Consider the following 521,987-nt stretch of genomic DNA (forward strand, 5'->3'; position numbering starts at 1 on the left):
ACGTGCTCTGGTATGTGGCAACCAAGATGTTAGCAACAGATCCTCAGCCACAGCCATCAGGGAATATCATTTCAATGTAAGCATGTACCAGGTCTGCAACAATGCTTAGGAAGGTGGTACAAAGTAACATTCACATGGATGGCAGGACCCACAGTTTCAAAGCAGAAAATTGCCCAAAGCATCACACTGCCACCACCGACTTCCCCAGGTAAGGGATTCATATGCACCCAACCATTCACACGATGTAAGCATGTGGTGCTTGGTCAGCATGCACACCCTGACTGGTCTGCAAAGCTACATTAGCTCATCTGTCAGACCAGACCACACAACTTTTCCTCACCACATGCATCACTGAGTCTTAGCCATTGACGTTTTGGAGAGTCTCTGACCCAGTCATCTAGCCATCAGAACTGGGACTTTATCGGACTTCCTCAAATCATCACCCTTCCCCAGTTCCTGCTCCCAACATAAACTTTGAAGATAAAATGTTCACTTGCTCCCTAATATATCCCACCCACAGGTGCAATGATGAAGAGATAATGAGTGCTATTCACTTCACCCCTCAGTGGTCATAATGTTATGCCTGATTAGTGCATACCTCAAAGGTATGTTTTATAAGTTCTTCCTTTTAAAGAACAGGGTAGTGTTGAATATGCTGATAACAACTGAATTACAATTAAAAGCCGGACGTATGTCACAAGTTCTGAATTCCTGACAAAGAAGACTGTTAGGTTCTTGCAACCTATGATTAAGTAGCTTGTAGAACCACCTTTAGCAGCAAGTAATCCTTTTTTAGTGACTTTATCAGTCTCTGAGTGGGAATTTTGGCCCATTTTCTTATTTACAGCGTTGCTTCAGTTCATTAAGAGGCAGGCATTAATTTTTGCACAGCTCTCTTAAGGTTCTGCCACAGCATTTTAATCTGGTTGACGTCTGGATTTTGACTGGACTGCTGCAGCACAATGATTCTTTTCATTTTCAGTCATTCTGTTGTAGATTTGCTGCTGTGCTTGGGTTCACTTTCTAATTGCATAACACAATTTCAGTCAAACCTTAGCTGTCAGACAGATGTTCTCACATTTGCCTCAACCCAAATCATCAGCTCTCCACCTCAGTGCTAACAATTGGTACGAGGAGTTTGTATGCTGTGTTTGTTTTTTGTCAAGCATGGCGGAGTAAATTGTAGCCAAACATCTCCACTTTAATCTTGTGTGTCCAAAGAACTGAAGTCCACAAGTCGTGTGGTTTGCACAAATTAAACCTTGCAAAGCTAAAATGTGCTGCCAGATTGTTTTTAGAGGTGCCCAAACAAGCCATACTTGTTTAGTCTTTTTAAACAGGTACTGTCATGAACATGCTACTTGAAGCCTGCAGAGATTAATGTGTAACTCTAGGTCCCAAAAGGTTAATTCTGTTCACCTGGATGTAGCGTTTTCAGTGGGAGAAACATTTAATCACTCATCCAAGTGACTTCTTCAGTCTCAGCTGACTACAGGTTTCCCCAACATTATAAACAGTACATTTGCACAATTACTGAAACTAGCCCACTGAATGAACAATGAGCTGTGAGGTCAGTTACTGACCTTGATTATTGAGCATGCATCAAGACATGTAACTCTAGGGTTTCTTGTTTCATCTTTTCTGAGCACAGTCTGACTTTGCGGTGAGTTTGCTGGTACAACCACTCCTGGGAAGACTGGCATTAAGCAAGACTTCATATTTACCATCAGCAGTGAGATTTCTAGCATTTCAATAATCATGCCTTCTACACTTCTCTATCTACTGATGTCTCGTCTCACTACTGTGGGGTTTTTCCTTAGTAACTTCAGGTTGTTAGTTGCTTAGAAAATCAATCCTCATGAGACAAAATGAAATATTCTCTTGAAAGTTGAAAGTTCAGCCCAGCGTATGCCTCAGAGTTGCCCTGCTGTCATTAAACTGCAGATGCTCCAGAACAGCTTCCAAACAGACCTCGAGTTCAGATTGTTTTGCCTGCTGCTGTTTCTGAGGTCAGGAGTAAACTTTTGTTCACGTTACTCAATAACACTATCTGTAGGGATGTTCTGTTTTGTTAAGAGTCTGGCTGTTCAGGCTTAGTTCAAACTCTCCTAAAAATATAATGTTTGATGTATGAATAAAATATAAGAAAAAAAAGAAATCTTATTCAGTCTAAGTGGCTGACAGTTCACCATAGAAGAAGATGAAGTCATTAAGAAATCATGAAGGCTGGTGTTGATGCCTGATTAGAACTTCAGGTTGCAGCAAAAAACAAAAAAAGATAAAGTGGAAAATAATTAAGATGAGAATGAGGTCATGATTTTCTCTCTTGATATTTTGCAAGTCAGTCTCACAGCAAATGTATATCAGCTACAGCGGAAACAGCTCTAAAATTATGAGATGCTTTCACCTATTCCTGTTTCTTTCTACTGACCTGCATACAAGTCATGTGAATGTCATATTGTTTTATTTTTTTCACTCCAGGTGGTGCATGACCCAAACACTCGACTTTACCCTAGAGCCTGGGGTTTATATTCTGTGTAGGTTAGTTTTTAATATTTACTTTAATTTGTATTTTTTTAAATATAATTTTTGCTGTTTAGGCGTGTTATCTTTAGAGTTTGACCCAGGAGATTTGGAGTTTCTGTCCTATGTGGTATCATTAGTTTTTCTGTATTATTTTTTATATTGTTTTTAGTTGTTCTTCTGACAGTGTTTAGTTTTGTTTGGTTTTTGGGCGCAATTATTTTTTCATACTATTTTTAGACATTGTCTTTAGAGCCATCATAGCTGTTACACCTTTTGCTTTGAAACTGTGCACTTTTTAATCATCTATACATCCACACATTTTCTTAACTGCTTTTCCATTTCGGGGTGATGAGAGAGCTGGAGCCTATCCCACGCTCGTGTTCGTACCGATTTAGAATTGCCAGTTAACTTTAGTGTAGGAGGAAGGTAGAGTGCCCAGACAGAACACCCACACAAGCACCAGGAGAGCACACAAACTCCACACAGAAAGGCTCCAGCCAGCCAGCAGATTTGAACCAAGAACCCTCTTGATGTGAGGCAACAGAGCTGACCACTGCGCTGCTTTGGTACCCCATGAGGAACTTAATTCGTGAATAAAAACTGGACTTGTCTAAAGAGCAATCCTGACCGCCTACCACCCTCCATAAAGCTGAGTATTAGACTTCTTGTTTTCACCAGGAGTTATGGGCCAGTTTTTCTTGGCTGAGCACAGAGACTTCTTGATCCGTGTCTTCACTGGATGCCTCAAAATTCACATTGTGAGCAAAAACTTTGTTGAATTTGGTGTTTGTTAGCATTGGACCTTTTCCTGCTAAATTATCCATCTCATGGTTTATCATAGAAACATGACAGCGGTTTAAATCTTCTTATCCAACTCTCTGCAAGAAAGTGAATAAGTAATCCAGGAAAAAGTCAGTTATGCTTGTGAGTTATTTTGTCTTCTTTAGACAGAAGCTTCAAGCAAAATCAGCAAACCTCAGAGATTTTTGAGGTAGTTTTGTTTTTCTTCACCTGCAGACTGAAAATAAGCTCACTGCATAGAGCTGCCTGAGAGATTTTAGACACCTGATATCCTTTCACTTCAGCCAAAGCGCTGAAAAATCTATATTTTTGAATGACAACACGGTGAAGCTTTAAGCAAAGCCACAATACCAGCTGCAGCTGCTCTGCCAGTTGATGGGTAACAAACTCACCAGCAACATGAGGTAAATTATAAATTTGGTGGAAACAAACAAGACTGTCCAATTCATGCCAAAGCTGCAAAACCGACCTCTCACAGAGCTGCTGGGAGGCAATAACAGAAGCAGAATAAAACCAAACTGGGTGAAAAGTTAAAAACAAAACTACCCCCGACCCCTGCTCCAAACTCATGAGTAATCTCTACACACATAATATTGCTGTGGCTTAATTAAACATTTATTAAGTGATTGTCTGCTGTGCCTGTGGTTTAGCAGCGTTTGGCTGCAGCTGCCTGTCCTGGACTAATCCTCTGTATTTTGTGCTGAGAGATAACGAGAGGGTGACAGGACTGAGAAGAGGAGAGGGAGGAAAAATGGGTTGCGGCTTTCCTTGCAAACAAATACGACAGAGAGGTGAAAGCTGTGATCCATCCATCTGTCTCTCTGCTCCTTTTCTCTCTTTGGTTTCTTCACTCTTTGCCTCTGTCTCTCATTCACACTTTTTTTCTTTTTTTTGCTTCTCTCCCACCTTCTGTCTTCCCTTTTCATCTGTCTCTTTCTCACTAATGAGAGCCAGTGGGGTTTCTCAGCAGCCTAACAACCAGCATGTTTGTCTCTGCCCAGACACCAGGGGCCCACAGATTACTGCTCCCCCACGGACTAAATGAATACACAAATAAATACAAGGCTCCCAGTATATTTTCTGCAGGACCACATTGCACTAAGAATATAACACGATGAAAAATGCATGCGGCAGGAATGGTGGCAGAGGTGAAGGCAAGGCCAGGGGCACCTTGGGTCTGATTGGCCCCTGCATACCTCACACCAGAGTCAGAGAAGGATGGCTTGTTAGTATTATGGATGGAATATTGAACAGGTCAGCTGAAGATGTGGGGGACCTCATGATTTCAGGTTTTATTAAACAAGGTGGCACAAGGGCAACCAAGGAAACTGCTGGGAGGCCAGGGGCAAAACCATAAAAAAAATTTTAAGATATCTTCTACAAAAAAGACACAAAACAAACTGATTCAAAATGACCACAGGTATACCCAAGAAGGCCCAAAACACACTCAACCCCAAAACAGGCTCAAAAGTTCATAAAAAGATTGAAAAGCATTACAAATAGACCCAATAAGACCACAAGCAGATTCACAAGGACCACTGCCAACAGCCAAAACCAGTGAAAAAAGTGTCCCTCTGGACTCACAGAGCTTAAAAATGACCATGCAATCATGTTAAATATCTTAACATCTTCACAATGTTCTAATGGCTCTTCTCAACAGGAATCAGCAGCTCTATGAAATAAGGGTTAGACACAGACACAAAATGACCACTGAAAGACACAAAGCAACAACAGATAAGAACAAAACTAAATATAAATGTAAAATGACTACAAACAGCTGTAAAACAACCATGTCATTAACAAGAATCAAAACTTTAAACGCATCTTATCTAAAGTTACTTCCCAGAGTGATGAAGTGCATCAGAATATTAATGTAAAATGTGTTTCACCATCTTCACGATCCTGATGCTCTAATTACTGCCGGGAGATAATAACATTCTTCATAGTTACTGCAATCATTTTATCATTAGACTGACATTTTATTAAAGGCTTTGTTAGAAAATTGTTCCAGGTAAAGTGTCATTTTCTTATCTCGGTTACATTGCAGGGGGAAATCTTATCTTCATTACATGCAGGAAAACAGGTAGGAGAGAATTACAGAGACGGACTGCATCCATCTTTTTACCCCGCTCCATTACAGCAGTCTGCCACCGCTGTGAAACACAATCTCTCACACAGCATCGGCAGAGTCTGTGGGCTGCCAGCTTCATTACTGCAGCATCAATCTTAATGCTGGAAGTAAAAGAGTTTTATCCTAATCAATGCAATCCATGAAAGTCTTTAACTACAAGCTGTTTAAATGCTTAACATTAGATATTAAAGCTAAAATATCTCATGACAGACTGTGGATTTAGTTCATGGATTGCAAAAGGAAAGAATAAAACTCCAGTAGGACACCTTCTATAAAAAACATGTAACTTTCAATCACATAACAAAAAACTAAATGTAGAGTATACTGCATGTTATGGCTTGTGGGTACTGAACTGCATTAATTTAATGCCTAATACAATTTCCATCCAGTCTGTTGGTTTTATATAATTATGACGGACAGTAGTGTGAGAGACTTAAAGCAGCATTTAGAGAGAAAACAAAGGTAAGGCTGCCATCTAGTGGCAAAGCTAATTTAGTTCTGCAGAACGAGCTCATACATATGAAAATGATGTCTATAGAATATTTAAGATTCTGGTGAGTACAAACATGTTAAAAAAATATTTTTCAAATAGTGACTATTTATGCAGGTAAGAGGAGTTATGACAGGGAATCAACAGACTCTTTATGAATGCTTTCCAGATCAGTTATAATCCATAAATAAGGAAAACCTCTGGGCTCCCAGACTCTCTAATCAGAGAGTGGTGAAGATGACCTGCTGAAGTTCAAACTGACCATCAAAGTGTAAACGAAAGGTGATTTGAGTGATTTCGAATGTGTCACAGTTGTTGCCAAACAGGGAGGTCTGAGTGTTTCAGAAACCGTTGATCTATTCTGATTTTCCCACACAATCACATCACATTCTATCACATGTCAGCGGTCACACTGCTTTGACCGATAGGAAAGCAACAGTAACTCAAATAACCACTCGTTACAACCACGGTATGTAGAAGGGAATCTCTGAATACACAGCACTGTGAACCTTGAAGCAGCTGAGCAACGGCAGCAGAAGAGTTTTGAAAGGTTTTCCTTTGGTCACTTTTTGTGAATAAATAAGTGAAATAACTACAAAAATGATTCACACAGCTTAAGTTACTGTCCTCACAAGATGAAATGTTTTCATATCACACATGCAAAGATGCTAAACTAACAGCAGACACAGGTTACAGCTTCAAAAGCAAACCGGCACCAAAAAAAACAATATTTAAAACTAAAATATTAATTGTTGTTTAATTGTCTTTCATTTAAAAATGTCACACATTTCAGTGTTCCAGCTCACCCAGTGTGAAAAATGAATGTTCTTCTTTTCATTATTTAAATAGTTTTCCATTTTTAAGTAACATCACAGTGTGGGGGGCTTACTTGGGGTTATGGGTAAACATTAAACCAAAAACTTTAATCAAGAAATCAGCACATTATTCCACAATGAAAAATAATCATCACTCAGTATCACCATAATTAGCCCCATGTGAGCCAAATGAAACAGCCTGTTCATTAGTGATAATCTAGCTTTAATATAGGAGAAAAACAAAGGAGGTATTTTCTCTGCATTATGTTGCCTCTTTTGATTTTTCTTATATTATATTCATATTTTTACAGCAGTAGGTCTGAATCCTCCTCACCGCTGATCATTACACCTTTTCTTCCACCATGGAGTAATCAGCTTCCTCTAAAAACCTGTTAGTGTTTTATTGGTAGTCGATTCATGTTTACCTGAGCATGAGAGGCAGCAGATGGCCTTCCTCTTTTGTTGGCTGAATAAGTTAAATAAACCAAACTGTTACGCTGGTCTGGAATATGGATTTGTTTACTCTGTGGCTGTTCAAGTTCTGTGTAACTTTTATGTAGTTTGAAGTAAATTGCCACCATGGCACCTTTCCCACTTTGTCTTCTACAGCAGGGTAACAACAGATTCTTCTAAATTGAAGCACAAAAAAGTAAATAGACTTGTATGTGCATGTTAGAGATGAATTGCTATGGGGTTTGAAAATTCAAAGCCCAAGTTTAGTTTAAGTCCTTGTGGGGCATTATTCAAATTTATTCACCACAAAACTATAGAGACTCTAAACTTGTATCACTTACAATTAATGTAAAAGTAGACTTTAACTTATACTTTTACTATTCTGATTTGGGGAAAAGCCTCGATATAGTTGCCTTCTTTTCATTTTCATTAGAGTCAAGTTTCAACTTGTATTTTAAATAAGCTCCAGCTGCTCACTTAATCACACAGGGTCACAACAGCGACAGAGGCGGCGCCGCCTGTTTGATTTGGCTGATTTTTACATCAGAAGCTCTTCAAATCAAGGGATTTGTGTCTCCTCCTGGGATCAAATTCATAATAATGGCACGAAACGTATATTTTAAACAACCAAACAGAAAGAAATCAAATCAACAACATCATCATCATATGGTCCTTTTGATGCTTGATCCGAAGATGCTTTAATGCGTTTGAGTGGCCTTTTCATCCCGCCAATAAATGTTTGGACATCATCTTTGTCTGTTGCAAGTTTTAATCGTATCTGGAATGTACAATTACGGGAAGATAAAACTCTGATGACTGGCATTATCTATCTGTATTATCTTTGTTGCTGATGAAGTCAATTTGCTTTTTATATTAATATATTTTAGTGAGCAATGACATTTACTAAGTATTAAAAGCCCTTAAAAGGGGAAAACTAATAAGAATGAATGCTTTACCAACTCACTGATAATGTCTCTCTTTATTGACACTTAACAGTTAACAAAGAACAGAGAAAAATGTTCATTCTGTAAGACGAGAAGAGTGCACAAAGTGAACGTGAAGCTGTCTGAAAAGCCATTTCATTGGTTCAGAACCATCTGACGGTAAGACTGGAAATATTTCATGTTGCACACACTGTGGAGGCAAATCTAACACAGCTGCACTGAGCAACATTCATTTAAATAAATAGTGTAACTAGGATCCTGGATAAGACATTAAACATACCAATGATAGTGTTTAAGCTCTGGGTGGTTCCAGTCACAAAGAGAACATTTTCTCTTTCCATAAAGCCCGCCAAAATAAGAGTCTGTGTAGGGTTTATTTTAACGCACTGAAAAAGCTGTCCTATGACGCATCTCCACTTCTGAAGCCTACTAACAAGTGTTGCTCTTCACATGCTCTTATCAAATACATAATAAGCTAAAGACAGGAAATTGAAAAAGCTCTAGCTTTATGTGTAACAACATACTAAAACAGCAAATCTAACTTTTACCTTTTCTCCCTCAGCCAAATTCATCTGACTCATCGCTTCCATTCTTCACTCTCAAGGTCAAAGCTGATAAGCTATGAATATTCCCAGTCATTCCAGTAACAAACATGATAATAAAGCACGATAGGACAGAATAGAAGGAACTTCTGGCCAAAGAAACTCATAACACTAATAGCTTCTTGGCTAGAGGACAAGGTGGAAGGTGATAACATCAGGAAGATGAAACATTTTAACTGTGAGCAAACTTTCACATTTTCCCCCTCAAACTGACATAGTGAGTAAGTTGAGAAGTTGTTGTTGCATGTTGTTGAATGTTTTTGCATGATTTCCAGCCTTCTGCAAAGATGATGACACTTCAAAGCATCTTTTTAAGCCCCCTCCTTTCGTTGCAGTGACACGAGAACACCGACTCGATGAGTAGCAGGAGATTAAAACAGAGAGGTTCAGAGGAAGTCATGTCCAAACTGTGAGACTCTGTGCACCTGAAATCCAGCCGTGCCATGAGCCTCTGTTTGTGCGGGTGGAAAAAGTGTCTGTGTGATGCATCAGAGGGTTAGCTGAGGAGGTCAGGCTGCAGGCCAATACGCTGAAGGACGTCCTCGGGCATGCACAGCACTGGATTCACCGGTTTGATCTGTTCGTCTCCAAGCAGGGAGAGACCTGCAACCCCGAACAGGGTGTGGAAAGGATCCACCTGCAAAGGAGGATTAACAAGAATCAATAAGACTGATTATAAAGAAAATACTACAAAAGTGGGCCACAGAAGTGGACCAAAACGCTTCGCACTCAGTGTCTTTGAAACTGCCTGCTTTACCTCACATGCAAAGACTTTTTTTTTCAGTCCAAAACATAAATATTCAAATTTAGATTCTTAAAATTCTTCTCACCATATCTCCTGGTCTATCAGCAAAACCTCCCGTCTCCTCGTCTTGACAGGCCAAAATAAACTTTCGCAGCTTGTCTTTGTCAATCCAGCGGATCCTGCCGATGATTTTCAGCGAGGCCAAAACCCACCACGAGTAGCACACATCTGGAAGCTGAATGATACCGAAAGTAAACCACAGCTGTTGCTCATATTTTCTGCCATATCCCATTTCAGAATATGGAGGCAGCAGTCTTAGCAGAGACACTGAGACTTCCCTCTCCCCACTCCACCTCCTTTAGTTCCACTTTTCTTAGTAAGATATGTCTGAAACACCTCACCTAGGAGGCGTCCAGTCAGTCAGCCCAGTCAGTCTTAGTCAGATACTAGTTGAGGTCTGACAACCTCAACTGCCTCCTTTCGATGTGGAGGAGGAGTGGCTCTACTTTGAGGCCCAAAGAAGAGGAAGAACCCAGCCACCCTTTGGTGGAAGCTGATCTCCTCCTTTCAGACTCAATAATATTTTATTTAAGCTTAAAAACTGTATTTATTACCAGGTAATCCAATCCAATAAATCATCAGCTTGTTCCATCTACATTATTGCTTCTACAGCTCAAACTCTTCAACTGCAAAAGAGTCTGAATTTCAAACCATAAAACCCAGATACTTTCATTAAATAACTCAATACTTCACAGTGTTTGGCACAAACCTTCTCAGGTCGACCATTCAGGCCTCCAGACGGCAGCTGTCTCTCACACAGCCACCACCCCAGCAGGTCAGCGTTCAACTGGTGTAACTGGCCAGTGAGCGACAGGAAGCCAGTGCAGCAGTAAATCTGACAGACAGGAAGGAAAACGCCGGAAATTGATTTTAATACCAACTGATCCTAAAGTGCCAAATTTGCCATATCCAGGTTGAAAACGTCATCCATCCACTGCAGTTGTCTTGGCCTCTTCTACAAGTCAGCTTCATTCAACAAGACTGGTGTGCAGGATCAAATCAGGCAGGAAGTGTCAACTTAACATATCATTCCTTTATTTTATTTTAGGTTGAAACTGAAAAGAGTTTTCCTGCTTTTGTTCAAAAAGATTGATTTACTAACTGTCTGACAACAATTCATTAAAAAAATGAAATTGTTATGATTATTGAATCTATTAACAAATAATTGCAATTTGGCTCAATTCTATTTTCTATCAAATAGAAACAAAACACTTCCGAGAGTCTCCAAACTTTTCTGTGGGAGTAAATATCAGTATATCGGTGAACTCACCTGACCAGCATGAGACTCAGAACCAGGTCTGCATCCAAAGCCTCCATCAAAGTTCATACATGACAAAACAAACTCTACGGCTTTGTCAACATTGATCGTATCCATCTTGCCCTGGGAAACAAAAACCATCATCTTAAAATGAATTATAATGAGCTGAAAGTAACACAGTTTATTAAAACATGCTTGTTAAGACTTAAGAATGAAAGAGCTGAGCTGTTGAGTCAACTGATGAACTTTGTGATATTGTGTAACTTTATTATTTATTTAGCCTCATTTTATCGACACAAATGAAGTCTGATGCTCCCACATAACACGGCCGAGTAATGGACTTTCTAAAACAGGTTCAACTAAAAAAAGTTTTAAGTTAAATAATAAATCATGTTAATAATAATATACATGGAAAGACTAACATACGTACCAGTAATGCGAGTGTAGCAACTGCACAGAAGGAAAACCGCGTGTCTATTTCTCCTGCAAAGACAAAAAGATACACAAGTTACACTATTTTAACATGAAAACGGTACTTTATTGCATTTTTGCTGCAAGCCTTAAGTGAAAGTTGCATGCAAAGATTTTATAAAGATTTTATAATTCAGTAATACAATTTATAATTTTTTTTTTTTAACCGATCTATCATGACAGATTTAAATCTGTTTGTCAAGACTGTAGCAGTCAAGATCACGTGAATAGCTTCAAACTAGCTGTAACTAGTTTCATATTTGAAAGATAAAAGACATGAAAAGTGTGGGCTGATTATGTCAATTGTGGGATGTGAGAGTAAAACTCACTCACCCCACTTGTCCCCCGCAAAAGAGCCATCTTCCTGCTGCAGCCCTTTGACATATTCCACAACTTTGTCCACATCAATCGCATCTATGCTGTCATACAAGCACAAGATCTGAGGAAGAGAGTTCACAAAATACTAATAAACAAGAGAACATAAAATACACCATGTGCAGACCATTCAAGGTCATTCAAAAACCAGACACTATGGCACACAATTTGAGATGATTATTTGAGCTAAATATAAGCAGCACTATGCAGAAAAATAAATAAACATCTAGAGGACACTAGAACTGCTATAAAATTTTGCTAAAGAGGGGCCAATTCAGAAATATTAAAGCACATATAAATATTTAAAAGTTCAGTGTATCATCTAGAATTAAAGCCATAAAGCTGTAGAGAATAAGAGCGTAATCTGCTACCTGGACGGCACTGAGAGTGTAGAGCAGGTGGGGGTCATGTCCAATGCTGGCGCTGATGCCTCCACACTCGTGCTGACAGGCTTTGATGAAGTCTATGATCTCCTGCTGGTTCATTCTGGGTAGCTGGCCCATCAGGTCCATCACAGTCAGCCCCCAATAGATGCCGCTCATCCTCAAGTACTCAGACAGCGTGTACTCCTGACAGACCACCAAAGGTCGGCAGCGTTAGTTCAAAAACGTTGGCTGCTTTTTAGTGATTGCCCCTCTAAACTCCAAAGCCTACCACAGAAGCTCAACTGGATTGTTATCTGGAGGGTTTTGAAGACCACCCATTCAGCGACCCCTTAGAATTTGAGTCCCACACTTTCTCATCCCATTCACCTCATTCCCTTTGGGTAGGATCACTGTCATCACTGGAGTGGCGGGATGACAACGATCACCCTTTTCTTGCAAGTGGCCAAGCCCAGAGTAGAAACACAGATATCAAGGCTCTGAGGAGGCATGTACTCACATAGTCGTCCTTTTTGGAGCCGTATGCAGCGATGTAGTCTGCGTGTTTCTCCAGCAGCAGCGTGCTGGGAGCGTCGGGCTTTATGATCACATCTTTCACCTGGGTCCCCTGAAATTCAACACACACCAACAACACGTCAGACAGCCCTAAAACTCAATAACCTGAAAAAATCTAACTTGACTTCTTCCTCTTCATAATCTAGCGCTGAGTTAACCCCTGTTTAGCAGATAAATGGCTGACTGTTAACATGATTCACGGCTTGTTGACAGGCTGCTACATGCTAACATCTTAGCCACTCTGCTAGCTGCTTTCACTGATTAGCTCGATTGTGTGAGACTAAGTTTGGATAGACTAGAGGAAAGAGCACATTTAAATAATCTTTTATTGTAATGTTATCCTAAACTACACTCCTTATCACACTAGAAACAGGTCGCTGGTTACCATTCTGACATGATCCGGCGTTTTCCTTCTTCCTCTTCAACAACAATTCGGGCTGTTGGTTTGGAGCGCGTTATTGCCACCTATTGGTTTGGAGGGAGAACCGCAGCCTAAATTCTCATATTTGAAGTGATATTTGTTACTCAAATATATTTAAGCACAAATGTTCAGGTATCTTACTCAAGTCATTTATTTTTCAGTGTTGGGGGAAAATTTCCCACTGCAATTATTTTTCTATAACCATCATGTGCAACTTCAAGCAAGGCACCACTGAAAACACTGTGACCACCTACATCACTGTGTGGTTTAGAAACTCCACCACCTGAATCACATAGTAAATGCAGCAGAAAAGACCACTGGTTGCTTCATTGCCCTCCCTCCTGGACAACTGTAACACCTGCCTAGCAGTCAGCATTGTGGTGACTTCCCCTATCAGACTGAGACACAGCTTCATCCACCAGGCTGTCAAAATATTGAACTCCTTCCTTCCTCTACTCACTTCCCACTCTGCCCCCCCAGAAGACTGGATTCTAACCAACCCACACACATATACATGAGCAATGTGTCTTACACCTAGCCTTAACATAAAGGACATTAGTGCTGCTGTTGTCTTGAAGACTATATTGCTGTTATCTACACATATTACTTCAATTACAGAACTGAAAATGAAGCAGACTTTGACTTTTTAACGTTAAAGAAGTTGTTTTAAAAGTCCTTAAGTATAATGAATATTTGACAGATTCCTAACAAGTGAAGCTTGCAATAAAAAGAAAATTAAAAAAGACATGCTTGTGAATGCTCTGTCATTAGGTAATGAGCTTCATCTCAGCATGTGGAGAACTCAGGAGAAATGAAATTTAGAAAAGACTCAAACTGCTTGTTGATTTAGCAAATGGGAGAAAGGAGAAGAAGAAAAAAAAGATGTTTAGACTGAATGAAATAATTTATTCAGTGACAATTTATGGACACAATTCTCCATGATGTGACAATGGTCTATCTTCATCTCATCCACATGTGCCTTGTCTGCACAGGTAAGACGTAAAGCTGACGCTTTAAACATTGGATATTCATTTTAAATGTAGAAGAGACAGCAGCTAAATGTAAAATCAAACTGTTTTCAGACAGCATGCAAATTTACAAACATCAGTATGTTTACACATTCTGGTAAGAAATTCATTTCTACATTTAAAACCTTTTGTTTTAAAAAAACAAAAACAAAAGCAAAACACAAACAAACAAAGATCAGTATGAGAGCCAGAACTGAGAGAAAAGGCTTGGAGTAAGGCATGAAGAAATTAATGACCATTTATCAAACTTTTGATGCAAAGAAGAGTGAATGTGATCAAACACCAATCACACTGTTAAAGTACTGCAGCAACAGTGTAAGGCTGAATGTTAGTCCAATCCTAGTCCCTTTTTTCTAACTTTAGTCCCAACAGTTCAGGTTCATCAGCAGAAGCTTCACAGCATAACAGGCAATTGGCAGATCACACCGTATTAATGCTACACAGTATGCCCCAGCCCCCATCATTAACAGAAACTGTTCTGTGAACAGGAGATAGCGGTGTCATATTCTGTGACTTGATGGATTGGTGTAACTTGTGGCATCGTGAATTCTGAGGCCAAAGGAGGCTGATGGGTCTTGTTGATCTGGATCAGTCTTGAAAACCGCAGTAGGATGAAGTGACATTAAGGCAAAATTTTGATCGTTATCCTGAGTTCAAGTGACCAAAAGGAACAGAAACAAGTACATTATGTATGCCAAACATGAAAAGTAAGTTTAAATGAGGATGAGCAGACTTCATTTCTTGGCTCTTCCCAGGTGTTCTCGGGCAATAATGAGCCTTTGGATCTGAGCTGTGCCCTCGTAGATCTACAAAAAAAAAAAAAATCAGATTAATTAAAGAAGATGAAGCAGAGATGGTGCAGGCAGTGCATAGTTGCACATTATTGTCACCCACCTGGTAGATCTTTGCATCCCTCATGAGCTTCTCTACAGGGTACTCGCTATTGAAGCCGTTGCCTCCAAATACCTGAACAGCATCAGAGGCCACCTGATTGGCGATGTCCCCTGCAAAGGCCTTGGCGATGGAAGCGTAGTAGGTGTTTCTGCGGCCTTGGTCCACCTCCCAGGCAGCACGCTGGTACGCCATCCTGGCCAGCTCTACTTTCATCACCATCTCAGCCAGCAGGAAGGACACAGCTTGGTGCTGCGAAACAGGAAACAGAAGCACGTTGATCTTTTCTTCATCTGAGTTTAAAACAAAAGCAGTCCAACTAAGGATACCCAGATTTAAAGGACAAACAAAATGCTTGAACACACCTCAGCAATAACTTTGCCAAAGGTCTTCCTCTCCAGAGCGTAACTGGTGGCTTCGTCGAGTGCCCTCTGTGCCAGGCCGGTAGCTCCTGCTGCCACCTGCATTGCAGCAAAAACATAAACAACCACGCTCAGACAAATCTTCAGCTACAAGTTTAAACTTTTGTCCTTAAATCTGGTAATGTTTGATCCACTGTAGTTCTTGTTTAGTTTCCTGGTGCTGTTTCACTACATTTCAAAGTTCCTGTTGTGACAGAAGCAGCTCATAAACTGTTTGTGAAACAAAGCCAGGGTTTTTTTGGCTTTTGCCTATATAGGATAGAGACAGTGGACTGACAGGAAAGCAGGGAGAGAGGGGAAAACAGGCCGCAAAGGGCAGGAGGTCAGACTTCAATTCAATTCAATTCAATTTTATTTATATAGTGCCAAATCACAACAGAAGTCGCCTCAAGGCCCGGACCACTGCTCTTCTGGCCATGCGGCATGCAGTCACATGGTCAACCACTGAGCCAAACTGGCACCCAATCATCTCCATTTCAATCATGGTTCATATTTTTTAAGCACACCTTTGAATTAGTCTCGTGTGACGAGCCTTTAGCATGCGAGTGAGTGGAAAAAAAAAAATTTAAGAGCCCACACTAGTGCATCTTTGTACTGCTGAGTCACACTCAAACTACCAGCTCAGAGACAACTTTGATCAATATTAGTGAAAATAATAAATAAGATATTCTCCTTAACTGTAAGTGTTAATTCTCCAGTAGCACAAATATATATCCCTTAAACTCTAGCAAGTTAAATTGGGAGATTCAAATGAGAGGAAAAAAAAAAAAAATCCACTGCTTAACACCTTTAAAGACCAATAACTTCAGTTTTTTGCCCTGCAATTTCTAATCCTTTTATTTGCAGATATAATTTGATGCCAAAAGATGAATCACGTCTTTACTTCTGTACACAACACCATCTTTGGATTGCAAATCTACTTGTAAAGATGAAGCTATGCACAGTCGTTACAGATGTTAGGTTTTGTCACAGCTGGAAAACTTACTGGTGGCCTGGTGTTGTCAAAGGCACCCATGGCAATTTTGAATCCAGATCCCTCTCCGATCAGGACATTCTCCTTCGGTATTCTCACATCCTCAAAGGTAATGCCCCTCGTGTCAGAACACCTCTGGCCCATGTTCATTTCCTACAGGCACAAAAACAAAATAAAATTTTTAAATGGGATGCATTTACAAACTGAACATTTTTCCTCCTTTTATTACATATAATTTTTAACAAACAATGCTATCATTTGCACTACTCAGTAAAGTAATTATCTGACATTATGTGTCTAATGTTTATAGAACAGAGCATCAAACTTCTGCAACATTTAAAATATGATTTGCTCACTGAAGAATGTGATTAATGTTTTGAAAGACTCTTTTTCAGCTTACCTTCCTTCCTATTTGAACTCCTGGAGTGTCTGCATCCACAATGAAGCCAGTAAAAGCCTTGCTGGCTGGACATTTGGGATCTGAGTTAGTGCGAGCAAGCAGGAAGTACCTAAAAGTATTAGAGACTAAATTACCAGACAGAAGTTGCTGTAGTAATCAGAGAGAAAAGAGAGAAGAGCAGCACAAATTTCAGCATTCAGAGTGGCCTTGAGGATGAATGCCCTTTAAAACTGATCACTACAACTTTAACGAATGCAATACATCAGCAGCGACTGTGAGCACACACCAGTTAGCTTTCCCTCCGTTGGTGATCCACATCTTCTGCCCATTAACAACATACTCGTCGCCCATTTTCACAGCTCGTGTTTTGATGCCGGCCACATCAGATCCTGCCCCGGGCTCAGTGACACAGTACGCCTGCAGAAAACCACACAGGAGTTAAACTGAAAACAGCAGCACCGTCTTTCATTGCATGTTTGCTGCTTTCAGCACACAGTAGTAAAACACAGAGTTTATGGTCTTTGTTACAAAATAAATAAAGCATGACGGTATAACAAGAAGCACTCTGAACTGCCTTGTTATTCAAAGTCTCCTACACAAACAAACTTTCCTTCATTTGTTACCATTTATTCTATAAAGGGTATTAAAAAACAAACAAACTTGAAAGTTAAATCCTCAGTCATTGTGCTTGTCGTTGTTGATAGGTTGATTATTGATGTCACCTGCGCCCACCATATGTTGAGGTGGTGCTTTAAAAAGAGTCACAGCCAAAGGTCGTAGAAACTGAAGCCGCAGGCTTAAATGTGTTCGTTTCTGCTACCATATATTAAAGAGATTTGTGATGTGACTGTCTGTCAGTGTCCTTCAAAGTGTTAGGTGGGTCATAGCAACTTAAAGATTACAACAGTTCCTATAAAGAAGAACTTTCTGTGATAAAGCTCAAGAAGCGTCTACAGGAGATTCTGGATTATACGCATGGAACATCAAACTGGCGATCCCAGTGGATGGAAAGGATGCACAGAGAGCACGAAAAGGTTGGCAACCAGTCATCAGACGGGCTCTCCACTGAAGTAGTGATCCACTTTTTAGCATCACCGAGCAGCTGAACTGTTTGCACCAAAAAAAGTCATCTACAAAAAAGGTCCACAACAGAGCAGCAGGAGCTACAGATGGGCACGGAAAGAGGACTTGAGGACATCCAGCATAAATCAACTCATCCAAACAGACAGTTAAGTAATCAGGAATTGTCTTTTTTCCCTTCTTTTTAAACCATCTTGAAAAAACATAAAATATAAAAAAATAAAATAAATGTGTAAATGTAAAGACTCTGGACACCACTCCCTCTGTACAAACCATTTACCAAAGTGAGGAACAAACAATTAGTGGATTACAATTAAGAAATTCAAATCTAGGAAATTCTTTATTTGCACCAGGATCTAATGACTCTGTACCAACTTTGTTGTTTAGTTGAAGAAGTTAGGTCCTTTTTGTTTTTCCCCAGAGCAACAAAATATTCTTTCTGAACTTCTTGCTGCATGAAAGGCTCTAAAAGATCTATCAATGATGATTTGTCATTTGCTAATGTTGATAAAGGTGCTCCAGTAGTACTGTTAGATGAGGTCATGAGTCCACTGAATATTACAGATTTCCACTGTAATCTACGGAATTCCATCCACAGAATTCCTCATTAAATTAGCAGAAACAGTTTAGTAAGAACTCTCCCTTACAGAAACAGGAAGTCTCACTGGGTAGCCCTTTCAGTCCCAATTATGGAAATTCATTCATGGAGAAGTTTGAGCCTGATCATCTGCTGCTTATCCAGGGCCAGGTCTCAGAGGCAGCAGCCCAAGCAGAAGAGCCCAGACCTCCCTCTCCCCAGCCACCTCATCCAGCTTATTACACGCCGAGGAGGTGTGCCCAGGCCAGCCAAGAGACATAATCTCTGCCTCCTCCTGTTAGGACATGCCCAGAACGCCTTACCGAGGAGGCACCAAGAAGGAATCTTAATCAGATGCTCAAACCACATCAGCTTGCTCCTTATGCCATATAGCAACAGCATCTCTGCTCTGACTCCCTCCCAGTTGACTGAACTTCTCACCCCATCACCAAAGGAAAGTTCAGCCAGTTTTCAGAGAAAACCACCACTTGCATCGATGATCTCATTCTTTTGGTCACTACCCAGAGCTCACAGCCATAAGTGAGGTTAGGGATTTAGAGGGATAAATCAACAGCCTCCAGCTGACACTGCAGAGGCTCGCACCCAAGCGTGAAACAGCAAGAATGAGAATTAGCATTCGTCATCGTTTTCCACGGAAAACGTGTGAACTGAATGTTTACAAATATTTTAATTCTAGATGACAGTTTGGCAGACTGACACTTAACTAAAATCGAGAGTAGTAACCATGGCAGTTAAAGCGTTCATTTGAAGATCTAATATTTCCCTATCAAATATTACAGAGGACAGAAATATGCTTTAAAATATTTGAGGTTACTCTTATCTGTATGCATGTTCTGCAGTAGATGATGCAACTACTGCAGAACATGCAATATCACTAGATGTTGCATTCTTCCAAATATCAAATCATGTCATTGATTCCAATTAAATACTTACACACATAAGAGGCTCCTCTGTCAGCCGTCCGAGGTATTTCTTCTTCTGTGCATCACTGCCAGCAATAATGACAGGCATTTGCTGTGTGGGGAAAACAGATACAAGTTAATTTTAACTGAGCTACTTTCCTCCTCTGTGCTCAATATGCATGAAATAACTTTGGGAGCATTTCATTAGCCTTATCTATATTTCTTAACATGAAATACTTTTGTACGTGTGAATCTAAACAGCCGACTGATGAAGAGTCAACAGCCGGCTCCAGAGAGCCCGTGATGGCCGATTACATAAACCCCACGTTTTCCCCCCTGGGTTCAAAATAACCTTTTAATCATCCCTGATATGAGTTCTGTTCTACTGCCAAACTCATGTTGTTTACTGGCTTTTGTTTTAGAAATTGTCTTCTTGCTCCTATTCCTGTCCATATGTACTGAAAAATTATGCCTCTTTGGCTACAGTTTTCCCTCACTTTAGGAGACATTTCCTCCGCCATACGCGGAGAGTCAGACAGATTCTGATAATATATGGCCCCTTGAAGCAAATTTGTATTTGTAATAATCTGCTAAATAAACAATATGCCTGACAGCAGCCCATTTTTGGTGGATCAACTGCAACAACAGGTTCTAAAACATATTTAAACAAGTTACAAAGCCAATTTAAACCTCTAAATCTCTAGTTCTGGGTATGTGTCTTGATAGGCCTGAAAAAATAAAATAAAATAAAATAAAATAAAATAATAATAAAAAAGAGGCCGTGAATAACTTACTCCGAGAGAGTTTGCCTCCATGGCAGTTTGCATCCCTGTGCATCCATAAGCCAGCTCCTCTGTGATGAGGCAGCTGTCAAAGATCGACAAACCCATTCCACCTGAAAACAAAGAGGAACAAATAAGTTTTCCAATGCAGTGTTCAGTCTGTCGAGTTCCCAGAAATTAACACATGTTCACTGCCATTTTTCCCCCAGGACCAGCAAACATGGTCACAGTAGGCAACAACATTACAGCTATCTGTAATATCTCTTTATGTAAAGGCAACATGTATGGTATGATTGGGACTGCACTAATATTTTACCTGTGAATGAATCTCATCCATGCAAAGCATACGTACAGTTTAGAATGAGCAACTAAAATTTCAAATAAGAAGGCAACATACCATATTCCTGTGGAATGTGACCGTTAAACAGACCAAGCTCCCACGCTTTCTTGATGATGGGGAAAGGATACTGTAAAGGAAGACAACATGTCAGCATTACTAAGCCAGACAGTTTCAAAACCTGGGGCGATTGCCACCATCACGCGATCAGCAAACCTATTTATACATTTTTATCTCTCTGTTCAACACCACTGCACTATAGACCTAAGTCATAACCATAATTGAAAATCTCTAGAGACATCAACAGTACAAGCAAATCTGCATATTTAAACAAAAAAAAAAAAAAAAAAAATTTACACCATCGCTACAGCAGCCCAATCCTCGCTTTACTCACTTCACCACTCTTGTCATAAGCAGGAGCAACGGGAATGATCTCTTCTTGTGCAAACCTCCTCGCCAACTGCTGGAACTCCTTCTGCTGATCGGTCAACTCTGTGGGCCAAAGAAGCAACAAAGCATTTTAGCTTTATTTTAATAGATCCCTATAAACTACAGTACTGGAGCATTTATTTGATAAACATTTATTTGTTAAATGAGACCCCACTTTAAAAACAAAATGATTACATTTTACTTTAGGAGATTCCAAAAGCTTCTTGGTCTGCACCAAATAGGCTCCGTTTTAGAAAAAACAAAACAAAACGAAAAAAAACCTTTCACTATATATTATAATACCGAGGTCTGCAGCCTACTTACCAAATGAGAAGCCAAGGGATGGAGCAGGGCTGCTGGAAGATGCTGTCGCACTGGCTGTAGCTGTAGAAGAGCTCTGCAGACGGATCCCACACCACACACCAGCTCTGAGGACCTGTGTGTGAAAAATATAGGTATGCATCAGACAGTTTGTGACACCTCACAACTGTTAAATTAAAAACTTAAGACTCACTAATCACCACCCATGTAAATAACACAAAAAGCCTAGTGTAAGTGCACTTTCTTAGCACTGTGGGTTTCCTGTTCATGAATTCTTTACTCAATTTCACAACCATTTCCCATCAAGGTAAAGAAAAACTGGTTAGCAAAATACAGGAGGCGTGGTAATGTTTGGCTGCAACCCAGGAATAGGAGCATTGATGGTAGTTATTTGTCTTTTACTGCCGTGTTTTGACATCTGGGTCTTCCTATTTCTGCTCACTTTTGTAACAGTGGTTTTTGATCGCTTGTTTGTTTGCTGAGATGTAACATTGAGATGTATAAGGGGGTAGAGTCTGTCCCTTGAAAACTCCAATGTTGCTCAGTCCAATTTAAAAAGGCGAACCTTTTGGTGCAACTCATACATTCATGATTAACCCTTTTTTCTCCTTATTTTGACAAAATAAACTTAAGTGTACATTTAAGAGAAACCTTTTTACATGTAGACTAAACGAACATTCCTCTGATAACGTCCCCTAACGCTATAACCGCTTAAGTACCGAACTAGCTAACGCTAGCGTGTGACGTATTCGCTAAACGTGCAGAAAATCGGACGAAAAACGATAAACTGTCAATCGGGAGGTGCTCAGAGAAATTTTTTAAGGAGTTAACCCATAACAGAAAGAGGTAGATGACTATTAAAATAGAGAAATTTACCTTGTTGAGCAACATTGTCATTTCACCAGAGGACTCTGCACTAGCCGTGTACTACCTTTGCCCTACTTCTACATAAGCGTCCTCTCGCCCAATCAAAGCAGTGAGATTAGTCACGTGTCATTTGTTGGCATCCGTGACTATGACTTTTACCCCAGTTAGTTACCTAATTTATTTAGCCAAATAAAACGAAAGCTAAACTTATATGTTTTGTTTTTTTCTCAAATAAAATAATCATTAACTAAAATCAAAAACACGACCACGATGAGGCTTTAGTGCAGACTGAGTGAGACTCAATTTTCAGAGGTGGAAAGTAACGAAATACAAATCCTTAGTTACTTTACTTAAGTAGAATTTTCAGGCATCTGTACCTAACTTGAGTAGTTTTGTTTTCTGACAACTTTTTACTTTTACTCCCTACATTTTTAAGCAAATATCTGTACTTTCTACTCCTTACATTTTCTAAACAGACTCTTTACTTTTGGCTTAACACATTTGAGGGAACTTATTATGATTATTTCAAACACCAAACTGATTTGACCCTGTTCTCGGTGGTATTTAATAAATTGAAAATTTAAAGCTCACTTGTAAGTCATCATGTTTTTTAATCAGATGTTAGGTCTGTACATGTGGAATTATGTTTTTTCATATTGCACTGTAAAATCTAATTAGTTCCCAGAACTCAAAAAAACTGAGTAAAGCTTAGCTAAAAATGACTAAATTAGGACAACTTATTTATTTTGAGTACTCTGTACAAGCTCATTTGTTCCCAGAACTCAAAAAATTGGATCAAGTTTACCTAAGATGACCAAGTTAGGGCAACTTACTCATTTTGAGTACACTGTACAGCCGTGTTAGTTCCCAGAACTCAAAAAAATATGTAAACTCGTTGCCTCAAAAAAACTAAGTAAAGCTTACTTAAGATGACTGTTAGGACAACTTATACATTGCAAGTCTGCAGTATTAAGAATAACTTGATATTTCTGACTGTACAATACTAATTGTTTACCTACTGACAAACATTTCAAGTTCAACTAAATGAAAAAACAATTTGTGGTAACCTGAATATGATTAAAAATAATTAACAACACTTTTTGTAATGATGTTAAAATCAGCCCAACTTTTATTTTCAAACACAACAAAGTATAACAGCCAACATACTGGACACTGTTCTGCTGAACAACAAACAATTATATTGCCATCACTGTTATAATCTTACAATGAAACAAAGTCTCAGATTTAATTATTCTGAAAATAAGTTTAGGCCTACCACAAGTTTGTTTTGTACTTACATTACTTATATAATCAAAATAAAATATTTATTGTTCTGTCACAAGTGCAGTCTCTGATTTAAACAACACAGGAGCTGGAATGTTGTAATATTTTAAGGATGCTTGTTTCCAGTCCAGGCATTACTGCCTGAATGACTGTCATGGATCAAGGTGATCCAAATGTAAGTGCAGAAGAAAGTCTTTAACTTCCCTTAAGTACAGTGGCAGTGGATGTGGGTTGGAGACGCAATGAGCTTGAACTTGCAGGCGACCATCTTCACTGACCACACCATCTGTGATGGAGGACTCATCTCTCCTGTTGTCCTGCAAGCAAACAATCATATTTTTTGGAACACGAACTTAATTGCTTTCTTAAAACATTTTTTTTCTGCATTTGGTATAGAACAGACTCCAATTTAGACAATCTCAGGCTCCCTCCCCACCGGAGAGGTGACATTCAATGTCCCAATTGTCAGTCTGCATAGCCCTGACCACCACCCAACACACAATAATGTCATGAAAGCATCATTTTAAAAAGGGCTATGCAAACATGGCCAATAACTTTCATTCTAATGATGTGCAAAATGATTTGGGCACAAAACAAATTTTGCTGTTAGAAAACTTGCAAACTTCACTATATACAGTGTAGACCCTCTAAACTAAGTTTGGGGGATGTGATCTTTCAAGAAATGCAGACCAAACTGTTGTTGTTTGTTTACTTACACAGCATGTCTTGTAGAATTAACTGTGGTCACCAGCAACAGCATAGTGCAGTCATATCTCAAGTCTAATAACAGAAGACAGGAAAAGATCAGTAAAGAAACAACTTCCCCAAACCAAAGCACAAATAAAACAATAAGTAAAACAGGCGGATCTAAAGTATGATTAAAGTTCAGCCTGATTAATATAAATGTCACTGACAGTTGCTAATATATTGGAAAACCAAAATACTTACTGATGTCTTTCTGTCCAACAGCAGGAGTGCTGGTCCCGAGCCTCAAAGACAGTAAGAAGCAAGCAGAGGGAGAAAAAACAGAACATTTTTCAGAAACTGATTTGATCCTTAATGGCTGTGCAATCATTGTAACATAGAGTTTGCTTATGTTGTTAAATAAAGGCTAGATTTGACATTAATAGATGCAACAGATGTTCAAAAGCTGCTACAAAGCATGAAAAAAAATAGACGTCTCCGAAAACGTCGGAGCATTTTTGCAAATATGTGATGTCTTGATAAATCGAGCAGATATTTGAACTTTACACAGCTACATTCTCGCCTGAAAATATCTTAAAAGGTTATTTTGTGACCCAGAAAGGGTAGTCTGGGGAAAAGATAACATTATAATGATTTAAAAGACTAAAACTAGTTCTAAAAAACAATGAAGTCTAAACTAAAATTAAATGTGTTTGTAAAGACGAAAGAGGAAAGAGCAAATCCACCCAGGAAACCAACTGGAATTACATAGAACTGAAAAATAAAACTGCAAAACATAAATAAAACCTAGCTAGAAAATACAACATCACAAACAGCTATAACTGTTACAACATCAGGCAGTGATGAAGGACATAATCTATGTATTATTATTATTGAGACAACGCAATTAAAGGATTTCAATATTTTGAAATTATTTAATAATAGAGGTGCACTTATTGATCCCAATATCGATAGTATCAGTACCAACACTGCTATTGGTACTGGATCAATACTAGCACAGTAGTATCAGTACTTGGTACTCATTAAAAAAGTGTTCAAAATTTGCAAACTGATGATGACTCATGTAATGAATCATGACACACTGCTCTCACCTACATAAGCTGCCTTTATAGATTAAAAGTATGGGTGTCGAAATTGGCAATACTGGCCCTGTATTTACTTGGTATCAGATCAATACCATAATTTACAGTATCGCACACCACTGCTTAACAAATGTAATGATAGGACCTAATAATTACATATTATTAAAATTAGATAAGATAAGACAGGTGAGAGTCAACCCAACAGAGCATGCTTTTCAGGCCTTGGCAGAGCAGGACAGGACAGGTGATGTCCATGAGTTTTTCAGCTATTGACTACAAAAGGTGTCTATGATACAGTTACTAAAATGATTTTGAAGTACTGCATCTGTTTTCTGGACAGGAAACACTCAAACACTTTATTAAAAGTTGAGTAGTTTTGAATATTTGTAAAACATATTTTAGACTATCAAACACATTTTAATATTAGACAAGAATAACACAAGTAAATAAAAAAAATGCAGATTTTAAATGATGATTTCATAACCATGTCTTTTTGGAAAGCTGAGTTAAACGAGCTACTGGCAGACTCAATAAATCATTTAAATAGAACCTGTCTGACAAAGTGACAAAGACTAAAACAAACACATTGTGTGTCCCATGATCTAAAGAAACAGGTGAGAAACAAAGTCATTGACATCTATCCGCCTGGAAAGAGTTACAAAGCAATTTCTCAGGCTTTGGGACTCCAGTGATCCATTGTGAGAGTCATTATCTGCAAATAGAGAAATCCTGGAACAGCAGTGAATCTTCTCACGAGTCAACGCTTTGACAACTCGCCCAAGAGGTCACAAGAGAACCCAGAAAACCATCTAAAGAACTCAGTGTCTCAGTAAAGGTCACAGTTCAGCAATAAGAAAGAGACTGGGCAAAAATGGCATCCATGGAAGAATTCCAAAGGCTCATCTCACATTTTCTAAAAAACTATCTAATGATCCCCGGGACAGAAAATGTTCTGTGGACTGAGAAATTCAATTCTCTGGAAGGTCTGATTCCTATAACCTCTGGCATAAAACTAACACACCATGGAGGGTTACGTAGCCATTTCAAAATCCTGACTGAAGCCTGCTTGAGATATTGAAAACCGTCTGCGCTTGCATTAGCACAATTTTGCAAAGAAAAGTGGAAAAAAAAGCTCCTCCACAGTGATATGAAAGACTGTCAGTTACTACCAGAGATGGGCAGTAATGTGTTACTGTAATCCAATTACTTTTTTCAGGTAACAAGTAATGTAAGGGATTACTATTGCAAAAAAGTAATTAGATTACTGATTAGATTATTAGCTCAACAATGGATAATATGGAGTGCAGAAGAGAGTACGACCATGCAGCGTTTAAAGCACTGACATACTGACATTGCTTTGAGTTTTATTCCATAAAAAGTGACAAAAACATTAGTGTACACTCTGCGTGGGAAGAAAACTTCTTTCTACAGCGAAAAATTAAAGATTAAACTTCAAATCTGAGCAAGTACCTGGCAAGCTGCCACTTAAATGTGAAATTCACAGAGAAATCCCTGGATCCCCCACTGACATAACCACTGTGGCACCGGGCAAACCTCCACCCGCCCCACTCCTGCTAAACATTTGACAATAGATTTAAGAGCGACAGGACTTACTGCTGCTGAATCTTTGATTTTAATTATTTTTTAGTGTGTTTTACTTGCATCTATTTGAAAGAGTGAGTGTAAACACAAAACATTATTTTATATGCTGGAATATGCAAAAAACAGTTTTTTTTATTCTAATTTAATTTTTAATTTAATTTTTATTGACATTTAGAAATCACTGTACCATATTTTGATACATATATCCATCTACATGTCTTTTTCTTTTTAACAACAAAAACATCCATACAAAAAAGAAAAAAGAAGAAAAAAGAAGAAGAAAAAAACCAAACAAAAAAACCTAAACACTTAGGGAGTGAGATTTAATTACCAGTAATATAAATAATACATTATCTAAGGTTAACAAAGTCAAAATCTGGCCTGCGTGTTATTATATAGTCCGTCCATTTCTTCCAACATGACACCCACAGGTTTCTCTTGTAGTTCACAGCTGTCATTTTCTCCATCCTGTAAATGTCCATTGCGACGTCCACCCACATGTTCATAGTTGGGCTCTCACATGAAAGCCATTTTTGTGAGGGCTTTTTTGCCTGCCACTAATAAAATATTAAACAAATATTTATCGTTCTTTGTCCATCCTTCTGGCATGAGTCAGAAAAATACAGTTTTACTTTCTAGAGCCAAATAAAATCCAAATATCTCTTGTATTGCTACATGTATTCCCTTCCAATAAGTTTTAATAACATGACAGTCCCAGTAATTATATGATAATGATTTGCATTTGTGTTTCCACAATTCTTCCAGCAAATGGGAGGGTTACTTTGATTTTTGGTGAGGTGTAATAAAATATCTTATCAGGCTTTTCCAACTAAATTCCCTCCAGCTCTGTGAGCTGCTACATTTCCATTGGTATGTCCACTCTTCCTTCATAATATCGATTCCTCCCTCCATTTCCCATTATGTTTTAATATGTAGGGTCAAGTGTGATTTCATGTTTATTAACCCTTTATACAAGGCAGAGATAAAGCCTCTATCTTTATTTGAGCTGTATGGCCTTTTAAATAAGTCTAACAGCTGTTTGCTTAATTCAGCCTTAGATTTTGTGTTTTTGCCTCATCTGTAGGTATCTATAAAAATCCTGTGTTTCTAACGAATATTTTTCTTTAATCCTTTCAAAACTAATTCTACCTGTCTCCATTACCATACATAAAGCTGTTAATCCTTTATTTGTCCAATCTTTGAATCTAGTATCCAATTTATTTGGAACAAAATCTGTATCGTATGCACACCACTTAAGAATTGCTACATCTTCTTCTAGTTTATTCTTCTTCTAGCTTCTTCTGGTCAGAGGGCCCGGTGGCGCCAGTGTCCGGCAGCCTCGCCTCTGTCAGTGCGCCCCAGGGTGGCTGTGGCTACAACGTAGCTTGCCATCACCAGTGTGTGAATGTGTGCGTGAATGGGTGGATGACTGAACGTGTAAAGCGCTTTGGGGTCCTTAGGAACTATTAAAGCGCTATATAAATACAGGCCATTTACCATTTTATACTATTTTATTACTATTTCCCAAATTTTAAAAGTCAGCTTGATCCATGGATTTTCAATAGTTTTTATTAAATCTTGCAGGCTACTATCTGCTATAATAGCTTATATCGGAATGGCAGTCAGACTCTCCTCAATGCCTTTCCACTGAGCATCATAGGAAGGATTACACCAACATATCATAGACCTTAACTGTGGAGCCCAATAGTAATCCTCGAGAGAAGGAAGGCCCCACCCACCTTTTCCTTTATCCAATTGCATGTTTTTAAACCTAATTTGGGGCCTTTTACCTTGCCATATGTATCTTGACAACATTTTGTCCCATTCATTAAATTGTTTCTGGCTTATTTCTATTGGCAATGTTTGAAATAAATATAATAATTTGGGTAGTATATTCATTTTAATCGAATCTATTCTCAAATATAAACTTAGATATGGGATTAAATTCCATCTCACTATATCTTTCTTCATTTTCTTTTGTATTGGAAAGTAATTTCATTCGAATAGTTCTGCGAGATCCTTAGGTATCATAACTCCCAAATATTTAAAATACTCTGTTGGCCATGCTAAATAATATTTATTTTTAATTTCTTCCGATGAATTATAATCGTATTTAAGCAATTGTGTTTTACTCACATTAACTTTGTACCCGATAACTGACCAACAGAAAATAGGTTTAAATGTTAAACAAGTCTCTTCAAGTCAAAGACAGTTGCATATAATTAAATTTTTTGCTTAATGCAATGTGCATAAAATTAAAAGATTAAAACTAATAAAACAACTTTTAGAAAGAGGCTTTCCATTTGATTCAATTTTATATGATGGATTATGGAGAAAAACTGAATTGGGCTGAAAGTTCTATTGGTTTATTACATATTGAGGTTGTGCATTGCGTCTTTGAAAAGTAACTAATTACTCTTGAAAATAAGTAATCAGTAAAGTAATGGGATTACTTTTTGGAGAGATAATCAGTAATTAGTAACTAATTACTTTTTTCAAGTAACTTGAACAACGCTGGTTACTACAAATGCTTGATCAGTTTTTGCTGTGAGGGTTTCGTGACTCATTAGGTTTAAGGCAGGGGTCTGCAACCTTTTACACCCAAAGAGCCACTTGGACCCGGTTTCCACACAAAAGAAAACACTGGGAGCCGCAAATACTTTTTGACATCTAAAATGAAGATAACACTGTATATATTGTTTTTTTCCTTTGTGTGAACAAGGTAAGGTGAGGTGAGGTAAAGTGTGCTGCTTATGAAATCCGCGAAGTGCTACAGAGAAAATTACATTTTATTTATGTAATCAACACATTTTGAACTCTTAAAGAAATATAACAAAAGCAAAGACACCCAGCTGAACTAAAATGATCCATGTAGCAAACAAAAACTGTTGTGAGCCGCCTCCCTTATATCTCCTTTGGGCTGTTGGAGCCTTGACCTGACTTTTAAAAAATAATTGGTAAAAAAGCTCTATGCTGCTGAAAAATTAAAAATAGATATTTGCAAAATTCTGCCTAAATATGTATTTTACCTGGTTAATGCGTGCGGCGGGGGCGTGGTCTGCAGCGCCGCTGCAGGGGAGGCGGACGCACCTGAGCGGCACCCGCAATCACGTTTACACAGGACTGTAAGCTGTCATCTGTCGTCTGTGAGGCGTGAGCAGTGTTTGTCTTTAACATAGTTCACGGTGGAGCTGCTGACATAATGTGGATCCGAAGATCCATAATTGGCCTACCTGGGGTTGAAAGTCTCGATAAATGCACGGTGTTTCGGCGGGAATACCGGCTTCCGCGAGTGTGACGCTTATATTGAGTGAGGAAAAAATAATAGAATATAATTTTATATTTATATTTCAATATCACAATAATCTTCCAATTTAGAACTACAAATTTAAAAGAACTAACATAAATAAAATACACTAAAGCGAAATACTTCTAATTTATTTTCCCAAACCACGCGGAGCCGCACTATAAGGACTAAAGAGCCGCATGCGGCTCCGGAGCCGCGGGTTGCCGACCCCTGGTTTAAGGGGAATTGTTTTTCCACACAGGTCCAGATAGACGTTAGGATTGTTTGTTTTTACCCTTAATGAATGGAATATTAAAACTGGGTGTTGAATTTTCTCAGGTTATCTTTTGCTAATACTGTTTGACCTAGAACATGTGACAAATACCTTTTCATGACACTAGTTCAAAGACTTAACGATTTACCATGTGAGTTTCAATTAACGCAATCCTGATGTTCTTATAAGCCACTTATTTCCTCGTTTTCTATACACACTCATAACATTTTACCTCTCAAATGTTATGGGATTCCAATATTTGTGAGCCACATTGGCAGAAATAAAACACCCTCAAGATTTTTTCTGGTTCTTATTTGCATCAAATCCACTGCTAAGTGTTAAAACTCATACCTCGACTCCAACACTAGCAGATTTTTTTTTTTTTAATGTAATGAACAAGTATTTGCTTTATATTTACACCAACACCTAAGCAGCAGAGGCCTTTCCTCATTAACATAGGTGTGGAAATGTCATTCTAAATAGTTGCTTTTACTCAGATCTGAATACTCCAACTCAGCAATTCATCTAATGCACTCTTTAACGCATGCAGACCTGAAGGCAGTCAGAAATCTACATTTTTATATTTGTCACCAATTATTAGGTGTGATCTTTTTACCCCCAGTTAGCCTTCGAAAAAAAAAAATCCAGTTCTAATTAAATGCACAAATGACAGTCACATCCAGTGAAAGAGCAGACACAGTGGACAGTTGTGGGACGTTTGGATTTTATTGACGTATCAAACAGCTGTACATCTATTTGCCTTTCTTGGCCTTGATCTTCCTCAGGTAGAACTCGAGCTCCTTGCCCTCCAGGATGTAGCCGTCTGCTCTGCCGCACTGGCCGGGTCTGGAGGCGATGCAAGCTGCATGAAGGAAGATGGAAGCAGAGTCAGTCATGTTATCAAGGTCAGTACATCAAGTTTCAGATGTGTGGGTCTGATGTAGGGCTGCCACGATTAGTCGACTAGTCACGATTACGTCGACTATTAAAATCGTCGACGACTAATTTAATAGTCGACGCGTCGTTTGAAGCTTTGTAAGATCCCAAAAGACGCAGGAATAAGTAGTAGTATTTAAGAGTGTAATAACGGACTGAAACAGAAGATGGCAGCACTGCATGTACAAGGATGCCAGCTGCCGTTAAACCCCGAAGAAGAAGAAACTGTGTTCCAGAATTCATAGCGTGGCCCAGCGCAGTTGTCAACAATGGCGGCAGCTAGTTAGTTTTAATATTACAATTATTATTCTTTCTGGGTCACAAAATAAACGTTTAACATATTTTCAGGTGTACATTTTACGTCCAATGGATGCATGATCTGATTAGTCGACTAATCGCAAAAATAATCGGTGACTAGTCGACTATCAAAATAATCGTTTGTGGCAGCCCTAGTCTGATGTTGCAGAAATATATTTAAGGCAATGAGATCATGTTAACTTCAGTCTTTGCATTTCTCCTGTCATTTGACCTTTCAATAAAAATACAAATATTTTATTCCCAGCAAATTTTTAAACAGTCACTCAAAATTACTTATAATTCTTGTGAAAAGTGAAAACCTTTTTGTTAAATACACCAAAAACACTACCCTAGTATTTGTGTTTAACACATATGCACAAGAAACTGCCACACATGATTACACTTTCATACTCTAATGATGAAAACTTTCAAACGGCACTCACCACTTATCCAAATAAAAATAATTCTGCCACAAATGTTGAACTTACCGAGCAGTTTTCCCTGCTGGAACTGCTCTTCCAGGAGTGAGCTGATCTTGGCGTTCTTCTTGCGCTCATCGTACTTCTTCTGGGTCTTCTTTGACCTCTTCCTGTTCAGGATCTCTTCCTCCTCAGGGCTCTGCATTAGGATGGGAAAGAAAGGCTCTTTAGATGGTTGCAAAAAAAAAAAAAATCACTGCACAAAAACCATATGCTTTGGATGTTCTTTTAATGAGCAACTTCAGTTGACAGGTCTTTCTCAGAGTCTTTATTGTCACCACTTCCATTCAGTAGCAGAACTGGACAAGTTATCGTCATGGAAAGACACATCGAATCTGTTATCTTTGTTAATGAAGATAAAAGGCTTTAACTAAATAAAGACGTCTTCCACTGAAGGGAGACGAAAGATGTTTAAAACAAACTTAAGAGTCTGTGGTATGACAAAGCTGCTGCACATGAAAGCGATGTGCCTCCATTAGCATTTAAAAAGCGTTCACAGTAACACAAGAGAATGCAAAACCTAGTTATAACGTGCTTTAACTACAAGGATCAACTGAGCTTATGACATACCAGCTTGGCGCCCTTCTTGCGTCCCAGTGGAGTGGCGTAGTGAGCCTCATACCACTGCCTGAAGGGAAGACTGTCAACAAGGACGATGCAGTTCTTCACCAGGGTCTTGGTTCTGACCAGCTCGTTGTTGGAGGCATTGTAGACCACATCAATGATCCTGGTCTTCCGTGTGCAGCCTGAATACACAAAACCCAGGCATGATCATCAAACTTCCCATTCAATCTGACTACATAGTTTCATAAATCTGTTAACTATGAATAGACAGAAGGGGTCTTTCTCAGGAGTCTTTGCTGTCACCACTTGCATTCAGTAGCAGAACTGGACAAAGTTATCATCATGGAAAGGTGTGTGGAATATCAAAAGGTACTCCAGGAGAAACTTACACTCAGAGCCCCATGAGAAGTTTCCATTGTCCAACCTCAGAGCTCGGTACTTCTTGTTCCCACCACGGACCCTCACCGTGTGGATGCGGCGAGATCCAATCTTTAAAAAAGCAAAAAACAACAAGAACACATTGTATTATAGTTTATAAGAGGATCTGTATGAGACCTCCTTTCCTAAGCAGCAGCATGCATATGCTTTGAAGCGTGTCAGTGTAACTATGACAAGTCCTAACATTGGTAAGCCCAAAGCTTTGAACCAAAACGGCTCAAAATAAAGACCCACCTAAGGTCAAGTTTTCATCACCCACGCTACCAAATTATTCAGTCTAATCAGGTAAGAGGCGCCCCCCCCAAAAAAGTCACCTTTGTGTTTGCAGCAGGTCGCCCGAGCTCATACTTCCTCTTCTTGTGGTAGGGCTTGCGTTTACCGCCGGTCTTGCGGCGTTTATGCCAGTTGTCCCTTGAGATACCTGCAAAAGTAAAATACGGAAAACTAAGAGTCAGTTTATTGGGCCACCAACAAGATGCTAGCAAGAAGATTATTTTTTGTGCTTGAGCAATCAGTTCTCCAAGGTAAGGGTTGTCCGCAATTTGATTTGGATTCCGCATAAAAGAGTTTCATCATGTCGCTCAAGCAATCAAATTGTACTTTTAAATGGCTAGATGTAGTTGCTTTTACAAAAAGTTAAAAATTCACAAAGCCAACTCATGTTGCATATTAACCCAGATTTAAACTATTTTAACAGTAAACAAAAAACTGAGATGAGCCAACTTCCAGACTCAAAACAATGCAGCAATATTTCAGGACTTGCCAATCATAACACAGCTAACAGCATCTTGACAAAGTGACCAACACCAGTTTGGTTACACGCAATACTCAGATACATGCATACACATATTCAGAAGCTCTTACAGACCCACTACATCACATTGGCCTTAAAATTTCAGTGTTCTAGGCTACAAATACACCCTAGACTGTGCTATCATAGTATTCCTAAAGTCAGGACAGAAACATATTTCCACAACCATTATATATATTCGTTTGGGTTTTCAGTAGTAATCCAGGGGTTCTAAATCACCAACATGGACCTAAAGCCACCAAAACATGTGGCTACTGACATCTCCTGTGTTCCACACCTGCAGGCCTGCTAACTGTCCCACTCAATGAGCATTAGTCCTTATTCTCAAAGCGGCTGGTGCTCCACTACTCCAGGTTATGGTTTGAATGTGGCCCAGATAATTCACAGTCCATCTTCCAAAGCACAACAAGGAACATTTAGAGGTGAAGCCCAAGGTGTCCCACTGGAGGACATGAATGCATCATAGAGCATGCAGGAAGGGAGACACGAGACAGGCCGGGTCTACCTGCGACATAGCTTTCAAAATAAGATGCCTCTAAATAGGACAAAATAAAGCTGAATTAAGCTCGACAACAATAACCAGACAAAACACTTTTCTAAAAAGAAAAAGCATAAGCATTTACATTATTACGTTAAGCGTCTCAGCCAAGCAGCGTGACAAGATCACGATCGGCATGCTAACTAAGCTAACTTCGATCAGCCTAAACAGTTGAATATGCGAGCACAAGATCTCCAACACTTCTCGTATACAGCCAAGTTAACGAGAAAACACAGCTGCTTCATAATAAAACGTCCTAAACCAGCCACAAGAGAAGTCTTTAGGCACACTTCAGCCTCAGCAGCTAACTACATAGCCATTGAGAGCAGCCATCTTGGATACGCGCTTCAGAGAGCCACTAGAAAAAAATTCTTTAAAACAAATTCAACATACTACAGACAACAAAGAGTCAGCCATTTCTATTTAGATTGCAACATTTATCACTATAGCAAACCATTACTGGAATATTCCTTCGTTAAAACATCAGATGGGTAAGGATTCGGTCTCCGACGCGAGCATGAAAACACGTACCCATTCTCAGGCGCCGGCTAGAAAGAGGAACCGCAAGGGCTCATGGGGAGGTTTGAACACCCTCGGTCTCGCGAGAACTAACTCTACGGCGAACGAGATTTCCTTTATCGTCTCAGAAAAGTTTCGAGATACCCATACCAGAGACAGAACAACATTACAGAAAGTACAACATTGCTTTCATATTCTCTAAGGTCTTCAGTTTCTTCTTCTTCATCAGGCTGTTTCCTTTATGGGTGGCCACAGCAGATCATCTGCCTCCATCTCACTCCATCCCTTGCATCCTCTTCAGTCACACCAGCTTTCTGCATGCTCTTCTTCTCCTCTGAGGTCTTCCTCAGTATATCCAATTCCCTCCTCTGCAGGTGTCTAAACCATGGCGCCTTAAAACTCTAACTTTGCCTCCAAATCGCTCAGCCTGACCTGTCCCTCTGATGTACTCATTTATAATCTTGCCTATTCTGGTCACTCTCAATTAAGGTCTGAGCATCTTCAGTTCTTCAACCTCCAGCTTTCCCTCCTGTCTTCCTCCAGTGCCACCATCTTCAAACCATACACCATAGAAGGCCCCACTATCATCTTGTAAACCTCCCCTTTCACTCTTGCTGTTATCGTTTTTCCAGATATCACTCAAAGTATCACATACAGGTGCATCTCAAAAATCTTAAATATTCTGGAAAAGTTTATTTTTTCATAATTTTATTCAAAAATGTAAACTTTTTATATCCCATGATCACATATCTCAAGCCTTTTTTGTTTTATTTTAGATGACTGTGGCTTATAAATCATGAAAATCAGAAATCCATTATCTAAAATGATTAGAACATATAGTTTATCTCTTGGTCATAGACTTGGTCTGTAGCATAGACTAAGAAATTGATAAGCTGCAAGTTATCATTAATGCTAGTTAAGTCATATTTTTTTCCAGTTGTGGTCAGAAGTTTACACACTCGTCATGGGTATGAATGTAATGGTAATTCTGGGATTTTCACGATTTATTTGCTTATGCAACATACATCTTTCATAACTTAAAAAAACAAGAACCAAGATACCAAACAAGATACCAGATACTTGTGGTTCTGCCTTAATTCTGGCTGGATATTCGGCCACTCTTCTTGGTAGAATTGGTAGAATTCCTTTACACTGATTTCCCTGTCATGGACCCAGCTTTTAAGCACAATCCACACATTTTTAATAAGGTTAAGGCTTCGGAAGTGCCAGTCCGCATGCATTATGTTAGCCTGCTTCATCCATTCCAAAACCAGTTCTGAAAGGGTTTTTGGGCTTTTGGGCTTTTGGGCTTGAAGGTGTCAACTTTGAAGCAAGGCCGTCTTTCTTGGTCAGCAACCTCTCCGTCCATGGTGATATAAAACTCCCTTCACTGTTCCTGCAGTCTCCAGCTCATGTTAGGCTTAAGTTTTTCGCTGTTCCTGAACATCCTAACTAATCTGATCTCATCTGAGAGTGACGGTTGAGTTTTTTAACAGACCTTGCCAAAGGGATGGCAGATCCAAACAAAGTGTTATTTTTATTTACTTGTCCTTTTATAAATTCCATCTGTGCCTTGTAGCAACTGTCAGACAAATATAAGCACAATAATAGAGCTGTTACCATTGCAGACATTAAAGACACTAACAACAAGAAAGTGGTGTAGGAACACAACCACACATCAGATATAAGTAAGGCACATCTATATCAGACCACATCATATAATCACCTGTATTTGTTGAACAGAGAAAGGTTGAAAAGACCTCTGGGCACAAGATCTTTTATAGACTGGGCCATTACTGCCATATGAAGTGGCTGGTGAGTGGATAATGACATGTATTTAATTACTGCTGTGACAAAAGGACCTGATGACTGCAGGGAATGGTGCAAATGTTCTCTTTATTTATTTGCATGCACGCGCCTTTCAGCGTGTGCCTTTGTCTGCTTCTCACTGTGTATCACCATGTTGTTGCTTTTGCCTTTGTACTCCAACTCTCCTCCCTGAGTCCCGTCACGCTGCTTAAATAGTGGAGCCACGATTAAACGATGGCTACCTGCTGTTGACCATCCTTCCCTGGCACTGCCCCCTCCCTCCTCTGTAGCTGAGCCACAAACCACACCCCGCAACGACTTCTACTTTGTTTTACAATTTTTAGAGTTAGTAGTGAAAACAGATGTCATTTCAAAATGTATAATAAAAGAATAGACATAATAAAGAACATGTAACACAGGTACTTTAAATAGGTTGTTTTCAGACATAAATATAATAAAATGAAGATGAAGAATGAGTAAATACATATAATGCTTAAATCTGATGTAAAATTTTATTAACAATAAACAGTAATTAATTGGACCGTGTGTTATACAGATGACTTCATCTGTTTGATCATTTGTAACAATTTGGGCTTAGAAACACTATGTTTACTCATTTTTATTACCAGCAACTTTTAAATATGTTGTCATAAATTCTTCCTGTTTTCTCTGGGTTAAATGATTCTTGAAGAAAATTTGATCTTTTACTAGGTTGAACACATAAAGTTAATAAAAACCATACTGAGTCACGTCCATGTTTCCATATAGTTATTTATTATATACAGCTATTGGTTATTTGGCAGTTGTGAGGGTATTGTGAAAAGTTGGCAAGAAATCTTGATTCGACTGTGAGTTGTGGCGTGTGCAGCGGTCAGTGAAACAGTAGGGAGGTCACTCTTCCCAGGGACTCATGTCGGTATCAATGGCCACACAGTTGTACGCAGCATAGCGCAGCTTCTCCTCACAAACTTTTGCACTGCAGGACAAAACAAGGAATAGAGGAAAGGATACAAGACAACAATGTAACAGTGCTGTCAACTTTAACAACTGCTTAATAATGTTTAAGACATTTAACTTCTGTTAAATCATCAATGCATCATTAATAACAGTGCACATAAAGCACAGGGGTTGTTATACCTTGGATAGTTGGGTAGATAAAGGGTGCTAGAACATGTGGAGGACTGTGGAAGTGCATCAGTCGTTTCAGAGCTGAATAAAAAAAAACAACAAAAAACAAATTACAATCAAATCTAAATCTAATTGTAGTCAAATAATAATAACTACGTACACTTGAACTCACCCTTGTTTGTCAGGAAAGACGTAGATAGGTGCAGGAAGACGACTTCGACCAGTTACAAACCTCAGAAACCTGCTGCGATCCTCTGAAGACAGAAATCAAGAATGTCAGTCGGTGGGTCAAAATCTGCACTTGAATAATGCAGATACAAATACAATATGGTATCTTTATATAAACCTAGAATGTATATGAAAGATGGACATAGTCACCGTGACACCAGCCACTAGTGTTACACTGGTGTTTTGAATTCGAAGTAATGAGATAACAATTTGTCAGTCACACTCTCAAACACACTCTGCTTTATCCTTCTGTCTGAATGGAAAGGGGACCATAATTCACAAAATGAACACAATGTTTTATTCAGTAATATTGGAATATGGAGACTGAGACCATAAATTCACCATGAAAGAGTGAACCAAGCTCATGGACGAAGCACAATAAGGTTCATTTTTCGATCTTATACAACCCGTCTTCTTCTTAACACCAGAGGTTCTGCCCCCTGCTGGTCATTACAAAAAATAGCAATTTAAGGGATTTCTCCATTGGCTTCATTTTTCGGACCCAAAAGCTTTAACTGTCTTTTATATGCGGCCATTGGTGCAGAGTTTATGTTGTGAGAGCCATTTACTACTTTGTAAAATGGGGCAAAATAAACAGTGAACTCACCGTTGGTGAAGTTTGTCAGTGCCTCCCATAAGTACTGCACTCTAACATCACTTTGTTCCAGGTCCTCATAACGTGCTGGTGGGGAGAACAGAAGATTACAACGGTTTTGGTTACTTGCAGCATTTTTTGACTTAATGCAACTTGCATCTTATTACTTCACCTTAACTTGTACCTTAACAGAAACAACAGAAACAACATCTCAGACCTCATCTGTGGTCGAGGATTTGAAAGGAACATGGATAAAACGAAGATGGGAAAAATCCCACAAGAGGTCCACCTCTTTTGTGTTTTTAAAGCTACGCCAAGTCCACGTGTGAAAAAAGGCACCACATGCATACGCGGGTGTACTGAAAATGACATACAATTCATTTGAAAACATAACAGATACCACTGCTAAAATTAGACTGTTTAAACTAAGCTAGAATTTTATTTTAATTTATCCACTTCCAGTTGTGTCTTGGATAAATTACTTGCAAATGGTCCCATTTCACTTCCTTAATTACGAGAGAAAAATGTCTGCTTATTGTCAAAGTCAGTTCAAATCCAGGCCGGACACTCACTGAGTCGCTTCAGAGCTTCCACAGTGATCTCTGGGTCTCCACATATTTTCTTTTCCACTTCCTGCCAGGTGAGCAGGTCCAGCACTGCCTGAGGAACCACCTTCAGCAGTCCCGTCTGTATGGCAGCAATCTGTAACACACGTTTACAAACCACTAAAAAATCATTGGAGTATTTTACAAAGAGTAGACTTAAAGAGTAAAAGAAATACGTGTAATTCCAATATATGTGAAGCCCACCTGCTGTTTACTCTCCTCCATCCGAGCTTTCTGCACCAGGCGGATAAACTCACTGCGGTCCTCATAATGAACTGACACATTACTGCCACCGGGGATCAGTTCCACCATTGAGCCATCCGTCAGCAGAGTGGTGTAGACCAGCTCCTCCCCAAATCGGAACTCAAATGTCTCCTGGTCCATGTTCTCCATGGCCTCCAGAAGGTTTACCTGAACACATGTTCACAGTGAGGCAATAACCAGGAAAACAACCCACCCAATCTGTTAATTCCTTCTAGATTTTAATTTTAATGCAGAAATAGAAAAAAAACAAACAAAACAAAACACTACATGTAACAAATGTAATCGATCAACAAACTGTAAGAGCAAATTAATATTTAATTATAAAGTAGTGACAATGAATTCTTGTACTTTTATGAAACACAGTCTGCAGAGACTTCTCTTCTTTCAAAGTTTTGACATTTAAATGACACCACCATGTAAATGTAATGATTTGAATATCCTCACCAGTACAGAGTCTACTGCAGCAAAGTCTTTACTCCAGCTGACAGATTCCCCAATCAGCTGCTTCCACACAAGCCCCGGAAGAGCCAAAACCTGCAGGAGACACACAGCAAGTCTGAAAAGTCAAATATATACAACTAATAAATATTTACAATGGTAATTATCTATGTTATTCTTACACTATTTATAAAATTGCAAACAACCTACAAAAGACTCACCAAGAAATCTTTCCCTCTGAGAGCAGCACCCATCAGCTGACCGATCCACTCGTATTTGTGGAACTCTTTACAGGAAGGGGTGGGAACGTAATAATCTCTAGCCTCAAAGTCGCCCTGACAGACAAGCAAAAGGCACTTTTAGAACAGCAGTGATATCCATTCTGATGATAGGCGGCGATGGGATAGTGACTACCTGGTTGGATGTCCGGCTGAAGAACGGGAGAGGCATGGGACACTCGGACGAGCTGGGGCAAAGCTCCTCCGACATGTCTGCGAGGCTGTCTCGAAATCCACCTCCTTGGTCGATAATTCCCTCTGCAATGAACTTGCATTCCCACCACTGGTCATAACGAGCGGGCCACCTGAAGGATCAAAAAGGCACACTGGAGATTCAGATTTTAATCCTCGAGTTATAAAAGTCATAAATATTGGACTCAAGAGGCTGATAAAATGCACACCTGTAATCTAAAGTTTTCTCAAACTTGTCTGACGGCTTGAGACCCTCATACACCTGCAAGAGGAAAAATAAAGCATCTGAATTATCGCACATCTTCTCTACACATTGAATTTTAGGCTTCCTTCTGGTCCCTACCTGGTTAAAGACGGCGTTCTTGCAGGTTGGGTCCAGAGATGGGTTGTCCCTGTGCTCCATGGCCAGACGTCGGTTAATGTAGAGTCGAGGCATGAAGTTTGGCTTACTGGTCTCCGAGTCTTTCAGGCACTGAGTGATGAGGGCTGAGCGGCGCTTGGACAGCAGCAAGAACTGCTTTATGCTCTAAAGGGCACCAAAAGACACATGTTATAAAGAAACACACAAAAAACAAACAAAAAACAAACCTACAAGGTGACGCTTAATCATGAAAGCTTGTATTAACCTCTTTAATATATTAGTGGTTGCTCATAAAAAATAAATAGGGTATTTGGGAATGTATCATGAACTTGTTTTTATGAACACTGGAATCCAAAATCAAAAAAGGCATCGTAGTCAAGCACAAGCATAAGCCCTAGTTAATGCTTGCTGTTGTGCACAGATCATAAATTAGATGTTAAAAGCTTTAGGACGACTCACTTTGATCTGGTTGAAGGTACCCAGGCTGTAATCCCAGGCTGGCACTAGGTGCGGGAGCGCGCTGTCCAAAAGATTGATAAACCTGCAGACAGAAAGAGATACAAACTGGAAACACCTTCTGTTTACAGATAACATGGACAATCAGAACACTTTGTCTTGAGGGTAAAGACCTGAGAAGTTGAAGAAGGATATTTTTTCCAAGCCCAAAGACAAATATTTAGTTCTGTAAAAAGTAAATGCACAGTGTTCGCTGACCTACCTCTGGATCACTAACGCTCTGCGGTACAGGATGTCTGGTGGGGTGCCCTGCAGACGTGGGTAGCGGACGAGGTTAGAGGACTGGAAAACATCAGCGTTCAGACCCAGATCCCTCTCACAGGACGACTTAATCTTCAAGCCTCGGATCCGCACATCTATTCCATCCTCTGTAAAAGCCAAAATGAGGAAAAAAAGTGTTGCTTTATGTTCAGTGCAAACACTCCTGCAGAAGCATTCAAACAGAAATCAGCTAGTTTGACACAAAAACATATAAAAATTCTGACCTCTACATTCCTCGATCCGAATTTCGATAACTGGTAAATGGGAAGTCATATCCTCAAGCACACACACTTCTCCAATCAGATTGCTAGAAACATAAAAGTAAAAGTACATAAATGTACAGTATAAACTGTAATCTGTATGCATTCATTTTTGAACTTTTTTTTTTTAAATTGCAAACTGTAGTAATAATCTCATTTGACAAAACTTACTCATCTATGGTGACGTCACTTAGCTTCTTTAGGTTGTCTCCTTCTCCTCCAAACACTGTGACTCTTTTGGGCATGTAGTTATCATCCGTTGAGTCCACAGTCAGTATCAGCTTACTAGTGCAAAAAACAGGGCATTAAATAAAATATTGAGACTTCAGCAGCTTATCAGTGAAACAAAAAGAGACATAAAGTGCTTCACATTTTTAAATGTCTAATATAGCAACTTTACATGATGATTATACCATCATAGCAATAGTGCAAAATTCGGGTATAATTCCCAGATGAGTTGTTATCAAACTTCTTACTTTAGAACCCAAAAACATTATATTCATACCATTATATATACTAATATTAATATATACATTACAGTTCATCTTAATGATCTTTTTGTCATAGTCACTAAAAGCCATGTGATTAACTGCCTAGCCCTAACTATGCACCGTCCAAGCCTTTGACTTTATTCTTCTTCAGCTTTGCTAAATTGAAGTTCAAACACTTAGTTTATAAGCTGCTATTCATTTCTTCTTATTATTTTTTGTGTTTTCTTACTTGACCACAGTGCCTTTCTTCATGTGCAAGCGGATCCAGTGTTGGCCCTGCATGCCGTCGCTCTCCCAGTAAGTTTCAACGTCGCCATCTGTCAGACAGCTCGCCCCCCCGCTGGGATCTTCCTGTAAGCAAATATCAAGGTTTGATGAGTGGAATGAATTCATAAACAAACCCATTTTAAATTCATAAATACACACATATTTGTCATACCCACAAATAATTACATGCATGTTATACCAGACTGTCTGTCATGATGGTCACTGGGTCAAATTAAAGTCATAAAAAAACTAAAAACTACACCAAGAACGCCAATCCATGTTTTGCCATGTTTAAAAAGAAAAGAAAACAATCCCACAAACATAAATAAGACCCACCTCCCCCAAACAAACAAACCAAAAAAAATTGCAATGACACTGTGCAGTTATTACTTGATTGTAACACAATGCTTCATCAGTGTCCCACAGTTAAAACTAGATGTTCAGGTGTCAACACAAAGCCGCAGTCTTCCCAGGAGTGGACCCAGTTTCTCATTTAGCCCCTTGGGAATATTAATTGCTCATTAATTGCTGTATACAGTGGCGCATATCAATTTGTCAAGATGCAGACTAATGAAATGTCAATAAATTGTTTAATTTAGCTAAACAAAGGCTGATATCATACAGTAGAAACCTAGTATGACAGACATAAACCATTTAATTCAGTTGGCTAACAAACGTAACTAGCATTTCTGTCACATCCTTGCAGACTGGTTACTAGTATTCTATTTACCTTAACATGACGTCACACATTAAAATCCTCATTTTCATTTTTTATACTTAGAAAGATTTAGACTGTTTGACATGAGATTTAAAGTCAGTCGATGCGAGTTTCATTTGTGACGAGGGCTTAATTTTGCTCACCGAGCATGAAGACACATCGATGCTGGTCACACACTGCTTCACACTCCCCAAGTTCTCGTCCTCTTTTCCTATGTGATCGTAGAAGTAATGCACGAGGTCCTCATCACATTCATACGTCCAAGTAGGAGGAACATACCTGAAAGAGTTCACCTGAGCATTAATTGCATTCATTTTAAAATCTGCTGCACCAGAAAACTCAACTTTCCATTTTAACTTTGCACAGACAGACTCACCTCAGCTTCTGGACGGCAGCCTCATCACACTCTGCGATTTTGAGTTTCTCGCCAATGTAAAGTGCATTCTCCACATCCACCACTTGTTCCCACCTGTTGCAGGGGTTGTGGTCGTAGCCAAAGAGTTGCTGTTGCCTACTGACAGTCTCTGGTGACTCCACGGGTACCAGCCTGTCGCCTCCCTCGGTGTGTTTACACACGAGGATCCAGCCTTCTTCCAATTCTTGGCCCAGACGGTGCTCCTCCAGCTGCTCCTGGGGACAAATTTGCAATAATTGAGAACAAACAATTGAACCTATAATACCTTTTTCGAGTTCCATATTTTACATTTTGTGTCACAGCTCATAAAAATTCTTATTTATCTAGTACACAACGTTCATCAATTTTCTGAAACATGCCTATTTCACTCTACCCTTGTTACATTTAAGCCAACTGTTTTCCTGAATGGCTTGCCCTTTTGCAACCAGAGGGTTTAAACAGCAGATATGAGGAGCTGCTGAGATGACATTAGGGATATCAGCTCTCTATGACCTCATACAGAGCCAAGAGCTGAAAAACTGTCTAAAATAGTTTTATTTGATGCCAAACACAGGAATATAATTCCTGTATTTAGCTTATATTAATTATTTGTATGTAACAAAATCCATTATTTCGACTTTATGACATATATATGACACTAAATTAAGATTTTTTTGTACACTGTGTTCAGTCTCTGAGTTTACAAAACAGGAATAAACACAACTAATCAAGTAACAGACCTACAAGTATAATTGATAATGGTACTGGTATCAATAAAATGTAAGAATTATCTAAACCCCTCTATATGCTGACCATATGTTGACATGTTTTCACACTGGTTCTTATAATTTCTTTTTATCTGTTGTGCATATTTTACTTGATAGCTGTGCAGTTCAGCTTTTAATTGTAACATTTCTTTTTAAAGTCATTCTGTATTTAATGTAGAGTTGAACAATTCTGTCATAGATTTAAATTTTCGTGACGGTCAAGTTACATATGAGTGACCTACGATGAATGCAACACATGAAAGAAACGCAAATGAAGATCAGAACTGTGTATTTGGAGGGGGATTTATATTAAAGTTTGAATTTCATTAATTTATAATAAATTTAAAAAAACATTTAGATGTTAATAATCGCTGCATGTCTGACAATGTTTGTGTAAGGTTTAATTCAGATTGACCTGTCTGTTAAGAAGGAGTTAGGGTACATGGTATATAGTTATACACTGCAATGATTAAGATAAGATAAGATAACCTTTATTAGTCCCACACGTGGGAAATTTGTTTTGTCACAGCAGGAAGTGGACAGTGCAAAAGTTATGAAGCAAAAATTAGAATACAATAAGAATAAATACAGTACACAACTGTACAGAATAGAATAAAATACTATATACAGTAGAATAAAATATACAATAAGATAAAAATAGAATACAAATGCTATATACAACTTATAATAAAGATTAATCTATTTTTGCTGTAGTAGAATGTGTCAAAAATATATAAACCTCTCTCTCTCTAACTCAGTTGCTCAAGTTATATTCATGATTCTTCATTTTACTGAGCTCTTATTGATAGTGACAAGATAACCTGTTTTTATGGAATTACCAGTTAAACCTAATGAATATCTTTGGATGAAAATCACTGCAGACATGAGAAGATCCTAATATGATATCACAAACTAAAATCTTCAGTCTCACTTTTCATTCAGAAAAAACATTTGATATAAGAACTGGAATCAGTTAATGTGAGTTTCATTTGTAAAGAGGGTCAAATTTCGCTACTGTGTACCTAATACGTCACTTTGCAGCTCCATACTTTTATTCTTTGACCCTTTTAGAGCTGTGAGTTCAAAATAATTTTTATTTTATACTGAGACTTAGCAAAGCCACTCAGTTCATCCGCTGTCTGAAACTGTCTGGCTCACTGGATTCATCGACCTCATTATCTGAAACTTATTTAATGTGAGCGTCCACCACTGTAACAGTATGTAAAGTGTATGTAAACAAAGGATTATTGTTGTTTCAAGCAGCACAAAGGCTTTTGCTGATGTCACTGCATCCAAGGGGAAGTAACAGCGTCTTACCTTATTAATTTTGACCCAAAGGCCCTGGCTATTACAGTACTCCTCCCCTGTTGTCCGGATGCATGTCCCTTTCTTTGGTTCAATGTTGTACTTGCATGCTTTCTTACTGTGGGCAGTCTGATGGGGGCTTTCGAAGACAGAGACTATGGTTTTTCCCACGGTGGAGCCTCCCACAGAGGCACCGGAGGAGGAAGCGGAGGAGCTGGAAGATGAATCCTTGCAGATTTTGTAGCACACTTCTTTGGGGACATAACACAGACACTCGGGCACCGGTTCGCTCCTCCTGAAAGTTTCGATGCACCTGTTCAGGAAGCGGATCCTCCCGAGCAGCAGGTGAGGGTTGTCGCCCATCGTGAAGGTGGCAGTCAGTAGCTCAGCAGTAGCAGGAGCTCATCAGCTGACATTACACCGCGTTTGTTTTCCTGCGTTACTGCGCAGGGATGCTCCTGCCAAACCAAACAAAACCCAACTTTCTTTAAAAACTTAGGCTTCGTTGAAAATATCGATTAATTAAACTGGCCCCTAGCTCTCATACTAAAATCTGTACACTGTTTGAAGTTCTAGGAATTCGCTAATCAGCAGGCAAAGTTCCCTGACACAAATATCACCTCCTCCCATTAGGTAAAAGTGAGAGCGCTAACATTAGCATGCTACCAGGGTGTTCAGTAAACGAGTCCATCCCTCACCGCAGCTGTCATCAACAACCCTGGCGGCCAGCTAGGCTCATATTTAACAAACCTTGACGGGACATGACCATTTCACGGAGTAAAAAGTGTGGTCATTTCTTAAAAACAGTAGATACCAACGTACCTGCTGACTAGTGTCCCGCACCCTGTTACAGATTCTATGGTTTTCTGACAACACGGAAGAGCAGAGACTCTTCTGATCCTTCCGGCCTTCCGTCGCCGTTTCCTTTACAAAAATAAAAGCTCATCATTCGAGCATTTTATTTTCCTAACTTTTGAAGGCTAAACTCCGAAAATAATTGCCAGAAAATTCCAGTTTTTCGAATCTTGACTGTTTATCAAACCTTCCAACACAACCTTTTTTAAAAAAGAAATTAAATATAAATCTGCATGAATGAGTTTTAATTGGTATTACATTTGCTACAGCCGGGATTTTTGCGAAATTCATTGCTTTAAATATGTTTTTAGGGGGGAAAGTCACAATGATGATGTAGAGGTCTCAAAAACTCATAAAAACTCGTGTCAGATACGATTAAAAACATTAGTGTGATCTAAGTGTAAAGAATAAACTGCAACTTTTATATTATTATTGTTAGTGCTGTTGTTGTTAAGGGAAACCAGGTGGATTTAAGTTATATAGCAAGGTAGGATTACTCACTGAACAAATGCTTCAGACCTCCAAGGCTTCCACAATGACAGGTTTACTATGGATTGAGTTAAATACACCATTTTAATAGCATTAACCACATATTACAGAGCCTGTGTAGAAGACAAACTTCTTTCAGTATATTGAACAATCATAAACATTCATAATCCTCATTATACCGATAAAGTTCTCATTTATGAAAGACTTACAGTCATGAGGGTTTTACAGTGTTTTCAGTCACAGTGTTTTCTGCTTAGAAACACTTTAGCTCCCTCCAAAGAGTTTTTAGCCACTTAAAGTAAATTGCACTATAATGATAATAATAACATATTTTTCAACTGGAATTTTATTTACTCAAGAATATCAGACATTTTCTTTCTCATAATACATAGATTTCTGACAGATAGGATAATATGGGTCTCTGACACAGTACTAAGCAAACAGGAAATCTAATAGATAATAATTAATTTTGTGCTTAATTTCCAAAAGTGTCAACAAATAAAACCTGAAAAGGATGAAATCTTATTGTAGTTGACAGTTTAACACAAGCGAAGCCTTTCAATGTCACATTTCCACCTCCCCAAAAAATGTTTTCAAACATTTTTTTTGTTATGTTTACAATAAAAGTTTTCAAAAACATGACAGCAAGTATCAATTAGTTGTGTTCAATTACAACTTTAATTAGTGCCTTTTCTTGTTCTTTGTGAGTGATCACATCTATTTCCCTTTCATCATCCCCGTCTGCCTCGTTTGGGTTTGACGAGACTTCCTTCAGAGAAGAGAGGCTCCCACCGCGCAGGATGCCTTTACCCCACTGCAGAAGGCTGTTGAGCCCGTCACTCACAGAGCCCTGAAGGTGCAAATGCTGTTTGTTCATAGGAGTGCCTCCAGGCTGGTGAATCTCTAGATCTTCAGCACTCATCCTGAAAACATGGAAGATATTTTAAACCCAAACATGGCAGTGGTTGTGATTTATTTAGGAATGTAGAATCACGCTATTACAACAAACTGTCCAGGATGGAAGTGTTAATTAAACTTTAAGTATAAAAATATACTTATAATTTCATAATTGTAACTGAAAATTATGAGATATTTCCATTATCATTATATAATATTATCATTATCATTATATTATATTGTCATTATCATATAGATTACAATTTTTTATAAGAAAATGAAAAAGATTTTTGACAAGCTATAAAAAAAAGGACAAATCAAGATAATCATAGAAGGACTGATATATAATTCCAGTTCTACTTTTAAATAGAGTTCACAAATCTTTACATTTTTAAATAAGATATACACACACACATATATATAACATAACAAGATGAAAGAGGTGGCTGGGGTGAGGGAAGTCTGAGCTTCCCTGCTCAGCCCGCTGCCCCCACTACCTGAACCCCATAAGGTGCGGGTAGGGTGGATGGATGGATATACTCCCTTATCTTAAATTCCCTCCCTCTCACTTTACCTCATATCATAAGTGGAGCCTTTGAATGCTGGTCTGAGGCTCTCCGCTGCTGTCGATAGAGTGTAAGGGATGGAGAAGTGTCTCTGCATCCAGTGTTTGTCCTTCACCATTGGAGCCAGATTCTGGTACATGTCGTCCACAGCCAGCATTGACACCTGTGGGCGAAAGGAAGAGAATTAACATCTCATTCTAGGTTTCTAGTAGTCATAATTAGGGGGAATGTCTGAAGGGGAAAACCTGAAAGTTTCTGTCAATCAACTGGTTTGTTTCAAAGTCATCATCATCTTCGCCAAATGGATTGATGATCAGCTCTCCCACCTACAAAACAGAGACAGAAACTGGACAGACAAGCAGTAGAGAAAAGCAGCTTGCATCAATGCTTCAGCATGCTTTTATTCATGCAGCTGTGATATTCAGTAAACATCTCAGTCTACTGTTCCCAACTGATCGGTCAGGGGCCTCCAATGGGTCACCACATGGTTTATGAGTTGAACAAAGAAAGTTCTCATACATAAGCTTGGCTTAATTTTATTAGTTACTCCTTTCAATTATTAAAGTAAAACCAAAAGAGAATTTTGATGGGAAATCACTTTATAGAACAGCAGCAACAAAGACCTCAGCATCACATCGGTTTTATTTTGAACTTTTCAACTGTTGTGAACAACCAGTTTATGGTCATAAACTGTATTTTATGAGCTTAATGGCTGTCTTAAAAAAAAAAAAGAAAAGAAAAAGTGAATGTGCTGTGTTACCTTGAGCCAGCCACTGTAAAAGAAGAACTGCAGCAGGGTAAAAACAGGGACGTACAAGTCCAGTCTGTGGTCCTTGTAACCTTTCTCGGGATTCAGGAATTGTCGGCCAATCACACAGAAGCCAAAAAATGAGTAAACTGCAATTGTTACTACCTACGCAGAAAAAAAGCAATGAGATAGTGAATAAAAATTAGGGGTTGCCAAGTACAGCTGTGTCTCAGGAGAATCATGTGCTAATTTATATGAAATTGATGAAATCTGACAAGAACATATATTGTTGAAAAGAAAAGGCAGAAAGGCTTGGTCTTGTAAGAAAATGCATTTTATGTAATGATCTAGACAAAAACTGAACTGGTCATGAATTAAAGAAACATATCCATGTGCACCACTAATATGACTCAGGACAACAACAACATTACATACTTTAATCTATAAAAAAAAATCTATAAAAAATCTAAAAAGAATCCCAGTTTTTTTTGATAAGTCCTTAATATGTTCTAGATATTAAAATCCTTCTAGTGATGTACAGCACTTAAATGAATGGATCATATTTCATCGGCTGATCGTACCTGAGTGTAGACCAGAGGGATGCTTATCCAGTCGTAGTGGAACAGCAGGCTGCACTTTGCTCTGTAGTTATTGAGTTCCTGCAGACATAGTACAACAATGACTAGTGGGGTTTATGCACACTTTAGAGCCTTACATTATTTGTAAGTCATAGAAAATGTGTAGGTCTGCACTTGTTGCAGTCTTTAGCAAACTCCTCACATCCATCAGCAGCCTCAGAGCTATGTCGTCCCTCACTCGGCCCTCCTCTCTCGCTCTCGACGCCAGATTTGAAAACCACGTCAGAGGCATCCAGTACTTGTTGAAATCAGAGTGCAGTGACTCAAACTTTTTCAGCTCCTCCAAGGTCATAAATCCTGCCCACGTATTAGACACACTGAGTTCACATGATATATGAAACCATTAAATCACTTACAGCAATTAAAGTGACTGCAATAAACTGAACTGCATAACAGTGAAATGTTAGTATTAGGATTTTATTCCCTTTAAAATACAATGAAGTAAATATGTTTGAGTTTTGGTCTGTTAGTTAAACTAAACAAGACTGAGAATCATGATGGCTCTTCTTTTTTTCCACTTTTCCCTGCTGTTTTAGACAAATAACCAAATAGTTAACCGACAAAATACTTGTAACTCAAAAGTCCCACTGCCTAACTCAATCTTAATCACACATTTTTACTCCTTATGCCTGTGAGCTGTACAGTGCTTTATTATGACCTATAAAAAGATTTTTTAGCTGAATTTTTCCCTGTTTCAGTGCTAAAAATATATAGTTTTGTGTGCTTATAAGTTTTGACGTGTAGAAATAATACTTTCACTGAAGCTGAATCTGAATCATGATCTCAGCATTTGACTTTAAAAGCAGACAGATTATTTCAGCATTATTTTGTAACTTGTAACTAAGATACGGTGAAGTAAAAAGATGCCTGTGAGAAGTACTGAGTACAAAAGGAAAAAGTCTTGAGTAATGAGCCCTTTATTTTTTCCTCAGTATTGTCTATATTGGAAGCACTCTGTCTTGCTTGCTGGTGCATTCAGCAATTATTATATGTCTGAATATGGTGCAAAAGGTACATTTGAGATTTTTAAAATTAACTCGACTTTTGATTAAGAACTGTTGCTCTCACCAGCCTCCACAATGTGGTCCAAAGTTGGGAACCGCTTGTGAACTCTTGTGCTAATGGAGCGGAGAATAAGGACTGAAGATAAGTTGGCATATCTCATGAGGGTTCGTCTCAGCAGACGGCCCTTCTCATCAGTCCCGTGGACGTTCCCAGACACCACCATCATCAGGTTGTCAGGCAGTGGGAAGCTGGTGTACTGACCCCACCACCTATTAAAGGCCAAGGTCACATAGAAACCTAGAATAAAACAAAAAATTAAAGTTCATGCATATGCTTTTTTTTTTTAGTTCTGTAACCACTGTATGATTCATTCTTACCGAGCACAAACAAAACAGGGATGTAGTTGGTGTTGGTGAACTGATCACAATAAAGGGCGATACGCTCAAACAGATCCTGCTGCCTCCGTGTGAGGAGAAACCTGTGGAGCAAATGAAAATTGTCACTGCGAGGCAGACAAGCAAAGCTAGTTAAGAGTAAGAGCGGTATGAAAATGTGAATTTACCTGTAAAACAAACTGAAAAACAAATAAACACTGCAAAACACCAGGAACTCCTTGTAGAGCAGCCTGTAGATGCTTCCCTTCCACCTGAACAGGAGCCTGGAAAAGCCAGCAAACCTGGCATTGGCCACCTCAAGACTGTAGGAAACTGTCATGTTTAAGCACAAAATCCCTGAAAAACATTAAAAGGCATTTAAATGTATATTTAAGAATTATATATACATAAAAGACTTTTCAAGACCTGTCCTACCTCCACCTGTGCTGAATCCTGTTGGCCTGAGAAGAAGGTTTCTTCCTCTGGACCTGAATTTAAACCTCTCTGTGGTGCTGTCATAAATTAACACCTTAGTTTTATTACTTGGGAACCTGCAGCCTGAGCGAAACACACCTACATGAAAACATCTCTTTTTAAGCTCACATAACAGGCTTGAGTGATCAGCTATTAAGTTATTATTCATTAAAACTTTCCAGTTAAAGTTATAATCTGTAAGGTTCTCAGCCAAAACAAAAGTGTTAATAAGTATTGATCACTTTTTGTGTTAATTCCTCCTGTTAGAGCTGAGCTGACTTTAGATGTTTTAAAAAAGTTAAATTATTCTTACAGCTGTCATTTATTCTAAAAAAAAAAGTTAATGATACACAAAAGCAAAAAAATAAAACAAAAGACAAAAAAAATCTAGTGTTGTGTCACATTAAGCAAACAGAAACACCAAATTATTACATGTCAGAAGCAGTTTGGCTTAAAAATAATACTTTTTTAAATATACAAATTATACAAATATAGGGCAGCAAGGTGTCATGGTGGTTAGCACTGTTAGCTCACAATAAGAAAGTCTGAATCCAGCATCTGCCCGGGGCTTTTCTATGTGGAGTTTGCAAGTCCGAAAACGTGGAGTTAGTGGGGTTAGGTGGCCCATAGGTGTGAATTTGAGTGTGAATGGTTGTCTGTCTCCCTGCATTAGCCCTGCGACAGACTAACGGCCTGTCCAGGGTGTACCCCGCCTCTCACCCGATGCCAGCTCCAGTCCCCCCATGACCCTGAAGTGGAGAAGCGAAAGAAGATTTTACTGAAACTTATACGCAAACAATTGGACTGCAGCTTCTTTTAAACTATGTATGATTTATCACACTCAGGAATGCATTTTTTATAAGAGCAGACTTTATGATAATGGTGTATAATGTTACATAATGAAGTAATTACAGCTCATATTGGATCGTAATCTCTGCAGGGGAATAGGTCTTTATATTACTTCTAAATATTTAGAATTGAGGATTTATTTTATGATCCAGACTGTCATCTGTTTTATAAATGTATCCATTTTATGTGCTTATTTGAGAGGACTCTATCAGCTGTGTCAGTTTTACTGTTTGATGATGTATTTATTACAGTTATTGACTTGCTTTGTCTAGTTAACCGTAAGGCTGAATTATGCTTTAAAAAATTTGCATGTTAAATTTTAACATGCAAAATTTACTGTTTTAAAAACCCCATATCCACAGAATAATAAACAGTCAAGTATGACATACACAGGGAAGTGTTAGCGGGCCAGGCAGCATTTCATCCCTCGGTCTTACCACTTCCGTTGTTGCACAATTGCACAAATCTGCTGTTGTTTTTTAATCATTTGTTCTTATTTCCACCTATGTTTCCCATATGGCTACCTTCATACTCTATAATTACATATGCACATATAAAGAAACCTTTAAAATATAGGCCGACCATGTAAATACATACACACTTAAAAACTACAATCATATTAGTCAGTGTTCTTGTCTAGTTTTTGCTTTATTCTGTACCTTCTGGGGTTTTTGGGCTTTGTCACTTATGACTTTCTTTACATTTTATGGGGAGACACATACACATAATAAAAATGTGGCTTTTTAAGCTATATGTAATACTATTCTGACTGCTGTATGTGCTATTTCTGTTCAAATAAAGTGGAAAGCAATATTTAAGTGAAAATGCACCACACACTTTTTCTGTCGACATGCCTTTTACTGATGTAACACAAATAAGTACTTTGGACCTGCTATCTCAGCATCCTGCCACAGAAAATCAAACAGAGCGCATGCAGATTGATTGCTCAGCAGAGGCCGCTAGGTGCGTAGACTGTGTTATTTACTGGTGACTGTGATAGCAGCAGTCTAAACATCAGAGCTGTCAGAGGTGTCCATCCCTCCAGTCTCCGTCCTTTGTAACTGGTTGCTGTGCTTAGCTCACTTGTTTGTTTTTCACATAGTTACAGCACCTCGCTGTAAATCAGACTCTTCTTTTCCAGCCCTGCTTTGGACACTGGCTCTGTTTGCTCGCCTCTGACTGGACATTTATGAGGCCATGTATCCTCCACTGGAGCCTGGATCAGCAATCACTGTGGACTTCCCTATTCCCAGCCTGAATCCGAGTCTCACAGTGTTTACATTTTTACTTGCACTGATTTTTGTTTTACTAGGAGATTTTTTTTAAACATACCCACGATAAAAATGATGAACTAATCTCAATTCCTGACACTAGGTGGCATTATTGTAATGCGCAGCATGGCTCTCAGCCTCAGCCCTGAGGCCTGTATTTACTTCATAAACAGAGACACCCAGAGGCTCCTTTATTGACAGAAAACAATCAAAGGAACATCTGAGATATTTAACACTTTGTTTGGATTTTATTTCAAAATTCTCTCTTTATTACTGGTTCCAGAAAAGTTAAAAGTCTTGCTTTTTACTTTGCTTCCCTCCCGAGTATCATACTGACACACAATGGTTCGTCTGTGATCTTGATCTATAGATGAAACACACGCCCAGATTAGCATCCATGGATACTCAGGCAACTGTTCCAGCCTAGTCATTTCCTGCCTTTGGCTACTGATTGTGGCTAAGACCTCTGAGAATGGCACTTCCATGCTGATCGTTTTGGTAACCCAATGCTGTAATTACAACTTCCCACGGTGAGTGAAATTAGAGCTCAAAAGAGGGATTTCAGGTAGCTGCGGTCAGCCTGGGTCATTGTCAGGGCAGAAAGGGGAACATAGAAAAAGATTAGGAGTCTGTTTTCAGAGATACTGAACACAAATACTTAAAGACAAGCTTTTATTTCTCTGTCAACAATATTAAAGTGTATACACAATCAACATAGTGCATCTTCCTGTATAAACGTGGTTAAAAAAAATCAGTGCTTTTATTACATACAGTATTGCCATTTTACATCTGAATGATTACTAATGATTCAGTGATACTGAAGACGTTACAGGGTGTCAAATATGTAGCCAATGGCACAAAATCTGTCTGCAGCATTTGCAAAGTGTTAACATTACAGAGAATCAGGACACGATTTTGTCTGAGGCAGATATCTGACTCATTGTCAATTTTACAGCATTTTTACTGAAAAAAACAACCACATTACACTTACTACTAAAACAAGCCAACGTAGTTTGTTTTTCTTTCCTTTACAACAGTAGCCTTTCTTAATGACAGTAGACTAAGTATAAAAAAACAAACAAACAACAAAAAATCCCAAGCCTTGACTTATATTTGACATCACACATTTAAGACATCTCAGGCTGTTTATCAACTGTTTTATGAATTGATAGTTAATTAGTTTTTTTTCTTTTTTTAAATCTTTGTTCAAAGATAATAAAACATACACAATGATTTTGCTGGTCCGGACTTAAGATTAAACTAGCCTACATAGCCTATTAACTAAGATGCCTAACAGGCCTTTTATAGGCTAACAAACAGTTTGTCAAACAAAGCTCACTTACGTTAAAATGAAGGAGGGTTATAAAGTTTGATTACTTTTTTAAATATTTGGATTTCATGTATCCCATTATTTAATTTTGGCAAGGTTAATTTCCCAGCAGGACTAAATTTAATCAAATTCAAATATATTTAGTCTAGAAAAAAAGTGTGTTTATTGAAATGTATTTGACACTTAGCAATAGCACAACACAAATGTCCAGTAATTTAGAACCATTACCATCCACCAGACATGTAAACCTTTGGACTTGTAGGTATTTATACAGGCAAAAGTATAGTTAGTGTAGTGAAGTTTGAAAGTTGGCACCTTTTTATGCCTCTCCTAAAATTTCAAAAGTTAGCATGTTTGCTAACTAGCAAGCAAATTAACCAAATATATGATTAATTTACAACTTTAGAATGTGGGTTTACAGGTTAAAATTTAAAAAAAGGTTAATAGTACATTCACTGTAGCATTCTACTGTTTTTTAAATGCTAATCCCAAATGTTATCAGTGTTGTTTAGCAAAAGTTATCTTACATATATCAAGCTTTAGCTAAACTTTAAACAAAACAAAACTGGGGAGGCCACATCATAAGAGACTACTTGATTCATTCTAAATTAAAAACACACTGTTTCAAATATGAGGTAACATAAGGTAAGGTTTACTTATTGCTAACTTTACATGTAGCCTTAGCCTCACTCTTTTTATGCATTTTTGTATACACCATATACATTTTTTTTACATAAGTCATTTCAAATAATATTGAGAAACCATAGACAATATTTTATTTTTACCAGTTCATGAAGTTTATTATTACCTAAAAGTCATTTGAATCTCAATGTAGCTTCAATGTAATTTGTGAAATAGTCAAAACAAATGTGCCTTTTATGTACAAGGACACACATAAAAAAGACAGTAAGTTAAAAAAAAAAAACTAAAAAAAAATGTTTATTAACTGAATCTAAATTATAGAATTTGATTTAAACTTTTAAAATGTAGTGAAATTCAGCAAAGGTCTCTGTCACACGGGCTTAGGTGACCTAGGAACTGTACCAACTGTACTGTGATTGCTTTGGCTGCTAGCAGTTTGCATTGAAGATAGACTTCACTGCAAACCCTTGCTATCCAACTACCAGTTGGTAGTGAATGAAGAAGCGTAACGTAAAATAGGAACTGGAGAATGTTCATCTTCACGGAAAAAGTGTGTCATTCGACTGAAACTAACAGGCTTGAAGACACACAACTTCACTTTGAAAGCAAAATGTCTCAGTTCCCAGTTTGCGTTGCACTCTTCACACTTCTACAACCACTTAGTGAGTAGTTGGCAAGTGTTTGCAGACAAGTTAGAATGTTCCATGCAAACTACAGGCAATCACAGCAATCTGTTAGCAACCAAAGTAATCACAAAAAGGTATTTGGTGCAGCACTATATACCTCTGTCTAATTCATTTTATCCAACAACGCCCAGGAAGCACTTGCCAACTATTCAGGAAGAAAATTTTTTCCCCTAGCAACCTCTTGCTAGGTCACCAAACAGTCTCCAGGGATGTGTGACTAGAGCTTAGACTCCAGGAAATGTCTTGTCTTTAGTGGTGGGCATAAAGACAAGACATTCATGCAACAGAGTACAACCCGACTCTAACAATATGCTAACTTGTGTATCATTTTTGCATGTTTGGCCAGATGAAGGTACCGAAACTACTTGGTTAGTTTTAGGAAAAGACTGTGGATTGGGTTAAAATACTACATTTACGACTATCACAGGATAAATGAGGCAAATTCTGTCCATATTTACAAACAAGCAGATCACATTTCATGGCTATTTCACAAATTGTAAAATTAAATTTTGTCAGCAGGTTATTCAGTCAGAAATAAAGTCCAGTACATAACTGCTGCCATTGTAAACCTGTGACAAAAATATAAAGCTTGACAGGCACTGAAATAATAACCATAGAATAACATCTAAAATGCACAGAACTGCACATCAGTGGCATGTAGCTGTATGTCCCTTTTACATTAACATAACAAGTTGTTTTGTGCATCAACTGGATGCATTTGTCTTTTGACTGAAGAGCATTTGGAAACCTTACAATGTTGATATATAAAGCTTAAACGGAAAATATGTGAAAACTCATCTGGAAAATACAGATCAGCTTTTTTCAATTGCAGGAAGATCCACACCCTTTGCTGCACCCTCAGTATTTCACTGAACAAAAAAACCAATTAGTCTGCGAAACCAGCAAGTGTGAGAGCGAGACATCCGTCTGTTTTCCACATCTTTGATAACAATCGAGTGTCCTACACTGTCACAATAACCCTGCTGTGCACTGTTTTCTTTCGTGCAGGTCTCAGCTCCACTTTACCGAACAAGCACTGCTTAGATTTTTATCTTAAACCAGCATTTAGGCCCAACCGCCATGGCCTTTTTCAAACTCTCTGCACATTTCAGTGTGTGACGCAAAGCAAGCGTCGTCATCTCGTCTGTCCTTTTATCCTCCCTTAACAATGAAAGACACATAAAATTAGATTTGTCATCTTAGCTTTACATTCTACATTTAGCTCTAAATTAACGACGAACATAGCGGTGGGATTAGTCATTGTTCAGCACCTATATTTCTGCTTGTGCAGCTTAATCAGGAATCCTCTTGCGTTCGGTACAACAAGTCGAACAGGAATGGCTGGAACAACGACAGTTGTGTGAGGTAAAGAAAAAGTAGACACAAAAGGCTGCTGTACTTAGCAGTTAAAAATATATCCTCGTTCCTTGCCTTTAAAATGACATTAAATGCAGACTGCACTGGACTCAGTACTAAACAGAATAAATCTCTTTCAGCATTTTTCCATAAGCGAAAAAAAAAAGAAAAATCAGGCCTCCCTTTTAAGCCGTCACTGCGTTCCTCGGGTCCCACAGGAAAAGCTCCAGATTAAATCACTTCCTCACACATTGTGATACTGTGGAGGCTGGACCACACTGTCCCTGTAACTAGTTAATGCATTGTTTTGATTTGGCTGTTGTTTTTTTACACACTAATTTGAAATTTGGGGAAATACATTTATTTTTCTACACAGTTATAGACTGATAAAGCTCCCTGATCTGTGTGTTAAGTATAGAGACAGAGGTAAAGGAGCATAGTTCTTCCTAGGACTGAGAGCTTCTGGACTCAAATGTAGTATATCCACCTGATTATCACTAGATACAATTTAACTTAATGTTATTTTTAATGCTAGAATATAACAAGTTTTACAAAAGAGCAAAAAAGTTATTTACTTGCATTCCTGACCAGAAAATTTAGTTTGGGTGTTTGAATGTTATGTTTGATTCATTTCTGGCCTCTCACTGAAGTCCAGTATACTGTCTCAAATTCAAGTATGAAAAATTTAGTTCAGTGAATTCAGTTATTTTAAGTTGTAAAAGTTTTTGAAAGATATGTGTTTTCTTATTTTTTTGACAGGTGATCCAAGAAATTTGTAAGGCACTCTATGTTGGATGCTTGTAGTAAAGGCCAAAGGTCTGAATTGTGTGTATAATCCCTGCGAGCCAAAAACCCAGGCTTCATTCTGCTTTTAGCATTTGTTTTTCTTTTGTTTCTACTCTGGGTGCTGTATGATGTGGGTGCTGTCTAAGCACACAGCTCTCGCTGTGAGCACAAAAGCCTCACTCACCTGCTGTTCAAATCTGCTCCTTCTACAGGGCAGCCAATCAGAAGAAACTTGGCTTAAAGGGAGCCAAAAAGAGCTGACCAACATAACAGGTCTTCTTTCGAAGAAGGGCAAACAGCTATCTGGCTTTGCCCAGGTTAGACATCAGCATTACCTTAAAAAGGCCCAGTCAAACCAGAATACTGAAAACAATAAATTTGTATACATTTAATTACCCAAATTTATGCCTCAAAGCAAGCCAACACAACAGCGCTGGTTTTGACAGAAACCAAATTAGTGTAAAGTAGATGTTTTTCCGTGGGTTAAGAACAGGCGCATCAGTGTCGGCTGCATTTGACTTACAGGAAGTCTTTCGCTGCTAATTTAAACTGCGCTGTTCTCAATGCCACCTGTGCTTTTCCACCTATGACAAGTCAACATGTCCACTGTAAAAAACATCTATTGCTGCCTGTGATCACTGACACTAATACATGTATGAATTCATGTCTGAATAAGTTTTGGACTAGCATTAGCATCTTCTTGCCAGATGTAAACTGTTACCAAACCTCCAAAACTAATTACAGAAATCTTGGTATTTCCAGGCTTTAAAACTTTAAAACTTAACTTAAAAAATGTAATCCAGACACAGAAGCAGAAATAAAAAGCTTTCAGAATACCATGGTGTGAGCATGCATTGAAGCCATGACAGATTTGTCATTCATTGAGCTACAGTGCTGTTTCTGCCTAGCTTTACTTTCTGCCTTTATCAGATAGGGCAGTACAGAGAGAGTAGGCCCTGCTGTATCTTTGCACTATGGGAGGCTAACTTCTGGAAACTTTCTGTGTTATGACACGAGTACATGACTATTTCTTTAAGGAAAACTTTTCTCTTTTGAGAGATTTGAGAGATTCAAGTAGATCAGTTGCCAAACCAACTGAGACTACGCGCTTCTGGTCTGACGAAATAAAAAAGAAGACAGACAAAAACACAAAGAAGACAGACAAAAACCTGTAGTAACTTTGGCAGGAATATCTTAAGACCTCATCATGCAGGAAGTTGGTTTGAAGGCACCATGTGAATGCCACAGATAAGCATTTCCTGCAATGCTGATCTATTCTTTGGTGGAAGATGATGTCGCGACATTCTCGTACTCGCCATGGTCTGAGTCCTCCAGTTCGATACCTGGCACCAGGTTGTAGTACTCAGTGGACTGAGTCATGTAAGCTTTCTCCCTGTCAGCTGAGTCTTTCATCACTTCTGTGACACTCACCGTGTCCAGCTCTGTATTATTCGCCCCATCAGGCTCCTGGGAGCCTTGCCTCTCCTCTCTGGAGCTGGAGCGGCATGAGGTGACTCGGGGAAGAGACTCTACTGAGCCCAGCTTGATCTCCACTTCTTCATAGATGTCCCTGGTGCTGCCCAGGAGGGCGGATGCTGGGCGAAGCAGCAGCTGGTTCTTCAGGATCCCCTCTCCAGCTTTACCCTGCTCAGCCGCTGAAGGCTGCTGTTTGCTGCGATGCTTCTGGCCGTTGGAGCTGGAACTGTGAGGCCTCTTTTTTGAGCTGCTGAAAGTAGGCACTTCTTTTTTCTTCCTCGTCCTCCCACAGCACCAGCAGAGCAGCAAGGTGGACAGGACAAGGAGGGGAAGGACAATGAAGAGCGCTGTGAGGCCGGCTGGCCGACACGCATCGGTAACCTTCACCGACAACACAGTCCTGCCGGCCAGGTGCCAGGGAGAGAAGCAGGTCATGTTCCAAAGCAGATCCTGCAGTTTGATGGTGCGATTAGCCTCCCTTCTTGCCTCCAGGCCTTCCAGTAACAAGCAAGAGCAGTCCCAGCGGTTCCCGTCTAGCTCCAACTTTTGAAGCCTCGGATTCTGCAATATAGAGCTAGGAAGGAACTTTAGCTGGTTTTCTTGTAGAAACAACTTCTGGAGGTTGTTAGAGTCCTTTAGAAAGTCCCCAGGAAGCTCCTGAAGTAAGTTCCCAGCCAGATCCAGCTCCTTCATACTGGGCTGCCTCGCCAGAAACCCACTTGGTAACATCTTTAGTCTATTATGACTCAAATAGACCTTCTGCAATGCAGAGGCCCCAGAAGCCTCTTCGCCACTGATATCGAGAGAGCTGATATTACAGTTGGAGAGATCCAGTGTCACTATGTTTGTTTCATTGGTAAACACAGACCAGTCCACACGGGTGAAAGCAGATCCAGAGTAGTTCAGGCAGCACACATCAGCAGGAACCTTGGAGGGAAACTGGGACAAAATGGTGGCTGCTGGACAAACACATCCCACAGCAAGTCCTGTCTTCACTAGCAATATGAAAATCAGCCGGAGACTCCACTGGAAAACCATCTCTGAAACAGAAAAGACTGTTAAACCCAGCTCAGAAAACATGACTTCATCACTACATACTGGTGCTCTGTCTCTTACTCCACCCTACCTGCTTCCTTGTCTCTAGGAAGGGATCCACTTTATGTTGGCTAACAGAGCTGGAATTATAGTTGTAAACCTAGCAGCTCCTCTGTGGACTCCAGGTTGCTGTGAGGATCGTAGGAGTTGGCATGGTGACGCGAATCACTGGGGATCAGTTGCTAGCTGTGAGAGAGGAAACAGATGCTACTATGACTCTCACATGAAAGTAATCTATTAACTGGCAGATGGGAGTTACACATGCATGAGTGGAGTGAAAAACCGGACTCTAATCTGAGAAGAAGGTTATCTACACAGACTTAGACCCCCTCAAATCTGGACCTATGTCTCACTTTGATGCCAATATATCAATAAACTTGCTCTTTGAAACAACATCCAGCATTCTGGGGTTTATGGTTGAAGTTGATTAAACTGTGTGTTTGTGTAAACCTGCTTGTAATAATTTACTTTGTAAGGTAAATACAGTACTTAATAGTTGAGTTTAAGCCTGAATTTTTGTTTAAATGATTATAACAAATTATAATGCCACTCAGAAACTCCCAAGCTTATTAGCATGCTGTTTAAAGAGTGATATACAACTAAAGTATAAAACTGTAGTTAGAAAATTGCTTGAAAGAAAGTCTTAAAGACTTCACATATGATGCAAGCTACCAATTGCACAGTGTACAGGATGTACATGCTTTGTACATGGAGATAAAAATGATGCTGAGGTTCATTATGGTCACAAACATGCAGCAGTGTTTCCCACAGATTCTGAGTCTATTTGTGGAAGTTGGGGGCGAGCGTGTGTGTGTGTGTACGCTCGACGGAGGCACACTTCTTAAGTAAATAAACTGAAAAGACTACTTTGTGACAAATAAATAACAGATTAATAAAAGCAGCTGTGTGTGTGAGCATGAACTCTGTGGACATGAGCTGCACTTGCTCAAGGCAGCTTTGATTCACAGTAACTGTACCTGTAACTTGTACCATACAGAGTTTATATAAACCATGCAGATAAATATAAATAGCATCCATAGCAGATTTTAGCTATTCCCAGTTTGTGTTCTTTCCGTTAAATTTGGGGCTTGAAAAGTCCACGTATTGTTTCTTTGATGGGTTTTCCAGAATCCTCACTGACTCTTTGGACCATCGGGATAAAAATATGCCCTCCAATGAAGATAAATGAGATTTAGAACGTGTTTACAACACTTCTTGGAGTTAAAAATCTTTTTGTGCAATCAGCGAGCTGAATATTTTTACTTCCAGATGTAGAAGAGTCTGTGGGGATTCTTCAGAACAACAGTAAGTGCTTTTAAATGACCTTCTGGTGCATTTAAACTTTGCTGGTTAATTTAGTTTTGGAAAAACAAATGGTTAGCTCACTGAATATATGCTCTTAATGTCTGTGTAGGGCACAAACTGGACTTAAAAATAACTTCAACAGCAAAATACAAATGTGCTATTTTTATCCATAAATATAAACTTTGTTTTGTAGCGTCTGGACAGGTTCATTTTGAAAATGTACGGGAATAAACAATTTCACAGCACGTGTAGTAAAAAACAAAGATGACTCAGAGGATGGTACCCAAAATGTCTTATTTCACTGTAATTTCACTCCATCGTAATTACTTTAAACTCAGGTTTCATCCCTGCCGTGTGTCTGGCTGGGAGAACGTGACACGACAATATTATGGAAAACCTGCTCTTGGAGACACAAATAAACTAATTGCTGGTCACTTCCTAAAACTCACATGTGTACTGTGACGCCGCCTGAACATAAAAGCGCATGTGGTCGACATAAACAAGGCCTTTCTTTTCCAAATGACTTACATGTTTAGCGGGCAGGATGACACAAGCCGGGCCGGAGACTGTGTTTGTTTCGCCCGCCAAAAAAAGGAACGTGATAAATCATCAAACAAAAAAGCAAGACAACCACGGTCTGCCTGTAGACCTCATGTAACCATGGCAACCAACATTTGAAACCAACTTAAGGTAGGGACGGACTTATCCCAAATCACCTTCACACAACTAAAACTCACATGGTAACAACTGGCAGCTAGTTACTAGTGTTTCTTCCTGGGCTCAAACCTGAGCAGGGACCTTCTGGGTGGAGTGTGCATGTTCTCCCCGTGACTTTTATCTCAACTTATTGTTGCTCTTTGCTCACAAGCTCAAAATCTATTAGTTGTTCCTCGTACAACACCAGGGGCTTAGGGCCTCGCAGTCTGTGGATCCAAGGCTCTGGAACAGATTACGACTCCAGCTCTGTTTAGCTGACTGAAACTTTTCTGTTTAATCAGGCTTTTTAATTTATTCTGCTTTCATTTAACATGGTTCTCGTATTATATTAATTGTGTTTTAATTCTTGTACAGTCCTTTGTGACTTTTATGCCTGTGGAATGTGCTACAGAAATAAACATTACTTACTTTGGATCCCTGGTTTCTCCTACCCCGCCTATCTCGAATCAGGACACTCTCACAAAAGAGATTCCTAATCTCAGCCAAACTCCAGATGCCAGAATTAAACAAGTGATAGAGAATTTATCTGAAACCTTCTAAAATAAGAACATTTGCTTTTCTTCTAAGCTGTTCTCTGGATTTTGGACCTTTGTTTGGGGAAAACAAGACACAAATCCTCAAGTCTCAGAAAGCTCAATGTATTTTCACTATTTTGATGTCATATCAAAAAGGGTTATATATTGAACCCACTCTCTATAGCGACAGCACTCTCTGATAGCAGTGAAATGCAAATCATTAAAACTGCTCATGAACAGGTTGCTGTGTTTGCCCGTTTGTTCCTCTTTTTATTTTCTCTTTGCAAATGTGGATAGCCGTGTTCTGACTGTGAATATTCAGTGTGAATGTGTTCTAAATAATTTTGATTGTTTTGTTTACTGGTTCCATTTATCATACTTGTTCTAAATGATTAAATACATTCTTGAAGAAATAAAAAGCGGGGCTAAGGCCTTGAACGGGCCTTTGATGTGTCAGTGGGATGTGTCCCGGCCAAAGAGGCTTGCCTTGAATCGTGCAGTCTCAGAGGCTCTACTGCCAAGTTGGACAACACAATTCCCAGACCAGAACCAACCAGACATGTCTATAATTCCTGGTTTACTCAAGTGTAGCGTTTTTAATAATTTTCTCAGACTCTTCCAGATTGTGAGTGTGTTCCTCTGTAAAACCAAATGTTCTCCTGGACATAAAAGAGGCACAAATGGCTTTTTTTCAACCTTGACTTAAAATATCAGCACAGCAGCAAGGCTCCTGAACAAATGCAGGAAGTGAGCGTCAGTGGAGAGAAATAATCTGCCTTCAGCTGATATCTGCCGCTTGTAGAGATGATCTAACATTTCCAGTATGAGTATGAGGGAGGATGAGATATGGTCGGTATGAAGGAGGCTGTATATGTTAAAGGGGAAAGTCTGTATTAAATGGGATCTTATTGCACTTCTGACAGTGAAAACAGCTTCATAGAGAGTATAACAGCTTTAATTGTGTATTTTAATAGTCACTTTAGACTAAAACTAAATTCTTTAATAATAGCATGAAGTGACTTTGAGTAAGACACATCCTTTACAGGGAATAGCTGTTTTTTCCCAGCAAAGCCAAGCTGTTAATGTGAACTAGAAGCTTAGAAACGATACAACACTGCAGGATCTTTTAATGATATCTGCTACATTTAAAAAAACGTTTGACCAAGTTCCAGACCGAATGACGCATTTTACAGTTGAAAAACCGTAAATTAACCTTGTTAATGTTCTCTGTAACAGTAAAGTACTATCCCTTAATAAACCTGATCCAGTGTGGCTGCACTGGTATATCTTTTAAATAATTTTCCAACACTCGGCTACTGATTTACTGGTCTAGCTTTAGCTGTCATATTGGACGTAATGGCTGGTATGGCAACAGAGCAACAGTCACTGGAGACGAGTTTCTGGACACCTGATAAATGTAAAGTCAATATCATTCTTCTTTTGGTTTGGTTTGCGCAAACTCCTGAGACAAATATCTGTCCTCTTTAGCAGCTATGTGCTCCAGTGTGTTCACCAGCTGGTTTCTAACTTTGTGTCTGCAGTTTGGTGCGAAGCCAGCAGTCCACAGACAGTTTACATAGCTTTTTAATAGACACTCAGGAGAGCAGTGAGAGTGAACCAACGCTGGTCAGAAAACAAAAGATGAGCTGAAAGACACTAAAAGTGAGGGGTGAAAACAGTTGTATCAGCCATTTGCTCCTTCTGCCCTGAGCATTCCTGGGATGACATACAGGCATGTTTCCACTTCAGAGGAATAAAATCTGAATAAAATATGATCACTTCCATCTCCATATTTTTATTTTCTCATATTTATTCAGGACGAATCTGGGAACTTGGAGGTCTCTCTGCTGGAAACTAAACATCTAAATCTGTTGCAGAGTACTGAATATGTGACATTCACTTGTCCTGGGATGCTGATTAGTTGATATATGGAGTAAAACCTCATTAAAGGGGGCGTATTATTCTCTATAATTCTTTCTTTTTTTACTATACCGAGGCTTGATGCAGCTCTTTGGTTCTGAAACAAGTCATTCCCTTTCTGATTGGCTGCTCTTCACAAACAGAAGGTTTCACAGCAGGCAGTTGGTGCTTCTGACCTCACAGCCAGATCATTGTTTGGGTGGATGACTATATTATTATTATACAGAGCCAAGAGCAGGACAAGCTGTCTTTAAAAACACTGAGCTTTTTGGCTCACAGGCATAATACTTACACTTACTCTGACATCAGTTTTTAACACTCCGCTCATGTTTAATATTGAAATCCAGTCTTCTAATTGTATATGTATGACAGAAACTAAGGAAAAGCATGTTAGGTCCAGATTAAAAAGCAGACATTTATTGACAAATCCGCAAAAAATAAGGAAACAAAACAGCAATCACCAATTTAAGATGTACCAGTGGATGTTCATATGTCATCGTTTGAACAGAGCCTGTATAGTGCTCTGTTTATTTATAACATGCACCATTTCATTTGCATGTTGCACAGCCCTGTGAGAAATCTTTGTTCTAACTGATGGCTATCAAGACCCAGGAACATCCCTCTGAACACGGAAAAGGAAAATGCGTGAAGGAAATAATTTGCCTGGAGTTGGACACTTTGGTTCAAATGTTCACACCCGAGTAGGAGCCAAGTCTGGACAGCTCTTGTATATGTGCAACTAAGTTCATGCAGTCGCTCGTTAAGATAACTGCATGTCTGAAATGTCAAACTCCCATCTTGCCCTGATAACAGGGGCAGTGAAAAGGTTTTAGGGCCCCTGCTGAGCAGCATCTGACTGACCTGCCTTGTTTGAGGTGTCAATCAGTTTATGTCCAGTATTCAGTGCAAACATTGGCTGATGAGCTGATCTTTGGATTCTGACACTACACACAAACATAAGTCACTTACTGACCTTTGCAGATCTTCTGAGTTACGCCTTAAGAGGATTTAAATCTGGAGAACAAGGATGATCTCACTGACCAGCAATGTGAGTTGCTACATCCTCTCTGGGAGCAGAGCTTCCTCTGAAATAACGGTCTCCATTCTCCTTTCATTTGAGCAGAAAATATCTGAGCTAAATTAGAGCTGCAGCTGACCACACACTGGGCAGCTCCGCGCTAGACACTTTTCAGGGGGGGGGGGATTTGGGGCTTATTGTGTAAAATTTTAATTTTACAAACTCAATACTGTTAAATATACAAATGTAATTCAATAATTAGCAAAATCAAACTAATTAAACATTCTAAACACTTTGGTGCATGGTCGACTTTCTGAAGGTGGTTAGATAGCACTGGGTCACATAAGTCCGTGACCACCTGCAGTGCTTAAATCTGGCCACTGTTCACCATAAAAACACATTCAAATAGTATTAATCTACGACTCGGACCAAAACAAAGTGGCTATAATTGAAAAAAAAATACGGGAACACTTCCTAAAAATTAAGTGAAGGTGCGTTTTGACGCACAAACACGCAGTTCATATTTAAAAACATCACCTTACCTGCGATGTCAGCTACAGGCGTGTTGCTCTGTAACCCTGATGGAGGACTCGAACATCACGCACAGCCACGGCAGCAGCTCCTGTCTCCTCTCTGCATCCCATCAAGTGGTCCGTCTGAAGGGCTTCCCCTCTTCCAGCGAATCCGGGGGCGCGTCTTCCTCCGAGAGGAGTGTGGAAACACAGCCTCCTGCTTGTGTGAGGGAGTGTATCTTTGTGTGGGTGTTAATAAAGTTAATCCTTACACAATGTGACCCTTTATTTGGTTGAAGACGACAGATTGAACCCTCGCTGAGCACCGGGCAAAGTTTAACTGAAGCCACTGAAAGGTGTGTGATGTGGCAGAGCGCCACCTCTTGGTTGAAGTCGTTTTCAACATTTCACCTACTCAGGATCGCATGAATCCATTGTTAGCGTATTTTAAATAGTAAAAAAAATCCTACAGCAGGTAAATATAAACTTGAATTGTAGCAAAATTTAGTAAAAATTGAGTGCATATGTTGTATTGGTTATTTAATGCACTGAAAACGGCTGAATGTGGCCGAGAAAAATCTCTGACTCATATAATCCACAACCCACAGGATGGTGCTGTTCCAACAGTAAATAATCAGAATCAGAACACTTTATTACTCCCAGAGGGAATTATGTAAAGAACTATTAATATCAAAAAATAATCAGTGGTACAAGTAAACACACTTGTCACTTTAGCAGAAGTACAGATACTTTGGCAAGAGTTGAATCAACGATTCAACTTTATTACTCAAGTAAAAGTGAAGGAGTATAGCCTCTGAAATATAGGCATTTATTAAAGTCAGACTTATACATTGGAAAATTCAAAAATTCATCTTAGAAACTTTCGACTGTTCTGAGTCCCAGTAATTGTAGCAGTTTGAAAAAGATTTAATAAAGGTTATAAAATAACAGTAAAATTGCAGATGAGAGAAGAAGAAAAACAAACTACAGTGAAGTGGCTTACTGCAGAGTGCAATGACAGCACTTGTGCTCATTATGGACCAATTTCTGACAGAAATGTTACACACTGCAAATTCATCCCCTTACTCACTTAAAAATAAATAAATAAAATACTGATTTTAATTAGGGAGAGAGAGAGAGAGAGAGAGAGAGAGAGAGAGAGAGAGAGAGAGAGAGAGAGATTAGATGAAACTTTATTAATCCCTCAGGCGGGTTCCTCGAGGAAATTCGGTTTCCAGTAGCACAGCACCGACAGAAGTTACAGAATGTGAGCAGAAATATACCATATATAAATAAAGAGTATACAAAAGGGATAAATAGAATAAATAGGAATAAGAATACAAGGGAATTGCACATTTCAAGTATTGTGAGTCTATTGCACCGTTGGATATTAACAAAAAGTATTGCACAGTGAAAAGGCACTGCAGCTTAGTTGTTCCCCCCTCCTTTGTCCTCCTGTTTCCCCTCCCTCTCCCCTCCAGAGAGGAGTTAAACAGTTTGATGGCGTGTGGGACAAAGGAGTTTTTAAGTCTGTTGGTTCTTGAATTTGGGAGAAGCAACCTGTCACTGAACAGACTCCTCTGGTTGTTTATGGCCGTGTGCAGTGGATGCCCAGCATTGTCCATAATGTCCAGCAGTTTCTTTAGTGTCCTTTTCTCTGCCACTTGATGCCCCTTGTATTGTGGCTCTCCTGCTCTGAAAGGGAAACTGCAAATACATGATTGCAACTACAAAGATACGCACAGGCCAGCGTCACTGATGCTCTGTACCACAGAGTTAAAATGCTGCTGTTAGGATTTAATGCGCGTCGCTTTTAGGACTTCTGCCTCGGCCTAAACCAACACACTCTCAAAATTTGACCACCTGTTCCTGAGACATAAGGCTGAAAATTTTCCAGAATGTTTTTTTTTTCTATTCTGAATATTGACAAATTGACAAATTAAGCGAAATTTTATAAGACTTGGTAGATCAATATTTCAGGTATTGTCAAAATTTTGTGATCTTTGACCACCAAAAAATTCACTTGAACACTCAGTTTCCGGCAGTCTTCTATACTTTTGGATCTGTATGATGCCAGTGAGAGTGGATATCCAAATATGATCATCTCAGCCACAAAGAAGCTCCATCCAGCTGCTGTTCAAACCTTATGCTTGTGATAGGCAACCAATCAGAAGAGGTTAAATGGAGGCAGAGGAGACCTAAAATGATGTGGAACTGTGAACCAAACAAAGCTCCTTTAATAAAGTGCAAAAAATATGTTGAATTCCCTCTGAACAAGAAATTATAATATAAAGACCAAAATATAATCAATTCAGTGTGGAATACACATGTGTCAGCAAATTTTCTACTGTGTTTTTCTCCACATACTGTCAATGATCCACTGTACAGCCCCCACTGTTGTTTGAGGCAGCTCAGTCCTCCAAGTCACACATGAATGCCTTTTGGGAAGTCAAAGAGGCCATAAGCTTTACTAACACTTTTGCTTTTACTATGACATGCAACTATAATGTCTGGTTGGTTTCCATTTTTTCTTTGTATGTGCACCAATAAGTTTTTTTTGTAGAGAACGACGGCGCAGTGAGGGCACTTAACTGACTTTAAATACATCACACGTGAAGAGAGCAGCTATGCGGCTTCAGACAGACAGACAGACAGGCGGCTGGAGGGGGAGCTGAGTTTGGCTGACAGGTTTGCGGAGTGTCAACAGGTGACACAAGTGTGTAACAATGGTCTGACATTACAGTGTCCTCTCCAGCTGATGGGGGAAAGGGACACTCCAAAGGAGGCTGTGCTGACCTCTGCTGGGGAGCACGGGGAGTGAAAAAGGATGATGACGATGATGCAGGTGCCCCGATTTCTGCCGAAGGTGGCACTGTATCACATGTGTTTCGACATCCAGTTACGTGTAATGTCATATCCTCTTTGCGCATGATTGTTTTCTCACAGTGTGGACAGTGGTAATGACCTGTGTCTCGGCAAGGCAGGTTGCATCTGCAAATGTTTGTATCTGCAAGGGACAGCCATACATCACAGTTAGGAATTTAGCTGTCCAGCTGTGATTTTACTCAGTGAGGCGATGCCATAAATATTTAAAAATCATGTTCCTTTCAAAGTAACTCTAGCTTTCTTCTAAAGCTGATCTACTGACTCCAAATCAGAGTTAGTAAGAGTAAGTAAAACTGTTGACCTTTAAATGTACGGTAAATGCAACGCTGTTAATCAAAAGAAGCCCACATTTATTTCCTCTTGTCATCAGCTTACCTTGGAAATATGCTGCATTTTTGATGTGGGACTCCAGATGTCTGCACATGGTCTTTGCACGTGTGGTGGTGAATTTGGGACACAGAGGGCAGCCCAGCTGTAAACCGTTCCCAGTTGTACTCTTTAACTGGCATCCAGTCTATGGCTGCATCTGGAAAACAGTTTTTTATTACCATTATTACTTGTTCTACGTGGTTATTTTATAAATTACGAAACAATAAAATACACAGCCCACATTAGGAGCCGGTTTCCAGGACAGTGACTAGGTTAAATGCCAACCGTCTCCTTACACGTTGTTAGGCTTGTCAACTGCGAGGGTCACTGTAAGCTCCAAGAGTCACAGTCTTTTAAATGAGCTATATGTAAGAATTTATTTTAAAGCTGATTCAAAAAGAAACAATTTCGCTACCAAATAAGGTTTATTATCCAAAATATATGTTTTCTGCCTCTCTGACAAATAAAAATCATCATCAACCACACAACTGTTATTCTATTACCAGACTGAACAATAACACACACACACACACACACACACACACACACACACACAAAAAACCAGACTGAACCTTCAAATTCACACTAATATAACAAAACCCCATCAAACCAGTAAACATTTAAATTTTCTATCAATTCAGATAAAGTATTGAAGAACCTGTTTCTGCACCAATCAGCTGTGACCAATAAAGGAAGTTCTGGTCTGCGCATGCGTGATTATCTCAAGCGCTGACAGCTAAAAACAAACACTCGCTTTGACAGGTTTAACACTTTAAGACTGTGCAGACTGACACACACTGGATTCTTCGGTATATTCAAGTTTAATGTAACTTTAGAAAATATTCTTACCGCTGTGAGAAACAAAAGCAGATGCAGACGCAATGGCGGACCTCCGCGACAGTTACCTCCACAGGTTGCAGGAAATTACGTGACTGCTCATGGGCAACTTTACTTCCTCGTCTTTACGTTTACTGTGGTTAGACTAAAGGTGCAAGTCGCCCCCTACTGTAGTAGACTGTAACATCGTCATTACAGTATATTTTGAATATTAGACCTGGTTTCTATATATTTAATTGAAGCCTTTTGAGCTATCAGCTTCTCTTCCTGCCTCACTCTGTTTTCCTGCATTTTTCTTTTTAATTTGAACTTCCTGACTCTCTGTTATAAGGTTAAATACAACAATGCCCTTTGGACTCATCTGACTTATTAACTAGTGCCCGTCATTATGGCTACAATACTTGACCTCTATGTAACATCGTCTTAACTCTAATGAAGAGCAGCTGAATGGATTACATGGCTAGTGCCGCTAAATCCTGCAGGAAGTGTATTAACAGAGGACTAAAAAGAGAGAAGTGCTGAGTAACCTGGCCCTATCACACCTTAAAGGCCTCATAATATCATTTTAGCCAACCTGAGCCCTTTGCTCTCAGACTGCAGGCTTGCTGTTGGTTCCTAGAGTTTCTAAAAGTACAATGTTAGAGAGAGGATTCAGGTTTTAGGCCTCTGTCCTATGCATGAAATGTAACTAATAACCTTTCAAGTCTTACAATTTAGAGTGGGAATGAACTTGATCCAGCTGATCCAGTAGATGGCAGCATTACCCAACCAAGATTATCAACTTCTAAACATGGAATCACAAAACCCAAAATAACAAAATTAAGAACTATAATCATTGTTTGTCATATTTCACACTAAAATGCAGAACATGCACTGATTCAGTACTTAAAAACAAAACAAAAACAAGCAAATACAAACCGATTCTTTTTATTTTGGTATAAAAGACAGATCCATTTGTATACAGTTCAATAAGAAAACTTTGAATTACTACAAAATCAGTGTAAACATTTTCTGGTTGGCCATTTTCTCAAAGTCTCTAAGCTGAGACAGAAAAGAGTGCAGAGACGATACTGTAAACAACGGATGCCTCCTCCCACTGAAAATAACACTGATCGAAACTGTACAATAAACACATAAAAGGCAGCGCGCTGAAGAAACGAGTCACACTGTTGCAAAAACGATTATACTGCTGTCCTGTGTTTGAGAATAACTTTATTTTAGTGCAGTTTATTGCATAGTTTTGTTTGTTTCATCCACACCAACTCCCCTTTGTGACATTTCTGGAACATTTCTATACAGCAGCCCTGTTTTGGGTATCTGCTGCAGTTTCCCCTCTAGTCACAAGCAGAGTGAGTTTGCTCATTGACACTGCAGATACAAGATAATCTGGTTACTCACAAACACACACTATGACCTTAAAGGAGTAAATTGTTATCTTCAGATGAGGTCTTTCTTGTTGCGAGTTACATATGATGACTGTTTAGTGTAAGGCTGCAGCTGGGTTAGGTTAGCTTCACACGAGGACTGGAAATAGCTTCGTACAGCTTTAAAATGTTTTCCAAGCTTCCTCCTTGAGACAGTATAATGTTGTGCACACCATAAAGCGTGCTTTTTAAAATTCATCCTTTTGACTTCACACACATATGAATGGGATAAAATGAAACAACTTCCACCGCTCTATTAAAAAGCTACTTTCAGCTGCTCTTTTATTCATAAGGAGTCACCACAGCAGGTAGTTTGATTGGCTGAGACATTTTTAAACACTTGATGCCCTTCCTGTTGTGCTTCCCAGTCTTAAACTGGGAGGAGACACTTTCTTTACTTATTAGGAAAATGTGTAAACCACTACACTCCTAGAGGATCTAATTATTGTCAGACCAAATTAACCCTCAGTCATTACCAAGATACAGAAAAGAATTTACAGTTTTACTGCTGCTCTTTTCCAGTCATTGTGTTTCTGAAAGAAAAAACAAGCCTTTTCACATGATGAATACAGATGTTGTAGTAAAGCAGTTTGGACATTTTGGAAACAGATGTTACGTATTGTGACACCCCCTTATGGACGTCTGCAGAAAAAGCATTTCTGTTGCACAGTGGCAGTAATGTGCACACTTTAAACACCATCATCAAAAGGTCTGGATCAAATACATCCATAAAGTGGTTTAAAGCTGATTTGAGTCGTTTTATGTATGACCACTGATCATTAAAAAGACCCTTTTAATGTCCACAGCCTAGAGAAAAGAAAATCTAAAGGTTTACAAATACCTTGATGCCTACATTTTTTTTAATGTCCAGGATACTTAATACCAACATTTGTTGATAGGCCTCTGTGTAACTGACTGAGGTGCTACCTGTAGCTACAGGCAAGGACATCATAAACTGCAGCTGTACAGGATGTGGGCTATGTTTATAAAACTAGAAATGTCAGAGGTTCCATACATGAATTTGCTTTGAATAAGTGAAAACACATTATAGCAACAGTGATATTGTGTAGTGCAAAGGCTTTCCTACATTTGTATTAATTTGTGATGATTCAAGCACACTGACATTATAGATACATTTTGTCTGAGCAGTTTGGTTTGTTTACATGCTTCCTGTTAACGTGATCAATAAGGGAGTGGCTGAAAGTAGCATTTTGTGTGTTAAAGATTTCATATAAAAAAAAAACCTGGAAAATTGAAAGATTTCATTCTGTCCACGTGATGGCATGCAACCATAAACCTCTGTGTTTCCCTTCACAGCACATCTAAATGTTAAGACTCCCAGTTTATAGATTTCTATTCAGACATTCAACTGAGCTTTTTTGTGGTCAACACATTTGTTTTACATACATACAAAAAAAAAAAAAAAAAATCAAAATTTGAGACTGGGAGGAGACACAAAGCCAGCCTCAAGTGACTCAAGTCAGTGTACTCCCTCAGTGCCAGTACCAAGCCTGGATGAATGGGGGAGGGACACTGCATCAGCGAAGCTGAGTGTATATCCTCCTGAGAACTACAGGAAAAAAGTATCTTTCAGTTTAACTTTATTGTGATTTACTGTCTCTTTGGATCAGAGGACACACAAACACATGAGATATCATTGGAAACATAAACGAATAGACTGATTATCTGATTATGATAACTGATTATGGTTGGAACCATTTGCTATGCCTCCCCTTGGAAAGAAGGGAGCAGCTGAAAGCATCTTCTGTAGATGTTTTTTAGGTCCATTTTATTGCTTTTGTTAGACCCATGCTAGCTGTTTCCAGTCTTTTCCCGCACTCAGCTAACCAGCTGGTAGCTGGAGCTTCATAGTTAATACAACAACAAGAAAGAGATATCAGTCTTCTTATGTAACTCAGATAAACACACAGCAAGAATCTCTCCCAAACGCTGGACTAAGCTTTGAAATGTTTAAACTGCTGAATGTGTTGAATTAAAAAACTGAATCTGAGCGTTTTATTTACAACTTTATGTCTGAGTTATTCTCGAACCTCCACTGTTTTATCTAAATCACTGTGAGGACTGCAAAAATAAAAAATAAAAATATTTACACACAAACAACAAGAAAATATGAAATTAGAATATTTTGTGAATGTGGATATTTCGTTTTACTGATGTCTTTATAATCATCTTCTACATTCCGCTTCGTGTACCCACACGAGGTTGGGAAGCATTGCATTATGGATTACTTCTTTGATTATCTCCTACAAACCAAGCCGCTGCGGAGGCAGAAGTGTCCTCACTAGCTAAGATCAACATTGGAGACGAAGACAAAGAAAATAAAGCATGCAGCTCCTTCTATCCAGAAAACACAAATGTTGTGGTCATTTCTGAGTTTAGAAAAAAAAAGTCATTGCTACTTTGCCACTGAGAATACTGTGCAGAAATCTTGACCAACTCCTAATTTCATTATACTTTACTTCCAAGGAGCCAGACCTTCTTGTAATCTTTAGAGTGCTCTTGAGCAATAGCCCTCCAGGCTTTCTGAAAGTCTTTGAACATTTTTCTTTGGACACTGGTTAGAGCCTGTACCTGGGCATTTTCACAGGAATGTTTTTGTTTATTAAGCCACTTAACACTGACCTCTGAGCAGCATCTTTAAAGAATTTTAGGGAACTGAACAAGCAAGGGACAAATGAAGAAGTGGCAGGCTTATAACGCTATTCTAGTAATAGTATTATCATCTGACAGACATGCCCTTGGGGATCCTGTCACAACTGATACTGTCAGATTTCGGTCCACTATTCAATACCATCTGAAAATCATCTTAGTGGCAAAGCTCCCAAACACACTGTAGATGCAGTAAAAGCATACCTGAATAGAAAAACACACTGGGCTCCCCAGAGGCCGGACCTCAACATTACTGAAACAGTGTGGGATCATGTTGACGGAGCACAAGCTCAATGCAACAAACATCCAAAGAAAAGCTTTAAATGTTCTTCAAGAAGTCTGGAGGACGTTTCCTAAAGACTACTTAAAGAAATTAAATGAAAGCGTCATACCAGATATTGACTTTCAAGCTTTTTAGAAATCTGCAAACACTGTTTCTGCCTTATATCTTTGAACATTTCAACAAATGGCATCGCCTATTTCCCATTTTGCTAGCGAAATATAAAGAAATGTTGGGTGGGTCAAGACTCTTGCACAGTACTGTGTCTCTGCGATTTTCCCTTTTGGCCATTTGTTTGTTTGTCCACAGATCCACAGCTTAACGAGAATTTTTCAGCCTCTAGTTATTTTTGTATCATTTAAACTCCCACTGGCTTTTTTCTCTTGCCAAAAAAGGAACAATGCTGATAAAACGATCCTTAGATATATACATAAGTGAGTGATTGTCAGCTGTCTCATTCATGCTGCATAGCGTCTTTCTGGGTGGCCATCACGAGTCCAGATAGACGGAGTAAATCTGACTGAGGCAGCGGTCGACGCCACCTGCCTGGAAGAGGAAGCTGTCGTCTGGGCAGGGAGGCAAGGAGTAACCGCCCCCCGCCTGACCCTGCAGGTCCTGCAGCAAGTCAAACCCTGACAGAAGGAAAACAAACAAGCAAACAATAAGAACAACAACAACAATAACAATAATAATGTTCAACAGCAAATGAGTTATTTAAATGGGAAAGGTTTTATTATTACATATGGGAAAGAGTTTAGTTGGAAGTTTTAAAAAAATGCAAATGGATAGTTGCCATAATTGCTTGAGCAACTATAATCAATGTTTTATAATAAATTGCATCAACAACAGCATGGAAACCATGAGGCAATATTAAAACCTACTACAGCTCACTGTTTATCTGTCTGCTCAGTACATTTGTAGTCTCAGTTTGCTCCCACTGTTCTTACAGTGTCACTTTCAGTAGCTGCTTTTAGTAAAAAGGCTCTAAAAACCTTCAGTTGACCAAATGGACAACAAGCGGATAAAAAGCTATTAGCTTATTTAGTCAGATAATTATCAGCTTTATAGTTCTTTTTAAAATCACATTAGAAAGCTTGTTTCAGCTCTAAAAGAATACTACAGGTTAGCACAGATATGGTTAGCAACAAGCTACATTTGTGTAGTTGACGTCTGACCTGTAGAGTGGGAGGTGGGCTGGTTGGTGAAGTAACTTGCAGGCTCAAAACCTCCATCGCTGGGTGCTTGAGCCATCTTTCCCTCTCCATACAGGCAGCCTAGGAGAACCACAGAGGAGACGAAGATGAAGCATGGCATTGAACACACGCCTCGCTTACACTACTTGACTTGATGTTGTCGGTACCTTGTTGCTGCGAGAACACTTGCTGTTGGTGGTTGTAGGTTTTCTGGAAGCCCTGCAGCCGGACGTCCACTCTGTCTGAGCAGGGACTTGCTGGGATCACGTCAGCAGACACAAACAAGGATGCTGGTCTGTTCCTAGAAACACACAACATAAACATGTATATAGCATCAAATCACAAAAACAGTTGCCTCAAAGTGCTTTATATTGTAAGGTAAAGAGTCTACAGTAATGTGGAGAAAACCCCAACAACCAGACAACCAACCACCAGGCCATTTTTGGATCAAGACCTGCTGCCACAGATGACCACCTTTTCTCCTTGCTTACCTTCCTTATAAATGGTTTCTTCACAGACATCCAACCAGTGAAATCATTCCTGATTATTCTTAAGTAGACAGATAACAGTAGATGGATCAACTGATGGGCCAGATGCTTTTCTCAGGTCCTGCGTCAGGTCTTTGGTAGATTTTTAAAATATTTCTTAAGGACATGACTTTCAGAAACTGCTCAACCGCTGTAGATCATTTTTAGGCCCATCACCTTTTCTTTTGTTTTTAGGCAAAACCGGACCAGTTTGCTCGAATGTCTTAAAGGACAGACTCCACACTACACTGAGATATGACAAGTTTTAGTTAAATAGTAAATAATTAGTGAAAAAGCAGCCCAGGTCCAAAGAAAAACTTTTAAAGACCTCCAGAAAGTCTGCCGAACTGTTGCTCAAGAGCACTTTAAAAAAAAACTACAAGAATGTCCAGCTCCTTGGAAGTAAAGTATAAAGAAATAACAGATGACTTAAGATTTCTAAAGTTAGTAACATCAAACTATTCTCCACAAACACGGTTAACTTTAAACTACAGTACTGATTACTGCGTGTGTTTCAGTGTTAAAATGAATAAACACTGACCACATTCATCATAGTGATGGAGTGCTACGTGTCAACAGGTCCTACTGAAGCCATTTAAAGACCAAATCTAAGTACAAGTTGAAAGTGACAGGTTTGATGGTTTAACTCAAAAATTATTATTATTTTTTTTTAAAGCGGAAATTAAGTTTCCAGAGAATTGATCCTGTATGTGACTGACTCAGCCCAGCCTGTTTCTACACTAATGCTGTTTTTGGCCTGACCTTCACTTCTGCTGAACTGCTGAAAGTTTCTGTCACACTGAGATGTATATCAGAGTTTCTTAAGCACCATAAAATTCAACACAAGTTTTCCAAGCCAATAAATATTATGGTAAAACGATAATGATGTTGTAACTCTCTGATTGATGGAACTTCAATCTCAGTTGTATTAAACTAAATTGTGACAATTATTTCATAGGGAAGGTTTCAATCAATGTAATCAGCAGCACTGACTCTGATACAATGAACCCAGGGCACGGGGTTTTCAGGTAATGAAATCAGATAAACATCAGCTGACCGCTGTATACGTCAGAAACATGTAAACACTTCTCTTCTGCAAACAGCGCAGTTTGTATAAGAAAGCGTTTCCACCTCAGGAGGGTAATGTGCTGCAGAGAGCTGTATCCATCTCTTTGCTGCAAGAATGTGCTGACTGTGCACAAACACTCTGACTCAACATGGAAACGAATGAGTCAGTGGAGCCAAGTCGACGAGAAGAAAGAAAAGCAGCTGAATTTCTCTCTAAGGAGATACGCAGCTGAAAAAAACCCCCGTACGGTATTCAAGTGCCCCCCTTCCACCTTCAAAGAGCCCACTCTCAGCATTTCATGTGGCCTGAAGGCTTTCCTGGATGATGTACTGCAGCATATTGGTCCCCAGAGAGCCAAACAGCCCTGGTTTCTGCTGGAAGACTTTTAGTGGGCTTCATAAACAAGCCAGGCCTTGTCAGAGATACCGATGGCTGCTGGCCTGAACATCGTATAGTTTCGCATCTGATCAGCTATAAAAAGAGGAAATGTTTGGAGATTTCTTTACATATCTATCATTTATCATCCCCAAGTCTCTTTATTACCCATTTCCCATGTCAGATGCTATTACATTTAAGTTAACAGTCTCTGCTTTCATTGGAGAAATACAATAAAAGCCAAAATTAATCAGAAGGACTTTTTGAAACCTAAACTGATATAACTTACAGATGGCTGTGGCTTCCCGAGGTAATAAAATCCAGGCTTTGTATAGTATTATGTAAACAACGTGGCCTTTGATATAGCGTGGCTGTTGAAATGAATGTGCTGCAATGACTGCAAGGCAAAAGAATTCAACACATCTTTGAATTTCCCCTCACTGGCCCCTGAACCATCAGCGCTGACCTTAACTATAAACAACGCCGTCTGCGCCACGGCTTACATTCTTGTAATGTTGCAACAACATAGCTGAGATGTCTGAGCTGTGCTGGGTCGATCTGTCACTTTGTGGCCGGTGTGCCCAACTGCTCACATGCACGAGCTTACCGAGGGCCCAGGGCTGAGGGCGCGGCTGTCAGTACGACCTCAGGAAACTTCTTGTCTGATCATATTTTACCAACTGACCCTCTGCAGCACTCGCTCTTTTCTTCCTAACTACAGCCAGCTGCCATCCTTACTGCTTATGCAGAATGAAAGGAATCCAGCTTGCAGAATTTAAGATCTTCTGCACATTGTGCTGCATATAACTGGTGCCAGCTTATGATCACAAACCTGATGTTTCGAATTTGAATTTTGAAAGTATTTCGGTGATATGGATTTAATGGATCGCAGGGGATTACGTTAAATCTGTGCAATACAAATGGAGATTTAATGGGATCTAAGTGCTACCACTAAGTGCTTAGGGAAACTACAGTACAATCATTTCATTTTAGAGCTACAGCAAGTAAAAAAAATGCAAAAAAAAGTCAAGCATTTCACTTAAAGCGGCTATTTAGGTCCAATGTCACTTGGAGTTTCTGCAAAATAAACTTCATTACATCGCCTTCCTTCAAACTGTATAATAGTGTTTCTGTGTGAGTGCTATCCTGGTGAGTGTGCCTGTATCTGATGGACACGCTGCTGCAAAAAAATGCAAATCCAGCACCACGCTACCTCTCTCCTCCCACCTTCCAACCGCACAATATATACAAACACTGTGCATCACAAATACTAAACTGATGGACAAGCCTCACTGCGGGCCTCTGTAAAGTATTAAAAGACGTCAAAATGGCTCATTACAGCCAGAGTAAACATTGGCCTCCCTATGAGGTCAGAGCATGATGCTGCCTGCACTGTGAAGAAAAGACAATTTACTTTCACGTGTTTAACGTCTCTCGTCTAAGTCATTTTGTGGAAAAACAAGTGCTTGTCTGGTATTAGCTTTGGCAGGTCGTCATATACTGTGGGCACCAGTGGGATTCAATGACATCCTCCGCTGCTATAAAGAGACGTCAATGGACGGATTGTGCATAGCTTCATGGAAGCTCTACTGTAGCTGCACACTTTAGGAAGGCAGAGAGATTCTGAGAGAGGTGAGCAAAGTTCCTAAAAATGCACAAAAGCATCCAGATGTTTGATTTATTAAAATCTGTATTTATTTTGTAAACTTCAAACTGGTTTTAGAAGTGAAATATGTGATGAAATCCAGATCAAATATACTTACAAATTCTGTGTTTTCTTGCATATATATTTTTATGGTTGACCGACACAATACAATCTCCTCAACCCAAGGCCTGTGGCTGGCACACGTATATTTATGATGTAGTTTTATTACTACCAACACAATAACTTCTTGAGGAGTAGTTTTCAAAGAGGAACAACTAATCGTAACTTGTACGAATATCTGACAAACAGAAGTGGACTTTTTTCATTTGCATTCATAAGAAAAAAAATGAAGATCTTACAATTAAAAAAAAAAGCTGTGTTGAGACAAATTTCCATTGATACATATTTCTTAAATTTTAAAAATCACTAAGCATTTCCAAAAACAATCTCAGATCTGTGTCTAATCAATACAATGCACTTTGCTTTAGCAATGTGCTGCAGTCAGGGTCAAATCTGAATCCTATCAATAAAGATGACATTGACCAAAAAAAAAAAAAAAAAAGTTCTTCAGCTTCAATTCTAATCAGTGGATCACGTCCTTCCTCGCCATTACTTAAACATGCAGACTACATTTGCAGAGTTTGCACAATATCACTAAGGGATAGAAGTGAGGTTGGCTAAAAGGTGAGTATGTGTCCCATAAACCAGGGGTGGAGAGCTCCAGGCCTCAAGGGCCGGTGTCCTGCAGGTTTTAGATCTCACCCTGGGTCAACACACCTGAATCAAATGATTAGTTCATTACCAGGCCTCTGGAAAACTTCAAGACACATTAAGGAGGTAATTTAGCCATTTAAATCAGCTGTATTGGATCAAGTACACATCTAAAACCTGCAAGACACCGGCCCTTTAGGCCTGGAGTTCCCCCGCCCCTGCCTTAAATTGTCACTGTTGTGGTCACTTGCTGCATGCTTTTCATTTTCTAGATAATTGATTAAAAGAGCTCAAGTTGGCAATTATATGCAATCTGTTTGTGAAGTATGGCATTATGGTAAATTCACATTAGGTATTTACATGTAGGTCAAATTCTTACATGTAGGATATCTGAACTCTTTGTGAGAGTATAAGTGAAACATGTTCTCAATTCATGTTTTGAGGTCAGCGTTTGCAGATCTAGTCTAGATCTAGTCTAGATCTTTGCAGGTCTAGTCAGAACCTCACAGGTTTGAAACAGAAATTCAGAAATATCTCCACACTTGTTATAATTTAACTCCAAAATGACATACAGTAGATATTGGGCAACCTTGCTCTTTTACAGGAATACAACCAATTGACAACCAGTTGATTCAAGTCCCCTGTTACAAAAAGACAGACAGATTGATTCTAATGCATCTACATATTAAAGAGCATTTATTTGAAAAGTCTCTCTAAGAGTGTTAGCAGTCAGTTTGGACTACGATTGCAGGGAGACAATCTGGCTCCCACCAGGTCACCTGTGCAACATCCAACTACTCGTAATTGTTTTCCAGATGCATAAAAATTATGCAACTGAATTGCAACCACTATTTTTTTCTAGCTGCAAGGATGTTGTTGTCCTATTTTTACTCTGGTATGACTGAACCATAAAATAATGGCTAGCAGCCTAGCTAGCAAGCAACATCTCAACTACTTATTATCCACAGATTGGTTGTCCTCCTCAGTCCAAGTGATCGGTTTAAGATGTGCTGTGAGCATAATCTTAAAAAACAACATCAATCTCTATGCAGAATAAATATGTTTACCTTCCATGCTTCAAACTAAATTTGCTAATAATACAAAAAGCATGATGTTACCACTGGTCACGCTCAGGTATTATCAGTGTAGAAGTTCTAATCGATTGCACTTCTTCAGTATAACGGTCTAAGTAAAGTAAGATACACGAGGCTGTCGGCATAAATAAAAGAATAAAAGACAAGTGGCACAAAATCATGGAAGGATGTTTTCATCTAGTCCATTTTATCTTGCTGATGAATTGGGCGTCATCTCCTCTGCCTACCTTTCTGGAAAAGTCACAACTATACATAGTAGACCTTTTGCTACTTTCATTTCAACCCTAAGGTTCAATAATGAAACCTAAAGCTTAAACCTGTTGAAATCAGTGCTCAGAGAAAACATGCAATCTTAGCATTTAAGCCAAACACCGAAAGGCCACTTGAAAACAACCCTTGGAAATATTGGGAGAATTTCATATGAAACAATGTGCATTATATTGTAATATTTTATATCATTTATTAAGCCACAAAAATGTTATTCTGGCCTTTATTGATGCTATTTTATTAGACAGACTGTTTTTGTTTTTACTATAGTGCCAATAAAAGTTACTTTATGGGCAAACCTTCAATGACCAATAATTTTAGGCCCTATTGTCCAGAAACTGCAGCCCTGGAGGCTTTCAGCTGTATCTTTTTAGTCTCACTTCTACTTTTATACTTGCCTAGAGAAAATTTGTCTCAGCTTACAGTGCACATAAGTTCTGTGGTCTCCAACTACCCAATCAGTGCGACCACAAAGCCATAACTCCATCTCTGGTGATAATGTCTCTGGTTTATTCAAGAATGCACACGCTCGGATCTCTCTGGCTTTTTCTAGAAATCAGAGATGAGGGAAAGCAAAACAAAATGACTGTGAAATCTTTAGTGTCACTTTGAAGCTTCAGTGTTTGATATGGAACAGAGCCGGACTGCTCAGAAGTGTTAAGCAGCTTAGAAACACTTTAATACATGCCAGATATGTTTAAACAATACGTTTAGGACATATACAAGCAGAGGTTTTTGGGGCGAATCCTTGAAAAGGATACGGAGAGGAGCATAAAATTGAGGTCTGTTAGTTTTCACTATTTTTATCTATAGTAGAAAATAACTCTGAATAAAAACTGCCACATGAAATCTTATTCAGCTCCACTGTAGTGAGTTGGCAGCAGAAATCCCAGCAGCAGATAACTGAAAACCTTGCCAGACACCACTAGGGGTAAGTAGGAAAATATGTCTTTTCTTTATTTTTGTGATTTGGATGAACTGACCGTTTTAAGTTTGCCTCTCGTTTTATTGTTAAATGTCAGTAAAGTAATCTCCTTCCCAAGAAATAAAAGCAGCCCAATGTTGAAATACATGACAGTGTAGAAATTAAAAATGATAGATGTTTCTTTGCTTTTTATTATATGAAAGAAAATATTCACAATGGTGCAACAAGGTGCAACCTTGGGGAAGATAAACTTCCATCAGGTTTAACTACTGCCACTGCTGCCCATAAGCAAGTCACTAAACATCTATTACTCTGCTATAAAAACTAAGCGGACTGCTTCCAGTCCAGTTTCGTTGTATGAATACATAAATAAATAAATGCTCAGGGGATTCACCGCATTTAACTTGAACTTGCTCTGATCTTACACTCACCCCTCTCTCATGCTCCCCGGGCTTGTTAATGAAGATATTGGGCTATTAGCATCAAAGTTTCCCTCCAGGCCTGGATACCTCGAGTCTGCTGATGGGGGCAGAAACTCTGAATTCCCCCGACTGTGGGCGGTGCTGCTGCTGTTTGAGTACACACCTGAAAGAGAGCCACAGATAACCTCAGTAAATCTGCTCCACCAAACATTTTGAGCATTCACTTCCACATCTAGTCTGAGGTCTCTGCAGCAAAGGTTGGATGATGTATATAACATTTACAATAGTTAGGAGTTAACATTAGAATCATTAGAAACTTCTACTGCAACATATTTCACTTCTACGCCAAATTACACGTAGCCAAGGTTTCCAAACACCAAAAGTTTAGGAAGTGTTGCAATGCTTTTACCTTCATTCTCACATGCTGTCCAAATAAATCTCACACCAAAGAGACAAAAGACAAAAACTCAAAGCTAGTGTTTTATATTAAAAACAGGAGTTAATGGCTCAGTCGCATTAGAATAAATATCCCTATTTTTATTGTCTCCTTGCAAAAAAAAGCTGAACTTTTTTGTTGTCAGAGATCGACTGCAAGTAGTTGTGGCAACTAACTGGTTGCCCGGAGGCAGAGTGTGCAATCTCCTCATACACTGGGTAAATACTTTGAGTGCACAGGTTTCCTCCTTGTGCAATTGCTGTCTCCAAACAATCACAGTCAGACAGAACGACTTTAATTAGTTTAAGACAGACTGTTGAATGTTTTAAGATAATTTTTAAGAAATGCAGAAAGATTACCAGCACATTGTAATCAATCTGAGTCAGCCTGCAACATCTTTCCTGTCAGTCGAGGATTAACTCAACTAGTTGCTAACTGGTTGTACTCTGGTTATTTCATATATTTTCATACTCTTGACAGGCACTCGTAAACGTGACCATATTTCCCCAGTCTTGGCTCGTTTACATTGGCTCCCAGTACGTTGTAGAATTGATTTTAAGATTTTATTGCTTGTTTTTAAATCTCTAAATGGATTAGCTCCGTCATACCTCTCTGATCTGTTAACTAAAAATACTCCAAATAGAACTCAGAGGTCAGCTGAGAAGCAGGCTAAAAAACTGAGGAGACCGCGCCTTTGCGATAGCTGCACCCAAACTTTGGAACAGTCTGCCTCTTGAAATTAGGATCTCTCCAACACATGACATTTTTAAAACCCATCTGAAAACACATTTTTACTCTCTAGCTTTTGTGACTGAGTTTTTTACTTTGTTCTTTGTGTGTGGTTGTTCTACTTTTTCTTTTTTACTATGTACAGCACTTTGGTCAACCTGTGTTGTTTTTAAATGTACTTATAAATAAATGGATTGATTGATTGATTGATATATAAAAGTTGCTGAGCATCTGTGCAGTTAAATCTTCCTACTACATCACTATCTGAGGATGAATTCATATGTAAGTGTGCTAGAGCTACCTGTAATGATTATTTTCACTGGGTTCAAGCTGTATTGAATTATAATATAACATTGTTAGAATTGTACAAACACTAATAAAATATAAAGAAATGAAGGGCTGATTCTACTCAGTGTTGTACTTTATTTTTCAGCACAGCCTGAATCCTCTCACGCTTTCTTGCAATTTCTTTAAGTAGTCTTCAGAAATAGCTCTCCAGGCTTCTGGAAGGACATTCAAAGATTTTTGGATGTTGGCTGCCTTTTGTTCCTTTCTCTGTCAACATAATGCCACACTGCTTCAACAATGCTGAGGTTCGGGCTCTGAGGAAGTCAGTCCATGACTGATAGTGCTCCACTGTTGGCTCTTCTATCCAGGTATGCTTTTACTGTCCGCAATAATTTTCATGGTGAAAAATTGAACTAATATCAGTCAGATGCTTTGCAGATGGTATTGCATGGTGGATTAAAATCTGACTGTACTCTTCTGCAATCATTCAATTTTGACAAGAGCCCCAACACCGCTGGCTGAGAAGCAGCCCCGGACCATGACAGAGCTTCCTCCATGTTTTACAGATGGCTGTAGGGACGTTTGTACCGCTCTACTGACCTCCTCCATAAATACTGAAATGCCAATAAAACTCTAATTTGTATTCATTTCCCAATAACAGCTGCTGCCAGTGATCTTCGGTCCAGTTACTGAGTAATTTGGCATACCTCACATTTCTGATGAGGCTTCAGTGAACAGTAGATGGATCACCTGAGGGGTTAGATTTTCCTCTCAAGGCCTGTGTTAGGTATTTCCTAACATTTGGTGGGCGTGTTTGTTAAGTTTGGGAAGAAATTATGTTTTTGCAACAGGTTGTTGGTACCAAGGTGCCTGCAGATACAATTTAAAATTGGTTCTTTGCAAAGTTGTCTGTGTAGACACAACACTGATTCATCCCTTGAATTAGGTCCCTTTTACAAGGATTTGACTAAAAATGAGCAAAAAAAAGCAGCCAATGTCCAAAGAAAAGCTTTGAAAGACCTCCAGAAAGCCTAGAAAATTATTGCTCAAGACCACTTTAAAAATGATAAGAAGGTCTGGCTCCTTGTAGGCAAACAAAACTACTTGAGCAACTGTCGAAAATATTAAAATACTCAATTTATAGTTAAATGAAACGCATCAAAGCGCTCTTCCAAATTATCATGCAGTAGTGACATTTTTTTCCCCACTGATGAACAAGTCACTGTGCTATAGAGAAACAATTTCTGGTGTAAATACAAGTATATTAGACACAGTGTGCACATATGGACAGATGGGGATTAGACTATGTTGCAAGCAGACTTTGAGGAGTTTCCATGGTCAGCGTAATCCATTTTTCTGTAAACCTTTCAGAGCCACATTTCAAGCCTACAGGGGCTGAATGCTCAATACCAAAAATATAGTTTCATGCTGTTCATTTAAATCTGTAACTTGTACCTGCATGCAATCAGTAAGCTTTCAGCACTAGGTTTTAAGCCAAGCTGACAATGATAGTGTGTGTCACCATAAATCCACCAAGTATACCACAACAGAAAGCAGTTTTCAGGCTATAACATTTGGCCATTTGAGATAAGAAAAAGTCCTCCTGGGATTTTTTCAAAATTAAACACTGACATGCTTGTTTCACCCTGACTAAACATAGCTCATAGCGTGCCGCTTGAGGCTTTTCCCTCAAAGTCTTCTGAGTAAAACGGCGAGTAGTCTGAAGTAATAGACATGGACAGCTTTCCTGGACGCTCTCCACTGTCTTTGGCCAACTGAGCCTCAGTGTACCTGACAGCTTCTTGATTCTGGTTCAGCCATTGAAATGGAAAGAAAAAGAGCTTGGCTGGAAAACCCGTTTGGAGAAGCTGAAGGACAAGTGGGGTGAAGGCCAACTTGCCCACAGTCATGGTGCCCAGTAATTGGACAAGGTAAACACTGGCATGATGAGCTATCATCGAAGGAATGAGAGAGGAGGGAAAGGAAAAGGAGCAAATGAGGCCATGGGAGAAAATGAAAGAGACAGCTTAACAGCCCAGGTGTTTTGGGCAATTACTCTTTTCTTTTGGGTTTTGCTCATTTCCAGAGAGGCACTGGAGGCTAAACACAGACTTCTGCTACCGTTTCATCTGCACATACCTGTGAAGTCATCTAAAGCCGGTAAAGGTGAGCTGTTTTCTTGGTGGGACGAGGCAGAGCTGTGGAGATGCTGGCGTGCCAGGCAGTCACTTAGGATGTCAGATTCCAGCATCGTGTGCACCTGAACCTGACAACAAGACTAAACGCATTACAGCCATATAGATACATTTCATTTAACAGCACTGTGTTATCATGTTGGTGACCAAGTGTGGATGTTTGCCAGCATGCAGGGATGAGAATAATTACGCTAAAGCTGCAGCTTAGTTGTCTTCCAACTATATGCTGTTGGGCAACATAGCTCCCATGCAAGTTTAAACTAAATGACTTCTCTTTTGATTTCATTCAGTAAAGCAACTGAAAACACAGTGAGCGAGCTGCAGGAGGTTTTCTACTGTTCATTTATCAAAGAAATGAGTTTTCACCAGATGCCTGGTTCTTGTTTCATCTTGCGATCCAGCTTCTCGAGGTACAAAATCCAGAAATCTTATTAGGCAATCGTATTCCAAAAACGTTCTAACAAAGTTAAGGCTAAACAATTGGCTTTATTATCCAGCGCTAAACAGAACATCCCCCCGGAACTTTCCAAAACAATTTATTGACAGCTTCAGGATTCAGAAGAAGCTCGGGGCAGACACCCAGGAACCACAAAAGCGGCATGAATAATCAGCAAGAAATGCTCACCCAAAGTAGCGTTCACGAAGCCACAAACTTCAATCGCTGTGACACATCAGCTCGAATAAATGTATGCCCGTGAGGAGCTTAAGAAGCTCATGTTTAATATTTCAAAGTTCCAATTAGCCCCACAGGGTTTACTGCAGCTCAGGGCGTGTCGACTGTGTCACAACTTACAAACACACGTGGTTCTGTTTAAACCAAACAAGGCATGGTAATACACACACAAAGCCCCAGTGTCACTCACAGGCCATAGAAAACAAACAAGGCCCAGATAAAGCAGAACAATAGGCTCCCTATTCGGACATCCAGGGAGTGTGTGTAATACTTTGTTTTGTTGTATTTCATCCTACTGAATCATAAACATACCCACTCTCCTGCTGCTGCTGCTGCTGTAATTCTCCAGAAATAAGACCTGCAACCCCCGAGAAGCCCCCTTTCTCTTTGAAAGTTATATAAAGAAGCAGTTCTCTACTATATATATTTTTAAAAAAATCTGGAAGAACAATATTGTTTTGAACCTTAAGGTTAAAAGGGAACAAACATGCATCTCATTTGCTTTTAAACATGAGGTAACAATCAGGAAATAAAATCAAGATGTAGCACCAGAAAAAAACCCTGTTTTACTTTCTTTTCCTGAGCTTGTTCATTTTTAACTACAGATTTTCTATTTAGGGTCTCATGAATGACTGTGTGTGTCTTTAAGGAATTTAAAACATAAAAATTGCTCCCCAAAAAAGGTTATGTTTTAATAATTATTGATATAAGCTGTCTATTTTTAACTGAAATGCCAGATTTGGGGAATGGCACACTCACTGACATTTTTAGGAAAGCAAAGCTTTTATTTGTGTGTCACTTTTACAGAAAAAGAAATTGCATGCTTTTACGGTCACTCATTTCTGCCAAATTGGATCAATTTTAAATGAATTCAAGGTCATTTAAATGATTTGGCACCTGCAGGCAGGACATCTGCCTCCAGATGTTAGGCTTGACCATAAATGCTTCAGTTTGGCTTTTGATTAATATGTTTTTCATTCTTTATTTTATGTAAATGTGTATGCTTATAATGGTGAGTATTGTTCCGTAACCACTGCTGATTAAGCAGCTGTCTATGCTGGCCAGGACTCTGTTGCGAAAGACATTTTAAACCTCAAGGGTCTTGTCACCAGGTTAAAACGAGGTTAAATACAAACATGCAGTCATGTGAATAATAAGGTTTTCAAAATCTAAGTTCACCCTATGATCTAGCAGCATACGATTTAGCAGCAATAACCTGAAGTAATTGTTTTCTGTATGACTTTATTAGTATGTGGAGGAATTTTGGCCCACTCGTCTTTTCAACGTTGCTTCAATTCATTGAGGTTTGCATGAATTTGTTTATGCACAGCTCTCTTAAGGTCCCACCACAACATTTCAATCAGCCTGAGGTCCATTGCAATACCTTTTTAACCATTCTGTTGTAGAGTTTCTGCTGTTTTTGGGATCATTGTCCTGTTGCATGACCCAAATTAAGCAAGATATAAATGCAGGACAGATGGCCTTATATTGAATCTAAATATTCGTATACAGAGGAGTTCATGTCTGAGTCAGTGGCTGCAAGGTGCCCGGGTCCTGTGGCTGCAAAAGAAACCCAAATGATCACCCCTTCATCAATGTGGCTGATAGCGGGTATGATGTGTTTGTGCTGATATGCTTGTTTTTTTACCAAATGTGGGACAGTCACCATAATTTTATTTTAGTTTGTAGAGTCTCTTCGTCATTTGTCGTAATAACCTTCAGGTTTTGTGCTGAAATAAAATCAAAAACAACATGCATGGCTGCTCCTAATAACTTCATCAAATAATGAGTGGAGCCTTCATAGCAGTTTGTATTGTTTTCATTATTATGAGAAGAAACACAACTTAACATGTATTCCAAACAAGAGAAGACAAATATCCATCACAAATACAAACTCCAGATGTGCTGTGTATAATTGCAGACAGGCAAGTATAATAAATTAGGAAGGAAAAAAAAATCTATCAAGTAATATAACTTAAAACATGTCATGTTTTATATTGTTAAGCTGTTGAGAAATAATCAGTTGATTCCAGTAAATTTCAGCTCTGTGAAGGTGGCTCAGGAATACAAGGCACTGACGTGACCCTGGTTTAAATTATGTACTTTTGATCCCATCCAATAAAAGCTTAAATATGACCCCACTATTTGACAACCTGATAGGTGAGTGGTTAAGGTGCACACTACATGTTTTACTCCTGGCTAGACGGACCTTTATTGAATGTCTTTCCCACTATCCACCCAAACCTTCCATTAAGGGCAAAAATGCAGCACAAATGTAAAAAAATGTCCCCAGGTTGCTTTTAAAAATGCTTTGGCCATAATTTTTTATTTCCAACCATGCTTTCTGAATCCTCTCCTTCTACCCTTTGCTTCTGAACAACACACAGTCAAGTTTTAGAAACATAGAAAGGTTTTAATGCTCATTACCTTCACCTCCTTTTCCTGAAGGCCTTTGGCTGAATGAGCTTTGACGTGCTTTCGTAATGAGCTGGGGTCAGTGTAGCGCTTGGTGCATCCTGGTATCTGACAGGCGTATGGTTTCTGTGAATGGACCACAAGATGGAGAGGTGAGAGAAGTTTGACTGAACATTTAGAAGCACCTTGGTTTGAGTTTCTGTTATAAAAAGAAAACAGGTGTGCTGCTATTAAAAAGAACACAAATTATTTTTTGGTGTTTTGGGGAACACTTTCTCCTGCAACTCTTCTTCTAGCGGATTCCAAAAATTTAGCAATGTTGATTTCAGTACTGAGCTAAGGAGAACAAACCTTTTTTTTGTACAGAAAACACAACAAAAATAGCCCAACACACCAAATTAAACCCAGAGCTTGAGAGTTATTATTAGATTTACTGTAAGGTACAGACTACACCATCTCTTGTATATCCTACATTATGTGTTGGGTGGGTTACGAGTTTTCTAAACCAGAACTGAAAAATATTCACAACATGACAATTTTACAGTCTCGACGTCAAACATAAAATGTGTGTACAAATAATGGCACAAGTTTAGATGACTCACATCCACACTGAAGACGTAAACATTTAGGATAAAGATCGTAAATGTGGCTACTTCTTGTGACAACTGGACTAACAGAGGAAGAAAGAACATGTAGTTCTGTCAACATTTTACATAAAGTGCTCCTCAGCTGAGAAGGGAGGATATTTACCTTTCATCTGCAGGCTTAAAAGAGGGGAAGAGAGAAGAGAGTTTAGCCATAAATCATTTCATTCATAAAGTAAACTGTATGAGCTACCTGCAGTCTGTGTATACATATAAAAGTATTTATTTCTGCACATTATTTCCTGAAGGAATAAACATTTCATAGCAGGCTAAAGCAGCTGGGAGACAAAGTATTTTCTGGTATAATGACATAAAATACTACAGTTAACTGAGTCCTTCTGAAATAAGTAACACGAGTAACATCATGGAATATGTGTTGAAATGCTTTTTACTGTACAAACAGCTCATTTCTTATATGCAGATGGGTTTTCATCATTTTACTTCGAAGTAGAAAGTTGAGTAAGATGACTGTATTTCACAATTTGGTGAATAAATGAGCTCATTTCCATGAATCTCAGATCTCTTTTTTGTTCGCCCTCTTTCATTGCTAAGTATTTAACAGGTGGAGTCAATTACACATTCATGAAAACACATGTACAGTGTTTATTTGAGCCTTTTGGGTCTATGTGCTGGGATGTGAGCACTACAAGTCAAAAAAATAATGAGCATCAGGTTTGATGATCGTATTTTTCAGGACATTTTAGCAGAAAATGTGACGAGAGCTGTGATGTCCTTAACACTGTCCAGTTACTCATCTTTGTACGCGGGATTACAGCTCACAGCTGTGCGCTAGATGAAAGAGACTATGACCAAGAGTGATTTGTTTAATGAAATCAGATAAACCGGCTGCTGTTACATTAGCAGCGAAATCTGACTAAAACTGATCATTTTGTGTTGTATTATACACCAGGAGGCGTTGTACAAGTCAGAGCTAGAAGTTAAACACATTGGTGATGTTGTAAATAAATAGTTAACTTCACCAGGGCAAGGGTTTTGGAGACGCATGAAGCTGAACACGGTGACATAGGCTACCACACAGGTCAGCCTGGACTACAAAAGGGTTTAGGACCTGCTGCACATCCATGATGAGAATCTGGCATTCAAAAACATCCAAGAAGTTCTCAGTTGGGGGCATTTGAATACAGTGAATCTGTAAAAAGGCAACAGAAGATTGTCTATCCCTTTAATACCACAGTGTACCATAGTAAGCAACAATACTCGGGCAGTGTAGTGTAGTGTTTAAACAAGGCTCTACTGATACCACCATGTTTAAATTCTGATCTTACCATCTGAATGTCACAGAACCAGACAAGGCAATATCGTTTCTCCAATTTCCTCTGGTCCTGGAGGAAATGCGGAATAAAGCTGAGCTTAGTGAGGTAGGAAAAACAAATCAACATGGGCAACAGTGAGGTGTTTTGGGCATGACTTTTTATCAGCTTCTTAGCGTGGAGCATCCCAGACAACATTTGAAAACCCCTGCTTTTCAAAATGACTTCTTTCTCTGTAATTAGTCATTTGCCTGAAGATCTAATATGGAAATACTGCAAAGAAATATCATTTCTTTTTTCTTTCTAATATTGCAGTTTTCAGCATATTTGTCATACTTAAATTTTAATATTTTACAAATTAATAATTAATAATTTCATTTATTAAGGGAGAGAGCTATCCAAACCTAACTTGCCCTGTGTGAAAAAGTAATTTCCCCCCTTAAATTGATGAAAAAAAATAGGACCCATCTAATAAAGGGAAGTAGGCTAAAAGATCTCAATAACAACAAATAATGCTACAATCTAAAGAAACTGAAGAAAAGATGAGAAACTCATCTGTCATTGACATCTGTCTGTCTGGAAAGGGTTATGAAGTCGTTTCTAAGGCTTTGGGACTCAAGCGAACCGCAATGAGAGTCATTATATACAAATGGAGAAAACTCGGAACAGTGGTGATCATTCCCAGTAATGACTGGCCCACCAAAATTACTGCAAGAGCAAATTGACGACTCATCCAGGAGGTCACAGAAGAACCCAGAACATTCTAAAGAACTCACTTGCCCCAGTTAAGGTCAGTTTTTGTGATTCAACAATAAAAAAAAGAGACAAACTAAGAAACATCTTGACAATCCTCAAGACTTTTGTGTCTTGAGACTGTTGGACTAATGAGTGAAAAGTAGATTTTTTTAGGAGGTCTGACTCCTGTTACATCTCATGTTAAACTAACACTTTTGGTGGTGGTAGTGTGATGGTCTGGGGCTGCTTTGCTGCTTCAGGATCCAGACAACTTGCCATAGTTGAGGAAACCATGAATTTTGCTCTTTACCAGAAAGTCCTGAAGCTGAATGTTTAGCTATCAATTCATGCCCTGAAGCTCAGGCTCAGTTTGGTTATGCAGCAGGACAGTGATCCAAAAAACATCAGCAAGTCCACTTCTGAATGGCTGAAATGCAAAAAAAAAAAAAAAATGTGGATTTAAATGAAATTGAGTTGCTTTGGCATGACCATAAACGGTCTGTTCATGCTTGAAAACCCTCCAATGTGGCTGAATTAAAACAATTCTGCAAAGAAGAGTCAGCCAAAATTCCTCCACAGTGATGTGAAAGACTCATTGCCAGTTATCACAAAAACTTGAAAATTTGATTGCTGTTTGTGTTGCCAAGGCTGGCACAATTAGTTATTAGGTTTAAGAGTCAGCTGCTTTTTCACATAGGGTCAGGTAGGATTGGATAACCTTTTTTTCCTTTATCATATAAAAAAAACAGCATTTTTGCATTTTACCTGTATTATCTTTGGCTAATGTTAAAAAATGTTTGATGATCTTGGGTTTGACAATAATGCAAAAAACTACTTTTTCATGCCACTGTACCTAACGAAGTCACTTCACAAAAACAATGAATGAAGCAAATGAGTAAAAATGTTGCTGTAAAAAGAATTTTTAGTACAACTGTATCAGGACAGGCATGACTATAATAATGATTGTGTCAGTGGGATTGTTATTTTTCCTAATGTCTGCTCGATTTTTCTTCTCCAGTATTCCCAATTTTTGTGTAATTCTTAAACAAATACATTTCAAATTACAGACATGCAATACCAACGTAGATCTGGCATTAGAGTAAGTGCTGCTCTACAGTGTAAAAAAAAGAAAGAAAAAAAAAGGGCAATTTCAAAACTATTTCAGGAAAAATATTCCCTGTGAGACCAGCTCAGTTCTCTTTTAGTCTAAACAGATCAGCACCAAATGAAGTGCTGTCTTTCTAATCTTAGCATAAATTCAGGGTAATGACATGCAAAGTGGTTATGGCAAATGACAGCTCTGAGACAGACTGTAAATTCATAAACTGCATATCAGTTTCCAATTATGTGTGCCAAAATAATTTAGAAAACTTTTTTCCCTGTTGTTAGGGCTCAACCCAAAAACCCCCAAAACAAAACACTGGCATTATTCAGCAACACATTTCATATCGGATTTGTCACAGTCCATCACCTTTTTGCACTTCACTGCTATCGTAAAATGAAAGCTCTTAATGCTCTTAATACATTTCCAAATTCTCAAAACAAACCACATTTTTATGTTATGTGAGCGTTAACTTTAAGCTTTCATTTAGAAAGGTAATTCCTGCTTGAGCCTGCACTTACTTTAGGACAAAATTCCCCAAAGTGTCATATTAGTAACACAATACAAGCTGTTTAATCAAACTTGAAAAACATTTCTTGGCTTGCCGTTGCACTACTCAGCAGTTATTTACATTCAGACAGGCTTCCACTGGGCCTCCAGGATGGCGCCAGATGTGTCTGATTGTTAATTTGTGACGCAACTTCGAAGCCCCCATTAGCCAGTGTGAAACCACTAAAGGGAGAAAATAACTTGCTGTAATAACAGTGGAGCGAATCGTGAAGCTCCATCTCATCCGTGTAATAAGAGATCTGATTCGCGGGATTACAGCTAAATTCTCATCACTTGTCAGCAGGAGTAAAAATAACTGTGGTCTGTAGGGTAAATCCACAGCAGGTATGCAGTTTCACAATCCCAAAGAATTCAGACTGTAAAGCAGAGAGCTACAGCAGCACCTCATACCTTATATTACTGAGCAAATATTATCTATCTTAATATTCAGAGCAATTATGTGTAGTCTTATGTTTTTAAAAGCGTATGTTCTCATGCACTGCAGCAATTTTTAAACATAATTTATTGTGTATTTTGTATAAACGTCTCAAATAAATTCACCCAGACAGACATGAGCAGTGATACTATAGATTTACTCGCCACTTTTTTAGATACACCTGTTTATTTGCTCATTAATGCATTAATCTAATCAGACAATCACATGGCAGCAACTAGGTTTACTGAGGCATGTAGACATGGCCAAGACAACCTGCTGAAGCTCAAACTGAGCATCAAAATGAAAGAGAAAGGTAATTTAAGTATCTTTGAACATGGCATCATTTTGTTTCCAGACAGACTAGTCTGAGTTTTCTGGAAACTGCTGATCTACTGGGAATTTTTCCACACAGTCATCTGTAGGGTTTACAGAGAGACAAAATTAAAAATACCTGCTTGATGTCAAAGGTCAGAGGAGAATAGCTGGATTCTTTAACCTGACAACAACTCAAATAACCTGAATGAACAGCATGTTGAACCTTGAATCAGATGGGATACAGCAGCAGAAGACCACACTGAATGCCACTCCTGTCAGTAAAGGACAGGAAACTGAGACGCAGAGTTTACGTCGGCTGATCAGAATTAAACAATAGAAGACTGGATTTCTGCTCTAACATTCGGATGGTAGGGTCAGTATTTGGTATCAACATGTGGTGTAGGGGATATTTTCCCGTAGTACCAGCTGAACATCATTTAAACATCACAAAGTACCTGAGCATTGCTGTTGACCATGTTCACCCCTTTATGACATCAGTGTACCCATCTTCTGATGGCTGCTTCCAACTGATTTCTCGAACATAAAAAGGAGTTTACTATGCTCAAATGACATCCACAGTCATCAGTTTTCACTCCCATAGAGCACATTTCGGATGTGGTGGAATGGCAGTTTGGCATCATGGATGTGCAGCCAACAAATCTGCAGCAACTGTGCAGCATATTGTTGAATCTATGCAATGAAGAGATAAGTCAGTTCTGAAAACAAAAGTGGATTTAACCCCATACTACGAAAGTGTATCTAACCCAGAGGCTCATAAGTGAAAGTCAATTTCACTCAGTTATTTTTAGATAAATACCATCTGCCAAGAAGGTTATGTAACTGACTGGTTTGTTTTGTTTTGTTATTTGTTACCAGGTTTGCTCAAAAAAGTTATGCCGCGCATCAAAGGCTTGGAGGTGAACAGAGATTTCCAAATATTAAATTCTCTTGAATAACCTTTGACACTAAAATGTTGCTTAAACATAAAAGTTATGATAGGTTCATCAACAAGATTCATCCAAAATGTACCAAAGCACTCATACTTTATATTTAAAGTTATTATAAAAATGTTAAAATTTTTAAAATTCAGTACTTTTTTCTACAATATTTTAAATTAGATACTTTCAAATAAAAAATAAAGCAATTATGAAAAGACCTCATCATATTATTAAATCCTATTTATTTAAAAACAGTACTACAACAATCTAATAATACAAGTAAATGTCCTCCAATAAAATTTTACCCAAGGGACGGAAGTTTTATCAGAAATATCTCGTGAAGTCTTGATCCAGCTGATTTTTACGTCATTATTATAATAACACTTCATAACATTTTCCACGTTTTGCCAAAAAACACTTTAGTCTAAAAAATGTAACTAATCATTTCAGCCGATAAAAATAAGTGTAATGGTTTAATAACTAATGTTTTTTTCTCTAAAATATAGTCAAGCAAAGTTATTACGTAATATAAAATTTAAAAAATATTAAAGTAGATAAATATCATACTAATGCAGCATTTAAATACATCCCCTGGGCATGAGAACACCTTCATGGAAAGAGTGACAATGCTGGCACGACACTTGATACCTGGTACACAAGAGTGGATTACGAGAAAAGGCCTGTTTTCTGTTCTTTCTCAGGCTCCATCAGCTGTGGATTTCATAACTTATTTTGCAGTTGTAACCTTAATTTATGATCATCAGGAGCACAGGGGACACTCACTCCCACTAGTTTGAGTCCTCTGATGAATTTAACGTCGTTACTGTAGATGGTGTGTATGAAAATTCCTGGAAATTCACGCTGTCTTCACGGTTGAATGGGTTCTATTTTTTCCCTGTTTTGTATAAACTGATCTGACACAAGCAGACTCTGCACAGCAAGTTAAAATTGGCTCACACGCACTAGCAGTTTATCTTCCCCAGTCATTCCCAGAAGGTCCCATAGAAAGCTGAGGGAGAGGCAGTCTGCTGCACTTTAACCCTCTGAGGTCTCAGCCACTGTTTTCAGCTGTCTGCTGCCTCTGTTAACATAGCACTACATCTACAACAAAGCACATATAAAATACAGAATAAATGCAGCATTGTAAAATAATTAGCAAGTTTTAAGCACATCTGTGCTGGTATGAAAGTTTAAAAAGTCAATTTAATGTTTATTAATTTTTGGACACATTTTTTTTGGTCTAAAGTCCTCGTGTGGCAAACAGAATTATAATATTGTGGTCGGCGATTAGGTGGAACTTTTTTCTCCTTAACCCTAACCTGTACACCTTTGTATTTAAAGCAACTGCTGAAGTTTGTGTTTTTGTGATGACAGTACCCCCACCGGTCTGTTTTTCAGGATTACTTTGAAACAAATGTACCTCTAAAGAAAGTTTATGTCCGCATCACTTATGTTGTCCAGACAAATCAGGTACATGTCGCCGTGGCAACCCAAGTAACAGAGCTTTAACATAAGTGGCAACATTGTAACCCAAACCATGATTTTTTTTAATAAACATATCCCAGAGGTTTTAAATATCTAAACCCAATCAGGTAATTTATTTTTAACTAACAACATAGTTAAAAATACTAAAAAAGGAAGCATGTATGACTCAAACTTGCATCTCTGGCTGTAATGACTACCACTACGACCCATTACAAAATAAAAATCATGTCCAGAAACACGGTGCAGTAGATTAGAGCTGAATTCAATTTCCTACGCCACATTAGCAAGAAGCTTGTTTACCCAAATTTCCCCAATGAGGGACAATAAAGGATATTTGTATTGTACTTCTAGAGACTGTGACCATTTCCCAAGCTGTGTTAAACTTATTAAACTGCATTAGATTAGAAATACTGTGTTGACAAAAAACAAAATATGTAGAAATCTACAGTTTTGCTGTGTGTGCTCTCATTAAAGAGTAATAAAGTTGTTGCTGTGGTATTGGGATCCTACATTGTTTGAATTATCAACCTTAGTGCATTTACACAATATGCAATTAGGGCGGATGCCAAGATACAGCAACAGAATTGGCATTAATGCCAGTGAGTGTCTTTAATTATAAGAGTAAATATAGTACACAAATGATGTCAAGAAGAGCTCGTTTTTTTGTCTCCATTTTAAAAATGGTGCTATTTCCAACATACAGTAGTTCAACCAGGCTGAAAGAGGTTACATGCATGTATGATGAGTTCACTTTCTCTGACCCAAGCCAGAATAATTCTTCTTCATGTTATCTTCAGATTCTTTTTGTACTTGTATATAGAGTGTTTACATGACCTTGACTTCTTTGTGACTACAGTTATGGTGACGTTTGCTTAGAGAAGCAAAAGTTAACCAGCTATCGAGTCCACTGTAATACTACAAAGTGACAGAAAGCTCAAATTAGGATAATGTGCACTACAATAGAGCACATCCTAAATGGAAGGAGCCCATCAGGTAGCTGTTCACTGACCGTGTCCAGATGTGTGCGCTGGTGTTTAGCACGATCGCTGGAGTTGCTGAAAGCCTTGAGGCAGCCGGGATGCTGGCAAATGTAAGGTTTCTCCCCTGTGTGGCTCCTCAGGTGGATCTTCAGGTTCTCCAGACGAGAGAACGCCTTGGAGCAGCCCTCAAACTAACAAATAGAAAAGCAGAAGATTTTATATACAAAAATTATTTAAGAAAATGTGCTTAGATTATCTTTAAAAATGAGTAAAAGTGGCACTTTGCCCATCAGCGTACATTCAATAATGACAAAGTGAAACCATGTGTTTAGACATTTTTGCAAATGTATTGCATTTAATACCATCAGTTAGTGGAGAACCATATACGGTGAATATGTGCCAGCCTATTTTTTCCAAATATTAAAAAGAATGTTCGTAACAGGACGATGCATTAACCCATTCCTCTCCTGAGGCTCCTGTATTAGAAGGAGACCGTGTGTTATTTAAACAGAACCTGCTGCTTTTTATGAAGACTACTAAGCAAGTCCACATTCACTCAACAAGTTGCTTTGTGAAACCATGACTAAGAAGATCGAGCAGGTAACAGGTACTGGAGTAAAAATATTTAAAATTGGTTCAGCAGTATCAGTGTTTACTAATATATTGTCATTAGTGTGATTCTTTCATAATTAAAGATTAAAGAGGAGTTAAAGGATGATTTTTTTCCATTTGTATATTTTAACTGTACTCAGATGCACTACGAAAGCAGTAGATGAAAGAACTTGATAGTGTTGCGCACACTGCTGATATTAGTTGTGTAACAACCTAAAAAGAGGGCTCGAGATTCAAATCCTAGATACTGTCACCTTAAAGAGTTGAATGTCATATCGCCTAAAAGCTACCGCCACCGCTTTAATCCAGTGACAAGCAGTCCCGACTCACTCCGCTGACCCGATACTCGTTTCTCCTGTTCATACTGGCCATGAACACAGGTATAATGTGCTTCATATAAAGGTAATGGGTTTCAAAAGCCCCGGTGTGACACACTTTTTTGTGAAAGTGCACTCAGTGAGCCAAAATAAAGCTTCAGCAATTTGAGAACGTAAGTGTTTATTTAAAAAGTTTGGGAAAAAGAATGTTCGCAACAGGACGATTTCTGTCACTTTATTTAAAAAGTTTGGGGGCTTTTAAGTGCAGTTTGCCATCAGTTCATTGCATTTATGTAAGAAATCAGTGTCTAGTTCTTGAAAGATTTTAAGACTGATTCAAATCTGTGACGGTAGACTAACAACTACATGAGAATTAAAAAGAAAAAAAATCATTCTGACATCTCTTTGGGGACTCAAAACAAAATAACAAAACTAAACCATAAACTAATAAATCATTAAATCCCCTCATGTTCCTTTAAAATGCTTAAGTTGTAACTATGTTAATAAAATTATATTTGTAAATAGAACTTAATGTCCTTACAGAAAAAACTAAAACAGAGGCAATGTACCGGAATTTATATCATAAGCTTCAGGTAATGGCTGTTCTCCACTCAGAGAAAAAACGTAGCCAAAACCACACAAACACACACATGCAGGCACGCACCCACCGACTGCGGTAGGTACTGTTTCACTGGACTCAGACAAAAAACAAATATGAGCCTCAGCATATATACTGCCAGACATACCGCCTATGGTTTATATCTTTACAGAAATTCCAATTTCTACTGATCAGGGTTTCATATTGGATCTTTATGCCAGAACGCCAAATATATGGAAATATTTAAAAAAGAAGTAAGAGACAGTGTGGTCGGTGTGCTGCAGGTTTTAGATATCACCCTGGATCAACACACCTGAATCAAATGGTTAGTTCGTTACCAGGCCTCTGGAGAACTTCAAGACATGTTGAGGAGCTAATTTAGCCATTTAAATCAGCTGTGTTGGATCAAGGACACATCTAAAACCTGCAGGACACCGGCCCTCGAGGTCTGGAGTTAGACACCGCTGGCATAGACACACGCAGAAGATTTACATTTAGACCATTTTCATTTGTCAGTATTTTTTATATTGAGAAAAAGGTTTTGAATTTAAATACATTTTTATTCCCATAACACAATTTACTCTATAGATTTAACAGTTTTCTCTTCAAAATGACAGACAAAGAAAAAAATGAAGACTGATCATCATGTGCGTGACACTTAAATTTGCATTCAAAAGAAAATAATCCCCTTATAATCTATAGATATCGTATAGATTCTATACAAATATTATATTTATTTCTTAAAACTGATAAAATCTTCAGAAAATTGGTCTCTAGACTCCGTTCTAGTTTAGCACTGAAGGCTTGAATAAAGTAATTCTTTTACATTTTTTTTTTTTAATATCCAGAATTTATTCCACACATTTATTAGCCATCACTAATGAGTCTATAAATGTCACTCACCTCATTAGGTTTAATAAGCCTGTACATAAAAAAACACTACATCATCTTGATTAATTAATCCAAGCTTTGAAAACACCTCCCCACAAAAATACAGACGGGCAATTGAAGCATTCAAACACTGAGTCACACAAGAACACAGACGAAGCTCTGAGAAAGTGAAGCTGTAACATTTCAACAATGTGCAGCTGTGAAGTCAAACCTCACAACATTAGTCTGAGTTATCTGAGAAAGAAAAAAAAAAAAGCTTTCTTGTAGTTTAATTCATTGTCACAGGACGATATTTAAGATCTATATTTTTGTTCTGATATTTAATGCAAATGTAATTTGCATTTTACATTTTTCTACATTTTTCAAGACTTAATCTTTGCCATTATTAATTTTTATTTTATTTTAAATTAGATTTTTCAAAACAATTTTTCTTCTTATTTTACTAATACACACAACCCTGCCAATGTTCGCACATACAGACACACACACTTATAATTTAAAACTATGTTATCAGGAATGAAAAGACGATCACTGCACACTATATTAGGTACACCTTGCCAGTACTGGGTTGGACCATCTTTTGCCTTCAGAGGCATCTTACTGTAATTCTTGGTGGTGCAGATTAAACTAGGTGGTGTTGGGATGGACGCTTTCATGTTGTTTACACCAAATCCTAACCTACCACCCAAATTTTACATCAGAAATCAATACTCGTCAGACCAGGTGATGTTTTCTCCGATATTCTATGGTCCAATTTTGCTGAGGCCATGCAACATGTATCTTCAGTTTCCTGTGCTATGTGCAGAGGTGTTTTTTTTCTGTTCTCAACCTGATCTCCCTATTGGAGCTCAGTCTGGGGGGAGTTATTTTTTTCTCCTTATCTTTCCTTATGTTGTGCTTTTTCCATGTTATACCCCCCATGTGATGTTTGTGTAATGCATGTATGGTCGGAAGGGTAAGACGGCGCTGGCATGACTGGCAGCCTTAACCCAATTTCCCTCGGGATGAATAAAGTATGATCGATCAATCAATCAACCAATGTATCTTCAGTTTCCTGTTATTAGGTGACAGGAGTGTCAGATGATGTTCTTAGGCTTCGCTGATTGTAAAGAGTTGTTAGAGTTGTTGCTATTAGATCAACAAGGCATTTACGCCCAGAGAACTCCTACTGGTGGGATTATTTCATTTATAAACCATTCTCTGTAAACCTTACAGGTGGTTGTGCAGGAAAATCAGCATAAATTAGAAGTTTCTGAAATACTCAGAGCCGACCATCTGGTACTAACAATCATGCCACCGTTTGATGCCCAGTTTAAACTTCAGCAGGTTGTCTCGAGAATGTCTTCATCCTTGCCTTGGGTTGCCATGATTGGCTAATAGATATCTAATACCTAAAAAAACAGTTTCATAAAAGAAAAAAAAGACGAGCCCTGCAGTTTATGCTACAGATGTAAAAGAACCATTGACTAATACTTATTATTTATAACTACATATTTGGTACTCTCTTGAGTATTAATATTCCTGATAAAAATATTTTGATGGGAAGACATTTTATTCTGTTTTTACAGCTGATAATATTAATTTTTCAGGCAATGCTCGTCATTCGAGGGTCACTGGTTTTGGTCTTTTCATGGTTATATGACAGACATATCATAAATGTACATACATGTGTATTTTATTGAAGCATCATAAATTACACATGACGACTCTCACACAGTGGATTTAGAAGTGCTTTGAGAACTCGTGTTTACAGCCTGAGTAACACCTGTCCAATCTGGGGCTTGACATTACGAGCTGGTAAATAAAGCTGAATTCATTAACAAACACTGACTGCATTCATGTCAGATATATTCATTTTCCACTGCAGCACCGGGAATGACTTAATTCACATCTTCTGGCATAAGAACTTTATGAAAATGAAATGACGTTATTCACGTAGTTCAAGTGTGACTAATGACTAATTTTTTGTGTTTATGTTGATTTAATATTTATTAGTTGGCAGCAGGCTGGATCACTATAATGAACTAATTCACTTATGAAGGAAGCGTATCCCAGAGTGAGAACTTCTGAATGAATTACTAATCCTTAGGCTGATGACAGCAGGGAATAACGGAGAGAGCTGCTCAGGGATGGGGACTTGGCACCAAACAGCAGGTCATAATGGGGCAGATGTATGCAGGTCATGAATTATTGAGCTTCATGAAGTGACTCATGACAGAAGTGATGGAGGATGACGCATCGCTGGGGCTCAAAGGCAACTGTTGTGATGGTAAATGTAGAAAACACCCTGTTTTCACACCAGGGTGGTTGTAGATCTGTCTTTATCTTAGTGGGCTGGGTTAAATTTATGGCTCAAATATATGAGCCTCTTTTTTTTAATTATTTATTGCCATTTAAAGTTTTATCTGCTGAAACAAGTGAGCTATAGAAGCAACCCCGGTGGGTGGTTTGTGTTTGTGTAATGAACAAAACAAAGGAAAGATTCTACATCCATCCACTTCCTGCTGCTTATCTGGGTCTGGGCTGTGGGGGCAGCAGTGAAGGCAGGGCCCCCCCAGAGCCTCCCCGTCTCATAACCCCCACAGAGGGACACCGAGTCACTTTCCACTGTGAAATAATCAGGTAATCAACCTTTTAATTCTACAAATGAAAAAAGGAAAATCAGATTAAGTTACACATAATGTGATAGGAAAATACATATATATATATATATATAAAACAATAGATGCATACACATTTAACTGTGGTTTTCTTCTACTCTTGTGCTGCATTTCTGAAACTGCATAAGTAATAATCCTGGGGACTTGTAATATTCAAAAACTGCACACAATGGCCACAAATATGGAAAACCATCTTTTTTTCTTTAGGAACATACTTTCCATAAGAGACAATGATTTAGCTGCTGATCTAAGCACAATGCATAATGTCTATGCTGGGTAATAAATTAAATGCATCTGTCAGAAAAGGCTCAGGGTGATCAGCGCTTTTCGTATGCTTAGACACATCCTCCATTCATACATTCATTCATTCCTCCTCTGGCATTCATGAGTCAGGGAAACCTGTTGTGACGAGAGGAAAAGGTTTAAATCATTTCACTGTCTAACAGACTGTTCATCAGTCTGGCAGAAATCAGTAGAAGACTGTGAGCTCATTAATGCCTTTCAAACCCAGTTAAAGCTCCAAGTGGCCCATGCGATGCTGGAAAGGATGAGATACTGTATGTTTTGACTGTCTGTTCTAAGATCTGGCATGTGTTGGATAAATCTCTCCAAGTGAAGGGAATAAACAAACAAACAAAAAACGTTCCTTCTGACAAAAAGCACATACACTGTAGCAGCCAGCTTAACTAGACATTAACCAACAGGGATGCATCTGCTGACTGGATCGGACACAAAACAGCCTTTAACCTCTCAGTTTTCTAGTACTGTATTTTTCGGACCATAAGGCACACCAGATTATAAGGCGCAATGTCAATGAACGGGTCTGTTTTCATACATACGGCGCACGGGATTATAAGGCGCATTAAGCAAACAAAACAGTCAGATAAGTCAAACTTTACTGAACTCGTTCTTCTTGCTTCCTCCACTTCCGTACCATTGATTCATTAATGTTGAATTCTCTCGCAGCTGCTCTATTCCCATGTTGTTGCAGTATATTAATGACTAACCTCATATTGTGGATGGATTATCTCAGTTGTTCTCCTGACTGATGTTTGGTCTGTTTACAGCATCCTCCCACGCGATTGCATTTGTTCCTAACCATCAGGAACCCTCACGTTAACTTTTATTGAGTGGGAAAAAGTTAGCGTTCATCCTCCAGCTTCACTGTTTATGTTATGCTAACATAGCTGTGTCGTTAGCTATCACGTAGCACATCATTATATACCAGTTAGTCCAACTACAGTAACCCTACAAACGTCACTGCTGTTTAGTTTTCTGTCTTCATTTATGTTGGAAGTGATAGCAGAGCTGTACGTTTTAATTTTTTCAGAAATCCCATACAGAGCATGGTATATCATGTTTAGGTAGAAACTAGCAAGCTAACTTCCTGCTAACTTCTAACTCCATTAAATTTCATAAATTCTGTTTTCATGGATGCCTGGATGATAAACTTAATTGTTACACCTGGTAAAGCAGCAACGCTGATCATTTTATTAAAGATAAAAGAATCAAGACCGTTTTTAACTCTCAGTGATGCCGCAGTGTTCATTTGACTCTAGGACCTGAAGCGGAGTTTGGACTCGGATTACTCCGGAAGGCTCCTGACTACGGTAGCCGTAATGCTCCGACAATCCATCAAACGGTGCGGCTTCGCAGCTTACCAAAGTCGTATTAAAACATTTTTTATCAGATTTTTGAGCGATGTGTACCACATAAAACCGGTTTGCGGTCAGTAAGCACAAACAGAATTCATACATAAGGCGCATAAGGCTCACTGTCGATTTCTGAGAAAATTAAAGGATTTTAAGTGCGCCTTATAGCCCGAAAAATACGGTGCCTATACGTCGATTAGTGCTGAATTGAGAATAAAGCAGCTATCATTTGAGTTTGTTCACAGTTATCAAGTGATCCTCTTGTGTCCTGCATCATGTTCCCTTCCTTGATCAACAGGTTATCCATTTATTCTGTCATTTTAACTGTCGACTAAAGCAAACTCACCATGCACTTGTTGGGTTTTTCTCCAGAATGGACCCTCATGTGGATAAGCAGCTTGTAGCGAGCATTGAACGGTTTGTGGCGTCGCACACAGCCAGTCCAGAAACATGCAAACTCCTCCCCTTTTCTCTGGTCGATGTGCACTTTCTCGATGTGCCTCACTAGCTCCTCCTGGGTGCTATAAGTGGCACTGCAGTCGATCCAATGACACGGCTGCTCCTGCTGGTCAAGCGTGGGGTCCTGTCCCACAGGTACGTTAATCATGGGGGACTGAAGAGAGGACTGTGTGCTGTCCTGATTGCTGTATCCTTGAAAAGCCTGATTTAAATGGTACAGCTCCCCCTGCTGGTTGCTAATTTGAAACTGTTCCCTCTTACATGGCAAGAAATCATCTGCAGGTTCTTGTTTTACGGAGCAATATTCCTCCTGTGGCTTTTGTTGTTGTTGAGACAATTTATTGTTGGCATCAGAAAGAGGCAAGCAAGATGCAAAAAGTAGAGATGAGGAGGCAGAAGACAGTGATGAAGGTGGCGAGGCGAAAGATGAAGATGTGGCACAGCTGGTGAGCATGTAGGAAATTGGGAAGGAAGGCTGAGGGTAGCAGCTGAACCTCTGAGTGCTGTTTTGGGTGTCTGTGTGAGCTGTGGTTGCAAAGTCCTCCACAGTCTTTTCTATGTGGGATCCGGCTGTCTTACAGTTGAGCAGGGAGGTGAGGTCACGCCCAAGCGAGGAGAGCGACAGTGAGGTCCTGGGAAGACAGCACAGGCCTCCCGAGTGGATCGACGGCTGGCAGAAGCCACCAGAAGACAGCGGCGCCTGAAGATCCTCAGCATCCTCAAACACACTCCCAAATCCAGGAAGAGTCACATCTGGAGGCCCGAGATCAGGGGGCCACATGCCAGCCCCCACTCACAGACTCCCACCAAGAGATCCTGTCAGTAAAATCGTTGAAGTCGATTATCTTGGAGCAATTTTAAGACCCCATTGTAGATAAAACCCTCTGCAGCATCTTTTCGCATTCAAAGGTAATCAAATTAGATTCATGTGCAACTGCTGGCATCTTCTGAATGTGTAGACTTCAGTCATTTGTTCCAAAGTGTTGCGTGGTCAGTCATCACTCCAGCACTGTGGGAGACAGAAACCAAACCCAAATGAGTCATCATGAAAAATAAATAAATTAAAAAAAAAAAAAAATACAAATCGCAAATACAAAACGCTTTTTGAAACAATTCTCAGACTTATGAAAGTACTCAGATCTTTTATGACTGTAAAAACAGTGTAAAACCTGAAGAATTGCATTCAAGTAGATGTACCCTGGTTTTTTTGCCCAACTACGACACAAGTCTTAAAAATAAACAAGGTCAGTTCAGCTGCAAAAGCTACTGCTGAAGTTAAAGCTGGCCTACAGTATGATGCTCTTTGCAGCTCCATAATTTTAATATTGGAATCTAGCACAACAGCTTTGCATAAGTCACATTTCAGTAATAATCCTTCTTTATCTTATCCTGGGCCTTGGTGCAGCCCCTTTGTTCATCTAGTGTCTGAAACAAGTAATTCTAGCCTATGTGCCCTTAACTTATCTGTCTTCTGACTGGCTGTCTTTTGCAGACAGAGCACAAAAACAACAGGTGGGTGGGGATTTACTGCTCAAAGGCAGCGCTAACATCAAAAAAGGCCTACTATAGAGAAATCTATAGTCAAAAGGTGAACCAGACAGATAAATGCTGTAGAGCAAAAAATAAAATATAATAGCCTGAAATTTAAAAAGATTAAAGTACGATGCAGCATGAAATGGAAAAGCTGCAAAAAGTCACTGCTCTGAAACGAAACACGTGTGATGATCTGTGCATTTGAGAAGAGATATTCCATCTCCTACACTCAAGCCTCACCACATCTACCATGGCATTCACCCATCAACCACTGGTTCATCGCTCGGCCATTGCCTCAGCAGAGTTTCCTTCACAAACAAATTTCCAAAAGATGCTTCTCTCATGAGAAGCATTACTCTAAACTTAAGGACTCAAAACTAAGAAAATCTTGATCAAACTGGGGATTATTTTCACCAAAACTGTCTGTAACACTCTGGAGGTCCCTGGATTTTATGGTGTTTAGTGTCCTGGCTGTTGGGTTTAATGATTTGTTTTTTTACTGTCATTTTAAAAGAAAAACCTGTGTCATTTCTAACCACTACACACCATGCAGAAGACTGTTTAAAAAAAATATACAGAACTGGAACGCTCATATTGTCTAATGAATGTTTCTACAATACTTGTATCACCTTGAACTGACAATTCATTAAACATTCATGTGTTGTGTTGATAAAGGCTGATGTACCACTCAAGCTGCTAAAGAGGACTTGTGAGCTTGTTTCAGTCTGAAACACTAATCAAAAGAGGTTTTTATTTATAGTAATTTATATTGAGCAGCACGGCTCTAGCCTAGGACCTCTCATCCTTCATGCAAACATGGGTGGAAAGGAAAAGGTGGTGAGAGCAGTGGCAAGACCCAACAGGCATCAATAAGAGCAGATTTACTTTGATCAAGTCAGATACACCATGAAAAGGAGGAACTGGGGTGGAGGTTGTCTGAAAAGAGGCATGCAGATCTGCACCTAGTATGGGGCAGACTAAAGCACAATAAACAGTGTGCCCTTGAAAAGATTTACCAGTTGGTTATGTAGAAGGGTATCAGCTGAGCCATCAGCTAATGTGGGCTGGTAATGAGATGAGCTGCTGTGCCCGGAGTGCAGCCGAGCTCGACTTTGAGACCTGTGCTGTTTGGAGATCAAACAGATGTTGACTCAAGTAGATTTACCCGAACTCCCTCAAAACGCTTTAAACAAAATCTATAAATAGATTTTGATGTGTAAAAATGACGGACTTGCCCTTTTAAAGACAGCACTTAGCACATTTCACCACGTCGGCTGAATTGAGTCAGGATTGATTGTGACTCAGCTGGTGTGACAACTTGCCACGCTGTTCAACAGTATGAAGCATGAAACCCAGAATGTCTCATTCTCTCAATGTTATTCCCTCATTTCCATTTTGTGTCCAATCATTAACAACAAATAGACCACGGTGACCAGCAGGGAAGGTTTTGGATGGAGTAAAAACCAAAACAAACACAGTCCAGCGCTCCTTGTCAGCAGACTTCAGTCAAATATCTTAGAGTGTAATTCTGCAACGAGTGTGTGTTTGCTGCTGCGACACTCAGAGCTGATTCATTACTCCAGGCATTTAGGCCACCCTTGCAGCAAACAGCCAGTTGCTGTGTGGCAGCCGATTGCCTGGAACCTGGTCCAGATGCTTGTTAACAGAGGAAATGTAATGGACCGCATCTCACCGCTTGCTACTGATGCAATACAGGGAGGCTGGAAAATGGTGGGCCAAACACAAGCACCCCCACCCCTGTCACATATACAGTAGCTCTACTGTGCAGAAGTCCTTGACTGTTTATTGGACTTGACTTGATTTCCACAGTTCTCTACCATCTGCCAGATATCGATGATCTAATTTTCAGTAGGATCGCTGCCACGTGTAATTAGTCATTGGAAAGATTCAAAAGGATTTTATGCTGATGGTTATTTTACGAGCCACAGGCCAACACAGCTAAGAGGATGAGTAAGTTCAGTTCTGTAGTTATATTAGCTGACGAAGGAGTCGCTAAGTGTAGGTTAATGCCCATAGTTTCCTGTTATAGTCTGGTTTGCAGTTTTACGATTCTTCCTGTAAATCGCTGGAGTTCCCCCCACCATAGTCATGTCATGGGAACTGTGGTTGACTTTTAATTAGAGAGGCTGCGATGTGTCTGTGTGTCGATGAGCTGCACGGGATTAACGATAGCAGATGTGGTTTGGCATGTTTGAAATGGGATAATTCCAAACTAGATCCTTTTAGCTGTAAGAGCTTATGAATATGAAGATTCACATTCGTAATCTAACTGCTCCTTTTTAGCGTTGAACCGGGACTTGTGTAAACATCCTCTGTGCCATAAATACAGCTGTAAATATAGCACACAGAGGACGTATTTAGCATTGTCTGTTCGCAAACCACTTTGGTCTTGATCCAGAAAGAAGAGTTAGACGGCAATACTAAGAAAAGTGTCCCACAAAGCCTCAACTGAACCAGCAAACTCTATGAAATAGCAGCCTCATCTCATGTGGCGTCTTTTAAGGACTCACTCGCTGTGGTTAGCTAAACACAGCTGTGGCATTTCAGGACAAGCAAATGTGTACTTGTCTCAACAATAAGCACTTTGGGTCTTGAATTACAAACTTTTTCAGTGCCTCTTGGTTCAACTCAAACGTGGGAAAGCTATCCTTATTAAACTGAGAAATGCGAACACATACAACAGAATTAGGTTACCCAAATCTTCATAAATAATCCAGAGTGGTGGCAATTAGAGTTCACTGACTTGTGCTATGACTGAGCACACATTACTAAGTAAATGGTATTTATTTCTTGCTATTCTACTCTTATCGGCATCTTGCCCAAGGACACTTCGACATGCAGACTGGAGGAGCCAGGAAATCGAGCATCTGTCCCTCCAATTAGCAGACGACCAACTACCTAAAAACAAAAAAACAAAACAAAAAAAGAAACGTGTGCAGATTAAAGATATCACACCACACCAAAAGATGATATTTCCCAGTAAAAACCACATCTATAAACAACAAAAACCTGACTGGTGGGTCTTAAACCCACAAACTTTGAATCACATCTCAAGTGTTTGACTAGAAATCTAACGTGCTATCGTTTGCACCACAAAGCCTGTTACAGATCAACTTTATTTACACATAAGAGTCTAAAGTTTAGTACACACAAATACGCAGGATCTCATTGTTTTGTACTGTGAAAACATGCTGTCAAAACAGCACACAGTTTGAGTTATCACTTCATCAGGTGCATGTGAACTCAGCATGTCAGATTCTTATGAGTAAGACTAAATGTCTGTCTCTGAGAGCTTTTGACAGAGGAAAAAGGTTCTCTAAGCACAGAACGGTCAGACTACCCTATCCCACCCAGCACTTAAAGCTGAAGTAATCAATATGTCTTATGCAAGCGTTTAAGAACAAAGACGAGCGTGTCAAAGTGTTTCGGTTTCTTTCAGCTCATTGTTTTGGATGAATGTAAACTTGATGCTCTCATCAATCATGTTTCCAGACACAGCAGGAAGCCGTTTTAGTCAAAGAGCTCTGATAAAACCTCTGTGCGCAACTTACTAAGCACCAGACCGCAGACAGACGGCATTAGTGACCAGCTGTCGAACATGGCAGAGGAATTAGTCAGTCCCTATGGAATTTCTTTTGTGATTACTGTGGCTAAAAAAATGCTTCGCAGCAACTTTTCTCAAAAATTTCAGATTCATGTGCCAAAGATTTATGTCCTTTTATTGCATTGAAATTGTAATTATTGCAAACTGTAGTTATAAACACATTGCAATTATAGCAACATTACAAGCATAATGTTCATAAGTGTAACTTTTTCTTAGAAATTCTGCATCAACTTGTCTGTTTTTACAGTACACACATGCCATGTTAACAACACTTTGTTTGCAACATTTTCCCAACCTCTTTAACGGCAATTATTTTCTGCATGCCTTAACTATGCACAAAAGGTATGAAATTACAGGAAAAATCATGGCCCAAACGTTGTTGTTTTAAAAGCTTTGTGGGTGACTTCACTAATACAAATGTAAAAAAAAATAAATAAATTCAAAGTTCTTGGAAATATCAAGTAATTTTGGTTAATCTCAGAAATAACATAAATTCCAAGAGGGACTAAATGGCAAATAAAGAATGGCCTATTTGGTGTCGGTGGAGACCAAAATCAGTGATTAAATGAGGCAACAAGGAAGTTTTTTCCTAACACAACATGTTAGTGATATATTTAAAACATGCTTTGGTGCCTTCAGGCTAAAACAACAGCAGCAATCAGGAGGATTAGCTAAGACAAGCTTTTGATATGTTTTAGTGGAGCAGTCCCCAACAGGTACTGGTCCGTGAGCCGTTTGGTACTGGGCCGCAAGAGTTGAGGCTCGGGTTATGGTTTTCAGGGTTTTTATCATTAACTCTGTTTCCCTGGGTCTTTTCCCGTGTTGTATTTGTGTGTCTTATTTTGAAATAAATATTTATGTGTTACCATAACAACCAGAGAGCATTAAGAGGTGGATTTTACTCTCAATGTTGTTGGCGCATTTCAGGAGACTGCTGCTAATAAAGTTACACAATTACACAGTGAATTTGCATTTATTGTTGCGTTTACACAACAATGTAGTTTTTGTCTTGGTCGTATCATTTTATTTTATTGTATTTATCTGCGACACCGTAAAGGCCGGTCTGTGAAAATATTGTCTGACATTAAACCGCTCCATGGTGCAAAAAAGGTTGGGGACCGCTGTTTTGTGAATAAAGTACAAAGACGTCAAGAACACAAACCACTTTGTGTTTGTGTCCTTTTTAAATAACCAAATAGTAAAAACAAGAATTTAAAAGATAAATATTCATTATCTACTATCCTGAATAATACACGCTGTATGTGCAGTATTTACAATGTTTTTTGTGTACATGTATTCATTAGTGATGATTTTGATATTGGCTTACAGAGTAGCATTTCTGAGCCATATCTGCATCATTCATTTCAATTCAATTCAATTCAATTCAATTCAATTTTATTTATATAGCGCCAAATCACAACAAAAGTCGCCTCAAGGCACTTTATATTGTACAGTAGATCGCACAATAATAAATACAGAGAAAACCCCAACAATCATATGACCCCCTATGAGCAAGCACTTTGGCGAAAGTGGGAAGGAAAAACTCCCTTTTAACAGGAAGAAACCTCCGGCAGAACCAGGCTCAGGGAGGGGCGGCCATCTGCTGCAACCGGTTGGGGTGAAAGAAGGAAAACAGGATAAAGACATGCTGTGGAAGAGAGACAGAGATTAATAACAGATATGATTCGATGCAGAGAGGTCTATTAGCACATAGTGAGTGAGAAAGGTGACTGGAAAGGAAAAACTCAATGCATCATGGGAATCCCCGGCAGCCTACGTCTATTGCAGCATAACTAAGGGAGGATTCAGGGTCACCTGGTCCAGCCCTAACTATATGCTTTAGCAAAAAGGAAAGTTTTAAGCCTAATCTTGAAAGTAGAGATAGTGTCTGTCTCCCGAATGCAAACTGGAAGCTGGTTCCACAGAAGAGGGGCCTGAAAACTGAAGGCTCTGCCTCCCATTCTACTTTTAAATACTCTAGGAACAACAAGTAGACCTGCAGAGCGAGAGCGAAGTGCTCTAATAGGGTGATATGGTACTACAAGGTCATTAAGATAAGATGGGGCCTGATTATTTAAGACCTTGTATGTGAGGAGCAGGATTTTGAATTCAATTCTGGATTTAACAGGAAGCCAATGAAGGGAAGCCGAATTTCAAAGTACATCTAAGTTCTGATTTGTAACTCTCCCATTGAGTTACATTAGACTTCTCACATAAATCATGCAAGACCAAAACAAGTGTAAATCTTAGTTCCTGAATTAGAAAGAAAATACATGTAGAAATCCCCAGAGCAGCAGTATATTTCAGGTTAGGACAATTTGTTTGCAGGAGAATAAAATCTCATAATTGTGGCTGGCTCTGCATTAAAGAAAGCATTTGAATTACGTAACTAGTTTCACAACTGTCACTTGTGTTTTTATAATGAACATGAGAGACCAGTATCCCAGTAACCAAGAAAGTTGGCCGCAGCCTGAGAGTTTACACTTCCCTAAATAATTTCCTCCAATTTCAAAACACCTTAATCCTGTGAAAACAATTTTGTGGGATTGTGGTATGCTAATAAATTCTAATTTACTGCATTTTCAGGTCATTAGCCTATATTTGTCCACAGGAAACTGGAAAGGCAAACTTTTTTCCCCAACAGCTTCCTGCTTTATATTCAGTACACATTCACACCTTACTATATTCATACAAATGACTGCACTAAAGATTCAAATAAGCTTCCCTACTTTCCTCTTATGTTTTTATAACTACTACTTGCTCGTGCTACAGTTGGTCAGTAATTTTAGTTCGATGTTAGGTGGTTGCTCAGAAACACGATGACATCACTATATATCATGCATAATGAAAGCTTTGTGGATATAAATTAGATGTTACTGTTATGAAACTGAAATTAAATCCTTAGTGGTTTTATAAGGTGTTAAAAGTGAATAAATGCTACAAATGGTCAGTGATTTTAGCCTGTTTGTAGGTGCTTGCTAGGCAACATGATTGTATTAATCATAACATCCAATATAGATAAAAAAAAAAATCTTCAGGGCCAGTGTTGGATGTTCAACTCCTGATGGGGTAAGAGGAATTCGCAAGCAAACAAACACACAGAGATCTCATGTGTTAAAGTCAGATTTTCCAGAAACACAAACCAGTAACCTTGTAAATATTCCCCCATTTTTTCCCCTATAGATCTTGCTATATATTGAGGCATCTGTTTCTTTCTACTACTGTTCAAAATCTATGAAAACCCCCCCAAAACTCTGTTTTTTTTGCCGGTCAACTCATGGCCAATCGCAGACAAAATCTAGACATAAATTTTTATTCCAGGTTTATTCTTGACTGACCTTTTGAATTCTGTATAACAAAGCATATTTAATATAATGTTATTAAAAATGTATTGCTACTTTACAATATTACCACTTTAAATAGCAAATTACAACAGAAGGAAATTACTGCTGCTCTAACATAATTCAGTCTCGGTTCTCCTATTAAGCACAGAGTTAGTGCAGCCAGTTCAGTTGACCTTTTATGCATCCAGTTTCCTAGCTCCTATACGGTTCACTGATTAAGCTGCATAGACAGTCTTGCAAGCCACTTTGCAACCCACCTCTATCTTTCGTGCTCTCACTTCATTGCTAGTTTTGTTGTCAGTGATCTCTGTTCTGTTCCATGTTGGGTCATGGGTAACAGAGCCAAGCTGCTAAATATACATTAGTGCACATTAGTAGAATTTCTTGAGTCCTCAAATAAGCACATTTACAGATACCTCCAAAAATGTTTATGGTAAACAGTAGCAGAGAAATTGTGACACTGCTTTTTTGATGCTCAAACCCATGAATCCAGGTCCAACAGCAAACACAAACTTCAATTTACTACTTTAAGCTCATGATTTCACAAACATGAAATGTACTTACTTTGAAATCTGCCAAATAGATGCAAATCAAATATCCACAGGAGCTGCCAAACATCTTTTCAAAAGCTACACACACACACACACACACACACGCACACACCATTACTGACACAGAAAGTGTGAAGCCAGACAAACTTTTAGAAGTTCTGCAGCTCCCCCAAACCTCAGTGTTTATTTGCCGATTTACCCCAGAAGACAGAAAAGAAAACTACTTTAATAGCTGTGCTGATATATCTACCACAAAGAGAGCAACTGGCACCTTTTGCATATATATTAACAGTGACAACTCTTCCTCAGCAAGACTCCCATCAGAAGACCCATAGAAGGCAGTAATAAATTCCTATAAATGTGCTTTGGATCACAGTCCTGCATGCTGCAGGACAGAGTTTTTGGGGGGGTTTTTAATCAGTAAAAGTGAATAAAAATATGAGCACAATCTTCTGCTTCTGTTCTGCACTAAACTCTAAAAATGTCCCATCTGTACAAGCTGTCAAACTGATTCAGCTTCAGGAGAAAGATTTATTTTTACTAAGGGAAGACGCCCGAGCTGAAGCTGCTGACCTGACACTGTAGGGCTGAATACAGAGACACGTTGTTGTGATTAGAAGTGTATGATACCCTTTTCCAAAACCAAGAACTAAGTACCCAATGCTGAGAAAAGTCTCAAGAACTTTTAAACACAATTTGCTGTTGGCCATCACGAGCTATGAACTTAAACACTGACGTAACTAAAAATGTTCAAATGTGAGTTTGGGAAAAATTGTTTGGACTGTCAAACTAAACGTTCACAGGAATATTTGTGTCCTACATTAAAATCCCACTAAACTCTGGTGGGATTTTAGTCAGAAGTAACTAAATATCAGCACAGGAAATAGGACAAAAAAGCAAGATGCCAAAAAGTCTAAAACTTTATCAGTGTTACACAAACAACTCTAGGACAAGACAGGCAAAAGCAGATTTTTTAAAGAATCGGAGTGTACACGTGAAGATGGGAGTTTGTAAAGAGGGGAAAAAAAGAAAAATCAAAAAAAGAGAAACGTTTTAAGAGCAAAGCACTCTTAGTGCTAAGAGTGCCACGATAATCCAGCGACAACTAACTGATCATCGAGTGTGAACACCTGTTTAAAACAGCTTGGCAGTTTGATGATCTGGAGCATTCAGGTGTGTTACTCCCACAAATTGATGTCCCAGCAAATTGACCCCAAAGTCAGACCGCTCAGTTAAACTGCACAGTGCACAGTGGTGGAGGGGCAATAATTTGGGTTTGTTTTATAGCGACACGGGGATGTTACAGTCATTGAGTCGATCATGAACTCTTCTGTATACCAAATTATTCTGGAGTCAAATGTGAAGCCATAAACAAATGCCAGCAAACTTCAATAAACTGAAGCAACGTCGTTACAAAGAATAGGCAAAAACTGCTCCACAACGACGTGGCGCAATTAAAGTCACACAGAAAAACATTCACGGGGCATTTGATCATAATTATGTAAGTGACTTGACTGAGATGTGGCAAACACTTTTCAGGTGTGACTGGTGGGGAGCACAGCTACTGCAAGAAAAATGTGCAATACAAAAAAAACAACAAAAAAAATTAGGAAATTACAGAAACAATAAACACAAAATCGTGTGACAGTGTATCCACATGTACAAAAATACGAACAAAACTCTGGTTGTCATTATTTTTAGTGGTTCCACTGCGCTTTATGTTTTTATTGATGACAGACTGGATGCTGGTCATGAACCAATTATAGCTCCATCTTTCAAGACCTGCAGTGTTCATTCTTCAGCCTGTTTTTCATTTTGCAATGTTGTGTGAGTAAGAGTGCTTTAAGCTTCAGTTGGTCAAACTGACAGACGTGCTGTGGGAAGTTTCAATACAATTGGAGAACAGAAAAGAACCAGGTTGCACAAATGATTACTGAAATAAAAACTAGTGTCTTTATCGTGACATTACAAGACACCCGAGATACAGCATCAGTTCTTGTAAGTCCATGCGTTCCTGGTAAGTTTATTTTCATGCCAATACTCTGTAGTCAGAACCCTGCATTATGGAAATTTTATGTATTAAGCCCTGGGATATTCAATTTTGCCCCACAGCATTGCATCAGTTGCTGACTGAATTTGCCAGTGTTTTTTCAGGTGGAAATATAAAAAAAGGAAAATAGCCCAGAGCTTGAGAGGTTAACCACAACCACAATTGTTCCCAAACCTAACCAAACCTTAGCCACTGTGTTGTCACACATGAAAACATGTTACAAGAACTGTGTTTTGGAGGTTTGGGAAAGCACAGACAGCTGAGGTTTTCTGCCAAATACGGGCATCATGTCAAGAAAATATCCTTCCGAAGGCCTACGCTGTACTTGGATTTTAGCATGAAGACCGAATGACACGTGAACACTTCACAAAAAATTCTACTGGGAATTAGAGAGCTTTATGTTGACCAAGAGCTCAAATGGAAAGTCAGACATAACTAGAAGATGAAGCAGGTGCAAAACACCTGTGGATGGTATGGCCATGCCAAAGTTCCAGTCTGGGGACATCAATGCCACTGATGAGGACCACATGGCTGAGAGTTGGCACCTCGTTTCTGAACCTGTCCGCTCTGTGTGCCAGTCAGCTTCTCGCAGCCAGTTCTGTGTGAAAAAGGTGCTGAATACATTTATTCCACGCAAGTATAAATCCCTACGGCATCCGTGTCAACTCAATAAAAGAGGGCAATGTGAAGCCGCAACACTGCCATGACAAAATTCAGTGCTGACGCCAGTTAAGACACTCAGTCATGTCTATATTTGCAGGCATTGCTGAAAGCAAGGCTAGTTCTGGTAACAAAAAACACCAATGCCTGCAGCACAGCTTGAAACTGAAGGAAAGAATGCAAAGCTGCAATACAAGACCCCAACAGAGCACCCGATTAGTCTTCCATCCCCACAAATATAGAATCTGCAGCTGGAAGGAAAAACAGAGGCCATCCATCAAAAAATAAAGATCCAGGTAAGTGTTATTTAAAACAGATATACTCTGAAGGCTGGGACTGGTTACAGTGGCCCTGAAAGCTCAACAGCTTAGAACAGACATGCAAAAAGACAAAACAAGTGATGTTTAACATCTTCACCACTGACGCAGCATTTAGAAAACAACAATGTAAACAACAAAATACAGAAATGAGCTGCAAATAACAGACTGAACAATGACAGACGGCATGTGAAATGGATAAGCGCTCTGGTTGTTGACCAGGTGACTCGTCAAAGAAGCCTGTGCGCTGTGGTAGAAAATGAACTTTATGTGCATTTATTTTAATTTTCTTATTACATAATACATCTAAAAGATTATGCTTCTAAAAATTAAAAATCATAGTTCACTTATATTTGGTTGCTTTTTCATTCAAGGTTGAGCAATACAGTTTACAATACAGTGCACATTTTACCATCAAACTTAGAGGAGATGCAGAAACCACCATCTGTTTTACAGTTGGTGAGCCCAAAGGCAGTGAAGACAGCATTTTAGGTCAGGAACGCAAGCACGATCACAGTCATTGATTTTTTTATAATCATCCTCATCTTGTTTTTTTATTGGTTTTCTTGTTTTTTCACACTTGCAGTATCACGCTCTGTTAATTTGTGTCGGAGGTTCGTTTCTGTAACATCCTCAAGCAAAACTTTCTCATTACCCACCTTGTCAACACATTTGTCTCCGTCGCCTTTATCTTAACCAAAAATGAATTTTCAAATTGAAGCCTTGCCATATTGACACTCTGACACTGTGGATGATGCACATTTGGACTTCACTAAACACTGGAAGTGGTCTACTTTTTCACAAGAAGAAGGCCTTGAAGTGGATTCAAGTCTAATTCAAATCAGACATGCTTATTTTCTCTTTATAGGAGCAGCAGCAACAGTTTTTGATCACACCTTGCATGACTATAGACATGTAGTATGAAATCATTTGGAATAGTTATAGGCCTGCAATTCAAATAAATGTTCCAAATAGAAAATTCATATAACTAATCATAAAACTGGCTTTGTTTAGCCCCAGGCACACAGGGCTGGACACTAATCGCCGACATGCATGCGCGAACTTCTTACTGAAATGTAGTGAAACTGTTAAAAGTGGGACACAAACCAAAAACAGAGACTGATTGCTGTCAAAATAAATGTTCCACCTTCTGAAATGTGTTAAATACAACTGTAAGGCACAATTTTTACTTTGAAAGCGAATAATCTCCATATCTGGTTTAAGTTGCACTTTTTCAAGTCATTACCACTCAACTAGTAGTTGTCAACTGTTTGCAGACAAGCTGGCAACTTCCAGTGTTTTTATAAATGTAGGACCTTTAGTGTTTGTTTTTTTTAAGAGAAAAATATATAGAGCCTAAAAACTGATCTTATCTGTATGCCTAAAAGCAATCACAAACCTCACTGGGTCACCAGTATAGCTTCAACATAAACTGAGTTTTTATGACGTGAGGGACAGAATATCAACATTTGTTTTTCACTTATTTTAATGCAGCGTTTCTGCTCTAATAATTCTGTTTTTGTTGAACTGCAAACCATGTTTAAAGTGATTCTTGCTGGTTGTAGACTTCGCAGTGGTGCTCTTGTTGAACATCACATAAAAGCTAAGTAACTAATATCCATCATCTGTGCTGGTAACTCAAACTTAACTATATAATCACCTGCAGCTGGTCTGAAGTTGAGATGCTTTAACGAAGTCGTGGCTTGTTTCCTGCGAGTGTTTCAGCTCAGTGTGCTGTGACCCCGTTTGCCTCGAGTCTCTGACGTGATGACTGTGGCTGGTGAAAATCTGACTCACTGGTAAAATCCCCTCCCTTATTTTGATATATTCAGTCACTTTTATCATTAGTATTTAACACTCCCAATTCCCTAACACCCCAGTCCAGTTAAGTTGTTTAAGTGAAGCCAAAAAAATTTTTGATTTCGAGAGGCAGTTTGGGTCAAACTAAGCTCACTGGGAGCAGGTGAATGATTCACTCTGGTATTGCAGAACATGAGGATTTGCTCTTGGGTCACAATTCATGCATGCCATCTTAATAAAAAGGTTTAAATTACTGTTGACTTTATTCACAGTAATCCTTCCTCTGCACTGAGACATTTAATAGCCCAGATAGGGCTTTTGGAAATGTGCAATTTACTGAAACTCCAAACTAAAGTCTATTTTACTGGATGAGCAGGAGGGATTTTGTTCTTTTGTTTCATTTTGAATTACATATCTGCGCATAGAAATGACCCATTTCAGTTTTCTATGAGCTAGTAATGAGTGGTTAACGTCACTGTTCAAGTGTGGAAAATGTGCGCGCACACAGACATTTGCACAGAAACTATGGTTGTAATAAAAATCGCTCTCCAGTTCAACAAAAAAGTTGCTTCACTATGTGTTTTTATAATAACGTAGCAGTGAGTGGCATTAGAAAAGCTAAAACATGAAGAGAATTGCACGTTGAGGCGCAAAGACGTGAGATCAGCACACTTTCCAGTGTTTCCTCGACTGTACAGAAGTAGGGGATGCACCAGCAAAGGGGAAAACCAAAGGAGGAGAAAAAAAAAAAAAACAAGAAATGATTTTATTTACTTTGTTTATCTAATTTATTTGTAGTTGTTTGTTCTTTCATTGCAGAGCTGCTTTCTGTCATGCGCTGTCACTGTAGTTTTACTCTTCTGTTCTGATTTTGTTTTAAGTAGTAAAACCTTTCAAATAAACACTATTTACACATTAAAAAGATTGAGAATTTGTCTTTTGGTGTGTTTTCAAGAACAACAAGAGGGTACATTTTGGTGTTGTAAATGACTCCCGAGTGGCCCGTTACTGGTGGAGACAAGCTTTTCCATGATCTCATTGCATTATACAATTTACTGTAATATCTGTTGCAGATTTAGAAAACACCATGTAGCACTGTTGACTTTGTATGAAAGATGGAAAAAGCTCTAAATCTGCATTCCCACTAATGACCAGCAGTGTGAGAATGGCCTTGTTCACTATTTTCAAGTCTTAAAATACAACAAGAGGTTCAATTTGTACATTATAGTCCTCGACAGACTACAGGAGGAGATGCTGTCCATCCGTCATCTAGTGTCAAACAACCAAGATGATGATGGCCAAATAGATGATGGAATTGGCAACAGATGATGCTTCATTGACTAAATCCATCTTTTATACAGAGTGTTTGCTTAACACTTGTAATTATCAGTACGTTCATTTGGTTGTAATTTCACAGATTAACAAAAGCAGATATTACGTTTTGTAATGAGGTGAAGCTGAGTGTAACCAAAGGAACAAAAAAGAATTTGTATCATACTTTTGACTTAGTAGCTCACAATTGTAAGAAACTTGCTCATATGTGAGAAATGACCACAATGATATAGGCTTTAGAGTCATGCTATTACCTGGTAATGTAAACTTTAAGTCCAAAAGTACCAAAGTCAAGAGTCCGTATAAAAATATGGAATGAGCTGAGCCAGGTTAGGTTTTGAAAACCAGATACCATGAGCATAGGATGGGTTTGACTGTGAAACTGAGGTAAACTACACACTCCTAAGGCAACAACTTATCAAACACAAAGTAGGCCGAACCCAGCGTCCTTCTTTTGCATCCTTCTGGAGATTACAGACCATTACACACCAAACATGTTGAAAAAGCAAAACTGACATGAAATTCAGAATGTTTTCAATGCAAACTTGCAACTTGTAATTAGTGTAATTAGTTTATAAACACAGAAAACATTATATTCAGAAAAAAAATATGAAAAAAAAAAATCATTCATCATCAAACATGAGCTTTATAAATAGGAACAATAAAAAGGAAGAAACAAGGATTCTGTGTTCAATTCAATTAAATGCTTAATTGTCCAACAAGGGGAAATTAGTTTAGCAGCAAGAGCAACAATAAGAATAAACAAAACAATAATAAAAAGTTCTTGTTCTTCAGAGTCGTGTTACCAAACCAAGCAGTGACACAGAAAGAAACACAGATTCAATAAAACATCTGTAAAACAAAGACAACATTTCAGATGAGACATTAAAAGATCTCATTTTCCTGAAAAAGAACATTCTTAGGTTCATCCAGTTATCACGACAACAGAAGCAGGATTTCATGGTTTGAACCAGGAGAGGAAGTTGTATCACGACTGCTGCATGTCAGTGGGGCAGTCCGAGCGCTTGTTGGCAGATTTGGGAACGCATTTGAGGAAGCAGTTAAAAAACTTCAGAGAGTCTAGCAGCGTCAAGCTGCGTGTCTCAGGTAGAATAGCATTGCTTTACTATTTGATCTGAATGGTCAGATCTGTTAGTTCACATTTAAAAATAAAACATAATCCAGGAAAAATATGTGGTTGGTTTGAACAGCTGTGAATGATGAGTGATATTTTTAATGCATGAAACATTTGCACAAAGCTTTGCGCTTGTGTGTAAAGGCCTAAACGGGGTCCATAACTTACTAAATGAACTTCACAGTGTATTCAATAAGACTTGAAACAGCAACTGAAACCATAAACTCAATAGGAAAGTGTTTACTTAGGTGATCAAAGCAGAGAGACAAGGGTCATTTTCCCATAGACTTTTATACAAACATTTTGCTGCTAGAGGAGTCACCCGCTGCTTCCCATCAAAAATATTTTAAGTTATAAGCACTTTCATAATGACTTCTATCTTTTATGTACAGGGTATGGTTTTTGGTTTTGAAAGGACTATAGCAATGCTTCTTGCGGCAAAATCCATTTTCCCCACTTGTGAATTGCATTCGTGTCAACAAGCAAGACGTAATTAAGTGATTTTCCTTAAAGCTGCGATATATCCGACTTGGCGCACAACATATGGAAGTATCGGCAGAAGTAAGCAAACACTAATACTTTATACTTGCAACTCTGCAATAAAACAACCTCAAAGTTATTATACTGGGTTCAAATTACACTCACACACAGTAGCTATTAATAGCAATTTTATTATGGGTCTCCTCTGTGACCAAAACAAATCCAAGTGCAACGCGAGAATGTGGAAAGACAGCAGAAATCTGCAGTGATGAGTGAGAATCAGCAGCACAAGTGGACTGGCAGCCAAAATCCCGAGTTTCCTAATGACATGAACACAGCATTATATTATCATGCAATTCCTGTTTGACGTAAGACCTTAAGCAATCTGTAAATTTTTTCTTAGGCAAGTGTTGAGATATGCCATTTCAGCTCTCAGCATCTGCGACACCAATTCACATTTCATTTTTCTTCCTTCGCTTTTAAACTCAAACCATAAAAAATATGTGGGTCTCTGCCTTTCCCTCCATCACCGCTCACCTATGCCGCTCCGGCCTCCCCTCTTGGCAAACCTAAACCTTTACAAGCAGGTGTGGATCTGTGAGAAACTTTGTTTTAGTGCAGATGGCAGGAAATTCCAGTGAAATGACAGCGGCTCAGTCTAAACCACAAGTTGTTGTGAGTAGCGCTCATGGACCAGATAGAGCAGGGCCAGCAGCAGCAGCGCCTATGGACCAAACTTGGACTCCTGGCCTGCCAGCGCCTTGAAATATGAGCAGCTTCACGAGGCGTCTGTTAAAACTCTTCTGCAATGGACTTATTCTGGTATGGTGGGTACTGACTGACTCCAGTGTGTCTTTCCAAACAAATTTTGGGTGGTATTTGGTCTGAGCAACCCTGTGAAAACAGATTATGTTTTACATCTAGTGGTTTATTGTAGCCGATGTTTGGTGAACCATCAGTATTTCAGCCAGTAGATCAGTCAGGGCAGCATCAAGCAACACTTTCCAGCCCTTCATGCAGGGCTCCTCCACATGATGTCATGGGAGAATTAGCGAGTGAAGAAGCCGCACATCCAACACTACAAAGCCGGGAATTTAAAGTTTGTTTTTATATAAATCTGGTTACATTGACTATATTGTTAATAATGTAATCTATTACAGTTAGCTGAATAAACAGTTTGACAAAGTTATGCGGTCGTGTTTAGGATAGCCTCAGTTTCACTGGCATCTTCTTGTCCTTGACCAATTTACCACTTTAGTTTCCCATTCAGTGGCTTTAATGTTGGTAAAATCAGCCAGTTCACCAGTGACTGACGGTGTCAGCCTGTTCCAGCTGTTCAATGCACTGATATGATAATTACACAGAGGTTTTTTGGAGTGCCACATTTGCCTCATATGATTTATATTTTTGCATGAGCTATCCCATTTAATCCACACCTAATTTTCTGTGTTTTTTGGGGGATTTTTTGTTTTTTAAATAATCCTGTCATCAAGTGGAAATATTCGACATGTTTTTCACAAAGTTTTAGCCTGACAAATTTTGTATCTTTGGAAATGTTGGGATGTGAAGAACAATTTAAAATGTTTTAAAAAGTTTCACCACAAGCTTGTTATACTGTTAACTCAAAGCAATCAGTCATTCAGCATCTCATGTATCAACTGAAGGTGTTCCTGAGATTTATTTTTCTTTACTATTAGAGGAATCTGACCAACTTTCCATTAACATGTAAAACTTTCCTTGTGCTGCCATGTAGTTGATATTTTTTTTAAAGCAGCAAAGAACATGAACATTGAAAGGGGACTTATTATTCTCATTTCCAACTTCACAGTTCAAAATAATCCTTGATTTTTTATTTTATTGGATGTTGGCACAGCCCCTCAGTTCATCCATTCTCTGAAATAAGTTGTTGTACTGATCAGAAGGTTGGTGGTTCGATCCCCCGCCACTCTCCAATGCACCCATTGGACTATAAATGTGTGTGAATGTTAGATAGAAAGCACTTAAGCATTAAAAAAAAAAAGTGCTTGTGTGTATGAGGTGCTTAGAGTGCTCTGGGAGAGTAGAATAGCAGTATATAAGATCGAGTCCATTTACCATTTAATCTGATATCAATGACATCTTGCAGCCAACAGCATTTGTGCTGTTGGCTGCAAGATGTAACCCTTGATAGAAAGTTGGATTTTTTTCTTATATCATCATAAATATAATTATAATATTGTGATATAATTTTGAAGCTGTATCACCCACGTCTATACTGAATTATAGTTCAAGTTACGTTTCACTGTATTTCTGCATGCTTTGTAGCTGTGCACGGCTATTTTATCTAAAGTGTGCTATCAAAATTATATTTTAAATATACTGTGACACCAGATGCTTTTGCCCAGTACGTGTGTGTGTGTGTGTGTGTGTGTGTGTGTGTGTGTGTGTGTGTGTGTGTTGTCAAAAACAAAGAAAGTGAATACAGAAGTTGTAGGAGTAATGAGCAATAAATCGTAGTGTGAGCTAGGAAAACATACACAATCAATAAAAGGCAGGAAGTCAGAAGTGTTTACAGCTGTTTAAAATGGCAACACTAAGACAGAACGAAAAGCCAGCAATCATAAAATGAAGAAAGCCACAATGGAGACATCCAGAGATAATGGTGAATTTTCTGGAAGAGAATCATAGTGTTGCGCTTGATTGTTCACATTGAAAATGACAGAAATAATTGCGTAACATCTGAAAGAGAGCTGAGAGAGAAGCCTGGTTTATTTCGTAGCTCCGCGCAGCTTGCTAATCACAGCGTGATTATCAGCTTCAGAAAGTTACAGAAATGGCTGGAAACGAGCAACTTTGATTAGATGTCGGGAAGGTCCATGTGTGCGAAACCATTTGAAACTATACACAGCCTCACTGTGGAGGTTAGGGTTTAATGACCTTCTACCTTCATCAGACCTAACATAGAGGTGATGGTCTTAAGCCTTAGAGTGGAAGCTTCACACAGTAATTACAATATGTCGAGAAAAGACAACTTTCTCAGTTGCATCAAAGAAAGAAAGAAATGCATGTGTCTACTTCCACATATGGAAATGAACTGATTACTGAGTACACTGTTAGAACAATAACAACAGCTTTCCCCAAAGGACTGAAAGTTTGAGTCATATCTCTCTACCTTATTCACTCACTTGCACTTGGATGCTGAGGAATGAATATGGCACAGTCACGCAAGAAAGGGGGGAGAAAAAAAAAAAAAGCACATCAAAATACTCATTAAAGTAATGCTTTTAACAAGTTCCAGGACACAATCTTAACTTTACTCCGAGTATTCATTTCAAAACAACTCTTACCAACCCTCTTCTTTGTAAGCATCAGTGAGAACTCATGTTTTACTTCAACATTTCTCCCTGCAGTTCCAGCAGACCCTACGCCACCTTTGAAACACTCCTTTTTTCGTTCTTTGAAAAAATAAAAATAAAAAATAAACACAGAAATGTAAATTGATTTTCTTCTGGGAGTAGATGAAAGCTGTATATGTCGCTCTGCAGATTCTTCAAGCCATCATTAATTTTGACAGATCTCTTTAATTTAACTGCTATATTTGTTATGCTTGTATGTTAGTCTTAGGAGGTTCCCAGTAATAATATTTGAACTTTATTGCAACAACTCCCTCTGCATTGAGTCTGTTACTCTCTTTAGTGCACACGTCCCAACACAAACTAATGCAAAAAACAGCACATCATGTTGCTACTGGCAGTGGCTACATGCTCTGTAAGAAGTATACTTTTAATTTAACATAATAATTTTGTCATTTTTCTAGGACAGTTCCTCTTTGTTGCCGAGTTATTTACCAATCTGTTTGCTTGGACATTGTTTATTGCTGCTGCATTGATTTAATCACTTTCTGCTCTGCTCTCTTGCTGCTTCTGCTCCAACCTCCTGCTGAAGACCCCATGGGAAATAAATCAATTAGCTTTATTCTATTATCCTTTATGAAAATGTGTTCATCTTCAAAACTGTACTGTATCAAAAGAAAACAGAGCTTTAAAATATGGGACATGTTTTACAGCTCATGTCGACTCTTAATATATCCTAAACTGCACTTGCTTATATTTTTTTCATATGTAAAAGTGGAAGAGGTCTCCCACAGAGGATTACTGCCAGCTCTGCCTTTACCCAACAGCTTTAATCTGTTAGATCAATCATTGTTTTGGTTTTACGGCCTACGGATGTATTATTTTGGTTTACTTTGACCACCACGCATGGCTTTCTATTCAGCATGAAGCCCTAAAAATACCCTAAACACCACCTGCTAAGGACCAAAAGAGAGGCAGACATAGATTAGATTTGAACACAGTGGACCATTAAGCAGACCAAAGGCCAGACATTTTCCTCAAAGTTGGTGAAGACCAAACACAGAGCTAGAAGGAGCTAAAAGGAACTCACCAGTCACTGTGGAAGGTATGCCAATTTAATTCCTCATTAATTCTATTGTATTCTATGCATTTAGGCATGACCACATGCTCAAGACAACCTCCTGAAGGTCAAACCGAGCATCAAACCCAGGAAGAAAGGTGATTTCAGTGAGTTTGAACGTGACAGGATTGTTGGTGGCAGACAGGCTGGTCTGAGCGTTTCAGAAACTGCTGGTCTTCAGGGATTTTCCCACATAGTCAGCTCTAGGGTTTACAAAGAAGGGTCCAAAAAAGAAAAAAATATCCAGTGAGCAGCAGTTCTGAGTGAGAATGCTTTGTTGATGTCAGAGGAGAATAGGCACACTCTTTCAGGTTGTTAGAAACGCAATAGTAACTCAAATAAACTCTTTACAACCAAGGTATGCAAAAGATCACCTCTGAATGCACAACATGTCAAACCTTGATGCAAATAAGCTGCAGCAGCAGAAGACCACACCAGAGCAAAATTGGACAACAAAAGACTAAAAAAAAAAACATTCCCTCATCTGATAAGTCTCGATTTCTGAGATAAAATTCAGATGGTAGTGTCAGAATTAGGTCTGATTATTGCTGCTGACCACGTCCAATCCTTTTAATGAACCCATCTTCTGATGACTGTTTACATCAGGATAATGCATGGCGTCACAAAGCCCAAATCATGTCACAGAGATCACTGTACTAAAATGGCCTCCACAATCCAATAGAGCACCTTAACTACGTCTGCTCTCAGATTGGGACATGCTAGCTTTTCCTGGCAGGACTTTTTGATGACGTTTCTCCTCTTCACAAAGTAACATGTAATCTCACCACACCAAAAACTTTTTACTGGTTCGATGCCTATGGAAGCTTATTTCCACCACTGAGAAGAGAGAGAAAAAAAATGGAGCTGACTAGCAAAGCCACTTTGAAATTTTGAATTATCTCAAAATTTCAACATAATACTTAGAAATTTTAATTTTCTTAGAAGTCCCCTATGACTGAGACCCCTAAGCAGGGTCGATCTATGTCCTTATCCTCACCTATGGTCACAAGCTTTGGGTAGTGACTGAAATCATGAGATTGCATATACAACTGGTAGAAATGAAAGAGTGGCTGGCCTTTCCCTTAGAGACAGGTTTAGGAGTTCTACCACCCGAGAGGGGCTCAGCCAGCTGAAGTGGTTCAGGCATCTTGCAAGGATGCCTCGTGGGTGAGGGCATGTCCCACCAGAATAAGGAGGCCCCAGAGCAGACCCAGCCAACGCTGGGGTGTTCCACCAAAGCCGGAGGAGGTAGCTGAGAAGCAGGAAGTCTGGGCGTCCTTGCTTTGGTTGCTGCCCCCATGATAATGGATTTTCTCAGACGTTTGACTTTGCAAGACAAACTTTTCAGATAATTAACTGAAATTTTTACTTCTGGATGGCAAAAAGAAAAACATTTAAGCTTCCATGGAAATATAGTCAGTAATAATTTCTTACTCTACTTGTGTTTTTAAATGGTAGCTTAAAAAACTGCGGGGTGCATTATTGCCACCTTTTAACTTTAGTGATATGTGAAGCCTAGATTATAATCTGTTGTGGACATGGATAGCTGGAGACTCGATGGCCCATCAGTCTTTGAAGTCCACTGGAAGTTTGCTGCCTGGGTGGGTCCATGGTTGGTACACTGTAATGTAAATTCTGCGTGGGCATCCCCACCGACTCCAACTGTCTCCAAACTCCAAAATTTACATGACTGGGACCCCAGCGGACTATATAGACCCCAGCGGACTCATAGATATGGAAAGCATAAACCCTGCTTTACAGCTTACCAACTGCTGAGGGGGAGAGGGTTGTACCTGTATAAGTATCTCTTGTACTCCACTACATTTACACTATTTGCTTTATAATAAACCATTTAAATTCTGGGAACCAATTGAATTTTTTAAAAAAAGCTTTAATCCACAATCCAGTATGGTGTTGAAAGTGATTGAAGGCATCTTTGAGATTATTCACTGTTTATCTCTTGTTCAAACATTGACTTCTAATGCATTTAAATATTTAAGGTATCTGAGTTTCAATCAAGTCCAACACAAAATCAACAAAGCCCAAGGAGGAGCCTTTCCCTGCAACACAATCTGGATTCATTTCTAAACCAGAGAGACTATAGATACATTCATACACTCCCGCACACATTTCTTTAATAAATCTGTTTTCATGTGCTGTGAAAATAACCTCGAGCATGAATCTGGGGTTTATAATTGTCATTTAGAGATAAAGTACCCTCCTTGTATTAACTGGAACTCCTATAATCCCACTAATTCACTGGACTGCGCAAAGAAAAAAAGTTCTGGGAGTTGAAATAATTTCCCAAGTAAACATGATTTAAAAAGACATTAGCCCGCAGTTAATAAACACCAGAAACAATGTTGAAACAGTTACCTCTGATACTTGAAGCGAGTTGTATTACCCAGCTGTGTCACCCTTGGGTGTTGCAAAAGAGAACGCACCTCTGGCCAGGAATAATATTTCTGAACGAAACCAAAATGACTCTGTGCTTTTAGGGCAATCACTGTTAATGTCCATGAAAGGTATGCAGGGGTTGGGCAGCTGAGAAAAACAAGTGACGACCCATTTCATCAACATGCTCTGTCATAAAACAACAGCTCGAACTAGCATGAGATCGGATGTGACAAATTCAGACTCCAGGCTGTTTTTTCAAAGACGTGGAAACAAATATTTATATATGAAAAAGCAAATTAAATTCTTGCCTAACACTAATTCATCCCATATGACCCAGGGTTCGCTGCAGCTTTGAACTCTTAATTAAATACATTAGGTCATCCTTCCCTACGTAATGTAAACACAAGTATTAAGAGGGCTTTCGAAACAAAGCGTATGACTTTGAAAGACCTCTAATGGCCACCAGAGGGAATCGCATTAGTCATTTTTTTTCCCCCAGTAAAAATCTGATCAGATTATAGACAAATTTGAATTAGCAGGTTTTTCCCATCAGCTGGTTTTACGCAAATTTAGAGAAGTGGGTGGAACAAGATTAGATGATCAAAAGAGGAGCAGTAACTGACTGCATTACAACAAACTTATTTCAAGAATTTTTTTGTGTTTACAGTTTTGGGAAAATGCCGCATTAAAAGCCGCCGCTAAAGGCAGCTTTGCACAATTTTGGCAACACTGTCCTAGATTGGTTTTCAATTATCTATGTTGTTTTAGCTATTGTAATTTTTCCAGTTGCTGCTTTTAGTTGTTGTGTTTATGTTCAATGTTCTGTTTGTATTAAAATGTTGTATCTTAAAAAGATAAAGAAGGACACATTTTGAATATAAGCTATACATCTCCTGACTTGGCTCAGAAATCAACAGAAGCACATCAGATAAACAAAACGTCAGATAAACAAGTAAACAAACATGCATGAATGCAACTTTTTCCAGTTCCGATACGATACTGACACCTTGACTAAGGGTACAGTAAGACACACTATGTTACCATAAATGCAATAAAAGCTTCTCTAAAGCATCAAACCGAACATAGCAATAGTGAAAGCTAGCAGGAGAGCGAAACTATCAAGGAAAGATTTGTCAGTGGAACTTTTCAGTTGTGTCAATTCACTTGACCTTACTTAGCTGACTTAACAGCTTGTGGTTAAATCCCAAAGTGCTGCAAACATGCAAATAAAAGCTGTTGCTGTAACAAGTGTGAAATAGCTCCAAACTAGCTGCTAGTTTCTACCATGTTGTAGCAGTGGTGTGGGAAGAGCGAAGGAGTAAAACACAGGACGTAATTAAACAGGTCCTGTTTTAAGGCAAGGGATCCGCTAAATCTATTCTAGTGTTGTAGAACAGATTGTCACTAACACAGGACAGTGTTTTGAGTTAAGATGGGACTAATGTGAGCTCACCTGGAAATCCACACTCTACACCTTTATATAAATAAAGGCTAAAGAACAAGAGTAGATCAACATCGGATCTTAACCCAAAGGCTAGATCTGTGCATCCCTTGTTGGAAAATCTGTAGGTGATGAACTTTCGAAACTGGCTGAGAACAATAAGGATGTGAAAGGAACAATCTAAAGTCTTTAATGCATTTTTGCTTTGGGGGATTTTTTTCTTGCCTTTAACATTTTTCTTTTATATAAAAAGGTCAGAAAATAGTAAAGATTGCATCAATATTTCCAGAATCCAAGAGCATCATTTCATTCTAAATCTGAGGGCAAAAAAAGAAAAGAAAATACAAAACTGATGGTGACAGCATTAATGACATGACATGACATGAAGAATTGCCCAAGACTTCTGAAAATAATGACGTGTTGTGATTAAAAAGTTGTTTTTCCAGTGCATTAATCTCTGCTTTAGGCCTAACATTTAAAACAGCAGCATGAAGTCAGATATTATCACTAAAAAAAGACAGCGAGCAAAGAAAAGAACTCAAGTAATGTATTTGAGAGGGAACTGTATTCTTTTTAAAAAACAAACCTTGCTGCATTATTAAACATCAATTCTTAAAGAGAGTAGCATCAAATTACACCAGGCTACAGCTCAAGAAGCTCTCCAATATGAAATGCATGAATGGAGTCCTTGAATCAGAAGGATATCGGGACCCACATTTCCTTTTCTCATCTTTATTAATCTGTATTAATAACACTTGATGTTTGCAAAGATATTATATGAAATTCCCACTGCCTTTAACCTCACAATGTTAAATAATTATATTTTTTAAAAAGTCTGTGTATCCCGAACTGGATTCACTAAAAAAGAAAAAAAAAAACCTGCAAATAAGTAATCTTCCTAACAAACAGGAACCAATACCATAACCCATTCAGCAGAGGTAATTAATGAGATCGCCAACAATTCATTAACCAACATATTATTCCAACTACAAAGCTCGTTGGTCTCTCAGTTCCTAAGGGAAATGATGACATTTCAATATATACTGGGGATCAGAGGGGGCTTCTCAGGAATTGGGTTACAGCCATGTTGTAACCCAATGACACATTTTGAATCTGCCGTTTACATTTTGAAACCGGCAATAGGAAAACAATCCACTAAAACTGAAATGTTATTGTTATTTTCTCTCCCCGGTGAGAAACTGAGGCGAACATACAGCACAACTGTCAGGCCAAGCAAATACTTTAGGTAGAAACAAACCTTGGCTTGCTGCTGATTTCCCGCTCGTAGCACCATGGTCCATGTGAGAACTTGAACAAACAATCTGAGCATCTGGTGAAATAATCGGTGAGTCATCGGTGTTGACCAACAACCTGATCAACCTCCCAAAAGCATATTAAAGTAACTTAGTGCTTTCTGAAAAAGCCAAAATCTTGTTTATTGCTCCTTTAAGAGTCACATATATATAACATTAAATTAAGTTAATAAATTATCAGTGATTCCCCATCTCAATGTACATCTCAAAACCATGAATTCCCAGCACAAGCTGGATGTCAGTGACACCATAAGACTAATGATTAAAACAAGCCTCCTCATCTGTTTGCCTCTCAGTAAGCCAGATTTCCACCCCCCGCGCAGCACTTTTCATTCCAGCTACATTACATAAATCAGCAGACTGCAGAGGAGTGGAAAGGAAGAGTCCCATAAGTAACAGGAGGGAAACTATCACAGGGAACCATTTGGGCATGAGCTCACTATAGTGTATAGCTCTTAATTGCCTTCCTCAAATGCTTGTTGCACAATCAGAATAAGTTCTTGTGTAATCCAAGATACGGAGGTAAGATTAGACCTGATAATAACATTTCTTGAGGACAGCGTGGAACTATTTTCTTCCACCCAGCGATGGGTTTCCTCAATTATCATAAAACTCCTGACAGGTCACTGTACATTTGCATCCATCATACATCAGCTGGAGTCCATTTACAGAAACTCTTAGTTGGTGGGGGTTTCGTTAGGAGAAAACACATCATATTGTTTCAAACTTTTACATTCAACACACAACATAAACCACGTGCTAACGCGTTAAACTCCATGACAGAGAAAAAAGTCGTGAAAAAAACTTCATAAAAGTGCAGTAAAGTCACATCAGGCCAGCTGTTCTTACCGTGTGGTGTCCACTCATCAGCTTGTTGTCAGTAGGTCTTTGCCTTGCGCTGACTGCACGCGGATTGTACTTCCCACTGTCACTGCAGAGCTCTCGGCTCACGAGCTGCAGCTGCTTAGCTGCCCGCGCGCGCACTCACGAACTCTCTCCCCTTGACGTGAGCTAATATACGTCTGTAAGCATCTGTTACTGCTTTTAAAACTCTTTCATAATGCTGCGTATGAAGCGCTCATTGAGTCTGTACTGTTTTAACAGTGAGCAACGAAGTAAAGGAACGAAGTAAAAAGAGTAAAAAAAAAAAAAGGTTTATAAAAACGACTTTGATCAGGGGCGTGTCCAGAGGGGGGATATGTGGTGACTCTAAATATGATTGGCCCCCAATCTGAGTTAGAGGGAAAATATTAATAAAACAGAGAAATGTTGAAGTGCTTTCATTTTATGTTATCCATGCAGCCAGTATGTATGGAAGCTTGTTTCCACCTATGAATTAAAAAAAAAAAAAAGCCCTCTGTAAGTCAGAATTTCAGGTTCGGTCTCTCAAAATGTACCTTTACTAATCCAAACTCCTAAGAAAAGAACTTGGATTTTTGTGTTGTTGAGTTGAAACTTTGAGATAATCACTCAAAAATGTCAACATAGTCTAACAATCAAGAATTTATTTTTCAGCAGAAGAAACAAGAAAGTTGTTTTTATTTAGAATATTTTTTTCTATTGTTGTTGGTTTAGAAACTCAAGTTAAAAAAAATAGAGATAAATCTTGAAGTACTATTCTGGGATAGTATTTTTGAAAGAAAAGTTGAAATAATATTTCAAGTTTAATCTTGAACAAGGGTGACAATTATTTTAACTTTTTTCTTGAAATGGCACTTTGAGACTTATCTAAAAAAAATGATTTTAATCTCAAAAAGAATAATATCAACAAAATTGATATTGTGTGTGGGACAAATTTGGGCTACATCATTGTACCATACTGACCTACTTTATCTGCTCCTGTTTTTGGGTATATGAGATAAGAAACTTTACACTGATTGGTAAAATCGGTTTGGGAGTTTGTTGGTGTGGTAAGGATGGAGTTCTTGTAAATAAATTGTCCCCTTTGGCTGATCAAGAACAAAAGGAACACAGTTTTATACTACACTCTCAGACTGCTGTAGCCTGTTTACGTTCGCTTCAGGTAAATTCACCCATATTTGCTCCTGGACGGTGGCTTTTCATTTTAAAAGGAAAGTACGAGAGCATTTCTTTTTCCTTAGGATCAAAAACCGCCCAGGTGTGAGCTGTCTTGATGGAAGCTTGCACCTTCTACATGTAATATGTTGTATGTGTAAAGTATTGAGTTTTTAGTCATAATTTGGGCATGTATATCACTATAGTCTAGCTATAATAGACATAGATTTAAGGCATTTTTTTTAATACAGTCATCATTTAAATAGAAAGTTTTAACTTTAGTAAACCACACATGTGCCGAAAAACTTCTGACCCAAATTGTTCCCGCTTCAGTTAGTGAAAAACGTGCTCCACAACAGTAGGCTCATTTCATATCATTCTAAGTATTATTACACTGAATCAATATATATCTGCAAAGCTTAAAAATGGCTGTATAATGCTTCTTTTCTCTTTTTCCAGTGATGTGAGGAAAGTGAAATGGACTAGTTTCATGTCTGTAGATTTCATGGTTAAGAAGCTTTAAGTATAATTCATAGTAAACCTACTTCAATCAAATTGGAACATTTGGTAGTTTTAACCAACCTCACAGGGCAAAATCTCTAAACTGTTAATGAGTACTAGGAAAAATGTTTTCCATACATACAAGCTGTTTTTATCACTGTATGATTCTGATAGAAGTCCACTTTCTTATTGAAGAATGGCTATTTGATATGTTATCCTGGCGCTAAAGTCAATAGAAAGCATGTTGACTGTAAATCAGTTTATTGATTATTAGCACCTGCAGCACTCGGGTCAGAGCAGAACGTTAAATCTAAAGCAGCTCCAGACGTGCTCTAAATAGTATAAGCCTCTTAAGACAAATGCATCTGTAAAACTATAAGTATGCATAACAGAAAGTTTTATTACGGTTTTTCCTCGTATGGTTTACCACTTTTCCTATAACTGAAAGAGACTTAATATTAAGTTCACATGGCTTCTCTTCACTTTATGATATTTGTATTTCCAGTGGTTTCCCTATAATTTGTGCTGAGTATGTTTGAGGTGCTTGGTGTTGACCTTACTTTCACCATATTCTGGTTTCCGCTCTGCACAGTTTCCTATGGTGTCTCTGTCACTGTCAGCTCTGCATGATTTATACCAGGGTGAAAATTGATGGCACACATTACCATCCCATCACTGCCAGCACTGACATGTAAACTCCCTGCTACTCCAACATTTGTACCAATCACGCCAATACTTGGACACACTGCATAACAGCGTGTCAAACATCTGTCTCGTCCTCACGCTCTTAAGACTTTCATAAATACACAAAAGAGGCAAACAAGCAGAAACCTTTCATCTGTGTACATGATCACACAGTGAAACTGCAAGTCAGAGTATGAGTTCTGATTTCTGAGAAGATGCACAGAGCTGTAAACAAGTCCTCTGGGATGGAGCTGCAAACAAAACCAGATGGGCAAAAACAATTCACAAAAGAACATATTCTCCATGAAAATTTGGGACACAGGGGCTTCGCTGCTAACTAGATGCAGAAAACAGCTGGTGTTAATCTCTCTTTTTGCCATCCCTTCTCTTTAAAGTCATTCAGAAATCTTTTGAAAATGAGAATTAAAGCATTTATTCAGGGTAAAACACAAGTGTTTTTTCTGCAGCTCATTTTCATCTCTGAGCAAACAACAAATCACTGGAGATGATGGACTGATGTTCCAACTTGGAGAATAAAGTAGGTTCTCAAATTCACAGGTGCTTACAAGGCTTTTTCATTGTAAGATATTTGGTATTTTGCGATGAATATAAAAAGATATGCAGGCATTTTGACACTCTGCAACCAACAATGACTTGAAAAAATCAAATTAATGTAATAAGAGCTCATCATTTAACTCAAATTGGTAAGTGTCTGTCCCATAAATTAAATAATCCCAGCATTTCTGGTATTTCAGATATTTGGTTCACTTTTACTATAAAAATATCCTGGTATGTTATCACCTCTCAAGCCCTCTGGAGACACATAATGCATAGGTTTTATAGAGCCTGTACACTAGATGTCCTCAGTGATTTTCTTTCCTCCCTGTATCACTTGACTTTCTTTGTGTTGAGGACCTGTTTCTTTTACATCAGTGTTTTATGTTAAGTATAGAAGTTACATTTATATATATATGAAATATATATGAAACACTTACTGTTTGCAAGGTATAGCAAGAGGTCTTACTTCCTTTTCAAGACTTACAAGCCAAAAAGGTCCAGAAAAATCATCATACAAGCTAAAAGATTTGGTTAATACACCTCCTCGGTTTGCCTTTACTTTTTTTCTTTGCTTAAGACGTTGAAAAAATTTGTTGCACAGCACCTGTACACTAGGTGTCCTCAGTGAGCTTTCTGTGTCTGTGTATAACAGCGGTGGACAACTCCAGGCCTCGAAAGCTGGTGTCCTGCAGGATTTAGATGTGTCCTCGAACCAACACAGCTGATTTAAACTGCTAAATGGCCCCGTCAACATGTCCTGACGTCCTCCAGAGGCCTGGTAATGAACTGCTCATGTGATTCAGGTGTCTTGGCCCAGGGTGATATCTAAAACCTGCGGGACACCGGCACTCGGGGCCTGGAGTTGCCCACCCCTGGTGTATAACCTGACTTTCTTTGTTTCAGGCCTCATATCTACACAGCTGTCGCTTTTCTCCACTCACTCTTCTATATGTAAATAAGAAGAGTAGTTATATTGACCTGACCAATCTTCCACATTTCCATTCGGGTATGTTTTCTTTTAATTTAAAAAAAAAAAAAAAGTCCCTATTAGTCATAGGTACAACTCAGTTCAAAAGAGCCTTTTCACTAATCTTCTAAACCTTTTCTTTTCAACTAAAATCACTTTATTTGTTGTGTACCTTCTATTAAGCTCTGTTAATTAGCACATTTTGTTTTTAATGTCTACACTTTAATGTGCTGGGTTGAAAGGAGTAAAAAGAACATAGGAGCAGATGTACAACACTTTATAACTAAAGAGTTGCAACCTGCTTGTCCGGTTCTGGAAACATCTCAATGATTATAATCAGTTGTGGTGTTTTTCTAAGCTTATCTTCTTTGTGGTACATTCTTTCTTCTTGGTAGCAGAGCCTTCATCTGATTAAAAAAATGTTCACCCTCTAAACAGCTAAAACTCTTAATCTGTGCCAAATACTTTTTAAACTCACATTCATCTTTTTATAAATAGCAACACTGTCATCTCCTGGCCGGCTGTGGTAATAAACCACAGGCCTATTGCTATAGATAAATGTAAGTAAACGGCCCGTTAGACAAATGCAAGAGGCTGTTGAATTAGAAAAGAGCTTAACAGAGTTAATCACAGTTACAAAGATGATTCATACTGGTCTAATTGTCAGCCAATGTTTAAAAATAAAGCTCAGCACTGAATGTGTTTTCACAGCAAGATAAGCAAAAGTTACTAAACACTGTTCTAACATAAATATCTTGTTAAATATATATTTAATTGTTTAATGTTGTTATCAAATATATATTTAATTTATCACAATCTTTAAAAAGGTGAAAAGAGAAATTAACATAATAAAAATAAACGTTTTAAATAATTCATTTTTCAACAAGAGGAAAAAAAACTAGAAAATTTCTTTATTTTGATTTTATAAAATTTACTCTTGTGGGTCAAAAAGGGTTTTGTTTGTTTTGTTAAAGGAAGAACTAAAGAAAGATAAACGTATATAAAGAGTCCTAGCTTTTGGAGATTTTATTCTGAAAAGAGTGCGTAGTGATTTCTCCAAGAAAGAGGGTGACTATGTTTTATATATTTCGTTGGAGTGACAGTGGCGGGGTGCTTCAAATGATGTACCAGTTACCGATTCCGGCCTCCTCGAACTGCACCGTAACACAAAACAAGCGTCTCCGTCAGTGACCGCGCCACCGACTCTATGCGTTAGCTCGGTGGCTAGAAGAAAGCTAGCTAAGGGGGGTGAACCGGGTCTGCTCCAAAAGGACAACCTAAGTAACAAATTGACAGGTTTTACCGAAAGCAAGACATTTTGTTCGTAAAGGTCGTGGTGAGTATTTTGTTCCCAGACATTTTTCATTTTTCCTTCCTTTTTCTTTTCTTTTTGGATTTTTTTCTACGATGCTTTTTGGACAGGACGTAATGTGCTGGCTAGCGAGGTAGCTGGCTTAGCGGCCTCGGAGATGCTCATCCCCTCCAAAAAAAAGCACAAACGCTGGTTGTGGTTTTTAGAAAACACGACGCTTTGGATGCCTCTTAGCAACAGTCTCGTCCACTTTTTTGCAAGTTTGTGTAGCTGTATTTTTTGTAGTGTTTATTGTGAAGACTTTTCTTTTACGGGACTTGCTGGTTTTTGGCACGCTTTTCAGCCAGCCGGCCAGCCAACATTAGCATGTTAATAACCGCGGCAGCAGCAGCATCCTGATGATTGATTACACGTTATCGACTTCAGATTGGTCAGAATTTTGCAGGTTTTGGTTTTTGCAAGACAAAGAGGAACTGGTCTGATGGCTGTATACTTTTTTTCATGCTTTTTAATTGTTGGTTGGCTAACGTTAGCCATGCTAGCCGGCTTTGATCCCGGAGGCCAGTCAGGGCCTGTGTTTCACTCTGAGGCCTGCTGAAGGCGCTGTCGGGGTCCAAGCGGGTGTGTTGTGGATGGTTTAGGTAATTTTTGATTATCCCTAGACTTTGCTTTTTTTGCTTCGGGTTTGGGTTTTTTTTCTGCCCCCTATGGAGTAGTTTTTTTTTTTTTTTTTTTTTTTTCGTCGTGATTTTTTTTTTTCCCCCTCCCCCTCCCATGATGAAGAGTGATTTTTATTTTTCTTCTTGAGTTTGAACGGTTTGGAGTGCCATTGGCTTAAGTTTTCACATAACGTTACTAATACACATTTGATTAATTAAACATTTCATCTGAACCAGTATTATGGTTGTGTATATGTGTATCAAAAGCAATCCACGCCCTCACATTCACTCCATTTACCCTTTTTATGAGAAAACACAAAGCTTATGGAAAATAAATTTAAACACATCACTATTATACAATACTGCGCACAAGTCTCAAACCGCCACTCATTTCTTTATTTCGTGCCAATAATTTATTGAAATCTGTAAATATAAATTAAAATATGGTGTGTGTGTATAAGTAAAAAAAAAACAAAAACAAATACAAAAACGTTTTGTAGATTTCAGTAGTTTGGTATGACCGCCCTTATTCTTTTAACATGACCTGAGTTCGCTCATGGAAGTTTTCTTGGAATTTCTTTTAAGTAGCTTTCAGGAATAGTTCTCCAGGCTTCTTTAAGACATTCCCAGAGCCTCTGCAGTGTTTTTATAAATAGCTGTATGCATGCATTGTGGTACCGCCTTTGTGGTTAGGTTTAAACCAAAAATTTGAGATTTTGATTAATTACTTAACAAGACCTGTTGCCCCTGGTTTTCAGTCCAGATTTTGTGTAATTTGGCAAACCTCAGACATTTCCCATCCTTAGACATAGCTTCTCTCTTCTTACACAGACCATTTTTGATAATGTTTCAGTGAGCAGTACATGGATAACCTGAAGGGCCAGTTCCTCTCTGAGATCCAGTTTCAAGTTTTTGCTGGATTCTTTTTATATATATATATCTAATTTAAGGATATGGTTTTCAGATACTGTTCATTTGCTGTAGATTGTAGTTTTTGTAGGCCAGCCACTACTATTTTTGCCCTCATGTCTAGTTTAATGATGTACTACACACCATGCGGCGATAGGTCAGGTTCTCACTTAATAGTTCTTTGGGAATCACCTGTTTGGTGCAAAAGAAACTACATTATCCTTTACATTTTCCATAGATTTGCTAAGTTTTCTGTTACTTGAGTTAGGTTCCTTTCCTATACTTTTGATTTATAAGCCTGGGTTAAGTGGTTTCATAAAGACACAAACAAACATGCAAAAAAATCCCCTGAAAATGAGTGTAAAAGCTGCCAGTGTCCAGAGAACAACTTTGAAAGACCTTCAGAGATCCTGGGGAACTATTGGTCAAGACTTATTGGAGGCAAAATATAAAGACATCAGGGGTGGCTCGAGACTTTTCCACAGTACTGTTTGTTATGGTAAAAGCACATTTACACTCTTGATTTCATGATCTCCGAATCTGGTGATTATTAGTAATAATAGTGAAATCTCTGGTTACCCTTAAAGCTTCTCTAAATATAATTTTCCCTTTAATTTCCCCGTGCTGCTGATATAATTCCCAATTCCAGAGTTTTTATTATAACACTGCTTGTGTTTAACAGATTATATACTGTATATTTTTGGCTGACCTTTGTAATGTGTCCCTTCACATACGCTCCCCCGTGAGTACTAATAAATGGATCTGCCCATATTTGGACTAATAACCTTAGCTTGGATAAATTCCAAGTTTTAATATTTCAGTGATATGTAATAATCCGGCTCTCGTAGTTTTTACAAGCAGTTCTAAGTCATTGATAACTTTATGTGTCAGTAATCAGCATTAATTTGTGGTTTGTGTAGGAAATGAAAATAAAAGCAAACGTAGCACAGTGCTTTGCTAGACTTTTTGGCATCTCGGCTGCATCTAGAAATGCAAACAAATGTCTGAGCTGCTACACCCACATTTCTTCACACACTAGCAAAGCATATGTGGGCTAAGCCAGTGCACTTTCTGTCGATTGATTGCAGTCCCAGGTTTCAATTTGTGTCTGGTTCTGTTCTGTATTCTCACACTTCACCCAGCCTTAGACATTGCAGTAGGTATGCATGCATTAGGCTCTACTTGTAGTCTCATACTGGCTAGCTGTGTAACTGTATTTGCCTCATCACTGACTCTTGCACACACTCCAAACAGGTAAGGCTTCGTACAAGATAACCCTGCTCAGCTTGACCGAGGTGTGTTTTCTGTCACCTCAGTATAAGTCGCCAGGGGCGAAGGTGAAGGTCGAGACACCAGCCCAAACTGAACCCAGCCCACAGTCTCAAACATCAGGCAGACGGCAGCCCTGCACACAGACGCAATGGAGTGAGTGATGATGAATGAAAACCCCCTCTTCTGTCAGCCTGGGGGTTAATGTTAATGCCACGTAACTGTTTTTATGTTTACTTCCCCTCTCCAGACTTTACACACTCTGGGCTATGGGCTTCACACACTTGCTTATATAGTTTACTTACAATGTTGATTACATATATTCAGTGAGGATTGGGCAGCATTACAGTGCTACAAGAAGCTGTATTTGTATCTACAGCTCTACACCTGAACTGCAGGTTATTAGTTCAATGAAATGAGTCTGGCATAGTTGGGGCTCCATTAACATAAATTATTATATTAATGGCGAGTGATAGTTTTTTTTTATTCAAAATTGTGCATTTTAGTTAAATATTTGTTTTACTTTTCTGAAGAAACGCACACCCCTTATTTATTATATTATGAAAGCACCGACAGGCATACCATAAAATTTAGAAGGAAGAAGGAACAGTGTTGTCATTTTGTTGTCGTCTTTGTGATTATTATGTTTTATTACTCAACCCAGAGCCCCAAGCACTTCAGGCATTAGAATTAGAAATGTCTGGTATGAAACATCATAAATGTTGCTACTTCCCACGGGTCTGGCTTTCTGTCATGGGTGTGTGGTTGGAGGTGTTGACTGTCAGCTTTGTGAAGCGGAAGTTTAGTTGTTATTCTGAAAATCTTTTGCATTAAACCATACAAGAGAAACGATAAGCAAAGTCCTTTTAAATTTGATTATGCAGATTTGCGGTTTTTTGTTGTCAGACGTTTGTTTGCATGTTTTACAATTTTCTTTTAAACTTGTTTTTTTCTTTTCTTTGTGACATGAAAATTATACCACAGAACTACGTAAAAGTATCTCATTGGAACGACTAAAACAAATGCTCCTTTGAAAATTATTTAAATGGCTGCTACAGTTAGATTTAGTCCATTGTGAACTTTATATTTTATAATTTATTTTAGGTGATAAATAACAGGCTTCTCGGTTAGAATGAGCCTTTAGTGGGCGCCTAAGCAGGAGGCAAACTGCTTACTTTAAAGGCAAAGAGTGGATTTCGGCTTACTTGACAGAAAACAGGGTTTCCTAGCCATTAGATAACAATGAGAAATTTGTTAATAAATTAAACCCAGATAGTTTGATCAGGATTTTTCTTTGGCTATGCCTAAAAGCCCTTAAGAGGACAATTTGTTTTATATCCAGGAAACCACAGTTGAAGAATCACGTGGTTCGTGGTCTTAGTGCTTGACTTTGTTTCCATCAGTTTGGATTTCTTTTAGATGAAGAGGAAACAATGCAGCTTTTAAATATTAAGTAAATGGAAGCTGGTCGGAATCTAATCATTTTAAATTTGTAGAATAAGAAAAATTTTGTAGAAAAATGCAGGTAACCAAACTTGATTTCTCAGGAAATCTTGATGAGTCCTTGACACTTTGCTGTCTGACTCAGCAAAAGCAGGATCCATTCAAAGGGTCAAATATTTCTCATCCTGCTACTAAATCGGCTGCATATGTGTCTGTGTGTCTTCCTGACAGTCGTTCGCCCACCTCCTCCAGCCTGATGAGCGCCAGCAACGTCACCAACAAGACCGACCCACGCTCCCTCAATTCTCGGGTCTTTATTGGCAACCTCAACACGCTGCTGGTCACCAAGGCAGATGTCGAGGCCATCTTCTCTAAATACGGCAAGATCGTAGGCTGCTCTGTCCACAAGGGCTATGCCTTTGTGCAGTATGCCAATGAGAGGAACGCCCGAGCTGCTGTCGCCGGGGAGGATGGGAGAATGATTGTTGGACAAGTGCTTGGTGAGGGCTCAGTCTCTGAATTTTCATTTAAAAGGATTTTGCTCTTATTATAGTCTTATTTAACTAAAATAAACTGAACTTCTGAGCTCATTGTTTGAACCTTCTTAGTTTGTTACCACTTTAAACAGTCACTGTTAGTTTGCTGGGGCTAATAAGTGATAAGTTTTTCCCCCACCCTTCTTGACGCAACCTCAAAGACATTTGTGTCTCCTTCTGAGCTTCTGAGCTCAAAGCTGGGATCTTTTGTTTGTTAGGCTTCCTGGTTAGAACCTGGGAGGTGCTAAGATTAGTATTATATGTAGTCTCATTTGTTTTTTCTCAGAAAACTTAGCTGAGGTTTGTTAGACAGGAATCTTAATATGTCCATCATCTTCCATAAAATATACACACATTTCCCAGTTTAAAAGTTTAACTGCTGGGTGTAAGAGGTTTCTCACTGAGAAGTGAAAAAGTCTACATGCAGTGCAGACTTTGGTGCGTGAGAGCTTGATCACAATTTGCTTTCAGACTAGTCGTCTGTATGCATCCAAATGACTGAGTTCTGCTGCCCCACAACACTGCGTAATCCATTTGTTGTTTCGTATGAACAAGTGTGAATGTTTAGGTATAATTTGCTTTTGTGCTTAAATATGCATATAAATTCATTTTCTCACTACCTGAGAAAATGAGCTGAAATACAGGTTAATGAGGGTCTCTTGGCTGTGAGAATGAAACTGAGAGATGACTTGTAACACTCACTTAGTGACAGTAACAATGAAGTCTGATAGTGATAGATTACAATACTAAAGGGATGGAGGAGTGTAACTGCTTTACACATTGTCTCACTGCTCTGAAAAGAAATGAAGGAACTTAACTAGACAAGTAAAGTACTTTGATGTTTCTAATTGTATTTATTCATTTAATCTCCTTTTAAAATGTTTCCAGTGGTAACAGCCGTAGGCACGAGCAAGCCTGAGGTACATTTGAGGAAAAATGTAACATAAAATCCATTTTGTGTTAATTTTGACACATTTTGACTTGTCAAAAGAAACACCAAACTTCTCACTCACAACTGTGTGCCATTATTATTTGTAAAAGAGAAAGCAGGGAAGTATGTAGTGTCAGCAGCACTATTGTGGACTACAGTACAAAAATATTTATAAATATATTTAATCTTTATTTAATATTTAATAAAAGTGTATTCACAGCAAACCTCTAGTAAAAAAATTAAACCTTCATCAAACCTGCTATTTTCTGAAGAGAGACTCGTGGTATTGTTAAAAACTTCTAAAGCATTGGTTTCAAGTTCTGTGTCCTCTCATAGGGTTTGTGCATTAATGTATAATGTAACTGTCTGGCAGACATCAACCTGGCTGGAGAACCCAAACCGCACAGATCAAAAAGCACCAAACGCTCCGCTGGAGACATGTACAGGTAAGTATCGGCTGCAAACCTGAACAGAAAGCCAGAAATGCCCCCATCACTGTTCTGAATGAGGGCATAAGCAACTTTTGATTTGGCACTAAATGGAAAAACTTCATGTAGTTAGAGAAAACAAAGAAAGAATGCAGTGATACCAGCAAGTCTTCATATTTTTCAACACAAGCTTTCTGTTCTTTTGTTCTTCCACAGCAGCAGCAGCAGCTCCTTTGACCTCGATTATGATTTTCAGAGAGATTATTATGACAGGTGAGTAGATTAGATGGATGAGTGCTTTACTCTCAAGCACAGTGCCAATCTTTGTTGTTTGTTACTGAACAGTTCATGCTTGAAGATGTCACTCAAACATGGGTGTGAATGTTATTTGATTAGTAAAAGCAGTAATCCTTCACTTCTACCACTGCTCTGTTCTCATAGTCAGCACAGAGTATGTTTATTAATTTATTTTTTAAAAATTTAAAACCTCTTGTTTGATAACAGAATGTACTCGTACCCGTCCCGTGTCCCTGCTCCTCCTCCCCCATTGTCACGGGCTGTGATCCCGTCGAAACGCCCGCGGGTCAGCCTTAGTGGCGGAAGCAGCCGGCGGACCAAAAGCAGCTTTTCCTCTTCATCCAAGAGCAGTCAAAGGACTTCCTCATCCAGAACAAGTGAGTCAACAAGTGTTAACTGTTCCATGCAGCTGTCTGGAACTTCAGCACAACAGTATATTATCCTAAATTCGATTAGTTTCACAGAATACTGTTGGCGCTGTTATCATCATCAACATCCTGCATAAATCTGCATTTGTAAAGATTTACAGAGGGTTATTCAGTCAGGCCTACAGACTGGGCAGGGACTGTATGGCCACACAATAATTAACACATGATGCACCAGCACAACCATAAGGCAGCAATATTGGTCACTTACAAAGGTTTAATGGCGTAGAAGTCTAAATCAATTTAATAAACATCTGGCTTATTAGACTTATTGCTGGCAATACAAACCAAACCCACTGTGTTGTACATTAACCCAGTTACTTTAAACATTGGGCCAAATAATAATCTTTTCTTTCAGTAACCTTATACATGTCCTTTGATACGGGGGGAGTTATGTTTGTGTTTACCATTGTAGGATTGGGCAACTGTCAAAATGTACCCTCGTTGTAGAATTAGGCTTTCTAACCCCCCACCCCCATTCCGCAGTGAAAGTGGACGAGCTACAGACCATCAAGAGAGAGTTGACGCAGATCAAAAGCAAAGTGGATGACCTCCTGGAGAGCCTGGAGCGTATGGAGAGGGACCATAGCAAGAAGTCAGGTAGGAGGGACACGGCATGTTTTAATGAGGAGTGCTGAGTGAGGTAAAACTCAGCAATAAATGCCTCAGTGTTCAACCAGATGGCCTGTAAATGAAAACCTACAGTACAAAATGATCTCACACATTGTTTTCTCACAGCTGTAATACAGCCTTAATGGCCTGCTTTTGTTGAAAATTAACTATAACAGCCTCCAAAGATTTCCAGTTTTTATTATATTTCTTCCCAGAGTAGCACTTAAGTTCATTTAATAGAACAGATAGCGGGTTATGAATGTACCTTTGTGTTTGGCAGAAGGTAAGAGTATGAAACCAGAGCCAGGAGAGGTGACTTCACCTCCACACCCAAGCAACAAGAAGGATGACAGCTTGAAGAGGGAGAGGGACAACCAGGACATAAATGACTCTGATGAAGAAGAGGAGGACGAGGAAGAGGAGGGAGACCTGCTGGAGGAAGAGGAGGTGAGGTTTGAAAATGTTATTCAGAGGGAACGTTTTAAATGAATATGGGTTTTTTGGGGGACTTTTTATTCAAATTCAAATTTCAAATCCAGCACTAAACAGACCTGCCATCTGCATTGTGTGGTATCAAGCATCAGACATGTTTGGGATGGGTGAGGGTGGGTGAGTGCGTGTCTGTGTCAGTGTACATGCGTGCGGGTGTGTGTGTATCCGGTGTCCTTTCAACCAGTTAAGCGAAAGTCAGCAGTCTGCAGCCTACGCAGGTGGCCTTGGAAGGATATGTGCGCAGAGACCCACAACAGTCTGATTATCAGGGAGAAGATTTTGTTGTTTTCAGCCAGCCGGCCTGATGGGCCTTCTAGAGACGTGGGAAGCCAGATGAGAGAAATGATGTTTGGGTTTAGTGCGAACGAGCTGTCTCCAATTTTACAGCCGGTCTAAATGTCTGTCACTGGTCACCAGGTCTGTCAATTTCCCGTTAGGCTTCTCCAAGATCTTATCCATGTTGTGTTCAATAAGAACAGTCTGAGTACTCGCAGCCCGTCCCATCGCTTCGATCATAGCGGCTAGCCTTGTGGGGTTTTGAACAGCTCTAACCGCTTTCTTCAGTCTTCGATAAGCCAGGGCCAAGCCAGCTCCGATCAGCAAGAACCCTGTTATTATGGTTCCGAATAGGTAGAAATCTTCTACGTCCTCAATCGACAGTCCCGGGAATCCCAGGCACACGACGCGCCACTTCTGCCACCCATCCATCGTGTATCCAGCAGGTCCCTCCAACACATTCGGGCTCTCCTTAACCCAGGCTTCTCGTTGAGAAAAGGGTGTCAATTGCGTTCAGGGGCCAGTTGATCAAATCCATATTCTTTAGGTTTTAGAGAACAAGACTGAGAGACTCTCTGGGATAAAGTTAGACAAGACTACACAAGGATATGAGAAGCCAAGCAGGAAAGATAAGGTGAGGGAGAGAGATGCGTCTGCCTCCGTCAGAGCTGACAGCAAATTTTATTTGTAAGAAGAAAGAATTTTCAGTTTCATGTCTCAAACTGCCTCCTGCTGACATGTGAAGTCGTTTTCTGAGAAATGTTATGGCATCGGGTTTCATTCGTTCATTCCTCATTACCTTAAAGCTGGAATTCATGTGATGTATATCTGCTAAGCTACAGTGAGTGCTCACTTGATCCAACTCGAGTCTGTCCCCTTCGCCCTCCGAGTTAACGGTTCCAGGTGCCATCATGCCTAAGTATCTCTCAAATGGAAGCTTAGAAAAACCAAGTACCAAGTTTTAAATCTCTCTCAATATTCTAAGGAGCTTGGAAAGAAAAGTGACTGGACTTCTTTAAGTTGCTTGAAGACATTTCACCTCTCATCCAAGAAGCGTTCTTCAGTTCTAGGGTCAAATAGTGGAGAGTCCCAGATCCACCATTCAATCCTAGAACTGAAGAAGCTTTTTGGATAAGAGGTGAAATGTCTTCAAGCAACTTAAAGAAGTCCAGTCACTTTTCTTTCCAAGCTCCTTAGACTATGATGACCTGGATGACTGAGAACCTTCAGACTCTCTCAATATTCTCCACCAGAAACGGCAGCAGTTAGCGACTGCTACGATATATACTGCTCTTAAAAACAAATATTAAGAAAATGTCGATCATTTATTGTATTGTGCCTACTGTTTCCATTTCAGCCAGAAGTTTTCAACATTTCTAAAATGATCCCGATCAATAAGATTTTTCTTCTAGTTCTCATTACGAGTTATAACAAAAATGGTAATTTATGAAGCAACTGTCACCTAGTGCCACATACAAAAGTTGTGTAAATGTGTGTGTGGATGTTTTTGTTCCATATCTTATGCAAAAGTGCCCTTTACTGTTTACTATAAGCTTACCTCCGACTTTTATTGCTGTCCTTGTTAAAACCCTTTAAGTCCTTGAGACAATCTGGATCTGGTGTCTAGACTGAACAGAAAAGCGATGAGTTTTCATCAGGTGCATCTTTGTAGCATTGATGCCACCTGGCATTGTGCTAATTTTAGTATAGTTTCCATGTTTTTTCCAAGGATAGCTGCGTAGTCCACCCTAACTTGTGAGGCACACCCAGTCATTTTCCATTATAGGTCTGAAATGAGATAGAAACCAGTCTGTTCAGAAGTGCATCGAGGGTTACTCCTAGTAGGTTTTCAGCGGGTTAAATACGGTTGCACAGTTATTCGATTTGAAATTTTAAATGTGAAGCTATGTAACTGGCAGTTCATAAAAAGCTGCAGTTAGTCTACACTGTGCACAAAACTTCTCAGGTTTGAGACATTGATTTTCTAAATCTTTGCCTGCTTTCTTGTGCTTTTCATCAATTAGAAGCGACCCAAGACAGCTACACACACACCCAGTAACTACACACACACTTAGATTACTGTTTGATTAATTACAGTTACAGTTAGTTTCTATGTCCATGCCTTCATGTCATGTGGCAGTGCAGTGATATAAATTATTATACTCCCGAGTTCACTAAAAGCCATCAAATTGGAATTTCTGTCAGAAAAATCAGTGGCACCCCTTAACAAAACAGTTGTTTTAAATGGGGGAACTATTCAGACACCCAAACTAGTTTTTGTACTGTGCTGTACTTGTAGAAGGCCACTTTCATGTGACTTTCAGAGGAACCGTTTAGAGGAACCACTTGTGCATTTGCTTCCTTCTCAGTCCCAGATGTTGCTGATTGATGCTTGTGTGTTAATTTCTGCTTACGGTGTTTATGCTTTCTTCTTTATGCTAATTTCAACCTCACCTGCTGCTTGAATTACTACCCCTTTAGATCAACGAAACAATGCGGTAGATACACTGGATGATGTTTTTTTTCAGATTTATTTAAATTAGTTTTTTAAAATATCTGAATATGATTTATTTTTTTATTGTTATTTTTTTCATTACTTATTAAATTGTCTGCAGGTGAAAAGTCAAGAGAGGGAGGAGGAGGAAGAGGAAGAGGAGGAAGGCGAGCACGTGGAAGCAGATGATGATGGTGACAGCGTGAATGGAGACGAAGACTCGTAGGCACAGATGACAGCCCCGCGTGCGGTGTAGTCGCAGCTTCCAGAAGGACATCGGACTCCTATTTTAACTCTAATATTGTAGATATAGGGAAAAAAACAACACACACGCACATAAACACACACATAAGCATGGTGCACACACTCTGTCATAATGTCCCTAAAGGAGATTTTTGTTTGCGTATCTTGCCCGTCATCCGGTACCCCCTATTTACAGGAACTAGTTGTAGGTTTGGGTTTGTTTTTTACAGCGTCGTTAGTTGTTTTCAAGAGAAGGCACAAGTGTGGACTGGTGATGTTCTCAGAGACGACAGCTCGACGGACATGTCTTAATGTGAGGGCGAAAATTTCTGTTTAAAAAAAACGTTTTTAGCTTCAGTGTGTTTGTTTTTCTCATCAGTGAATTAGTTTGGCCTTGTCTGTCTGTATGTTACTGTCAGTTTTTATACTATTCAGTTAAACTGTAAAGGAATAAATTGCAATAAAATATTGAATTTGCTTTTGTGTTTTGTTTGGCTCGACATGGATCTTTTGTATTGACACTACAGAGACGTTCCATAGACTATCCTTATCTGGCTTCACTTAATTCAGACGTCAGGAATCCCATTTACATGGTTATCACTTCAATAAGTCAACCCAGGGTTTCCTGGTGTAGTCAGAAGCATTGTCAGCTTATTTTCAAAGGGAAGAGGAACTTATAGTAGAAAAACATGAAGTTGAAAACCACAGTTAAAGCATCAGTGTGAGTGTGGGGGATTGGAAAAAGGCTATACAGTTTTTTAGCTCTCTGAACGCACAATAAGTTGAAGCAGGCATGCTGCAGAAGAACAGATCAGGTGCAACTCCTGGAAACTGAGGCTATGATTAAAAACTGATTCAAGAAAACTGCACAACAGGAGATGTGGGTGGGGGGACATTGCCAGTTTTGGTTTGGGCTGCTACATTCAGACTATAGGGTCAGAATGTGATTATTCCGGCAGGATAATATGTGTAACAAAGCTCAAACCAGATGAGCTCAAGTGCTCAAGTTCACAGTATTCAAATGTTTCCAGTATGATGCTCAATTTGTGCCACAAAGACTTGGAGCAAGCCCTCAAGCAAAAGTAGTTCCAATGAAATACAACACAAGGTGTGCCTATTAGATTGTGCAGTGAGTACTGTTACTGCGACACGTAGCACAACCGCTGCTTTGTTCTAGCCGACTAAGGTATTTTATGGTTTCTGTCAGATGACCATAAGTGCTCAAGTGTGCAAATCAAATGAAATTGCCATGATGTCATAAGCAGTGCGCCACTCTTGTCATGGATCGTGGTTACCGAAGTGACTTCAGCAAAGGATGCAATGGCAAACCTGGTGTCTCAAGATGCATTTTAGGGAATTTGGACATCCTTCACAACACTTAGAGTGCATTTGTATTTGATTGTTTGTTTATATCTTATAGCTTATTTAATTTAAGGCACTGCAGATATAAATTAGCTAGCAGCTACAGGTTGCACAAATCATCTTTTCTCTTATGAGATCAGTGTGTTATGCAGCTATATCATCATGCTGTATATCATGAATGCACTGAGATTCCCACCAACAATCATAAACAGTTGTTGGTCATTTTGTGCAGAATGTTACTTGTATGCACTGAACATACAAGTAACAAAATGGGGATGTACCCGATGTTTCTCACAGCCAAAACAGTGCGGTGAGAGGGAAACGAGATGACATTGCAGTGATCAGTTTTGAGAGATTCAGTACCGTGTGTCTCTCGAATTAACCAGATGAGGTTCATTTAGACAGTCACACCCTCATCACCACCAGGAAAGATTGTCACACTGTATCTTAGGGGATAGGATTTGTTGATTTCACTGTACTGTGTCCACAGATGCAGCTCATGAGGTAAGACCATAGTTTAACTTTATTATAATTAGCTTCAGTTTCAGTAAGTTTATCTTTTAAGAGATCATTTACAATCAGTACATATATCTGTTAAACAAAACCATCTTGCCATTTGTCTAAGTATGCTTACTTGTAGGTGTGTGTATGTAAGGCACATGCATGAATATAAAATATATATATATATATGTATTTGGTGTCTAAATCCACACAATTACTTTGAAACTGAACAACATAACATCTTCAAATTCAATAGATACAAAAAGTGCAAAGGGAACATAAAACATTTCACTATTAGTTCAGTAAACACATCATAAATAGCTTGACACTCAGATTTTCTGGCTTTGCAAACCAGTCATCTTCACCGGGTCACAGGTTCTTCCTCTCTGCACTCTTTCAGGCTGTCTTCAGGACGAACAGCGTGAGGACAGTTAGCAGGACTGTCAAAGCTGGCAGGGAGAAAAGACAATAAAGCAATTATTCAGAAAGAATCCGTCAGGGTTTCTGCTGGTTAAAGTTTTGATATCTTTAATACCACATGGTGCAAAGTGTAATTATGCATCATAGTCATTGCTAAAGAAAAATTCAGCCAGGACAATAGGGGCTAAAATGACATATTATCTCTGCTCTTTCTGTTGTATAGCAAATTTATTGTCATGCATTTGCTCCATTAAAAGGGCCAGGAGACCAATAATGGCTCCAGCTGTTTCTAAATGTAGCTGGAATTGGGATCAACTCTCTGATTTATACATAGTTTTCATTGTCCCCTTAATCTATGGTAAATTATACATCACTTACTTGGAAAACTAATTTTTTTTTCTTCACCACTATCTTTTACTTATAACTCTAAAATGTTTCATAATAGAATTAACTAATTTATTAAACAATATACAGTAACTAAAGCTTCAGAACTGGGTATTGTGAACTGTGAATCTTCGTCACAGCCCTAAATCTACAGTCTGAGAATAAATGTCAGTGTGGTGTTTACCATGACTGTGAAGAGCGCCACTGGCCGAATTTTTTGTAGTAGAAGGTGATGCGGTGGTGGTTGTGGTGGCGTTTGCAACATTGGCGCTTGGGTTGGCGAGGTTCAGAGGATCGGTGGTTTTGCTAATTGTAAAGGTCCCAAAATCGTCTGAAGAATAAAACATTGAAAATAGTGATGAGGATTCAATTTAACCTTCATTTACAGCTTCACAAATAATGTAGCATCTAACGTGTGCATTTATGTTGATAAGAGTAGACAACAAGTTATAGTTGAAGGCTGCTTTCACTGGACTTACTTCCATTCAATGGTCCAGACCCAAGGATGACAACATAAGTGGTAGAATCAGTGCTCCTGGTGTTGGTGGCATTCAAATTGGGGACACTGAACTCACACTGGATCGTTCCATTGACTACCTGGCCTCGTATCTTTGTCACAGTCTGGTAAAAACAGTTTGACTTGAAGTTAAAATACAGCAAAGCACCATCAGGTAAAGTATTTCATTTTAAACACCCCAGTTTTTGTTGTGTTTTTTTAGGGCTTTGATGACTGAATTACAGAGTATGCATTACATAATTTCTAGGTTAGCAGCTTTTAGGAATGTGTTCTGATCATCTGTCAGCCGTTCAACTGTTTCAGCTTGTTTGGTAATGTTTATCTGCATACGTTTTAAAAGTAGTTACAGCCTCACCGCATTAAATGTAGAGAGTGTGTTGTTGGTGTTGTTTCTCTGCCGAGCCGCGAAGACGAATGATGCATTGTTAGAGCTGTTCCGAGCACAGATGTAAAGCGCAGTGGTACCCTGAAAAAGAGCAAGCAGTTTAAGGGTTATATACTTCCTTAACCCACTGGTCTCACTTTTAACTCATTACTTTGGCCTGGACCAATAAAGACATAAGCAGGTCTATGTGAGCTTATAGAAACACAGATGTAATTGATTAACCTTGGTACAGTATTTCCCAGGTGCCTTATCCTTAACTTGGCCTTATCACTTGTACCTTAACAACAGTATTTACATTTAGTTTGATGTGAAAGTTTCACATCCTGGTGTGACTATTTGACTAAGTGGTAGCTTTCATTAAATAAACCTCTCTCGGTTGTCTCTGAGATGACCGAACGTTTGTTGGATTATTAAATCTATATTTAGAACATGATATATTTTAAAGATATTTACTAATGGAAACCAATGCTCATTTCCAAACACAACCCTATTATTTAAGTTTTTTTTTCATTATGTACCAACGTCAAATATTTCATTAACCCTCTGACAGTGAGTAAACATTTCCTGCCAGAGGATTAATGGCTAGGTAATGGAAAAGTAATTGAATGAAATTAATTAAAAAAAGAAATTGATAACATAGGAAATCAGTTATGATTACTGAAAAGTTAAGGTGTAAATAAGTATAACTCTTCAGTAAATAATTGTTTTGGGTTAACATTTTTATGAGGACACTGTGGTCTAAGTTAAACTTTACATAATCACCGCTCTGGTTTTGTGTGCTGTGGTACCTGGGTTGCATTGGCGGTGAGCCCCAGTGCGATGTACCCAGTGGAGCTCCCACTGAGCTGGAACATCAGCTCGGTGCCGTTAGGAGCTGTAGTGGTGCCTGCAGCCACTGATGCAAAGAAACAGCTGCTGTTCCCAGCAGGGTCACAGTTGTCTGGGGTCTGTATGCACAGCTTAGTCTTCCCACAACCTGTATTTGTAATGTTTACCTAGTAGAGAGACACATGAGCATAATCCAAGTCACATGACAGCTTAGCAGCTTCAACTTCTGTGTCAACACTTTGGTGACGAAACTGCTTCTGTTTATTGTGTTCTGTAGTGAGATGGCATTTAAACAAGTCAATACTTCTTACTGATTCTTTATTTCTATATTTGTTTCAACACGTGAGAATGCAGAGCTACAGTGCGATGAATTAAAAAGGTTTGCCACTGATTTCACACAACTTATGGTGGTCAAAAATGCACATTCTGCATCAGTTATTTGTAAAATGAAACCATCAGTGTCGATATAGAATCGCTCATGTGAATTAGAAAAATTATTTTTGTATTGACAGTAATCTTGTTAAAAACTAAACATACTGAAATAGGAAGAACAGCATCCCAGCTCATGAACTGGGAACACCTGCTATTAGTTAAAATTAGGTTACTAAAGGCTTTATGGGAAGTGAAACTCTACCTTAAAAAATCACATACACGTACAAATCACACAAATTCCATTAATTATACAATTTATGAACGCCACTGTTTAGCCATATGTGACTGTTAGACTGTATGTAAAAGATGGCAGTAGCCACCACACCCATCTCGATTCTTGTCTCCCATCTTGAAGCCTCATTCTGAACATTTTTGCAACCGCCATTTCACAATCCATAACCCGCCCTTTTACTCTAAAGAAGATCTGACCTCATTATGTATTAAATTAGTCATAACTTAGCATCTGAGATCGTGAACTCAAAAGGAACGCACTTACTGAGTTCATCGATGGGGAGACATTTTTTCATAGATTTCTATATAATTAGACTTCATTCTTCACTTCTCCTCCTGCTGGCTACTTTTTAGACCCACTAGCATTTTTCTTCTTCTCCCATGATAATAATAATTCTCAGAATGTATAAATATAAATAAAAGTAACGTTTAACCAAGCTAACCATGCGCTGTTCTGCTCCACGCTGTAGATGCTTAACTTAAAAAGACAAAATTAGCAGTAAATTCTGACACTATTTCGTACAGTAAAACTCATTTCAGCTCCTAAATAGAGTGCATTTGTATGCTTAACAAATGCACTCCATCTGTGTAAATCACCATGGTCACAGTGGTATTGTGCTGGCAAAGTTAAATATAAACCAACCGTTGCATTAGTGAAGGAGAAATCGTCTGCTGCTTGGACACTCGGAGCCACAAAAAGCATCACTGCGGCAATCAGCAGGCTCAGGCCTCGCTCCATTCTTTCCAGTAAAGCAAACAATGAGAGAGCAAATAAGAGAAGAGCAGATAAGAAGATTGCAGACTCTTTTTTTCAGAACAAACTAAGCTCCTTTACATTCTACCTTAGTTTTATTATAACAACTTGTAAATGTAAAAAAAAAATGTAAATGTAAGCACTTATAACAAAATGTTTTGTTCTAAAATACAGTTAAGTAAAAAGATTGTAAAAAAAAAAAAAAATGAATTGAAAAGAAAAAAAATCATTTAAGCCATGTCCACAGGGCTGAAAACACATTTATACACAAATTTACTAAGTACAGTCAGTCCTTTAAAAGGTAATAAAACACATTATGGTTTATCTGTACTGGAATATTGACAGAATAATTCTTCATTTAAAAACAGAGCATCGTTCCTTGTCTTTTCCAGGGTTTGTTTTTTCTTTGTGTAACTAAAAATCGACTGTCAGATTATCTAAATAGTATTTCTAGAATTCTCATAATTAACCTGATTATGCTTTAAAGGATAATGAAAACAAATGAAATAGAAGCAGGCATCCAGGAGAATCCAAATCTAAAATGTAATTAAATAAAGTTTAGAGAGACTTACTCGATGCTGTGAAGTTTAAATGCTGCGTTGGAGGATTGTTTTCTGCTGTCTGTGGGATGATCCGCAGTTCTGGTGATGGAACAATGTGGAAGTAGCTTTTTGTTGAATAAGGGGCGGGGCTTGATAAGAATACACCTGTATACCTGCCTGGGTGTGGATTAGTTGTTCGCATTACTAAGGCAGTTTCTGTAGAACAAGCCTTGCTGCTGACACGAAAAAATGTCCTTGGTTTTTTCTTCTTTTACGATTTTCCGTTAGGAGTTGACTCACTTTGGTTCAAAGTTTACTGCTTATAACTAAATACACTGTGAAATAAAGAAAACACGCATGAGAAGATAGTTTGGCGGACCTAAATTAAATATAAATAAAAGTCAAATATTAATTAATGAATCACAATCATTGTATGACTGTTTGTATGATTGTTCTCACATTGGATTCTGCTTAAAATAACAATGTAATATAAATTGAGCTTAGATAAGCAACTTCATAAATATGTAAAACATCATTTTGCATTTCTTTTCTTAATATATGGGTTTTCAAACAAAGCAGATTCAAAGTGGTTTTTACTGCCAGTAAGGTCAATGACACACAGCAAATACACGTAAACACCAAGAATGAACTTTATAGCAGGGCTTTATTCTGAGAAGTGGAGATAAATTCAAAAAAGGAAATGCAGTTCACAGGTATAACTTTTACAATTAGTTGAATTAATATTAGATGGAGTAAACATCAGTGCTTTTGCTATGTTGCTAAACATGCAAGTCCAATATTGCGCATTTACTTGCACTGTAATAAAAGGAACATTTCCCCAAAGAAAACAACAATTCCCGTTTAAGGAGTTAGAGACAATGTCAAACACCCAGATTATTTGGTGCCTTCATAAAGAATGTTGTGGTGTAACCACAGTTGTATCGTGATCTGACCTTCCTGTCAGGTTAGTTACACTTTTTGCATTTTTGTGTTCTTTATTTCCTCTTCAAGGAATTTCTTTTTCGTTTCTGGAAGTCTTTGTGTGTCATTACGTCACATGTGGTGTCACATGGGGTGTAGCTCAGGAGGGAGGGGAGGTCATCTACTGATTGGAAGGTTGTTGGTTTGATCCCTGAGTGTACATGCCAAATATCCTTGGGCAAGAAACTAACCCCAAGTTGCTTTGAGTGGTCTGGGAGAGTAGCAAAGTGCTATATAAGAATGAGTCCGTTTACCATTAGGACGATGTCATCCTGCTTAGTGTGACTTTTAAAAGAAAGAGAATAATTAAAAAAGTAAATCTGACAAAAGTCCAAGATTTAGAATTACTACCAGTCCATAGGATCTTATATAGGACATCACTTCATGAGCTTTCTTGCTTTTCTCGTCCTAGAGAAATTCCATTTTTACTACAGTTCATTGGTCTTCATATGATTTTGTCCATGTCACAAACTTTTCCCCTGTAAAAGACTTTGTGAGTTGGATTTTGAAAGGTGTTTCATAGACCAAATTTGATCATCATATGACATCCTGTTACCCTTAATTGGATAAGCAACTAAGAAAATGGATAGATGGTTAGATTTTAAAATATTTTATTAATAGGCGCATTTAACTGCTGATATTGTCCTGACTAATTTTGCTGAAATCACACTTTTAACACAAAAATCACATATTTTGTGGTTCCTGAAACCACAAAATATGTGGAGAGCCCTGTGGGAGGGTCTCCTCTGGGAATCAGACCTGATCACATTTTGTGTATTGGCACCACACCCTGCATGCACTGCAAAGTAAAGAGTTAACTCCAGCCAAATGTGCCCCTTTACAAAGAATGAGAAAGGTGTCTTTGTGCCTTAACAATAACCATATGCATTCCTACATTTAAGGTCTTATTTCATTAGTTATTATTGTAAGAGAATGAATGATTGTTTATCCTGAAACTAAATCTTAGAAGGAAGCTCGTGCTATTTACCAAAAACAGCAATTCATAACCTTGGCGTGCTTCTTTAGCCACTCCTTCGTTGCTTTTGCGGTTTAATCCATTATCATGTTGGATGACACGTCCACGAACCATCTGCAATATTCTGGCTGTTCTAGTCTAGATTTTATAGAACATGACCCTGCCTGTTGGCATTTCAGTGTGGTGACTTCATCTGCATCTTTAGTAGATTTATATATCAATTTATATAGATGTATTACATTTTTATGTAATGTGTAACATAATATGTTTTGTTCTGGGTTTTTTTTTTTGCTGTTGTTGATTTTCTGTCTCTCCAATAAAATGAAAATAAGAGACTGTTCATTGTTTTCTTAGTGAGTAAACTTAAACAATTTCATCAAGGGATCAAATAATATTTTCCTTGATTGCATAAAAAGATGTTAACCTTATCACTGTTATACAGAATTAGTGCTGAAAAAATAAAACTGAATTAATGTAATCTGAAAACCAGTTTAAAAGAAAGAAAGAAAGAAAGAAAGAAAGACAAGCAGAAAGAAAGAAAGACAAACAGAAAGAAAGAAAGACAGAAAGAAAGACAGAAAGAAAGACAGAAATAAAGACAGAAAGAAAGAAATAAAGACAGAAAAACAGAAATAAAGACAGAAAGAAAGACAGAAATAAAGACAGAAAGAAAGAAATAAAGACAGAAAGAAAGAAAGAAAGACAGAAAGAAAGACAGAAATAAAGACAGAAAAACAGAAATAAAGACAGAAAGAAAGACAGAAAGACAGAAGTTTTTACAGCCTAATACTGGGAATGTACCTGTAGATTGCGCAACTGTCAATATCTGCCAGTATTTACCGTGCACCAGGAAATAAAATACCAGTGGCTGATGTTTATCAGTTTCCAAGTAGGAATTTTGACCTTTTTTTTTGGTAACTAATAATACTTTGACCTGTCATGAACTACAGAACAAACTTTTATTTAAAATACTGGCAGTGGTGCAGAACTACACAGTGAGCGAAACTGATTAATATGACATTTTAAATGTAAATTACATATCCTTCTCTAAACAATGAAGCTACAGTACTGTGCAAAGGTTTTAGGCAGGTGTGAAAAAATGCTGTAAACAAAGAATGCTTTCAGAAATATAAATGATTGTTTATTGGCTCCAAATGTATTCTGCAGCAGGACAACGACCCCAAACATACAGCCAAAGTCATTAAGAGCTATCCTCAGTGGAAAGAAGAACAAGAAGTACTAGAAGTGCTGGTATGGCCGCCACAGAGCCCTGATCTCAATATCATCGAGTGTGTCTGGGATTACATGAAGAGACAGAAGTGTGAGGAAGCCTGCATCCACAGAAGTTCTGTGGTTAGTCTACCTAGAATTGTTGCTGTTTTAAGGGTAAAGGGTGGTCACACCAAATATTGATTTGATTTCTCTTTTGTTCATTCACTGCATTTTCTCGATTAACACCTGCCACCTGCACAGTACTGTATGTCAGTTGTTTTGTTGTTACATCAGCTGATGTAGACATCACAAAGTTGGTATAAGGATGAGGTCAGGGCAGTAGATGGGAGAATACAATAGTGGACTCTAGCATGGGAGAGCCCCAGTTGTTTTCTAGTCTACTTCAAGCCAAAAGTCAAGATTTTTAATTTTACTACATTTTTTTATCGCGTATTTTATTGTAACGACAATAACAAAGGTCCTCTAACCTTGACAGGACTTATTTCTTCTTTGTCTAAAGGTAAAGTTGCCCTTTTACATACACTGAGCAAAACCCTTGCCATAGTTATGTCATCCTGTATCTGCTATTTTTCAAATATAATTTTGTTTGCCTCTGTCATAGATTGTATAGAAACATATATTTTACACAGTTTATGGTCTGTAATGACATAGCACTAAAAAGTCATTCAGGTGTGGTGATATTGTTCCCTCAAATCTAATCTGCCCACTTTGGCTCCAGGAAAACTTGACTTAAGTGGCTAAAGAAATGTAGAGTACAGATTCATTGTAATCTTATGTCCTAATGATAAGTTAACTGATTAGCAATCTTTAAGAGAACGATTCAGCGGCAAGATGGCTGGTAAGTAGGAAGAAAAGGTCAAACCATATCTCCTTTGTAATCTGAGATCTACTTAAAGTTTGAAAGGTAAATTCCCAGCTGCAATTTGACGTCATGTGACTTCATTTTACTAAATACTCTTCTCCACTGTTCTCTTTTCTTTTTTCATTCATCAAAATTTTTCAAATGTCACCATCTAGGAAAAAGAGTATTATTTCATTTACACATCTGTTTTAAATATATTTGCTTTAATGCAAGTCATGTACTACTCTGCTTTTACTCTGAAGGTCAGGAGGGGGGTGGACCATGAATCCTGAAAATGGTCAGAATAAGGAGCTCTTTTGTGGAAAAACAAAATCACAACAGTTGGGGCATTAGAATAGGCTTTTTCTTTAGGGGGTTAAGTAAAGTACATTTGGTTAAGACAAGTTTAAGTGGCAGTGACCCTTCATCAAACACTGCAGGGCTGATTTTTTCCCCCCCCTAATGGGCTAACACTCTGAATACACTCTGTTTACTCTGCAGGTCTGAACTGTTTCACAAAAATACAACAGTCAAATAAGTCGTGCCCTGTGCTGTCAGAGAGACAAAGCCAACGGCAGGACACAAAGTGACACCAGAGTAGAGTAATGCTGATTGGAATGGCCCCTGAGCCAAGATATCACAAGCATGAATGAGGTCATTGTGAAAGAGCTCATTTACTACTGATTAATGTGCAATGGCTGCAATCTCTACATATGATCAGCATAATTGATGATCTCATAGTAAGAAAAAAATGGAAGTCTGTGGAATGTTCCAGCTTAAGGAATGCCATTGTTAGTCACGTCACATCTGTCATCTGTCATAACTAATACTGAAAGGACTGACCTGAAATACTGGACAGACGGCTCCTAAAGATGAAGAGGAATAGATTTTGCTGGTCTGCTTGTTTTTCCTCTAGTTTACTTTTACAAAGTTAAACTCATTTACCTTCTGTTTAAAATGGTAAATGGTAAATGGCCTGTATTTGTATAGCGCTTCACTAGTCCCAAAGGACCCCAAAGCGCTTTACACATCCAGTCATCCACCCATTCACACACGCATTCACACACTGGTGATGGCAAACTACATTGTAGCCACAGCCACCCTGGGGCGCACTGACAGAGGCGAGGCTCTGAAACAATAATGTTTCCATAATATAGTCAAATACCACAGATGCATATATCTGGGTGCGTCAAACAAAAGGCCCAGGGGCCAAAATCTGCTCAACTGGACAGCTTTAAAAAAAATGTGAACTATAGAAATGTCTGTTTTGTTGTTGTTGTTGTTGGGTTTTTTGTTTTGTTTTTTATAGTGAGTCCACAGTACAAAAATAAATAATTAATTAAAATCATTATTATTATTTTTTTAAGTTGATGTTTTATTTTAATTATCAAATACATACAATTAACTACCAGGATCATGTAGTTTCACTGGTTCACTTAAGATCAAAGTGGGCTGTCTGTGGCCCACAATGTAAAAGGAGTATGTAAGTAGTAAGAATTTAACATAAACCAAAAACTACCTCTTTTATGGTCTTTTCTGTTTTTAATTAACTTCTTTAACCCTTAAACATAACATAAACCTAACCCTATTGCTTGCTGATCTGCTGGGATTTTCTCAGTCAACCATGGCTAAAGTCTACAGAAAACAGTCTGAAAAAGAAAACATCTCCAATGAGCAGCAGGTCTCTCGCTAAAAAACACGTATTGATGCCAGAACTCGGAGGAAAATGGACTGATGGCTTTGAGTTGAGAAGGTAGGAAGGTAACAGTAACTCAAATAAACACTTGATATAACCAAGCTCTGCAGAGCATCTCTGTGAATGCACAACATGTCACTCCTTTAAGCAGATGGCGTACAGCAGCCGAAGATCACACCAGGTGCTAATCCTTTGAGCTAAGAACAACAAACTGAGGCTACAATTTTCACAGTTTTACTAGAATTTGATGACAAAAGGCTGAAAAAAAGGCCCCTGGTCGATGAATCTTGATTTCCGGTGTGACCCTCAGATGGTAGGGTTAGAATTTGACACAAACATCATGAAAGGCTAGATCCATTGTGCCTTGTATCAATGGCTCAGGCTGGTAAGCAAGGTGTGATGGTGTAGGGGATATTTTCTTGGCCCCTTAGTACTAACAGGGCATCATTTAAACCACACAGCCTACCTGAGTTGTGTTACTGACAATATCCATCCCTTTATGACCACAGTGTACCCATCTGATAGCTGTTTTGAGTATATAACACACTGTCATAAAGCTCAAATCCTCTCAAACTGGTTTCTTGAACATGGCAGTGAATTTAAATGAGCTCCACAGTCAGCAGATTTTAATCAAATAATGCACCTTTGGGATTTGTGGTGGGGCACGAGTTTTGCATCATGGATGTTTGGCGACTGTGTGATGATCTCATGTCAATATGGGCCAAAATTTCTGTGGGATGTTTCAGCACCTCGTTAACTCAAAACATTAATGTGGTTCTGAAGGCAAAACAGTACTAGCAAGATGTACCTTACAAAGTGGCTGATGAGTGTATATATACGCCTGAAAAAACACCCCCAACGTTTATTCCACAATAGAAACAGAAATGAAGGAGATCACATACTATATCCACTTTAGAATAACCCCCTGACCGTGGCTCAGGGGGTTGGGAAGCGCACCTGTAACCGGAAGGTCGCCGGTTCGATCCCCGGCCTTTCTGTCCTGGTCGTTGTGTCCTTGGGCAAGACACTTTACCCTACCGCCTACTGGTGTTGGCCAGAGGGGCCGATGGCGCGATATGGCAGCCTCGCCTCTGTCAGTCTGCCCCAGGGCAACTGTGGCTACAACCGTAGCTTGCCTCCACCAGTGTGTGAATGTGAGCGTGAATGAATAATGGCAGAAAAAATGAACACACACACACTTTATGTTATACAACACTACCAGCAGAGAAACAATAGGCACATCGTTTACTGCTTTGTCATAAACTCTTTCCATTTGTCATGATGTTGAAACTTCCTCATTTTGAGATAATGATCACTTGTTATGTGTAATAACATGAGGTATGAAGCTAAAGAACATTTAGTCATTGAGGAAAAATATCACACTGTTCCTTTTTCTTCATCACGTTTGACAAGTTTTCCTGCAATCAGACCTGATTTGAGTTAGGCTACTGCTGTCTTCAGTGAACACACTGCTGCTTTTCCATGTGACTAAATACAGCCTTCCTACCTACTGGACGTTCAATCGATTAAAATAATCAGTTCCTCCCAGAGAGGGAGCGGGAATTCCTGTAATACCTTCTGTTTCAAGGTAGAGCAGCACACCACATTAAAAAAACAACCTGAAATGATCCCAAATCCTTTGAGGTAATAAAATAAAGGACTGAGATAAGAACATACTGGTTTCTCCTTTGGTAAACACAGCCACAATTTACAAGATAGTAAAAAGTTTTACCCTGTTCATATCTAGTCTTCTAATTAACTTGACCTCTCAAGGACTCAGCTGGCCTACAGTAACACAAGCAGAGCTTAAACATTGAGTTGCTTTTAATGTGCCGCAGAAAATAGCTGAAATCATCATGGTGTGAATGCAGGCTCGTCTTTACTTCTATTTTAATAACTTTTGGCTTTACTTTAGCTTTTATTAGTTTATTTTGAAAGACTTGCTTATACAGTTGTATGTCACTCTGTGAATGCTAAAATGACTTGTTATGGTTATTAGCATTTTGTTCAGTATCAATATTCAGATACTTCTCTACCATAAATTTGCCTCTTTTTCAGTGTATGAATTACTCAAAATACTCGTTCGGAGAGGTGGAGAATGACTGTTTGACCAGAACAACAAATACTTTTGCAAAAAGAACGTATCGCATGGTTTGTAACCATGTGATAAGTTTTGTGCTTTGTAAACACTTTTCCCTTATGTTTAATTTATGGTTTTATGTCATAATGCGGCTGTGTGCAGGCGGGAAAGGCCCAATCGCAGACTACACAGAGGCGAGAAAGTGAACTCAAAAGGCAGCTTTATTGCTGACACAAGTGGAAAATGGTACAAAACTAAACTGGGAAAATATAAACTAAACACAAGGAAACGCACACAAGGAAATGCACAGCCATGGATGAGGAAGACTGCGACACTGGCAAAGAGAAACACGGGGCTTAAATACGCCGGGGAATAACGAGGGGAATGCGACACAGAAGGAGAGCACAGCTGGGAGTAATTAGGCCGGACAAGACAAGGGAAACAAAACTAGAAACACTGATATGAGACACGGACCTTCAAAGTAAAACATGAAACGCACCGATTGAACTCTAGACACGTAAACTTAACAGAGACTGGGGAGACAGAACATAGAGGCCTGAAGCGAGGGACAGAACGACACAGAGCAGACGCGGAACACAGGGAAGCCATAACAAAACCTAACAACTAAAACCTTAACAGCCATAACCGAACAATAATAATAATAACGAAAATAACGAAAACAGCACAACAAAGGACTCAAAACATAAAACACAAGAGACTCAAAATGCTGGGTCACAAAGACCCAGAACCGTGACACTTTATTAAAGGCTGGTGAACAGATAGTTAATTTAAACTATATATAATTTAACAGTTAACTAACAAATCATTTTTAATTAACCTGTCACACTCAACTCACAACATTTTAAGGGGATAGACTGATTTGGCAGATTTTTCTTTTCTTGTTTCAACATCAGATGCCCTTCCTGACACAACCCCAAAAGCATTTGTATCTCCTCCCAGAGCCGAGCCGAGGCTCTTTTGCTTGTTTGGCAAATGTGCAAACCACTGCGATCTGTTTATAACATAAATAATGCAATCTATTAAAAGTGGTGACGTTATATGATGCCATTTTAAACACCCTCAGTAGGTCCCAGTTCCTCCAGTCTACACATGAAATTGTTCAGGTATGAAAGAGTGTGTAAAATTTGTATAGATGTACACAGAAATGTAGAGTGCTTTTGGCGGTAACAAGACTGCTTTGTGTAAATGGAAATGTAGCTTTTAAAGACGACAGAGTACCTCTTAATTTGGTTTTGGTAAACTGCAGTGGTTTTGATCACTTAATTTTGAACCATCTGATCAACACTGTAGCTATGGTATACACCTCGCCAAGGCATGAGCTCATCGGTGAGCTTAGAAACTCTTGTACTTTAACTGTGGAAGTGAGATCCATGACATCTGCTTCAAGGTTATTAGGTGTAGCAGAAAGGACACAAAACAGACATTTTCTCCCTTTGTTTACTCAAGAAAAGCCCAGGGGAGTAGAAAAGACCCATGTAAAAACACATACAATGACTATACACAGACTGAGACACCAGTGATAAAAGCACACACACACAAACTAAGTACCATCACTAAAATGTAGCGGCATTAAACCTGAGAGCACGGGCATGGAGGAAACAACACCTGGTTAAAGTGCTCTGTTTGAAAAATCTCTGTAACAGGTCAGCTTTAAAAACAGGAACAGGTATCACATGATTATTCTATCAGCCTGGCGCAGTTCCAGGGTGTGTTTTTCTTTTGTAGTGCCGGAAATGTAATGACTCAAAGTCAAACTGGCTTTTTTTGTCATATAAAAAAACAATTTGGAGCATTTCTGTAAGAAAAGCTTGTTAAAACACACAAGTCATACAAGTGTAACATATTTTAAATACATATAAAAAGGTGATATGATGTTAGAAGTCAGTAATAATCATGACTGGTTTTTTTTGTCATTTCTCCTGTGTTTAATCACCGACTTTGGTTGATTGTGTTCAACAGAGGAAGGAGGGAGCATCTAAACCTAACCCACCTAAATCTGCCTAAACAAATGCTGCAATTACATACTGCATACAATTACTGAAATTGCAAAACATACATAAAACATCTAAATGTAGTGTCTCTGAAGCTGTGGAAAATAAAACGGGTATGTATAGCATGGGCTGCAAATCATCCCGACTCACCAAATCCAGCCATTCACATGCTTATTATTCAGCTGCAGAAATGTTACAGAGTGACTTCAGCCACATCTTAAATTAATTAACCTCCCCTTACTTATTTTTACTATTATCCATTTTAGTGCATTAGTTAGTCCACTAGAAAGTGCCGATGGCCTGTAGACTACTTTTTGCTAATCATGCCACAATGCACTGAAAGCTTTTGCAAGAGTCATTCTGCAGTTTGACTGTATGGCGGGACCTTAAAATATCTGCTCCCTCTAAATGCAATGATTCATATGAAGTCTTAGTGTCGTGTCTCACAGTGTTTGCAGACAGAGCCCCTTGCATTTTCCCACTCAAAGGGAGAAGCAAATGAGTGAAAGAGAGACTAAATTCAGAGTTTGAACCTATTGCAAACATTAGCCCGCTAATCGTCACTATATTATGTAGTGTGTCAGTATGCCAAAAGGCTTAGCAGCGGTTGGTTATTTTTTACTGATAACTGTCTAATGATAACTTCTAATTCTAATTTAGCAGATTTTATGTATTTATTTATTGTTTTTGCATTTGCCATGTTTTATTGGGGTATTTATAGGTTGTATGTCGAGTTATTTTTAGCACTGCACAGTGGCAGAAGGTAAATTTTCCTCTGATACAATAAAGTTTTACCTTTGACCCAACAGTCGTGCTGAAGGCATCAAAGTCATTAGAGTTATCATCTGTGGATCACACAAATCCCATGAAGACACCAGTACTCATCACATTTGTAAGCGGTGTAATCAAGACGTTCTGGGAGTCAAAAATCAAAAACCAAATATGCTAAAAAATTTCAAGACGATATTCTAATGCATCTCTGGACAGCTCACAATACTGCTGCTGGCGTTCCTACATCACTGTCTTATTGTCAGATGAGAAAAATCAGCTTCTTTTTCAAACTGTCCTGACTTTCAACGTGAAGCTCCTCACAGAGCATCAGGTCAGAAGTGGGACAACCCCCACCTCCCACCCCAGTAGTGCTACTGTTTCGTCCTTGTATCTGCATCATTAAAAGGAGTTCAGTTAGCCTTCTGCTGCTCCTGTTTGTAATGTACACCTCCATGTACACACAGCTATCATTGATTTACTGCAGTACTGTGAGAAACCGTAGATGCAGTGGATTTTCTTGTTGAAGTAACACACTGTATGTTTTTGTTGGTAAGGCGGTAGATGTTAGAATTAAATGTCCAGCCCGTCTCGCAGGAGAGCTTTGGCACGAGCTCGTTGTCCTGGTTGGCTGTGTTCATGCTCTCTCCCTCTTTCACTTCCTCTCCTCTCTCTGTTACTCCTCTGACTCTCTCCATCATCTTTTCTTTTTGCCTTTGTGTCATCTTCCTCACCTCCTGCCCTCTCAAACTGCCTCCTTGCACTCTCCACCCTGCTCCCATGCTTCTCATCTCCCCTCTCCCTGTGCTCTCTCCTGTGGTGGCTCCTCTTTGAATACTCTCTGCTGCCCCCTAACTGTCTTTCTGACGCTCTCCTCTTCGTTGATGATATTTCGTCATCTTGGTGCGACTCCTTCCTGTTCTCAGTCTCCTGACCTTGTCTCTTTTCTTCTCTATTTTTTGCCATTTCAGCTCTCCAATCCTTCACTCCTCTATCCTCCTCACTCCCTTTCCTGCTTTGCCTTTCCTCGCCAGTTCCTCTATTTAGGTGTTCACCTCCTCTTTCTACCCCTTTCTCACTCCTGCTGCTATGTCTCCTCTGACTGCTGTCCCCTGTTTTCTCTTTATTTACAGATGTACTTTCAGGCGGCTTCACTTCTCCTTCATCATCGATGCTGCTTCTTCTCCTTTCACTTCCTCTCTCAGGTTTCACTCGCTCACTTTTGCTGCCCTCTGATCTGCTCTTCACTTCCTCCTGCTCTTTTCTAGTTTTATGTTTCTCTTTCTCTGTTGTTTTATTTGTACCAATATCATCGTTCATCTTGCTGACCTTACCCTTACAGTTGTCATTTCCAGCTGTTATTCTGTTTTTGGTGTTTTTGTCTTGTTTGCTTTCTTTCTGAGACTGTTGTTTCAGGACTTCTTCTTTGGCAGTTTTGCCACTTGCCTTGTTTTTCTCCTCTTTTTCCTCATCGGGCATCTTTTCTTTGGACTTGCGTTTTTCTTTGTCTTTGTCGTTACTGTCCTCCTTCTCTTTTTTCTCCTTTTCTCCATCTTTTCCTTTCAAGCTCTTCTCCTTTTTCTCCTTCTCATCTTTTTCCTTTATGCTCTTCTCCTCTTTCTTTACCTTTTTAATTTTTGAATTTCCCTTCTCCATTTCTTTACCCTTCTCCTCAACCTCTACAACCTTCTTGTCCACTTTCTCCTCCAGGAGGTCCAGCTCCTGCTCCAGCTCAGCCAGTTTCTTTGGATCAGACACCAAGTCGTCCTCAACCTCTACTTCCACCTCCTCAACCTCCTCAAACTCCTCCACCTCAATGCCGTCCATCGTCTTCTGCAGCTGCGTCTTCACCCTGTTGAGCTCCAGGAGGCCATCTTGAAGGTCCTTACATACCTCTCTGATCTTGGTGGCAAATTTGGTTTTGGCACCCTTGCGAAGCTCATGAGAGTCTTTAGCGAGGAAGAAAACATCCAAAGCCAAAAAGAGTGCCGACATGACGCCTGTGGTGACGCTGATGGCCTGAGCGGCCTTGGCTACGCCGCCTGCCCTACCTAAAACCTGCACCGTGCTGACGAGCTGGTTGGTGTTGATCATCAGGGCTTTTCCCGCGCGGCCTCCCTCTTTCATCACGTGTTTAATGTTGTGGTTCATAGCTTTTTTGGCAGCACTTTGAGCGTATTTTTCAAAATCCCACTCCTGCAGGGTGTCAAGACCTTTCTACAGCAGAAAAGAGAGACAATAAAGAGATGGATATTTTTGCCTTTGCAGGATTTCTCACAGTAAATTTGATTTTAAATGTAAACCTGTGGATAAAATATTATTGAGATATCATTTTTTTCACATTTGTTCAAAGAATTATTATTTTCTTCTTAAACGGTCGAATTCACCAAGATTTGAACTGGTCTGAGATTTTCAGTAGATGCACATATGGCATCAGTTTGAAAATCCTATGTCGCCTCATTCTTGAGTTATTGTAGTAACAAAGCTGGGTGTCCACGCTGCCCGCCCTCCTGCCCAACCAGCGGAGTGACGACAATACTCCATCAGCCTTTTACAGCCAAGAGGTATAAAATACCAACCATACACAATCAGTTAAACATGGACTTAACTGACTGAATCTAGGCTAGATTACATCTCAGAGTGTCTAAATTCAGGGATACAAAACTCTGGATTTACAGTCCTAGGAATTTAAAAACGCTGCAGTCATCGTTGCAGTACTGTAATGTAGTATTGTGTCACAGTAAACTGCCATATAAGCACTTGACCAGAGCAGCGTGTACCCATGCACAGGTGTTAACCTTTGAGAAAGAAAGGCTGCCACTTTATCCTCTTTGAAAAAGCCCAAATCAATACTTTTAAATATATTTTAATACCTTAACACAACTTGTAAATAATGTTGTGAATAAATAGCACATACACTTATGTGAAAAATAAGGTTTTCATTGGATGCTTTGCAGTCCTGTGAAAATTTACGTACACGCTTACTGCCTCCATAGAAATAAGGAGGTAAATAGTAGCCTGGTGCTGCAAATCAACACAGCCTGGAGCTGTATGATGCCACCTGCTGAGGGATCTGTGATACTACTGCAAAGCTTAAGAGATTAAAGCTTGGGCAGGCAACATGTTTCTTTGCATCTCAAAACAAAACAAAAAAAATCCATCATAATATTTTAGCAGGCTCAGGAAGGTATTGTGATCTCAGAGAGTGTGCTTCAAATACTTTGTTCTTAACCTTTTAGAAAAAGTCCCCTCACCTGCACAAACTCCATGCACTCTCTGATGACTTTTATCTCCTCCTGGTAGCCCTGGATCATTTTCTCCATCTTCTTACGGTCCATGTTGGAGTGGACCGTATCTGTGATGTTAGCCGTCGCTGACGTGATGCTGCCTGCCGTCGCCACACCGATCCCCACTGCTGTCACAATAATAGAGGCACCAAAAGTGAAAGGCGCCAGAATGAGGCCTGTGATTGTGGTGACGCTACCCGCGACGCTGGCCACGCCTCCGCCCACAGCGGCCGACACTGTCTTCTTATGGAACTCATCTGCAGCGTCCGCCATAGCCAAAAGCTCCAGGATGCGATGCTGTAAGGACGCCCCGCGCTGGTTGAAAAGACGCACAAAAAGACGGGCTGCCATGTAGACACGGTCGGCTGCCTGCTCCATCGCCCTGCAGAAACAGAGACATTATGTTTGTCAAGCTGACAAATAAAGTTCACATTATTATGGTAAATGGCCTGTATTTGTATAGCACGTTTACTTAGTCCCTATGGACCCCAAAGCGCTTTACACTACATTCAGTCATCCACCCATTCACACACACTGGTGATGGCAAGCTACATTGTAGCCACAGCTGCCCTGGGGCGCACTGACAGAGGCGAGGCTGCTGGACACTGGCGCCACCTCTGACCACCACCAATAGGCAACGGGTGAAGTGTCTTGCCCAAGGACACAACGACTGAGACTGTCGGAGCCGGGGCTCGAACCGGCAACCTTCCGATTACAAGACAAACTGCCAACTCTTGAGCCACGATCGCCGATTATATTTACTGCTAAATTTGAACCTTAAAGTTGTCAAGAAATCAAACAAGAATTATACCCTAAAAAAACAAAAGGTAAAAATCTAGAATATTACGTTTTCTGAAAACAGAAAACGTTATTATTATTAAAAAACAGAAAATATATTCACATTTCCTCATCCTCTGCCTGGAAATCGGAAGTCTCATTCCACTCCTTCCAACCTGGCAAACGGCAGCAGAAATAATACAATGAGTAGCCAAAAAATATAAAAACTTAATAATATTTCTCCTAAATGTTGAAACCACACTAACCTTTGACTGTGTTCCACCACTCCAAAAGCTCATCCTCTTCCTGAAAACAAGAAGCTTTGTCAATAAAAACACAACTCATCCGTCGAATACCATAAATCACTAACACGCACAAACACTTAAGCTCACCGGCTCGGTTTCGACTGGGTTTTCCTCAGTCGGATAAGCAGCCATCTCCACCGGCTGAACCTCCACCATGCTCTGGAAAACAAATAATAAAACGGCCGTTAGCTGGACTGTTGGAGTTTCCTCTCTAATCCAATATAAAGCACCTTGAGATGCTGTTGTCGTGCACTGCTGCTAGATAACTAAAACTGAACTGGATTCATGAAGGCAGCCTTTGACGATGATGCGTCTACTTCCTCTGAAGTGTTCTCGACTTGGCTCGATGCTATGATATCCTTTTTTCAAACCATGAAAAATATTCTGTCATCATGCACTTTACTTTTCTTCAGTGGTGTTGCTGAGCTCATCAATGTAGTCGTTTCTTTTAAACATCAACCAGATTGTTAATTTGGTCACTCCTAATTTTGTTTTTGTTTCTCAGTCTCAGTGAGTTAATGCAATACTTATGTTAAACCCTGCGAAATAAAGCTGATAATCTGAACTTCAACCATATCACATACTGCATAAAATCTACTGCATTGGTGTAAAGAGGCAAAATTATAATATACATATAATAATACATATACAAACATTTCTCCACATTTCTCGTTGGAGGTTAAACGAATCAATATGAACATCAAGCGGAGAAGGGTTAAATTTTCAGGCTTATAATGCGTTACTGGACATTCATAGACCACAATGAATATTTTAACTGAAAATCTTCTTTAATATGATCGTGCTGACCTGTGTTGGGCTCATGTCCTGCATCTCGAGAGTCTCCTTGATGACAGGCATTTTATCTGAAGTCTGTGGAGGAAAAACGATCAATGTTGTCATAGACCACAATAATCTACACTGAAGTTTCTTTTTTTTAAATTTTACATACTGACTGAAAGTTAATTCTGTAATTAAAATAATTTTGGAAAATCTGGTGGAAAAATAAGGCAGAAAAAAACCCCCAAACAAACAACGGCTGCAGGTACCTGTGAAGTCAGGCCAAGTTTGGGAATTTTAGGAAGAGTTTTCTTGACTCGGAATGACACAACCTGAAAGAAATAAACAAGGGAGTAAAGTTTTATTTAAGTCTCGCGTTCACATCAAAACTGAGAACTCAAATGGTGTAAGAAAATGTCTGGATATGTAGTGATTGTTGTTGATGAACCCCGACTACAGCAGCTGACACTGATCATGCTTATTCCTCCTGCAGCTCATCGTCTGCTCGTGTAATGAACGACATCTTACTCGTCTTTTCTTCTTGATGGTCCTCTTGCGTCTCAGCGCGCCTCTTGCTGGAGCCTCCATGTCCTCATCTTCCTGCAGCAGACAACAGAAACATAAGTTTTAAAGGTGTTTTTTTCCACGGTTGCTGTTTAAGTTTGATTTTAAAAAAATTAGTTTTGCAGTAAAGCCCACTAAGCTTCGTCTCTCTCATATCAGGACCATTTCAAGAGGCGGCTTTACAGCTAAACACAGCTGTTGTTGAGGTTGTTGAGGTCGTTTCTACCTGTTGCTCCTCAGTTTTGGGCGTCCGTCTGAACATCCCAGTGATCCCGGAGAACCCGACTTTTTTCTCCTGTTAACAAAATAAAACCACGAGGCATTTATTTATTATTTGCTAAACCTCAGAAAGATGAAACAATGTTAAAATCAAAAGTCTGACCTTGGGGGTGCTTGAAGCTTCTAAAAGATTGTCATTACTGGCAGAAAGCTGACTGTTTGCCAAAGCCGCCTCCTTTAAAAAGACAAATACAGTCTTATATAAATTATTAGCACTTTTTTGTGTACCAAACAGGGACAAAAATTTGATGATCACACTATAATGTTTAACAATTTGGATGCAGAGACTGTGAGTCATCTAAAGTTGTATTTAGATTTGCTGGCATCACATTATTAATACAGATGTCGTATTAATTACTGTGTCATATTTAAAGCCTTTACAGCCTTTTCACACATGCACTTTCACTTTACCTTGCTAGCTCCCTTGTACAAAGTCTGCGTGATTAGGATTTGTCCTGATTATTCAAAGCTAGTGAGTAATATTTCTGTGTGCTACGTCTTACATGCTCTACTTAACCAGCACTCTAAGCTGAAACCAGACACTGCATTTCCACATGTAGAACTCCACAACATTGAGAAAGGATAACTTCCCGAGCTGATTATCCCGACACTAGTTTCAGTAGTAATCTCACCTTTCCTGCATCTGTGAGGCTGTCACAGCTGGCTGACAGCTGCCTCGAGAGGGGATCCTGGAAAAGAAATGCAGTGAATTCAGTGAATGGCTTCATTCCAGTAGCATCCCGAACATACTCTGTGTCATATATATATATTTGTTAAGTTCAATGTTCTTGTTTTCCATCACATTTTAAATCCTGTTAAATCCTAACATGATCACAAACAAGCTGCAACTTGCTGCAATATACCCTGATAACATGATGAGACCACTGCTGCAAAAACTATATTTTTGGGGAGGAATTTAAGAACAGCTGACAGAAATGTGAAAAAAGTCCAAATTATTGTATTAAATGATGACAACATAGTCTTCTGATTGATAGTGCTTTCAAATTTTGGTCTGGTTGAATGTGATGGCATGACAATAAAGATTTTATTAGCTGTGTGACATCTTTTATTTTTTTGTTTGTGTGTTTGTTTAAACGTTTCATTATATCCATCTTTGTTCGAGCTATTGTGGAATATTTTCAGAGGTGAAATAAGTATTAAAGGACAGTAGGATTCTTGTTTTGAAGTAAGAAGTAGTGACAAATGTGAAGGAAGAAGCACAGTTTTGGGCTTATAGGGTCGTTTTCTGATAACCTACTACATCTAAAATCCAAATATATTTGGCACCTGAGTAGCGACAGAGCGTGGAGCTGGTTTGGGAGACTTTTTGAAGAGTCCTGCCAATCCTCCTGTTTTTTCCTGAAATATATGAACAGTAAATAATCAAAGACAGAAATGAGGGTGAAACACGGCATGACTGTGACTGTCCAGATTTGCTGGTCCACATCTGTACCGTTGCTGTGTTTGCTCCTGACAGGTCTTCGTCGCTGGCCGATAATTTCTGTTCTTCATCTTCATTTGTTTCCTGAACGAACACGACACAAAGTAAAGCATAAAAAAGACCAACAGACGTACAACTGACTATCTTAGAGTGTATTATAGTTATTTAAAGGTCAAAACTGCACCTCATCTGCTGGTTTTGGAGCCGTCTTGAACAGCTCACTGAAATTTTTTTTCCCCTGAAATCAGCAGAAATGAGCAGATAAAACAGTGTGTTGCACTGAGAAATCCAGAAGAGAGAAAACGAAAACAAGGGGTAACTCAAGCACCAAGGCAAAGTTAGAATGCTGATGTGGAAGTGGTTAAAGTGTGACGACATGAAATCCCACAAAGGAAACAATCTGCCGTGTGTGAAAGAGGAATATTACTGATTTAGCACAAAAACTAAGCATTAAAAGCTGAACATGTATGCGTTTCACTGTCGCTCTGCGCAGGACTGACACTGACCTCATCCAACACGTTGTCAACGCTGCCGGATCTTTTTAAAATTTTAGCCAGGCCTCCTTTTTTCTCCTAAAACAAAACACATTTAAGTTACTTTTTAAAAATCGTGTCTGTCTCGGGGAAAATAAAACAGGAACTTGACAACTTTCGACATCAGAAAGTCTCGATGTTGCAGTGATGGAGAATGTGAGATTTTACGTGTCATAAAGATTTTGACACATCTGCAGATGTTTTAATTATGTAAATGTATATATTTATTTTTTTCTGGTGCATTCATGACACATATTTGAAAGCAGTAAATGACTCATTGCACTCACTGCATCTGATCTAAGTGTGTGGTCAGGTTTCAGTTGTTCACATGACAAAAGCAGCTACAGCTGATTTTTTTTCTAAAAAAGGAGAAGAAGAAGGTTTTTTTTTAATTGAATACCTTTGTGACGGTTATGTCACTCAAATTCTCACAGCTTGCAGATAACTGAGCCTCAGTATTCGCCTCCGACTCCTGAAATAAAAGCAAAGAACAATAAAACCCAACGTCTCATCAGTAGCTTGGTGTTTGACTATAAGACCTGGTTCAGCACCTCCTCTGATGCAGCGCTCTCTGCTGGTTTCTGTGGTTTCTTAAACATCTTGCCCAAAAAGTTTTTCTCCTAAAAATAACAAAAAAAGTCAGTAAAAGTTCCCGACAAAGTTTTTTTTTATTTTTTTGTTTTAAATCGCTGACCTTGGTGATGTTATTGTCAGACAAGTCATCACTGCTGGCCAACAGCTCTTTCTGAGCTTCTCTGTCCTGAAACAGGAAGTGGTCCATTAGTATAAAGATGGTGAAACTTTTTGACAGACTTTCTGCACATCCACAAACTGTCATTTACCGGTGAATCAGTTCTTCCTGCTGACGCTTTAGGAGTCTTTTTGAGGAGTCCACTGAACAGGCCCTTCTCCTGATAAAGACAAAATAAACAGGGTTAGGATGAGCTCAGATCTTATACAGCTCCCAAAAAGGTTTTGGTGCAATCTTTTTCTGGATATTTTATGTAGATATCATAGAATCCAAGTGGAACTTCACATGGTTTCACAATAGCAACAGGTAATGCATTTCTGAAGGTTAGAGTTATTCAGGAAAGTGAAGAAATTAAACACAAAAATAAGCCACCTTTGTGGTTTCGACCCCGCCTTCACCTGAGATCTCGTCATCTTCTGGCCTTTTCTCCTGAGAAGACACAAGACCAGCGATGACTTCTTCTAAACTAAATGTTATTTCACAGCTGTGGATGAAGGATTAACTTAACAAGTCTACAGTCTCTACTCGATGCCTAACTCAGTGGCATCTCACTGGTCACCAGTATTCAACTACTCAGGTCAAACATTTTAATGTACTACAAGGGTTTTTTGAAGCTTAAATGAGAGGAGGGGATGGAGGTCACCTCTTCTGTGGGAGGATCGTCTGCAAGTTTGGGCGATTTCTTAAACATTCCACCGAACGCACCTCCTCTTTCCTGAAATGCAAAGGACCCAGATTAAAACGACATCAGCACACAGCACATGAAGGCATCTTCTGCTGTTGGAGAAAAATATGGAAGGCCGAACATTTTAACGGGTGCAATTAAGTGTTTAATGCCACCGTATTGGCAAATTTCTTTCTTCTATGTAATGATCACGTATTTTAACAATATCACTTTAATAATAGTAATATCACTTTCTCACACAGTTATATGTCTGTAGAATAGCTCTATGACACATACACACACACACACAGTGGGGCATTAGACAGACATTAAACAGACAGTAAGACTCCCTGTCCTTATTTCAGGGAAGGGAGGAAGGAGGGAGGATTTGGGATGTATATCCCCCCGTGAGATGGGCCAACATGTAAGAGTTGTGGAATGTTTTTGTCTGTGTTCAGTTCAGTTTTAAATGAATGTGTTATGTTCCAAGTTATTTTTCCAGGTTTTTACATACATGTATTTCTGATTTCTTTTTGAGCTGGATACAGCTGAAAATAGCGATACCATAGGACTCGGTTGCAGAATATCTAAACTAATGAAGTAATTTCCTTACTGTTTTAGGATGGTCATATTTAGCTAGTCCAGCCAACAAAAACAACCAATACAGATTCCAAAAAGCACCACTTCAGTGTTTGCATGCAGGTCTGATTTGAGAAAACATTTTCTGATCTTTAGAGCACAAAAAACACAGAACAGCTTGTGTCTCTGCTATTTTACGGGAATAACACTTTGCCATCCATTACTATCCATATTACCACAATAATGTTCAATACGAAACATTCATTATTTTATCTTAGGAGAGTTTTAATTTGCAGCCAAACTGACCTTGGTGCCAGCAGCTTCAGTCAGACTGTCACTGCTGTCTGAAACGTCTTTGTTTGCTGACAAATTTCCCTGAAACAAGAGTTTATTTCATTATTTCCTGACAGGTTAAAGATGAAAAGTCTGTAAGAGAAAGCTTTGAAAGATTGATTTATGGCAATAAATATTTTTCTTGCAATTTTATGCTTCAGCAATTTTCATAAACAACATTAATTAATGTACCGTTTTAAAAAGTGTTTTAATAATTAATGTCAGACATTTTTAGATTTTTAAACTGATAACAGTTACAATAGTAAGAATAGGTGACAGGAAGATAGAGAGACAGGCGATGACTTAAATCCAACATACTGCAGTAAAACCTCATAGTATGTCTTTTCATCGTTCGCTTTTCAGTTTAGAAACTCCAAAACGTGTAAACCATGGATATCATACCACTGTCACAAGACAGAACATAGAAATAGAGCCAACACTGTGGCTCAATGTAACAGTCACTGAAAAAGTTAATGAAACCTGAGTGTTATCATGACGTGAAACGTTACCAGTCTCTGATCCAGCTGCTAATAATTTACCAGCAGCACGCACAAAAGACTTCATTGCTGTTACATTTATTCATACAGCAGCATCGTCATTTTTCTGATTTCATAAGGAATCTCTCCCTGATTTGAATTTGCTCTCAGGATTTTCAGTGATTCAGTAAAAGGACTAGATGTTATAGTCCCTGATATTGCATTGTTTTATATGGAGAGAATCTTGAGGGATGGCTGTTATGAGGAAAGGCAGCCTAGAAACTTTACCAGCAGCACACATCGTTGTGTGCCTCAATTTTCGGTCTTTTACCCAAGATAATCTGCCATTTTTTGTCATTTTTTGGGGGATTAGAGACCTGATCTAGATGATCATATTAAGATTTGGGACACATCGTCAGTAGTGGACTTTTGATTCATCGGGTGTTTCAGCCATTATCAGTAGACACCCTCATCCAAGGAGGCCCTTGAATATTTGTATATGAAGTATTTTTTTAGCCTTGGTGTCCAATCAGATATTTAATTAGAAGTTGTTCCCTTGGACACCAATACTGTTGCGAAGAAACTTGGAGTAATTTTTAAACAGAATGCAGTTTCTCCTTTTTTTAAAATTTGGCTTGAAACTTCCTTAATTGATTAATTAATTGATAATTGTTGAAACCTGTGGCCAACCACCCCATGTTTATGTTCTTTCGGGCTCCTGGGGACTGAGCATTTCTTCTCTATTGCTCTTTGTTCACTTCTGATGCGCTTGCATGCCACTGCTGCCTGTCATTAACTCATCTTGTCTTGTTCTTTAATTGTAGTCTCACCTTGTTCACCCTTTCCCTTTTCTCTCACCTCTGAAACGATCATGGTAGATGGCGCCCCTGAGCTTGATTCTGCAGGAGATTTCTTCCTGTTAAAAGGGAGCTCTTCCTTCCCACTGTCTCTAAGGCTACGTTCACACTGCAGGCGAAAGCGCATCAAATCCGACTTTTTTGACCCTATGCGACCCATATCCGATCATGGTATGACAGTGTGAACGGCACAAATCCGATATTTTCAAATCCGATCTGGGTCACTTTCATATGTGGTACTGAATCCGATACATATCCGATGTTTTAGAAACCGACTGCTGTTTGAACGGTCATGTCGCATTAAATCCATCTTTTACGTCACTGACACAAGACAGACGCCAATTATTAGTGCTGGAGAAGCGCCCGAGAAGACATCGTGAACGCTTCCTGGCCATCCAGTGTAGATGTCAGTGAAATTGTTTGGAAGACAACGTGAACATTTTATTTGTACTGTATAATCTGCAGATTCTGACAGAAATCTGTAACTATCCTTTGAAGCACCGCTCCTCTAAAACAGCAATAAGGTTAATTATTAGGCCATATGTAAATAACAAAATAACTTTACAACTTAAAGCAAAATTGGGAAACGTAAAGTCCGAAACAAGTCTTTATATTAAGGGCCATCAGTCAAACAATAATGTTTGGTTTGGGTCTAAACAGAGCGCGTTGTGTGTGACGTCTTCTTTTGCGCATGCCGGGCCACTTTGAGGATTCACACTAGAGCTTTTCTCCATGTTGCCTGTACAGATTCATTCACCTGGAACACTTCCTTGTTCTTTTCATTGGCCCGCCTCTACTGAAACCAGGGTCACAGGAGACACTCTGACATCTCAGGAAAAAGGTGAAAGACATTATGTTTATCGTGGCTCTGGTCCATTAGGCATCTCTGCCAGCAATTCCGTAAGCTAGCATGCATACAAGTCAAAAATATCTGCTATGGAAAAGGTTTATAGCCTGAGGATCAGATCGCAAAGGATTCTGGTTCTTGGAGTATTTCCCCCTTTTGATTGACTGCACTTTTCCTGTAGTTGTATGACATAAGTGTGTGTGAAATGTTTCTGATTAGATTAGCGTACTCTTGCCAGAGTTTCCATATCAAAGCTATGATTGTGTTTGAGGATCGTTACCTCTCCAGGTGTTTTTGGAGACCTTCTGAGGAGTCCACTAAACAAACCACCTTTCTCCTATAGAGAGAGATGACAAAAGACGACTTATTTTCTTAGAATTTCATAATTACCCGGAAATCTGTCTTTCTCTCACTGAATGGCAGCTATTTGAGTTCATACATGTTTGTCGTGGTGACTCATGTGGTTTCAGTGGGTGTGTAGGGAGGATCTGTCAGTTCTGTCATGAAAGCCTCACCTTGTTTTCTGAAAGGCTGTCAGTGCTGGCAGAGAGCTCGCCATGCAACGTCTCAGCACCCTAAACAAACAAAAATGCGACTCAACCTGTGTGATCATGTTGAAATGAAACCTGACATACAACAAGTAGAGGCAGGCAGAGGGATTCACGGGCACATGTAGACATGTGCCACATAATTCTGCTTAGAAGTTGACTTTCTCACACCGACACCTGACCATTTTTTTTTATTTCAGCTGAATAAACAAGAAACATTAAGTCATGATTTTCTTGTTTTTTTGTCTCCATAGCAACCATAACTTAGTTAGGACCTGAATTATGACATGAGAAACTAACTATGAACCAAAATGCAGAGGTGCCCAAAACTGCAGTTCCTCTAATGACCATTTGAGGCAGTCTTCAAAAGTGAGACTACCATGTTAAACCACTTACATGTGACATTATACTGTATGTTACAGATTTGACCTTTGACATTGTTTTGGTTTCTTGAGTGGTAAGTACGACAAGGAAACTATGAAAATGCCAGTCTGCTAAAGCAGTTTCTCCAGTTATAACTGTACTTTACAACTCACCTGTTAGATGTTTTTTTAAATGTATTATCTTCCTGAAGTTTGCATTTTTGAATAACAGGTGATCGTCGAAACGAGTGGCTACAGCCTTGCTTCACCTCCAATAATCTGAGTCACTACACTGGATCACTCAGCCTGTTAGAACTGCTCATGTTTTCTGAAGCATTTACAATATCTGGCCAATATTATTTATTTCTTAACTGAACTAACAGTCCTTTCAAGAACTTTGGGCATCACTGTGACTTTGTCCATATTTTCCTCTATCTTTTATACACAACATATGCTCTGAAATATAGATCAAAAGAAATGATTACCTCCTCGAGTCGGGGACCTTCAGACAGTTTGGGAGATTTCCTAAACATTGATCTGAAAACGCCTCCTTTCTCCTGACAGAAGGAGAAAAAGAGAACTTTGTGGTGTGGTGGTTTGTATAATTCATTTGTCATCACTGTTCAATCACACGGAAGTAAAAGAAAGAACGGAAAAACTCTTTCTCTTACTTTTGTGCTGCTGTTGTCATCGCTAGCTGATGCCTCCGTTTGCAGTGATTCTTTATCCTGAAAGACAAACGACCCACGCTGTCACCAAGTACGGACTGGGGGTGAAAAACCTGTGCACTGATGCTGCTGCAAAAATGGCAACTAAGAACTGCTAAATGGTGAGAGCGTGTATGAATTTTTAATCATTACATGAAGCTAAAATGCAAGCACTACAGGAAACTTGTTTTTGCTGTTTTGCAGCACAAAAGTACAAGTAAATATGGTGTTTATTTGCATTTCGGATAAGCAAAACCACACGGATCACTTCATGTAGCATGCTCATGGGTGTCGGTGTGGTGGTTAGCACCCCCTCAAAACAAAAAGATCCTGGGTTCAGATTTAGGCTGTGTGGCTTCCAAAGACATTCATGGTTTTAGGTTAATTAGTAATCGGAGATATGTATAAGAGTTAGACCAAATAATCAACTCTATGTGTCGGCCCGGTGACAGACTGGCGACTTGTGTATGCTGTACATTTCCATTCACCCTGTGACCACCGGGATAGGCTTACGCCCCTTACAACTGTGAAGCAGATGAGCAGAAGAGGGCAGATGGAAGGCAGTGTCTGATTGCCAAGATATTTTTACAATGGTAACAAACTAACAAACATGGTGATGCTTAACCAATTCATCAGAACTTAAAGACCAAAGCAAAGCACTTCAGGAAATTGTAGACGATACCATGGCAGTGACAAAACATGAACCAAAATATGCATATACATCACCAGAGAGGTATTATTCTCTATGACCGAATATGAAAAGTGAGAGAGAAATTGAATGTTTCCTGTACATTTCTACTTTTTAAGTTCTGCTTGTCTCTGAAAATAATATACATTTCTTTCCCATTTCTGTGTTGCTTTCTCTGATACATTTACCCAACAGTATATTTATAATGCAAGGCACTAATTCTTTACGTGTAAAGCCTGTATATGGAGGTCAAATGCACCGCAACTTAAGAAAACACCTCCCTATCTAGGTGTTGATGTTTAGATAGTGATTGTTCTCATTTATCACTTTCCCACCATTACCTTCACTTTGCTTGCACTCAAATCCTTTAATTTACCTTGGAGCACACTCACACGATCCCATTTTTAATTCCTGTGCACTGCATTTTATATTCTTTTGTAAATATTTATTTTGGGACTTTTTGCTTTTTTTGAAAGTTGAGCAGTGTAGAGTAGTCAGGAAAGCCATCAGGCATATGCACTTGCTCAACCAGTGAGCTACACTGGTGCCTGAATTTATATTCTTTGGTAATAATATAAGCTCCACTTTAATTTACATTGTTTCCAATTTAGACTCTAAATGTGGGACATCTTTAAAGAATCACTAACATTCATAAATTTCTCTTTGCAACTCCAATATAACCTCCTGCTAGCCTGTGAATCTCTCATCCTTGTAACAAACTCCAGCTCCATCGTCTTGGATCACAGCTGGTGCTGGTCCTTGAGCTGGTTAGAGAGGCCCTCCACTTTGCAGCAGTTTTCCAGAGCAGAAAAAAAGACTACCGTTGTCCAAAATGGTCGAGCCTGACCACAGGATGAGCTCCTCAACTGTCCCAGTGTGAAATCTTTCACAACCCCCTTGTTTAAAAATGATTTAAGCTTCAAGTTTGCATTATTGGGTGTGTGTCTGCTTTGATTAGAGGTAGGTGCCAACCTTGGCAGCTATAGCTTGTAGCTGTCTGCTAGGCTCCACCTCCTTTCTCCTGATACACAGTGGCAAAAGGATTTCACCACCAGGTGCTGTTTTCATCAGTCAGTTAGCAGCGTCTGGTTCAATCACCCTGAGATTTCTGGCTTCAGATATGAATATTATAATAACACAAAGTCCTCCAAAGTTTGTTAAAAACTCTTACTTTTGTGCTCTCGTCGCTGGCCGATGCCTCGGTCTGCAGTGACTCTTTATCCTGAAATGCAAACGTCACACACTGTAAAAAATACAAACACATGTTTGACTAAAATGTAAGAGGTACTAATGGCACGCCTACTGTTCGTGCTACTTTTCAGCACAAGTAAAGCAAATACAGTTTTTATTTACACGATTATCTCAGATAAGCAAAACAACACAGCGTTGTTCTGTTTCGAATGTTATTCTTGTTGTTACAACACTTAGAGTTATGTCAAAATGCCTCCAGGTTTCTTTGGAAAATTGTTCAAATTGTTCAGAGTTTCAGTCAGACAAACCTTAGTGTCATCTGACTGTTGACTTTTTATTGTCACTTTTGCCTCCATTACTGTGCACTTTACTCCTTTAATTTATCTTAACACATACACTATGAACTCAATTTTCCCCATGTTCTCCCTTTCCACTACATGAACCCTACCTTAGTTTCCTATAGCATAGGCCAATATTTACAGTAGTTCATGTGTTTCTCATGGATGTAAAATGCAAGATGTTTGTGTGTGTGCACGTATCTACCAAAGGTGCAAAAACATTCAAATGGCTTCTGAATGTGTATGCATGAATGTATTTGACCGCTGCAAAACACTGAGTTTGAAAAATATTTTTAAAAAGCCATTTTTACGTTTCTCCTCTGCAAATATTTTAACTGTTGTGTATTTCATGATGTAGCTGAATGATGTAATTCTGCTGCCTCTCCAGTGAGTCTCATGTCATGTGGATGAACTCCAAATCCACCAACTTGGACTGCAGGAGCCCTGCAGCTCTCAGCAGACATCCAGAGCAGGATGAGGACATGATGCATGCCCAAGATGGTCGAATTGGAGTCTATTTAATGGTAGAATGAGATCCTCTTTGGAGAAGAAGCTGAATGACATTTGTAGAAACTAGCGGGAAACATATGAGATGGGATAGGTTGGACTGAACTTTTAAAATTAGAGATGGAGGACTGTTCTGCATTTTTTAATTTTGTAAGACAGACTAAAAAAAAAATATAAAAATGAGTCTGCAAATGTGTCTGGGTGGCCTCCCCAAATGCACACTAGGTATTTAAAGACTTTAGTTATATAAACTAAGCACAACACAGCATATGGAGAGCCTGTGGTTGAATAATTTCAGCGATTCACACATCCCCTGCCTGGGCCGTCCCTTCTCCAGGAGTTTTAGGATTTCTGCAGATGATTCCACTCATAAAAAAATAAAACCCTATTCCTGGTGACATCATAACAATTAATTGGAATTACATAAAGATAATATTAAGTTATCCTCACCTTTGACTGGGCTTCAGTCAGATCATCATTAGAGTTGGGTAAATCACCATGCAGGCACTGCTGGTCCTGAAACAAAGTAAATGGGCTAATTTTGCTAATTTTGATTTGTTGGGCAATAAAGGTATTAATCGATGTGACCTTTTGGCTTTACTTGAGTAGTTATGAAAACATCATTTTATCAGATTTTCTACCTGATCACTTTGAGCTTTGGCTTGTTTCGGCGACTTCTTTAACATCCTAGCGTACCAACGTTTTTTTTCCTGAAACACACAGGAACAGTACGCTCGTGCTCACTTAGTCTAGTTATCACAGATCTCTGTGTGTATATAATTCCACGTGACGTTATCTCTGCTGCCACTACAGCAGCTACTGGACCTCACCTTGTTTTCAGACAGGCTGTCGCTGCTGGCAGAAAGCTCACTGTGGGCACTCAGATTCTCCTGAAACACCAAAGTCATTTAAGAGGGAAAAAAAAAAATACCGATAATAAACTAAAATGAATATTTCTGTCCATGCATTTCTCCTGCGAATAAGTTTTCCTAAAAGTAAAACTATTACTTTAACAATTTAAATTATGTGTTGGTGTCTCATCGGCTGTTTTTTTCGGCTTTTTAAGGAAACCAGACAAGAAGCCTCCCTTTTCCTGAGATAGATAAGATAAAACATGATGACGACCACACATCTCCATCTTTCCACAAACACAAGAGAATTAAGATTGTTGCCTACAAACAGGATCTAAACACATGTACAAAATTAGAGCTTCCAAACTCCATGGCAGCTTTTCTTACTGTACATTAAGCCTCCCTCGGCCTCTTATCTCTTGTGCAATTTCTCTTGTGCAAGAGAATTTCCTCACATGCTAAAGTCACGATAAGAAAACTTACATGAGACGTCTCTGATGTTTTCTCCTCTTCTTCTACGTCTTCAGAACCACTGTCTGCTTTATTGTCCTGACAAAAAAATACGAGCGTGGAATTTGATTATCAGGTGATGGAAGCAGTCATGTGACCTTGTGAGTAGTTATGCAATACATGTGCATATAATCTGGTATGTTTTATGTGTATTTTTAATGATTCTACCTGATCAGTTTGAGGACTTTCTGTTGGTTTCCACGGTTTCTTTAACATCCCACTGTACCATTGTTTTTTTTCCTGAAAAAGACACGAACAGCATGCTCATGCTCAGTTATTCTAAAGTCAGACAAGTAATTTTGCAGGTAAATTTACCATTGAGCTGTATGTGTACACTGTAATTCCAGATAACATTATCTCTGCTGCCACTACAGCAGCTACTGGACCTCACCTTGTTTTCAGAAAGGCTGTCGCTGCTGGCAGAAAGCTCACTGTGAGAACTCAGATTCTCCTGAAACACCAAAGTCATTTAAGATAAAAAGAAAAAATAACACTAATAAATCTTGATGTATGCTCAATCGTCAAGGTAAGGAAATCCCAATAAATTGATTCTGAATGTAGCGTTTTCAGTGGAACAAACATTCGTCACTCATCCAAATGACTTCTTCAGTCTCAGCTGACTGCAGGTTCCAGTCACTGAAGCATTTGAGGTTAATTTGTAAGAAAATACAGGATAACCTCAACCTCAGCAACAGGGCACTCTGAGCACCTATCAAGTGTGTTTGCTTTTGGAACTGTGTCTTAATTCCACCTATTTCACATACAAAGGTCAGTACTACAGGCAGAAAAATGGGTGTGCCATGGGTTTCCCAGATTCACCCATCGTGGCCAACTTGTACATGGAAGAGGTGGAAAAGAGGGCTCTTTGTTATCCTACCCTGGAACACCACCCAGGCATATTAATGAACAAGAAACCGACCTCATAGCCCATTGTTCATGCAGTGGTGCTAGTTTCAGTCATTAAGCAAAGGTACTGTAAGGTTGGGGAAACCTGCAGTCAGCTGAGACTAAAGAAGTCACTTGGATGAGTGACAAAAACATTTCTCCCACTGAAAACGCGACGTCTAGATGAACAGAATCAACTTTTTGGAGATACACTAACAATAGTAATAATAATAACAACAATAATAAAGTAGAATGGCTACTTTTTTCCTCTACATTTTACATGCAAGTAAGCTCATTTTCACAAATATGCATTTTTTATTTCAACATTTTACAGTATTTTAATATTTTAAGAAAGGTGCACACTCACTTGTGTTGACGTCTCATCAGGTGATTTTTTTGTTTTTTTAAGGATACCAGAGAGGAAACCTCCCTTTTCCTGCAAAGGAATTATTTTTTTTTCTTTTTAAGTAAACATAGTAGCAAAATATCTACCAACAAAACAGAGTCATTCCAGATGCTGCTGTACGGCTTATGAGCAGGATCTAAATACATGCACACAATGAGAGCTTTGTGTTTAAATGATTGCATCTTTGCCTCTTTGTTCCTGTGGAGTTTCCCCCCAGTGCTAAACAAAACTTACATGGGGCATCTCTGAGGTTTTTGCCTCTTCTTCTGCATCTTCAGCATCACTGTCTGCTTTACTGACCTGGGAACAAACACAAAGAAAAAAAGAGACAAAAAAGAAAACACATGAACAAGTGGAAATTGAAACTAAAAAACAAACACCAACAACAGGCTGATGCTACCGTCACTGCTGGAGAAGATGATTTCTCTTTGGGTGTTTGCCAGAATGCTCCAGCAAACAGACCTCCTTTCTCCTGAAGAATGGTAAAAGATAAAAATTAACCTTTTTATAAAAAAATAAAAATAAAAATGATGCATATCCTCTTCATCTGCACCATGTGTTAGTGTGCACTATGGAAGTAATCTAAAAGTCCTGCTTTATGGCTTTGTTTGAAGAGGAATGCACTTGATAGTAAGTAGTAAGTAAGTAATCTGACATCCAAAACCATTTTCCAATCTTAAGTCAGTTACACACTAATCATATAATTATGGCGTTATTTTTGTGCCTCTATTCTGAGCGCACGTAAAAAAAAAAAAAATTGCAAGCGCAAATGTTGCATTTTGAGGAGAAAATTATTTTGAATTTTTTTTACATGCGCTCAGAATAGAGGCACAAAAATAATGGCATATATAATGTGTGTGTTTCAAATGGAAAAGAAGAACTTTATTTTTAACATTCTGTCTTTTTAGTTTGTACCTGTTTAGGTTCTGCATTTTTTTCTTGCTTGGTTTTCTCTACAGATTGTTGGTTTTCTGAGCCCGCTTCCTCTGCACTAGGATCTGGACTGTGCTCTCTGCTGGCCTGAAAGAAGAGTCAAAATGATCGATAAACAAACAACAAAACACAAAAAAACCCCACAAAAATAAATGTGGCTGTACCCTAAAGCAAGGACGCCAGCATCTACAACGTCTTTACATATGAAACAAGTTGCTCATTAACCAAAACAAAACATTGTAACAGGCAAATGCAGGTCTCAACAAAGTTACAAATGAAGTGAATGTCATGTGAAAACTTAGTAGCAAAGTAAGTAAACTAAGTAGACCCCATAATTTAATAGCTTGTAGAACCACTTTTAGCAGCAACAACTTGAAGTAATCATTGCCTGTATGACTTAATCAGCCTCTTTCATCACTGTGGAGTCATTCTTTACAACATTGCTTCATTTCATTGACGTTTGCAGGGATTTGTTTATGCGCAGCTCTCTTAACCCTGTTTTTACCACTGGGCCAGCAGCAACTCAATTACAGTTTTTGGTAGAGACAAAACTCAAACGGTTTCAGAAGGAAGAGAAGACAAGCTTTACGGGGATTTTCGGTGTATCAGAAGGTATCGCATTGTGGAAAATGATATATGGAGTGTGTGCTCTCATAACATCTATGTCGGTCCTGAAGGCGTCGCTGCGGCAGTAAAATTAACCGAAGAACAATGGCCTTGGTTCAAAATGGGACCTGATTCAGCACCCCATATTACATTGGCGGTCCATGAGGGTCATCAGGCAAAGGAGATGGGAACAATGGTCAGGAGAGCGCTGGACGAAACCTGTTGGCAAGCCACTCAGATTCCAGATGTTTGGTATTCGCCAAAATGTAAAACTTACCGTATCACTTGCCTGTCAAATGACGCGGTGACATTGGAGCATGAAGAAATCTCGAGAATCCATGGAAGAGAAAGAATTGACCATGCTGATGCAGTGGCCGCACTTGCGACTCTTCCTGACGCTTTGTGGTCAGCAGGATCCACGGATGTGGGCCTGGCAACTTGCTCGCCTGTTTTGTTCCAACTGAAGTCTGAGGCACCAATCTGGAAACCGCAGTACAGGCACAAACGAGAAGCTGAGGAGGGGATTGCAGAAACCATTGAAGGGCTACTGAAAGTAGGAGTGCTTGAGCCCTCACAATCCTACTGGAACACACCCATTTTGCCAGTAGAGAAGCATGGGACAGGGAAGTACAGAATGGCGCATGATTTAAGAGCTATAAATGCCGTTCTACGTACTGACACTGTGCCTCTTCCAAATCCTTACACAGCACTGACAGCACTAACACCAGATCAAAAGTGGTTCACGTGTATTGATCTGACTAATGCGTTTTTCTGTCTCCCATTGCATGAGTCTCTTAGAGACATTTTTTCATTCACCTACAGGGGGCAACAGTATAGATACACACGGTTACCACAAGGGTTTGCATTGTCCCCTGGAATTTTCAACCAGGTGTTAAAAGAGGCTCTCTCACCGTGTCACCTACCAGAGGGGTGCACACTGGTGCAGTATGTTGATGATTTACTCATTGCGGCTCCGTCAGCTTCGGCGTGTACGGCAGCCTCACTCACCATACTGAAGAGACTCGCTGAGTGTGGGTTCAAAGTGAGTAAAGAGAAGTTGCAGTTGGTTCGACCAGAGGTAACATTTCTGGGCCGTGTCATTGCTCATAGATCAGTGGGGTTGCTCAACACACACAGGGATCAGATTCTAACACATCCAAAACCGCGCACGGTTAAGGAACTGCTCTCATTCTTAGGCTTAACGGGATACAGCCGGCAGTTCATACCAAATTACGCAGGCAAAACAGCTCCTTTGAGAGATCTGGTGAAGAAGGTGGGTGTCCGTAACCTTAAGGCTGAGCTGCCATGGACATCGGCCACAGAGGCGGTGTTTATCGCACTGAAACAAGACCTGTCAAGATCCACTGATCTTGCCATCCCTAACTATGATGAACCCTTCTATCTTGATGTTTCAGAAACACACGGGATAGTTAATGGGGTGTTGTTTCAGAAAAAGAGGGGAGGGAGAGATGTACTTATGTACGTCAGTATCAGACTGAATCCCTTAGAGACAAGACACCCTGTATGCACACAGCATGCACTTGGGGTGGCAAAAATCATACAAAAGACAGCACATATAGTGAGGGAGCATCCACTGAGAGTGCTGACCACACACAGTGTAGTGGCATATGTTAACTCACAAGCCTTCACTATGACACCACTGACACAGCAGAGAGTGAGTAAAGTCTTAGACGCTCCAAATCTGACATTCACACATGAGGGGATCAACATGGCAGATTTAATGGGGTCAGGAGAGCCGCACGACTGCGCCAGGAGAGCTGAAGTTGAAGAAAAAAATCAGAGAAGACTTTTACGGCGGAATCTATTTTGGGAGCTGAATACTGGTTCACAAAATTATGTTCTTATAGAGACGAGGAAGGACTGAAAGCAGGCTACGCTGTAGTTTGCAGGAATGGGACTGAGTTTGAAGTGAAAGAGGCCAGAAGAGTTGAAGGGCAGCAGTCGGCTCAGAGAGCAGAAGTAATTGCATTAAGCCGAGCCCTGAGACTCGCTAAAGGAAAAAGAGTCAACATTTACACGGATTCAGCTTATGCCTTTGGAGCCGCACATGTGGAGCTTGCCCAATGGAGAAGAGCAGGATTCCGGACAGCTGACAATGCACCAATCTGCCACAAGAAGGAAATGGAGGAACTCGAACAGGCTTTGGAAGATCCGGAGGAGGTGAGTATTATAAAATGTAAAGGTCACTCTTCTGGGACTGGCATGGTGGCCAGGGGGAATCAGAAAGCCGATCAAGCCGCAAAAGAGGCTGCAGGATATAAAGGACCAAAGCAGATGGTGCAAATAAGTGTGGAGGAAGAATCAGGAGTCAACATGTTGGAGGAGGCCAGAAAGGCCCAAGAGGAGGCGGCCCCAGAAGAGAAGGGGGTGTGGAAGAGCCGAGGAGCATGGAAAGAAGGAGGTCTGTGGTGAGGACCCGACGGACGACCTGTGCTGACTGCAAACCTGGCAAGGCAAAAGATCACTGAAGCCCATGGGCTCTGTCATGTGGGTGTGGCCCAGATGGAGAGACATCTGTGCCATTGGTGGCACCCATTTCTGAAAGACATGATTAAGGAGAAAGCCAGGACGTGCCTGATCTGTGGGAGGCACAATCCAAAGCCAGTAATAAAGCCGGAAGCAGGTAAGTTTCCCGTTCCAGAGAGACCAGGTGAAGAGATTGTCATCGACTTCACTGACATGATCGACGTGGGTCCAGGAGGAGTCAGGTATTTATTGGTGAGTGTAGATGCTCTGACCGGCTGGCCAGAGGCGTGGCCTACAAAAAGGGAGGATGCAAAAAGTGTAATTAAGTGTCTGATTAATCATTACATTCCTAGGAACAGGTTTCCCAAACGAATTCGGTCAGATAATGGAACCCATTTCAAAAACAAAGATTTGGCAGAAGTAGAACGGAGGCTGGGGGTGCAGCACAGGTTTGGGACGGTGTATCATCCTCAGTCCCAGGGAAAAGTAGAAAGAATGAATCTAAATTTGAAGAACAAAATAGCCAAGATTTGCGCACACACAGGGCTAAATTGGGTTGCCGCACTGCCAATTGCATTAGTGATTATAAGAAGTTGTGTTAACCAATCTACAGGTTTTACCCCATACGAGCTGTTGACAGGACGACAGTTTCCAGGTCCCTGGACAACAGTCCCGGCTGAAGAGGGCATGAAAAGTAACAGAACACATGCAGAATATTGGAAAGAATTAAAAGCTCTTGTGTCTAGTTTCACACAACAGGTTGCAGCAGGAGCGACCACGGTGGACAGGTCTGTCCCCGACGCCAAGGCGGTGTGGCTGAAGGTCATCAAGCGAAAGTGGAAAGAACCAAGGTGGACGGGGCCATGTGAAGTGACGGCTCGTACCACAACCGCGGTCCAGTTGAAGGGGAAAGGCGAGACTTGGTTCCACTGGTCTCAGTGTGCAGTTGCGGATGAGAGCTTGGTGGAGACAAGCTCATCTCCAACCAACACGGGCGGTAAAACAGAGGCAGAATAATCCTCTCACCCGTGCAACGACTAACCAGTAGTCTACCTGGGAAGTCGAAGAAAGAAGAGGAGGATCGCCGAGCATCTCTTCACTCGAAGAGGAGGTGGCAAAGAGGTGTGAAGCTCGAGAGGCTGGGGCTCCAGTCTAAAGTTAAAGGAGAGTATGGGAACCAGGACCATGGGGTTATGGGGAAATTGGAAGATAACTGGGGCATTGGCATATGTGAGTGTTTTAATGTGTTTGTTTGTTTTTTGGCAGACAGGTGAATTGCCCAGACGCAGAGGTCCACCCACTCCAGAGTCCAAACTGATTGAGTCACCAAGGAAATTTAAGCGTGACGTCTCAGGCAAGAGGGATGAGTGCCTCAGCATATATGGTGGACTAGAGTTAGACTATGTTAATGGGTCCACCACTTCATTCACGTTTGACTTGTGCGAAGTTTTTAACTGTAAAGGAGCAGACAGTAGCTGGAGGGGATTTAATGTGTGGGTGTGTTGGGATTATGCAGTGAACACGCATTGTGAAAGGGGAAGGCGACCTTATGACAATTGGTGTAGGAACTGGGATCAGGTAAGAGGTTACACTGGGGAAAATTGGGAGGCGCCAGAACAGGGCCCAGAGAATGAGCTGAAGCTTCAGAGGGATTATAGTCCGACCCAGAATCCACTGACCCTGTCAATGGGGAACTGGTGGCGTCAAAACTCTATATATCTAGTTCTGGGTGTGGAAACGGTAGGGATAGATCCAAAGGGGCTAATAAAAGTTAATTTTTTAAGAAAAGCTAAGCCAACAAAGCCTGTAGTAAGGGACAATGGGACATCACTGGTAAAAAATAACCAAAACTCAGATAGGAAGGTAGTCGTAGTCGACTACACTCGCCTGAAACCACAAGATTTAATTGAACGCGCCACCGGATTCAGTGACAGTAATCTCTGGCTGGACTGGGTGGCTCAAAATGCTAGGGAACAGCATGTAGATGATTGTGTTGCCTGTGCCACAGCTAGACCTCGTCTGTTCACAGAGCCTGCGCCTCTGAGGATGAGTGGGGTTATAATTGCATGTTGAGATTAACTAGAGAAGCTGTGTCCACAGGAGAGTGCTCCACATTATCAAGTTTATATCCACCAATTGACAAGTATACGCAAACAGGATCATTCATACCCAAACAAAATAATTATACATGTTTTGAATTTTCAACGGACAGCGTGAAATACACTCTGGGTGAAATTGACCCAAGTTGGTGCGTGCGGACGCTCACGGGAAGGACCACGAATAATGTAAGTGACCCAAACACCATAATAGGTGCATGGGCCAGAGGTGGGTTGTATTATTACTGTGGACATTACACCCTTTTAGTGCGTGTTCCTTTGGGGAGTGTGGGGACATGTGCTATGGTGCAGTTAGGAGCGCCATTGATGCTTATAGGGAGTAAGGTAAAAGCCATTCCACAACATGACACGCGTACATTGACAGTCAGACGTAGGAGACACATGTTGAGGGAGAGAAGCTCTACGGGTACACATATTTATGACCCAAGAACGGACTCGCCTACCTGGATTGACTCAATAGGGGTTCCCAGGGGAGTTCCCGATGAATATAAATTAGTTAACCAAATAGCGGCAGGGTTTGAAAGTGTGTTCATATGGATAACTCCAAATAAAAATGTTGATCGTATTAATTACGTCCATTATAATTTGCTGAGGCTCTCTAACCTGACCAGGGACGCCATGGTGGGATTTGCGGAACAACTGGGGCCGACGTCGCTAGTGGGAGTACAAAATCGAATGGCCCTGGACATGTTGTTGGCCGAGAAAGGAGGTGTGTGCGCCATGTTTGGTGACATGTGTTGCACTTTCATTCCCAACAACACTGCTCTGGACGGCTCTGTAACCAGGGCTCTGGAGGGTCTGAAAACTTTGTCCAAAACTATGCATGAGCATTCGGGAGTGAATAATGCGCTGGAGGACTGGATGGCGTCTGTTTTTGGGCGATGGAAGGGTGTGTTTATGTCTGCCATGTTTTCTCTTGTTACTTTTATAGGTATATTGGTTATAGGTTGTTGTCTCATCCCTCTGGCCAGACAAGTGCTGGTGAAACTGATAGAGAGGGCTATGGATTCGGGGCCAGCTGGTTTAACTGGTCCGGGGTCTATGATGCTGTTGCGGGAGGTGGCAGACTGGTCCGAGGGGTGAGACAAATAAGAGGGGTGTTGGCCTTTTTCAAAGGCCAAAGAGGAGGAATGTGGAAAATGAATATTATTTTACTGTTACTATTCATAATCAGTATTACTACTGTTGCATCACTTATCATTTATCATTATCATTTCATCAAAGCATTTCATAATCACATGAGAATCTTTCATTGCAGGTGCAACTGTATTCAGGTTATACACATTGCATTTTTGTGCTAATTAAAGAGTTGAAGCTCGGTCAAGTTAATTAGTGGTCTGAAGCTACGGGCAGCGCGAGGTCTGGCCGATCTATGGAGTAAGTTAAGGTGACCCGAGCTATGACAGAATTGCATACATGCTTACAATACATCACGCACAACTTAGAAACTGAATAGAGGCCTGTGTGTTCAGCAACCGGCTGCAGTGGAGTTCTGCCTGGTAACAGATGACTCAGAGTAAGGTCATGCACTGAGGCTAAGACACATGGGCTGCCTGAACACACATACACAGTGTCTAGACTTGTTTTGCTTGAAACTGCGAAGTTGTTTTACCTGCATACGTGACAGTTCAGTTTCACAAATAAGTGTAATAGGTAAAATAACAGGACACATCTAGTGGAGGAACAGAGGAAGGAACTGTTCTATTTTAGAAGATGTTCAAGGTTGGAATGACTGGAACATGCATGTTTTTTATCTGCTGTGACGCATATTACTTGTCATCATATGTTATATATATCACACCCCATTTATTGTTCTGGGAAGACCGATGCTTTTTGGGTGATCGTGCTCGACTTCCCACGTGTATGTGTTTCAATAAAATCATTGTTTTGACGCATCTCACTGGGACTCTGCAGTCGTTTGTCTTCCACCTCAAACACGAATCAGGACAGCATTCACCAGGTGCTGCTGCTGTCTGTCAGCTGTACAGCAGTTTTATCATCAGCTGTTGTTTTTATATGTGCTTACAATTAAACCTGACTTCTAATTGGCTGACCCTTGCAAAAACAAAGTTTGAACATCAGGTGGGCGGGGCTTCTGTGTTCACAGCTGGATCTGTGCACATGGTGATTACATTAAGGACACCTACTCTCACCATTCAGAGCTAAGAGCAGAAAATAGCATAATGGATAGCATACATACAACTTAGACAGCATAAATAGCATATGGAACAAACAAAGTGTGCAGCATAGTTTACTATAGCAACTTCATCACCATCAACCTCCAACTTTTACACTAGTGAACCAAATAAATCTGACCTAACATCTGGAAAATCCACTAATTTTGTTGTTATGAAAGCCAAAAACTAAAACTAAAAGAAACGTGTTAGGCACAGGAAGTGTGATTTTATGCACCAACTTTTACTTGCTTGCAAATCTTGGTGGATTGTTAAAGTAGGAACGTGTTTATATACAGCAGACCTTTTATTTACCTGAATTAAACCAACAAGTTGTATTCAATTTGTGCAGCCAAAGATATATTTTGTCTTTTTACATATTCGATCATTTTTGAAAGTAAGGCAACATCAAGGCAAAGTGAAGAAAACCCACATAATGCAGTTAGCACCACCGCGACCACCAAACCATACCATCAGTCAAAGTGTTTGTGAGACAGTATTTCACAGCAGCCACCACCAGCAGAAAGCTCCGGCTGTGCTTCATACCTTTGGTGATGACTTGAATTGCAACCCTTTCATTACTCCTTTCAGAACGCCCTGCCAACCACAGTCACATGTCACAAAAACAGCTGACATCACTGACAGTGGAGCGCTTGGTAACACGCATGACCACCCACACATACCGGTTTGCCGTCGGGAGCCTGTTTGACTGGGACGTCATCAGTCTTTTCCTCTTCATTCATCATGTAACTCTGAGGAGAAAAAAAGAGTGGCAAACAGCAGCTCTCATTTGTGGAGACGTACACACAACGCATCAGTTCAGTGGGGACATCAACAACATTTACTGAACTTTTTTAATGTATTTTAATATTTTAAAATCTAATTTTCGATAGAGACCTAGCAACGGGAGCAGGATTTTTTTTTAATACTGCAGAGATCGTTAACTTTTTAATGTCATGACGTGATGCACTTTGTTTATACAGATACTATGTTTCACACACAGACTTCAGCTATGCAGTCATATCATGCCGGTAAAGAAGCAACTCCCAACTGTGGAAAGTCACAGCAACACCCACTCCAGCTTGTAAAACTAGTCTGAAAGTTTACCATGTCATGATATAGGTCATGGGTTATAGGCAAAAACATGGCAAAAGGGAGTAAATGTTTTAAGAATAGTATTTATGTATTTTTATTTTTTGTTAATGCTTCGAATTCTCATATTTCAGAACTTTTTTTAAAAACTGGTATTAAATTTGTAACTTGGTATCAGTTTGTAACTGTTGCTGTCCACATACATGCACCTTGATAAGTTAGAAATTGCATTTATCAGCTATAACCCTGATCAAAAAGCCGCAATTACACTATTATTTGTAATCGAAATGTTGTGACATGTTTGAAGTCAATATAAATGTATTCCTTTGTAGAGACCATCACAGGAGCTCAGTAAAGGTGTGAGCTCTGACATAGAAAGACATCCAGCTACTAATTTCTCCCGACGAAAAGTAGGTGGATGTCAAGTTTTCCCAACTTCAATGTGAGCGCCTGAAGCGACTACCAATGAGAGTGAAGGACACTGGTGATTCATTTGTGACAAGGTGGTAAATACACGAGATGGTTACTTAGGCAACTGGCAAAACTTCTCGCATGTGACCATCAACGACAAAGCAATGTGTGACAAGCGAATTGTTTCCTGTCTGGACGCTGCTTTATGTTTCATTTATGCATCTGCGGTGAATCTATGTAGACCTTACAACGTAGCCCACACGACTACCCAAAGACAGCACACCTGTGGAGGTGGATGAACATTAGTTTGCCCTACTGCACAGGGTTTCAGGAAGGTTTCAATTACAATGTACCTACCACAGATTCAACACAGAACTATAAATCCCCTATTAGTCCTAACACCAATCCCTCTGCTTGAGGGTTTTCAGACCGGTAAGAAGAAAGGACGAGGGACAAGCCAGGATTATTAAAATGGAAGGGAAATTATTTCTAGGGAGGAACAGGCATCATTATTAAAAAGAAATATTCATTCATATAATGCAAAATAGGATTTCACAACTTCCACAACCATCAGTAACTAATTTTGAAACAACCTGTTGTGTGTCAGTGCTTACAGAACAGAATAAACAACAAGTAATTACATTAGCCTGAAACTGTGTAAAAGTAAAAAGCTGTGCATTTACAGTGAACAGCTGGAGGTGCTTTGCTTACAGTGAAAGTGGGCGTTCTCCCTTTTTGGCTCCGATGAAATAATCCAGTAAGGACTGAGTAATTACCCTACAACAAAGCACATGTGTGGAGAAAGAGGATAACATTGTATGTACTGTGCATGACCTAAGCCTGAGCTGGGCGTGATTGGCTGCAGCTGAAATACCTGTTTGAAGTCTGCATCATCTTTGGGAACCGCAGCAGCTTCGGGTTGCTCGGTTTCTTTGGCACTCTGGAGAGAAAGAGGAAGGTTTTGACCTGGCAGTTTATGAAAAGAAGCGAGGAGGAAGATGGTACTTTGTTGCGTTTGTACCTCTGTGTCCTTGGTCTGTGCGTTCGTCCTGCGTTGGCTGTATCTGGTTGGGGCGTTCAGTTCCTGCACACACAAAACGCCCCACATGGAACAATAACAAAAGACATATGGAACGGGAAAGAAACATGAAACCCTGAGAAGCTCCAAACTCCACAGCACTCATGTTCATGTCAACATGAAAACAGACACAGTAGTTATTTTGAACATGAGAAAATGAGATGTGCTGTACCTTCTCTGTGGGTCTGGGTGGGACCACGGGCGTCTCAGGTGGTTTATCTTTTGTCTGTTGTTGCTTCACATTTCCATTGCTCTGATAAAGAAAAAAAAGCTTATAAACGTGTTTTTAAAGCTTACACAAATGAGCAAGAAAAGTACACAAGGGCAAGAAGGATTAAATCATAATGACATACAATCACAGCATGGTTTTCACATGTATATATTACTCCGTATACTACTTTTATAAAAGATGAGTATTTAGGAGAGCATCTGTGTGAGGACTAAAGAGTCCATGTGTGTTTTATTCGCGTGTGCTACTGATGTGCTTAACAGCAAATAGGATTCTGCGTTTCTGGCACTACACCAGCACTTTTTTACTTCTGCACACTTGGGATGAACTTTCTTAGTTTCCTGTAATTTATTTAGGTTATTTTTGGTGTAATTGTTTTTGGTTGCTATTCTTTGTGTTCATGGGCGTGTAAAACTACACCCAAAAAAGACAACAAAACAATAAAGATAACCTTGAATCTATCTATCTATCTATCTATCTATATTTCATTATTAGGCAAAGGATTAAAGTAAGAAGCACTTTACTTGAAGATCATCAGAATATTTATCTGAAGCAGGAAAATGAAGGAAAGCTGCAGATTCAGGGTGATAGGGTGACCTGTAAAGATATAAGTAGTAAACAGCAGTAAATACCTCATTGTATGCTGCTGTCACTTTTTTCAGTCTGTATTGCGTGTGACTCAGTTCCTGCAGAGAAAATACAAATCTGCTTTGAAATAAATGAATACAGTAAAACAATTTCTTACTTCTTAAACAGATTTAAAACAGATTTTTAAAAACTGCAGTTTTTTAGACCATAGAGCCACTTTCACACAAAAATGTAGAGGATCCTGTCAGAACGTTGTCCAAAGTTGTTCTTTCTCACATTTATGGCAAAGCAGGAGAAAATTTGATTACTGGAAATGCTCTGTGTGCTTTTCACAGGCAGACACTCACTACCTGTGAATTCACCTGACAGTTATTTGTTCTAATCTCACATTGGTGCAAATCGGTGACATCACAAAGACTTTGTGCTCGAGCGCTGGCAGGTTAAAGACCGGCTGATGACCGATCTGACTGTGTTCTCACATGCACTTGTGTCAGTGTTCAAGGCTGACAGGCATGTGTGAAAACAGCTTAAGAAAAATCTTTAGGCTGAATAAGATAAGATTTCCCAAAAGACAAAACGATAAAATAGTTTAAATAAATAAGAATGGCCCATTAAGTACAACGAGATAAGGTAATAATCAACTGTGTATTGCTCCTGTTAGGTTCATGATATCAGTGGAAAATGAAATAAGTCCGCATGTTTTATTATCATTAACCATTTGATGTGAACGCATTTGAAATCTTTTATTTTCCGTTAACGCGCAGCACTTACAGAATCTGTCGGTCTCTGAGGAACCGTAGGAGGGGGTATCTGAGGTCTCTGTGGTTCATTTCTTTTTATCTGAAAACATGTTTATAATATATTTATAACAAATCATGACATATTTTATATTATCCTTATACCACTACACACACACTTCAGAAAACAACCAAACATTTTAAACACCAGCTTAATTAATATATTTATGTGTTTATTACTCTACCTCGGTGGGCTTTGGAGGAGGTCTGGGCTTTAAATGGAGAAGAGAGGGAAAAAAGACAAGCTGTTAGCTATGCTAAGTATTGTTTGGGCTTTACAAGGTTTAGGTTGTAACCTGTTAGGCAAATATCAACAAGATGTCTGATTAGTCTCCAATACTCTGTTCAGCAGCTCAGACATACAGCATACATAAATAACAATCTGTAGCTATAACAAGAAAAAGATATTGTGCAGCTTTTTGTCATGAAGTCAGTCCAGGATTAAAAGACCTGAAAACACAGACAAAATAACTCCTCCAGCATCCTTCCTGCAAAGTGGCTTGAAAAATTTTACTGGAAAACTGGTTCAGTTTAAAATGCAGTTTGTACACAGAATCATTTGTGCAAGTACTCTCACCTCACTTCAGCAACTAAAACATCTGCCCTGCAGGCTGTATATTAATTGACAGCACTGTATGGGTGATGTGTTGGAGTTGTGCATTGCTTGTGTTTGGTCTGTGTTGGCTGTAAACGTTCTCACCGATTTTGGTTTCTTCTTGACTTCTGGTTTCATCATACACGCCTCCATCCTGCCTGCGGAGAAATATAAAGGGTTTAACTTCTTTGTGATGCCAGCGTCACCATTTAAATGCCAACAGGAGCAGCAGCAGTAAGAGACCACCTTCCACCATTTAGCACAGCAAATATCGACTTGTCCACAGTTCATTGTAAGTGAAGAAATGTTGTTCTCCAGTTTATAACATGAATTTCTAAATTTAATATGCTTAAAAAAAGCTGATGATCCTTGCCCTCTTTAGTCTGGAGGATGCAGCGTCCATATTTTCCATGAAAGATGTTCACAGAGTGACATCCATGAGCAAATCATGTCTGTTTTTATGTATGAAAGGTTTGATATCACAACCATCCAACACTGATTTTTGCATTTGCCACTTGCACCTCTCGAGACTCTGTAAATCTTTTTTATGATATTATGTACTATAATTGTAGTCTTCACAATTTTACACCAGTTTAACTTATTGACACAGGTTTTTCCAGATTAGTGAACCTTTGCCCATCCTTTCCTTGTTAGAAACTCTGCCTCTCTAAGAAGCTCAGTCATGTTACTGACATGCTGCCAATTAACCTTAGTAGTTGGAAAATGTTCCTCCATCTGTTCCTTTTTAGTAACGCTTATTTTTCCAGTCGTTTGTTTCTGATGTCTCAACTTTTTTGACAAGTGTTGCCATCAAATTCAAAATGAGCTAATATTTTTCATGATATATTATAATGTCACAGTTTCCATTTCTGTTTTTATTAATTTATTATTTTGTTTTGTTTCCAAGGGGGAACCAATCAGAAGAAAGACAGATTAAATGGAGGGTAAAGGGGAAAAAATCGTGTTTCAGACAGTGGAAGGCCCAACAGAAGATGAATGAGGATCATCTAGAACAGTGATTCATGCTTAACTATTCTAAATCTCCCTTTCAATTGTGTTAGTGATATTCCTATTTTCTAATTATTAACCTCCAATTTTAACAGAGTTTTGCTTATTTTTCCCTAAATCTTAGCTGTTCAAGAACAATAAGAGTTTAATGTGAGGCTTTAGTGTTTGTGATTCATATTACATGATAGGTTTTCTAGCCTTTTCACCACAATCTGCAGTTAACTGTAATGTTTTCCAGCTGTTGGCAGCTCCACCATTTCCTTTGTGAATTGCATATTAGAACAATAATGTCCATCAGCACCACACTTAAAATACATTAGCTTCATTTTAGCATGAAAGCTCATTTATTTGAATTACTTTTTTGCTTTTGTAAATGCCCTTGGGGCATATCTGTGGTATTGTAAATAGTGGCCTTATAAAGGCCTTAAAAGACAGAGTCTTTGTCAGCTTCCCACATGTGGTTTTCCAGCCAAGTGACATTAGGTGTGCTGCTGTGGAAAAAACCCATCCCTTTAAAATTTCAGCAGCTCATATGGCTCCATAACAGACATTCCTCTGTGTCACAACAGGAAAAATAGCACTACTTGTAACAGAAGTCAGGTGTACACATTGAGTTTTGTTTTTGATCAGTACGCTAAATGAAATGAGTATTCTCTGTTAATGTGAATAAAAGACAGATGTCCTTTTCTCTCAGTTTCCCACAAGATTTTTTTAATTCCCTGCTGTTTGCTGGAATGTTTCTGGTTTCAAACCTGTATTTTTATCTGATCAGAAGCCCTTGAATGCATCATTACTTTTGGTATTCATGTGGTCGGTTCTGATCTTTTAAATAAAGCCACACGATGAGCACATTCAGCTTGGATTTCAGATCTGAAGGGGCTACAATTGAACTACATGACCTACAATAGTGTCCACTTATTTATGAGTAAAGGGCAAAAATGTAAGGAAATTTAAAAACTGTCAAAAGCAGGCGAAACCTTCAACGTCAAAACACGATGATTTTATCTTGGTACTGCTGCAGTGACAAAGAGTACAGTGTGTTTAGTCTGAGAAGATTACACAAGGTTGTCAGGATTTGGCAGCTATCATTTCATTTTTTATTAACATATAAAACAAAATAATAAATATATCCATATAAATTGTCCACAACATACAGTATACAATGTTTAAAGGGACTCTTTTTTTTAAATTTCTTCCTCATATGAACCAGAGGATGTGTTACATTGTGTTAGATAATGAGACATAAGTTGATCCACTGTTTGCAACCCGTAAAGGGAGCAGACGAAAGAGGAAGAAGAAGGAAGAAGTAGGAGTATTTAAAAATCTGATAACAAGAGCAAATATACATAAACAGAGTTTGGATTTTTAAGGTCATGGAGAAGACAGATAAATACAAACATTGACGGTGTAGACACTTCGCATGTTAACACATGAAAAAGAGGATGAATGATTTTTTTCTGCAGTCACAGCAAAAGCATTAAAAACACAGACATCACTGTGCCTAAAAAGACAAACATGCACTGAGTGGATGCGGCCAGAACGCTTGCTAAAGCAAAAAGGCAAATTTTCATCTGCTGCCACACTGGATAGTGAAGTTACTGGTGCCATTTCAGCCACAGATTTACTGTCAGGGAAATATTTCTAACAGGGAAGTGATCAGAAGTTTCCTTAAGTGGGACTTCACGAATCTGAAAGCACTCATTTCGTTGGGAGGAAATACCCCAGTATGCACTTCCTTCAGCTCCTCTGACCCTGCGGGGATCACAGACACTCTCCTAAGACCTTATTGGAGGATTTTACAACCTACAGTTAGGCCCACAAGTGTTTGGACAATGACATTTCTGCTTTTAAATTTTGACTTGGTACAACATCGCAGTGGATTTTAACTCAGACATTCAAGATGTGATTGAAGTGTTGATTTGCTGCTGATGAATGTGTCTTTGGTCTGATCTTGCTCCCCTCGCTCCCATATGCAGATGCCTCTCCCTGAGCATGGTTCTGCCAGAGGTTTCTTCCTGTTAAAAGGGAGTGATTCCTTCCAACTGTGACCAAAGTGCTTGCTCATAGGGGGGAATCTGACTGTTGAGGTTTTCTCTGTTTTCTTACAATATAAAGCACCTTGACGCAACTGTTGTTGTGATGTGGCGCTGTGGAAATAAAATCGACTCGAACTGAACTGAATGAAAATATCAAATGCGTTGCATTAAGAGAATAGGAATCACAGACTTCCACATAGACCACAGTTTTTAGAGGCTCAAAAGTAATTCGACAACTCGCTGACAAACTGTTTTAAAAGATATGCAGTTGATTCCAAGTGTTGAACTTGCATTTCTTAGCTCAATATGAGGTCTGAAGAGATGTTAACACAAGAAAAGCCCTCACTAGCCTGACAAATCAAACATAAACCTATCAGATGGTCAAATCAACAATCTGATAAATTCTTAAAATTCAATTGAATGCACAGTTGAGCTACACAGCAACATAAAGACACCCAAAAGACCAAGGAAGACAGCTAAAGTAGATGATGACAGGATGTCCATGATTAAGAAAATAAAAAATAGCTTCATATATATCTATATATGAAGCTATTTTTAATATCTAGCCTAGTTAAAAACACTCTGAAGTAAGTTTGTGTGTTATTGCCAAGGTTTACAATCATGACACAGAAACACAACAATGTGCAAGCCTCTGGGTACAGATTAGATTTTGCCAGGAAGAGTATGGAGAAGGCGAGAAACAGTGCATGATCTGAAGCATACCATATCATCAGTGAAACATGGTGGAGGCAATGCTATGCTATGTGCATTTATGACTGTCAGTGGACGGGCTCACTAGTGTTTATTGATGATGCAACTGTACAGGGCTATACTCTCTGCTCAGAGAGACAGGCTCCACAGCGCAAATAGATAATGACCCAAAGTATCGCATAAAAGAAACCCATTTCACTTTTCTTAAGGCAAAGAAATGAGATATTCTTCAATGGCCAAGTCAGTCACCTGATCTCAATCCAATATGACATCCTTTTCAGTTTCTAATGACAAAATTGAATGCAGAGGCCCACAAACAAACAGTAACTGAAGGTGGCTGCAGTAAAAGCCAGGCAGAGCATCTCAAAGGAGGAAATGCAGCATTTGGTCATGTCCATAGATTCTAGACTATCTTTATATTTGAAATTATGTTACTTTGTCCAACTATGAGCCACACTGAGCCCCTGAACTGGGGGACTGTGCATAAAAATGTCTGGAAAAGCAAAACAGTCAATGCAGTACTGTTCATAACACCCATAAATTAAATCTGGAAGTCTGTGCTTCAAGCACATCTTGATTGTTTTAAATAACATCCACCTGGTATTGGATGAAAGAATTTCCTTGAAGAAAAACCCCTTCAAGTGCCTAAGCTCAGTCTGCTGTGATAGCTGTAAAGGAATACTGAACAGAAATGCTCCCTTGGTTTCAATCTAAGCCGCTCTTACATGAAGTGGATGAATTTTCCTGCACGAAAATGCTATAAACACTCGACTCATACAGTTGTTTCTGGTCTACAACAGCTTATCCAACCCCCCCCCCCCACCCCACCCCCCACCCCCCCCAAAAAAACAGAGTATGCCCAATTATTCTGAAAAAAGACAAAAACAATATATATATTGTTAGTCTGTTGTTGATTTCAGCAACATATGAATTTAAAAGAGATACCAAAAGTATTTTAAAGTGGACCTATTTGGCTTCTCTTTATTTTCTGCCATATGTATATACTGTTACAGTGATGCATAAACTTCAGAGTAAAGACTGTTCTCAATGCTCAATATCAGATAGTGGTTATTTGAATGATAGGCTCATGTCAGCTCTGGCTGTGAGAACCATAGCCACCCGTCTGCTGTTCAAACCTTCTGTATGTGAAGGGCAGCCAATCAGAAGAAAGACTGCTCAAAGAGAGAGGCGCTAAAAGAGCTTGTTTCAGATAGAGGATGAGCTGGTGGTCTGCAGCAAGGCTAAAGTAAACTGTGAATCATGCAAAGCTACTCTATAAGTGGTCAAACTAAAATACTCATCACCAATAATCCCCGTGAACGGTTTCCCCACTCCTGCATTTTCTTTTGTAGTTTTGGTTTTTTAACTTTGCTTTTCGCAGCTTTAGTCACAAAAATGTATTGTTACTGTCTAGTTTTAGGTTGCGATGCGATACGAAACGCGACAGTACGCAGTTAAGGAAATTAATCACAAATATTCTGACAGAATTGTTTTCAGGCTACTAATTACAAATACAGTCATGTAATTTGTACTCACGGTGTTTCTCAAACCTGTAGAAATGTATTTGAGTCAATGACAAACCGCAAGCTGAGAGGAGCTGATCAACTACAGTGTCAATAGGGGTGGGTTTTGATTATCGATTTATCGATTAAAATCGATTCTAGCTTGGATAACGTGATATCGATTCATTAAGATCCTGAATCGATTTTTAAATATAAATTTATTTTGCGCTCAGGTTAAATCTCACAAAATTTCAACAACCACCAAACAGCTAAAACAGTAAACGAGAGCAGGAACACGGACTCTGCACAAAGACGTAAACACAAAGCGCGGGCCCGCCGACGGATCAGAATCAGTGAGATGTCGCCTTTCTCACCCGACTGCACGGACATGGCCGGAGCTGAAAGCTGACAGCTCACTGATTCTGATGTTTCAGCGGGTCGGCACTTTGTGTTTAGGTCCTTTTTGCGCTAGATTCTGAAGCTGTAGGTTTGATCTCTCTCCAAATGATATTGACTGAACCAGCAGCAAAAGAATATCCAAACTACGCTCCACATTTCGCTTCACATAAACATCGTCATGAATTCCCTCTTATTTTTCCTGTTTTGCTTCCACTACAATAAAATCACACTTCCTGCAGAGCTCATTGTCTCTCTTTCTCTCTCAGTGTACTTCAAGAACAGTTTAACATCTAAAAATCTCTATTTTCTGCATTATTCGCTTGCTTATTACGCACAAGTCGTAAACACCGTTGTTTACAGCGCTGTCAGCCGCTGTTGTTTATCCTTTTACTTACTTCCGACAAGAAAGCCTCATTTCAATCGGCTACTGAACAAATTTAAACTTTTTAAAATTATGCAAAATTGCAAAACGCTCAGCTGTGCCTCTAATAAAACCTCTGTAGCTTTGCTCTGCTTCACAGAGCAGCATCAGGTAATGTTCATATGTTGATTAATGGTTTTCTTTCGTTTTTGATCTACTGCAGAATATTTTTAAGGTCATTTGCTATAAAAGCCCAGGCCAGGAAAATCTCCTTCATGTTTTTCTGTGTTTTACCCTCAGTTACTTTGACACAAAAGCATCTGCTGTGATGCTTACACCTCTGATAAAGTCTCGCAAGTGTCAGCTTTCTTTTTATAGACAAAAAATATGGAAATGTACTGATGTGTGATCAGAATTATAATATTTCTGACTGTCTGAGTCAAAATTTCCCCTATTTGAATCGAATCGAATCGATTCGGGACCTTGTGAATCGTAATCGAATCGATTCTAGAAATCAGTGACGATACCCAGCCCTGAGTGTCAACACTCAGTGGCGGTCCTAGCCTGTTTGGTGCCCTGGGCGAACACTCCCTCCCTTAGCTCACAGATTCACTTTGTCTAGGGTGTATTTCTGGGATTTCGCACAACCCAGGATTCAAATCATGAATAGGGATGGGTACCGGTTCTGACATAAACGGTAGTAACCAGACCGAAAAGCAGCGCACATTTCGGTGCTTTCTTTCGGTGCTTTTTTCCCCCCTGAGATGTCATACACTTTGAATTCTAGCCAATCATTTTACCTTTGCGAGCGTAGTAGGCGGGGCCAGGTACGTACGTTCTTTTAGAGCAGAGCTACAGATTAAAAATGCCCAAGGCAAAGCGGTCAAAAGTCTGGCTGTACTTCACAGCAAAAGATGCAAACTCAGCAGCCTGCAACAAGTGCTTTAAGGTGATACTGTGATACTGTGCAAAGGAGGTAACTCCTCGAATCTGATGAAACACCTGGCGACGTATAGCATTTTGTTAAAAGCCGAGAAATGTGCCGTATTTGATAGCTTGCTGCGAGACCTCACACCGAGCACATCTACTGCGGGTGTGGTGCCTGTTATCGGACCCGGAGTTAGCAACATCCCCCCAAGAGAGAGTCCTGGCCCCTAGCCCTGCCAGTGTAGCAGAAATGATGACGGATGATGATGATGGCAGCAGCAGCCGTTCTTCTCTGTGTGAGTAGCTTAATGTTGTTCGTGTGTAATTTACGTTGAGTAGGCTAACCACGTTATTAAATTAATGCACGTAAGGTGAACTAGCAAACACCGTCGTAGTTACATGCGGCTGTCTTCTTGTTTGATGGCAGATACTCCCTTCACCCTGGCCAAAAAGGCTAAAATGACCAAAGAAAAAGTGGGAAACAGCTAAACATGAGAGGTTTTTGGACAAAGTTTGTGGGGGGGTTTTTTTCATTGATTAAGCACTGCTTCCAGCCAAGAGTGATACCATATATGCCCTATAGCTACAGAAAAGGCTAACATTGTTGTCTTTTCACAAAAAAACTGCTAAACATGAGAGGTTTTTGGACAAAGTGTGTGTTCTCCATTCTTTAAGCACCGGTTCCAGCACCGTTTAAGCACCGGCACCGTTTCAAAAGTACCGGTTTGGTACTGGTATCGGATAAAACCTAAACGATACCCATCCCTAATCATGAATAATGCGCTTGGATTGACAATATTATGAATGAAATGTGCTCTATTTGGAAGCAGCCGCCCCCCTCCCCTTTCAACGGGTTGTGTGTGAGACTTTAAATCATCAAACTGTAAATTAGAAATTTTAAATTGTTATTGATCCCTTTACCCCGAGTCCTAAACTGTATATTTATTTTCTTACTCTTCTTATATATATTGTTTGTTTACTTGCACTGCTGTAACTGGAGCCTCGTCGTCTCGTCTCTCTGTATACTGGACTGTATATAGCGGAGATGACAATAAAGTTTACTTTGACTTCAGCAGCGAGCAGGCGCACCGAGGGCTCTCGCGCTCACTCTTCGCATTTAGAATTTCGAAAAAACATCGGTGCCAATTATAAGTCTGTATCATGATGTCTGGTGTTTTCGTGTTTGTTGGTTTGTTTTAATTTTGTTTTATTTTGCAGTCCGTTTGCGAGAGGGCGCCCTTACTCCCAGCAAATGGGCGATAGAAAACCGATCGGTGCCTATGACATTCCTAATATGCGCCGCATGACGTCGGGACAGCATGAGTACGAGCAATTTTTTTTATTTATTTATTTTTGGCGATGCCCGTGATGCCGCCCGGGGCAACCGCCCGTGTCGCCCGTATCAAAAACCGCTACTGGAAACAAAAATCACCGCATGTCAGCGTCCACAGTGCGTATATTTGACTGTAAATGATAAGCAAGAGGCTTGTACAAAGAAAGAAGGTCCCGTTAATGTGTCACTGAACAGTTTCACCTACCGGAGGTTTGAAGACGCCACAGACACTCGTGGACATCTAATTTGTAATGAAGGAAACCAGCGCGGAGCGAACCGGCGACTCCTTCACTATCAGGACATTCCCGGAGTTTTTAAAACTTCTCTAAACCCGCACAACAACGTCTGCACACTGGTGCGTTCAGGGGTTCCTCAAAAAGCTGCGAAATCACAACTTCAAGTTTCTAGAATTTTGTTTTTGTAATTTCAAGTAAAATTATAAACTGAAATGAGCTTTAATTATCCTTATGACATACAATATGAAAAAGATCTAGCTGCTTCATTTTCATTTTCCGGTGAGGTTTAGCGTGTAGTTACTAATACACCGAGTGGATTAGAAAAAAATTACACAAAACTTCACCTAGAGCATAGGTGTCAAACTCTAACTGCATTTGGCCCGCGAGGCCATACCAAATTACTATTAGAGCTGGCCTACTGGTATTACAACATGTATTGTTTAGTATTAAGCTTTGCTTGTGTAACCGGTTTCTGCTTCATCCTGCTGTAACAGTTCGGCCCAAACAGACTCCTCGACTCTGCGTTGTGTTGTGTTTTAAGAAAACAAGGAGTCTCTGATCGATGCCACTTTATTTCCTGAATGGAAACAACGGTTTTATCAGTGCACAGGCTCGCCACACACCACTCCGCACAGCACACTCTCGTATGGCTACGGCAGACTGGCCGCGATTACTGCAGCAATATTACAATTTATAATGTACAATAAAATAACAGCAACAACAAATGATGTACCTGAATGGAAACAACGGTTTTATCAGTGCACAGGCTCGCCACACACCACTCCGCACAGCACACTACGGCAGAACATCTCATTAGCATTCCGCTTTAGCATACAGTTTTACACAATAATAAACAAATGAAAAGTACAAAAACTGGTGCTGGACATGTGTCCACTAAGCAGTTATTACACTCGGTGCCCATCAGCTAATCAAACATGTTTTATGTGTCTGTACTACTTAACTATATTGTGTGCGGAACAATACAACTCACCTCTCGTATGGCTACGGCAGACTGGCAGCGATTACTGCAGCCAGCCTCACCTAACCAGCCACACCGAGAGGGGGGGCGCTGTTTCCCCATTACACTGACATTTGTGGCAAGTGGAATAATACCACATAAACACTGTTACACTTGTTCCATATTCAATTTTTCAACAAAACTTGTTTGAGTCCATTTTCCCACCTGTGGGACTAATAAAGGCCATCTTATCTTATCTCTTAAGAAAAGATTCATTCTTATATCTGGAGGAAGATTTTTTTTTTCAATAAATATTGACGTTAGCCCGCGACTTTGTTCCAGTTTTGAATTTTGGCCCACTGTGTATTTGAGTTTGACACCCCTGACCTAGAGTAAACGTTTTCTGGCGTGCCCTATCGTAGAAGCCCCCTTTATTTGATTTTTATTTTATTTTATTTTATATAAAAAAACATGTTAAATTTGTAGATGAGTATTATTATTATTGTTGTTGTTCTAGTGTTTTTCTTTTTGTTTAAGGAAAAGGAATAACGTTTGGTATCATTTAAAACCTATATGTCTACTTGTGATATTTTGGCTTATGTGTGGACGAAAAAAATCGTAGGTGGAAAATGTATTTTACACGTACTTTAACATTTATTTGGCCATGTTTGTCTATTTTATTTTACTGTCTAGACTCTATACATTTGTATATGAAAGTTATGTTATACGATAAACAGCGTTACAAAACTTTCCATGACAGTGTTTCTAATGTAATGTTTTATCATTCGCTGAAGGCGTTACATTAGTAATTTGATTCAGATGAAGTTCTTGACTTTTTATATAACACGTTAACCATTGATATGGGGAAGTACGAGATTTAGAAGTCAGAAATGAATCAAGCATAATGTTGTACTTCCACTAAAACTAAATTTTTGTTAATGAATCCAAATAAATAGCTGTAATTTCGCATCTTGATCAAAAAATAATTACGTTTTTTACTTCTTTTTCTGCTATTTTGTAAAACAGTACATTTGAAAATTCATGGTTAGCAATAATAATTATATTTTAGCATTAAAATAAAAAATAATTATTGCCAGTGCTGTTAATTTAGGGCAGGTAAACCTTAAACCTTACACTCAGTGTTGTTCTAATATATAGAAAAGGAAATAAAAGCAAAGATGCACATGCTAACAAAAACAACCTTAAAAACACAAGTATGCAAATCAATGACGCCGATATCATTTTTATTATCAGCTCCTCCTTTACTTGTTATCAACACATGTATTCATGTGTGCTACTTGCCTGTCTCATTCAGTAAGCCCAAGTATTTCGACACCACCCAAAGGCAAATTTGTTTGCTGGTTGAAAAAGTATCTTAAACAAACCAAAACATGCCCTGAACAGCTTCTGTACCTCAAATCATCACAGGGAAATAATCTGTTATTCAATCAGGAGCGTTCTCGTCATATAAAATATCTGCGTCAGTAAATACTTATGAAACAACTGTTCCTGTTTTCTCACCTGGTTTTCCCCGATGCAGAGGATGTAAGTTCTTTGTCTCCTTTCTCGTTTTAGTGATGTGAACTCACCTGAAAAAGGGGCGTGGCCATTTTGAGGGTTACCTGCCTCTGGGAGCTACTCTGAGTCATCAGTTTCATATGTGTTCACATCATGTAAGTATTTTAAATCCTAAAGTCAAAATTGAATCATCGTCATTGGTGGAAAAACAAACACTGATACTTTCAGAGAGAAAATAATAACAATAAACAGTGGAAATTTACTGGCTGCAGCCTCTGGCCTTACAGATTTTTTTTAAATTACATTGAATGTAACTTTTTAGATTTACAACAGCCATCAAAAAATGTGTTTTGGAAGTCAATAAAAGTCAGTAATTAGTAAAAACAAGACTTGGAGGACCCGAGGGATGCATTTATCCATTCAGTTGATTTATGTTCTGTGTAAGTGTGTGGCGTTGTTGCCATGACAAACCTGTGATTAATTACAAAAAAAGCATTAACATTAAGTAATATTTTATTTATACTGTGTGCCTGTCATCCTCTACAACAACATTATGAAACAACACTTTTTAAAAAATGCAACTTTTTGGTTTCTAAATGCTGAGACATGTGCAGCCAACACAATTCACCTATTCAGCTCAGTCACAGAAAACTCTAAATAGAAGCAAACAGCGCAGGAGGAGATTTCTGAAAGGTTTATCATCGCTATTACCTGAGTAAATACCAACTCAGTAACTGCACAGTGGTTTGTTTGCAGGAAGAAATGTCCAGTCAAGTAAAGGCTTAACAAAATGCACAAACAGAAATTGTTTCTGACCTTTAATTTCACATTTATTACATATATTGACCAGAATATTGCACAAAGACGCCATCACTGAACGATCAACTTCAGCCAGCACAGAATATGAAAAAAATAAATACAACTGTTATGAAACAGACCACAGAGCTGTCACCATGAGAGCTTACAGTACAGGCAGCTCGTCAACCCTCGACTCTGAATTAATAAAAATAATAAAAGCGAATCTTCTCAGGACAGAATGACTCGGTCTTTTTTACCCTCCTGGACAAAATGAAATCACCAAAGAGAAAAAAATGATTACAAACCAAATGGTTTCATTCATATTTGTCCTTTTCTGCTACTGTTTATGTTCATAAGTTCAGACTTAGCTTGGTTAAAACCTTGAAGTGTAGTGACAACCAAATTAAATAACTTTATGATAGTTTAGTTTTGTGAATATTAGAGTTAGTGTGAAAACATGATTTGAAATATATTATTTAACAATTATGTAAACTGGGAAGGAAAACAAAAAACCACAAATTAAAGAAAACAAAACAGGATACTAAATAAAATGTTTTCCATCTGCACTGAACTACATGAAGAGCTGCTACTTACTGAAAGAAATGCAATTCTGAATATATGTATAACTGCAACACAATTTACAAAAGGACAGGCAGTTATCACCACCCCCTCTAAAGTTGTTCGTTTTAGAAGTGATGTTATAGATCTTAAGTTCCTGTGTACACAGTCAGTAGCTTCGGGCTCTAAAGAGCTTTTACTGCTTTATAACACTGTTAACACTGCCTGCAGCCAAGTCATTCCTGAAGGCTTAATGGAGCAGCCCGTTTGAATGGAAAGACTCACTAGTTTGAAACAAACGTAAGCAAACTAGGGGTTCCAAACAGCTACTGCAGCAAAACACGGTCCAGTTACCTTCTTTTTATTTGCTCTTTTCATTAAAATATACAAAACTAATAAACCATTTGTGATGTTATCTGAAACATACCAAGAACATCAAGGCATCAGTGTAGCCCTGACAACCAAAAACACGACTAAGGCTGATTAAGGCTACACTGAATTTCTAAGGCATCATAAATAATAAAGGTCCCTTTGTTTCCCATGTTCTCTACACCTGAAAGTGTCTCAGTGGTTCAATAGGATTGAAAACAATTTGATTAAACTAACTGGAATTTTAAAGTCTATGTTCTGTGTAAGCAGTCTATTATCTGATTATCAAAGTACATGACTTAATTACAGCTTTCAACCAATGGCACAACTGCAACAGTAACTAACTGTTACTTCACTGTCACCAATTTAGTATAAATGTTAATGTGATTTAAATAAGTCCTTTATTTAAGGTTTAGATCAGGGGTCGGCAACCTGCGGCTCCAGACCAGCATGCGGCTCTTTAGTCCTTATACTGCTGCTCCACATGGTTTGGAAAAAAAAATTATAAGTATTTAACTGAAGTGTATTTTATTTGTGTTAGTTCTTTTTTAAACTTGTAGTTCTAAATTGGAAGAATATTGTGATCTTGAAATGTAAAAATAAAATTATGTTATTATTTTTCATCGCTCAAAATAAGCGCCACACTCGCATAAACCAGACCTGCCAAAATGCCCTGCATTTATGGAGACTTTCAACCCCAGGCAGGCCAAGTATGGATCTTCGGATCCACATACGTATGTGAGCAGCTATTCTCCTCCATGAACTATGGTAACAACAAACACTGCTCACGCCTCACAGATGACAGCTTACTAGCGACTTCGTACAGCCCCGGTCTGCAGATGCTGTGCGCAGACGGTCGGGAGCAGAAGTCCCATTGTCAACATACCACGGCAGACCCGACGATGTTCGCATGAACATGCTTTTTTCTTTATTGACCACTTTTCAAACATGGTTGCTGTACCCACAGCCAGCTGTAGTTTTGTAGCTCACAGCCCCACAGACTTTAAGGCGGCAAGGCGTGATTGTGGATGCACTGCAGACCACGCCCTGCCACACACATTAACCACGTAAAATAAATATTTATGCAGATATGCAATATGCAAAATATTTGTTTTTCATTTTTTAGCAGCATAGTGCTTTTTTCCAATTATTTTTAAAATTCAGGTTTAAGGCTCCGCTACAGGCTGCGAAATTCCAAAAGTGATATAATGATGACGGCTCACTACAGTTTTTATTTGGTATATGAATAATTTAAGTTCAGCTTTTTAATTCATTTAAAAGAGACCTTCAACTGGGTGTTTTTCCTTTTTGTTATATTTTTTAAGAGTTCAAAATGTGTTCATTACATAAATAACATTTTATTTTCTCTGTAGCACTTCATGGATTTCATAAGCAACACACTTTAGTTGTTTATACGAAGCATAAAGGTAAAAAACAATAACAGTGTTATCTTTATTTTAGATGTCAAAAAGTATTTGCGGTTCCCAGTGTTTTCTTTTCCGTGGAAACTGGGTCCAAACGGCTCTCTGGGTGTTAAAGGTTGCTGACCCCTGGTTTAGATATTTAACTTAATATTTTAACCTTTAAGGGCTCCTTTTGGACAATTAAAATACACCTGATTGCAGTTTAACTTTAAAAATCTGGCACCAAATACTTCATAGACAGTAAAATACAAAACATTTGCTTGTGACTAATAAGCTGTCTAAGGAAGCAAAGCTGAAAGTATTTCCTAGTTATGTGTCAAACATATTCTCGGTTCTCAAGCTCCTTTTTGATGGCTTTTTTAATGCGGTCGATTTCATCTTCATCTGAGCTGTCATCATCTTTCTTTTCACTGTCCAGATCTTCTGTGGCTTTCTCAGAGTCTTTTTCTGGCGAGTTGAACTGCAGCTCTTGGTGTATTGAGTTCAGCTCCACCAGACCGTCGTGCAGCTGTTGCGCCACCTCCCTGATTTTGGCAGCAAACTCTGATTTTGCCCCTTTCTTGAGTTCTTTGGAGTCTTTGGACACAAAGTAGATATCCATAACTACAAACAGTCCGGTGAGCACACCAGTTGCCATACTAGCAATCTGGACCGCTCTGGCTGCGGTGCTACCTGCTACATGGGCGATCTGGACAAAACGCATGATTTCATTGGCATTGATGAGGATCGCCTTTCCTGCCATGGCGCCATCTTCATAGAATCTGCTAGTAAGTGCAGGGAAGTCCTGATTGTATGCACTATTCTTCATCTTGATCAGGTCAAATCTGCGCAGGTTCTCAATACCCTGTTTGATGAACGTCAGGCACTTGTTCAGGTCTTCCATCTTCTCCTGGTAGTCCTGCACGATCTTCTCCACCTTCTTGCGGTCCATGGTGTTGTTGACCTGGTTGGAGATGCCGGCACCTGCTGATGTCAGACCGCCTGCCGCGGCAATGCCCAGTCCCACTGCAGTCACAATCAAGGAAGTTCCCATGGTGACTGGAGCCAGTGCAAGGCCAGTAACAGTGGTGACGCCCCCAATGGCGCTGGTGGAGCCGCCTGTGATTTGAGCGATCTTCGTGTTCTTGCTGAACTTGTCGAGCCCATCGGCGATGGCGTTGAGGTCGATGACATGCTGCCAGAGGCTCTCTGCCCGCTCAGTGAACAGTTTGTTGAAGACTCTGATGCCCTTCTGCAGCTTGTCAGCGGTCAAAGCAAATGCCCTGAGAAAAGAAATTTAAGTCTTATCAGTAACTCCATCTTAAAAAGCCATTTTGTCTCATTTACACAAACGGAATAAGTGTTAATTAACCAAAATCTTGATATCCAACTGGTGATTTTGAGGCCAGTAGAATATTTTGTTTTTTCAAAACATTGTGAAATCAACAAACTTTTGTTTAGATTTTTTTTAGACTTTTTAAAATAATTTTTAGACCACCGTTCTTTGGAATTAACGTCTCTCCTGCAGAGGGATAATTAAGTGTTGTTTTTGGGTGAGAGTTGATGATGCAAAATTTAACGTTATCCAATGGCAGGCCTGGCAATATTTAAGCAGCTCCTGAGTCACTTGGTACATTTTATTCACATTATAATATGATTACAATATAGCAACTTAGTACGATACCAAAGGAATATTTTAATTTCATCTCCTCAACTTTAGCCATTCCAGCAGACTTGCTATCTGGCAAAATAGCAGGTGACAAGGAATTAACAGCCATGAACTAATGATTAATTAAGAAATCAAAATAAAATCCTACCATCCTTTTAAGAGACACACCACAAACATTTTAATGTGCTTCCTCCCTAAATTGTTGCATTTAAATCAAAGTAAGCTATTGAGTAAAAGAAAAAAAAGTATAGGAGAACAGACCCCCGAAAGACCAAAAACAGCATTTAATGAAACATAAACACCTGTTAAAGCATTTACTTACTTGGCCTCTTCTTTTTCAGTCATGTCTTCATGTTGAGGTGTGTCTTTCCATTCTGAAAAAAAATGAAAAAAGAAGGATTTATCATCATTTTGTGTATCTTACTCACCTAAACCCCAACAAACCCCAACACAAAATCTAAGAAAAATAAAAGCCAAGGATGTGAAAAAATCCAAAACATTTCATTTCCAACTTACGTTCCACATTTTCCCACCATTCCATAAGATCCACATCCTGAAAGACATCATTAGGATCCATGTTTGTTATGTTTGCTTTTCAAACAGTGTGAAGACTGCATTAAAATGTCAAAAACCTACATTACTATCTTCTGCTGAGGCAGGGCCAATACGGTAGTCCTCTAGCTGGTCGAACACAGACCTGTTTTCACCTTCATTCTGAGATGAAAGAAATGGTAAATCATAAAATGACATATCAAAACCACCATATTTATAATAATTACTTTAACAAAAGACCGTGTCTGCAGCAAAACTTAAGTGTGTAGTTGTTTTCATACGTAGATTACCCGACAGAGCTATATGGTCTTAAAACCGGCTAGATTTTAAGACCATATAGAACGCTAAAGCCGGCTAGAATGAAGCTTGTTTAATGTCCGATTGAACTCATGAGAGATCAGGGCAGGTAATTACGGCCTGGGTGTGGTACCCAGGGAGCACCCTTGCCTAAACTAGTACTATGATCATCTTCTGTTTGCTGCTTGTGAGAAACGGCAACTTCAGATGCTAGCTGAACCTGATTCTCACAAAATTGTCCAGTCTTTATGCGTGAAAATGGTTTAGACCAGTGAAATGACAAGACCAACAAAAAAAAAAAAGTGCTTGAGGATGAAACACATTATCATGTAACACATTTCCTCTGTTTTATTTTTTTATAATTAGATTTTGGTGAAAGGGATTCTGGGCGTAATGACTTATTTCTGCTGTTTTTGCAGAAGTTAAAGGACTCAACAAAGGGAAAAGGAAGCAGACAAACAAGTCCGGGCACATTGTAGTCTAATCTTGTCTCATCTTCCATGATACGGACATGCACAAACACCGTGTGGCCGTTGTGTGTGGGTTTCATGTCAGCAGTGGAAAGGGTAAAAAACCAAAACAAAGAACATGTAGACTACAATAGAGGCTGTTGGGAGGTGAGCGGACACCCTAGAGACAAGTTCTGCAAATGACTGTAAGAATGAGGCTGTTTACAGGGTGGAGGAAGGAAGCATTAGGTGACGAAAACAGATGATAGTTTGTCAATTCTGAACCACAATGATTAAACCAGCAAAATGCCAATGTAGTGGGCAAATACAGTGAAACATGCTGAGAGGGGGGGAAAAAAGGTTAAAGAGTTAGTTTTGGTTTTAAAGTTTGATGTGCGAGGGGTGAGAGAAGAAAAGAAGAAAGAAAGAAAGCTTCTTGAGTGTTATATTGTCTACCTCTGCTTTGGCTGCTTCTTGTGCACGTCTCTGTACAACTTTAGCCTGAAATAAATAAACACAGACACACAGTTCAATCGTTTGCAAACCCAACATAGACCTCATCTGGAAGTCCTGTGATCATAGACATTTAAATTATTTTATTTATTTAATAAGTCATTTTTCTTCAAGAAAAAAAAATAGCTGAAAAAAGATGCAATGACTTCCTTTTTAGTTTCTTTGGTATTCAGGAGGTTTAGGACTAGGTCAGTGAACTGCTCGAGAAGGCAGGACTTGGAATTTGGGTTATGTAAACTTACCTGCCAAAACAACACAGAAATACAGCTTTGCTTCGAAACAGCGAGAGAAATTGAAGCATAGAAATGAATAAATAAATTCGGACTGCGTAACAGTCAGAATTAGGAGTCCTTGGGTAGTATTATTGTTCTCCTGGCAGACTTTAAAGCTCATGTGAATTTGAAGGCTTGGGGGAAGCCTCACCAACTAATACTGGCAGAGGTCACTGGGTTAGTTGAGAAGCTCCCTGATGGCAAGACAACAGGTTTATATGAGATCTGCCTCCAGACGCTAAAGGCTCTGGACACTGTTGGGCCATCTTGGTTGACGTGCTTCTTTAATGTTCTGTCAGAGTGGGATGATGGTTTTCAAAAAGGGGTCTGCTCCAATTATTGGGGAATCACTGCTCAGCCAACCTAGGAAAGTTTATTCTAGGATGCTGCAAAGGCTAATTGTCAAACCTTGGATTTAGGAGGAGGAATGCTCATTCTGTCCTGGACATGGAAAAGTAGATCAGCTCTTCATTCTTGGGGGACTTCTAGAGGGATCGTGGGAGTTTGACTTTCAGTCTACATGTGTTTTGTAGACATGGAGAAAGTTTACAACTTGCTTCTTCGGGGGAACCTGTGGAATACTTGGCAGTATGTGGGTCCAGGTCTGTTGTTACAGGCCATCAGATGCTCGTGAGAGCTGAAAACTGAGAACTGTCAGTCCTTGCCACAAAGTCAAGCATATTTTCAGAAGGTGTTGGCCTCCACCAGGCTTGCCCCTAGCCTCTGATTCTGATTTAGATTTTCATCAAACAGACATCCATTTAAACATTTAATTAGCACAGAATAAATGGAGTGGATACGCATGACGTCAGGTTACATCAGTCTGCTTAAATTCTGGTTTCTCCAGCTCAGCCTCAAGCTGAAACAGCTCCACAAAGGTACAGATCCATTTTCGTGGGGAAAAAACCCCCCATATCTGCATCTCACTGTTTTTATGAGATTGTTGGGGAATGCTTTGGTTGTGTTGATTAGACCAACATGACCTTGTCCACATGGCAAGAGACCTGATTGTACATTTTGCATGTTGGAATGTTACCTTTACACCAGGCATGAACGGGTTGTGCTTCTTTTTTATCTTGACTTTGATCTAAAAGAAAAGAAAACAAAACAAAACAAAAAGAAACAGATGATACTATTAGTGTAAATGTGAAATACTGAAATACTCCTTCTGCAGTAAAATGAATAAACGTTCACGATGATCACATGCCAACTTGAAACAAAAAGCTGTTAATAAAGAGAAGGAAAGTAGCTTAAACACCTCTGTTTTTTCCTTGTTCACGTCTTCATTCTTTTCCTCTTCAGATGCAGATTCCTCATCTTCATTCAGCCCTTCATCATCAGATGCAGCCTGAAGCAAATAACAAAAACACCACAATAAAAAGAGCAACGTGAGCGTGAAACAAATTACCATCTCGTCCTGGTAATGAATGTAAAATCTAACAATAGTCAAGGTTCACAAATACGCTTCTAACAGTAACGCGCTCACAAAAAAGGAGCAAAACTTTAATAAAGATGAGGTACGGAAATTAAGCCACCAAAACAACCTTTAACATGGTAAATATAGATAAATGAAAATAAATAAATGAATAAAATTGTCATGGGGCCTGTTCTTCGTACCTCGCTAAGCAAGTTAGCCGGATTTGAATGTTGACGATTTCGCGTGATCTTGGATCGTTCGGTTCTCCGAAGCTCATCTGGGGCTTGCTGTCATAGCAACAGATCCGTAAGCGTAAGCCTGCTCGGGAGCAGGTTTACTTTATGTAAACAGGATTAGATCGCGGCCTCTCAGGTATGTCCGCTGCAGTTATATGAAAGCAAGAGCGATATTTCGCCACTGTTTTACCATAAATAAATATTATCAATGTAACTAAAGATAATGTATTTGATTCTTTTATTGATTTCATACAGATACATACAGGTCATTTCCGAAAAAAAGGGAAATGTACTATTAATCATTCTATTACATGTAGTAGATCATGTCAGATGTAATTCATATGTTAGAGTAGTAATAGTAAATTACTACGTGCAATCAAGATGAGAGACCACGGCTAAAAAAGCGAAGGTGGATTTGGGAAGTCTGTCGCAGCCATGTCCTGTCCGTTTGTACGCGAGCAAGGAAGGTGCAAGATTGATAAGGAGAGTTTACAGAATTTAGCGTATATTGCGGGATAGACGGGATCCTTTAGCTCGGCGCGACGGTGTGCTCATAGAGAGATATCGATTCTCCCGTGAGGTTATTATTTACTTTCTCTCTCTCTCTCTCTCTCTCTCTCCAAATATATATATATATATATATATATATATATATATATATATATATACTTACTGTACTGTATATACTTACTCCCGACTTACTGTGCATGCTTCAGTCACCCCTTGCATGGGAACAGGTAAAAGTGATGGAGTGTTATTCAAACTACACACATAAAAACCCACAATGTCAATAAATGTCACAGTACAAAAAGGGGTGTGACGAGGGGGTGCAGGACCACCACCTGTCTTTATTTGCTCTGCCCTTTTCTTGGTTGCTGTTATAAACAAACAGATTATTCCAGGGTCTCTTGTCATAGACTAAAAGCAATATAAGTGATAAATATTACCATTCTGTAGAATATTCTTATATTTCACTTTTACTTTTTCCCATGTTCTAGTGGGTCCTGTTGTGGCTCTAATGTGAAAGAGGATATGATGTAATATAATATAATGTGGAATGAAATAATATCACATGATATAATGTAATATCATGGATCACTTACGAGTTTAATTTGTCAGCAACTTTCTGCCAGCCCTCTCTCCTTGCTTTTGCAGCCTTTGCAGTGTTCCCCTGCGTTTTAATTAAACTCTGAAACTCCTGATATCCCTCAATCAAGAGTTCTTGGTCTGCTGCCGTGAGATACTGCGCGCGCTCCTTCGACATCTTCGCCGACCAATCACAGGGTTGCCGATCAATGTTTCTACTATCGATGCGTAGCCCCTTTTAAGCCACCCAGTGATCTCAGATTACTTCAGCCAGCTATACTAATCGTCAACAACAGGTGCGTTCGGACAACCGGATTAGCGAGCTCACGGTTAGCGCGATGATTTGATCTTGGATGTGTCATTTGATCTTGGATGTAGTAAGCGAGGTACGAAGAACATCCCCCTGGTCCCCGTGCCTCGCCGGCTGACTCTGTGTTTGGCAACATGTTTTGTGTGTTTTCCTTTGTGCTCCCTCTCTCTCCTCTTCCGGGGCGGTGCTCATTACGGGCTCCCGCCCCTGGCCCACACACCTGTGCTCACCGTTACACCTGCAGCCGATCCCAGCTGATTGGAGCACTGTTTATGATGGTGGACCTGTGTCATCCTTCGCTGGATTGTTGAGCCATCAGCATCAGTCCCTCTGAATCTGAATCTGTGAGTTTGAGATTATTCCTAACCTGGACTTCTTTCTGTGTGTGCATATAGATCTGCCCTGGAACCGAGCGAGCGTGTGCGTGTTTGGAACTTACTGAGGAGGAGAGCGTGTATAGGATTAATCCTCGTTTCCCCCTGGACCCTCGGACCCTTTCCCCTGCCACACTGTATATATATTCGCACCTGGTGTCTCACTGTAAATAAACACACTTTCTCTTTTGCCAAGGATTCCTGGTCTGCGCGTGAGTCCGTTTCAAACATTGTGACAAAAATAAAGATATTTATTAAACTCTCTAGGTGTAAATGTAAGTGTGAATGGATGTCTGTCTCTCTCATTTTGCTTGTGTCAGACAAGCAAAATAAAATTGATGGATGGAGATATTTTTAAATGTAATTAGCACAAAAAAACAAATTTGGTCAGCTGGGAGGGAAAAAATGCATATAACCCCCCCCAAACACACACAACAAACTGGTTTCTACAGGTTGCATGTTTGAATGTTACCTTGATCCGAGACATGAATGGGTTGTGTTTCTTCGGTTTCTTGACTTTGTTCTAAAAAGAAACAAAAAAAACAACAAAGTCTGAAAGTCGAACACTGAACTGTTTCTTTTGCAGTGACTGAAATCACTTGATTATCAACTTATTTAAATCAAAAGCTGTTAATGAACAGAAAGCTTTTAGCTGTAAGACCTCTGTTCTTTCCATGTCCTCCACTTCATTATTTTCCTCTTCATCTTCTTTAAGTCCTTCATCATCAGATGCAGCCTGCAGTAAATAACATTTAACATATTTGACCAATCACAAACGCACACACTGTATCAGTAATATGCTCACTTTATTGAAGGGAATTTATATATTGTGGAAACGTTTTTCCAAATACATTTATGTGCACTGAGACTTAAACTTCTGATAAAGTAGGGCTAAACTATTATGAAATGTCATCAAAAGCACATTAAGTTTTGTTTTAGTTAGTCACAACCCCATAGCTTTGCGTGCCATTGATTTAACTAGCACAGTGTAAATGGGTGGATGAACTTTTCACGACAGTCACATGTAGCATGACGTCAGGTTGAATTCTGGTTCCTCCAGTTCAGTGACATGCTGAAACAGCTCCACAATGAAAACATTTGCTTCTCATTATTTTTATGAGATTAAAGATTTTTGTGTTTTGTGTCCACATGGGAAACCTGTTTGTACAAGTCGCATGTTTGCATGTTACCTTGGCCCAATGCATGAATGGGTTGTTTCTCTTTGTTTTCTTGTCTTTAGTCTAAAAAAACAAACAAACACAACAACAACAACAAAAAAAACCCAAAACAAAAAAAGAAATAATTAGTTTGAAGATCAAATATTTTTTCCTTTTCTCCTACAAAGAAATAAACAATGAGGCATTATTTTTATTTCTTAAAACACGAGGGGAAAAATGTTAAAATCAAATCAACAGTTGGATTTTAACACAACAATACAAGGAAGTTACGTTCAAGACCTCGGTTTTTTCCTTGCCCTCCTCTTCATTCGTTTCGTCTTTGGGTGCAGACTCGTCATCAACTTTGAGCGCTTCATCATCAGATCCATCCTGAAGTAAATAATAAAAACACCATAACGCAAGGTGAACACAATGAAATAAATAGACTTAGCATCCTGGTAATGAACAATGTAAAATCTAACATAAGTCCAGTTGATGAAGGCCATCAGTTACCTTGTCTGCAGAACGTAAATGGGCCATAAATGGATTGTGACGCTTGTGTTTTTCCACTTTAGCCTGTGAAAAAAAGAAGTATCATGTTCTGTTCCATTCTCTTTGAAGAGGATCCCACACTGCTATAATAATGTTGAAGCTGCTGATTTCTCTGGTTTTTGGCCCAACACTATGAAACAAACTTCCTCTTACTATTAAATAAGTACAATCACTTCTCTATTTTCAAAAATGTTTAAAAACCCATCTGTATAGACCAACTTCTGTATTACATTTTATAATGTCTTCTTCAGTTTTCACATTTTTTTGTTCTTTTTCACTCACTTTATTTATTTTGGAATGTTTTAATATTGCTGTTGTTATAAATTCTGTCACATAATTTGTTGTAGGTAGAAAGGTGAACCAGAAATTAAGTTACTTTTATTATCTTTGATAAGGATTGATATGACACCACATGGCACGCAACAGTATGAGTTTACCATGCATCTGAAGGGAAAACAAACACACAACACTGTAGCGAAGGGGTTAAAGCTCCATGCGAGCAGTAAAAACCACGAGGTGTCACATGTACACATTTGCATGTGTGGCTATGACATGAAACACTCGATAAGGAGGAAGCAAGAACTAGAAAAGTTAGATCCTGGCAGGATTAGCTGCCACAAATACTTCATGTTTGTTTTCACCTGATGTAAAAGCACAGAAATGTTCATACCACACTGGATTTACAAAAAAAAAAAAAAAAAAAGGCTAACCATTTAAATATATACGCTCGTTATTCTATTTAGATCAGTTCATCTATATTAGATATTTATTATTTTGTTCAATATAATGGCTCAATATGCAGATAGTGTATGAGCAAAGTCAGAGAACCTATGCCCAGAAAAAGAAAAGCCAAAATATGGGATATGCAGCGGGTCTAGTCTGACCCACAATAATGAAAAGACAAACTTACAGTTTTACCCTCTGGAGAGTTCTTCTCATCATCGCCGTCTTTGGCTACAGCAGATTCATCTTCTTTTATGCCCTCTTCACCTGATGGGCTCTGCAGCAAATGAATTACATTTTTTTTTGTACTGTGCAGGAATTTACTGGAATAACAGATGATGATGTTATGAACTAGGTTAGCCAAACATTCGATCAGTTATATCTGATCCCAGATGTTTGCTCATGTGCCAAAATGAACATTAAGGAGAAACTTCAGTTCTTCAGAAGAATAAAGACATTTCTGACTAATTTCATGTACGTTTTTAATTTTTTTTTGCAGCTGCACTCAAAAAGAACCTTCCCTCATAGTCAGCTGCTGATAATCAATAATCAATACTTGTCTAAAATAACATTAAACCCTTTTTTAGAGTCTACTCGCTGTACTGTATGAATAAATGTTAATACCTGTTGGTTCTTCAGCTTTTGTCGACTGTGTCTAATTATTCTGTTCAGCTCCTGAAATTAAACCACAGTAGTTTTCTAAACAATGAAGGTTTAAAGTGCTTTAACACACATCATCTTCAAACTTATACAGACAGAAACTATTCCCTAAACTCAGGGAGCTCACCTCTTCTGATGGTCGAGCAGGAACTGCAGGAGGCTTAGCAGGTTTTTCTTTCTTCTCTCTGGAGGTCATGTCTTTGCCTTCCTGTACAGGACAAAAATAAAACACTTGTTCCAAAGCTGAAACTGAATGTGAAAGACCCAGGTAATCCCAAATAGTGACTTCTCATTTATACAACAGTGGATTTTACAGATTTCGATTCTTTTATAGCCATTAAAATGATCTAATCTATGTTCTAACAGCTTCCCTCAAACATAACAAAACTTTGGACAAGTAACGCAGAACCTGAGAAATGCAAACCGTACATTATTATCCTCAGTTCTTCTTGGTTTTACTTTGTCATGTGAGAACGTTTCCTTCTCCTGCACAACGAAATCACATCAACAAAGAGAGCAGAAGTTAGAATATTCCCAAATAGACCACACGTCACACAAAGAGGCAGCTGTGTTTGACTGCAGGTGAACCTCCTGAGTTGGTCTGGATGGGACCAGGATAGCTGCACTCCTTTCCCTTCTTTCGTACTGGTTCATGTTACTTTTGACCTCACAAGGACACACACACACAAACACACACACACACACACACACACACACACACACACACACACACACACACACACACACACACACACAGTGTAACTGAATGCACCAGTGCAGGAGGACAGGGAGGTTTGATAAGAGGAAGCCATGCAGTGAGGAGGAGGAGGAAGTGGTGAAAGGTACGGAATAAGAAGTGTGAGGAGAGAGGATATTTTGAGTGAGAGTGTGTGTGTGTGTGTGTGTGTGTGCGCGTGCGCGCGTGTGTGTACACTTACTGGTTTTGGCTTTTCTTCCACTTGTTTGTCATTCTCCTTTATAAGATTTAAGCCGACACCTGGTTTCAGTGATGAGCCGTATTTGGATGTGAGTGAGAAAACAGCTAAGTGAGCCACTTGTTCCTATTATAGTAAATCTTCATCGTTTAGATCTCCATATTAAAAGTTGGTGGCACCGTAATGGCCCAAGGTTTCAGGTAGTAAGCACTGGCATTCCTGGTTTGGTTGTGTTTTAGTCCTTTTTTTAAATGATCTTTTGAGGGGGACTTTTAAGTTTTTATTGAGACAGGACAGAGGAGAGAGGACAGGTAATAACTGGAGAGAGGGCAGGGGGAAGACACCCAGTAAATGGCCTCAGGGAAATAGCTTTATGACATATGAGTTGCCTCCTCAACCCAGGGAACTATACCAGCCTCCTTTATTATCCCATTCCTTTTTCTAGTGGGTGAGTTTGTGAATGAAGACACAATAACTGACAAAAAAGGTTTGTGAACGCCGAGTCTACGAGACAGTCTGATTACAGATATTCAAGAAGTTTTGTCTCAGCGACATTTAATTTAAAGACTTAATGCAGGAAGATCTCAACAAGCCCCGACAGGACAAATGAAGCAGGACTGCAGACAAAGCCATGGGAAAAACAAAAAAGCACTTCACTCGTTCCCATATTTACATCAATGGTGGTGAAACAAAACCCACCTCCTGACTGAATCAACAGGAAGCAGCAAGCTTCCTACTAAATAAGGCTTCCCCTCAGTGTCTGTCAAACGTGTCTTGAATTAAATAACCAGAGAAATGTCAAAAAACGTACTTTACACAGGGAAAGGTATCTATCCCAGTACCTGCTTCTGGTCTGATGACTTCTCGTTGCTGACAGTTGGATCTTCTTCATCTAAGCCCGCCTCCTTTTCATTCTGTACAGAACAGACAGGAATCAACGGATGAACACAGCTGTACAATCCTGACATATTTATTCCCCTCGAGGGATAATCAAGAGCATCCTTACCTTGTTTGCAAATCGAAACGGATTCAGCTTTGTCATTGCCCCAGCCAGTTTATTCTGAATATGAGGTAGGATAAAAATAAATAAATAAATCAGATGTTAAATGCATAATAAAAACAGGGGAAACATGAACACAAACCTGTTTGTGAGTGGATTCGTTATCTCCGTGGTCGCTTGTCTCCTCATCATCACCGTTGGAGCTCTTCTCCTGTAGATGATGCCAATTTTGATCGAGTTAATGTCACAATAACCAACTTTTCAAAATCTCAGGGTTAAGGCTCCTTTAAAGAGAGCTGAGATTCAGTTTGGAGAAACAACCAACCTGCTTGGTTTTGGGCTTCTCTGTGGTAGAAACAGTCTCCTGTGAGTCTCCCGAGGGGTCAGTCTTTTCCTTATCCTGGTCACATACAAAGTATATCACAAACCAGAAAGCATAACCACAAGTGTACCAGGTGTACCAGGCAGGTAGAGGACGTGATATTACTGAGTGAGGAAATAACCTGCGACGAGGAGGTGAAGGGATTCCTCAAGATCTTTGCAACGCCACCCTGACAGAATTCAGAGCAGTTAAGGTTAGAAACTGATAGTATCTCCTGTATATTGTAACAATAACCTTATCACTTACTTTTGAAGACTTCTCCACAGCACTGTCATTACCAGCAAGGGGTTCATCATCAACAGACAAATCATCCTTAACAAAAGGGAAAGGTCATCGTCAGATTAACAAACAAGATTAAAAGACTCAATGAATCTGGCACCGTTTTAATTAAACAATAAGACTGCTTAGGACAGCTCAGACTTTAGGTTACTGTTAGTGAGAAAATTCTGCAATTAAAGGCATCTGGGCAAAGACACGCCTATAATTAACATGCAGGACATGTTTGTGAAGTGAAACATGTCTGATAAAAACAGCCAGAAATATTTGGGGGTTGATTATAAATACTCTTAAGCCTTACTGGTGTGACAATAAGACAATTCAATTTTATTTATACAGCGCCAAATCACAACAACAGTTGCCTCAAGGCGCTTTAAATTGTAAGGTAGACCCTACAATAATACATACAGAGAAAAACCCAACAATTATATGACCTGCTATGAGCATGGACTTTGGTGACAGTGTGAAGGAAAAACTCCCTTTTAACAGGAAGAAACCTCCAGGAGAACCAGGGAGGGGCGGGGCCATCTGCCACAACCGGCTGTGGAAGACGCCTGTGTCACCTTATTTAACAGAAACTGAGGGATTTTTCTGTGATTTTTGACCATTTGATGAACAAAAAGTGTCAAATCTGTTTAATTCTTTTTAACCATCTACGTTTTATTTCAGGCTTAGAAACCTTTGTTTTACTGGCTACTCAATCATTTTACCTGAGACTGAGATTTGGCACCTTTTTTTCTGAACATGCCAGTGAAGATTCCTCCTTTCTCCTGAAAGAAAAAAAAAAAAATAGCATGAAGCCAGCATTTAATGAGACATAGTTATTTATACTGGTCATTGTTTGTTACAGATGGTAGTGAACATTTAAAAAAAAACAAGTAAACAAACAAAAAACAGGAGAAAAACAACTCACTTTTGCGTGGTTCTCAGAGAGATTGTCATTGCTGCCAGAGAGATCATTCGGTGCAGACAAATCCTCCTGAAGGTGAGAAAAAAATGTTAATAAACTTTATCAATAATAACACTCATAACAATCCAGAAAACAGACTGCAACAATGTTGTTAATCTCGTACCTGAGATTGTCCTCTCGCTCCATAAGGCTTTGGGGATTTTTTAAACATACCGCTGAACATCCCACTGGTCTCCTAAAGAAAAAATAAAATCACATTCAAATTGGTGTTTAGCAAGGATTTCACCCTGTGCGTTACCTTCGCTTCGCTTCTTGTAGTGTGAAAGCTGACTTTAAAACTGGTCGCTGCTTTTTGAAACCTCACCTTAGTGTTGCCGTTTACAGACAGGTTGTCGTTGCTGCCTGAGATCTTACTGGGTGCGGACAAATCCTCCTAACAAGAGAAACAAAAGCTTTTGACCACTTAATATTTATTTCAACACAGGTGAAAGTAAGAGGAGTGAGCTGTACATCAAATTACTGAGATGCATTTTGGAGTCCTTTTAAAAAAAAAAAATCCCACTTATCATCCCCCCTGACTCGCAAAAGTAACAAAAAGAGACATGCAAAGATGTTTTTTGTCTACATAAAGCACTTTTTATCCAGTTTTAAATGAATAAAATAACAGTTTCTTTGTTTAAACTGGTGCATCCGTCAGATGGACAAGCAGGGTTCAGTGTTTTGTTCATTTGCCAGCACTTTTTCCAGATAGCTGATGCATGCAGGTCCCCCCCCTCTCATACAAACACACACAAAAACAAAACCTGTCCACTCAGGCACACAGCTACTGTAGCTCAAAATCACCAACGTATTGTAAGTCACTAATAAAGCACATTTTCATTTTCCAGGGGATGATACTAGAAAAATCATACATCAACGTTTCAACACATAGCCATTTCATAATCTCTGAAAAACGTGGTTTTTTTGAGCAAGAGTTCCCTTTTTTCTTTGGTTATTCAAGTTATAATTAAGATTGAATCAAGTACATTTGTGGCTTCAGTTTTGATACGTTTTGTTGTATTATAAGTGTTAACTGCACTTTTAATGACATGTGACAGAGCTGGTTAGTTAACTGAGGAAATAATCATTATGATTATTATGATTCTCTGTACTGTAATTTAAATGATAATATGATATATACTTGACATGATATTTAAAAGAATTAATTCATTAAGTTTAATCCATAATTCATGTTTTGCATTTCTTATATTGTAGAGTGTTGGTTGTACCTATTGTACAGATTTTGACTAATGCTTTTTGAGGTCAGCATTGACCTTTGATCGATGTACAGTCGTTTTGTTGATAAAGACATAAATGGGAACTTCAAAAGGGAATCTCAAATTGCCATTTACTGATCAGACCTACCTTTGCATTGGCGTCCTCAGACAGACTGTCATTACTCTCTGAGATATCCAACAGATCCTGAAGCACACAACAATGCACAGCAAATAACAAATAACACAATAAGACACAGTTTAGCCAGTTTGCCATTGGTAGCATTTCCTGCATGAACCTCCAGTGGGTGGAGGACATGGAATAAAAGATCGTGTTTCACCTGCGAAGGCCTCTGTACATGTCTCAGTTTGTGAGATATTTTCCATAATCCACCCAGCACACCTGATTTATCCTAAAGAGAAATGTAAAGAAAAGAGTTTCAAAACATAACATTAGGTTAGAAAACCACACAGATGATATGAATTTGGACCGTTTGTGTTCTCTGTGAAGTCCAACTGAAACCAAATGGTTTACAGGTATCAAATACTTAACAGTGCAGGTTAATGGCTGACTAAAAGCAAATGAGAGCAGCAGCTATTTTAATTAACTACACTGCAATTATTTCTTAGTAACAATTTTTTACATAATGGAGTTTTTTTTTTCACTGTATTTCATTGTAGGTTTGTGTATTTTGCCCAGTTTATAAGCATTTAGTGGAGCTTTGTGTCCTTAGTGTATACATGAATGAGATTTGCAGGTAAGTAGCTAGTGACAGGATTAGAAACAAATGCTATAAACTCTCCATGCAGCATCATCTTCATGCATATGTTAAACTACATGCTAAATTTTAACAAAAAATATATCACAGAGCAGACGGTGAACTTACCTTTGACTTGCTGTCTAAACTGTCATTGCTGGCAGACAGTTCAGGGGTTTGTAATGACAAGGTGGCCTGAGTGTGGAGAAAAAAAGTGTGTTTTGGGATATTAATAGCATAAAATTTTAACTAGACAAGATTTGCATGCATTTGTGGTATAACGCATGTAATCCATCTGATTTAATGCACAACCTGAGATTTCAATTTCCAGCAAATCTTTATATAATTGTATTGATATTTTTTTCATTAATACCTTTTTTAAAATATTTTAAACATAGTAATAATGATAAGAAGAAAAAGATGTACAGCACTCTAAAGTTGTTACCTGTGGCTGATCCTCTTTGGCAGATTTGGTTGTCTTTTTAAGCATTCCTTTAAAAAATCCCTTCTTCTGAAAAATTATCAATAAAACGCTGATTTATGTTCTTTAAATGGTAACAGCCAGGTTCAATTTAACTCTAACTGACGGATAATCAAAGCAAACTGGATGATCAAAACACTTCGTGCTCACCTTGGTGTTGTCAGACAGACTGTCATTGCTCTTTGACAGCTCACCGTTGACTGATAAATTGTCCTGTGATGTCAACATAAAATATTAACTCTTTCTTTTTTTCATAGTTTATAGTTTTATAACACAGATTTATAATACTGTCATCTTACTGCCCAGGGACATCATCAGCATCATTACAACAATAAATATTCAAGTTTTTAAAAAATAGAAGCATTTAACTATTTAAGTGAATATCCAATTAATGAATAATACGATTCATTAATTGGAAATACAAGTGTGTAATTATAAAATGTAAACCGGCTTTAAATTGAATTACAACAAATTTAATTTGACTTGTCAATTAATTACTGAAGATTAAAGTTAATTAAATCGACGCAACTTGTTGAAAGTCAGCCCTCGATCCAAGCTTTTGTAAACAAAACAAAATAAATAAATAAATAAGTGAATCAATAATAATTTTTAAAAAGTGAATTTAAGCCGCAACATTACCTGTGCAGATGGTTCTGTAGACTTGGAGGATTTTTTGAATATCCCACCGAATAATGGGGTTTTTTGCTGATTGAAAAGAAGAGGAGACATTCTTTACTATAAAACTACATCAACATCACTGATCACAACTCTGCTCAAAACTGAAAAGATACATACAAATTTTAAGGATCTCACTCCAATCTCATGTTTGAATTTAAAATCTAGACTTTAAGCTGATTTCATGTCTGGACTTGGAAAATTTGATGAGTGTACCACTTTATTTAATATGTTTATGTAAACTTAAAATCCTTTTTTTTAATTTTTGCATTTAAAGGCGCATTGGAATTAATCTAGATTAGAATTACTTGTTCAGAGCATCACAGCATTAAAGAAAATAACAAATGAATAATAAAAAAATCTTTCCTTTAAAGTAAATGGGAAAAAAAATGATGCAAGCAGTACATTTCATAGAGAAAATGACCCACAAAAGAAGAAATATGGAAGAAATTTTGAGAAAATGTTCCATTATTAAGTGTTATTAAGTGTATTAACATGTACACATGTTAGCATGTAAAAGACTAGTACGTGAATGTACTACAACTATGTCTTGACCAATTGTGGGAACATGCGCAGCCCAATAAGGCAAATGTGCATTATTTTACACAATGAAACACTGGAGTCAAATATAGTGCTGGATATGAGCCCAGTACATGTAATTTAATGTTCTGGTTGAAGAAAACAGCAGGCCTGGAAATAATCCCTTTATATGCTGTTGTCAACAAAAGATTAAAATCATTAACACAAGGATCCTAATGATTTGAGCTCAAAGGCTCACTTAGTTTACTCTTTTGCATCAGAGAAAAAAAAAACATGTTTGTTCATTATTGTGAATGTGATCTTTGTAGGTTAGTTTGGCCAAGGTCCTTCTGGGCAAGTCATGCTGTCTTGGTGACACATTCAGTCAGTTATTTATTCCACTAGAGGCAGGATATGGTTCCAAGGTCAGCTGGTATAAGAGACTGGCTTTTTTGGGCATGATGCAGGATCAAGTATCATACAAGTGCCACCTTTTGTGATAGTCAGTCATAGATTTCTACTTTTCTGCGATTCTTTAAGTTAAACATCCCTAGTTTAGTGAATGGTGCATACACTGCATACTCACAGGAGTAGTTTGGAGGACGTTTAAATCAACTTCTCAGCATTTGTAGGGGTATTGAAAGACAATTAGATAGAATAGTATCACAATATTTTGCATGGCGGTATGCTATCGATGCAAGGACATCAAACATTGATATTTTATTCAACAATAGATTGTATGCAATTGCCAACTTGACCCCGTTCAATTGCAGACTGATAGCAGATGGCAAGGCTTTAGTGACAGTGTTGGTGTGCTTGACAATCTCTCATATTTTTCTAAAAAAGTGACAAAACCTATTGAATTGATTAAAAAAAAAAAAAAATCATACTGTGAGATTTGAGCAACCTAAGCAGATTTGCTTTTACCTCTACTCGCTGATTTTTATGAGTTTTAAAAGTCCTAGCGGACAAACCTGAACAGTATAGAAGTTTATTTACAACAGTGAAAGGCAGAAGTTAATGAGGGGTCCAGTGGTTTATTTTCGATCACCCGACTAAAGTCACAAACGCTCAAAAATAAACCCTCAACGTAACCTCGCAGGCGTTACCTTGAGGTCTGTGCGCGCTGAAGAGCCAACGTGCAACTCTTCGCATACTTATGCGTGTGTTTGCAGCCGCACAGTTTGCGGTACAGTCAGTAAGTGTTGAACATGCTTACTGGCTGACTTCAGGAAGGAAAAAAACAACCCTCGACACTGTAAAGTTGTACTCACAGAGACAGCTCCTCCATCACACTCCAGATCCAAATCAAAGTTATCGTACCGCTCCTGTAACAGACAGCAGGTTACCTGCTTACTGTCATCAACGTTATGTTTTTATAAAGGCGTTCACCAGAACAGCCGAAATGGCCACCGTCCGGCTGTGCCACATTAACGTACCATTACAGAGAAGTGCCGTGTCTCCGTTACGGTGAACTTATCCCGTTTGTTCGCAGAGGTTAACGGATATGAATATAAAAGTCCCTCAGAAGGACTTTGTGTCCTCTACTTGTTGATACTGTGGGTTGTTTTCACTCAGTGAGCCGCGCAGACCGGGATCCTCCCTCCCATCTCGAAAAAAAAAATCCCAGCAGGAATAAGAAACCGGCTGGAGATGCTTCCCACACATCTGGGTTATCCCTTGAAACTGGCGGAGATTGTCTTTTTCACCTGTACCCTGTGGTCCAGGTGAGGGTGTGTCTTTATCTCACGTGGGAGTGGTCAACCCGATACTGCTGCGTTCAGGAGCAGTTCGGAAATCCCCTTTGCAGCCGTAGGGTATAAAAATCCAACTGCAGAGGAACACCAGCAGGGTGTGTAGTGTCCTTTTTGTCTCTCAAATAATTGTAAAAATTGATCTAAGTGCCAAAAATAAAATCATACATTAAATTACCAACAGAGGCAAGCACGCTTACTACATTTTTGAACTTTTTTCTTGATTAATATTTGATATTTAAAGCTACTTTGAACAATGATTGTGTATATTTACAAAAAAATCTTACATAATCAAAATCTCAATTTACACAGGTGACATTTAGAGAAAACCCTCTGAAAACAGAATATATCTGTGTGGAAAACCATTAATATTTAATTATCCTTTGAAGAGGTCAAAAGGAGTACAAAAATTAATCAAAATAGCCGGAGCTCTCTGCCAGAAATTTCATCAAATTCTGATTAAATAAAATCTGTTTTTATGGGCAAATCAACAATCAAATAATCAGCAATTAAAAGCAAAACAAACTAACAAAACATTTCTAACACTCAAAGAGCCATCAAGAAAAAAAGACGCAAACACACTTTTTCATTTTTCAAGAGTTTCAGATTTATTTTATTTTTCCTTTTAGACTTTCTTGTTCATCTTGAACAGAACTTAAACATTTGATAACATTTAAAGCTTAATTTTTAATAAACCTTGCTTGTTACATGTGTCAGTTTCTCCATGTAAATCATATGGAACACTTTGGAGTTCCATAAAATCAAAGGTAGGGGTCAGCATAGAGCATAAAGTTTTCAGTTCTTGGGGTTTTTTTGTGTGGTTTTTAACAAAGATTTATTGCACATTTGATGCCAAAAGGAAAACATCCCTGATGGTCTTTGGGTAGTGTTGTGATTTACTACAAACTATCTGAACTCCTGAAGTTTAGTTTGTAACAAACAGACTCTCTCCAGGAGAGAAAGTAGAGCTTTCCCTCTCCATCACTGCAAACCAGCTCAGTGGGTCTTAGTGGATTCACCTCTAAAATCAGAACAGGACCTCCACACACAAACATGCCCACCTACAGGAAGAAAAAAAAAGACAGAGTGATGAAAATAATGCTTCCTTCAAGAAAAATTACAAAATTTGGAAATTAAACTCAGAAACAGGAGTTTTCTACATGATGACCAACATGGATAAAGTGACGGGTCATGCATTGTACATTCAGATTATTTTACAATATAAAGCCTGGACTCCTATAACTTTACTGCTCCCCTTTGAAAAACCTAGAAACTACTGTAATGGCCGTCAAACCAGATCTTCATTCATATATAATGAAATGTCAAAATTTGTCATTGGTACAGGGGAGGTCGTCAAATGTATTTATGGGGGAAAGTGTTAACTCTCTGAGGCATGAATCAGTTTATTCCTACTGAGAAAATTAGCTTGCAAGATTCAAATCAGCTCACAAGTAGAGATTGTAATTTACTATAGTAGAGATTACTATAAAGTGTATTTTAGCTGCACTGGAGCTTAATGGCAAAGAAGAAAAAGCTCAATCAGAATGTCAATACACAGTAAGTTACCAAGACTATGGTAAAGAAATAAAAACATAATCTATGACCAGATTCTGTCGTGAAGCTTTTAGAGTACCTGTTTCTTAGTGTCTCTGTCCCACAGCTTCACTGTCCGGTCGTAGGAGGCTGAGATGATGGTGCTGTCAGTGAGTCTCAGCACACTGACCCTGTCACTGTGAGCCTGCAGATAAAGCATCACAATTACAGGAGGAAAGTTGTATATCGTGTCTGCTGTTTGCTTTCTTTTCTCTGTACATTTAAATCAAGATGACCAAATTTGATTTGTCTATAAATAAATTTTAAAAACCCAGAGGAAAAATTGCCAGATTTGGAATTTTACCTGCTGAAATATGAGAATTTTCAGCTTTTTTGGCAGTTTTCTCTCTTTTTGCTTTGTTTAAAGACCTCAGACGTTACTGGGAACTTATTAAGCTTTTTTCTTTTTTTTCTCTGTCAGACAGGCAGAAAATAAGAAAAAGTTTTTACAACAGTGAAGCTTGATATTAAGTGTATGGTCACCATTTGCCCAAATAATCAATGTGAGCCAAAAACTCAGGCTTCAGACTGAATTGTTCAGTTTCATACTGTAAGGACTAAAGAGCCGCATGCTGCTCTGGAGCCGCAGGTTGCCGACCCCTGATCTAAACCTTAAATAAAGGACTTATTTAAATCACATTAACATTTATACTAAATTGGTGACAGTGAAGTAACAGTTAGTTACTATTGCAGTTGTGCCATTGGTTGAAAGCTGTAATTAAGTCATGTACTTTGATAATCAGATAATAGACTGCTTACACAGAACATAGACTTTAAAATTCCAGTTAGTTTAATCAAATTGTTTTCAATCCTATTGAACCACTGAGACACTTTCAGGTGTAGAGAACATGTATAATCAAAGGGACCTTTATTATTTATCATGCCTTCGTTTCTTAAACTAATCGTTTATTAGTTTTGTATATTTTAATGAAAAGAGCAAATAAAAAGAAGGTAACTGGACCGTGTTTTGCTGCAGTAGCTGTTTGGAACCCCTAGTTTGCTTACGTTTGTTTCAAACTAGTGAGTCTTTCCATTCAAACGGGCTGCTCCATTAAGCCTTCAGGAATGACTTGGCTGCAGGCAGTGTTAACAGTGTTATAAAGCAGTAAAAGCTCTTTAGAGCCCGAAGCTACTGACTGTGTACACAGGAACTTAAGATCTATAACATCACTTCTAAAGTGAACAACTTTAGAGGGGGTGGTGATAACTGCCTGTCCTTTTGTAAATTGTGTTGCAGTTATACATATATTCAGAATTGCATTTCTTTCAGTAAGTAGCAGCTCTTCATGTAGTTCAGTGCAGATGGAAAACATTTTATTTAGTATCCTGTTTTGTTTTCTTTAATTTGTGGTTTTTTGTTTTCCTTCCCAGTTTACATAATTGTTAAATAATATATTTCAAATCATGTTTTCACACTAACTCTAATATTCACAAAACTAAACTATCATAAAGTTATTTAATTTGGTTGTCACTACACTTCAAGGTTTTAACCAAGCTAAGTCTGAACTTATGAACATAAACAGTAGCAGAAAAGGACAAATATGAATGAAACCATTTGGTTTGTAATCATTTTTTTCTCTTTGGTGATTTCATTTTGTCCAGGAGGGTAAAAAAGACCGAGTCATTCTGTCCTGAGAAGATTCGCTTTTATTATTTTTATTAATTCAGAGTCGAGGGTTGACGAGCTGCCTGTACTGTAAGCTCTCATGGTGACAGCTCTGTGGTCTGTTTCATAACAGTTGTATTTATTTTTTTTCATATTCTGTGCTGGCTGAAGTTGATCGTTCAGTGATGGCGTCTTTGTGCAATATTCTGTTCAATATATGTAATAAATGTGAAATTAAAGGTCAGAAACAATTTCTGTTTGTGCATTTTGTTAAGCCTTTACTTGACTGGACATTTCTTCCTGCAAACAAACCACTGTGCAGTTACTGAGTTGGTATTTACTCAGGTAATAGCGATGATAAACCTTTCAGAAATCTCCTCCTGCGCTGTTTGCTTCTATTTAGAGTTTTCTGTGACTGAGCTGAATAGGTGAATTGTGTTGGCTGCACATGTCTCAGCATTTAGAAACCAAAAAGTTGCATTTTTTAAAAAGTGTTGTTTCATAATGTTGTTGTGATGACAGGCACACAGTATAAATAAAATATTACTTAATGTTAATGCTTTTTTTGGAATTAATCACAGGTTTGTCATGGCAACAACGCCACACACTTACACAGAACATAAATCAACTGAATGGATAAATGCATCCCTCGGGTCCTCCAAGTCTTGTTTTTACTAATTACTGACTTTTATTGACTTCCAAAACACATTTTTTGATGGCTGTTGTAAATCTAAAAAGTTACATTCAATTTAATTTAAAAAAAATCTGTAAGGCCAGAGGCTGCAGCCAGTAAATTTCCACTGTTTATTGTTATTGTTTTCTCTCTGAAAGTATCAGTGTTTGTTTTTCCACCAATGACGATGATTCAATTTTGACTTTAGGATTTAAAATACTTACATGATGTGAACACATATGAAACTGATGACTCAGAGTAGCTCCCAGAGGCAGGTAACCCTCAAAATGGCCACGCCCCTTTTTCAGGTGAGTTCACATCACTAAAACGAGAAAGGAGACAAAGAACTTACATCCTCTGCATCGGGGAAAACCAGGTGAGAAAACAGGAACAGTTGTTTCATAAGTATTTACTGACGCAGATATTTTATATGACGAGAACGCTCCTGATTGAATAACAGATTATTTCCCTGTGATGATTTGAGGTACAGAAGCTGTTCAGGGCATGTTTTGGTTTGTTTAAGATACTTTTTCAACCAGCAAACAAATTTGCCTTTGGGTGGTGTCGAAATACTTGGGCTTACTGAATGAGACAGGCAAGTAGCACACATGAATACATGTGTTGATAACAAGTAAAGGAGGAGCTGATAATAAAAATGATATCGGCGTCATTAGGGATGGTTATCGTTTAGGTTTTATCCGATACCGGTGCCAAACCGGTACTTTTGAAACGGTGCCGGTGCTTAAACGGTGCTCAAACCGGTGCTTAAAGAATGGAGAACACAAAATTGGTCCAAAAACCTCTCATGTTCAGCTGTTTTTTTGTAAAAAGATAACAATGTTAGCCTTTTCTGCAGCTATGGGGCATATATGGTATCACTCTTGGCTGGAAGCAGTGCTTAAACAATGGAAAAAACACAAACTTTGTCCAAAAACCTCTCATGTTTAACTGTTTTCCACTTTTTCTTTGGTCAATTTAGCCTTTTTGGCCAGGGTGAAGGGAGTATCTGCCATCAAACAAGAAGACAGCCGCATGTAACTACAACGGTGTTTGCTAGTTCACCTTACGTGCATTAATGTAATAATGTGGTTAGCATACTCAGCGTTACACACGAACAACATGAAGCTACTCACGGCTGCTGCTGCCATCATCATCCGTCATCATTTCTGCTACGCTGACAGGGCTAGGGGCCAGGACTCTCCTCTTCGGGTTTTTGGGGGATGTTGCTAACTCCGGGTCCGATAACAGGCACCACACCCGCAGTAGATGTGCACGGTGTGAGGTCTCGCAGCAAGCTATCAAACACGGCGCATTTCTCGGCTTTAAAAAAACCCGCTATGCGTCGCCAGGTGTTTCATCAGATTTGAGGTGTTACCTCCTTTGACAGTATCACAGTATCAGCTTAAAGCACTTGTTGCAGGCTGCTGAGTTTGCATCTTTTGCTGTGAAGTACAGCCAGACTTCTGATCGCTTGGCCTTGGGCATTTTTAATCTGTAGCTCTGCTCTAAAAGAACGTACGTACCTGGCCCCGCCTACTATCCTCGGAAACGTAAAATGATTGGCTAGAATTGGCTGAGGAAAAAAAAAGCACCGAAATAAAGCACCGAAATGTGCGCTGCTTTTCGGTCAGGTTACTACCGTTTATGTCAGAACGACACCGGTACCCATCCCTAGGCGTCATTGCATACTTCTGTTTTTAAGGTTGTTTTTGTTAGCATGTGCATCTTTGCTTTTATTTCCTTTTCTATATATTAGAACAACACTGAGTGTAAGGTTTAAGGTTTACCTGCTCTAAATTAACAGCACTGGCAATAATTATTTTTTATTTTAATGCTAAAATATAATTATTATTGCTAACCATGAATTTTCAAATGTACTGTTTTAGAAAATAGCAGAAAAAGAAGTAAAAAACATAATTATTTTTTGATCAAGATGCAAAATTACAGCTATTTATTTGGATTCATTAACAAAAATTTAGTTTTAGTGGAAGTACAACATTATGCTTGATTCATTTCTGACTTCTAAATCTCGCACTTCCCCATATCAGTGGTTAACGTGTTATATAAAAAGTCAAGAACTTCATCTGAATCAAATTACTAATGTAACGCCTTCAGCGAATGATAAAACATTACATTAGAAACACTGTTGTCATCATGGAAAGTTTTGTAACGCTGTTTATCGTATAACATAACTTTCATATACAAATGTATAGAGTCTAGACAGTAAAATAAAATAGACAAACATGGCCAAGTTTGTGACATGGACAAAATCATATGAAGTCCAATGAACTGTAGTAAAAATGGAATTTCTCTAGGACGAGAAAAGCAAGAAAGCTCATGAAGTGATGTCCTATATAAGATCCTATGTGTCACGGTTCTGGGTCAGTGTTGACCCAGCATTTTGAGTGTCTTATATTTTGGTTTAATTTTGCATTATGGATTGTTTTCTTATTCTGCTTGTGTTGGTGGTGGCGATGATGATGGTGGTGATTATTATTAGAGTTTCTGTTTATTCGTGTTTTAGGAATTGTGGTCACGTACTGTTGGAGTTCCATGTGTTATATTCTGCCTCTCTGTCTGCGTCCTTGTTTAGTGGTTTATGGTTTCCTGTTTTGTTTTGAAGGAGTGTGCCTCATGTTAGTGTGTGCAGCTTTGTTCCCCCCTGTCTCGTTTACCCTGATCTCTCCCAGCTGTGTCTCCCTCCTGTTGTCCATTCCCTGATTACTTCCCTGTGTATATTAGCCCTGTGTTTGCCCTTGCTCAGCGTCGCGTCGTACCCTCAGATTGTGCCTGTGTGTTCAGTATTTTCATGTTCACTGCCATCGCTCAGTTTATGTTTTGTTTTTGTGCCAGCAATAAAGCTGAGGTTTTAAGTTACAATTCAGTGTCAGAGTCCTGCGCTTGGATCCTCTCCGCCTGCCCGCACACAGAGCCCTGACACTATGGACTGGTAGTAATTCTAAATCTTGGACTTTTGTCAGATTTACTTTTTTAATTATTCTCTTTCTTTTAAAAGTCACAGTAAGCAGGATGACATCGTCCTAATGGTAAACAGACTCATTCTTATATAGCACTTTGCTACTCTCCCAGACCACTCAAAGCACTTTCTACAACATGCCACCTTCACTTTCTTCTATGCTTTGTAAGTGCTTGCTACCTAACATTCACACGATGGATGCATCGGAGAGCAACTTGGGGTTAGTTTCTTGTCCAAGGATATCTGGCATGTACACTCAGGGATCAAACCAACAACCTTCCAATCAGTAGATGACCTCACCTCCCTCCTGAGCTACACCCCATGTGACACCACATGTGACGTAATGACACACAAAGACTTCCAGAAACGAAAAAGAAATTCCTTGAAGAGGAAATAAAGAACACAAAAATGCAAAAAGTGTAACTAACCTGACAGGAAGGTCAGATCACAACACAACTGTGGTTACACCACAACATTCTTTATAGAGGCACCAAATAATCTGGGTGTTTGACATTGTCTCTAACTCCTTAAACGGGAATTGTTGTTTTCTTTGGGGAAATGTTCCTTTTATTACAGTGCAAGTAAATGCGCAATATTGGACTTGCATGTTTAGCAACATAGCAAAAGCACTGATGTTTACTCCATCTAATATTAATTCAACTAATTGTAAAAGTTATACCTGTGAACTGCATTTCCTTTTTTGAATTTATCTCCACTTCTCAGAATAAAGCCCTGCTATAAAGTTCATTCTTGGTGTTTATGTGTATTTGCTGTGTGTCATTGACCTTACTGGCAGTAAAAACCACTTTGAATCTGCTTTATATTAAGAAAAGAAATGCAAAATGATGTTTTACATATTTATGAAGTTGCTTATCTAAGCCCAATTTATATTACATTGTTATTTTAAGCAGAATCCAATGTGAGAACAATCATACAAACAGTCATACAATGATTGTGATTAATTAATTAATATTTGACTTATATTTAATTTAGGTCAGCCAAACTATCTTCTCATGCGTGTTTTCTTTATTTCACAGTGTATTTAGTTATAAGCAGTAAACTTTGAACCAAAGTGAGTCAACTCCTAACGGAAAATCGTAAAAGAAGAAAAAACCAAGGACATTTTTTCGTGTCAGCAGCAAGGCTTGTTCTACAGAAACTGCTTTAGTAATGCAAACAACTAATCCACACCCAGGCAGGTATACAGGTGTATTCTTATCAAGCCCCGCCCCTTATTCAACAAAAAGCTACTTCCACATTGTTCCATCACCAGAACTGCGGATCATCCCACAGACAGCAGAAAACAATCCTCCAACGCAGCATTTAAACTTCACAGCATCGAGTAAGTCTCTCCAAACTTTATTTAATTACATTTTAGATTTGGATTCTCCTGGATGCCTGCTTCTATTTCATTTGTTTTCATTATCCTTTAAAGCATAATCAGGTTAATTATGAGAATTCTAGAAACACTATTTAGATAATCTGACAGTCGATTTTTAGTTACACAAAGAAAAAACAAACCCTGGAAAAGACAAGGAACGATGCTCTGTTTTTAAATGAAGAATTATTCTGTCAATATTCCAGTACAGATAAACCATAATGTGTTTTATTACCTTTTAAAGGACTGACTGTACTTAGTAAATTTGTGTATAAATGTGTTTTCAGCCCTGTGGACATGGCTTAAATGATTTTTTTTCTTTTCAATTTATCTTTGTTTTAAAAAAAAAAAAAAAAAATCTTTTTACTGAACTGTATTTTAGAACAAAACATTTTGTTATAAGTGCTTACATTTACAGTTTTTTTTACATTTACAAGTTGTTATAATAAAACTAAGGTAGAATGTAAAGGAGCTTAGTTTGTTCTGAAAAAAAGAGTCTGCAATCTTCTTATCTGCTCTTCTCTTATTTGCTCTCTCATTGTTTGCTTTCCTGGAAAGAATGGAGCGAGGCCTGAGCCTGCTGATTGCCGCAGTGATGCTTTTTGTGGCTCCGAGTGTCCAAGCAGCAGACGATTTCTCCTTCACTAATGCAGCGGTTGGTTTATATTTAACTTTGCCAGCACAATACCACTGTGACCATGGTGATTTACACAGATGGAGTGCATTTGTTAAGCATACAAATGCACTCTATTTAGGAGCTGAAATGAGTTTTACTGTACGAAATAGTGTCAGAATTTACAGCTAATTTTGTCTTTTTAAGTTAAGCATCTACAGCGTGGAGCAGAACAGCGCATGGTTAGCTTGGTTAAACGTTACTTTTATTTATATTTATACATTCTGAGAATTATTATTATCATGGGAGAAGAAGAAAAATGCTAGTGGGTCTAAAAAGTAGCCAGCAGGAGGAGAAGTGAAGAATGAAGTCTAATTATATAGAAATCTATGAAAAAATGTCTCCCCATCGATGAACTCAGTAAGCGTGTTCCTTTTGAGTTCACGATCTCAGATGCTAAGTTATGACTAATTTAATACATAATGAGGTCAGATCTTCTTTAGAGTAAAAGGGCGGGTTATGGATTGTGAAATGGCGGTTGCAAAAATGTTCAGAATGAGGCTTCAAGATGGGAGACAAGAATTGAGATGGGTGTGGTGGCTACTGCCATCTTTTACATACAGTCTAACAGTCACATATGGCTAAACAGTGGCGTTTATAAATTGTATAATTAATGGAATTTGTGTGATTTGTACGTGTATGTGATTTTTTAAGGTAGAGTTTCACTTCCCATAAAGCCTTTAGTAACCTAATTTTAACTAATAGCAGCTGTTCCCAGTTCATGAGCTGAGATGCTGTTCTTCCTATTTCAGTATGTTTAGTTTTTAACAAGATTACTGTCAATACAAAAATAATTTTTCTAATTCACATGAGCGATTCTATATCGACACTGATGGTTTCATTTTACAAATAACTGATGCAGAATGTGCATTTTTGACCACCATAAGTTGTGTGAAATCAGTGGCAAACCCTTTTAATTCATCGCGCTGTAGCTCTGCATTCTCACGTGTTGAAACAAATATAGAAATAAAGGATCAGTAAGAAGTATTGACTTGTTTAAATGCCATCTCACTACAGAACACAATAAACAGAAGCAGTTTCGTCGCCAAAGTGTTGACACAGAAGTTGAAGCTGCTAAGCTGTCATGTGACTTGGATTATGCTCATGTGTCTCTCTACTAGGTAAACATTACAAATACAGGTTGTGGGAAGACTAAGCTGTGCATACAGACCCCAGACAACTGTGACCCTGCTGGGAACAGCAGCTGTTTCTTTGCATCAGTGGCTGCAGGCAACACTACAGCTCCTAACGGCACCGAGCTGATGTTCCAGCTCAGTGGGAACTCCACTGGGTACATCGCACTGGGGCTCACCGCCAATGCAACCCAGGTACCACAGCACACAAAACCAGAGCGGTGATTATGTAAAGTTTAACTTAGACCACAGTGTCCTCATAAAAATGTTAACCCAAAACAATTATTTACTGAAGAGTTATACTTATTTACACCTTAACCTTTCAGTAATCATAACTGATTTCCTATGTTATCAATTTCTTTTTTTAATTAATTTCATTCAATTACTTTTCCATTACCTAGCCATTAATCCTCTGGCAGGAAATGTTTACTCACTGTCAGAGGATTAATGAAATATTTGACGTTGAGAGAGGTTTATTTAATGAAAGCTACCACCTTGCTTAGTCAAATAGTCACACCCGGATGTGAAACTTTCACACCAGGATGTGAAACTTTCATACCACACTAAATGTAAATACTGTTATTAAGGTACAAGTGATAAGGCCAAGTTAAGGATAAGGCACCTGGGAAATACTGTACCAAGGTTAATCAATTACATCTGTGTTTCTATAAGCTCACATAGACCTGCTTATGTCTTTATGTCTTTATTGGTCCAGGCCAAAGTAATGAGTTAAAAGTGAGACCAGTGAGTTAATGAAGTATATAACCCTTAAACTGCTTGCTCTTTTTCAGGGTACCACTGCGCTTTACATCTGTGCTCAGAACAGCTCTAACAATCCATCATTCGTCTTCGCGGCTCGGCAGAGAAACAACACCGACAACACACTCTCTACATTTAATGCGGTGAGGCTGTAACTACTTTTAAAACGTATGCAGATAAACATTACCAAACAAGCTGAAACAGTTGAACGGCTGACAGATGATCAGAACACATTCCTAAAAGCTGCTAACCTAGAAATTATTTAATGCATACTCTGTAATTCAGTCATCAAAGCCCTAAAAACACACAACAAAAACTGGGGTGTTTAAAATGAAATACTTTACCTGATGGTGCTTTGCTGTATTTTAACTTCAAGTCAAACTGTTTTTACCAGACTGTGACAAAGATACGAGGCCAGGTAGTCAATGGAACGATCCAGTGTGAGTTCAGTGTCCCCAATTTGAATGCCACCAACACCAGGAGTGCTGATTCTACCACTTATGTTGTCATCCTTGGGTCTGGACCATTGAATGGAAGTAAGTCCAGTGAAAGCAGCCTTCAACTATAACTTGTTGTCTACTCTTATCAACATAAATACACACGTTAGATGCTACATTATTTGTGAAGCTGTAAATGAAGGTTAAATTGAATCCTCATCACTATTTTCAATGTTTTATTCTTCAGACGATTTTGGGACCTTTACAACTAACAAAATCACCGGTTCTCTGAACCTCGCCAACCCAAGCGCCAATGTTGCAAACCCCACCGCATCACCTACTACTACAAAAAATTCGGCCAGTGCAGCAGACAGTTTCTCCTTTGCCACTAATGCAACGGTTGGTTTATATTTAACTTTGCCAGCACAATACCACTGTGACCATGGTGATTTACACAGATGGAGTGCATTTGTTAAGCATACAAATGCACTCTATTTAGGAGCTGAAATGAGTTTTACTGTACGAAATAGTGTCAGAATTTACTGCTAATTTTGTCTTTTTAAGTTAAGCATCTACAGCGTGGAGCAGAACAGCGCATGGTTAGCTTGGCTAAACGTTACTTTTATTTATATTTATACATTCTGAGAATTATTATTATCATGGGAGAAGAAGAAAAATGCTAGTGGGTCTAAAAAGTAGCCAGCAGGAGGAGAAGTGAAGAATAAAGTCTAATTATATAGAAATCTATGAAAAAATGTCTCCCCATCGATGAACTCAGTAAGTGCGTTCCTTTTGAGTTCACGATCTCAGATGCTAAGTTATGACTAATTTAATACATAATGAGGTCAGATCTTCTTTAGAGTAAAAGGGCGGGTTATGGATTGTGAAATGGCGGTTGCAAAAATGTTCAGAATGAGGCTTCAAGATGGGAGACAAGAATCGAGATGGGTGTGGTGGCTACTGCCATCTTTTACATACAGTCTAACAGTCACATATGGCTAAACAGTGGCGTTCATAAATTGTATAATTAATGGAATTTGTGTGATTTGTACGTGTATGTGATTTTTTAAGGTAGAGTTTCACTTCCCATAAAGCCTTTAGTAACCTAATTTTAACTAATAGCAGCTGTTCCCAGTTCATGAGCTGGGATGCTGTTCTTCCTATTTCAGTATGTTTAGTTTTTAACAAGATTACTGTCAATACAAAAATAATTTTTCTAATTCACATGAGCGATTCTATATCGACACTGATGCTTTCATTTTACAAATAACTGATGCAGAATGTGCATTTTTGACCACCATAAGTTGTGTGAAATCAGTGGCAAACCCTTTTAATTCATCGCACTGTAGCTCTGCATTCTCACGTGTTGAAACAAATATAGAAATAAAGAATCAGTAAGAAGTATTGACTTATTTAAATGCCATCTCACTACAGAACACAATAAACAGAAGCAGTTTCGTCACCAAAGTGTTGACACAGAAGTTGAAGCTGCTAAGCTGTCTTGTGACTTGGATTATGCTCATGTGTCTCTCTACTAGGTAAACATTACAAATACAGGTTGTGGGAAGACTAAGCTGTGCATACAGACCCCAGACAACTGTGACCCTGCTGCGACCAGCAGCTGTTTCTTTGCATCAGTGGCTGCAGGCAACACTACAGCTCCTAACGGCACCGAGCTGATGTTCCAGCTCAGTGGGAACTCCACTGGGTACATCGCACTGGGGCTCACCGCCAATGCAACCCAGGTACCACAGCACACAAAACCAGAGCGGTGATTATGTAAAGTTTAACTTAGACCACAGTGTCCTCATAAAAATGTTAACCCAAAACAATTATTTACTGAAGAGTTATACTTATTTACACCTTAACTTTTCAGTAATCATAACTGATTTCCTATGTTATCAATTTCTTTTTTTAATTAATTTCATTCAATTACTTTTCCATTACCTAGCCATTAATCCTCTGGCAGGAAATGTTTACTCACTGTCAGAGGGTTAATGAAATATTTGACGTTGGTACATAATGAAAAAAAAACTTAAATAATAGGGTTGTGTTTGGAAATGAGCATTGGTTTCCATTAGTAAATATCTTTAAAATATATCATGTTCTAAATATAGATTTAATAATCCAACAAACGTTCGGTCATCTCAGAGACAACCGAGAGAGGTTTATTTAATGAAAGCTACCACCTTGCTTAGTCAAATAGTCACACCAGGATGTGAAACTTTCACATCAAACTAAATGTAAATACTGTTGTTAAGGTACAAGTGATAAGGCCAAGTTAAGGATAAGGCACCTGGGAAATACTGTACCAAGCTTAATCAATTACATCTGTGTTTCTATAAGCTCACATAGACCTGCTTATGTCTTTATGTCTTTATTGGTCCAGGCCAAAGTAATGAGTTAAAAGTGAGACCAGTGAGTTAAGGAAGTATATAACCCTTAAACTGCTTGCTCTTTTTCAGGGTACCACTGCGCTTTACATCTGTGCTCAGAACAGTTCTAACAATGCATCATTCGTCTTCGCGGCTCGGCAGAGAAACAACATCAACAACACACTCTCTACATTTAATGCGGTGAGGCTGTAACTACTTTTAAAACGTATGCAGATAAACATTACCAAACAAGCTGAAACAGTTGAACGGCTGACAGATGATCAGAACACATTCCTAAAAGCTGCTAACCTAGAAATTATTTAATGCATACTCTGTAATTCAGTCATCAAAGCCCTAAAAACACACAACAAAAACTGGGGTGTTTAAAATGAAATACTTTACCTGATGGTGCTTTGCTGTATTTTAACTTCAAGTCAAACTGTTTTTACCAGACTGTGACAAAGATACGAGGCCAGGTAGTCAATGGAACGATCCAGTGTGAGTTCAGTGTCCCCAATTTGAATGCCACCAACACCAGGAGCACTGATTCTACCACTTATGTTGTCATCCTTGGGTCTGGACCATTGAATGGAAGTAAGTCCAGTGAAAGCAGCCTTCAACTATAACTTGTTGTCTACTCTTATCAACATAAATACACACGTTAGATGCTACATTATTTGTGAAGCTGTAAATGAAGGTTAAATTGAATCCTCATCACTATTTTCAATGTTTTATTCTTCAGACGATTTTGGGACCTTTACAGCTAGCAAAACCACCGATCCTCTGAACCTCGCCAACCCAAGCGCCAATGTTGCAACAAAAAATTCGGCCAATGGCGCTCTTCACAGTCATGGTAAACACCACACTGACATTTATTCTCAGCTTCAGTTCTGAAGCAAATGCATGATCTTAAATTTGCTATACAACAGAAAGAGCAGAGATAATATGTCATTTTAGCCCCTATTGTCCTGGCTGAATTTTTCTTTAGCAATGACTATGATGCATAATTACACTTTGCACCATGTGGTATTAAAGATATCAAAACTTTAACCAGCAGAAACCCTGACGGATTCTTTCTGAATAATTGCTTTATTGTCGTTTCTCTCTGCCAGCTTTGACAGTCCTGCTAACTGTCCTCACGCTGTTCGTCCTGAAGACAGCCTGAAAGAGTGCAGAGAGGAAGAACCTGTGACCCGGTGAAGATGACTGGTTTGCAAAGCCAGAAAATCTGAGTGTCAATTTATGACGTGTTTACTGAACTAATAGTGAAATGTTTTATGTTCCCTTTGCACTTTTTGTATCTATTGAATTTGAAGATGTTATGTTGTTCAGTTTCAAAGTAATTGTGTGGATTTAGACACCAAATACATGTGTATATATATATATATATATATATTATATTCATGCATGTGACTTACATACACACACCTACAAGTAAGCATACTTAGACAAATGGTAAGATGGTTTTGTTTAACAGATATATGTACTGATTGTAAATGATCTCTTAAAAGATAAACTTACTGAAACTGAAGCTAATTATAATAAAGTTACACTATGGTCTTACCTCATGAGCTGCATCTGTGGACACAGTACAGTGAAATCAACAAATCCTATCCCCTAAGATACAGTGTGACAATCTTTCCTGGAGGTGATGAGGGTGTGACTGTCTAAATGAACCTCATCTGGTTAAATTGAAAAACAAACACAACAAACACGGATCCTAATGATGTCTTTCAGGATGTGGATCTTATGGAATGGTGGAAAAATGTGGAACGTAAGTTGGAAATGAAATGTTTTGGATTTTTTCACATCCTTGGCTTTTATTTTTCTTAGATTTTGTGTTGGGGTTTGTTGGGGTTTAGGCGAGTAAGATACACAAAATGATGATAAATCCTTCTTTTTTCATTTTTTTTCAGAATGGAAAGACACACTTCAACATGAAGACATGACTGAAAAAGAAGAGGCCAAGTAAGTAAATGCTTTAACAGGTGTTTATGTTTCATTAAATGCTGTTTTCGGTCTTTCGGGGGTCTGTTCTCCTATACTTTTTTTCCTTTTACTCAATAGCTTACTTTGATTTAATGCAACAATTTAGGGAGGAAGCACATTAAAATGTTTGTGGTGTGTCTCTTAAAAGGATGGTAGGATTTTATTTTGATTTCTTAATTAATCATTAATTCATGGCTGTTAATTCCTTGTCACCTGCTATTTTGCCAGATAGCAAGTCTGCTGGAATGGCTAAAGTTGAGGAGATGAAATTAAAATATTCCTTTGGTATCGTACTGAGTTGCTATATTGTAATCATATTATAATGTGAATAAAATGTACCAAGTGACTCAGGAGCTGCTTAAATATTGCCAGGCCTGCCATTGGATAACGCTAAATTTTGCATCATCAACTCTCACCCAAAAACAACACTTAATTATCCCTCTGCAGGAGAGACGTTAATTCCAAAGAAGGGTGGTCTAAAAATTATTTTAAAAAGTCTAAAAAAAATCTAAACAAAAGTTTGTTGATTTCACAATGTTTTGAAAAAACAAAATATTCTACTGGCCTCAAAATCACCAGTTGGATATCAAGATTTTGGTTAATTAACACTTATTCCGTTTGTGTAAATGAGACAAAATGGCTTTTTAAGATGGAGTTACTGATAAGACTTAAATTTCTTTTCTCAGGGCGTTTGATTTGACCGCTGACAAGCTGCAGAAGGGCATCAGAGTCTTCAACAAACTGTTCACTGAGCGGGCAGAGAGCCTCTGGCAGCATGTCATCGACCTCAACGCCATCGCCGATGGGCTCGACAAGTTCAGCAAGAACACGAAGATCGCTCAAATCACAGGCGGCTCCACCAGCGCCATTGGGGGCGTCACCACTGTTACTGGCCTTGCACTGGCTCCAGTCACCATGGGAACTTCCTTGATTGTGACTGCAGTGGGACTGGGCATTGCCGCGGCAGGCGGTCTGACATCAGCAGGTGCCGGCATCTCCAACCAGGTCAACAACACCATGGACCGCAAGAAGGTGGAGAAGATCGTGCAGGACTACCAGGAGAAGATGGAAGACCTGAACAAGTGCCTGACGTTCATCAAACAGGGTATTGAGAACCTGCGCAGGTTTGACCTGATCAAGATGAAGAATAGTGCATACAATCAGGACTTCCCTGCACTTATTAGCAGATTCTATGAAGATGGCGCCATGGCAGGAAAGGCGATCCTCGTCAATGCCAATGAGATCATGCGTTTTGTCCAGATCGCCCATGTAGCAGGTAGCACCGCAGCCAGAGCAGTCCAGATTGCTAGTATGGCAACTGGTGTGCTCACCGGACTGTTTGTAGTTATGGATATCTACTTTGTGTCCAAAGACTCCAAAGAACTCAAGAAAGGGGCAAAATCAGAGTTTGCTGCCAAAATCAGGGAGGTGGCGCAACAGCTGCACGACGGTCTGGTGGAGCTGAACTCAATACACCAAGAGCTGCAGTTCAACTCACCAGAAAAAGACTCTGAGAAAGCCACAGAAGATCTGGACAGTGAAAAGAAAGAGAAGGAGGGAAAAGATTTGGACAGTGAAAAGAAAGATGATGACAGCTCAGATGACGATGTAATCGACCGCATTAAAAAAGCCATCAAAAAGGAGCTTGAGAACCGAGAATATGTTTGACACATAACTAGGAAATACTTTCAGCTTTGCTTCCTTAGACAGCTTATTAGTCACAAGCAAATGTTTTGTATTTTACTGTCTATGAAGTATTTGGTGCCAGATTTTTAAAGTTAAACTGCAATCAGGCGTATTTTAATTGTCCAAAAAGGAGCCTTTTAAAAGTTAAAATATAACGTTAAATATCTAAACCAGGGGTCAGCAACCTTTAACACCCAGAGAGCCGTTTGGACCCAGTTTCCACAGAAAAGAAAACACTGGGAACCGCAAATACTTTTTGACATCTAAAATAAAGATAACACTGTTATTGTTTTTTACCTTTATGCCTCGTATAAACAACTAAAGTGTGTTGCTTATGAAATCCATGAAGTGCTACAGAGAAAATAAAATGTTATTTATGTAATGAACACATTTTGAACTCTTAAAAAATATAACAAAAAGGAAAAACACCCAGTTGAAGGTCTCTTTTAAATGAATTAAAAAGCTGAACTTAAATTATTCATATACCAAATAAAAACTGTAGTGAGCCGTCATCATTATATCACTTTTGGAATTTCGCAGCCTGTAGCGGAGCCTTAAACCTGAATTTTAAAAATAATTGGAAAAAAGCACTATGCTGCTAAAAAATGAAAAACAAATATTTTGCATATTGCATATCTGCATAAATATTTATTTTACGTGGTTAATGTGTGTGGCAGGGCGTGGTCTGCAGTGCATCCACAATCACGCCTTGCCGCCTTAAAGTCTGTGGGGCTGTGAGCTACAAAACTACAGCTGGCTGTGGGTACAGCAACCATGTTTGAAAAGTGGTCAATAAAGAAAAAAGCATGTTCATGCGAACATCGTCGGGTCTGCCGTGGTATGTTGACAATGGGACTTCTGCTCCCGACCGTCTGCGCACAGCATCTGCAGACCGGGGCTGTACGAAGTCGCTAGTAAGCTGTCATCTGTGAGGCGTGAGCAGTGTTTGTTGTTACCATAGTTCATGGAGGAGAATAGCTGCTCACATACGTATGTGGATCCGAAGATCCATACTTGGCCTGCCTGGGGTTGAAAGTCTCCATAAATGCAGGGCATTTTGGCAGGTCTGGTTTATGCGAGTGTGGCGCTTATTTTGAGCGATGAAAAATAATAACATAATTTTATTTTTACATTTCAAGATCACAATATTCTTCCAATTTAGAACTACAAGTTTAAAAAAGAACTAACACAAATAAAATACACTTCAGTTAAATACTTATAATTTTTTTTTCCAAACCATGTGGAGCAGCAGTATATATGTTCATGTCAGTCACACTCTTCTCTCACTCTTGAACTCTTACAGGCTTTCTTTTGCTCCATGAGGACAGTTCTGGTGGGCGATTGAACCACATGTTGCCCTCTGCATCTCCACACACCACAAAATCTAAAACAGACAAACATTTCAGGTGTGATAGAATCTCCATGTACACATAGAACATGCTTGATATTGCAATGTTTTCATGTGTAAACCAGTTTTGTTTTGTGCTCTGAACTTTTCAGAGTTTGGAAGTTACATGGATTTGCTAATGATGTCTGACTCCTAATGCACGTGTCCAAGATACTCATTAATCAGATTAACCTCAGTAGTCCTCTGATTGGCTGATGGGATCTTTGGGACATTTCCTATATGTGTATATATGGTATGGGAGAGCAGAGGTGTTGCCTAGTTACCTTATTTGCTTAGTTACCTTATTAATTTAACCAACAGGAAGCAAAACAGTGTGGTGGAATTCTACTTAACCATCTTCTTATTTACAGTATTTGAATACCCTGCATCATGTTGACCATTATTTTTAAAGCAAGGGTGCAAAATCTAGGCAGTGATGCATAGGAATACAATGTTTTAGTCATATGCTGCAGAAAAGTGAATATCTTGACTATTTTTCTGAGATCAAATTAGCATGAAAAATCAACTGAAGTAAACATCTTTTACTTCCAGGTCTGATGTTTACCGCTATCCATTATCACCGCTGTTATCAGGATCCTCTTCTTCCCCTCCTCCTCTTCCTCGTCACATTTCATGTTCAGTTCACTGAAAGTTGTTTGAAGGGATGTTTTATAACTCATGGGAAACTGAAAATTAAGAGGATATGATTGTCAGCTTCTGTCTTTTCATCGGTGTCTTATTACTCAGTGTTATCACCGGTGCCTCAACGGTCATGTCAGTGGGGGAATCCGGGGGTTTCTCTGTGATTTTCACATTCCTATGGCAGTGTGCTAGGTGGTTGCTCAGATTTGAAGTTTAAATTTTCGCTGTAGAAAGAAGTTTTCTTCCCACGCAGAGTGTACAGTGGACGCTAATGTTTTTATCACTTTTTATGGAATCAAACTCAAAGTAATGTCAGTACTTCCACGCTTTAAACGCTGCATGGTCGTACTCTCTCCCGCACTCATGTTATCCATTGTTGATATACAAACGTCTGTTGCTGGCACAGACGTTGCACGCGCTTACGTCATTGTCATGAGACACTCTCACAAACAAAAATCAGGGTTTAGTAACGCAGTGTGCGTACGGGAAAGTAACAGTAATCTTATTACATTTTTTGCAATAGTAATCCATTACATTACTCGGTACTTGAAAAAAGTAATCAGATTACAGTACAACAAGAATCTTTATTTATAGAGCACATTTAAAAACCAGCGGTATACCAAAGTGCTTAACATAAGAGACAGAGAAGTAACACGAGTATTATAAGGCCAAATATACTCACAGGTCAATGCCACTAATACACAGGGGTAATATAAAATGCATATCAAAGTAAAAACATAATAAAAGCACAAGCCATAAAAATATGTATAAGAAAAAATAGAGTAAGTCTAAAAGTCAGGTGCGAGCATTAACAAGCAGGGAAGGCAAGATTAAACAAATAGGTTTTTAACCGTGATTTAAAAGATTGGATGGAATCAGATGCCCGGATCCGGTTATTCCACAACTCTGGTGCAGCCAGACAGTAACATGTTACTGCCCATCTCTGCCTATAGACATGTACTAAATCTGTTCACAAGAGATGATGAGTGTCCACGGTTCAAGGGAGGGGATCATTTCCTTCTTGAAAGCACCTTTAGTTTGTCTTTTAGATGAGGAACATGCTCAAATCCAGTTTTTGTTCTGATCTGGGGAACTCACTATAATACAGGAACTAAAGGGGTAATTCTGTATTCAAAATTAATAATATGTACAGTTTTTTGTTTTCATTTATATACGAGACATCTTCCAACTGTTCATAATTTCAGTTATCTTAAATTTTAAAATGGTGCTTGCAGCAGTTCTAAAATACCAATTTTTTTCATCTTCAGAATGGTTTTGATGGTGAATTAACGCTTAATGTGGAGTAATGCTGGTTAGTATACTCACAAGGAAGCCGCTGTAAATCTCTCCCTTTGATTCACCCACCAGCCACACGCTTTTCTTATCATTGTGGATCACGCAGTGAAATTCAACTTCATAGAGCCAACTGATAACAAGAGACAACCCACATTTAGAGTTGCCAAAAACAAGCAACAAGGAACGCGTCACAGAGCTGTTGAGCTGAACTGGATTTTGGTCATGCAAATATCAAAAATAAGCATTTTGATCCAAGGTCTGCTACAGTTTCATTTTCTGTCATATAACTGTGCAGCACATCAGAGCTATGATTTAGTTTGAGCTTTGTTTGTTTTTTTATTGAAGATACTTCAAGGATGAAACTAAAACTCCATAAAACTGATTAAACATGCAGTCTTCATTAAAATATTCTATTTTATCTACTTTATTTTCTGTCACGTATATAGACTGCGACAATGGTGGGTGCCTATTTTAAGCATGGACAACATTTCAAAGACGGGATTGTTTTTTATACGGTTCAAGTTGGAGGAAAGAAGCTAAAACAGCTTGTGTTAGAATGTAGTCCAGTATGAGAGGATTATTATGCTGAATGGCTGATTTTTTTTTAAAAAACATGGAAAATACATTACTTGTTGACTTTATTGTGCCAGTTGCCCTCACTGTTCTTGGGTGCCACATCAAATACTTCACCCCAAATAAAGCAGTGCAGTAGAAGAGGTGCACCACTGGTTCACTGTCTTTGTAGGTGGCTACCTTCACCAAGCTGGAAGCAACAGAGACAACAATTAAAGAAGAACTAGTTAGTGTGAAGACTGAAACTCGTAATAGCTCATGTGATGTCATACACTCCCTCCACTGCTGATGCTCTGAAGCTCAGCATCAGTACTCAATACAAAACAGCTTTAACATGTCACTTTACCACCATGCTTAGGCAGTCATATGATTTTTATCAAGCAAACTACACAAAATTAGCTTTTGTCATTAACTTTATAGGATTACCTTGCTGTGTCATGTTGTTTATTCCACACCAGCTTCCAAACAGTGGTAAGTTTCACACTCGCCACAGCGATCTGATTATCAGGCATGGAACAGACTGCTGTAATGGGGTCGTGCAATACCTGACACACACACACAAAAAGATGGATGACATCTTTTTGGTGGTCAAAACAAACACACAAAAAGAGTTAAAAACAATTTTTCTTTCTACACTTCTTCACCTGCTTGTGGCCAACCACTGAGTTGTTTTGCCACAACTCGAGCAAACCAGATTCATACCCGGCGAGGAGCACGTCATCATTCTGACAGAAGCACAGAGCTGTGGCCGAGCCTTTCCAGTTTGGAGGACTTGCTGTGGAGAGAATAAGAAACAGTTTTCATCACAAAAGCTGTAAAATGACACTTAATAACAGTGTAATTACTTTAAAGGCTACATAGGGCATCAGTTTAGCTCACAGTAAGTGTTCAGTGGCACTTACTTTTATATCCATCTAGATCAAAAAATCTTCTTTGATTAGTTCAACACATGAAGATAAGAGCCTCAATTACAATTTCTTCAATCATCACATTGCTTTAATATATGTGGGTAAAGATTTCCTGAACTGAGGTCAAGGCTCTAACACATGAAAACATGCATAAACATGCTTATAATTTTCATTTTCTTTACAAAATCATGTTTAAAAATTACATGTGCACTCTAATATTTTATAAGGAGTTTTAAAGACATTTCAGGTAGTTAATCTTCAGGTAGTTAATTATTTTCTCAAATATTCATTAACTGATTGCAGATGATAAATATTGACTTTTTAACATAGTAAAAAAAATAAATACTGAGCATTAAATCCATTTTATGCGAGATGTTTCTACTGAAAACACAACTGAAGAAGCAGAGCATTTTAAAAATTCAGAGCATCTTTTATTTGCTTGAGAGACCTGTAAGGGTTTCCACTGTGCCATCATCAGACGCTGTGAAAACTGACATTTCTTCTGACTTCACTTTTTTCCCCTCATCTTGAAAACAAAGAGCAGATTTACAGATATTAAATATTAATATCAAAATATGCAGTACTAACTAACTAACTCACTACAGCGTACTGAATGAAGGAAAGAGGAGGAGACTGTGTGTGTAATCAGTTCCCAGCATGTTTTCTCAGGAGTGGTACCTGTATTTGGGAGGAGAGAGCAGTGGTGTATGCGTGTCACGTGAGCAGAAACATGGCAGATTTCAGTGTTTGTTTCCCACTTCCAGACATGCAGTGCCCCCTCTGCACAGCTGGCTATCACATACTGTCCCTGCACACAGAAAACACCACAAAGCAGGTCAACACAGAAGATAATTGAAGAAGACAATTAAACACTTCTTTACAGTGTACACAATTTATAGAGCTTGTTTACTAAAAGCTGCATAAGTGACTCACCAGACAGCAGACAGAGGTAAGTGGACTTGTCCAGGAGATTTCCCTCAGACACTGCCCAGCCTGAAGGCCCTTTTGTGCGAGTGCCTGGATGGTGCCCGATTGCACACCAAACATTCCCACCATTTCCAGGACTTCCATCATTCCCTCCTCTTCTTGTTTTCTCTTCCACAGCCGCAGACATTTGTCACTTCCTCCAGACACCAGCAGATCGGTGTCGGTCTGCTCTGCTTCTAAAATGACCCACAGCATGCACGGTACAGACAAGTCCAGGTCCACGGAGGCCCAAAGCTTCTCACCTGAAAAATTAATTTTGGTACAGTTTGTTTCTTTAATAGTGCACACACTTAAAAAGAGCAAGGAAGGAAAAAACCTAGAGGAGATGCTTTGAATTTTAATGCCAGAGATGTCTTTTTTCAGCCACTGGCCCCACTTCTTATAGAGTTACACACACACACACACACACACACACTTTCTTCTAGTGATTCAATCTGTTAAAGATTTCTGAAACATTCGTAGCTCATAACACACCTGATCTGAGGCTGAAAAGTTTGATGCCATCAGCGTGGTATCCCACAGCAACATAGTCTCCATTCACAGCCACACACAGAGCAGCAGGCTGAGACGTTACAGCCTTTAGCTTTTTCAGAGGAGGTTCCTGCATCCACTAAAAAAAGAAAAAAAAAGAAACATGAACATGAATATGCTAAAAGAGGGCATCTGCACTAGAACATGTAGAACTACATGAATATATGAATGACCAGGTTTTTCCTTTAATAGAGCCCCACCTTAACACTTAACATCATCAGTACAAGATCCTTGTAAATGTGCAGCATCATTAAAGTTAAAAGTGGTCCAGCAAAATATTAGAACTTACATCATCGCATTTGAATGCAGTGACAGAACGTCCAAGTCCTCCAGACCAGAGGTTGAGCTGTTTGAACAGAAAAAACAGAAATGGGAGGTGATGATTAGCTTTATAATCACTGAAATCTTTGTTTGTGAGAAGATGCTGGTGGCTGTTTGTGTGCTGACTTTCTCCTGATAACTGCACTATGACTGCTTCAGAGGTGGTGCTTTTTGAGGTCATTTTTGAGAAAATAAACAGCAGTGTCAAATCAATTATCTCAGATAGATCAGAAAACAACCAAATGTATTTATCATGTATTTTTAACATACATTCATTGTGAAAATGAAATAACATGCAACATTCAGCAGTATTGAGCTCACTGTTAGTTTTTTATTCTTGAGCCAGTTCCACATGATCACATTTCCATTCCAACAGCCAGCAGCCAGAAGGTGACCCTTAGGGTCAAAGGTCACACAGTTCATAGGGCTTCTGCTGAGCACGGAGGACACTTCAGTACCTTTATCAGAAGACCACACCTGAAGAGCAGAAACAGGTTTGGTTAATACAGTCAAAGAACGATGTCAAACCTGGCACTGCAGCATCAGGCTGTAAACCATAATAAAGCAGCTGCACGAATGACTAACGACACATCCCAGCTTAATCATCACTTTCACCCTCAGGGAGACAGACTAGAGTTGGAGAACAATTTCAACTTCCAATGATTAGGAAAAAAAGAAAGCAAAGTTACTTTTTTATGAGGTCCTATTTCAAATGATACTGAATCAAGAAAGAAGTCAAGGCAGAAAAACACAAACATGAAGAGTTTTCTTTTTAGTGTTACTTTAATCATGCAGTCGAGGGAAACCGTGGCAAGGTGCTTCTTGTCTGCAGTGACATCACTTCCTGTTATTGTATTAGTGTGGCCATCAATAAGAGCAGTCCTACACAAACACAAGTAAAATGATTTTAAAGACTCGGTGCTATATTTGGAAAGTTTTAAATCTAAACCTTTCTTTTAACCCTTCTCTCACCTGCATCCATTTTCAATGTCCCACACTTCTATTCGCCCATCAAATGAGGTGGTAGCAAGACGTCCGTCCTTCAGGAAGACACAGCTCGAGATGCCGTCACAGCTGCTTATCAGAGACTTCACCTCCTGCTCGCAGCCAGGAGAAAGTACATATTAGACATTTTTAAAGGCTTCTTATTCTCAGCAAGTGTGACAGCACATTATTTATGTATTAATTCATTTTTGTTTAATCAGGGTAGAAAATGTCTCAGCTAGAAAATTAACAGCAAACACATAAAGTTCACATTAATGACAATAAATATCAATTGGAATTTAAGTACACACAAACATGAACAATGAATCCAGTCTGCTACTGATCTCACAAATTCAAAGCATGAATACAAGCTGCTGAGTTGATCCACAACATTATAAAATGTGTTTAAAACAAACATTTGTACCTGTCCAGTCTGCGTGTGGATGAAATGCAGAGTTCCCTCTCCGGTGCCAACCACCATCATCTGGTCATCCTGGCTCACAACCAGAGAGGTGGGCTCCGAGGGGAAGGTCGACAGCAGCTCACTGAGTTCAGGAGTTAAAACGCAGAAGAATTTCAACACAATAAAACAATATAGACTAGATTATCCTACATATACATTCATATTATATGTTTTGTACTTCTGCATCCCACTGCTAGTACCACTGATCCCCAAGTGCATTTACTAATGTGAACTACCAATATTACTGTGAAGTAAATTTTTTTTAGGTAATTTATTATAATATGAGCATCCACAATTTACAGTATATGTTGCAGAAAGATGATTTTACTTAATTAACCCCCATAGAAATATGTACTAAGTTGAATTAAAGGCCCTGCGTATAGGATTTAAGGTCAACTAGTGATGAATTTATAGATTTCAACCAACGGACTGAGAGTGACCGTTTCAAGTATTTGACTGTCCCTTCCCGGTAGTAGTTTTCATATATAGTAAACAGAGATGGGCAGTAACGCGTTACTTGTAACGCGTTACTGTAATCTGATTACTTTTTTCAAGTAACGAGTAATGTAAGGGATTACTATTGCAAAAACGGTAATTAGATTACCGTTACTTTCACGTAGGAACGCTGCGTTACTGCGTCACTAAAACCGTGATTTTTTGCGAGAACGTCTCATGACAGTGACGTAAGCGAGTACGACGTTCGTGACAACAGCTGTCTGCAGATCATAATATATCGAGTGCGGGACAGAGTGTAGCGTGCAGCGTTTAAAGCGTGGAAGTACTGACCTTATTTTGAGTTTGATTCCATAAAAAGTGACAAAAACATTAGTGTCCGTTGTGCGTGGGAAGAAAACTTCTTTTTACAGCGAAAAAACCCCTAAACTTCCAAGCAAGCACCGAGTGTACTACGACGTAATGTGAAATTCACAGAGAAACTCGCGGATTCTTCCACTGACCGCTGCAGCACACCTGCACCAGGGTAAACCTCCGCCTAACCCAGTCCTGCTTTACAGGTGAAAATAGAGCGACAGGACCGCTAGTCTTTGATTTTATTTATTTTCTGCTGTGTTTTACTTGCATCTATTTGAAAGAGTGAGTGTAAACACAATAAAATATTTTATTTTATGTGCTGGAATGTGCAGAAAATAGGTTTAAATGTTAAACAAATTTCTTCCAGTCAGAGAATGTTGCATATAATTTAATTTTTGCTTGATGCATAAAGTTAAAAGATTAAAACTAATAAAACAAGTTTTAAAAAGAGACTTTTCCATTTGATTACATTTTGTATGATGAATTATGCAGAAAAAGTAGAATTGGGCTGAAAGATCTATCGCTTTATCACCTATTCAGGTTGTAAATCGTGTTTTTAAAAAGTAACTAAGTAACTAAGTAATTGATTACTTTTGAAAATAAGTAATCAGTAAAGTAACGGGATTACTTTTGGGGGGAAGTAATCAGTAATTAGTAACTGATTACTTTTTTCAAGTAACTTGACCAACACTGATAGTAAACTACTTCGAAGCACGGAGCCATCACATCATTTAAGTCTAGAGTGCTTTTAGCACGTCCACAGACGCCACCTATCAGCCACCTACAACGCAATCTTCCCAGGTGTTTCAGGGCCCACTCAAACCTTGACCCATGTGGCCTGAATAGCTCAAGTGACAGTAAATACCCAGGAATTTCCATAAGTTGTTTTTAAAACTGAAGAAGCCTCTTGGATGACAGGAAAAAGGTCTTCACAAACAAACAAACACACAAACACACAAACAAACAAGTCCAGTTGCCTTTTTGTTGGTATGCTGGTGACCTCTAGTGGTCAGGAGATACCATCAAGTTCTGCAGAGCTACTGCAGAAACATGGCAGTACAACACAATCGATTGGCCTTTGTAGATATAAAGCTTGTTCCTGGAAACCAAAACACTTATTTTTAAATTATTATACTCCAATTAAGACAGAAATATGAACATTATCTTTTATTTCTGTATACGTCTTAAAAAATACTGCATAATGTTCTTTTAAAGCAGGGGTCGGCAATCCTGGGCGCGTGCCAGAAGGGTTAACTGATGGCACGACCATAGCTGGACTGGCCATGGTGGCTGATGGTGATTTTTCGTTTTTATGATTTTATTTTATTTTTTTGTAACGGTATACACAATGAAAGGTGGTGTATTGGCCAGATGCTGGCCGATGTGTAAAAATAAGTCAGTTGTTTGGTGGTGGCTATGGCGGAGCTTCCACAGAGGCCAGCAGGTGGATGAGGGAAAGGGGAGGCAGGAGGAGGAGAGAACCGAGTGTCAGGTGAACTGAACTTCAGGTAAGAAGTTATGACCTGCAGTCTATCTGGGTCAGATATAAACCAAGTTTAGGTGGAGTTTATTTTCGTTGTGCTGACTTTTTACAGTCAGTTACAATAACTCGTACTGCTACTAGCTAGCATGACGGAGTTTATATACAGCTGGGTGGGTACTGTGATGTTACTGATAGTGAACTTTATTTTATTCATAAGGTTAGTTAGTAGAGTTGCCAACCGTCCCGTAAAAAACGGATTCGTCCCGTATTCAGAGAAAATATTACGCGTTTCGTATTGAGCTGAAAATGAACGGAGTTTGTCCCGGACTTCAGCTAGGATGGAAAAAGCCACAAAGCTGGAGTTATTCTGTCGTTACACTGCACAGCTGCCTCTCCTTCTCTCATTCTCCCCCCCTCCCTCTCCTGTTGCTACTTCAATCATGACACTGATCAATGATCAGCTGATCAGTATTTCTGTTGCAAGTCTCTCTTGCTTGTCTATCGCCCACTTTGCGCCAGAAAGAGGAAGCGGATAAACAACAGCAGCACGTTTAAGCTTGATAAGCTGTTGTTAGAATTTATTTAATAATATCGAGTATCAGCTGATGTTTGCTGGAGCCACAGCTGTAAAGCTGCTGGTCATGATATCGGTTTGGATATGTGGTGAGAGGGAAACATGAAGATGAAACCAGGAGATGTCCTTACTGAATCATCAGAGCTGAACAGGTGATGGAGAAACAGGTTTACCTTTTAGGTGACGTGAATGAGTTGAAGGGAAGTTATGAACTGTTTCTGAGAGACAAATAACACCAGGATCCTTTTCTAAGTAGCTGACAGCTGGTAACTGTGCAGGGGCGGGTCTAGCAAAGTTTTACCAGGGGGCCAGGTAGGGCATTAACAGGGAAAGGGGGGCACAAAGAAATACTTTTCTTTCTTATTTTCATTTAAAATGTTAAATAATTATCTGAATCTTACAACCAAACTTTTTATCTGATGTAAAATGTATAGAAATTATACATATACCAACAAGACAGTGTACATCCCTGTCACAACAGTGTTTGCTTTCATTCAAAGGCTTTATGGCTTTTCCTATAATACCTGGTGGGCTGGTCTCTAGTCAAAAAGCTCGGGCCGATTTTTTGTCCCAGTCCAGCCCTGGGCACGACACGCAGTGAATTAATCTGAGAAGGTGCATTAAAAAATAAATGGCCGGGCCAGCGGTGCACATTGCAAATTAGCTCGCATGGACACATTAGTTGTGCTGCTTCTTAATGACGGTATCTTAGCTAACAACCCCAACTACCAGATTCAACTTGTAATTGGCTAAAAATAACCGGTGAGAGGGACGTTGCTAGCTGGCAGTTTTTTCAAGTGATGTTGAAATTTCCATATTCCAACACTTCAAATGTTTCAGGAGCTGTCCGCTCAGCGCTGCATCAGCACCGCAGAAATACACGGCTACATCCGTAGACTTGAGACTGATCAAACCAGAAAGCTTTAATGAGCAGCTGGATTTGTCTCAATATTAACTGGCATTAACTGGCTGAGTTAATGCCAGTTAATGCGACATCGAAATGCAGCTGATTGAACTGAAAAGCTCGACTCTGTGGGGGTCAAAGTTTGCAGAACTACGAACGCAGCTGGAATCCATAGCTGTGCGTGTTCATGGAGCTTGCATTTTCACCTGCTGGACATCACTACCTGACAAGTTTAACTGTTTTCAGAACATTGCAGAGGCATTATTGACAGTACTGGGCTCTACATATCTGTGTCAGCAGATTTTCTCTCACATGAAGAGTGTCCTCAGGTAGCCGTCTGAATGCTTGGAGACCTGTGTCTCCAAGCGGGAGACCAGAGATCACATTAACATGTGTATCTCTGTATTAACAAACATACCATATTGGCCCAGTTTATTTTTCTTATCATTGTTGTGAGGAGACCATAAATAGCATTCACATTTTCAGTTGTACAGTTCATTTGCTGTTATGGAGTTCTCTTTATGAATAAAAAGTGTCTTTTTTTTGTTTCAAAATAGCTGATAACTATTCGCTGATAGCTGCAAACATCTGCAAACAAATATAATTCTATAAAGTTGTTCTATATAGTGTGTAACTGTTAATATAGAGTGTTATTAAATTTATTGCTAATGCAATCATATGGCACATTGACTTCTGAGGAAATTTTAGATGGCACTCATCATCAGAAAGGTTGCTGACCCCTGATCTAAACTATGTTAAAGTTAATATAGTTTTGCATGAAAACATGATTTGAAATATATTATTTACCAATTATGTATACTGGGAAGGAAAACAAAATACAACAACAACAACAACAACAACAACAACAACAAAAAACTAAATAGAGAATTAAAATAAAATTTTTCCGTCAGTGCTAAACTGCATAATACCAACTGAAAGAAATGCATTTCTTAATATATGTATACCGTATTTTTTGGAACATAAGGCGGACCGGATTATAAGGCGCAGTAAGCAAACAAAACAGTCAGATAAGTCAAACTTTACTCAACTCATTCTTCTTGCTTCCTCCACTTCCCTACTATTGTTCATTAATGTTGAATTCTCTCGCATCTGCTCTATTCCCATGTTCTACTGCGTGACTGATAGCCTTGAGTTTGAAATCTGCTTAGTAAGTCTCTTAACATGTGCCATTTTGTGGTCCTTATACACACAATACGGTAATATTATGTTGAACCACAGTATGTAACACTCCGCGTAGCTGTAATGCTCCGACAAGCCATCAAATGGTGCGGCTTCGTAGCTTAGCAAAGTTGTACTAAAACATTTCTTGACAGATTTTTGAGCGTCGTGTACCATATAAAATCGGTTCGAGATCAGTAAGATCAACCAGAATTCATACATAAGGCACACCGGATTATAAGGTGCATTTTTGAGAAAATTAAAGGATTTTAAGTGCGCCTTATAGTCCGAAAAATACGGTAACTGCAACACATTTACAAAAGGACAGGCAGTTAACATATCACCACAACAACAACCACCACAAATTGTTCGCTTTGGAAATAATGTTATAGATTGTAAGTCCCTGTGCACACGCTCAGTAGCTTCTAGGTCTACAGAGGTTCGACTGTTTTAAAACACTGCGAGCAGCTAAGTCATTCCTGAAGGTAAATGGGGCAGCCAGTTTTTATGGAATGACTCACTAGATTGAAACAAGCTATAAACTTAAGCAAAGTCCAAACTAGGGTTTCCAAACAGCTGCTGCAGCAGTACAAAATCCAGTTACCTTTTTTTAAATTAGCTCTTTTCATTAAAATATACAAAACTAATAAGCCATTCTTGATGTTATCTGAAACACCAATATCATCAAGGCAAATGCATCTTTAAAGAAGTCGGATCCTTTATTTCAGGTTTAGATATTTAACTTAACATTTTAACCTTTAAGGGCTCCTTTTGGACAATTAAAATACGCCTGATTGCAGTTTTACTTTAAAAATCTGGCACAACCACCTCATAGATAGTAAAATACAAAACATTTGTTTGTCTTTTGGGAATTGGACTGAGTTTTCCTTTAACCCTTAACAAGGAAGCAAAGCTGAAAGTACTTCCTAGTTATGTGTCAAACATATTCTCTGTTCTCAAGGTCCTTTTTGATGGCTTTTTTAATGCGGTCGATTTCATCTTTATCTGAGCTGTCATTGTCCTTCTTTTCACTGTTCAAATCTTTTCCACCCTTCTCTTTCTTTTCTTTGTTGTCTTTCTCTCTTTTCTTACTGTCCAGATCTTTGGTGGTCTTCTCTGCATTATTTTCTGGCGAGTTGAACTGCAGCTCTCGGTGTATTGAGTTCAGCTCCACCAGACCGTCGTGCAGCTGTTGCGCCACCTCCCTGATTTTGGCAGCAAACTCTGATTTTGCCCCTTTCTTGAGTTCTTTGGAGTCTTTGGACACAAAGTAGATATCCATAACTACAAAGAGTCCAGTAAGCACACCAGTTGCCATACTAGCAATCTGGACTGCTCTGGCTGCGGTGCTACCTGCTACATGGGCAAACTGGACAAAACGCATGATCTCATTGGCATTGACGAGGATCGCCTTTCCTGCCATGGCGCCATCTTCATAGAATCTCCTAGTAAGTGCAGGGAAGTCCTGATTGTATGCACTATTCTTCATCTTGATCAGGTCAAATCTGCGCAGGTTCTCAATACCCTGTTTGATGAACGTCAGGCACTTGTTCAGGTCTTCCATCTTCTCCTGGTAGTCCTGCACGATCTTCTCCACCTTCTTGCGGTCCATGGTGTTGTTGACCTGGTTGGAGATGCCGGCACCTGCTGATGTCAGACCGCCTGCCGCGGCAATGCCCAGTCCCACTGCAGTCACAATCAAGGAAGTTCCCATGGTGAAGGGAGCCAGAGCAAGGCCAGCAACAGTGGCGACGCCCCCAATGGCGCTGGTGGAGCCGCCTGTGATTTGAGCGATCTTCGTGTTCTTGCTGAACTTGTCGAGCCCATCGGCGATGGCGTTGAGGTCGATGACATGCTGCCAGAGGCTCTCTGCCCGCTCAGTGAACAGTTTGTTGAAGACTCTGATGCCCTTCTGCAGCTTGTCAGCGGTCAAAGCAAACGCCCTGAGAAAAGAAATTTAAGTCTTATCAGTAACTCCATCTTAAAAAGCCATTTTGTCTCATTTACACCAACAGAAGTTAGTAAGTGTTAATTAATCAAAATCTTGATAATTAACAAGTGATTTTGAGGAAAGCAGAATGTTTTGTTTCTCAAAGCATGACAAAACATCAAACCTTTTTTTAAAGATTATTCACACCACTGTTTTCATTGGAATTGATTATTGATTATCATTCTGCAGGAGAAAAGTTGAGTGTTGTTGTTTCGGGGTATGAGCTTCTTCAGTTCTCCATGGTGGATGTTTATGATGCAGATATATTATAAATTTTGTGGCCTAGCAATATTTGAGCAGCTCCTGAATAACTTTTTACATTTTATTCACATCACAATATGATAACAATATGGCAACAAAGAAAGATACCAAAGCAATATTTTTATATTCAACTCTTGAATCTTAGCCATCAGAGCAGACTAAACCTTCTGGCAAAGATAGCAGGCGACAAGGAATTAGCAGCCTCGATTTAATGCTTAATAAGGAAATCAACATAAAATGCTACCATCTTCTTAAGAGACACCGCAAAGACATTTTAATGTGCTGCCTCCCTAAATTGTTGCATTTAAATCAAGATAATATATTGTAAAAAGAAGTATAGGAGAACAGACCCCTGAAAGACCAAAAACAGCATTTAATGAAGCATAAACACCTATATTAAAGCACATTAAAGCTTACTTGGCCTCTTCTTTTTCTGTCATGTCTTTATGTTGAGGTGGGTCTTTCCATTCTGAAAAAAAATGACAAAAGAATGATTTATCATCATTTTGTGCATCTTAGCGGCCCAAAAGTATGTGAATGCAAAACTATTACACTCATGCGTGATATTAATCTGCTGCTATAACAGCATCAACACTTAAAAAAAGGCCTTCTACCAGATTTTAACATCTGGCTGAAAGTATTTGGTCCCATTTCACCACAAGAACATGAGTGAAGTTAGTTTCTAATGCTGAGGGATAAGAATTACTCAGCAGTTGATGTTTCAAAAGGTGCTTAATGGGATAAATCTAGTCTAAAATAATTTCTTTGGTTGGTTAAAAATTAACAAGCAAAAAAGCCTTCACATTCAAAGAAAAATAAAAGCAAAAAAAATGACCCCCCCCCCCAAAAAAACCATTTCATTTTCAACTTACGCTCCACAGTTTCCCACCATTCCATAAGAACCACATCCTGAAAGACATCATTAGGTTCCATGTTTGTTATTTTTGCTTTCCAAATAATGAGTGAAGACTGCACTAAAATGTCAAAAACCTACATTACTATCTTCAGCTGAGGCAGTGCCAATACGGTAGTCCTCTAGCTGGTCAAACACAGACCTGTTTGCACCTTCACTCTGAGATGAAAAAAATAGTAAATAATAAAATTACATATCAAAACCACCATTTTAATCATAATTACGTCAACAAAAGATTGTGTCTGCAGTGAAACTGAAAAAAATACACAGTACTTGAGCATGAATGACATTATCATGCAACACATTTGGTCAGTTTCATTTTTTACATGGCTGTTGCACATATAAAGAGGAGGAAGTTTTGGTGAAAGGGATTCTGGGAATAATGACTTATTTCTGCTGTTTTTGCAGAAGTTAAATGACTCAACAGGGGAAAAGGAAGCAGAGAAAGAAGTCTGGGCATATTGTAACCTAATCTCATCTCATCTTCCATGGTATAGACATGCACAAACACTGTGCGGCTGTTGTGTGTGGGTTTCATGTCAGCACTGGAAAGGGGAAAAAACCAAAACAAAGAACATGTAGACTACAATAGAGGCTGTTGGAAGGTGAGCAGACACTCTAGAGACAAGTTCTGCAAAGACTGTAAGTCTTTGTTTTCAGAGTGGAGGAAGGAGGCATTAGGTGACAAAAACAGGCTTTTTGTAATGGTAATTTGTAAGTCCTGAACAACAGTGGTTAAACCAGCAAAATGTCAATGTAGTGGGCAAATACAGTGATACTCTGAGATAAAAAAAAAAGGTTAAAAAGTTACTTTTGGTTTTAAAGTTTGATGTGCGAGGGCTGAGAGGGAGAAGGAAAGAAAAGAAAGAAAGTTTCTTGATAAATTATTTTGATTATATTGTCTACCTCTGCTTGGGCTGTTTCTTGTGCACGTCTCTGTATCAATTTGGCCTGAAATAAACAAACACAGACACACAGTTCAATCATTTGTAATACCAACACAGGACTTATCTGGATGTTTTATGATCTTAGACATAAAAAAAAAAAATAATTTAAATAAGTAATTTTTCTTCAAGGAAAAAAATAGCTGAAAAAGGAAAAAACATACAAATTCTTCCTTTTCACTTTCTTTGGTATTCAGGTTTAAGACTAGGTCAGTGAATTGCTCAAGAAGGCAGGCCATGGAAATTCATTTATGTAAGCTTACCTGCCAAAACAACACAGAAATATTCCTTTGCTTAAGAACAGCAGAGAAATTTGGAGCTAGTTTGTTTATTCATTTCTCAAAGAAATAAATAAACAAATTCTGTTTGTGTAACAGTATATCAGAAGGTCTTTTTACCACCTTAATCAAAATTCTTTATGAGCTCAAACAGAGTTCAGTGCTCAAGATTTTAAGGGAGAAGCAATTTTGGAGACATCGTAGTTAGAGCCAAGTTACACTATTCTATTTCTGTCTTTGGGTCATTTTTATGCCATTCAAAGCTCATGCAAGATTGAAAGCTTGGGGGAAGCTTCACCAATTGTTAATAGCAGAGGTCACTGGGGTAGTTGAAAAGCTCCCTGATGGCAAGGCAACAGGTTTAGATGAGATCTGCCACCAGATACAGGCTCTGGACCAGGCGTCTCCACTCCAGTCCTACTAGAGTAGTCCAGCTATAGCTTTTAGATGTATCCCTACTCCAACACAGTTGAAAATGGGAAAATGGTCGAATTACCTCTTCAGCATGCCATCAAGTTTGGCAATGGCCTGGTAACAAGCCATTCATTTGATTCAGGTTTACTGGAACAAGGATGCATCTAAAAGCTGCAGGACAGTAGCTCTCCAGGACTGGAGTTGGAGACCCCTGCTCTGGACAATGTAGGGCTGTCTTGGTTGATATGCTTCTTTAATTTTGTGTCACAGTGCAGTGGTGGTTTTCAAAAAGGGGTTTGGAGGGTGTGGTCTAGTTATTGGGGTATCACACTGTTCATCCACCATAGCACAGTTTATTTCAGAATGTTGCACAGGCTAACTGTCAAACCTTGGATTTAGGAGGAGGAATGCTTATTCTGTCCTGGACATGGAACAGTAGACCAGATCTTTACTATCGGACAACTTCTAGAGGGATTGTGGGAGTTTGACTTAAGACTCTATATGTGCTTTGTAGACCTGGAGAAAGTTTATGGCTGGGTTCATCTCAGGAACCTGTGGAATTCTTGGCAGTATATGGTTTCAGGTCTGTTGTTACAGGCCATTAGATCTTTGGGAGAGCTGAGAACTGTCAGTCCCTGACATAAAGTCAAGCATATTTTCAGCTATCTTGATGCATGCTCAATTATCTAGGTAAGTAAATCTCAAAAGGTAGCACTTTCAGTAGGAGAAACGTTTTGTTACTCATCCAAGTGACTTCTTCAGTCTCAGCTGACTGCAGGTTTCCCCAAACCTTATAAACAGTACATTTGCACAATGACTGCAACTAGCCCACTGAATGAACAATGGGCGGTGAGGTCAGTTCCTTGATCATTAATATGCAAACTGTCATGATCACTGATCAACAACCACCAATCAAGGACCACTGATCATTGATCAAAGACCATTGAGCAATGGCCATGAGTACCATTCACAGAGAGCTGGGGAATGGCTACAATCACAGCATCCACTGGAGCACAAACTGGGTGTCATCAGGACAACATAGAGCGAACCACAGACACAGCGGCCAGGGAAGCAGAAGAACATCACATCAAGAAGGCCCTGAGTAAATGTGGTTACCCCATCTGGACATCTGTCAAAGCTGGCAAATCAAATTCAAATTCAAGTTTTATTTGTCACACACACACACACACACACACACACACAGCATGACATGAGGTGAAATGCTTATTGCTGTTCCCGACAACTAAGTGATAGTAAGAATTGACAGTAATATTTACAGATTAACTTTTTACAGCACGATGTGCAAATAACAGTTTACATAAGAAATTATTAATAAAAAGAAATTATAAATTGTACGAAGTGTGCAAAAGGAAAAACCAGACTGCGTGTGGAGATGAGATGTGTAAAAGAGTCCAGTCCTACAGTGATGTGATGTGTGTGGGGGGGTTCAGTCCTACACCTGGTTCAGTGCCCGAATAGCCTGTGGGAAGAAGCTCCTCCTCATTCTCTCTGTTTTGGTCTTAAGGGCGCGGAAGCACTTCCCAGACCTCAACAGTGAGCAGAGTCCATTGTTGGGATGGGAGAGGTCCATCATAATCTTCCTGGCTTTGGTCTTGCACCACTTGGTGTAGATGGACAGCAGGTCAGGAAGCTCTGATCGAATGATGCATTTGGCCGAGTGGACCACTCTTTGCAGATCTTGTCTGTCCTGCTTGGTGCTGTTCCCAAACCAGGTGCAGATGTGTGCCGTCAGGGCGCTCTCAGTGGTGCAGGATTAAAAGTTTTTAATTACCCTCAGTGGCAGATGGAAGTCTCTAAGTCTTCTGAGGAAGAAGAGACGCTGGCGGGCTTTCTTAACCAGGGTGTTAATGTGGCAGGACCAGTGATGGGAATAACGGCGTTACTAACGGTGTTACTTTTTTCAGTAATGAGTAATCTAACTAATTACTATTCCTATCGTTACATGTAACGGTGTTACCGTTACTAACAAGAAAACTATTTTTCAACAAACAGACGGTTGAAGCTGTGTTCAGCTTACTGCACCTTACCGGTACCGGAAACTGGGTGTCCAGTGTGGCAAGACGCCTAAAAGCTATAGCCGATCCAGGAGAGAAGGACAAAACCCGTAGTGATCGGAATTTTTTCCCGTCTCTGTGGCTTTTAACCCTTTCATGCATAGTGCCACCCACTGGTCAGCCAGTGTTGTCCATCTAAGTGGACATGTAAAAAACTCTTTAAAAAGTACATGTTAAAAAAAATGAAGTTCAAAAATCTTTTTTCATGCCTAAAGATGAATAAAAATCCTGATTGAGGTTGTCATACTTCATGCATGAAAGGGTTAAACACCAAAACATGCTGCGCCAAAAAGTGATCTACCCCAAAGATCGGGTCCCTCAACACAGAGTAATATAGTATTTGCTGTTAAGTGCCAGGAGGATTGCCATTCTGATCATTAGACTTCTCTAATGATAATTAGCACAGAATAAATGGGTGGATACGCTTTTCATGAAAGTGGCATGTAGCATGATGTCAGGTTGGATCAGTCTGCTCAAATTCTGGTTTCTCCAGCTCAGTGTCAGCTCCACAATAGGTACAGAGCCATTCTCGTGACGAACCCCCCCCCCAAAAAAACCTGACTGATTAGCTTTGGTTGTGCTGTGTAAACCAAAATGGAAGAGAACTGTTTGTGCATGTTGCATGTTTGAATGTTACCTTTACATCAGGCATGAACGGGTTGTGCTTCTTTTTTATCTTGACTTTGGTCTAAAAGAAAAAAATAAAATAAAAACAAAAAAGATCTCAGAAGTATTGTAAAGGTCAAATACTGAAATACTCCTGCAGTAAAATGAATAAATGTTTGTGCCAACTAAAAACAAAAGCTGTTCATGAACAGAAGGAATGTAGTTTAACAACCTCCATTTTTTCCTTGACCTCTTCTTCATTCTTTTCCTCCTTGGATGCAGATTCCTCATCTGCATTCACCCCTACATCATCCGATGCAGCCTGAAGTAAAAAAGAAAAACAAAACAATAAAAAGGTCAACATGAGCATGAAATAATAATCATCACGTCCTGGTTTTTGCTAGTCACAACCCCAGACCTTTCTATTTCTCTACTGATGAGTATAGATATAAAAGTACAGTAATGTTGAAGTTGGGGAGGCCAATCCATGGCTGATACTGTTTCACTGTGTGTTTTTCTATTAAAGTATGCTATAAAGTTTATTAAGATACCAAAACTATCAAGCAGTTTGGATATATGCAAATAAAGCAAAATATTTGAATAAAGTCATGACTCCGGAGTTGGAAACTTAAAGTGCATCTTTTTAGAGGTTCCACCATCCAGGCTTAAAATAAGGAGGGGCTGAGAGGTGCTTTCAGGGGTTTTTGTCTCAACACCATAGCCCCTTTTCCATTAGTACCTACTGGGTTTGACTCGGATTGACTGGTTTTCCATTACAACCCAGTAGCACCTTGGCGTGTCCCAATTCCTAGGCCGCATCCTTCGGAGGCCGCAATTGAAGGCCTATTACGGTACAGCGACGTGACGAAGGCCGTCTTTGGCTACAGCAGATTCAACTCCTTTTACACCTTCTTCACCTGATGGTCTCTGCCACAAATTAAACTAATCAGTTAATTGCAATGTGTTTTTTTTTTGTATTGTGCAGGAATGTACTGAAGCAGCAGATGATGATATGAATCAGGTTAGCCAAACGTTCGATCAGTTATATCTTATCCCACACGTTTGCTCACATGCTAAAATGAAATGTAAGGAGAAACTTCAATTCTTCACAAGAATAAAGACATTTCTGACTAATTTCATCTAAGTTTTTCATCTTTTTTGTAGCGGCGGTAAGAAAGAACCATGCTTCATAGTTAACTTCTGATAATCAGTTGATAATCAATACTTCTCTAAAATAACATTAAACCCTTTTTTAGAGTCTAATCGTTGTACTGTATGAAAATGTTAATACCCGTTGGTTGTTCTGCTCTTGTCGACTGTGTCTAATTATTCTGTTCAGCTCCGAAAATAAACCACAGTAGTTTTCTAAACGATGAGGGTTTAAAGTAGTGCTTTAATACACATCATCACAGACAGAAACTATTCCCTAAACTCAGGGAGCTCACCTCTTCTGATGGTCGAGCAGGAACTGCAGGAGGCTTAGCAGGTTTTTCTTTCTTCTCTGTGGAGGTCATGTCTTTGCCTTCCTGTACAGGACAAAAATAAAATACTTGTTTCAAAGCTGAAACTGAATGTGAAACAGCCAGTTAATGCCAAGTACTGGCTTTCTATTTATACAAAGCAGTGCATTTTAAACATTTTGATTCTTTAAAAGCCACTCAAATGATCTAACAGTATTCTAACAGCTTCCCTCAAACATAATAAAACTCTGGGCAATTAACGTAAAACCTGAGAAATGCAAACCGTACATTGTTATCCTCACTTCTTCTTGGTTTTACTTTGTCATGTGACGACGTCCCCTTCACCTCCTGCTCAACGAAATCACATCAACAAAGAGAGCAGAAGTTAGAATATTCCAACAAAGGCCACACGTCACACAAAGAGGCAGCTGTGTTTGACTGCATGTGAACCTCCTGAGTTGGTCTGGATGGGACCAGGATAGCTGCACTCCTTTCCCTTCTTTCGTACTGGTTCATGTTACTTTTGACCTCACAAGGGGGCGCACACACACACACACACATACACACACACACACACACACACACAATACAAACACAGTGTAACTGAAGGCACTAGCGCATGACGATGGGGAGGTTTCATAAGAGGAAGCCATGCAGGGAGGAGAAGAAGGAAGTGGTGAAAGGTATGGAATAAGAAGTCTGATTATTTTTGACTGCATGTATGTGGGTGGGGGGGTAAATTGAGGACTCACGGGTGATGCATTAAATTTTTCTCCCACTTGTTTTTCATTCTCCTTGAGTGTTTTTGCATCTTCTGTGTCTTTCTGAACAAAAGGAAAATAAATATTAGGCTTATGAATATAAAAATGAGGTGGCATTTTCATGAAATTAGGGAACCAAATGGAAAAAGTACACCCCACACCAACACTTTTTGTAGTCTGCAAAATCTGTGGGATAAATAGTACCATCTACCATCTATACCACTGCCACCATCCCTAATGTGTGCAAAACATCGTTACTGCTAAAAATGAACAATCACCACCATCACCAAAAAACAGCCACGATTACAAGTGCCTCAGTAACACCTTGACCAACATCAAACATATTTAGCAGTGTAGTTACTTTTTGGCGGAAAGATATCAGTTTGGACATGGCTCCAACCACGGCATTCTGGGAGGGAGAAAACATCAGGAGAATATTGAAGCTTAAAGTTAATAAAGCTTTTATTTGTGTGGTGTCTGAGACTATATTTAGATCTCCATACTTAAATTCTGTGGAAGCCTTATGGCCACAGCAGGGTGGCATTCCTGGTTTTGTTTTATCTTAGTCCTTTTTTAAAATGATATTTTGAGGGGGACTTTTAAGCCTTTGTTGAGACAGGACAGTGGAGAGAAGACAGGGAATAAGTGGAGAGAGGGCAGGGGAAAGACGTAGTAAATGGCCTCAGGGCACTACCTTTATAAAACATGGGTCACCTCCTCAACCCGGTGAACTACACCTCTTTTGTTGTCCTTTTTTTCCTAGTGAGTGAGTTGTTGTAAATGAAGGCACAATAAATGACAAAAATGGTTTGAGAACACTGAGTCTGGCTGATTACGGATATTCAAGAAGTTTTGTCTCAGCAACATTTAATTTAAAGACTTAATGTAGGAAGATCTCAACAAGCCTGACAGGAAAAATGAGGCAGGACTGCAGACAGGGCCTATGGGAACAACTGCTTGTTCCCATAGGCCCCACCACCATATTTACGTCAATGGTGGTGAAACTAAACCCAACTTTTGACTGAATCAACAGGAAGCAGCAAGCTTCCTACTAAAAAAGGCTTCCCCTCAGTGTCTGTCAAACGTAACTTGAATTAAACAAACAGAGAAATGTCAAAGAAATGTACTTTAAACATGGAAAAATATCTATAACCGTACCTCCTTTTGGCCTGATGACTTCTTGTTGCTGACAGTTGAATCTTCTTCTATTGAGCCTGCCTCCTTTTCATTCTGTTCATTCAGAACAGACAGAAATCAACGGATGAACGCTGCTGTACAATCCTCAGATTTTTTTCCCCCAAGGGTGAATCAAGAGCATCCTTACTTTGTTTGCATATCGAAATGGATTCAGCTCCATCATTCCCACTGTTTGTTAATTTTATCTTGTGCTTTTGTTTTTATTGTTCTTCATTTTGTCATCTCTATTATGTGTTTTATTCTATTGTTAAGTGTCCTTGGATGTCTTCAAAGGCGCTTTTTAAATAAAATGTATTATTATTATTATTATTATTATTGTTAATAACCAACTTTTCACTACACTGTAATCATTTTAAAATGCTTTTGAGGCATTCGTTCTCTCCATGTCTCACATATTTTAAGCGATCTCTCACGTTTGTCACTGTAGAGCATGCTCTTCATCATTTGACTGAAACCATTATGAGGTAAAACAAAAACAGCTACCGTTTAGAGTAAATCATCAAGCCAAACTGTTGTTTTTCTTACTTCCAAAAAATTAAAACACTGTTATATTCGTGCATCCTCTGATTAAGCACGGGGAAAGGTTAAAATAATGAGGTCAGTGTATATCATCAATCACTGTGAGGCAAAATCTCAGGGTTAAGGCTCCTTTAAAGAGAGCTTAAATTCAGCTTGGTGAAACAACCAACCTCCTTGGTTTTGGGCTTCCCTGTGGCAGAACTGTTCTCCTGTGAGTCTCCTGAGTGGCCAGTCTTTTCTTTATCCTGGTAACATACAAAGTATGTATATCACAAACAAGAAAGCATAATCACATGTGCATCGCACAGGCAGGTAGAGTACGTGATATGACGTGATATTACTGAGAGAGGAAATAACCTGAGAGGAGGAGGTGAAGGGACTCCTCAAGACCTTTGCAACGCCACCCTGACAGAATTCAGAGCAATTAAGGTTAGAAACTGATCGTATTTCCTGTATATTGTAACAGTAACATTATCACTTACTTTTGAAGACTTCTCCCCGGCACTGTCATTACCAGCAAGGAGTTCATCATCGACAGACAAATCATCCTTAACAAAAGGGAAATAGTAATCAAACAAAAAAGTCAGTCAGACAAAAACAGCAGTGTTAGCTCCAAAACAACCCAGCATCAAAATGATTCATCGTTAAAGTCATACAAGCAATGTCCTTACATTTGAGCCCTGCAACAAATCAACAAATCACTTTTGAAAATAAAACAAAAGTGATCAATCTTTTTTTCTAATGCCATGCTTTGTGTCTGGCATAAAAAAAAAAAGAGCATTTGGGGGTCGACTATACATGACTGGAGTGACAATTAGTGACACCTGTGTCACCTTATGTACTTATGGTAGCTGACCTTTGTTTTGTTTGTTTTTTTCAAACAGGGAAAAAAAAACAACTCACCTTTGCGTGGTTCTTGTCATTGCTGCCAGAGAGATCATCTGGTGCAGCAAAATCCTCCTGAAGGTCAGAAAAAAAAGTTTAAAAACTTTCTCAATGACAATACTCATAATAGTCCAGAAAATGGACTGAAACATTGTTATTAATCTCTTACCTGAGGGTTTGGGGATTTTTTAAACATACTGCTAAACATCCCACCTGCCTCCTAAAGAAAAAAATCAAATCACATTAAAATTGGTGTTTGGCAAGGATTTGACGCTGCGCGCTACCTTAACAAGAATCACTTGGAAGCATCACGGCGTGGTACAGCTTACGGCCATACCACCCTGAACACGCCCGATCTCGTCTGATCTCGGAAGCTAAGCAGGGTTGGGCTTGCTTAGTACTTGAATGGGAGACCACCTGGGAATACCAGGTGCTGTGAGCTTTTGGGTGGCTGTAGCTCAAGAGGTAGAGCAGGTCATCTACTGATCCGAAGGTTGGTGGTTCCAAGACTGGCTCTGCCATGACAAGTATCCTTGGGCAAGATACTATCCCCAAGTTGCTCTCCGATGCATCCATCAGAGTGTGAATGTACTTAGAAAGCACTATGTATAGAGAAAGTGATTGGGTGAATGTGGCATGTTGTATAGAGCGCTTTGAGTACTCCGGGAGAGTAGAAAAGCGCTATATAAGAATCAGTCCATTTACTCACCTTAGTGTTGCTGTTCACAGGCAGATTGTCGTTGCTGCCTGAGATCTTAACGGTTGAGGACAAATCCTCCTAACAAGAGAAACAAAAGCTTTTGACCACTTATTACTTATTTCAACATAGGTGAAACTAAGAGGAGTGAGACCCATTTTGGAGTCCTTTTTTACATTTTTTTTTTTTTTTAATTCTACTTGTCATCCACCTGACTCCTAAAAGTAACAAAAAGAGATGTGCAAAGATATATAAAGAGTTGTATAAAAAAAACACTTTTTTCAGTTTTAAATGAATAAAGTAGCAGTTATCTTTGTTTAAACTGGCGCATCAGTCACATGGACAGGGAGGGTTCAGTGCCCCAAACATTTGCCAGCACTTTTTCCAGATAGCTGATGCATGCAGGTTTTTCCCCCTCGTACAAACACACACAAAAAAACCTGTCCACTCAGGCACACAGCTACTGTAGCTCAAAATCACCAACGTATTGTAAACCTTTGGTGTTTGAAGTTACCATTAAAATTCAATCAAATAAATTCATTCATTCAGTTTGGATACTTTTTTGTATTATGAAGTGTTAAATGCACTTTTAATAACAATCGACAGAGCCTGTTAGTTAACTGGAGAAATAATCAGTAGAAGGAGGCATTGTCATTCCCTATACTGTTATTTAAATGATAATATAACCATTTTTATTAAGATGTGTTGCATTTCTTATGTTGTAGAGTTTTGATTGTATCTCTTGTAGAGATTTTGACTAATGCTTTTTGATGTTAGCATGGACCTCTCGTCGATGTAATGTAGTTTTGTTAATAAAGACATAAATGGGAACTTTAAAAGGGAATCTCAAATTGCTGTTTGCTGATCAGACCTACCTTTGCATTGGTGTCCTCAGACAGATTGTCATTACTGGCTGAAATGTCCTTTAGATCCTGAAGCACACAAGAATGCACAGTCAATAACAAATAACACAATAATACACAGTTTAGCCAGTTAGCCATTAGTAGTATTTCCTGCATGAACCTCCAGTGAGTGGAGGATATGTAATAAAAGATTGTGTTTAACCTGCGAAGGCCTCTGCACATGTCTTGGTTTGGGAGATAGTTTCTGTAATCCACCCAGCACACCTGATTTATCCTAAAGAGAAATGTACAGAAAAGAATTTCAAAACTTAACACTAGGTAGGAAATCCACAGAGATTACATGAATTTGGATAGTCGTTGTTCTCTGTGAAGTACAACTAAAACCAAATCATTTATAGGTATTAAATATTTAACAGTCCAGCTTAATGATTGGCTAAAAGCAAATCATAGCAGCAGCTATTTTAATGAACTACATTGCTATTATTTTTAAATAATGTATTTTTTTAAAACGGTTTCATTGTAGCTTTGAAGATTTTCCCAAGTTATAAACATTTAGTGGAGTTTTGTAGCTTTAGTTTATACATATATAAGATCTGCAGGTAATTAAATAGGGACAGGATTGAAAACTAGCAATTGCTATAAATTCTGCACATCATCATTTCTATGCTTATGTTAAACTACAAGCAAAATTTGAATTAAAAAATATGTATATCAGAGAGAGAGAGCAAATTTACCTTTGACTTGCTGGTTAAACTGTCATTGCTGGCAGACAGTTCAGGATTTTGTAATGTCAAGGCGGCCTGCAAAAACAAAAAAGGTGTTTTTGGTTATATGAAACTAAGAAAATTAAAGCCACAAAGGCAGAAAACTTTTATTCCCTGTTATCTTATAAATATTTAAAAACATGACCAACAAAACAAAAAGAAACCTGAAGCAAAAGAGGAAACAAACAGGAAAATATTACTTTTATCAATGCATGTGGTACTGATTATCCAAACTTACTGTTAGGGCTTAATCTTTGACAGTTCAAAACATCCTCAAACTTTTGAAAATAGTTTATCTTCCTTATGCTATCTTTTATAAAACGTTGTATTTTGGGGGGGGGGGGTCATTTGACCTATGGAAGATTTTTTTGGTTAATTTTTTTTTCCTAATAATGCTAAATCCTTTTGACATTTAAAAGACTGTTGTTCATCAATGTTTGCTTGTTTTGCTCTATATTTGTTTTTTCTTCTGTATAAAAACTTAAGAACTAATTTTGGTTTAGAGAAAGTTCCTGTGGGATCATTTTAATTACATTACTTGTTTGGGATATTCATAACATAAAGTTTTGACTTGACAGGATTTGTATTTGTGGTATAACGCCATGTCTGATCCTCTTTGGCAGATTTTTAGGCATTCCTTTAAGCATTCCAGCATAATTACAACCGCAAATATGAAAAAAACAATAATAATAGATTTTAAAAAATTACTCACTGAACTAATAAATTAAATATCCAATTAATGAATAATATGGTTCATTAATTGGAGATACAAGTGTGTAATTATAAAAAAAAGTTGCTTTAAATTTAATTACAAATACATCAATTTGATTGTTTCAAGTTAATTAACTAAAATTAGTTACAGCTAATTGCTGCAATCTGTTGGAAGTCAGTCCTCGATCCAAGCTTTTGAAAAGACAACAAAATAAATAAACAAATAAGCACAATAAGGATAATTAAAGCTGCAACATTACCTGTGCAGATGGAAGCAGTTCTTTAGACTTGGAGGATTTTTTGAATAGCCCACTGATTAATGAGGCTTTTTGCTGATTGAAAATTTTAAAAAGAGACATTCATTTACTGAAATCCATCTCAAAGTAACATTGCCATTAAAAGATGTAAATCTGCAGTATAAAAAAATGCCTCGCTGATTACAGTTCTGCTGTCAGGACTCAAAACTGGAAAGATTTTAACTAATGCAATTGTTACTAATGCACTTACACATTTTAAGGATCTCACTCCAATCTCATGTTTGAATGTAAAATCTGGAATTGAAGCTGATTTCATGTCTGGACTTGGAAAACATCATAAGTGATTTTTATATTTACAGCATGTGTAGGTACAAGTTAAAAGTAGACCACAATGCTTCTGGCTTCTGACCACTTAAGTGAAGCAAAGTCTTCCTTTGGGCCTCACGGTAAACTTGCAGAGCAGCTCAGACATAATCAGATTGTTTAATATTTATTCCAGTATATTACAGGTGACATGTCAGAGAAAAGTTAGTCATTTTCTGTGTTTTGTACCACTTTGTTTAGCACAGAACTTCATACTGTCCAGGTTGTGCATTACACTAGTAGCACATAAAACCATAAAAGTGTCCAAAATCAAATATACTATAATAAAGTCTTTGACTTTGCAAGAAAAAAAAAAAAATAAACAAAAGAATTAATAAATTATTAACAGTTTTTGTTATAAGTTTAATTTATTTTAACTTAAAATCCTTGTTAAGTAATTTGTATATATCTATATCAAATATAATGGACACGCATGTGTTAGTATATTAAAGACTAGAATGTGAATGTACTACAACTATATCTCAACCAGTCGTGGGGACATGCACAGTCACCACCCCAACTTTGAGTTTTGAAAAAGTCTGATAAGGAAAATGGGCATTATTTTACACAATAAAACACTAGAGTCCGAAAACAAATATAGTGCTGGATATGAGCCCAGTGGATCTACTCGAATGTTCTGGCTGAAGAAAACAGCAGGCCTGGAAATATTCTTCTACGTCACAGGAAAAATTGTGAATGTGCTCTTTGTAGATTAGTTGGGGCAAGGTCCTTCTGGGCAAGTCATGCCGTCTTGGTGACACATTCAGGCAGTTATTTATTCCAGAGGGAGGATATTATTCCAAGGTCAGCTGTTGTAAGAAACTGGCTTTATTGGGCATGACGCAGGATCATGTATCATACAAGTGCCACCTTTTGTGATAGTCACCATAGATTTGGACTGCTATTCTTTAAGTTAAACATCACTAGTTTAGTGAATGGTACATACTCACTGGGGTAAGAGGACATTTAAATCAACGTCTCAGAATTGTAGGAGTAGGGGAAAGAATTGATTTAGAACAGTATCACGATATTTTGCATGGAGATATGGTATTGATGCAGGGAGACCAAACATCAATATTTTATTAAATATATTAAAATAGTACTCTGTGGATACTACGAACAAGAGGGCTCATTTTGGCTGACAGACAACTGGTTGTATTATGGTCATATTCCTATAGAACAGAAAGGTTGCTGTGTACAAATGAGACAATTCATGTGAATTTCTATTAAATGCAAATTTATGTCCACATAGCAAGATATGATTTTCAACAAATAGTTTATATCTAAATTATCAGAAACAGATTGTATGCGTTTGCTAACTTGACCTTGTTCAGTTTCTGCGGACTGATAGCAGACCACTGCGTCTTGGTGTTGGTGTGCTTAACAAACTCTCGTGTAAAAAAGTGAGAAAACTTTTGAATTTAAAAAAAAAAAAAAAAAAAAAAAAAAAAAAAATCGTATGTTTGAGCTTTGAGCAACCTAAGCAGATTTTTCTTTTACCTTTACTCACTATTTTTTTTAATGAGTTTTATGAGTTTGTCCTAGCGGACAAACCTGAAGTATGGCAGTTTAACAGTGAAAGGCAGAGCTAACGAGAGATCCGGAGGGTTATTTTCGCCTTCGATCACCCGAGTAAGTTACAGTCGCTTAAAAATAAACCCTTAAAGTAACCTCGCAGGGGTTACTTTGAGGTCTCTTTGCGATGAAGAGCCAGCGTGAACTCTCCGCATACTTACGCGTGTTTGCGGTCGCACAGTTTGCGGTAAAAGTCAGTAAAGTGTTGAACATGCTTGCTGGCTGACTTCAGGAAGAAACAAAACAAACCTCGACAAACTAAAGTTGTACTCACAGAGACAGCTCCTCCATCACACTCCAGGTCCAAATCAAGGTTACCGTACCGCTCCTGTAACAGACAGGTGGTTACATATTTACTCAACGCTATTTTTATAAAGGCGTTCACCATAAAGGGCGAAACGTGTAACGGCCACTGTACCATTAACGTACCATTACAGGGAACTGCTGTCTCCGTTACGGTGAACTTGCCCCGTTTGTTGTCAGAGGTTAGCGGATATAAATATAAAAGTCCCTCAGAAGGACTTTGTGTCCTCTGCTTGTTGTCTGTCGGTTGTTTTCACTCAGCGAGCTGCGCAGGTCAGGATCCTCCCTCCTTTCTAGGAAAACAAATTACAAAACAGAAGGAAAAAGAAACTGGTTGAGGATACTTCCCACAGATCTGGGTTATCGCTTGAAACTGGCGGAGGATGTCCGCTTCACCTGTACCCCGTTGTCCAGGTGAGGGTGAGTCTTCGTCTCATCTGGGAGCGGTCAACCCGATTCTGCTGCATTCGGGAGCAGTTCGGAAATTCCCTTTACAGCCTTAGGGTATAAAAATACAACTAGAAGGATATCAGCAGGTTAAGTACTTAAGTTAATGTCTCTCAAATAATTGTAAAAAAAAATAGTCTGTGTAATAAAAATAAAAGCACCTATTATACCATCAACAGCTTTGGCAAGCACGCTTACTGTACATTTTAACCCTTTTCTTAATCAATATCTGACATTTAAAGCTATATTCAAACAATGTTTGGAGTTTTAGAATTTGTGTAAATTTACAAAAATATAGCTCATTACATATGGTGCGTTTTTTTAAACTTAAACTTTCAAACTTAAAACTTAGATACATTTAGAGAAAATCCCTTCAAAAAGTATAGTCTGTGTTGAAAACCATTAATACCGAAACCACTTTTGATCCCTCTATATACTGACTCTTCGAGGAGGTCAAAAGAAGTCACTGTACAAACATTAATTAAAAATATACGGGGGTCTCTGCTAGAATTGTCATTAAAACGTGAGTAAATAAAATGTGTTTCTTTTTTAAATAGGTAAAACAACTGTGAAATAACGAATAATTAAAATCAAAACAAACAACCCGTATCTGCTATCATCTAACGCTTACTGTCAAGGGAAAATCATAAAAACACTTGAAAAATATGTAAAAATATTTAATAAAATATACACCAAAACAACCAAAACAACACAATGGGAAGAATTAAAAAAAGACGCAAACACATTTTTCTCTTCTTCTGCTTGAATTTTTAATTAAAGAGATCTTTCACAAACTTAAACTAACATTTGAAGCTTTATTTTTTATTAACCTTGCTTTTCATGTTTGCAAGTTCCGCCATCTAAATTAAAGGTAGGTCAAATGTGTCTAGGTAAACATTTCAGTTTCTTTTGTCTTCACATGAATTTATTGCACATTCGACGCCAAAAGGAAAACATTCCTGTTGGTCTTTGCTTGGTGTTGTGACTTGTTACAAACTATCCTGAATTCCTAAAGCTTAGAGTGTAACGCAGAGAGAATTACTCTCTCCAAGAGAGGAAGTAGAGCTTTCTTTCTCCGTCACTGCAAACCAGCTCAGTGGGTCTTTGTGGATTCACCTCCAAAATCAGAACAGGACCTCCACACACAAACAAGCCCACCTGCAGAAAGAAAGAGAGACAGAGTGAAGAAAATCATGCTTGCTTTAAGATAAGTTAAAATAATTTGACAATTAATCTCACAATTTTTACAATATAAAGCTGGGAATCTTACAACTTTGCTGCTACCCTTGGAAAAACTCAGAAACTACTCTAATGGTTGTATTTATAGGGGAAAGCTGAGGCATAAATCAATTTATTCCTATTCAGGAAATTAAGTTAAAAGATTTAACACACCTCACAAGTAGAGACTGTAATTTACTATAGTAGAGATAACTGTAAAGTGTATTTGCTGGGTACTGTTTTCAGCTGCAAAAACACTGTAAACACAGTAAGTTAGCAAGAATATGATAAGGAGACAAACATAATCTATGACCAGATCGTTTTGTGGAGTTTGTAGAGTACCTGTTTCTTGGTGTCTCTGTCCCACAGCTTCACTGTCCGGTCGTAGGAGGCTGAGATGATGGTGCTGTCAGTGAGTCTCAGCACACTGATCCTGTCACTGTGAGCCTGCAGATAAAGCATCACAATTACTACTACTATGTCTTTGTCTAGGCAGGGACTGAAAATCAAAACAAAAATGACTGACACCCCCCCCCACACACACACACACTGCTTGAAATGTTCTGTTTCATATTTTCATGTCAGTCTGTCAGTCACACTCTTCTCTCACTCGTGAACTCTTACAGGCTTTCTTTTGCTCCATGAGGACAGCTCTGGTGGGCGATTGAACCACATGTTGCCCTCCACATCTCCACACACCACAAAATCTAACAAACAAAGACAAACACTGCAGGTGTGAAAAAATCTGCATATACACATAGAACATGGTATGGAAGTTATAGTGGTTTACTAATGATGTTGGCTGACTCATAGTGCAGATGTAAAAGGCTCCCATTAATCGGATTAAACTCATTAGTCATTACCTATATGCGTATATCTGGTATGGGAAAGCTGAGGTGTTGCCTAGGTACCTGATGAAGATCCAATGGACCAAAACGATGCAATTTAACCTCATAGGACCTGATGTCCACATGTGTGGACATCACATTTTGGGTTGTCTAGACCAAAATACTAAATTTTGCTCTACAAGGGCCTGATATCCACATAGAAGGACGTTATACTGCCTCTGTTTTATCAAAATTTAAAACGAATGTCTTTATATGTGGCTCTCATTTTTCTTAGAAACAAAAATCAGGTAAAAAAAAAAATAATCTGGTGATTCTTTGTTTTTATATTCATCGGGTCCCAATCAGCCCAAATAGCAAAGAGAAATTAAAAATGCATGCCATGGAAGAGTTCGGGTCTTAGGAGGTTAATCAACAGGAAGCAAGAAAGTGTGATGGAATTCTGTTTAACTGTCTTCTTTACAATATTTGAATACCATGCAACATGTTGATCATCATTTTTAAAGCAAAGGTGCAAAACTAAGGCAGTGATTTGAAAGAAATACAATATTTCAGTCATATGCTGCAGAAAAGGGAATAGCTTGACTATTTTTCTGAGACCAAATTATCAAATTAGCATGAAAATAATTCACAAATTAACTGAAGTAAACCTATTTTACTTCCAGTTCTGGTGTTTACCATTGTCCATTGCCACAGCTGTTATTAGGCTTCTTCTCTTCTTCCCTTCCTCCTCTTCCTCATCACATTTCATGCTCAGTGTACTGAAAGTTGATTCAAGGGTGCCTTCAGTACCCATGGCAAACTGAAAATTAAGAGGACACGGTTGTCAGCTAAATCATTCAACTGCTTTTGACATTTTCACATGGGAAGTGACCCATGCTAGCCTTCAGTTTCTTCACAATAAGAAGTTGGCTAACAGGAAATAGAAAAAAAAAAAAAATTTCATTCATATACCAGACATCATTTAATTGTTTGTAAATTCCGTTATCTTGCATTTTCAATCCTGCTCACACCAGTTCTAAAATACCAATTCTTTTCACCTACAGACTGGTTTTTGATGGTGAATTAAAGCTTAATGTGGAGGAATGCTGGTTAGTATACTCACAAGGAAGCCGATGTAAACCTCTTCCTCTGATTTGCCCAACAGCCACACACTTTTCTTATCATTGTTGATCACCCTGAGAAGTTCAACTTCATGGTTCCAACTGATAACAAGAGACAACACACATTTAGGGTTACCAAAAACAAGCAACAATAACAATGTAAGCTGAACTGGATTTTGGTAATGCACATATCAAAAATTGGCATTTTTTTTTAATCCAAGGTCTCCTACAGTCTCATTTTATCTACTTTTATTTTCTGCCATGCATATAGACTGCGACAATGGTGGGTGCCTATTATAAGCATGGCCAACATTCAAAGAGGGGATATTCTTTATACGGTTCAAGTTGGAAGAAAGAAGCTAAAACAGCTTGTTTTAGACTGTGGTCCAGTATGAGAGGATTATTATGGAGAATGGATGATTTTTTTTTTTTAAAGCATGAAAAATCAATTACTTTCTGACTTTATGGCACCAGTTGTCCTCACTGTTCATGTGTGCCACATCAAATATTTCTCCACTTTTGTCCACCCCAAATAAAGCAGTGCAGTAGAAGAGGCGCGCCACTGGTTCACTGACTTTGTAGGTGGTTACCTTCACCAAGCTGGAAGCAAGAGACAAAAATAAAAGAAGAACTAGTTAGTGTGAAGACTGAAACTCATTATACCTCATGTGATGTCTCCCTCCACTGCTGATGCTCTGAAGCTCAGAATCAGTTAAACTTCACAATCTTAATCAACACAAAACAGCTTTCACATGCCAGTTTACCACAGCACTTAGACAGTCATATGATTTTTTTTTTTATTAAGCAAACTAGGCAAAATTAGTTATTGTCATTAACTTTATAGGACTAATGAAGATGAGAGTGCTTGGGCATCTTATGTATTAGCTGTTGGTGTTTACCTTGCTGTGTCATGTTCTTTATTCCACACCAGCTTCCAAACACCAATAAGTTTCATACTCGCCACAGCGATCTGACTATCAGGCATGGAACAGACCGCTGTAATGGGGTCATCCAATACCTGACACATACACATACAAACACACACACACACAAAGATGGATGGCATGGTCCAAAAAAAACAAACAAAAAAAAAAAAACAACATTTAAAAATAGTTTAAAAAAACTACTTTTCTTTCTACACTTCTTCACCTGCTTGTGGCCAACCACTGAGTTGTTTTGCCACAACTCGAGCAAACCAGAATCATACCCAGCGAGGAGCACGTCATCATTCTGACAGAAGCACAGAGCTGTGACCGAGCCTTTCAGGTTTGGAGGACTTGCTGTGGAAAAAAGAAGAAACACAATTTTCATAACAAAAGCTGTATAAGGACCCTTAATACCAGTGTAATTACTAAGATAAGGCTACATAGGGCACCAGTTTAGCTCACAGCATGTGTTCAGTGGTACTTATTTTATTTTTAGATTTAAAAAAATCTTCTTTGATTAATTCAACAGTGGGAGATATGAGTATCAATAAGAATTTCTTCAATCTTTTTCACCATCATTCATTTATGTTTTAAAAGGTACAACAAGTTTTTTTGAGGCTTTTTTTTTAAATATAAAAAAAGAATATTGTACTCATAAAGACACATTGATTTGTGCGTAATTGCATCTGAAACAAAAATGATGCACTCTCGTAAACTTTAAATGCAGTCATTATAAGTACATAGATTTGTGTGCTGGATTGTGGGCACACCATTTTGAACACGATGACCGAGATGGACATCGCAGTTAATTGGTTCAAGATTTCCTGAACTGAAGTCTGGGCTCTAACACAAGGATGTTTTTTTTGAAAGGAAATGAAAATTATAAGGAGTTTTAAAGACATTTTAAGTAGCTAATTTTGCACAATATTGGTGAGAAATTTTAATGGGAACATGGAAAGATAATTAAAGACATTAATATTCAACATGATACCGCTCTCTTTCTGCATCGCTCTATATAACGTCCTCCTTATCAGTGCACAAAAGGGGAGCATTTTAAACATCATTACTCATAATCACTTACAGCTGCAAAAGGCCACATAATAATGCGTCGTTAACCAATTTTCAAATGTTCATTACCTAATTGCAGATGATAAATACTGACTTTTTAATACAGTAAAACAAATAAATACCCGGAGTTAAATCCATTTTCAAATTTGAGATGTTTCTACTGGCTTACTGTGCCAATTTATGGACCATAAGCTGAAGCCAAACAGCTGGTACTAAAATAATAAAAATGAGAGATTTGTAGCTCCCTAAAAGTTGATTTTATTCACCTGGACGCAGCGTTTTCAGTGGGAGAAACGTTTCGTCACTCATCCAAGTGACTTCTTCAGTCTCAGCTGGCTGCAGGTTCCCAAATCTTATAAACAGTACATTTGCACAGTGACTGAAACTAGCACCACTGAAGGAACAATGGGCTGGGAGACTGGTTCCTTGATCATTAATATGCAAATTCTCATGACGATTGATCAACAACCACTGATCAAAGACCACTGATCAATGGCCATGAGTACCAGTCACAGAGAGTTGGGGAATGGCTGCAATCACAGCATTGTAAGATGGTGACAGATGTACCCTTAGGGCCCCCTCCTCGATTCAGAGATGGTCTTTCCCTTTTCATGTAAATGGCCTCCTTGACTCCGCGCTCAAACCAGCGTTCCTCCCTGTCCAGGATGTGTACATCCTCATCATTGAAAGAGTCTCCACTGGCCTGTAGGTGTGAATAGACTGCAGAGTCCTGGCCTGAGGAGGTAGCTCTTCTGTGTTGTGCCATCTGCTTCACCAGAGGTTGTTTGGTTTCCCCGATGTATAAATCCTGGCAATCCTCCTGGCACTTAACAGGGTACGCTATGTTACTCTGTTTGTGTCTGGACCAATTTTTGGCGCAATTTTGGGGGTTTAAAAGCCACAGAGACACTGTGTTTAACTGTTCCGATACTCCTAAAACATACGGGATCACTACGGGTTTTTGCTGAGCTTTCTTTAGGTGCCGTCCCAGCAGATTTGTAGACACTTGTGAGTTGATAATTATGCTGTGTACCATTTATATAAATGGTATAAAAGTAAAAGTCTCAATTTAAACCAAATTTTTTTTTACCTGTTGTCCATGTCCAGCATCGCAGCGAGCGGTCTTCAGAAACAGTGAAGAATTGAGGGACTCTTTCCTTGCAAACAACCCCATGAATCGCACCGCTGTGACCGCGAAACGTGCTAAAGTGCTCCACCTGGAAATAAACAGACATATCTAGTCAGTGAGAAAAATACAACTGAAGAAGCAGCAGAACACTTTAAAAATTCAGAGGATTTTTTTTATTTGTTTGAGAGACCTGTAAGGGTTTCCAAAATTTCACTGTGCCATCATCAGACGCTGTAAAAACGGACATTTCTTCTGACTTCACTTCCTTCCCTTTGTCTTAAAAACAAAGAGTGGGCTTAGAAATATCAAATATTAATTTCAAAATATGCAGTATTAACTCACTACAGTGTACTGAATGATGGAAAGAGGAGGAGACTGTGTGTGTAATCAGTTCACAGCATGTTTTCTCAGGAGTGGTACCTGTATTTGGGAGGAGAGAGCAGTGGTGTATGCGTGTCACGTGAGCAGAAATATGGCAGATTTCAGTGTTTGTTTCCCACTTCCAGACATGCAGTGCCCCCTCTGCACAGCTGGCTATCACATACTGTCCCTGCACACAGAAAACACCACAAAGCAGGTCAACACAGAAGACAACTGAAGAAGACAATTAAACACTTCTTTACAGTGTACACAATTTATAGAGCTTGTTTACTAAAAGCTGCATAAGTGACTCACCAGACAGCAGACAGAGGTAAGTGGACTTGTCCAGGAGATTTCCCTCAGACACTGCCCAGCCTGAAGGTCCCACAAACAAAGTCTGCCATCGTTTGAAGAGCTTAACTGGAACAAAAACAAAAAAACAAATTTTTGAAAGCACTTGTATGTTACTTAAATGTAATTATCAGATATGCGTGTCTGTGCATTGCTCCCATACAGTATGGGTGCAACTTGCCCTCCAAGCTTGCTAGCCCTAGCCTTAGCTGATAAATTAACACTCCATCTGCTTATGCAAATATGGCCACTTTAGGCTCAAAAAACAAGGAAAAACAGAAAATTAGTTTAAAAAAAAACCAACCAAACACAGACCCCACCCATCCAAACAACAACAACAACAACAACAACAACAACAAAACAACCCAAACATGCACAGCAACCTTCTTCGATACACTGTTTATTAACTAAATGAGCCAAATTTTTCCATAAAACCTTTCTACAATGTAGCTGTACAGCATTGCTTGACTAAGTTTTTTTTTATTATTTTTTTTAAATTGAAAGATTTGACCATACACAGTTTAACTATCATGAATACAGTACATACGACTAAAGAATTTTTACATGAAATCTTGTGATGCCACCTGTTGCCTGTCTTTAGTTGCCCTGTTGAATTTGATCTTGTTGTGCTGTGAGGTAGCAGTGCAATATGGAGTCAGGTGTGAGACGTTTTAGCACCAATGACACTAAAAAGGGGAGAAAAATTTCAAAGCTCATAACCCTGATAAGGATCAGGCATAGGCCACTATTTATATTTTTCTTTCCACTGGCTTACAATAACTGTGATTGTAGTAAAGGACAAAGGACACTTGTTTGGTTGGTCTCGACATGCCCCCATCCCCATTTTAATATAACATCACAGCTTTATATATATAATTATTTTGATCCCTTGGCTGTGGGCCACAGATCCCACTTTCAGAACCACTGGTTTATGAAACAAACAAAATATTTAAAAAAAAAAAAAAAGAAAGAAAGAAAGAAGGGGAAAAAAAACAACAACAACAAAAACAAAAACAAAAAAACCACCCACCACACAGTCTGGAGTCCAAACGCAGCCTGTGATCCAGTCTCGGTGAGCATGAGGCAAAGTCTTAGAACGAACAGCAGGAGCAGTCACATCCCACACCATCAGAGCCTGAAACAATCAAATGTTTATGATAACAGGTGAAGAGAAAATCAATGTAGCTCTCTCCAGAGGTGGAATATAACAAGTGCATTTAATCAGCTACTGTTAGTGTTTATGTACTTTATTTTTCTGCATTCCACAGTGAAACACTACACTTTTAATTACACTACATGAGTTTTAGGCAAGGCAAGGCAAGGCAAGTTTATTTATATAGCACAATTCAACAGCAAAGTGATTCAAAGTGCTTTATAGAGACATTAAAAAACAATAAATAAAAAGCATGATTTAAGCATGTTTTAGTTACCTTATAAGGTAATTTAAGTGTACCAAAAAATCTCACATGTTTAACTCCATGATAAAGGCACATATGCACACTTTGCCAAATTGGGCAGTATCCCTAATCTGAATCTATGAAGCACTGCAACTACATGATATTATTATTATTTTGTTTTTAAGTAAGAATAAACCAGAATTCATGATTTCACCTTCTCAAATGAGACAATGTTCTCCCCCCTCTAATACTGATTTCATAGTTGTAACCTTTTATTGAGGTACTCTCAGGAGGTTCAACAAAATAAGCACTGGTTTCACGTCTCTGGGTAACTGTGATGGCATTTCTCAACATTTTCTGAAAGCTGAAGGGGGAAAAAATCTGCCAATTCCTTCCATTAGCACAGGTACCTGATCTTTTCCACCAGACAGCAGCTGTGCACCATCTGGACTGAAAGCCAGACACGTGACTCCTCCATTATGGCCCCTCAGTATTGAATTTGGCTGGATCGGAGGGTCACAGGTCAGATCAGACAATAACCACAGCCCAATGGTAAAGTCATCTAATTCAAAGAGCAACATTATAAAACATTTTTAGACATAATTCAAACTGACTGGAACTTGAGGAACTTTTGATAATGCATCACTACCACCAATCATACCTACCTGAAGCTGTCGCCAGGTACGTGGAGTTTTGTGCGAGTGCCTGGATGGTGCCCGATTGCACACCAAACACTCCCACCATTTCCAGGACTTCCTTCATTCCCTCCTCTTCTTCTTTTCTCTTCCACACTCGCAGACATTTGTCACTTCCTCCAGACACCAGCAGATCAGTGTCGGTCTGCTCTGCTTCTAAAACGACCCACAGCATGCACGGTACAGACACGTCCAGGTCCACGGAGGCCCAAAGCTTCTCACCTGAAAAATTAATTTTTGTTACAGTTGGTTTCTTTAATAGTGCCCACACTTATTCCAGAGAGCAAGGAAGGAAAACACCTAGAGGAGATGCTTTGAATTTTAATGCAAGAGATGTCTTTTTTGAGCCACTGGCCCCACTTTATATATACATATCTATCTCTATCCATCTCACACACACACACACACACACACACACACTTTCTTCTAGTGATTCCATCTGGTAAACATTTGTGAAACATTCGTAGCTCATAACACACCTGATCTGAGGCTGAAAAGTTTGATGCCATCAGCGTGGTATCCCACAGCAACATAGTCTCCATTCACAGCCACACACAGAGCAGCAGGCTGAGACGTTACAGCCTTTAGCTTTTTCAGAGGAGGTTCCTGCATCCACTAAAAAAAAAAGAAAAAAAAAAGAAACATGAACATGAATATGCTAAAAGAGGGCATCTGCACTAGAACATGTAGAACTACATGAATATATGAATGAACAGGTTTTTCCTTTAATAGAGCCCCACCTTAACACTTAACATCATCAGTACAAGATCCTTGTAAATGTGCAGCATCATTAAAGTCAAAGGTGGTCCAGCAAAATATTAGAACTTACATCATCGCATTTTAATGCAGTGACAGAACGTCCAAGTCCTCCAGACCAGAGGTTGAGCTGTTTGAACAGAAAAAACAGAAATGGGAGGTGGTGATGATTAGCTTTATGATCACTGAAATCTTTGTTTGTGAGAAGATGCTGGTGGCTGTTCCTGCACTGACTTTCACCTGATAACTGCACTATGACTGCTTCAGAGGTGGTGCTTTTTGAGGTCGTTTTTGAGAAAATAAACAGCAGTGTCAAATCAGTTACCTCAGAGAGATCAGAAAACAACCAAAGGCCATCTCCAAACGTTGATTCTGTTCTTCTGGACGTAGAGTTTTCTGAAAACTCTACGTCCAGAAGAACAGAATCAACGTTTGGCGATTTACTTACCTGGATGATTGAGAATGCATCAAGACGTTTTAAACCAAAGGCTATGTTATACAAAATCAAATGGTGATTAAAATAAGCAACATTTGAAGGGAAAAGCAGAAGCTTTATTATGTGGTGACTGATGCCTCACCATGTGATCAGAGCCAGCGCTCAGAAGCATGGATCCTTCCTCCAGGAAGGTGAGGGACTCTGTGGCTTCACAGTGAGCCTGGAAACATCCCACACAGGTAGAGGTAGGCACTGACCACACCCTCACCTCCCCAGACATGGAGCCAGAGCAGAGCATGGAGGAGTAGGGAGAAAAAGAGAGACTGCGCACTGATCGTGTGTGGCCGCACAGGGACTGATGGAGAGAGAGAGAAACAGTGAGTGCATTATCTGAAATACTTCTTCTTTCAGCTGTTCTTTATTAATAATAATAATAATAATAATAATAATAATAATAATAATAACAATAACAATAACAACAACAACAACGATAAAACTTTCAAAAAAGCCCTCTTCTGCTAAAAAACTGGTCCAACACAAACATAAATTAAAAATAAATATCTCCGTTTCAATAGACCACACCCCCTTTTGTAGACACATCTTTTCATTGGTTCCGATATTCCATACTTCAGTTATATTTATGGTCCAATTTTTTTTTCTCCCGTAGATTTTTAGCAGAACTGATTTATGTATTTTTAACATACATTCATTGTGAAAATGAAATAACATGCAACATTCAGCAGTATTGAGCTCACTGTTAGTTTTTTATTCTTGAGCCAGTTCCACATGATCACATTTCCATTCCAACAGCCAGCAGCCAGAAAGTGACCCTTAGGGTCAAAGGTCACACAGTTCATAGGGCTTCTGCTGAGCACGGAGGACACTTCAGTACCTTTATCAGAAGACCACACCTGAAGAGCAGAAACAGGTTTGGTTAATATAGTGAAAGAACGATGTCAAACCTGGCACTGCAGCATCAGGCTGTAAACCATAATAAAGCAGCTGCACGAATGACTAACAACACATCCCAGCTTAATCATCACTTTCACCCTCAGGGAGACAGACTAGAGTTGGAGAACAATTTCAACTTCCAATGATTAGGAAAAAAAGAAAGCAAAGTTACTTTTTTATGCAACTGTATCTACATTAGGGCTGCTCAACTTTGGCAAAACTCATAATCATAAGTGTTGAACATTATTATACACAGACACTGGAAAAATAGTGGACATATTACACCTTTCTCTGAACCTTAATTACAACCTAGCTGATACTGAAGATTATTTCTTTCAATGAACACTCTACAAAACTAAATTACATAACACTGTTTGTTTTTGATCCACATGGGCTGGCATTCCTGAGGCCCTATTTCAAATGATACTGAATCAAGAAAGAAGTCGAGGCAGAAAAACAAAAACATGAAGAGTTTTCTTTTTAGTGTTACTTTAATCATGAAGTCGAGGGAAACCGTGGCGAGGTGCTTCTTGTCTGCAGTGACATCACTTCCTGTTATCATATTAGTGTGGCCATCAATAAGAGCAGTCCTACACAAACACAAGTAAAATGATTTTAAAGATTCGGTGCTATATTTGGAAAGTTTTAAATCTAAACCTTTCTTTTAACCCTTCTCTCACCTGCATCCATTTTCAATGTCCCACACTTCTATTCGCCCATCAAATGAGGTGGTAGCAAGACGTCCGTCCTTCAGGAAGACACAGCTTGAGATGCCGTCACAGCTGCTGATCAGAGACTTCACCTCCTGCTCGCAGCCAGGAGAAAGTACATATTAGACATTTTTAAAGGCTTCTTATTCTCAGCAAGTGTGACAGCACATTATTTATGTATTAATTCATTTTTGTTTAATCAGGGTAGAAAATGTCTCAGCTAGAAAAAAAACAACAAACGCACAAAGTTCACATTAATGACAATAAATATCAACTGGAAATTAACTACACACAAACATGGACAATGACTCCAGTCTGCTACTGATCTCACAAATTCAAAGCATGAATACAAGCTGCAGAGTTAATCCATAACATTATAAAATGTGTTTGTACCCGTCCAGTCTGCGTGTGGATGAAATGCAGAGTTCCCTCTCCGGTGCCAACCACCATCATCTGGTCATCCTGGCTCACAACCAGAGAGGTGGGCTCCGAGGGGAAGGTCGACAGCAGCTCGCTGAGTTCAGGAGTTAAAACGCACAAGAATTTCAACACAATAAAACAATATGGACTATATTATCCAACATAAATACATATTATTTGTTTTGTACTTCTGCTGGTATTACTGATCCCACAAGTACATTTACCATTTCCTATAATATGAGCATCTACAATTTACAGTATACACTGCAGAAAAGATGCAGAAAGATGATTTTTTTTTGTTTGTTTTTTTGTTAAAGTAAAAGCGCCCATAAAAATATGTACTCTTGGACAACAGGCAAAAAGTCTTCACGAATTAAAAAAAAAAAAGTTCAGTTGGTGACCTCTAGTGGTCAGGAGATACCATCAAGTTCTGCAAAGCTACTGCAGAAACATGGCAGAGCAACACAATGGACTTTCCTTTCTTTTTAGAGGATTAGACCCCAGTTAACACAGAATTATCAACCTTATCTTCAATTTCTGTATAAAATATACAGCAGGGGAAGGGGAACTCCAGGCCTAAAGGGCCGGTGTCCTACAGGTTTTAGATGTGTCCTGTATCCAACACAGCTGATTTAAATGGCTAAATTACCTCCTCAACATGTCTTGAAGTTGTTCAGAGGCCTGGTGATGAACTAATCATTTGATTCAGGTGTGTTGAGCCAGGGTGATATCTAAATTCTGCAAGACACCAGCTCTCAAGGCCTGGAGTTCCCCATCCCTGCTTTAAAGTATGACTTCTACAAGCGAGCGCATGCATGCATGCATGCAAGCAAGCAAGCAAGCAAGCAAGCAAGAAAGCAAGCAAGCAAGAAAGAATTTATTTATTTCGAACATGCAAATATAATTGAAATAACAACAGAAAAAAAAAACAAACTTAAAAATCATCAAGTTTTCATGTATACATCTATGTCTACAGAATGCGTGTGCTCGAAAAGGAGTAGGATGAAGTTTACACTTTTCTTGTTCCTACCCCCTTATTTCAAATTTCATTGCTTACAAATCCATATCCAGGATTCAGCATTATTTGATCATATATGGTTAACTATATACAAGTCTAACACATCTAACATACACAAATAAAACCATTTTCAGCACGTAAACCAGAACAACAACAAACTACATTTTTACATAAACTAATCACCCTGTCTATAACACCCGCTTAACCTCTGAGCTTATTTAATATCTATGTGACAAACATCTTAATGAACACTTAAGGTTGGGTTACTCAGGCCTTGATCTATAAAAAAAATGAGGACACAATGAGACAACTCAGTCACTGAGAGGAAGATTTCATATATTCATGCAATTTATTATTTTTGAACAATCGTGTGAATTTTTGTATTGATGTACTTGTCTTGATTTCATCTGTACAGGTGTTCCACACACTAACTCCTCTGACTGTAATGCTCTGATATTTTACATTTGTCCTTACTACTGGCTTGCTGAACATAAGGATTCCTCTCAGGTCATGAGTATTTGGTCTTATTTGGAACAAGTTCTGAATGTTGTGGGGCAAAGATTTATTCACTGCTTTGTACATTGTTTGCGCAGTTCTGAGGTCAACCAAATCTTTAAATTTGAGAATATTTAATTTGATAAAAAGTGAATTTGATGGTTCTCTTGAAGTAGTTTTATTTATTATCCTTATTGCTCTTTTTTGCAGAATGTATATTGGATGGGTGTGTGTCTTATACGTTCATGTTCATGTTGGTGCTAAACCTTTACTCTTAATGTCTTTTTAAAGTGCTGCATGACCACTTTTATTACAGTAAGAGACATCAAGAACTCTTCTACTGACTTCTACTAACAATAAAAAAAACCAAATCACCTTGAAGGAAAACCCCTTACCTGATTTCTTCACCATCCCTGTTCCCGTCAATGTTCAGACACTCAATTACCCGCACTCCTCCTTTGCCCACCATGCCTTTTCCCCAGGTGTTAGCAGAGGTCTCTTGAGGTTCATTGAGGGCCTGCTGAATGAAAAGAGCTGGCCAGGAGGAGAGTGTGGAGGCATGACGCCGCAAGAAATTACGGCAATCGTTTAAATTGTCCTGGACGGCAGCTGAGGGGACAAAAAGAAACTGGAATGAATAAAACAAACACCTGGCAAGGATTTGTGGGTAAAGTACTGTTAAGCACTTACATGATGGTGCAGACTCTTGCTTCTTATCTGCAGAAATTACAGGATATAAATATCAGGAATTTTTGAGGAGTGTAATCTCAAAAAACACATTTTAAAATATGAACAGCTGCACACAGAAGCGGTGTGAAAAATTAAAAGGAAACCCCCCTAACAGGCTTCAGAAAGTTACTCACCATACCAGCTGTATGTCTCTAGGAGGTGGTGCAGGAAGCCGTGGCGCACATTAGCATAAAGGAAATAATAGCTGGAAAGCAGGAAAGAAAGTTCCTCCAGTTGTCCACTTTGAATCTAAACAAAGCCAAACAAAAGCAGTGAGAAGTTAAAATCTTCAAGAAATATCAACTGTAGCTACGATTCATAGAAGATTATGACTTAATACAATTTATTTTGCTTTATCTGCGGTAATTATAATAAATTACTGTAGTGGTTTTTTTGCTGAATTTTATTAATATTCATGTTGCGCAGCATGAATTAATGATGGAAGATTCCTAACCAGGCTAGAAGGCAGGTGCATGATAGAGTTGGCTTCACAATGAAGGAAGGTATTTTGACCCCGAGGGTCAGCTTGTGTCCACAGATGAGCTGTGGGGAAAAAAAAACCAAAAAAAAAACCCCACCGATACATTTACAGCGGTTTACACTCAGTGTACTAAAAGCCAATTATGCGTACTTTACCTGCCAGTGTGAGGTGAGCTCTGGTTTTGTCACTTTCTGTGGGGAGAAAAAAGTCCTCAAAGGCTCGCTTCACCTCTGGATTGGTTAATGCCAGCAGGTCGTCAGTGTTGTGGCAATGAGATGGACCAATCAGACTGCAGGAAAAGATTCAAGTGTAATGCTTATTTAAAACTTTGTAATATGTCTTAAAACTCTAAACACAATCGGATCAAAACCTGAGACAAAACTTAAAGGGAAGAAAAGGGAAAATAAAGGATATTGTTTATTCTTATTAATATCTGAGTTGTGAAGAAAGAGAATTCAAATAATTACATAATAACAATACGGTATTATCGATTACTAAAGAAATTCAAGAAACCACACAGACCACTGCCTCTTTTTCCATGAACACAAGGTAATATGTCATAAAACTTTAAATAATATGCGTATATGCTCTGGGCTTATACCTTTGTAAACTCTGTACTAAGCAGGTGAAGGTTGCCATAGGAATGCGTCCTTTGGGCTCTCTGGACAACTGCAGCACTTCCTGCCATGTGACCTGTCCATCCCGTGAAGACAAATCATTGCATGTGTTCAACACGGAGTACAACTCTCTCTCCTTCAGCCCTGTGGATAAAACGAAGGAAATGTTGAGGCAGAGTAGGTCACTTTACTTTACGCTCACTCCTCAAATCAGACTTCTGGCTAGAAGGAGTGTATAAACATTGATTGAGCTATTATACATACAAGATGAGTTTATTAAAGTTATTATTATTAAAAACAACAACAGCAACAAGTTTTTAAATAAGATTTCATGTTATTTGAGCTGTTTTCCAGAGGTCTGAGGCAACAACTATAAAAGGTACAATGCATTCAATGTGTATACAGCCAGGAAAAGATTTGTGTTTCTGTGTGTGGACAGAGCCTGTGAAACAGTTTAAGTGTGGAGTTGACACAGTATCCAAACATAAATAACCTCAAAAAGAGGTTATTAGGCGACTAATAGGATACAAAGAGAAAAAAGGTAAATTTCAGTGAATGTCTCTGTTTAGTAAGTTACTACTTCATATTTAGTTTACAATTAAATTTCCAAAGGTGGAGGTATTTAACTTTGATGAGTGGAGGTAAAAGTTATGGTGTTGTAAAAACATGATGATACAATAGTAATTTGTATTTTACACCGTGTATGTATTCTGTTATTTGAAATATGTATGTATGTTGTCACTGAAGTTCATATCAGTAATGAAGCTGGATAAATAATAAATGATAACTTATGGAGAAGGTGTTGGATTAAACACCTGCACTTCCTCCCACTCCTATTCTATATCTAAACCAAATCAGGATACATGGAGCGGTATGGGAGTGTATTCGGCTTCATTTTGTATAGTAGTTCTGTTAAAAAGACCTTTTATATATTGTTTACATGATCAAAATAAGTTGAAAACAACAACAGTACTAACACACAACAATGATAACAATAACAACATTTTTTATATATCAATTATAAAGTTATTGTGAATTCTCTGGGGATTATTCAAGGATAAATGTGCAGTTAACATATGATATTGGGACAGCAATCTTACCTGTGGTGCTGACAGTGAGTGTAGCCAGGGCCCAGCGGAGTCCCAGCATGCCTCTGTACTGTGAGCAGAGCCTCTGCAGGCTGTACTGCACCAGCTGTCTCAGAGACTGCGGCAAGTCCTGCAGGCTCTCCTTCAGCTAGGACGCAAACACAGAAGCCGCTTTCACACATGAACTCCAGACAATGATGTACAAAGTTGCCTTTTCTTAAATATAACATGCAACTAGCGTGTACATAGGAAGCCACCTCTGCACACAGGAGGAGGCAGGATAAAGGCCAAATGTGTAAACAATGAATTCTCCTGGCAGTTGGTTACTCTAGTGGACTACTGGACATCACATGGTATAAGGAGCCGGCAAGTTGAAGACCGTCTAATGTGGGAACAGATACTAGACAACTCCAAAAATTGGAGGCTGACAATGAAGTCTAAAGTCTAGAGGAAATGTATACCAAGCTAAATAATTAGCAGAACAGTTCATTTGCAGTCAAGCAGATCCTGCACTGGTCTGTTGTGGAAGAGAGAGCTGAGTGTGAATGTGGCGATTTACTGGTTAAATTACTTTTCTACCCACCTCCATGTTCCTACATGTAAAATTAAATAAATATTCAAGTATTTTAGTAATCTTCCACTAAACACTGTATTAATATTTCAGCATTTCTTTATTACCTTTATTGTAGTTACATGCTAGATTAGATTTTCACATAAATTAAAATACCAGAGAGAAGGAGGCCAAAGCAGTGAGTTCGAACCTTGTCAAAAGAAGCAAAGTTCCTCAGGTCTTCACAAGCTAGGTGCAGGTAAAGAGGACTGACTGCTCCCTTCTTGGATATTAGTGTCTGGAGCTGGAGACACACACACACACACACACACACACACACAAGCATAACATAGTGTAAAAATGGATATAAAAGACAAATTTAACCATCCAAAGAATGTTTTAAAGTCAAAGATATCATAAGACCTGGTTGTTAAAAGCAGAGTTGCTGAGTTTCTTGCCAAATGCATCCAGTTCCTTCTGAACGATCTCCTTTCGGTCTGGCAAGGTAAGCTGTCCCAGCGTAAACAGGAGCGTCCCTTTTTTCTTGGTTAGCGTTTGTAACAGAGCTGCTTTAGACGTGATGCTCACCACCAAACAGACACCCTGTTAAGACCAGGATTATTTGAGATTAACCGCGGTTAAAACTGAAACATAACCAAAGTAAACAAATGGATGAGCAGCCCTGCACATTACTCATATAAAAAAAAAAAAATGATGAAAACAGGGATGAAAAAAAATTGTAGTTTTTCGCCTGCACATAAGATTTCGTTTTTGCAGGTCATCAACTTTCAAATATTTTAATGCAAAATAACAGTTGTGCACACCAGAGAATAAAATGATCTATTTGATTAAGATGGGCTGTATCTGAACTTATAATAAGTAAAATTGCAGCAGGTCCCTTGAAATAAATGTATCTGAGTTGCAAATCTTTTCTATTTTTTTATGTGTGATGTAGCACCTTTTCTCCCCAGGTGACCCGTGGAAGCTGCTGTGGGATCCAATCAGAGCTGATCTGACCTCTGCCATCCTGGACAAGATCTACCCCATCAACTAGCAGCACCAGAGGTTTGTTCCTCTTCATATTACTTAATGTAGAGTGAAACTCTGACAGCAAATCTCTGAGAAAAGGAAAAAAAAAAAAAAAAAAAAAAATCGGTCATGAAACAGACAGCTGGAAACCACTGTAAGGGAACAGATTACATGACCAAAAAGTTACTTACTTATACGAGTGAGGAAAAGGTGATTCCTCCTCTGTGCCCTTTATCTTTCTAAGCCACCTAACAAGACACCGAAGGAGTTTTTCCACAGAGTGTGCTGATTGGCTGGCAGCTGTAGAGTAAGAGATTACATTGCAGACGAGGTTTTTCCTGGACTTAACTCCAGTCCTGAGGGCCTCAGCTAGAGCAGCCTGTGTGTGGAAACAATAAATATACATTTAGGCCAGAATATATTTGACCATATGAGCTCTAAATACCAGCTCAAAAGATGATGAATCAAATCGAAATAACAAACATAACATTACAAAAGGGATTTGCAACTTTCTAAATTAATTAAAATGACTTTCTGAAATCACCCTTTAGAACTTGTTCTTGTTTTTAATATAACTGTGTAAACATTACACAGGTTTTACTATATTATTGTTTATTTTTAAAATTGTATTACGCTTACTTATAAATGAGACATTTAGTCTCAATAGGATTACCTGTATAAAAAACAATAAACAATACAAAATAAATAAACAAATAAATAAACTACAAATAAAATGTCTCGATGCATGCTCAGTCATGAACAATGGGCTGTGAGGTCAGTTCTTTGGTCATTAATATGCAAATTGTCATGACCATTGATCAGCAACCACTGATCAAAGCCCATTGTCTATTATGTTTCTCTAATGCCATCCTCTAAAACAGCGGTCCCCAACCCCCAGGCCATGGACTGGTACAGGTCTGTGAGTCGTTTGGTATCGGGCCACGAGAGTTGAGGGTCGGGTGTGAAATTTATGGTTGTCAGGGTTTTTAAGGTTATTTTTTTAATCGTTTTTATCGTTAACTTGGTTTCCTTGGGTCTTTTCCCGTGTGTTATGAATAAATCTTCCTTTTTTTTGGTACCGGTACTGGTTTTACTTTGTTGTATTTATCAGCAACACCTTAAAGGCCGGTCCATGAAAATATTGTAGGACATATACCGGTCTGTGGCACAAAAAAGGTTGGGGACCGCTGCTCTAAAAAGCCTGTTTGGAAAATTAGCTGGAAAGTAAAGACTAAGTAAGTACGTGAACTCCAACACATTTCTTTTCATTTCCGTTCATCTGAAAATCTTAAGATGTTTGACCTCTTATGATAATTGGGATTGCCTGGTAGAGAGAATGAAACCTTTCCTTACCTAAAAGGTTACAGGTTACAAATCTAACCACGTGTTTTTGGAGTTTTTGAGCTTGAGTCTTTGAGAAGTGCACAAGATAATAACTGACTGTTGGCTTGTTATGCAACTTGGAGAGGAAACCACCAATCAATTAATCAATTAGTTACAAGCAAAAATGCCGGAAAATCTACCTCGTTCTAAAGCATTTAAAAAGTTCAGATGCCATACTTAATTTTGATGCCTTCATGTGGTGTTTCTTTCATTATGTCCACCTCCTACACGTGCAGCAGGTTAGAAGTCTTTCAGAAATTTACCATGAAGACAGTTTTGCCTTCTCCAGGTCCTGCCTCCACCACAATCATCCCTCCTTTGGTCTGGGCCTGCTCCACCAAATCCACAGCGTTAGACAGGAGCTTCGACCTGCCAAAAAACTGCCTCTGCATCGCCTCCTGGTGGACCTCCTGCTCAAACACCTCTGATGCAGCCTCAGCCTCCTCAGCCTCCTGTGAGATGTTTAATTATGAAGTGTTTTATTGAGCCGATTAGTAAGGTGCAGCATTGCAGAAAATCTAAGAATAAAGATACTGAAGTGGATCATATCAGAAGATTCTACCTCTACAAGCGAAATAGCTCATCAGAGCTTATCAGACTCACGTCGACAAACAGCTTTTTGACAGCCATCCAAAGGTCCTCCAGCACAGCCTTGCCAAAGTCCTCCAGGTTTTTCAGATATGGTTTCCCATCCACAACGCCTCCCCACTCACACGAATAACTATAACACAGGGAAAGTTAAAGCAAGTGAAATGTGGTTTCATTTCTTAAAGCTGAATGCTAACTGACTTTTTCAGGACTGAAAAGCATTGAAATATTTAATTTATCCAATAGAGATCAGAACAGAAACCTGGACATTTCCAGGTGACTTTGTTCATATAAAAGTCACCTTGTCTAATTTGACAATAATTAACATCAAACTTATCAGTTATTTATTATGGTCTGTGGGGTGAAACACATAAATAAGTAAAATACAACTGGTGCAATTTGCAGACCTTTTCCCTACCTGCTCATCTTTTAAGGCTTTTAACTTTGGTACAAACATAACATTTAAGACCAAAAAACAAAAGTAGAGAGCATACAGTGAAAGAGCATACTTTTAAACTACTTACTTAAATTATGGCTTTAGTGCTATAAGCATGTGAGTGATTGAGACAACTCACTTTTTCGTGACCTTGACATCACTGGACAAGAGTCTTCCCTTCAGAGAGGCCATTTTATGTGCAGCGTCACTTGATTCAGGAGCAAAATGTGATCTCCAAGCCACAGGAACTGAACTGAATACCAATAAAAATGCTGGATAAAGTAATGTAATGCATTTCTGCTGTTGGACTGCTATACTTAAATCAACCCCCCAAAACAAAAACCCAACATGTATAAAATGTAAAAAAACATCAAATTAAAATATTAAACTACATACTTGATGATGTTCGGATCTCTAAAGTAGCAAAGCATTCGCTGGTGTGCTACGTCGGGATAAAGAGCCTGAAACTGACGGATTTCCATCTCTGTGATGGACAGACCTGCTGGGGCTGAGGCCAGCTGCAAAGAATACATCATTCATCTTTCAGTTTAACTCAGATTTATAACTTAAAACAAAAGTCACACATTTATTGTTATGCTTGATGTTTTTGTCTCTAATGTTATGTGTTATGCACTACTACAGCACTTTAGGTTTTTTAACCTTCATGTAATCACTAATATGAATGTTCACTCGTTTCACAATAGTTATATAAAGTTATTAAACACCTATCAAAGTAACTATATTCAATGAAATTAATTACTGTGCTAATTTATCTCCTTGAGTCTGGTTCTGCTTGAGATTTTTTTCCCTGTTAAAAGGGAGTTTTTCTTTCCCACAGTCACTAAGCCCTTCTTTATAGAGGATCAGGTGCTTGTTGGTCCACCCATCCATGCATTCGCTTCTGCTTATCCCTTTCAGGGTCGCGGGGGCCCTGGAGCTTATCCCAGCTGTCTTAGTGCAAGAGGCAGGGTACACCCTGGATAGGTCGCCAATCTGTCGCAGGGCTAACACGTAGACAAAGACAACCACTCGCACTCACACCTATGGGCAATTTAGTGTTTTCAGTTAACCTAACCCCACTAAGTGCATGTCTTTGGACAGTGGGAGGAAGCCGGAGTACCCAGGGAGAACCCACGCAAACACGGGGAGAACATGCAAACTCCACACAGAAAGACCCTGGACTGATGGTAGAATTGAACTCAGGACCTTCTTGCTGTGAGGCAACAGTGCCAACCCCCATGCCACCGTGCATGTAGGTGTTTCTTTGTAATATTTTAGGGCCTTTACTTTACAATATAAAGCACTTTGAGGCAAACTGGTTCTCACAGAGACTGCCTTTATAATATGCTGCTCTTGGTATCTAAAATTTAACATCTAATTTTATATGTATATAAATATGGCATACAGTAAGTTGTTAGTAAGATAGTTGGTACCATTTTCTACAAATGTTATAATTCATAGGCAGAAGTTGTTTAATGTCTGGAATATAGGATTATAATTCATTCTTGTATTGTTAGACTCAACTGTCATTTCCTTAATTATTACAAAGATTTCTTCTAAAAAATCATAACTTAATCCATTTAATTTTAGTGTAGGTGTGATAGGTTTTGTCAGAATATGTTTCTGTTTGTTCTGTACTTTCCAGTATATTCCTGGTCACATTTACAGAGCTTTTCCCGTTATGCCTGTTCCATAAATCTTACCCAGCTGTACTGTGGGAGGTCTGGTAGGTCAGGTTTGGGAGGAACCTGACCGTATCTCTCCCCCAGGATTCCCACCAGCATCTGGCTGCGGCACACCTCTGACAGGCATAACTCTGAGGCCCGCTCAGACTCCTCCTCTGTCACACCCCAACGCAGTTCTACCTCTTGCAAGTGGAGGCAGTGTGGTGCAGCGCGTCGGCGTAGCTCTGGGAAGACGCGCCGCACCAAGATGTCGCGTTCAGAGTGCATGTCTCTGAACGTGGAGGAGATAAACACCCGCACACCTTGCCATCTGAGGATGGAGGGACGAACTACAGTTAAACTAATGAGGAGAAATAGGGGCCAAAAAACATCTTAAAATGTAAAACATACCTTAATTTTGGGCTTGCTGGTATTGAGACCACATTGCTTGCAGTCTGAGAGTGTTGACCCCCCTCTGGTGGAGGAATGTTATATAATTTGTCCAAATGCTCCACGTGATCGAGCAGCCTGGAAGATCCTCTCTCTGCCACAAACCTGGTCAAATAGTGAAAAAAAAAATTGGGGGGAAAATATTTATTTACTTTCTTGATAATTATAAACTTTGGTTGTATCCATACAATAATATGCAGCTGGTCATCTTAGCTTAGCAACAAATAGAAACAAAGGAACAGGAAAGACAGGTTCTGTGTATGGGAGGGGCACACTTTCAGTGTGACCAGCTGCCCCTTCCACTTCATCACTGGACTTTCCAGTGGAAAAACCTTTTTAAACCTTATATTCTGTCATTACATTATACAATGTAAGGTTTTAAAGCCTTACTTTAAATAAAAATCCTTATAAGCTTTGTTAATCTCATCCAAAACTTATAAGGATCCTTTTAAATTGGTTTAACTGCTGAAAACGTGCAGTTTTCATGTCAGGATGAAAATAAAAGTTCATTTAACTTATGCTTCCTTGAGGTGTTTCCAGATGCCTGTGATGTGGCAAAACCTGCTTCTAGAAGCACATTAACAAACATCTTCAACAGTGAGTCCTCAGTACAAATCCTAGCTGGAGTTTTACGATGTTTCTTCCCATATATTTTGCATCTTTCCACTGTAACTCTAATAACAGTGTTGAGATAAATGCTTAACAGGGTAACCTGCTGCTATTATTATTATTAGTTTTTCAGGACATTAAACAAATGTGATATTACGTTTTACTCAAAAGGCTCTTTTTCCCCAGCTTTGTGTTAAGCTAAGCTAACCAGCTGTTGATTCCAGTTTCACACTCAACAAAAAAAATATAGAAGTGGAATCAATGGTTTCATTGTGGCAAGAAAGTAAATGATTATATTGGCTAGAAGATGAATGATGACTAAACATCAAGTAAAATAAACGCTTGTTGTTATGAGTATTATTATAACACCTTACTGTGCCAATGGATGCAACATTTATATGAATAATAAAAAATGATGCATTTTACCTCAGCACCTGCTCACTGAAGCCTGTCAGCACCACGTGGTTCCTGTCGAGGGTTCCTGAGTTTCCATCACTAAAACCAAACATTTTAATGCAAATTACTGCATATTTGAGTTTTATCATCCCAGTGATGACTGTTTTTGCTGTTCATGACAGTACAGCAAAAAATAAAATAAAATAAAATACACCATTACCTATCTGAAGAAATGTGCACTACAAGGGCATTGCTGTTTATTTCCGTCCTGCAGTTCCTGATGGCAAACTTGACTTCTGTACTTAGCCAGGACTCAGACAGCACGATGATGTTGCTCACCTGAGGTTTCAAAAGTATTTAAGTGAATTTAAGAAAGAAAGTTGAACTGTTATGTGAGTGAACCTGAAAAGCAGGCAGAAAAACAGTACTGTGCCATCTTCTTATAGGAGCTGTAGAGGCTCATCTGTGCCATGTACAGGCAAGAAAAGTGCTGCAACTGTAAAGCTCATGACCCATCCAGGCCATGAAAACAGTAACTTAAGTCTATTATTAAAGCTGCTGTTTGTGAGTGAAAGGAGGGAAGTTAACAGTAGGGATACAGCAGGATTATTTAAAAACTAATCATATTAAATATTTTTGTTATAAAAATAGTTCAAAATTATATGGCAGAGAGATGTTAGTGAAAGCCTGAAACTGCAAACTGAAAGTGTAGGTGAAAACAACATCCTGTGTTACACCTCTGCAGGCAAACACATCATCACAAACTACACATGAAAAATAAACTAACCTTTTTGCTCTTTAATATGCTGTGAAAGTAAGCAGAGTCACGTTCTTCAGAGCCGTCTTCATAAATGTTCTGCAAAAGAAAACAAACTTTATAGCAGTTTGCACAGTTGTCCTCTATCAACAATGTTAATATCAGAATTAGTATAGTTTACAATGCTTGGTTTAAGAACAATAATAATACCAATAATCTTCATTACTCAAATCAAAAACAAATAAAGAATAAGATGCTATAACAGAATTTGGACCTTTATTTGCTTGAGCACACTTCTGACATTTTCCAACAGGACATCAGACTTCAGCTTTGCTTCTTCCCACTGATTGGAATAAGTTATGCACAACTCACAATCCTCTGTGCTGCTGGAGATCATCAGAGCGAGCAAAACTGCAACCTCTATCTTCTGTCAAGATACATGATAAATAAATGGGTGGAGAGGTTAACAGGTTACGTCATTTTAATATGCCAAACTTTTTCCAGACACAAAAAAATTAAATAAATAAAAATACAGGGAGTTACACTTGGAGTGAGTTTGTCATGATCCTCGATATTCGTCTTCCTGCGTCTCGGTTTTGGTTTTTCTGCCTCTTCTTCTTCTTCATTTTCTTGTTCCTCTGGGTCAGGAGGCAGGCAGAAATCCAATTTCTGGATCGCAGACCGATCGTAATACATGCCCGGAGAGAGCAGGATGAGTGTCCGTCCAGGGAGCGGAGGCACGTTGTGACGACAGGAGATCTGAACGGCCGTCTCCAGAGCTTTACGGTAACGGTCCAACAGTGCAACAGTGTAGTTCCTCTGACTGCACATATACAGAAAACCTTAGTCTCACACTCTGTGCAGATTGATTCTTTTTCTCACTACCAAATACATTTTAATCTGAACAGATCTGCAACATAAAAACATTTTCAATGTCATTATAAGCAGTTCTGTGGCAGTTTATAATGACATTTTCTACATGTGATGCTTTTGTAACCTGTGCATCACGGCAAAAGGAAATTATATATAGAAAACATCCAAACAATGCAGTGTAAAGATTAGCAAACCAGGAATGTTTTTGTTTTTTGTTTGTTTTTTCCAAAATTAACTAAAGCAAAAAGGAAAAGAAAATATCACCAACTCAAAAATAACATTCACATACTTGGCTTTTATGAGTTGGGCCTTCTTCATTCTATACATTCGAAAGACAAACGGCACCCTGAGTGTCATCCTGATCCTGCTCCTTTTAGTCGTTTCCCACGTCAGCCGCATTAAGCGCTGGCTTTTGGGAATCTTCTTCAGGATGTCCATCAGGATCTTGTTGGTAGAGGGCAGTTGTTGCTGTGCTGCAGAGGCTAAAAGAAAAAAAAAAGATTGAAAGGAGAAGTGCTATGTGTGTGTGTGTGTTTTTGTTTTTCACACATGTTTACACCTCATCTATGGAGGGTTAGGTTTTGTGTCATTTTGCTGACATATTCTAGTTAAAAACTGGTCACATAAACTTAGCAGGAAAAAGTATGAAAATTTGTGTTTGGTAGATTAATTCTTAGTCGTAACAAAGCTTATTGGCAATAAATCTTAAACTGCTGGAAAGCCTGTTTATTTCACTTTAAATGGTCCTGTTTTTGTAAGGAAAATGTATTTGTGGGTTGAGCAGCAGAGTTGAGTAACCTCCCAAAAGTTCTCTGCTAATCACAAACAGCTTATTCTGCTATTGACTCTTGCTTGGTGTTGTTTATTGGATTGGATGCCTGAAGTTGATTCAGATTGTAAACTCATTGCTTACAGTCCACATGTTGCAGACACCAGTACGATTGGGCCTGACAGTAAAGGGCAGACATGGCAGCCCTCTCAGACTAGAGACTGGCTGTTCCCAACTGGCCCCCAAGACTGCAGAAGACTGCCTACAGTTCTTAAGTGCTGCTAGGATGAGGAAACTGTCTTCTTGTGTTGTTGTCTTCTTGGGATGCCCTCTTCATGGCCCATCTCTGACATCCACCAAACACAAATCCCTATTCTAATAATGACACACATATGATCTTTCCCTTAGTATTTAAATATGAACACAAAGCAATGGTGAAAACCAGCAGAGATTTCAAAGAGATGACCACAGTAATTCTACTGTAGAAACACAAACCAGTAGAAATGGAGGCTGAAGCCTTACGGATCATCAGTGAACCTGTTGGGCCTGCTCCTGGGCCTGGGTTGAGATTCACTCAGCTTTAACATCACTGTGGGTTCTTGAATAGCTTAGTGTTAGCATGCTGTCAGCGCAAGTGCTTGAAAAAAGCTGAGGTTCTGTTAGCAGCCTAATGCAACTGTTTCTGTCCTGGACGCAGTTTCCACTTTACCATCGTGCTCTCATCCTTTTGTGCAATAAAAATTAAAGCAAGGTCCATATCTACGCTGCAGACTGCGCCAATCTTTTCTTCTTGGACACATAAACTGAAATCAGCTGATAGTAGGGGAATTGATAGGCAAGCAGACTAACAGTTCCAAGAAATTGGACTACTAGGAACTGGTTCTTTACAAGAGCTGGTTCTTGATTCCCATCCCTAATATAAGGTGCCAATTAATCACCTGATTGTCAGAGTCAATAGCAGTCAATTGGCAAAAAAAAAAAAAAATATCCCAAATATCCCAGCTGTGACTGTAGGGACACCCTGCCTCCCCAGTTCACATTACACCCAATATTTGATCCAAATGATGCATTCCAATGAATCATCTAAATTTAAATAGCCTATTTGATGTAATATAGACTGCATGAATATGGGATGTTTTTTGCACTATAGTGCATCTCACCAATAGCGTAGAGCTCCATGATGACTTTGTAGGCAGCGAGGAATCTAAAAGGAAACTGTCGGCTCTGAATAACTGCTTTCTGTAAGCAAATTACAAACAGTTATAGAACCTGATGAGCCAATTTCAACAGCAAAACAATTTCACTCATCTTTTGTTCGCTTTTTATATGCTTTAGAATAAAGATTTATAGTGTGTTTCACCTCATTGGTCAGTCTGCTGAGGATCTTGTTGTGATGAGCGTCACTGATGCCCTTAGTGATCATGTTCCTCAGGTTTCTCAGCATGGCCATGAATGGAAGAGACTTGGTGTCTGCAAAGGGGAGACATTATCTGTCTCTGTGTAATCATGTTTGTCTTTGAGTATTTGCAGGTTATGTATACACGCATGCTCTTTCTACTTTAAAGTCTGCTGTACTAAATATTGAATAACTAATTTAAACATAAAATTCATTGATGTGTTGTAAAGAGTGATTGAGGGCTTTTAACTTGAAGGAATGAACCTCTGAAACACACTGAACACACAGAGGGAAAGATGATGCATTTTTTTCCCATCATCATGTGCTTGGTAAAGTGATTCAGTGGTTGCACTGCTGTGGTCAACAAGCCTGTGCACGTTGTTCAGTTCAATAAAAAGCCTGAGCTTTTTGTTTTCAGACCTATGAGCTTCTCCCAGGTGGCGGCCTTGTTGCCCTCCATACTGAGCAGCCGTTCCCACGTCTGCGGCTCCTTAAGTTTCATCCGCTGCCCAGCTCTCTCCCTGTCCCACACACCTTTCATTCCACTGTGTATGAATGACTTCGCATCAGCTGGATACCTGACAACGACAAAAAACATTGCATTTCTATATGCACCTGATTTCTACCTTCATTTCTCTAAAGAATAAATAACAAAGAGGGTCAAAAAAGGAACTGCAACAAAAATGTGCTGCATTTTACTAAGAATTGAGTACAAATTCATTTCTCTGAGACATACCAGCTATCTTATAAATTAGATAGGATAATGCACCTCTAGTACAAAAAAATGAAAACACTGCATACATTTATTCTTAGCGAGACTTTAACTTCCCGTCTTCAGCATTTATAGCCAGTACAAAAAGATTTTAATAAATGGTTGTTGAACAGATATGGTGACAAGCATCTGTAAACATAAGTAAACAGATACAAGGTGTCCATCACCAGAAAAAAATTAGGACTTGTGGACGAAGCATAATTAAACAGCATGAGAATTTTGTGTTATTTATGTGCTTGCGCAACGTGAAAGGAAACAAATTCTGACCCACAATTCTGCAGGTCTTACTTTTTTCCCAGAATGGCCATAACGTGTTCAGCTGGTTCTTTGATGTGAAGCCTCTTGATCATCTTCTTTATGCTGAACTCGCTCTGCTTCTTATCCACCACCTTTAACCGCAACTGCATCCAATCACAGACACAAATAAACCAGCCGTAGCTGACGTTTAAACAAAAGTAGAAACGGCTCTTCAACAGAACAAAAGCAATTTTAAAATGATGAATGAGTCATTCGTTTTTTCCAGTTGTCTAGCAGGAACTTTTTCAACTCAATCTGCACTAAATGATCTCACAACCTTGTGCTTTCTTTTTATATGAACCATTTTAGCACTTTCCCCTTTAGGTCAGAAAAGAGTTTGCTTAATCTATGAGACATTACATTTACAATTAAGCCCATTGCACAGAAGCTTGTAGCAGGAGGTGCACATCCAACCGTGCTCAGTAAAGACGTGTAGAACATGGACATAAACAGCAAAATATAATTATTTACACCACAAAACGAAACACACATTTCATTTTAGTTTTCACAAATACAGTGTTGATAATTCTGATAGCAGTCAGGTGACTCTTCCTTTTAAGTCGACTTTTTCCTGATTGGCCGTCTGTCAAAAACTGGTTTGAACAGCAGGTGTGTGGAGCTTCTGTGCTCAAGGCAAAAGGCGGTCCAATTGAGTGCTAGCGAGGTATGCCTAATAAAGTAGTTGGTGACATGAATCATTGTGTGACGCTCAAGATGATTTTCACTTTAAAATAACTCTATGGAAATTCTAAAGAGTTGCGGCCCACCTCACTGTTTGTGTTTGGGGGGTTTGGTTGAAGCATGACTCATAAGAATGGACAATTGGCTGGTTTAGGAAGGAAGAGTGAATCACAGGCACAGGAGAGACAGAAATATCCATTGAGTAACTATTCCCTTGTGCTATTTTATTTTCTAGTGAAAGAATGAGTCTGTATTTTGTTTTCATTAATTGTTTTATACACACAAAATTCGATATACATATTTCTATTTATACAGTTACTCTTAAAAAAAAAAGCAGGATGTTGTCTCCTCAAAAGTGTAGCCTTTTCTGTGCTCTGTGCTCCAGTGACTTTTCTGCTAGTCACTGGAGCACAAGCACTATGCCTTAAATATAAAAAATTAAGATGAAATAAAGTTCTGGACCTCACTAATTAGTAAAGCCTGGTTATATCCTTGTATATATGACAGGAAATAAGAACAAGATTAATAGATCTATTTTAAGAAAGCTCTTCAGTAAACAGTAACTAAAAAAAACAGAAAGGAACTGAAAGGAAGCGCCTTATTTAGTGACACAAGAGTAAAGTTTGTTGACTTACAAAGTTCTTCAGAATTGATGGATTTGATCTGACCAAGTCCGCCCACTCCTTCATCTGTTTATCGGTTGGCTTCTGGAAGTCACAGATGCCATAATAAGTGTGGTCAGATACAGATATTTAAAGCATGTATGTATAAGGAGTTAATTTACAGTCAGCTATGCAAACACAGAAACCACAAGCAGTTTTAATTTTTAAAGTGTTCATCTCTAGTACTAAAGGTTTTTTCCCCACTAAAGAGGTGGTTATATTAGTATTACTTGGTTAGGCCTTAATTTCCACATTGAGACTTTAAAAGGTTAGGAGAGAACATAATCACTGAATCTGCACCTTTGCTTTGCGCTTGTTGCGGTTGTGCTTACAGCGGTGCTTGCGTGTGTTGTATTTGGCCAGCTGATACTCGCTGAACTGCTTGAACTTGTCAGCCATCGCCTTCTTCAGGCACATCGGCAGAGAGCGGCTGAAGCACTGGAAACATCAGATTGTAGTGTGAAGACAGACTTGGTACATCCGGATCGTCCAGACCATCCAACAGATAATCATTATGACTTACTGTACTGTAGATTCTGACTATTTCCAGCCAATCAGACGGCAGCTGTACAGCAGCACAGAAGTATCTGCGGACATGTGGCTTGGTGGGCGGCAGGTTGGCAGCCAGAGCCAATAAGAAGTTCGCAGTGATCCGAATATTTAGCTTCTGACGAGTGTAAAGTGCCACCTAGATTGGAGCAGACAGACGATATAATATATGATATACATGATTATGGCCCCACTGTGTACCATTCATTAGCTGTGCTTACGCTCATGACGCACCACTTTAAATTGGTTATTTGAGAATACCTGATGTGTGTGCATCAGGGCTGGAAAATTAAGCAAACACCAAAGTGGGAAAAAAAACCTGCAGTTCCCTCAATGACACCTTCAGCCTAGCTCCAGAAGAAATTCACTCTCACTAAAAATGCTCAACTATTAGTATTAAAAAGTAGGTTCTGGTTTCTATGAGTAATTTCCTTATTCATAACAACTCTAAGAGGGGTGATTTTTTTTGCTGTTGTTGTTTTATAACTCACTCGCTTTGATACTGGAGTTAGGGACGTGGCTGATTTCATCGACAGGCAGCTAAAACTGATTGCTAAAACAGTTAGGTATGCAAACATAGACAGAATATGGCAGTCAGCTATAGCTAAGTCTTATCTCTGCTAACTTAAGCCACTGAACTGGACCGCTCTACCATGTTTTGCCGCTGGAACTTTTTTGAGCATTTTTAATCACATTATCTCACTAATAATACGGCTTGCTCAGCAAAGGTGAAAGGAGAAGAAGTAGTCAAGGTAGATGAGTTTAACCATCCAAAGCAATGTACAGTGCACAAGAGAGGTGAAGAGTGCAGGCAAGGTGGAGTGGGTGGAGATGAGTGTTAGGAGTTGTTTGCCTCAATGGGATAGCAGCAAGAGTTAATGGGAAGGTTTATAAGATGGCAGCGAGACCCGCTATGATAAATGATTTGGAGGCTGTGGCACTGACAAAAATACAGGAGGAGTGACCAGCATGGACAGGATTACAGATTAGTACATCAGAGAGACAGCTGAGCTGAGCAATTTGGAGACAAAGTTACAGAAGCAAAGGTGAGACAGTGCACCAAGGATGTGTAATAAGCAGCTGCCGGAAGATTTGTGAATGGCGTGAAGCAGGACAAGGTGTGACTGAGGAGGATGCTAGAGACAGGGTGAGATGGAGGCAGATGATCTGCTGTGGTGATCCATAAAGCGAACCAGTGAAAGAACAAGAAGGAGGATATTTCTTTTCCAGTTTTGATCAGTGTGATTTTAGCATCTTATCTGAATACTAACAGTACAGTCTTATCGGTACTGTTTTTGAATGCAGCTTGCAAACCATGGTTGTTACCTTTTGTTGCTAACTCAATGCTCTATCCTGTTGTCCATATAGGATCGTTTCTGGCTGGTTAGCATGACTATAGGGAAATAGTCTATGAAAATATTCTGAACATCCAAGAAAGTAAAGCTCTTGTTACACGTTGGGCACACCTTAATGCAAACTGACAATTTGCATGTTGGAAGCTGTGTGACCTTGTGATAAACCATGCCATTTTTATTCTGGGTTGAACTAAAGACATTTATAAATTCAACCAACAATAAAGGCTTGTGGGAATTAATTGGTCTGGAAAGTCATCGCGGATCTACATGACCTACATGAGGAGACTGTAAAAGAGTTAGCTAATTTGCGTGTAGTAATGTGTAACTAGTAATGCACTCCATTATAACAACACATTTGTGTGGGCAATATTTTCCTGAAACAGAGCAATAATTTAATATTGTCTATGATATATACAGTCATGGCAGATTTATCCTGTTGTCACTTAGTGTTGAGTGTTTATCTGTTTTGGTTTTTTGTTTTTTTAAAATTTGCTTTTCTACCATATTGACATGATAATGAAGTCCTGGTGGAGTTGAAATATTAAAAGTTTAGTTGCCATGCATACCTTCAGAAGAAACTGTGGATCATAGGCAGAAATATCCTTTGCCAGGTTTGTGATTCTGGTCCAAACACTGCCCTCTGAGTCCCAGTCCTTCTGGCCTGGAGCTGTGCTCTCATTGACCAGAGAGCAACACACAATGTTCAAGAGGAAATACTGAAGGACAGACAAAGACAAGGAGTCACTTTAATCAGCACCCAGGAGTTCAATTAGGGAGCACCGGTCTACAGAAATGTAAACTATTTTATTTACTAAATTATTTTCTACAACCTTTTTGTCTTTCAGCTCCTCTTCAGCCTTCTCGTTTCCTCTTTCGACCTCTCCAAATTCCTCCTGTCTGAGAACCTCAGTTTGTTCAAGTTCTTGTTCCATCAACTCTGTTTCCAGTACAGGCAAGTCCATAGTTTTCTCAGCATCAACTTCTTCAGCCTCATTATCTTCATCCTCAGAAATCTGCTTGTGCAGAACAAATTAAATTAAAAATGACATGCAACAAAAGTTTTAATAAAAGTTGATGTATTATGATTTTATGTTTAAAGAGGAATGAGGAATTACCACACTTGTTTCTTCAAAACTGAAAGGCATCGCTTCAGATATTTCATATCTATCATCTGGATCCCCTTCATCATCTCTTTTCTCTTCTTCACCCATGAGATCATGGTGTAAGAATGAAGGAGTTTGAGCAAAGTTAGTGAGTACAGCCCCACTGGCCAAGGATGTAGAGAGCAGAGAGTCATTAGGGAGTGAGGAGGTCAAGGAAGAAGATTGATGAGCTAAGTTACTGGCTAGGAGCTTGTTCTGGGTGCTTAGGAGGGGAGAAGTGAGGGAGGCTGCAAAGGAAGAGGTGGAGAGAAGGGGGGATGAGGTGGAAGATAGTTTGGAGGGCTGGAGAGAGGAGCAAGAGGAAGGCTGTGCTGCAAAATTTATGAGTGGGGAGGAAAGCTGGGGCATTATTGTGGAGGGTTGAGCTAAGAACTTATTCTCCAGACTTGGAGGAGAATAGTTTGAAGTCAAACTTTTCCCATATGTTGCCTGCTGCTGCTTCTGTGCTCCTGGGGCCAGGCTTGCCGACTGCAAAGTCAGAGCACTCATCTCTGCAGAAAAAAAGAGATCAGAAGATCAAAAGCCACTCCTCTCCTCTCAGTCACAAGCCATATAATCCTAGAGAGCATAGAGTATTGAGTGTTTGGCAGGATTCCTTTTACTGTTTGAACAAGCACTCTTTTATTGTATCTAAGGGCGTGAACCATATTACAGGACCAAAGTCTGAAAACATGACGCCCAACAGACTGTAGATAGTGTCATTGGGAAACATACAGAATAATGCATGGATAACATGCAGAAATCTGATCAAATATAAATATGTCAAATATAAATCCAAATATAAAGGGGCCTTGAAGCAGACCGCAAACGCAGCTCGTAACTAAAGTAAAACTTGCTAAACTGACACATTGGGACTACGACGTTTAAACTTGGTGTGGTGCTCTCCAGAGTTTGTTTTGGATAAAACAACAACAACAACAACAACAAAAAACAAAACAACTCATGTTATGTCATCAATTTGACAATTATCCATATGTAAACAACAAGAATAAGGGCAGTAAAATCAACCACCAAAGTCAGAAATAAAACAAACACTGATATAAGTTATAGGGAAAGAACATTAAGTGCAATGAATGAACTTTCAAGTACAAACACTGCACAACATTTGCAGCTGAATTCAATATGGGAGCAAATGTTTCGTTCTTTGCAGTGACTCAAGTTTTCATAGGCGTGGTTAGCTACAAGGACGATTGCTAGACTCAGGAAACTCACCGCAAAACCCACAATTTCAACTCCGTGGGTAGAGAGTTTGATATACAACGTTTCCGTCAGACGTTGTTTTCTGTTTCGAAGCCCCTTGGTGTCGAGCATAACCACTGATTTCCCGTAAACGGCTGTAATACAAACACCTGTCCTGTCAGCCGGCTATCAAAAGACCAGTGATTGGTCAGAATACTGTGTTCGTAATACTTTTTTTTTTTTTTACCGTAATACCAGACATATGGGTGTCGACCAGAAAAGACCAACGGTCTCGTGCAATAAATTCTGATATATTTATTAGAAAAAGATAACAATATTAGATAAACAAATAACACCATAAAACATATCTAAGCTGTTTAATGTTCAAATAATAAAGTCATTGTGAAGGATGATGAAGTTACCGTAAATGCCGGACTGAGGCGCAAAGAGGAAATGCAAACGCTCTATTTCCGCTGCAGCAGCCAGAAGAACGGGTACATCAAAAAAGAAAGGAAAATGTGGATAGTGAGGACGAACTGAGGCCGGAGGAGACACGTCGAACTTCAACTACCCGTTTCACAAGGCCACGTTACTGGGAAGTTGGGATTATTTAAACTGTCCATCCGAGTATTTTACCATTTTACGGGTCGTTTCGAAGTTAATCCGTCCCCTCGTTCTGTGGTAGTTTGTTTTGAGGAAGCAGCGCGGCTAGCCAGCTCAATTAGCCTACCAGAGATGGGGACGAGAGCGAGTCGCCTACAGGAAGACGCGGTTTCCTCAGCTTTCGGAAAAGATGGGACAAAGCGGGATTCCTGTCGGCGACCTCGCTTCACGAGGCCCACCAGCCTCGTTGTCGACTTTTCGGTGAGCTTCGATGACACTGAGGCCAACCGAAGCCGATCGGAGGAGGGTAGTGACTCGGACCCGGGGCAGCTCGGAGCCAGCGCGGACGGCAGCCCCGCTGACCACCACAGCATCCCCTCTAGCATTGGCCAGGCGTCACCCGGGGACGACGACAACAGCGAGGGGAAACCCGAGGAAGACGGCAATGTTAGCCCAGAGGCTCCCGTCGACGCAGAACACCAGCAGGTTGAGGAGACAGGCCGCACACCACACCGCACTTTTTCCGAGCGGCTGCCCGGGAATCGGCACTCTGCCACCCGTGTTGGTGCAAGGTCCGCCCGAGTTCGAAGCACACACCAGCGGCCGGTGTCAGAGGCTTGGATCGGCCTTTACCGAGTGAACAATCGCCATGGCAGTAAGTTAACATCTAAAGAGCACCAGATAGATATTTTTTTTTTCTTTTAAGTATAATATTTAGTATTTGCGCCACATAAATGACATTTCCTTAGTAACAGGGCTGGTCTGCACCAGTAATTGTGGTTTGAATCGTTTTTAGATGCCAGGAAAGCTTGCATACAGCAAGGCGTTTTTCCACAGAAGCTACGTAAAATCCATGGATGTGTTGGAGCTTGAAGGTGACGGGAAAAGATTGCTCAATACCTGAGGAGAAGGGGAAAAAAATGTGGGGGTTGACTGTGCTTTCATTAGACAGCTGATGTTAATCTGAAGTCAGAGAAAATAATAACACAGGGCTATTAAAACCTTGGCTAAGCGAAAAATGCAACTGTTGCATCAGTAAGTATAAGACATATGTTTTTTGGATATAACGGTATCATAAATGCCGCAGTGCAACCCTCAATCAAGCCAGTCTGGAATTAAAATGGATTTGCTGAGGAATTTACATTCTTGGACAGATAATCTTTTTTTTCCCGTGCTCGCATGCTGACTAAAATAATCAGAGGACCTATTGTATGAAGCAGACCTGTGGCGTAAAACTGGAAGTGGTGATATACAAGTCCATTCATTTCACAAGGCCTGCTGACAGTGGCTGTCAGTGGTAAATCCTGCAGCGTGAAAGTCTAAAACATTAAGCAACAAACTGCCTTTTTTTTCTCCTTTTTTTTTAAAAAACTTGCATTAAAATTGGAACATTACTGTGCAGGGGAAGCCAAAAAATTGCACTTGTCTCAGCCTGCTAGATAATCAGATGAATAGAGATGGTGAAGATGTGACAGCAAGCGTGACATTTTGAGCCAAAACATAGCAGTGTGGTGGATTTCCCAGGCCAGCCCTCTAGCAAGTGTAGGGAAATGGGTCACAACTGCACATGCCTGCTCACTGCTGGCAGCGGATCATAGATGGAGGAGGCAAATGTAGGGCAGCGAGGCACTGTTTCTGCCTGCCTGTCCTATCTACGAATGGCTCGAGCGGTGGCCGTCCCTCAAGACTGAGTCAGTGTTTTGAGCAGTGTGTACAGTCAAATAACGCTATTTCAGGTCAGTTACACTCAGGGCAACGTGATTCTCACCATCTCAGGCATGGGAACGCCTCATTTAGCATCTGTGTTTCAGGCTGCCCTTTGGTTTGCGGTTTCAGCTTGTGCAACCTAGATGTCCAAACACAGCACTTGTGCTCAGCGCGCATCATCTATCATTTATATCGCGCTGTGACACACCGTGTTAATCTTGGGTCTGTTGTGTCTGTGCCCTCTGCAGATATCCGCTGTCCTTTCTGCTCAAAGCCTTTCCCGGGGGGTCGGATTGAGGATCACCTGTTGAGTTGCCTCACATCTCCTCCTCTACCTTACAACAGTAAGTATCATGCCACTAAAATACTCCTACAGCTGTATTTATTAAAAGGCTGGTGACACTTACTGTCAGGGTTTTTTTCCTATGCATAAAAAAAAAAAAAACATTCTGGCACTCATCAAAATGACTTTGACCTTCCCAGAAGAGAAGGTCACAAAGTCTCTGACAAAAATATGAGCAAAACTTTATTTTTAAGTGGGCTTTAATTTAATCAAGCCAAAAAATAAACTTTTGTTCATCAAACTGAATGTAATAAGAGGAAAATTCAGACTTCTCTTAAGTATGATACTGTAGACTCATTGCCTTTGCTATATGTAGACTGGTTACATGCGTTGCCATTCCCCAGAGGGCCATTTTTAGCCTGGAAAAACCCTGATTGTTGACTTGTGTGTTTGTGCATTTACAGCGGATGTGCTCAGTAAAGACAGTGGAGAGTGTTCCATCTGTTTGGAGGATTTGGTACAGGGAGAGACCATCGCCAGGCTGGCCTGCCTCTGCGTCTACCACAAGAGGTATGAATGAAATTAAAATAAAATATAGGGCAGATAAGCTTGTTTCTTCGCTTGGGACAAAACGTGACATTAAAAGTAAACTCACTGGGCAAATGTGGTGGTTTCCAGAGCTGAAATCTATCTGAAACAAGGACACAAAAGTTGTTCTGTACTAGTGTGTATCGTATATAGAGCTACACTTTTCTGAAAATTACAGATCGGTTGCTCATGTCCCAGATTGGATGTGCCAGACTCAACTCTGTAATCTTTGCTAAAGTGATAGAATTGGGAAGCCTTGGATTGAAATTTGAGATAAAATGGATTAAAGCCAAACATGTGTTCACATTATTTGGACTTATTATTATGCTCATTTCCAGCTGTATGTTTTTAATTCATTTAAACATTGGCCATGTTTAATAAGAGCATCCTCCATTATAAATATGTGACAGAAAAAAAGGAAAGACTTTAAATATTTTTTCAGTAAGAGCTTTTACAACTGTACCGCTCTTACACAAATACCAGATGTGAGCACAGAGTTTTCTAAGTGGCAATGACATTTCTAGGAAAAAATAAATGACTATCAACTTTCATAATGTGTTTCAGCCCATTTGACATTTTTAAAACGTGCTGTAATGTTCAACGCTTTATTTTATTTATTTATTTTTGGAATTTCCAAGGAATTAATGACATTTCTAGGAGATTTTTTTACTGTGATTCTGTATGTTGTATGTTTCAGGGAATTTATTTTAAAAAAGAAAAATTAAAACAAATTGTATTGTTCATTACTTGATTTTTGCCCAGCTTCCAAGAAGCCACTGATTTCCCCTTAATGTCAGTACAGCCGATTTACCGAGATTAGGTAATCGATCACTCAAGATCCAGCCTGCTGTATTTTTATAACTTTAAAAAAAAATTACAGATAATATAATTAGTTGTTTTTTAGAGGAACTTTAAAAAAATACTTCTACTTTTACACAGATCATGGAGAGAGAAAAAAAAAAAATTATGATTAAGTTGAAACATAAATATGGCTCCATGTTGTAGCACTCCAGTAGAAAAGTGAGAGGATACCAGGATTTGTTTTGCTCCTTAGTAAGGCAGGCCAGTTTATGCATCACTAAAAGTAGAGCGCAGGACTAAAACACTGTAAGCACAGTCATGGACAGATCCTGGTCGGTGCTCTGCGTGTGGCTCATAACAAATGTACATTAGTTGTACAGATTGCAAGTTTTGCAGTTTTATGAATGTTTACGTGCACTGCTGGTGCCATCTCAGATTGTTAAGTCTGGGTCGGTGAGGCTGCTCCGGCTTTCTGAGTTTGAAATTTTCAAACTTCAAATGGAACTCGCTGCTAGAGCCGGTCCCAAGCCGGGAGACGAATAGGATCACTAATCAGGTCTGAGGTATGTGAGGGCAATCTGCCATAATGTTGTTTTTGTGCTTTACTAGCTACACTGCTAACAGACCCAAAAACATTGAATATTTCTACTGAAGAAAGTCAGTCGGTTACTTATGTGAATACATCGTGTGTCTTATATAAAACAACTTTTCTGTGTATTTTAATGCATGGATTGAGCGGCTTATCAATCGTTTTAAACAGTTTATTTAAACTATAAATAAACTGTACAAGTATTTTTGTTTTTAATGTGGATTAATCTCATACTGGTTTTCATTATTCATGTGTTTACCCAACGCTCAACGCAATGACTTCATTTTGTTTTAGAAGTAGCATCACCCAAAACATTCAGTTTAATTATCCTTAACCTAAAATCTCCTGCTGGTAAATGTTTTGCTTTAGCTGCTGCTTGTTTTATTTTTTATTTTTTTTCCATCCAGGCTCATTAAGTATCGACTGTTTGTCTCGGCTCCAGATTAGTGACTTAAAGCCAATAAAAATAAAAGTCATTACCATCTGAAAAACACGAGGTGATGGCACGAGTTAAAAGTAAAGAGGCCATTAACTTAAGGGGGGAAAAAAACACCTAACAGACTTTTGCAACTCAAAACAAAACGACAAAGGCAAACAGCCAAAAGAGGCCCCGAGGTCTTTGGGCGTCTTATCTCTGCTCCATTTGCTTTCAGTGAGTCAACGAGGCCTTGAAGGATTGACTGCTGAATGTTTACCCTTTTATTTTGGTTTCACACCTCCTGTGAGTGGATTAGGCCTTGTGGGAGACGCTACAACCACAAGAAGACCTTCGAGCTTCTCCCACATTAGCATGAGTTGATTCAAGTATATCGTCTTGGTGTCTCCACATTCTCAGTGTGCTCTGTCTCCTTGCAGCTGCATTGATTCCTGGTCAAAGGTGAAGCCTTGCTGCCCTGAACATCCCTTTGATTGACTCATGGGGTCACATGTATTCCACGCCGTGACCAACCCGACTCAGGTACGTACACTGCTGACCTGATAAATGACCAAAACGTGCAGCTAGTACTGCCTGCAGTGAAGAGTAATGATGACATTATGGTTCAGCAATGGTAGCATGTGGGCAGTCCGGACTGTCAGTCTACTTGCACAGAGCGCCTGGTTTCAATAGGGGCAGCATGTGAAGTATGTGGCACAAACCAGTCTGTGGATTTCCCCTGTTTGTGCTGCCGTTGGTCCGTCAGCGAGCTGTGGAGAAAAGCAAACTTATAACAGACTCAGTTTCACTTCAGCTCTTTGAATTTGAAGACAATGCCTTTCACTTTCGCGGTTAACTCTGCTGTTGCTCCCTTCCCTGTTCTGGCCCTCTTACCAACCACTCAGCATTCTACCGATGCACGGCGTCATCCACGTCCAGCAGCATGCATTTGGGATTTTGGAGGACTGCAGTGGAGCATGTTTGCATCCCCCTAGGGAGATGCATACGCAAATTGACACAATTGTGGTACACTAAATTACGCATAACTACAATGATTAAGTGTAATGTATTTAGGTCACACAGTCATTTAAAATGTTGCCAGTACTAGAGCTGAACTGGTGGATGTTTTTGCATCAGCAATGGTGTTTTTGCAGGACTGAGCCTTCAAAGCTATGAAAGAACGAAATTTATTATGAGTCCTACTAGCACTAAAGGAGGCCTGGTGTAGTTAAACATTTGATACACTGAGCAGGAAAGTGCTGGTGAGACGGCGAACTACAAGCCCTTCAAACCCCTGAAGACACATTAAGCTGTAAATTTATTTTGCAGAAAGTGTGCTCCGATAACCCACGTGTAGGTTACACAGTGAAATAAGTTGCTGTGTGCATGCTTGTAATTAACCAAGCTACAGAGATTAAACTACAGATAAGCACCGCCGTGCGTTGCAACGGGAAGAGGAAGTGAGACGTTGCCACAAGAGCCAACACCAAATAAGAGTGCCAGTATCCACGACTTGTTGGCAAGTTGTTTAAAAAAAATAAAATGTGTGGTTTGATTTGTTATCTGGAGGGAAACAGGGCCCCACCTCGAGTGTGAAAATGACACAAGACAAAAGAGCTGCGACTGTTAATTATGCCATTATTGACGGATCCAGTGATTGCTTTCTTGATTAGCTATTGTGTGTGATAAATGCCAGCAATGTCTGTAAAATGCCAGTCTGGTATGCACATTAATTTCCCAATGGATGTGTTATAGGTTTATTTATTTACTTGGCGTGTTTTTCAAGATGGATTTATTAGTTGTACTTTTCAGAAAAGTAAAGAAATGCAATGTGAGTCTTAGTTTAGCATTCGTGTCTGAGCCATAGAGAATATAAAAGATGAAAGCAACTATTTTTTTAAAACATTTTTTTATGGAGTTCTATTTTGAGACCTCAAGATGAGCTCAATAAGTCATCAGACAATGCCCAGCATACCCTGGTTAATCCTGCTTTCTAAAACATAGCATAATCAGATTGAAAAAAAACAGAGTTTATGTTTTATTCAGCGTGGCTTTGAAAATGAGTGACTCAGCGCACATGTCACCCAGGTTAGGAAATCCCAGAAAGATGATTTTGTTCATTTGGATTATGCTGATGCGGATACATCCACTTGAACAGACTCAACTTTCTGGGACTGAGCACATAATTTCATCAGGAAAGTGTTCAAAGGTCAAATCCGTGACGTCTTTTCCCATAGAAAGCAACCAGAGAGACTGCACCCTGCTGGCCATTTAAAAATAATGCATGTTTAAGATACTAAGACCTGGAAACTACCTCCGTCTGTTACAGTTTGATAATAGTTCGTCAGATCCATCCGTTAAAAAACGCTCCAAAAAGCACTTACGGGGGAAAAGATCCACTTTTGTAAACCACTTTTATAAACTTTAATAAACCAAAGTAGTGGATGAGGCCGAGTAGAAGCTGATCAGCTCCACCTTCCTGTCAGTCAAAGTGGCTGCACCTCTAACTCCATTTTCCAGGTGCGTGCGTTATAAGAAAAACTGCACTCTGCTCTGGGGAAAGCTGTGCTTGGGGTCCAAAATGTTTTTGTGTTGTAAAGGTTTTCTTTTTAACATGGGAGTCTTTGTGATTTACTCACTTGTATTGTCAAGCATCAGGGGACATTTAGGGGACTTCAGCTTGTTATCGATGGTTGGAGGTTGCTCTTTGATCGAGCCCAAAAGGCAGCCTTTTTCCCCGCTGACTCATTTTTAGAGTGCTGCTCTACTCTTGAAATAAGGGCTTCTGCTGTAAAAAATGTTATTAGTAACATCCAGCATTTGCGTCACAAAACTCCCTGCTTCTGGATTTCTCAGTGTTCAGTGTTCAGTGTGGGTGTGTGGGCGGGTGGGGTTGGAAGAAGCTGCACCCTCAAAGTTTTTGCGTCAGTGCTGAACTTAATAGCGTTTGTATAGAAAATAAATGCTGGCAGCACAAAGAACCTCTGCCTGTGGCCACATTGTTTCTGTAAAACACCAAAAACAAAAAAAGATATAGAATTGACATAAATTTTCAAATTTTTCTGTCTTTGCTGCAGTTTGTTTTTCAGCACAGTCCCCACAGCCTGTATTAATGAATCTTTTTCTTTTCTTTTCTTTTTTCGTGTCTTTTTCTGCCCTCACAGGAGACTACACTGAATCCGAAAAAATCCCAATAAAAAATGTGTAATTGAACAAACAAAAGCCCACTGTCACTCTTGGACACAGACTACAAATACATGAGCGGAGAACAGACGATCCTAAGAGGAAGCTGCACGTGAAGACACCTGATGCTCTCTGCTGGGATCAATCCCTTTGAGCTTGACCATTTCAAGCCAAACTCCTCCCGACAGTTTAAAAATCCGTGGTCGGGACATCCCCTCGAGGTTGGAACAGGAACAACGGCGTTTACCCGTCTATTCTGCGCACTTGGCTTTAAACTGGGGAACGTATAAATATTATCATCCTAGAACGAACGTAAACCTGGCTGGGGGGGGGGGTTAAAAACGAAAAGAAAAAATGGTCTTAACTGTGACTCTGGATCCTCTCCTGTGTATTTTCTCTCCCTCCCAACGGGATTGTTTATTTTATCAAGTGTTTTGCAAAAAAAAAAAGAAAAAATCCAAAACAGAACGATTATCGTTCCATGTCATACATCGGATGAATGTTTTCTTTTCTCGGCTCACCCCAAAATGAACCAACCTCACACTGAAAGCATGAACTGTTACCATGTAAACATTGCTTTATTTTGATTGAGCTGGAGGTTGAGGACTTGTATTTGGTGAATGGGGGCTGCCGTCATTAGGTGTTTTTTCCTCTCCTGTTACATGTAAACATTTCAGGGGATGTTTGGGGGGCCTAACTGTTTAGGGGACAGAAAAATAAGTCTTTTTTTTTTTTTTTCTTCTTTTTTTTGGGGGGGGGGGTAGGTCAGACTCTTGTAGGTGGTTGAATAGCGGTGGGTTTAATGTGCTGCTACTTGGTGAGCGTTGAGGAGGGTTTGTAGGTATTTTATAGGGCCATAGTAGCGCTGGTGTTTGCACCAACTTGTGCACTTTTGTCCCTCAGGCTTGTTTTAGTTTAAACCATAAGGTCCAGGATAAGATTGTGTGTGTGTGTGTGTGTGTGTGTGTGCGCGTGCACATTCAGATAACGACCAGGGACACACTATGTCCTGAGCACGACTGTAAATTCAAGTGTGTGTGTGTGTGTGTGTGTGTACTGTAAATTGCCCAGAAGTCTGCTTGGTGAACCGGCTTAACTGCATTCAACATCCTTCCTGTTTAACGTTGTATTTGGTACGCAACATGGCGGCTCACATGGTCGAAACTTCTACTTTGAAAGCTGTTTTGAGTTTTTGTCCCCTGCCTCTGTCCTCTGGGGTGTCATTTGGATTTTTCTTTTCTCTGCTTTTGGGCCACGCAACAGTTTCGCCATCTGGTTACACAAATGCCAGATCGAGGGGAGATAAAGGGACGGATGTATTTTTTGGAGCAAGTGTACACCATGTGGTCTCTGCCTCCATCCATAACACTGGAGGCTACGGACAGCTGATGGTTAATTATTACATAAGCAGCCTCCCCCTCCCATTCCCCTTGTTTTTTTTTTTTGTTTTTTTTTTTAGGCTATTATCACAGAGCTCATGTTTATTGCTAAATGTGTTAAATGGCTATCCTTGGCCTTTCTTTTTGTGTGTGTTATGATTGCCTTTTGCCTGGTGAAGGGGTTCTTGTGCAAGGAGGTATTTGTGGTGTCGTTTTGGGGGGCTGAGCTGAAGTGGAAGCCCAAACAGTAAGGCTGCTCAACAGATGCTGCCTGATACAGGTTGTACGTAGGCCAGTGGAAACTCTAGCAGAAAGAACAAAACATATATTGTAACTGATTGCTTTTGCTGCCTGCTCTAAAGGTGCTTAACTCTCAGTGCTGCAGTGGTGTGGGGCGGTTTAGAGGTTGGCCAAGAGGTGAGCCATGCACACAGGTTTGTTCACCCCAGCCTCTGTTGGTCTTTTCTGTCTCCCCCACCCCAATGTTCTGCAGTCTGCGGTGCTATAACCTGTCCCGTCATTAGAGGGCAGCCCTGTGCATGTTTCTCTTATTTTGTATTGGAGAAAAGAAAAATAAAGCCAAATATAGTTTGTTTGTGCATTTAGGTCTGTGTTGTTGCGGGGAACAGGGCAGAAGAGGAGGCGCATCGATCATTTAGATGTTCAGATTACATTTGTCGTGGTGATAAGTTATGATATTGTATACTTTGGCTGGGAGGGTTTTAAGGGGGGGTGTTTGTGTGAGTGTGTGTGTGTTCAGAGGGGTGTTGGTGGCAGTTGGGTTGTCGATAAAGATTACAGACAATCCAAAACCGCCACATTACTCTTGATTTACTTTCTTAACCCCCTCTAAGCTGTGCGGTGCAATACCTCAAATTTTTACCAATGCTAGCTAAATGCTCGGTGTGCAAACTAGCCCCTCTCCAACCAAGGATGTATTTTGTATAAATATTCTCAAGTCTTTGGTTTCGAATCACAGGGCGCCGTTTCCCTGCCTGCCCTGTGATTACAGACCGATGTGTTTAAACTGTCACCACAGCGGCATCTGCATCCCCAAGATATGGACAATCTGCCTTTACTCTGGTATAAAACAAACAAATTGAGTTTTATTTATTAAATTGTAAATATGTAATGCAATTCAAGAAAATTGCTTGGTCCTTGTCTGTTCAATATACTGTTTCTAAGCTCCGATCTTTTGTATGTCTCAAATTGTTTTTATATGTATTTTTTACAATAAATATGTGTGACAGATGTTTTGTCCGTGTGTTTTGTGTATATATATTTTTGTTTTGGTTTAAGTTGTCAAAAATGTGTCTCCTTGTTTGTGCAGCTTGACTGCAGCGCCTGCTTAAGCATATGTGTAGATTTCAGGAGATGCATTGGACATGTTATCTCTACTGTATATGAACAGAAGGAGAGGACTTGCTTTTTCTTTAACAATTAATGTAAAGTAAGCAGAGGAAGGTGTTTGGTAACTAATCTTAAGCCATCGTTGGCTGTTCTTGTTTGTTGTCATCCTCAATAACAAATAATGTGAACGCGATTCCTAAAAATGATGCAAAACAACAACGGTGATGTCTTTAAGATGCAGAAAGTTTTGAAAATGTGCAAAATTGCTGCTGAAATTCATCTGAGCTACTGAAGCAGATTTGTAAACGACATCACATATTAGCAAACAAAATGCATAAAAGTAGCTCGATTTCAGATACGCTTCATGGTCCAACTCTCATGACTGAAACCAGGCAAACACAGAAGATGTTTATGTGATCTGAGCTAGCAGGGAAAATACATAAAGGATATGTCCCCCCCAAAAAAGTCTGTCATTTTACAGCAAGAGATTATTCACAAGTGGGAATACGGTCAAGACAGTTGCCAATCTTCCCAGGAGTGAACGTCCCAATGAGGTCCTGCCCAAGGACTGACTCTGCAATGCTCTGAGAAACTCAAAATCTAGCTCCAGACTAGCTCAGCATGTTAAATGTTACAGTTCATGATTGTCCGATCAGAAAAAGCTGAACAAGTGTGGTTCTTGTTTGGAAGGGTTCCCCAGGGCAAGGTTAATGTAGTTCACTAAAAATAACTAGATGTGAAAAAGCATTTTATAGGACATATCTGTAGTTTTAGGATCTGTTACTCTGGTAAAAAAAAAAAAAAACTGTATTACAACAAGCCTGCTGAGGCATGTGTTTGAGTTTCTACATGTCTCCAAGACTGTGAGTCATCAGCTTTCGAAAGGTTCTGTGTTCTTACTTTAATACCTGTACTGATGCTCCCAAATCTTACCTCTGACATTTGCCCTCCATAATATAATTAAAAAGACAAACTTACACTGATAAAACTAAACATTTTGTGACAATAAAAACTAACTTGAAACAGGAAAACTACCCTGAGAACTTAAACTGAATAAAAAACAAAGTGAAAATAAAACTAAAAAACAATTAGAAAATACAAAACTATAATAACTCGAGACACCATGGCTTAGATTTCCAATGATGCATCTGAACAAATCACTATCAGGCCTAGGGGGAAATGTTACGCTATAATTCACAGAGCACATTACCCCAAACATCTCATACCAAGTGTCAGCCGCAGCGGTGGAGAGGTGATGATTTACGCCCCTTTCTGACATCGAGTCGACGCTGACCACTTCTGTATATTAAATATTCTAGAGTCGAATGAATGACTGGGCTTTGGTTTAATTCTAAATAAGTTAACCAAATGATATAAAAATGGATTCCTCATATATGAAATAAACTGTTAAAAGAAGATGTGAAAAAGTATTATTCAGATACCATTTAAATTTTCTGGTATTTGTCATTTTTCATCCAGAGATGCTGAAATTTCCCTCACTGTGAGTAATTTGCTGCTTTTCTTCCCAAATGAATCAGTAAATTTATGTATTTAGAATTTCTTTTAGACATTCAAAGATGCCATATGACACTGTGGAACTGTTAACTTAACTACTGGACAATTTACTTAAAGTTTGAAACAACTTACATGTCATGCCCTGAAAAGTACAGTGGTTTGTCGTGCTTCCTCTTTTCAGGGATAGAGCCCAGCCCAAAGGCAGTGCAAGCTAAAATTTGTTGTGTAATATGATAAGCCTGACATTGCTGACATGTTACATTACTGATCGTTTTTACTACAAAAAAAGAAGGCCAAAAGCATGCTGTTGAGGCTGGAAGAGGGTCCCAGACAGCATAATGAGGGAGCTTTTGTAAAGACGAGCACACTATGTTCAGGTCAGAGACACTATAAAATAGAGTCATGGCACTCAGATAATCCTGGATAGAAATCTATGGAAGATCTGAGCAGCAGCAAAGAGGACGGGAGAAGCAAAACAGAGGGTCAAAAAATGTTTTGAAATATTTATTTTAAGCCAAAGTCATTAGACTTCTGAAAGAATTTTGGTAGTGGAATGAAATTTAAGGCAACCTATGAACCAGAGTGTCTACTCAGCTGTATGGCTTTATCCCATTTATATTTAAAGTCCTAAAAGAAACAATAATTGCATTTGTATTACTGTCGTAGGCTGACTTAAAGACTGCCACTAAGTAATGCACTTATTTTACAAAAATCATCAGTAACAAGCCAGCATATCAGTTATTTCAGGCTTATATGTATATGTGGCAGACAGCAAAGTGCACACTGCTGAGCTTAGAAGAGGTTTGTAAGAGCCAGACAGCACAATGAGGGAGCTTTTATAAAGCACAGTACACTGTGTTCAGGTCAGAGACATTCTAAGAGAGAGATGTGGCACTCAAACAATCCTGAATTTAAATGCATGAGTAATTCAGCAGGAGTAATAAAAATCAAATCCTTCTAATCCTTATTTCAGATGAAAGTCACCAAACGTTTTAAGCAGTTTTGATCAGATTTGCCTGGAGATTCCATACATGCAGTTTTTGTGTCCTGTGACCACCAACATTACAGTTAATTGAAATAATGCAAGTATCAAAATCTAGCTCAGGTGTAGCTCCTGCAGCTGATGAGCATGTACCTGCAAGTCCCAGCACAGCACAAACATTATACAATGGTATGGGTCATTGTGCAATGAAGACAAACATCACACAGTTCCCATTTCTGAAATCTGAGCTTTAAGTTTGTGATGAGGTCATTTCCAAGTTCCGAATTTCTGACTTTATTCCGCATTAAATCTAAAAATCAGGGAGGGCACAACATGTTACTGTTGCATTTAAAAGCATGTTTTGTTCCTTAGTTCTTTTTACAGTTGAAACCACAACATCCCCTCGGTGTCTGTGATCTGAAGCTCTCAGCTCTACCACATGATGCCCCTCAGCCATTTCCTCTTCTGTGCTCGACGTCACCATTGAACTCTAAGTTTGAACTTCTCCAGAAATTGACCTGAAGAAAGTAAAGTAACTTGAAGTAAAGTGTCCGGCAGCCAGTGTTACAAGAATCACAGCATTCGTTGAGGAAAGAATGGATTTTCGAAAATATCAACACACACTATGGGTGTTTTGTATAAACACAATGAAAATGAAAATGAAAAGAGGCAGTGAGGTAAACAGACCTGAAAATATACCACAACCGTCTTCAGAAATATAAGCTATGTCATAATTGAAAAATAATAAACCTGTGAAATAAAAGCTATCAGTTAAATAACAACTCATCTTAGTGTCTGTTTGTTCATTATGGTTGTGTGTGTATATATAATGTTTGTTTGTTTTTTAAATTAAGGACAGCAGACATTAAAAATAACTGAAGTAAACACAAAATATTTTGTGTTGTCCCAAAAGATGAATATTTATCCTAATACTTTTATTTTCTTGAGGGAAATGTGAGCACTGAATGAGCTGTCTGGAAATAGGTTGCACACTTATTATTGCAATTACAGTCTATGCCTGGCAGCAGCAGACAAAGTGAATATGTGAATATTTCAGGACAGCTTTCCAAAGACAAAAGATTACCCCAGATTTCTATGAATATTGTATTTGGTTAGCATTTATAAATACTATTTTTAAAAAAGAACTATTTGTGTTATACTTTAAGTACTTCCTCATAATTTGAATAAAACCAGACAATTCTGAATGTACTCATCCCAACATGTCTTATATATAAACACATGTTCAAGCACGTGTTTCTACATTTGCACACATAAGCAATACTTTGAAACACAGACAGACAGGTAAAAAAAAAAAAAAAAAAAAAAAAAAAAAAAAAATATATCACGTAATTCCTTGTTTTTACATCCATCAGGTCCCAATCAGCCCAAATAGCAAAGAGAAATTAAAAATGCATGCCATGAAAGAGTTCAGGTCTTAGGAGGTTAAAGTGAATGAAAGTTTAACAGATTCAAAATGAAAGCAGAACAGTCAGTAGCTTCTGATCAGATGGAGTAAAGTCTCAGCAAATTTGCTGCAGAAGGAGAAGCCTGGCCATATTGTCACAAACTGCAGTTTAGGTAGACTGTGAGAAAAAGGATACGGCAGGATGACGGCAAAAAATGGCAAACCTTTATTCAGGTTGCAAGCAGTCCAGGAAATTAGTCCAAAAACAGGGGCAAACAGAAGCCAAATCCACAGAGAGAGAAAGCACACAAATGAGCAACCCAAAAAAACCAAAAAAATCAGTCATTTTTAAATTTTTACAGCACTCAATTCTGGAAGTTCAGACTGAGGAGGACCCTGGGAAGTCCCTGGACACTTTAATGGTCAGTGATCTGTTAAGAAACAAAGGAGTTTTTAAACCCTGTTAGTCATCAGAAGGTTTCACCACTTTAAAGTGGAAGGAAGTGAAACTCGATATCACGTAAGTAAAACATATAGCTGCCATCGTCAACCAGTCCAGGTTTAACGTGTAGCCTTCATCACATAAAGTACTGCGGGATTATCAAGCAACAGAGGTAGGAAGAACAATAATTTACTCTCTATTATAGACCTATACTACAGTAGGTAAAAGGTAATGTCCTGTATACCTGACACCAGTGCTTCTCCTATTGGTAAAAACAACTATTTGCAAGTTTTATAGTTTACTTATTTTGCACTGTTCTTGTTTCATTTAATCATCTGGACTGCTTTTTCTAAATAAGGCAGCATTTTTCACTCATGGATCTGATCACGTCTAATTTCAAACTCTTACTTTACTGACGTGATGTGATCATTGTTTAAGTTTTGCTGTGTTTAGACGTTCAGATTCTTGCGGATGTCTGATATGATTTCCAGTCGTTGTGTGGCCAAAAACCTGAAAGGTTTAAAAGGCCACCATGACTCTGGGTCAGTTCGCTTTTTCAGAATTCCAATTCAAATGTTCATAAAAACAGAATTCATGTAAGATGCGGCAAAAACTGAGCTCTGTCCATTAAACACTTCATTGTCTACAAGTACTCTTAACTTAAAAAAAAAAAATCAAGGATATTCACAGCAACAGTTTATTTGTAACAAAATTAGCTAAAATAATATTGTGTAATGTGCATTAAACCTAAATGAAGTAAAGTAAGGTCATTTGTGTTCAAGTGTTTAATTTTATGTAAAGACAGCATGTCTAATTTTAGTGTGAAAGCTGCAAACACTCAAAATGCAGCTACAAAATAAGTTCAGTTAAATTGGGTATCATAAATCTTTTAGCCTACATCAGCTGACACAACACCAACTTTCCCACAGTAAATGATGAAATCAAAAGTTTTACTTCTCAGTGCCCACACCATTCTTGTGTAACAAGTCAGCAGCAAGCCTGGCTGTTTAAAAACAAAAAAACAAAAAAAAAAAAACAGCATCTGACTTAAGCAATGCTGTGCATGACCCTTCTGTCCCCATCCAGAATTATTGCAGCTATTTGAAACCAAATATATGAGTAGAAATATTCTTTTAGTAGCTCGGTTACTGATTTTAATGACGTCCTCGTGTTTTATTGTATTTTTTTAAACCGGACAGTTTCCACTTGTGCTGCTATACATTCCACAACTGATGTTTACTTGAATTTAACTTTTACATTCGGTTCCTCTTTTGTCACTGACTTTCAGTTTTCGCCAGAATGTCAGCAGACTCCATCACTTCCAAGGAGACACAGCACGATCCCAGCTCTGATGTCCCCTCGGCATCGATGCATTCCTACCAAGAAGAGCAGCCTCCAGCCTACTCTGAAGCCCCACCAGTGTACAAACCACCTCAGATCTCTCGTTATGAGTCTTTCCATGACATAAACCCACAGATATCATCAGAAACGACTCCGCTGATGTCCTCATCTTCCTTTGATGACGAGATAGTGAGGAAAGGGTTTATTAGAAAGGTTTGTACACTACATTTTGGACGATAACTCTAAGAATCCACCATAAATGTTGAAAGTCTTTCTGAGACATGTGCGCCAAGTACTCTTTGTATTTGCTGCAACACAACAACACAAAACTGCTTTCTTTTGTCGTTGTTATGATCAGTAATTTTAACTCAATTTAGTTATAAAATAAGTAATATTATGCACCTTAAAAAAAATCAGACTAAATTAAATGAGTAAGTAAACTTTCTTGCCCCTGAAAAATGACATATTATTCTATATTCTGAAACTGAAAATAACACAAAAGCTCATAAATGTAAAGCAATTTTTTTTAAACTAAAAACTAAACTGAAAAAATAAAAGAGGAAAACAAATCAAAAAGGAATTAAAATATACAAAACTTAAGTAACCCTGAATTTCACAGCCAGTTACAGGAAGCCGTAAGGGCACGTCAACATAGCAGCCAGATGTTTCGGTCGGGTCTACTTTCACACAACAGCCACTTGGAGTGGGAGAAGTTGGGTGTTTCAAATCCTGTTTACTTTTAGGGAGCTGTTTTAAAAGCTATGCTCTGCAATCAATTTGATTTTATGAACTGGTAATTGCAGCACGTGCTGTTCACATGTTACAGTTGGCAAAATCAGGAACTATTTTGTGCCTGTATGCTGAAGATTAAGCAGGCTGTTTCTCTCACTTTCTTCCTGAGCACAAATAAGTAGATTTGAGAAAAGAGAGAAGTTATTTTCAAGGACCACACAAGCATCCTTGAATTTCCATGCTCTCCCTGAGCCTGCAAGGGTCCTTACCGGGTACTCCAGCTTTCTCCACAGTCCAGAGACCCACACTTTGGTTAACTGTTGATATTAAACTGGCCAAATGTGATCGGCTGCCACTCTGTTACACTGGCTACAGAGTAACAACCTGTCCAGGTTGTATCCTGCCTCTCACCCTATGACAGCTGGGATAGGCTTCAGCTGCTAAGTGACCCTGAACTGGATAAGAAAATGAATAGATGATCTACATACAGCCCAATTTGATCTCAAGTGGGACTACCAAGTAAAGCAATTGTATAATAACCCATCTTTATTTTAATATAGATAACTACAAGTATGTTTTAAAAACAATAACATTTAATGAACCCTGCTTTTGCAGATGATAAGCAGCCTGGTACACCTTAAAAAAAGTGTGTTTTCTACAGTATATCTGATTTATTGTACATTATAATTCACAGCGACTGTTGAAAAGCACAAACTCTTCAAATTTACAGTTTTCACGCACTAAACATTGATAATATTTTACTCTGTGATTGAAATACCTTCTCGAGATCTAAAAATACGCAGCTAATCTTTGACTCCAGTGTGATGAAGTTGGTGTTACCTCAGCAGGTACTGAATGCATTTTACTGAAAAATCAAAGATTTCTTTGGGCCATCCTGGGGCCTGGTCTGGGGTCTTTGGTGAGCCAGCTCTGGCCCCAGAACTGCATGTTTGACACCCTGTTTATAATATTTCAAAGCAACCTCTGACTAAGGCAGGAAACAGCTGATATTGTCGGACTAGTTCTTCTTTGTTAATGTAAGTTTACTTTAAGGAAAAACATTTGCAGTTTTCTTTTACAGTGTAGTTACTTAGTAATAAAGTTGTAATTTAAAAAACAAAACTCAGCCTTTTCTCTTTTCCTGCACAGGTTTTTAGCATCGTGACGCTCCAGCTGCTGTTCACCTTCACTGTAGTGTGCGTGTTCACCTTCTCCAGCGTGGTCAAAGAGGCAGTGCAATCAAACATTTGGGTCTATCTCAGTTCCTTCATCGTCTTCGTTGTTGTCACCATCGCCCTCACTTGCTGCAAGTCCTTCAGCCAGCATCACCCGTGGAACATTGTGGCACTGGTGGGTCACAAATAACAAAACATTTTGGAAAGAGAAGTGAAATACTTTGGTCATGCAGTCAAGATGGCACCTCAGCTTGTGAACCACTTAACTAAAAACTAGAAGTTAAAGTATAAGTGCTAAGTGCTCAGCAATAAATTTTTAAAAAAAAAAGGAAATAAAGGTCAGAATAAGAACAACAGCAAAAAAAAAAAAAAAAAAAAAAAAAAAAAAAAAAATCACAGATGACTTTTGTCAAAGATTTAGACTTCCACAAACAGATGGTAAATGTTCTGGCACTTATGTAGCACTTTTCTATTCTAACTGAGCACTCAAAGCTCTAAATGACTTGTGAAAAGTTTGCTTTTTACATTTTCCAAAACAAAACCTCTAAAGTTTTCTCTAAAGGGCAGCAGATTCACTGAGTGATTTGAGGTTTGGTTGGCATGTTAATTTAGGACAGGCTCTTCCTGTTGTTGTTGTTAAATACAGCACGTACAGCAGAGCAAAACGCAAGCAGAAGCTCACTGCACCTTTTCTTTTAAAAGCACTCATTAAGTGCATTCGTGTCTGAATGCATGGTAAGTGTATGAATGAGTATGTGCATAAGAGAAAAAGAAAAAGCCTTAAACCAAACCTGCTCAGGTGTTATGCTTTCTTATCTAGGTCACCTCAACCCAGCAATTCCTGGAAGAGACTGACAAACACAACAAACTAGAAAAGCAGAGGCCAAAAGGCCACATTGCCCCAATATAAAAGTTTGGTTTTTTCAATGTCGGAAACAAGCATCCATACCTGAAGACCACGTTCACACAATTTCTTCCTGGCCTTGCTTCTTGTAAATGTTCTCTTCTGTTTTCATTATTTGATATGTTCTTATTTTTTTTGAGGAAAAAAATGAGTAGAAAATGCGTTTCATGTGTTCTGGAGATGTTTAATGCATTTAATTTTCTACCTCCAGTTTGTTGTCACCGTGAGCATGTCATACATGACGGGGACCATCGCCTCCTTTCACAACACCACTGCTGTGATCCTCGCTATGGGAGTAACGCTGGCCATTACTATCTCAATCATCGCTTTTTCAGTGCAGGTGAGACCGTCAGACTGAGCAGAAGAGCTGCATTTGAAAGGTTTTCTTCTTCTTCACCAAAGCAGAGTGCAGATTTCTCAGCTGACTTTGAAGTCAAAACTCTGAAAAGTTTCTGTAAAGAAAATCCACAGCACATCAGAATAACACAAAATGCATGCAGTGAAAAATGTAACGTGAAAGGGAAGCTGATTGACTGATACTGACTGATATTTGTAAGACTGATATCGATATTTGGTTATTCAAAAATCGAATATTCTGATATTTCAGATTTTTTTTCTTTCAGACACATGAAACATAAATAGATTCCCCTAACATTCATTATCTGTAGTTATTTATTTACTGCTTTAGGTTCTGCCTGATTCTGCTTGGATCAGCGGGTCGTTTTGTTTGTGGTGTTTCCAACATGTGTTGCCAGCAGGGAAGTTGCAGGTTGCCCTCTGGTGGACAAACTATGCAACTTCACCACTCATACCATGGTTGAAGGATTCCATTATTATATTTTTTTTTTTACCTTTTAAATTTTCATTTATAAATGCCGATACTGATCAGCCCAACCAATAGTTTTTTTATTCTCCCCTCTACTTTTTAATGATTAAGCAATTTTTCATTTTAAAGAAAATTATAAATCTCTGGTCCTTCAGTGCAAACATTTGCTAATTTTGCGTTTTTTTTAATATCACAGTAAATTTAATATTGCTCATATTGTAGATTATTTCTCATCCAAGACATTTAAATACATCAACATGGCCCCTTGGAGAGTATGCAAACACTTTTTCCTAACATTTGAAAGAAAAAAAAACACAATAATGGATAAATGTGATATTCTTTACTCAAGCTTTTGAGACTGAGACAGTTTTTACAGTTTTAATCCTGTCTCAGAATCTGAGTTTTAAATCTAATTTGTAATTTAAAAGTTCTGAAATGCCTTATTTTATGAGACTCTCATATGCTTCAAGTTTCAAAAGATTAATATTTCACATGTTCATTTCATATGTCACATGGTTACTGTGCACTACAGAAGAAAAATCTAAATAAGATTAGACACTGATAGAATATTTAATAATGAAATTCATGTCTTTATGTCTTTCTGTTATTTGCAGACTCGTTATGATTTTACTTATTGCAACAGTGCTTTGTTGATTCTGGTCGTGGACGTTGGCATGTTTGGAATATTTTGCACCTTCTACTACAGCTACATCGCTGAAGTTATCTATGGATGTCTGGGAGCTCTGCTGTTTTCATTGGTGAGAGAAGGAGCAAGATCCAGTTAGGTCTAGGGATGGGTATCGTTTGGTGCCGGTACTTAAACGGTGCTCAAACCGGTGCTTAAAGAATGGAGAACACAAAATTGGTCCAAAAACCTCTCATGTTCAGCTGTTTTTTTGTAAAAAGATAACAATGTTAGCCTTTTCTGCAGCTATAGGGCATATATGGTATCACTCTTGGCTGGAAGCAGTGCTTAAACAATGGAAAAAACACAAACTTTGTCCAAAAACCTCTCATGTTTAACTGTTTTCCACTTTTTCTTTGGTCATTTTAGCCTTTTTGGCCAGGGTGAAGGGAGCATCTGCCATCAAACAAGAAGACAGCCACATGTAACTACGACGGTGTTTGCTAGTTCACCTTACATGCATTAATGTAATAATGTGGTTAGCGTACTCAACGTTACACACGAACAACACGAAGCTACTCACGGCTGCTGCTGCCATCATCATCCGTCATCATTTCTGCGACGCTGACAGGGCTAGGGGCCAGGACTCTACTCTTCGGGTTTTTGGGGGATGTTGCTAACTCCGGGTCCGATAACAGGCACCACACCCGCAGTAGATGTGCACGGTGTGAGGTCTCGCAGCAAGCTATCAAACACGGCGCATTTCTTGGCTTTAAAAAAAACCCGCTATGCGTCGCCAGGTGTCTCATCAGATTTGAGGTGTTACCTCCTTTGACAGTATCAAAGTTTGCATCTTTTGCTGTGAAGTACAGCCAGACTTTTGACCGTTTTGCCTTGGGCATTTTTAATCTGTAGCTCTGCTCTAAAAGAACGTACGTACCTGGCCCCGCCTACTATCCTCGGAAACGTAAAATGATTGGCTAGAATTGGCTCAGGGGAAAAAAAGCACCGAAATAAAGCACCGAAATGTGCGCTGCTTTTCGGTCTGGTTACTACCGTTTATGTCAGAACCGGACACCGGTACCCATCCCTAACTTAGGTCTATAGGTTTTCGAACGATGACTCTTTTTAAATAAAACAATGAAGAGTTTCAGCTTTAATTCACAGAGTTTAAATAAATCTGCATTAGCTGTATGTTGTTTAATTTAAAATACAGTGTAGTAGTGTACATGGGAAAAATTACACAATGTGTCAATGTCCAAATCCTATGGACTTTGCTGTAAAGGACGAAAGTATTTTACAGGAAAATGAGTCACACAATTAGACAACACTTTTCTCACAATTCTCTTCAGGTCTCATTGCCACATGTCACAGTTTTATATATCTTTCATATAAAGTGGCTTTTATGTAATAATTTGATCGTGTTTTTCTGATGGTGACTTCGCACCCTGGTCTAAATCTCCTCCTCCTCTGCCTCTCTTAGTACCTGGTGATCGACTGTCAGCTGGTGATGGGGAGGATGGCCTACAGTGCGGATCCAGAAGATTACATCAACGCTGCTCTCAGAATCTACCTAGATGTAGTCCTAATTTTCCTCTACATCCTGGGGAGGAGGTGAAACTGCATATACAAAACACACGGACACTTCAGACTGTGGATTAAAATGTCCTCTATCATTATGTGCTGTATATAATCTCCTCGCATCATGTCACACAAAAAAATCAATGTTTGCATAGAATCTTGTCTTTGTCTCAGATTTAAAGCCATTAAAAAATCTAACAAACAAAAACACCACACTTTATGTTGAGTCATTTATTTTTTTTATTCCCACTCTTCAAAATTTAAAAATCTTCATCCTCATAACAGATCCAGAAGAATATTTGTGTTACAACAAACACCTACACTAAAACCATCCTATCGTTAATAATGATAATGAGACCTTCAACTGATCCAAGGACGTTTAGTAATATACATATACAGGGACAAAAAGTAGTGCAAAAGTTTTTGTGTATCCTCTCCATGTCAAAGAGATACATTTAGTATAACAAACCTCTGTCGAACAACAGCTTTTTCTTATAAATGATACCAGGATATAAGAGAAACTGTAGAAAATCCAAGAAAAAGTTTAATTCAAAGTTGATGTTTTCCCTCAGTTAGTCCCTCATGGTTTCCTCAGACACTCATTTACATATGGAGATGCAGAACATTCAGCAAATCCTGCTGCCAGCATCAGTGATTATTTTGAGTTATTTCAATCCAGCAGTCAATTCTATATAAGATGTCAAAGAAGTGAAAATGCTGGCACTAAGCAATAAACAACCCATATACAAGATTTTCCTTTTTAATATAATTTATTGTATAATGAAACATCCACTAGTCATGCCTGTGATAATGCATCTACAATTTTTGTCTTGGAAAAATCCTAAAACAATTCATTATATTATCAAAACAGCTGTAAATGATTTTTCTCAGTTGAGCAATTGCTGCAGCCCTATATGAATGAGTGTTTTCAGGTGTAACATCCAGACCCCACCCATGCCCCAAAACATAGAAGTTAACGCTACATGAAGAATGACTAAAAAGCCCCAAACATTCATCCATATTTCACGAAGGCCCACAGTTTCCAAGGCTTCACCACAGTGATGAGTAGTTAAACTTTACACGCAGCAGGTACCTCATGCGAGTCTGTGCAGGATTGTAAACGATGAACTCGTTGTAGAGGAGGGAGTAAGCGTTACATTTACCCACTCCCGTCTTCACGCCAGGCCCCATCGGCACAGTCACACCGTCCCTGAGAAAGAAATCGAGAACCAATAAAATAAATCGGTGGGATTAACACAAATGACCTTTGTTTAAAATTTCTTCTAGGTGATTGTAACAATTTTTTTCCCCAAAAAAGAAAACATTCTGCACACTCTTTGGCTTCAGTTTCATTTTTGTTTTCTTAGGGCATTTTTAGGATCTTTGGGGATCCATCCTCTTAACTCCTCCAGTTCAGAATCACAGGAAAGCTGAATCCCATCCCAGCTGTCTTGGAGCGAGAGGCAGGGCACCTCCAGTCTATTAAAAGGCTAACACAAGACAGACAACCACTCACATTCTTATTTATCGCTAATTTAGAATTACCAATTAACCTAACAAGCATGTTTGGACTGTCCGAGGAAGCACACATAGGGAGAGCATGAGGACCCCAGCTGGCCAGGAGATTCACACCCAGGACCAAACAATGTCCTGGGTGTCAAACAGTGTGCAGCAGTATACTACTATTAATTTGCAAATAGAATAAGCTCTGTTATCAAACTTTAGGCTTGTATTGGATAAATGGGTACTGTTATTATGCAAGTGATGAAGATATATTCCAAACTTCCTGCTAATTTTAACAGAATTAGGTGTGAAGATTAAAGAGCATTTTAAGGCATTGAAAAAACTGCAGTGAAAGGTCATAAACTAAATTGTTCAGCTGCAGGTAACTTACTAACAGGACAGGCGCAGTTTGTTAATTGTAATGAAAAGAATATAAATACTGGTCATACACGTGTAGGTAAAATGTAGGCCTAAGGTGACAGTTGTCACTATATATAATGACAGAGTCGTTATAGTGGAAAGGTGATTCAGTAATTAACAGGCTTCAATGTAGGACTGTAAACTGTGCGATAATATTTTGAAACTACTTTCTGTAGCATTCTTGTTTTTAGACAAGTTAACAACAACAAATAAATATGGCTCTAAAATGTTCACACAGCTGAATCTTCTCTATCGTCTTTGCAGATTGTGATTATGAATTTGTTGACTGGTAAATGGAGTGCATTTAGGGAGCATCGTTCTAGTCTCACTGACTACTCACAGTGACTTCAACCCAGTGTTTCAAACACATCGATTTTATATGGGGCACAGGTATATGAACACCTCTTCAATATTTGGCAATTTATTTAAAATTGGTTTTTTTATCCATCTGAAACAATTCAGATGTTGCTAACCACCTACCCCTGGCCCTTTCCTGCTGGTCTGTTTCTCACCCAGCTACATTTCCAGTGAGTTTGAAGAACAACCATAGGATCACGGTTAGACATTTACACTGCTTATTCTTCACAAAGTGGGTCAATCTATTGATGCATGCATCCATTTTCTCCCACTTATCCAATTCAGTGTCAGACAAAGGCTGGAACCTACCCCAGCTGCCATAGAGGCAAGATGCACCCTGGACAGGTTACCAATCACATTTAGAAACTATTATATTGTATTATTTAATAAATTATTTGAGGAAACTTTGTGCACCTATTTTCACGCCTACACACACCACTACTACAACAAACACCGTCACCCGTTCACACATTCATATATGCTACGGTTTTATTGCAGCCTTACAGGCTCCTTACACACCTAAGGGATATGGGAAACTGTGACAAGCAGACTAGAGAAGCTAGGAGTGTATAACCCCACAGACTGCAGCTATTTCAACCATCTAATAAGGTCATAGCAAACCACAAACAAACTGAATTTTCTATCATGGCAGGTCAGACTTAATTTTCACGAATGGTGCTAAATACATTGACTGCTGTGTTTCATGCTCAGCTGACTGGTCTGCAGTGAAAAACAGAATTTGGTGGAAGCTATGGAGGAGAAGCGGCAAAGCAGGAAAAACAGCAGAATAAACAAGGGGAAAGCAAGGCCAGTGCATTAACGAATGAGTCACCGTGTAGCCAGCAGAGTTCAGCATTCAGTATTTTGACTTTCATTTAATTGGTTTCACTCCAAATTGCCTCTTTCTGTAACATAAACATCTGACATTTATATGAAGTGCTTGAACATGGCCCTCAGTAGAGAGGTCTAAGTAGATTAAATAAACAGCTTAGGTAATCTATACAAGCACTATGGGATACAAGGGTCTCTGAACTAAATGTATCACTTTAAATCAGTGTTTCCCACACAAATTGAGCTTTAGACTTTACTTCAGTGGGCTTGACAGGGACATTAAAGCTGCCTAAGTGTTTTCTGTGTTGCTTTCTAGAATTTCTTTTATTTATTTTGCCCATCTATTTACATTATTCCCTTCCTTTTGTTTTAAACGATAAGTGATCTCTACACAACTATCCCCAGCCCCTCCCATGGTGTTTTCCCACCAGCAGGGTGTCATGGTTCTCTTTGGTGCCATTCAGCTGCTCTCCAGAGAGTCTGTTATCCTGGAGTAGTACAGACTACAACAGCAGCTGGTAATAATAATTCTTAGACGGCTCTGGAAACCTGCTGTAAGCTCAGCAGCTAACCTAACTCGCAGCAGGTGGAGAACTGCTTCACTTAACTTAGAGGTTGCATGCATCCCGTCCATACTGTCCTTGAATGAGCAGTGCTGAACACGATAGGCAGCTGTGTTTTGAGTGAACTAAAAGTTATGAAGGCCTTGTTTTAAAGCAATAGACCAAATAACTGAGCAGTAACTGGCCTGTGTTAAATATATCATTATAATTAGAAAGACTTACAGTGTGACAGAGTTTTTGGGGTCAGGTCCAGTCTGTCCCAGCCCCTTGGTGCTGTGCTTTCCAGCAGGCAGATTGTTTGCTTCATAGTCCGCATCCAGCAGCTCATTAGATTCTCCCAGAGCGACCTGTGGGCAAACAGATTATGAATATTTACCAGTGCTGCATTATATTTAAGCCAGACGTTTCATGTGGTTAAATTACACTTTGCAGAGGAGTTTTTCTGGGTATCAAATTCAACTTTTTTGGCTTCCTACAGGTCTCTACCTGAGACCTCAGCAGTAAACATCATCATTGCAGGATCAAAAAATATCTGCATATGCGTAGAATTACAAATGACAAATATATCTGTTCAACCTGCAAAAACAAAACTTCATTGCAGATTACAGACATTTCCTTGGCAGCAAATTTAAGAAATTTGCAGGCCACAGCAGCTGCAACAAAACTTTAATAATGAAAACGATTAACCACAGGGACGCTGTGGGTAAGAAATATGTATTTTCAGTTTCTCTTAAGTTTCTTGTTATCTTGTTCCAAGTTCTTAGAGTTAGTGTGGGATGCTATGATAGTGATAAGCCAAAAATAAAACTAAACTTAACAGTGAAAAGATGAGGAATATAACGCTGGTGTCAATGAATGTCAATGGGATGAATAACCCAATTAAAAGAAGTAAAGTGATACTTAAAATGAGAAAGCTTAATGCCAATGTAATATATCTACAGGAAACACATCTGTCACAGGAAGAGCATGATAAATTAAAGAAATTTGGGTACAGAAATTCTTACTATAGTACTTGCAAGAAAAGTCGTAAAAGGGGGGTAGCAATACTTATTAAAAATTCAGTTAATTTTGAATGTTCTAAAGAAATTCGGGACAGTGAGGGGAGATACATTATTGTAAGAGGTAAATTAGAAGGGGAGGCGGTGACACTAATCAACCTCTATATTCCCCCTGAGAGCAACCAACAAAATGTGAAGACTCTAATTACTACAGTCATGTCAGAATCTGAAGGGACAGTGCTGTGTGCAGGAGACTTTAATGTGGTATTAGATCATAGAATTGATACAACAAGCACAAATAGAAGCAAAAAAAGCCTGGCGAGAATGGTCAATACCTTTATGAAAGAGCAGGGAATGGTAGATGTATGGAGGGAACATCACCCGCTGGATAAGGAGTATACACACTACTCAAAGACTCACAACACTTACTCAAGAATTGACTATGTCTTAATGAACAGATGGGATCTACACAGAGTAACTGAATGCACAATTGGAGTGGCAGATATTTCTGATCATTGTGCTATTCATTTAAAGCTAAATCTAAATAGTAGGCGTAGAAACACCTGTTGGAGGTTAAATCTGAGCTGTCTGAATAAAAAAGAAACGAAAGACCAAATCAAGAAAGATATAAAGCAATACATAGAGGAAAATTCCACAGAAGAAATTAGCCCAACTGTGTTTTGGGATGCATTCAAAGCTGTACTCAGAGGGAAGCTTATTGCCATAACTTCAAAACAACACCAAATGAGGAAGGCCCTGTACCTAAGCCAGGTGGAGGAATTGAAAAACACCGAAATATTATACCGAACAACTCGGAATGTTCAGCTCCAAGACAGAATCAAAACACTAAAAAAGGAAATTGACAATATATTGACCGAAGAAGTGGAAAAAAAACTTAGATTTTTGAAACAGGATTATTATGAGAACGGCCCAAAGGCAGCTAGACTGTTAGCACGGCGTCTTAGACAGCAGCAAGCTGCTAATACAATTCACAAGATTAGGGACCCATCTACAAATAACTTGCAGTATAGCCAGGAAGCAATAGAAGAAACATTTAGGAAATATTACGAAAACTTGTATAAACAACCATGTTCCTCAAATAAAGACGAAAAAACTGCTTTTCTTAACTCCCTAGACTTACCACGTATTGGTACGCAGCAAAACAGCAAACTAACTGCCCCCATCAGTCATGAAGAAATATCTAGAGCAATTTCAAGACTTAAAGCTAATAAATCACCGGGGGCCGATGGGTTTCCCTCAGAGTGGTACAAGAACTTTAAGGAGGAGTTGATACCAATGCTTCAATCATCATTCAATCATACCCTTGCGGAGGGTGTAACCCCTCCCTCATGGAGAGAGGCGATTATCTCAGTAATCCCTAAAGAGGGAAAAGACACCGAATATTGTAACAATTACAGACCCATATCGGTACTTAATGTGGACTACAAAATATACACATCTATAATTGCTAAGCGATATGGAGCAATTATAAGAGATTTAATTAATGAAGACCAAACTGGCTTTATCTCAGGACGTAGAACTCAAGATAGTATAAGAAGGACCCTCCAGATAGTTAATTCGATACAAACAAAAAAGGGCAGTGCGGCCCTAGTAAGCCTGGATGCAGAGAAGGCTTTCGACAGTGTAGATTGGAACTTCCTATATGCCGTGCTTGAAAGGTTTGGTTTTAATGACAGCGCTGTGATGTGCATCAAATCTATTTACCAATCTCCTACGGCTCGAATTAGAATCAATGGCAGCCTAACGGAGCAAATCTCTCTCGAGAGGGGTACCCGCCAGGGTTGTTGCCTCTCACCTCTTCTCTTCGCTCTATATATTGAGCCCCTGGCACAGGCCATCCGACAAAGTGAGGAAGTGAGAGGAATAAATATTAAAGGGGAAGACCACATCATCAGCTTATTTGCAGATGATATCATACTCTACCTAGAAAATCCAAACCAAACTTTAATTCCGATGTTTAATGTAATTAATATCTTTGCTGAACATTCGGGGTACAAAGTTAATGTGACCAAAACTCAGATACTGGCTTTCAACTATTTGCCATCCGAAGAGGTTAAAAATAAGTTTAAACTGAACTGGACTGCAAAACAAATAAAATACTTGGGTGTAACTGTGACTAAACAATTGAGTGACCTTTTTAAAACAAATTATGATAGACTGACCACTCAAATTAAACACGATCTAAACCGATGGTCAACTCTTACACTAGACTTTAGTGCAAGAATCACAACAATAAAAATGAGTGTCCTCCCACGGCTACTGTACCTTTTCCAATCTCTGCCAGTTAAGATCCCAGTGGAAAAATTCAAGGACTGGGATAGGCTCATCTCTAGATTTGTATGGAATGGTAAAAGGCCTAGAATAAAATACACAACATTACAACTATCTAGGAAGCAAGGCGGTGTGGGACTCCCCAATCTAAAAGATTATTACCATGCGGCCCAAACCAGACCAGCAATAAAGTGGTGTGATCAGAACTTTAATGCTAAATGGAAAGATATTGAAATAAAAGTACAGGATGTCCCAGTCCAGACATTTCTTGGGAATGAGCAACTTAAGAAAACTTTACAGCATTTCCTTGATCCTATAACATCCCACACTCTAGAGATATGGTTTGGCCTAGTTAAACAAAGCAAGTTGGAAAGAGAGGTTAAGATGTTAAACTGGGCTGCCTATGTTGTTGGTGTTATACCAAGTGCTCACGACTCAGGATTCAGGAAGTGGGAACAAAAAGGAATAACAGCGATTTGCACAATAATGAAAGATGGCCATTTGATGAGTTTCCAAGATTTAAAAGATCGGTATAGTCTAGAGAAAACCGACTTTTACCGGTACCTGCAACTCAGAGATTACTTTTCAAAGGAAGTACGAAGTCCGCGTACGTCTTATGGCATGCTGGATTGCGTAATTAAATCATACAGGGGCCTCCAATTCAAGGAAATTTCTGTACTATATAAAAACCTAAGAGAGAACACGGCAACATCAACTGAATACATAAAAAAGAAATGGGAGCAGGAAATAAAAACTGATATCTCAACTGAGGAATGGTTAGATATGTGTGAAACCCAGAACACAACGACTAACTCAAGATGCTGGAGAGAATTTGGATGGAAACATCTTACTCGATTCTTTATTACACCAAAAATCAAAAGTAAGCAGACTCAAGACAGCTTGCCATGCTGGAGACGATGTGGTAACATGGAAGCACATCATACGCACATATTTTGGGAGTGCCTGAAACTGCATAATTTTTGGAAGAACGTGACTCTTGTAATAGGCAATATCTTGGGCTATCAATTACCACACAATTTTAAAACTGTATATCTTGGGAACATTAGGGAGTATGTTATGTACGACGATATGTATTTGACAAAAATCCTATTGATAGCTGCAAAGAAAGCTATAACAAGAAACTGGTACAAACTGGATCCACCTTCTTCAAAAGACTGGTTAAAGGTTGTTGGAGAAATCTATGCAATGGAAAAAATGACTTACATTCTCAGATTAAAGGAGGATATCTTCGTTGCTAAGTGGGAGAAATGGACATTATATGGCACCAAGGAAAATTAATGAACGAACAAAACATTTAAGGTCTATAACTTTGTATATCCATTGATGCATGCATGTATAAGTATGTGTATAAGCTGGAGTATGTATGCTGCGGAGTAAAGGCAGGTATGCATATGGTAGTTGATTAGAATTGGCACCCACACCTTTTGTTCGCTTTAGTTCTGTTTGTTTTGACTCTGTGCTTGTATGGTTATTTCTTCTGTAATGTAATACATGTCTGTGTTTAAACTGTGACAAAACTATCAATAAAAACTACAGTGTCAAAAAAAAATAATGAAAACGATTAATGGCAAACCCCCTCCCAAAAAAAACCTTACTTCACACAGTAGCAGCAGTCCAACGTTGTTGTTCTGGTTGGCAAAGCAGTAGTTGGCACTTTTGGATGACATGTCAGCAAAGTAGATACCTTTACCAAACTGAGTGAAAGAGAAATGAGAAAGGTAATATACCGATGTCAGACTTTGAGTTCAATTTCAATGTCTGGGATATTTTCATGTTGAAAATTGATAAAATGTTAAAGACTCCTTAAAATGTAATTGTTTAGATTAATTTTATTGATTTTTTCTTAAAAATTTGTTTCACTTCTGTCACATACAAGCTGAGACAAAATCAAACAGTGTGTATATTTTATTTGTCTTTCATTCTCTCACCGAGGTTCCTGCACCATTTAATAAAATTAAAATCAAGACATTTTTAAGACACCAATAAAACCTAAAACTGGACTTAAGGACTTTTTGAATTTTGATATTCTATCCTACCATGTAACCAGTAACAGGAGCTTCAGGGGGGGCCACTCGAAGTCCCTGACTGAGGATGCTGACCCAGTTAGACAGACGTGAACCGTGCCACAGCAGAGTCCTGGCGGACAGGTAGATGGTTAGCTTGGCTCATTGTGAAAGAAAACATAATTTTCATTGACATGAATGTCATATTTTTATCAAGGCAAATGTGCAACAAAATAAACTGGATTTTGAAGTCAGCTTTAAGTCATAAAGCAGTAACAGTATTTCTTCTTACCTGTTACTTAACTGTGACAGGAAACTGTTGCTCTCCCCGCCTCTGTCCACTGAGAAAATGTCAAGCACAGTCATGGTGTAGTCGCAGTGGGTGGGGGCGTGAGTGGTGTGCAGATACTTCTCTATCACCTTCACACAAAGAGGAGGAAAGTTAGCTCGATGAACAATGAAACAAATCCAAGATAATACTGAAGACCAACAACTACACAAGTTTTAGTGTGAAAGGAAATGTAGTCAGCTAAAGAAAATCTCCATGGTTCCTACTCAATATCAGTCAGTTCACTGTGAGATATATGCACGTTATCTCTTGATTAAATTAAACAACATTTGCCACAGTTTACAGAGCAGTACCCTACCTGATAGGTATTTTAGTCTACATTAAAAGAAAATACACTGGAAAAGCTAGTATTTCCAGCATATCAAATCAATTTTACCCTATTTTAAATTGAAATCATAACAACAGAGCCTTTGCTGTTTTCACATTTGGACATGATAGGTTACACAAACTCAGCAGCAGCAGCTTCTGCTGACAGACAAACTATCTGTGGTTGCAGACAGACCTCTGGAACACTACAGGGAGTGCAGAATTATTAGGCAAATGAGTATTTTGTCCACATCATCCTCTTCATGCATGTTGTCTTACTCCAAGCTGTATAGGCTCGAAAGCCTACTACCAATTAAGCATATTAGGTGATGTGCATCTCTGTAATGAGAAGGGGTGTGGTCTAATGACATCAACACCCTATATCAGGTGTGCATAATTATTAGGCAACTTCCTTTCCTTTGGCAAAATGGGTCAAAAGAAGGACTTGACAGGCTCAGAAAAGTCAAAAATAGTGAGATATCTTGCAGAGGGATGCAGCAGTCTTAAAATTGCAAAGCTTCTGAAGCGTGATCATCGAACAATCAAGCGTTTCATTCAAAATAGTCAACAGGGTCGCAAGAAGCGTGTGGAAAAACCAAGGCGCAAAATAACTGCCCATGAACTGAGAAAAGTCAAGCGTGCAGCTGCCAAGATGCCACTTGCCACCAGTTTGGCCATATTTCAGAGCTGCAACATCACTGGAGTGCCCAAAAGCACAAGGTGTGCAATACTCAGAGACATGGCCAAGGTAAGAAAGGCTGAAAGACGACCACCACTGAACAAGACACACAAGCTGAAACGTCAAGACTGGGCCAAGATGAGGATGGAGTCAAGCTCAACTCCCAGTCCTACTGCCAGTTTCTGGAAGACACCTTCTTCAAGCAGTGGTACAGGAAGAAGTCTGCATCCTTCAAGAAAAACATGATTTTCATGCAGGACAATGCTCCATCACACGCGTCCAAGTACTCCACAGCGTGGCTGGCAAGAAAGGGTATAAAAGAAGAAAAACTAATGACATGGCCTCCTTGTTCACCTGATCTGAACCCCATTGAGAACCTGTGGTCCATCATCAAATGTGAGATTTACAAGGAGGGAAAACAGTACACCTCTCTGAACAGTGTCTGGGAGGCTGTGGTTGCTGCTGCACGCAATGTTGATGGTGAACAGATCAAAACACTGACAGAATCCATGGATGGCAGGCTTTTGAGTGTCCTTGCAAAGAAAGGTGGCTATATTGGTCGCTGATTTGTTTTTGTTTTGTTTTTGAATGTCAGAAATGTATATTTGTGAATGTGGAGATGTTATATTGGTTTCACTGGTAAAAATAAATAATTGAAATGGGTATATATTTGTTTTTTGTTAAGTTGCCTAATAATTATGCACAGTAATAGTCACCTGCACACACAGATATCCCCCTAAAATAGCTAAAACTAAAAACAAACTAAAAACTACTTCCAAAAACATTCAGCTTTGATATTAATGAGTTTTTTGGGTTCATTGAGAACATGGTTGTTGTTCAATAATAAAATTATTCCTCAAAAATACAACTTGCCTAATAATTCTGCACTCCCTGTATGTTCCTGACATAGTGTCAATTAGTTAGTGTAAACATAAATTAACTAGCAGTCAGAAGGTCACAAATAGTCTGTTTGTCTTGCTGCCAAAAATAATATATGAGCCCTGACAGGTTTGGCATTATTAAAGTAACTACCAAGGAGAATATGATCAGATGAGAAGATTCACCACAAAATATCGACTAGTCAACTCTGAGGTTGCAACACTTCAAGTGAAATGACTACAAATGAATAAATTATTCTCTGTGCATAACGATTTTGATGCAGAAAAGTCTTAAGCAACTACATCGGCCTATTAAATTGTTTTCAGGCTAAGAACAGGTAACATCAATAATGTAACACAGTTTGGTAAAACTGGATAGTTAATTATTTAAATCACACTGACCTTGTACTCGTTGCTGCTGGAGTCCAGAGGCTGCAGTTTGCACTGGAGGGAGTGATACTGTCTGTCCAGAGGATGTTCATCGCTGTCTTCACTGGACTTGACCATTTTTACTGCTATCTGGATGTCACTCAGTGCCTTTAAAACAGGGATGACATTGTTCAGTTAAGAAAAAATTTTTAAGCAAACTGAAAAATATCAAAACATTTTACCTCCAAAAGGGCAATTTTGGCTTTCAGCTCTTCTTCTGTTTGGATAAGTGGTGGAGTTTTCAACCTATAAGGGTTACATCTTTTAGTTACAGCAAGACAGGAATCGGCGGTTATTATTCACTCTCTGGTTTTGTCTAAAGTTTCATCCTTTTACCCAAAGTCATGTGGGATGCGGGTGTAAAATTGATTGCATGCTTCTAAAAGGTCACGATTGCTCCCTTTCTTCTTCTTCAAGCAATCCTCGATCTTCTTCAGTGCTGAGTAACCTGCTCGGATCTGCTCTGGGGTCAGCTTGCCTAGAGGTAGAAAGGAAGAAAAATGTCAAGTCTGACACAGTGTATGGAAATACTGGTCACTCTGTCACCAACTTCATCTTCTCAATTAGTCAAATCAACCTATAATGATGAATTTGAGTCAGACTGACCAAGAGGAGCTTTCTTGGTGTCAAACTTCATCTCCAGCACACACTCCTCCATGGCTTTCAGATCACAGATGAGCTCCAGGAGAGACTGAATCCTTAAATCCAGCTTAGAGGTCTTCTTTTTTGGTTTAGTATCCACTGTGGTCTGATTCTCCTCCTGGAATGGTGAAAAACATCCATGAATACAATGTGACACATCCAACCTTTTAATTCAGTTCAGTTTTATTTATATAGTGCCAAATGACAAGAACAGTCAGCTCAAGGTGCTTTATACTGTAAGGTGAAACCCGACAAAGATACAGAAAAAATCCCAACAATCAGACATTCCCCATATACGGAAACACTTGGTGAGAGTGGGAAGAAAATATTGCCTTTTAACAAGGCTCAGGGAGGGGCAGCTACCTACTGTGATCTTTTACTGAATGTAACATATTTCTGAACATATTTCTCCAGTGCAACTTCTGGTGACAGAAGTTTTGGCATCATAACACTCAAAGACTCCTTCCTAAAAATCTATGGTACAATTCTTCAACAATAGAGGTGACAGTTATCCGGCCCCCAGAGAGCTAATTAAGACCCAGAGATGCTAATCAGGTCAGGCCTCTGGACTGAGGTGTTTATGAAGCAGTAATGTCGTGGGCAGTAGTGTGACTTTCTTTCTATTCACTTATATAGGAATTTCAAAGTAAGAACGCCCAGAGACTGTGCCAACATGGCTGCTAAATGCTATGAATGACTTTTAGCAAGACTTTTCTTAAATGTACCTTTTCATTCGTGCTGTAGTCCATAAACACCATGTCATATTTTCCAGCTACTTTCTCAAAACTATCTCGATGCTCCCACTCGTTCTTGGTCTTCTCAAAGAACCTGCAGCAAAAAAAACAAGTCGGAATTTCACCAAACACACATCCATGCAAGGCACCTGGAAAACCTTTCTTTTTCCACTGTCAGTCACATAAACTCACTTTTTCTTAAAGACGTCCTTGGCCTTCAGCAGGTCTCCACCACAGGCCGTAAGGCTGTTTTGACCTACTTTACCCACTGCAGAAACAAATGATAAAAATCAACAAAATGCACAAAGGTGGTACAATTTCTGCAAAATGACAAATATTTTCAAGCAAAAACTGTCAGTTGACAGTGAACATACCCCTGCCCCATCTCATCCACACACTGTAAACCTTGGAGTTGTCGTCCTCCAGCAGCTGGATCAGGTAATATTTGTTGTTGTTAAACTGAAGATTTGTCTACAAATTGAAACAAATAATGTTTACTGCAGGCTAAAAGTTGAAAGCTAAAGCTAAAAAACTGAATTTGTGAGTTTTAAAGTGTTCACTTTTTCATTATTACCTATAAAGTACCACCTATACTGCTCCAGAATGAATAATAAGAAATGTTATTAAAGTGGATCTATCATGCTATCGCATATTTACTGAACAATGAGGTCAGCGTGTGCACAAATAATCCCTGTGAGCCAAAAGCTCAGGGTTCAGGCTGCTCCAAACAGTCAGTTTCTGACAGGTTTTTGGATGATGTCGTAGACAGGGGTAGTGCCTAGTATGACCATCTAAGGCACACAACCCTAAAAAAAACTATAAAGATGGAACTGAGCATAATTTATTTCCTCTTAATTGTGTTACCTGGTTTAGCATCACGTCGTAAACATCATTTCCTTCATTATAAACATGAGCCTGAAACAGAAATATAAAAATGAGCTATACAAATCAAAATAATCCCAACATCTCTGCATTCAGGAAATATAAATATTTTTGTATAAAATATTTACTTTTTTGTGTTTAAAAAGAACAGATTTGAGATGATGTTAAAAAATAATTGAAACAGAACCAATTACTACTTCTTATATTTTCATGTAACAGTCATATGTAAATCTACTGATAATTAGGTGAGATGAATTTAATTATCTTGTAATTGCAACAATACTTCTCAGATTTATTGGTTATCTGTTTAGTATGTGGAAAAATGCAATCATATATAAGTTATTCAGTTGAAAACAACCATTTAGAAAATTTTAGCTTCGCTGAAAGATTTATTTGTGTTTAACCAGACACAGAATAGTTTGTCACAAGAGGAAGTGTAACTGGGGGAAAGCTTTGCCTTCTAGCAGCCAGGTGTCAAACCACGAGCATGACTGACATGAATCGTGAGATTTATATATCGTGTGGATGCAGACACTGTACCTTTCCTAGTTTGGCTTTACATTCAGAGTCTACTGGTGCTTTTCCCTTCATGACCACTGTCTTCACAACTTCTGTTCAGAGCAGATCAGACACGAAAGAGTAGTGAGGGGAAGAAACATCTACAGTTCAGATGCAATTCCATGCTCACCTGATCCTTAAAAGCTTTAAAAGTTACTGTGCTTTGATAATGACCAATATTGTCATGGCTCCAAAATTTTGTAAGTATATATAGAAATTAGATCCATGTTACCTTCACTTTTTACTTCTTCTTTGGCTTTTTTGGGCATTTCTTCAGTTTTTGTCTGGCTCTTGCTTTGTCCTCTCCTCTTCTTAGCTGCAGGCTGCTCTTCTGTGTCCTCCTCTTCCTCTTTAACTTGAGCTGGTTTCTCATTATGAGCAGCAACGTCACCAGCTTCATTCTGACTTTCTTAATAAAACAGGAGAAAAGAGGAAAGACTGTGAGTACCTCCAGGAATTCAGATTTTTCAATTAAATTTAAACTGAAATAAACTATATAAATTTCATGAAATTATGTTTTAGATACAATTTCTACAAAAAAAATGAAAAATGAACAGAACTGCAGTTAAGAAAATATCAAGCAACACAATTTAAAAATGAGGAATTATGAAAACAGAACACAGGGAGCAGGGAGGATGACAGAAAATTCACAACAAAAAAACTAAAACAAAGTGATGCTGTAGGAGACAACAGCAGACATATGTGGTGTAATACATAATTCGCACACCTGTTTTTACAGTCTGACAGCGAATTTTCCGTTTGTACTTTGTGACAGGATTGATCTGAACCATCTTCTTCAGATCAACTTCATAGGCTGTCCCCGAGCCCAGAGAGAGAGTGACAGATGTTTTTCCCGAAGAGACGGCCGAGTCCAAGACGGCACAGGCTGATGGAGAGTATGGTTCCCACTGTCTTTTATCTCCCATCCACTGCCACACTGATCAGAAACACACACAGAAGAAAATCTAACTCTTACACACTGGCCTTTTAGAGATTAGAAACAAGTCTTTAAGTTATTAAAACTCTGTGTGTGTAATACCTGTTTTAAACTTCCTTAATTTTTAGTCCCCTGACAAATACCAATCATATTAAAATAAAAAAGCATTAATGCTGCTGTTGTTTAAAAAATGAAGCTTTCTGAAGTCTGGATAAACTGCAAAATAGTAAAGAGAAAAATAAAACCAATACATGCTTCTTTTTTTTCCCTGGAAGGTGCAGATAGCTGTCAAACATTTTAGGTTAATTTTAACAGAAGCAATATAAAGAGTGGCTGCAAAAAAATCAGCCTTACTTTTAAAGGGAGCTCATTACACTCGAATTCTCCCCTTAGTTCAACAAATACATCAGAACAAACTGTTTTTTCTCGCCTTCATTTCAGTGCAAACTCCCTTTATTCCAAGTTTGTTCTGATTGGCTGCTCTAGGCAAACAGAAGGTTTGAAAAGTAGCATGATCATGTTTGGGTTAACCCTCTCACTGACATCATCTGGAACAAAAATTTGAGGGAAAATGTCAAAAGCTAAATGTTTACAGTAATTTAAAGCATAATCATTTCTACACACATTGGCATCATTATTTTAAAATTAAAGTGGTCATATTTAACATAAACATTCCAGCATGTTAGCAGTATATATTAGACAGAAAGCAGGTCACATCAGAACAGGCCCCTTCGCTTTTGGTATGCAATAAATGTAGCTCACAACAAATAAATACCTTTTTTTTGGTCGTTTTAACCGCTCACTTAGGAACTTATTTTAGGAACCCTAACCCTTACCTGAAAAGCAAACCGAGCAACAAAAAATGTTTTGTTTGTTTTTTAAGTTGACAATTTTTTATTATTATTTCACACAGACAGTACCGGTGTCTGAATTATGAGTGAAGCTTCATAATATTGATCTTCATGCTGTCTCCTGTCCGAACATGTCCACAGTTCAATGGCGTAGTTACCCTGCAGCAGCTACAATATTATGCTAATAAAACACACAGACCTGTTTTTGACTGGGCTTCTCCATTTTCTGGTGCACTCTCACATTTATTTCGCGAACTTCTCGCTCGCCTCATGGTGGGTTATTAAAAATAATTATCTGGCTGCTGTTAAAGGGGAACCTCAGCGATAACACTAAAACACGGCGGGAAACTTTTCCCCACCGTACTACTGTTTCCTGACCGGCAACCGTACTGCAAACGATTGTTTCATGTGAAGATGAATCACTCCGCCGTGAAAACTGAAACCATTGTTGTTTCCGGCGCGAAGGCGGTTAATATGACAACGATTTATATTAAACCCAGTTCAATGTTTAAAATACATTTAGGTTTATATCTGTTTTAATTTAGTCCCAACTTTGTCTATGCTGTGGCCGAGAGGTAAACTTGATGTCGTAGATGCTGGACAGTAGGCGGAGTAACACTCTTCGTTGTTCTCCTGAGGTGGGAACAGAGATTACGGTCGAAAGTGTTCCGCCTTAGGTAGTGGTCGGAATTATTTTGTTGAAGGATTAGTGGGATTCTAACGTGACACTTAAGGAGGGCTGGATGAAAGTTGAATTTTAAGCCATTTAAACGTTTGTAGAAGCAGATGTTATGGTACTGCGTAGATTTAGCGCCTGTGTTCTCTGCCAGAGAACACTTTTGGGGATGCTGGTGTGCCGGGTGAGTACGGATTGTTATTGCCACTGAATGCAGCTTTTTAATCACAGAGGTCAGACACATAAGCTATAGAGAACAAAATAGTTTCAGTCTGTACATTTACATTTTATCCTTTTGGCATAATATACACCATTTAGTCGTGAATCTACTCCACTTGTCCCCCAGATGTCAGGGCTGCCAGCTCTCACTGGTGTAAAACATGATTTCTACGTTCATTCAAACACTGCCCAAACACATCTCTGAATACTTTGAACTGAGGGCAACACTGAGGGGAATTTTCTGAGTTTATTATCAGCTCAGCATAAAAAAATCTCTTGGCTCTGTCTTTCTGACATTATAACTGGACCCAGTAAGGCTGCTGTCTGGTTCCCAGTTACCTTGGACTCAAACATTTCATTAAATAAACTAAAAACGCACTTACTCGCCACTTCATTATTTACACCTTGCTAGCACTGGATTGGACCTCCTTTTGCCTTCAGAATACTGTGATCATAAGTAGGTGGACATGGTCAGTAACAATATACGAGTATATTGTTACACAAACAACCACATCACGTAACTTTTCATCCAAATTTTGATGCTTGGTTTGAATTTCCATAGGTCTTCTTGTCCATGTCTGCATGCCTAAATGCATTAAGTCGCTGCTATGTGATTAGCTGATGAAATACCTACGTTAACAAGCACTCAAACAGTACATGTGCCTAATGTAGTGGCCACTGATTCTTTTGAAAAAATGAAACACAGATTTTGTTTGGTTTCTTTGTTTGTTTGTTTTTTCTCAAATCTGTCTGTAATTGGATTTCCTGTTTTTTATTTTCCTCATATAATCATATTTCAGTTTAATTCAAAGGTCAGTAAAACAGCATCATTTAAACCTGTTATTTCAGGCAAAGAGTGCAGCTACACACCCGCAGCCACAGGCAGATTTCCTAAAGGGTGAACCACACAGAAAACACCCAGGTGTGACCAACTTGAAAACTCTACGGCTACCTGAGGAACTCCACGTGGCTGCACAGTCGATTATTCACAGTAAGCTTAGTGTTGGTGAATCAGTTAATATAACAGATGTTTCTGACCAGCTTCATTGGTTGAAACCCTTTGCCTCTCATCCATCTCTGCATCTGTAGGAGCTCAGGTGAATCAGCTTCCTGAGCACATTCGCAAGCTCACAAACTTCCTGTGGAGCAGGAAACGAGCGGTCGAGGATTTAACTCTGAGGCAGAAAGCTGTGAGCCTGGAGAAAGAACTGTGGGAGAAAGCCATGCAAAAGGGAGGAGGTGGGTGATAAATGTTTTTTTTTTTTAAGTAATAATACACATGCAACAAGATAATATCATGCAGCAGCTAGAAAAAATAAATATACATTTATTCTGCAGATATTGACGAGCAAGCAATGGAAGACCGCATCAGGAGGAAAGTTCTCTCAGAGCTCCGAAGAACGACATATCACTGGGCACCCATGAAGTAACATGTCATTTAACTACAGTGTTATCCATTATCAGTTTTTCATGTTTCAGTCTGTTCTGAATGCCTCTTTGTTATATTTACTCATTCCTAAAGGAGAAAAAGCCTCTTTTACCCATAATAGGAGAAGCTAACACTGCGATTTATGACAAATGCTGAACATTTTATACTTTTAACAGACTTAAGATGCTTTCTTTAGATAAACCCAGTGAATGGATGCGCTCCACCATGATCACTCCTGAAGTTGTAGTTTTGGTCTTTAAGTTTGACGTGCAGTAGATTTACAAGCATCTCACTGTGTTTCAGGTATGATGAAGAGCTCGGCGTGGTCTACATGGCAGCTCGACTTGCTGGCGGTTACGCTGCAGTGAGGAGAGCTCTGAATGAGGTAGCAAAGTGCTGTGGAGGCGATCGGCTTACGTGGTGATACAGGGAGCTTCCTTTTTAAGAGTTGCATGAATCCAAGCACAAGTTGTTTTTTGTGGTTAAACTCACTTATACCTGCAGTTCTTTCTTTTTTTCCCCTCATCATTTAGATAAAGAAGAGGGATCCCTCCTTTGCTCCTCACACTCTCCTGGATTTTGGTTCTGGGTTAGGAACAGTTGTCTGGTTAGTGTGCAACACTAGTTAAACATGTAAATGCTATAGTCTGAATAGCTAAACTAAGTTTATAATCTGGCCGTTTACTCAGGGCATCTCACGCATGCTGGGGTGACTCTTTGAAGGAGATGGTGTGTGTGGACAGCTCAGGACCAATGAACATTTTGGCAGAACGACTTCTGAAAGGTAGACACACATGTAGAGAATTTATTTTTGTTTCCTTATGTGAAATACAGATGTTAATAGGAACTGACTGGATTGTATCATTATTATTATTATTATTATTATTTGAATTGAGCAGGTGATGACGAAAGAGCTGAACCCTGCATCAAACAAGTGTATTTCAGACAGTTTCTCCCTGTGTCTCCTAAGGTAAAACTCCCTCAGCTTTTATTTAAGTCACAATGTGTTCACTGTCAAGAGTTTAAAAAATTCAGTGTGTTATTAAAAATGTATATGCAATATTCTAGACTTCAATTCTGGGTTATACATGGATTTTTTAGTCATTGTTCTAGAAAAGAACACAAACAGAGAAAATCAAAAAATAAAGAAAATCCCAATATTTTTGATTTGCTGTCATTAATGTTCCAGATAATCTCAACAACTGGAAATCCTGACTGTCCTTTTTCTCCTTTCAGGTGCAGTTTGATTTAGTCACTGCAGCTTTTACCCTCTCAGAGCTGCCGAATGTGAAGGACCGAGAGGAGGCAGCATTCACTCTTTGGAGAAAGACAAGCTCATATCTGGTGAGATCAAATAAAGATGCAACTTAAAAAATGATTGGTGAGCCTCTGGCGTTTAAAAGGAAACAGAAAAAAAACTATTACTCGTTGCATTTTATGTTCTAGGTGCTGGTGGAAAATGGGACCAAAGAGGGCCATCAGATACTCATGGAAGCCAGAGATACTTTATTGAAGGTATTTAAACACACTAGATAAGACAGCAGTTCACACCAGTTGTTATTGATCAGACTAAAGTGTTGGTTTTCTGACTCCAGAAACAAGAGAAGACCATTTATGACTCCAGGCCAGCATCAGTGTTTGCTCCAGTAAGTTTAACACCCAGTAGATTTAATTAAAGTCATACTTAGAGCCATCAGTGTATCAGTTTTATTGCACTTCTCTTTATTTATTTATTCATTTATTTCAGTGTTCTCATGAACTGGTGTGTCCCAAATTGGCCCATGAACTCGTCACACCCTGCAACTTCCAGCAGCAGTACCAACCTCTGTCTCTACCCAGGGTAAGACTTAACTGTCTATGTCTGTTTACAGCTTTTCACTTTAAATGCGATCTATTCTGTTAATTCCCAGGTCTCTTTCTTTTTATTCTTGGACTCCACCGGAGCAGCATTGCATGAATTTTAAATTATCGTTATTTATGTTTCTAGTGGCTCAGCTCACCACCTGTCTAAAACAGACTGTTTTGACTTTTTAGCCACCCTCCCTTTAAGTCAGCTAAGACAACACTGGTGAATTAGTGCTTGAGTAGTACCGGCTAATATAGTCAGACTCACCTCAACGCACAGCTGGTGCTCTGCAACAGGTCTCCTGGAGAGGGGCTGGACTCTCAGTCTAGAGTTGCCCTCAGAGAGAGATGGCAAGCAGTGGTGGGTATACAGTTATGGTCACAAGCTCTGAGTAGTGACAAAAAGATCACAGATAGAAGCAGTAGAAATGAACTACCTCCACAGGGTGGCTATCTGTTGTCATTTGGGAGTCCTTTCTGAGGGCTTCAGAGTAGATCCGCAACTCGAAAGGAGCCAGCTGAGGTTTTTTGAGGATCTGACGAGGATATGACCTGGACACCTCCTTGGTGAGGCATTTTGAGCATATTCTACTTAGAGAATCTCTGGGACAGACCCACAAGATTATGCCTCAGCTGCTTTGGGAACACCTCGGATGAGCTGGAAGGGTGACGGGAGGAGAGGAAGTTCTGAGGCTTTTCTTCTTAGAATGCTGGTCCTGCAAACCAAGCAACAGACCAAATAATCAATCAATCAATCAATCTTTATTTATAAAGCACTTTTCATACAAAACAAACTGTAGCACAAAGTGCTTTACATGGTTAAAAGCAGCCCACCCCACCCTCCCACTCATTCCCCGCACTGTCATTAACAGAAGCGGTCATGATACACACATTCCCCCCCCCCCCCCCCCCCCCCCCCCCCCACACACACACACACACACACACACCTAAAGAGTAAAATTGGGCTGGGTATGCATTAGCCAAGTGAGGAAACACTATCACAGGGAGCTGTCTGCACCGGGAGCCGGTCACAGACTGCAGCCTCCAGGCTGGGCACACAGCAGGAGGGAGGCAAAGAAGCCCCCCAGCCAGGCTCAGAGGACCCACAGGGCCCCAGCAGCCACGGTCGATCACAGCCCCGGTGCAGAGAGCCCCCTCCAAGGAAACACTGGAGATATGACCTAATAAGAATATAAACAGGATAAAAAGATAAAATAAATAAGAGTGGGATATAATATAAATAGAAGTATAAACAGAGTAAGAAGATAAAAAATGAATAAGAATACAATCAATAGGTATTAGGTAAAACTAAATTAATAATATAAATAGAATAACAGGATAGAATAAATAAGCATAAAATAAATAAGCGTTAGTTAAAAGCTAAATTAAAAAGGTGGGTCTTGAGCCTGTTTTTAAAAACATGAACGTTCTCTGCGGCCCTGAGCTCCTCCGGCAGGCTGTTCCACAGTCGAGGACCATACCACTGAAAAGCTGCCTCTCCGTGAGTATGTGTCCTGACTTTAGGGACAATCAAAAGGCCAGTACCAGAGGACCTCAGGGTCCGCGAGGGTTCGTATGGTAAAAGCAGATCTGAAAGATAAGAAGGCCCAAGACCATTAAGACATTTAAAAACCAATAAAAGAACTTTAAAATCGATCCTGAAACACACGGGGAGCCAATGCAGCGATTGTAAAACCGGTGTAATGTGGGCCCGCCCTCTGGTCTTCGTCAGCACACGAGCTGCAGAGTTTTGCAAAAGTTGCAAAGGTGAAATATTCTTTTTGGGGAGACCAGAGAGCAGGGCATTACAATAATCAATGCGACTGGTAATAAAAGCATGCATCAGCATCTCCGTGTTGGCCCAAGAGAGAATAGGGCGGACTCTGGCTATATTTTTTAGATGATAAAATCCAATTTTGGTTACATGTTTAATATGTGGGATAAAACCGAGCTCAGAGTCAAAAATAACACCCAGGTTTTTCACTTGTAGTGAAGGGCATAGTGAAAATGCCTGTAATTTAGACAAGAGTTTCTCTCTCTGAGCCTCAGGACCGATGATTAAAACTTCATTTTTTTCCTGGTTAAGCTGTAAAAAGTTTTGTTCCATCCAAGATTTTATATCTAAAATACAGTTAAAAAGGGCATCCATTGGTCTGGTGTCATCAGGAGACACGGAGATATACACCTGAGTATCATCAGCGTAACTGTGGAAGTTCACTCCATGCCTCCTGATGACGCCGCCAAGAGGGAGCATATACAAATTAAAAAGTACAGGGCCTAAAACCGACCCTTGGGGCACACCACATGTCATTTTATGGATCTTAGAGGAGCATGTATCCATACACACCATAAAAGTTCTGTCTGAGAGATAGGAAGTGAACCAGTTGTGTACAGCACCAGAGAGGCCCACCAAGAGAGGCCCACCAAGGCCCAATAAGACTAAAACATTTTAGGGTAATCTGCAAAAACAACATATAGTCCTCAGGAATTCACATGACAAGGTGGGGCCAGGTTTCACAATGAGCTCACCCGAAACCCTGGCTGATTAGGTCCCACACCCGCTTTCACACCTTGGCTCATGTGATTAGAGGATCACCAGGGGGTCCTTTGTCCCTCTTTGGGGGGACACTCCCACTGGGTTTAAATCTGGGACTCTTGGCCAAATGGCCGAGAGTCCCAGATTCTTCTTCAGTTCTAAGGTCATTTGACCTTAGAACTGAAGAAGCTTCTCGGATGAGAGGTGAAACGTCTTCAAGCAACTTAAAGAAGTCCAGACGCTTTTCTTTGCAAGCTCCTTTGACTACGATGACCTGGATGACTGAGAACCTTCACAGACAACATATAGTCTTCTGTACCAGGCTCTGCTATTAAAATCAGCTGCACTTTATTCCCTTCCGTGAACACAGCTGAAGTTTCGTATTATTGTATAGCATCAGGAAACTCATATTTATTTAATAGCATGTAAAACATAAAAGACACAAAGTCTTGCGCCAAGATTTTATTTTGGATTGAATTCGTTATTTTTAACCTCATAACTTTTTCTTCTTGTTGCCTTTTAAGTATTATTAATTTACACTTGTCTTATATTTGTTGCTGACAGAAGGTGCTATATATGCAAACATGTTTTGTTTTTTGTTTTTTCAGATAAAGGCCAAATTAATTCCATATCAACCCTTTTTTTTTTTTTTTTTTTTTTTTTTTTTTATCTTTTCCAGCACAATGATCGTCAGATCGAGAAGTTCAGCTACCTAATTTTGAGGCGGACAGAAGCAGTGGAGGAAGGCACAAAGGGTGTGGAGTGGGCCAGGCTGATTGCACCAGTGCTGCGCAGAACGAGGCATGTCCACTGTCGCATGTGTTGCCCGGACGGACAGCTACAGCACATGGTGGTGACAGCCCGTAAACACAGCAGGTAAAAAGAAAAATCTGTGTCACACAAATTCATTGGCTGCAGAATAGGTTTAGTCATTTTCCTTAAATGCTAGCATAGAGCAGGGGTGGGCAACTCCAGGCCTCAAGGGCCGGTGTCCTGCAGCTTTTAGGTCTCAGCCTGGGTCAACACACCTGAACCAAATGATTAGTTCATTACCAGCCCTCTGGAGAACTTCAAGACATATTGAGGAGGTAATTTAGCCATTTAAATCAGCTGTGTGGGCTCAAGGATACATCTAAAACCTGCAGGACACCGGCTCTCGAGGCCTGGAGTTCCCACCTCTGGCATAGAGAGATGAAGACAAAATGCACACTGTAGGAGAGAGAAGACAAAAGGTACTGACATTCAGTAGGGACAGGTGATTGCATTGGGAGGGAAAAGAAGAGAGTGAAGACGAACTGCTCAGTGCATCATGGGAAGTCCCCCAGCAGTCTGACTAAAGGATTCTTCAGGGTCACCAAATTCAGCTCAGGTTTCATCAAAATGAAACGTTTGAAGTCTAATTTTAAAATCGAGAGAATATCAGTCCTGAATCCAGAGATATTAAGACTCTAGGTCGGATCGGATACCATAGGATTTTTAGGATATGATGTTAGGGACGAGGTGCATTAATATAAACTAAGAAGAAATATGTCATTAAAATGCTTATTAGGGCTGCATACTGTTTGAATTTGATTCAGTGTGGGGCCACGCAGTACCCAAGTTCATCAACAAAGTTTCCTAAATTTAACAAAACTTCTCGGGTGTTTAAAGCTTTCCTAGACACAGGTAGGCACACAGGAAAGATGCGGGAAATACAGAAAGAGAGAATAAGGGAAGGAAATGCAGCAAAAGATCTGGCTTGCCTGGCCTTCAAACTGGGGAATCGCTGATCAAATTTTGCTATAATTCTGAATTATGTGATCAGAAAATGTGTCAGAACTAGACCAAATAGAGCAGAAATTCATTGTAAAACTTCTGTATCTCATAATAATCGATACTCTGTGCTACAGGCAACCTTTGGTTGCTGGATATTCTTGTTGCTTTTTGTTGTTTGAGTGTTATTGTCACTGATAGAGTTATTTGTTTGTTTTGTTTTGTATTGGTTTTTTCTGTTTAATTGTTCTATTTCAATGCCATTTTAATCAGAGATATGTACCGCTGCGCTCGGAGCAGTGACTGGGGAGATCAAATGCCGATCATTCGAGATGTAGAGGAAGACGTCAACAGTGATTCAGAGTGACCATTCAGCCGTAAAGACAGACTCTGTGGAAACTGATAACACTTTGATTTATAGACAGAGGAGCTGCAAGTTACATATACATTTCCTCTCTGCAGTTTTCTTTATTGTGTACCACCTCCAATAAACCATTATATTTTTAAAAGTGTGATGCTCTTTGGACTGAAATGTGTCTTTTAAAAAGTATTTTGAAATTGAATTTACCTTGAGAAGCATTTCATTTTCAATGCGGTCCAAACAAACCTTAAAGTTGTTTATTCAGCAGAACAATACATAACATGAGCTTTATGTATTTTTTTTTTGTAACATAGCATTTCACAGTGTTGCAGGTTAATTCAGTGACACTGTGAGACTCAAAGTGAGATTTCAGCAACATTTTAATTTACTGCAGGCGACAAAAAAGATCCAGTAAACTTGGTTATTATCCTAGACTGATGTAAACCGACTATTTAAAAACAAACAAACAAACAAACAAAAAAAAAACCATTCCAGGCCATGACCTATAGCTCCAATAATTGTTTCGGTGCTTCACGTCTGTAATGTGGTCATGAAAACAGCTGGATGTCATGTCATACAGACAAGGCTTCTGCTGCCATAAACTAGGGATGGACCAATCCGATATTACGTGTCGGTATCGGTTCGATACTGACCTAAATTACTGGATCGGATATCGGAGAGAAATAAAAAATGTAATCTGATCCATCAAATATCACAAAAGCACCTCACAAAACTTGCGACATGGCGTAACTCAGCTCATAACCTTAGGACGTCACGCGATAGAGCGGCTGTGGCGTGCGAGACCTCTCCGCGGTCTGGTTGAGCATTTGGAGCCTCGCTACCAAACCGGCATTTCATCCCCGAGGAAGTTATCCCAGAGAGAAGTAAAGCAAGTGTATAAGTTCATCTCTGAATGTTAGTAAAGCATTCCCACGTTAAGCTTAACAACCGATATATGGAGCGACTGCCCCTTCTCTCTCCCTCCCTCTCCTGTTGCTACTTCAATCATGAAACTGATCAATGATCGGCTGATCGGCTTTTCTGTCGCGACTCCCGTTTCTCTTGTTTGTTTTTGGCCCACTTTGCACCAGAAAGAGGAAACCAGAGCTGAACAACAGCAGCACGTTTAAGCTTGATAAGCTGTTGTTAGAATTTATTTAATATTACTTTCTACCCCAGGATCCTTTTCTACGTAGCTGACAGCTGGTAACTGTGCAGGGGCGGATCTAGCAAAGTTTAGCCAGGGGGGCTGATAGGGCATTAACAGGGAAAAGGGGGCACAAAGACATACTTTTCTTTCGTATTCTCATTTAAAATGTCTAGCTTTTGATAAATAATTATCTGAACCTTACAACCAAAGTTTTAATCTGATGTAAAATGTATAGAAGTCCATTACTGAATATAGTAACTATTAAGTCTAATATACCCTAGTAAGCAATAGTACTTTTTCCTTTGTGAAGGTACCATCTGTGCAGTCTGCAATTCTGTTGAAGAAAGATGTTGAATCAATTTAATTATTGTAGAAAAATGATTGATTTCTGTGCATTTTTTTTTACACGTGCATTGAATTAAGGTCGATTCCGTCGATTAAGCATCACGAGGCGGAGGGCGGGGGGTGGTTCCCTATTTTTATTTTTATTTTTTTGCTGGGAGTTGGCAAGCCTATTAGTTAGGTTGTTTAATATTTTTGCTAAGTACTCTTTAAAATACCTGTACAAAAGGCCCCGTAGTAGCGGTTTATCGCTGTTCAGTTGTTAGTTTCACCAGTAGTTTTTTAGAGTGGCCAGTAGAGGTCACCCCACCGCTTTGTATGAGAGAGACTATGGGCAGGGAGAAACGTGGGCAAGGCACCTGAGCTTTTCTGCTCCAGATTACCAGCAGAGAATTGGTCATTCCTTGAGAAGTGTGCGTTAATGAGCAGCAGACCACACACACACACACACACCTCAGGCACCTAAACCTGCTCCTATGACAATACCACTGTCACTCCCACCTGTGTGAAGTCAATAGAAGAGTCTGCACTATCCTTGGTGTCTTCATTGTCTCCCTTCTGAACATTCATCCGGGCCTTGAGCAGTGTTCTGGCCGACACTCCGGGGAGTGGTAGCTGCAAATCTGAACTAGCGCCTTACAGTCCTCCCAGTCCACGCTATCTACCCAACAATACCAGAATAGGGAGGATGGAGGATGTAACTTTATCCTTTCAACAGCTACCGAAAGATAAGGAACCTGGCTTTTATGAGCCCTATGGGACATTCATATAGAGATCCCCCAGCTTCAAACTGTATTACCCTTCCACGACCTGCAACACAGTAAAGCTCCCGGTCCGAGAGCCAAACCCATCTGTTCTCTGATTGGATTGTTACATTTGTGATTGACATGACATTGACCAATCAGTTGAAAGGAAGAAAAATCGGGTCAAAATTTACTTGTGAGTTGAAATCCACACACAGACAGGGAACCTGAGCACAGAGTTTTACACGTAGTTTTTTGCTTTGTATCTGTAAGCAGACCTTAACAAAAAAGTTGTAACTCGTTAACCATGCAAGGAAAGTTTTATTAACTGGTTTATGCAACTGTTCAGATCTTTTATTTATTCCTGACTGAACTGCTGAACAGCAGGATTCCAGTAAGTAAATATTGAGGCCACTTTAGAGTGAAAGCTAGACAAATGGTCTGGCATTTATATACTACTGGTCTAGTCTTACTGACCATTCAAAGCACTTCGGACGACAAGACCCGTTTAACCAAAGATTTAGGGGATTATTTTTTACACTTAAGGGACTTTATCTGAATCTCAACCATTAGAGTCACTAAATACTTTAAAAAGCATGTTTTTGGACTGTGGAAGGTAGCTGAAGTACCAAGGAGAAGCACACAGGCACAAGGAGAAAAGGCAACGTCCACATGGAAAGACCCAAGCTAGGGGTCAAACCAGGAGCTTTCTTGATATCTGGCAATATTACTAACCACTGTGTCACTGAAATTTGTTTGTATTGATTAGGAATTAATAACAATAAACACAGTCACTAGTTGTGGCATTAATGGCTAGATGTACAACCATCCAAGATTATCTTCTGTAGCTCTGTTCATGAGTTTGAACGAAAGGAGCAAAAGCTGCTAAAGGAGAAAGTTTGGACACATCTGTCATCAAGACTCAACTCTGTCAGATTTATTTTACAGAAACACTTCAGTATCAACAATCATGTCCCAGTGCTTTCTAAATGTAAGCAAAGATGCCGTCACACCAGGCTTTAGAGCCGCTTGTTATTGTCCCAAATGCGGAGAAACACTTAAATAAAATGTCATGCTTTGCTTTAAAAACAGTTTTTCAAACATGATCCCATAACTGCTCTTTAGCAATATGAGAAACACCAGTTCATCAGTACACAGATCTGATGAGTAAGTAATTTACAACAGTCTTTTACTAAGTCATGATCCTGGGATTCATTTTCAATGACTCGTTTAGGCTCATATTTGTTTATGCTTGTATTACAGTATAAATGAACAGCCGTACTCTCTTGTTAATTAACAATCTCCTTCAAAGCTGAGGTCAAGTCAGGGTAGTTGTACTGAAATCCAGACTCCAAAGTCCTCTTAGGTATGACTTTCTGGCCTTGAGTAAGGACCACGGCCCTCTCCGAGCCCAACAGGGCATTCATGACAAAGCCAGGTACAGGAAGGATGGTGGGCCGCCCCAAGACCCGACCCAATTCTTTAGTGAATTCATAGTTGGTGTTGAGAGCCGGTGCGACTCCGTTGAACACTTGTGGTGATGAGGAGGGTGGAGTGTCAGCAGGTGGCTCCAGTGCGTGGACAATGATTCCTGCCAGGTCTGAAACGTGGATCCAGGGAAATGGTTGTCTTCCAGATCCCAGGGTACCCCCGAGGCCAAGCCAGAACGGCAGTAGCATCTGCTTCATGGCCCCACCATCACGACCCAGCACTGCCCCTAGGGAATGCATGGAAAAAAAGAAAGCACGTTTTTCACTGCAGCCATTTTAACTTGTTTAATGATTGCTGCATTCTTCAATGAGAAGTGCATGCATGCTGGCTCACAGTTACTGGGACACTCTTTATAACTGAGAAACCATTAGTTCTAGCTTATGCTCTCCATTCAGTCAATCTAGTCATCTGCTCTGAATTGGCCCACGAGGTAAAATTTTAATTCATGCTAGAAAAACTGAAAAAGAAAAAAAAAAAAGTAATACAGAGATAAGATACTTTAAATCTTCACATGTTGTGTATGCATGTACAAAATGCAATGGTTTAACAGACTGATGGTCTTTTAAAGTTTTTCTTTGGATACTGGTAGCCTTTTACTCTTCTTACGTCTAGTTCTTGTACCTGATCATCTTCAAAGGAAAGTTTTTTCCCCCCTTTCTTATTTTAGTTTGTTAAACCAGTAAACACTGACCTGTGAATCATTCAAGCATGAAAAAGGCACCCAATTCAAGAAATGAACCACTGTTTTTAAAATGTATCCTTAGGCCCTTGGTTATTAGCAGCCAGTCATAAAAACACAATTTTTTCCACATTTCTTTAAGTCGATTTAGTCAATCTCTGAAAAATGCCAAGGATAACACAATTTGACAGGATAAAAAATAGTATTTTTGGTGATTCCAAAATAACTATGAGCAGAACACTTAGGCTACGTTCACACTGCAGGCGAAAGCGCATCAAATCTGACTTTTTTGACCTTATGCGACCCATATCCGATCATGGTATGACAGTTTGAACAGCACAAATCCGATATTTTCAAATCCGTCCTAGGTCACTTTCGTATGTGGTACTGAATCCAATACATATCTGATGTTTTAGAAAGCGACTGCTGTTTGAATGGTCATGTCGCATTTAATCCGTCTTTTACATCACTGACACAAGACAGACGCCAATTATCAGCACAGGAGAAGACAAACGAGAAAGCATGGCGGCCAGTGTTAAAGCACGGGCTCTCTTTTTTCTCAGTGTCCTTCTTTCTCTAATTAATTTGTCAAAATTATGTCGGTTACGACTGTGCAGAAATTGATAGACTGCTGCAACAACACCTACTAGCTCTGTAGCCGCCATTTTTACTTCCGTAAACAGAGCGCGTTGTGTGTGACGTCTTCTTTTGCGCATGTGGATTGCTTTGAGGGCCATGAACCGTTCACACTAGAGTGCGTTTGCTGTCACATTTTATTTGTAGTGTGAACAAAATCGGATTTGATCAAAAAACTGTAATTGAGCATTAAGACCTGCAGTGTGAACATAGCCTTAGCATAGCGTGACATGATATGCAGTGTGTCTTACAAATTATGAAGAAACTAGACGTGAGGACAAAAGAAGAAGTGGCAGGCCTAAAGAAACCATCTACAGCAGACGAACAGTATCTGAAAGCCATGTTCTTAAGAAATAAGAAAAAAATCCAGCAAAGACCTTACATAGGACCTGAGAGATGCATGTGGCCCTTCATCTGATCCATTTAGACAGATTCAGGATGGACAATAAACATAATAAACATAAGCATGCGCCGTATACAAACCAGGCCGGATGATGACTTGTTTGGTGGTTTTTGCCACATCTTCAGGAAGTAGTGCTGCTGCTTCCCACTCTTTGACAAGTCTTGAGAGAAGGTCAAAGGGAGTCCATTCACTGTCTTCTGTGTATTGAGCTGTTAGACTGGGTTTGTAGCAAGCTGTGTCATGAAAACAAACAAAAAATAAGCAATAATAGAATTACTATCTATATTATCAATGAGTTCATCTGATCTGCTGTGCTGAGTAGAATCTCCCTTATTAAATGCTTACCTACACCTGACACCAGCACCCAAGAGTGAGGAGGACTGGAGGAAGCAGCAATGGCTCGAGATAGAGCTTTAGTTGTGTCAACGCGACTGGAGAACAAGTCTTTTTTGTAGCTTTCATTCCACCTTCAAAACAGAACCCAAGGCAAAAAACAGTGGCAATCCCTGTAAATGCATTAAAATACTGTAGATAATAGGATGGACTCTTTGATTATTTATTTCTCACCATCGCAGTGGGTTCATGAGATTCTCTCCAGCCAAGTTGACGGCACCCTCACACGGTGGGAGACCCTGAGACTCCAGCTCACCCTGCAGGAGCAGAGAGGAAGAAACATAAAGATGTTTAGAAATGTCACTGGATCTGGAAACTATCCCCCTTCCACATTTATCAGTTTGTACATACTGAATTTCCCGCAGGAACCAACATGAGGGATTAATAAATTTCTTCTCTCTCTCTAATCTCAGTCCTTCAAACCATGAGGCATCAGCTCCAATATGATGTTTCGTTAACTGTGATGAATCAACAGGTCCTAAAATGAGCTTTAGGTTTTCCCTTTTCCTCAGTCTCATCTTTGCTATCATTACTTTGTATTAACTTTAGGTCATACCCATGTTATCTTCCCTGGACCAGGCTGGCGGGATATCAGTGTCACCTCATGACCTTTGTCCCTAAGCAGGCGGGTCAGCTCACGGCCAACAAAGCCAGATCCCCCTCCTACAAGAAACACAACGGACAGAGAAATCATCAAAAGGAACAAACTGAAAAACAAAAGCTGCACACTTCCTCCAACTTAGAAACTGTGATTCTTACAAGTGTGTAAAGGAAGTACTGTATAAAGATTTAAAATAGCATGTCACATCTGACCTCTGACCTCTACTTCAGGTGACACTAATGCAATGCTATATGGAATTTTTTGAAACTAGGTTTCTCAATGCTGTTGTTTGTATTGACAACATGCAGCTACATAAGGAATAATATATGAGCATTCTAAATATTAAATTACCGCTGACGATTTCTTCAAGGTCAAATTTTGATAAAACGTATCTTTAAAACAGCTTAAAATGCTACTGTCTTTGTTTGTATTGGGAACATTTAGGAAATGATACTGGTAAATGGGGATTGTAAATGTCACACACATAATTTGTATCCAAATATCATATCACATTTGACCTATGACCTCATTTTTACATTTTACATCTACCTCACTTTCCTGCACTACAAACTCCTTAAAGTACATTTTAAAAGAAGAAAATTGCGTGAATATATATATACACAATACTATTTTCTTAAAAGAAAATTAATATTCTAGATAGTGAGCTGCTTTGTTGGAGGTTAGCATTCTCTGAGTGCTTTTTCTTTTAAAATTACACTCATTTAATTTTTTGGTATTTTTTTTTCTTAATTAATCTTTCAAATCTGATTTCTTTTATCATATCGTGCTTTTTTTTTTTTTTTTTTTTTAAATGAACGTTTTACGTTCAATTTAAAATTACATTCAGTTTTACCTAACTGCTGTAACAAAGGAAAGTCGCAACTTTCAAAAAAACCTTTTTGCTCATTATGTTAAGGTGACGCAAATAAAGGGTGAAAATAACTAACTAACCAAGCAACTAAATAAATACATAGAAACGCTTCAAAATTATAACAACCCCCCCTCAAAATTAGGTTAGTCAGGCATGCGTGGTGCGCATGCGTATTACACATGCTCACAAAACATTGCTTTGTGCATTACCTGAGTAAACTCAACTATGAAACACACCACAAGCACACAGTTTTAGCACGCTTTCTCAAAGCTCCCAGGCTCTTTTCGCATTAGTGCTACAGCCCAACATAATGCACAAGTACAAACTCTCTTCGCACTTCATTACTGGCTCCAACGAGAACATTAGCTGTAAGCTATCTGAAAGCGTAATGTCACTCTGACCTTTCCAAGCAACTTTAAAAAACGTGTAACTTTTTTAAAAATTGTACATACCTATTAAAATTCTCATGGCCAGAAACTTGAGTTTAACCTTGAGTTAAATCTCCAAACGCCACCGTAAACGAGTCCCTCCTCTCCTTCTCCAGCTGCTCTGTTATCAAACTGTAATTTCAGCGAGTTTGGACCAATCGGCGTTCCGTACTTTAGCCATGCAAACACGTCATTTTGTAGTTCACAGTTAGCTTGGCCGAAGTCGGAATTCTTAAGTAACAGCTGACACCTGCTGGTTTTAGTTATGTGATGTCTTTCCTTTTAAAATTTAAAGGAATAATATGAGATATAACCCCAAACTTTTTAGCTTTAAGTACTAAAAGTTTAACTCACACCGCCTCTGACGTAACTAGAGCATCCGAATGAGAAATGTTTACCCTTGATTAGGTAATATTAGGCAATAAATGATTAATGTAGCAGGTCATAGTTAAAACAAACAAAAGGTTTTTGTTTTTTTTAAGTTTCAAGTGAATATCTTGTAACAGACATTTATCATTGCAGGATTAGCGAAGATGCACAGGAATATGAATGAAATAAAAATGCCATTTATGGGTATAACTTTCTGCTAGTTAAAGGGTAACACAAAAAGTAAGTATTACAACAGCTCCATGGGCCACAGTCCAACAACAACAAAAGCTAAACAAAAATCTTAACAACAGTAACAATAATAATAATTTAATGTTGTTAATTATGTTAGCTATACAGTCATGTGTGTGTGTGTGTGTGTGTGTGTGTGTGTGTGTGTGTGTGTGTTAATTCATTACCACAATCTTCCCTGGAGAGGGTGTCCTTACAAATTCCCTTCTGGGCCTATGTGGATGGGTTCCCTGGAACCTAAACCTGACCTCTGTAACAATGTGCTTTGGAAAGATGAAACCAAAGTTGAGATGGTTGGCCATAATACACACCGCCATGTTTGCCAAAAAACCAAACACAGCATACCAACACAAACATCTCATACCAGCTGTCGGTGGTAGAGGGGGTAACAATTTGAGGACTGTCTTGCGGCCACAGGACCTGTGCACCTTGCATTCACTATGCTAATCAAAAGTATTCTAGGGTCAAATAAGAAGTAATCGGTCCCACAGCTAAAGCTTGGCAGCAAATCTACAACAGAATGGCTAAAAAAAGATAGAGTGAAGGTGTTGCATTGGTTCAGTCAAAGTCCAGGCTGCAACCTTATTAAAATATTGTAGCAGGACCTTCAGATAGCTGTGCATAAAAGTTTGCCTGCTAACGTCAATAAGCTGAAGCAACATCGTAAAGACGCGTGGGCCTAAATTCCTCCAAAATGACTCCAAAAGTCATGCGGAAAATGTACTGTATGCCACTGTATTTATTTTCCTTACTTGTATATTCAGGCTGCCTCTATACTGCTACTTTATGTCATTATGTTTACATTTCCGTAGTAATTTATTTCAGTAATAATATGCAGGATGCAGTATTAAAGAGAAGATTTCTTTAAAGTATACTGTTAAACGATGTTTTTATTGTATTTAAAACAAATACCGGCTTTTATGCGGCACAGACAAACCCGGAAGCTGCTTGCTTGACGGCAGAGAGCAGGGGACACGTGGTTTTGATAAAGAGATAAATTGCGGCTCAGGCTCATTAACGGCCTCTCTTCCTTGTTGCGGTGATGCAGGTCGGACGTGAGGTGCTGGAGAGACGAGACCCGACGAGGTGAAACCTTGTTTTACTCTAAATGTTCATATTTAGTGATGATTCACTTCGTTATTGTCGCAGGTGTCGTGTTTATATTTATGCGTCTGCGTATTTCTTGCTGTTATTTCCGCACGTTGTTAGCTCGCAGCTTCAGTAGCGCCAAATGCACCTCGTGGTTTCTGCTGATGAGGAAAATGCAGCTGAATATTAAACGCTGCATACGAGGGAATGATGCAATTTAGGCTTTTGATTGGGAGCCCAGTGAACTTTAAGGTCCTGGGGTTGTGTTCTGCAATGGTATAACAACAGTTTAGGTTAATATGTTTGAGGTTAATCTGACTCCCATAGGAGGAAGACTTGTGGGTCAGGGTGGGTTTGTACTTCAAACATCACATACAAAACGATCTAAATGAAGCTGGCTTGCTTCAACGAGAACTGAACGAAACTGATTAAAATTGGAAGTAAATTTTAGTTGCGTCAAACAAGACTCTACCCGTGCATCTGAAAGACCTCCGTGCTACTATATTGGGTCGACTAACGTCCACTATGAACTTCAAAAGTAACAAAGTTAAAACTAATATAAAGGTCAATCACTAAGGCCTTGTTTACAAAGGGTATAATCTGTTTTATTAAGAACTTGAGTTGGCGTGTTCCCTTTGTGTATGCTTGTAAAACAAAGGGTTTCCTATCCTGTCCAATCTGAGAATATAAATTCCAAAATTCTGTAAGTTCTAAATAACATTGCTGTAATATTCACCAAAATCACAAGCTGAATGTTCAGTTCACACATCTTAAAATGCATCAACTAAACTGCATTATATAAAAATAAGACAAATTATTTCTTTACTCTTAGCTTTATCACACTAGGCCCATTAATTCAGATGTGCCATTTCATTTCTCATCCTATACCTGCTGCCGATGCAGACTCGCCAGCTTTTAGTCAAACCTTGATGATGAGTTGCATGTGAGTCCGTGTTTCACCTGAAACCTCATGATTATCTTTCACTGCACTGATGGGTTTGACAGTAAGGGCACAGGCCAGGCACTTGGTGTGCAATTGCACGGTTAAGCTAATCTTGTGTTCCTTTTCTCTTTCAGGATTTCAGAACCTGGGTGTGTCCAAGGTAAGTTTTCTTCAGTTTTTGTTTGCTGAAATTGCATCACACATCTGTTGGTTTAAAAGTGTGAAATTACAAGCTTTAGATTCAAGATTCAAAGTTTTTATTGTCATGTGTCCAAAGAAAAAAGGCATTTCTCTGTGCAATGAAATTCTTTCTTTGCTGTCCACCCTCAGATGCTGGTTAATATATACAATAGAAATAGAGCAGATAAAATACAAATAGTACAAATTAATAAATGAAGACAGAAATTGAGACAAAATTGAGAAATTTAAGATGCTGAAGTCAGGCGGTTTAAAGTCAAAATTTAACTAGGGTCAAATTCTGCTGGATAATTTCTTTGACTTTTTGAAATTAAATGGTTAATGCAATCCACTCTGGATATCAAAATCCAGCCCTTAATCTGATATTGAATGGCCAATAAGCTTGCCATCACAAAGGAACCGTATTATCTAATAGCCTGTTTTCATTAGTCCCTATTCGGGTCAGGATGCTTTGTAGGGTTTTCATTAGATTAGGTGATAGTACCTGGTACCAGGTACTTTTAATTTTTAGTACTAACTCAACCGGGGTACCAAGCAATTGAGGCAGAAATATGAAAATGTGTCCGTAGATGTGACATCAGACTGCGTGTCACTGATTGGCTAGTCAGTGATGCATGAAGTCAGCAAAGCCATTAAGTTGATGACTTTAAATCTTAGGTTAACATTAAAGTGTTACTAAATCTGTGCAGTATGTTTTTAGATTGTGGTGTACTAAAAATGTGTAACCAGAGTTTAATACAACATAGTTCAACAGCATCCCCTTTTTTACCCTCTAAAGTGGTTGTAATGCTGAATGCCTTTGAGGCTCTTCTAATATTTGTTTCTTTGTTTGACAGGTGATGGATCCTTCATGAGCTCTGGCTGCTGGGTTTCCTCAGGTGGAAATGTTGTGATTTTTAAGTATTAAATGTAATTTATTTTAATTAAATCTTTGTTTACTGACAAATACAATTATCTTCATCTATATTTCAGTAATAACAATTTGTAGTAGGTACACCTGTGTATTCAATAAAGCATCTCTTTTGTAAATCAAGCTTTTGCAGGTTTTTATTTAAAATGTGTAATTTGAATTCTTTTTTTTCACTCACTGGGCTCTTTCATTGGCTACAGCCTGCTACTATAGCACAGATTTGACAAGATGCTGAAAAGACTTAGATTTTGGTCTATATGGATGTGATGGAATCAGTTGCTGTTGGTTTGGCTCTTGATTAAAACCTTCATTCCACATACCGAAGGTGCTGTATTAGACTGGTGACTAGAAGCTATTTGAGCACAGTGAACTCGTTTTCAAGTTGAGGAAACCAGTTTGAGATGACCTGAGCCTTGTGACATGGGAGCAACAATAGTATGCAATGGAGTCAACAACGCTCAAACATTAATCCCCAGCATCAATGCAAGCCTGGAGAATCCACTTTTGCACAAGACTTTGACCATTTTTGGTGAGGAAATTGTAGCATTAGGAATGGCACCTGGTATGGATTTTCTGCAGCTGTAGCCCATTTGCTTTAATTTAGAGATGCTCTTCTACATACCTTTGTAACAATTTAAGTTGGTGGTGCCTTTTCTTGGCTCAAAGCCATTCTGACTTCTGGCTTGAACAATGCCAAAATAAATACAACATGGATTATGTAGAAATGTTGGGCCCAGAGCAGGTTAAACACGAGTCCTTTGACTTAAGCTTCTATGTAACAAATCTGACAGAAGATGCTCATGACACTATCAATTACAGAAGATTTTAAATGGGGGTTTTTGTTTTTTTTGTTTTTTTTTATAAACACACGCTCATAAAAAGGAAAATATATAGATATCATTCTCAAAAGGTCAACTCCCCTCCATCTCTGTTCATGTAGAGTTCCCTCCCCACCACCCGATAAACCCAAGACCTTGTGACAGATTTTGCCCAAAAGGGCTTTGAGGTAAAAGTAGATAAGAGTCCTGCTTAGCTGGGAGAGCTAAAGAGCTGTGCGGACACAGTGTGCGCCTGCCAACTCTCTCGCTCAGTGTATCTTACAAACACATGAGTACAGACATTCAAATAGAAAAAAAACAAAAACAAACGCAAAATAATGGCTCAACTCGTAGAGTTTTAAAATTTCTTGATATTGAATATGCAGTTTTCTTAAAGTGTACTTGAGTAGCAAGCATCAGTTTTCATTCACACAATTTTTATTTGACAAAATCCATCTTTACTTCAAGGACTGAAAACTTTATAAGTGTCATACATAACATTACGCTTTTGTTTTTGTTTTTTTAGTTTTAACATATTTACAGACTGGAGATTTCAGATGCATGCAGGCGAATGTAAACTGCTTGTGCTTACACTCCTGACTTCCACTTTAATTGTGTTATCACATTTTAAATAAAAAAAAATAAAAATGCTGTGCTAATTCTTGTGTGTAGCCTAAAATCTATAAGTCCACTTAAAGCTTTACACAATTTTAAGTGTTTTCATTTATATATACAGTCTGTTTAGTGTATGAAGTTCATTCAAGATTCCCATTCTCTGGGGTAGAAGCCACTGTAGGATTTTGACAATCAACATTACTCTCTCTGACATTGTCATAAGTTGTGAGTCGGGTGCTTTTGGTTCCTGTTTGATCTGATAATGTTCCCTCAAACAGCTTAGCCATGAAGGCAAAACCATTCTTCTTGATGTAGGATTTTCCTGCAAAGGTGTAGAGGACTGGGTTAGCACAGCTGCTGATGAAGGCCAAAGTTGAGGTCACTGCACGGCTGGACTGAGAGATGGTATCTAATCTGCAGGGTAAAAGTTTGAAAAGTCATATATATATATATATATATTTCAGCTGTGTTCATTGCACATAGATTTCTCCACATTCTGAATAATTTCATAATATTATGTACTTGAGATGGTATGATGGTCAATGTCTTTACAACTTCACATTGAGGAACAATTCTGAAATGGCTGCACATATTTTAGATGTAGTTTTTGCAGATAGGTGACCCTTTACCCATCTTTACTTGTGAAAAACTATACCTCTCTAGGATGCTCTTCTTACTGACCTGTCCCTCCAGCTGTTTCTTTTTAGTTTCACCTACTTTTCTAATCTTTTGCGAAAACTATCCCAGCTTTGAAACATGTTGCTGCCATCAAATTCAATCTAATATTTTTCATGAAATAGAAGAGTGTCTCGGTTGAAATATCTGATGTTTTTATATACTATATTGTGAATAATATTGGTTCATGAGATTTGCACATCAGTGCATTGTTTTTTTTACATTTTGCACAGCGTCTGAACTTTGTATTACTTCTATAACTTAGTATATTACATAATGGTTAAAATAAGTTGACAGAATGTTAAAAGTTAAAATGTCATGTGTGTCACTGCACTTTTTGCATTTAAGCATTCAAAGTTTGCACTTGCCCTTGTAAGAATGCCCCCCCCCCCCAAAAAAGCATTTGGTTTCAGCAGATGCACACAATGCATAAAATGACTATAGTGAACTTCAGTAACTCATAATTGGCACTGTTTTTGTTCAAATGAATGAAATAATAAGGAAAATTGGTTGGTTACTTCATATATATATCTTATATATTCCACATGTATACCATGTCCGTTTGGACATGGAACGTGGATACTTCTTTACAACACCCCGGCTAGCCTGGCCACACCCCACAGCTTGACTAGGCAGCTGTGAAGTCGTGAAGCCAGTGATGGTTTGATTGGAACGTGTCTCCAGACTGTCTGAAGCTGGGGAGATAGTCTCTCACTCAGAAACCAAGGTTACAAACTAACCAACCATTCTCTATCGTAAGAGGAGAGTCAGCCCGCAAGATGCAAAGGTAACCGTGGAGATAAAGGCTGCCACTGAGGGGCACCTAGCAGAGCTGACTCCGAAGAGCTGACTGCCACACTAAGGTGATAGCCTCGAGAAAGCAGGCAACAAGTTGCCGCAAGGAGGAGGAGCAACAGGGTCCCCAGAGCCCTGGAAGCCCTGCCTATTACAACAATACTTAATGTCGGCCCAACTACGTCCCCGGAGAGGTAGCCGTAGACTGTCCCCAGGACAGGCGCAGCTTCGAAGGAGAGAACAGACAACTGATAACTGCCCTCCACTGGCTCCTGCCTGGGGTGAGGGCAGGGAAGGGCCAGTAGGAAGGTTGGCCTGGCCACACAGCAGATGGGTGAGTGAATCCCGCCCGAGGGCCCAGACACTTCCACCTTCCTCGCCTGCTCAGGTGTGGTGGGAAGTGGGGGTCGAGCTGGGGACGTGACCCAAGGGTCCACAGAGCCATAGGTGCCCCAAGTTATTCTCAGACAGGGGAGGGGGTGGTGGCCTAGCCCGCTGTAGTCTGGTCCCAAAGATGATGAGGGAGTGGATCCCGCCCAAGGGCCTGGACGCTGCCATTGCCTGTGAGATATCCTCACCTAAGTGGTGGGTAGTGGGGTCCTGAGCTAGGGATGTGACCCGAGGGTCTTACTCACTGGCTAACACATTAGCCACAGCTAGCTGCTAGAGACACAGCAGCTACAACTTTATTCTTCTGTTGTGGGGATCAAGGCAACAGAATCCTGGGAAGCTACCGAGACAGGCTTCCCACCATAAAGGTAAACGGACACACACTGTCACCACACACTAACCATATATTGATGCCACACAAAAGAACACACATGTACAAAAAAGTAAAGAATATGTAACAGAGTGGAGAGAGAGCCTCTACAGAAAACTTTACTTACTCACCTTTCTCTTATGGGTGAGTTCTTTGGGTACCAAGCAGCTGCCACCTTTGGCAGAAAACAAAACACACTCAGTATTCACTCAAAAGCTCAGCTCTCTTAACAGAAAATTTGAGCAGATTTGATGGGAATATTTGTCAAGAACACGCCCTCGCACACCTGTACCATGTTGATGACGTGGTATGGCAGCCAGAACAGACCGAATGTGATGACAATAGTCAGGATGAGTTTCTCATTGCGGACATTTCGTTGGAACTTGGTCTCCCTCAAGCGTTTCAGGATGACAACATAGCTGGTTATAATGATTGCATAAGGAATAATGAATCCTGCCACTGTTTCAAAAGCGTACTGAAACCTCACCTGAAAACAAGAGCATATAAAGAAAGGCATTTTTCTTCAGACATGAACTGATTTCTCCAAATATGGAAAATGGAAGTAAAGCTAAAATTGTAAAACTGTTTAAGCTGAATTAACTTATTTGCTTTGTTTTTGTCAAATTAGAGGACAAAATCAAACATCTGACGACTTTAAGCCACGTCATGATGTCTTTGGTGTGAAAAAGCACCTTCTGCATAATAAGTATTTTTACTTTATACACTGTAAAGGGAATTTGGATGCTACTAGTTTTGCAGCCTTAATTAACAACAACTTTTATTGTTGCCACTTTAGCTTAGTGGGTGAACAAGCGAGCACATGCCACATGGCTGGAGAGCTATGACCCAGGTTTGAATTTGACCTACAGCTCTTTGCTGCATGTCTTCCCTCTCTCCTCCTCTTCAAGTATTATCTTAACTGCTTTGCTATCTAATAAAAGGGAAAAATGCCAACAAAACTAGTATTTTAAAAAGAGGACTTTTACCTGTAAAAACAGAATGTTTTGCATTGATCCTTTATGAAGGATCAACACAAAAGCTTGAAACACATGCAGTATGGTGTATAAAGAATTATTATTATTTTTTTAAGTAATCTGCTCAAAGTGCTGTGGATACTAGTTAAGCTGTAGCTTTCAAGGCCTTAAACACAGTAACAAACACATCTGCAACATCCTGCTAAAATAGACTGTCTACTTGTTCATGAAGTTGTATCTAATAAAAAGTATTTTTATGTAAGTATTACACTATAGTATTACCATTATTTCTTTTATTATGATTTTATTAGTCAGTGGTTTGTGCCATTGAAACAGAATTAATTTTTAAAGAAAAGACTGTTCTCAGTTTTTTTTCCTCTTCAGCACCCTATTATAAACTGATGTGACTTAAGAAGGCTGATATCATCCAATGAAGATGTTCTAGTTGTTGATGCATCTTTATTAAAAAACAAAACAAACTCAATTTCAGATAGGTGTGCTGGACCTTTTGCTCAAAGCATGTGATCATGTTCAATACCTCACTCACTATTTTACGGGCTCTCACATGCAGAAGGTTTTTTGAAGGCATTTTATCGATGGAAATATGATTATGAAACTAATCAGATCAGTGGCAGACAGATAACCAACACAAGTGTACTTACATGTTTACGCAGTGTGTGATTGGGTGCACACAAATATGTTGTTCGATTCATTTCATCAGTTTCTTTTTTCACATCTCGAAACACCAACGAGGGAATGGAAATGACCATCACTAGCACCCATGTGCCTAGGATCACCCTCCTCACAACCTTCCTGGTGATCAGGCGATACAGTGTGTGTGGAAAAACCACAGCCAAAAATCTGTGCACGCTCATCAGGGTTATCAGAAAGATTGACGCATACATGTTGGAGTTGCACAGGTAGAACAGGATTTTGCACATGGCGTTACCAAAGATCCACGTCCGCATGGCCAGGTAGATGATGAAAAAGATGGAGAGAGCCATGAGGAACCCATCAGCACATGCCAAGTTGAGGATGAGGAGGGTGGTGACTGAGCGTTGCCGGATGCGAGCCAGGATGCTCCAGACAATGAAGAGATTTCCAGGGACACCCAGGAGGAAGACCAAGCTGAGGATGAGGGCACCAATGGCTGAGGAATAGTTATTCTGCACAGCATTTTCATCATCAGGGTCAGGGGTGGGGTTTGGTCCAGTCAGAGGTGAGAGACTTGAGTAGCTCATGGTAGAAGAATTTTTGATCCTTTAGATGGGAAAAAACATTAGAACATCAAAAGGAAATTATGTAACTTACAGCTGCTCCAAGACAATGACAGTAACAGACTAAACGAATTAAATATTACAATGTATTAAAAAGTCTACAAAACATCAGAAATAGCTCGAAAATATATATAAATATAGATCAATTTAAATATCAAGAATATAAATAAATGAAATATATATGATTGACATTTAACTCTATAAATCAATAAATAAACAAAACTAATGAGGTCCAAAACACTAAATTAGCCCTTGATAAATGCTAACTTCATGGAAACTGTTTACAGTGGTTATAATTCAGCATGACTCTGTCAGGTTAGCAGATTGCCACTTCAGTCATTCATTCATTCATTTATCTTTTTAAGATAAGCACCTTTTAAACTGCATTTTTGGACTCTCCACGTTGAACTGAATTTTTCACCCAAAACCCAAAACACATTCTCACCTTCGCTGCCAAAGCCTAAAGCCTATCTTACTTATTAGATCTGAAAAATTTATACAAATATGAAAACCAAAATTTTTGACTTTGGTAGTGTTTATTTTTTGACATTTAACCATCAGCTCTGTACAGATAGATTTTAGACACTTCCTAAAACCACAACCTATTTTGTCTCTGTGTTAAGCAAATTAGATATAGTTTTTTACTAGTTACTAGTTTGTTTGTTTTTTTTAAAGTGACAGAAATTACTGAACACAGAGTTTTTTGACGATTTGATTCTTTCAACAAACAACATTCAAACACACTATAATAATCAGAAGACAGTCATAAATAATAACTGAGGACAAAAAAAACAGACTAGAATTTTTTAAAGAGGGACATGTGCTACCCTGACACAGCCTTTAAATATTTGCAACCAAGCCAACGATTTAGCCCAAACTTGTTGAACATTAGCCGCACTGCGTCAAAGAAAAGTATTTGTACAGTCTTTGTTTCAAGTTGTTGTTTTCTTTTTCTCCTTTGTCTCATGTCGAAAACTGATATGCAGAAGTCACAGACAGTCATCCTCTGCGTCAGTTTTACACCCTGTGGTAAAAAGTATGACACATCTGTGCACTGACTGCAAAGACAAAATAAATATAAGTGATAGTGACAGAAGTCTATAGGTTCACAAACTGGTCATCATACGATGACATGATGAGAACAAGACATCAAGTCTTTTTTTCTTTTCTCTGGTACCACTAAAACCAACTGTTTTTTTCCCCTGTTGGCTTTTTGCGAGAGCAAAAAAATTTACTGCCAGACTTACATCACCAGTAAGTATTGCAACAAAAATAAGATGCTGTTTGTTAGGCAGTGTAAAGAATACACAAATCTACTCGATGTTTCCATGCAATAAGGAGAAATTATATATATATGTATATATATATGTCCCCAGATGAGTATATATATGTATATATATATGTGTGTGTGTGTGTGTATATCAAAAAGAGGTCCAAAAGAAAATATGCTAAAATGGCTATTTAGTATATATTATATTGCTCACCTTTTGACGGTTTGTTATTTCTCCGTGATGTTTATGAGCTTAAGATGTCCGCTGTTCCCAAAATTTGATGGTGTTCCTGTGAGCTTAGACCATAAAAACTGAATCCTTTCCTGCCTCGCAGGCTGTAACATGCTGCCAGTGAGAGGAGGGATGCTGAGAGGCATGTCCTTCCTTAAAAGTCCCGTTATTTCTTTTTCTGTCTTGCACAACTTTCCTGCGTCATGTATGCTGGGCACACAGGCACAAACACGTATTTAGAGATTACACACACATCGGCAAAATATAATTTTTCATATAAGTCTCTGTCACTGACAGAAATGCTAATTTTCAAAATATAAAACATAACAAAACAAACAAAACAAAAAGAAAAAAAATATTTCAACAGCCTTAAAAATTCAGAACACTTGAGAACAACAACAACAACCAATTCTAAACTGGGAGCTAAATGAAGTCAGATCTGTTATTCACTGTAATCTCTTCCTGTCTGTTGAACAGTTATCCCTCAGATCCAGAAGCCAGTAGCTAAACACATTTTGAATTATTTTAACCGATGGAAATCAGGAAGAAAAAAGATTCAGAAAGAGAAGTATAGATGAATTCATGAATTAAAAAGGCATGCAGAATTCCTGACAATATATCAGTATTTAAGGCAGAGATGTCAGGTTCATGTTATTGTTTGGCTGCCATGCACTGCATGTGGGTGTCCAGGGCAGTGCGGATGAAGATCAGTTCGCAAAAAGAGTCACTCTTGAGGAAAGAACCGAATATACATATGTCATAACCATTGAGGAAATGTGTGAAAATATGTGGGAAACAAGGAAAACAGAAAGTCTTTCATCCATGAAAGCCATGACAAATAAACTTTCCCTCCACAATTAAAAGATGTTTTATTGTAACCAGGTTAAAACTTGTGGTTGTGAGTTAATGGTTGAGGTGACTGATTAATAGAGATCCCGATCGAAAGTGTGAGTATGCATGATCAGAGAGAGTTAAATGTCTACTCATCTGGGGACAGAGTTGTTCCTTTCACAGGAGGAAGCTGTTTCAGAATCAGTAGAAGCAGTTTTCAGTCTTCACACCCTTTAATAGCATGTAGGGATTACATGGGTATCTTATTTTTAGACTGTTGAATACAATGCACAGTCCAGCAGAGGGCAGCAACACCTAACATCAGCAGAGATCCCTAAAAAACAGCTGCTCCTAATACATCTAAGTTCTCTGTTTTAAATACATAACCCAGCAATCAGTAACCTTCAGGGAACCATGAAGGAACATTCTAAGTTCCCTGAAGGTTGTGAGGGACAAATGAGGCTATATGAGACAGTGAGAATTGCACCGAGGTTTTGGAGAGAATCCAACAACCATCTCCTCAATCTGCACTCTAATTTGTTTTCAGAATCGTTAACAAACAGGTCACCTGTAATTGATGGTTGCACGAGTGAGGGGACTGGGAGATCGACAGACGGATTGGTGCCGTGTCTGCAGCGATTGGACTCTGTACTGGTTCGTCGTGGTGACGATAGAGCTTAGTATAAAAGCAAAGCTCTCAATTTACCGTTTGGTCTATGTCCCTACCCTCACCTACAGTTATGAGCTATGGGTAGTGACCAAAAGAAATAAGTGGAAATAAGCTTCCTCCAAAGGCTGGCATCTGTTGCCACATCGAAAGGAGCCAGTTGAGGTGGATTGAGCATCTGACTAGGATGGCTCTTGGGCGCCTGCAAGATGTCATTTTTAATATTTGCAGTCTTTGTCCTATCATCAGCAGTCTACTGTTTACTATCATAGCCAAGTGGCTAACAATGGTAAACAGAAGTTTTCCCAATTCCTACTAATGAATGTTATCTTGTTTCAGGATACATAATACCTGCCATTATCCAAAGTCACATCTGCTTTCCTGTATCTTTTGCTTGTTTCTCCTATTCTTTTCTCTTTTTTTTCTAAACCTGGTGGCTTTGACCTTTTCTTGTCCATCTTCCATCAGTAATTTTGCACTCCAGTATCAACACCCAACCCGACAACATAAACTAATAGACTAATAGATCTACACCTTGTATAGGTTTTTTTTTTCTGTGATTTCACACAACCCAGGAAAAATAATTAATACATAATGGGCTTGGATTGACAATATTATGAATGAAATGTGCACTATTTGGAAGCAGCACACCCCCTCCCCTTTTCGACAGGTTGTGTGTGAGACTTCAGCACAGCAGCAGCAGCAAGCAGGCGCACTGAGGGCCCTGGCGCACACTTTTCGCTCACTCATATGTGTATGATAGAATTTAGAAAACACATCGGTGAAAATTATAAGTCTATATCATAATGCAGGGGTGGGCAATTCCAGACCTCGAGGGCCGGTGTCCTGCAGGTTTTAGATCTCACCTTGGGTCAACACACCTGAATCACATGATTAGTTTGTTACCAGGCCTCTGGAGAACTTCAGGACATGTCGAGGAGCTAATTTAGCCATTTAAATCAGCTGTGTTGGTTCAAGGACACATCTAAAACCTGCAGGGACACCGGCCCTCGAGGCCTGGAGTTGCCCACCCCTGTCATAATGTCTTCAGTTTTTGTGTTTGTTGTAGGGATGTCAACGTTAACGCGTTAAAGCCATCATCACGATTATCGCAATTAAAATTTTTGACGCAATCAACCCATCTGGAGCTCAGAATAAAAAAACTTTGGAAAAATTGCCCAAAGAGACATTTCAGGTTCACATTTCAGACATTCTCCAGCTTTATTCCTATCCCCACATCAACTGAACACATCGCGCCACACATACACTACGCCGACATACACGGGAGAAAGCAAAACGCGGGAGAGACAGTCAGGGACGTGATTGGACTTTTACCAGCCACATGCTGAATGTCTGTCATAAACTCCGAAATGGCTGCCAACTGGCGCTGCTGGCGTGCGCTCCATGGGTCAGAGACCTTGGACATTGCAAAGGTCAAGGGTTTGTGATCAACGTACGCGGTAAAGTTGCAACCCTCAAGCAAAAAATGAAAACGTTGTGTGCGAAGTGCAGGGCCAGCAACTCCCTGTCGAAAACACTGAACTTGCGTTCGGCGTCCAGCGTACGACTGAAAAAGGCGAGTGGCTGCCAGACAACGGAAACCCGCTGTTCCAACATGGCACCCACTGCTACGTCCAATGTGTCAGTGGTCAAAGCGATCTCCGCCGAATGAAACGGGTGGCATTAGCCAGTGCAGACTTGGCCGCGGATTACGCCTGGATGCCTTCCGGGAGCCAGTCAACAAGATCTTTGGTTGTTTCACCTTTCAAGGCAGCGTAGAGCAGCTGTAGCAGGTGGGCAGCTCTGGGGAGAAAGCGGTTGTAAAAATTGATCATCCCCAAGAACCATTGCAACACTCTAATCGACGTGGGACGCAGAAAAGCCGAAATGGCCTGGACCCTGTCTGGCAAGGGGACCACACCGTCAGCAGAAATGCGGTGCCCCAGGAAATCCAGGACTGGCACTGGGAAGGGTTGATGATCAGGCCGTGCTCTGCCAAATGCCGAAAAATCTGGAGCAGATGGGACTCATGCTGGCTCACCGAGTAGCTGGCCACCAATATATCATCCAGGTACACGAAAACGAAAGGCAGCCCGCGCAAGACAGAGTCCGTCAGTCGCTGACAGGTCTGGGCGGCACCTTTCAGGCCAAACAGCATGCGCAAAAACTCGAATAAACCAAAGAGGGTATTAGGGTTTTAGAAACGTTTTTGGCGAGCACAGGAACCTGGTGATGCCCTGGCACCACGTCAATGTTAGAAAAAAATCAAGGTCCCTGTGAGACGGGCGAAAAAAACCTGTATGTTGGGGTGGGGGTAACGATCGTTCTCCGTGGCATTATTTAAACGGCAAAAATCTCTGCATAGACGCCACCAACCGTCTGATTTGAGCAACATGTGAAGTGGAGAGGCCCAGGCACTGCTCGAGCGCTGTACAATGCCAAGGCGATCCATGGCTGCAAACTCTTGTGTCGTAGGATCGAGGTGGCCACCAGGGGCCCGACAGTGGGAATATAATATAATATAATGCTCTACCCTGTGCTTCGTTACCGTGTTAGAGAAATTAGGGACAGACAGCGATGGAAACTCCAAAATATTGGTCAATCAAATGGACCAATATGGCAAGGCCATGATGATCCACTTGGTAAAATAAATCCGCTTGGCATCTTTCTTGGCCTTCAGACAACAATTCTAATGGCTAAAGATCCAAATGGGACAGGCAAAAAAAAAGAAAAAAAAAAAGGAAACTCCGAAAGAAAATGCTGAAAAGGATCCCCGGAGGTCACTACATTAGCCCGAATCAGGAGGCTTTTCTTGGAGCCGGAGTCCACCAGAAAACACCTCCTGGAGTGCGAGTCCTCTACGAAGAGCAGCCTTTACGTATCGCCAGTGTCTGTTGCCGCTTTTTCCCAGCCCAGGGAAACTGGGACAGGAAAACGCAAGGTGGCAGACAGCGACGCGCCCTGGCGCCAAAACGCTGATGGTAGACCAGAGGCTCTTCCTGCAGTGCTGTCGTGTAGCGATCTCCGCCGTCAGTGAAAGATCCAACGCTCCGGGTGAGGCAGGGGGAGGTGCAGCTGGCGAGTCTGTAACCAGGATGTGCACGTCGAAAGTGTGGGTAGTGAGAAGAATCCGATCTGCTTTCTCTGCCAGGGAGCGGTAATCCCTCTCGACCTGTAACATGTTCGAGTCTGGGGTCACCAATGTGGAGGTAAGCACAGATGACACGGAAGCTCTTAGTTCTCACTCCAGCTTTATTCCTCTCCTCACATCAACTGAACACATTGCGCCACAAAACTCAGCAACACATTTCCTCAACACTGGGTGTGAGTGGAGCCCTCTAGTGGTCCACCACAGCGTTAAAATTTTAAATCGCGTTAATCGTGATGACAACGCTAACAGCCGTAGTTTGTTGGTTTGTTTTTATTTTGTTTTATTTTGCGAGCTGGGGTCTGTTTCAGAAAGCGGGTTTAGAAAACCCAGAGTTTTCGTTAACTCAGGGTATACTTACTCACTTTGCACTAAACCGGCTTTCTGAAACAGGGCCCTGGTTATTAGGTGCTGCTCCAGCCAGCCAGAGTATCCCCCGCTGCCCCGCCCTCTCCTCCCTGTGTGGCAAGCAGCAGGTGTACTTCGCAAAAGGAGGGCGCCTTTACTCCCCGCAAATGGGCGATAGAAAACCGATCGGTTCCCATGCAATCCCGAAAATGTGCTGGCATGATGTCGGTGCAGCATGGGTGCGAGCAAGTTTTTTTTTTGCCGATGCCATGATGCCTCCCTGCAACCCCGGTAATGATAAGAGGATGGAGGGAGTGGAAATCCATTAAAATTTTATGTTAACCAGACTCTAGACTTTGTTTATCACTCCAAAAAAATTTCTCTTTAAATCACCTTTATAATCATGGAAAGGATTTCCATATGCTTTCTATTAGCATTAAGTGTTTTTGTCAAACTAATGTAATTTGCATCGGTTGGATCAGCTCAAATAAATTAAGTTGGACTCAAATGCAGTAAATAAGTTGATTCATCATTAATTAATTAACTGGTCCAACTCAAGTACATTAAGTTGGAAATTCCATAATCACGTGGAAATTCCATGATTTTTTATGTTAATTTTTTGTTGTTGTTGCATTTTTTCAGTGTGAAAAATGCATTATATGTACAATGATATTTTTAGATTTTGTTATATTTTTATATCATACCTTTTACTTTTACATGCATTTAACATTTATTGTTCAAAATCATTAAATCAATATCTATTAATTTTCTACAGTTTTACCAATTTCAGTGAATAATTTTAAAAGATATGCAACTAATATAACTGTGAAATCTGTGAAATTACCTTATTATACCTTTTCACAATTGACTAATACTAATAATTAGATGTCATGCACAAGTGAAAAGGTCCATAATTGCACAACATATCAGTTAATAACAAATCCATGTAAAAACAACAGAAACTACTTTTTTTGTCATTTCCACTCAATTTATGAAGTTTTGACTATAATCTTTTATTATCATGTTTAGTTTTTACATGCCTTTTTTGTGATTTTGTTGGAATTTCATACATTTAGAAATATATTAAACTCCAACCCAAATGTGAAGGTCATGAATTGTTGAAGTTTATGCTATAAGTTATCCTGCTTGTGCTATTTTGTTTTCTGGTCATTATTCCTTCAACAGAAAAATAATTAGGACAAGATTGGCAGAATTGACCTAAGAAACTCTTGCAAAAGGAGATCTTAAAAGTATTTTAAGAATTTGAAGGTATAGTCTGGAAGATTTTTTTCCAATGTATTTCTTGATTGAGGACCATTAGGTAAATATCATTTAGTTCCATTTTTTCAAAAGAGGGCATAAATCTCTACAGCAGATAATATATTAAAACAAACCCCAATAAAATAAAGATGTAATTTTAATTTTGAATTATTTTGTCTATTCAAATGTGCAAAGTGCTTTCAGTGATCAGTAAGACTAGAAAATTTGCAGTACAGCAATGACTTGAGAGACGAAACCAAACCAAAACATTTATATAATGTTTGGAGTTTATATGAAGTAAAGATGTATAGCAACAGAAAAAGCTGGCCTTAACATAACTGACAAAACTACTTTGTACCACATCTAAAATGTTTTAGAGCCATCTGTGTGGCTTTACTCCATTGTTTGAATTCAATTCAGTTTTATTTATACAGCGTCAAATCACAACAACAGTCGCCTCAAGGCGCTTTATATTGTAAGGTACACCCTACAATAATACATACAGAGAAAAACCCACCAATCATATGACCCCTATGAGCAAGCACTTTGGTGACAGTGGGAAGGAAAAACTCCCTTTTAACAGGAAGAAACCTCCGGCAGAACCAGGCTCAGGGAGCGGCGCGACCGGTTGGGGTGAGAGAAGGACAACATGGTAAATGGTAAATGGCCTGTATTTATATAGCGCCTTCTAGTCCCTAAGGACCCCAAAGCGCTTTACATATCCAGTCATTCACCCATTCACACACACATTCACACACTGGTGATGGCAAGCTACGTTGTAGCCACAGCCACCCTGGGGCGCACTGACAGAGGCGGTGTCAGTGTCAACAGAATAAAGACATGCTGTGGAAGAGAGCCAGAGATTAATAACAGGTATGATTCAGTGCAGAGGGGTGAGTGAGAAAGTTGACTGAAGAAGAAACACTCGCTTCATCATGGGAATCTCCTCGCAGCCTACGTCTATTGCAGCATAACTGAGGGAGGATTCAGGGTCACCTGATCCAGCCCTAACTATGTGCTTTAACAAAAAGGAAAGTTTTAAGCCTAATCTTAAAAGTAGAGATCGTGTCTGTCTCCCGAATTCAAACTGGAAGCTGGTTCCATAGAAGAGGAGCCGGAAAGCTGAAAGCTCTCCCTCCCATTCTACTTTTAAATACTCTCAGAACAACAAGTAAGCCTGCAGTGTGACAGCGAAGTGCTCTAATAGGGTGATATGGTACTACAAGGTCATTAAGATAAGATGGGGCCTGATTATTCAAGACCTTTTATGTGAGGAGCAGAATTTTAAATTCAATTCTGGATTTAACAGGGAGCCAGTGAAGGGAAGCCAATATAGGAGAAATCTGCTCTCTCTTTCTAGTTCCTGTCAGTACTCTTGCTGCAGCATTTTGGATTAACTGAAGGCTTTTCTGGGAGTTTTTAGGACATCTTGACAATAATGACTTACAGTAGTCCAGCCTAGAAGTAATAAATGCATGAACTAGTTTTTTAGCGTCACTCTGAGACAGGAAATTTCGAATAAAATAGCTTAGAAATCTAGACCCAGGTGACTTGCCAAAATTCAGCAATGGTGCTTCAAATTGCAAACAGATCCACATTTTTTCCCTCGATACCTAGTGACTGCCTGCAGCACCAAAGGACTTCGTCAGTGACGTCTACCTTGCCCTAGCAGCACCTGTCCCTCTCCTCCTCCGTCAGTTGGCCTCATTACAAACTCTCATGTTCTGTGTTGTGATTTACTTTTGTTTGTGTTTGACAATTTTTGTGGACTTGCGACATTTGTCACAAACCGTGTCTTAGCTGTTTGTGGAGGTAGACAACTACATGTCATCTGAGTGAGTGAGCACATGAAAACCCATTGAAGCTATGTCTCAATGTATGCTCAATCATCCAAGTAAAGAAATCCCAAAAAGTTTATTCCCATACCTCCTGAATCCCACTGTAACCGCTGACTGCACTCATTTAACTGTGTAGTTGTGGAGGCACACTCATCCTCTACGATGCAGACAACAGACAATAGTTCTTTTTTAAAGTTCTTTTTTTTTTTTACTAAATATGCCCTACAAAGCAGATTCAAAGCAAGCACATTCATTAGAATTATAATTTAGATTCAAATAATTTTTGTATTGTCATGTACTAATATTATTTGATTATTATATTAATATAGCACAAGGTTCCGTTATCTTTGTACAAAAATAGAATTGTCTTTCAAGGAGCTTCGTTTTACTTTATTACTTTGAGTACATTTTAGAGCCTTTACTTTTTCACTTATACTTGAGTAAAGAAATCTCTTCAGTACTTCAACTTTTACTGGAGTATGTTTTAACACAAATATCTGTACTTCCAAAGAGTCTGTGCTTCTGCCAGACTTGTGCCTAAAATTTACGTATCTTTACTCTACAGAAGAAAATCTCCACTGCAATCTCCATGACAGTAAGTTCAAGTTGCCTTAAGAACAATTAAATCAGGGGTTGTCAAGCATAAGGCCTGGGGAACAGCCTGGCAAACACTCTAATCCAGGCCCACTGCATGGCTGTGGAAAATGTGCAGGAGGGCATAAATTTTGTATTCAACAAGAAAAGAAAATTGTTGAACCTTTTCTGCAATTTTACACATTTATTTCTTACAATTTAAGTCAAAAGAGTTATGCTGGCAGAGTTGCAAAATAATTTTGTTTTAAATCACAAAACAACAAAAACAGCATTAATACAGTGTCTTTTTATAAGGGAAATATAGCTGCTCACAAATGCTAATGAGGAATTACAAATATCACACTAGCTGTGAACACATCCCACACAGTGTCATATAAAGCATTTATTCAATCTGTGTCTCTGTGTAAGGCCAAACTTCGCAAACTTCCCCAAGCATCCCATCTTCATTCGTTCACCTGACTATAAATTAACACACTGAACATGAAATCACTCAACTTAGTCTGATTTCTATGTTAGATAGCATTCTCACATACACATAATATTATCACAATTTTATTTGATGGATGGATATTCCAAAAAAATTGTACAGTCCCATACACTTTACAGATATTCAGGTGCATGCAGGCAAAAGTGCCTGTGCCTCTTACTTCCACTTAAACTCTGTTATCAGATTCTAAATATACTGTGTTGGAATCAACGTTATTCTTTCCCAGATCGTCTTTTGCTGTGAACCGCGTGGTTTTGGTTCCTGTGTCCAATGATATTCCCTCAAACAGTTTAGCCATAAAGGCAAAGCCATTTTTCTTGATATAGGATTTCCCAGCAAAGGTGTAGAGGACGGGGTTAGCACAGCTGCTCATGAAGGCCAAAGTTGAGGTCACTGCTCGGGTTGACTCAGCCATACCATGCAATCTGCAGGAAAGTTAAAGTTGGATATTTCACATTGATGGTGATGGTTTTTATACAGAGTATAGCCTCGTCACACTGACTCAGTACCCCTTAATTATCACCTGCAGTATCAAGACCATATTGAGGATTTCTCTGAAAAGATGCTTTCTGAGTCTTTTTATTATTATTCTTTTGGCTTCTTCTTTCAGGGGTCTGTAACCACACAATTCCCTCAGGGATTATTAAAGTATTCTAAATATGAAACTCTGCAGTCTTCCTCTTTTCCTTCTTCCTGGCAGCTCCTTGTTCCACATCTTTTATCCAGTGTATCAACTATCCCTCCTCTGCACTTGTGCATACCATCTCAGCGTTGTCTCTCTAATATTACCTCTGTCGGCTTAACCTGAGCCGACTCTTTGATGTATTCATTTCTAATTTTGTACATCCTAGTAACATATGACTTCTCATTTGTCAGACCTTAAGCCTGCAATTTTGGGTGGCAAGGAGAACATGGTATTCACAGAGAGATTTCTGGAAGTGGTCCTGAACCCCTGCAGTGATTTTCCACAACAGAATCCTGCCTGCTTTTAATGCAGTGTCACATGAAGCCCGAATATTGAGATTTCTCCAGATTTTGGAATATTTTGATAATATTATTACTGAAGATGGCGGAACATTCAAACCCTTTACAATTATAGTATATTCAGTTTACTGGATGGTAAAAATTAAATCTAGGTGTATGTCACTGCATGCACAGAGACATACTACCAATATCAGCTTTGAATTACAGAGTATTATTATTACTGGACATAATGCATAAAATGACAATATTGTACTTCACTAACTTTAGCACCATGTTTATGAAAATCTTCAGTTACTCACCGTTTTCTTGTTTCTGAGTTTTTTGGGTACCACGCAGCTACCACCTTGGGTGAAAAATAAAAACCCCACTCAGTATTCAATCAAATGCTCAGATAATCGATTCACAAACAGGTTTGATGTGGTTATTGGGTTATTGGTAGAGAAGATGCCCTTGCACACCTGTATCATGTTGACGACGTGGTACGGCAACCAGAACAGGCCAAACATGATGACGATAGCCAGGATGAGTTTCTCGCTGCGGAAATTTCGTTGAAACCTGGTCTCCCTCAGGCGTTTCAGGATGAGAACGTAGCTGGTTATAATGATTGCATAAGGAATAATGAATCCTGCCACTGTCTCAGTGGTGTACTGAAACCTCACCTGCATGAGAGGATATAAAGCCATTTCCTTAGAGATTAAATACCTAAGTCATGTCAATGTGGTCTTTGATCTGAAAAGGGCCATTCTGCAAAATAAATCATTTTACTTTATGTAGTTTTAGAATATTTTGACTCTAATACTTTTGCCACCTTACTTAAGGAGGACTTTTACTTGTAAAGAAGGAATGTTTTACAGAAGAACATTACTACATTTATGAAGGATCAATGCAAAATGATTTTCAGACTTTTGTGCAGTGCCACTGCTCATGCATCAGTATTTATGGTGTGGGCTGAAGAGCTTAAAAAACATGCAGTCTGGTGTAATTTTAGTTATTTTAACTACATTTTGAACACTAGTTAAGCTGCAGCTTTCAAGGCCTTAAACACAGTAACAAACACATCTGCAACATTTCTTTCATCTCAGTTTCAAATTATGTGTTCTTGTTAAAATAAGCAAATGTTTTCACCTGTCTACTTGTTCATGAAGTCATATCTAATAAAATGTAGAGTATCACACAATAGCCTTACCATTTTTTCTTTTATATTCATTTTTGATTAAGTGGTTTTGTAATAAGCTTTTTTTCCTCTCTCTCTTCCTCTCTCTTTCTCTCTTTCTTTCTTCACCAATTCAGCACTCTATCATGAAATAAACTGATATGAACTAAGAAAGCTGATATCAGCTTGTGCAGATGTTTAAGTTATTAATGCATCTTTATTCAAAAACAAAACAAAACTTTAAAAAAGCCTCAATTTCAGCTAGTTGTTCTGGACCTTTTACTCAATATATGTTATCATGTTCAGTAGCTTACCCACTATTTCTCGGGCTCTCAAATGTACAGATGATTTTTGAAGGCATTTTATGGATGACAATAAATATAGTTATCAAACTAATCAGATCAGTGGCAGAAAGATAGCTAACACAAGTGTACTTACATGTTCAGGCAGTGTGTGATTGGGTGCACACACAAGTTTTATTTTGTCTTGAGCAAAATCTTGTCTTATGCGTCGAAACACCAATGAGGGAATGGAAATGACCATCACGAACACCCATGTGCCTAGGATCATCCTCCTCACAACTTTCCTGGTGATCAGGCGATACAGTGTGTGTGGAAAGACTATGGCCAACAGCCTGTTCACGCTCATCAGGGTTATCAGAACGATTGACGCATACATGTTGGAGTTGCACAGGTAGAACACAATTTTGCACATGGCGTTACCAAAGACCCACGTCTGCATGACCAGGTAGATGATGAAAAAGATGGTGAGAGCCATGAGGAACCCATCAGCACATGCCAAGTTGAGGATGAGGAGGGTGGTGACTGAGCGTTGGCGTGTGCGGGCCAGGATGCTCCAGACAATGAAGAGATTTCCAGGGACACCCAGGAGGAAGACCAAGCTGAGGATGAGGGCACCAATGGCTGTAAAATAGGTATTGCTCACAGCGCTACCTTCCGGTTCAGGGGTGGGGTTTGTCAGAGGTGGGAGACTCATGTTACTCATTGTAGAAGAATTTTTGATCCTGAAAGTGGGGAAAAAACATTAGAACCTCAAACACAAACTCAGTCAACAGTTTAGTAAACAAAACTAATGACGTCCAAAACACTAAAGTAGCACTTTGATAAATGCTAACTTCGTGTTTACAGTTTTCAGCATGGAACTGTCAGGTTAGCAGATTGCCACTACAATATTATTTATTTATTCTTTCATTCATTTATAATTTTACCCTTTCATGCATGACTTATGACAACCTCAATCTGGATTTTTTAAAGTATTTTTATTCATCTTTAGGCATGAAAAAAATGTATAAATACTTAGAATAAATATTTAAGAAAAAAATCCAGATTAAGGTTGTCATAAGTCATGCATGACAGGGTTAAATAACAATAATTACAATGAAACGCGTCATACATCTATAGTAACATTGAACGACCAGTGGGTGGCAGGGTATGGACTGACACATCAGTGTCCAATGTAGTGGTTTATGTGCAATTATACCATCAACACTGACACAAATGCAAGAAAACAGCCTTCAAATAGCTGTCCACTCCAGTGACCACTATGCATGAAAGTGTTAAGATAAACACCTTAGAAGTACTTTTTCTGACTCTCCACATGGAACAGAAATTACTTGTCAAGACAGAGCTTCAATATGTGCATTAATCCAGAAATCATGGGAGACCATCCAAAACACCTTCTCACCTGCACCGCTAAAGCCTAAATCGTATCTTACTTAACTGATCTGAACAAATTTATACAAAAATGAAAACAACAGTGTTTGACTTTGGTAGAGTGTGTTTTTTGACATTTACCATCAGCTCTGTACAGCTGGATTTCAGACACTTCCTAAAACCACAACCTATTTTGTGTCTGTGTTAAGCAAATTAGATATAGTTGTTTACTTTAATATTTCTGGTAGATGAATATTGAAACTCTAAAATTTTATCAAACAAATGCACATACGTATTGTATCTCCAACCAGTGATATACTTAGATATTATAAAACATCATTTATAATATAGTTATATATAAAAACAACATCTCTTAATTATGTGACTGTATTTTTTCTAGTTGTGAGGCCTGCTAATGTGTCATTTAGGTAATCGGTAAAATGAAACATGAGGTGAAAAATATGAACAAGTGGTTCGAATGGGCATATGATCGAGAGCTCCACACCGACACATAAGTTATAATTAAAAGTGGTATTTCCATTGAATCATCCCTCTGCAGTAAAAAAAGACATTACCTGAAAAGATATAGAAACAGATAGAAAGGTATGTAAGAGGCAAAAAGTGACAGAAATTACTGAACACGGAGTTCTTTGACAATTTGGTTCATTCAATAAAAAAACAACATAATAACCAGAAGTCATATACATATACGGAAGATTAAAAAAAATGACTAATACTTTTTTTTAAAGAGGGACATGTGCTACCCTGACACAGCCTCTAAAATATTTGTATCCAAGACTCTAGCCAACGATTCAGCCCTCAGAGGCAGCATGCTAAAACACGTTGAACGTTGGCAGCACTGCGTCAAAGAACAGTGTTTCGACATAGTCTTTGATTCAACTTGATTTTTTTTCTTTTTCTTTTTCTCACCTCATTTTTTCACATAGAAAACTGAAGTGCAGAAGTCACAGACATTGTCTGAGTCAATTTTGGACAATGTAGTAAAAAGTATGACGCATCTGTACACTGACCGCAAAGAAAAAATAAGTGGTGTGATTGTCTTTATCTAATTCAATTTCAAGCATTTCTTTGGGTAGAAAACCCCCAAAAAATGTTGGTTAAAAACTGGGAATCATAAAAGAACTGCAAAGAATGCCAATAACTTTATATGTTAGGGCTCCATAACATGCAGAAGGTTTGTAAACCATTTGGTATGCATTAATTTAAATTTTGAAATTAACCCATGTATCAAAAATATCAAAAGGAGGTCCAAAAGAAAATATGCTAAATGTTCATTTATGATATTACTCACCTTTTTATGGTTTGTTATCGCTCTGTGATGTGTTCCCGAAGTCTGAAGGTGTTCTTGTGAGACCATAAAAACCGAACTGAACCCTTTCGTGCCTCGCAGGCTATAACATGCTGTCAGTGAGGGGAGGGATGCTGAGAGGCATGCCCTTCCTTAAAAGTCCCGCTTTTCCGTTTTCTGTCTAAAGCTTTGCATTCATGACCATGTATGAGTGTCGTGTAGAATTTTTCTGTATCTGTGTATCTGTGCTAAAACAGAATATGAACTCTGTTATTTTTATATGCATTCTTTAAAAACGGATGTCCCAATGTGATGTACCAGAATGCATTTTTCTGTGTCCGGAGGCACTTTTAACTCCAAGCTAAGTGTTGTGCAATGAAAAGCACCCGGGAGGGTTAGATGATTCAAAAGACTTAACTGTGTCATGTATGCTGGGCACACAAGCGCAAACACGCATTTAGAGATCACACACACAACAGCAAAACCTACTTGTTCATACAAGGCTCTGTCACTGACGAAGATGCTGCTCTTCACAATATAAAACAAAATGAAACAAGACAAAACAAAACAAAGAAATGTGTTAAAAATGTTTTAATAATATTCCAACAGCCATAAAAAAAAAAAATCGATTTTTTTAAAATAATTAAAATACAGAAACTTTCTGTACTTTTACATTACAGTAAATCAAAACTTAAAGGAATGTCACTTTACATTTACATAAAATCTTGTGAATTTTGACAGATTTCTTTTTCTTCAATCTCAAAATTATCTACCAGGAGCCTGCTGGAAGTGTTATTCTCTTTTTCACTTTTGACTGGGATTTATCTTGAATCTGATGAATTAGAGGAATTAAAAGAAAACAAATAAACAACCATATAAAAGAGTAATCAATAACTTAGCTTTGATTCCACTGCAATATACCTTTCCCCCTAAGCACCTGGTGTGCTCAGCCACAATCCAGACTCTCATTGGAACCTACAGGAAGCACTTAGAGGCTGTAATTTCTGCAAAAGGCGGATCTACTAAATATTGAATTCATTTCTTTTTTTGTCGTGCCCAAATTTATGCATCTGCCTGATTTTGTTTAAACAATTATTGCACACTTTCTGTAAATCCAATAAACTTCATTTCACTTCTCAAATATCACTGTGTGTGTCTCCTATTTGATATATTTAACTGACATTTTTTTATTGTAACAACCAATGATTTATACAGGAAAATAATGACTATTAACAAGGTTGCCCAAACTTTTGCATCCCACTGTATTGTCAGCATCTCCCCCTGTCCTTTGTCTTGTCCTCCCTCCCTCCTCCCCCATGTAATAAACAAATCAATGTAAAATTTGCACATTGAGCACCATCAGGCGAACATCATTTAGTTCCATTATATTAACAGATGGCATAAATGACAGATATTTTAAAATAAGAATAAAATGAAATAACAGAAGTACATATGATTCAAATTTTTCAGAGAATTGTCTATTTAAATGTGTAAAGTGCTTTGAGTGGTGAATAAGTCTAGAAAATTCCCAGTCCAACTATGGGCTGAAGAAATATGGCAGCAATGAAAGCTGGCCTTGACATAATTGATAAAACTGCTTTGGACCACATCTAAAATCTTTGAAAGTCAGCTGTATCTCAAAATGTCTAAAAATTTCAAGTTACTCCAAAGTTTGAGACAATAAGACAAATTTTTAAAAATTTAATTTGAAATATGTGCTAATAATTTATATTTTTGAGTTTGCTCCACCTGGCATTTTTTAAAATGTAACTTTATTCTATTTATATTCATAGCTTTTCTCATGTATTGTGTCGAGATCCTCACTCGATCTCTCCGATCCTTTTGTTACTCAGCTGGAAAAAAAAACCCACTATTGACTCCAAAAAACTTGTAATGCAAACTGTCGAAGCACGCCGGCTTCACCCGATTCTTTGATGGCAAGAAGTCACTTGGAGCCGGTGAAGTCCAACTTCAACTCTTTATTCAGCAAAGCACATGCATATGGAGATCACCCATGTCACACCCTAGGCCCTGCAGAGTATGCTCCAAGGATGATCTGAAGCATTTCCTTTCAATAGAGCTACTTAGCTACTTTTCTACCTATCAACGGGGAGGGTGAGTACACATGTACTGTACAGCCATAGAGGGCCGCATGCTTTTGCTGTACAGCCATTTAAAGGGTCACCTGCTTTTGCTGTACCGTCATTCAAAGGGCCGCAGGCCTTTGCTTTACAGCCCTTCAAAGGGCCCTATGCTTCTGTTCTACAGCCATGTAAAGGGCTGCACACGCCGTGAAGCAGTACAGTGTGCAGTGTTCACCGCTGCATCTATTGGAGAGTGAATGTTACATAGAATGCAATTACACTGGAAAAGCATAAAAAAGTGCACAAAGTGCTTTGAAAGCTCAGAGTAGAAGAGTGCTATATAAGAATCAGTCCATTTACCATGTTTAAAAGCTTTCTGTAGCTTTAAAATATATGACATATACCTGTGGCAATTCTAAAGAATGTCTCAACCATGCTTGTCACACTTAAATGTTTCAGAGAATTAGAAAAAGACAACAGAAGCAAACACTAAAAGCAGTTTCTAAATGTGTTTATTATTGAGGAAAACAAATCCAAACCTATATGTCCCTGTGTGAAAAAGTGGTAATTAATAATTGTGATCTTTTGGATGAGTCATCGATGTGGTCTTGGAGTACTTTTAGGAGAGTTAATATTGTAATGTTCACATATGCTCTCAAGGACCAGACGTTTTGATCTTACCACGGTTTATTGTATAGGACACGGGCTGTTAACCCCGAGACCTCCGGTACAACTCCTCTCCAGCTCCGAACAACAAGAACCCCCTTTCCCTTCCTGCACACACTCACTGACTTTTCCTGCAGCACAACCAAACATGTCTCTTAAAGAAACAACAACAGTGCACACAGATAGTCAACCTGTCACAGTAGAATAGCCTTTAACAATCATTACAATATTATATCACACTGAATATCACGTGTAAATCAATCCCAGGCACACTTGCAGCTGAACTTACTACCAATTCAGATTAAAGCCATAGATGGGTTAAAACATTCCAGGCTGGCAATAAGATGATGCAACAACACTGCTGCAACTGTGCAGCTCTTTGAGGTTTTGTATATTGCTTCTCTGTGTGGCCATTAGGGGGAGATGCTGACTTTGCTAAATATTATTTGAATTATTTTTCTGCAAGTGTGCAAATTGTTTCTGATTCTTTGTAATCTACAGTGCTAAAGCTCAATCTAACAGCAACAAAGAGTTCTCACATCTAGTTTCACAAGCATATTTATAATGGAACATTAGAAAATGAAATAAGATAATAGTAGGTGTGTGAATGATCACTAAGCAGTACTACTGACAGTAATAGAAGGCCCCAAAAACCTAATTTTGCTTAGGCCTGCCTTGAGGAATACTTCACAATGTCTCCTCTGAGCTGAACTACTTATTTCTCCTCCCTGCGAGTCATCACTTACACTTGTTTTCTCTCTCTCATGACCCTCCTAGACTACGTCCTAGGCCCACCTAGGCTACATCACTCTTTGTCAGCTCATTTTATATAGTTATATCATTATAAATCAACCTACTGAGCTTTATGGCAATTTTGTGAGTCTGCCTTTTGGGTACAGCCATTTACAATTCTTAACAGTTGCATTTAAAAAACACACACACACAGTGTCATATAAACCATTCAATCTGTGTCTCTGTAAGGCCAAACTTCCCCAACCATCCCATCTTCATTCATTCACCTGACTATAAATGAACACACTAAGCATGAAATCCCTCACCTGAGTCTGCTTTCTATGTTAAGTAGCATTCTCACATACACATAATGTTACACACAACAAAAGTATGTACAGTCCTATACACTTTACAGATATTCAGGTGCATGCAGGCAAAGGTAGCCTGGCTGTTCCTGTGCCTCTGACTTCCACTTAAACCCTGTTATCAGACTCTAAATATACTGTGCTGGTGCTTATCGTCTGTGGCCTCAAATGCTCAAGCTACATATTCCATTTAAAGATTTACACAATTTTAAGTGTTCTCATTTATATACAGTCTGTTAAGTGCATTAAGTTCATTCAACATCAATTTTGTAGAGTGGCCAGTGTATGATTTTCAGAATCAACGTTATTCTTTCCCAGATCGTCTTTTGCTGTGAACCGGGTGGTTTTGGTTCCTGTTTCCGATGATGTTCCCTCAAACAGCTTAGCCATAAAGGCAAAGCCATTATTCTTGATATAGGATTTCCCGGCAAAGGTGTAGAGGACGGGGTTAGCACAGCTGCTGATGAAGGACAAAGCTGCGGCCACCGCTCGGGTAAAGTCGGCGATATCACGCAATCTGCAGGGAAGAAAGTTAAAGTTGGATTTTTCACATTGATCGTGATTGTTTTTGTACAGAGTGCCATTATAGCCTCGTCTGACTGACTCAAGTACCCCTTAATCATCACCTGCAGTATCAAGACATATTGAGACCTTCCTTAAAAAGATGCTTTCTGAGTCTTTTTATTATTATTCTTTTGGCTTCTCCCTTCAGGGGTCTGCAACCACATAATCCCCAGGGATAATTAAAGTATTCTGATTCTGAATTTTCTCTGCAGTCTTTTCCACCACAATAAAATCACAATTCCTGCACAGCTCTCTCTCTCTCTCTCTCTCTTGCTCTCTCTCAGTGTACTTCAAGAACAGTTTCCCATTACCCACCAGTCTACCATTGTTTACAGCGTTGTAGGCCGCGTTGTCTCTAATAAACCCTCTGTATCTTTACACTGCTTCACTTCAGCAGCATCAGTAATGTCCATATACTGATTTATGGTTTTCTTACGTTTTTGATCTACTGCAGAATATTTTTAAGGTTATCTGCTATAAAAAGCCAGGCCAGGAAACTCTCCTTAATCTTTTTCTGTGTTTTACCCTCAGTTGCTTTGACACAAAGGCATCTGCTGTGTTGCTTACACCTCTGATGAAGTCTCACAAGTGCCAGTACTGACAAATGATCAGAATTATAATATCTCTGACTGTCTGGGTCAAAATTGAATTGAATTGAATTGAACTGAATTGAATTGAATTGAATTGAATTGAATCGAATCGATTCTAGAAATCAGTGACGATACCCAGCTCTGTCTCTTGTTTGTTAGAGCTTCAACCTTTTGGATGGTAAGGTGAACATGGTATTCACAGAGAGATTTCTGGAAGTGGTCCTGAACCCCTGCAGTGATTTTTCCACAACAGAATCCTGCCTGCTTTTAATGCAGTGTCACATGAAGCCCGAATATTGAGATTTCTCCAGATTTTGGAATATTTTGATAATATTATTACTGAAGATGGCGGCACATTCAAACTCTTTACAATTATAGTATATTCAGTTTACTGGATGGTAAAAATTAAATCTAGGTGTATGTCACTGCATGCACAGAGACATACTACCAATATCAGCTTTGAATTACAGAGTATTGTTATTACTGGACATAATGCATAAAATGACAATATTGTACTTCACTAACTTTAGCACCATGTTTATGAAAATCTTCAGTTACTCACCGTTTTCTTGTTTCTGAGTCCTTTGGGTACCACGCAGCTGCCACCTTGGGTGAAAAATAAAAACTCCACTCAGTATTCAATCGAATGCTCAGATAATCGATTTACAAACAGATTTGATGTGGTTATTGGGTTATTGGTAGAGAAGATGCCCTTGCACACCTGTATCATGTTGACGACGTGGTACGGCAACCAGAACAGGCCAAACGTTATGACGATAGCCAGGATGAGTTTCTCGCTGCGCAAATTTCGTTGAAACCTGGTCTCCCTCAGGCGTTTCAGGATGAGAACGTAGCTGGTTATAATGATTGCATAAGGAATAATGAATCCTGCCACTGTCTGAAAGGCGTACTCAAACCTCACCTGCACATGAGAGGATATAAAGAAAACTTGTTTCCTTAGATATGAAATGAAAAACAAAGAAATAGAGCCAAAATTATGAAACTGTTTAAACTGATCAACTTCTCTGGTTCTTTTTTGTCAAATGAGAGGACAAAATGAAACATCTGAAGACCTAAAACCAAGTAATGTTGTTATGGTCTTTGATCTGAAAAGGGCCATTCTGCAAAATAAATCATTTTACTTTATGTAGTTTTAGAATATTTTGATTCTAATACTTTTGCCACCTTACTTAAGGAGGAGTTTTACTTGCAAAGAAGGAATGTTTTACAGAAGAACATTACTACATTTATGAAGGATCAATGCAAAATGATTTTCAGACTTTTGTGCAGTGCCACTGCTCATGCATCAGTGTTTATTGTGGGCTCAAGAGCTTAAAAAACATGCAGTCTGGTGTAATTTTAGTTATTTTATCAACACTTTGAACACTAGTTAAGCTGCAGCTTCCAAGGCCTTAAACACAGTAACAAACACATCAGCAATATTTCTTTCATCTCAGTTTCAGATAGTGTGTTCCTGTTAAAATAGGTAAATGTTTTAGCTGTCTAATTGTTCATGAAATCATATCTAATAAAATGTGGAGTATTATAAAATGGTATTACCATTTTTTTTCTTTTTTCTTTTTTGACACTGTAGTTTTTATCAATAGTTACAGTTTAAACACAGACATATACCACATTTCAGGAGAAATAAACAAACATCAAAAATATCCTCCTTTAATCTGAGAATGTAAGTCATTTTTTCCATTGCGTAGATTTCCCCAACAACATTTAACCAGTCTTTTAAAGAACCATTTTTTCTTTTATTAATTAAGTCATGAATGAAGAATTCTGGCCCTTTTGCTCAAAGCATGTGATCATGTTCAATACCTCATTCACGATTTCACGGGCTCTCACGGGCAGAAGGTTTTTCGAAGGCATTTTGATGATGGAAACAAATATGGTTATGAATCTAATCAGATAGGTGCCAGACAGACAACCAACACAAATGTACTTACGTGTCTACGCAGCGTGTGATTGGGTGCACACAAATATGTTGTTTGATTCATTTCATCAGTTACTTCTTTCACATCTCGAAACACCAACGAGGGGATAGACATGACAATCACTAGCACCCATGTGCCTAGGATCACCCTCCTCACAACCTTCCTGGTGATCAGGCGATACAGTGTGTGTGGAAAGATCACGGCCAACAGCCTGTTCACGCTCATCAGGGTTATCAGAAAGACTGATGCATACATGTTGGAGTGGCACAGGTAGAACACAATTTTGCACATGGCGTTACCAAAGATCCACGTCCGCAACACCAGTAAGATGATGAAAAAGATGGAGAGAGCCATGAGGAACCCATCAGCACATGCCAAGTTGAGGATGAGGAGGGTGGTGACTGAGCGTTGTCGGCAGCGAGCCAGGATGCTCCAGACAATGAAGAGATTTCCAGGGACACCCAGGAGGAAGACCAAGCTGAAGATGAGGGCACCAATGGCTGTGGAATAGTTATTTTTCACATCATTTTCCTCATCAGGGTCAGGAGTAGTCTCTGGGCCAGTCAGGAATGAGACACTTATGTTGTTCATGCTAGATGAACTTCTGAACCTGAAAGAAAAACCCATTGTTTTTTTGACTCTCCAACTGAAACATGAATTACTAGTCAAGAAAGAGCTTCAACATACATACTTAACAGACATATTCCCTACCTGCACTTATAAAGCTTGGGTTTTCTCTAATCCACAGAGTCAAAAGTATATGTACAGGGTCAAATATATATGTACACCTCCACTAATATTTGTTTAAATATCCCTTAGCAAGTTTCACCTCAACCAAGGCTTTTGTTAGCCATTAACAAGCTTCTAGTATAATTGTGGATAACTATCTGATCATTCTTCTTGGCATAAATAGTAGAGTTAATTTAAATTGGTGGATTTTTTGGTATAGACACAACTTTTAAGCAGAGATCAAAAAAATTCAGTAGCGTTGTGGTCAGAGATTTGGGGAGACCAGTCCCCTCACGCTGTGTGTTTCCTCCGCGCTCCAAGTTCCCTGTGTTCCCAGTGTAGCTTCCTCGTGTCTCTGGTATTTGATTTGAGTTTCTTGTTTATACCTCCTTGTCTTTATCTTAATGCTTATGTGTTTTTCCAGCAATAAAGCTGCCGTTTGTAGTTCATCCCTCCCCGCGTATGAGTCCTGCGTTTGGGTTCTATTTCCTGCCAGCCACACAGTGAAACATGACACCCTTCTCAATTTAAAAGACATTCTAGAAACTTTAGCACAACTCATTATCTTCGAGAAAATCCAATATAAATTCAAACCTGTACATCCAATTCTTGAATTTTAAAAGTCATTAAACATGTATGCTGTACAATGATTCTAAGCAGAAAAAAGTTAAACTAAACAATTAAAAGCTCAAAATTACCATGACATTCATCCCCATGATGAGTGGATGTAAACCTCTGACTACAGCTATATGTGTCCGTATTTCATAGTGAGGTCTACTCATGTGAATGTGTCACAGGTAAGGGATAAAAAGAAATATAAATTTAAAAACATGAAATAGATTTAAGTGGGCATACCATACAGAAAACTGTGTTGTTGTGTTGTGTCAATAATTTCAACACCAACTTATTTTATTTGAAGAGTTTCAGTCAGGTTTCAGAGCTCATCACAGCACAGAAACAGCTTTAGTGAAGGTTACAAATGATCTCCTTATGGCCTCTAACCGTGGACTCATCTCTGTGCTTGTTCTGCTAGACCTCAGTGCGATACTGTTGACCACAAGACTTTATTACAGTGATAAGAGCATGCTGTATATATATCTTAAAGTACTGTGCTGCTGTGGTTTGAATCATATTTATCTATTAGACTCCAGTTTGTTCATGTAAATAGAGAGTCCTCTTCACACACTAAGGTTAATTTTGGAGTTCCACAGGGTTCAGTGCTAGGACCAATTCTGTTTACATTATACATGCTTCCTTTATCCGGTATCATCAGAAGGAATCGCATACAGTTTCACTGCAATGCAGATGACACCTAACTTTCTCTTTCCATGAAGTCAGATGATACACACCAATTAGTTAAACTGCGGGAATGTCTTAAAGATATAAAGACCTGGATGACCTCTAATTTTTTGCTTCTAAATTCAGATAAAACTGAGGTGATGTACTTGGCCCTAAAAATCTTAGATCTAACCAGATTCTTAGAGCTGGATCAGGTGACCCTGAATGCTCCCTTAGTTAGGTTGCAATAGGCGTAGGATGCTGAAGGATTGCCATGATTCATGGGAAGTATTTCTTCTTCAGTCATCTTTTTTTTTCTACTCACTACTTGTTAATAGACCTCTCTCTATTAAATCAATACTTATTATTATCTCTGGCTCTTTTCCACAGCATGTGTTTTGTCCTGTCTCCCTAATAATCTCATAAACAGCATGCTAAAATGCACTAAACAATGATACTAACAGCAAATACTGCATCGAAGAGCATTATTTCAACAGTCTTTGGTTCACATTGAAGTTTGTTTTTTTTGTTCCTTACTTGTCTCACTACAGTCTCTCACTGGAAGTGCAGTACAAACAGTTGGCTTCTGAGTCAATTTTGCGCACTGTAGTAAAAGCCTTTGTGTATCTGTGCACACTGACCACAAATAAATGAATACATAAACGTGAGTGATGGAAGTTTATGGGTTCAGAAGCTGGTCATCATATCATGACATTATGAGAAGAAGTAATTTATTTTCAGGTATTTATTTGAGAACGAAATAAAAGAGATAAAAAAAATTATCATCCACTTTAGAAAGTCTGAAAAGTAAAGAACTGCGAAAAAGCCAATAAATGTGCATTTAAGCATTCCGATAATGTAATGGGTTTTAAAAAACATGTTATTTTGTATCAATAACTGACTTCAGAAAAATTATTTTAAGATATTTTTTAGCTTTGAAATAAATTCACTTGTCAAAAAAATAACAGGTGGTCCAGAAAAACAGGTGCTAAATGTTTTTGTTTATAATCCACTCACCTTTTCAAGATGTATTTTCTCTTTGTGATATGTATCGCGTTGAAATATCCGCTGCTCACCAGCTCTGACAGTGCTCCTGTGAGCTCAAACCATAACATCTCGCCTCGCAGGTTGTAACATGCTGTGGGTTAAGGGAGCGCTTCAGAGAGGCATGTCCTTCCTTAAAACCCTCTCACTCCCCTTTTCTGTCGAAACCTTTGTATTATCTCGATGTATGATTGTCCTGGGATTCTTTTTTCAATACCCTGTGCTAAAACAGAGTCTTCACTCAGTTATTATTTATTAAAAAAAGCATGCATTCTTTAAGATAACATGTTCCAGTGTGAGGTACCATAATGCATTTCTCTGTTTCCTGAGGCGCTTTTCACCCTGAGTCAATTGTTATTATAAGCACCCGAGGCGTATAGATAAAATTTAAAAGCTTGCATTTTAGAGAATAGACACGCATCAACAAAACATTCTTGTTCATACAAGTCTCCGTCACTGACAGGAATGCTGCTTTCCATGAAACGGTGAAAGAAAATTTGGAGAAGCCCAACCCAAATGTGAAGCTCACGGACTGAGTGAATGACGCTTTTTTCCCTTTTACTTCCAGGAATTCCAGGTTATGCATGTCTACCTTTAGTGAAGCCGCAATTATCTGCTCTAAGCTGTTGAAATGGAGAAACCATGCTCAAACACAATCAATCAGATAACCTCAAATGCAACTACTAAACAAACAAACAAACAAAAAATACTCGTTTTACTTTTCAAAAATCATGACCCTGTTGCTCAAAGATTCCACAAACCTTGCTCTCAGCTGTTCAGTTAACGATTTTTCTACACTGCACTTCATCTGACAACCAAAGTAGCTCAACTGAGGGTGGCTGCATTAACATCCTGTTACTATATCAATGTTGTCACATCTCCTGAGCTCTCATCATCATTATCCATGTAACCACTGTGGTGATTCAATCTTTCGTCAAACTCAGATGTCACACAGGTCTCAAGCACCGAGTTTATCCTGCTTGTGCCGGCTTTTTCTGGTCCACTTATTCCCTGAAAAAACTAGTTTGATCCTGCCTGTCTTGGCTTAAAACAGTTACATTTCCTGGTCAAATAAAGCTTTAAAATGTGATTTGTGAGAGTGATTCAATAGATTTTTAACATTTTTTGGATTTTGAAACATGATTTATTTACATTAGCTCAACCTAAATATCAAAAACTGGGTAAATAACATCAAAATAACCTGGACTGGAAATTGGCATTCCATCATTTTGATACAAATTGTCAAAATGATGGGTAAAAGACTTTAAGTGTTCAGGAAGACTAGAAAAGTTCCAGTCCAAAAACTCCAAAAGTCCAAGAAAGACCAAACAATTCATTATTTGGAAACATGTCAATAATATTTGGAGTGTATATTAATTAAAGGAGGAGGCTCTGATTGTAGCAGTGAAAGGTGGTCTTAAAATAACTGAGAATGGATTCAATGTTTTATAGATATTGAAATGGTAAATATGCTTGAGAGTTCATTTTAAGAGAAAAGTGAGGAAGTGGTTCAGTTTCCCAGCATGCCGTTCTTTAAGATGAAATCAGTTCATTCATTATATGTATTTAGTGTATTTAGCGGTTCCCTTACTCAGGTTTGTTTGCACCACTGAATAAAATGAAAAAGAGGGGAAAAAACCTCTTTGAGTGAATCAATCCAAATTTTGATAATAACTTGAGAATTTCAACAGCAAACGCCTTGTAATTTATTTATTTTTCTTTATTTCCGTAGTAGAAACGAGCCTTGATAGCCTCTGCCAGAAAAACTTTAGCATCAGACATTCATTTCCTGCAGTCTGGTGAGTTTGATGCTCTAGTTTGATATTATTCTACATCAGTTTACAGTGAAAATGTGTTTATGTAAACAAAAATCAGACAAATTTTCTCACTTTTCCTTATGTATCATTTCTCTTAGTGTCACAGGTTTAAAATTCAGTCTGATGGTAGGATACTTTGTGTCTTTTAAATGTGTGTGTGTCATGCATTCATTTCAAGAATAAATTAAGGTAAATTTCAAAAACAGTGGACTTTTATAGCGCAGATGTATTTTAGCAAAATCTCTGTCCATGTTTAAAAGCTTTCAACATGTTTAAACAAGCCATATGTAATAATTTTAAGAAATTCTCACCTCATCTCAACTCTGTCAGTGTTAACGGTAATTTCTTTTCACTCACATCAGAATTTTCACATTTCCATCATGTGCATAGATGTGGTAACCACCAGCAGCACGATGATTCAGTGTTTCCTCATACCACAACGCACTTACATCTGAAATCACGCAGGGCTCAAGTGTTGAGTTTATCCTGCTTCTGCCGGTTTTTTCTGGTCCACTTATTCCCACTACTTTTAAAAATCTAGGTTAATACTGCCTGTCATGACCTAGGACATGCTTGCAAAAGAATGTCTAAGGAGTTTAATTTTTAAGATTAAACTCTAAAAGTTGAACTTTTATTTGGGTAAGTAATTCCAACATAAACTTGAGTGGAAGATAGCTCTACAGACCAAAATAAAAACAGATCATTTTGATTTGAATGTAAATGTGTGCAGTGCTTTGAGTGGTCAGTAAAAGTGCCGTCCAAACAATTAATTACTTGGAAATTTGTGTATAATATTTTTAGTTTGTAGTTTTAGTTGAACTAAAAGTGTAAATTAGGAAAAAAGTAAAATGAGGAAGTAATTTAGTTTCCCAGAACCATCTGTCACCCTTTAAGATGAACTCATCCTGTGCTCATACAGTAAACACTTAGTGAAAGATGTGATTGTCCTTTTATTGAAGTTCATTGCCTTTAATTTACAAAATAAACTGAGGGTTTCTTTTTATTAGACATTTTAAATAAACCTCAATTTCAATTCAATTTTATTTATACAGCGTCAAATCACACCAACAGTCATATGGCCCCCCTATGAGCAAGCACTTTGGTGACAGTGGGAAGGAAAACTCCCTTTTACCAGGAAGAAACCTCCATCAGAGCCAGGCTCAGGGTGGTGCAGTCATCTGCCATGACTGGCTTGGGTGAGATGAGGAAGACAGGATAAAAGAGATGCTGTAGAAGAGAGCCAGAGATAATAATAAATAATGATTAAATACAGAGAGGTCTATAAACACATAGTGACTAGAAATAGTGACTGAAGGAGAACTACTTCCCCCAGCAGCCTACACCTACTGCAGTATAACTAAGGGAGAATTCAGGGTCACCTGATCCAGCCCTAACTATATGCTTTATCAAAAAGGAAAGTTTTAAGCCTAATATTAAAAGCAGAGATAGTGTCTGTCTCCCAAATCCAAACTGGAAGCTGGTTCCACAGAAGAGGGGCCTAAAAGCTGAAGGCTCTGCCTCCCATTCTACTTTTGAATACTCTAGGAACAACAAGTAGGCCCACAGTTTGAAAGCAAAATGCTCTAATGGGCTGATACGGCAGTATGAGGTCATTAAGATAAGATGGGGCCTGATTATTCAAGACCTTGTATGTGATTGTATGTGATGTACGTGATTCTGTGAAAATGTGTCTGCCTGGGACCAAGAGCCCCCTTAAAAGAAAGTATTATATAAAAAAATAAGAAGATTACCGACATTCACTGGATAACTTGATAATAGACTTTAATCTGTGGCACTCTCGCCAACCCTTAGCTCAACCCCAACGTCAGCCAAGCAAACTAGTGAAGACTCAGCCTCCAGTAAACTGGGAGAAATAATTATTTGGGCCTCTGATGAATTTGTAAGTTTTCTCACTTACAACGAAATGAATGAAATGAAATATCAACCATGGTGGTGGAGTGGTTGGGATTGGTTCCTGAGTGGAATGGTTCCTGTGTCGACAGAACACTTTATCAATCTCAGAGAGACACTGAGTTATAAAAGCAGCATACAAAAAAAAAAAGACAGCAAAGCAGCAGAAATGTTGAAGTATAAATGTCAATATAAAAGAACACGAGTAATAATTTGCATGTATTTATTTTGATTTTGTTTCTATTTGATGTATAATAGAAATCATGTTGCCAAAATCATTTTACTGATCATTTTTGGTCAATTTCACTTTGAAAATTCACTTCACTTTGCTTTTTAGGAAAGTTACAGTAAAATTATTCTAGCTTTCACCACACGAGGGCAACACATCCACGGGAATCATTCTCCTCCCATAAACTTGACACTCAGCAGCTCCTCCTGTCTTTTGCACTCATCCATCATACTGCAGTGCTGCTTTAAACAATTTATTAGCCAATCAACTTTACAGTTTCACAGCCCGTTAAATCTTTCCATTTATAGAAGTGTCCTATCTCTGTACTGCTGGAAATGTACAGCACTGCTTACACATAGATTTTTAGGATTCAGTGTTTATAAGGGAGTACTTTTGTCATCTATGCAAAAAAAAAAAATCATTCAGAACGTACACGTGCAGACTGATTAATTACAGTTAATGCTGTAATGCAGTAAAGGAAGCATAAACTCCAAAGGAACTCCAAATTTATGCTTATCCTCTAAGTGACAATATACAATTCACATTTAGTTTTTTATTTTATATCTTTATCAAAGTCTTAATCTATCTCATAACAGAAAGAAAAATAAAGCTGTTGGAAATAAATAAATACCTGTAAACTCACCTGAAGTGAAAATGATATAGAGGAGGAATGAGAGAGAGCAGACTGAATATATACTTTTTGTTGTTTTCCACACGACAAACAAGAATAAAAGACTTTCCCCACCCCTAACCTCTTTTCTTGGATTATTTACTGCATGAAAAACACAAACCCTTGGATTCATTTCAGTGACACTTCTGTGTGAACGCAGTCCTGACAGCTCCGGCACTGGATTGACCCAGATACATGCAAATGCACATTGCAAGGAGATTACTATGTAATAAAAAGGTGCAATTATAATTATAAAAAGGTGCAAAACTCTGTGTTGTTTTGTGGCCAAATGGGGGTTTCAAAAAGCAGGTTTATCTTACACTGTAAAACCCCCTGTATGTCATCCAGGGAAGGACGGATGTTGTTTTGCTTTGTTGTGTTTTAATGTGAAGTGTGTTTATTTATTTTTTATATTGCATGTTTTGGTTATATTTTGTGCAGTGTTTTATTTATATTGCATGTTTTTGGTAACACCGTCAATCTGTCCTGGAGAGACTCCACCCTTTTCCCTATTTTACTGATTGGACACACCTGAGAGAAAAGGAGTGAGTGGTAATTTACAGGGAGTGCTCAGTGACACAGCAGTGTGGTGGAGCTAGGCGTCAAGCGGGCAGGAGGATACAGCGCCGTCAAGCAAGGATGCGGAGCGAGCGGTCCGACTGCTGCAGCAACAGGAGGCCAGATTACGCGTCTGCGGGAACTAGAGGCGGCGAGGCGGGCCGGTGCCGATAGGCGGTTGCAAAGAAGAGGCGGGCAGAGTTGAGAGCTCTGCCCACCCGGGGTAAGTCTTTTGACTTGTCCCCTTAATGAATGAAAGCCGCCTAAAAGAGTAGTGACTGCCGCTGCCTTTCTTTTTTTTTTAGCGCACCGGTGCGGAGACGAAGGCGAGGACGCCGCTGGGTTTCCCTTCTGTACCGCTTCACTGGATTTTTAATCATTAGTGACTTTTATACCGTGGCGGATGCCACTGGACTTTTAATGTTGAGTTTTATTGATTTTATTTTTTATTGTGTTGTCCCCTGGCCAGGGCTGTTTTTAATTCGTTTTATATTTTTAACTGTTTAATTATAATAAATTATATTTTAGCCTTAGTTTTTAATTAGTGTGCATTCCCTTGGCTGCTCCACTGCTCTGTCCGTTTTGAGGAAGGTTTCCCTCCTTTTAATAACACTGTGCAAAAATTACCTTCCCTCCGTTACCAACCTTCTCAACAGCAGTCTGTAATTGCATCAGGTGTATCGAGTAAGTAAAGGCATTCCTTTGTATTTAGAAACTCTGTTGCACTCAAGCATCTTTTGTCCAACTTGATATATATTTCCCATAAAACCAGTGGCTTCTAGGGACTCTAATAACTGTGGAGGAGCTCAGGGTGGTTTGATGGGTGGACGTGACCCTGAGAGAGTCCAATATTTATTTAAGATGTTAAATAGAATATATATCACTGTTATCTAGGGTGGTCACGATGTCAAATTTTATCCTTGTCACAAAGTGTCACAACATTTGTTAAAAAAGCAACCTAAAACTAAACTGGATAAACAGCTGATAAAAATATTATAATATGGATTGAAGGTCGTCCTGTGTATCCTGCTATCCTATGCCATTTAGTGCCATGATATTGATGTTTCATTTTTAAATAACATGGTTATCATCAGTACTCAGTTATAATGGCACCACTGTTTCTAATTCTGGGTGCTCCAAACAGGCCATTTGTTTCATTAGGAGGAAATATTTAGCAACAACTAAGCCCTATGCAAGACCTTTTGGAAATACTCGTTTCAACAGCTGGAGCAACTGGCTTCACATACTTCTGCTGTTGGGAAGGTACTGGAGGACTTTAAATATTAGTCACACTGTCTGAAGCATGCTTTCACTCGTAGTTTGGACATTTTCTTGTCTCTTAGGAAAACAGGAAACTAATGGTTGATTAGAAAATTTCAACCATCATGAGGTCACCAATCAAACCTCTATGATTTTTTTTTTTCTTTACCACAGAGAAAACTATTTCCCTGATTATAACCCAGTGGAGTCAGTGGGATTTTTTTATTCACTGTGGTTGTGTAAAGGTTTATCAAGTCTGAGGCTTGTTAGGGCCTCAGAAATTCTTCTGTCTGCCTGCCCTACAATATTAATAATCAGAAAACAAACACTGAGTCACCAGACTAAGGACCAGTATTGCTGAGCTTGATAACTCTTCTTCTCACTCTGCTACCATGGTTTTACTATACTTCAGTAGAATTTCTGGTATCTGTATTTTACAGGACATGAGGCTAATTATTCACAACCATATTCATTAATTTTGGAAATGTACAATGTAGTTTTAAGAATGTAGTGAATTCCCGTTGTTTAAATATCAATGCAAAACCTAAAGTCAATTCTCAAAATTCACCATTTTCTGCCTCTGTACCTGGATAGCGGCTGGCTGCAGCACCCAAGGACTCCTCGAGCAACATCTGTCTCTCTCTAGCAGCACCTGTCCCTCTCCACCTCCTTCAGTTCACCTCATCATAAACTCATTATCATGCTCTGTGTTGTGATTTACTTTTATTTGTGTTTGACAAGTTTTGTGGTCTTGGCAGATATGTCACAAACCATGTCTTGGCTTTTTGTGGAGCTGAATGCCATGTCAACTGAGTGAGTGAGCACATGAAAACCTATTGAAGCTATATTATAAAACTATATTGTGACTTGTGATTCTTTTCCCTATGCTGAAACACTACACAGATCTTTCCCACACCTGCATGAACTGAACTGAATTGCTCTAGCCCACTTAACATCACAGTACGATGAATTAGATGAATTACATTAAATCATGTACCAACTGTCAACAAAACATTAGCAACATGTTTTCAGACAGTACGTAACATTTAGAAAAAGCCCAAAGTCGGCCTGTGGATCCCACAGAGGCATTTCCCTCTGGACAAGCAAGGCAAGTGCTTGAGAAGGCAAGCTCCATGTTTTAAGTACATAGGTTCATTGAATTGCTTTTAATCATTAGTCTAATTTTTGTAGTGCTGTGTTGTTGCACTTCAAATTGTTGTTGCAGAAAGCTGTTACAGTTTTTTAAAACCAAAAATAATAAGGCAGCTGATGTATTTATAGTAAATAGAATTTTGTTGTTCTATTTTGTTAATTTTAGTTGGCCTATGACATTCAGTATCCTAGTTAACATTGTAATGTTCACATATGCTCTCAAGAACCAGACGTTTTGATCTCACCACGGTTTATTGTATAGGACACGGGCTGTTAACCCCGAGACCTCCAGTACAACTCCTCTCCAGCGCCGAACAACAAGAACCCCTTTTCCCTTCCTGCACACACTCACTGACTTTTCCTGCAGCACAACCAAACATGTCTCTTAAAGAAACAACAGTGCACACAGATAGTCAACCTGTCACAGTAGAATAGCCTTTAACAATCATTACAATATTATATCACACTGAATATCACGTGTAAATCAATCCCAGGCACACTTGCAGCTGAACTTACTACCAATTCAGATTAAAGCCATAGATGGGTTAAAACATTCCAGGCTGGCAATAAGATGATGCAACAACACTGCTGCAACTGTGCAGCTCTTTGAGGTTTTGGATATTGCTTCTCTGTGTGGCCATTAGGGGGAGATGCTGACTTTGCTAAATATTATTTGAATTATTTTTCTGCAAGTGTGCAAATTGTTTCTGATTCTTTGTAATCTACAGTGCTAAAGCTCAATCTAACAGCAACAAAGAGTTCTCACATCTAGTTTCACAAGCATATTTATAATGGAACATTAGAAAATGAAATAAGATAATAGTAGGTGTGTGAATGATCACTAAGCAGTACTACTGACAGTAATAGAAGGCCCAAAAACCTAATTTTGCTTAGGCCTGCCTTGAGGAATACTTCACAATGTCTCCTCTGAGCTGAACTACTTATTTCTCCTCCCTGCAAGTCATCACTTACACTTGTTTTCTCTCTCTCATGACCCTCCTAGACTACGTCCTAGGCCCACCTAGGCTACATCACTCTTTGTCAGCTCATTTTATATAGTTATATCATTATAAATCAACCTACTGAGCTTTATGGCAATTTTGTGAGTCTGCCTTTTGGGTACAGCCATTTACAATTCTTGACAGTTGCATTTAAAAAACACACACAGTGTCATATAAACCATTCAATCTGTGTCTCTGTGTAAGGCCAAACTTCTCCAACCATCCCATCTTCATTCATTCACCTGACTATAAATGAACACACTAAGCATGAAATCCCTCGGCTGAGTCTGCTTTCTGTGTTAAGTAGCATTCTCACATACACATAATGTGACACACAAAAAAAGTATGTACAGTCCTATACACTTTACAGATATTCAGGTGCATGCAGGCAAAGGTAGCCTGGCTGTTCCTGTGCCTCTTACTTCCACTTAAACCCTGTTATCAGATTCTAAATATACTGTGCTGGTGCTTATCGTCTGTGGCCTCAAATGCTCAAGCTACATATTCCATTTAAAGATTTACACAATTTTAAGTGTTCTCATTTATATACAGTCTGTTAAGTGCATTAAGTTCATTCAACATCGATTTTGCAGAGTAGAAGCCAGTGTATGATTTTCGGAATCAACGTTATTCTTTCCCAGATCGTCTTTTGCTGTGAACCGCGTGGTTTTGGTTTCTGTTTCCGATGATGTTCCCTCAAACAGCTTAGCCATAAAGGCAAAGCCATTATTCTTGATGTAGGATTTCCCAGCAAAGGTGTAGAGGACGGGGTTAGCACAGCTGCTGATGAAGGCCAAAGCTGCGGCCACCGCTCGGGTTAAGTCGGCGATATCACGCAATCTGCAGGAAAGAAAGTTAAAGTTGGATTTTTCACATTGATGGTGATTGTTTTTGTACAGAGTGCCATTATAGCCTCGTCTGACTGACTCAAGTACCCCTTAATCACCACCTGCAGTATCAAGACATATTGAGACCTTCCTTAAAAAGATGCTTTCTGAGTCTTTTTATTATTATTCTTTTGGCTTCTCCCTTCAGGGGTCTGCAACCGCATAATCCCCAGGGATAATTAAAGTATTCTGATTCTGAATTTTCTCTGCAGTCTTTTCCTCCTTCCTGGCAGCTCCTTATTACATATCTGTTATCCAGTTTACCTACTACTCAACTAGGGGTGGGTTTCGATAATTGAATTTCCGATTAAAATCGATTTTAGCTTGAATAAAGTGATATTGATTCATTAAATCCTGAATCGACTTTTAAATATAAATGTATTTTGATATTATAAACACCAGAATCTCAGGTTAAACCTCACAAAACTATTTCAACAACCACCAAACAGCTAAAACAGCAAGTGAGAGCAGGTAAATGGATTCCACACAAAGATGTAAACACAATGCGCAGACCCGATGCTTCAGAGTCTGTGAGATGTCGGCTTTCTCACCCATTGGGGCTGAAAGCTGAAAGCCGAGAGCTCACACATTCTGAAGCTGCAGGTTTTGTCACTCTCCAAACTAAATTGAATGGCAGCAAAAGAAGATCAAAACTATGCTTCATGTTTCATAAACAACACCATTAATTCGCTCTGACTTTTGCTGTTTTGCTTCCACCACAATAAAATCACAATTCCTGCACAGCTCTCTCTCTCTTGCTCTCTCTCAGTGTACTTCAAGAACAGTTTCCCATTACCCACCAGTCTACCATTGTTTACAGCGTTGTAGACCGCGTTGTCTCTAATAAACCCTTTGTATCTTTACACTGCTTCACTTCAGCAGCATCAGTAATGTCCATATACTGATTTGTGGTTTTCTTCCATTTTTGATCTGCTGCAGAATATTTTTAAGGTTATCTGCTATAAAAAGCCAGACCAGGAAACTCTCCTTAATCTTTTTCTGTGTTTTACCCTCAGTTGCTTTGACACAAAGGCATCTGCTGTGTTGCTTACACCTCTGATGAAGTCTCACAAGTGGCAGTACTGATAAATGATCAGAATTATAATATCTCTGACTGTCTGGGTCAAAATTGAATTGAATTGAATTGAATTGAATCGGGACCTTTTGAACTGGAATCGAATCGATTCTAGAAATCAGTGACGATACCCATCTCTGTCTCTTGTTTGTTAGAGCTTCAACCTTTTGGATGGTAAGGTGAACATGGTATTCACAGAGAGATTTCTGGAAGTGGTCCTGAACCCCTGCAGTGATTTTCCACAACAGAATCCTGCCTGCTTTTAATGCAGTGTCACATGAAGCCCGAATATTGAGATTTCTCCAGATTTTGGAATATTTTGATATTATTATTACTGAAGATGGCGGAATATTCAAACCCTTTACAATTATAGTATATTCAGTTTACTGGATGGTAAAAATTAAATCTAGGTGTATGTCACTGCATGCACAGAGACATACTACATATATCAGCTTTGAATTACAGAGTATTGTTATTACTGGACATAATGCATAAAATGACAATATTGTACTTCACTAACTTTAGCACCATGTTTATGAAAATCTTCAGTTACTCACCGTTTTCTTGTTTCTGAGTCCTTTGGGTACCACGCAGCTGCCACCTTGGGTGAAAAATAAGAACTCCACTCAGTATTCAATCGAATGCTCAGATAATCGAGTCACAAACAGATTTGATGTGGTTATTGGGTTATTGGTAGAGAAGATGCCCTTGCACACCCGTATCATGTTGACGACGTGGTACGGCAACCAGAACAGGCCAAACATGATGACGATAGCCAGGATGAGTTTCTCGCTGCGGAAATTTCGTTGAAACCTGGTCTCCCTCAGGCGTTTCAGGATGAGAACGTAGCTGGTTATAATGATTGCATAAGGAATAATGAATCCTGCCACTGTCTGAAAGGCGTACTCAAACCTCACCTGCACATGAGAGGATATAAAGAAAAGCTGTTTCCTTAGATATGAAATGAAAAACAAAGAAATAGAGCCAGAATTATGAAACTGTTTAAACTGATCAACTTCTCTGGTTCTTTTTTGTCAAATGAGAGGACAAAATGAAACATCTGAAGACCTAAAACCAAGTAATGTTGTTATGGTCTTTGATCTGAAAAGGGCCATTCTGCAAAATAAATCATTTTACTTTATGTAGTTTTAGAATATTTTGATTCTAATACTTTTGTCACCGTACTTAAAGAGGACTTTTACTTGTAAAGAAGGAATGTTTTACAGAAGAGCATTACTACATTTATGAAGGATCAATGCAAAATGATTTTCAGACTTTTGTGCAGTGCCACTGCTCATGCATCAGTATTTATGGTGGGCTCAAGAGCTTAAAAAACGTGCAGTCTGGTGTAATTTTAGTTATTTTATCAACACTTTGAACACTAGTTAAGCTGCAGCTTCCAAGGCCTTAAACACAGTAACAAACACATCTGCAATATTTCTTTCATCTCAGTTTCAGATAGTGTGTTCCTGTTAAAATAGGCAAATGTTTTAGCTGTCTAGTTGTTCATGAAATCATATCTAATAAAATGTAGAGTATTATAAAATGGTATTACCATTTTTTCTTTTTTTTTGACAGTGTAGTTTTTGTCAATAGTTACAGTTTAAACACAGACATATACCACATTTCAGGAGAAATAAACAAACATCAAAAATATCCTCCTTTAATCTGAGAATGTAAGTCATTTTTTCCATGGCGTAGATTTCCCCAACAACATTTAACCAGTCTTTTAAAGAACCATTTTTTCTTTTATTAATTAAGTCATGAGTGAAGAATTCTGGCCCTTTTGCTCAAAGCATGTGATCATGTTCAATATCTCATTCACTATTTCATGGGCTCTCATGGGCAAAAGGTTTTTCGAAGGCATTTTGATGATGGAAACAAATATGGTTATGAATCTAATCAGATCAGTGCCAGACAGACAACCAACACAAATGTACTTACGTGTCTACGCAGCGTGTGATTGGGTGCACACAAATATGTTGTTTGATTCATTTCATCAGTTACTTCTTTCACATCTCGAAACACCAACGAGGGGATAGACATGACAATCACTAGCACCCATGTGCCTAGGATCACCCTCCTCACAACCTTCCTGGTGATCAGGTGATACAGTGTGTGTGGAAAGACCACGGCCAACAGCCTGTTCACGCTCATCAGGGTTATCAGAAAGACTGATGCATACATGTTGGAGTTGCACAGGTAGAACACAATTTTGCACATGGCGTTACCAAAGATCCACGTCCGCAACGCCAGTAAGATGATGAAAAAGATGGAGAGAGCCATGAGGAACCCATCAGCACATGCCAAGTTGAGGATGAGGAGGGTGGTGACTGAGCGTTGTCGGCAGCGAGCCAGGATGCTCCAGACAACGAAGAGATTTCCAGGGACACCCAGGAGGAAGACCAAGCTGAAAATGAGGGCACCAATGGCTGTGGAATAGTTATTTTTCACAGCATTTTCCTCATCAGGGTCAGGAGTAGTCTCTGGGCCAGTCAGGAATGAGACACTTATGTTGTTCATGCTAGATGAACTTCTGAACCTGAAACAAAAACCCATTGTTTTTTTTGACTCTCCAATTGAAACATGAATTACTAGTCAAGAAAGAGCTTCAACATACATACTTAACAGACATATTCCCTACCTGCACTTATAAAGCTTGGGTTTTCTCTAATCCACAGAGTCAAAAGTATATGTACAGGGTCAAATATATATGTACACCTCCACTAATATTTGTTTAAATATCCCTTAGCAAGTTTCACCTCAACCAAGGCTTTTGCTAGCCATTAACAAGCTTCTAGTATAATTGTGGGTAACTATCTGATCATTCTTCTTGGCATAAATAGTAGAGTTAATTTAAATTGGTGGATTTTTTGATATAGACACAACTTTTAAGCAGAGATCAAAAAAATTCAGTAGCATTGTGGTCAGAGATTTGGGGAGACCAGTCCCCTCACGCTGTGTGTTTTCTCTGCGCTCCAAGTTCCCTGTGTTCCCAGTGTAGCTCCCTCATGTCTCTGGTATTTGATTTGAGTTTCTTGTTTATACCTCCTTGTCTTTAGTTTAGTGCCTATGTGTTTTTGCAGCCATAAAGCTGCCGTTTGTAGTTCATCCCTCCCTGCGTATGAGTCCTGCGTTTGGGTTCTATTTCCTGCCAGCCACACAGTGAAACATGACACCCTTCTCAAGTTAAAAGACATTCTAGAAACTTTAGCACAACTCATCATCTCCGAGAAAATCTAAAATAAATTCAAACCTGTACATCCAATTCTTGAATTTTAAAAGTCATTAAACATGTATGCTGTACAGTGATTCTAAGCAGAAAAAAGTTAAACTAAACAATTAAAAGCTCAAAATTACCATGACATTCATCCCCATGATGAGTGGATGTAAACCTCTGACTACAGCTATATGTGTCCGTATTTCATAGTGAGGTCTACTCATGTGAATGTGTCACAGGTAAGGGATAAAAAGAAATATAAATTTAAAAACATGAAAAAGATTTAAGTGGGCATACCATACAGAAAACTGTGTTGTTGTGTTGTGTCAATAATTTCAACACCAAATTATTTTATTTGAAGAGTTTCAGTCAGGTTTCAGAGCTCATCACAGCACAGAAACAGCTTTAGTGAAGGTTACAAATGATCTCCTTATGGCCTCTAACAGTGGACTCATCTCTGTGCTTGTTCTGCTAGACCTCAGTGCGATACTGTTGACCACAAGACTTTATTACAGTGATAAGAGCATGCTGTATATATATCTTAAAGTACTGTGCTGCTGTGGTTTGAATCATATTTATCTATTAGACTCCAATTTGTTCATGTAAATAGAGAGTCCTCTTCACACACTAAGGTTAATTTTGGAGTTCCACAGGGTTCAGTGCTAGGACCAATTCTGTTTACATTATACATGCTTCCTTTATCCGGTATCATCAGAAGGAATCGCATACAGTTTCACTGCAATGCAGATGACACCTAACTTTCTCTTTCCATGAAGTCAGATGATACACACCAATTAGTTAAACTGCGGGAATGTCTTAAAGATATAAAGACCTGGATGACCTCTAATTTTTTGCTTCTAAATTCAGATAAAACTGAGGTGATGTACTTGGCCCTAAAAATCTTAGATCTAACCAGATTCTTAGAGCTGGATCAGGTGACCCTGAATGCTCCCTTAGTTAGGTTGCAATAGGCGTAGGATGCTGAAGGATTGCCATGATTCATGGGAAGTATTTCTTCTTCAGTCATCTTTTTTTTTCTACTCACTATTTGTTAATAGACCTCTCTCTATTAAATCAATACTTATTATTATCTCTGGCTCTTTTCCACAGCATGTGTTTTGTCCTGTCTCCCTAATAATCTCATAAACAGCATGCTAAAATGCACTAAACAATGATACTAACAGCAAATACTGCATCGAAGAGCATTATTTCAACAGTCTTTGGTTCACATTGAAGTTTGTTTTTTTTGTTCCTTACTTGTGTCACTACAGTCTCTCACTGGAAGTGCAGTACAAACAGTTGGCTTCTGAGTCAATTTTGCGCACTGTAGTAAAAGCCTTTGTGTATCTGTGCACACTGACCACAAATAAATGAATACATAAACGTGAGTGATGGAAGTTTATGGGTTCAGAAGCTGGTCATCATATCATGACATTATGAGAAGAAGTAATTTATTTTCAGGTATTTATTTGAGAACGAAATAAAAGAGATAAAAAAAATTATCATCCACTTTAGAAAGTCTGAAAAGTAAAGGACTGCGAAAAAGCCAATAAATGTGCATTTAAGCATTCCGATAATGTAATGGGTTTTAAAAAACATGTTATTTTGTATCAATAACTGACTTCAGAAAAATTATTTTAAGATATTTTTTAGCTTTGAAATAAATTCACTTGTCAAAAAAATAACAGGTGGTCCAGAAAAACAGGTGCTAAATGTTTTTGTTTATAATCCACTCACCTTTTCAAGATGTATTTTCTCTTTGTGATATGTATCGCGTTGAAATATCCGCTGCTCACCAGCTCTGACAGTGCTCCTGTGAGCTCAAACCATAACATCTCGCCTCGCAGGTTGTAACATGCTGTGGGTTAAGGGAGCGCTTCAGAGAGGCGTGTCCTTCCTTAAAACCCTCTCACTCCCCTTTTCTGTCGAAACCTTTGTATTATCTCGATGTATGATTGTCCTGGGATTCTTTTTTCAATACCCTGTGCTAAAACAGAGTCTTCACTCAGTTATTATTTATTAAAAAAAAGCATGCATTCTTTAAGATAACATGTTCCAGTGTGAGGTACCATAATGCATTTCTCTGTTTCCTGAGGCGCTTTTCACCCTGAGTCAATTGTTATTATAAGCACCCGAGGCGTATAGATAAAATTTAAAAGCTTGCATTTTAGAGAATAGACACGCATCAGCAAAACATTCTTGTTCATACAAGTCTCCGTCACTGACAGGAATGCTGCTTCCCATGAAACGGTGAAAGAAAATTTGGAGAAGCCCAACCCAAATGTGAAGCTCACGGACTGAGTGAATGACGCTTTTTTCCCTTTTACTTCCAGGAATTCCAGGTTATGCATGTCTACCTTTAGTGAAGCCGCAATTATCTGGAGAAACCATGCTCAAACACAATCAATCAGATAACCTCAAATGCAACTACTAAACAAACAAACAAACAAAAAATACTCGTTTTACTTTTCAAAAATCATGACCCTGTTGCTCAAAGATTCCACAAACCTTGCTCTCAGCTGTTCAGTTAACGATTTTTCTACACTGCACTTCATCTGACAACCAAAGTAGCTCAACTGAGGGTGGCTACATTAACATCCTGTTACTATATCAATGTTGCCACATCTCCTGAGCTCTCATCATCAGTATCGATGTAACCACTGTGGTGATTCAATCTTTCGTCAAACTCAGATGTCACACAGGTCTCAAGCACCGAGTTTATCCTGCTTGTGCCGGCTTTTTCTGGTCCACTTATTCCCTGAAAAAACTAGTTTGATCCTGCCTGTCTTGGCTTAAAACAGTTACATTTCCTGGTCAAATAAAGCTTTAAAATGTGATTTGTGAGAGTGATTCAATAGATTTTTAACATTTTTTGGATTTTGAAACATGATTTATTTACATTAGCTCAACCTAAATATCAAAAACTGGGTAAATAACATCAAAATAACCTGGACTGGAAATTGGCATTCCATCATTTTGATACAAATTGTCAAAATGATGGGTAAAAGACTTTAAGTGTTCAGGAAGACTAGAAAAGTTCCAGTCCCAAAACTCCAAGAAAGACCAAACAATTCATTATTTGGAAACATGTCAATAATATTTGGAGTGTATATTAATTAAAGGAGGAGGCTCTGATTGTAGCAGTGAAAGGTGGTCTTAAAATAACTGAGAATGGATTCAATGTTTTATAGATATTGAAATGGTAAATATGCTTGAGAGTTCATTTTAAGAGAAAAGTGAGGAAGTGGTTCAGTTTCCCAGCATGCCGTTCTTTAAGATGAAATCAGTTCATTCATTATATGTATTTAGTGTATTTAGCGGTTCCGTTATTGAGGTTTGTTTGCACCACTGAATAAAATGAAAAAGAGGGGAAAAAACCTCTTTGAGTGAATCAATTCAAATTTTGATAATAACTTGAGAATTTCGACAGCAAACGCCTTGTAATTTATTTATTTTTCTTTATTTCCGTAGTAGAAACGAGCCTTGATAGCCTCTGCCAGAAAAACTTTAGCATCAGACATTCATTTCCTGCGGTCTGGTGAGTTTGATGCTCTAGTTTGATATTATTCTACATCAGTTTACAGTGAAAATGTGTTTATGTAAACAAAAATCAGACAGCGGGTGAAATTTTCTCACTTTTTCTTATGTATCATTTCTCTTAGTGTCACAGGTTTAAAATTCAGTCTGATGGTAGGATACTTTGTGTCTTTTAAATGTGTGTGTGTCATGCATTCATGTCAAGAATAAATTAAGGTAAATCTCAAAAACAGTGGACTTTTATAGCGCAGATGTATTTTAGCAAAATCTCTGTCCATGTTTAAAAGCTTTCAACATGTTTAAACAAGCCATATGTAATAATTTTAAGAAATTTTCACCTCATCTCAACTCTGTCAGTGTTAACGGTAATTTTTTTTCACTCACATCAGAATTTTCACATTTTCATCATGGGCATAGATGTGGTAACCACCAGCAGCACGATGATTCAGTGTTTCCTCATACCACAACGTACTTACATCTGAAATCACGCAGGGCTCAAGTGTTGAGTTTATCCTGCTTCTGCCGGTTTTTTCTGGTCCACTTATTCCCACTACTTTTAAAAAGCTAGGTTAATACTGCCTGTCATGACCTAGGACATGCTTGCAAAAGAATGTCTAAGGAGTTTAATTTTTAAGATTAAACTCTAAAAGTTGAACTTTTATTTGGGTAAGTAATTCCAACATAAACTTGAGTGGAAGATAGCTCTACAGACCAAAATAAAAACAGATCATTTTGATTTGAATGTAATTATGTGTGCAGTGCTTTGAGTGGTCAGTAAAAGTGGAAAAGTGCCGTCCAAACAATTAATTACTTGAAAATTTGTGTATAATATTTTTAGTTTGTAGTTTTAGTTGAACTAAAAGTGTAAATTAGGAAAAAAGTAAAATGAGGAAGTAATTTAGTTTCCCAGAACCATCTGTCACCCTTCAAGATGAACTCATCCTGTGCTCATACAGTAAACATTTAGTGAAAGTGTCACGGTCCTGGGTCGGTGACCCAGTGTTTTGAGTTTCTTGTGTCTCTGAGTTTTGTATTATGATCTTAGTTCCCTTTGTTCCCCCAGTTTATTCTTTAGTCTAGTGTCTTAGTTTGGCTTTCTTGTATTCTCTTTAGTTCTCTGAGTATTTAATAGCTGCCCTCTATGTCTCTTTGTTGTTGTTCTGTGTTTCTTAGTTGCTCTGTCTCCCCTAGTCTAGTTTGCGTCTGTGCTACTTCCTGTTTTACTTTGAAGGTCCATGTCTCTTGTGAGTGTATTCTATTTTGCTCCCTCGTCTCGTCAGTTCTGATTTCTCCCAGCTGTGCTCTCCTTCTGTGTCTCATTCCCCTCGTTACTTCCCAGTGTATTTAAACCCTGTGTTTCTCTGAGTCAGTGTCATGTCGTCCCTCTTGCTGTGTGGATCTCCCTAGCTGTGTCCCAAAACGTCGGCTGCATCCTCCGGAGGCCGCATTTGAAGGCTGATTACGTCACAGCCAGGCGACAAAGGCTGTCCCAATTCGTCGACTCCTTCAAATGCGGCCGACAAATGCGTCCTTCATTTCCCCGAATTTGAAGGATGGGTCGGGTGTGTCCTTCGTGGCCCACCATATCCCAGAATTCATAGCGTGGCCCAGCCAAATTTCAGCTGCCAACAATGGCGGCCGCTACTAAGTTTTAAAATTAGTCTTATTAATCTTTCTGGGTCACAAAATAAACTTTTAACATATTTTTGGGCGAGAAAGTAGCTGTGTAAATTTCAAATATCTGCTTGGTTTATCAAGACATCGCATATTTGCAAAAGTGCGCCGACGTTTTCGGAGACATCTGTTACCTACCCGCTCGATAGCAAGCCGGGGGGTTCAATGGTCACTCGAGCCGGCGAGAGCAGCGGACTCCCGTCTTCATCGTTTTCAGACTCCCGCTCTTTCGCTACTCAGGTTAAACATGATATATAAGTCACTCGGATAACTTAAAAATGTAATTGTTTGCCTTTTTTCGGTGTTTTATTTGTTCTGGAGTAAATCGGTTTGGCTGAGATCAAAGTTATTAGATTATTAGATTAAATAAAACTTTATTAATCCATCGGGTGGGTTCCTCCGGGATTTTCACACAGCTGAATAAACGTCAAACAGAAAACTGATTAAACAGAAGTGTGAGACGGTCGATAATTTACGCCAGTGTCCTGTTATATTTTAGATAGCAAGGAGCAGACGGCCGAGTTTATTAAACTCCACCGAGACAGCGGTGACGCAAATCTGAAGGCTAGACCGTCCCATTTCACAGCCTCGCACTTCTGGCCTCCTCGGTCTTCGAAGGACCCGGCCCACGTAGACCGCGAAGGTCGGGTCCTCCGAAGGATGCAGCCGACGTTTTGGGACACAGCTCCTATGTCTCCCCGTGAGTCTTAGTTTGTTATTTCCCAGTTTAGTTTAGTTTGTATGCCTTTTTCCCTGCCAGCCAATAAAGCTGTGACTTTGAGTTTACACCTTGAGTCTGAGCGCCTGCATTTTGGGTCCTACTCCTGCCTGCCACACTGCACTCCTTGACAGAAAGATGTGATTGTCCTTTTATTGAAGTTCATTGCCTTTAATTTACAAAATAAACTGAGGGTTTCTTTTTATTAAACATTTTAAATAAACCTGAATTTCAATTCAATTTTATTTATACAGCGTCAAATCACACCAACAGTCATATGGCCCCCCTATGAGCAAGCGCTTTGGTGACAGTGGGAAGGAAAAACTCCCTTTTACCAGGAAGAAACCTCCATCAGAGCCAGGCTCAGGGTGGTGCAGTCATCTCCCATGACTGGCTTGGGTGAGGGGAGGAAGACAGGATAAAAGAGATGCTGTAGAAAAGAGCCAGACATTATAATAATGATTAAATACAGAGAAGTCTATAAACACATAGTGACTAGAAATAGTGACTAGAAATAGTAACTGAAGGAGAACTACTTCCCCCAGCAGCCTACACCTACTGCAGTATAACTAAGGGAGAATTCAGGGTCACCTGATCCAGCCCTAACTATATGCTTTATCAAAAAGGAAAGCTTTAAGCCTAATATTAAAAGTAGAGATAGTGTCTGTCTCCCGAATCAAAACTGGAAGCTGGTTCCACAGAAGAGGGGCCTAAAAGCTGAAGGCTCTGCCTCCCATTCTACTTTTGAATACTCTAGGAACAACAAGTAGGCCCACAGTTTGAAAGCAAAATGCTCTAATGGGCTGATACGGCACGAGGTCATTAAGATAAGATGGGGCCTGATTATTCAAGACCTTGTATGTGATTGTATGTGATGTACGTGATTCTGTGAAAATGTGTCTGCCTGGGACCAGCAGCCCCCTTAAAAGAAAGTATTATATAAAAAAATAAGAAGATTACCGACATTCACTGGATAACTTGATAATAGACTTTAATCTGTGGCACTCTCGCCAACCCTTAGCTCAACCCCAACGTCAGCCAAGCAAACTAGTGAAGACTCAGCCTCCAGTAAACTGGGAGAAATAATTATTTGGGCCTCTGATAAATTTGTAAGTTTTCTCACTTACAACGAAATGAACAAAATGAAATATCAACCATGGTGGTGGAGTGGTTGGGATTGGTTCCTGAGTGGAATGGTTCCTGTGTCGACAGAACACTTTATCAATCTCAGAGAGACACTGAGTTATAAAAGCAGCATACAAAAAAAAGACAGCAAAGCAGCAGAAATGTTGAAGTATAAACGTCAATATAAAAGAACACGAGTAATAATTTGCATGTATTTATTTTGATTTTGTTTCTATCTGATGTATAATAGAAATCATGTTGCCAAAATCATTTTACTGATCATTTTTGGTCAATTTCACTTTGAAAATTCACTTCACTTTGCTTTTTAGGAAAGTTACAGTAAAATTATTCTAGCTTTCACCACACGAGGGCAACACATCCACGGGAATCATTCCTTCTGCGTCTTCTCCTCCCATAAACTTGACACTCAGCAGCTCCTCCTGTCTTTTGCACTCATCCATCATACTGCAATGCTGCTTTAAACAATTTATTAGCCAATCAACTTTACAGTTTCACAGCCCTTTAAATCTTTCCATTTATAGAAGTGTCCTATCTCTGTACTGCTGGAAATGTACAGCACTGCTTACACATAGATTTTTAGGATTCAGTGTTTATAAGGGAGTACTTTTGTCATCTATGCAAAAAAAAAAATCATTCAGAACGTACACGTGCAGACTGATTAATTACAGTTAATGCTGTAATGCAATAAAGGAAGCATAAACTCCAAAGGAACTCCAAATTTATGCTTATCCTCTAAGTGACAATATACAATTCACATTTAGTTTTTTATTTTATATCTTTATCAAAGTCTTAATCTATCTCATAACAGAAAGAAAAATAAAGCTGTTGGAAATAAATAAATACCTGTAAACTCACCTGAAGTGAAAATGATATAGAGGAGGAATGAGAGAGAGCAGACTGAATATATACTTTTTGTTGTTTTCCACACGACAAACAAGAATAAAAGACTTTCCCCACCCCTAACCTCTTTTCTTGGATTATTTACTGCATGAAAAACACAAACCCTTGGATTCATTTCAGTGACACTTCTGTGTGAACGCAGTCCTGACAGCTCCGGCACTGGATTGACCCAGATACATGCAAATGCACATTGCAAGGAGATTACTATGTAATAAAAAGGTGCAATTATAATTATAAAAAGGTGCAAAACTCTGTGTTGTTTTGTGGCCAAATGGGGGTTTCAAAAAGCAGGTTTATCTTACACTGTAAAACCCCCTGTATGTCATCCAGGGAAGGACGGATGTTGTTTTGCTTTGTTGTGTTTTAATGTGAAGTGTGTTTATTTATTTTTTATATTGCATGTTTTGGTTATATTTTGTGCAGTGTTTTATTTATATTGCATGTTTTTGGTAACACCGTCAATCTGTCCTGGAGAGACTCCACCCTTTTCCCTATTTTACTGATTGGACACACCTGAGAGAAAAGGAGTGAGTGGTAATTTACAGGGAGTGCTCAGTGACACAGCAGTGTGGTGGAGCTAGGCGTCAAGCGGGCAGGAGGATACAGCGCCGTCAAGCAAGGATGCGGAGCGAGCGGTCCGACTGCTGCAGCAACAGGAGGCCAGATTACGCGTCTGCGGGAACTAGAGGCGGCGAGGCGGGCCGGTGCCGATAGGCGGTTGCAAAGAAGAGGCGGGCAGAGTTGAGAGCTCTGCCCACCCGGGGTAAGTCTTTTGACTTGTCCCCTTAATGAATGAAAGCCGCCTAAAAGAGTAGTGACTGCCGCTGCCTTTCTTTTTTTTTAGCGCACCGGTGCGGAGACGAAGGCGAGGACGCCGCTGGGTTTCCCTTCTGTACCGCTTCACTGGATTTTTAATCATTAGTGACTTTTATACCGTGGCGGATGCCACTGGACTTTTAATGTTGAGTTTTATTGATTTTATTTTTTATTGTGTTGTCCCCTGGCCAGGGCTGTTTTTAATTCGTTTTATATTTTTAACTGTTTAATTATAATAAATTATATTTTAGCCTTAGTTTTTAATTAGTGTGCATTCCCTTGGCTGCTCCACTGCTCTGTCCGTTTTGAGGAAGGTTTCCCTCCTTTTAATAACACTGTGCAAAAATTACCTTCCCTCCGTTACCAACCTTCTCAACAGCAGTCTGTAATTGCATCAGGTGTATCGAGTAAGTAAAGGCATTCCTTTGTATTTAGAAACTCTGTTGCACTCAAGCATCTTTTGTCCAACTTGATATATATTTCCCATAAAACCAGTGGCTTCTAGGGACTCTAATAACTGTGGAGGAGCTCAGGGTGGTTTGATGGGTGGACGTGACCCTGAGAGAGTCCAATATTTATTTAAGATGTTAAATAGAATATCTATCACTGTTATCTAGGGTGGTCACGATGTCAAATTTTATCCTTGTCACAAAGTGTCACAACATTTGTTTAAAAAGCAACCTAAAACTAAACTGGATAAACAGCTGATAAAAATATTATAATATGGATTGAAGGTCGTCCTGTGTATCCTGCTATCCTATGCCATTTAGTGCCATGATATTGATGTTTCATTTTTAAATAACATGGTTATCATCAGTACTCAGTTATAATGGCACCACTGTTTCTAATTCTGGGTGCTCCAAACAGGCCATTTGTTTCATTAGGAGGAAATATTTAGCAACAACTAAGCCCTATGCAAGACCTTTTGGAAATACTCGTTTCAACAGCTGGAGCAACTGGCTTCACATACTTCTGCTGTTGGAAAGGTACTGGAGGACTTTAAATATTAATCACACTGTCTGAAGCATGCTTTCACTCGTAGTTTGGACATTTTCTTGTCTCTTAGGAAAACAGGAAACTAATGGTTGATTAGAAAATTTCAACCATCATGAGGTCACCAATCAAACCTCTGATTTTTTTTTTTTCTTTCTTTTTTTTTTTTTTTCTTTACCACAGAGAAAACTATTTCCCTGATTATAACCCAGTGGAGTCAGTGGGATTTTTTTATTCACTGTGGTTGTGTAAAGGTTTATCAAGTCTGAGGCTTGTTAAGGCCTCAGAAATTCTTCTGTCTGCCTGCCCTACAATATTAATAATCAGAAAACAAACACTGAGTCACCAGTCTAAGGACCAGTATTGCTGAGCTTGATAACTCTTCTTCTCACTCTGCTACCATGGTTTTACTGTACTTCAGTAGAATTTCTGGTATCTGTATTTTACAGGACATGAGGCTAATTATTCACAACCATATTCATTAATTTTGGAAATGTACAATGTAGTTTTAAGAATGTAGTGAATTCCCGTTGTTTAAATATCAATGCAAAACCTAAAGTCAATTCTCAAAATTCACCATTTTCTGCCTCTGTACCTGGATAGCGGCTGGCTGCAGCACCCAAGGACTCCTCGAGCAACATCTGTCTCTCTCTAGCAGCACCTGTCCCTCTCCACCTCCTTCAGTTCACCTCATCATAAACTCATTATCATGCTCTGTGTTGTGATTTAGTTTTATTTGTGTTTGACAAGTTTTGTGGTCTTGGCAGATATGTCACAAACCATGTCTTGGCTTTTTGTGGAGCTGAATGCCATGTCAACTGAGTGAGTGAGCACATGAAAACCTATTGAAGCTATATTATAAAACTATATTGTGACTTGTGATTCTTTTCCCTATGCTGAAACACTACACAGATCTTTCCCACACCTGCATGAACTGAACTGAATTGCTCTAGCCCACTTAACATCACAGTACGATGAATTAGATGAATTACATTAAATCATGTACCAACTGTCAACAAAACATTAGCAACATGTTTTCAGACAGTACGTAACATTTAGAAAAAGCCCAAAGTCGGCCTGTGGATCCCACAGAGGCATTTCCCTCTGGACAAGCAAGGCAAGTGCTTGAGAAGGCAAGCTCCATGTTTTAAGTACATAGGTTCATTGAATTGCTTTTAATCATTAGTCTAATTTTTGTAGTGCTGTGTTGTTGCACTTCAAATTGTTGTTGCAGAAAGCTGTTACAGTTTTTTAAAACCAAAAATAATAAGGCAGCTGATGTATTTATAGTAAATAGAATTTTGTTGTTCTATTTTGTTAATTTTAGTTGGCCTATGACATTCAGTATCCTAGTTAACATTGTAATGTTCACATATGCTCTCAAGAACCAGACGTTTTGATCTCACCACGGTTTATTGTATAGGACACGGGCTGTTAACCCCGAGACCTCCAGTACAACTCCTCTCCAGCGCCGAACAACAAGAACCCCCTTTCCCTTCCTGCACACACTCACTGACTTTTCCTGCAGCACAACCAAACATGTCTCTTAAAGAAACAACAGTGCACACAGATAGTCAACCTGTCACAGTAGAATAGCCTTTAACAATCATTACAATATTATATCACACTGAATATCACGTGTAAATCAATCCCAGGCACACTTGCAGCTGAACTTACTACCAATTCAGATTAAAGCCATAGATGGGTTAAAACATTCCAGGCTGGCAATAAGATGATGCAACAACACTGCTGCAACTGTGCAGCTCTTTGAGGTTTTGGATATTGCTTCTCTGTGTGGCCATTAGGGGGAGATGCTGACTTTGCTAAATATTATTTGAATTATTTTTCTGCAAGTGTGCAAATTGTTTCTGATTCTTTGTAATCTACAGTGCTAAAGCTCAATCTAACAGCAACAAAGAGTTCTCACATCTAGTTTCACAAGCATATTTATAATGGAACATTAGAAAATGAAATAAGATAATAGTAGGTGTGTGAATGATCACTAAGCAGTACTACTGACAGTAATAGAAGGCCCAAAAACCTAATTTTGCTTAGGCCTGCCTTGAGGAATACTTCACAATGTCTCCTCTGAGCTGAACTACTTATTTCTCCTCCCTGCAAGTCATCACTTACACTTGTTTTCTCTCTCTCATGACCCTCCTAGACTACGTCCTAGGCCCACCTAGGCTACATCACTCTTTGTCAGCTCATTTTATATAGTTATATCATTATAAATCAACCTACTGAGCTTTATGGCAATTTTGTGAGTCTGCCTTTTGGGTACAGCCATTTACAATTCTTGACAGTTGCATTTAAAAAACACACACAGTGTCATATAAACCATTCAATCTGTGTCTCTGTGTAAGGCCAAACTTCCCCAACCATCCCATCTTCATTCATTCACCTGACTATAAATGAACACACTAAGCATGAAAACACTCGGCTGAGTCTGCTTTCTATGTTAAGTAGCATTCTCACATACACATAATGTGACACACAAAAAAAGTATGTACAGTCCTATACACTTTACAGATATTCAGGTGCATGCAGGCAAAGGTAGCCTGGCTGTTCCTGTGCCTCTTACTTCCACTTAAACCCTGTTATCAGATTCTAAATATACTGTGCTGGTGCTTATCGTCTGTGGCCTCAAATGCTCAAGCTACATATTCCATTTAATCTGTATAAACAGTTCATCAAAGTAAAAACAAAAGAAGTGGAACAAAGATATAAAGCATATAGAAATAAATTGACTGATATTATAAGAACGAGTAAACAACTTTATTATAGAGGAAGATTATATGAAAATAAAAACAATATAAAAGGAACTTGGGATGTGTTAAATAACTTAATTAAACAAGGATCTTCTGGAATATCATATCCTGAATATTTCATTGATGCAAATGGTGAAAATCACAACATGAGTAACATTGTTGATGGGTTCAATAAATTTTTTATAAATGTTGGCCCTGAACTAGCAGCGGACATCCCATGTCAAAAAAATGAAAATATCAGTAATATAAAATCAAATCCCTTTTCACTGTTCCTCTCAGCTACAAATGAGCAAGAAGTAATAAATATCACATTAAAATGTAAAAGTAAGTCTTCAATGGATTATCATGACATAAATATGTCTGTAGTTAAACAGGTTATTCTGAATATTGCTAGTCCCTTAACATATGTCTGTAATTTATCATTTCAGTCCGGTTGTTTTCCAAAAAAAATGAAAATTGCGAAAGTAATACCACTATACAAAAGTAATGACAAACACAGTTTTACCAATTATAGGCCTATTTCTCTACTGCCTCAATTCTCAAAAATTTTAGAAAAACTTTTTAATTCAAGATTAGAAAAATTCCTTGAAAAACATCAAATAATAAATGTTGGTCAGTATGGTTTCAGAACGCAAAGAACCACTTCTATGGCGATAATTGAGGCAGTAGAAGAAATTACTAATGCACTGGATAAAAATAAATATGCAGTTGGTATTTTTGTTGATCTCAAAAAGGCCTTTGACACAATCAATCACTCAATTTTATTGGATAAATTGGAAAGATATGGTGTTCGAGGGAAAGCTGGTAACTGGTTAAAAAGTTACCTAACGGGTCGGGAACAATATGTTAGCATAGGGCATTACCGTTCAGAGAAACTTGGTATTACATGTGGTGTTCCCCAAGGGTCAGTGTTGGGACCAAAACTTTTCAATGTATACATAAATGATATTTTTGATGTTTCTCAAGTACTTAAACTCATACTGTTCGCAGATGATACCAACATATTTTTCAGTAGTGATGATTATACCGATCTTGTAATGACCGTAAACAGGGAGCTAAAATTAATTAAAAAATGGATGGATATAAATAAATTGTCATTAAATATAAATAAAACTAAAGCAATGTTTTTTGGTAATTTAAAATATAATATAGAATTACCAATTATTATAGAAGGTGTACCAATTGATAATGTGAGTGAAAACAAATTTTTGGGAGTCGTAATTGATAACAAAATTTCATGGAAACCCCACGTCAGACACATAAAAACCAAAATTTCCAGAAGCCTCGCAGTTTTGAACAAAGTGAAACCATACCTTGATAAAGATGCACTTCGTACTCTGTACTGTACCCTGGTTCTTCCATATTTTACATATTGTGTGGAAGTGTGGGGAAACACATATAAAAACACAACTAATCCGTTAGTCACAGTACAGAAACGAGCACTGCGTATTATCCACAAGGCTGGTTATCTAGAGCATACTCACAAACTCTTTCTTCAGGCAAAGTTACTTAAATTCCAGGATCTGGTCAATTACAATACATCCATAATCTTATACAAAGCCTTTAATAAACTTCTACCTGCAAATTTACAATCTATATTTGAAATTCGAGAAAGGGCTTATAATGTGAGAGGCTTCGGAGAATTCAAATTACCCAGAACTCGAACAACCCGTAAAGGTTTTTGTGTGTCTGTATGTGGTGTGAAAATCTGGAACAGTCTGAGTTTCCAACTGAAACAATGCAAAAATATTCATAGATTTAAATTCCTCTACAAACAGTTGGTCTGGTCACAGTATACTCAATGATGGTTTTAGTGTGCTCTGTAATGTCTGTTCTCTTACCATTGCTGGCATGGATTCCAAGGGGGGGGGAGTGTGTGCATATGTATGTGTATATATGTACATGTGTGTGTAGATATATATGTATATGTATGTGTGTTTGTTACTTTGTAATTATTATTGCCTGTTACCTGTGGTAACGCAATTTATAATTAATATATTCTGTATTCAGTTATGAAGGTTCTATTTGTTTTGCTTGGTTTGGTTTGTTTGGTTTGCAATGATGGGCGTAGCTGCGGGAAGCTTATTGTTTTTTGTTGATGAGTGAATATAGGGGTGGGATTTAATAAGTTTTCTTCATCCCACTCCTTTTCAGGTACATTTTGTTTGTTTGTTTTTTTTCTTTTGTGCACTTTATGTTCAATATATGTATTTTGTTGTGCCTGAAATGAACAAATTAAAAAAAATAAAATAAAAAAAATAAAAAGATTTACACAATTTTAAGTGTTCTCATTTATATACAGTCTGTTAAGTGCATTAAGTTCATTCAACATCGATTTTGCAGAGTAGAAGCCAGTGTATTATTTTCGGAATCAACGTTATTCTTTCCCAGATCGTCTTTTGCTGTGAACCGCGTGGTTTTGGTTTCTGTTTCCGATGATGTTCCCTCAAACAGCTTAGCCATAAAGGCAAAGCCATTATTCTTGATGTAGGATTTCCCAGCAAAGGTGTAGAGGACGGGGTTAGCACAGCTGCTGATGAAGGCCAAAGCTGCGGCCACCGCTCGGGTTGACTCGGCGATATCATGCAATCTGCAGGAAAGAAAGTTAAAGTTGGATTTTTCACATTGATGGTGATTGTTTTTGTACAGAGTGCCATTATAGCCTCGTCTGACTGACTCAAGTACCCCTTAATCATCACCTGCAGTATCAAGACATATTGAGACCTTCCTTAAAAAGATGCTTTCTGAGTCTTTTTATTATTATTCTTTTGGCTTCTCCCTTCAGGGGTCTGCAACCACATAATCCCCAGGGATAATTAAAGTATTCTGATTCTGAATTTTCTCTGCAGTCTTTTCCTCCTTCCTGGCAGCTCCTTATTACATATCTGTTATCCAGTTTACCTACTACTCAACTAGGGGTGGGTTTCGATAATTGAATTTCCGATTAAAATCGATTTTAGCTTGAATAAAGTGATATTGATTCATTAAATCCTGAATCGACTTTTAAATATAAATGTATTTTGATATTATAAACGCCAGAATCTCAGGTTAAACCTCACAAAACTATTTCAACAACCACCAAACAGCTAAAACAGCAAGTAAGAGCAGGTAAATGGATTCCACACAAAGATGTAAACACAATGCGCAGACCCGATGCTTCAGAGTCTGTGAGATGTCGGCTTTCTCACCCATTGGGGCTGAAAGCTGAAAGCCGAGAGCTCACACATTCTGAAGCTGCAGGTTTTGTCACTCTCCAAACTAAATTGAATGGCAGCAAAAGAAGATCAAAACTATGCTTCACCTTTCATAAACATCGCCATTAATTCACTCTGACTTTTGCTGTCTTGCTTCCACCACAATAAAATCACATTTCCTGCACAGCTCTCTCGCTCTCCTGCTCTCTCTCAGTGTACTTCAAGAACAGTTTCCCATTACCCACCAGTCTACCATTGTTTACAGTTGTCGGCCGCTGTTTTTGTTTTTTGTTTTTAAAGTGTCTCTAATAAACCCTCTGTATCTTTACACTGCTTCACTTCAGCAGCATCAGTAATGTCCATATACTGATTTGTGGTTTTCTTCCATTTTTGATCTACTGCAGAATATTTTTAAGGTTATCTGCTATAAAAAGCCAGGCCAGGAAACTCTCCTTAATCCTTTTCTGTGTTTTACCCTCAGTTACTTTGACACAAAGGCATCTGCTGTGTTGCTTACACCTCTGATGAAGTCTCACAAGTGCCAGAATTATAATATCTCTGACTGTCTGAGTCAAAATTGAATTGAATTGAATTGAATTGAATTGAATCGGGACCTTGTGAATCGCAATCGAATCGATTCTAGAAATCAGTGACGATACCCTTGCTCTGTCTCTTGTTTGTTAGAGCTTCAGCCTTTTGGATGGTAAGGTGAACATGGCATTCACAGAGAGATTTCTGGAAGTGGTCCTGAACCCCTGCAGTGATTTTCCACAACAGAATCCTGCCTGCTTTTAATGCAGTGTCACATGAATTTTGAGATTTCTCCAGATTTTGGAATATTTTGATATTATTATTACTGAAGATGGCGGAACATTCAAACTCTTTACAATGAAAGTATATTCAGTTTACTGGATGGTAAAAATTAAATCTAGCTGTATGTCACTGCATGCACAGAGACATACTACCAATATCAGCTTTGAATTACAGAGTATTGTTATTACTGGACATAATGCATAAAATGACAATATTGTACTTCACTAACTTTAGCACCATGTTTATGAAAATCTTCAGTTACTCACCGTTTTCTTGTTTCTGAGTCCTTTGGGTACCACGCAGCTGACACCTTGGGTGAAAAATAAGAACTCCACTCAGTATTAAATCAAATGCTCAGATAATCGATTTACAAACAGATTTGATGTGGTTATTGGGTTATTGGTAGAGAAGATGCCCTTGCACACCCGTATCATGTTGACGACGTGGTACGGCAACCAGAACAGGCCAAACATGATGACGATAGCCAGGATAAGTTTCTCGCTGCGGAAATTTCGTTGAAACCTGGTCTCCCTCAGGCGTTTCAGGATGAGAACGTAGCTGGTTATAATGATTGCATAAGGAATAATGAATCCTGCCACTGTCTGAAAGGCGTACTCAAACCTCACCTGCACATGAGAGGATATAAAGAAAAGCCGTTTCGTTAGATATGAAATGAAAAACAAAGAAATAGAGCCAAAATTATGAAACTGTTTAAACTGATCAACTTCTCTGGTTCTTTTTTGTCAAATGAGAGGACAAAATGAAACATCTGAAGACCTAAAACCAAGTAATGTTGTTATGGTCTTTGATCTGAAAAGGGCCATTCTGCAAAATAAATCATTTTACTTTATGTAGTTTTAGAATATTTTGATTCTAATACTTTTGTCACCTTACTTAAGGAGGACTTTTACTTGCAAAGAAGGAATGTTTTACAGAAGAGCATTACTACATTTATGAAGGATCAATGCAAAATGATTTTCAGACTTTTGTGCAGTGCCACTGCTCATGCATCAGTATTTATGGTGTGGGCTGAAGAGCTTAAAAAACGTGCAGTCTGGTGTAATTTTAGTTATTTTATCAACACTTTGAACACTAGTTAAGCTGCAGCTTCCAAGGCCTTAAACACAGTAACAAACACATCAGCAATATTTCTTTCATCTCAGTTTCAGATAGTGTGTTCCTGTTAAAATAGGCAAATGTTTTAGCTGTCTAATTGTTCATGAAATCATATCTAATAAAATGTAGAGTATTATAAAATGGTATTACCATTTTTTCTTTTTTCTTTTTTGACACTGTAGTTTTTATCAATAGTTACAGTTTAAACACAGACATATACCACATTTCAGGAGAAATAAACAAACATCAAAAATATCCTCCTTTAATCTGAGAATGTAAGTCATTTTTTCCATTGCGTAGATTTCCCCAACAACATTTAACCAGTCTTTTAAAGAACCATTTTTTCTTTTATTAATTAAGTCATGAGTGAAGAATTCTGGCCCTTTTGCTCAAAGCATGTGATCATGTTCAATACCTCATTCACTATTTCATGGGCTCTCATGGGCAAAAGGTTTTTCGAAGGCATTTTGATGATGGAAACAAATATGGTTATGAATCTAATCAGATCAGTGCCAGACAGACAACCAACACAAATGTACTTACGTGTCTACGCAGTGTGTGATTGGGTGCACACAAATATCTTGTTTGATTCATATCATCAGTTACTCCTTTCACATCTCGAAACACCAACGAGGGGATAGACATGACAATCACTAGCACCCATGTGCCTAGGATCACCCTCCTCACAACCTTCCTGGTGATCAGGCGATACAGTGTGTGTGGAAAGACCACGGCCAACAGCCTGTTCACGCTCATCAGGGTTATCAGAAAGACTGATGCATACATGTTGGAGTGGCACAGGTAGAACACAATTTTGCACATGGCGTTACCAAAGACCCACGTCCGCAACGCCAGGAAGATGATGAAAAAGATGGAGAGAGCCATGAGGAACCCATCAGCACATGCCAAGTTGAGGATGAGGAGGGTGGTGACTGAGCGTTGTCGGCAGCGAGCCAGGATGCTCCAGACAACGAAAAGATTTCCAGGGACACCCAGGAGGAAGACCAAGCTGAAGATGAGGGCACCAATGGCTGTGGAATAGTTATTTTTCACAGCATTTTCCTCATCAGGGTCAGGAGTAGTCTCTGGGCCAGTCAGGAATGAGACACTTATGTTGTTCATGCTAGATGAACTTTTGAACCTGAAACAAAAACCCATTGTTTTTTTTGACTCTCCAATTGAAACATGAATTACTAGTCAAGAAAGAGCTTCAACATACATACTTAACAGACATATTCCCTACCTGCACTTATAAAGCTTGGGTTTTCTCTAATCCACAGAGTCAAAAGTATATGCACAGAGTCAAATATATATGTACACCTCCACTAATATTTGTTTAAATATCCCTTAGCAAGTTTCACCTCAACCAAGGCTTTTACTAGCCATTAACAAGCTTCTAGCATAATTGTGGGTAACTATCTGATCATTCTTCTTGGCATAAATAGTAGAGTTAATTTAAATTGGTGGATTTTTTGATATAGACACAACTTTTAAGCAGAGATCAAAAAAATTCAGTAGCGTTGTGGTCAGAGATTTGGGGAGACCAGTCCCCTCACGCTGTGTGTTTTCTCCGCGCTCCAAGTTCCCTGTGTTCCCAGTGTAGCTCCCTCATGTCTCTGGTATTTGATTTGAGTTTCTTGTTTATACCTCCTTGTCTTTATCTTAATGCTTATGTGTTTTTGCAGCCATAAAGCTGCCGTTTGTAGTTCATCCCTCCCCGCGTATGAGTCCTGCGTTTGGGTTCTGTTTCCTGCCAGCCACACAGTGAAACATGACACCCTTCTCAAGTTAAAAGACATTCTAGAAACTTTAGCACAACTCATCATCTCCGAGAAAATCCAAAATAAATTCAAACCTGTACATCCAATTCTTGAATTTTAAAAGTCATTAAACATGTATGCTGTACAATGATTCTAAGCAGAAAAAAGTTAAACTAAACAATTAAAAGCTCAAAATTACCATGACATTCATCCCCATGATGAGTGGATGTAAACCTCTGACTACAGCTATATGTGTCCGTATTTCATAGTGAGGTCCATCCATCCATTCGCTTCCGCTTATGCTTTTCAGGGTTGCGGGGGGTGCTGGAGCCTATCCCAGCTGTCATAGGGCGAGAGGCAGGGTACACCCTGGACAGGTCACCAGTCTGTCGCAGGGCTAACACGATGAACCTATCCCCTCAAACTGCATGTCTTTGGACGGTGGGAGGAAGCCAGAGTACCCCGCAAACACGGGGAGAACATGCAAACTCCACACAGAAAGACCCCGGCCTGATGGTGGAATTGAACTCAGGTGTGCGGCAACAGTGCTAACCACCGTGTCACCAAGCTGCCCATAAGTATTGTATTAAATCAATACTTATTATTATCTCTGGCTCTTTTCCACAGCATGGGTTTTGTCCTGCCTCCCTCCCCCCACCCCAACCTGTCACGGCAGATAGCTGCTCCTCTCTGAGCCTGGTTCTTCTGATGGAGGTTTCTTCCTTTTAAAATGGGAGTTTTCCACTGTTGCCAAAGCACTTTCTCATAGGGGGTCATATGATTGTTGGGCTTTTCTCTGTCGTCTATTATATATTTACAATATAGGCTGTTATTGTTGTTTTTTGGCGCTGTATAAATAAAACTGAATTGAACTGAAAAAGTAGATGCCTACCTGCTTTTAATCATGCTTAGATCTAAACTGATGTGATCTGCACTAACATTAAAATTCCACGTAAAGGAAGTGGTTTCTAAAGAGGCACAAGCTCACAGGAAGTACTTAAGACAGTGTGCTATGACAATTTGGTTCTTTCGCTAAACAATGCCAAAGTTTGTGATAATCAGAGAGTTGTACAGAAATAATTGAAAATAAAAACAATTGTCACACCTTACTACTGTACTGCAGCCTGTAAATTATTTACATCCAAGCCTCTAGCCAGTGATTCAGCATAATCTTATAAACAGCATGCTAAAACGCACCAAACATTGATACTAACAGCAAATACTGCATCGAAGAGCATTATTTCAACAGTCTTTGGTTCACATTGAAGTTTTTTTCCTTACTTGTCTCACTACAGTCTCTCACTGGAAGCGCAGTACAAACATTTGGCTTCTGAGTCAATTTTGCACACTGTAGTAAAAGCCTTTGTGTATCTGTGCACACCAACCACAAATAAATACATAAACGTGAGTGATGGAAGTTTATGGGTTCAGAAGCTTCAGGCATTTATTTGAAAACAAAATAAACGAGATAAAAAATTATCATCCACTTTAGAAAGTCTGAAAAGTAAAGAACTGCGAAAAAGCCAATAAATTTGTATCTAAGCATTCCGATAATGTAATAGGTTTTAAACATGACAACAACAAAAACATGTTATTTTGTATCAAGAACTTACTTCAGAAAAATTATTTTAAGATTTTTTTAGCTTTGAAAGAAATTCAACTGTCAAAAAAAGAACAGGTGGTCCAAAAAAACTGGTGCTGAATGTTTTTGTTTATAATCCACTCACCTTTTCACGATGTATTTTCTCTTTGTGATATGTATCGCGTTCAAATATCCAAAAGTCCGCTGCTCACCAGCTCTGACAGTGCTCCTGTGAGCTCAAACCATAACATCTCGCCTCGCAGGTTGTAACATGCTGTGGGTTAAGGGAGCGCTTCAGAGAGGCGTGTCCTTCCTTAAAACTCTCTCACTCCCCTTTTCTGTCGAAGCCTTTGTATTATCTCGATGTATGATTGTCCTGGGAATTTTTTTCTTTTCTTTTTTTTTAATGTTTGTAACTTTTATTCCAACTTTGTTTTATTGATTTCAACCATGACATACAAAGTTAGCAACAGCAAAGTCGATCTTGATTTCAGAACAATTGTATGTCCATTGTACCCTCCAACCCCCCCAACCCCCATCCCGAATTCTCCCCTACCAGGTCCACACTAGACAAGACACCGCAGCGTTCGGCTTGTAGTCGGAAGGTTGCCGGTTCGAGCCCCGGCTTGGACAGTCTCGGTCGTTGCGTCCTTGGGCAAGACACTTCACCCGTTGCCTACTGGTGGTGGTCAGAGGGCCCGGTGGCGCCAGTGTCCGGCAGCCTCGCCTCTGTCAGTGCGCCCCAGGGTGGCTGTGGCTACAATGTAGCTTGCCATCACCAGTGTGTGAATGGGTGGGTGACTGGATATGTCAAGCGCTTTGGGGTCCTTAGGGACTAAAGCGCTATACAAATACAGGCCATTTACACTCAAAACCCATACGCATAACAAGCATAAAAAAAGGGACAAAATAAATAAAGTAAAAATAAGATTAAAATAAAAAAATCCAAACTTTATAATGTAGCCTCATTCAGTTCACTTCAGACTCAGGAAGTAAAGTGATGGTGTCCACCAGTAAGAGAAATGATTTCCAGATTTTGTTAAATTTCCTAATAGAACCTTTTAGAGAGAATCTAAGTTTTTCCAACTTTAAGTTAAAGAGTTCATCTCTCACCCAATGATCATGAGTTGGGGGGTGAGGAAGCTTCCACTTCAACAGAATAAGCCTCCCAGCTAGTAAAGTGGTAAAGGCTAGGGCCTGTTTGAGGGGGCCAGATAAGTTCAAGTCGGGAGGAATGCCAAAAATTGCGGAGAGTGGGTTAGGAGGGACAGTCTGGCCATATGCTTGGCTAAGTGTGTTGAATATATCCCTCCAAAATGCACTCAGTTTCGAACAAGACCAAAACATGTGGACATGGTTGGCAGGTGATAGTCCGCATCTGCTACAGGCATCACTAATGGTTGGATAGATTTTAGATAATTTTGCGTTTGTATAATGTAGTTTATAGAACACCTTGCACTGAATCAAAGCATGACGGGCACAAATTGAGGACGAGTGAATCAATTTCAAAGCAGAATCCCACTGCTGTTCTGGGAGGGTTGTCTGTAGCTCTTCCTCCCATCTCAGCTTAGTATGAGAAATGGATTTGGGAACCAAAGTATCTAGTATTTTATACAAGGCTGATATCAGTCTGTTTTGATGAGGGTTCGTCTGCAGGATGATATCCAGATTTGTTTCTGGAGGTCGATTGGGAAAGTGAGGGAACTGCGTTTTTACAAAATCTCTAGCCCGAAGATAACGAAAAAAATTGGAATTAGGCAGGTCGTATTTAGACGATAGGTCAGCAAAGGACAGAAGGGTGTCCTGACTGTACAAGTCCTTAACAATCCTAAGTGCTTTATCTTTCCAACCTCTAAAGGCCGCATCAATGTTTGAAGGTACGAAATTGCAATTTTTTAGTAAAGGTGTTAGCAAAGACTGTCCAAGTAGCCCAAAGTATTTTCTGAACTGTCGCCAAATAGTTACCATTTCCTTAGCTATTGGATTTTCCCCAACAAGGGTTGGAGAGAAAAGGAGTGGTGAGCTGAGCATTGATGATAATGAGTAACAGCTAGATGCAGTTTCTATTTGTACCCAGGCTGGTACAGGGGGGTCGTTGTGAACCCAAAGTGAGAGTTTTTGTATGTTAGCTGCCCAATAGCAGTGTCTAAAATTGGGCAGACCAAGACCACCGTCAGTTTTAGAGGACTGAAGAATAGACTTGCGAACTCTAGCTTGTTTCCCTCCCCATATGAAATGTGACAGAATCTTTTCTAACTTGTTGAAGAATGCTTTAGTAAGAAGAATTGGGACATGTTGAAAAAGATACAAGAATTTGGGGAGGACGCTCATCTTTATCAGGTTAACTCTCCCTGCCACTGACAATGGTAGTGAAGTCCAACGGTCACAATCTTTCCCAACGTTGTCTAGTAGGGATAGAAAATTCTCCCTCATCATTTTAGGTATAGAAGAGGAAATAAAAACCCCCAGATATCTAAATCCAGTTTCTGTCCACTTAAAGGGCACTATTGAGTGGGGAAGAGCTCTGGCCAGGGAGTTGAGGGGTTGCAACTCACTTTTTTGATAATTGAGCTTATATCCTGACAGTGTACCATATTGGTCCAGTATGTTAAAAAGCACTGGGAATGAGTTTAGAGGGTCAGAAATGTACAAGAGCAAATCGTCTGCATAAAGGGAGAGTTTGTGGGTCACACCGAACCTTGTAATGCCTTTAAATCTATCCTCTGAACGCAGCCATATTCAGTGTTGGGAAGGTTACTTTTAAAATGTATTCCATTACAGAATACTGAATACATGCCCCAAAATGTATTCTGTAACGTATTCCGTTACGTTACTCAATGAGAGTAACGTATTCTGAATACTTTGGATTACTTAATATATTATCGTGCTGTTTACAACTATGTGAATGTACTATTGCTGTGATTTATTACTGTTACTGAAGGTCCGCGGCTCCGAAACGTAGTAAAGGGACCTCTGGCTAATACGGTGGGTTCCGTGTCGGGCTGGTAGCCGAAAACTAGCTTTACTTTGTTGTCTGGGTCAACTTTGCTTGCCAGAGACAGGGAGAGGCGTTGAAAGGCTGCTCCAACGGAACTTATTTTTTCCGGAGGAAAAACACGAATACAGTGTACAGTTGAGTCTTAATAGCTTACTTACAGCTGGGCTCCTCAGGCACTCTTCTTGGCTGCAGTGGTTATTATTATATTTACATGCTTCCAGCTCCCGTCTTTGCTCCGTGACAGCTCGGACTTTTCCTTTCTCTCCCTCCCTCGCTCACAGACACATAACGGGTATGGTAGTCCATTCTCGCTGCAGCACGGACTACACTGCCCATCAGGCTACATGCTTTAGAGCTATGCCTGTAGCATTCTGCCTTTTAGCTTAGCACAACAACAACAACAACAAAAGCGCTCTCTCACCCAGGAAACACGCAGAGAGAGAGCGCGTCATCCTGTAACCATGGCAACCGTAACGCTGCCGCCTGGAACAACATTACGTAGCTGTCAAACAAACCCAAACAGTCCTGACCCGCGACAATATGAAACAGGAAAGTACTGCCGTGTAATCCATTTATTTCAACAAAGTAACTGTATTCTGAATACCACCTTTTTAAACGGTAACTGTAACGGAATACAGTTACTCATATTTTGTATTCTGAATACGTAACGGCGGTACATGTATTCCGTTACTCCCCAACACTGGCCATATTGCAAGAGGCTCGATAGCAATGGCGAATAAGAGGGGTGAGAGAGGGCACCCTTGCCTAGTGCCCCTCTCAAGTGGAAAAGGCGAAGACAAGTTGTTGTTAGTACGAATACAGGTGGATGGCGAAGAATATAGTAGCTTAACCCAGAGAATAAAGTCAACCCCCAAGCCAAACCTATCCATCACCTCATAGAGGAAGCTCCACTCGACGCGGTCGAAGGCTTTCTCCGTGTCAAGAGATACCACAACCTCTGGAATTGAACTGCATGATGTGTGGATAATGCCGGCCATGAACCCCATCTGATCAGAGGAGATAATTTGTGGCAGAACACGTTGTAGCCTAAGTGCGAGAATTTTAGAAAGTATTTTAAAATCAATATTTAAAAGGGAAATTGGTCTGTAACTGCTGCACAATAGAGGATCCTTGTCTTTTTTCAAGATTAAACAAATAGTAGCTTCGGACAAATTCTTGGGTAATTGACATTTTGAAAAGGCTACATCTGGGAATTTTTTTCAATACCCTGTGCTAAAACAGAGTCTTCACTCAGTTATTATTTATAAAAAAAAAGCATGCATTCTTTAAGATAACATGTGTGAGGTACCATAATGCATTTCTCTGTTTCCTGAGACACTTTTCACCCTGAGTCAATTGTTATTAAAAGCACTCGAGGCGTATAGATAAAATTCAAAAGCTTGCATTTTAGAGAATAGACATGCGTCAGCAAAACATTCTTGTTTATACAAGTCTCTGTCACTGACAGGAATGCTGCTTTCCATGAAACGGTGAAAGAAAATTGGGAGAAGCCCAACCCAAATGTGAAGCTCACGGACTGAGTGAATGACGCTTTTTTTCCTTTTACTTCCAGGAATTCCAGGTTATGCATGTCTACCTTTAGTGAAGCCATGTTTCTCGTAATTATCTGCACTAAGCTGTTGAAATGGAGAAACCATGCTCAAACACAATCAATCAGATAATCTCAAATGCAACTACTAAACAAACAAACAAACAAAAAATACTCGTTTTACTTTTCAAAAATCATGACCCTGTTGCTCAAAGATTCCACAAACCTTGCTCTCAGCTGTTCAGTTAATGATTTTTCTACACTGCACTTCATCTGACAACCAAAGTAGCTCAACTGAGGGTGGCTACATTAACATCCTGTTACTATATCAATGTTGTCACATTCTGAGCTCTCATCATCATTATCGATGTAACCACTGTGGTGATTCAATCTTTCGTCAAACTCAGATGTCACACAGGTCTCAAGCACCGAGTTTATCCTGCTTGTGCCGGCTTTTTCTGGTCCACTTATTCCCTGAAAAAACTAGTTTGATCCTGCCTGTCTTGGCTTAAAACAGTTACATTTCCTGGTCAAATAAAGCTTTAAAATGTGATTTGTGAGAGTGATTCAATAGATTTTTAACATTTTTTGGATTTTGAAACATGATTTATTTACATTAGCTCAACCTAAATATCAAAAACTGGGTAAATAACATCAAAATAACCTGGACTGGAAATTGGCATTCCATCATTTTGATACAAATTGTCAAAATGATGGGTAAAAGACTTTAAGTGTTCAGGAAGACTAGAAAAGTTCCAGTCCCAAAACTCCAAGAAAGACCAAACAATTCATTATTTGGAAACATGTCAATAATATTTGGAGTGTATATTAATTAAAAGAGGAGGCTCTGATTGTAGCAGTGAAAGGTGGTCTTAAAATAACTGAGAATGGATAAAATGTTTTATAGATATTGAAATGGTAAATATGCTTGAGAGTTCATTTTAAGAGAAAAGTGAGGAAGTGGTTCAGTTTCCCAGCATGCCATTCTTTAAGATGAAATCAGTTCATTCATTATATGTATTTAGTGTATTTAGCGGTTCCCTTACTCAGGTTTGTTTGCACCACTGAATAAAATGAAAAAGAGGGGAAAAAACCTGTTTGAGTGAATCAATCCAAATTTTGATAATAACTTGAGAATTTCAACAGCAAACGCCTTGTAATTTATTTATTTTTCTTTATTTCCGTAGTAGAAACGAGCCTTGATAGCCTCTGCCAGAAAAGCTTTAGCATCAGACATTCATTTCCTGCAGTCTGGTGAGTTTGATGCTCTAGTTTGATATTATTCTACATCAGTTTACAGTGAAAATGTGTTTATGTAAACAAAAATCAGACAGCGGGTGAAATTTTCTCACTTTTCCTTATGTATCATTTCTCTTAGTGTCACAGGTTTAAAATTCAGTCTGATGGTAGGATACTTTGTGTCTTTTAAATGTGTGTGTGTCATGCATTCATTTCAAGAATAAATTAACCCTGGAGAACCCATGGGGTCAAATTTGACCCCATGGTTTCCCTAGAAAACCAATGGGGTCGGCTCTGACCCCATGGGTTCTCCAGGGTTAAGGTAAATCTCAAAAACAGTGGACTTTTATAGCGCAGATGTATTTTAGCAAAATCTCTGTCCATGTTTAAAAGCTTTCAACATGTTTAAACAAGCCATATGTAATAATTCTAAGGAATTTTCACCTCATCTCAACTCTGTCAGTGTTAACGGTAATTTTTTTTCACTCACTCTTATCAGAATTTTCACATTTCCATCATGTGCATAGATGTGGTAACCACCAGCAGCATGATGATTCAGTGTTTCCTCATACCACAACGCACTTACATCTGAAATCATGCAGGGCTCAAGTGTTGAGTTTATCCTGCTTCTGCCGGTTTTTTCTGGTCCACTTATTCCCACTACTTTTAAAAAGCTAGGTTAATACTGCCTGTCATGACCTAGGACATGCTTGCAAAAGAATGTCTAAGGAGTTTAATTTTTAAGATTAAACTCTAAAAGTTGAACTTTTATTTGGGTAAGTAATTCCAACATAAACTTGAGTGGAAGATAGCTCTACAGACCAAAATAAAAACAGATCATTTTGATTTGAATGTAAATGTGTGCAGTGCTTTGAGTGGTCAGTAAAAGTGCCGTCCAAACAATTAATTACTTGGAAATTTGTGTATAATATTTTTAGTTTGTAGTTTTAGTTGAACTAAAAGTGTAAATTAGGAAAAAAGTAAAATGAGGAAGTAATTTAGTTTCCCAGAACCATCTGTCACCCTTCAAGATGAACTCATCCTGTGCTCATACAGTAAACACTTAGTGAAAGATGTGATTGTCCTTTTATTGAAGTTCATTGTCTTGGTGACAGTGGGAAGGGAAAACTCCCTTTTACCAGGAAGAAACCTCCATCAGAGCCAGGCTCAGGGTGGTGCAGTCATCTGCCATGACTGGCTTGGGTGAGGGGAGGAAGACAGGATAAAAGAGATGCTGTGGAAAAGAGCCAGACATAATAACAAATAATGATTAAATACAGAGAGGTCTATAAACACATAGTGACTAGAAATAGTGACTGAAGGAGAACTACTTCCCCCAGCAGCCTACACCTACTGCAGTATAACTAAGGGAGAATTCAGGGTCACCTGATCCAGCCCTAACTATATGCTTTATCAAAAAGGAAAGTTTTAAGCCTAATATTAAAAGTAGAGATAGTGTCTGTCTCCCGAATCCAAACTGGAAGCTGGTTCCACAGAAGAGGGGCCTAAAAGCTGAAGGCTCTGCCTCCCATTCTACTTTTGAATACTCTAGGAACAACAAGTAGGCCCACAGTTTGAAAGCAAAATGCTCTAATGGGCTGATACGGCACTATGAGGTCATTAAGATAAGATGGGGCCTGATTATTCAAGACCTTGTATGTGATTGTATGTGATTGTATGTGATTGTATGCGATGTACGTGATTCTGTGAAAATGTGTCTGCCTGGGACCAGCAGCCCCCTTAAAAGAAAGTATTATATAAAAAAATAAGAAGATTACCGACATTCACTGGATAACTTGATAATAGACTTTAATCTGTGGCACTCTCGCCAACCCTTAGCTCAACCCCAACGTCAGCCAAGCAAACTAGTGAAGACTCAGCCTCCAGTAAACTGGGAGAAATAATTATTTGGGCCTCTGATGAATTTGTAAGTTTCCTTACTTACAACGAAATGAACAAAATGAAATATCAACCATGGTGGTGGAGTGGTTGGGATTGGTTCCTGAGTGGAATGGTTCCTGTGTCGACAGAACACTTTATCAATCTCAGAGATACACTGAGTTATAAAAGCAGCATACAAAAAAAGAGACAGCAAAGCAGCAGAAATGTTGAAGTATAAATGTCAATATAAAAGAACACGAGTAATAATTTGCATGTATTTATTTTGATTTTGTTTCTATTTGATGTATAATAGAAATCATGTTGCCAAAATCATTTTACTGATCATTTTTGGTCAATTTCACTTTGAAAATTCACTTCACTTTGCTTTTTAGGAAAGTTACAGTAAAATTATTCTAGCTTTCACCACACGAGGGCAACACATCCACGGGAATCATTCTCCTCCCATAAACTTGACACTCAGCAGCTCCTCCTGTCTTTTGCACTCATCCATCATACTGCAGTGCTGCTTTAAACAATTTATTAGCCAATCAACTTTACAGTTTCACAGCCCGTTAAATCTTTCCATTTATAGAAGTGTCCTATCTCTGTACTGCTGGAAATGTACAGCACTGCTTACACATAGATTTTTAGGATTCAGTGTTTATAAGGGAGTACTTTTGTCATCTATGCAAAAAAAAAAAAAAATCATTCAGAACGTACACGTGCAGACTGATTAATTACAGTTAATGCTGTAATGCAGTAAAGGAAGCATAAACTCCAAAGGAACTCCGAAATTATGCTTATCCTCTAAGTGACAATATACAATGCACATTTAGTTTTTCTTTTTATATCTTTATTAAAGTCTTAATCTATCTCATAACAGAAAGAAAAATAAAGCTGTTGGAAATAAATACCTGTAAACTCACCTGAAGTGAAAATGATATAGAGGAGGAATGAGAGAGAGCAGACTGAATATATACTTTTTGTTGTTTTCCACACGACAAACAAGAATAAAAGACTTTCCCCACCCCTAACCTCTTTTCTTGGATTATTTACTGCATGAAAAACACAAACCATTGGATTCATTTCAGTGACACTTCTGTGTGAACGCAGTCCTGACAGCTCCGGCACTGGATTGACCCAGATACATGCAAATGCACAATGCAAAGAGATTACTATGTAATAAAAACATGTGGTATTTTCATTGTATTGAAAAGCTAGAGGAAGTAATTATAAAAAGGTGCAAAACTCTGTGTTGTTTTGTGGCCAAATGGGGGTTTCAAAAAGCAGGTTTATCTTACACTGTAAAACCCCCCGTACAACCTTCTCAACAGCAGTTTGTAATTGCATCAGGTGTATCGAGTAAGTAAAGGCATTCCTTTGTATTTAGAAACTCTGTTGCACTCAAGTATAAGCATCTTTTGTCCAACTTGATATATATTTCCCATAAAACCAGTGCTCTGTAGGGACTCTAATAACTGTGGAGGAGCTCAGGGTGGTTTGATGGGTGGACGTGACCCTGAGAGAGTCCAATATTTATTTAAGATGTTAAATAGAATATCTATCACTGTTATCTAGGGTGGTCACAATGTCAAATTGTATCCTTGTCACAAAGGGTCACAACATTTGTTTAAAAAGCAACCTAAAACTAAACTGGATAAACAGCTGATAAAAATATTATAATATGGATTGAAGGTCGTCCTGTTTATCCTGCTATCCTATGCCATTTAGTGCCATGATATTGATGTTTCATTTTTAAATAACATGGTTATCATCAGTACTCAGTTATAATGGCACCACTGTTTCTAATTCTGGGTGCTCCAAACAGGCCATTTGTTTCATTAGGAGGAAATATTTAGCAACAACTAAGCCCTATGCAAGACCTTTTGGAAATACTCGTTTCAACAGCTGGAGCAACTGGCTTCACATACTTCTGCTGTTGGAAAGGTACTGGAGGACTTTAAATATTAATCACACTGTCTGAAGCATGTTTTCACTCGTAGTTTGGACATTTTCTTGTCTCTTAGGAAAACAGGAAACTAAATGGTTGATTAGAAAATTTCAACCATCATGAGGTCACCAATCAAACCTCTATGATTTCTTTTTTTCTTTACCACAGAGAAAACTATTTCCCTGATTATAACCCAGTGGACTCAGTGGGATTTTTTCACCATGGTTGTGTAAAGGTTTATCAAGTCTGAGGCTTGTTAGGGCCTCAGAAATTCTTCTGTCTGCCTTGCTGGTAGCACTTTTTCCTCTCCCCAACCACACTGCAACATCTTGAAATCAGTCCAGCATCCAAGGCCTGCCCACACAACCCCAAGAGGATGACATAGAGAGTGAAACAGGCCCCCAGTTACACACCAGTATAACATACTCCTAATGATTGTGAGAACCAGAGGAGGCCGAGGAAGGAGGACAGAAGAGACAGAGTGGAGGGGAGGGGGCACTGAGAGCTGAACTGAGGCGGAGAGAGCCAGAGAGAGAGTGTTTATTTAAGTTCTTCGTCTCCTGACTCAGACAGAGAGCAGACTACAGAGGATAATGAGAAACAGACCTTTGGTGGAGAGGAAGAGGAGGGAGGCAAGACTCAGGAGAAGGAGGGACAAGGAGGATTCGGTGGGGAGAAGAGGGGAGAAAGAGCTGGGAGGGAAAGAAAAAAATGCAAGAGAAGAAAAGGGGAGGAGTGACAGCCAAAAAAGGGGGGACTGTTGTGTTCATCGCCACAGGAAATAGGCCCTCTTATGTTCACTAACTGACAGTTAACATCACAGCCCTGGTGGCCGTGCAGGCAGCCTATGGCAGGTTTCAGAGATAATGAACTCCTTGCCATGTGTCCTGCTCATGATTAGAATAATAATCACATTGTTTTGGGCTTAACTGTGTGAAAATCTAATTGATGATAAGGATGATGAGGACATGAAGTTGATTTTAAAAGGAAAAACAAAATGAGATGATGCAAATGATGCAAAATGAGACAAGAAAAGAGAAATTTGCATGGGATTGTTATAATAAGTGAATGTTAAGTGAATGGCTTCAAGAGAAACCTCCAGAGTGAGCGAGGAAGGGGGAGAGGAGGGGGGGAGGAGGTTGGGCAGAGGGGATTCATGACTGACAGACATGAGGTCCTATGGGGAATGAGTAACGGACCAACTGGAGCTGGGAAACCCACCCAAAGGCAATTAAGGGTAAAGGACGACAAAAATATTTGATAAACTTTTTTTCCCTCCTCCCAGTCTCTTGAAGAACTAGAAGAAGCTACAGGGATGACGATGGAGCTAGAATGAAAGAGCCGACGGTATTTTGGAAATATGATTCGGAGAAGACTGTAAATTATCCGGAGCGAAAATTCGATTTGGATCTCAAGACATCAAGTCTGGAAAAACTTGCAAACAAGGAGGCAAGAAGCAGAATTTCTCGCGTAGAAACTTTCTGAAGCAAAACTTTCCTACATATCCCAGATGAGGAATATTAGCGCAATGACACGCACTTAGGAGAAGAGTTTGGGGGATAAAGTTTCTTTCTTTTGAATTCTTTTTAAAGGCGCACCAAGGGACGTTAAAATCGCCTGACGCAGGGAGACAAGATTGTATCAGTGTATCTGTATCCTGTCCTTGCTGCCGGAGGGCGATGGGGGCCGCGCCGGGCTCGGGCTGGGAGGAGGGAGAGTTCGAGTTCAAGTTGGTGTTTGAGGAGGATCCGCCGTCGCGGCAGAGCCAGGGTCCATCCCCGGCGCGCACTGCCGAGGCGGAGAGCTCCGCTGCCGGGGAGGAAAGTGAAGGCGCCCTGCTGCAACTGGACTCCTCCAGCAGCAGCAGCCTGGGTTAGAGTCACTTCCTGAATAGCTGAATGTGTTAAAAGCAAAGGGACACACTGGATAAAGGGGGTCTGAGCGGCCTGACGGGGTGGCTTCTATAACGCATGGGAACTTCTGTGCGCGTGCGTGCCGTTGCGTGTCGTTTGATGGGGCTTTCATCTGCATGCCTGTGCTTATGTGATGTGTATGTTTGAACGTGCGTGCGATGCTTGCGTGAGCACGAGTATATTTTTACTGTGTGTTTGTTTTCTGTGTGGTATGCATCTGCGTGAATATCTTTGTGCATTGTGTGCTTGTGCGCTTGTCCATGCGTGCGTGCAGGCCCAGACTCAATGTGTTTCTAATCAGCTGTGCGTGTGAGTAGAGTTAACAGCTGCCATCTGGGAAGGAACCTCAACCTCTGTGTACTGAACATACACACACACACACACACACACACACACACACCTCCCTCCCTTCTTCATCCGAGCTCCACAAATACATACACACACCTCACATCCTCACATCTTCTCACTCATTTGTTTCCCGCCCACACTGGCATACATTTGTATTACCCCACCCAAGGTATGAACATTAACTACAGGAGAAAAAGGAGAGAGCAAGCCTTCACGTAAGGTGTGTTTAAAATTTTTTTTTTTTTTTTTTTTTTTTGATGTTTCAGAGTATGTAGGTTTTATTTATTTGGGTAAAAATCTCCATGGATATACCCATAAAATATGTTAAAGTTGGGCTTTTCAAATCGAAGCATTGCAGAAGTTAAGTATGAATCCAATATCTGTCAAGGTAAACAAATTGCAAATTTAGCTGCAAGAAGATTGTTGTGGTGGTAAAAGTTTGTTCACCAATGTGCCATGAGTTGAATAATTTAATTGTCAGAGACTTTTAAAAAATCCATTATTGCAGAAATACTTTAGGTGAATCAGTCTGTTATGCTGCTCCAGATCTGTTTTGTGGCCTCTTGTTTTTACCCTGAACCTCATGCCAGAAACCATCTAATTTAAGATCGAAGTTTGTTAAAGAGCTGAACTCTCGCATTGAGATTCTCTGAAGTATATTAGATCTGTTAGACTGGCATCTCCAAAAGAAACTGATCCAATGATAATTTAAATTATGGGGTTATTTTAAGATTAAGAAGAGAACATGAAGAGATAAATTCCCCATTAAATTGATGGAGGCAAAAAAAGACAACAGTTTAAGCTTAAGAAGAAATCAATCAATCAATTCCATTTCGTTTGAACCCTCTGAGGCTTAAGTCATCGTAGGTAATGCTCCTAACTCCAGTACTTTATTTCAGAGAAAGGGGAAAAAATTACTGTATATGCCATATATTTACAAGGGAGCAGACTGCAGTATTATGCCATTTTTGCTTTTCTCTTCCCTCGATGTCTCATGACCCCTCTCATGTACTTTTCCACCACTTGTGAGGCCCCACAGACCCCCAGGTTGAGGTAAACATTGCTTTTTTGAGGTTCAGTTCAGGACATGGAAACAAACATGAAAGTATATTAGATCAGTGAGTCTTTTTTTTTTCCTGTTCGATAAGTGTTAGTTAAATTCTCGTGGCTCATAAACTCCTGCTGGTCTACACATAAACCTCTAAATCACTGATTCATGTGAAAAATCCACCAGCAGAAAAGTTGCCTCAGCACTGCAGCTTTAATCACTTGGAAATATTTTTGTTGCCAGGAAACATTTGAAGAGATTTTTTTTTCACCCAGCGTCTTAATTTGTTGGCAGTTGCTGTTGTGTGTCCGCATTGCCCAAAAATTACCCGCATGGCCCGCCGCCACTACGGAGCGGCAGTGATCAGTCGGAGCCTCGTTCATTAGAGAGTAACTACTGTTTGACTCCATGTGAAGCCAGACCACACCACACTGGGAAAATGTTGTGGCAAGGGATGTGGCCTTAAGGAGTCAGTTTGGTGGCTTATGGGCAAAATCCAAAGGAGTCATGTTGAGATTATACAATGAAAAAAGTCTCTATATAAATGTCAAGATCAGCAGTGGAGTTGGGTGTGTGGTTCCTCATGCTGTGAAATGAATCAGTGGGCCAAAAGTAAACTTCATGATTTGGTTAGAATTCCCATTTCACCCTTTATTGCGCAATTTGTAACTATAATACATGGAAAAATGTACGAAATAGTTCAAAAGTAGAGCTGAAAGTGTTGGAGGGGATTTGATAAATTGTTGCCATACGACAGAGCGATTATGGATAAAACCAAATCCCACTTTAAGGCAAGATTATCACAGTCTTTTTGGCCCACATTTAGATTCATCTGGACATCTACATTGATGTTTTTGAACTGAATGTGGAAGCTGGCAGCATTTACCATTCCAAGTTTGGTTCCCTGTTTCCTGTTGCCTTTATTAACAAAAGAATAAAGACTAAGACTAAAAAATAGCATGAAGAATTTTAAAATGAAAACCAACTGTTGTCCAAGTCACAAAGAAAACATGGCTGATACCAAACTCATGTCTGCCTTTTAAATATGAAGCCATAGCTGGCTGCCAATTAGCCTAGCTAGCATAAAGATTTAAAAACAGCTTCAGAAATAATAATACGTTGATTTTTATGCTTCTGACTAGCTATTTCCTGTCTTTGTGCTATAAAATTAAGCTAGTTGTCTCCAAATAGTGTACCAAGAAATACTAGGGTGCAGTGAGACACAGCGTAGATATGCCTTGGGATTCACCTCAGTCAATGGTCATGTTATGGTGGTGCAGCGGTTTGAGTGTCCCGAGTGATCCCCGGGGCTATGTTGTTGGGAGCTTTTCCCCCAGGTTGGGTCTCCCAAGGCAAATTGGTCTGTGACTGAAACTTGGCTCATTCCAAAAAAAAGCTCTGAATGTGAAACATTGGGCAGCATTTTTTTTGTGGACTGTGTAAAACTGTCTGATAAGGTCCCAGACAAACTATATCATTGGATAAAACAGCAATCCTTAGAGTGTTGTGATTGGTTCTTCCATATAGAGTCGAAGTCCAGTCAGACAGAGCTAGAAATATTGATTAGGTTGTGGCAATAGAGAAAGCATATGCATGCATCTTTTTTAAATACATTAACATTTTACTGGCAACTCTCAGCCGCACAAAGTTCACCTACATACACAAACTACTTTTCTTTTTAAATATAAGCAACACATTTAAGGCATATACATTTGTCTACATGTAAATTCTGTCTCATTAATTTCATGGACTTTTACATGTCTATATTATGACATTTGTCACCTTCCTAACCCCAGTGTCTGCATTATAACCCTGTGATGTGACGAGTTCAGAGTCTGGCTCAGGTTGCTCAGTACCACAAGAGACAGATGTTAGAGGTGTACTCGTGGAGTATGTGTTCGAATTGCTTGCTTTTCTTTTGGTTGAGATTTAAGAGGGACATCCAGCAAACAGCGAGGTTCCCAACTCCAAGTTTCATTTTTTTAAGCAAGGAAATGTATGCTGTGATGCTAGTGGAGCTTTTTACTAAGAACACAAATACCGCTGTAATGCTATGTTCCTTCGGGCGATGTAATCAGAAGAAATTTTAAATGACAGATGTATTAGAGGCTTCCAAATACCACTATTTGCCTCAAGATTTTGGCTGGCTATCAAGTACACCTTGTACACAAAATGTTTTAAAATCAATCAACAATGTTAAGCAGCTGTTTGCCTCAGATTTTCTAAAAATGTCAAAAGATATTTAATCTTCTGTCAGTGCAGCCAGTTGTTTCTTATCTATTTGCTAGGCTAAGTTCTTAAACCGTTTGCAGCAGTTTTGCATTTTCCCGAAAATTACTCCTATTTCCTAATTTATATTAAAAGTGACAAAAATGCTGCATTTGCTTTTAAGACATTACTGCGGTAAAATTCCAGCGTGTGCATTGTCCATATGGTAGCAATTACAGTAAAATGAAGGGAAACTGATGTGTAAAGCATGATAGAAGCACACTGATGATAAAAAATGAATCTTTACTCACCACAAATTGTGTTTACAATATTTTGATTGCCATCTAATGAGTCTCTCTCACGCCAGAGGTACAAGAGCAGGACAGTTGCAGAGCTAGCTATTATTGTGTGGTTATGAAAAAAGATTAATAGTAGGCCACATAACCTCCCAAACCCACAACATATGATATATATATGTATATATATGTATATATATATACATATATATTAAAAGGCACATTTGAGCAAGGGGATGAAAAGCAGATGAATAATTATTTATTGTCATGTGGATGAAAAGGTGACAGAACAAAGTGCTGTTCTTTGGCAGCATGTGATTATAGTCAGTTTAAGCAAGCAGGCAACTTGCCAACAGGAAAGAGCATTGTAAAGATTTTTTAATTCATATAATTTGTGGGTGTGCCCTTCATGTGTCCGGACATTCATCCGAACCTTTATTTATTTTCAGTTACAGACAACCACCTGGCTGCCTCTCACACAGGTCACTCAATCGACATCCCCAGCCCGCCACCCGCGTCCAGTCAGCGGGCAGGGATGCATTCCCCACCTCCACGAAGGGATCACTTCAATAAGTTCAGCGGCACCTATGAGAGCCTGCCGGCACGCTCTGTACAGGTGAGACAGCCCATGTGCAAGTATTTCATATAATCTGCAGTTTCAACCTCAACTGAACAAATGACCTTAGAAAGAATCAGCTACAGTAGCTGCAGCAGCCGGCTGATTGGTTGACCTGAAGTTTGTTCCAAGAACATATTCAGCTTCTGTAGACGTGCCAACGATTGCATGTAAGTCAGACAAGGAAGAAGGAGGGTTCCTCAGCAGCTTTTTCTTGGGTCCATTTTCCAATCAGATTAAGGGGTTTTCCTTACTTGCAGAGTTTTTCTGTATCCAAACCAAGGGCCGAAAGACTGAGAGTATAGAAGTTTTTTGAGGCAAAGAAAACAGACTTTTTGGAAAAGAAGCTCTGAACTGCAAATTTAGAAAGTGAAACAGATTTTAAATACTCACAAATTTAGTGTTTTTACTCATGCAGTTCAGGAAACATTATGCAAGCAGTGGACGTACTGCTTTTCATTTAGACAGTTGTTTCGATTCATCTCAGCACAGCCTGAAAATCAACTCACAGTGACTTGAAAACTGTTTGAGACTGACAAACAATAGCATGAACCAATACATGGTTTGATTTTTTACATATATTATTATTGGTAGGCAAGTTGTTTCTTTATTATGCATTCAGCTACTTCTTAACTATGACTTGAGCATTTTGCGGGGCAGCTGCTGAAATATGTTGTAATACTGTCTCAGAATATAACAAGGTGAGCGTACATATACAGTTTTCACTGAATTCTGTGGTTTACTGGGTAAAAAAGATTGGTCTTTTGTGCCTGAAGGACCCAAAATGTTGGACTGCAGACAACACAAGGTAAATGAAAAATACTATTTGATTAGGTTGAAAATCCATTACAAAAGTTGAAAATTCCACTGCTGCACAGCACATGGGGGAATAAACACAGAGAGGAAAACAGACTATCAAAATAAAACAGGATGTAACTACACAGGGAATCACATGACAAAGAAGAAGAGTCGACAGCAAGAGGGTACTGGAGAAGCAAGAAAAAAGTCCTCAAAACATAAAAAAAATTGCACAAATAAAACACAAAACCCAAACCGGAATATATTAACTTAAACTCTAAATTATAAAAACCACAGGACGTGTCAAACAAGAGGTTTTAAACACAGCCAGAAACCCAGCCTGCTTTCTCCTACAGTCCTGGAGTAATGTTGAAAAAGTCTGAGGGCAGCTAAATTTCACTGTGGCAGATATATATATATAAAGTTTCAAATTAAACTAAAGAGGCATTCAGGGAGCACATACTTAAAAGGGGCCAGTGCCAAGAAAAGGATCCAAATCCACACATTAAAAAAAGTTTCTTTTCTCATAGTTTATCTCACCACCATGTTTAATGAAATTCTTAGTACATACAAACAAAAGGTAGTGATCACTGGCTCAGTGCTCTCTAAACAGAGAAGGGAATAAATAATGGCTGTTTGCCTTGAAGTTAACAGATGTCCCCTTTAACTACTTTGTGGAGACCACAAGAACTTTTTATACATTATTATTATTATTATTAACTCCACCAAGAGGTTATGTTTTTGGTAGCATTTACATGTCATTCTTTCTCTCGGTAACACAGTTGCTCGAACAGTTTTGAATGAGTTCTGATAAAACTTGGCAAAGGTGTAGAGTGGGGTCAGGTTAACAATCCATTAAAATTTGACTTGCATCCACCAAGGTCTTCAAGGTCAACTTCATTATTTATTAATTGAAAATTGTCAAAAAGCCGTATAACTTATAAACTATGATTCTTACAATGTTTGTAGAAAGTAACATAGAGAATCTTAAAATACCATGTCACATTTGACCTTTGACCTCTCCTTAAAGGTCAGTAGATTGATCTTAAGGTCAAAGTAATAACAATGGTATTTGAGCTTTTTAAAATTACTCTTTTTACTGCCATTGTTTGTATTGACGACATATAGGCATAGAGATTTGAATTGTTAATTAGATATATATTTTTGTGTGTGACAAAGTTAGTGACGAGCCTCTTATCTTTTCTCCAGGTTTCTGAATCTCGTGTGGTCGAGTGCCCCAGCATCCAGATAACCACCATTTCGCCTGAAGATGACCCAACACCCACTATTTCCAGTTACTGGGACATGGGCAACAGCGGCGGGTGGGACAGAGAGCGCCTTTACCTGCCTCTACTGGATCCTTTTAGCTATCGTGACAGATGCCCCAGCTCCCTCAGCCCCAGCCCCGCCTCTAGCCCCTCCTCTCGAGGCTGGCTCAGTCCCGCTTCCAGCTGCGACTCTCTGCTGGTGGAGGAGGAGGAGTTGAACGAAGGCAGCATCAATTTTGGGCACTCGTCATCCTCAAGGCCCACCTCACCTAGTGGGAAGAAGCGTAGAAACTCCCCGCTGGCGTCTCCATGTACATCGCGCAGAGGCAGTTACTCAGAGGAACTGCAGGGGTGCAACCTGGAGGGTGGAGAGTCCACCCCTCAGTCTCAAGGTCCTCCCAGCAGCTGTGAGCTCAGCATTCCTCAGAAAACCAGGAAGACATCATTGGAGCAGGTAAAGTGCTGTGTACGATCTAATACCTTTATTTTGGTGCCACCCCCCCAGACCTGGAGCAGGCATCTCAGAGCAGGAGTATAAAATTTCTGCGTACTGTTAGACCTCAAGCTGTCATGCCTGTCTAGTTTTTTGCTTTTTAAATTAAAACAGAAATTACAAGAGAGGGTTTAATCTAACTGACAAACCAAGGACACTGCACAGTCACACAGTAAAAAACTTGTGAAACTCAAGGTAGCCATGCCATAATGAAAGTCCAGCTTCATGATTTATTTGAGTCTATATGTGACCATCATATATCAAATGAACACCAAGCTGTACTGAAGAAGACTTGAAACCAGTGATCAGCCCAATAAACCTATCAGGAAAATGTTCAGTGAGGTAGAACATTGAGTGAAAACTTGATTGATTTCCTCATTGACTTCTATGCAATGACACTCACAATGAGAGGAGTCGCCCCCTGCTGGCCATCACAAAGAATGCAGGACCTTTATTTCATAGCCATCTATACAGTGTAAGCTTATATTATGTAACTTTTATTATGCTTCTGTCTAGCATCTGCACTAAATGTGCATTTTAGCAAATACAAAAACTGAGGCAGTTTTAGTCTGAAAACAGTTTTCAAGAAAGCTAAAAGCTGTGACTTTTTTTATGATACAGACATCTACGTTTTAATTCCTGATTGGAGGTTTTAATTCTCAAAGATTAAGCTCATTTCAGTTATGTTTTGAGATTTCATTGTTATTGTATGGATAGTCCTTTCCCAATGCCATAGCTTCCTCTGGTGATGGATAATGCTATGTTGCTGTAGTTTACTGTGCAAAAACTCCCAGTCTGTGTGTTCTGGTGCTGTGGCTGCTTTATACTTGTATTATTACTGAACCCTGATGTATCCATCAGAGTGTAAGAGTGTGTGTGTGTTTGTGTGCTTAGAAACCATGTAAAGGCATGGAATGTGTGTATGGCTGGGTGAAAAAAGCTCTCTGAATGCTCAGTTAGAACAGAAAAGTGCTCTATCTATATCTAAGTATCAGTCCATTTACTTTCAGCAATAGTTCCACATGATTGCCGGTCCAAACAGTTTTGCCATTACTATACTTCCCCTGTAATTTTTTTTAGAGATAAGCAGGCCCCTCTGTGTAGCGGGCCTGCCTATAATCCATGTGCTTGGACATTATTGCGTAAATGTTGCTAATATTGCATTAGTGTATTAGTGTAGATACCTCCAAAAGCTGACCATGCGGTAATTTTCAGGCTGTATTGGCATGTTTTCTTACTCCTTTATTTTGTGATCTGTTCCTTAGTTGTGTTGACTTTGCTTTAGAGTGCATTAGGATTCCCTTACACAGAAATAAGGAAAACAACATTTACTTCTTTCTCTGAATCTATAAAACAGTGGTTTTTGGATAATCAAACACGTTGTCATGATTTTGAATAGTGTCAAAGACAGTCTTTGATTCTGGTGTGTGAGGATTTTTAACATTTGATTTTTAATATGTTATATGGACATGTGTTTATTTTACATATGTTTCTGTCTTTTAGCCATCCTCACATGCCTCTGTATGTGTGGTTTTGTTGGTTAATTTAATATGTTATCAATCTGCCAGGGACTACAGATGAAAATTAGCCCGTGAGGCTAAATCTGGCATATTCTCATGATGAATTGTTTAAATAAACATAAACATAAACATGCAGAGGAGACTGAAGTATAAAATAAAGATAATAGAAATAGAAAAGCAAAAACAAATCTGTGGAGAACTAAAGAGGTGAGATTTTTGTGTTGTAGTTATCTCCCAGGGAGGTGGACCAGGAGCAGGCTCTGGGCCACAGCTCTCCCTGCCCACTGCCAGAGACCCAGCAGACCAGGAGAGAGCCCCCATCTGTGGGCATGGACTACCTCTCTGTTCCCCCTCCTCTGGCCTGGGGCAGAACGCGAGCCAGCGCCCACAGCCCTCTATTCAGGCAAGGACAACATCACTTTTCAACATTTCAATCCTGTAAATTTACTTGCTTCTCTCCAGGTGGTTCTTTCTATTCTTACTACATCTAAAATTCTCACATCTGATTTATTTCAGGTCTAATGCCCTGCCGCCACTTGATTGGCCTCTGCCATCCCAGTTTGACCAGTATGAGCTGCGTATTGAGGTCCAGCCTCGGCCACACCACAGAGCCCACTACGAGACGGAGGGCAGCAGAGGAGCCGTCAAAGCTGCACCGACTGGACATCCTGTTGTCAAGGTGAAAACGAAACCCGCAGAGTCACGTCAGAGTTTTAGTGATTTCTCAGATTTTTTTCACCTTTAACTCTTTTATATGATATCAGATCTAATTTAAGGTTAAAATGTCTTTGATCATGTTCACACGACACTGGAACAAATTCTTTGGCCACACGATCGCGGCTCACTGCTGCAGGCCTCATCGCAGTTTGATTTCACACTGCGTCTCTCTCTCTATCTTCACAGCTGTGTGGTTACACAGAGAGGAAGCCGCTCTCTCTTCAGGTTTTCGTTGGAACAGCTGATGACCGATCAATTAGACCACATCCTTTCTATCAGATACACAGGTACTGAGCTGCAGTATTTTTCTATTTAAAAACTTTTTCTTCATGCCATAATGTTCAAGGAACACAAAATTCAGGGAACCCATTACGTGACTGCCGTAGCTTTAACCATTGTGCAATAAACCACCAGCTGGTTCTCATGTTGGTCCAGAAAATGTGTTACAACAATTGTTCTTAGTCCCTTCCCATAATCCAGAGAATATATTTTTGATTATGACATCCTATATCGAGCCAAGGAGAAGCACAGAACTGAAGCAAGAGAGCACCAAACACTGTTAGAGCAATAAACACAAATTGCTGCCCCCGCGACCGGATAAACAGAAGAAGATCGATGAATAGATGGATGGATGGAGAATTTAATATTATATGAGAGATTTATTTATCATTCAGAAGGGAATGTAGACAACTCTGCACACCTTAAACTGTCACCCAATACTAAAAATATCAAAGTAGGTCTACGAGGTCAAGTTGGATGAATATTTTTTAGTGGTCAGTGAAATTTTCCAGCCATTGTATATTACAATGTTTTTTTTAAGTTAATAACACAAGTACAAGACTTTAACTAATGCTCATTATTTTTTTAAGTCATTAGAAAAAAAGTGAGGCTGATATTAGTGATTAATGCACTCATGTGTTCACAGAACTTGAAGTGACATGAAAAGGAGTATAAATCCTCACATTTCGGAAGCAATTTCACAGTTTTTCATTCATAAATAACTTGTGTTCTGCTGGGATTTCACTTTATTTTTCTCAGCTGGTAAATTCAAATGTATGTTCCCCTTCAGAGTGACTGGAAAGATGGTGGGCACTGCCAGTCACGAGAGCGTCCAGGTGGGGACCAAACTGCTGGACATCCCCCTCAGCCCCGAGAACAACATGACTGCTCTGTAAGTCAGAAAGATGCCGTCACTGTGTCCTGCTCATGTGTATAGAAAAAGGATTTTTTTAACACATATGCTGGAGTTGCTTATTATATATGCTCAGATGGGCTGCTCATGTTTGATTCCTGTGTCATACTTTGTAACTGGTCCACTTTAAGTTTTAAATAGCTCTTTCCCTAAAGTTTCAGTTTCAATGTTGAGTGAAGCTTTTGCTACTCAAATTTATGTCATGAGACAAATCTTGTGTTTCTCAGCATCGACTGTGCCGGGATTTTGAAACTGAGGAACTCAGACATTGAGCTGAGGAAAGGAGAAACAGATGTTGGAAGGAAAAACACACGTGTTCGTTTGGTGTTTCGTACCCACCTCCCTATAGTGCCCCCTTCAGCACCCCCTGGACGGGTGTTGGCTCTGCAGGTTGCCTCTCTGCCCATCGAATGCTGTGAGTGGCTGCTTTATGGAGAATTCATATTATGATACAGAATCCTGTTATAAAGGAGTCACATTTGAAACATGCAGTGTCACTTGGATTTGTCAAAGGTGGAGATTTTCTATAATTCTGCACACACTGATTACAAGCACTTTGCTTTATAAACATTATTTTCTTTTATTTTGTTTTTCACTTACAGATCTTATTCGATTGATTCGATTTTATTCTACTTTATAATGTCATGTCTTTTTAACTAACTTTATCCTGTTTTACTTCTGCTCCACTACTCAAGCTCTTAACTTCACTGATTACTCTTTGCTGCTTTTTTACATTTTATTTTACTTTATATTTTATGGATGGATTGATGTTTTATTGCATTTTGCTCTGTTTTATTAATGGCTTGTCTGTCATCTGTGGAGCACTCTGAGATGCACTAACCTTGATGAAAGGCAGTGTATGAATAAAGTGTGATGACTACATATGCATTTACCGTTTCTCTCCACCACAGCCCAGCGTTCGGCCCAGGAGCTGCCTGTCATCGAGTCGGTCAGCCTCACTTCCTGCTCTGTGGAAGGAGGGGAGGAGCTGCTGCTGAGCGGCACAAACTTCCTGCCAGTCTCCAGAGTCCTTTTCATGGAGAGAGGGACAGGTAAGCGTCCAGAGGAGCCTCAGCGCATTTTAATTTACAGAACTGGCAGTAAAAGTTGTTTGGGAATACAATAAGACAGGAAATAGATTTAAATCAGTTTTTAATATTAGGGAAATGATACCTCAGTCCATTAGATTTAGGTTAAAATAATGCTGCAGGAATTCACAGTTAGAACTTCTCAGCAGTTTTGGATGATTTTCACCAGATTTTACAATTCTCTAACTGTTAACTTCTCCAACTACTTAAACATGCATGGGAGAGTTAACAGACCCACTAAACATATACAGAAGGACAATCAGGGGACGCATACGCAGCTGGGGAAAACAAGACAGATAATCAAGGCAAGAGAGGAAGTAAAATTAAATGCAAGGCACCAAAGACAAGGAACTAACAAAATAAAACAGGAAGTGAGAATCATAACTAGATGGAACAAACACTGAGGGAACAAATTGAAACTGAGTCAAGAACTGAGCACTCCAAAATGTTCAAAAAGCATAAATATCAATAAACCAAAATAAAAATACCAAACAGCCTAAAACAGTTCAAAAACCACATTAAGTTAAAATACACACAAAAAATGATAATTTTCACTATTTCATAGGGAATAGTCCTCTCCTGTCAAATCATAAAAACTGTTAAAATGCACATTTCCAGGTTCCCACACATAGTTGAAAAGCATGCCAAATTTCAAATGCAAAGCTCTAAGGCTTTGATGCAGTGCTTGTGCAACTAGGTCTAATAAACATAGAAGATGATGTGGGACAATATTTTTATTACAAAAAACAATAGCCCCCTTTAAATGGTTGTTTTCACATATTTGTAGTTCATTATATGCTGATAATTTTCACATTCAGGTCTGTGTAATCCAGGTATTAGAAACTTATCTCACATGTCTGTCATAATGTGGGAGAACGTGGACTCAGATAGAGACTCAAGAGTTAAAAAAAATCAACAAACAAATCTTTCTTCAAGCTGAACATCAAAATTCAACCCAGAAGACACACAAAGAAAAACAACAGAGTATGAAAAGTATATAAAACATACATAACAGTACATAGTAATGTCAAACTACTTCTAGATTAAATGCTGACATATTAGTTCAGATTATATGATGATTATTTGATTAAATGATGAGTTCAGTTGGTAACAAGTGTCCATGTCATTTTGGAACACTGGAAGGACTCCCACACTCCAACGCTTAAAATGTGGAAAGAAGGAATGATTGGGAACGTTGCTTGCGAAAAGATGTTGGGAAAGTTACATCATGTGACGGAAGCTTCAGTGGAACGATGGGGCAATTTTTGCACCTACATGTTGACGTGACTTGGACATTTGAGCTTAATGCAACAGATGTTAAAACCTCACTGTTTTTGTTTTGTTTTGTTTTTTGTTTGTTTGTTTGTTTTTGTTTTTTGTTTGTTTGCCTCTTGCTTTTGGGTGTTGCATTTTTGTATTTGTTGTTATGAAATGCAAAATCTAAGAAATACTTGAATTATAAAAAAAAAATGATGAGTTCAGAACTAGAAGGGGGACACTAGAAGTCTAACAGACATTTTAAATTAAGCTTAATTCAGATGCTGCACTTTTGTAATTCACTTGTGTTCATTATGTCAAACCTTGCTCTTGTGCTCTTTTGCATTAGATGGTAAATTACAGTGGGAGGAGGAGGCTCATGTTGACCGTGACAACAGCAATGAGGTAAATTTGTTAAAATTCAGCAGACACGTCCAACACAACTGGAGATGCTCTGATAAATGATCTGTAATCCCCCTGTATGTTGTCTTTATGCCCTCCAGTGTCTGTTATGTGTGAGGGTCCCAGCCTACAGTGACCTTTCCGTCAGTCGGCCTGTGTCGGTCAATCTTTATGTTTCTAATGGGAAAAGGAAAAGGAGCAGCACTCACTGCTTCAAGTATTTACCCAGTGAGTATCTAATCCCACGAATAATTTCGAAATAAAGAGATTTCTAGTTTGAAATCCAATATAAATACAACACTGATATGTGTCAGCTGGACATGCTTTACATAAACATCAGTTATGCATGACAGTCATTCTCGATTTCTTCCCTCAGTTATGTTCAAAGAGGATGATCCCCTGCTCTCTCGACCCCCAATGCTGCCTCTGGATGGCGGAAACATGTGTCCTGCAGGGGGTCCACCCAGGATAGACAGAGGCTTCCATGTGAGAGGGGACCAGATGTCTGAGGAGCGAAACCTGAGCTTCCACCTACCCCCCTACCCCTCCACCTATTCCTCTCCGTGCCCACCCATAAACTACAATGAGGAGTACTGCTCTAAACCTGATGCAGCGGTGGACGAGCCCGGCGGGACCAGGCCAGCCCTATCCGAACGTCACCCCAGTTTTGAGAACCTAGAGCTGGGCTTCACCGAGCTCCTTCCCCCTCTGTACCCCCGTGGTCCGCAGCCTCCCTCACCCTCACCTTCCCCATGGCTGGACTCACCCTACTTGTCCTCTTCACCCTCTCCTTCCCACTCATCCTCTCTCAGCCCTTTCCCAGCGGGAAGTCCTATCTCAACCTCCCCTCTGCCTCCCATCCCCAACTCCCCTTACCCACAGTACTCTGCTTATGCTCAGGAGGTGTGTCCCTCCCCTCCTACCAACCCAAACCCCTATCAGGATATCTGCCCAGCATCCTACTCCCACTATGAGGGCTGGGACCCCCAGGGAAGGGTGCTGGATACAGGAAATGGGGGAGAGAGGGATGCCAAAATCCAGGAGTGTCCATTGGAGTTTACCAGCTCTGCCTCTATGCACCACATTACCTTTGAAGAAGGTGAGACATAGTTTTTTTCAAAAAATGTGATATTTGATAAAACTGATTTCATAAAAGTGAAATACGTGGCCACAAACACAGATACAGAAATGTTGCAGGAAGAAGTACAAAGAATTTTTAATATTCTGGATAGAAGAATGAATGGTATCCACTGAATGGACAGTGCATTTGGGCTGCCACTCTCTATGTATTTGGGGCGTTTTTTGTTTTGTTTTTTGGCCAGAAGTGACCAGATTTGGAAGAGAAGGTGGAGTCCTAAGATACCTGGTAATATTACCAAACTTGACATACATATGTGCTACTTATCGATAAGAAACATAAAAATAAAAAACAGGAATTTCAGTCAGAAAAACTAGAGCACAAGGTTCTTGGACAGCTGTACCACACAAACAGCACAACAATACTTAGCAGCCTTTCTAGTATCTAAATGTACAGGTTATAAAATAAATCTAACCCAGGTGTAGAAACTTTTTTTTTGAAAGGCCAAACTTTTCACAACAAAGAATTTGTTGTACCAGACTGTAAACATGATTTTAATGCCGTAAAGCTGGCCATTTTAAAGTGGATATCAGAGGAAGTTGACTCGCTTTTGCAGCCAGTCTCAAGTGGCCACCAGAGGAACTGCAGTTTTTAGCACTTCAGTGTTGTCCTTGTTTTTCAGCCCTGGAGGTTTTTCGCTGTGACTATGATTTTTAAAGGCACCTTTTAAAACAAGTTTATTAAATCGTGTTTATTAATGCTGAAATATTTTTCTACTCACTGGTGCATTGTCTTGGGGTTGGAGTTGATTTACAAACTGTGCTTTCTTAAGTGTTTGGGAGACAGAAAATATGGGGTGAGAACGTGATATGACATGTAACACAGGCTCTCTGATGGCCAGGATAGATTGTGATCATGTGGTATTTGGTGTAAAGATTTGGCTACCAGGCTGATTCACAATCTTTATTTACATTACCTGCAGGGTCAGTCACAGTTTCACAGCATCGTCAAAAAGAAAAGAATGGTAAATGGCCTGTATTTGTATAGCGCTTTTGCTAGTCCTCCCTAGGGACCCCAAAGCGCTTTACACATCCAGTCATCCACCCATTCACACACACATTCACACACTGGTGGAGGCAAGCTACAGTTGTAGCCACAGCTGCCCTGGGGCAGACTGACAGAAGCGAGGCTGCCATATCGCGCTAAAAAGAGCTGTATTTTTGTCAAAATTTGAATAATCTGAATTTATGCTCTTCAAGTTTGCCACTTAATTTGGCCCCAAAAACTGTCTTTTTGATGAGAAAGTGAAACCTTGTTGAAGGTAAATTGTTAGCTTGAGAAACAAAGTGGTTAATTCCAACCTACCTCTTGATTAAAAAAAAAACAACAAAAAAAACTTGAAAGACTAGTTTTCAAACAGGTAACTGATTATTTGTACAGTTTCAGTTTGTTCTAAAAGCTCCCTCAAAAGTCTCTTTCCTGGTTCTGCTAGAAGCTTCTTGCTGTTAAAAGGGAGTTTTTCCTTCCCACCATTACAAAGTGCTTGCTTGATTGTGTGGCTTTTCCCCAATACTGTAGGGTTTTACTATTATTGATAAGTGATTTAACTGCATGGAGTTATTGATGGTGACTTGACTGGATTGAATTGATAATTGTACAAACTGTTTCCATGAACTTATAAGTTTTGATACATCAAAAATAATTTTTTTTTTCTTCTTTCTGGTAACTTGAACATAAAAAACAATTAGCTCAATTGTCTTTAAACTAACTAGCAAACTATGTTTTGTTTTGTTTTGTTTTTTAATCAAATAGCATACAAGTTGACAGATATCAGTCAGTGTAATGTTTGTTAGCATCTTGTGGTTGCTGGTGTTTGTAGATGTTTCAGTCTTCACTGCTTAATTTCCATTACACATTTTTTAAAAAGAAACAAAACGTTAACCTTGGTGGTTAGGATAAGGACTAGATTTTATTTTTACTGAAGCAAGAAGATGTGGTGTGCAGTTTTTGTGGTGTGCAGGATGTTAAAATATGATTAAAATAAAGCCAATGAATTCTGAAAATATACATACCATTGAAACTGACAGTACAGTATAGGTTAGTATTGTATTTTGCAGCAGCAAACTGCATCCAATGAATTTGTGATTTTCTTCTCCTTCCACAGTATCAGAGTTCATCGGGGAGGACATCCAGTCTTACCAGCCAGGCTCACAGATGGACAACCAGCCAAACTGAGCTGAGAGGGCCCCCGTTTGATATTCAGCCTCATTTTAAATTCCTTATGCACTCGGTATTAAGATGTGTCGCTGCAGTTACATGTAATATTGAAAGGGGATTACCAGGACACTGTTGTAATTATGACCACAGGTAACTGTTTTATAAAGGGAAACTAATATTTGTAACATGTTTTCAAAATAAATTATATATAAAAAACTGCTTGAGTTTGGTATGTCTGCAAAACAAAACATAGTAGACCATAATCTTTTTTCAGGGGTCGTCTTCATTGATGTTTTTCTTTTCGTCCTGAACTGGGCTTAATCCACAACTGGGAAACCAGCTGCTAATCTTTCTCAGTATATATCGGCTGGTGTGGGGGTGATATTTGACCTCTTGAAAGGATGATAAGGCAGGGACTTTTAAAACAGTTTGAAAGGTTCGTAAGAGATATAGTTTGTTAGAATACCTTAAAGTAGAGCAGGTTTGTTTCAGAATGGTGAAACATGGAGGAGTTGGTGGGTGACTCAGCAGAAGGATGCCTCAGCAGTCTTAAATCAGCAGCTGTTTGAAAGAGTACTCATTGTCCTGCAACTCTTTACAGTGTCCTTTTTTCTCCTCTTAAAGAACTGTGGCTACAGGAGAGATGGATGAAAAGTCTTTAAGTCTTGCAAAACATTCAAGGTAATAAAAATCCAGCAGCCTAACAAGAAGATCTTAAAGTAGCACCAGATAGTTTGTTGACACTTTTATGGGTATATATGCTTCACTGCAACCAAACATGGGCATGCTGTGAGCTTGAGACCAAAATCACTAATGGTACAGGATAGCTACAGTATAGCTGCTGTGGAGCTCTGAATGTAGCTCTACTGAAGCCATAACTCCTTCATGACACTGACTTTTCCATTTCCATGTCCTACTTTTCTCTCTGGCTGCAGCTCAGGAAATGTTGTTAGTTACACATGGAAAGTTCATGCCAAGCAAACGTGCCAAAAATAAATAAATGGAAAGCTCGCCTTTAAAGCTGCAAATAGCATTTTAATTATAGCTGAAGAGCACAAAGGACTTAGTTCAGGAATCAAATCACAATCAGATAACAGGACAGTGCAGTCGTTGGTATTGATTAGTGCAGATGTAGAATTGCGTGGGAGAACTATTTCATACTGGAGTGATTATGCATCGACTGGCACACAGCATTAAAACAACCAGCACATGAGGTAAATAACACTGATCATCTTATTACAATGTTCAGTCCCGGCACTTGTGCGGAGGTTACTTTGACACATACCACCCATCTGAACCCCCCCTCCCACCTAACCGCTGCAAAGTCATGCACCAGTGACAGTGGCAGTAAAATGTGGCTCGCCACACTGCTCAAGAAAATCTTCCAGAACAAGAAAAATAGCTTAAGCTGTTAGCCCGACCTCCAAACTCCCCAGATCCCAATCTGATGAGCAACAGTGGAAAGCACAAGAATCAGACCAAGGAGTCCCCACCCAGCAAACCACAGGAACCAAGGGGTCCACTGCCAACATCCCAATGTCAGACACCGCCATTGTATACGTGTATGTGTAGGCATGTTCTTGGGAATATTTGTGTTTTTTGTTTTTTTTTAAAGATCCACTGTATTTACAGTCCGCAGATACAAAGTAACACTTTTGTTAATTGAAAAAAATGAAGAAAATGCAGAAAAAAGCCTCATGAAACCAAAGAATCAACCTCAGCACCTTCTCGTTGCTAACACACAACATGTTCTCCTACTGGGAAAAAACACTTTGGTCCAAACTGTGTGACTGTCTGTCAGTTCAAGGTTTAATAACATCTTCAGTGTGATAAAAGCACAATCTGCAGCCACATTGTAGATTATGACTTCCACAATCTCTTAATTTTTGAACTTTGTCACTATCTCATCAGTATCGCATAGTTTCTCATCCTATGAATGGATAAAAAAGGTCGCCCTGACTTCAAGCTGCTGAACGACCTTGTAAAATTGAATCCATGTAGGTTTTCATTAAGTGTTTTAGTAGGCCAGAAAATAGTTAAATGTTTCTGTCAAGCCAGAAAAAATATGTTTTGCTTTTCTGTGCACTAGTGAATTTTTTGTATATGGCACTATCTGTTTACTCACCCTTGTCTCTCATTTCAGGCCCTTCCCTTCTTGCCCTTCTCTGTGTTTTCTTTTTCTCATTTGTCTGTTATCTGTTTCCTTCTCTCCTCCTTCCCATTGACTATGACAGTGGACTTTATCTCATATGGCATCTTGAAGGATGCTTCCATTTCTAAAGTGAATCAGGAAGGGAGAGAAGTGGAGGAGCTTTAATGTGAGACTCTATGACAAAGTGTTTTTACCCTGTGAAGTCATATATGTCCTTTTTTTTCACATTGTGTGAAGTTAATTAAAAGTAAGACAAAATATAGAGGTTGTCTAAACACTGTCACATCTGAGATCATAAAAACAGACAATACAGCTGTTCCACAAAACAAAATGTAATTGATATTGCTTTAAAATGACTTCCCGAAAGGAAGGATGTCTCATTTTGTTCTGTTGCTTGCATCTATGATGGGAGGGACCAAGATGTGAGGACAGGGCGTGAGGAAAGGAATGAAAGAAGTGAAAACTGAGAAATGAAAAGAGTGGTATGTGTTCCACCTGTGTCCTGTTGTCTTCCCCTGTCATCTGCCACATTGTCCTCGTTATACAAAAGGCACGCACTGTTTTCCGGCAATCCTCGTCTCATGTTAGACTTCCTGTGTGTCTGACCCAATTTTGTCTCTCTGTTTTTTTTTTTTCTTTGCTTGTTTCTCTTGGTTTTATCTGCCTGGTTTGACCGATCACTTGTTTACTGTATACCTGGACTCAGCTTTACTACAGTAAAGGGTTTGAACTTTCACCTGATCTCCCTGGTCACCACAGATAATATCCATTACAGTGACTCTTGTTTTGTTGTTCTACAGATTCATCTTGTCACATGAAATCACACAGATATTCACCAGGGGGAGGTATAATCTCAAACATAAGAGACTGAGCTCTGGCCAGCCTGACCAACACATGCAGGTTCACATAGCTTTTGTCTTTGCAGAAATCCCTAGCCGAGTTCATCAGTAAACGCAGCTGCAATCCAATTTTAGGATCCTCAAGTATGTGAGAAACAAATATAGCAATCCGCCTGCTGCTGCCTGCTGTTAATGTGACAAAGCAGCCTACTGGCTCTGGTTTTAATGCCAATAATGCTTCACTGACTATATTTATAATCATGCTAGTTCTTGTTAATCTATAACAATAACTGGCAGTGTGCTCACATCAAGAAGGCTGATGATTAATAGGTTTAATGTTTACAAGCTTAGCTAATATTTGTGAGTAACAATAATCGTGACTGAGGCTCAGAGTTGTATAAACTCTTACTAAAGTATCACAAAAGTCAGATTCAGCCTCTGATACACTGTAAACCACAAAAGTTGGCAGAAACCAAAACATGAAGGTAGCTGATTAAAGTGGAAAGTTTTGTTTTATAGTCCTTTGCATTTTTTAATATATTATTCAAAAGTAGTGTATCACTATGATTTCGTTATTGTGGACAGGCACAAGTTACAACTATGCAATCTCAGATTAAATACTGCCTTTACTGATACAGAAACATGTTTTTAGCACATTAATTTGCTATTTTACTAATGCTGATGCTAATGATAGCCTTTTAGATCGGCGTCTGCACTGGATTGCAACGGACAGTGAAGACAAATCACATTAGACCACTGAAGAAAAACCATTTTGCATCTGAGACAGCCTTATCTTACCTAAGCTTTATTATGGCAGAAAGATAAAGGAGCAGGCATCCGAAAAGGATCTACCTATTCAGCTGATCTGCAAAATGGACTAATAAAGGAATGCTCTGTTTTCAGTGTAAAAGATATTACAATAGATAAATTTAAAGAGGACCAATTATGCTCATTTTCAGCTTCATATTTTTACACTTAGACTCCACTAGAGTAGCTCTGAATGAGTCAGCGTTTAAATATTCTTTGTTTATCTTATGCTGGGCCTTGGTGGAGCCCCTCTCCACTGTTCACTTGCAGTTCATCAACCTTCTGATAACAACAAATGTTAACTCCTTTTTCCTCTCCATTTACCCGAATTTCCTTCTCATTGGCAGGGGTGTTTGACACACAATATGTTAACTAATCTCCCATAAACTTATAAGGTTTATACTTACATCATAAACCTTATAAGTTTATAAGGTTTGTAGTGTAAGTATACATCTAAAAGTCTCCAATTACTCTGGACCTTGGGCTATAATCTGTTAAATGCTCTTGCAAGGCTGACCTATAAATAAGAGACTGCAGACATCAGTCTCTTTGTTTGGCATAAAACAAAAGTAACAAAATGAGAAGAGAATATTTCTAAAGATTTTTGATCACCATCTTCACTTTTTGTTGAGCCCCGAATGGAAGTAGGAAGAGATCAAATTGTGGTTTTATGAGGGGGGTCTCGTGTTTGACTGTTTCTTCACTGACGTCACGTAACCTTTGATAAAAACCCAACTTGGTGCTTCAGAGGCTCCATATCAAGCTGATTTTTATGTGTGGTGGAGTGTTGAAGGTCCTCTTTAAAATAAAAAGATTATATGAGACTGTGTAGTAAGAAGCTAAATTCAACACGGCAAAGGGTCAGTGTAAAGTCAGAGGACACAGACGTGTTGAAAGCAAATGAGCATATTGGGAAACTCACTTCTTTAAATTACTTGTGTTGTGTGTGTACACACACACACACACACACACACACACACACACACACACAGCTTGACCAGCTGTTAGCCATTAAAAATCAGGAAGAAATCAGACTCGGGCCAAGCAGGACATTGTGTACAAGGGGTTTCAGGAAGATGAGGATGTATGCATGTCAGCAGTGCTGCACATTTCAGGCTCTCAGCACATCTGTGCGTCTCTGTTAATTAGCCACATGTTTTCAGTTAGGTATTGTGCTGTCATTCAAGTGCTTGTTGTTCCACATTTAACTCTTGGCAGTGTTTGGAACAACACGTCTGCTCTTCCAGTGGAAACATGATGCTGCGTAAGAGACAGAGTTCTTTCTATGGCCTCTTTCAGTTGAGATTGTATCAAGCTATTGTAGTGCTGCTGACTTACTCTTTGTTCTTCCTGTGATTCAGAGTGGGATGGCCAAGAATTAATTTAGTAACTTAGGGTAGGGAAGCTGATCTGCAGGACCTTTGTCCCTATAAATGAAACTTATACGAGATGGAGTAAAAAAAACGCACACACACAAAAACAAGAGAGTTAAGATGTGTAATGTTTAATTATTGCAGTAAGATTGTACAATATTTCTTTTATTAAAGTGAAAATGTGCAAAAATGTACTTTTTTAGACACATCACATAATGAAACTTTTGTTAAATCAAAGTAGTAAGATGGGTCTGATTTATTTTTATCTGTTGATTTAAAACAGATTTTTAAGAATTTAAAGATTTTCCTAAGCCATTGCAGCAGAGGTGGGGGTTTTTAATGCAGAATAGTACAATTATTCTGTTCTCCTTCATTTAAAATCCAGACATTGAAAGCACATCATCAGCTTTGGCAATACTGGCTTTAAGTTACTACGTCATGCTGGAAGTTGGACCAGGATTGGCCTCCAGTCGAGTCGTGACTAGACTGGTAAACATCTTAACCTCTCTTTTTTTCCATGAGCTCAGAGTAATTTTCCACTTTTAGCAGACGACCTAGTTAAGAGTCTTTTTTTGTTAAATTCTGTGCAAGTGAAACATCGAAGTGACATGACAGAGAAAATACACAACAACATTTTGATGATCATGAGTTTCAGTATAATTGAAATCCCAAAAGGGGACATTTCTGGTATAAAGTGAACATAAAAAGTCCTCTGTGTTCTGTCCACGTTAATGATGATATACTGCTCAGGATGTTAAAAGTGTTTAATCACACAAAGCTGTTAATTTTGCCTCATATCATTTATCCACCGACCACTTTTCTCATATATGTGCTGTAAACCAAACTTTAAAAACTGTCTAGGCTGGCTGAAGCTGAGTCATCGTGTTCCTGATTTATGGTAAATCCCTATTAATTCTGATCTTGCCAGCAGCTGCAGCACCACATTCCCAGACCAGAATGTCCAACGTTTCCTTTAGAAAAATAATCTACATGACAAGTCATTGTGTCACGATTGGGCGTCACCTCTGTCTTGTTTCCTGATGGTAGATTTACAGGCAACTTAAATATTCATAGTTTCCACTCTGCCCCCCTTGTAGCCTCCAGTGGTCAAACATTTACAGTTGGTGTGAATCACAGATGTCCCTGATTCACACCCTGGGGTACGCGCAATGCTGGAGAGAATCTCTCTGAGAACAGAGGTGGTGGGTACAAGTAAACAAAGTGGTGAGAGGTAAAGTAAACAGGGGAGTATAAATAGTGTGCATTGAGCTAATGCTAATTTACAGTCAGTTTACATTCAGGCCAAATATTTTTTTTCTTTTAATTAATTAATTTATGTCATTTGTGAAGATTCACACAGCACAATTAGAGATCAGAGGAAATCAGGTTTCAAAACAGTCAGTAGGAAAATTTGGTGCTTTGCATCTATTTCAGTGGACAATCCTCAATTTGATGAATTAAATTCAGTTTTAACAGTCCAGCCTAAGGAATCATAAACTGCAACACTCACTGGACACTTTATTAGGCATACCTTGCTAGTCCCAGGTTGAATGCCCTTTGTCCTTCAGAACTGTCATAATTTACATACATACATACATACATACATATAAAGATAACTTCAACAAGGTGCTGAAAACATTCCTCAATTTTGGTCCATACTGACATGACAGCATCAGATCAGGGTGGCTGTAGCTGAGGAGGTAGAGCAGGTCATGTACTGCTCCCTGGCTGCTCCACTCTGCATGCCAGAGTATTCTTGGGTATCCATAGTGTATATATAAAAAGACAAATTACCTTTTTATATATACACTTTTGACATACACTCTGCAAAAAATATCTAACAAAAACTCAATGTTATCTTTGTTTTTATTCCTCTCTCTTATTTCCATGCACACAGCATTTTTGAGTCTTCTTTTGGAAAATCTGTTGATAGCTTATTACTATCCAAATAATAAGCATTCCTGCAAACATGAAAAATGCATTAAAATGGAAGCTGATCTGCCATTAAAAACTCCTTCTGTCTGGTTCTAGCAAAATTCAAATCATGTTATTTTCAGGGCAAATTTCAAACAACAGAGACACACAAGATTTGTCTCAGCTGTGCTATCATGCTAAAGCTTGCTTTTTCGCCTCCCATCGTGGATTGTCCTCTAGTGATACCATTAAAGTATCCATTTGCTTGCAGCAGTATAAGAGACAGCAGTTCCATAGACAAAGTAACCAAATTCAGTTTTATTTGGAGCATACTGCTACCTTTACTTCTTGTTTCTCAAATACCAGGCGGGTGGAGTAGATCAGGTCTGCCAGGTAGAGGATAAAGTTGACACCAGTGAGTACAGCCACTGTCATGCCCTTATCCCACGAACACAACCCCAGTTGTGTGCTGCAGCTGTATGGCCTGTTTTTATTCCCACGGTGCCTGGGGTCAAAGTTGAAGATAGGCCAGATGATGGTTGCTAACAGGTAGAGGACCACGGCCAGCATGGCGTAGGCTGACAGGAACCGGGGGAATGGGAAAGGCAAGCACCCAGTACACTCGCCTATACAGAGCAGGATGATGGCCGCTGACAGGATGAAGCAGATGCAGTAGACAGCCATGCAGTACTTCAGTGCATTGTGATCGTTGTACAACACAGGATCAGTCACAAAGACAAAGATGACGCAGGCCACGAAGGTCTCACAGACTTTCAATAGTCCAGGTCCTGTGGTCATGTAGCCGGCCACCTCGCCCGGACGTGCCTTGCTGATGCTCACCTCACTTATGTAAGCAATGGTAGCCAAGCAGGAGAAGACGGCTGCCATGATGCTGTAGTCGCGGATCGTATTGGGGCCCATGGAACCTTTGAGGAAGTAGAGTGGGAAGATGATAGAGGCGGACAAACAGAGTAGGGCAGCGTAGCAGGCAAAGGTGATAGGGAGGTTCTTCCAGGAAACAGGGACTTTCGTCTGCAGGCCGAAGAGCTCCACCAGAATCACGAGCAGAGTGCTGGCAAAGCTGAAGCCCCAGCAGAAGATGCACCAGTCTCCAGTGCCGGGGATGGTCCTGGCACCATGCACAGCCACGGAGAATGCCACACAGGAGAAAGCCAGGGCTGCCAGCCGTGTCCACAGCAGAGGGTTGAAGTGGAGGACTATAGCCATGATGAGAGGTGAATTGACTGATGATAGAAGCAGAAAAGATTCCTCTTATTTGTGGGAGTTTCCTCTGTCAGTCAGACAAAACTGTATGAAAAAGAAAATGATTAGTAAGTGGTGTTTTAGAGTCTGATGCAACTTTTTATGGCTCTAGATGAAATACAAGATATAACTATGTGAGGCCAGCAGTCTGTGCCCAAAGAGAGTCAGTCCTCCTACATACCAATTTCTGAGTGAAACAATGATGCCTTTGTATTTTCATGAATGGCTAAAACAAGTGAAATGGTGAAAACACAAATTGAAACCGCAAATATGACTTCACTGTGGTCAAACACATCACAGTCCATTTACATCTGGTCGAATCAGCTGGTGAACACACCATCTTTTATTTCTCTGGTAGTTTATGTCTCATACAAGCTCCAGACTTGTTCTCGTAACAGAATTGAAGCATCAAGTGTAGCCTCCAGTGGTCAAACATTTACAGTTAATGTAAAATAAATAAATAAATAAATAAAGTCTTTTTGACTTTGACTTTGACTTGATACCTTGCTAGTGCCTGGTTGAATGCCTTTGTCCTTCAGAACTGCCATAATTTACATACATATATATATAAAGATAACTTCAACGAGGTGCTGAAAACATTCCTCAATTTTGGTCCATACTGACATGACAGCATCACATTAGGGTGGCTGTAGCTGAGGAGGTAGAGCAGGTCAGGTAATAATCCCTGGCTGCTCCACTCTGCATGCCAAAGTATCCTTGGGCAAAATACTAAACCCTATGTCATGGTCCCTCAGTCTTCCCTGACTGACATATTTTGGCTTGTATCTGTCTCTGCCTTTGCTTTCTCTCTTTTCTCCCCCATATCTATTGCTGTTGTTTTTGTTGCCTGTACTCGTGGGTGGGACTCATCCTGGTTTCCCGCCTCTGGCCCGACACACCTGGAATAATCACTCACCTGTCTCTGATGGCCAGCCACTGGCCCAAGAGGCAGCTAGCTAGTCTTTGCTGGATTATTGAGCTATACAATTAGAGAAATCCAGGCTCCTTTGGCTCTGTGTTTGTGCTCTGATTGTGATCTCTTTGGATTCTTACCGTGTGTTTCCTGTGCACAGATTTCCTGGATACCCTTTCCCTGATGTGTGGTGAGCCTACCCTGAGTTGAAAGAGAGAGAGAGAGAGAGAGAGAGATTTGTGTGGACGTTCAGATGTGTGGATTTCCTTACAACAATACCTTTGTTGTATTCAATGGTTATTTGAGTTACTGCTGCAGTCCTATCAGTCTGGCCATTCTCCTATGACCTCCTCTAAGGCATTTCCACTCAGAGAACTGCTGCTGGATATTTTATCATTGTTGGATCATTTTCTGTAACCCTAGAGATGGTTATGGAGGAAATCTCAGTAGATCAGGAGCTTCTGAATGATTCTGACCGTTCTCTCTGCCACATTAACCATGAAAGTTCAAAGACAATTACACATCTTTTTTCATTCTCATGTTCAGTTTGAATTTCAGCAGGTTGTCTTGAGCATGTCTAATGCCTGAAAATGCTGAGTTGTTGCCATGTGATTGGTTGATATTTGCATTGAGCAGCTGAACAATAAAGTGACCAATTTTACCACCCACACACCTGAAGAACTTCTTGGATGATTTGTTAGTATAGCTAACTGGATATCCAGTCGTTATGCTTGTCAAATAATAAAATAAAATTTCTTCAAAAGGCACCAGCACAATATACATCAAATGGTCAACAAGTCCAGGCTGGCAATTCAGATTAAGCTGATGCCTAAGGAATAGTCAGGACTAACCCATAGTAATGCGAAACTTTAAGCTTGAATTAAATTCAAATGTAGTTACATAGTTACCCTGACCAAATGTTTTGCACCAGGCTTTTTGTCTGTGTAGGTTCTCAGTCATCCAGGCCATCGGAGTCTAAGGAGTTTAGAAAGAAAGCGACTGGACTTGTTAAAGTTTCTTGATGGCGTTGCACCTCAGTTTTAAATAGAAACGAAAAGAAGTTCAGCTGCTTTCTTTCCAAGCTCTTTAGACCAACACGCTGTTTATTTTGGCTGGAAAGGTGGAGGTATTAACATGAGAGTTGGTTGTGGGACTCATTTTTGGAGCCAGCCCCGTGTTGCCACTGAAGGTATTGGATTTTTTTGGCCTCTTGTTTTAAACCATGGCTGTTTCCATTTGGACAGGTATCTACTTACTTTACCAGTTATTTTCCTATGTGTGTGTGTCACACACTTAATATTAAATATCTATACCAGATTTTGCAGCTTCTAATAGACATATTTCAGTCTTGACTTACAAGGGGATTGACTCACATTGTGACATGACAAAGCTACACTACCAGGGTGGTAAATCAAAGCATAAAAACATGAAATTAACACACAAACATCTGTTTATCATGTGGTTTTATTGAAACACTGGAATACATTTTCCTTCGATACTGATGCGGTTTCCACACTTGAAACAGCAGAACATAGAAACTGTAAAGACTACAATCCTAAGAGCATGTAGACGGAGTGAAACCTTTTTTTTTGATAGATTTCTTTGAGTAGTACCACACAAACAGACGTAGTGAATATAACTTTAGCAGTGAGGGACCAGCATTAATAGGTTCTTTGATATTTGGAGACACCAGAAATATGAACACACAATGAAAACATTAATACGTGCACTTTGACTATATGTTTTTCTTGTTTCTTTATATCCATATATGTTCTTACAATAGATTGTAGTTCACAGACACACACATTCCATAACAAGAGCAAAAGCTAGCCTACCAATCATCTTTAACATCATGTAAACAAATGTATCACTTCTTTAAGTCATTGAATTGTTGGGATACCATGAACTTAAAAAAGACTAATTGCTAGAACCCAAAAACTCAACATTATCTTTGTTTTTATTCCACTCTGTCTTATTTACATGCACACAGCATTTTTTAAGTCTTCTTTTGGAAAATCTCTTGATAGATTACTACTATCCAAAGCATCCCTGCATACATGAAAAATGTATTTTCTGTATTAAAATGGGAACTGATTAAAAACTTTGAGTAATATCAGCAGATTCCAGCAATCACATTCAGGTCTCTATATAAAAGATAAGAGTCTATTTGGGTGACTGGAAGCAAATATTTGCCATTTACATGCCACAACACATAAACAGAAAGCCATATTGTTGTATGTGTAGACACAACCACTAACTTGCCTCCAACTCCTCCCATCTCTCTCTCCCTCTCTCTCTCTCTTCCTCTCTAAGAAATTCAGTCATGCAGTATACTTCACATAAAATTAAATCTGGCAAGGTTTCAGGGCTAATTTTTAACGTTTCGTGCCAAAAAGAGCGCAAGATTTGTGTTTTGACCATCTGAATATGTCAATCTCTGCCTATGAAAAGCTTCATTCATGGCTTGAGCACACTCTCTTTTATGTTTTTTTCAAATGCATTTCCATATTTACCACTGCACAGTTACCTTGGGCCATAGGGCATGCTTTTCTCCTTCTGTCTGGTTCTAGCAAAAGGCAAATCATATCATTTTCAGGGCAAATTTCAAACAACAAATTGAGTCACACAAGATTTGTCTCAGCTGTGCTATCATGCTAAAGTTTGCTCTTTAGCCTCCTATCACGGCTTGTCCTCTAGCCCTCTACCATTAAAGTGACCAGAGTGCTAGACTGAGTATGCCACCATTTGCTTGCAGCAGTAACAGTGACAGCAGTTCCAAAGCCTTTGACAAAGTTACCAAATTCAATTTTATTTGAAGTATTGTGCTAGCCTGACTTCCTGTTTCTCAAGCATTGACAAATACCAGGCGGGTGGAGTAGATCAGGTCTGCCAGGTAGAGGATGAAGTTGACAGCAGTGAGTAGAGCCACTGCCATACGCTTATCCCACGAACACAAGCCTGATTCTGTGCTGCAGCTGTATGGCCTATCTCTATTCCCACCATGCTTGGGGTCAAAGTTGAAGATAGGCCAGATGATGGTTGCTGACAGGTAGAGGACCACGGCCAGCATGGCGTAGGCTGACAGGAACCGGGGGAATGGGAAAGGCAAGCACCCAGTACACTCGCCTATACAGAGCAGGATGATGGCTGCTGACAGGATGAAGCAGATGCAGTAGACAGCCATGCAGTACTTTGGTGCATCGTGACGGTCGTACAACACAGGATCAGTCACAAAGACGAAGATGATGCAGGCCACGAAGGTCTCACAGACTTTCAACAGTCCAGGTCCTGTGGCCATGTAGCCGACCACCTCGCCCGGACGTGCCTTGCTGATGCTCACCTCACTTATGTAAGCAACGGTAGCCAAGCAGGAGAAGACGGCTGCCACAATGCGGTAGTCGCGGATCGAACTGGGGCCTGTGGAATGTTTGAGGAAGTAGAGTGGGAAGATGATAGAGGCGGACAAACAGAGTAGGGCAGCGTAGCAGGCAAAGGTGATAGGGAAGTTCTTCCAGGAAACAGGGACTTTCATCTGCAGACCGAAGAGCTCCACCAGAATCACGAGCAGAGTGCCGGCAAAGCTGAAGGCCCAGCAGAAGATGCACCAGTCTCCGCTGATGGGGATGGTCCTGGCACCATGCACAGCCACGGAGAATGCCACACAGGAGAAAGCCAGGGCTGCCAGCCGTGTCCACAGCAGAGGGTTGAAGTGGAGGACTATAGCCATGATGAGAGGTGAATTGACTGATGATAGAAGCAGAAAAGATTCCTCTTATTTGTGGGAGTTTCCTCTGTCAGGCAGACAAAACTTTAAGAAAAAGAAAATGATTAGTAAGTGGTGTTTTAGAGTCTGATGCAACTTTTTATGGCTCTAGATGAAATACAAGATATAACTATGTGAGGCCAGCAGTCTGTGCCCAAAGAGAGTCAGTCCTCCTACATACTCATTTCTGAGTGAAACAATGATGCCTTTGTATTTTCATGAATGGCTAAAACAAGTGAAATCCTGAAAACACAAAACTACAAATATGACTTCACTGTGGTCAAACGCATCATAGTCCATTTACATCTGGTCAAATCAGCTGGTGAACACGCCATCTTTTATTCTCTGGTAGTTTATGTCTCATAGAAGCGCCAGACTTGTTCTCATAACAGAATTGAAGCATCAAGTGCAGCCTCCAGTGGTCAAACATTTACAGTCGTTGTGACAGTTGTCACTGATTCACACCCTGGGGTCCACGCAAAGCTGAAAGGAATCTCTGAGAACAGAGGTGAGGGGTACAAGTAAAGAGAGTAGTGAGAGGTAGTTACTTTCAGGCCAAATATTGTTTTTCCTTTTAGTTAATTAATTTATATTTATTTGTTCTTTAACAAGATGCTGAAAACATTTCTTAATTTTGGTCCATACTGACATGACAACATCACAACATGGTGACTGTAGCTGAGGAGGTAGAGCAGGTCATGTACTAATACTTGGCTGCTACACTCTGCATGCCCAAATATCCTTGGGCAAGATACTGAACCCACTGATGCATCTATAAGAGTGTGAATATATGTCATGGTCCCTCAGTCCTCCCTGACTGGCTTCAGCCTCCTCCTATCTTCCTGTTGCCTGTACTCGTGGGTGGGACTCATCCTGGTTTCCCACCTCTGGCCCGACACACCTGGAATAATCACCCACCTGTTTCTGATGTCAGGCCACTGCCACAAGATGCAGTCAGTCAGTCTTTGCTGATCTCCTTGGATTCTTACCGTGTATTTCCTCTGCACAGATTTCATGGATACCCTTGGAGCATGATTTCCCGCCTTCGCATTGTGTTTAACATTATTTCATTTTCAGTGTGTAAATAAACGCACTGAACTTTGACTTCCTGAGTCTAGCATTTGAGTCCAGCCTGCCTGAACAAACGTGTGTGGCGGTTACAACGTGCGCAAATGTTAGATAGAAAGCACTAAGCTAGAGCCTGTATGAATGAAAAACCTGAGACCTGACAGCTTTTTGTCTGAGACCTGAGGATGTCCTAAAATGTACACCGTACCAAGGTCTGGGTGAGCCCATGAGTGAGTTGATCCTGAGAGGTCCTGATGATGAGACAGGGAGGTGGGCAGGTGGAACAGAGTGGAGAAATTCGTACCTGAGCTGTGGTGGAATTGACGGCAACCAATGATCGAGCTGAGGTTCACTGTAGGCAGACTGTGAATGTGATCGCTGGACTTGACTGGAGACAGAGAAACAAGATTAGTACAAATATTAGCAATAGCAATAAGCACGAGCCTATTGCTATTACGTCAGGTTAGCTGACGTTCTGGCGAAGAGTAGTTGTGATCACTGGTCTTAAGTAATGCCGTGATAATCAGCATCAGGTGCGGCTCCCTCAGGGAATATAAGTTCACCCAGAGGAAGAGACATGAAGCATGGCAGGAAAACACAATGCTATTCACCCGGACCATGACAGGTTTGTTGTATAAAGCACTTTGAGAGCTCGAGTAAAAAAATAATAATAATAAAATAAGGTTGCATACATGAACCAGTCTACATACCACAGTTGATGTGTCCTATTCAACCATGTTTCAAAGAGGCTCTCTTCCATTGAGGCCTTCTTAGTACAATGGAACGATTCTGATATGAATGGAGCTTTTTGCAATATTGTTGAGCAAGAGGTTCATAAGGTTTGACGTGTTCTGCAGGGATCCTCTCTGCATACCTTTGTTGTAATCAATGGTGATTTGAGTTACTGTTGCGGTCCTATTAGTCTTGCCATTCTCCTATGATCTCCTCTGAGGCATTTCTGCCCAGAGAACTGCTGCTGGATATTTTACCATTGTTGGATCATTTTCTGTAATATTCAGACCGCTCTCTCTCTCTGCCACAACAACCATGAAAGTTTAAAAAGAAACTTAAAAACCCTTTCTTCATTCTCATGTTCAGTTTGAATTTTGCAGGTTGTCTTGAGCATGTCTAATGCCTGCAAGTGCTGAGTTGTTGCCATGTGATTGACTGATATTTGCATTGAACAGCTGAGCAATAAAGTGACCAATTTTACCACCCACAGACCTGAAGAACTTCTTGCATGATCTGTTAGTATAGTTAACTGTATATCTAGTCGTTATGCTTGCACTAACCCTAGTCATGTGTAACCCATTTGTGTGTGTTATGCCTGTGATGTATTGTGTTCTGGTATTTAATTAACAGACAGGAGACAGCACTGGATCTCTGGTCTCTTTACTGTCAATCACTGCAATATATAGAAATACAGAAAACCATGAGCTGTGTGTGTTGTGCATCTGCTAGGCCGGCTCTCCTGATAAAATAATTAAATCCATGTCATTAACAAAATACAGTAGAGATTTCTTTCACTTGCCATTAGCAACCAGGCTAACTTAGCATGCTAGTGTTACAGTTCTATCCTCGAGGTAAACTCATTAAAAACTAATTATTAAACAAACCAAAACGTGGCAGTTTGGTCATATTCAACTTACAACTAACGGCCTTAAGAAACTTTTATTTCCTGAGAGCAACCTGACAGTGACTTACCTCGGGCCATGCTGGAAGGAGCTGTGACCAGGGCACACATGCACGCGCCTGTGTAATCACGCAGTGCACAACCACACGAACACAGACTCAAAACACATAGGCAGGAGATTAAAACACAAAATAAAATATTTAATTAAAAAAGGGAGTTTTGGTGAAATTCATAAGGATTTCACACATTTGATACATATGCATAACTTCAGCTTTAAATTAAATTCAAATGTAGTTACATAGTTACCCTGACCAAATGTTTTGCACCAGGCTTTTTGTCTGTGTAGGTTCTCAGTCATCCAGGCCATCGGAGTCTAAGGAGTTTAGAAAGAAAGCGACTGGACTTGTTAAAGTTTCTTGATGGCGTTGCACCTCAGTTTTAAATAGAAACTCAAGAAACTGAAAGAAGTTCAGGTGCTTTCTTTCCAAGCTCTTTAGACCAACACGCTGTTTATTTTGGCTGGAAAGGTGGAGGTATTAACATGAGAGTTGGTTGTGGGACTCATTTTTGGAGCCAGCCCCGTGTTGCCACTGAAGGTATTGATTTTTTTGGCCTCTTGCTTTAAACCCTGATTGTTTCCATTTGGACAGGTATACTTTACCAGTTATTTTCCTATGTGTGTGTGTCACACACTAAATATTAAATATCTATACCAGATTTTGCTGCTTCTAATAGACTTTGACATATTTCAGTCTTTACTAAGAAGAGGAGCTACACCACCAGGGTGGCTAAAAAAAAGTTTAGAGTTAAATAAAATATTTAAATTGGATCTTATGGGAACTAAACCAAAGCATAAAAATATGAAACTAACACACAAACATCTGTTTATCATGTGGTTTTATTGAAACACTGGAATACATTTTCCATCAACACTGATGTGGTTTCCACACTTGAAACAACAGAGTATAAAAAAATGTAAAGACTACAATCCTAAGAGCATCTAGACTGAGAGAAAACTTTGTTAATAGATTTCTATGAGCAGTACAAAACAAATAGATGTAATGAATATAACCTTAGCAGTGAGGGACCAGCGTTAGTAGGTTCTTTGATATTTGAGGACACCAGAAATATAAACACACAATGAAAACATTAATACCTGTACTTTGACTATATGTTTTACTTGTTTCTTTAAATCCATATATGTTCTTACAATAGATTATAGCTCACAGATACACACATTCCATAACAAGAGCAAAAGCTAGCCTACCAATCATCTTTAACATCATGTAAACAAATTCATCACTTCTTTAAGTCATTGAATTGTTGGGATATCATGAAGTTTAAAAAAATGACTGACTGATGCAACCCTGTCAGCTGCTTTGTGTACTGCAATGAAGTTTAATGATGCCATTAAAAAAAAAAAGGTCACACAAGTCAGTCACATGGCACTGAAATATTTTCTGTAACAGTTAATCTGAAATGTTCACTGACTGTCTTTATATATATACACTGACATACACTCTGCCAAAAGTATCAAACAAAAACTCAACATTATCTTTGTTTTAATTTTTCTGTCTTATTTACATGCACACAGCATTTTTTAAGTTTTCTTTTGGAAAATCTCTTGATAGATTACTACTATCCAAAGCATCCCTGCATACATGAAAAATTTATTTTCTGTATTAAAATGGGAACTGATCTGCCATTAAAAACTTTGAGTAATATCAGCAGATTCCAGCAATCACATTCAGGTCTCTATATAAAAGATAAGAGTCTATTTGGGTGACTGGAAGCAAATATTTGCCATTTACATGCCCCAACACATGAACAGAAAGCCATATTGTTGTATGTGTAGACACAACCACTAACTTGCCACTTACTCCTCCCTTCTCTCCCTCTCTCGCTTTCTCTCTAAGAAATTCAGTCATGCAGTATACTTCACACAAAATTAAATCTGGCAAGGTTTCAGGGCTAATTTTTAACGTTTCGGGCCAAAAAGAGCACAAGATTTGTGTTTTGACCATCTGAATATGTCAATCTCTGCCTATGAAAAGCTTCATTCATGGCTTGAGCACACTCTCTTTTATGTTTTTTTCAAATGCATTTCCATATTTACCACTGCACAGTTACCTTGGGCCATAGGGCATGCTTTTCTCCTTCTGTCTGGTTCTAGCAAAAGGCAAATCATATCCTTTTCAGGGCAAATTTCAAACAACAAATTGAGTCACACGGGATTTATCTAATCTGTGCTATCATGCTAAAGTTTGCTCTTTAGCCTCCTATCACAGCTTGTCCTCTAGTGATACCATTAAAGTGGCCAGAGTGCTAGACTGAGTATGCCACCATTTGCTTGCAGCAGTAACAGTGACAGCAGTTCCAAAGCCTTTGTCAAAGTGGGCAAATTCAATTTTATTTGAAGCATACTGCTAGCCTGACTTCCTGTTTTTTAAGCATTGACAAATACCAGGCGGGTGGAGTAGATCAAGTCTGCCAGGTAGAGGATGAAGTTGACACCAGTGAGTACAGCCACTGCCATACACTTATCCCACAAACACAACCCCCGTTGTGAGCTGCAGCCGTATGGCCTATCTCTACTCCCACCATGCTTGGGGTCAAAGTTGAAGATAGGCCAGATGATGGTTGCTGACAGGTAGAGGACCACAGCCAGCATGGCGTAGGCTGACAGGAACCGGGGGAATGGGAAAGGCAAGCATCCAGTACACTCGCCTATACAGAGCAGGATGATGGCCGCTGACAGGATGAAGCAGATGCAGTAGACAGCCATGCAGTACTTCAGTGCATCGTGACGGTCGTACAACACAGGGTCACTCACAAAGACGAAGATGACGCAGGCCACGAAGGTCTCACAGACTTTCAATAGTCCAGGTCCTGTGGCCATGTAGCCGGCCACCTCACCTGGACGTGCCTTGCTGATGCTCACCTCACTTATGTAAGCAACGGTTGCCAAGCAGGAGAAGGCGGTTACCACGATGCGGTAGTCGCGGATCGTACTGGAGCCTGATAAACCCTTGAGGAAGTAGAGTGGGAAGATGATAGAGGCGGACAAACAGAGTAGGGCAGCGTAGCAGGCAAATGTGATAGGGAAGTTCTTCCAGGAAACAGGGGCTTTTGTCTGCAGGCCGAAGAGCTCCACCAGAATCACGAGCAGAGTGCCGGCAAAGCTGAAGGCCCAGCAGAAGATGCACCAGTCTCCTGTGCCATGCTCGAGTTTGGCACCATGCACGGCCACAGAGAATGCCACACAGGAGAAAGCCATGGCTGCCAGCCGTGTCCACAGTAGAGGGCTGGAGTGGAGGACTATACCCATGATGAGAGGTGAATTGGGCGAAGAGAGAAGCAGAAGAGATTCCTCTTATTTGTGGGAGTTGCCTCTGTCAGGCAGACAAACCTGTAAGAAGAAAAAGAAACTGATTAGTAAGTGGTATTTTTGAGTCTCATGCAACTTTTTATGGCTCTAGATGAAATATAAGATATAACTATGCGCGACCAGCAACCTGTGTGCAAACAGGGTTCATCCGACTACATGCCAATTTCTGAGTGGAACAATTCTGCCGTTGTATTTTCATGAATGACTTAAACAACAACTCAAATCCTGAAAACACAATTCGAAACCGCAAATAATGACTTCACTGTGGTCAAGCGTGTCACAGCCCATTCACATCTGGTCAAATCAGCTGGTGAACACACCATTTTATTTCTCTGGTAGTTTATGTCTCATACAAGCTGCAGACTTGTTCTTGTAACAGAATTGAAGCACCGAGCGCAGCCACTTTCTTTCAGACATTGCTCAATAGTCATGTCCTCAGAGATGGGTGTGGTGCTACAAACTCCACAGACCCCTGTCTGTCATCGTGTTGCAAACGTGGCCTATTTGTTCCACACCCACTCCCACTGTCGCAAGTACAGCGCAATTTGGAATTTAAACTATGACTATAGTCTAAGGAAAGCTGAAGTCTTTTTGCCCTCTCCTTTTTTGGGTAGAAAATTCAGTGTAACATAGCACCGAGCAAGATTATATTGCTCCTAATATCTAGTATCTTTAAGGTGTTTTAATGATTTTTTTTTATATTTGACAAGAGGATTTAATGTTTAATGTTTAAAGCTCGAGCTTCAGATAGCTCAGGCTCAAAAGCCCCGCCCACTAAATGTTCAAACCTTCTGTTTGCAAGGGAAGAGAGTGGCTCTATGGTAGAACTCAAACAGCTTTTCTATTAAACTGAGCAGAGCCGGAAATCAGCTAGGCACACTTTAAAATGTCAGAAAACATCCAAAATTGCCATGACAGAGATGAATGCAACGTTTTCACTCGAAAAGTACTTAACTTGATACAAACTGATACAAAACACAGCATCGCTGTTTTTGCCTTATTTTTTATCATCAACAGTTTTTATTTATTTCATTTTAAACTTCAATAACAGAACTTAAAAATAAATACATAAGTAAATAATTTTTTAAAAAAACAAACAAAAACAACAACAACAACAACATCAAAAAACAAACAAACAAACAAAAAACAAAACAAAAACAAAGGGAAGTTATCCTATTCTTTCTTCACACACCAATCCCCACACCACCACTCTATCATTACTCGTCTGTTCTTCAAGTTACAGAAAGCCAGCTTGTAAAGGGGGACCAAATACAATCATATTGATGCAATGTATCTAATAAACCATAAGTCACTTTTTCGTAAGATGCCAACTCAGCCATTGTCATTAGCCACTCTTCATAGGGAGGGGGGTTCTTTTTCCGCCAATGTCTTAGCAGGACCCGTTTGGCCGTAGTAAGAGCCAGAATAATCCATCTTTTTGTATAACTGGAAGAATCTGCATCAGAAAGTTCTGTGGTTATACCAAGTATGGACAGCTTTGGTGAGATACCAAATCTCCTTTTCAAAACACTGAAAATTACCTCCATTATGTTTTCCCACCGATCCCGAAGTGCCAAACAGCTCCATAAGATATGTAAAATAGAAGCGTTTTGACCATCACATCTCCAACATTCGTCCGTAGGGGCCAGGTTCCATTTATACAATTGTTGCGGAGTTCGATGCCACCTATGGATTATCTTAAGTTTAACAAATCTACTGCCTGTTTCTTTATACATAGTATTAACATTTTGAAAACATGAATCCCATTCAACTGAAGATATGTCCAATGCCATGTCCTGGGCCCAATAGCCCTTAACTTTAAGGAGAGGGTCAGCTGACCGTTCTTGCTGTTTTTGCCTTATATCTTTTGGTACACTTATCCCTCATCCTTCTTACCGTTTGCTCAATTTCATTGCTCAGCCTTCCACCCAAAATAATTAGTACCAGTGTTATCTCCAGACTTACCAAAAATTACTTACAAAATGCTTTTAGCGATCTGTATGCAAATATTTTCCAGATAATATAATTTACCCCAAACTGCAACTGGTTGGGCAGCTGCACTGCACTGCAAGGTTGACAAGATTAGTCAACTTACAGAAGAGTTCATATCCTGTCATTGTCCTTGCTGTAATGCTTTTAGGAAACTTCTATATAGCAGCTTATCTACAGTGGTGTTTTGGGGGGGTTGGATTTTTTTCCTTCGTTTTTTTTCCCACATCTAACATTTTTACAGCTCAGATTCACTCTGGCAACACTGGCTGCCTTTCCTCCCTTCCCCTCATGACACCTACTGCCTGATTGGCTCCACAAGTGCTCCTCTCCTTACACAGCTTACACAGAGAGACAGTTATAAACATAGAGAAAAGGCCTGTTTACATTAGTCCTATTAAACATCTATGAAACAGTCATGGTTGGGGAGGTGAAAAGCTAAACTGGTGGTGAGGTATCAAGACAAAGAAGTGAACAAAAAAGAGAGAAATGGAAAAAAAAAGACCATGCAAACTGATTCAGGATGACTCACTTCACCCTAGGAGGGAGGGGAACACGGGGGAAGCCCTGTGCCTTGGCCACAGAAGGACACATAGTTTAAACACAGTGATGGAGTGGAATAGCAAAAGGTTGAGTCACTACAAGGCCTCTCGCTTTCACCACTCCTCCTTCCTCTCTCTCTACCTCCTCCCCTATTTCTTATAAAAATTTTCCAAGTTACTCATGGATTCCAGATGTGCTGCAGTCTGGTTGCTGCTGAACAACTGGTAACTTTGTCATGTTTGCCAAGTTTTGTCTTTTCTTCTCTTTTTCTTTCCTTGCTTTCCTCCTCATGGTCTCATTTGGTGGCTGGCTACTCCCTCTCTTTTCCATCAGTTGTCCTCTTTCTCCCTCCCTGTTCAAAAGTCCCTACCCAGCCTGGGAGTTAGGGTACCAATTATGCTTTGTGTAAACCACTCAAAATAAATGAATATGGAGGGTCGTAATGGAAAAATCAATCCCGCTACTCCTACTGCCATTGCTTTGCTACTTGTGGAATTGAATCAGGAAAGAATAAAGGAGAGGAAAATAGTCATGATAGAGAAAAAAGCGTAGAAAAGGACTTCCTTAATTGCAAGTGATGCTGAAAATAGAAAATAGATTATATCAGGATGTGAAAGCATCATGCTCCTCTGCACAGTCGCTTTACACGTATCACACACGCACACAAATATCAAGATGTACTATCATGTCAAGATGTTCAGGAAACGAGTGTTTCAGTGTCCCAGCAGAGAGGTCATGTGGGCTCCTTGTTTTGTTGCCATGACACATCGTTAGTTACTCAATTTCACCTATAATCCACTTACAGGGATGGAGGCACAAGATGAACAAGATGAACTCTGTTGGCAAACCATTTCAGTATGTGCAAGTCAGAGCATGATGCCAGTGTATTCAAACCTGAGCGCTGCGTTTTGAAAGGTTGATAGGCATTTGCTGAAAAAATCCTAAGTAGTCGAGGCACAAAATCTCTCTGATAAAACGTACAGTGAGGATCACATTTTGATTCTCTGAGACTGACCCACTCAACAAAAGCCACATCTCTTAATAAAAATTAAAGGAAAAACTTTAAAAAATAAATAAATAAATATTTAGGCATATCAGGCTAATATCAGGTAAAGGAGAATGTAACCCCTTTGTAAAGTAAAACATGTAAGTTTGACAGCGGTTCATTCATTGACAGTCAAAGTGGGAGTGCCACTTGCCACACCCTGCTCCAACCACAGAAACACACCACACTGCAGTCTTTTAAAAACATCTTGTCTCAAAAGAATGTAACAAACATTTTGTTTTGAAAAATCGAACTACAAGATAATATTTAGTAAAACATGTGGATATTTAAAGTTACTCCTCATGGTGGAAAATTCTAATTCGTCGAAAGCCTGTAGATTTTCAAAATAAAAGCGTAGACTAAGTAATCAATTCTTCTCAATAAGCACGTTGGTAGGCATCGTGCAGCATGTTTGGAAAGTCTTTCCTGTACACTTCTCAAAACGCCTACCTTGATCGCAAAAACACCACACCGGGAAGTTTCCTTTCTGTTTTCTCGTTGCTGCTGCTCTCAGCTCCTGACAACATGCAAGTGGTAGGAGAGCCGACGATTACAGGTCCTCAGCCCCCTGGCTGGATCTTCTAGTAGCTCAGACGAGCTGCTCCCCGCCCCAAAAAACCAAATTAGGCGTCAAATGTCTGCACCGTTATTCTCGTCTGACTTAAATCATCCTCCTTCTCCTCCTCCTCATCTCCCTCCTCCATGCTACCCAGGCTGCTGCTCTGTTACACTGAGCCCTCCTATCTAATCTTCCGAATTAGTTTAATACTATTTATTGATGCTAAACTAATGAAAAGCAGGGAATCAAAATAATGAAAAGCTTCTGTGAGTGACTGCGGCTTTCTAAGTGAAGTCTGTTAGCGTGATATGCTTATTGGAAATGCAGAGTTACCCGAAAGTTCACTTTTCATTGTGCCACAGTCATTCTAAAAGCATGACTTGCCACTTGGCAGCCATCTTGATATTTACCTATTTTGAAAATTGATCTAAATTAATTTCAGTATCACTTAAATAAATCTTGGGCTGACATTTAAGGAGATTTCACGAACGGCAAAGATGGTGGCAGAACCCAAGAAGCTGATGCTTCTCAATAAGAGAAAATGGCTGGGAAATTAGCAATACCTTGCTATAAGCTATGGAAGCTTGTTTCCAACTCTGATTTGTATGTGCGTGTTTGTGTGTGTGAGAGAGAGAGACGGATTTATTTATTTACTTATTTTTGCCATCTGCAAGACAGAATTGCAGGTTATTCATCTCAAAATCTCGATTTAATATCTCTTGTTTATTTTTAAATTGCATTGCAACATTTTGAGTTAGGACAGCTCAGATTAATCCCAGTAGCAGTAAATAAAAACAAACAACTAAAATAAAATACCAAGTTTAAAAAAAAAAGTAGTGGAAACAAGCTTCCATAGATTGTATGTCACATTTGATTTTAAAAAAGGCTATTATTTTTTTTATTTTCTCCTTCTAATCAGGTATTTTTTCACACGTTGTCATAACCACATAACTATTACTGAATAATTGTACAGTTCTGTTATTCATAATGTCACTGGACAAAAGCATAGATAGGGCTGGTGATAGAATATACCCTAAGTAGTTCTATATTCTACTTTTATTTTACTTGCAAATCTTGTAGACTGCTGCTTATTTTAAAAGCTGTAGTTAGATATTATATTGTATATTGTAATACTAATCAGAAATATATAGTAAGTAAAATAATCTCCAGCTGCAAAGTAAAAGTGATGTACAGGTTAATGAATCAATAATTATCATCTAATAGCATGATGTTAATAATACGTATGTATAATGGTATTCTAAAACCTTTGTATTACTTAAGCGGGGTCATGACTTTTATATGAGAGCAATTATATAAGTATGTGTTTCACTACTTGGAAAATAAGTTGCTTAATGAAAACTAATGTTTAAACACTTGTCATGTGATGCTGTTCGCCTGAAAATCATCCACCTGCTTTCTACGCTGTATTTATTTGTGATTAAATATTCAGATTTCCCCACAACGTACCATCCTGGAAACATCCTGAGTTGCCCGATATCTGATTAGAAAATCAGACGTTAACGTTTTAGAAACCCACACGTGAAGTGTGGCCATTAAAAAAACACAATCAATGTTGTCATCTTCATCAGCGTTACTATGGCTACGGGCCGGATGTGCTAAACATTTGTCAGCGCTTCCCTTTGAATGTTTGCACTCGGAGTATATTTTTCACGCTGTTGCTTGGCAACGACACCCTGACAACCATATTTATTTGTACACTGTAAAATATAACTTGTTTCAACTTAAAAATATCAGGTAAAGGGCTGCCTTAAAATTTTAAGTTAAGTCAAGAAATAGAGTTTGTTCTTGTAACACAACCAAATGTTATGTTGATGAAAAATCACATGTTGTCTAAACTTTCGACTTAGTTTAGTTGACTGAGATTTGTTAGTCAGTTCAACTCCTTTAATTGTCATTTTTACTTGGGAAAACCCTTTCAGCTAAATTAAAATAATCTATTGTTTAAACTCTTGTCCTAGTTCAGTTGACTTGGGTTTTTTAGTTAATTCAAATACTTTAGTAGTTCTTTTAACTTAGGAATCTATTTTAGCTTAACTAACATAATCTGTTAGCTAAGTTGATTTAAGTTTATTAATTAACTGAGCTCCTTAAGGTGGCTGAGTGAACTTGTAAATCAGTTTCATTTTAATTATCAGAGTTGACTGACTGGATGTAAAGAAAAATGTGTATTAAACATCTTAAGTTTTGTTTTGTTTTTTTAGCTTTCTAACATCCATTTCAGCAAAACTACCTGTTAGGTTTATCTTAGATCTCAGGTTTAAATATCTACATTCCTTTAAATTAATTTTCCGTTGTTTACAGAAAAAAAATAAAACCCCACAGATTCCATTAAAGTGTATCTGATCATTTCAAGTTTGTTTTAAGAACATGACAAGACAATTACTCATGAGCACCCAACATTCACCATTTATTGTGCCATCTTAGTCATCTGAGAAACAGAAAAATCAGTGACGTAGCTCATCAGGCTCACAATCCATCAAAACTCAAAGGTTGCTCCCTGTGAAACAATAAATTTGAATTTGGTCTTGAGCCCAGTTTGGGTGAAGATTAAATTCTGACCAATACTCTAGGAGCAGTAGTGATTCTTGTAACAACATAAAGTCTGCATTAATGTAATGTATCAACGGGACACTTGCTATTTTAGAAAAGTTATTCTTTACATTTGCAAAATGTTTAAACTTCATTGTGCTCAGTCACACCTGTTAGCATAAAACTTGAAATATTAAAATAGTACAAAACCTTTGATAAGTGACAGTAAAGATCAGTTTATAACAACTAAGACATCAAACTCTTGTATTTGTCTTCGTTTACAATTGCAACAAATTCCACAGAACCAATATCTTTGAAAATGAGTGCATGCTTCTGAAACATTTGATAAGATGGATATTTCAGAAACATTAGTTTGAGTCTGCTCAATTGCAAAACAAAGGAAAAACTACTGACTTGCATGAGATAAGCATCTGCAGAGTCCACCATTATATTGTTGTTCACATAAGTTTCTTAAACCATGAACAAATGAGTAATTGTCTAATCTGGAATGTAAAGTGTAGTCATTTAGTGACATACAAAAGTGAGAATGAGAACTTGCAAGAATAAAAAAACAAACAGTAAAATAAAAACTGTCCTTAACACTAAGGCAATTGTATGCTGTGAGCATACAATTACAGTTCTGCATGGCTTTCTGCAAGAGTCTGTTTCTTAGACCATGCACTAGTGAGATGCACTGCCTTCCACCAATGTTCATTAGGACGTTCTGAATGACTTCAAAGATGCCCTTAAGTTCCTTTGGATAGTCTATGTTGAGGGCAAAAAGAAGGCCCATCAGCATGGAAATGGCACTTGAGACATCCCTCAGATTAGACAGGATTACTGCCGCCTCAAGGACAACCAACACATCGATGATGTCTTCTTCTTTCACCATCACAATGCCAACTTTCATCCTCTTAGAAAACGTGTCTTCAATACCTGTCGGCTATAAAAGGGTTCAAAGACAAAAAAATAAATAAAATTACACAATTACAATTACACAATATCCCTTGTGCTTAAGAATTCATGTCTTTCCAAAGAAGAGCCATACTGATGCTTTGGATGATGGTGATTGGCTTTGAGTAACACTTATTAGTTGTTAAAGTTTTTTCAGAATGAGATATGCACCCCCATGTTACAAATCCATTTCTTGCTTTAAACAAAGACCATGTTCATAAATAACTGAGCATGTCTTCAATTGCAGAATTCAAACAAAATTTTCAATTTAAATGGTAAATGGCCTGTATTTGTATAGCGCTTTACTAGTCCCCTAAGGACTCCAAAGCGCTTTACACATTCAGTCATTCACACACATGGGTGGATGACTGAATTGTGGCTCAAGAGTTGCCAGTTTGTCTTATAATTGGAAGGTTGCCGGTTCGAGCCCCGGCTCTGACAGTTTCAGTCGTTGTGTCCTTGGGCAAGACACTTCACCTGTTGCCTACTGGTGGTGGTCAGAGGGCCCGGTGGTGCCAGTGTCCGGCAGCCTCGCCTCTGTCAGTGCGCCCCAGAGTGGCTGTGGCTACAATGTAGCTTGCCATCATCAGTGTGTGTGAATTTAAATCTACTTATGCTAAATATTGGCTGTGCTCTAAACCAAATCTGGCTGAGAATACATGAAATGTGCAAGCTGCAGCTACACTACAGAATCAGATTATGGCTCCATAGACAATGCTTCTTTAATCAGTTTATTGATTAAAGTTTATTTTTCCCCCTATATTAACAGCATGAAAAAAGAGCATATAGACATGGCTGAACAGGTTGCATAATTGGCACTGAATATCAACATCCACCTTTACCCAGCTGCCCAATGACTCTGGGCCAGTAACCTTTAATTGCTTACCCAGTCTACACAGTCTCTTTTCCAGGGTCCAGGACATTTCACCAAAGTATTGCCCCCCACAGCTGTAGCAGCCACTGCAGCCCCTTAAATATCCTAATATCTCTGCCATTACAATATACAATGTGAGAAATCAAACGTAAAGCTGAAGTGAACAGTACAGCAGCGAAATGTGAAAGACCCTGGTGACATCTATTGTTTCATAGATGCCACATGTTTCATCCACCACAGTGGATTTCATTTAAAATCCACTGTGGTGCTGTCATTATTAAATTTACTAAAAGAAACAATGCTAACCTTCACAGTCTTGAAAGTGTGTGAGGGCTCTTCCTTTAGAAAATGAGGTCCTCTGTCCTCTTCCTTTGTGTAGGGCTCTGGTCAAAGAAGTCAAAAAGAAAACAAAAACACTTTTTAAACAGTGTTTATGAAGCATGTAGACAGCTCCAAATTCACAGCTTTTTGATACATAATTCCATCAATATATGATTATCATTGGAGATTTTGAATCAGGCTTATCAGGACATTCAAGTAGAATATGATATCCAACCTACCACCAATATACACAGATTCTGTAAAAGTTACCACACTAAATGTCCAGTTGTGAAATATGATGACAGACTTTACTTATCAGCTTTCTTTCAATGAGTTCATCAGTTGAACTGGATAACCTAAAACTTAAACAAAGGATTAGATTTCGCAGTTGAACACTTACATCATCACCGAAGCATTTTATGAGCCTAGTTAGCCCTCCTATGCCGCTCTTGATTTTGTACAGCTCCACGAACCTCTCCATAATGGTCAAGCACAGCAAAAAGGAACCCTTTCAGGTCAACAGATGTAAGACAGGCAAATTCTGCTTCAACCTGAGCAATGGAAGAAGAGGGGTGGAGAGTACAGGCAGAATAAAAAAAAGATTCTTTGAGACCCAAATTTAAGCAAACAGTCATCTGAGGCCCATTAGAGAAAACACAAACACACAAAAGCAAACAAACAAAAAGATGCACTTTACCTGCCGTTCAGCGAACAAGGAAGTTCAGAGAACAATAAGCTCTGTCTTGAAATCTTTTAAAGTAGAATGATTGTGAAAATGACTCATGTGATGTAAAACTTTAGTAAACGTGCGATGAAAAGAACACTGAGTAAAAGGACAAGTAACAATTTCCTTATTCCTCAGATGTTTACCTTGATGAGCAATACTGTTTTAGTCCAACTGCCTCATTAAAGTTACACAACAGGCTTTTTTCATTAAAGCCAGCAAGTCCATTACATACTCCCTTTTTAGATCTGAAATACTGTGCACATTCTGTGTATATGTAGTGGACAGCAATTTACCCAAAAGAGTGCAAAGTTTGCAAGTCCAACTCATTTAAATAACAAAGACAGATGTGATCATCTAGACCTGTGAAAATAAATTAATGACAAACCTGCAGTTATGGATGTTATTACAACCACAAGAACCTAAACAGTCTGCTCCATTGCTTTTGTTAATGAATCATTTGTTGGTAGCACGTCTGAATATTTAGTTTATGCCACCTGCATGCGATCATCAATAGTGCAATATTACTTCTTAAGAAGTACCCTGACACTACAATCTTTATATCATTTGTTCTACAGAGCTATTAAGTTACAATATAATCTGTGGTGTTTCCAGTATGACAAAATGCACAAATTGTAACTTACCATTTGACTCCACTGACAAAAATATATCCCCAGCATCAAGTTTGGCTTCACAGACCTAAAATAAGTAAAATAAAAATATATGTTATAATTATATTGTTTTCGCCATTTACTCATGTTTGCTAATTTTCTGACATATAAACAATGTTAGTTTTGTTACAATACAGAGAATGCAGTTTAATTAAAAGGTAAATTATGCAAAAAAAAAAAAAAAAACTTCTGCAGTATACCATACCAAAAATCAGTGTCTCTGATGCCAGTTATTTTATCACTACAGCTCTTTTAGTATGAAAACTCACACAATCTAGTCATACTGATCACAAGAGTTCAAAAATAAGTCAAAATAGTGAGCTGTTGTTAAGCATTAAGCATTTTTTGGGTAACAAATAACTGCACAATATAATTAAAGCAAAAAATAAGCACACTGGAGGACTATCTGATAAAAACTAATATAATGCTGGTTTGTAGACCATATTTTGTCTCAGTCCTCAGCGCACTCTTGCAGCTTAGCATGCAGCAGTTAATAACAACTTAAGTGATTACATAGGGGTAAACAGATGACAACAAGCATCGGAGTCCTGCCAAAAAGTTCTTTTTGAACCCAGTCAGTTATTGGAAATATTGCCAAAATGAACTTCCATCAAAATACAACAGCCTGTGAACTTGAAAGAAAAGGGCCACAGACGCAGAGAGAGAGCGTCACCTGTAACCATGGCAACGTAACAACAAAACATGACTGTCAAAACAAAACCCCGAACAGCCCTGGCCCGCTACAATATGTTGAAATAACAAACAGCTAGAATTACATTTTACAGTGTATGGACTGTAAAACTGACGCGTTTCCTGAAAATAGAAAAAGGAAACCCCCGACATCTGGTATCACATAGGCATTTATACAAGACTGATTTGACTTATTTAAATCGTTCACATTTCAACAATTAAGGCCTGTGGGGCTAATAACTAGATAGACATTTTTTTAAGTGTATTTTACTACGTAATAGTAGTTCTTCATGACACAGCTCAGGGGTTTTATTATTGAATTTCTAAATAAATCAATTTCCACATGACATTAAAAAGGAAGTTACACTCCTTTACACACTATGTCTTGCTCATATACGATTCTACTGGTTCTGAAAGTATTTATAGTTCTCGAAGTCCATTTAAAAGTAAAATGTTGATGCCTAACAATATATTTTCCAATATAATGACAAATGTGAATGTCTGTTCCATGATCTATTATATAGGCTAGTGCCCTGTGTGTTATAATGTCTCTGTAAAATTCATCTTGTGCTTTGTATTAAAAAAATTCTGATATATGATCGTTTATATAATGGTAATTATATTTTATGTAAAAAGGAGAGGGAGAGGAAGGAGGGGAAGGGGAAGGAGGGGGAAGGAGAGAAAAGAAGAAAAAAAATTTGTCACTGTAAATGAGATATATACTTTGTTGCCTGAAATGTACAGAGTGCCAATGTAGATAAACATGTACAGTGGCAATAAAAAAAAATAAATAAATAAATAAAAAAAATCTGGTGCACTACAGCTGTATCACAAAAATTGTGGCACAAAGTGTCTGAACTGGAGAGGATTCTAAGAAGCACAAAGAGATTAAAGTACTCAACTAGTCTTTCTAATTCAAATTAATTAATAATTTTTCCACTTTGCACACAGGAGTGCATCTGAACATAATGATATAAAGTTATAATATTTCTAATCTCTGATATTTGGCACAATGGCTGCACAGTTAAGGGGTTAGATGAGGACTAAATGAACTAACTATTGCTCAGAATTCAGTAACCCACGTTTTAAGAACAGCATCTTACATGTTCATATCATGTCCAAAAATACAACACGTGATATAAAAAACAAGGGAAAATAAATCAGGTTCTCTATCAGCCTAAAACTAAGGATAATAACCACTATAAACTGTAATGATATTGATTCACTTCATGTTTCAGAGTTTTCCTCCTCTTCTTTTGCTGCTCCCTTTAGCAGAGTTCACCACAGTGGATCATTTGCTTTCATCTCAGCCTCTGTCTACCATGTCAATTAATCTTTCTGTCTGGCAGCTCCATCTTCAACACCCTTCTTTGCATGATCCAACCATTTCAGCCTTTCCTTACTAACTTTGTCTCCAAGCTATTCAACCTGAGCTGCCCCTCTGATGTAACCATTTCCAGTGATGGTGCCATGATCTCCAAGATGACATCATAACAGGTGATCTTGTAAGCCTTAAACTTTTTTTTCACTCTTGCTGCTGTCCTTCTATCATACATCACCCCTGATACTTGGCTCCACACACTCCTCCCTGCCTGCACTCTCTTCTTCACCTCTCGTGTGCACCATCCATTGCTTTGGATGGTTTACGCAAAGTACTTAAAATCAACTACCTTCACTATCACCACTTCTTGCAGCTTCACTCTTACACCTGTCTCCCTCTCATTCAAACACATGTAATCTATCTTGCCTTCTACTTATTTTCATTCCTCTTCTTTCCATTGCATACCTCCATCTCTCCAGGCTCTCTTCCACATGCTGCCTGCTCTCAATATAGATCACAATGTTATCCACGAACATCGACGTCCACAGAGACTCCAGGCTGACCTCATCTGCCAACCTGTCCAAACAAGAAGGTGCTCAGAGCTAAACCCCGATATAATCCCACCCCCACCTTCAACCCATCTATCAGTTAAACTGCACACATCACCACTGTCTCACTGTCCTTATACGTGTCCCGCACCACCCTCACACACTTCTCTGCCACTCCTGACTTCATTCTATCACACGCTTTGGCTAGATCCACAGTTCAAGTCCTTTTAATCTTCCCTATACTTCTCTATCAGGACTCTCAAATAAAACAACTGTAGTTTAATGTTTGCGAGTTTTAAACTGACTAAATGTACAGAGCAGTGTGGTTTCTTATCAATGACATTTACAGATACAGAATTTGTCCATTGTAATAATAAGAACAACGAGGTGAAGATGGGATAAACACCATGTCCAAACAAAATCTGTAAAATATTTATAATTTAATAAAAGTAGGATACTTTAAAATAAAGACAATCTCAAAGAACAATGAAATAAAGGCAAATTGTACAGTGAAAATGACACAAAAGGGTGACCACAATTAAATAGAAAACATTTAAAAAGTCACATAAATTCTAATAAAAACAGAAATTAAATACAGGAAGTATTATGTAAACATTTGTGCTTTTGTGTGCGCGTTTTCCATAACACTAAACAACACTCCAGAGTAAAATATTTAACCGGCCACGAGGCGGCGCTACATTTAAAATCAGACTCGGGTGAGTGACGTAGAGGTGTTCGCGACATTTTTACAGCAGAAGCGGCAGTTTCCGCGCTGGGTTGGAGAAGGCAACATCATGGCGTCAGGAACAGGAGGGTCGTCCGATGGACACGATGCAGAGCTGGAAGAATTATTAGACAGTAAGACTCGGCATTAATATTTTATCAGTGTGTGTATTTCTGAACACAGCAGTGGGATTTTCGTGCAGCTTCGTGGTGTCGCCGTGTCCTTTTTTGTTGTTGTTGTGCTTCCACCGTGTCAGGGCTTAGCTCAACGTCAGGTGCTCCTGCCCGGGTCCCAAAGATCTGCAGAAGTAATGTTCAAGAAGAAACGTCAGCACGAATCGCTTCATGTCTCTGCTGTCAGATAACTTTATCCGGGTTCAGTTTGTGCCCTTCATCGTGTATCTGCACAGAACACGGAGTCAATTTCCTTAACGACATATTTTGTTCAAGGCAAATTTTCAAAACAACCCAGCTTAGGATTTAAAGTGTTTTATTTTTCCAAATATGTATAAAGGCTAAATTATATACAGTTTTATTTTCTCAACAGTAGGTTTTCAATATAAAAGACATTCATAACAATAATAAAACAATCAGAAAAGGGCTAAAAATCTTCAAACCACTTTATATATTTTTCCTTCAATTTAAAGTCATCATTTGTCTTACATAAGACAACATATTATTGTGTTATGTGCACCAAATTCTGACCCTTCCATCCAAATGTTGCAGCAGAAATCAAGACTCATCAGACCAGTCAAACCTTTTCTAAGCTTCTAGTTTTCAAATTAGTTCTTCGTTGACAGGAATTTCACCTGGCGTGGTCTTATGCCCCTGTAGCCCTTGTACTTCAAAGTTTGATGTATTTTGCATTCAGAGATGCTTTTCTGTGTTGACTGGTTGCATTGAGTGGTTATTTAAGTTAATGTTGCCTTCCTGTCAGCTCGAAGCTTCCTGGCTATTCTCTGACCTCTGACATCAACATGACATTTTCACCCAGAGAACTGCTGCTCACTGGATCTTTTCTCTTTTCACACCATTCTCTTTAAACCGCAGTGATGGTTGTGTGGGAACATCCCAGTAAATCAGCAGTTTCTGAACAACCATTTCATATTCTAAGTTACTTAAATAACCTTTCTTTGCCACTCTTGTGGTCAGTTTAAGATTAAGCAGGTTGTTGTGTTTTGCTAATTAAAGGTCAAAATGAGTGTTTGAAGAATGAAGTGATTGTTGATTAATTGATTAGTAAAAAAAAAAAAAAGTCACTGCCTTTGTGTTTTAAAATGTGAATATATTATGCTTTTGCTAATTTTCTTTAATAATGAAAATAATCCTTTTTTATTTTGAACTCAGAATGAGTTGATTAAAAACAAGAATTTTATAGAATAGACAATTTTATAGTTCAGAAAAATTGCTGCAGCATCATATGCTGCAGCAGGATGTCATATGCTGACATCCTGCCCATCAGTTATCCCAGTTATCCCATAGCAATGGGACAAACCCATAGCAATGGGATAACTGGATAATTATTTGTCAGTGAATATGAAACCATTAAATGCATTTTGACTGAATTGGTTCTAATGTCATCGCTTTCTTTCAGGTGCGTTGGATGACTTTGAGAAGGCGTCCGTCCCTCCAGCCCCTGAACCTGCAGCCGCTTCGTCCTCAGCCAGCAGTGGTGCACAAAAGGTGCTTGCGAAATAATTTAGAATAGAATGTTTAGAATAGAAGGCCAGCAGCAGCTTCCGGTTCAGATTTTTCTGCCTCAGGACACGGAGGAAGTGCGGCCGCTGCTGGGCCTTCTTTACCGGGGTGATGGTGTTGTGGGTCCAGGTGCCCAGAAACCTGAAGGTGGAGACAGATTCCACCCGTTCTCCATTTATAATCAGTGGGGAATGGACCTGTCTGTGCCTCCTGAAGTCCATTATGAGTTCTTTTGTTTTAAGGACGTTTAGCTTCAGGTTATTTTCTAAGCACCAGAGGGACAAGTTCTCTACATCCGTCCTGTATGCTCTCTCATCTCCATCAGAGTTGAGTCCAACCATGGTGGTGTCCCGGTGGCAAATTTTTAAATAAAAGTTTGGCTAATAGTGAATACCAATACTTTTTTTTTTTTTTTTTCAGTTTTTTCAGAATCAGAATCAGAATCGTGTTTATTGGCCAAGTATATGTGCAGACAAATACAAGGAATTTGGTTCCGGTAGATGGTGGCTATCAAGCACAGCAATGTAAAACACACACACACACACACACACGTCTATATATACATTACACATGCATACACATACATACACAAAGCTGTGTAAACCAACTATAAATAACTAAACTTATATACATAAAATACAGAAATGAAATGAGGTGGAATGAATACTACAGAATGTACATAAGGTGCAGTTGCAGTCTGGCAGTGGGGAGCAGTGTGACAGGTCAACTGTTTAGGAGGGAGATGGCGAGGGGAAAGAAACTGTTCCTGTGTCGGGTGGTCCTGGTCTGCAGGCTTCTGTACCGTCTGCCAGAGGGCAGTTGTGTATTACTGTTGTGTATTCCCCATAATGTTAGGAAAACTAGGAAATGTTGATTTTAAAGAAAGAACTGAGACAATTTGAAGTCTTTTCAGTCCTTCATCACTTTTTTTTTAACATTTCACCACCAAAAAAACTGAGGTCACACAACAGATAAACATCGCAACTTTCTTATTTCCTGATATCAGTAAATATCAGTATTTGCAGATGGCAATATTTGACTGATAAAGCAGTGCTTTTCTGTCTTTTTCTGTTAATTTTCTATCCAAAACTGCAAACTAGAAAGTGTCGGTGTTATTTTAGTTTTGAGCTTTCAAATGTTGGTTCTTTTACTATTAGGAAGCAAGACTGCTGCAGGTTTACATCAAGTGTAAGCTAGAGTCGGGTCTAGAACATAAAAACAAAACAGTTTCAATTCAGATGGAGTGAAAAGAAGAACATCTCCCTCAGTTTTTCCTTATTTCTAAATAAGGTATTTTGGGGTTTTTTTCTCTGCCTGTCTCAGCCCCCTTTGCTTGAGGACTGTAAGCTCTTCGAGACTCTCTTTGAAGGGGACATGGCTGCCCAAGCTAAGGAGGAGTGGGAGAAGGCCATGACGGAGCTGGCTCAGGAGGAACCGGAGCTTCTCCAACACTTTCAGAAGCTATCAGAGGCTGCGGGAAAAGTTGGTAAGATATAGGCTTGTGTTGACTATGGTTTACTTCTAGTCTTCTGCCTATTTTGGCTTTTTGGCAAAATACTCTGTTTATTCTGACCAGGTACTGACACTGCCTCCCAACAAGAATTCACTTCCTGTCTTAAAGAAACCCTTCAGGGGCTGGCCAAAAATGCAGACAACCTGAAGGTGGGTCAAGCTGAAATTGTGCAAATATGATGAAGGTTTTGCATATGAGAGCAATTTCATAGTCTGATTGTTTTCTTGCAGTCTTCGGGACTAGCTGGAGATGACCTTGTCAAAGCACTAGAGGGCCTAGGGTTGGAGGAGGGTGAAGGTGGTGGTGGTGATGATGGAAACATCCTGCCCATCATGCAGTCCATCATGCAGAATCTTCTCTCTAAGGAGGTGCTTTATCCATCCCTGAAGGAAATCACTACTAAGGTGTGCTTTTGGTTTTATAGCAGACATTATATTCTGCAGTATCCCATTCAGTAATTGTATTAACTGTACTTAATTCCTGCAGTACCCAGAGTGGCTGGAAACCAACAAACCGAGCCTTAGTCCAGAGGACTACCAGCGCTATGAGCAGCAGGCCAAAATCATGGGAGACATCTGTAAGCTCTTTGAGAGGGAGGAAGAGGGTGCAGCAGATAAAGAGAGCACATTTGAGAGGATCATGGACCTGATGCAAAAGGTGATGCAGCACTGTCTCTTATCTCATACAAACACCAGTTTATGTGTAGAGTGAAACTGGTAACTCATCCTGTTTCTTTTACCAACAGCTGCAAGACCTTGGACAACCACCCAAAGAGCTAGCAGGTGATGCGGTAAGTAAACACACCATTGTGTGTTTGACCTCGCTGTACAACTAAGATTTCAGGGAAAGAAAATGTGCTGTAATTTGATTGTCCCTTTCATAACAGAACTGCGGTTGATGTTTTAATCTGAATTTTATGTGATTTTAAATGAGCACAAATATTTATAGTTCTTCCTCTCTTTTTTTTTTTTCTTCCTCTCCAGCCTCCTGGCTTTAACTTTGACATGGACTCACTCAATCTCCCTGGAGGCCCTGGGGCCGGGTCAGCCGAGCAGTGCTCCGTCATGTGATGAGGGTAGTGGCGGTGTCCATCTGAAGCACTTGAGCCGAAGGGTCGCTCTGTGTGTGTCAGCAGCGGGGGAGAGTGACAGAATGAGAAGCAAATGTCAGGCAGGAGTGTGACTAATCCGTCATCACCGCTCTCCTCCTAAAGAGTAAAGTGTGTGGAAACAGAAGCAACATAAGGAATCACAAACAACACAAACACACATATTCTTCTCCATAAAAATCATGGAAGGCACAACTAAGAACATTTGGACATCTTTTCATTAGCAGCTGCCACAATTCCTTCACACTTTAATTTTAGCAGAGTTTCTGTAAGAAGAAAATACCACTGGCCTTCTCAGTGTTGTTTTTACATACTGTTTAACCTTATGGTAATTTACATCAAACCACTTCACGGGTATAAACGGTGCCTTTTCAAAGTGACTTTAAGTTGTTGTTTTTAGGTTTCATTAGAACGTGAAATTTCATCTATTATTCAGCTACAATCGGAGTTAAAATGGTCTGAATTTGCAATAACATCCCAAGTTGACACCAAGTGATTGTTTTCCAGCATTTCACTTAAGCTAAAAGCTTTAACTTAGAAAGTTTATGGTTAACATGCTAGAAAACTATGAAAAATGTGTACATTTGTTAGTTATTTAAAAGATTAAAACAACTAAAGAGGAGTGAAGCCCTCATAAGAGATTTCCTTTACCTCTTAAAACTAAGCCAGCTAATTTAATAAGACCCATTTGCTATTCCTATTTCCAAAATATTGATTTGAAGTGATTGATGATTCCTGGATGCCTTTGCTGTGGTTGAAGTGATCATTATAGTGTAGAGTAACTGTGCAAAGTGCTTCCCTGTGATTCCCAGTGTTTTCAATGTGCAAAATGGTGTTTTCCTTTTGGCATGGGGTCTCCGCTGGGAAACAACAATCACCTGAGGTCATGAAAATAAACCCTATAAAAGTGCGTCATGTTTGTTCCAGAGAGGGCGACAGACAGTGTAGTAAACATCACATTGTGTTTCGTGAAAGGGAGAGAGAAAGAGGTGGCTAATACATGGAGATGCGCTATTGGGTAAGACATCAACAACCTGATGTTGGCACTTTCTGGCAGTGCCTGTCGGGTTTGTGTAGCGGATAACAGTTGACTTCTGTAACTGTAGAGAGAGATCTAGATATCACACGACCACCAGCCCATCAGTGACTGTATAATAAAGGGTTCTGTGAAAGGAATCAGTCAACCATGCACTGAGAAGAGATGCGATTTACATCAGCTGAGGGGAGTGCTGCTGCAGAGGTTTACAGAGACCTGTGGTTTCATCCCATTGTGGGGTGGGACTCAACTCTCAGGGCCGATGCAAATGTTTCCCACAGCACCGTTAAAAGTAATAAAAAATAATGATGATAATAAAACTTGTTTTTGACACTATTCTTCTGTAAATATATAAAATAAAACTAATGATATACTGTAATTGTTCCCGGTGTGATTTTTGTCATTATTTCTTTCATACTGCTTATGGAACATGAGTAGAAATATTGTGTCATAATCAACTGCATTAAGAGAAGTTTTACTATAAGTTTACTGCACTTCAGTTTGTCTATGCTGTAGTCATGACTAAAGCTATGGTCATTTTATAAAATATGCTGCATTACTGGAGAAAATCTGTAGTAAATGAAGTAAAGGATTTTTTAAAATTTAAATTCTCAAGTAATAAATAATAAATTATAAATTTATATACACTCATTTTGAACATGTCACTGTAATTTGGGGCTTTTAATGACTTCTTTTACAATGTCTTTAACATGACAAAACCTGTTAACATCTTATTAGTAATCTTCATTGACTACAGCTGGTAGTTTCTCTTTGTCAGCATGCCACTCAGATAAAGATTGAGTTATTTGGCCACAGTGATAAAGGGTTTGTTTGGGGGATTAAAGGAGAGTCTTTCAAAACACTGTACCAACTGTCAAGCGTGGTGGTAGTATCATGCTCTGGGGTTTTTTGCTGCCAATTGTATGAGTACACTGGACAAAGTGGATGGAAAAATGAAGAAAGGGAACTAGTTCTAAATTGTTCAATGTTACCTCAAATCAACAGCTAGACATTTGAAACTTGAAACACGGTTGGATTTTCCAACAGGACAGTGATCCCAAACACACATTAAAACTAAAATAGATACAACAGGCTTCTGGAATGGCCTTCTCAAAGCCCTGACCTCAACACTCTTGAAAATCTGTAGACTATGATTATAAGCACATGCCATGAAACCAGTCAGCATAAATAAATTCTACCAAGTCTGACAATAAGAGTTCCATCCAGTAAGAATTATTCTGACTGTTTTTAAAGTCATTAAAGATGTATGATGTCCTATAACCCAAACCTGGAAAACGAACAGGTCAAAGAAATCACTAAAAGCCCCAAATTACCACAACCTTCATGCCTACAAATGCGTGTGTGTAAACTTCTGACCACAACTGTATTTTGAGACGTTTAAAGAGGAAAGAATTGTGTAGAAGTCCACTTTCTTTTTGTTGCAATCCTAGATTATTGATTTTTTTTTTTTTTTAATCCAGTGGAAACGCATTACTTCACATTACAGGCGCCCCCGCGTGCCACGTATTGTGCCTGCAGCAGATGACGTCATCAAATTATAATTTGCAGTCGGATTTAGAAAAAAAGAATTTTAGAATCGTTTATGAAGAAAACAATCTTAATCTTAATTAATTTTTTTTAATTATGAATTTCTCACTTTAATCTAATAGAATTTGTGAGTTCATGACATTGACATTTTAAAGAATAACCTTTTTGTCTCTTAGATTTTTACCGCTTTTTTAAAGAAACGAACGACTCTTTATCCGAGTACGTATATTTATTTCATACGTCTAAGGAGTGCTTGGAAATATACAGATTAGATTTGTTATGACGGCATTTAGTCGCATATGTCTTGTCTATGTGTTACATTTCTACGCGCCGCTGCCGTGGAACTTTCTGCGTCAGATTTTCGTCGCAAAACTTTATTGTTCAAAACCGGAAGACAAAACGGACTACGTGTCAGGAAAAAGGAGAATCAACTAAATGGGCGAAGGTGGTCAGGCCGCTTGATTCAACATATCTGCAGAGTTTAGTCCTTTTTAATTATTTGCTCTGGCTGAGTTTTGTCTCAGCATTAAAAAGAAGACCTTTGCGGTTCACCAGTAACGATGTTAACAAAATTTGAAACGAAGTCGGCCCGTGTCAAAGGTAAGAGTCTGCTAGCTACTTATTAGTAAAGAAGCTAACGTTAGCTAGTTGACGTTATCGTCCTCGGTTGATTATTCATTCAGAGTTGTCTCTTTATTCTTGTTTTTAAATAGATTTTCCTCCGACTGTCTCTAACTAATTTGTCGTTATAGTGTCTTATTCAGATGTAGCGATAAATGGACAGTAGTTGTACGTGTCCTTAGCTGTCCGGCTAACATCACTTTGCATGTTTAAAAAACCGCTGTAAATTAGGATGATGCTGGTCGTCTGAAGTGTAATAGCCTCTTCTGTGAGAGATCTGACGAGCTGTTTTACATTTCAGGCCTGAGCTTCCATCCCAAACGGCCATGGGTTCTTGCAAGTTTGCACAACGGAGTCATCCAGCTGTGGGACTATCGGATGTGTACACTTATTGACAAATTCGATGAGCATGACGGTAAGACGGTGTTTTAGCTCGAGTACGCTGCTTTAGCTTACAGACTGTGTTATTAATGGAAGTGAGGTGTGATTTAATGTGGTCTCTCACCACAGGTCCTGTCAGAGGGATTGATTTCCACAAGCAGCAGCCCCTGTTTGTGTCTGGAGGGGATGACTACAAAATCAAGGTGGGACTGCTGTGGCATCAACACTCTCACTAAATGTCATGAAGCTGGATAAATGTTGTTTAAGTGCTTATTTTTATGTTTCTTTGGTTTGAGGCAGTATCTCATACTCAGGATTTCTAATATTTTGCCTAAACATCTAAGGTGCTGCCATGTCTTAATGCACTACTGTAAAATGAAACCTAGGTGAGAGCTGAGTAAATGTTCTTTTTGTGTACAGGTGTGGAACTACAAGCTGAGGCGCTGTCTCTTCACCCTCCTTGGGCATCTTGACTACATCAGAACCACCTTCTTTCACCATGTGAGTTGTCCTGCTGTTTTAACATAGAAAATGGACAAGTGACAAATTAAAGGAAACCTTGAACCTTTGACTCCTGCAGTGACTCTCCTATTTTGAACTACTTGTGCAAATCAATGGAGATATTCAAGATGATCACCTTTTATCCTGTGAAGTGCTCTCTTCCAGAATGGCCTCCACCAATCTGGCAATAGGATTCATTAGATTAAATTATGCAACTTGTATGCTATGGCTTTTCCAGTCACCAGATCTTAGCCTATCATTCAAGATAGGATAGGTTGTCTCCAAGTCCACGGGAGAAATCATTAGTTTTATTTGTGATGGTGGAGCACTGTGCAACGCTAAAGCTGGGATTCAGTACAGTACTACATATTATGGTAAACACTTTGTCTTTAAGGGGTTTTAATTTATATTGTCACCCCACTGGATTAGTACTTCCTTCTGTTTTTTTTTTGTAATTTATGTTAGAACAATTTAGACTTAAGTTATTTCATTAATTGTCACCTTGCCTGTAGGAGTACCCCTGGATTCTGAGCGCTTCAGATGATCAGACGATTCGCATTTGGAACTGGCAGTCCAGGACGTGTGTCTGGTAAGACACTGTGTAAAGTTTAAACTGTTGTTTCTCACAACTTGCACATAGTTAGGCTGTTTAATTGAGATTTTAAATAAACAGAGGAATGAAAATTGTTAAAATTTACCATAATGAAAATGAATGGTCTGCCCTAATTTCTTATGTTTCCTATTTCTTTCTTCTCTGCAGTGTGCTGACTGGCCATAATCACTACGTGATGTGCGCCCAGTTCCACCCATCTGAGGACCTGGTGGTGTCGGGCAGTTTGGACCAGACTGTGCGAGTGTGGGATATCTCCGGTGAGGGCCTGGGGATGGCAGACCAGAGGACAGCGGGCTGGGTTTTGGGGGAGGGGTTGGGAGCAGAGTGGTACAGATGAGGAGGAAGAAAACAGGAGCAGGACCGAAGTGAAGTCCTAAACCTCTTCTTCCTCTCTGACTTGTAGAGGATAAAACTCTGTGGGCTGTTTGCAGAAACACCTCTCTTTTGATAGATGGTGAGAGAGTTAGATGCAGTGGAACAAATTTATGGTGTGGTATTTATTTATTTTTTTAATTTAATACTACACTGTAAATAAAAGCTCTGAAAGGAGAAAGGCCTTACAGATCAGATAGATGCACAGTGAAAGGATAAAATCCACATAGATGGATAATTGGAGAGGTGTTTCTGTGCCTGTGCATGCTGTAAAAATCTTGTGGTTTTTCTTTCTCCTGTTTCTTGTCTTTAGACTAACTGCACTCATTTGCTTTCACTTCCTTTCATGTGAACATGCATAAGTTCTAACATTCACCAATCCTGGGTTTATGGAATTTAACTTAGTTTTTGGATTGAGCATGGTTGCATCCATTTGTACTTTTTTTTTTATTTTTTAACTTGTCTATCACATGACTTAACTGCAGCATGTGTTTTCATTTTTTTATGATAAATACATAGTATGTTTATGGGCAGGTTTAGCTTTAAGGGGTTACTTTGAACTCATACTCACAATATAGAAAATCCATACTGCTTTTGCATCCAAACAAAAACATTAATTGGTTTTAAAAAAAGTAAATCTTTTTTTTATACACTTAAACTTTCTGGCTGTCCCATATTTCTATATGACCTATGACATTTGCACGACTGGCTCTACTATTAAAAAAAAATAATAATAACATGAAATATACTACAGGTTTATATTTCCTGTAGTCATTGCAACTTATTGGTATCATCTTCATTCCTAACCAATAATTGTGGCATTTCAGACTATACTAACTGCACGTCATTTAAACATTGTGACTGAAATGTGCATGAGCCTTTAAGAAAGCAAACTCCAAGACTCATAATCCTGATACTCAACGCCCCATCGAGGCTCACCTTTACAATGCTAGCTACCACCCACTCCACCTCCATCAGCCAAGTCCACACACTCCCTGTGTCCTCCTTATCCCATGCTCTCCCTGGAAACATCCACACCTGCACATGGGTTCCTAGTGTCATTTCTGTTTCCTGCGTGTCATCTCTCTCTGTGCTGTTGTACTGTCTGCTCACCACATTGTTTTAACAGGCAGGAATCATGAATACAAGCTGTGTTTTCTCCATCTTTTTTCATTTCCTGATCTCACTGAGTCTCTGAAATAATCAGCTACCTTGCTCTGCTATCCATCCAAATCACAAGTGATTCCGATTTCTTCTGTAAGATGATGATTAATTAAACCAATCAAAGCATGGCTGCAGGAATGATTGTTTCCAGACTCAAGCTGGCAGTCAATGAGAAAGCAGAGGTTGTGTTGGTGTGTTTCAAACCTGTGTGTGTGTTCAGTAGTACAACAGTGCGCTGTGTTTTTAAACCCCCCTTTTTGTGGCCTCGCTTCTCCAATGATGATTCTCCAAATTTGATATCTAAATAATATGTATCTTGTTTTTCCCCATGTTCCGATCCTCTACTGTGGTTGTGCCCTGTGTAACTTGATTATGGCTCCCCCCTTTGCATGCGGTGCTCTCTGATGGTTCCAGGTTTGAGGAAGAAGAACCTGTCTCCAGGTGCTGTGGAGACGGACGTGCGCGGCATCTCTGGTGTTGACTTGTTTGGTGCCTCTGATGCTGTTGTTAAACACGTCCTCGAGGTGAGAAGCAACTTTGTACCTTTTGTAAATGTTGTGGTCGTTTGAGTGAATCAGCCTTTAAAGGTTACTGGGGGGAACCTTCATTTGTTCCTGGTATCTCATTACAGGGAAATGTCCATTCGTAGTCTTCGGCTCACATATTGTTTGGATGTCCTTTTTGTTTTTGTTTTTTTTCCTTTTACAAAATATGAAATGCATCCTTTAGAGTGAAAATATAGAGACAAGTTCATTGTTAATGAGGTTCTCCAAATCATCAAAGTCCATGATGCAGTTCTGTCTGGAAAACACCACCTTTTAGCCCGAGCTAGCAGTTGAATCTGTGTTTTAAGGGGTATGTGATTACGACTTAAGGTCAGAAATATTCAGTCATAAAAAAAAAAACTACATTGCTTGGGTTTTGTTTTAATGTAGTATTTTATGGTTTCTGTGTGATATATTATTTATTTAATGGTACTGAAACAGCTTCTCAGAGAGTAACACAGTTTAGTTTCATATAGAACGATGCTGTGCTATGACAGCTGTTTGTGTGACTTGAGGTTATGTTTATGTTCAGGGTCACGATCGTGGGGTCAACTGGGCAGCCTTCCACCCCAGCATGCCTCTCATTGTGTCTGGAGCTGATGACAGGCAGGTGAAGATCTGGAGGATGAATGGTGAGTGACTTTACATGAGCGTTAGAAGTTGATGTTCACGGAAACGAAAACCCCTGACTTTTCTGTTATGTGCCAAGAAGTAGGTATTTCATCAAGCTAACTACTTCACTAATTGTTTCCTGCTGTAACTGTTTCTGCTTGTTTTTTGTCTTTAATCATGTCTCATTTTTTTGTTTTTCCCCCCGTCTGTGTTCAGAGTCCAAGGCATGGGAGCTCGATACATGCCGTGGGCACTACAACAACGTGTCCTGTGCCATCTTCCACCCACGCCAGGAGCTCATTCTGTCCAACTCTGAGGACAAGAGCATCCGGGTGTGGGACATGTCCAAAAGGACTGGAGTACAGACCTTCCGCCGTGATCACGATCGCTTCTGGGTGCTGGGTGCCCACCCAAACCTCAACCTGTTTGCTGCAGGTAAGTGCTGACAGTGATCTGATCAAAACAGGAACATTAACAGATTTTCAAGTTCAAATATCAATTTGCAACGTAGTTGTTTGGTTAGTTTTGAAGCTGATCCTTTGCATATCAGGGAAAATTTGAAAAAAAATGATTTTAATGGTTCTCTTAAGTTCACATGGCCTAGTAGCAGGAAATGTCTGCCATGTATTTCCTGAGGAGGGGAAAAATACAGTGTGTACGTGTGAAATTTGCACTGACGGATGGTTTATTTTGTGTCTTTAAGGTCATGACAGTGGTATGATTGTGTTCAAGCTGGAGCGTGAACGTCCAGCCTACGCCGTACATGGCAACATGCTTTACTACGTCAAGGATCGCTTCCTCCGCCAGCTGGACTTCAACAGCAGCAAAGACACGGCTGTTATGCAGCTGCGCAGGTGTGGTGTGCACAAGATAGCATTTTGAGTATACGAATACTGTACATTCACCTCTTTATTTCTGCAATCAAAAAGAAATTGGTCTAAGTAATTGTGGCTAGTGCTTGTTTTTGTCTTTCGTGGGGTTTTTGGAGGGTTTTTTTTTTTTTTTGTTTGTTTAAACAAACAAAAAAAATTTTATTTTAAAACCAAAATAACCATTTTACCTGTTTTACCTTCTCCTTAACTTAGTGGGTCTAAGTTCCCAGTGTTCAGCATGTCTTATAATCCCGCTGAGAACGCTGTCCTGCTCTGCACTGTAAGTGTCTCTTAGTTAAAATGCACTCGCACACATTAATTACTTACTGCTCAGTTAAGTGTGTTGGTTCGCTTCTGTTTATTGAAATGCTCTTTACCTCCTGCAGAGAGCAACCAACCTGGAGAACAGCACCTATGACCTGTACTCAATTCCCAAAGAAAGTGACTCTCAGAACCCCGATGGTAAAAAAACAACAACAAAAAACCCACTTTAGTTATGTTTTTTCTCACACTCTGTAAATATTTGTTTTGTTTTGTTTCTTTACTTATTGAATGTAACTATATGCCTCCAGTTTGTATCTCCTTGAATGAAGTAACAAGAGGCTGTCTTTTCTTTTTTAAATTCCAGCACCGGAGGGGAAAAGGTCTTCTGGTCTGACAGCAGTCTGGGTGGCCAGGAACAGATTTGCTGTGTTGGACCGTATGCATTCTGTAAGTGCATATGAAAGTTTACAAAGTAGTGAAATATATATACGAAATTCCTTTTTAAAAGATTTTTTGAAAAGTTGGTTAATTCTATAAAAAGAACTGAAACTGTTGATCAGTAAATCATTTGTTCTTAACAAATGATCGATTAAAGGCAGTCTGGCATGTTAATCTCCAACTGAAACAATCAAGAGTCCATTATGTGACTTGTGCAGCCTACAAATATTTAAAGAAAACTTTTTACTTTGCTTTTTGTCCTGATCTGTAATTATTTATCACAACGTTTTCTTCATTTCTCCATTGCAGCTGCTGATTAAAAATCTGAAGAATGAAATTGTGAAGAAAGTCCAGGTGCCGAGCTGTGAGGAGATCTTCTACGCCGGGACAGGCTCACTGCTGCTGCGTGATACCGATGGCGTCACACTGTTTGACGTGCAGCAGAAACGCTCCCTGGCCACTGTGAAAATCTCCAAGGTCAAGTACGTGGTGTGGAGCGCAGACACCAGCCACGTGGCTCTGCTGGCTAAACACGGTGAGTGGATGAGATGAATATCTGCAGATTTGACCAACAGATGTTCAAACCTGAAGGGTTTTCTCTGCTGGTTCGCAAAGGAAGCTCTAAATCTGATTTTCTCTTTTTTCTTCCCTTCCCTCAGCAATTATGATCTGCAACCGTAAGCTGGAAAGTCTGTGCAACATTCACGAGAACATCAGAGTGAAGAGTGGAGCCTGGGATGAGAGTGGAGTCTTTATCTACACCACTTCCAACCACATCAAATACGCCCTCACGTCTGGGTATGTGCTGCTTAGAAAAGGCAGTGTTTATTCATTCCCACAGGCACAAGTCTCTGGGGAGAGAAACATCTTAACACAGACCTGTAGAGTTTCAACAGAATAAGCTGTCACTGAGAAAGTTCTAAGCTAAAATGTTGCCTTAGTGCTTGTTTTCTTTGACAGTGTTGTGCTCCCAGATGTCTTTTAAAATAAGCACAGCAGTGGCTTAGAATAATTGGAGCATTGTTTTTGCTCAAGTATGTACCTTTATATTTTAAAGACAAATACAACTTTGTTGGCTTTGAATTCTCTGGACAGAAAAGATGAAATCTTTCACAGTTAGAAAGCATCAGTTCATGACTGCTTTGTGTTCCTGTAGTGATCATGGCATCATCAGGACCCTGGACCTGCCCATCTATGTGACCCGTGTGAGAGGCAACAGCGTTTATTGCCTGGACAGGGAGTGCAGGCCTCGTGTGCTCACCATCGACCCCACAGAGTACCGCTTCAAACTGGCCCTGGTCAATCGCAAATATGATGAGGTCGGTTCTTAAGGGTGTTGTCCTTAAAGTGATAATCTGAGTATACTGAAGGAGATTAAACACCAGAACTGTGCAGTGATAATCTGAGTTTCATATTAAACACCATTACATTTTTACCAGGAATCATTTGGTTCCTAATTCTGAGGTCATTCCTGTTACTCTTCAGGTGCTCCACATGGTGCGCAATGCCAAACTGGTAGGTCAGTCCATCATTGCCTATCTGCAGAAGAAGGGCTACCCCGAAGTAGCACTGCACTTCGTCAAAGATGAGAAGACGCGCTTTAGCCTGGCTCTGGAGTGTGGCAACATCGAGGTGAGCTGGCAGCATTAATCAAACACTTCTGTACCTATTCTATCAGTTTTTAAGATAAGGGTGGAGGTCTTGTACATGATGAGCTCTAATCAAATCACGGTGAGACCGAGATCCATCTGCAAAATTAAAAATCAAATCTCTGTACTACCAGGTGGCTCTGGAGGCAGCCAAAGCCCTGGATGAGCGCAGCTGCTGGGAGCGTCTGGGTGAGGCAGCACTGCTGCAGGGTCACCACCAGGTCGTGGAAATGTGCTATCAGAGGACCAAGAACTTTGACAAGCTCACCTTCCTCTACCTCATCACTGGTAACTTGGCCAAGCTACGCAAGATGATGAAGATTGGTGAGTGAGGATTTCTATTCTTTATTTGGTTAAGGTGTGTATGTTCTCTTCCAGTATTTCTAATGGCTGTGTTATCTATGTGTAGCTGAGATCAGAAAGGACATGAGCGGTCACTACCAAGCAGCACTCTACCTGGGAGACGTCAGCGAGAGGGTTAGAATCTTGAAGAACTGTGGACAAAGTGAGTTAATTTGTCAACATTCATTCATATTCTGTCGTATTTTGCTTGCCCAGCCTTCATGGGAGTAAAATGAAAAATCATCATGCAAATTTGTTTGTGTGCATGCTTGCAGAGTCACTGGCCTACCTGACTGCAGCCACACATGGGTTGGATGAAGAGGCTGAGGCACTAAAAGAGACGTTTGACCCAGAAAAGGAGACGGTGTGTTCACAAAACATTCTTCCTACACAAATTATGGGAAACAATAACATCCAGAAGCAGTGAACCTAATGTTTTTTTGTAAACAATACAGCAATTCCCATGTTGATAAATAACATAATTATTGCTTAATTTTAATTTTAAAATGGTTTGTGTGACTTTTAGGTGCCAGAGGTTGATCCCAATGCACAGCTCCTGCAGCCACCTCCACCCATCAACCCTCTAGACACTAACTGGCCTCTGCTCACCGTTTCAAAGGGCTTCTTTGAGGGAGCCATTGCAGCAAAGGGTAAGTCAAGAGCCATGATGGACTGAAAAGGAAGAAACATGATACTTTGAAGTTTCAACCATGTTAACTCAGTTCAAATGGAACCAAGAATGGAGACACATAAGTACTTGTGTTTCTTTAATTCAGAACAAGGTTATGTGATTGGTTGGGTTTATCTGTTTGTTAGCAGGTTAGTCAAAAGTTGCATATGGACTTGCAACAAAACTTTATTAGAGGTGCAACTTGGCCCAACCTGAAAGTGATCAACTGATGAATATTTGGAACGATTTTTTAGCATTGCTAGATAGGACAACGTTTGACATTTCATATAATATCTTTACAAATACATACCAGATTTAAATAAGAAAAACTGAGACATCCCTTCGATGATTTCAAGAAAATGTCACAATACAATCTGGATCCAGATATCCAAAGACTCACATGCAAGGTGTGAGGGGGAGTTTTCTGCCTGGACTTGGATTGCTTTTAAAACAGCTGATTGTTTTTTTGTTTTTTTTTGTAAATCTTTCTAATATGCATAAGTGTTTCTGTTTTTAAAGGTATTCGAAGATGAAGTAATTGTACAGGGTAGTAAATGTAGAAGTGTGTGTGTGGGATTTAATATGGGCAAAGTGAGAACAGAGTTCATGTGTTGTAGGGAAAGCTGGTCAGATGGCTGCCGACTTGGACATGGATACTTCAGGAGGCGAGGGCTGGGGAGATGATGCTGAGCTTCAGCTGGATGAAGGTAAATTCAGAATGATTTTAACAAATCATTTTCTCTCTTTTATTTTTTTATTATCTTTTTTCAAACTTTCGTTGTGCTGCTTGAGCCTGAAACAATTAAATGTGTATCTTTTCCTCTTTTTCTCTAAGATGGCTTCATGGATGCTCCGGAGGGATTAGGAGAGGAAGGATTGGGAAAAGAGGAAGGAGGAGGATGGGAAGTTGAGGAAGACCTGGATCTTCCTCCAGAGCTGGTGAGAGAGAAAACATTTCTCATGTTAAACGTGAAAAGAGTACAAAGTATTGAGCTGGTCAGCTTTACGTTATCTTTACACCAATCAACAGGATGTACCAGTTGGTGCAGGTGGAGGAACAGAGGACGGCTTCTTTGTCCCACCAACCAAGGGCACAAGTCCAACCCAGATGTGGTGCAACAATTCCCAGCTGCCAGTGGATCACATCCTGGCCGGCTCCTTTGAAACTGCAATGAGGGTACGCTCATATTGACAGTGTTTTCCAACACCACTTACTTATTTTTGATTCCCTTTAATAACATATATCATCGTTTAAAAAGGAAGCATAAATTTTTAATTACCGTTGCTTGTTTCTACCATAGCTGCTCCACGACCAGGTTGGAGTTGTGAACTTTGGCCCCTATAAGTCGCTTTTCATGCAGACTCTGTCCAGAGGACGCACTTCTTACCTGGGGCTGCCATCCCTGCCCTGCCTGCGTGGGCACCCACAAAGGAACTGGAAGGTACAGCTGTTCATTTGATATATTTGTTCCTTCTCTTAATAGTTTCTAATTTATTCCACAAAGTAGAAAATGACTTTTTTATCTTTAATTTTCTTCTCAGGACTGTGGAGCAAAGCAGGGGCTGCCTGCTGTGGGCCTGCGTCTCTCTGATCTCATCTCCCGCCTGCAGCAGTGCTACCAGCTGACCACAGCTGGACGATTTGAGGACGCCGTTGAGCGCTTCAGAGTCATCCTTCTGTCTGTACCTCTGCTGGTGGTTGATAACAAACAGGAGATTGCAGAGGTAAGCAACAAGCATGCCTTGAACCTGATCTGTTTAATCTCTAAAGTCCATTTGTAATGGACCTAATAAGCTTTTGGCTGTATGATTCTCATGGCTCCTGTGGCTTTCAGATAAACTCATTTTGTTGACATGCTGATACACATTTATATATACTCAGATATTTAACTGGGTTATATGTGTTTTAGGCTCAGCAGTTGATTACAATATGCAGAGAGTACATAGTGGGTCTGACCATGGAGACTGAGAGGAAGAAGCTGCCTAAAGACACTTTGGAACAGCAGAAGAGGTTGTGTGAGGTAAAAAACACGATGAAACCTTCACTGATTCACGCTAAAAAAAAAAAAAAATCACCAAAGCATGATGAAAATGTTCAAAAAAATGTGTGTGTTTGTGTTTTCCTTGCAGATGGCTGCTTACTTCACCCACTGTAATCTCCAGCCAGTCCACATGGTGTTAGTGTTGCGCACAGCTCTGAACCTCTTCTTCAAACTGCGTAACTTTAAGACAGCTGCAGGCTTCGCACGACGTCTCCTCGAACTTGGGCCCAAGCCAGATGTTGCACAGCAGGTTGGTTGTTCATCACTCAAAGCTTATTTTTTTTTATTTTATAAAGGTCTTTATTAGATGGCTTGTAATGCACTGGTGTCATTCTCTTGCCATCATCTCCTTTGCAAAAATTCTCTTTCTTTAGACTCGCAAGATTTTGGCAGCCTGTGAGAAGAACTTGACAGACGCCCACCAGTTGAACTACGACCCCCACAATCCATTTGACCTGTGCGCTGCCTCTTTCGTTCCCCTGTACCGCGGACGCCCCGTTGAGAAGTGCCCTCTGTCTGGAGCCTGCTACTGCCCCCCTTACAAAGGCCAGATCTGCAGGGTCACAGAGGTAGGCCAAACAAATGTATATGAAATTCTAGGGACCATCATTTAGTAAAGGAGAGAAAATTTGGTCTGAATGATCAAGTTTCTTGATCACTCAGATCTGAAACTGTAACCATCTTTAATAAGAACATCTGGTAAATTGTTTATGTTTGAAGGTATTTTATCTTCAGTAAGGGAATAAGGTCTGTCACCAAATAATATTATCACAGTAATATCTGTTGAAGATTTGCAAGAAAAAAGGCAATAATACTATCAGTAAAGTTCACCTTCAGCTTAGTGAGTGGAAGCCTTTTCAAATCTTCAAATGTGGTTGTCATGGCAAGATAGCAGAAATTTTTTATTAACCACTTCTAAGTTCCTGCTTCTATTTTTATATCATTAAACATGCTGCCTTCACTTTTCCTTTTTATTTATTTAAATGCCCATCTCTGCTGTAACTACCACCACCCCCCCACCCACTAATTTGTAATGTGTCCTCTTTTTCTAGGCAACGGAGATCGGCAAGGACGTGATTGGTCTGCGCGTGAGTCCACTTCAGTTCCGCTGAGAGGATGAGAAATGAAAACACCTCCACTCTTACTTTGTTGTAGTAATGATACAATTATTTGCATGAGAAATGGAAGCAGTTATATGTGTTTGCTCACAGTGCTGTTAAACCTCTATAAATCCTTTCTCAGCTATCTGTTCCTGTTCATCACCGATCCTACTAAAAGCTTTTTGTTGTAAGTGCTGCTGCATCAACAACACAGTGCTGTGTGCTTTATTAGAGCTGTAAAACCTTACTGTTAACCCGCTTCTGACTTGTATGACATGAATAATGGAAAATGAACAGCAGTACGCTGTGTATCTGTGGGAAACTAAAATAAAAAGGTCCTTTTATGAACACAAATGAAGTGTGCGAGTTGGGCTGTCTCTGTGGTGTTTTTAATACGCTATGGTGTCTGCAGAAGGAAGATTAAAGTGAAATGAGAACATTTGATGTGCACCTCAAGGATGAGTCATGAGGAATGAAAATGGAAAAACCTACACCGTGGACTGGCTCCTTAGTTGGCATTACAAATTAAAAACAAGGGGGTGACATTCATAGTAAAGTTTGTTATATGGTTACCTGTTACACCTGACCTGATTCTTGTTAAATATTGAAAATGTGGTTAGTTCCTTTTATGATGTGCAAAGTTGCCACTTTGACAGAATCTGCCCTCTACCTGTAAAGGGAAGCACTGTCATTATTAACCAGAACACATTCTGGGGCAAATGTTAGAAAAAGTTGCGTTTTTAAAAAAAAAAAAAAAAAGGGGGAGGTGGGGGGGATATATAATCTCTTTCTTTCATTGAAAGGGAAAGAAGCTCATCCCACAGGATTTTGAACGCTAATAAAACAAACTAAAATAAAGGCTTTTTGTGATGTCCAAAACACCAATATAGTTAACCAACATGTCATTGTTTAATTTTGTTAAGTCATATAAAATAAAGATAATACTCTAAATACATACATGCATACAAAAATGAACTGAAACAATATTTTGTACTTAAATAACTAAAATTAATACCAAAATATTATGGAAATTTATAACTTTTAGTCTATGCTAGTATTATATAAGTATATATATGAGTTAAGCATGAAGCGTC

General features: G+C 39.1%; 32 protein-coding genes, 3 long non-coding RNA genes and 4 other non-coding genes across 66 annotated transcripts; 11 read left to right on the forward strand and 28 right to left on the reverse strand.

Moving 5' to 3' along the window:
* Positions 1 to 8,176: 8,176 nt before the first annotated feature.
* rabggtb (Rab geranylgeranyltransferase subunit beta) lies at positions 8,177 to 13,106 on the reverse strand. The gene is made up of 9 exons (XM_005476701.2): positions 12,995 to 13,106; positions 12,554 to 12,661; positions 12,043 to 12,240; positions 11,630 to 11,735; positions 11,256 to 11,308; positions 10,838 to 10,948; positions 10,277 to 10,402; positions 9,593 to 9,742; positions 8,177 to 9,399 (listed from the first exon to the last, which is right to left on the reverse strand). Exons 1-9 carry the CDS (start codon positions 12,995 to 12,997, stop codon positions 9,259 to 9,261), a joined length of 996 nt encoding a protein of 331 aa, XP_005476758.1. The 5' UTR covers positions 12,998 to 13,106; the 3' UTR covers positions 8,177 to 9,258.
* Positions 13,107 to 13,915: 809 nt separating this feature from the next.
* acadm (acyl-CoA dehydrogenase medium chain) lies at positions 13,916 to 22,210 on the reverse strand. Its single transcript, XM_003448445.4, has 12 exons — positions 22,070 to 22,210; positions 21,197 to 21,308; positions 20,838 to 20,935; positions 20,504 to 20,573; positions 20,119 to 20,219; positions 19,356 to 19,436; positions 17,031 to 17,161; positions 16,745 to 16,853; positions 16,357 to 16,497; positions 15,315 to 15,410; positions 14,953 to 15,201; positions 13,916 to 14,864 (listed from the first exon to the last, which is right to left on the reverse strand). Exons 1-12 carry the CDS (start codon positions 22,088 to 22,090, stop codon positions 14,793 to 14,795), a joined length of 1,281 nt encoding a protein of 426 aa, XP_003448493.1. The 5' UTR covers positions 22,091 to 22,210; the 3' UTR covers positions 13,916 to 14,792.
* An 8,785-nt stretch (positions 22,211 to 30,995) lies between these two features.
* On the reverse strand, positions 30,996 to 35,022 carry rps8a (ribosomal protein S8a). The gene is made up of 6 exons (XM_003448444.4): positions 34,888 to 35,022; positions 33,322 to 33,428; positions 32,959 to 33,058; positions 32,576 to 32,751; positions 32,015 to 32,144; positions 30,996 to 31,155 (listed from the first exon to the last, which is right to left on the reverse strand). Exons 1-6 carry the CDS (start codon positions 34,889 to 34,891, stop codon positions 31,046 to 31,048), a joined length of 627 nt encoding a protein of 208 aa, XP_003448492.1. The 5' UTR covers positions 34,892 to 35,022; the 3' UTR covers positions 30,996 to 31,045.
* Positions 32,261 to 32,328, reverse strand: LOC112843023 (small nucleolar RNA SNORD38). Its single transcript, XR_003215111.1, has one exon. It is a non-coding gene; the product is annotated as a small nucleolar RNA SNORD38 (small nucleolar RNA).
* LOC112843022 (small nucleolar RNA SNORD38) lies at positions 32,849 to 32,918 on the reverse strand. The gene has a single exon (XR_003215110.1). It is a non-coding gene; the product is annotated as a small nucleolar RNA SNORD38 (small nucleolar RNA).
* LOC112843024 (small nucleolar RNA SNORD46) lies at positions 33,160 to 33,269 on the reverse strand. The gene has a single exon (XR_003215112.1). It is a non-coding gene; the product is annotated as a small nucleolar RNA SNORD46 (small nucleolar RNA).
* Positions 35,023 to 37,437: 2,415 nt separating the features above from the next.
* On the reverse strand, positions 37,438 to 46,717 carry hectd3 (HECT domain containing 3). The gene is made up of 20 exons (XM_003448499.4): positions 46,575 to 46,717; positions 45,765 to 46,210; positions 43,663 to 43,916; positions 43,430 to 43,565; positions 42,531 to 42,652; positions 41,982 to 42,095; positions 41,775 to 41,857; positions 41,492 to 41,657; positions 41,233 to 41,314; positions 40,756 to 40,938; positions 40,622 to 40,674; positions 40,357 to 40,525; positions 40,164 to 40,277; positions 39,949 to 40,038; positions 39,445 to 39,651; positions 39,208 to 39,337; positions 38,648 to 38,722; positions 37,985 to 38,066; positions 37,822 to 37,893; positions 37,438 to 37,660 (listed from the first exon to the last, which is right to left on the reverse strand). Exons 2-20 carry the CDS (start codon positions 46,113 to 46,115, stop codon positions 37,576 to 37,578), a joined length of 2,568 nt encoding a protein of 855 aa, XP_003448547.1. The 5' UTR covers positions 46,116 to 46,210; positions 46,575 to 46,717; the 3' UTR covers positions 37,438 to 37,575.
* A 418-nt stretch (positions 46,718 to 47,135) lies between these two features.
* On the reverse strand, positions 47,136 to 51,860 carry best4 (bestrophin 4). The gene is made up of 10 exons (XM_003448443.4): positions 51,760 to 51,860; positions 51,513 to 51,681; positions 51,328 to 51,428; positions 51,014 to 51,247; positions 50,088 to 50,242; positions 49,889 to 49,966; positions 49,320 to 49,472; positions 48,805 to 48,885; positions 48,568 to 48,722; positions 47,136 to 48,019 (listed from the first exon to the last, which is right to left on the reverse strand). The coding sequence occupies exons 2-10, from the start codon at positions 51,662 to 51,664 to the stop codon at positions 47,752 to 47,754; spliced, it is 1,377 nt and encodes a 458-aa protein (XP_003448491.2). The 5' UTR covers positions 51,665 to 51,681; positions 51,760 to 51,860; the 3' UTR covers positions 47,136 to 47,751.
* A 2,713-nt stretch (positions 51,861 to 54,573) lies between these two features.
* On the reverse strand, positions 54,574 to 67,618 carry si:ch211-106k21.5 (leucine-rich repeat-containing protein 26). 3 transcript variants are annotated; one of them, XR_003214997.1, is made up of 4 exons: positions 67,307 to 67,618; positions 61,321 to 61,475; positions 57,848 to 61,234; positions 54,574 to 57,737 (listed from the first exon to the last, which is right to left on the reverse strand). XR_003214997.1 is itself a non-coding variant. In XM_005476702.3 (3 exons), the coding sequence occupies exon 3, from the start codon at positions 61,230 to 61,232 to the stop codon at positions 59,991 to 59,993; it is 1,242 nt and encodes a 413-aa protein (XP_005476759.1). In that variant the 5' UTR covers positions 61,233 to 61,234; positions 61,321 to 61,475; positions 67,307 to 67,618; the 3' UTR covers positions 54,574 to 59,990. The 3 variants fall into 3 exon arrangements, 2 of the variants coding, with proteins under 2 accessions (XP_005476759.1, XP_005476760.1); XM_005476702.3 differs by having other exon boundaries at positions 54,574 to 61,234; XM_005476703.4 differs by lacking the exon at positions 67,307 to 67,618 and adding an exon at positions 63,123 to 63,246 and having other exon boundaries at positions 54,574 to 61,234.
* Positions 67,619 to 68,819: 1,201 nt separating this feature from the next.
* LOC102078630 (uncharacterized) lies at positions 68,820 to 71,592 on the reverse strand. Its single transcript, XR_270083.4, has 3 exons — positions 71,381 to 71,592; positions 70,538 to 70,688; positions 68,820 to 70,283 (listed from the first exon to the last, which is right to left on the reverse strand). It is a non-coding gene; the product is annotated as an uncharacterized LOC102078630 (long non-coding RNA).
* Positions 71,593 to 72,279: 687 nt separating this feature from the next.
* Positions 72,280 to 133,886, reverse strand: glis1a (GLIS family zinc finger 1a). Of its 3 annotated transcripts, none has more exons than XM_003448442.5 (9): positions 133,630 to 133,883; positions 106,238 to 107,359; positions 99,191 to 99,352; positions 90,719 to 90,832; positions 87,563 to 87,689; positions 83,980 to 84,133; positions 77,103 to 77,236; positions 76,918 to 77,016; positions 72,280 to 76,374 (listed from the first exon to the last, which is right to left on the reverse strand). In XM_003448442.5, exons 2-9 carry the CDS (start codon positions 107,129 to 107,131, stop codon positions 76,232 to 76,234), a joined length of 1,827 nt encoding a protein of 608 aa, XP_003448490.2. In that variant the 5' UTR covers positions 107,132 to 107,359; positions 133,630 to 133,883; the 3' UTR covers positions 72,280 to 76,231. The 3 variants fall into 3 exon arrangements, with proteins under 3 accessions (XP_003448490.2, XP_025756319.1, XP_025756320.1); XM_025900534.1 differs by lacking the exon at positions 133,630 to 133,883 and adding an exon at positions 108,900 to 111,268; XM_025900535.1 differs by lacking the exons at positions 72,280 to 76,374; positions 76,918 to 77,016; positions 77,103 to 77,236 and having other exon boundaries at positions 83,976 to 84,133; positions 133,630 to 133,886.
* Positions 133,887 to 137,465: 3,579 nt separating this feature from the next.
* LOC109194311 (heterogeneous nuclear ribonucleoprotein C) lies at positions 137,466 to 150,309 on the forward strand. Of its 6 annotated transcripts, none has more exons than XM_019348233.2 (9): positions 137,466 to 137,545; positions 141,703 to 141,811; positions 143,330 to 143,598; positions 144,939 to 145,011; positions 145,210 to 145,266; positions 145,498 to 145,667; positions 146,202 to 146,315; positions 146,608 to 146,774; positions 149,711 to 150,309. In XM_019348233.2, exons 2-9 carry the CDS (start codon positions 141,807 to 141,809, stop codon positions 149,813 to 149,815), a joined length of 960 nt encoding a protein of 319 aa, XP_019203778.1. In that variant the 5' UTR covers positions 137,466 to 137,545; positions 141,703 to 141,806; the 3' UTR covers positions 149,816 to 150,309. The 6 variants fall into 6 exon arrangements, with proteins under 6 accessions (XP_019203778.1, XP_025756182.1, XP_019203780.1 ...); XM_019348235.1 differs by lacking the exon at positions 137,466 to 137,545 and adding an exon at positions 138,614 to 138,842 and having other exon boundaries at positions 146,611 to 146,774; XM_019348232.1 differs by lacking the exon at positions 137,466 to 137,545 and adding an exon at positions 138,616 to 138,842 and having other exon boundaries at positions 141,641 to 141,811.
* A 1,389-nt stretch (positions 150,310 to 151,698) lies between these two features.
* LOC109195716 (putative ferric-chelate reductase 1) lies at positions 151,699 to 156,352 on the reverse strand. Its single transcript, XM_019348425.1, has 7 exons — positions 156,219 to 156,352; positions 155,536 to 155,632; positions 154,190 to 154,396; positions 153,372 to 153,482; positions 152,979 to 153,120; positions 152,684 to 152,830; positions 151,699 to 152,144 (listed from the first exon to the last, which is right to left on the reverse strand). Exons 2-7 carry the CDS (start codon positions 155,629 to 155,631, stop codon positions 152,092 to 152,094), a joined length of 756 nt encoding a protein of 251 aa, XP_019203970.1. The 5' UTR covers position 155,632; positions 156,219 to 156,352; the 3' UTR covers positions 151,699 to 152,091.
* An 8,362-nt stretch (positions 156,353 to 164,714) lies between these two features.
* On the reverse strand, positions 164,715 to 208,860 carry LOC100707549 (uncharacterized). Its single transcript, XM_003448498.4, has 48 exons — positions 208,850 to 208,860; positions 199,451 to 199,503; positions 198,936 to 198,962; positions 198,725 to 198,793; positions 197,998 to 198,051; positions 197,309 to 197,389; positions 197,080 to 197,142; positions 196,933 to 196,998; positions 196,770 to 196,835; positions 195,239 to 195,307; positions 195,102 to 195,152; positions 187,154 to 187,258; positions 186,639 to 186,710; positions 186,473 to 186,538; positions 186,200 to 186,268; positions 185,339 to 185,398; positions 185,116 to 185,187; positions 184,921 to 184,986; positions 184,417 to 184,476; positions 184,228 to 184,296; positions 184,037 to 184,102; positions 182,722 to 182,772; positions 180,827 to 180,883; positions 180,641 to 180,712; positions 179,761 to 179,820; positions 179,526 to 179,582; positions 177,039 to 177,107; positions 176,133 to 176,204; positions 175,862 to 175,918; positions 175,581 to 175,649; positions 175,433 to 175,498; positions 175,290 to 175,358; positions 175,139 to 175,210; positions 174,712 to 174,777; positions 174,390 to 174,443; positions 174,218 to 174,289; positions 174,052 to 174,123; positions 173,397 to 173,453; positions 172,868 to 172,939; positions 172,712 to 172,780; positions 172,450 to 172,521; positions 172,191 to 172,253; positions 171,952 to 172,014; positions 171,232 to 171,303; positions 171,106 to 171,145; positions 170,964 to 171,015; positions 170,030 to 170,444; positions 164,715 to 168,992 (listed from the first exon to the last, which is right to left on the reverse strand). The coding sequence occupies exons 2-48, from the start codon at positions 199,496 to 199,498 to the stop codon at positions 167,349 to 167,351; spliced, it is 4,953 nt and encodes a 1,650-aa protein (XP_003448546.2). The 5' UTR covers positions 199,499 to 199,503; positions 208,850 to 208,860; the 3' UTR covers positions 164,715 to 167,348.
* A 4,573-nt stretch (positions 208,861 to 213,433) lies between these two features.
* On the reverse strand, positions 213,434 to 232,659 carry LOC102079674 (glutamic acid-rich protein). 3 transcript variants are annotated; one of them, XM_005476709.4, is made up of 35 exons: positions 232,358 to 232,659; positions 232,193 to 232,246; positions 230,364 to 230,429; positions 229,875 to 229,937; positions 229,689 to 229,754; positions 229,373 to 229,438; positions 228,827 to 228,898; positions 228,637 to 228,693; positions 227,597 to 227,665; positions 227,396 to 227,467; positions 227,236 to 227,301; positions 227,033 to 227,092; positions 226,293 to 226,358; positions 226,168 to 226,215; positions 225,990 to 226,064; positions 225,807 to 225,875; positions 225,671 to 225,724; positions 225,507 to 225,578; positions 224,318 to 224,395; positions 224,159 to 224,215; positions 223,857 to 223,937; positions 223,694 to 223,744; positions 223,257 to 223,346; positions 222,308 to 222,370; positions 222,095 to 222,184; positions 221,828 to 221,878; positions 221,299 to 221,373; positions 221,110 to 221,160; positions 218,473 to 218,562; positions 218,251 to 218,301; positions 216,886 to 216,930; positions 215,768 to 215,845; positions 215,648 to 215,684; positions 215,454 to 215,505; positions 213,434 to 214,745 (listed from the first exon to the last, which is right to left on the reverse strand). In XM_005476709.4, the coding sequence occupies exons 1-35, from the start codon at positions 232,358 to 232,360 to the stop codon at positions 213,800 to 213,802; spliced, it is 3,084 nt and encodes a 1,027-aa protein (XP_005476766.3). In that variant the 5' UTR covers positions 232,361 to 232,659; the 3' UTR covers positions 213,434 to 213,799. The 3 variants fall into 3 exon arrangements, with proteins under 3 accessions (XP_005476766.3, XP_019203205.1, XP_019203206.1); XM_019347660.2 differs by lacking the exon at positions 224,318 to 224,395 and having other exon boundaries at positions 232,358 to 232,658; XM_019347661.2 differs by lacking the exons at positions 224,159 to 224,215; positions 224,318 to 224,395 and having other exon boundaries at positions 232,358 to 232,658.
* A 1,656-nt stretch (positions 232,660 to 234,315) lies between these two features.
* On the reverse strand, positions 234,316 to 258,872 carry LOC102077365 (uncharacterized WD repeat-containing protein alr2800). Its single transcript, XM_019347662.2, has 15 exons — positions 258,830 to 258,872; positions 258,005 to 258,125; positions 257,569 to 257,693; positions 257,379 to 257,478; positions 256,918 to 257,073; positions 256,565 to 256,621; positions 256,219 to 256,354; positions 255,691 to 255,986; positions 255,436 to 255,565; positions 255,206 to 255,283; positions 254,494 to 254,624; positions 254,276 to 254,394; positions 253,307 to 254,039; positions 236,769 to 236,866; positions 234,316 to 234,410 (listed from the first exon to the last, which is right to left on the reverse strand). The coding sequence occupies exons 2-13, from the start codon at positions 258,062 to 258,064 to the stop codon at positions 253,766 to 253,768; spliced, it is 1,662 nt and encodes a 553-aa protein (XP_019203207.1). The 5' UTR covers positions 258,065 to 258,125; positions 258,830 to 258,872; the 3' UTR covers positions 234,316 to 234,410; positions 236,769 to 236,866; positions 253,307 to 253,765.
* Positions 240,730 to 247,643, forward strand: LOC109195518 (putative ferric-chelate reductase 1). The gene is made up of 11 exons (XM_019347663.1): positions 240,730 to 240,863; positions 241,458 to 241,554; positions 242,694 to 242,900; positions 243,497 to 243,607; positions 243,859 to 244,000; positions 244,149 to 244,300; positions 245,440 to 245,646; positions 246,367 to 246,477; positions 246,729 to 246,870; positions 247,019 to 247,129; positions 247,389 to 247,643. The coding sequence occupies exons 2-11, from the start codon at positions 241,459 to 241,461 to the stop codon at positions 247,439 to 247,441; spliced, it is 1,332 nt and encodes a 443-aa protein (XP_019203208.1). The 5' UTR covers positions 240,730 to 240,863; position 241,458; the 3' UTR covers positions 247,442 to 247,643.
* apol1 (apolipoprotein L, 1) lies at positions 247,774 to 250,271 on the forward strand. The gene is made up of 3 exons (XM_019347664.2): positions 247,774 to 248,050; positions 248,193 to 248,244; positions 248,952 to 250,271. Exons 1-3 carry the CDS (start codon positions 248,026 to 248,028, stop codon positions 249,931 to 249,933), a joined length of 1,059 nt encoding a protein of 352 aa, XP_019203209.1. The 5' UTR covers positions 247,774 to 248,025; the 3' UTR covers positions 249,934 to 250,271.
* A 4,368-nt stretch (positions 258,873 to 263,240) lies between the features above and the next one.
* LOC100710148 (uncharacterized) lies at positions 263,241 to 281,279 on the reverse strand. 3 transcript variants are annotated; one of them, XM_013272720.3, is made up of 24 exons: positions 280,956 to 281,279; positions 280,801 to 280,854; positions 277,591 to 277,656; positions 277,059 to 277,130; positions 276,869 to 276,925; positions 276,006 to 276,074; positions 275,466 to 275,516; positions 275,315 to 275,371; positions 274,894 to 274,959; positions 274,769 to 274,816; positions 274,582 to 274,656; positions 273,854 to 273,925; positions 273,057 to 273,104; positions 272,687 to 272,758; positions 272,385 to 272,462; positions 272,223 to 272,282; positions 271,920 to 272,000; positions 270,707 to 270,796; positions 270,506 to 270,556; positions 267,064 to 267,108; positions 266,239 to 266,316; positions 266,117 to 266,153; positions 265,662 to 265,713; positions 263,241 to 264,936 (listed from the first exon to the last, which is right to left on the reverse strand). In XM_013272720.3, the coding sequence occupies exons 1-24, from the start codon at positions 280,956 to 280,958 to the stop codon at positions 263,931 to 263,933; spliced, it is 2,388 nt and encodes a 795-aa protein (XP_013128174.2). In that variant the 5' UTR covers positions 280,959 to 281,279; the 3' UTR covers positions 263,241 to 263,930. The 3 variants fall into 3 exon arrangements, with proteins under 3 accessions (XP_013128174.2, XP_013128181.2, XP_013128187.2); XM_013272727.3 differs by lacking the exon at positions 272,385 to 272,462; XM_013272733.3 differs by lacking the exons at positions 272,385 to 272,462; positions 272,687 to 272,758; positions 273,057 to 273,104 and having other exon boundaries at positions 280,956 to 281,277.
* On the forward strand, positions 275,620 to 275,738 carry LOC112842987 (5S ribosomal RNA). The gene has a single exon (XR_003215077.1). It is a non-coding gene; the product is annotated as a 5S ribosomal RNA (ribosomal RNA).
* Positions 281,280 to 282,027: 748 nt separating the features above from the next.
* On the reverse strand, positions 282,028 to 316,178 carry LOC102080233 (telomerase-associated protein 1). 2 transcript variants are annotated; one of them, XM_019347658.2, is made up of 56 exons: positions 316,050 to 316,178; positions 314,401 to 314,939; positions 314,116 to 314,298; positions 313,852 to 314,001; positions 311,905 to 312,069; positions 311,682 to 311,819; positions 311,355 to 311,426; positions 310,030 to 310,142; positions 309,390 to 309,547; positions 308,934 to 309,043; positions 308,734 to 308,812; positions 307,094 to 307,286; positions 306,475 to 306,754; positions 306,206 to 306,358; positions 305,962 to 306,030; positions 305,395 to 305,513; positions 305,205 to 305,273; positions 304,131 to 304,274; positions 303,759 to 304,050; positions 302,452 to 302,573; positions 302,195 to 302,308; positions 301,635 to 301,752; positions 301,295 to 301,483; positions 299,840 to 300,027; positions 299,577 to 299,737; positions 299,043 to 299,224; positions 298,831 to 298,923; positions 298,082 to 298,217; positions 296,966 to 297,125; positions 296,520 to 296,653; positions 296,338 to 296,426; positions 296,018 to 296,132; positions 295,845 to 295,871; positions 295,550 to 295,763; positions 293,615 to 293,735; positions 293,192 to 293,316; positions 293,002 to 293,101; positions 292,316 to 292,471; positions 291,703 to 291,915; positions 291,198 to 291,254; positions 290,848 to 290,983; positions 290,339 to 290,590; positions 290,084 to 290,235; positions 289,307 to 289,411; positions 288,241 to 288,345; positions 287,986 to 288,115; positions 287,756 to 287,841; positions 287,527 to 287,653; positions 285,592 to 285,722; positions 285,342 to 285,460; positions 284,896 to 285,042; positions 284,445 to 284,544; positions 284,018 to 284,141; positions 283,119 to 283,201; positions 282,837 to 282,941; positions 282,028 to 282,434 (listed from the first exon to the last, which is right to left on the reverse strand). In XM_019347658.2, exons 2-56 carry the CDS (start codon positions 314,935 to 314,937, stop codon positions 282,315 to 282,317), a joined length of 7,860 nt encoding a protein of 2,619 aa, XP_019203203.1. In that variant the 5' UTR covers positions 314,938 to 314,939; positions 316,050 to 316,178; the 3' UTR covers positions 282,028 to 282,314. The 2 variants fall into 2 exon arrangements, with proteins under 2 accessions (XP_019203203.1, XP_019203204.1); XM_019347659.2 differs by lacking the exon at positions 316,050 to 316,178 and adding an exon at positions 315,661 to 315,835 and having other exon boundaries at positions 299,043 to 299,222; positions 299,578 to 299,737.
* On the forward strand, positions 316,119 to 326,072 carry zgc:66427 (E3 ubiquitin-protein ligase znrf1). The gene is made up of 5 exons (XM_003447468.5): positions 316,119 to 316,885; positions 318,186 to 318,281; positions 318,685 to 318,790; positions 321,054 to 321,156; positions 323,778 to 326,072. Exons 1-4 carry the CDS (start codon positions 316,363 to 316,365, stop codon positions 321,109 to 321,111), a joined length of 783 nt encoding a protein of 260 aa, XP_003447516.1. The 5' UTR covers positions 316,119 to 316,362; the 3' UTR covers positions 321,112 to 321,156; positions 323,778 to 326,072.
* On the reverse strand, positions 321,163 to 337,101 carry LOC106098400 (uncharacterized). Of its 4 annotated transcripts, XR_003214917.1 has the most exons (7): positions 337,056 to 337,101; positions 335,227 to 335,473; positions 335,067 to 335,146; positions 334,909 to 334,968; positions 334,127 to 334,289; positions 321,508 to 321,604; positions 321,163 to 321,383 (listed from the first exon to the last, which is right to left on the reverse strand). It is a non-coding gene; the product is annotated as an uncharacterized LOC106098400 (long non-coding RNA). The 4 variants fall into 4 exon arrangements; XR_003214916.1 differs by lacking the exon at positions 321,163 to 321,383 and having other exon boundaries at positions 321,402 to 321,604; XR_003214918.1 differs by lacking the exons at positions 321,163 to 321,383; positions 321,508 to 321,604 and adding an exon at positions 325,243 to 329,540.
* On the forward strand, positions 330,718 to 339,236 carry si:ch211-284o19.8 (protein lifeguard 1). 4 transcript variants are annotated; one of them, XM_019347666.2, is made up of 7 exons: positions 330,893 to 331,041; positions 332,158 to 332,423; positions 334,092 to 334,292; positions 335,233 to 335,361; positions 336,462 to 336,605; positions 336,902 to 336,956; positions 337,956 to 338,093. In XM_019347666.2, the coding sequence occupies exons 2-6, from the start codon at positions 332,169 to 332,171 to the stop codon at positions 336,917 to 336,919; spliced, it is 747 nt and encodes a 248-aa protein (XP_019203211.1). In that variant the 5' UTR covers positions 330,893 to 331,041; positions 332,158 to 332,168; the 3' UTR covers positions 336,920 to 336,956; positions 337,956 to 338,093. The 4 variants fall into 4 exon arrangements, with proteins under 4 accessions (XP_025756155.1, XP_013128193.1, XP_019203211.1 ...); XM_025900370.1 differs by lacking the exons at positions 330,893 to 331,041; positions 336,902 to 336,956 and adding an exon at positions 330,718 to 330,849 and having other exon boundaries at positions 337,956 to 338,984; XM_013272739.3 differs by lacking the exon at positions 336,902 to 336,956 and having other exon boundaries at positions 330,817 to 330,947; positions 337,956 to 338,984.
* parp2 (poly (ADP-ribose) polymerase 2) lies at positions 338,904 to 354,857 on the reverse strand. Of its 3 annotated transcripts, XM_013272736.3 has the most exons (19): positions 354,486 to 354,857; positions 354,355 to 354,407; positions 354,211 to 354,254; positions 353,226 to 353,435; positions 352,731 to 352,907; positions 352,481 to 352,551; positions 351,923 to 351,973; positions 351,433 to 351,529; positions 351,251 to 351,326; positions 351,050 to 351,152; positions 350,289 to 350,442; positions 350,019 to 350,160; positions 349,865 to 349,928; positions 349,656 to 349,790; positions 347,334 to 347,461; positions 347,075 to 347,174; positions 346,634 to 346,732; positions 341,950 to 342,074; positions 338,904 to 339,263 (listed from the first exon to the last, which is right to left on the reverse strand). In XM_013272736.3, the coding sequence occupies exons 4-19, from the start codon at positions 353,422 to 353,424 to the stop codon at positions 339,104 to 339,106; spliced, it is 1,881 nt and encodes a 626-aa protein (XP_013128190.1). In that variant the 5' UTR covers positions 353,425 to 353,435; positions 354,211 to 354,254; positions 354,355 to 354,407; positions 354,486 to 354,857; the 3' UTR covers positions 338,904 to 339,103. The 3 variants fall into 3 exon arrangements, with proteins under 3 accessions (XP_013128190.1, XP_013128191.1, XP_005476770.1); XM_013272737.3 differs by lacking the exon at positions 354,355 to 354,407 and having other exon boundaries at positions 354,485 to 354,857; XM_005476713.4 differs by lacking the exons at positions 354,211 to 354,254; positions 354,355 to 354,407.
* Positions 354,858 to 354,953: 96 nt separating this feature from the next.
* On the forward strand, positions 354,954 to 363,255 carry mettl17 (methyltransferase like 17). Its single transcript, XM_003447511.5, has 14 exons — positions 354,954 to 355,146; positions 356,031 to 356,172; positions 356,271 to 356,420; positions 356,520 to 356,607; positions 356,914 to 356,995; positions 357,144 to 357,217; positions 357,300 to 357,394; positions 357,510 to 357,580; positions 357,847 to 357,954; positions 358,057 to 358,125; positions 358,206 to 358,256; positions 358,358 to 358,450; positions 361,671 to 361,867; positions 363,017 to 363,255. The coding sequence occupies exons 1-14, from the start codon at positions 355,078 to 355,080 to the stop codon at positions 363,108 to 363,110; spliced, it is 1,383 nt and encodes a 460-aa protein (XP_003447559.2). The 5' UTR covers positions 354,954 to 355,077; the 3' UTR covers positions 363,111 to 363,255.
* Positions 363,256 to 366,251: 2,996 nt separating this feature from the next.
* sdr39u1 (short chain dehydrogenase/reductase family 39U, member 1) lies at positions 366,252 to 371,022 on the reverse strand. The gene is made up of 6 exons (XM_003447466.4): positions 370,866 to 371,022; positions 369,498 to 369,604; positions 369,116 to 369,198; positions 368,894 to 369,015; positions 368,629 to 368,781; positions 366,252 to 367,056 (listed from the first exon to the last, which is right to left on the reverse strand). The coding sequence occupies exons 1-6, from the start codon at positions 370,879 to 370,881 to the stop codon at positions 366,629 to 366,631; spliced, it is 909 nt and encodes a 302-aa protein (XP_003447514.1). The 5' UTR covers positions 370,882 to 371,022; the 3' UTR covers positions 366,252 to 366,628.
* A 1,387-nt stretch (positions 371,023 to 372,409) lies between these two features.
* On the forward strand, positions 372,410 to 374,722 carry LOC100696186 (uncharacterized). The gene is made up of 3 exons (XR_270084.3): positions 372,410 to 372,545; positions 373,626 to 373,651; positions 374,526 to 374,722. It is a non-coding gene; the product is annotated as an uncharacterized LOC100696186 (long non-coding RNA).
* Positions 374,723 to 375,475: 753 nt separating this feature from the next.
* Positions 375,476 to 382,151, reverse strand: LOC109194217 (leukotriene B4 receptor 1-like). 2 transcript variants are annotated; one of them, XM_019347372.1, is made up of 5 exons: positions 381,998 to 382,151; positions 379,899 to 380,496; positions 378,555 to 378,749; positions 378,394 to 378,437; positions 375,476 to 376,446 (listed from the first exon to the last, which is right to left on the reverse strand). In XM_019347372.1, exons 2-5 carry the CDS (start codon positions 380,475 to 380,477, stop codon positions 376,173 to 376,175), a joined length of 1,092 nt encoding a protein of 363 aa, XP_019202917.1. In that variant the 5' UTR covers positions 380,478 to 380,496; positions 381,998 to 382,151; the 3' UTR covers positions 375,476 to 376,172. The 2 variants fall into 2 exon arrangements, with proteins under 2 accessions (XP_019202917.1, XP_005476771.1); XM_005476714.3 differs by having other exon boundaries at positions 378,549 to 378,749; positions 381,998 to 382,150.
* Positions 382,152 to 390,972: 8,821 nt separating this feature from the next.
* LOC100709342 (leukotriene B4 receptor 1) lies at positions 390,973 to 396,422 on the reverse strand. The gene is made up of 5 exons (XM_019348378.1): positions 396,311 to 396,422; positions 393,764 to 394,349; positions 392,631 to 392,831; positions 392,472 to 392,515; positions 390,973 to 391,613 (listed from the first exon to the last, which is right to left on the reverse strand). Exons 2-5 carry the CDS (start codon positions 394,328 to 394,330, stop codon positions 391,355 to 391,357), a joined length of 1,071 nt encoding a protein of 356 aa, XP_019203923.1. The 5' UTR covers positions 394,331 to 394,349; positions 396,311 to 396,422; the 3' UTR covers positions 390,973 to 391,354.
* A 2,638-nt stretch (positions 396,423 to 399,060) lies between these two features.
* Positions 399,061 to 406,414, reverse strand: LOC109194442 (leukotriene B4 receptor 1-like). The gene is made up of 5 exons (XM_019348377.1): positions 406,276 to 406,414; positions 403,264 to 403,861; positions 402,030 to 402,230; positions 401,871 to 401,914; positions 399,061 to 400,671 (listed from the first exon to the last, which is right to left on the reverse strand). Exons 1-5 carry the CDS (start codon positions 406,371 to 406,373, stop codon positions 400,416 to 400,418), a joined length of 1,197 nt encoding a protein of 398 aa, XP_019203922.1. The 5' UTR covers positions 406,374 to 406,414; the 3' UTR covers positions 399,061 to 400,415.
* Positions 406,415 to 414,232: 7,818 nt separating this feature from the next.
* LOC100709071 (leukotriene B4 receptor 1) lies at positions 414,233 to 441,361 on the reverse strand. 3 transcript variants are annotated; one of them, XM_025900547.1, is made up of 6 exons: positions 422,591 to 422,671; positions 421,820 to 422,069; positions 418,807 to 419,404; positions 417,579 to 417,779; positions 417,420 to 417,463; positions 414,233 to 415,740 (listed from the first exon to the last, which is right to left on the reverse strand). In XM_025900547.1, the coding sequence occupies exons 2-6, from the start codon at positions 421,915 to 421,917 to the stop codon at positions 415,476 to 415,478; spliced, it is 1,206 nt and encodes a 401-aa protein (XP_025756332.1). In that variant the 5' UTR covers positions 421,918 to 422,069; positions 422,591 to 422,671; the 3' UTR covers positions 414,233 to 415,475. The 3 variants fall into 3 exon arrangements, with proteins under 3 accessions (XP_025756332.1, XP_019203854.1, XP_019203853.1); XM_019348309.2 differs by lacking the exons at positions 421,820 to 422,069; positions 422,591 to 422,671 and adding an exon at positions 441,248 to 441,361; XM_019348308.2 differs by having other exon boundaries at positions 421,820 to 422,664.
* Positions 434,910 to 441,337, reverse strand: LOC109195693 (leukotriene B4 receptor 1). Its single transcript, XM_025900548.1, has 5 exons — positions 441,248 to 441,337; positions 438,304 to 438,901; positions 437,070 to 437,270; positions 436,911 to 436,954; positions 434,910 to 435,227 (listed from the first exon to the last, which is right to left on the reverse strand). Exons 2-5 carry the CDS (start codon positions 438,880 to 438,882, stop codon positions 434,963 to 434,965), a joined length of 1,089 nt encoding a protein of 362 aa, XP_025756333.1. The 5' UTR covers positions 438,883 to 438,901; positions 441,248 to 441,337; the 3' UTR covers positions 434,910 to 434,962.
* Positions 441,362 to 451,968: 10,607 nt separating the features above from the next.
* nfatc4 (nuclear factor of activated T cells 4) lies at positions 451,969 to 469,318 on the forward strand. Of its 2 annotated transcripts, none has more exons than XM_003447508.5 (13): positions 451,969 to 452,592; positions 456,983 to 457,149; positions 459,157 to 459,669; positions 461,456 to 461,631; positions 461,745 to 461,907; positions 462,132 to 462,232; positions 463,015 to 463,116; positions 463,365 to 463,552; positions 464,049 to 464,189; positions 465,832 to 465,887; positions 465,986 to 466,112; positions 466,261 to 466,983; positions 469,127 to 469,318. In XM_003447508.5, exons 1-13 carry the CDS (start codon positions 452,400 to 452,402, stop codon positions 469,195 to 469,197), a joined length of 2,721 nt encoding a protein of 906 aa, XP_003447556.1. In that variant the 5' UTR covers positions 451,969 to 452,399; the 3' UTR covers positions 469,198 to 469,318. The 2 variants fall into 2 exon arrangements, with proteins under 2 accessions (XP_003447556.1, XP_019203991.1); XM_019348446.2 differs by lacking the exon at positions 451,969 to 452,592 and adding an exon at positions 452,629 to 453,201.
* Positions 469,319 to 476,532: 7,214 nt separating this feature from the next.
* On the reverse strand, positions 476,533 to 479,103 carry LOC109195695 (myeloid-associated differentiation marker homolog). The gene is made up of 2 exons (XM_019348316.2): positions 478,581 to 479,103; positions 476,533 to 477,572 (listed from the first exon to the last, which is right to left on the reverse strand). The coding sequence occupies exon 2, from the start codon at positions 477,489 to 477,491 to the stop codon at positions 476,583 to 476,585; it is 909 nt and encodes a 302-aa protein (XP_019203861.1). The 5' UTR covers positions 477,492 to 477,572; positions 478,581 to 479,103; the 3' UTR covers positions 476,533 to 476,582.
* Positions 479,104 to 480,514: 1,411 nt separating this feature from the next.
* LOC112842919 (myeloid-associated differentiation marker homolog) lies at positions 480,515 to 485,058 on the reverse strand. Of its 2 annotated transcripts, none has more exons than XM_025900526.1 (3): positions 484,976 to 485,052; positions 483,576 to 483,659; positions 480,515 to 482,157 (listed from the first exon to the last, which is right to left on the reverse strand). In XM_025900526.1, the coding sequence occupies exons 1-3, from the start codon at positions 485,013 to 485,015 to the stop codon at positions 481,286 to 481,288; spliced, it is 996 nt and encodes a 331-aa protein (XP_025756311.1). In that variant the 5' UTR covers positions 485,016 to 485,052; the 3' UTR covers positions 480,515 to 481,285. The 2 variants fall into 2 exon arrangements, 1 of the variants encoding a protein (XP_025756311.1); XR_003214975.1 differs by having other exon boundaries at positions 482,056 to 482,248; positions 484,976 to 485,058.
* A 726-nt stretch (positions 485,059 to 485,784) lies between these two features.
* LOC100708534 (myeloid-associated differentiation marker homolog) lies at positions 485,785 to 492,539 on the reverse strand. The gene is made up of 2 exons (XM_019348317.2): positions 492,320 to 492,539; positions 485,785 to 488,313 (listed from the first exon to the last, which is right to left on the reverse strand). The coding sequence occupies exon 2, from the start codon at positions 488,230 to 488,232 to the stop codon at positions 487,351 to 487,353; it is 882 nt and encodes a 293-aa protein (XP_019203862.1). The 5' UTR covers positions 488,233 to 488,313; positions 492,320 to 492,539; the 3' UTR covers positions 485,785 to 487,350.
* A 9,268-nt stretch (positions 492,540 to 501,807) lies between these two features.
* Positions 501,808 to 507,538, forward strand: pex19 (peroxisomal biogenesis factor 19). Its single transcript, XM_003447464.5, has 8 exons — positions 501,808 to 501,939; positions 503,399 to 503,487; positions 504,826 to 504,988; positions 505,079 to 505,164; positions 505,246 to 505,419; positions 505,502 to 505,672; positions 505,761 to 505,805; positions 505,999 to 507,538. The coding sequence occupies exons 1-8, from the start codon at positions 501,876 to 501,878 to the stop codon at positions 506,083 to 506,085; spliced, it is 879 nt and encodes a 292-aa protein (XP_003447512.1). The 5' UTR covers positions 501,808 to 501,875; the 3' UTR covers positions 506,086 to 507,538.
* Positions 507,539 to 509,089: 1,551 nt separating this feature from the next.
* On the forward strand, positions 509,090 to 521,251 carry copa (COPI coat complex subunit alpha). The gene is made up of 30 exons (XM_003447463.4): positions 509,090 to 509,307; positions 509,630 to 509,743; positions 509,839 to 509,912; positions 510,130 to 510,210; positions 510,723 to 510,799; positions 510,971 to 511,080; positions 512,774 to 512,883; positions 513,437 to 513,536; positions 513,733 to 513,951; positions 514,220 to 514,370; positions 514,602 to 514,668; positions 514,775 to 514,850; positions 515,017 to 515,099; positions 515,400 to 515,625; positions 515,750 to 515,888; positions 516,247 to 516,409; positions 516,576 to 516,722; positions 516,874 to 517,063; positions 517,149 to 517,244; positions 517,357 to 517,445; positions 517,608 to 517,731; positions 518,369 to 518,458; positions 518,587 to 518,690; positions 518,782 to 518,928; positions 519,053 to 519,193; positions 519,294 to 519,476; positions 519,662 to 519,772; positions 519,882 to 520,043; positions 520,168 to 520,362; positions 520,846 to 521,251. The coding sequence occupies exons 1-30, from the start codon at positions 509,268 to 509,270 to the stop codon at positions 520,903 to 520,905; spliced, it is 3,669 nt and encodes a 1,222-aa protein (XP_003447511.1). The 5' UTR covers positions 509,090 to 509,267; the 3' UTR covers positions 520,906 to 521,251.
* Positions 521,252 to 521,987: the final 736 nt, after the last annotated feature.

This window comes from Oreochromis niloticus, linkage group LG18 (assembly GCF_001858045.2).
Source record: "Oreochromis niloticus isolate F11D_XX linkage group LG18, O_niloticus_UMD_NMBU, whole genome shotgun sequence".
NCBI classification, from domain to species: domain Eukaryota; kingdom Metazoa; phylum Chordata; class Actinopteri; order Cichliformes; family Cichlidae; genus Oreochromis; species Oreochromis niloticus.

Excerpts from the sequence above, each read along its gene's own strand:
- rabggtb (XM_005476701.2), bottom strand. Across the intron at positions 11,736-12,042 it reads ACACTCTCAGTGCCGTCCAG|ATCTTGTGCTTGTATGACAG; the intron begins GTAGCAGATTAC and ends TCTCTTCCTCAG. Across the intron at positions 10,403-10,837 it reads CTGAGTCTCATGCTGGTCAG|ATTTACTGCTGCACTGGCTT; the intron begins GTGAGTTCACCG and ends CCTGTCTGTCAG.
- acadm (XM_003448445.4), bottom strand. The coding sequence starts at position 22,090 with ATGACAATGTTGCTCAACAAG. Across the intron at positions 20,574-20,837 it reads CTTATGACAAGAGTGGTGAA|TATCCTTTCCCCATCATCAA; the intron begins GTGAGTAAAGCG and ends CTTCCTTTACAG. Across the intron at positions 17,162-19,355 it reads CAGAGGAGCCTCTTATGTGT|GCGTACTGTGTCACTGAGCC; the intron begins GTAAGTATTTAA and ends GGTTTTCTGCAG.
- rps8a (XM_003448444.4), bottom strand. Across the intron at positions 33,059-33,321 it reads GACCTGCTGCAAACACAAAG|ATTGGATCTCGCCGCATCCA; the intron begins GTGACTTTTTTG and ends GCTTTTTTAAAG. Across the intron at positions 31,156-32,014 it reads CCAGCAGGGAAAACTGCTCG|CTTGCATCGCCTCCAGACCC; the intron begins GTAAGTTCAACA and ends TCCTTCATGCAG.
- hectd3 (XM_003448499.4), bottom strand. The coding sequence starts at position 46,115 with ATGGGCGACAACCCTCACCTGCTGCTCGGGAGGATCCGCTTCCTGAAC. Across the intron at positions 40,278-40,356 it reads TCAGCCGGACATCCAACCAG|GGCGACTTTGAGGCTAGAGA; the intron begins GTAGTCACTATC and ends CTTGTCTGTCAG. Across the intron at positions 37,894-37,984 it reads GTCTTTCCTGACAAACAAGG|CTCTGAAACGACTGATGCAC; the intron begins GTGAGTTCAAGT and ends TTTTTTATTCAG.
- best4 (XM_003448443.4), bottom strand. The coding sequence starts at position 51,664 with ATGACAGTTTCCTACAGTCTTGAGGTGGCCAATGCCAGGTTTGCTGGC. Across the intron at positions 51,248-51,327 it reads CCCTGTTTTGTTTGTGCTCG|GTTTCTATGTGACCTTGGCC; the intron begins GTAAGAATGAAT and ends GTTTTATTCTAG. Across the intron at positions 49,967-50,087 it reads CTCTGAGGCTGCTGATGGAT|GAACTCAATAACTACAGAGC; the intron begins GTGAGGAGTTTG and ends CTATGTCTGCAG.
- si:ch211-106k21.5 (XM_005476702.3), bottom strand. The coding sequence starts at position 61,232 with ATGGTTTTCCAGTGGAGTCTCCGGCTGATTTTCATATTGCTAGTGAAG.
- glis1a (XM_003448442.5), bottom strand. The coding sequence starts at position 107,131 with ATGTGGCCCCCTGATCTCGGGCCTCCAGATGTGACTCTTCCTGGATTT. Across the intron at positions 90,833-99,190 it reads AGCGCACACATCTGGACACG|AAACCATACGCCTGTCAGAT; the intron begins GTCAGTGAACAG and ends GTCCATTCACAG. Across the intron at positions 76,375-76,917 it reads GCCCACCTCCCACTCTACAG|GGTTTGACTTGCTGCAGGAC; the intron begins GTCAGACGTCAA and ends TCCTTCTGTCAG.
- LOC109194311 (XM_019348233.2), top strand. Across the intron at positions 145,267-145,497 it reads CAGAGAGATTATTATGACAG|AATGTACTCGTACCCGTCCC; the intron begins GTGAGTAGATTA and ends GTTTGATAACAG. Across the intron at positions 145,668-146,201 it reads GACTTCCTCATCCAGAACAA|TGAAAGTGGACGAGCTACAG; the intron begins GTGAGTCAACAA and ends CCCATTCCGCAG.
- LOC109195716 (XM_019348425.1), bottom strand. The coding sequence starts at position 155,631 with ATGGAGCGAGGCCTGAGCCTGCTGATTGCCGCAGTGATGCTTTTTGTG. Across the intron at positions 154,397-155,535 it reads TCTCCTTCACTAATGCAACG|GTAAACATTACAAATACAGG; the intron begins GTTGGTTTATAT and ends TCTCTCTACTAG. Across the intron at positions 152,145-152,683 it reads TGGCGCTCTTCACAGTCATG|CTTTGACAGTCCTGCTAACT; the intron begins GTAAACACCACA and ends TCTCCCTGCCAG.
- LOC100707549 (XM_003448498.4), bottom strand. The coding sequence starts at position 199,498 with ATGGAGGCGTGTATGATGAAACCAGAAGTCAAGAAGAAACCAAAATCG. Across the intron at positions 198,963-199,450 it reads TCAAGAAGAAACCAAAATCG|CCCAGACCTCCTCCAAAGCC; the intron begins GTGAGAACGTTT and ends CTCCATTTAAAG. Across the intron at positions 174,778-175,138 it reads GTGACATAACCGTCACAAAG|GAGAAAAAAGGAGGCCTGGC; the intron begins GTATTCAATTAA and ends GTTTTGTTTTAG.
- LOC102079674 (XM_005476709.4), bottom strand. Across the intron at positions 226,216-226,292 it reads CTGTGGAGAAGTCTTCAAAA|GGTGGCGTTGCAAAGATCTT; the intron begins GTAAGTGATAAG and ends GAATTCTGTCAG. Across the intron at positions 215,506-215,647 it reads ATGGTGGGAAAATGTGGAAC|AATGGAAAGACACACCTCAA; the intron begins GTAAGTTGGAAA and ends ATTTTTTTTCAG.
- LOC109195518 (XM_019347663.1), top strand. The coding sequence starts at position 241,459 with ATGGAGCGAGGCCTGAGCCTGCTGATTGCCGCAGTGATGCTTTTTGTG. Across the intron at positions 244,001-244,148 it reads GTCTGGACCATTGAATGGAA|ACGATTTTGGGACCTTTACA; the intron begins GTAAGTCCAGTG and ends TTTATTCTTCAG. Across the intron at positions 246,871-247,018 it reads GTCTGGACCATTGAATGGAA|ACGATTTTGGGACCTTTACA; the intron begins GTAAGTCCAGTG and ends TTTATTCTTCAG.
- apol1 (XM_019347664.2), top strand. The coding sequence starts at position 248,026 with ATGGAATGGTGGAAAAATGTGGAAC. Across the intron at positions 248,051-248,192 it reads ATGGTGGAAAAATGTGGAAC|AATGGAAAGACACACTTCAA; the intron begins GTAAGTTGGAAA and ends ATTTTTTTTCAG. Across the intron at positions 248,245-248,951 it reads ACTGAAAAAGAAGAGGCCAA|GGCGTTTGATTTGACCGCTG; the intron begins GTAAGTAAATGC and ends TTCTTTTCTCAG.
- LOC102077365 (XM_019347662.2), bottom strand. The coding sequence starts at position 258,064 with ATGATGGTGGTTGGCACCGGAGAGGGAACTCTGCATTTCATCCACACG. Across the intron at positions 257,074-257,378 it reads CCCTCGACTGCATGATTAAA|GTGTGGTCTTCTGATAAAGG; the intron begins GTAACACTAAAA and ends TCTGCTCTTCAG. Across the intron at positions 255,566-255,690 it reads TTACCTCTGTCTGCTGTCTG|GGACAGTATGTGATAGCCAG; the intron begins GTGAGTCACTTA and ends TTCTGTGTGCAG.
- LOC100710148 (XM_013272720.3), bottom strand. Across the intron at positions 277,131-277,590 it reads GTTTAACCAGCAAGTCAAAG|GATAAATCAGGTGTGCTGGG; the intron begins GTAAATTTGCTC and ends ATTTCTCTTTAG. Across the intron at positions 272,463-272,686 it reads AAAAATTTAATGCATCACCC|GTCAAAAGTAACATGAACCA; the intron begins GTGAGTCCTCAA and ends CCCCCTTGTGAG.
- LOC102080233 (XM_019347658.2), bottom strand. The coding sequence starts at position 314,937 with ATGAGTGCTCTGACTTTGCAGTCGGCAAGCCTGGCCCCAGGAGCACAG. Across the intron at positions 299,738-299,839 it reads CCTTTTCCTCACTCGTATAA|AGATTTGCTGTCAGAGTTTC; the intron begins GTAAGTAACTTT and ends TCCTTTTCTCAG. Across the intron at positions 296,133-296,337 it reads TGCACCTGCCTTCTAGCCTG|ATTCAAAGTGGACAACTGGA; the intron begins GTTAGGAATCTT and ends GGCTTTGTTTAG.
- zgc:66427 (XM_003447468.5), top strand. The coding sequence starts at position 316,363 with ATGGGGACGAGAGCGAGTCGCCTACAGGAAGACGCGGTTTCCTCAGCT. Across the intron at positions 316,886-318,185 it reads AGTGAACAATCGCCATGGCA|ATATCCGCTGTCCTTTCTGC; the intron begins GTAAGTTAACAT and ends TGCCCTCTGCAG. Across the intron at positions 318,791-321,053 it reads CTCTGCGTCTACCACAAGAG|CTGCATTGATTCCTGGTCAA; the intron begins GTATGAATGAAA and ends GTCTCCTTGCAG.
- si:ch211-284o19.8 (XM_025900370.1), top strand. The coding sequence starts at position 332,169 with ATGTCAGCAGACTCCATCACTTCCAAGGAGACACAGCACGATCCCAGC. Across the intron at positions 332,424-334,091 it reads GGAAAGGGTTTATTAGAAAG|GTTTTTAGCATCGTGACGCT; the intron begins GTTTGTACACTA and ends TTTCCTGCACAG. Across the intron at positions 334,293-335,232 it reads CGTGGAACATTGTGGCACTG|TTTGTTGTCACCGTGAGCAT; the intron begins GTGGGTCACAAA and ends TTCTACCTCCAG.
- parp2 (XM_005476713.4), bottom strand. The coding sequence starts at position 354,558 with ATGAGGCGAGCGAGAAGTTCGCGAAATAAATGTGAGAGTGCACCAGAA. Across the intron at positions 351,530-351,922 it reads ACGACGTGATGCTAAACCAG|ACAAATCTTCAGTTTAACAA; the intron begins GTAACACAATTA and ends TTCAATTTGTAG. Across the intron at positions 342,075-346,633 it reads GACTGCTGCTACTGTGTGAA|GTCGCTCTGGGAGAATCTAA; the intron begins GTAAGGTTTTTT and ends GTTTGCCCACAG.
- mettl17 (XM_003447511.5), top strand. The coding sequence starts at position 355,078 with ATGGTACTGCGTAGATTTAGCGCCTGTGTTCTCTGCCAGAGAACACTT. Across the intron at positions 356,421-356,519 it reads AGCCATGCAAAAGGGAGGAG|ATATTGACGAGCAAGCAATG; the intron begins GTGGGTGATAAA and ends TTTATTCTGCAG. Across the intron at positions 356,608-356,913 it reads TATCACTGGGCACCCATGAA|GTATGATGAAGAGCTCGGCG; the intron begins GTAACATGTCAT and ends ACTGTGTTTCAG.
- sdr39u1 (XM_003447466.4), bottom strand. Across the intron at positions 368,782-368,893 it reads GGTGCTGGTGTCAGGTGTAG|CTTGCTACAAACCCAGTCTA; the intron begins GTAAGCATTTAA and ends TTCATGACACAG. Across the intron at positions 367,057-368,628 it reads ACAAGTCATCATCCGGCCTG|GGGCAGTGCTGGGTCGTGAT; the intron begins GTTTGTATACGG and ends TGCATTCCCTAG.
- LOC109194217 (XM_005476714.3), bottom strand. The coding sequence starts at position 380,477 with ATGAGCTACTCAAGTCTCTCACCTCTGACTGGACCAAACCCCACCCCT. Across the intron at positions 378,750-379,898 it reads ATCACACACTGCGTAAACAT|GTGAGGTTTCAGTACGCTTT; the intron begins GTAAGTACACTT and ends TCTTGTTTTCAG. Across the intron at positions 376,447-378,393 it reads AACTCACCCATAAGAGAAAG|ATTAGATACCATCTCTCAGT; the intron begins GTGAGTAAGTAA and ends TTTACCCTGCAG.
- LOC100709342 (XM_019348378.1), bottom strand. The coding sequence starts at position 394,330 with ATGAGTAACATGAGTCTCCCACCTCTGACAAACCCCACCCCTGAACCG. Across the intron at positions 392,832-393,763 it reads ATCACACACTGCCTGAACAT|GTGAGGTTTCAGTACACCAC; the intron begins GTAAGTACACTT and ends CCTCTCATGCAG. Across the intron at positions 392,516-392,630 it reads ACGTCGTCAACATGATACAG|GTGGTAGCTGCGTGGTACCC; the intron begins GTGTGCAAGGGC and ends TTTTCACCCAAG.
- LOC109194442 (XM_019348377.1), bottom strand. The coding sequence starts at position 406,373 with ATGTTATGGTTTGAGCTCACAGGAGCACTGTCAGAGCTGGTGAGCAGC. Across the intron at positions 403,862-406,275 it reads AGAAAATACATCTTGAAAAG|GTTCAGAAGTTCATCTAGCA; the intron begins GTGAGTGGATTA and ends TTTTTCTTTCAG. Across the intron at positions 402,231-403,263 it reads ATCACACGCTGCGTAGACAC|GTGAGGTTTGAGTACGCCTT; the intron begins GTAAGTACATTT and ends TCTCATGTGCAG.
- LOC100709071 (XM_025900547.1), bottom strand. The coding sequence starts at position 421,917 with ATGTTATGGTTTGAGCTCACAGGAGCACTGTCAGAGCTGGTGAGCAGC. Across the intron at positions 417,780-418,806 it reads ATCACACGCTGCGTAGACAC|GTGAGGTTTGAGTACGCCTT; the intron begins GTAAGTACATTT and ends TCTCATGTGCAG. Across the intron at positions 417,464-417,578 it reads ACGTCGTCAACATGATACGG|GTGGCAGCTGCGTGGTACCC; the intron begins GTGTGCAAGGGC and ends TTTTCACCCAAG.
- LOC109195693 (XM_025900548.1), bottom strand. The coding sequence starts at position 438,882 with ATGAACAACATAAGTGTCTCATTCCTGACTGGCCCAGAGACTACTCCT. Across the intron at positions 436,955-437,069 it reads ACGTCGTCAACATGATACGG|GTGTCAGCTGCGTGGTACCC; the intron begins GTGTGCAAGGGC and ends TTTTCACCCAAG. Across the intron at positions 435,228-436,910 it reads GACTCAGAAACAAGAAAACG|ATTGCATGATATCGCCGAGT; the intron begins GTGAGTAACTGA and ends TCTTTCCTGCAG.
- nfatc4 (XM_003447508.5), top strand. The coding sequence starts at position 452,400 with ATGGGGGCCGCGCCGGGCTCGGGCTGGGAGGAGGGAGAGTTCGAGTTC. Across the intron at positions 457,150-459,156 it reads TGCCGGCACGCTCTGTACAG|GTTTCTGAATCTCGTGTGGT; the intron begins GTGAGACAGCCC and ends TCTTTTCTCCAG. Across the intron at positions 464,190-465,831 it reads TTTCATGGAGAGAGGGACAG|ATGGTAAATTACAGTGGGAG; the intron begins GTAAGCGTCCAG and ends CTTTTGCATTAG.
- LOC109195695 (XM_019348316.2), bottom strand. The coding sequence starts at position 477,491 with ATGGCTATAGTCCTCCACTTCAACCCTCTGCTGTGGACACGGCTGGCA.
- LOC112842919 (XM_025900526.1), bottom strand. The coding sequence starts at position 485,015 with ATGTGTGCCCTGGTCACAGCTCCTTCCAGCATGGCCCGAG. Across the intron at positions 483,660-484,975 it reads TCCTTCCAGCATGGCCCGAG|TCAAGTCCAGCGATCACATT; the intron begins GTAAGTCACTGT and ends CTCTGTCTCCAG. Across the intron at positions 482,158-483,575 it reads TCAATTCCACCACAGCTCAG|TCCTCCACTTCAACCCTCTG; the intron begins GTACGAATTTCT and ends TCATGGCTATAG.
- LOC100708534 (XM_019348317.2), bottom strand. The coding sequence starts at position 488,232 with ATGGGTATAGTCCTCCACTCCAGCCCTCTACTGTGGACACGGCTGGCA.
- pex19 (XM_003447464.5), top strand. The coding sequence starts at position 501,876 with ATGGCGTCAGGAACAGGAGGGTCGTCCGATGGACACGATGCAGAGCTG. Across the intron at positions 503,488-504,825 it reads CCAGCAGTGGTGCACAAAAG|CCCCCTTTGCTTGAGGACTG; the intron begins GTGCTTGCGAAA and ends TGCCTGTCTCAG. Across the intron at positions 505,420-505,501 it reads TGAAGGAAATCACTACTAAG|TACCCAGAGTGGCTGGAAAC; the intron begins GTGTGCTTTTGG and ends TAATTCCTGCAG.
- copa (XM_003447463.4), top strand. The coding sequence starts at position 509,268 with ATGTTAACAAAATTTGAAACGAAGTCGGCCCGTGTCAAAG. Across the intron at positions 517,064-517,148 it reads ACGCAAGATGATGAAGATTG|CTGAGATCAGAAAGGACATG; the intron begins GTGAGTGAGGAT and ends ATCTATGTGTAG. Across the intron at positions 517,732-518,368 it reads GGGAGCCATTGCAGCAAAGG|GGAAAGCTGGTCAGATGGCT; the intron begins GTAAGTCAAGAG and ends CATGTGTTGTAG.